Source organism: Capricornis sumatraensis, chromosome 3 (genome assembly GCF_032405125.1).
Source record: "Capricornis sumatraensis isolate serow.1 chromosome 3, serow.2, whole genome shotgun sequence".
In the NCBI taxonomy this organism is placed as follows: Eukaryota; Metazoa; Chordata; class Mammalia; order Artiodactyla; family Bovidae; genus Capricornis; species Capricornis sumatraensis.
Window position 1 is genome coordinate 124,888,124 of NC_091071.1, and position 576,716 is coordinate 125,464,839.

General features: G+C 38.0%; 2 protein-coding genes across 2 annotated transcripts; both read right to left on the bottom strand.

Annotated features, from left to right (window-relative positions):
- Positions 1–49,943: 49,943 nt before the first annotated feature.
- On the bottom strand, positions 49,944–65,697 carry CAVIN2 (caveolae associated protein 2). The gene is made up of 2 exons (XM_068967811.1): positions 64,951–65,697; positions 49,944–52,299 (listed from the first exon to the last, which is right to left on the bottom strand). Exons 1-2 carry the CDS (start codon positions 65,431–65,433, stop codon positions 51,505–51,507), a joined length of 1,278 nt encoding a protein of 425 aa, XP_068823912.1. The 5' UTR covers positions 65,434–65,697; the 3' UTR covers positions 49,944–51,504.
- A 116,544-nt stretch (positions 65,698–182,241) lies between these two features.
- On the bottom strand, positions 182,242–471,579 carry TMEFF2 (transmembrane protein with EGF like and two follistatin like domains 2). The gene is made up of 10 exons (XM_068968943.1): positions 471,408–471,579; positions 468,972–469,081; positions 461,147–461,276; positions 454,585–454,611; positions 307,293–307,389; positions 238,601–238,749; positions 237,640–237,699; positions 186,964–187,087; positions 185,275–185,433; positions 182,242–182,338 (listed from the first exon to the last, which is right to left on the bottom strand). Exons 1-10 carry the CDS (start codon positions 471,577–471,579, stop codon positions 182,242–182,244), a joined length of 1,125 nt encoding a protein of 374 aa, XP_068825044.1.
- Between the last annotated feature and the right edge of the window lie 105,137 nt (positions 471,580–576,716).

Genomic DNA, 576,716 nt, shown 5'->3' on the forward strand with positions numbered 1-576,716 from the left:
TGCAGGATACAGCATGCTTGGGGCTTGTGCACGGGGATGACCCAGAGAGATGTTATGGGGAGGGAGGTGGGAGGGGGGGGTTCATGTTTGGGAATGCATGTACACCCGTGGTGGATTCATGTCAATGTATGGCAAAACCAATACAGTATTGTAAAGTAAAATAAAGTAAAAATAAAAAGTTAAAAAAAAAAAAAAGAAAAATGACCGATGGATCTCTGTTTGTTTCCAAGGCAAACCATTCAATATCAGGGTAATCCAAGCCTATGCCCCAACCAGTAATGCTAAAGAAGCTGAAGTTGAATGGTTCTATGAAGACCTACAGGATCTTCTACAGCTAACACCCAAAAAAGGTGTCCTTTTCATTATAGGGGACTGGAATGCAAAAGTAGGAAGTCAAGAAACACCTGGAGTAACAGGCAAATTTGGCCTTAGAATATGGAGTGAAGCAGGGCAAAGGCTAATAGAGTTCTGCCAAGAGAACACACTGGTCTTGGCGAACATCCTCTTCCAACAACACAAGAGAAGACTCTACACATGGACATCACCAGATGGTCGACACCGAAATCAGATTGATTCTATTCTTTGCAGTCAAAGATGGAGAAGCTCTATACAGTCAGCAAAATCAAGCCCGGGTGCTGACTGTGGCTCAGATCATTTACTCCTTGTTAACAAATTCAGACTGAAATTGAAGGAAGTGGAGAAACCACTAGACCATTCAGGTATGATTTAAATCAAATCCCTTATGACTATACAGTTTAAATTTAGGTCTTACTTTAAAAAAATTCAGGCATTATTAACATGGCCCTAGAAATTTTCACTGTCTCTCTGTGTTTCAGTTTTATCATATTTAAACTGGTCGTATGAACAGTACTTTCCTCCAAGGGTACTAAAAAGATTGGAATGAAATGCTCTGTTACAGTATTGGACCACATATATATACTGTTCATGCGTGCTCAGTCATGTTTGATTCTTTGCGACCTCACGGACTGTAGCCTACCGTGCCCCTCTGCCCATGGAATTTTCCAGACAAGAATGCTGAAGTGGGTTGCCATTTCCTTCTTTAGGGGATCTTACTGACTCAGGGATCGAACCTGAGTCTTTCACATCTCCTATACTGGCAGGCAGATCCTTTACCACTGAGCTCCCTGGGAAGTCCAGTATGTTGACTGCATCTTTATCCATTCATCTGCTGAAGCACATGAGGTTGCTTCCAGGTCCTGGCTATTATAATATTACTCAGCCATAAAAAGGAATGAAAATGGGTCCTTTGCAGTGATATGGAAGAACCTACAGTCTGTCAAACAAAGTAAAGTAAATCAGAAGAAGAAAAGTACAGTATATTAGTGATTATATATAGAATCTAGAAAAATGGTACTGAGGAACCTATTTACAGGGCAGGAATAGAGATGCAGATGTAGGGAATGGACTTGTGGATATAGGGGGAAAGGATGGGTGGACAAAGAGTTGCGCTGACATATATGCATTATCATGTGTAAAATAGATAACTAGTGGGAAGCCACTGTATAGCGCAGGGAGCTCAGCTCAGGGCTGAATGGTGACTCCGAGGAGTGGGGTGAGGGAGTGGAGAGAGGCTCAAGAGGGAGAAGATATATGTGTACTTATAGCTGATTCACGTTGTTGTACAGCAGAAACTAATGCAACATTTTAAAGCAATTATACTCCAACAACAACAACAACAAAATATTGGGTTTGCCAAAAGGTTTGTTTGGGTTTTTCCATACCATAGTAAAGAAAAAGCTGAACAAACTTTTTGACCAACCTAGTAATAGTGTTTCATATATATCTCTTCATGAGAGGTTTTATTAACTATCATTATAAAAGTTGTAGTTTTTTTTTTCAAGTTCAGCTCGTTGCAGTCTTTGAACTGAAGAGTCAAGGGAAAGGAGGGAGTCAGTAGCCCTGAAAACTTTTTCCGATGAGAGAATCAAGGGAAAGCAGTGAGATGTGGCCCAAGGTGGCCAAGGACATGAAACCCAAGCTCTTGTGTCGGTTTGTACAGTTTGGCACATCACCATGCGTGTGTGATAGGTCCTGCATCTGTTGTCCTGACAGTTGTGCCAGTAATGAAATGTCAGCGAATAAAGTCAAGGAAGGTCCAAGTTGGAAGGATATGATTGTGAAAGTTGGACCCCAAAGATTTTGTAAGCTGTTGTCTTTTGAATATTATTTTATCCTAACAAACTAAATCTAACAGTATGAAAGTGAGTCTGAATATGGACTTCTCATTGACTCTTGCCTTATTTTTAAAATAAGCACAGTACTTACTATTCCTCTCTTGAGGCATATTTCCCAGCCAGAACACTTCAGAGTAGATTGCTCAGGCCACTTCCATTAACACTGTACCGCTTTCCTCTGCAGGTGTGGGCCTGATCTGTTCAGGCTCCGACTGTTGGAGCTTCAGACCTCGTCACACAGGCAACTTGCTAAGTGGCTGCCATCTCTTCCTTTGCTCTGCAGAGGGCACCACTCAATGCTTATGAGGAGGCATGCTTAATTAAGTAGGGGTTCTTATTTTTAATGATATTCTATTTTTAATTTTGAATGTTCTTAATTTTAATGACAGTTCTGCTCTGAAAATGACCTGGACAGCAAGCCAGACATGCTCTTTGGTGAATTTATTAGACATTATTTAGGCTGGTAGCAATCTGTTTTGTAAATCAGGAGAAACTGAACAATTACCCAGATGTCCCTTGAGCAAGGATCACATTGGGTATGAAGAGATTGCTGCCTTTTTTATTTTTTGTTTTCCCCTCAGTGCTTCATATTACCTTTCTGCCTTTAAGAATTTGCTTGATGGTAAAAGAGGGAATATAAACATGTATCTATGTGACAATATCTACATGACCCGAATCTAACACACCGTGGTTTTCCTTGAATAAAGGCTTCATGACAAGCCATTGCAGGAAATACTTCAGGGCTTTATAAGCCTAATTAGAACTTCATTAACTTAATCATAAATTACCCCTGGCTCTTGTCTGCTTGTTACCTTTTCCCTCTCAGTTTGGATTTTGACCCATGGGTTTCCTGTTTAATGTGGCAGCTGCTTAGATCCTGTATGAGGGGTAGCCTTGAAATGCATGCAGTCAAGGGGCTATCTTTCTCAATCTGTTTGAAGTACACCTGGAAACTGTAGGCTTAGCAGGAAGAGAAGAAGCTCAAATGCCGGCGGACACTGCAGCTTGAAGTGTTAAATGGGCAGCGCTCTAAGGGAACGTGGAAACATGCTGCCTCGGCACCAAGAGTGCTTTGGTCTTAAAAAATCCAGGTCTCATTTGAAAAGACTGCATGTGGTTTCTTCCTCCAGTCTGATCTGAGTTTCAGGATTCACTTAGAATTAAAATCAGGCAGTGGTAAAATATCAAAAGTTTAAAATGTCACACATAAACTCATCAGTCTCTGGAAATGGAAAAATGCTGAAGAAGGTACATCTGGAAAGTAGTCCAGTATCTTTGAGAGTTATGTGCTGCTCAAAGGTGTTAATCCTATATCACTTAAGACAGTCTGCTGGCTGCCCCAAGCCTGACCGTTGATAACACGTTGTAAAATCACCTGAATCTGATTTACGTACATGTAAACACTGTAATGAGAAGAATTACTATGACTGTTAGTGGTGGATGATACCTGAATGGCTGCCAAGATGTTGGCTGATTGTTGGTGCAATGCCAAGCTTTTTTTTTTTTTTTTCTTTTATTTCTGCGTTGTGTGTGTATGTGTTTCAATGTGGTTAGATCATTCTGGATTTTAAATTGTTCAGGGTTTTAATTGGCAGGATGTGTGGCATTTCATTTGATCTGATTTTCTGTGCATCCAAGGGTACTATAGTTAACTCTCTGCTGCCAGTACCAGATTGCTTTGATTATCTATCTGTTCAGTTCAGTCACTCAGTCATGTCCAGCTCTTTGCTACTCCATGGAAAGAAGCACACCAAACTTCCCTGTCCATCACCAACTCCTGGGGCTTGCTCAAACTCTGTCCATTGAGTTGGTGATGCCATCCAATCATCTCATCCTCTGTCATCCCTTCGCCTCCTGCCTTCAATATTTCCCACCATCAGGGTCTTTTTAAATGAGTCAGTTCTTCACATCAGGTGACCAAAGTATTGGAGCTTCAGCTTCAGCATCAGTCCTTCCAATGAATATTCAGGACTGATTTCCTTTAGGATGGACTGATTGGATCTTCTTGCGGTCCAAGGGACTCTCAAGAGTCTTCTCTAACACCACAGTTCAAAGGCATCAATTCTTCAACTCTCAGCTTTCTTTATAGTCTGACTTTCACATCCATGTACGACTACTGGAAAAACCATAGCTTTGACTACGTGGACCTTTGTCAGAAAAGTAATGTCTCTGCTTTTTAATATGCTATCTATGTTTGTCATAGCTTTTCTTCAAGGAGCAAGCATTTTTAAATTTCATGGCTGCAGTCACTATCTGCAGTGATTTTGGAGCCCAAGAAAATAAAGTCTCTCATTGTTTCCATTGTTTTCCCATATATTTGCCATGACGTGATGGGACCTGATGCCATGATCTTCATTTTTTGAATGTTGAGTTTTAAGCCAGTGTTTTCACTCTCCTCTTTCACCTTCATCAAGAGGCTCTTTAGCTCCTCTTTGCTTTCTGCCACAAGGGTGGTGTCATCTGCATATCTGAGGTTATTGATATTTCTCCTGGTAATCTTGATTACAGCTTGTGCTTCATCCAGTCTGGCATTTTACATGATGTACTCTGCATGTAAATTAAATAAGCAAGGTGACAATATATTGCCTTGACGTACTCCTTTCCCAATTTGGAACCAGTCCATTGTTCCATGTCTGGTTCTAACTGTTGCTTCTTGACCTGCATACAGAATTCTCAGGAGGCAGGTAAGGTGGTCTGGTATTCCCTTCTCTTTAAGAATTTTCCACAGTTTATTGTGATCTACACAGTCAAAGGCTTTTGCATAGTCAGTGAAGCAGAAGTAGGTGTTCTTCTGGAATTCACTTGCTTTTTCTATGATCCAGAGGATGTTGGCAATTTGATCTCTGGTTCCTCTGCCTTTTCTAAATCCAGCTTGAACATCTGGAAGTTCATGGTTCACGTACTCTTGAAGCCTGGCTTGAAGAATTTTGAGCATTCCTTTACTAGCGTGTGAGATGAGTGCAATTGTATGGTAGTTTGAACATTTTTTGGCATTGCCTTTCTTTGGGATTGGAATGAAAACTGACCTTTCCAGTCCTGTGGCCACTGCTGAATTTTGCAAATTTACTGACATATTGAGTTCAAAACTTTTACACGTTCGTCTTTTAGAAGTTGAAATAGCTCAAGTGGAATTCCATCACCTCCACTAGCTTTGTTCATAGTGATGCTTCCTAAGGCCCATTTGACTTCACATTCCAGGATGTCTGGCTCTAGGTGAGTGATCACACCATTGCGATTATCTATGTCATGAAGATCTTTTTTGTACGGTTCTTCTGTGTATTCTTGCCACCTATTCTAGATATCTTCTGCTTCCATTAGGTCCATACCACTTCTCTCCTTTATTGTGCCCATCTTTGAATGAAATGTTCCCTTGCCATCTCTAATTTTCTTGAAGAGATCTCTAGTCTTTCCTCTTTTACTGTTTTCCTTTCTTTGTACTGATCACTTAGGAAGGCTTTTTAAAATCTCTCCCTGCTATTCTTTGGAACTCTGCATTCAAATGGGCATATCTTTCCTTTTCTCCTTTGCCTTTCACATCTTTTCTTTTCTCAGCTATTTGTAAGGCACCCCTCAGACAACCATTTTGCTTTTTTGAATTTCTTCTTCTTGGGAATGGTTTAGATCACTACCTCCTGTGCAATATTATGAACCTCTGTCCATAGTTCTTCAGGCACTATATCAGGTCTAATCCCTTGAATCTATTTGTCACTTTCACTGTATAATCATTAGGGATTTGATTCAGGTCATACATGAATGGCTTACTGGTTTTCCCTACATTCTTCAGTTTAAGTCTGAATAAGGAGTTCATGATCTGAGACACAGTCAGCTCCTGGTCTTGTTTTTGCTACTGTCTAGAGCTTTTCCATCTTTGGCTACAAAGAATATAATCAGTCTGCTTTTGGTATTGACCATCTGGTGATGTCCATGTTTAGAGTCTTCTCTTGTGTTGTTTGCTATGACCAGTGTGTTCTTTTAAACTGTTTTCCTTTGCCTTGCTTCATTTTGTACTGCAGGGCCAAAATTGCCTGTTACTCCAGGTATCTCTTTACTTCTACTTTTGCATTCCAGTCCCCTATGGTGAGAAGGACATTTTTTTTTGGTGTTAGTTCTAGAAGGTCTTGTAGGTCTTCATAGGACCATTCAACTTCAGCTTCTTCAGCATTACTGGTTGGGGGATAGACTTGGGTTACTGTGGTATTGAATGTTTTGCTTGGAAACAAACAGAGATCAGTCTGTCATTTTTGAGACTGCACCCAAGAACTGCATTTCAGACTCTTTTGTTGACTATGATGGCTACTCCATTTCTTCTAAGGGATTCTTGTCCACAGTAGTAGATATAATAGTCATCTGAATTAAATTCATCCATTCCAGTCCATTTTAGTTCTCTGATTCCTAAAAGGTCAATGTTCACTCTTGCCATCTCCTGTTTGACCACTTCTGATTTACCTTGATTCATGGACCTAACATTCCAGTTTCCTATGCAATATTCTTCTTTACAGCATTGGACTTTAATTTCATCACCAGTCACATTCACAACTAGATGTTGTTTTTGCTTTGGCTCAGTCTCTTCATTCTTTCTGGAGCTATTTCTCCACTCTTTTCCAGTAGCGTATTGGGCACCTACTGACTTGGGGAGTTCGTTTTTCAGTGTCATATCTTTTTGCCTTTTCATACTGTTCATGGGTTCTCAAGGCCAGAATACTGAAGTGGTTTGCCATTCTCTTCTCTCATGGACCATATATTTTCAGAACTCTCCACCATGACCTGTCTGTCTTGGGTGGCCTTACATTGCATAGCTCATAATTGCATTGAGTTGGACAAGGCTGTGATCCATATGATCAGTTTGATTAGTTTTCTATAATTGTGGTTTTGATTCTGTCTGCCCTCCTTTGATGCAAAAGGATAAGAGGCTTGTGGAAGCTTCCTGATAGGAGGGACTGGCTATCAGAGAATCTGGGTCTTGCTTTGTTTGGCGTGGCCATGCTTGGTAAAACTTAATTCAATTTTCTGTTGATGGGTGGGGCTGTGTTTCCTCCCTGTAGGTTGGCATGAGGCAGGAGTAGAGGTAATAGCAATAATAGCACCTACTTCCAAAAGACTTATGCCAAGACTTTTGTATTCAGTGCCCCTGACCCCAGGGCAGGCCACTGTCGACCTCTGCCTCTGCTGGAGATTTCTGGACACTCACAGGCAAGACTGGCTCAGTTTCTTGTGGTGTCATTGTTCCTTTCTCCTGGGTCTTGTTGCTCACAGGGTTTTGTTTGTGCCCTCTGGGAGTCTGTTTCCCCACTCATGAGGAAGTTCTGTAATCAAATCCCACTGGCCTTCAAAGTCAAATTCCCTGGAGCTTCTCAGTCCCTTTGCTGGATTCCCCAGGCTGGAAAATCTGTTTTGGGCCCTAGAACTTTCACAACAGTGTGAAAACTTCTTTGGTATAATTGTTCTCCAGTTTGTGGGTTGTCTGCACGGTGGCTTTCTGGTGAGGCTCACATGCTATGCCTTCCAGGTCTATTGCAACCAGAGCCCCTGTTCCCACGGCAGGCCATTGCTGACCCATGCTGCTGCAAGAGAAACTCAAACACTCAAAGGCAGGTCTGGCTCAGTCTCATGTGGGGTCCCCAGGTCCTGGTTCACACAAGGTTTTTTTGACTCCTCTGAGCGTCTCCGGTTGGTCTAAGGTTTGATTCTAAACATGATTTAACCCCTTCTACCATATTGTTGTGGCTTCTCCTTTGCCCTTGGACGTGGTGTATCTCTTTTTGGTGGGATTCAGCATTCTCCTGTCGATGGTTTTTCAATGGTTTGTTGCAATTTTTGAGTTCTCACAGGAGAAGATCAGTGTATGTCCTTTTACTCCACCATCTTACATCATGTCTCTATGTCTTTTAAAAGAGATACAAAAGTTATTTTTTTAAGTGTTCATGTAACTAGACTATTTTATAGATTAAAAAAATTTCCTTCTGTATTAAAGTTTTGCTGACTTTAGTGGAATTCTAATTGCACTTAATTTCTGCCTCTTTACCTGTCTGGAAAATATCAGGGCCTTAGACCAATAGTTCTTCAACTATCTATTTTCTCTAGCTACTGAAGGAAAAATCCCATCTACTTTTAGAATTCTATGCTGAGGTTATGAGAATGGACTTTTTGAAAACGAAGATTTTTCAAGAAAATCTTTACACTTTTTGAAAAAATACAACTTATTTGAACATTGAGAAACCCAAGGGAAATCTCACTGAAATCTAGATGCATAACCCAGGCCAGAATGCTGACAGCTACTTGCCAGACTCCAGAGTGTTTTCTCTTTTAGGGCCATATAAGTTCCCACTCAAGATAGGGGAGAGCCTTTCACTTCTCCCCTGTTGAGTCCCAAGATCATTCTTGTCATAGTTGTACTAAACTAGCATTATACTAAAGTATCAGATTCTCACTGTCCTTCTGCAATATCACCTTAGTAAGTCCAGCTAAACCCAGATGGCAGAAAGATTCCTCTTCTTATAAGTTAAGCATACCTAGGAAAGAAGGGCAAAGAACTAGGGACATCAAAGAAAAAGAATAATAGGAGAACTGACATTCTAAATGAAATTAGTGCAATAAGGCCAGACTTGATCTTTCAATCAAACATTCACACCCCAAATTTATGGTGTGCCTTTAGCATACATGGTATTGAGTGAGGTATTGTATTGTCAGGAAGAACTGTGAAATATTGATATGGGTCAAAAAAAAAAAAAGAATCTTCAGCATGACTTTTTGAGTTATCTGTATTATCTCTGATTTTCATTGTCTTTTGTTATTTTATTACTTCTCTAAGTTGTAGAGAACCAACAGTAATGCAAATGATTCTAGTCCCTGGAAATGTAAATTAATTGTTTCTGGTGGAATTAAATTGATTATAGCTCTGTGAATAGACCTGTTTGGCATCTAGTTGTGAATTTATTTCAGAATTCTTTATTCTATTACATATGCATGGTACTTTAAATTCTTCTCTGAATAGGTTATAACATCTTGTTGGTCCCCTCATTAATTACTGAGTTAAATAAAGTCTTTGACATGTTCATTTTATATTTGTTTAAGAGTCGTGATTATGCTGTCTTTTAAAGTCTAATAATTTGGCAGTAAAAAATATGACTCACGCTTGCTCTTAAATTTTTTGCCTTTTAATAGGGGGAATAAGACAACTACAAGTTAAACATGCAATTCTGAGCTCTCTCAGTCAATAAGGTTGGCGTTACTGTATATTTTTAGGGCGGATTTTACTAATCAATAACTCTACACTTCTTATTTCATTTCCTTTAACTAGTTGATTACTTATAAGTGAGAAAATCCATATAAAAAATAAAAGCTATCTTTTATAGACTCTTGTAACCACAGGGATTAAAAAAAATCTTTTTTGGGTAAGACATTTTTTTATTATCAAAATAAGAGTTTTATTAATATCTATAAAATAGTAAACCATGGAAAATAATAAAATTTGGATATCAAAGAAAATCAAGGAGAATAAAAACGATAACCTACAGCTGTACCAAGTAATAAAAACATTTTGGTATGTTCTCGTCTAAATTTTCTATGCAAAGTTTTGTGATTGTTTTTGTTTTTAGTTTTGTTTGGTTGTTTCATTTGCTTTTCTTGCATAGTATATATAGGCTGAATAATGGTCCCCCCAAATAGCCATCCTGCTCCATGGAACCCATGAATATGTGAGGTTACATGGCAAAGGGGAAATAATGCTGCAGATGGGATTAAGGTTGCTAGTCAACTGACCTTAAAATAGTTAGGTAATCTTGGATTATTTAGGTGGTCCCTGAATAACTACAAGGGTCCTTAAAAATGGAAAATGGAGGCAGAAAAGATGCCAGCTTGCTGGAGAAGAGGGCCATAAGCCAAGGAGTGCAGGTGGCCTCTAGAATCTGGAAAAGTGAGGCAATGGATCATCTCGTAGAGCATTCAGGAGCAATGCAGTCCTGCTGACACCTTTTTTTTTTTTTGGTCCACTAAGATGTATTTCAGACTTCTGTGACATAATGCAACTATATTGTTTAAGCTGCTAAGTTTGTAAATTTTTTACAGCAGCAATATGAAATAATTACAGTGCATGTATATAGATTTTTAAAACTTATAGTGGTATACTTTCATATTGTATGCACCTACATGTTATTTTAAGCATTTGCAAACATAATTTGTAATGGACACTTCATGATTTACTTAATCATTTTTTTTTGTTATTGTCCATTCACAATGTTTCTGTTTTTCTATAAAAATGAAATGTTTCTCTTAATCTAATTGAGGCATAGGTTTTTTGTATAGTTTACATTGTTTTCCCAAGATAGATTCACAAAAGCAGAATTATTGCATCAAAAAGTAGAAGCATTTTTAGGGCAAAAAGTTGTGAGGAAAGGCAGAATTCATATTTCTGACCCATGAGAGGGAGTATTTTCAGCTCTTACCAAGCCCACTCAAAAGAATTGAGTAATAATTTTCCTTGCCCCCTTTTCCACCCTTTTCAGTTGCTCAGCATGACACACTCAAAAAGAAGAATGAGGAACATTTGAAAAATCTGGGTGATGGTCTTATACACTGTGATATGGAGCAGCATCAGAGTGACATTATTAACCCTGAAAATAAGTAACTGGTGAAAGATACAGAGTTAAGCAGAGCTTCTTGAAGAAAAACAATCTCCTTCAGGTATATTTATAAAGACAATTTTTTGTGGAATTAGCCTTTGTACAAGACAGAGATAATCTTGGGATAGAGCCTCTGTGGGTGATCACAGTTTTCAGAGTACAGGAAGATATATTGAGAATGGACAAGAGATGTTTCCTTTGGTACTATGGTTCAAGTGTTTGCTAATTCCTAGTAAGTGAAAGTAAAGGTGTTAGCTGCTCAGTCGTGTCTGACTCTTTGTGGCCCCATGAACTGTAGCCCGCCAGGCGTATATGTCCATGGAATTTTCCAGACAAGCATACTGGAGTTGGTTGCCATTCCCTTCCCCAGGGGTCTTCCTTACCCAGGGATCAAACCCAGGTCTCTTGCATTGCAGACAGATTCTTTGCCATGTGAGCCAAATGTTGCAATCAACTATATTATCTTAATATGTTATTTATAATCAGCTGCATGCCTCAGTTCAGTTCAGTTCAGTTCAATCGCTCAGTAGTGTCCAACTCTTTGCAATCCCATGAACCGCAGAACACCAGGCCTCCCTGTCCATCACCAACTCCAGGAGTTCACTCAGACTCACGTCCATCAAGTTGATGATGCCATCCAGCCATCTCATCCTCTATCGTCCCCTTCTCCTCCTGCTTCCAATCCCTCCCAGCATCAGAGTCTTTTCCAATGAGTCAACTCTTTGCATGAGGTGGCCAAAGTACTGGAGTTTCAGCTTTAGCATCATTCCTTCCAAAGAAATCCCAGGGCTGAAGCCCTTCAGAATGGACTGGTTGGATCTCCTTGCAGTCCAAGGGACTCTCAAGAGTCTTCTCCAACACCACACTTCAAAAGCATCAATTCTTCGGCTCTCAGCCTTCTCCACAGTCCAACTCTCACATCCATACATGACCACAGGAAAAACCATAGCCTTGACTAGATGGACGTTAGTTGGCAAAGTAATGTCTCTGCTTTTGAATATGCTATCTAGGTTGATCATAACTTTTGCTGGTAATAACACCAATTATTCTTACTATATATAGCAGGATCAGTGATTTCCAATAGATTCTCTTATTATCTTCCTAATGGGTTGTAAAAAGAAATCTTTCTATTCTCATAGCTAGCTATCTTGGCAAAACTGATAAAATTGACAAATGTAGTCAGAATTCTGTATATTGAGTGTACAGACCAGGTAAATAATGTCTTCTTCTCTCTCCCCCTAAGTATATATGGGATATCACCTTTATTTTGGTATGCTTTACAACACTCTGTCACATCTTGAACTTTGTACTTTCAGAGGCTATCCTTGAAGTAGATAAAATGATGCAACCAGTCAGAGAAAAGAATAATGTGGAATCTTTCAATTAGCTATTTCTTGGATTCCCTAGATAAATAGCAGAAGAGAGGTTTTAAGCTCTTAATCCTATCTTAGTGAAATAAAGACTTCATTTCTAGATATGCAGGAAGAAGTGAAGCTGGGGAAAAGAAGTGAACTCAAAGGTCCAAGCATAATGTTAATTATTATATTTTAATTTTTCCATTTATTAAAAATTCCTCAGCCACCACATTATCATCTCTTTGACTTATTCTATATTTAATTTCATTTAACATGCTGTGAGAAGGTGAATTAGGATAGGTTTAAGGGTTTATTAGGGGTGTTTGTATGCTGGGGAGGTGACCTCATGGGACACATCCCCGTAGGAATGATGCTCAGATTAAACAGCAGGAAAACCACTGCGGGGAAAATGAGTTGTTCCAGAGTAGAGTTAGACCTTGGCTGTGCTATAGTGGTGGGTGGTGGTTTAGTCTCTAAGTCGTGTCCAACTCTTGTGACCCCATGGTCTGTAGCCTGTTAAGCTCCTCCGTTCATAGCATTTTCTAGGCAAGAATATTGGAGTGGGTTGCCATTTCCTTCTGGTATAAAATTTTAAAAAAGGAGCATTGAATGTTGACCTTGAAAGACTGAAGAAAGTTTATAATTTCACTAGAATAAATTTTTTTTGAATGAGTTAAGTTTTATATGGGACTACAAGGAGATTGGGGACTATTACAGATATTCAGTTAAACTTTTGGGAGAACAGTCTCCATATCCACAGATTCAACCACCTATGGACTGAAAATATTAGAGGAAAAAAAAAATTCCAGAAAGTTCCAAAAAGCAAAACTTGAATTTACATAACATTTACATTGTATTTACAATTATTTACATAGCCTTTACCTTGTATTAGGTATTGCAAGCAATCTAGGGATGATTTATGTTCCATTCATGGAAAGGAACTGATGCTGAAGCTGAAGCTCCAATACTTTGGCCACCTGATGAAGGAACTGACTCATTGGAAAAGATCCTGATGCTGGGGAAGATTCAGGGCAAGAGGAGAAGGGGATGACAGAGAATGAGATGGTTGGATGGCATCTTTAACTCGATGGACATGAGTTTGAGCAAGCTCTGGGAGTTGGTGATAGACAGGGAAGCCTGGTGTGCTGCAGTCCATGGGGCTGCAAAGAGTAGGAGACAACTGAGAGACTTGACTGAACTGAAGAGATGATTAAAAGTATGTGAGAGGATACACACAGCTTATATGCAAATACTGTGCCATTTTATATAAGGGACTTTAGCATCTGTACGTTTAGATATTTGTGCATGGGTCCTGGAACCAGTCCTCTATGGATGCAGCGGACAACCGTAATAAGGAAAAACACTGAATAAAATGGCAACAGTTGCTCAGGAACCGGCCAGTATTTCCTCTATTTTATTTTTCCAGGGTAGAGACATTTGCTTAGAATGGATTTCACTTACAAATCCAAAAAATAATCACTTTTGTCCTTAATGAGTGTACCCGGGAAGAAAAAGCTATTAAGCCATCAAGACAGCCCCTCCCTGTTTCCTCCCTAGTTTTAAAACAAAATTCTTACAAACCAAGGATCGCATTTTCAAGAGAGACCTATAACTTAAAAATCTTGCCTATGGAATATCAATTTGCAAACATATCCCAAATATTTGTCTAAAAATATGAGTTCCTAAAATACCAGTTGTTTGGAGATTAGATACTGTGGACACATGATCCATGTAAAGAAGTATATTATAAGGCCACTTTGGAGAAGTGAATAAGCAAAAAATAGTATCTGAAACTGTAGTTGTTTGAACATTCAATTGTGTGAATAAATTAAGTATTCTAATTCCACATTCTTGCTTTGTATATGTAAATATGGTATTTTGTTCTTGTGGATTTGTTTAGATAATTGGAGAGTTAGACTCTGAGCTCAAAAATCAAATCTTTTAAAAGCATATTTGGCTGAGAAAAGAGTGTGGCAGGTTTTTTTTCTTTTCATCTTTGCTTTTTTGGGTTATGAGAAAAGTTCTTTTGGTCAGCTTCAGTTATGTTGCTGCCAACCTCGTAGTGAAATGGTAGTTTGTGTGTGGAGATCAGTGAGTCAGGAGAAAGAAAAATGGTGATAAAAAACAAAAAGCGAGATTAATGTGGGAAGATTTCAAATGGTGTATAGGTGCCAAACACTATGGTACTGGGCAGTTGGAGGGGCTTTGTATTCAAATATCTGTTGAGTATCCCACAGATGGTGAGCAACCTTTAGGTGCTGGTGATTCACCAGTGAACACGCAGATGAAACCTCAAAATCCTAAAGCCAGGAGAGTGCTGACCATAGGGAAGTGCTGACCAAGAGGGAAGAACATTTCTCAGTTTCTACCTCACTGAAAGTGTTAGTCATGTCTGACTCTTTGCAACTCAATGGACTGTAGCCCACCAGGCTCCTCTGTCCATGGGGATTCTCCAGGCAAGAATACTAGAATGGGTTGCCATGCCCTTCTCAAGGAGATCTTCCTGACCCAGGGATTGAATGCATGTCTCCTGTTTTGCAGGATTCTTTACTGTTTGAGCCACTGGGAACTTTTTGCCTCATTGGCTCCCCATTAACCAGGCAAGTGTCTGAAAAAGCCTTTGGAATGTTACTCACCTCACAGGTTCCCTAGACCTTGCAAGGCAAAGATTAGGGCTTGAGCTCACATTCAGAGAGTTGTCCTTCCAACCATACCTTCAATGATCCAGGTCTGGGTTTTTCAGGTAGGGTTAGATGATTCATACAAATAGGAAACAGAAAGCTACCTAGCTTTTCCTGTGTTCCAGAAAACATAAAGATACAATGGTGACAAAATAGTCACAGACTCCTTACGTAGTTTTGAGGCTGGTGAGAGAGACAGACATTAATTAGATAATAAAAATATATATATATGATTGCAAACTGAGATCAGAAGTTTGAGGATCTGCAAGAGCACAGAATGAGGGCCCCAAAACTGTGCTGGCATTTGAAGGGTGAGTAGAGTTCAGCAGGGCAGTGGGTGAGAGGCTTGGTCCAGAAAGAGGCCAGCTTATTATAATTCATGGGGTTGGGGAGGAAGAAGGTCATTACGGCTAGACCACAGAGTATTGGCAAGAGTGTTAATATTATAGGCAGAGTATGCGAGGAAGGTAGGGACAGAGAGAGAGGAATCCTCCTGATGCTAGTTGGGCTGCTGGTAGTTTCTAGTGGGGACAGAGAGAAGCACTCTGCTTCATCTAGAGACTGGGGGGATGGGTTGGGTGGTGTGGGGAAGGCATTTGATACATTTTTTTTCAAAGCTGAGCTAACATTGGACAGATTTACTAAATGGGGAGTTTGTCATAACATTCTAACATCAAATAGAGTAAGATATTATTATGAACTACCAGTGTATCATTGGTTTATCCATATCTAGTCACTTTCTATATTTTATAAACATTAACAAGTGATTTTTCTAAATCCATCTTGTATATCTGGAAGTTCTAAATTCACAAACTGATAAAGCCTAGCTTGGAGGATTTTGAGCTTAATCTTGGTAGCATGTGAAATGAGCACAACTGTACAGTAGTTCGAACATTCTTTGGCATTGCCCTTCTTTGGAGCTGGAATGAAAATTGACCTTTTCTAGTCCTGAGCTGGCCACCACTGAGTTTTCCAAATTTGCTGACAGATTGAGTACAGCAGTTTAACAACATCATCTTTTAGGATGTACAAGCTGGTGATAGAAAAGGCAGAAGAACCAGAGATCAAATTGCCAACATTCACTGGATCAGAGATAGCAAGGGAATTCCAGAAAAACATCTACTTCTGCTTCATTGACTATGCTAAAGCCTTTGATTGTGTCAGTTCAGTTCAGTTCAGTATCAGTCACCTCCTATACTTTGCAACCCCATGGACTGAAGCATGCCAGGAACTTGCTCCTGTCCATCACCAACTTCTGGAGCTTCCTCAAACTCATGTCCATCGAGTTGGTGATACCATCCAACCATCTCAGCCTCTCCACCTTTCTCCTCCTGCCTTCAATCTTTCCCACTATCAGGGTCTTTTCAAATGAGTCAGTTCTTCGCATCAGGTGGCCAAAGTATTAGAGTTTCAGCTTCAGCATCAGTCCTTCCAATGAATATTCAGGACTGATTTCCATTAGGATGAACTAGTTTGATCTCCTTGCAGTCCCAGGGACTCTCAAGAGTCTTTTCCAACACCACAGCTCAAAAGCATCAATTTTTCGGTGCTCAGCTTTCTTTATGGTCCAACTCTCACATCCATACATGATTACTGGAAAAACCATAGCTTTGATGATATGGACCTTTGTCAGTAAAGTAGTGTCTCTGCTTTTTAATATGCTGTCTAGGTTGGTCATAGCTTTCCTTTCAAGGAGCAAGCATCATTTAACTTCATGGCTGCAGTCGCTATCTGCAGTGATTTTGGAGCCCAGGGAAATAAAGTCTCTCACTATTTTCATTGTTTCCCAATCTATTTGTCTTGAAGTGATGGGACCAGATGCCATGATCTTCATATTTTGAATGTTGAATTTTAAGCCAACTTTTTCCACTCACCTCTTTCACTTCATCAAGAGGCTCTTTAGTTCCTCTTTGCTTTCTGCCATAAAGATGCTGTCATCTGTGTATCTGAGGTTATTGATATTTCTCCTGGCAATCTTGATTACAGCTTGTGCTTCATCCAGTCCAGCATTTCACATGATGTACTTTGCATATAAGTTAAATATGCAGGGTGATAATATATAGTCCTGACATACTCCTTTCCCAGTTTGGAACCAGTCAGTTGTTCCATGTCCAGTTCTAACTGTTGCTTCTTGACCTGCATACAGAATTCTCAGATGGTCTGGTATTCCCATCTCTTTAAAAATGTTCCGCAGTTTGTTGTGATCCACACAGTCCAAGGCTTTAGTGTAGTCAAGAAGCAGAAGTAGGTGTATTTCTGGAATTCTCTTGCTTTTTCTATGATCCAATGGATGTCGGCAATTTGACCTCTGGTACATCTGCCTTTTCTAAATCCAGCTTGAACATCTGGAATTTCTCAGTTCACATACTATTGAAGCCTAGCTTGGGGAATTTTGAGCATTATTTTGCTAGTGTGTGAGATGAGTGCAATTGTGCAATAGTTGGAACATTCTTTGACATTGCCTTTCTTTGGGACTGGAATGAAAACTGACCTTTTCCAGTCCTGTGGTCACTACGGAGTTTTCCAAATTTGCTGGCATATTGAGTGCAGCAATATGGTTGTTTGGATCACAGCAAACTGTGGAACATTCTTCAAGAGATGAGAATACCAGACCACCTTACCTGTCTCCTGAGAAACCAGTATGCAGGTCAAGAAGCAACAGTTAGAACCAGACATGGAGCAATGAACTGGTTTAAAATTGAGAAAGGAGCACATCAAGGCTGTATATTGTCACCCTGCTTATTTAACGTATATGTAGAGTGCATCATGTGAAATACTGAGCTGGATGAATCACAAGCTGGAATCAAGATTGTCAAGAGAAATACTGATATGCAGACAATAACACTCTAATGGCAGAAAGTGAAGAGGGACTAAAGAGCCTCTTGATGATGGTGAAAGAAGAGAGTGAAAAAGCTGGCTTAAAGTCAACATTAAAAAAACTAAGATTTATGGCATCTGGTCTCATCACTTCATGGCAAAAAGAAGGGTAAAAACTAGTAACAATGGCATTTTATCTTTTGTGGCTCCAAAATCACTGCAGACAGTGACTGCAGCCATGAAATTAAAGACGTTTCCCCTTGGAAAGACAACCTGACAAACCTGGATAGCATATTAAAAAGCAGAAACATCACTTTGCCAACAAGGGTCCTTCTAGTCAAACCTATGGTTTTCCCAGTAGTCATGAATGGATGTGATTGTTGGTCCATGAAGAAGGCTGAGTGCTGAAGAACTGATGCTGGAGAACACTCTTGAGAGTCCCTTGGACTGCAAGAAGAGCAGACCAGTCAATCCTAAAAGAAATCAACCCTGAATATTCATTGGAAGGACTGATGTTGAAGCTGAAGCTCCAATACTTTCGCCACCTGATGCAAAAAAGGTAATTCACTGAAAAAGACCTTGAAGCTGGGAAAGTTTGAAGGGAAAAGAAGAAGGGGATGGTAGAGGATGAGATGGTTGGATAGCATCACCAACTCAATGGACAGGAATTTGAGTGAACTTTGGGAGATAGTGGAGGACAGAGAAGCCTGGTGTGCTGCAGTCCATGGGGTTGCAAAGAGTTGGGCCTGACTTAGCAACTGGACAGCAACAACAAAAGAATGATTTGATCATCTATTTCCTACAATCTAGCACAGTGCCTGCCTGGAACATGCACAGAAATTTTTGCTGATGGATTAAGTTCAATTTAATCACAATCAGCATTCCCCTAAGACTATAGCCTAAGGGAAGCCTTATGTATATGATGGAAATCCAAGCATGGGAGTTAGGGGAAGATACATGGGGATCATAACTAAATAGTTTACATATTCATCCCCAAAACAAAATTGCCAAGTGGAGAATAGATTCTTTTTTAATCACTGGAATTTGGGGATAATTGAGAGGCATTTTCTTATGTAAAAGAATGAGGCTTTATGATTGTGAGAATTTTGTCTACACGATTTACCTTCAAAAAGCGCATCATATCCGAGGAAGAAACTTCAAAGTAATTTAAAGAAGTGATCCTACATGTTCTCAGGAGTATTTTGTAGTGTAAGCTCTGGTATCAAGGCTGGTATTTTGCCAATAAATCTATTTTATTTTTAGATGGGTAAAAAACCTTTTGTTTATCTTGTTTGGGTTTAAAGCAGACAAGGGTTTTCAGACAAGGGTCCCTACAAACCTGGAAGTACGCAGGCTCTGCAGGAGCTACAAAGGCATGGATACCTTTCAGGGAATCAATTTCCAGATCCACAGATTCTAGCTGAATTCTTTCCTGAAACAAATCTCCCAGAGAGAATAGCAGGGGAGAATCCTGCCCTTCCCCACTGCTCTTTCGCAGTCACTCTCCTCTATTCTATATAAGAAAACCACACATCTAACCTATCTCTCATCTCACTGTGGTGTGTAACAGTGACACTTGAGGATGCATGGCTCCTGAGGGAGGATCCTGGAAGAACAAAGCAGAGAAAACTTTGATAAGAATTACTGATGCATGCTGCACCTTGTTTCTGTATCATTCTAGCAACAAACTCATGTCTTTCTGTCACAATGTGTCTCACAGTGAATTTAAATTTATAGGTAATCATAAATTAACATTTTCAGCTCTGAAGTTTTGACAAATATGTTTGAAACATGTATCAGTGTAAAGTATGTTGGTAAATACATCCTCTACAATAATTTGAACTTACAGGAAAAGTTTTAGAGGTTAACCTAAAAATATGAAGGTGGAGATACATTTTTTTTTTTTTAAGCTCATAGATTTAAAATATTAGCAGATGGGGAAAAGAGAATGTGTGGCACCCCAGTGAATGAAAAGAAACTCTCAAGCTTCTCACTAGGAAAATTATTTAGCATCCTGGTGGTTCAGATGGTAAAGAATCTGCCTGTAATTCTGGAGACCTGGGTTTGATTCCTGGGCTGGGAAGATCCCCTGGAGAAGAGAATGGTCTAACCATTCCAGTATTCCTGCCTGGAGAATCCCCTGGACAGAGTAGCTTGCGGTCTACAGTCCATGGGGTCACAAAGTAGTAGACATAACTGAGTGACTATTACTTTCACTACTTACTTTATTTAAGCAGCTTAAACATTAAGTATACAGGTTTTCTGGAGAATAACTACATATACATATATATATTTCTCACAATTTTTCAGGGGCAAATGATGGATTTTTTTTTTTTTTGTCATTGACACTCTGCTCTTGGGGAGCATAGGCTATTTTTTTCAACAAAATTGTCTTCTAGGAGTTGAAAAACAAATGTCATTTCAATTTTTAAACCCTCTAGAGCCAGGACCAAGAGAAGAGTGTTTTAACCCCAGATTTACTACTCAAAGGTCTATCTTCTCACTGTGAAAGTAATGTTTGTTGTTTAAAAAATTTGAAAAGACCAAAAAGTATATTTTAAAAAAGCCCAGCAATGCATTGCCATTTAGTTCTGTATGTATCTTATTCATTTTTCTCTGTATAGAAATTACTTTCTTTTTTAAACATTGGAATCTTACTGCTATAGTTTGCAAGTATTTTTAAATTTTAAACAGGTCGTGATGATTTCCCCATTTCATTAAATATTGTTCAACAGTGTCATTTCTAATGATTAAGTAGTATTCCATTGGAAAAAAGTACCATAATTAATTGACTCTACCTTTCTCAGGCTTGAGCATATACATGAGTTCCTTTAGCTATGGTTTTTACAGTAGTCATGTATGGATGTGAGAGTTGGACTATAAAGAAAGCTTAGTGCCGAAGAATTATGCTTTTGAACTGTAGTGATAGAGAAGACTCTTGAGAGTCTCTTGGACTGCAAGGAGATCCAACCAGTCCATCCTAAAGGAGATGAGTCCTGGGTGTTCATTGGAAGGACTGATGTTGAAGCTGAAACTCCAATACTTTGGCCACCTGATGCAAAAATCTGACTCATTTGAAAAGACCCTGATGCTGGGAAAGATTGAGGGCAGGAGGAGAAGGGGACGACAGAGGATGAGATGGCTGGATGGCATCACTGACTCAATGGACATGGGTTTGGGTAGACTCTGGCAGTCGGTGATGGACAGGGAGGCCTGGTGTGCTGCGGTTCATGGGGTCACAAAGAGTTGGACACAACTGAGGGACTGAACTGAGGTGAACTTTCAAGGGAAAAATAAATTCTCATGTTCCCTCCTGGGTTGACTTAATGTTATTTTTATTATGTAGCTACTCTCTATAAATATAAAACTGATATTAATTATTCATGATCCTAACGTGTCTACAACCATAAACCCAATACAGATTTGCATTTAAATTTGATATAAAATCAATGTAATTAAGATGTCAACAGTCATTTAAGGCGATAATTAATGTTTAATAGTAGGATGATAAATCTTTTACCTTTTCTTTTTCAGCATGGTTCACTTGGTTTTGAGCCTGGTGGACCAACATCTGAGTTGACTGTCATCATCATTATTTTTTTTTTTCTAACAGTAAACTCATTTTTAAGCCTGTGGTCATTATTTTCATGATTCAATTGAATGGTGTAACTCAAAGTACATCAACAAAAGTTTAAACCAAAACTGTCTGCTGCTAAAGCTATTTTTGTTAGGTACAGAGTCAGCTACCCATGTGACATCGACAGTTATTTACCAGTGGTAACTCAGTCCTCCCACAACTCTTCTCTGAACTGCCATGTCGACTTTGTTCTTAAGAGTGTCTGTGGAGTTAGCCTTTCCTTGGCACTACTGATGTGCTATAAACACAAATACAAACTTGGGCATTGAAATGATAGCATAGCTGTTAGTTATAAGTTGGTCTACCAGATGGTTCAGAATATCTTTACATGAACATTTTTAAGATTATCATCAAAATAAAAACACTGGATTAAAACAAAAACCTCTTTCATAACTCAGACCCTCAAGAATAAGGCTTTTGGAGCCCTAAATGACAATCGACAATTTAGCCCTAAAGTCTCTATTACTCAATATCTGGTATGTTCATGTTTCATTGCTGCCATTACAAATGACCACAGTTTAGCGTTTTAAAAGAACACAGTCTTTAGTCTTATACTTCTAGAGATCAGAAGTCCTAAAATTGTGGTGTTAGCATGGCTTCTTTTCTTTCGCAGGATCTAGGGGGATATTTCTTTGCCCTGTTCCCTTTTGCAGAGACTGCTGTGTTGGATCATGGCCCTATCCTCCATCTTCAGTGACTTCACTCCAACTCCTGTATCATTGTCCCTTCAGCTTCCATGCTGTTAATCCATTTGCTTTCCTCTTTTTAGAAATTTTGTGATTACATTGAGCCCATCTGGATAGTCTCGGGATAACCTCAAGATCCTTAACTTAATATTCAGATTCTTAACTTAATCATGCCTGCCAAATCCTTCTTATCATGTAACGTAATATATTCTGAGGTTCTGGGGATAAAGATGTGGACGTCTTTGGGGAGGCTATTATTCAGCCTATCATAACTGAATACTAAAGACTTCCGTTATTATAAATGAGGCTGTGATGTTGTCCATAAATTACAAACAAGACTATGATGTCACCTTGGTGTATTCATCAGCCATGATTGTTCTTTTGGGATAAATTTCTAGGGATGAAATGCATAAATCACAGGTTTCTACAATTCTTAAAAAGGAGTTTTTAACAAGCAATGTCAAATTACCTTCTTGAAAGTTTGTACTAAGTTATACTGAAAGTCATGTATAGAGTACCTTTCCCTGTCCCCTGATTACAAAGGGTATTATTATTTGCTAAAAATTCTTTGCTAGTTGATAAGAAAAAATATTCATTATTGTTTTGTTGTTGCTGCTGTTGTTGTTGTTTAGTTGCTAAGTTGTATTTGATTGAGTTTTTCACAATCCATGGACTATAGCCTACCAGACTCCTCTGTCCATTGGATTTCCCAGGCAAGAATACTGGAGTTCATTGCCAGTCCCTTCTCTAGGGAATTTTCCTGACCCAAGGATCAAACCCATGTCTCCTGAGTCTCCTGCATTGGCAGGGGTATTCTTTACCAGTGAATCACCAGGGAAGCTCCTCATTATTATTTTATTGTAGGATAATTTGATACTAATTATTTTGATGAGATTGGACATTTTAAAATATTCACCAGTCATTTGTACCAAAGAAAATAAATGAAAATTTTAGTCATGGCTGCATTGCTTATAGGGGTTTGCTTATGCCATATAGAAACCACTTAACCTATAAGTGGTATCTTTCTGAATTTGCAGCATCAGGAAGAACATGTAAAATGCCTTTGTACTAAAGTTTATATCTCAGAGTGTTTAGGAGAGTGAGCTAATTGTTTAGATGGATGCAAGGATGATACTATTCAGGAGGAAATTAATTCCGCCCAGTGTGTTCTGTGTATATGGGCATTTTGCCCCTCTGACTGAGGATAGCCTGGTCATACATAGAGGCATGTCGGAGCCGAGAGTATCACTTGTTTCTGCTGCATGAGGCTGTGGTCTTCCATCCGGGGAAAATATCATGTGATATATTTGCCTCTTTGCTCAATAGAAGCTAGATATTTTGTCTGGTAACAATCATTACCTCATTATGATTATAGATATATAATCTGTGACAGAAAATTTTCTAAATAGATGACCATTTAAAGGATTTTTAGAAATTGTTTTATGATACAGTTATTACACACTCAGTGAATGAACATTTTAAATTCAGGTAAGCAAAGTTGCTCAGATGGTAAAGAATTTGCTTGTAACATGGGAGACCGGGGTTCGATTCCTGGGTTGGGAAGATCCGCTGGAGAAGGGCATGGCAACGCACTCCAGTATTCTTGCCTAGAGATTTCCATGGACAGAGGAGCCTGGTGAGCTACAGTTCATGGGGTCACAAAGAATCGTACACGACTGAGCGACTAACACAAGCAAAAGAAAAAAAAAGAAGTTACAGTGAAGAAGGAATGCTTTGTAAAACCTCCTTTTGTCTTCAGGATGGTTGAGAAGTTAGAGGCCTGCGACATGAGTAAGAGAGAGTTGAGAATGGTAAGACTGAACATGTTAGAAACAGTGGGTAGGGTGTTAAAGGTGGCTAGAATTAAAGACTCTGGCTTTTCTCCCTCCAAAGAATTCCTGACTTGTTGCAGAATTACGAAAAACAGGTATGACACAAGGCAATGAACCCCTTGGAAACCTTGCTAAAATATTGCTTTTAGAGTCTGGGGAGCCAAGGATATCCTCCTTTTCTTTGTTGAATCACACCAGGGCTATGCTTTCCTTGAAGAAGACAAATGTCAGTGGTTTTCTTCCTTTAAGAGCTCCAGGAAGAGGCTGTTTTTAGCTGAGAGCTGCTGCTTTGCCTATCACTGCAGTGCTGTGTAGGATGCCTGGTAGAGGAGGCAGCTGGAGAGGAGGAAGTCTGAAAGTGAGCACGTGTAAGGAGGGAGCTGGGCAATCAGAAGAGAATGTGCTGGGACTTCAGTACCCAGCAAGTGCAGCGTGTAGGCATAGCCCACCAGGGAGCCTTTGGCAATATCTAGTCTTCCCGGTTCTTTCATTTGTTCCCTGTGCTAGGAAGGTCTGATTTATTTGTATCGTTTTGCTCATGTGTGAGGTTAAAAATATTTCCTTGTGCATGGTAATTAACAACAGCCTCTGCAGAATGGAATATTCCAGGGCTTTGAGATTGCTAGGCATTTTATCAGCTGCAGCCAGCAGATGGTGGTAGCGTTCCATAAAAAAAATAATAATAAATCGTGCTTGGTGAAGCTGAGAGGTTCAGTTTTGTTTTGCTTTGTTATTTAAGCTTTGACAATGCCCATCTATATAATCTGTGGGCACAGAGTGTTTGAGCCCAGTCTGATCTTAAACTTGTTTTATGATGATATCATTATTTTTTACTGCTACAAATTAACTGTCAGTTTCAATCTACCCCATGTTTTAGCTGCCTTCCAGGATCATCTTGTCAGTTATGCAGCTTTCTGATTTTATGACTGAGATCAAGAATGGTTCCTTAAAGGCACATGGGAAAACACAAGGTGTCTTTAGAATGAAAAGTGGGAAAGAGGAGGTGAACTTTGCCACGTGGCCCGTGCTGTAAGTGTGCAGCAAAGATAGATAAGGGCAAACGACTAAGGCCCCTTTCTGTTTGAAACCTGAGTGTCTTGACATTTACTCAGGTGCAATCATTCATGTAAGTATCCATAGTGACCTACTGTCAATGGAGTGAAATGGAGCTAAATGAGTTCCTATATTATCTTTCAGAGTTATATTCAAACATATGAAAAGGTAAAGAGGAACTTGCAAGCAATACTGGTGCTTTCTGATCTGCAGGTGATGCTTTCACTAGAAGAAAAAGTATTACTTAAAATCATTCATTCATTCTTCCTTACATCTAGCATTTATTGAGTGCCTACTAGGTGCCTGCCCTTGTTCCAAGTGCTAGGGAGTCCTTGCACATTTATTGGGCAGAAACTTGATTGCTGCCTAATATTTCTTTGAAATGTAAGGGCAAAAAGAGATTAAAATTCCCTTTATAGAGCTGGCACAGCACCATTGATTGATGATGAACTTGAAGGAGAAGGGGTCATATTCCAGTTTGCCCTAGTCAAAGAGTCCCGTTGGTAACACACTGTCATAAATCTACCACTAAATTCTGCTACCAGCTAGCACACTGTCCCAGGATATACTGAGAGACAAGGAGAGCTCCTTTCCAAAGTATCTGCAGTCTACAGAATGCTACTCTAACTTCCCGAGTAATGTCATACCTCCTCCTAGAATTTGGTGGTTTTTATCAGAATTGAATAACAGTGTCTATCCTATAGCATGTTCAATATGGGCCAGGCACTTTCTGGGTATTATTTCAATCTTTATAACACTTTCCAAGGTAGCCATTACTATACTCTTCTTATGTATGAGATAACTGAGACTTAAAGAGGTTGATTCACTCCTATGGTTAACAGCCAAGCCAGGAATTTTGCAAAGGTCTGTCCATGCTCCTTACACCATGCCACACTCCCCCTCTGTTGAATCATTTTTTGCTGCGACAATGTTCTGTTGGCCAGAACAGGTAGGGAAGAGAGATGAAGGCAGCCATCCCAATATCTGTGCTGAGAGGATGATAGATGTACAGCTGTCAGACAGGATGGGCCCTGAGCTGGCCTCTCATCTAGTCTGTAGAGCTTTGAAATGTTGGGAAACAGTATCAGCAGACATGCCTGGAGGTTCCCTGATAGCTCAGCTTGTAAAGAATCTGCCTGCAATGCGGGAGACCTGGGTTCAATCCCTGGGTTGGGAAGATCCCCTGGAGAAGGGAAAGGCTACCCACTCCAGTATTCTGGCCTAGAGAATTCCATAGACAACAGTCCATGGGGTTCCAAAGAGTTGGAAATGACTGAGCGACTTTCACTTTTCCTTTAGCCAGCAGAAATGGGGTGGCTTGTTCTGGGCAAAGGCTTCAGAGCAACAGACAGGCTGTGAGCTAAAGGCAGAGAAACCAAGCGCAGTTACAGCTGCCACACCAGGAGGACCTTTGCTTGAATTCAGGGTGTAGAGAGGATAGATAGTGATGCAGCGGTCTTTTCAGCTCCACTCTTTGGCAGGGATAACAATGCGGCCAACAGAAGCATTTTGAGATTCAGACGGCCACTGATATTTATTTATAGAAAGTGAGCAGGGTGGGATAAATGCACAGAAACACTTTGAACACTAAGCGTAGTGCAAATGGGTCCACTATTGATTCTTAGCGGAAATGTTCACGTCTGCCTCATGAACAGATATTACTCCTGAGACCACCTTTAACAAAATATTTAGTCTGACCTCTCTAGACTGCATTTACAAGCTCATCTCTCTCTTTACATTCAAGGATGGAAATAGGCTCTGTGCAGCAGTCCCAGAAGACTTGCACAAGAAGAATTTTAGACAATAGGAAAAAATCCTAAGTGATTGTGCACTGGGTTTCCATGAAAAGTATCATATCAATGCTGTAGAAAAAGAATGAGAATTATAGGAAGTGAATATAAACAGACATAAAGGCACATTAGGGTATAGCATCTGCTGCTGTGGAATGCCAGGAAGCAAAATTGTCATTCATTGCGTTTTAGGATTTCACCCCAACTTGACTCCTTTTCCATATGGACATGATTGAATCCACTGTGACTGTGGACAGAGCCAAGTGTCGAGAACTACTTAGGATAGTTTAAGAATCCATTAGAATCATTAGATCTCCTCTGAGCTAGCCACAATAATCAAATTTATGTCCAAGTGGAACTAGTTTAGATGTCGGTCTTACTTTTCAAAAGAATTGAAAGGAAAATCTTATGCAAGATTCACTCACAAACGCTTTCTAATGGTTCTTTAAAAACATTATACTCCAGTAAAATGGTTTCATATTTATATTACTGAAGGTCATTTTTCAAAACGTATTGTGACTTCATTTTAATAGTCAGTGAACTCAGATTACCCATAGGATGGTTTGCAATTGAGCAGTCTGTGACTATAACATAAGTGATGTTAAGAAAAAAAAAAAAATTAAGCTGCATATTTATTTGATTGCTCACATTTCTCAGTACATTATCTGGATAGCCTGTCCATTTTTGTCTGGGTTAGTGTCAGAAATTTTCAATTGCAAGTCCCTCCTGGGCAGGACTGATGTCATTTCCATCACTTTGAGAATCCCAAGCTCCCCATCCAATAAGTATTTCTTGAGTGCTCATTACAAGACAGGGATTCTTGACTGGAACACAGTGCTTCTCCATCTAGAGATGGCAGTGAAGACAATTTCTTTCCTGCATAAATAAATGTGTGGAGAATCAGGTCGGCCCACTCCCCCCTCCCCCCCGCCACCCCCCACCCCTGCCCCGCACCTTCTGCAAGCTTCTCTTACCTCTCTCCTGATCCGGTAGAGGGAAGGAAGGGCAAAATTAGATGTGTAATTTTTTGAATCTTGAGTGTTCAGTTGAAAGCTCAGGCTGATGTAAATACAATTTGTTCAGTGTTATGGTGATTGCTATTGTGTGTAGATGCCTGGCTAGGCTTGATCTTTCCTTCTCTCTCTCATTCTCTCTCTGTGTCTCTGTCTCTTTCTGCTTTTGCTGTTGTGTCAGTTACTACACATCTTACAACCACTGCTGCCCTTTTATGCCTCTGGGCCTGCTACCAGCAGCTTGGAGGCATTTTTGGTCATTGAATTGTCTTGAGCCTGTGAACTATGTGATGTCTGCAGCTGATGTAGAATAGGAGCCCAAAGATACCAGTCAATATTTTTAGATAGATCTCAAAGATCTATCATTCTGAGGATCCTCACACGTTCAAAACTCTTCCTTTGTGGAAGCATTTTTGGTATGGCTATATAGATATGTAGAGTATTTACCTCTTGATAGAAATCATTTCTATCTGTAGAAACTCTAGTATTTTTAGATCCTTTAATCACCTGTTCTGAACAGTGTTGCCAAAGGTAAGGTGTGTCGTGTAAAGCCCAGGGGATGAAACCTATGATACCACTTTGAAACTTTCAGAGTAGAGCAAATTATTCTCTACAGGTCTCAGTATTTCCGTCAGTAAAGTCGTAGCAATGACATCTTCCTGGGTTTACTTAATATAGGAAAATGTAAGTCTTTTAAAATTCCAAAGTAAGTGCTTGATAAGTATATGGTTGGAATGAAAGATAACATTTATTCAACCTCTTCTCTACGTGACGAGCCATGCTAAGGCAATAAGCCATGCTTGTTGTACATAAATAGAACATCATGGCACAAGCACCAAAGCAGGGTTAGTTTCATAGCTAAAAATTGGATTTTGGAGACAGGCAGATATGGATTCAAATTCTAGCTTCGCCATTTTGTGACCTTGTCATTTAACCTCTCTATTTTCTCATCCATAAAATAAAGCTAATACTTTCTATTTTAAGGAGTTTTGGCAGAGATGAAGTGAAATACTATATGACAAACTCTGTGGCACAGTATGAGTATGAAATGCATCTATTAGTCGGGAACTCATATATATTTCTACCTCAAAAGGTAATTTGTATTTGCTTTAGGTGAAATATGCCATCATTTAAGTTATTAATTCATGAGTTATATTTTTTATTTCATTAGCATGCTTGAATTTTACATGAGGGAAATCTAGTTTTCTCCTGTATTGACCTCTCCCATTGAGGAACTAACAAATTTGTGGCAAAATCATATTTTGTAGTGATTAATCACTGCTGCTGCTGCTGCTGCTAAGTGGCGTCAGTCGTGTCTGACTCTGTGCGACCCCATAGACGGCAGCCCACCAGGCTCCCCCATCCCTGGGATTCTCTAGGCGAGAACGTTGGAGTGGGTTGCCATTTCCTTCTCCAATGCAAGACAGTGAAAAGTGAAAGTGAAGTCACTCAGTTGTGTCCAACTCTTAGCTACCCCATGGACTGCAGCCTCCCAGGCTCCTCTGTCCATGGGATTTCCCAGGCAAGAGTACTGGAGTGGGGTGCCATTGCCTGCACTATTCTGTTAATAGATTCATGATCTATTAATAGACATGAGTCTATTAACAGACCACAAGCTTCTGACCAAAAAAACCTATCATCATCTTGTTGCTGTGTCAGAAAGGGCTGAGTTCAAATCATGCTGGATCCTGGGGAATCTGCTTGTCAGGAAGGTGTTAAGGTTTTTAGTACATGGACTTTATAGAGATAGGTCACCTGAACTGTACCCTAGCTTTGTTCATTAATCACTGTATGACTTTGAGAAAGTTACTTAACCTTTTAAACCTCCACTTTTTCATCTTTAGCAAGTGGATAACAGTAACAGACAAGAATTATTCACACTCTTTCCATATGCCAGGTTTTATGCTCAGTGTTTCTCTTGTATTAACTCATTTAACCTTACTACAGCCTTGTATACTTGGATTACTTCCAACACTCATTTTAAAAACAAACAAACAAACATAGAGAAAGATATCCAGAAATATATTTTCTGGGGATATACAGCTAGTAAATGTTCCAGCTGGGCTTCAATGCTACCGACTAGCTTGTGTTCCAGAAGTGATAACACTTCATAGTATATTAAACTCTTAACAGTGTCTGGCACCTGTAAACCTGAAAAAAAATGTCAGTTAATTTTATTAGCAGGAAGGCTATTCCTCTGGTTTTAGTGCTTTTGTCCACCTAGGTTCTCTTTTCCTTTTGAATTTCTGAAGAGGTAAAATTTTCAGTTATGAGACTATGCTCAAGCTCATTAAAGAGGTAAATTTATATTAGTGTTAATACAGAAAACCAGTCTAATCTTAGACTCCTATAAACTCCACAAATTTTTACTAAGTTTTTACTTCTTTCCTTCTCCATGTTCCTGTCCTTACTTTATGAATACATTTTATAAAGATATTCATTGATCCCCCCAACTAAATACAAGTATTAAAAATAAAGTCTTACTCTCTTGCACAGATAATAAAACCAGAAACTGCCAATTTGCTCTCACAAATCAGGATTCTGATCCCCAGAGAGTGTGTATCAGCTTGATCTCAGTATGAACAAAACTGTGTTGACCCTCAATACTACCTCTGGAGAAGGTCAGGTTACAATTGTGGCCACGAGAATGGCCACTAAGCCTGGATATAAATAGCAATGAATTGGTCATGCTGACTGACAGCTTTTGTTGCCCCTAGGCTACAAGATATTTGGAGAAGGGCCAGTGAAAGCTAATTATAACTTGAGGGTCTTGCCTGTATAAGGCTAGGGGTTAGAAGCCTTTGAGAAGCTGAAGTTTGCTCTGCTGTGGGGAAACGATTTTTTCACAGATGGGGATGGAGCCCAGGAATAAGAGGGGGGATGCCAGAGGGAGCCTTGTAATAGCTTACAGCTGTCCTTTAACCGGAAGTCAATCTGCCATTTTCCTCTTATCCTCTGATTCTTGGTTTGTAATTTTTTTCGGTGCAGCAAGTATTCTGCCTTCTTCCCTGTCACAGAAAATGTAGCTTTCCTTATCTGTAAGGTGTCTTAATTCAGTGGAAAATAGAATTGAGTCCACTGCCCACTCCCTGTTCCAGGAATGTTTTTCTCAAAATAGGAAATATATAATGTGTAGGCTGGGTGGCTAGAATTAGGTTGGATCAGTATGAAACAGGGAGATTTGTTTGCTTCAGAAAAAAATCTCCCACTGCCTTGGCTGCTGCAGAATCCAGGACAGATATCTGGACTCAGAAGTGGAGAAATCAACTATTCTGAGTGGATTAGTATAATGATGACTCTCCCTATGGATTCCCACATGCCCTTTTAAGGAAGGCTTTTGTGGCCAGCTGGCATTTCTAGTTAAGATTTTGAAACCATTATTCTTAGTGCCTTCTCATATTGATTAGGTCAAAAGGGAAAGAAATGGGGACTTTGCTATTCAGATAGGCAGATCTTTTCCTTCTTTCTTGGTTTTTCTAATGAACTCAAATATAAAGCTGGCTGATTCTCTAGACTTCCAGACAAAATCAATCACCTCACAATAGAGAGGAAGAAAGTTGCAAATGCACCATTTTATGTCTGAGATTTTTGGTGGGTTCAAAATACCCATCTGAGTAAAGACTACCAATTTATCAGAAGCCTTTGGATTTTCATTTACTACCTGTTGGATAATAAAGGCTTATATTTGTTTTGATTGTTTCTGTACATCATGGAGATGAAGATGTGAATCAGTCTATCTCCAGCACAAAGTCTTGGAGGAGAGATGGGGGAAAATGATTTACAGCATGTTTGGAATTTGTAGTGCCCATAACTGAGAGACAGGGAGGGTCACGAACCACAGCAGAAGTGTATGTTTCTTATTGAGTGAAGGATTTCCATGTAACGTGACTCATGGAATGCAAATAAAACTTGTACCTTAGGAAAAGAAACTTCTTTCTACTGCCCCAGATCTCTCAGCAGAAAACTTCATTCCTCTATTAAAAAAGAAATGTGCTTTGCAATTTATAAAGTCTGTTGCTCTTTCTTTAGGTTGAATGTTAACGTTCTGCCTTGTGCCCTTAACTTAATGGATATTCTCAAAATTGGCAGCTTCTCTTTCATGCGGGAAGAAGGAATAATTCTGAATTAAGAGCACCAAAATAGGTTAAGGATACATTATGTCAGAGGCTGTAGATTGTTAACAAGCCAAGGAAGCACAAGTCATAGGGTATAATACAATTAAAGGCAACTGGGTAAGATTGCCAGCCATTCCATCTCAATGACTTCACCTGTTGATGTAAGAGGTGACCCTTTCCAGTCTGTCTAAAACTTGATGGAGTCCTAGGTGTTTTTTTCTAATTTCTGAGTGGATCGTAAGTAGCATAGCAGCTACTGTGGGTGCCCTGCCTAAATTTCTTTCCATTTTTTCTTCAGCTGCTGTTGGTGGCTAAAGACTCACAGCTGCATGCCCCACTTCCCTCCTCTTTCTCTGTCCTCTTCCAGAGAATTGCTGATGGCAGCTGCATCTCCCAAGAGGTTATGCAGCTAGTGATTGATGGATATGGGGCTACAAATAGCTGGCCCTCTTGAATCAGAGGAGAGGGTCATAATTAGTTCTGTGGTGTGATCACATGGATCAAGTCAAGACTGGTCTGTATATGAGACCACATCCTTTCTCAGCCCTTTCCTCTGTCCTCTCCTGCTTGTCATTCCCTGCCCTGAAGAGCTTTTCCTGAAGTGCTCTCCTTCAATGAACTTCAGGCACCTATTGTCTTAGGCTTTAATTTTCCAGACTTATGATAGTGAGTCTGCCCATATATTTTAACTTATTTTGTCCTGATGAATTAAACAATACAATGTTGCTTTCAACCAGAATTCTGGCAATAATAAGCTATTCTCTCTGAATTGTTGAAGTCTATTCTGTTGACCCTTAATAAGCCTTTGTAACAGAAGAAAAGTTCCTTCAGTTCAGTAGTGTTCTCTGTGCAGCCTGTATCCATCAGCATATAGAGAAGAAGCATGGTTGGCAAAGGACCAAAGCCACAAAGGTTGGAAATTTGAACTCTGACTGATATCTGTTCCCTTCCTTCCAACTGTGGTAGTTTGTCTAATATTAACTCTATTTGTAGCACTGTTTCTAAAAGCTTGGATTTCCAAGTTAGAATGATGTCCTGTCATAATAGGAACAGTTATTATGACCTTAGTATATGGTAGTCATCTGGATGATATGATAAAAGATTTTCACTTGGAATCAAACAGTCCATCCAAGCCTGAAATGGTATGTATTTCTGGGGTCTTTTGTAATTAGAAATCTGATTGTGTAAATGTCTGAAAATCTGTACTGGTTTTAAAGATAATGGCTTAGAGACCATTCTAATTTAGCTAAAATTTGCAAAATTTGAAGGTCTCTTTGTATTCCTATCAGCTAGTGGTACAAGGGTGGGCTGATTCAGCAAGTGGAAGAATGGTGATTCTAGCTGACAGGCACAGTCCTCAAGGAAATGTCAGGTTGACCCTGATGCTTAGAAAAACAGAGCATACATAGAGTTGTTAAAAAAAGGACACAGGGAACAGAAATATTTTAAAGGAAGCATTTCTGTTGCATTGGGCAAAGCTTCATGATTTCACAGTGGAAGTCTGAATCCTTCACAGACATCAAAACTGGGCTTTGAACCAAATATGATGTCCAAATATGCTAACTGATGCACTGAATTAAATATTACTGATTCTCAATACAATATTTTTGTCTAGAGAAATTATAAAATTCTTTGATTCCACCATGCTATGGCTTATTTATAATCAATATCTTCTAATTAAATCTAAAATATTCTTTTTAGAGCAAGCAGGTGCTTGCTGTTTTCTATTTAGCCATGTGATGTTCATTTTGGTTGAATATTTTCATTCTTTCAAGTGATTTTTGCTGGATTTGGAGGATGAAAAGTTGTTAGCATTTAATTTTTGAGATTTATCCATATAAAGGTCAGTACTGAAGAGTCAGAGAATTGTTTTTAATATTATATAATTTATGATTTATTTGTGAAAATCACATAATTTCATGTTCTAAGATTTCCCAGGGATTCTGTTTCAAAAGATAACTGCTTTTTAAAGAAATACAAACCCATTGTTTGTTGTTGTTTCATTTCCAAACAAAAAGGCTTGGAACTTACTCTTTATTACCGAGAAACTAGTAGTTGTTCAATCACTAAGTCATGTTTGACTCTTTGTGACCCCATGGACTGCAACACACCAGGTTTCTCTGTTCTCCACGATCTCCTGGAGTTTGCTCAAACTCATGTCCATTGAGTCGGTGATGCCATCCAACCATCTCATTCTCTTTCACCCCCTTCTCCTCCTGCCCTCAATCTTGCCCAGTATCAGGGTCTTTTCCAATGAGTCTGTTCTTCACATCAGGTGGCCGAAGTATTGGAACTTCATTCAGCATTGATCCTTCCAATGAACATTCAGGGTTTATTCCTTTAGGATTGACTGGTTTGACCTCCTTGCTGTCCAAGGGACTCTCAGGAGTCTTCTCCAGCATCACGATTTGAAAGCATCAATTCTTCAGTGCTGAGCCTTGTTTATGGTTCAACTCTCACATCCATACATGACTACTGGAAAAACCATAGCTTTGACTAGATGGACCTTTGTTGGCAAAGTGATATTTCTGCTTTGTAATACACCGTCTAGGGTGGTCATGGCTTTCCTTCCAAGGAGCAAGCATCTTTTAATTTCATGGTTGTATTCATCATCCACAGTGATTTTGGAGCCCAAGAAAATAAAGTCTGCCAATGTTTCCATTTTTCCCCATCTATTTGCCATGAACTGATAGGACCAGATAACATGATCATAGTTATTTGAATGTTGAGTTTTTAGCCAGCGTTTTCACCTCCTCTTTCACCTTCATCAGGAGGCTCTTTAGTTCCTGTTTGCTTTCTGCCATTAGTGTGGTGTCATCTGCGTATCTGAGGTTATTGATATTTCTCACAGCTATCTTGATTCCAGCTTGTGATTCATCCAACCTGGCATTTCACATGATATACTCTGCATATAAGTTAATTAAGCAGGGTGACAGTATACAGCCTTGATGTAGTCCTTTCTCAATTTTGAACCAGTCCATTGTTCCATGTTTGGTTCTAACTGTTGCTTCTTGATCTGCATACAGGTTTCTCAGGAGATAGGTAAAGTGGTCTGGTATTCCCATCTCTTTAAGATTTTTCTAGTTTGTTGTGATCCACACAGTCAGAGGCTTTAGCATAGTCAGTCAAGTGTTAGATAACATACAGAATATCTCTGAAAGTTGGGTAATTCCTATCCTGTTTGACAGAAATAAAACAAGATTGAGTGAGTCAAAAGAAAAAGAATTATTTCAGAAAACCTGAATTATTCCTTATACTTTCCCTATTGCCTGCATGCATTTTATAACCATATCAATCAAAATGAAAAATCTGCTAAATTTCAAAAACAAGAATTGTGGTGCTGACAAAATGTTTGTGTTTAAGTTTTATCAGACAAAACTTGTGAAATTTTGCATTTTAATGTACTGTGTGATTAGAATGCTTTATTCTTTAACTTTTATATTTGTAAGATTTATTGAAAGGAAATTCACTGGCATTTGAAATATTAAAATCCCATGAGAGTGAAATGTCGACAGGCGAAGCATCTCCAGTAGCATTTTTCTGAGTTCCTTTTTAGGGTAAAATAATAGGTAAGATTCTTCCCTGGTGGCTCAGAGGGTAAGAGTCTGCCTGCAGTGTGGAAGACCCAGGTTTGATCCCTGGGTCAGGAAGATCTCCTGGAGAAGAAAATGGCAACCCACTCCAGTATCCTTGCCTGGAAAACTCCATGGACGGAGGAGCCTGGCAGAGAGTTGGACACGACTGACTGACTTCACTTGATCCAGTGGGTAAGAGGAAGGAGACATGTTATAGTAATTATATATTCTCTGAGTTGGTTTAAAATATTGGTTTAATATTTAATTTAAAACTTTCCTTTTCATGATTATTTCTTGCCTATTTTTGGAAATAAACTATGATTTCTTGAACTGGAACTAGAACTCCACTATTAACCTCTCTTAGAGGTTTGGTTAAGTAATTGACCAGACTAATGGTTTTTAAGTCATAAATGCAGGTTAATCATCTATGAATAATTCTTTTTGTAGATACAAATATGGTAGTACAAATCATTGATATAATGGAAGTTTTAAAATAGTTAAAACTAAACTATATATGTTCATTAAAAAGTCAACGATAATCCAAGAGGTAAATACTTCTTCAGAAATCATCTGATATGTTTACATTTATTTGACTGTTTGAGCAGATTTTCTTCTATAATTAAAGTGTTTAACATCAAAATTAATTTTCATTCTTTGAGTTTCTACCAACTAATGACATAGTGTGGTCATCTATAAATACTTGGTGTTGAAGGTCAGACACTCTAGTAACAAAATGTTTATTTTATGCAGTTAACTTACTGAGTGAATAAACCACATTCTGGATAACTGAGAACTATCTTCAAGTGGGAAAAAATACAAAAGCATGATAGCTTCATGCATAAAAATGCAAAAGTCTCCAAGCCTTTGTAACACATTAGGTTATTATTTCATTGTATATATAAAATATTTTCTAAATTAAGTCATATAGATTCTCAAACCATATAATAAAATCTAGTGTAGCTGTACTAAGACAGGATGAAATTGTATGTTTACAGGTTACCTGCTCCCCTTCCTTAGGGCCATCCCTAGGATGTAAAGGGCCTTGGAAAAAATTTCATTTTGGAGAGTTTCCGTCTATAAAAATTTCTTGATTTAAAAGAGTGTTCATGGACCTATATAAGGTATGGCAATTTCAATTGGCTGTCACAATAATGGATAAAGTAGAACTATTTACATATTTGTTTATTGTCTAGTCATTGCATATAAAATATTTTCACAGTGGCTGGTACCTAGGTGCTGTTTCTTCTCGTTCTTTATTGTCAAATGCATGGTTCCTGGTTAATTTCATGTCTCCCACTATGTGAGGAGAAAGGTAGTAATACAGTTATTGTTCATAATGTCATGGCTCTCCAGATTCAGTTTTAATGGAAACAATATAGATCTTCTTGCCTCTGTGTTTTCTAATGTCATTTATTTAAGGCTGGTTACATTATTACTCATGAGTCTGCATCATCCATCATGCTATGATCACTGGTTTCCCAGGACTGTCTCAAATGTTGTTGCTGTGCGTTGCTGATGATGATCAGTAATGTGAGTCTTAGCCAGTACATGCAGGAAAGATAAATGACAAGTTGTTTTTTGGTCATGTCAAATTTAGTGTTCAGAATTTTATAGCATAAACATAGAATGATGCATCCTTCAATTATGCCTTCTCTTGAACCCTTAGGTGGTGACCATGTTAGATTATGTTCCCTTTCAATGTTGGGTATTCCTCTGCCTTTTACCACTTCTTCCAGTGGGGAAGATAGGACCAAGAAAAGTGGTCCTATTTGTATAAGAAATGTCCATCCGTTGTCCAGCATGGCTTAAGACCAGCTTAGCGGGGAACAATATCAACACATGATGTAGGGGAAGAGAGTTCGTGGATTGCAAGAATCTCTGGTTATAGGGGAACAAAAGGCTGGAAAACTCTTTGGGGAGTTTGTGGAGGGTGAGGCAACCCTGGGGAAAGAGCCTGACACATGATGTCGAACTCAAGCAGGAAGTGGAGTGACAGCCCTGGATGAAGGACACCTGCTGTCGCCTTGCCCCCTTGGTGCTGTAGACTACAGGTGGCACCTCGTTCTAAAAACTTTTGATCCAGCCCACATGCCTGACTCAAGCCCAGGGCTGGCAGTATACCATAGTATCCCAGAGCCCTATATTTGTGCTGTGTCTCTCAGAAATGTGGGTTCCCCTAAATTGTCATGTCAGTGCTACTCCAGAGGTCCAACCTCATTCAGAATCTCATAGCTTCATAAGAGAAATACTTTGCTGGCTAGGAGAGTTTTCCTCTTGAAGGCTTTTCTGGCCGTCTGGTTTACCCCTTGCACAGGATAGAGGCTTAGACAGCACCTGAAGGGGAGAAACAGAAAAGGGCCCACGTGGGGCCTTATCGGACTGAATCTTGCTGTCTGATGACACTGCCAACCCTGAATGGTCCCAGGCATTAGAGGGGAACTTAGAATATTTTTTTAAATGTTCCTTAAAGTGTAGGACTCCCAGAGGAGCAGGCACAGGACTGAGTCTGTGCTTATCTGCGTCTGTATGGGATTTCCTTATAGCCTCTTGGTTGCAGTTCTCTTCCTGGCAGTGGCCTCATACAGCCTTGGGGTTTATCTTAAATTGCTGCTAGGTTTTCATGTCCCACTAGTTAACCTGTAGAGATGTGTGTTTTTAGGACATCACTTGGCAGTAAATATGAGAAATTCTAAGCTTTTAAGAGCAAATCACACATTCTTCAAAATTCACATGAGTTCTTAGGCATTCACGTTAGGGTTAATGGTCCATCTCTACTTTCGAGCAGTGGACCAAAGCTCTGAAGAGGAACTTTCGACTCATGGAGGCCTCACTCAGAGAAAACACTGATGGAAGATGGGGCCATTATTACTGCTTACTGTGTTTTCGTTTAAATTGATGAAAGCAGAACAACTTGTCACTTCAGTGTAAAAAAAAATTGAATGTATGAGCTTTGTGGAAGCTTTAAGACTTGTAAGTTATGACCAGTAATGCAAATCTATTTTTTAATGTCTAGTCCCCATTTAAAGAACAGTGAAAGATAGTAGAAGTCTCTTTGTCTTTTTGTACTTAGGGCAAACAATATGAAAAATTGGTATTCTGAAGCCATATATCAAACATTGTGGTTTAAGAACTTTAGAATGACAGTAATTAGAAAGAAATGCATGTTGTTTTTTTTTTGAAAAAAGAAATAAAGTGCTTTTTATTTTTTTTGGTGTTGCTATGGAGAAAGGATATGGCAGTGGTCAGAAGGTGGAACTTTATTCTTGTTCTAAAGCAAGGAAAAATTCCTGACTTTAATTTTAACTGATTTATTCTGCTTTTCTATTTTCTTCCTTCTCTTCCCTTCCTCCCCCCTTTCTCTATTCCTCCTTCCTCCTTCTTACCTTTTTTTTTCTTTTTTGGTATTCTTCCTTCACATGTGAGGACATTCCACCAAGACCCTTTTGTATCCAAACAGATCACTTCGTCCAGAAATTATTATTTAATTTTACCTTGGAGAAAAATTACTTGATTCTCTTCCAAAATAGGGATACCTGGGGAGCCCATCTGCTCTATGAGAAGTAGGTGTTTCAGGAGAACAATGGGTCTGATTCAGACTCTGAACACAGTTTAAAAATCCTTGAGATGATAAATAATCTGTCTTGGTTTTAAGGATGATTCATTCTTGATCATTTTGTTTATTCTTATGTAACTATTAAAGAAATAAAACACTACTCCTGTGTAGCTGTGAGAAAGACTAATGTAGATCCATATTTGCAACTAAGGAAAGCGTGCCCAGAAAGAGTAGATGAGAAAAATGAGGTGCCATCAGATCCTGGTTATTTAAAGAGAAAATATACAGGTGCATATATATCTTCTATATTTTTCCTGGAAGAATATATAAGAACGTTTTGACTACGGTTATCACCACAGTATAGTGTTGGGGAGGTAGGAAAAGGCTAACTTCTTTAATTTCCATTCAGAACATTTTTGCATCATTTGAATTCCCTTACTATGCTCTGTTTATATGGTAGGTAAAATTCTAAGACAGACCCAAGATTTATTACCTCCTTGGAGGACACACCCTGAATAATTCCCAGATCTGTGAATATGATAGATTTTACTCTTGTGATTTTATTATGTTACATGGTGTAATCTACTTTCACTTCAGTTCAGTTCAGTTGCTCAGTTGTGTCCAACTCTTTGCGACCCCATGAATTGCAGTACTCCAGGCCTCTCTGTCCATCACCAGCTCTCGGAGTTCACTCAGACTCAACGTCCATCAAGTCAGTGATGCCATCCAGCCATCTCATCCTCGGTCGTCCCCTTCTCCTCCTGCCCCCGATCCCTCTCAGCATCAGAGTCTTTTCCAATGAGTTAACTCTTCTCATGAGGTGGCCAAAGTACTGGAGCATCAGCTTTAGCATCATTTCTTCTAAAAAACACCCAGGGCTGATCTCCTTTAGAATGGACTTGTTGGATCTCCTTGCAGTCCAAGGGACTCTCAAGAGTCTTCTCCAACAACACAGTTCAAAATCTTCAATTCTTATGCACTCAGCTTTCTTCACAGTCCAACTCTCACATCCATACATGACTACTGGAAAAACCATAGCCTTGACTAGATGGACCTTTGTTGGCAAAGTAATGTCTCTGCTTTTGAATATGCTATCTAGGTTGGTCATAACTTTTCTTCCAAGGAGTAAGCGTTTTTTAATTTCATGGCTGCAGTCACCATCTGCGGTGATTTTGGAGCCCCCCAAAATACAGTTAGACACTGTTTCCACTGTTTCCCCATCTATTTCCCATGAAGTGATGGGACCAGATGCCATGATCTTTGTTTTCTGAATGTTGAGCTTTAAGCCAACTTTTTTACTCTCTTTCACTTACATTAAGAGGCTCTTTAGTTCCTCTTCAATTTCTGCCATAAGAGTGGTATCATCTGCATATCTGAGGTTATTGATATTTCTCCCGGCAATCTTGATTCCAGTTTGTGCTTCTTCCAGCTCAGCGTTTCTCATGATGTACTCTGCATAGAAGTTAAAGAAGCAGGGTGACAATATACAGCCTTGACATACTGCTTTTCCCATTTGGAACCAGTCTGTTGTTCCATGTCCATTTCTAACTGTTGCTTCCTGACCTGCATATAGTTTTCTCAAGAGGCAGGTCAGGTGGTCTGGTATTCCCATCTCTTGAAGAATTTTCCACAGTTTATTGTGATCCACACAATCAAAGGCTTTGGCATAGTCAATAAAGCAGAAATAGATGTTTTTCTGGAACTCTCTTGCTTTTTCAATGATCTCTTGGATGTTGGCAATTTGATCTCTGGTTCCTCTGCCTTTTCTAAAACCAGCTTGAACATCTGGATGTTCATGGTTCACATATCACTGAAGCCCGGCTTGGAGAATTTTGAGCATTACTTTACTAGCGTGAGGAGTGTGATTGTGCAGTGGTTTGAGCATTCTTTGGCATTGCCTTTCTTTGGGATTGGAATGAAAACTGACCTTTTCCAGTCCTGTGGCCACTGCTGAGTTTTCCAAATTTGCTGGCATATTGAGTGCAGCACTTTCACAGCATTATCTTCCAGGATTTGAAAAAGCTCAACTGGAATTCCATCACCTCCACTAGCTTTGTTCGTAGTGATGCTTTCTAAGGCCCACTTGACTTCACATTCCAGGATGTCTGGCTCTAGATGAGTGATCACACCATCGTGATTATCTTGGTCGTGAAGATCTTTTTTGTACAGTTCTTCTGTGTATTCTTGCCACCTCTTCTTAATATCTTCTGTTTCTGTTAGGTCCAGACCATTTCTGTCCTTTATCGAGCCCATCTTTGCATGAAATGTTCCCTTGGTATCTCTAATTTTATTGATGAGATCTCTAGTCTTTCCCATTCTGTTTTTTTCCTCTATTTCTTTGCATTGATCGCGGAGGAAGGCTTTCTTATCTCTCCTTGCTATTCTTTGGAACTCTGCATTCAGATGCTTATATCTTTCCTTTTCTCCTTTGCTTTTCACTTCTCCTCTTTTCACAGCTATTTGCAAGGCCTCCTCAGACAGCCATTTTGCTTTTTTGCATTTCTTTACCATGGGGATGGTCTTGATCCCTGTCTCCTGTACAATGTCACGAACCTCAGTCCATAGTTCATCAGGCACTCTAGCTATCAGATCTAGTCCCTTAAATCTATTTCTCACTTCCACTGTATAATCATAAGGGATTTGATTTAGGTCATACCTGAATGGTCCAGTGGTTTCCCCTACTTTCTTCAATTTAAGTCTGAATTTGGCAATAAGGAGCTCATAAGCTGAGCCACAGTCAGCTCCTGGTCTTGTTTTTGCTGACTGATTTGATTTGATTGATTTGATTTGATTATATTCTTTGCAGCCAAAGATGGAGAATCTCTCTTACTTTAAGAGAGATTATCTCAGCGGCCCTGATCTAATCACAGGAGGACCTTTAAAGCCTGAGAGGTTTCTTTTGCTGCTTCGAGAAGAGGCAGTCAGAGACTCAAAGCACAAGAAAGATTGCTGGATTGATGATGGAAGGGACTACCTGGTAAGGAAGGTGAGCCACTACTAAAAGCTGAGAGCAATGCAAGGATGATAGCAAGGAAGTGGGGACTTCCGTGCTATAGCTGAATGCAGGGAACCGAACTTACCTAACAAGAATGGGCTTGGAAGCAGATTTTTCTCAGAGCCTCCAGATGAGACGCTATGATTGTAGTCTGGTGATCCATGAACAGAGAACCCACCATGTACAGCAGGGATCTCTGGGCATTAGGATTATGGACCAGTTCCCCCTACTTAATAATTCATTAAGTAAAGTTTAATTAAATCAAGTAGCTTAGGAAGTGTTATTTAAAAAGCCCACCTCTATTGTAAAGAGAATATATACTCTTTCATAGTGGGATGTAAAGTTACTTTACCTAAAGTAAGTCAGATTTTCTCATTGATTTCTATTGTATATTTTGTTCATTCATTCCTGTCTCATTGTAGCAAAGCTATTATATAACATAAATTAGCAATGTGTTTCCATGAGAGGAAAATTCCCTAAAATCCAACAAACAAAACAAAGCCCCCTAATAAAACCAGTTTGATAACTTTTGGCAAGAGAGTGATTAAAAAGTAGTTTTTTCCAGGGCATATTGGGATTGTAGGAGGGAAGGGTATGTCTGTTGGTCTGCAGTGAACCAGTGAACCCGGCACCTCCACAAGTCTTGGTGTGTGGTGTGTGCTCCATGCTTACTTGTGAATTATTAATAAAATGAATGTGCTTGCTGTTGTTGTTGAGTTTCAAAGACGATAGGTTTTCTTCCATTCAGAGTCTCCCTTCCACCATTTTGTTTCATGCTTCAGAGCAGAGAAATGTCTACTCTTGTGTACTCAGTCGCTTACCTGTACTTTCCACTGTTTAGATTCCTTTCATCTTCATTCTGGGAATTCCAGCCGAGCTACAGGATCTCCATTAACTATCTCGAGTGACTGTTCCTCAAATAACAATTTCCTTAAGGCTGAGTTATTCTTGCATATGATTTGTTCCCTCTTGCTTTGCTTCTGTAAACTCTTTGTGCAGGGGGCTCCCAGCACTTCCCCTTGCTCAGGAGATAGAAAGTTCCTAGATGGTAAAGACTCTTATCAGTCTTATCCTCAGACCCAGCACATATAGATGCCCAATAAATGTTAATAAAATGGGTACTTTTATTGGGAAAATGTTTCTTGCGGATAAAAACTCCCTGTGGTTATTGGATAATTCAGGCCCAACTGCTTTTATTTAATATCTGAGATGTCTAGCTTACAAGGTAGTTGGAAAAGATCTTTCAATCTCTGACAATAAAAAGAGTGATACTAGAAAGAAAACAAAAAGAGAATTAAAGAGACAATGGAATGACATCCAATTTCTCTGGTTAATTTTGGGGGCAATCCCATAAAGCTAAGTGTGAAAGTGAAAGTCACTCAGTTGTTTCTGACTTTTTGCGACCCCATGGACTGTAGCCTATTAGGCTCCTCCATCTGCGGGATTCTCAAGGCAAGAATGCTGTAGTGGGTTGTCATTTATACTGCTTTTCTTTATTCATTCTGAGAAGGAAGTGGCTGGGGGACTTCCTTTTATTATGAAAGAATTTAACATTTTTGATGTAAAGTCCCTAGGAAATTTGATTTTTCAAATAAGGGCACATTCCCCAGAATAAACTGCCTTTCTCTGCATGTTCTTGGGGTTCTGGATCTGGTTAACCCTCACTGGACCTTAGAGAACACAGATAATCCATGTGCATCCATAGAGCTTCAGGTGGTTGCAAGCATAAAGTTTCTCCTTAACACAGGACGTCTTGCCCCTTGTGCTAAATGGGTTATCAGGGGGTTTTTTTCCCCCCTCAACTCTGAGCTCTGAAGTTTCAATTTAGCATCCGGAAAATTGAGCTGTGTTGTTTTCCTTTAGTACCTCGTTACTAACAGTAAAGAATTGAAGAACTGGCATATTGGCTGGCCATTTGGCTATGATGTATGGCAGAACAGAGTGCAGACTTGCTTTTTGTCTTCTGTAGGACCTCCAGGTTATTGATAGGAGGAGACATTCTTCTATTGGAACATAAAAATGGGATAGTCACAGTATATGCTCAGTTTACCCCAAATACCTACCCTTGTGATACCCAGGGGCTCTGCAGGTAACCCACAAGTAGGTAGTGATGCTAATAATAGGAAGTGGTGCTTTCCCATAAGAGAACATAACCACCTTTCACTGTGACTGTCTCCTCAGGGCATTGATTATACAGCATTAACAGCAGTCTTTTCACAGATGCAGTTAGTGGCAAGAGACATTTTCTTACAAGTTCTGGCAAGGGTATTTTCGCATTTTCTATTTCTCTAAGAAAAATCTTGTGTTTTTTCTCAAGGCAAATCCAATCCTGTCAGTAGCTCTCTGTTCCCGTGTATGTGCCTCAGGGAGAGGAAGGAGAACCCAGGAGTTCTCACTTATAGATATGGAGTCAGAAACTGGTGGTCTTGCCAAGGCTACATGCAGACAGCAGACAGAGTTCCAATGGGCTCAAACAGTGTGTATGATGATTCAAACTAATTGCCAGAAACTTAAAAAGCCAGGAGGTTTTCATGTAAAAAAGAAATCTGAATTTTGGCTCTTCTTAACAGAAGTGGAAGCTTTGGCAGTGCTGGGCCTGACTTCCCACATGGCAAATGGAGTTGGGTGGTGGGTGCCAGCTTACCGCAAATCCAGGGCGGCTCTTGTTCCATCACTTTCTGGGAATTAGCAAATGCTCTGCCTCCAGGCACGTGAATGATGAGGCTGTTCATAAGAGAGGTCAGAGCCCACTTGTAACTGCTTTGACACCCCCTCAAGCCATGTTACTCCTGTGTGAGCCCTTCAGGCATCTGAGTCTGTGACCATTGGCCAAAGCCCTGGGAAGACGCCACTGCCTGCAGCATATATCTGAAGAATGAGGGCTGGCCTGGAGGGTTTTCTTTGACTGCTTGCCCACAGAAGTGGAGGCACCAGCATCTGCTTGACGTAGCTCCCATTTTCCCTGAGAAGACAGCTGGACGATTTTGTAGCAATCATCTTCGGAGGCTTGGTCTCTGTATCATCAGGGTTCATACTACTCCCAAACCTCCACACTCCCCCCACCCCATGCTGACTTGCCATTCGCCCATAATTTCAGCCTATGAGAGGATGTGTCCAGGCAGGATAAAGTGTGATTTCTCTAGCACGACACAGGAATATGACTCCTTTAACTTGAAGAGTTTAAGGCCGACGTCTTGTCCCATCTTTGAATTAGCCAGTTCCAGTATCTATCTCTGTTGACAGCTTGCACTTATTAAACTGTGCCCCACAGTGAACCCTGCAGCCACTGACAATGAACAATGCCAAGGAGCATAGGAGCCCCTCTGTGGCCTCAGCATATCTGAATAACAGTCTTTGTGTGGCTCTTTGAGAATCATGAACGGCTTTTTCTTACCATTAGTATGACAATCATTAAAATCATTTACGAAGTGCAGCTGTATGTGGTGCTGTATAAGGGGTGATAAAATGAAGTTAATACCATACCATCAGAGAGCTTATAAAGTGATTCATAATTAAGCACAGTTGGGTAAGTGATATAATTAGGAGTCTGTTTTGGTAGTTTAGCGTGGATTTCAGACTGGGGTTGAGCACAGACTATCACACCCAATAGTTACATGAACTTGGATGTCTTTGAACTCTGTGGCCTTCAAAAGAAAAAACAGTTAAATTGTAATATGATGAATGAGAACTTCCAGTAGTTAAGAATGCTGGAATTCCCTCACTCTCCCCACTAGTTTGAGTAGTAGATTAACTTCAAAAGTCTCAGGTGTAAAAACAATACCTTTTTAATAGGATTCATTTAATTAAATGAGACGGTGCTTGTGTCTAGCATGTGGTAGGTATTCAGTACACTTGACCATTGGCTAACCCAGCCTGGTGTAAAGTAAGCTGTCAGAAAGTTTGTTCCCTCTCCCCTATGCTTGTGTCTTCATGCTTTGGGCACTGTGAATTTTACCAAGTAGGAAAAACAAATGGCTATATTGCTCAATAAATATTGAATTGATTTACAGTGGAAAGTCTCTAAGCATTATGAATATCAAGCTGTTTTGCTAAAGGTATAGCTTCTTAATTGGGGTAGTTTGTGTGCAGAGTTAAAGGTAACTTTAGAGTTTCAAATACTATAGGATAAGGCAATGGTTAAAACAAAAATAAGAAGAATGTATCTCTAATAATATGACTTATTGCCTGTTCCCTTTAGAAATGAGGTCCTCGCTGCAGAAGTCTCTATCTCGATATCCAGATCAAGCACTATACAAAGGTCCAATGCCAATTTCATCTAAAACTTGTTTTGCAGTGTCAGAGTCTTGGTTTTTAGGAAAAGACTTGTGGTTGCTATGGAACTGTTAATAATGATTGCTGCCTGTACCTCAACTCCTCATACTCCCAATCTCCAACATAAAATCACTTAGACTTGGGCTGCAGGGCAATAAACAAACTTTTGAGCAAGAATTAACTGGACCTGGGCATTAGTGTCCTAATATACCAAATGACATTTGTTATAACCTTTACTTGCAATAGCAGCTTGGCTATGTCAAAGGAGCTTTTAGTTTCCTGATAGTAACCTGAAATATAGGAGGCTCAAACCTTGTTCTGCGTGAACATCGCTCAGAGCAGAAACATTTTGAGCTTTCATCTTACAATAAATGTAAAAAAAAATCTTTATTTTGCATAGAACTGGCCTTAGTGCCAGTCTTTTATTTTTATTTAGAAAAAGAAATGCAACCCTATACTAGATTCAAAAATGGAAAGGGAGAGAAGAAAATATTCCTGTTGAAATATATGTCTATATATTTAAAAAATAAGATCTCATGGAAAAATGACATCTTTGCTGTATTTCTGTGAGATGTGATCCATGTAATCAGGATCAGTATCAGTTCAGTTGCTCAGTTGTGTCTGACTCTTTGCGACCCATGGACTGCAGCACACCAGGCTTCCCTGTCCATCACCAACTCCCGGAGCTTGCTCAAGCTCATGTCCATCGAATTGGTGATTCCATCCAACCATCTCATCCTCTGTTGTCCTCTTCTCCTCCTGCCTTTAGTCTTTCCCAGCATCAGGGTCTTTTCCAAGAGTCAGTTCTTCAAATCAGGTAGCCAAAGTATTGGAGTTTCATCTTCAGCACCAGTCCTTCCAGTGAATATTCAGGACTGATTTCCTTTAGGATGGACAGGTTAGATCTCCTTGCAGTCCAAGGGACTCCCAAGAGTCTTCTCCAACACCACAGTTCAAAAGCATCAGTTCTTTGGCCCTCAGCTTTCTTTATAGTTCAACTCTCACATTCATACAAGACTACTGGAAAAACCATAGCTTTGACTATATGGACCTTTGCTGGCAAAGTAATGTCTCTGCTTTTTAATATGCTGTCATATTAAATGACCATATGTCATTTGGTCATAGCTTCCCTGGTGGCTCAGATGGTAAAGCGTCTGTCTACAATGTGGGAGACCTGGGTTCAATCCCTGGGTTGGAAAGATCCCGTGCAGAAGGAAATGGCAACCCACTCCAGTACTATTGCCTGGAAAAGCCCATGGACAGAGGAGCCTGGTAGGCTAAAGTCCATGGGGTCGCAAAGAGCTGGACATGACTGAGCGACTTGACTTTCACTTTCTTCCAAGGTGTATGTGTCTTTTAATTTCATGGTTGCAGTCACCATCTGCAGTGATTTTGGAGCTCAATAAAATAAAGTCTCTCACTGTTTCCATTGTTTCCCCATCTATTTGCCATGAAGTGATGAGAATGGATGCCATTATCTTTGTTTTTTGAATGTTGAGTTTTAAGCCAGCTTCTTCATTCTGCTCTTTCACTTTCATCAAGAGGCTCTTCAGTTCCTCTTCACTTTTTGCCATAAGGGTGGTGTTATCTGCATATCTGAGGTTATTGATATTTCTCCCGCAATCTTGATTCCAGCTTGTGCTTCATCCAGCCTGGCATTTTGCATGATGTTCTCTGCATATCAGTTAAATAAACAGGGTGACAATATACAGCCTTGACGTACTCCATTTCCCAGTTTGGGACCAGTCTGTTGTTCCATGTCCAGTTCTAACTGTTGCTTCTTGACCTGCATACAGATTTCTCGGGAAGTAGGTAAGGTGGTGTGGTATTTCCATCTCTTAAATAATTTTCCACAGTTTATTGTGATCTACACAGTCAAAAGCTTTGACATAGTCAATAAAGCAGAAGTCGATGTTTTTCTGAACTCTCTTGCTTTTTCGATGATCCAACAGGTGTTGGCAATTTGATCTCTGGTTCCTGTGCCTTTTCTAAATCTAGCTTGAACATCTGGAAGTTCTTGGTTCACATACTGTTGAAGCCTGGCTTGGAGAATTTTGAGTACTACTTTGCTAGCATGTGAGATGAGTGCAATTGTGTGGTAGTTTGAACATTCTTTGGCTTTTCCTTTCTTTGGAATTGGAATGAAAACTGACCCTTTCCAGTCCTGTGGCCACTGCTGAGTTTTCCATTTGTTGGCATACTGAGTGCAGCACTTTGACAGCATCATCTTTTAGGATTTGAAATAGCTCAACTGGAATTCCATCACCTACACTAGCTTTGTTCAGAGTGATGCTTCCTACGGCCCACTTGACTCTGCATTCCAGGATGTCTGACTTTAGGTGAGTGATTACATCATTGTGGTTATCTAGGTCAAGTAGATCTTTTTTGTATAGTTAGTTCTTCTGTGTATTCTTGCCACCTCTTCTTAATATCTGCTGCTTCTGTTAGGTCTATACCATTTCTGTTCTTTATTGTGCACATCTTTGCATGAAATGTTCCCTTGGTATCTCTAATTTTCTTGAGATCTCTAGTCTTTTCCATTCTATTGTTTTCCTCTATTTCTTTGTATTGATCACTGAGGAAGGCTTGCTTATCTCTCCTTGCCTTTCTTTGTAACTCTGCATTCAAATGGGTATATTTTTCCTTTTCTCCTTTGCCTTCAGCTTCTCTTCTTTTCTCAGCTATTTGTAAGGCTTCCTCAAACAATCATTTTGCCTTTTTGCATTTTTCTCTTAGATCTGATAGACAGAGTGCCTGGATCCATGTAATAGACACTTCTTATTCTTAAATTATATTTCTAAGATATGGATCTAAGTGCTAATTAATATATAACTGATCCTTGGGGGAAAACCAATCCAGTTCTTGAGCTCTGGGCACAATGTTAGGAATGGGTAATTGCATGGGTATGAAGAAGACGTAACTAATTTGAGGACTTCGAAGCCCCACCAGTATGCAAATAATTCAAGAATAATACAGAATAGTTTTCATTCCCACAATTGGCACTCTCTCTAATCGCTGCAGTATGTATTTTCCGACATTCATCTCTCCTGATTCTGTTTTATTGATCAGGATTTTAATGCGTCAAATGAGGAATACAGAATAAATGTCTGTCAGTCAAATCCAAAAAGATACCTGAGTGCAGTTTTTCACTGACATGCAGATAGTTTCTAGGAACAAGTGACATAAGCATTTTTGAAAAGGAAATGTAAATATTGCATTAGCTCTGGATCTCCCAGTTCCTCAGCTGCAAGAAGTAAAAGCAACTGGTAAAGGTTAAACAGGCATGTTTAGGACCCTGAGTGAAATGAAGTCTTCAACCAGCTGAATGGCACTGCAGAAAGCAAAGGTGTATCTCTGTGAATAAACTGAATGTACAGTTCAAGACATACAGTTCAACACATTCATGTTTGCCGGGCTATATGAGGTATTAAAAGTGCTGGTACAAAATAATAAAAATGCAGATAGAACTATCAAATTCATCAGCTGCTACAATAAATTCATATGCTCTCCAGAGCTGGCAAGGTGATGTCAAGAAAGTTAAACTTGAAGAATGAGTCTTGGATTTCTAAATGAGATCAGGGGAAAAAGAAAGCAGAGTTAATAGATGAAATCAAGACTGAAACAACCAACATTATGGCCTACATTTTGAAGAGAGATTAATAATCAGTTCTTTCTGCTTGTTTTAAAATTGTTCCACCAAGAAACTGACATTGTTGTATGCTTTTTATTTTTTGTTTTATTTAGCCTTCTTCAACAGTCACTGTTAGTTCAACAATATAACATATGGGGTACATTATTGCAAAATAAGGACATAGCTGTATCAGTTATGCCATTAGTACATTTGTTAATACTCTTCCTTTTATAAGGCAAAGCACAGTTTGTTAACACTGTTTCAGATTATCTATATTTATAAGAGAACTAATAGTGAGTGGTATATACTTAAGGTAGGAAATCTGCTCTCTGATATAACTGTCTTTAAACTATAATAGTCTTCTTAAAACATTACCATTCTGTAATTTTTTAAAAAGCAATATTTTAGTATAATGTTAGGCAATAGTAATAACTACCTTGTCTGAGTAAATGTGCACATACACATAAACACTAGCATACTTTAAGAAGTTAAGAAACATATTAATATTCTGTGAAAATATATAAATAAAATATGACCTGGAATGAAATTACTGTTATGTACAAAAAAAGGAAAACTAGAATCTTTCTCTTCCCAACCTGTTGATTCTAACAGCTTATAAACCTACATTACATCATTTGGAGTGCAAGGATTATTTCAAATTTGGAAAATAATAAAGAATAGTATGATTCAACTTCCTAAGAAAAGCAGTATGTATTAAGTTTGAAGATTAATGTTCATTCCAATGTTAAAGAGACATTCTTTTGAATTTCCTTAGAGAGGTACTTGTAGTGTCTTTTATGAAGGAAAAATGCACCTTTAACACAGTAAAATGTTTTTTACATTATTTGAAAATATTAGAAAATAAAAATATTGTGAAGATATAACATACTATTCCAATATATATGAGTTTCTTTAGTATTGTTATATAAGGAGTGAAATACTTGAACTAGTATTGTAAATATTTTACTTCTGAGCACATGCTTTTTTCTCTCTGTCTTCATTCTCTTTGGCATTCTTTGTTTCCTATTTCCCTATTTTCTCTTTAGTTTTTTCTAATAGTCCTGACTTTTCTACATATCTTACTTCATTAGCTGAATGTCTTTCAATTTCATTTCACCCTCATTTTCAATAAACAGTGGTTTCTACTATGTGAATATCCAACTGAACTTTCTCTTCTAACCTTTTTCAGAAAGAAAAGTGTTTTCTTTCTGAAATATAGTTATCTCTTTAGCTTAAATACATATGTATATTATATAATCACACACTTGAAGAATATAGATTCACAGAGTTCTATGGAAATTCAATATATTATTGATGCACTGTTCAGCAAGCTCAAGAAATGACAAAAAATGAATCATATTTCATAATTAGTGTCTTACGTAGCCTCTGGTGATTCTGACTTAGCCGCATTGATCAGTGTTTTATGACTACTCCATTTCTTCTTCTGGGCAGTCTTGAGGACTACAGAAATGGAAGTTAAGGGTACATTAGAAGCATAGACCCTGACAGGCTGCCTTCATAATAAATCTTGGTCATGGTGTGTGTGCCTATTGTGGAGCAAGTGATGACTGCCTAGACAGTAACATGGTCTGAGCGGGGAGTGCTGGAGATGTGCAGGAGTTTGCTTCTAGGCTCTGGTCACCCACCTAGCTGAAAGCACAAGCTGGTTCACAGAGGGCTGTGCATTTAAGCAGTCTGGTCCACCTGGAGCACAGCTGGCTGCACTGGCTCCTCCTCTGATCGCTCTGCCTCGTGGGAGGCTAGCACATAGTCTCCTGCGTAGCGCACCTGCTGTGCCTGTTCCAGGACCACTGACTCCTCTTCTTCATCTTCCACAATAGTCAAGTCGACGTTGCTGTCCATGGCTGAGTCACTCCCTCTTGAGGCCGCCATCCCAGCATCCCCCTCCGTGCTCTTCCCTTCCACCAGGGCACTGGTGAGGGACGCTTCGGAAAGACCCTCTGCAAACGAGCTCTCCTCGTAGTCATTGGCCATCTCACTGCTGGGCATGTCTTCTGATTTGGTCTCATTCTCTGCTGGGCTTTCTCCCTCTCGGATTTTCTTTCGCCCAAAAGTGAGAGGAGAGACCTTGAAGGGGGAGGTTTTCCCTGAGGATATTTTCTGGTGATTGGAAGTGAGAGATTTCTTAATCTTCTCTCTCCTCTCTACAGATACGATCTTTGTCCCCAGCTTGTTCATCTTCTTCTCAATGTTCTGGCGAGAAAATGCCTTTTTGAGGCTATCCACTTTCCGGAGACTGGATCTTTTTATTCTCTCTGCCCTGCTCTCTTCCATCTTCTCTTCTGCGCTGTCTTCCAGGGCCTCCTCGTCATGGGGCAATTCATCATCGGACGAGAGGTCCACTGTGTGCAGAGTTTCCTCCAGGGACTTGTTTTCATCAGCGTGCTCCCCCTCCTTCCCTTCCCCGGGGCTGGGAACTGGCTCTTTCACAAACACACTGGCAGGGATCTCATTTTCTTCCTGAAAAGATGGGCAGTGTAGATTTCATGTTAATAACACATGTCACAAATAGTCCTGAACTGCTGTAATTTCTGTGTTATGTGTTTTTGGCATGACAGAAACCCAATGTCTGCGGCTTTAGCTTTCTAGAATATGAAGGTTCATTCTAAACTGATCAAGTCATTTGGCCTCAGGCTGGGTAAGGCCAAGGGTTGCCTGTTGGGAATATTATGAGAGCATCTGGCAAGGGCTCTATCAGTGACAGGCAGGGAGGGAAGTGGGCTGTGGTGCAGATAGACCAGGAAGCTGCCTAGATAAAGGAGCTAAAGTAAGTTACTGTGAACTCAGAAGGGCCTCTCTCCTACCCTCAGGCTCTATTCCTGCCAAAACCCACTGCAAAAGAGCCTGGAGGTCAAATTAGAAGATAAAAGTGAGGACTTCCCAGTTCTCGCCACTGCCCCTATCTTTTCCTCAAATGTTAGACCCCGACGTTTGTTTTAGACACCAGGTTCTATCCCCAGTTAGAAATCAAAAGAAAAGGTATAGTCAACCTTCGTATCTGTTTTAAAATGCACACTAATTTTTCTAATGGGGCTTCCCAGATGGCATTAGAGGTAAAGAATCAGCTTGCTGATGCAGGAGACATAAGAGATGTGGGTTCGATCCCTGGGTGGGGAAGATCCCCTGGAGGAGGGCAAGGCAACCCACTCCAGTATTCTTGCCTGGAGAATCCCAAGGACAGAGGAGCCTGGCAGGCTACAGTCCATAGTGTTGCAAGGTCAGACACAACTGAAGCAACTAAGCATGCATAATTTTTCTAATGACATAAATTTGGAGTCAAGGAAGGAAGGCACAGCCTTACTGGGCACCCAACTCATGAAGCTCTGTGGTTTAGAACATCTTTTGTCAGCATTATAATGAGAGGTGATATACTATGGCCATTTCTGGAGTCATCGGGGCGGGGGGGACACATGCTGCCGGGTATAGCCTATCAAGCCTATCTGTTAAGTAGGACTTCCTTGGGCAAGAATACTTCAGCCCACCTAGAGTGAACAGAAAAACTCAGGAATCTGTTCCCCTCCCCTTTTTCCCAGCACACCTCTTTTTCCGGCTTCTAGGTGTACAAGGATCTGCCTCTCATTAGGCCGCAGGCAGAGCCTGAAAACTTGCCTCCAAAGTGCAAGGGAGATGGTTTTCCAGCATTGCAAAGCAAAGAGATTTCAGACAGCCTTGGAAGGCTGTCATACAGCAAAGGAAGCCCTTTGATTTTTATAGTTTTCTTTAAATATAGGACAATGAGAGTCAGCCAGCAAGGTGCCTTCACATTTTCACTGGGAGAAATGGCACTGTGGGCAGAACTTGTGGCAGGAGGTCTGAGTCTCAATCCTTGCTCTACTGTACAGTGGCTGGGAGGCCTTCAGCAAATAACTTAATCTCCTTGGGTCTCAGTTTCTTTCAAATGTGAGCAAGAGGATTTGCCCTAGATTAGCAGCTTTCAGACTGCATTCCCAAGTGTGTGAGGGGTTCTGCAAGAATGCTGAGGTGGGCCAGGCTCCAGAGCCCACTGCCAGCCGGGTTTGCAAGCCGAGTCTCAGTGTTACCTGATTATATTGTGGACTGTCCAGTACACTTTCAGTCTGAAAAATAACTGGTTTAGTGAATTTATAAGTCTATGTGGGAGCTAAACTTCTTGCAAAGTGAAAGTGAAAGTGAAGTCGCTCAGTCGTGTCCGACTCTTTGCAACCCTGTGGACTGTAGCCCACCAGGCTCCTCTGTCCATGGGATTCTCCAGGCAAGAATACTGGAGTGGGTTGCCATTTCCTTCTCCAGGGGATCTTCCTGACTCAGGGATCGAACCCAGGTCTCCTGCATTGCAGGCAGACACTTTACCCTCTGAGCCAGTTTATGTTAATGTTAAGAGCTTTCCTTCCCATTTGGCAATTTTGATTGATTGAAAAGTCAATAAAACTGGGGTTATGATCACAGATATGTTCTATGGGTGTATACCTTTAACTTCTCCCTACAAAGACTAAGTGAACTATGTTTTAATCTAGAGAAAATAAAAAATCCCTCTCCTTATTATCCGCCAAGTAGTATAATTTCATTACTCTCTGAAAAGATACAGCCCCGTGTCTCCACTTTACACACACATACTCATAACAGAGTCCTTTCCACGCGTTGGTTAGAAACAAAGTTTTGGATAGAGCAGAAAGCGGGGCTGGTTGAAGAGACTCCTTGGTAGAATGAAGAAATCACAAACTCTGTTCCCCAGAGCTTTCCCCACACTCTCCCATTTTGAATATCACAGAATGTGTCAGAAACACAGTATAATAAAGTAAAAAACTGAAAGGTGCTCGGGATTCCCATGAGTCGTTTATAACATGGACCTTTACAGAAGGAACTCTGCCATGTTACAAGTCTCAATTTGTCTCTTTCTCGTTGATGTGTATTCCCCGAGAGGGTGGGAACTTTTGTCTCTTGTTCACTGTTATGCCTCAGTGACTGGAGTAGTGCCTCACAGCTAGCAGCTATCTGTTGAATGAGTGTGTGTTGGGTGAGGAGGCTTCCTAAGAGGGCACGAGGATGGCTGGAGTGGAGCTTGCCCCTCTGTCGGACACTATGAAACAATAGACTTAGCTCTGTGTCTGGAAGGACGTTTGCTGACTGCTGCTGCCACTGGGAAAAGAGAAGAACCAGGCCTATGGGGCTCGATGGTTCTCATTTTTAAGGAAGGATTTTATTCTCAGTGGATGAGTAGCAGACTACAGAAATAACTAGGGCTCTGATACTTAGTCCAGAAGCAAAATTACTTCTGGGATTTGACAAGAGGGTTGGGAAGGTTTGACAGGAGTTACTTGCAGGAAAGGAAGAAACCAAGAGCTCAGTGAAATGTTATTAAAAGTCCTTAGTGAAGAAGGCAGAAAGTCAGGTGGAAAACTGTAAAAATAAGCCTTGGTTACTAGATAAGAAGCACATTTTGTGTAGTATAATCTCAGGATAATCAAAAGATTTCTTTAATAACTTCCCTTTCTTCAACCTCCATAAAAGATGGACAAATTAATTGTACTTCTAAAAGACTTAAACTAATAATGTTTAATTTTTAATAAAGTATGATCTTCCCTGGTGGCTCACACGGTAAAGCATCTGCCTACAATGCCTACCAGAGACCCGGGATCAATCCCTGGGTTGGGAAGATCTCCTGGAGAAGGAAATGGCACCCCACTCCAGTACTCTTGCCTGGAAAATCCCATGAATGGTGGAACCTAGTAGGCTACAGTCCATGGGGTCACAAAGAGTTGGACACAATTATGAAAGTCCTTAGTGAAGAAGGCAGAAAGTCAGGTGGAAAACTGTAAAAATAAGCCTTGGTTACTAGATAAGAAGTACATTTTGTGTAGTATAATCTCAGGATAATTAAAATATTTCTCTGATAACTTCCCTTTCCTCAACCTCCATAAAAGATGGGCAAATTAATTGTACTTCTAAAAGACTTAAACTAATAATATTTCATTTTTAATACAGTATAAATTTTATGTTCAAAAAAGCACAGTTAACTGTTGAGTCTTAGACTTTTGTCTCACTTATTTTGCGTCCTTTGAGGACAGTTTGGGAAAAGTCCATTATCAGGCGAATCAGAAGTCATCTGTTGGTAGATCACACTGCATGCATGAGGGCAGTTGAGGGAAGGTGGGAAACCCAATTGAATTCTTTCATACAATGCTGGGGGAAATTATATAAAAACTCTTTGATGCCAACTATGAAAGTAAACCTAGCAGATACAGACATAATCCAGAATGAGTTGGATGTGTCTTTATGCAACTGGAAACAAGTGAGATATGTCTTCTTGGCCAACTGCTATGCTTCTGCTGTCATCTTAATTACTCAAGCGGTATTTTATGTTACGTCTACTGGACAGTGTTTATTTTATGACTTCTAGTTCTGTTCTGAAGGTCAGTCCTTTCCTTTCACACAGGAATTTGTGAACATCTAAGTATATTAGGTCTTACACTTCCATAATGTTTGTTTAGAAGCTGAAGAATGCTAACACTCTTCAAAATCTCTATTCTTTAATAAAATACATAGATGCATTTGACTATCAAGTAACTGTTAGAGTGGTGGAAATTCAACTTGAACTACAGACAGTGGCTCCTCTGTAACTGCACTGTTCCCCAGGTGTCCAGTCTTACCTGCTCACCTGTCCTTGTTTAGTCCCTAACATACATACCTCATGGGAACACGTGATATTTCACCTGCCTGTGGGTGAGGTGATACTTCTGCCTTCAGACTCCTGCTGTAATGTTTTTAATCTATGTTCTCTTATATATTCTAAGATTGATGGCTCTTTCAAGGGAGAGGATCAAATATCATCCTCAATTCTGTCAATGTTTAACTATGCTGCTGCTGCTGCTGCTGCTAAGTCGCTTCAGTCGTGTCCGACTCTGTACGACCCCAGAGATGGCAGCCCACCAGGCTCTGCTGTCCCTGGGATTCTCCAGGCAAGAACAGTGGAGTGGGTTGCCATTTCCTTCTCCATTAACTATGCTAGTTACCTATATATTCACTTAGGGTTTGTGACTTCTGAACATGGCATTAAGAATCCCTTATGGGTTGTGTGGCTTCCATGGGTAGTTCTTCCTAGTAGAGGCCCCCAGTAGCAGTTGACTGTTTGCCTTGCAGATTTTTTTGCAAAAAGGTATGTAGCCCCACTGATGCAGCTGCTCCTGGTTCTGACCTTTTACAGGACCTTTGCTAAAGTGAAAAGTGTTAGTCGCACAGTTGTGTTCGACTCTTTGTGACCCCATGGACTGTAGCCCACCAGGTTCCTCCGTCTATGGAATTCTCCAGACAGGCATGCTGGAATGGGCCATCATTCAGTACACTTCTAACATATATGAATATTAATATTATTTGAATATGTTTTCATGCTTATACCACGAAAGAGAAAAGGAGTGAAAAGAACTCTTGAGAAGCGGTATTTTTCCTTGCAGTTGCTCTTGTTTGCTGTTCATATTAATTCTTGTTAACTAATAGTCTCCATCTTGTATGTAGATATCAACACAGAGAACCTGGAAAACATGCTGGGCATTTCTTGCCCTGATGCTCATGGAAGCAAAGTCTCTTTGCACATAAAAAATAGACACACACAACATTAAAGGAGAAGATTCTATGACTAGCGTTAGAAAAGGAAGCCTACAGTAAGTCATTTAAAAGCTTGAATAGGCAGTTTGCTCTCCTGTCACTAACATCTTTTTAATTGTTAGGAAACAACAAAGGTGGTTACATTCCCACAGGGATGTGGTGGCATCCTGGAGGGATATGAGGACCATAAATTTGTGTCCATGGAATGTTTTATCCAATAATCTCTAAATCCTAGTTATTAAAATGGAACTATGCCCACCTGACATTCTGATTTATAGGTCTCTTTTACACATTGATGGTTTTCTCCGATTTGTGTTTCTGGAGGTATAGATTGCCAAGTGGATAAAGCCATTGATTAGAACTGCACCCCTAAGGCAGCTGTCAGTGGAATCAGCAAGTCATAAGAATAAAATGCATTAGTTATAATCCCTGAGCAGTGTTTCACATTCTTGAGGATTTAAAAGTTTCATTATTTTTCAGTGTTATCAAGGGTTCAATTCTTTTTTAAGATCACACTGGTTAGGTGTTTTTTGTTGTACACAAAAACCCACAAAACAAAAAACAAACCACACTGAATTATTTAAAAGCTCTTGTAGAAAACCCAGTAAACATGAACTTTGCCATAGTGAGCTTATAGTGTTTGTTTTCACTCATTTCATAATTCAATTATAATTTATATTATTAATCAAATGAAACCTTGCTAATCACTTTGTTTCTGAGGGCCTCTGCTCCTTTGATATAAAATGAGGTCAAACTAAATGATTATTGAGGTGCTGGTGGCTCAGATGGTCAAACGTCTGCCCACAATGTGGGAGACCTGGGTTCGATCCCTGGGTTGGGAAAATCCCCTGGAGAAGGAAATGGCAACGCACTGCAGTACTCTTGCCTGGAAAATTCCATGTATGGAGAAGTCTGGTGGGCTACAGTCCATAGGGTTGCAAAGTGTTAGACATGACTGAGTGACTTCACTTTCTAGCTCTGAAATACTTGATTCTGTGATATTAACTTAAATCTCATAAAAAAACTTGTTCACACATTGCAAAAGTGATCTCAGAGGTACAAATGCCAAACTTTTTTTTTTTTTAATTCAAGAATCAAAACTGTAGGACCTGAGTTGTATTGGAGAACATTTATTATTTGTTCAAACAGATACAGATTACAAAACAACAGAGGGGGCCACATTTACTTGGAAGCCTTGCATCTGAGAATCTAGACTTTTAATATATGAGAGAAGTAATGGTTTTTTTGAAGAAATACTAACAATAATCAGTTATTTGTTTAAAATGCCTGAGACAATGCTGGCATTCAGTAAGTGTAAATTATAACATAAAAACTAGTGTTTTGTTTATCTCTTCAACTAAAGGTCACTGGATAATTAGCATATCAAAACCAAAATCCTGTTATTGGAATATTAATCAATGTGATATAAACATAGTGAGTTGTCACATAAATGTGGCTTTGATTACCTATATGTTCATTTCTTCTGAGTCTGTACAAAATTAACGGCTTTCAGAACAGTGGCTTTGGATGAAGTATAGTCTATAAAAAAGTCAATTAAAATAGTCTGAAGATGTTATAATTTTAGCACCTTTCTATAATTCTGTTCTTATCAAAGGAACCCAAATGATGAATATTTGAACACATTTATAGGCTTGGTTCTCCATGAATATACTCATAGTAAATATCTAACTTTTACTCTTTTCACCCAATTTCACAATTTTATGTGGATGAAAGTGTAAACTGTTCATGAGTACTCTCATTTTGTTCCCTGGATTTGAAATCATTCCCAGACTGCTTTTTCAAATAATCATTACTAGAACCTTAAGAGGCCTTAAGTGAGTATCACACCCTCAGGGCCAGTTACCGTGAAATTCTAGTCTCTTCAATCAACAGAGAAAATTTCCTCTTACCTGTAAATTTACTGATTTTCTGTACAGATTTTATTTTTAGTAAAAGATACCTATGCACTTACAAGCAAAGTATTAGCCTTATTAGTCTTTAGCATTTGCTTTATGATCAGCAACCCCAGTGAGTCTTATTTCATTTATACCGGCTTCTGTCACAGTATTTTGAATTCAAACATAGATCTTAACCTATTATTTTTAAAAAACATAAAAAGGGAAGCTGCTAAATTTAACAGGGATTTTACAGTTTATTTTATTGCTCAAAAGGAGATGAATTTTCTCCAGTTTTAGATTCTACTGGTTATAATTTGAAGTACTTGCTAATGCATGAGAGGCTTAACAGCTACAACAATGTTGTAAGTTCAGCACAGACTTAAATGACTTTTTAAATAGGAAAAATTTCAGAATTAAAAAAAAAATGCTAATATATAAGTATCTAGGAGATCAACAAACCAACCAACCAAAAGGCACCAACAGATTTTAGACAACATAACAGGACTTCACAAACTGGAAACATAATCTTCTAAACACTACAAGACTGAATGTGTTCTGGTCAGATGACAGATTTTCTTCCCTCACTCTTACTTTTACATTAATTTTTTTTTTTTTTTGGTCTGAAACCAGGAAAGCAATGGCTTTAATAAGGGAAAGTCTAGCATAGGGGTCAAGTAGACCAAAAGTGACAAACAACTTCAAGACCTGAAGTGGTGCCTGGTACAGTCTCTGCCCTCCTCACTCTTCAGGTCTAGAAAGTATCTACCCTATGCCCCAGCACAGTGAAGACTATGTGGCTACTAGAAGGGTGTATTTAGAGTAGGCCCTCTGGGCAGAGGCCTGTGCTCTTCAAGGATTTTGCTTTCTTTTGCTCTGGTGGTAACTGATTTCACCAAGGCAGTTGTTATACAATGTATGGCAAGGAGTGGGAGTGAGTAAATGAATGTGTGTGTGTGTGTGTGTGTGTGTGTGTGTGTAGCTTTTAATAAATAGCACATAAAAAAGCAAAAGCATAGCTGTTTGCAGATCCTAGGTAGGGTGGGATCAGTTTCTTACTAAAAAGCCATATTTCTAACCACCACAATATAGCCACCTCTCCATGAAAATGTATTTCAGATCCACCCAGGAAGAGCTTCTATTCTTTGAGCTCTTACACCATGACAGTCACTAACCATTTTGAATATGTAAATCTACCTATTTTTCACCCTATGAGAAAGAGATGTGGGAAGAAACATTAATATTTAAGAGCACATATTTTGAAATCAATTAAACATGAGGTTAAATTCCAGCTTCATCACTGCTTACTAAATAACTTCAGACAAGATGTAAGCATCTCTGAATCTCAGCATCCTCATCTGTAAATTGGGGCAACTGAGATAAATGACAGAAAGATGCTTAGCAGATTCTGCAGGGCTTATTAAGAGCTCAAAATACTTTTGCTCTTATTAATATATTCAAATATTAATAAGATGTACAGATGAGGGAAAAGCTAGAAAATGTGCATGCTGCTGCTGCTGCTGCTAAGTCGCTTTAGTCGTGTCTGACTCTGTGCGACCCCATAGGCAGCAGCCCACAAGGCTCCCCCATCCCTGGGATTCTCTAGACAAAAATACTGGAGTGGGTTGCCATTTCCTTCTCCAATGCATGAAAGTGAAAAGTCAAAGTGAAGTCACTCAGCCGTGTCCAATTCTTCGCGACCCCATGGATTGCAGCCTACCAAGCTCCTCCGTCCATGGGATTTTCCAGGCAAGAGTACTGGAGTGGGGTGCCATTGCCTTCTCCAGAAAATGTGCATAAGAGCACATAATTGACCAGCAGTGAAACTAGGATTTGAAACAGTGTCTGTGTATCTTTTTTCAACCCCTATACTGGACCACTCTATAACACAACTTATATTCATTGGCATAATGAATATAGTAATATAAGAACTGAAATATATATAATAATTTACTACTCTAAAACCCCTACTTTATTTTTTTTTCTAGTAACTGCAGTCAATTTTATATTTTAATTATTTTTTAATTTATTTTTTAAAAATAAGTTTATTTATTTTAATTGGAGGTTAATTACTTTACAATACTGGTTTCGCCACACATCAACATGAATCTGTCACAGGTAAACACTGTGGAGTTCCCCATCCTGAACCCTCCTCCCTCCCCGTACCATCCCTCTGGGTTGTCTCAGCGCACCAGCCCCAAGCATCCAGTATCATGCATCGAACCTGGACTGGCGATTCATTTCATAGACGATATTATACATGTTTCAATGCCATTCTCCCAAATCATCCCACCCTCTCCCTCTCCCACAGAGTCCAAAAGACTGTTCTATACTTCTGTGTCTCTTTTGCTGTCTTGCATACAGGGTTATCATTACCATCTTTCTAAATTCCATATATATGTGTTAGTATACTGTACTGATGTTTTTCTTTCTGGCTTGCTTCATTCTGTATAATAGGTTCCAGTTTCATCCACCTCATTAGAACTGATTCAAATGTACTCTTTTTAGTGGCTGTGTAATACTCCTTGTGTATATGTACCACGGCTTTCTTATCCATTCGTCTGCTGATGGACATCGAGGTTGCTTCCGTGTCCTGGCTACTATAAACAGTGTTGCAATGAACATTGGGGTATACATGTCTCTTTCAATTCTGGTTTCCTTGGTGTGTATGCCCAGCAGTGGGATTGCTGGGTCATAAGGCAGTTCTATTTCCAGTTTTTTAAGGAATCTCCACACTGTTCTCCATAGTGGCTGTACTAGTTTGCATTCCCACCAACAGTGTAAGAGGGTTCCCTTTCCTCCACTCCCTCTCCAACATTTATTGCTTGCAGACTTTTGGATTGCAGCCATTCTGACTGGCGTGAAATGGTACCTCATTGTGGTCTTGATTTGCATTTTTCTGATAATGAGTGATGTTGAGCATCTTTACATGTGTTTGTTAGCCATCTGTATATTTTCTTTGGAGAGATGTCTATTTAGTTCTTTGGCCCATTTTTTGATTGGGTCGTTTATTTTTCTGGAATTGAGCTGCATAAGTTGCTTGTATATTTTTGAGATTAGTTGTTTGTCAGTTGCTTCATTTGCTATTATTTTCTCCCATTCTGAAGGCTGTCTTTTCGCCTTGCTTATAGTTTCCTTTGTTGTGCAGAAGCTTTTAATTTTAATTAGATCCCATTTGTTTATTTTTGCTTTTATGAGCTGTGGTATATACACAATGGAGTATTACTCAGCCATTAAAAAGAATACATTTGAATCAGTTCTAATGAGGTGGATGAAACTGGATCCGATCATACAGAGTGAAGTAAGCCAGAAAGAAAAACACCAATACAGTATACTAACACATATACATGGAATTTAAAGAGATGGTAACGATAACCCTGTATGTGAGACAGCAAAACAGACACAGATGTATAGAACTGACTTTTGGACTCTGTGGGAGAGGGAGAGGGTGGGATGATTTGGGAGAATGGCATTGAAACGTGTGTAATATCATGTAAGAAATGAATTGCCCAGTCTAGGTTCGATGCAGGATACAGGATCCTTGGGGCTGGTGCACTGGGATGACCCAGAGAGATGGTATGGGGAGGGAGGTGGGGGGGCGTTCAGGATTGGGAACTCATGTACACCCGTGGCAGATTCATGTTGATATATGGCAAAACCAATACAGTATTGTAAAGTAAAACAAAGTAAAATTTTAAAAAAAAATGTCCTTGGGGGCTGTCTGCTAAGAGGCTCTGATTGGAGCTGAACACACTGCTTTGGATTCTTGTAGCCTCTACAATGGTCTTGAGCCTGCTTCACCTCATCCTCACTATATGGAGAAATCCTAGAATTTCTGGTGGCAATTTTACACCTAACAATCCACTGTGACAAAAAGACCATGGCAGGGCTTCACCAGCAGGACATGTTTTTAAGTTTCCAATAGTTGTTTTTTTTTTTTCAAATGTTATATTTACAGTTCCCTTGAAATTTTTAGTTACTTATCTTCCCCCATCCCTCCCTCCAGCACCCACAGAACATCCGTGGCAAAACAAAACAAAAACTGATCCCAGCATATTGTGATTTCCTCTACTAGATAAATAATTTCTTGTTTTTCCTCCTTCACTGAGGGATAGGACAAGAGATAATCTCTCTGATTCATACTGGAAGGAGGGAAATTTCCTTTGATGATTCAGATTTAAACAGGTCTGTACATGTTTGGTTTTGTTTGGAGATCAGTATTTAATTTAGAAATGCCTTGAGAGTTGAGATTTATAATATCTTTCAGGCTAATAATATAGGGATCTTGTATGACTTGGGAAAGGCAGTTACCATATCTCTCTTCAGCTCATCTGGTGCATGAAAAGCTATTTCATTTGCATTAAAAGCTAAAAAATTTCCGGACCGCAAAAGCCTGCAAGGTATAGGAGGACATCAGCTGCCTGAAGCTTTATAACATCAAGTGTAGTTGGGGGAGGGCAAAAAAGCAGCGAGATGAGTCTTTCTTTCCTTTTATGGAGGAAGGGGGCTTAGGTTCTGACTTGGCAGAGCAGATTCATTTAGAAAAAGAAGGCTCCCTCGGTTTAAATTCCAGTTTCTAAATCTCTTTGGGGAGATGAAGGCTCTTCTTGTGTGCCTTTCACAATCAAACAGTTGGTTATAGCCTCGCCCCTCCATGGCTTTGAAATCCTCTCCTATTCACATGGTCACAACTAGACAGCCCTGGGGCAGGGATGGCAGTTGCTTCCTGGGCTCTGCACTGGCTGGGTTCCACCGGGCGGAAGGGCTTCCAGCATTAGGCAGGGCTGCCCTTGGATTGACAAATGCCCACTACTTGGCGGAACAACAGCCCCAGGCAACCTCCCTGTCCCCAAATAGCCTTTTGCTACATTAATTGCATTATTGAGGCATTAAAAAAATTAAGTGGCCTTTTTATTCCAAGGCAACCATTTGAAGAAGAAAATATTCTTCGTAACTATTTTACTTTACAGTTATGGTCTCTCTGAGTAATGACAAGCATATCTAGCATGTGTGTAGAGTTATGCTCTATAGTTTTAGCGCATCATTTGCTAGAAAAGAGTGCAACAAGATTATTTTGTCCGAAAGTCTTAATAGGAAGAGGCTAGTTCATTTCTCATGGAATCAGTCATCAATACTTAGTTCCCCAAACACTGGTGACCTTTGGACAAAGGGATGCTTTAAAAAAGTTATAAATTTGATTTGCTGCTTTTAAAAAAACAACTTACACGACTCCCTCATTTCCACAAAGAGTTAATAAACAGCCGCTGAATTAATTTGCCCTGTCCAACTAACAGCTGCAGTCAGAGCCCCACGTTCACAATGCAGAGAGACAAGTGAATTTGACTAGGGTGCTTGCACCTCCTCACGTTCCCAGCCTGTACGGAGTGCATCCACTTGCTCTTGACAAATGACTCCACCCTGCTAACTCATGAGGCACCGGCCTTGGGTTTAGGCTGCAGTTATCCGGGAAATTCCCACCCTCCGTGTGCAGATTTCACAGGCAGAGAGGACAATGCCTTGTGTGTGTGTGATCTCTGACAGGCAGGACAGATGTACAAAGGGCTGGGAGAGCCAGGCAGACTGAGTTCTTGGATGCTGAGGAGGCCCAGCTGGGTGGGAGGAGAGCATGGGCACTGACCTGGAAGATGAGCACTTTGAAGTGGTTGCGCCGGAGGAGCTGGGCGTGGTTGTTTTCCAGACGCTTCACCTGCGCGCTCTGCCTCTCCATGCGCTCCTTGACGGCACGCGTGTGCGCGCTAACCTTGCGCGACTTCTCCAGCAGCTTGCTCACCGTGTTGCTGGTGGAGGCCTGGTACTTGGAGAGCTTGGTGAGGTCGTTCTGGATACCCTTCACCGAGCCCTCCAGGCTGATCTGCCGCTGCTCCATCTTACGCTGGTTCTCCTGCACGGAGTCTAGCATGTTCACCAGTTTGTCCAGGAGCGTAAGCACCGTGACAGCGTTCACCTGCGAGTTGTCCCGGATGGCTTCCTCCGGGTTCCCCAGATGCAGGCTGGGGCTCGGCGTGGAGGACGGCACCGGACTGGAGCTGGCCGGCTTCTCCGGCCGCATGTTGGGACCTGGGTGCTGGAACTTTTCAGCTTGTACAGCGTCCTCCCCCATGGCTCCTGCACAGGTGGGCACTTTCCTCTGGCCCCGGTGAGAAGGACTGGTGGTGAGAAGGACCAGCTCGCCCTCGGGTTTGAGCTCGGAGCACCGCTCTCTAGGACTGGCAGAGGTTCAGACAGTCAACAACTGGCTACACTGATGAGGGGAACCGCATTCCAGCTGCTCTTAAAAGACCTACTCCACCCAGTGGGAGGCGAAGGATACAGAACTGAGAACCACTCAGGGTTCAGAGGCATGTACACAGCTTCCTAATCTCGTTCTCCTAGGCACAAGGCACTTTCCTGCAGGTTTAGCTTTTCTTTCCTGTGCCTCTTCCTTTTTAAGAATAAGTTCAATGTCATATTTCACTCCTGACTTCATCTAGAGGCGGAGAAAAACATGCTAATTTGGCTCAGGGCCACAGCCTCCAATTGGCTAAAGCTAGTAAACTTTTCTCTGGCAGCTATGCTACGTATGCTGCAGAGTGCCTGTTTTTTTTTTTTTTTTCCTGGATACAAGTGATTGTAATGGAAAGTATTGTTTGCCTTTGCCCTGGAACAGACTGATGGGCTTCAGAATGCCTGGTGTCCACGGAAAGAGGCCAAATTTAAAGGGTACTTGCAGTCAAGCCCGTAGTGCTGGTTTTTAATTTTCAAAGGGATAGAAGTAACTGATAATGACAAGAAGAACAGCCCAGTTCTTCCTCTTGCAATTGGAGATGCAAGATAAAATGAAAGAGACTGAAATTCAGGGATGTTAAAACATCCAATCCTGTTATGGACAGCTAACATGTAATATAGATGGGAACTTTTTGAATAACTACTTTAAACAGTTTCTTATGAGAAGTAAAATTGAAACAGGAAAAGCCAAATAAAAAAGGTGTGGTCTGTTTAAGAACCTACCATGCTGATTTATTGTAACTAATTTTGAATCAGGGTGGAGAGGTTTTCTCAAATGCCCACCTCTGCAAGGCATTTATTGATACATGCCCAGAAGTACGACTCTCAGGCAGGTTGAGTTGGAGTTTCTGAAGTACTTCTAATGTTTGACATTTCCAAATTCCTGCTCAGTGAAGTGGCACACCTGTTCTGAAAAGTCACCCTGCTCAGCTGAGCCCTTGGGACATGGGGCTTATTTCCTGAAACGACTTTACATGCTTGAATTGGTTTTAAATGTATCCAGCCTTTGAAAGAGCTTTAGCAGAAAGTTTGTAATAGGCCTTCTATGAACAGTTTTGAGAACAAATGCCAGCTGATTTGGGGGCAGGGATTGATAATGGATAAAGTGTCATTCTTCAGTGGCAGCATCTACATGTGAGCCAGTCAGTCAGTAGGTCATTCATTGTCACATTTATTGAACACGTGAGTTCACACTATCTGCTCAGTTCTTTGCTTGTTGAACTGTCTAGAGGATACTCAAGTGGTCTAAGACCCTGTCCTCAGTGCATATGCCTGCTAAGTAGGGAGATGAATCAAAGATTTACAGAGGCCCCCAATTTTCTTCAGATAATTGGTACCCCCCAAACCCACTTAAATCGAATCTTTTGGGAGGAAAAAAGTAAAAGCATTTGGCTGAGACATTATCTTTAAAAAATGTAAGAAAATTATTAAAATTGATTTACCTTACATTTAACAAAATTTAGTTGGTCGGTGATGTGTTAAATATTAGAACAAAAAGCTGAATCAAGTGTTGATTTTGAGAAGCATAATTTTCTAACAAAATTATATGGTATCATGACACAATATCCTTTTTACATTTGACTTCTGTGGGCAAATCATAAAGAGGGTCATTACTGCAAAAATATTTGAGGGCTTCATCAATTTTCCAAGAGCCTCTCTTGAATTTTGACATTCTAATCATTCCCTTTTGAGGCAGTTACTGTGCCATCATCTGTATGAATTTTTTTCTTCTACAAATGTTAACTATTCCAGCTGCTGATTCTGATTTCCCAGAAGAGTTGCCCACAATTCAAGGGCTTCTCTAATGTTACCTTCATCAACTTCATGATTTCTTAACATGTTTTGAAAGATCTGCAATTTCATGCTATAATCACTTTGCCCTGATTTTGCCTTGATTTGCACTGATTTTGCAATGCATTGTTGGAGCCTGTATAATCAGTTAGATGAATAGAGACATTAAAGACATGGAATGAGATGGGAAACGGAGAGAGGCTAGTTGTTAAACAGGAAAAAAGGTTTGCAGGTGGCTTATTTATTTTTTCAAAATTAATTTTGAATAACACAAGTAACAGTTGTCTATTGCTGTGGAAGAAACCAGCCTGAAATTCAGTGGCTGAAAACAGCCATCATGTGTTTTCTTTACTCATGATTCTGGGATTGGCGAGGCAGGGCTCAGATGGAATGGGTTATCTCTATTAGACATATTCACCTAGGCATCTGAGATGGTCTCAGTCTCATGTCTGGCTCCTTAACTGAGATGAATGGAATTCTGGGGTTTCTCTGTCTTCTATCCTTAAGCCTCCAGGGACTCTCCCTCTGATCTCTCTAGTAGAGAAGCAGGTTCCCAAGCAGTGGAAGCAAAATCTGCAGGATCTCTTAAAGCTAGGCTCTGGAACTCTATCCCCTTGTCACTTTCTTCACATTTTGTTGGTCAGAGCAGGTCAGTCAGTTTCAAGGGGACAGGAAATAGGCTTCATTTCTTTAGGGGAGGAGCAGCCAAGTCCCATGATACAGGTTGAGGAGCATGGCTAAGACTGTTGTAGCCATCTTTGGAGACAGTCTGCCTCAGCATGAATATACTTTTTCTTTCAAAAAACTATTACAGATAAAACCAAAGGCCCTATTAGTCACCATTTTTGTTTCCTTCCTTTTGCCTTTTGTCAGAAATAATCATTTTTATGCATTTGGAGTGAATGATTGGAAATTATAGGTGATCGATTCTGTAGTGGGCTTCTCAGGCATCTCGGTGGTAAAGAATCCGCCTGCCAAGCAGATATGCGTTTGATCCCTGGGTCATGAAGATCCCCTGGAGAAAGGAAATGGCAACCTACTCCGGTATTCTTGCCTGGGAAATCCATGGACAAGAAGCCTGGAGGGCTACAGTCCTTGGGGTCACAAAGAATCAGACACAGTTTGGTGAGTAAAACAACAACAACAGATTCATTAGTGACTGGTTTTATGTTATGATGTAATTTGCTGTGTTGCCCAACCGTATAATCACAGGATCCATGAGGGGCTGTTTAATAATATAATGGGAAACTGTCCTGTACAAGATAGCATATGACTAAGTAATAGTGTGTGACATAAATTCTAAGGGCATTGAGAGTTTATACAAGAAGAAAGCAAATGCAATAAAGGAAAGCACCGTTGGTGAGTTAGAATTTGAGGAAACCCTGAGCAGATACAGTCACTTTCTACCTGATCTTAAGCCCTATTTCTGTCTGAGAGAGATTAGTGAAATTGAGCAATCAACTCTTAAGAGAAATTTTTGAAATGTTAAATCTACTTACTGCATACTGTCATGTTCCTTAAAAATTAGGTAATGGAGTTAGACATGATAACAATAGCAGATAGGAGGCTCTTAGAAGTTTTTGAACATGTGAAAGTATGTGTTTAAGAAGAATTAGTACAGCAATAAAATATAGCAAGGGGTTGCTTGGTTTGCAATGGTTGTTGAATGGGAAATAAGTGCTGGGTGTTGGAACCGCAAATGTGAGTAACATATATTTGTAGCCTTTTAAAAGCTCCCACTTTACTGGGAGGACTAAGCAGGTAGACAAATGCTGGTATAGATATATAGGTGTGGCGTTGGAATGGGGTAACATGAGGGTTTTAGTCATGGCAGGCGAGAGTTAAGGGTCTGAATTCTCTAACTGACTTCCAGCTGTATACTGTTATCTCAAATATCTAAGTCATTTGATCACAGAAGTCACTCCACGGAAATGCTTTATTATTGGCTAAGGCATCCATCTCCGTGTGGTTTCCTCTTCATTTCTGTTGATGTTTCGTTGCTCAGTCATATCCAGCTCTTTGTGACCTCATGGACTGTAGCCCGTCAGGCTCCTCTGTCCATAGGATTATCCCAGGCAAGAATACTGGTGTGGATTGCCATTTCCTTCTCAAGAGGATCTGCCTGATTGGGGACTGAACATGTATCTCTTGCAAGTCCCCTTGCAGGAGGAGTCTTTGCTGCTGAGACACCAGGGAAGCCCCTGTTGCAGATCATTAGTAATCCCTAAGTCTTGGTTAACCCTTAGTATAATTTTTAAACCAGAGGCAGAGGCAGATCAGTGTCCTCCTTGGTTGGTCTTTTCCATTTAAACCCGCATGGGAACCCTGATATTCTTGATCTTCCTATTGTGTCAGTGATAGGAGGCCTAGAATAATGTGCCCACAGAAAAGAAAGTTCTTCTAGTTGGCTAAAGAATCAGAGAAGGCTAAGCTGGCCATTCCATGTATCTTTTCTTTGAGCCCTTAGTATTCAAAAGCCTTTCAAATGATGGCTTGCCTCTTGACTAGGTCATACGAGTATACAAACCCTATGAAAGAAAGAGGAACAGCGTAACACATTGAATTTTTTTTTTTTTAAGAAGTAGGAGAGAAAGAGAGAGAGAAATAGAGGAGGCAAAAGGAAAGTATCTTCTGGGAGAAGGAGAAATCTTTTTACATTTTTACTCTTAATGAAATATCTTTCTACCACCTACCATATAAATGTGATATCTCCTTTATGTCCCTAACTTCTGGCTGTTGAGAGGCAATTCTCCATGATTCTTCATATTATTTCTGAATGTCTATTGAGCAGAAACACTGACAATCTTTTGTTCTGGTCTGCCTTTTCAAAAATTTTTGTATAGTGAGCAACTTTGAAAAGTAGAGATAGTAGCAGAGAATAGAGAAGGAGCAGATGGTAGGGCTATTTGATATCCAGTATGATAATGTTTTCCTCCGGGGAAAGGTTAGGCAGCTTGTTTGCCACTTCTTATGAAAGCTTGAAGTTTCCTAAACTTGGGGCTCCTCTTAGGTGATGCAGGTCTGTAGTGTGCAGCACCTACCTATACCCACTTCTGTGTCACTCCCATGTGACCTGGTGGGAGGCAAAGGGAACTAATATGAACACGAAGTTTATGTTCCTGCTGTATCATGAGTAGTAGTCTTCGTCTCTAAGCCCGGAGTCTCTGAACTTCTGCCATGAAAACTGTGGCAGGTTTAACACGTTTGTTTGCAAGTATGGTTAAAAAGTCTGATCATTCATAGTTCTTGACACTGGTCAGTTTTTCATCTAACCATAACATCTTGTATGAATGAAGTTAAGAGAATGAGGTTGAGAATATGGAAGCTTGTTTAATGACACTGGAACCAGAAAGCTGGCTAGCTCAGGAGCCTCGAATGGCATTTGCATTTGACTGTGTTGCCTGGAGAGATGTGTCTAAAGATGATTTCTAGTCGTAATCTTGTCTTGGCACAATAGGCATTTCTGATGCCAGGGCATACTTACAGCCTTTGAATCAAGAAAGAAAGGCCCCTACACACTAGGAAAGTAGATATACTGGAATCTTTGTGGTTATAGGTTTTATTTTGGAAGTTGGGGAAGATAGACTGAAGCAATCTATCAAGAGAAACAGGTTTTGGTGAGTGGCATGGATATTTGCTGCCTAGAAACCCGGTGGCTCAATGGTAAAAAATCTGCCTGTAGTGCAGGAGACATAGGTTCAGTCCCTGGGTCAAGATGATCCCCTGGAGAAGGAAATGACAGTCCACCCCAGTACTCTTGCCTGGAAAACCCCATGGATAGAGGAGCCAGGAGGGCTACAGTCCATGGGGTCACAAAAGAGTAGGACATGACTGAGCGACTGAACAACAGTGAATATTTGCTACCCATGTTGATCTGTCATGCTTCTCGGCATGCAGTGATTCATACATACTTTGAATAAATACTTATTGATCACCAATCATTTGCAAGGAATTATACCCATTTCTGAATGTATATTATTGCATAAAATACATTTGTCTTGTTCTTATAGAGTTTAACTTCCTTAAATTAAAGAAGGAAGATAGAGGGGCTCTACTTTATCTGTATTTTGAGGTTATGTTCCAAGAAAGTGCAATATGGTAGAATAAAATTACTTGCCATGATTCCCAGGTAGTGTTAGAACCTGCCTGCCAACGCAGGAAACATGAGAGACTCAGGTTTAATCTCTGGGTCGGGAAGAATCCCTGGAGGAGGGAATGATAATCCACTCCAGTATTCTTGCCTGGAGAATCCCATGGACAGAAGAGCCCAGTGGGCTACAGTCCATAGGGTTGCACAGAGTCAGACACCACTGAAGCAATCTACTTAGTGGATTCCCCCTTAGCAGATTAGAAGTGCAGTCCAATTCCTACTTCCTTATACAGTATCTGGAATAGCCTTAGTGGCTTGCTTGACCAAATAGAGTGAGTCAAAGTAGTGCTCTGGTACTTCTGAAATCAGGAAACGTGAAGGTTTGTAATCTTATCCTGGGTTTCTTGGGATACTAGCTTCATATAAAAAAATCTGACTCTATTGAACCTTCCATGCTATGAAGAAGCCTAAGGTAGCTCTCTCTCCATATGGAGAGGATATGAGGAGAAAAAAATTTATGAGGTAATTGTCTCAAGTATCTTTAACTGCTTCCTTTCCTCTCCCCTGCCCAGGCGGTGCCGCAGTTGATGTGGAGCAGAGATGAGCTGTGTGCTGTCTACATCTGTGACCCACAAAGCTGTATGCCTATTAATTTTTGTTTTATGTCACTAAGCTTTACAGTGGTCATACAATAATAGATAACTGTGTGCATGTAGTTTGCAATGAAAACGCAATTCATTAAGAATTATTAACAGTGTAAGTTTGTTCACAGAACTCCTGTATCTGATATTTTTATATGTCCTACTATCCCCAGAAGTTAACTCCTGAAATAATACTATTGCTGTTGTTCAGTCACTCAGTTGTGTCTGACCCTTTGTGACCCCATGGACTACAGCATGCCAGACTTCCCTGTCCTTGACCATCTCCCAGAGTTTGCTCAAATTCATATCCATCAAGTCAGTGATGCCATCCAGTCATCTCATTCTCTGTCATCCCCTTCTCCTTCTGTCTTCAATCTTTCCCAGCATCAGGGTCTTTTCCAATGGGTCAGCTCTTCGCATCAGGTGGCCAAAGTATTGGAGCTTCAGCTTCAGCATCCATCCTTCCAATAAATAGTCAGGACTGATTTCCCTTGAGATTGACTGGTTTGATCTCGCTGACAAGGGACTCTCAAGAGTCTTCTCCAGCACGTTCTCCAGTTCAAAGGCATCAGTTCTTTGGTGCTTAGCCTTTTTTATTGTCCAGTTCTCATATCTGTACATGCCTAACCATAGCTTTGACTATATGGACCTTTTAGGCAAAGTAAAATATACTATACAACAAAATAAGGATTTTTTAACCATTATTTTTACCTTGTGGTGGTGGTGGTGGTTATAGTCGCTAAGTTGTATCCAACTCTTTTGCGACTTCATGGACTGCAGCCTGCCAGGCTCCTCTGTCCATGGGATTCTCCAGGCAAGAATACTGGAATGGGTTGCCATTTCCTTCTCCAGGGGATATTCCTGATCCAGGGATCAAACCTGAGTCTCCTATATTATAGGCGGATTCTTTACCACTGAACCACCAGGGAAGCCTCTTAAGAAAACCTAATCTCTGAGCTTCATACCAAAGGTGATGAGATAAAAGCATATTACTAAAATCAACAGATATGGCAGAAAGGAAGGAGCTGAAGGATTATCTGATCACATCCACTTCACACTGATCCTGCAGTGGCTGCAGATGAAAGTGAGGGTACAGTTTGAAGAAGTCTTGAAGGTCCTGCCTTTTCTTTATTCTCTGGGTGAGGCAACAGAGAGAAACTGAGTGTTCACTTTCCCTAGAAAGATTAATGATGGAAAAGCATTCGATCACATAATCCTAATCTCTGCCAACCAATTCTTTATATAACCCCTTAATGAATGTCAGTGTGAAATACAGCAACATATACGGAAACCCTAAGTAAATGAGTGATGCAGCAAAGATAATGTATAGCATTGGCGTAAGAGGTAGATTCTGCTTCACCTCCCATGTGCTATCATTTAAGGAATACCATGATTTTTGGAAGTTCTAAAGGGGCTTACATTCTCAGGGCCTCCTCTGCCTCTTGGATTCCCATTTCCATGCCGCTTTATTCCTGCTTAGTTGTGAACCCCATCCCCTGCTTTAAGTGGGTCGGAGTCCACTCACACAAAGCACTCACGAGTGTAGAGAGTATTAATGAAACTTTAGGGTCTTACGAAGATTTCTGACGCCTTACTGGTTCCTCTCTTCTCAGTTTGTTTTTTTCTCCCTGCTTCCACTTCCTATTTCCTGAGGGGAAATTTCACTCAAATACTGGCTTTCACATTTTGTCTTCTACCTCAAGGAGATATTTTATTATCATGAAAGACAATTTTCTACTTTCCTAAGAAGAATTCTGGTGCCAGTTAAGATAACTAAATTCTTCCCCATCTTGTTTTATTGTCAAGATCAAAGGAAGGGAGACAACATTGTTCATTCATCATCCATCCCTTCATACAGCAAACATTACTGAGCAACAAGCAGGTGCTGGGAACAGCAGTGAACACAAGACAGAGTCCCTGTTCCACTCTTATGCTCTAAAGGGTGGGGGTGGAGTCAGATGATAAATAAAAATAAAATGTAGTGTTAGACAGCAATAAGTACTATGAGCACAAATAAAACAGAGTAAGAACCCAGAGAGTGATGAAGGTGCTACATTAGATAGGGCAGTCAAGGAAGTCCTCCTCAAAACAGGCACATTTAAGCACAGATATGTTGCAGGAATCCAGGTGAGAGGACAGAACTTCTTCTATCATAAATAGTGTATTTTACAGTGATGGAGTTTTAGGTGGGCACATGCCCAACGAGCTGAAGCTATACTTCCCAGCTTCTCTTTGAAGCAGGTGTGGACGCCATACCAAGTTTTGTTAATGTATGTAAGTAGAAGTGGTCTGGGCCACTTCCACAGGCTGCCCTTCGAAAAATTAGGTGAGTGCTCCACTGACCCCTACTTCTCTTTCCTCCATATTTTTTTCCTAAGAGATGGTAAAAACTGACTTGGATGCAGAAATGGAAACCACTGAATTGCAGATTGAAAATGGCAGCTCTTCCTGCTCTTTCACTCTTGCTCCCTCATAGCTTTCCTTTTCTCCACCCCTCCCCCTCCCCCTTTCCTCTCTTTGCCCCTGCTCCCAGGAGTTGGCTTGCAAACAACAAGAATTAAGAGCCTGGACTCCCAAGCCAGACTTCCTAGGTTTAAATAGCAGCAAAGATGTATGACTTTGGACAATTACTTTTCCATTCTAAGCCCCAGATTCTTATAAAATGAGGATAATAATAATTCTTATTGTTGTTATGAGGATTAAATGAGTTAATATTTTTGAAATGCTTGGACCAGTGCCTGTAACACGGTAAACAGCATATGTATGTATTAAATACATAAATTAAATAAATAAAAACTCTTAATATAACCGTCTAGCTTCTTGGCTTTGAAGATGTGATTTAATTTTTTTCAAAAATATGTTCATGTCTTGTGTGGCAGATGCCATATTCAAAATTAATGCTTCTGTTCGTTTCTTACTTGCTCATTCACAGAGCACTCCATGGCACACCCAGAAGAAATGGATGAGGGTGCCTCAGCCTTCCCTACAGATAAATTAATAGGCTACTTCGATTTGCTACATGCTTAGCATAAAGTTAAGACTCTTAGACAACACAGAAAGAAAAATGTAAATCCAGGTCTTTGTTTTACACAGGAGAAGCAATTAGAAAACAATACAAGGCAATACCTAATGAGGCCTGGAAGTTGTCCCTTAAGTCCAGGAAACCCCTTAACCTTCTGATAACCTTACCTTTGCTTTTCTCATTACAGAGCCCTAAAACAAACAGGAACCCAGGCAAAGAGATTTAAATGAGAAGAGTAACTTAGTACTAATGTTTTTCTTAGAATACAGTGTTTTTCATGTATGTTGTCTCAAGACACTGTAAGACCTTGAAAAACAGTGCCTGAAGAAAGTAGGCAGGGATTCCGCTGTTTTTTCGTGGCCATGATGGTACTGGGAAAGACCCTGGGCTCTGGAAGGACTGTGAGATGAGCAGATTAACTTGTCACTCTCTTCCTTCCTCAGTCAGATAGACCTTATCCAGCCTTGTCTCCATATCCCCTCTCCTTCCCCAGCACCCTGGTCCTGTCATTGAATCTTAAATCTCCTTTATGAAGGAAATCTAGAGAGTCCCTTGGTTACCTGTTTCAGAGTTTAATAAGCCTTATTTTTACGTACTTAATTTTGACACCTGTCTTGTGAATTTTTTCCTTGAAGTAGGATGAAGAAGCATTAGAAAGTCATACAGTTTTATCCTCCATTTCAGGCACACACACACAAACAAAAATCAAGGACAACAAAAATTTCTTATTCTGTCTTAAAAGGAAGTTATATTAATTTGAAAGCTTTAAAGAAGGAAATTCCAAAATTGTTTTGGGAGCTAAGTCTGGTATTTGTCAGGAAGTTCTTCTTCACAGATAATTTAAATCCTTCTTGTGGCAGTATAAAGCCATTTCCTCTCATTCTGTTCTGTTTTTTGAGTTAATGAACACCCACATAATGGATTTCTATAAATTGCCTATTAATCATCTTTTGGTAATTTCTATATATTCATGTTAAAATCTAGGGTCCCTGATTAAGTTGAGGCTATATCTATAGAGATCCACTGATATAAATACTCTTTATCAAAAATATTTTGGCAAAGCTACATGTCTTAGCAATAAAGTATTTTTGTAGGCAAATAGTGGTGATAGCAAGAAGCACTTGCCTGGTGGTTTACACTTAGAGAGCACTTGAACTGTCTTGAATTATCTCTGAATGCTAAAAATGTGTGATTCCAAATTCCTCTCCCTCTGGGCTCACATTTGTTGGCCTCAAAGAACTGTTATCTTAGTTGAAGTTATGGCTCTGTTCCAATTGGAAAAAATAAATAAACACTGAGTGAGCCAGAAATCCAGGTAACAAGCATAGGTGACAAGAGCAGAGGGAGGAAGGGTTTGGCTGCTTGTCCTCATGTGCACAACTGCTTTATTAGAACATGTATGAGTATCTCTTTCTAAAACAGTTTAAGGCTATTGCATAGACACAGCCATAATACCAGGCCTGATTAATGGCAAACATGATGAATGTATTATAATGCAAAAGGAACTTAATGTCTTCAGGCCTTACTTTCCTTATTTGTAAAACTTGTCTACTTGATTTCTAATGCCTTTTGTAGTGATAACATTTTATAATTTAATGAACACTTTGACATATTTTTGCAGAGTAATTTTGTTAGTATTGTCTCAGATTTTGAGCTTTAAAAACAATATTGACAAGCATACACACTCGTGGGTCAGGAACTTCTATCAGTAAGGGGCCCACAGCCATGCACCCTGTTGCCATTTCTTCCTTCTAGGATGGGAAGGGAGCCAGGCTGGTCCAGAGGTCTGGCCTTGTGGCTTGGAGCCCAGATTCTGGGTCCCACTCCGTTCCTCAGCCCTTGGGATGAACTGCAGTTGGAGTCCAGAAGACTCCCTCCTTACCCATGCCTCTTCTTGGTTTTGACCTCCGACCTCTCCCAACACTTCCACCTGCCCTCCCCGCCCAGCTTACACCTCAAACCCAGCTCATACTGTACCTTGAACAGAGGGAGGGGAAGGCTCATGCTCTCCGTCATAGTTCAAAAACCCATATACCTCCCTCTCCTTCTGTTCCTTGTATTTAATAAAAACTGAAAAAAAAAAAAAAAACCAAAAACAACTCAGAGAATAAAATATGAATAGAAACCTGCTACGAACAGACAGGCAACACAGTGTCCTTTCGTCACTGGATCTCATCTCTGATCACAGTCCAGGTGGTGTGACAAAGTGTGGCATTTGAGTGGTTTGGAAGTCCAAAGGCCTGAAGTTAATTTTCAGCTCTGATACTAACTGGATGCACATGAACTTAGGCAAACTCTGGGAGATAGTGAGGGACAGGGAGACCTGGTGTGCTGCAGTCCGTGGAGTCACAAAGATTTGGATTTGACTTAGCGACTTAATAACAACAACAGCTAACTAATGACATTGCGCATTCAACTTTGAGCCCTTGGGATGAACTGCAGTTGGGGTCCAGAAAGCTCCCTCCTTGCCCATGAGTCTTCTTGGTCTTGACCTCTGACCTCTCCTAGCACTTGTACCTGCTCTCCCTGCCCAGCTTACACCTCAAGCCCAGCTTTTACCTCACTATCTTCCATGGATTTCCTTATGTGTAATGTGAAAGGATGATCTAATTCAATTCAGTAAACCTCTATTAATAGTTGCATACATTTAAGACTCAAATGGGACATGAATGTGGGAATTGGGGCAAAATACAAAGATAAAAATGTGGAGAAGCTCTCACCAAAATGCAAGTCCATGGGAAGAAAGACGGGGCTAAGCATTATAGTAGAAAAAAGTTAAGTTCTAGGAGCACAAAGGAGGCATTATGTGATTTTGAGTTCTCAAGTATGAGGAAAACTGATGCTCACCTATAGCTGCAGAGCCTTTCAGGGAAAAGTGTATTTGGCCTGCGTTTTAGACACTGTCACTAGTGCATGAGTTCATTGCAACAGCTACTTAGAACCACCAGCTACTATGGTGATTAGGCATGTCCATCTCTTCCTGCTAATTGCACTCCTCTGCAGGGTGTAAGAGAAATGAAAACATGGGAAGGTGGAGTTTTTCCAGTTCAGGGATTGACCTTTAAAAGAATCAGGGCAGAGAGAGGGTAATGAAGCCAGTAGAAGAAACTGCTGTAAATAACCCTGACATAAGATTGAACTAATTTAGTTTAAATGGGAGGAAACCCAATCTAAATTAGAGAAAAATATTTTCTGAATTATAGGGTTTTTTTTTTAAAGAAATGCCATTATATTATTTTCAAGTATGTGTGGTAAGCTGAACTGATTTCTAGAAAAATACTTGTAAGTTTAAGTGGTATTGGAGTCTTCTTTTACTGACTAGACAAGTTCTGATTCATTCAGACTGTCTTTTGAATGCCTGTAATTCACGTGTTAACCTGTTTGAAAAAACATGACTAATTGCACCCTTAAACTTTTGTTCATGCTGCTCCTTTGTTTAATGACAAACAGTTCAGAGATAAGCTTGAATCCAATGTATTTCTAGTTTTTAAAACTTTACAAATTAGTAGGGTCTAAGAAAATGTTGTCTCATTGGTTCTTGTCCACTAGGTACGTTGTGATATTATTACAATCAGATCTAGAACTTTTACCTCTAAAAAGCTGTCCATAAAAGGGATCTCACAGAGGGTGGCCAGCTGGTTGCTTCAAGGCTGTTGTTATGTCATGACATAGTGAAGAGCACGACTGGAGAGCTTCTGGAAGCTCTTCGTGAACACAGAAACGTTGACAACCACTGAGAAGTTGGAGATAAAACAAAGTCGTAAGGAGAGTTCCTCATAATCTGCTCAAGCTTGGCTGGTGGTGGTTTAGTCACTAAGTCATGTCCGACTCTTGTGACCCCATGGACTGTAGCCCACCAGGCTTCTTCTGTCTATATGATTTTCCAGGCAAGAATCCTGATGTGGGTTGCCATTTCCTTCTCCAGGAGATCTTCCCAACCCGGAGATCAAACCTGGGTTTCCTGCACTGGAGGCAGATTCTTTAGCACCTGAGCTACCAGGGAAGCCCAAGGCTAGTGGGTAGGAAAGAAAGAGCTAAGGAGAAGCAGACAAGGCAAGACAAGCATCCAGCAAGAGCTAGCATCCAGACAAGAGCTAAGGAGAAGCAGAGATGACAGAGTTGAAAAGCATCCTGAAAAGGGAAGTGGTCTGGATGCAGAGCAAGGAGCTACCAGGTGGTTTCGAAGAGTATTTGAAAATGTGGGAAACACCTTGAGAACTTCTGGGGTCAGCTTTGGAAACTATCAGAGTGCTATTAAAATGGTGGGAATTGTCATGAGCTGACCTTCCACTCTGTCGCCTAGAGTCACGTGTTCTAAAATACCCAATTCATAGTTCCATAAATTTAATCTTATCTACTCATCCTTAGAGATGATAATGTTTGGGGGAAATTGACTCATGCTATTCAAATTCACAAGAGAATGCTTTAAAAAGCATGTGTGTTAATTAACAAAGAGAGAGCTACCTGGCATAACAATCCACAGTGGTCATTTCCTCTGTTCGTGCTCACTATCCTTGAGGTCATCCTTCCTCAGGTACAAAATTGCATATCAAAAGGCAATCTAGTAAGTACTGAAATAAGGCAGAGGAAGAAGAGTATTCCTAAAAAAAATTCTACTGAAGTGAGAGTGACTGTAGGTACTCCTCTTTCAGATTTAGGCCATATTTCTGTTTGTTCTCCAATTACTAGCCATGGGAGTGTTTTCACAGATCTATAGTAAAATGAAAAAAATAAAAAAGAGAATTACAATGGACTTACCATGGAAGAAAAATATATTTAGTTTAATGTGCTTTATTCTGTGATTGTGTAATTGTTATTTTTGGTGTTAAAAATGTTGATTTTGGTGAATTACAGTGCTATCTTTTTAAACATTTTTTTTAACTTGGCGGAAGGAAAATTCTGGCAGTGCGATGACAGTCCCAATTTTTCCTTTTTTGGGAGGGTGATTTATAGTTCCATGAAATCCCAAAGTTGGAGAACCACTGTTTTAGAAAACTGAAGTAAGATCTGTACTATACCAATGGCTTTAAAACTTTTACCACGATTCACAGAGAGAAACACATTGTTGCTTCAAAAAGTGCATGTGACTTACACACATACATGAGTATGTATGTACAGATATTTACAACAGAAATAAAAGTTTTAGAAAACAATACTTAACCTCCTGCAGTACACCCTGGCCTAGTCTATCTTACTTGTTAAAAATTTCAGTTGCTAAGCAACAGTTTGATTTCATGACCCACTAATGGGTCACAGCCCACAGTTTGGAAAACACTGCTCTAGACTCAGAGTCCTCTCATCCCAGGACGTAGCTGAATAAACACTGACAGGTGTTTCCTTTTAGGATCTCCTTTTCTGGATTCCATTCAAATCACATCCCTCTTGCTGCACATTTCCCACCCCCACCACCTCCGACCTGGAAAGGTTAAAATACCATACAATTGAATAAATAAGAACTTTCTTTATGCTAGTCATATCCCTGTCCTTAGGATATTCTCTTGCCACCTTGTTTATACTGAGAATTATTCTCTACTTCTGTAGGATTTAGAGATCATATTGTTTTTCTTTACAACCCAAGGAAGTCCCCTGGTCTCATTAGCCCCGCATTTGCAAAATACATCTTGAAGTGAAGTGAAAGTTGCTCATTTATGTCCAACTCTTTGCGACCCTGTGGACTATACAGACCATGGAATTCTCTAGGCCAGAATACTGGAGTAGGTAACATTTCCCTTCTCCAGGGGATCTTCCAAACCCAGGGATTGAACCCAGGTCTCCGGCATTGCAGGCAGATTCTTTACCAGCTGAACCACAGGGGAACCACAAGAATACCGGAGTGGGTAGCCTATCCCTTCTCCAGTGAATCTTTCCAACCCAGGAATCAAACCAGGGTCTCCTGCCTTGCAGATTCTTTACCAATTGAGTTATGAGGGAAGCCCAAAATACATGTTATGGTAGGTTATTCTGCAGACTAGCAATTCACATGTGTTTTAACTGATTCCATTCATTTCATTTGCAAAGCATGACTTTTCAGTTACTACTCAAATTTAAGATTTGGAAAGGGACAGAGGGGACATCTTACTCCAGCCCTGAACACTGAGCAGGTAAGATACAGTCCAGAAGAAAGAGAAGGCAACTCAATTAAAAAATGATTAAAAATAAGTTCAAATGTCCAGATATAATTAGTTTGGCTGTGTAAACCTGCCCTTGACGTAATGAAGAACAGAAAATATGCCAGACATGTTTTGTAGTCGTTATCATTCTCTAATGGGTCACAGGGTTGGTGCCAGAGCTGCAGTGTTATGTGTTGGTTCAGAGTGTGCTTGTGGTGCCAAATTGTCTGGGATCAAATCCATCCTCTGCCATTTACCATCATAGGTAGGTATTACTGATGTACTGTTTTCAGATGAGGGAACTGAGCCTGTCCCCAGGAGACTGTGATCTTGAACTAGTTTCTTTACTTCAATGGGAGCCAGCTATAAAATGAGAAATACTGAGTACCTACTTCATAGAATTGCTCTGAGGATTAAATGAATTTATATATGTAATGTATATAGCCTGGCCATATGATAAGCATTTAATAATACATTTTAGCTATTATTGTAATTATCAAATAGTTGTTTACAGGCTGATTTTTAGAGTCAAGTCACCTGGATTCAAGTCTTAGCTTCTATTTACTTGTATAATATTGAGAAAGTTACTTAATTTTTCCAAATGTTAATTTCTTTATTAAAAAAATGCGCCACTACTACTTACTATAGTGTTGTTTAACATTTCACAGATTTAATAATACCACACAGTACCTATCACATAGAATGTACATAAATACCAGCCAGCTAGCCAAATGTACCAATGTGCTTCCATTTTGTATGTATTTATTCAATACAGTCTTTTTTAATATATTCCTTGAGATCTTGAATTATACATCAGAACCTTAGATAAAACACAATTTAAAAGCTCTTTATTGTTTTGTTTTCCTAAAAGAGAATGACATTCTTCCCCCTAAAGAATCAAATGAACAAGAAATTTTAAATAAAGTTGAAAATTTCACTCCAGTTCAATAACTGTCCTTTTGAATTTCCATTAGGTGCTAAGCACAATATCCTATAAGGCAAATTTCCACTTGGCAAAGGTTGAAGAAAAGCCAAATTTAAAAGGCCACTATAATTAGAACTTTTGCTAATGGCACTTAAACTGATTAATGTCCAATAGTACCTACTCTACCAGAGCATATTTTTAAGGCAGTTATACATTTATACTAAATTAAACATTCGTTGAACAAATGAGCTTATGTAGTAGTATTTCCATATAGCTCTTGGAGTTAATGCTGTAATGATAATGATATGGCCAGTGTAGCTGAAGGCCTTCTCCTTTACTCTTTTCTCTGCCTGGAATGTTCTTGCCATTTCTTCTCACGTGGCTGGCTTTTTTGTCATCATTCAGAAGACTGCTCTGTCATTCAGATGACAAAAGCAGTCTTCTCTGGCCATTCTACCTAATGTGGGTCTTATTTTTGCCTTCTCTCCTCCGCCACCCCATTGCATATTTTCTGTGGTACCTTATCACTCGTTGAAATAATAGGGTTTGTGAGCTGCTTGTTGTCTCTCTCCTGCTAGATCTAAAGCTCCATGAGAGCAGAGATCTTGTCTATACTCTTCATTATCTGTAGTATTTTTCAGTTTAAATTAGCAGCTTAAAACAACACACAGTCAGTATCTTACAGTTTCTGTGGGTCCAGAGTCTATGCCTGGATTAACTGGGTCCTCTGCTCAGGGTTTCACCAGGCAGAAATCAAGGTGTTGGCTAGGCTGCTGTCTCATTTGGGACTCTTCTGAGCTCATTCAGGCTGCTAGCAGAATTCAGTTTTTTGTGGTTGTATATCTTCTTTCCCTTGTAGGTTGACAGTTGAAAGGATGTTTTCAGCTTTTAGAAGCTACACAGAATTCTAGCCATGAGACTTTTCCTGAACATAGCAGTTTATTTCTTCAGGGTCAGCAGGAGAGTTTCTGACCTCTAGATCTTCTTTTAAGAGATCAACTGATTAGACCAGGCCCACCTAGGATGATTCCTTTTGATTAACTCAGAGTCAACAGATCTAGTGACCATATTTAAGCCTGCAGAAGTTCTTCACTTTTGCAACATAATGTCACTTAGTCAGGGAAGTGATAGTTCATCACATTCACAGGAGCTGCCTACCCTCAAGGGCATCTGCCACAATGCAGCTTATAATTCTGCCTATCATACTTTTGTAGCACCACGACCTAGAAGGACATCTGACACTGAATAGGTGTTTAGCACATACTTATGAATAAATGAATGCCAATGAAGTAAGAACCAAGAAATTAGTGAGAAGTGAAAATTAACTATTTACTCTGTGTTCGGATGTATGTTTAGTATCCTATGTTGATTTCAAAAATATGATTTGATTATGCATTTAATTTACTTTCTTCACTGAGGGGGTTTGTGACTATCACATGGTATAAAGGAAAATCAGTCAGTATTTGTTGTATTATATGAGCAAAGTTTTTGTAATATAATTGTGATGAATTATTCTCCGTAGCAGAATGAAATGCAGATGAAATCACTCAACCTAAGGATGCTAGAATGGCTTGAACATGGAAGTCCAGCCCATCGTTAGCAAATCAGGAATAATTGAGATTAGAACTTGGACTTCTGCTGTTGTTCAACATTTAATTCTACACTGCTTCCCCAAAATCAGAGAAGGAGGCATTTTCATTTCTAGGAGAAATGATTCAATATCAAGTTCAGAAAGATGTTGTCAGGGCTGTATCTTAGATACCATGTTGTGAAATGACCCTCTTAAGGAAAAGTCGGCAGTCTCATTATATGAGACATAAACCACAAGGGTGAGCACACAAAGGATAGTATATTAATCTGCTTGGGAAGCCACAACAAAACAGCACAGACTGGGTGGCTTAAGCAACAGACATTTATTTTCTCACAGTTCTTGAGGCTGGAAACCTGTGCTCAAAGTGCCAGCAAACACCCTTTCTGGTGTGAGCTTTATTCCTGACTGGTAGACTGCCATCTTCTTGCTTCTTGTCTTCATATGGTCCTTCCTCTGTGCCTGCCTTGGGGACTGAGAGCAAGCTCTGTTCTCTCTTCCTCTTCTTATAAGGACACGGATCCTATCAAATTAGGGCCCTGACCTTATGACCTTATTTAACCTAATCACCTCCTGAAAGGCCTTGTCTCAATATACAAGCCACATAGGACATAAGGGATTCAACATATGAATTTGGAAAGCACAATTCAGACCATGAAAGATAGGCAAGATAGGAAATACAAAATTAGGCATGCAGTCTTAGAAGGGGCTTATGCAAATGAGGGGCTCTGAAGCTTAAACTTTATTAATTTGGCAGCATGTCTGCCTGCAGTGCAGGAGACCAGGTTTGATCCCTGGGTTGGGAAGATCCTGTGGAGAAGGAAATGGCAAACTATTGCAGTCTCCTTGCCTGGAAAATCCCATGGACAGAGTAGTCTGGTGCAGTCCATGGAATTGCAGAGTCGGGCACGACTGAGTGACTAACACTTTCGCTTTCATGTTCACCTCTGCTTGTGTACAGCTAAGCAAATTAAACGAAACTTCTCTGACCTTCGATTTCCTCAAATGTAACATGGAGCTAATACTATATTTAAATCATGGAATTGTTGAGAGGATTAAATGGCAGCTTATAAACTCTCCTCATTAACCATTATTACTGTTACCTTTATTGTTATTGTCACTCTCCTCACCATTATTCGGCTACATCATTTTACAGATGAAGAAAGACAAAAAATTATTATATGATGGTGCTATGCCACACCACCAGTTAGCCGGGAGACTTGGCCAGGGTAATGCCTCCTGACTCCTTATCTGTCTCTTTCTGTAGCTCTATAGAGATGGCCTTTTGAACTTTCTTTCCTCAGTATTCATAACCCTCGAGAGAATGTTGGCATAATCAGTCTCCACCCCCTAATATCTTCTCTAGGCTATAGTAGAGTGAAAGAGATCTCAACAGAAGATAGTAATTCGGTTGAATTTCAGCTTTATTTTCATTTTTATCTACATCTAATGGGGCTGAAGTCTATGAAATAAAAGCTATGTTCATTAAAAATGTATTTTTTATCATTTCTAATTAGAAGACTAGGTTTCCATGTGCATTTGGGATGAAACAATGACTTGAAAACAAAGAAGTTTCCGTGTAGTATTATCTGGGAGTGATTCCCAAGTTTCCACATGCACAGATTTTGTCAGGGACCTCAGAAGATTTTCCTGGGAAAGGTCTGAGGAGTCAGTCCCAAGGGCTCCAGTCTGCCCCTTCAAAATACATACTGGATGACAGAACTTGGCTCTTCTCCATTTCCCTTACAGCCTCACATATGTGAGAATCTTTCCATGTTATCTTGACTCTGGCAGAACTCTGTGCCTCAGAGCTGGTTTAATACTTTTCCAGTACAGATAATGTTGATTCCAAGGTACCTGAACTTTTTTTTCCCAGCGACCCACCACATATATTCTGGCTTGCTCGTCAGGGTTGGGCAGTTTCAGTCTGATTGATACTGGATCTGAAGATGCTCGTCCTTTAAATTAGTACAGCATGGAGGATAAGAGGCATTTGACTCAGGGCTCTAAATCTTTGGCCTCTGGGTCTGAATGAAAAAAAAAATTACAAGCCAATAGTGAATATCTTTCTCATTGTTCTCACTTCCAAACATGGCACAATTATAGAATTGTGGAACTGTCAGAACAATCTATGCAGCAGTTTATTGGAATCTACACATAGAGTGGACATGGATCAGCCTGGGTTTTTCTGGATCTGTTATTGGCTGTAATAAACATAGGTAAGTTAATTTACCTGTAGTTCTTACTTATGTTCAAATAATAAAATGAGAGTTTTATAAAGTTCCTAAAGGATAAAAAAAAGTCACTTATCCATGAAGAAGCTATGAATGTTATTTTATTATTATTAACATATCTATCAGAGATAATGTTGCTAATGTTAAATGACTAGAAAACCAGTGTTGATTTTGCTTTAGGATCTTCATGAGGGGGCTCCTGGTTTGTCTACCAGATCTGCTGTTGTTAAACCGTCATGAGCTTATAGTAAAACCAGACAGTTTGGAGAAGTACAGTGACGGTTAAGCACATCTGCCAGGGGACCTGTCCCTTTGTCGTCTCCATCGTATTAGATATGCATTGGAGGGGCTGGTGAAGGCTTCTCCTGGGCTCAGCGCCTTTCCTAACCACCTGCAAGCAGATTCTCTTCTCCACTGGTTTCAGGCAATGACCTCATCATCTTTCAGCTTTAGGCTCACATCCTGTTTACACTCACTTCTCAGCAGCCCAGCCTCTTCTTTCTAATATAAGTCTCTTTTTTTGGCCTCATCTTATTTAGTAGAGATTCTTAAAGGTATCAGGGTCTAATTTATCTGCCTGCTCTGGCTTCCCTGGTGGCTCAGATGATAAAGCATCTGCCTACAATGCAGAAGACCAGGGTTCGATCCCTGGGTTGGGAAGATCCCCTGGAGAAGGAAATGGCAACCCACTCTAGTATTCTTGCCTGGAAAAGTCCATGGACTGAGGAGCCTGGTAGGCTGCATTCCATGGGGTTGCAAAAAGTCAGACACGACTGAGCAACATCACTTCACTCTGTCTTTTAACACCTTGTAGTACCTTAAGTAGTTATTAAGGTATTAATTTAGATTTGGATGCAATCTCAAAATGACAGAATGATCTCTGTTCGTTTCCAAGGCAAACCATTCAATATCACGGCAATCCAAGCCTATGCCCCAACCACTAATGCTGAAGAAGCTGAAGTTGAACAGTTCTATGAAGACTTACAAGACCTTTTAGAACTAACACCCAATAAAGATGTCCTTTTCATTATAGGGACTGGAATGCAAAAGTAGGAAGTCAAGAAACACCTGGAGTAACAGGCAAATTTGGCCTTGGAATATGGAATGAAGCAGGGCAAAGGCTAATAGAGTTTTGCCAAGAGAATGCACTGGTCATACCAAACACCCTCTTCCAACAACACAAGAGAAGACTCTACACATGGACATCACCAGATGGTCAACACCAAAATCAGATTGATTATATTCTTTGCAGCAAACGATGGAGAAGCCCTATACAGTCAGCAAAAACAAAACCAGGAGCTGACTGTGGCTCAGATCATGAACTCCTTATTGCCAAATTCAGACTTAAATTGAAGAAAGTATGGAAAACTGCTAGACTATTCAGGTATGACCTAAATCAAATCCCTTATGATTATACAGTGGAAGTGAGAAATAGATTTAAGGGAATAGATCTGATAGACAGAGTGCCTGATGAACTATGGACAGAGGTTTGTGACAGTGTACAGGAGACAGGGATCAAGACCATCCCCATGGAAAAGAAATGCAAAAAAGCAAAATGGCTGTCTGGAGAGGTCTTACAAATAGTTGTGAAAAGAGGAGAAGTGAAAAGCAAAGGAGAAAAGGAAAGATATAAGCATCTGAATGCAGAGTTCCAAAGAATAGCAAGGAGAGATGAAAAAAAAAAGCCTTCCTCAAGGATCAGTGCAAAGAAATAGAGGAAAACAACAGAATGGGAAAGACTAGTGATCTCTTCAAGAATTAGAGTTACCAAGGGAACATTTCATGCAAAGATGGTCTCGATAAAGGACAGAAATGGTATGGACCTAACAGAAGCAGAAGATATTAAGAAGACGTGGCAAGAATACATGGAAGAACTGTACCAAAAAGATCTGCATGACCCAGATAATCATGATGGTGTGATCACTCACCTAGAGCCAGACATCCTGGAATGTGAAGTCAAGTGGGCCTTAGAAAGCATCACTATGAACAAAGTTAGTGGAGGGGATGGAATTCCAGTTGAGCTGTTTCAAATCCTGAAAGATGATGCTGTGAAAGTGCTGCACTCAATATGCCAGCAAATTTGGAAAACTAAGCCATGGCCACAGGACTGGAAAAGGTCCGTTTTCATTCCAATCCCAAAGGCAATGCCAAATAATGTTCAAAGTACTGCACAGTTGCACTCATGTCACACGCTAGAAAAGTAATGCTCAAAATTCTCCAAGCCAGGCTTCAGTAATGTGTGAACTGTGAACTTCCAGATGTTCAAGCTGGTTTTAGAAAAGGCAGAGGAACCAGAGATCAAATTGCCAACATCCACTGGATCATCAAAAAAGCAAGAGAGTTCCAGAAAAACATCTATTTCTGCTTTCTTGACTATGCCAAAGTCTTTGACTGTGTGGATGACAATAAACTCTGGAAAATTCTGAAAGAAATGGGAATACCAGACCACCTGACCTGCCTCTTGAGAAATTTGTATGCAGGTCAGGAAGCACTAGACATGGAACAACAGACTGGTTCCAAATGGGAAAAGGAGTACGTCAAGGCTGTATATTGTCACCCTGCTTTTTTAACTTCTATGCAGAGTACATCATGAGAAATGCTGGGCTGGAAGAAGCACAAGCTGGAATCAAGATTGCAGGGAGAAATGTCAATAACCTCGTATATGCAGATGACACCACCCTTATGGCAGAAAGTGAAGAGGAACTAAAAAGACTCTTGATGAAATTGAAAGAGAGTGAAAAAGTTGGCTTAAAGCTCAACATTCAGAAAACGAAGATCATGGCATCCAGTCCCATCACTTCGTGGGAAATAGAGGGGGAAACAGTGGAAACAGTTTCAGAGTATACTTTTTGGGCTCCAAAATCACTGCAGATGGTGATTGCAGCCATGAAATTAAAAGACGCTTACTCCTTGGAAGAAAAGTTATGACCAACCTAGATAGCATATTCAAAAGCAGAGACATTACTTTGCCAACAAAGGTCCATCTAGTCAAGGCTATGGTTTTTCCAGTGGTCATGTATGGATGTGAGAGTTGGACTGTAAAGAAAGCTGAATGCCGAAGAAATGATGCGTTTGAACTGTGGTGTTGGAGAAGACTCTTGAGAGTCCCTTGGACTGCAAGGAGATACAACCAGTCCATCCTAGAGGAGATCAGTCCTGGAAGTTCATTGGAAGGACTGATGCTAAAGCTGAAACTCCAATACTTTGGCCACCTCATATGAAGAGTTGACTCATTGGAAAAGACTCTGATGCTGAGAGGGATTGGGGGCAGGAGGAGAAGGGGATGACAGAAGTTGAGATGGCTGGATGACATCACAGACTCGATGGATATGAATTTGAGTGAACTCCGGGAGATGGTGATGGACAGGGAGGCCTGGCATACTGTGATTCATGGGGTTGCAAAGAGTTGGACATGACTGAGCGACTGAACTGAGCTGAAGGTGTTACATTCCTATAGACATAAGAGAAGAAAATGCTTGATCATGAGGACTGCCATGTATGTAGACCCTTTATGTAATACAGAAAGATGCAATGAATGATTTCTTAAGTCAGTAACACAGCAATGCAGTAAAAATTATCTATATGCATCCAGATACTATCTTTTACCAAGTTTCCTCTGTTGATGCCTAATCAGCATGTTAGGCTTTATGCTGATAGTTGCTGGCATGGGACTGTTAACTTCTTAATATCATGAGCAGAGTATTAGAAAGAGGGACAATATCTTCTCAGACTTGAATTTAAAACAGTTAATCTCAATCATCATTTAGTCACCAAGTATGTGCCAGGCGCTGTTCTAGACACTTGCAAGAAATCAGTCAATGAGACAGACCCCCACCCCAGAAAAAAAAGAAAAAATCCCTGCTCTCTTGGGGCTTGTTTTTCACTTAACATGTTTATGTAAAAGTATAGGTGGGTTTCTGTACCTGCTTGCCTCCTCCAGATATCCCTGTGTTTTGCCCTTGGATGCCACAGTGTGTGTTGTCTAGGAAATAGTCTGCCTCCCAACACTGAGAAAGTTATGTCACAGGCGGACTTTTCAGACAGGATGGGCTTGGCACTCTTCTCTTGATGCCTTGAGAGACCTTTGCCTGCTTTTCCAGAGTACCAGTGTGACATACTTTTCAGCTGCAGCCAGGCTATGCCACCAGTCATGAAATGCTGCAATCCCAGCTCAGGTTTACGCAAGTAGAGTGTGGTCAATGTTAGCCAGAACCACTATGCAGAGTTTTCATTTAGTTTTCTTTTGACAAGACAGAGTATAGAAACAGTTAAATAGAACAAAGTTCACTGTAACATTTCCAAAATTAGTAACTATCATCTGATTGTTTTTAATGGAACGAATAAGAAGTTTTAAGAATAGGCTTTAGATAAAGAATGGAGAATTGTCACTGTTTAGGAGACTTGGAGAGTAAATAATTATGCTTGGATTAAAAGAAGACTATTAACACATAGAAGATGTGGATCAACATGGATTGTGTGTTTGTGTGTGTGTATCTTAGGGAATAGAGGAAATGTGATTTAAGAGCTGGGAAAATGTGCAGCATCCCCTGGTTTCAGAACCAATAATCTCTCATACGCATTGTAAATACACAAGGTGCTACCTGGGATGGATTTGAAAACCTCTAAATTCACTGAAACAGCTGTAAAATCACATGAAGATGGTTGACAGTTGACTGCAATCAAAGGAAGCTCCCATTGTTGTTTGTTCTAGCAGGCACGGGGACTGTATTGAGCTTGTGAAATGTGCTTTCGATAACCCATTAACAAAATCTGCCTGGATTACAACCTCCAGCCTTTTCCCTTTTCACTCTCATGTTAGAGATAGGTAAAATCCTCAGCGCTGGGAGCACGGGGGAATGCAGTTTTCAACACAGGATGTGTGATAGCTCATTGAGCACACCTGGGCTGTGTTCCCGGTTAGATCCTCCACATACCCCTTCTGTCGGCTCTAATGTGCCTGAAAAATTTCTTTCAAGGCAGTTTCCTCTTCTAACACATCCCAGGGGAATTTCCCCCTGGGGGTGTGTGAGGCAACATTAGATTTTGACTGTGATAAGATATAGCCATGTTGGGAGAGTTTTGTAAGACAAGTAGCACATTACATCTGTTGTTTTCCTAATATAGGGTGTATTTCACATGGAATGATACTGGAACACGACCCAGGACTCTGTCTTAACTCCACTGCAGTCTTGTACTTCCTCCTCCTCAATGATGGCAGCTCCTGAAACACTTAGTAACATATGGTAGCCTGTCTGTGAAGTGTGCTGAACGCAGTGCATTTGCTTTCTGACTCTGGAGTATTGTGTTTCATGTGGGGCATCATATCTTTTACAGGGATCTTGACAAACTGGCACTTAGCCACCAGAAGCCTTTTTTTTGGAACAAGGTAGGAGAAAAAAATAATTACATTCATATATGTATAACTAGTACCTGAGTAATAGAGGACTCCAAGTCAGCAAAGTGCAGTGAAAAACCATTTTTAAGATAATGGGAGGTGTTCAGCCTAGAGGGATTGATTATTTATTTTTTTGTAGGGAGTGGTGGCTATGATCCAAATGTTTGAAAGGCTGTCATGTGAAAATGCAAATTATTTTTTCTTTTTCTATGGAGTTCCAGTCAGCAGAACTAGACTCAGTATGTGAGATTCATGGGTAAACAGATTTTTATTCGGTGTGAGGCAGATCGTTCTGTTTACTAGAGTTGTGCAGGGATGGAATATATATGTGCAAGAAAAGACATAAGACCTTGTAAAGAGAATCCCTATACTGAATAAGTAGTTAGGTCAGATCTGCGAAGATGTCTTCCAATTCAAATATTCGGTACTTTTCTGAATTAGGAGTTTCTTGTTCAACTTTCATTTTGACAGAGGATTGATAAAGGCTTGAAAGACTTCTTCTTTTTCCTTCCTATGTCCCCTAATAGGATAAGATAATTGAGCCAACTAAGCTATTCCATGGCTTTAACAAAGTTGGTCTTATATCGGTTTTTTGTTTGCTTGTTTTTTTGAGTTATTTTCCCTTCAGAAGCATGTAATCCTATATGAAGGAAAACTTATAACATCAACTAAGAATCCACAGATCCTCTTGATAGCCTGAACAAGCACTTAAGATTTTAACTGAACTATCTTGCAGCTTCCCTGCTCGTAGAGCTGACCTGTGGGTGTTGCCTCCTCAGCATTTGTTCCCATTCCCTCTCCTTCCGCCTCCTCCACTGCATGCAGTCTTGGTATTTCCCTCAATCAGAGCTCCTTGCCTTTTCCAGGGGGCCAAGAGGGACTGGCTCTCTCTTGGCCAATCAGACTCTCTCCTGGAAATTTGAGTGATGAGACCCCGTGACTCAGGGACCCAGAGAGGTTGGAGCTGACAGTCTCACTACAGTCCATGGTGCCGGTCAAATCTTTCAGTGCTGGTTTCCTGGATCCACATGCAGATGGAATGTTGATCTTACAAGTTGTGTGTTATGTGGCCATATTGCTTGATTGTTAAATGAGGAATTTATATCAAGCTCTGGAGTGTGTGCTTGTTTCCAGTGAGAAGGGAAAATGATGTATATGCAGTGTGTACAATTAAGCATCTTTTCAGGAGAGATTTCCATGAGCTCATTTAACTAGAGGCCTTAGGGTGTGAGAATTCCTGCTTCCTGTAGTGCTGGAAAGTTAAGGTCAAATGCTGGATGTGTTTCAAGTTCTGAGACAATAACAGCCGATTTCAAAGCTGGTGTTTGTGTGTGCGTGCATATGTGTGTGTACAGAACTGGAGAGGAAAAGCAGCCTCTAAAACTTTGCTTTGAAAGATGCCAAAACACTGAGCCACATATTTGTATGGAAAAGATCTGTATGTTTGGATGAAACCTGTCCCTTTCATAAATACATGGCATGGAGAGGCCTGACTCCTCTTGCCCTGCTTTTGAACTTTTGTTCACATTAAGCAATTTCCCTCACCTTGGCTGTTGAACTTCCCTTTGTAGTGAAATTCATGAGTACAGTGACCTGGCAAGAAAATGACGGAAAGAAAGGGTCTGCGGGGCTAGACTGCATTTTTCCTGAACACTGATATATCAGGATGTATGGAACATGAGTCATCACTTTCTGCTGGAAACTTTTATGACCTTTACGGAGTAGGTCAAATTCCTCCCAAGCTGTGCTTCTTCACACCCCAGTGCATGACAGTAAAAGGGCAAATCCTAGGGAGGCAGAAGCACATTCATATTTTCTTCTTGCAATCTGTTACACATTATTGTCTTTTGACACACTTTGCTTCACATGATGGTACTAATGGTAGGAACTAAGGTCAGGAGCGATGGGAGATTTGTCTGGCATGCCTTTCATGACTGTTCTAACTCTCAGTTGGGATAAACTTGGAGCCCTGTTAGACTTAGAGTGTTGGTGAAGGGGAGGAGAATCTCTCTGAAAATCATTATAGGGGAGGCCCCTTAGGAAAAGCCACATTCCATACTGTGAGTCCAAGCCTTTCAGTAAACTAGAACTTGATGATAAACTAGAACAAACAGGCGAAAGTACTGCAGCAATATTCCGGTCAAGGGTCATTGTGTAGAGAGTTACTCAGGTCTACTTTTCCCAGGACCTCACAGTTTGATCAATGATGTCAATAGGGAAGAATGTTAACTTTCAAGAAGAGTTTATGTTACCTATACTATACTCTTAACAATCTGGGGACTGGGGTGTGGTGCAAGGGAGTAGGCTGGGGAAAATACACTGAAAATTTAAGTTTGAGTAGAACTTGTTCATAGAGGAGCCACCAGTTATGTCAGCTCCTATTTTTTATTCTACAGGAATACTTCATCTTTCTAAAATCAGTTAGAAATGCAGAAGCCTACACAGTGAATTTTTCTTATCTAAAGCCTTAAGGCTTCTGACCACTTTTAACTTTTAATCTTTTAAAAATGAATTATGCACTTCTTTGCTTTCTTAAAAGATTTAGTTAATATAACATTTCCATTTTTCTGTTTATTGTCAAATGCTTGGCTGTCACTTCTCATGACTGCCATTCCTGCCTCTAATGGACTTTCTCCTCATGACTAATTTGCCACTTTTAAATGGCAATGGCTAAAAATTCAACATGAATAAGCTTAGGAATGTTGATGATATAGGTCTTTGAATGGGAGAGAAGAAACTCTCGAGTTAGGAATATGAACTTTAACGGAATGAGTTTGGTGACATGCATTGTCTCATCTTGGAGACCTTTACAGATGTTTCCCAGAGGATCTTTTTTGTCCATCTTTGGTTCTCAGTGGTGTCTTAGACATTTGCAGTTGTCAGGTAAGTGACCCTCGGATAAGTAAGAACTTTTCTTCAAAGGTTAGAAAAAGAATCAAAGATATCTATCACACACTTGGGAGTTGGGGTCAGGTGCAGAGTATGTGACAAAGTCATTTAAATACAACAGGTTGATGGCAGTCCCTATGCTAACTTGCTCTGAGTGACCGCATAGGCATCTTCCACAGTCAAGATGCTGTGTCAGCATGAAGAAAAGCGACAGACAGCTCCTAAAGATGCTACATATTGGGGACAGGCTGGAAGGGCAGTGTTTGGATGTAACAGATAAAATGGGGAGGAGTCTTCTGCAGAGTTCGGCTGATGGACTTTGTGACTGTGACCAAGAGTTAGCACTCTGGGTTCTTAATTGAGCCATCTATAAAACTCTGAGTGACCTGTTCTTTAGGGCTGTATTTATCGAGAATTCAAGCGTCCAGTGAGTCTTAGAGCATTTAGGAGCTTGGAAAAAGTACCCTGCCCACACACACTGTCAATACTTTTATTTTAGACTAAGGAATCTAAGGAGACAAGAACAAGGCTATGCCCTAGGTTGAGCTGACCAACAGCCCAGAGTCTATGACTTCAAAGCCAGTGATTAAAAAAATATATATATACCATAATGCTTTTAAATGTAAAATGTTGTGAGTGTAACCAAAGGTTTTCCATTAGGAGTAAACCTAATACTAGTTTCCAGATGTCAAAATTCTGATGTTAAGATTAGGTGATTTTTCACACTTAAGCAAAAGATGGCTCAGCTCTGGTAAATGATCAAATGATTTAGAAAAGTTGTTTTTATCTTTTTTATCTATCAGTAGATGGCAGGAGATAACCATTAAATCAGAATTTAAGAAAGAAACAAAATTATAGAATTCAGTCTTTGTTCCTTGCATTCCCTGGAAAAATTGTTATCTGAGGTAGTCAGTATGCTGTTAGCTTGGTACCTGGGGAGACAGTATTTTTGAATATGGATTTGAGTTCAATTATTAGGTTCCTGATTAATCTGGCAAGATTATGGTTGGTTTAAAACAATAGTCAAATGCTGGAACTAAATTTACTCTCTTTTGAAGAGACACCTGGAGAAATGATTCATCACTCATGTTGCTAAGATTAATTGGGCATTATAATTGTGTTAAGTGGATTCACACACCGTGTAAAAACTGGGAGTTTTTCCTGTTTTCTTTCTCCTCCTGCCCCACCCCCCACCTTAAGCAGGGAAGAGAGAAAATAGAGTTAGTTACCTTCAGTGTGGTTTAGGGATATCCAGCATAACTGACTTTATCTTAGATTATACAAATACAGCATCACAGTTAAAGCAATACTAAGCACAAAGATGTTTTCCACATGTCATAATGGACTCTGATCCCATGAATTGATGACTTTCATGATCTTTTTCATGAAGATTACATTTGATTTTATTTATTAGTTTTTCTGAAGTGCAGACTTATCTTAGAAGTCCTAGACCCATATTTCCCTAATTTGGAGATTATGTTGTTCAGTTGCTAAGTTGAGTCTGACTCTTTGTGACCCCATGGACTGTGGCATGCTAGGTCTCTTTGTCCTTCACCATCTCCTGGAATTAGCTCAGACTTATGTCCATTGAGTTGGTGATGCCATCCAACCATCTCATCCTCTGCCGTCCCCTTTCCTCCTGCCCTCAATCTTTCCCAGCATCAGGGTCTTTTCCACTGAGTCTACTCGTCACATCAGGTGGCCAAAGTATTGGAGCTTCTGCTTCAGTGTGAGCCCTTACAATGATTATTCAGGGTTGATTTCCTTTAGGACTGACTGGTTGGATCTCCTTGCAGTCCAAGGGACTCTCAAGGGTCTTCTCCAGCACAACAATTTAAAAGCATCAGTTCTTCGGTGCTCAGCCTTCTTTATGGTCCAACTTTCAAATCCATACATGACTACTGGAAAAGCCATAGCTTTGACTATACAGACCTTTGTCAGCAAAGTGATGTCCCTGCTTTTTAATATGCTGCCTAAGTTTGTCATAGATTCTCTTTCAAGGAGCAAGCATCTTTTAATTTCCTTTAGTCACCATCCACAGTGATTTTGGAGCCCAAGAAAATAAAATCTGCTACTGTTTCCACTTTTTTCCCCTTCTATTTGCCATGAAGTGATGGAATCAGATGTCATGATTTTAGTTTTTTTGAATGTAGAGTTTTAAGCCAGCTTTTTCACTCTCCCCTTTCACCCTCATCAAGAGGCTCTTTAGTTCCTCTTTGCTTTCTACCATTACAGTGGTATCACCTGCATGTCTGAGGTTGCTGATATTTCTCCCAGCAGTCTTGATTCCAGCTTGTGATTCATTCAGCTTGGCATTTCACATGATGTACTCTGTGTTGAAATGCTGGACTGGAAGAAACACAAGCTGGAATCAAGATTGCCGGGAGAAATATCAATAACCTCAGATATGCAGATAACACCACGCTTATGGCAGAAAGTGAAGAGGAACTAAAAAGCCTTTTGATGAAAGTGAAAGAGGAGAGTGAAAAGGTTGGCTTAAAGCTCCACATTCAGAAAATGAAGATCATGGCATCCAGTCCCATCACTTCATGGGAAATAGATGGGGAAACAGTGTCAGACTTTATTTTTCTGGGCTCCAAGATCACTGCAGATGGTGACAGCAGCCATGAAATTAAAAGACACTTACTCCTTGGAAGAAAAGTTATGACCAACCTAGACAGGATATTCAAAAGCAGAGACATTACTTTGCCAACAAATGTCTGTCTTGTCAAGGCTATGGTTTTTCCAATAGTCATGTATGGATGTGAGAGTTGGACTGTGAAGAAAGCTGAGCACCGAAGAATTGATGCATTGGAACTGTGGTATTGGAGAAGACTCTTGAGAGTCCCTTGGACTGCAAGGAGATCCAGCCAATCCATTCTGAAGGAGATCAGCCCTGGGACTTCTTTGGAGGAATGATGCTAAAGCTGAAACTCTAGTACTTTGGCCACCTCATGCGAAGAATTGACTCATTGGAAAAGACTCTGATGCTGGAAGGGATTGGGGGCAGGAGGAGAAGGAGATGACCAAGGATGAGATGGCTGGATGGCATCACTGACTCAATGGGCATGAGTCTGAGTGAACTCTGGGAGCTGGTGATGGACAGGGAGGCCTGGTGTGCTGCAATTCATGGGGTCGCAAAGAGTCAGACATGACTGAGCGACTGAACTGAACTGAACTCTGTGTTAAATAAGCAGGGTGACAATATACAGCCTTGAGGTACTCCTTTCCCAATTTTGAACCAGTCTTTTGTTCCATGTCCTCTTCTAACTATTGCCTCTTGAACTGCATGCAGGTTTCTCAGGAGACAGTTAAGATGGTCTGGTATTTCCATCTGTTTAAGAATGTCCCAGTTTGTTGTAATCCCCTTCCCAGATAGCTCAGACTGTAAAGGATCTGCCTACAATGTGGGAAACCTGGGTTCGATTCCTGGGCCAGAAAGATCCCTGGAGAAGGAAATGGCCACCCACTCCAGTATTCTTTTTTTTAATTAAAAAATATTTATTTATTTTAGTTGAAGGCTAATAACTTTACAATATTGCAATATTGCAGTGGTTTTTGCCATACATTGATATGAATCAGCCACAGTTGTACATGTGTCCCTGTCTCAAACCTCCCTCCCACCTCCCTCCCCATCCCACCCCTCTGGGTTGTCCCAGTGCACCAGCTTTGAGTGCCCTGTTTCATGCATCAAACTTGGACTGGCCATCTATTTCACATATGGTAATATACATGTTTCAGTGTTATTCTCTCAAATCATCCCACCCTCACCTTCTCCCACAGAGTCCAAAAGTCTTTATACCTGTGTCTCTTTTGCTGTCTCTCATATAGGGTCATCATTGCCATCTTTCTAAATTCCATATATATCTGTTAGTATACTGGATTGGTGTTTTTCTGACTTACTTCACTTTGTACAATAAGCTCCAGTTTCATCCACCTCATTAGAACTGACTCAAATGTGTTCTTTTTAATAGCTAAGTAATATTCCATTGTGTATATGTATCACAGCTTTCTTATCCATTCATCTGCCAATGGATATCTAGGTTGCTTCCATGTCCTAGCTATTGTAAACAGTGCTGCGATGAACATTGGGGTACGTGTGTCTCTTTCAATTCTGGTTTCCTTGGTGTGTATGTCCAGCAGTAGGATTGCTGGGTCATATGGCAGTTCTATTTCCAGATTTTTAAGAAATCTCCACACTGTTCTCCATAGTGGCTGAACTAGTTTGCATTCCCATCAACAGTATGAGAGGGTTCCCTTTTCTACACACCTTCTCCAGCATTTATTATTTGTAGACTTTTTGATAGCAGCCATTCTGACCAGTGTGAGATGATACCTCATTATTGATTTGCATTTCTCTGATAATGAGTGATGTTGAGCATCTTTTCATGTGTTAGTTAGCCATCTGTATTGTCTTCTTTGGAGAAATGTCTGTTTAGTTCTTTGGCCCATTTTTTGATTGGGTCATTTATTTTTCTGGAATTGAGCTGCATGAGCTGCTTATATATTTTTGAGATTAATTCTTTGTCAGTTGCTTCATTTGCTATCATTTCTCCCATTCTGAAGACTGTCTTTTCACTTTGCTTATAGTTTCCTTCATTGTGCAAAAGTTTACTTAGGTCACATTTGTTTATTTTTACTTTTATTTCCATTACTCTAGGAGGTGGGTCATAGAGGATCTTGCTGTGATTTATGTTAAGAGAGTGTTCTGCCAATGTTTTCCTCTAGGAGTTTTATAGTTTCTGGTCTTACATTTAAATCTTTAATCCATTTTAAGTTTATTTTTGTATATGGTGTTAGAAAATGTTCTACTTTTATTTTTTTACAGATGGTTGACCAGTTTTCCCAGCACCACTTGTTAAAGAGATTGTCTTTTCTCCATTGTATATTTTTGCCTCCTTTGTCAAGGTGTCAATAGGTGTGTAGATTTATCTCTGGGCTCTCTATTTTGTTCCACTGATCTATATTTCTGTCATGTTACAGTACCATACTGTCTTGATGACTGTAACTTTGTAGTATAGTCTGAAGTCAAGCAGGTTGATTCCTCCAGTTCCATTCTTCTTTCTCAAGATTGCTTTGGCTATTTGAGTTTTGTTTGTGTGTGTGTATGTGTGTGTGTGTTTCCATACAAATTGTGAAATTATTTGTTCTAGTTCTGTGAAAAATACTATAGATAGCTTGATAGGGATTGCATTGAATCTATAGATTGCTTTGGGTAGTATACTCATTTTCACTATATTGATTCTTCTGATCCATGAACATGGTATATTTCTCCATCTATTTGTGTCATCTTTGATTTCTTTCATCAGTGTTTTACAGTTTTCTATATATAGGTCTTTTGTTTCTTTAGGTAAATTTATTCCTAAGTATTTTATTCATTTTGTTGCAATGGTGAATGGGATTGTTTCCTTAATTTCTCTTTCTGTTTTCTCATTGCTAGTGTATAGGAATGCAAGGGATTTCTGTGTGTTAATTTTATATCCTGCAACTTTACTATATTCATTGATCAGCTCTAATAATTTTCTGGTGGTGTATTTATGGTTTTCTATGTAGAAATCATAGAAGGATCATATCATCTGTAGGATAAAATCATGTAGGATCACATCATCTGCAAACAGTGCCACTCCAGTATTCTTGCCTGGAGAATCCCATGGAGAGAGGAACCTAGCAGGCTACAGTCCATGGGGTCACAAAGCTACAGACAGGAGCAACTAAGTCAAAGGCTTAGCATAGTCAATGAAGCAGAAGTAGATGTTTTTCTGGAATTCTCTTTCTTTTTCTATGATCCAGAGGATGTTGGCAATTTGGTCTCTGGTTCCTCTGACTTTTCTAAATTCAGTTTGTCCTCTGGAAGTTCTTGGTTCACATACTGTTGAAGCCTAGCTTGAGGGATTTTGAGCATTACCTTACTAGCATGTATTATGGAATTTCCCAGAATTGAAATTTTCAATCTTTTTTATCCACTTGCTACCACTTGCCAATTATGTGATTCTTTTCTATGTTACATGCATTTGAATCAGCTATATTATTATTATTTTTTAACACTGTCCCCATTTGAATCTTATTTCTTAGAAAATCTTTAAGAAAAAACCTCAGTCATTTATAGGCCCTTTTTGTTTGTTTGTTTTTTTGACACAACTTAACTGAAAACTGTCTGTAGGTAGAAGGCCAACTGCACGCACTTTTGTACTGGAATCACATCTAGTGTCAATCTTGGTTAATGTGGAGCTGGAACTGTTATGGGCTTGGCCCTAATGGCTCCACAGGTTGAGAGATTCAATTCTGGAAAGCAGAAATGGAACTGGATTTGCTTTCAAGAAAGCCCTACTACATTTTCCTTGTAAGTATCTCCACTAGGAAAAATCTTTTAATCACAAATACATTGTCATCATTTGAAAAAATTCAAATTGTGACCAGTGCCAAAATACCTTGTCAAGGACTACAAAAACAATCTATCTAGTCTCTGTAGTATGTTGCCTGAAATTCCCACACTTGTCAGTTAGTGTTACCAAGCTTAGTACTGTGCTATTATACTGTTGGAGGTGCTCTGTTGGGTCAGTGTATGTTACCTCTTGGTGGGGCATGAATGGAGTAGCCTGAAGAACCTTTTTACTGAGAGTTTAAAATTTATTATATGCTGCAATTATTATATTTACAGCACAGAGACTTCCCTGGTAGTCCAGTGGTTAAGAATATGCTTCCCAATGCAGGAGATATGGGTTCAGTCCCTGGTCAGGGAACTAAGATCCCAGATGCATGGGGCAATTAAGCCTGCCTTCCACAACTAAAGATCCTGCATGCCACAACCCGATGCAGCCAAATAAATAAATATCTTTTTTTTTTTTTTTAAGAAATTTAAGCCAATTTTCCCAACAGTAAGTAAGCTATAGTCCTTACTCAATTATTTGTGGTGCTTTCTTGACCATGTGCTAAATGTAAAAGTTTAAGGTGTCTATAAAATTCAGTGTTGAAAATATATTCTTTTCTCCCCTTTCAAATGTGTTATTGAATGACAATCTTGTGTATAGGCTACATCTTACTGATGCTTGTCTCTTAATGACTGGCATAGGTATATCAGAAATATTTTATTCCATGCATTGACAAGAAAAATTAAACTGACCTGAGACTCATTATAAGTCCCACATATGCTCTGAAAGTTCAACAAAAATATTTTCCAAAATCTAAGAAAATATTTAGATGGTAAAATATGATTTTTTAAATCAGTTTTTCATTTTGTTTTTTTTTTTTTTATTAAATTTTAAAATCTTTAATTCTTACATGTGTTCCCAAACATGAAACCCCCTCCCATCTCCCTCCCCATAACATCTCTGTGGGTGATCCCCATGCACCAGCCCCAAGCATGCTGTATTCTAAGCCACATTCTTCTAGTGTGAATTAATCCACTTTAAAACTCAGTTGTTACCCATGTAGAGAAGAAAGTTGCTTCTCAAGTGGTGGTACTATATATATATATATATATTTTTTTTTTTTTTCCCTTGCAATAATGGTAGAGGTACAGAGAATTCCTTGAGAAACAGTTTACATTCTTTGACTGTGCTGTTATTGAGGAGGAATAGAGAAGTATGAAAGATTGAATATTTTCTTTTTTTTTTTCTTTAGAACTGTGTAATAATAGGCAAAACCAGGTTTTATGCAAAATCAATGGAGGTGAGTTATTTTGACAGAAAATTTTCATTCTTCACTGATTATGTGGTATTCCAGATAATAAATATTTTGAGTCAGTGCATTGTTGGTAATTTATTAGGCAGTATGAAATAATGAAAACAATAAAGAAGTCTGAAGATAAAAATACTTAGACTGGTGAAACAGCAAGTCTATATAACTGTTAGTTACTTTCTAGAGTTTTACTATTATAGGTTAGTGGAAGAGAAGGATATGGTTAGTAAGAGACCTGGGCATTTTCCATTTCTTTTGAAATTGTTTTCCTCTATATTTTTCTGCAAGGGTTATACTTTTTTTCCCAAAGAAAACAAACTCAGAAAAACATCTTTGCTACAAGTCTGAGCATGTAGTTTTATTTCTATCTTACTTCTGTTTTCCTCTAAATCTAGACAATGTATTCATATCACTAAGTTCAGATATTATTCATTATGATCAATGCAAAAATTATATTCTTCACAGAATATAGAAATAAATAGGGCCCATGAAACTTATTTTCAATCAATTGAAGTTATTACTTGTTTCATGTTTTAGCGGTGTCACCAGCTACTGAAACCCATGATGGAGAAACAACTGTTTCAGAGATGCTTAGGGTAGAAGAGTTGTGTGTTCTATGACCTTGTAAGAGCTTAGGCTCCAGACAAATCAGCAAGTATCTCAGTGGTAGAGTGGAGTTCAAATACTGACTCTAGACCCAGTGGCCAGTCCCATCCTGGCTCTGCCTCTCATTTTAAGACTTTTGACTGAGCGACTGAACTGAACTGATCAACCATTTAACTTCTATCTTTTAGTTTTCTTGTTTGGAAGATGGATATTATTCTAAGGATTAAATGAGCTAATTTATGTAATGCACTTTAAACAAGGACTGGCACAGACTAAGAACTTGATGTAAATGTTTGTTAAATAAACAAAATAAACTTCTTGGGAAGAATATGAAAGCAGGAGAGAGAGAAAGAGGCACATGGAGTCTCCAAGAGCTTGTTTGTCTGAAATGGAGGATTCTACTGCCGAAGAGTAGAAAAATAGCTCCAGAAAGAATGAAGAGGCTGAGCCAAAGTGAAAACAATGCCCAATTGTGAATGTGACTGGTGATGGAAGTAAAGTCTGATGCTGTAAAGAACAATATTGCGTTGAAACCTGGAATGTTAAGTCCATGAATCAAGGTAAATTGGAAGTGGTCAAACAGGAGACAGCAAGAGTGAACATCTACATTTTAGGAATCAGTGAACTAAAGTGGACCAGAATGGGCAAATTTAATTGAGATAACCTTTATATCTACTACTTTGGGCAAGAATCCCTTAGAAGAAATGGTGTAGCCCTCATAGTCAACATAAGAGTCCAAAATGCAGTACTTGGGTGCAATCTCAAAAATGATGGACTGATCTCTGTTTATTTCCAAGGCAAACCACTCAATATCACAGTAATCCAAGTCTGTGTCCTAACCACTAATGCCGAAGATGCTGAATTTGTAGGTTCTATGAAGACCTACAAAACCTTCTAGAATTAAAGCCTAAAAAAGATGTCCTTTTCATCAGAGGGGACTGGAATGAAAAAGTAGGAAGTCAAGAGATACCTGGAGTAACAGGCAAGTTTGGCCCTGCAGTACAAAATGAAGTAGGGCAAAGACTAACAGAGTTTTGCCAAAAGAACACGCTGGTCATAGCAAACACCCTCTTCAGACAACACAAGAGAAGACTCTACACATGAGCATCACAAGAGGGTCAATACCGAAATCAGATTGATTATTTTCTCTGCAGCCAAAGATGGAGAAGCTCTATACAATTAGCAAGATCAAGACCAGGAGCTGACTATGGCTCAGATCATGAACTTCCTATTGCCAAATTCAGACTTAAATTGAAGAAAGTAGGGAAAAATCACTAGACATTCAGGTATGACCCAAGTCAAATCCCAGTGGAAGTGACAAATAGAGTTAAGGGATTAGATCCAATAGACAGAGTGCCTGAAAAACTATGGATGGAGTTTGGTAACATTGTGCAGGAGGTGAGGATCAAAACAATGCCCAAGAAGAAGAAATGCAAAAAGGCAAAATGGTTTTCTGAGGAGGCCTCACAAATAGCTGAGAAAAGAAGAGAAGCTAAAGGCAAAGGAGAAAAGGAAAGATATTCCCATTTGAATCCAGAGTTCCAAAGAATAGCAAGGAAAGTGAAGAAAGCCTTCCTCAGTGATCAATGCAAAGAAATAGAGGAAAACAAAAGAATATGAAAGACTGGAGATCTCTTCAAGAAAATTATAGATACCAAGGCAACATTTCTTGCAAAGATGGGCACAATAAAGAACAGAAATGGTATGGACCTAATAGAAGCAGAAGATATCAAGAAGAGGTGGCAAGAATACACAAAAGAACTATACAGAAAAGATCTTAATGACCCAGATAACCACGATGGTGTGATCACTCACCTAGATTCAGACATCCTTGAGTGCGAAGTCAAGTGGACCTTAGGAAGCATCACTATAAATAAAGCTAGTGGAGGTGATGGAATTCCAGCTGAGCTATTTCAAATCATAAAAGATGATGCTGTGAAAGTGCTGCACTCAATATGCCAGCAAATTTGTAAAACTCAGCAGTGGCCACAGGACTGAAAAATGTCAGTTTTCATTCCAATCCCAAAGAAAGGCAGTAACAAAGAATGTTCAAACTACTACACTCATCTCACACACTAGCAAAGTAATGCTCAAAATTCTCCAAGCTAGGCTTCAACAGTATGTGAACTGAGAACCTTCAGATGTTCAAGCTGGATTTAGAAAAGGCAGAGGAACCAGAGATTAAATTGCCAACATCCGTTGGATCATAGAAAAAGAAGAGAATTCCTGAAAAACATGTCCTTCTGCTTTATTGACTACACTAACGATTTTGACTGTGTGGATCACAACAAAATATGGAATTCTTAGAGATGGCAATAGCAGACCACCTTACCTGCCTCCTGAGAAATTTGTGTGCAGGTCAAGAAGCAACAGTTAGAACTAGATATGGAACAAGGACTGGTTCCAAATTGGGAAAGGAGTGCATCAAGGCTGTATATTCTCACTGTGCCTATTTAAGTTATATGCAAATTACATCATGCAAAATGCCAGGCTGGATGAAGCACAAGCTGGAATCAAGATTGCTGGGAGAAATAGCATTAACCTCAGATAAGCACATGACAGATGACACCACCCTTATGGCAGAAAGCAAAGAGGAACTAAAGAGCCTCTTGATGAAAGTGAAAGAGAAGAGTGAAAAAGCTGGCTTAAAACTCAACATTCGAAAACCGAATATCGTGGTATCTGGTCACAACACTTCATGGCAAATAGATGGGGATACAATGGAAACAGTGACAGACTTTATTTTCTTGGGCTCCAAAATCACGGCAGATGGTGACTGCAGCCATGAAATTAAAAGACTGTTGCTTTTGGAAGAAAAGCTATGACAAACCTAGACAGTAGATTAAAAAGAAGAGACATTGCTTTGCTGACAAAGGTCCTCATAGTCAAAGCTATGGATTTTCCAGTAGTCATGTATGGATGTGAGAGTCAGACCATAAAGAAAGTTCAACACTGAAGAATGGATGCTCTTGAAATGTGATGTTGGAGAAAACTATTGAGAGCCCCTGGGACTGCAAGGAGATCAAACTAGTCAATCCTAAGGGAAATCACTGCTGAATATTCACTGGAAGGACTGATACTGAAGCTGAAGCTTCAATACTTTGGCCACCTGATAGGAGGAACTGACTCATTGGAAAAGATCCTGAAGCTGGGAAAAATTGAAGGCAGGAGGAGAAGGGGACGAGAGGATGAGATGGTTGAATGGCATTACTGACTTGATGCACATGAGTTTGAGGAGGCTCCAGGTGTTGGTGATTGACAGGGAAGCCTGGTGTACTGCAGTCCATGGGGTCGCAAAGATTCTGACATGACTGAGTGACTGATCTGAACCGTACTGAGGCTTGGGAAAGTGGAGAAAATGGGTCTTGAGAAGTTCTGCAGCCAACAATCAAAGTTTGCATTTACTTCACAGAGTGGGAGGAAGGCTATTGTCCATATGAAGCACCCCATTTCTGTGTGAAGAATGTGGGTGAGAACGAAGACCAGAAGCTGAGGACAGGAAGGGAGAGACTGTGGAAGGCTGTCTCCTTTGTTCTTCAGTTTACAACCATGATTGCTAATGTATTTGTTTGTTTGGGGCAATGGGACATGTGGGATCTTAGTTCCCCAAGAGGGCATGTAACCTGTGCCTCCTGCAGTGGAAGTTTTCAGACTTAACCACTGGACTGAAAGGGAAGTCCCTGCTCATGTGTTTTTAAGTCACCTCAGATTTTTTGGAATAACAGATGAGCTATACATTTACTCATTTAATAAGGTAAAAAAAAAGAAGAAGTTAAAGTAATAAATAAGTTAAAAATAGGTATGGGTAAGGAGATAATCGTTGGGCTGAAGAATAAGTGAATTTGGGGCTATTGGAGTGACACTAATGCTTAGGTCGATTATTTACTAAGAGGTAACACATACATTCGGAGAAGGCAATGGGAACCCACTCCAGTACTCTTGCCTGGAAAATCCCATGGACGAAGGAGCCTGTAGGCTGCAGTCCATGGGGTCGCTAAGAGTTGGACACAACTGAGCGACTTCACTTTCACTTTTCACTTTCATGCATTGGAGAAGGAAATGCAACCCACTCCAGTGTTGTTGCCTGGAGAATCCCAGGGACGGGGGAGCCTGGTGGGCTGCCGTCTATGGGGTCGCACGGAGTCGGACACGACTGAAGCGACTTAGCAGCAGCAGCAGCAGCAACTCATACGTTATGTTGAGGTGCTGGGCTCCAGAAAAGGTAGTTATGAATCACTTACAGTAATGGTAAGTGTGAAGATTGTGAATGGGTAAAAAGAAACAATTTACTTTTAAGTAAAGAGATCTTCAGAATAGTGGGTAGTGTGGGATTGGATTGAAGCAGAGAGAAAAGAAGAAGCGAGAACACAGAGAGCTACTCTTACATTTGGGTGGCTTTTCCCTCTGCAACAAACATGGGGTGCCTACAGTCTGTCCACTAAAAGGAACCATTGATGGAAATACTGTCTTCAGTCATAACTCTTGGTAGCACTAAAAGTATGATTTTGAATTAAATTTGAAAATTTCCTCAAAGCTGCTTCTTCAAAGACAAATGACTCTTTCAATATGTCTAGTTAAATAAAATAGTGGATGTGAATGGCTTTCCAAAACATTAATGTGCTATAAAGTGTAAGTTGTTATCGTCATGTACTCTGTGTTAGAAAATATGCCATAAAAAGAGATTATTTTTGTGGACTAAATAGTCAAATATGGGCTGCATGACAGCACTGTGAAGTCAAGTCATAATTGATAAACGACTGTACCCAGAGAGGATTGATTAATGTGTGGATGCTAACCTTGAAGAACATGGCAGGTATAATACTGCAGTGTTTTTTATTTTGTTTTCTTTCTCTGGCCCTTTCTTGTATAAACTATTTTTCAGTGAGTAAAAGACATACTTATCAAATTTAATGATGAGTCTGCTATAGGGCAGGTAGCTCATATACATCAACCATAAGAAGTGTACCGCTGGATGTGTAAACCAAGTTTCAGGTATCCAGGAACATGACCAAGACCTTGGACTATGATGGTAGACAGTATTATATTATTCCTTTCAGTGAGAATAATAACTTGCCCAGTAGAGTAGAAGAATTGAGATTTGAAGCTAGGCAATATGAAGTCAGAGAATGTACACCTAAGCCACTTTGCTTACTATTCACTCATTTACTTAACAGAGTGCTTATACCTACACCAAGGATTGATCTGAGCTTTATACAAGTGTTATAGTACTCACGTAATCCTCATAGCAATCCTGTGCAGTAGATTTTTATTTTATAGCTTAGAAACTGAGGCACAAGCAAGTTGAATAGCCTTCCCAAGGGCTCACAGCTAAGTGAGTGGATTCAAACACAGGCAATTTGGTTGGGGAATCCATGCCTCTGATACCATGACATGCTCTGTGGTCAACTGCTTTATGCTAAACTGCTCTATGCTCTATGCTCTGCCCCTGCTCTGTGCTAAACTGCCTTCAACACTGTACCCAACTTCACACAGCCAGATCTGAAGTGAGCATGCCCTCCCTTTAAACCCGGGAGCCAGAAATTCTTTGAGGTTTACAAAGGAAGCAATGAGCATTTATGATTCAGTTGATGCTCTTTTGACCTACCTTGGAGCATCCATGCCTGAAGGCATCTTTTCGGATGCCACCAATTCAATCCTAGATGCTTAAATTCTTGTCTATGGTTCTCTGTGCCAGACAGCATTTCCTCCTGCATAAAATACATCCTTATTCTCATTACATCTCTCCATAAAACTTTCATCAATTTGAAAATTGTAAAATGCATTCCTTTTTATGCAGACATTTAATCTATGGTTAAATGACAATTGAGCAATATATCCTCCTGCATACTCAAATACCATCTTAACTCTGCAATTTGAAAATAAATTGACAGTCTTAAAATTGGCATGGGTTTTAAGGAAATGAAATACTCTTCAACTACAGTCTTTTGAGAATGTTTATCTGCAAAACGAACTATAGGACATACTCTGGCTTGATCAACAGATTCTATTTAAGAGAGGGTTCAGACAGAACTACTACTTTGGCAAATCTCATTTGGACTTATTTGTGGGCCAAATGCTGTTTCCTTCTTATATGCTTGGATGAAGCCAGAACTTTCAACCTCTCAGCCTCTCAACCTCTCACTTTTAGAAAGAGTGAAGTTTAAAATATAAAGGTGTTGTTTTCACTTCACACCCAAATGTCAGAGTAAGATATTCTGATTTCTCTTGATTGGCTCCAGGTGATGTTAAGTGGAATGCAGGAAATTATCAAAATCAATCTATCTTCAAAGGCTTTCTTTGAAATTACAGGATCTGAATCAAAATGTAAAATAAAATTATTTTTATTCTAAGCTTCCTTCCATCATTTTTCATACCTCTCTCTCTACCAAGAAGCAAGTAAAAGAGCATCTTTTTTGCCCTCTAGAAAGGTTATTGTAAGAGCTTTAATATTTTCCGAAGAAATACAGTATTTCTTAAACAATCTGGCTTTTGCTTGCTGGGTTTCTAAAGGGTTTAATTACTAGCTTTCTCAAGGGTTAAAAATGAAAATATCCCCATGTTGACTCATCAGCATAGTGACTTACATATTAACAATAAAATGCAAAGCATGAATAATAAAGAATACAGCTACCACTGGGAAAGGTAATACATGACCAACCATAATTGTTAAAAAGCCTGGATATTTAAATACTGTCACCGAAGAACTTCTAAGCATCCTAAAAGAATAAGGGTCCTGATCAAAATCCAAATCTAGTAGAAAGTAGCCCATTCTAGGAAGCAAGATGAAATACAGAATAATCAAAAGTATAATTCCCAAAATACTCTTGAATATCTTGTTTCATGACATGTTATTGGTTGATTGATAGCCTTAACTTTTACTTATGAGTTTGTTAGAAATGCACAAGCTTGGGTCACAACCCAGATCCTCTGAACCAGAATCGATTCATATGTACATTAAAGTTTGAAAAATCATTAAAAGTGTTTTCAAGGATGGAATTATGTGAATAATTACTATTTTAAAAAACAATATCACATACCAAGAGTTAACGGTCATCCTTATTTTTACGGTGGGATCAACATTTCATAATGGGAAAAATCCTTCTATTGATCTGGAAAGATAATGACTGATACAGAATTATTTTTCCTGGAGGAGCAAAAGCAGTTCTTTAGGGGAAGGAATATCGCTCATCAGTTTCAGTAACAGCAAATGCCAGCTTGACCTGCATTGTGATTTCTGACATGTCACCTTGCATTTCTCATCACATTATGCTGGTGAATTCTTTTCTTTCCTTTTTTATTTTTGGCTCAGAGAAGGAAACTGACCTCAAGGTTGCCACAGGCAGTTGGTAACAGCATCCTCCTCTGTTCTGTTCGATCTGAGGCATCTGCTGCAGCAGCTTTTACCTGAGTGATTTTAGGAGCTTATCAATCATGAGACTGTTGAGATACCTGAGCCATCAAGCCAGCATCTCTCATGAGATGATAACTCGTGTTAATAATAAACTAAAGCTGTGATAGGAGATGTGGGAAAAATAGAAATCAGAGTGGTGCCCTGAAGCTGGGAGGGAGCAGGTGAGGGAGTCGGGACTAAGAGAGGAGAGATATACCTTAAGTCACGTGGGAGGATGTAGAACAAATAGATCTTTCGGCAGCAGCAGCTCTGGGGAGTCCATGGCTATCAGTCACTCCCTACTCCTTCTTGGCTGCCTAACAGCAGGGATAGCACCTGCTACCACACGTTTCCTGATCTATGATCTTGGAGAAGGTTTATGCTGGATTTTCTAGGAAAGAAGATATGGCTGTGAGACACAAAGGCCGCATTATTACTTTTAATAGTTTATATTAGCTGAAGGATTAGAGGAGTGCAGGTGGCTTTTTAACCCAGGAGCCACTTAGGCTGTGAATAGAGAGAGCTGCTGTCCCAAAGCTCTGGGTGAGAAAGTCCACCGTGGCAGTGTCATTGACACTGTCCGTCACATTGCAGACTCATTCCTTCTCGGCATGGAGAGGCCGATGTTGTAACTAGGAACTCTGAGTTATTCCAGCTGACTTTGCTGTTTGTATGTTTTCAATGAAAGGATTGTCTGTCAGGGTCCAAATGGACTTACAACTGTATAGCTAAGCTTTTGTAAATGAGGGAGAAAAATTTTAGCCCTGTTAGACTAGGAATAAGCACCCCAGTAAAGCTGTTTTCCACCTTTTCTTACCCTACCAATATTCACATGCACAATGTGAGTTGCCCTGGTTGTCTGACTGGTGTCTTGGATTCCATCATTACAACCCCTGTCTATCCTCCATAGAGCATCCACATTCCGTACCATAAAATGTAAGGTAGGTCATGCCAGTTATCTGCTATAAGCCCTCCAGTGTCTTCTCATCCCATCCAGAGGAAAATCTGAAGTCCCAACTTTGGCAGACAAGCCCTGTTTGATGTGGCTGCCCACCCACCCACACTCTATGCCATCTGACATCATCTCCTGCCTCCCTCTCCATTGCCCAGCCACCCTGGCCTTCTCCATCCTTACACATACATTACATAAGGCATTTCTCACCTCAGGGTCTCTGCCTGGGTTATAATTCCCCCAGCAAGATATTAATCCTTCATTTTAAGTTTCTACTCAAGAGTTACCCCATCTGAGAAACTGCTCTCAGCACCTTTATAATCCCTATTCTCCAACACTTGTATAATTTTAAAACATCTGATACATTATATAGTTGTTTTTTCCACTATATCTCTTCCCCAACTAGGAAATAACTCTGTACAAGTGGAGACTTGTTCATTTTGTTTGCTACTGTCTCTCTCTGAAGAAAAATACTAAGAAAAATGTTCAGTTAATATTTGTGAATGAATGATTTTCATTGTTTGTTTGCACACCTGGTACTTTGCTCATTTTCTCACTCTTTGGTTCAGAAGTACTTTTTCACCTTTGTGCTTTTGTACTTTCCTATTTTTTCCAGTCTGGGGTGTCCTGTTACTCTCCAAAGTCAGGATGTTCAAGTCTTCCTTTTCTTTAAGTACCCTGTTTTCCAAGAAACCTTCCCTGCATCTGTTTTCAGAGCTGCACTGTCTGTTTCCCTCACTGCGCATCTTAAGTCCTCTCTGCCCTGTATCAGCACTATTCATCTTCTGGAAGCTTTAAAGCAGGGCCAGGTCTGGTTTATTCTTGTTCCCAACTACCCCCTGCCACACATTCCTTGTTGCTTTGTACATGGAAGGTGCTAATGTACATTTGGTAAATCAGTATTGCTGAATAGATTTGTTTTCCTGTGGCAACACTGATTTGATGGTGATGCTCTGGTACTTGGATAAGAAATGGTAGCAGAGTGATCTCATAATCCTGTAGTTTCTCTTTTTTTCCCCAAAATATGTCCTTAATGACTGGTTGGCTTAGTGTTTCGTGTGTGAGAAGGGTAGAAAAATTTTTGCTTTTGAGTCTGATCATTTAATTTTATTTTAGTGAAAGCTTGAAGGAAAAACACTCATCCAAGAGACAAAATACTTAATAATCAGAAAGTTTATTGTTTTGTTCAGCTGACTCACTACCAGGTCAGATTAGTAACTAGGGGAAAGGTTTCTATCACTGGGAACTCTGTTACCATCTTTCACTGCCTGAAAAATCTTTTTTTCTGCCTTTCTGATGAAACCTGTCTCTATATCCTAGTGCAGGGTTAAGAAGGGAAAATCAAGAGCAGGCAGTAGCTATGCTTAGAAAGTTAGCTGTTTAAAAATCTGATTTTTCTTCGCATGGATTTTTCAACTCTAAACTGTCAAGATTCTGCATTAGAAGTTCACAGTGTACTTTTTTTTGTGTGTGAACAGCTGCTCTAATTGGGCAAGTTTTGCTGTGGTGACATTAGGGCTCATTAGGCTTTTCTTATCAGAGGTGGAAGCTGTGAGATTTCAACCAAGCAGAGGATTTAGATTCTAAATGAGAAATATAGATTAGCATTTCACGTAATGAAATAATGGACTTCGGTGTTACCTTTCTAGTGACTAAAGCAGGAACTTAAATCCATTGTAGGGTTCCTTGTTTAATCAATAAATAAACAGGAGACACAGAAGATTTATTTCTTCTGTGGCCACAAACACCATCATTTTTCTTAATTATCATTAGGTTTGCCTCTCCTGCTTTTAGATTTTTTGCAAGTAAAAAGCTTCTCTAGTTTAAGAAAAGAGACATGCGATTTCTTGTTGTGTTTTCTCTCTCATACTCACAGAGAGTTCTGCCTTTTCTGTGGCAATACCTGTATTTCTTAATTAAAATCTAATAAAGTCAAAGGTTTTGCAAAGTTTCCTAGGCTGCCTTAAAGACCAGAGATTTCAACAGAGGTGGACAAAGGTCTAGGCAGCTGTAGGAGAGAAAAAAAAATAGTTCGAACTTTGGATCCACAGATGGTTATGCCTGCCAACTGTTATGAGCCAATGAATATCTACCCTATCATTTGTCATATTTATTGCAGTGCATAATGCTGTAATTTCTCATGGCATGGTTATTTATCTTGCTGTGTTCTCTGAACAGCTAAAATTGCAGCCATGTTGGAGCATATATATACCTTTTGGGTTGCATCTTTAAAAAGCAGCCATGCAAGCTGGCACAGGCCTCCCCATCCAAGGACTGGAGCCTGTTACAAAAGCAACTGATCATGGGAAATTCTGACAACAACTGAAGCTGTGCTCCCAGACTTGTTCTCTGTGTTTAGCCGCAGAGCCTAAAGGGAATGGAAACCTTCCATTGCGTTTCCTCCTTCTCCATGGTGCCCGGCTGGATTCCCTGCAGTGGTGGCCACTGGAGTAGTGAGTACGGCCACATCTGGAAGGTTCTCTGGAGCGTGCACAGAACCTTCCAACTTTACAGTAGGGAAGTGGGCTCCAGGAAGGAGTAGGTTGAGGGTGGGAGAAAGAAGGCCTGAGGTACTCAGTCATCGATTTCTGACAGCCGTCCGGGGGCACTGTGATGTCGAAAGGAGCAGCAGGAACACCTGTCTCTACTGGCACCTCCACTGTTGGCAGGGGTGAGTCAGTGAATAGAAGCCACATGATGCCTGGTGACAGAAGGTGTGACTCACAGGTGGGCAAAGAGCATCTTCAGGGTACCGTTGCTCACCTGCCACATCTCAGCATCCATGATGAATCACTGGGTCCAAATGGGGTCTTGAGTTGGGGTAAATTTTTGTGCACATTGGCGCTTCCATGAATGGCAGATGTGAAAATGTAGGTGCCTCTCATACAAACAGGATTAGTTGCATTCACTCCTTGAGGTGTGAACTCACAGTTTGTTCCAGGTCACTCTGCAGTTTGTGATAAAGGGGCTATTAGCCACTCAGAACCTGTAGAGCGTATCAAACCTCACTTTAGCCATCGGTTTTCCTTAGAGTGGTTTCAATCAGAAACGTAAACTGTAATTATTTCTCAGAGTCCTGAGACCTCTTCTTCCTTTCCCTTCAGAGTAGGGACATAGTCCTTAAGTCTTCAGCAGAGGAGAGGAGAGGCAGCAAGGTCATTAACATTTGTGTTAAAAGGCTGAAGATTAAGATGCCAAAGTCCTTAACCCTGCCTTAACTCTAATAGTCTCATCTCTCACTCCCTTTCAGTTCTGGAATACATGGCATTCCTTCCTGCCTCAGGACTCAGCACAGCCAAGATTCTAAGGCAAGGTAGCTCAGAAGAAAAAGGAGGCTCTGAAAATCGAATTCTAAAAGTTTACTTCTGAAATGTACTTTCCCTCATGAAACAATAGAAAGAGAGGTATCTGTGGTAGCTAAGGGTGGCTGAGGACCAACCACTTGGGTTATCTTAGGTCTAAGAAGCTGTGCTCAGCAGAAGGAAAAATGAGTGAATGACTTAGTACAACCATGAGAAACACACAGAAACCTCTCGTGAAGAGAGTTAGAGAAGTCAAGACTCAGAAGGAACAAGAGACTTTTGAAAAATGTCGAAGAGGACAAGAGGCTTTTAAGTTATCGTCAGCACTTCGTGTTTGGAGTGGCGGTGCATGGTCAGTGAACAACATAAAAATCTGCTCTTCCCTGTTCTCGTTTGCCTCTGTCTCACAGGTTAGGCAGAATGCTGTTCTGACCAGGAAGAGTGGAAGAGGAGGGATAAGAGAGCTGGTTGGCCAATGTATGGAGAAAGATCATCAGAGAACAATGTTTAGATTTTCACATCCTCTGCTTCCTATGAAGATGAGAATCACTGTGTCATAGCTCTGGAGGGAGCAGGGACAATGGGGGAAATGCTAGCAGTCCAAAGGTCTCAGAGTTCCAGAAGGAATGGTATATTATTAAACAGTGGTTCAGGTACATGTAAAAAGGGAAATGCAATTGGGAATGAGCGCCACAGTCACAGAGCTCAGAGCATGGAGAGCAGCACGGACAACACTGAGTTCAGTTAAATGTGTTAATGAGAACAACGTGGATGCTACCACACAAAAACTTCAGGTTGGACAATGTGTGCACAAAGAAGAAAAATCCTTAATACAAAGCCATGGTAGTTGTTTCAGGCCTTGATGATAGATGGGAAGGGGGACTGTGGCTCACCTGAAATCCCTCCATGCTGGTCTCCCCTACCTCCTGAAATACAGCCCGTTTTTAGAAGAGTTTTTCTAGCATATGACTCTACTGTTTGTCCTTCCTCCTTATCATCATTTCTCACAACTTGATTTGAACTCATACATTTAAAATAAAGCTTATTTGTATTGGGAAGGCAATTGAACCGTGAAAGATCTGGTTAGCAACTGTTTGTTGAAAAGGTAACTGAGAGAAGATTTGCTAAAACATTTGTTTCCTGGTCACCTCGGACAATCTCATGGCTCTGATCCTTGGTTTTCTCATCTTGGAAATGGGAACAATAGCTGGGTGGTAGTGCTTTCTCCTCTCCAGATCTGTTCCCTCGCCCACGTTTTCTCTGGTCTTTCCCTGGGTTTTCCATTCATTTTATTTTTGGCTTGTATTACACAGCACATTTTATCAGGCTCACAGGATTTTGTTTCTTGACCATTCTAAGTAAATAACAAACTCTCTTAAATAGTTCAAATGTGACAAGAAATGAAAATAAAGCAGAAATTCAATCAGAGCATGTTGGGTCTAATTGCCATTTATACGGTTGTAAATGATCTCAAGGTGCCCTCCAGCTTGCTACATTTCCTCTCTGCCACTTACACCCTGCGTGGTGTAATTGAAAGACTGACTGAAAGGGGATGCAGGTTCTAGCAGGAGCTTTGCCGCTAATTACCAATGTGACTTTGGACAAATCTTTTTACATCCTGGCTCTGTTTCCTCATCAGCACAGTAAATGGGTTGACTTATATTATCTCTCGGGTCCTTTCCAACTCCAGAATTTAAAAGGTCCATGATTTCCAGCCAAAAACTATGTTATGGAATGAGGTGACAGCATGTATAAGTGCAAGTTGATTAGGGAAATAGCATTGGATTTATCTTTTAAATTGGCCTTCACAATAATAAGTTACTGTGTAAAGATACAGAAAAGAGAGATACATTTTATGTAAGTGTTCAAGGAAGCATAGCTTATTTCAAACAATGGTTTCTGAAAATAACCTTTCATTCTTTGCTCTTATATTTTTCCTAATGGATGGCATAAAATGGATGCTCAGCCTGAATAGTGGCTTTCATTCAATTTTAAGTCACCCCGTCATGTTATGTACTGCTGCTTTCCACGTTAGCTGACATTGCAGGATGTAACACAATGCAGAGTGAAGAGTTAGAAAAGTGACATGGCATGTCGGAAACAATGCTTGCTTTTTGCAGATCAGTTATCATTTAAAGGCTGGTATTTAGAACCATCTTTAGATAATTCAATAGCTCTGCATCTCTTGTAGGGAAGACGTCAACCTGAGTTAACATTTTTTTGCTTATCAGATATGATGGGACAAGATGACACTAAAACGGTTGAAATAAACTATCCAGAATGGGTGTAAAAAAAAAAAAAAATCAAGCAAATCTTTAAGGACCTTAGGGGTTGCTTGGATTGATTTCCTGCAACCATGGAAATCAAAGAAAAGATGTTAATTGTCAGAAACCATTTTCCAGGATAAATAAACCCAGACATTTCCCATTGTTATTGTCTGTCCTGATACATCACACATCACAGTCTTCTGTGACATTACAGTCTTCTAGTTTTGATTCTCTGGTGGCTCAGAAGGTAAAGAATCTTCCTGCAATGCAGGAGACCCAGGTTCTATCCCTAGATCGGGAAGATCCCATGGAGAAGAGAATAGCACCTCCACGTCAGTATTCTTGCTTGGAGAATTCCATAGACAGAGGAGCCTGGCAGGCTACAGTCCATGGGATCACAAGGAGTTGGACATGACTGAGTGACTAACACACACACACACACACACACACACACACACACACACAATGTAAAGGAAAAGGTGTTTTATCTGAACTGAACTGAACTGAAGGCTTGACTCATGTATTTGTCCCCTGAGTTGACTCAGGCTCACTAATCTGTAGGTACAATGCAGTCACATTACCAAAGATGTCTCCAATTTGACAGGCTCTCACTATCGCTTGCTCAAGCATCATGCATGCTTACTTGAAACGGTCATTCCAGTGATTCCCACAAGTGCCTGAGGGATGACCAGCCATCAAATATTGCTCTGCTTTCCCTCAGGCACTCCACCCCTCTGATGGGCACATTAAGGACAAGACAGAGCCCCTTCAGCAGCCAAACTGAAGGACAGTCTGTAGCAAAAGGGGGATGAGGACTGTCTCCCACTTCGTGTTGGGATCTGTTGGGTGGATGAAAATGGTGATGCTGGTGCCTACGTTCTCTGCCCACATGGAGTTATGACACTTCATTCAACTAGCACTTCCGAAATATATGTTATGCGTGAACGATTTTCTTCTTATTCCTCTCCTCTCCAAAAAGTTTTGTTTGTTTGTTTGTTTGTTTTCTTTCAGAGATTGGCTTAAATTGAAAAACTGACATTTAGAGGTACTCTTATCTGAGACCAGGAAACCATTTCCAAATAAAATACAATTAGTAGAGAAGGGACATACTCTTGGAATTTGGGTTTCTCCAGTTAGCACCTTTAAATATACAGAAGGCTATTTATCATTAAGTAACTTTAATTTAACTGCAGCCATGAAATTAAAAGATGCTTACTCCTTGGAAGAAAAGTTATGACCAACCTAGATAGCATATTCAAAAGCAGAGACATTACTTTGCCGACTAAGGTCCGTCTAGTCAAGGCTATGGTTTTTCCAGTAGTCATGTATAGATGTGAGAGTTGGACTGTGAAGAAGGCTGAGCGCCAAAGAATTGATGCTTTTGAACTGTGGTGTTGGAGAAGACTCTTGAGAGTCCCTTGGACTGCAAGGAGATCCAACCAGTCCATTCTGAAGGAGATCAGCCCTGGGTGTTCTTTGGAAGGAACGATGCTAAAGCTGAAACTCCAGTACTTTGGCCACCTCATGCAAAGAGTTGACTCATTGGAAAAGACTCTGATGCTGGGAGGGATTGGGGGCAGGAGAAGAAGGGGACAACCAGGGATGAGATGGCTGGATGGCATCACTGACTCGATGGACGTGAGTCTGAGTGAACTCCGGGAGATGGTGATGGACAGGGAGGCCTGGCATGCTGCGATTCATGGGGTCGCAAAGAGTCAGACATGACTGAGTGACTGAACTGAACTGAACTGAATTTAACTGACTGATCACACATCTGTGCCGAAGAATGGAAATAATTTAAAAAGTGTAGAAGTAACCAAACTCTTCAGAACAAGCTAATGATGGATAATATATAATCCAACTTTCTTCTTAGTGTTTGAGTAGACCTATGTCTATACAAGGAAAGCATGTTTGAGTCATTTTAGAATTGTCTAGCATTTTAACTGATATTTATCTTAGAATCTAAACATTATTTCAGTGACATTTTTAATATATATTCTGATGCAAAGTTATTTTAGTGCATTGCATATAATCACACTTACATAAATGGAGTGTGAAACAATATTTACTCCTGCATGTATGTTGCTATTAAAGTTACCTGCATTAAAAAAGAGCTTTGTACTCACAGCCTTTCATAAATTGTATGTTAACATTAATGGACTAAATGTTGATTTAGAAATGACTAGGCACTGACATGTTTCATTTATTGCTTATATAACATTCTCTGTTTCAAGAAAGAGTGTCTCTTGTCTGTGTTCTACAATATATGGTAGTCCTTCATACTAATAGCAAAAGATTGCTGCCCTTCATGGTCATAAATGATAATACTGACAAAGATATGTAGGAATGTATCTAACAGATCAATATGTGATCAATAGTTTATTGCACACAGAGTGGAAAATTCTCTAGCCACTACTGGTAGAGTCTCATAACTTTGTCTTAAACTTGGGAATTCCATATACAAATAAATATATGGACTCAAGTAATCAATCAAGAAATAGCGTAACCAATAAATGTGTACATGCAACACCTTGGTTTTCATCTTCACAGTGTACTTCTCTCTCGTTTCTTCCATTCATTCTATTTCTGTTTGTTTCTCTACCAGGCTTGGGTTCATCTGTTGTCTCCCAGCACGTCTATCTTAGTCAAGTTGTGTTGATGGCACTGTCTTTCTACTTGGCAGTCCTTGCTTGTGGCAAGACCTACGGTGGCCAGCGTTAACATCCACAATGCACACTTCTCAGCCAGGCCCTCCACTGTGCTCTGTGGATACTGAAATGAATGAGCCTCTGTTAGTTTAGTGAAGGAGACAGGAGAAGGCCTCTGTTGATTTTCCTGCCCCAGACTTCATTCTCTAGTTTTCTTCTTTTTTTGGTCCTCATTTTTGCTTTGGGGAAATAATCCTCCTCACAGATATAGCAATGTTAAGCTTGTCAATCAAGGCCAAGGGAGGGGACCCAACCCAAGTTATATCACTGAGATTTCTGGGGGAAAGGAATCTTGGGCAGAGGAACTGAGCACTGAGAATAGTTCCAGGCCATTCCCCCTAGTGGTGGTGCCCTAAGAGATCATCCATTCATTCCAACACCACGACATCTAATGCTGCTCGGGTCTCCACCCTTTGTCAAGCTCTGTTCTTCAGCTTTTTCTTCCTCCCTGTAAGCAATCCTATATCCTTCCAATGATTTCCTTTCTAGATTAAGAAACTGTTGGTTCCTGCAGTTTGTCACCAGAGAAACTACAATCAAGATATAAATGGTTGAAATGCTACAAGACAGAATAGGACATTGTCCAGAAAAGGTAACACAGTGTTTATTTGACTTCTAGAACACATCTGTAAGTTTGTTGAAGAAACAAACTTATGCGGTGATTAAAGTAGGTTCCTCTTTCCCATTGTACAACACAGTTTTTGGAACTTGTGGCCACAGTACAACAAACACTTGCTTGTTGGTTTTCTTGTTTTAGTGTTATGTCAATCTATTCCCTGTGGCTCAAAGGGTAAAGAATTTGCCTGCAGTGCAAGAGACTGGGGTTCGACCCCTGGGTCAGGAACATCCCCTGGAGGAGGGAATGGCAACCCACTCCAATATTCTAGCCTATAGAATTCCAAGGCCAGAGGAGTCTGGTGGGCTACAGTCCATAGGGTTGCAAAAAGTTGGACACAACTGAGCAACTATACTTTCACTTTTTCTTTCATGTTGCTCTATAGCAAATGATATACTGCTGTAAAAGTCAAGTTTAAATCTTAGAATATTTTCTGGTAGCAGGAAACAAGTAAAAATGTATAGGTAGCAAATAATCACCCTGCATGAACAATTAACATTTATTTTAAAGTCTCTCTAATTATGTGTTTGCAAACATTTTCAAACTTTGCATGCAGGTGGAAATGATATTTTTTAGACCATGAGACCCATACCTAAGGCAACTTTCAGGATTTGAGAATAGAAAATAATTGCCATGACTGCAAAATGTCAAACACAACTGAGCGACTGAGCACATACATATACATACAAAACAAAAAAAGGCCTCATAGAAAGATACACATTTGACCTTAGTGAATTTAGAAGCTTTTCTTTACAAATGTTGTCAAACAATTAAATTTTCAAAAAGTTTTACTATGGAAAATTTTATGGATAAGTAGAAAAAATATTATAGTGAACTCCATGTATGTATTCCTTTGCTTTAGCAAGTATTAACTCATGGGCAATTTTATTTCTCTGCTCGCCACAGAAGAAGGGAAGTCTCCCTCTCCATTTATCTTGGAGCAAATCCCAGATGTCATATCAATTCATCTGTAAATATTTCAGCATGTTCCTCTAGAATGACTTTTCTCTCTCCCTCTCTCTATTAAACATAACAATATAATGAGCACATCTAGCAAAAGTTTCTGATCCTTCTGTGGCATCAATATACAGTCAGTATTCTTATTTCCAGCCTGGTCTTCTGTGGAAGAGGCCTTGGGGTCCTCAGATCACAAACTCTCAGCCCCTTTATTATTTCAGCCTCGGAGTTTTATGCATGCTCAAGCTCCTTCCTGCAGGCAGTTTCTCACTCTGAGCATGAGTCCCATGTCCCTAGGAACCAAAGGAAGACAGCACACCATTGGGAATACAGTCCATCTCAAAAGTCGGAGGTCATAAAAACTCAGGGGCAACATTGTGCTTCCTGTATTGCAAGAAGACAGTTCTCAGCAGCCTGCCATGTGCTTCCCAGAGGCCCAGGCAGAATCGCCCCCTAGGCATAGGCAACCTGCCTGATGCAACTTTATGTCAGCGTTTCCTCCTTTCCAGTGATAATTTTCCCTTCCTACAATTCTACTTCCTGCAGTGACAGCTCAAGGCCTTGGGCAATAAACACTGTGATACCTTTATACTTCTGTTTTAAAATACTGACTCTGGATCCAAACAACAGTAATTATAGTTTGTTGCTATAATTAGTTCTCCTTTTGAAAATTGTGGTCAAATACATATAACATAAAGCTTATACCATCTTAACCATTTTTAAATGTACAGTTATGTTAAGTTCAATTAACATTGTGTAGCCATCATCTCCATCTATTTCCAAAACTCTTTTCATCTTGTAAAACTGAGACTCTGTATCCATTAAACAATAATTCTTCAGTCCTCCCTCTTCCCTGACCCCTGGCACCTCCATTCTGCTTTCTGTTTCCGTGAATTTGATTACTCTAGGTACCTCACACAGTATGTGTCTTTTGGTAACTGACTTCTTATACTTTGTATGATGTCCTCAGATTTCATCTGTGTTACAGTATGTGCCAGAACTTCCTTCCTTTTTAACACAGAATACTAGTCCATTGTATGTATATACTACATTTTATTTATGGTGGACACTTGAATAGTCTCTACCTTTGGGTTATTGAGAATAATGCTGCTATGGATATAGGTGTATGAACATCTCCTTGGGACCTGACCTTCAATTCTTTTAGGCTTATGCCCCAAAGTGGAATTGCTGGATCAAATGGTTATTCCACTTTTACATTTCCACCAACAATACTTTGGCCACCTGATGTGAAAAGCTGACTCACTGAGCCAACATATTGGAAAAAAGCCTGACACCGGGAAAGATTGAGGCTAGGAGGAGAAGAGGGTGACAGAGGATGAGATGGTTGGATGGTATCATGGACTCAGTGGACAAGTTTGAGCAAACTCCAGGAGATAGTGAAGGACAGGGAAGCCTGGTATGCTGCAGTCCATGGGGTCCAAAGCATTGGACATGACTTAGCAACTGGACATCAAACAACACTATATAAGAGTTCCACTTTCTCCATATCCTCACTGATACTTGTCATTTTGTTATATATTTTTAACATGATCAGTAGACTTTTATTTTTTAAAATCTAAAATGAAAAAAGGCGCAACATCAGAGTATTTGAAATACTGGGCTCTGAGGGCTGTATTCATTCCTCCCTCCTGGGTGGGAGGAGAGGGGTCAGGTCTGCTGGTAAATGTCCATCTCTACACTAAAAGTTTTTTGTTTTTGATAATAACCACCCAATGGGTGTGTTTTAGTTCTCTTCTAATCAATAAGTTTCTCCTTTCTCTGTCTCTGTCTTTCTCAAAGAAACAAGATGGTCCTATTTTTCCATCATCAGAGTTGTTTTGATTGTATGCCTTAATAGTCAGTTTATAATGCAAGACTTGTAAAAACCCATTAGTCTTGAATTTGAGTTGGACTATCAGTGAGGTATGGACACATGATATATTTTATCCTTTTTCCAAATTACATATTTCCTAATTTTGTTCCCTGTAAAGGCCTAGAACAGTGACCAACCCAAGCAGCAAATGACCACCCCAGCTCACATTTCCCCGTATGCATAAGCCATAACTTCTTGGAGAAGAGGCTGATTTCAGATTTGGGGTAGAAAATGCACAAATAAGCACAGAAATCTTGTCATATCTGAAGGTAAATCCACTATCAAAGACTACTGAGATTGTTTCAAAAGGACTAGCTAAAGATTGCCTAATTTGGGCATGAATAAAGATAATAGTTGCAATGAATTAAACACATCAAATACATTTAAATAAATAAATTAAAATGACTTTAAAATAAAAAGATTCATTAGTCATCTTGGGAGGATCATATGAATCCAATTCATTATTTTAAAAGCTGGTAAGTAAATTAATAGAGTAAAGCTTTTATTCTGCCTTTTCTATACTAACTGCAGCTAAGATAATCACATTACTGATGATCTGGTTTCTCTTTATAAAATGCTATAGTTCATAAATGAAGAAAAACAATATTACAGTAATATTTTGCAACTCCAGCTTGTTGGATGTAGCAGGGTGTTGAGCACCAGAGTCTGCTCCCATCATAAAGCAGACAATGACCAGACACTATGTGCCTCCCAGTGGAAGTTCATGGCATCATCTCTAAAGCAATCTTGACAGTAAAAACTGAGTAGCATTAAACCTGTGGATTTACCTACCAATTTATAAGAAATATGGACAAAAGGGAACAATTGTGTTTTTTTCTTAAGTTATTTTATGTGATTAATTTCAGAAACATAATAGACATGGAAGTGGAATGACTGCAAATCCTTTGTGCAAAGTAAGCCTAGACTTTTTCAGAAATTTCATACAGAAGCACATAAGTATTTGCCTGATTCAGACTTTTGTCTTAAGAAGGAGTTAATCCTAGTGGCAAAGGAGGCTTTTTTAGAGAGGTTGGCACTTAACACAATGCCTATTATTTCTCTAGACATCCTATCTTCTTATCTTGCTCTTGGTTTTGTGAAGAAAGATGAAAGAAAATTGCTAGCACTCTGTAGCACTGTGTGCTTGATTTTTAGTAATCTCAGCTTGGATTCAGAAATTTTAAATGTTTTCCCTTCTGAAAAAAGGAAAAAAAAATAAAGAGTGAGATTCAAATAAGGGGCCAACAGGGAGAGGGACAGTTAAATTGGATTCTATAGTGTTCAGTTCCCTGACTACAAGAATAATCCTGTTAATAATCTTGTCTTCTGACCTTATGAAGTCTGGATTCTTTGTTGCCTATCTGCTGAACACACACATCTCTCAATGAATAGTGAAAATCTAAAAAAGTTGAAATACCAACTTAAAAGTTATTTGCTTTACTTGGAAACCAAGGAAGAATTCTAGGAGCTATGTCCTATGTCAAGTCCAGGAATGTTAATGTATTATTCAGCTCAGTGATTAATACCAAAACTCTTTTTGTATGAAAGCAAGCTGTAAACTGCAGGATGACTCATAATGATTCCACATCTGAAGGCAAGTTATTTACTGCTTGTTTCAAATCTGTTCATGATTAATGCTTATTGCTAAAAATATATTGTGTGGTGTCAATTTAGTTCTTCAACATTTAACAATTATTCATTAAATATGTAATGAGTGCCAGCTCTGTACTGGGTATTATACTGGGTGATGGGACTGTGTAAATGAACAAGATCTACACATTCTCTCCACTCTGGGTTTATTGGGTTAGCCAAAAAGTTTATTTGGGTTTTACTGTAAGGTGGTACAGAAAAACCTGCACAAACTTTTTGAGAGTCCCTTGAGCAGCAAGGACCAGTCAAATCTTAAAGGAAATGAACCCTGAATATTCTTTGGAAGGAGTGATGTTGAAGCTGAAGTTCTAATACTAGGCCACCTGATGTGAAGAGCTGAGTCATTGGAGAAGACCCTCAAGCTGGGAAATACTGAGGGCAGAGGGAGAGGAGGATGACAGAGGATGAGATGGTTGGATGGCATCACCAACTCAAAGGACATGGAGTTTAAGCAGGCTCTGGGAGGTGATGATGGACAGGGAAGCTTGGCCTGCTGGAGTCCATGGAGTCACAAAGAGTTGGACACAACTTAGCAATTGAACAGCAATAGTTTGGTGGATTTTCTAGGCAAGCACATGCCAAGATGGAATTAGAAGTTCAAGAGGTTGGATGAAATACCTGTGAGGGATCACAGGAGAAGGGAGTGAGAGTAGATGAGGGGAGCCCAGACCCTGATGCAGGCCTGACAGTGCCACAGGAAGAGAGGAAGAAAGGAGAGTAGGGTAGGGGGAACCTATATCTACAGTGCAGCCCTGAGAAAGTCTCAACCAGGCTGATGGGAAGCAAAAAGAGGAGTCAGATCAGTCTTGAAGTCCATAAATAGCCCAGCTTGAATACTTCTGCTGTGCTTAGTCATTGGCTCAGAGGAGCTCTGGCAAAGTATGGCCTTAGTATGAATGCTATGGTGGAGCCAGTTAGTGTGGCAACTGGAAGCAGTCAGCTCACTGTGCAAGTTCTTTCCAGCAGGCTGATCTAAAAGGTGAAGTGCCACGGCTGTAGCAATGGGGGAGGCACACACTGAACAAATGGATACAAGGTAGGGTGTATTATGGTAGAGATAGTATGGGGGCATTTGGTGGTACAGCCAGAGAAGTTTATGGCAGTTGTTCACTGTCCTTCCCTGTTCTGCTCTCTGTAGTAGGGAAGAACATTATTCCGGTTTCTTTATCCTGTGCCTTTCAGATAGGTTCAACCATGAGAGGTAGAGCCAGGAGACTGGAAGGTGGCCAGGGAGGAGAGTCCAGTGAAAGTCTCCCTTTCTCTATCTGCCCTCTCCAACTCCTCTAGCAGTAACTCTGTCTCTTCTGAGTTCCTCATTTTATGGTGCGAGCTTCTTCTGAAAAGTCATGATTTCTGGGACCCTGCTTGTTGCCATCGTCTTTTTATTGCACAGAGATAATAGCTCCATTCTGTTATTAGTCTCTGTTACTAACCTTTTGTCTTCCTGTCCCCTTATTTACTTTCACAGCTTTCTCATCATCTTTGTAATGCATTCCTTGTATTAAATCCCCTCTGTTTGAAAGACCAAAAGGACTCTGATTTTTTAGATATACCTTGAGTGGTAGACCTGGTCTGGAAGATGCCATAGAGAAGATTTCTCTAATGGAATGACATTTAAGCTTAAACCTGGGGGATGGGAGGAGCTATCCAGAATGGACTTATCATAATGCTGATGTTCAGTCACTCAGTTGTGTCCGATTTTTTGCGATGCCATGGACTATAGCATTCCAGGCTTCCCTGTCTTTCACTGTCTCCCGGAGTATGCTCAGACTCACGTCCATTGGGTCAATGATACTATCCAACCATTTAATCCTCTGTCACCCCCTTCTCCTCCTGCCCTCAATCTTTCCCAGCATCAAGTTCTTTTCCAGTGAGTAGGCTATTTGCATCAGGTGCCAATGTATTGGAGCTTCAGCATCAGTCCTTCCAATGAATATTCAGAATTGATTTCCTTTAGGATTGACCACTTTGATATCCTTGATGTCCAAGGGCTGTCCTTGGTAAAGTACTTGTTCATTTCCTTTTATTTTGGATGATTTGTTAGATTTCAAAGAGTGTAATGATTCAAAGTAAATATTTTGCACCTGGAGCATTTGGGTTCTACTTTCTAGATGTGTGATTTCAGGCAGTTTACTAAGTTACTTGTGCTTTAGCATCCTCTTTACTAAAATAAAAATAATAATGTCACCTCCTATGGAAGCTATGAGAAGCAACAAGCTGATATATATACCCAACTTAATGTTCAATATTATTCTTTTTCATATGTGTGACAGGACTCTGTAGAAGCTTTTCTTTGTGAATATACACTCTGAGCCTTCAGAAGGGTATTGCATTTAGGATAGATGCTGCTTCATTTTTATCTAAAATCTAATGTTTCAGGGGAGAAATCTGAGGCCAGCCTGATTTTTGTTACTTATTCTAGGTCACCTTCTTTTTATACCTGGATACTTGAGGGTTCTTTTTCCTCCTAGAAATTCAGTAATTTTGTTAAGATATGTCAAGGTGCTAATCATTTTTATTTATTTATTTTTTAAAGAATTTTGTTGTTTTGATAAACATATGAGTATATCCTATTATTCTGTAGGTTTATTCATTTCTTTCTTTTAGGAGAGGTTATTGTTTGTTTTTCCCTATTATGTTATTGACACGTTTTTCTGATCTATTATATTTGTCTAGGGGAAGCCAGTGTTTTCCTTTCAGTTTACAAATTGACCCAGTGAGTTTACTTGACATTTTTCATGAAAAGCAGCAGGCCCTTATAACCAAGTTTATGATTATGGTATCAATACATATCATTAAATGTAAAGGCAAATCTGGAGATAGCTTTATTGTTCCTTGGATATTTAGTGACCTCTCTGGTACAGATGGCACCTGTCTAGCTGCTGGAGTTTATCGATCAGTTGGAATCTGCTTGGTTACTTAGAAAGCTGCATTTGCTTTCATAGTCTATTGTTTATCCTCTGCCCTCCATCTCTCTTGTTAGGTCTTCTTCATTTGAAACAGTTCAGAGTTTCACTTACACTCAATATTGGGCTTTATTCAGTGATAATGTAGTTTTGGGCTGTGTCCAATAACAAGCTACAAATTTCTGTACATCATAGAAATCATCAAAGCTTAACTGGGCAAAAGGCCCTCAGGGGTTGAATTCCACACACCAGAGATCCACTCTCTTCTGAGTCTTCATTAGAAAAATCAGAAACTGCAAGCTCTGGGGTGACCACAGAGGAATATCCTAGGAAAAAACATCACTATCCAAGATAACCTGGACTTCAGAACCATTGTCACTTAGCGGTGATGTCCTGGCTAAGAGCATGGACTCCAGAGAAAGATTAGCTCAACTCAAGTCTCTGTTCTCCCTTCTCCAAACTGTGCAGTCTTTAACTTCTGCTAAACTTTAGGTTACTCGTCAATGAAATGGTGATAATAATAATAATATTTTCCTCATAGTTTCCTCATAGGAGGTGATTATTGTTGGTGATTATTAAATTAGCTAATACTTTGTGTGGTGCCTTACACATGGAAAATATTCAGTATACTTAAGTTGTTCTTATTGTCACTTTGTTGATTACTGCCCACTATTTAAATCAGCACTGTATATTTTACTGCTGGGTCTTATTTTTATATCATAAATGCACTCTATTCTCTTTTAAGACAAGACATTTGGGTGGTGACTCTCATTGTTGGCTCCTGCGGAAATTAACCCATGAACTGGGCAAGAAGATCAATGCACTGGACATTTGAGCTAGCATTCAGTTTTTTAGCAAGAATAAACTGAAGGAGAATGCTGGAAGCCTAAATCCCTATTTCTTAAATGGCTTTGGACTGGGGTATTCTATTTTCTCCTCAAGGAAGATCAATTATCCAGATGTCAGATTTCTGCTGCTTGCTCTTCTATTCTATCTTTTCTCTCTGACTTTTTCATTTCTTTTTCCTTTACCTTTTCTTTCTGGAAGAAAATGTCAAATCTCTCTCCACATCCCAGCTTTAATGTTCTGCAAGGTCACTTTAGTTCTCTACAGCTGTGAATGCTATTTTAAATACTGTTATGACATTATTAGTTACCTTACGTGCTTTACTTTTTTCCCCTAATGTAGTCATTCCCTTTCAAAAATATCTTCCTATATCTTATCTTTCATTTCTAATAGTATAAAAACAATGGTCTAAAATGTTTGGTGTTTGCTTTTTGGAACGTATCTTTGTAAAAATATACTCTTCCAGCTTTATCATGTTATTTTTTATTTTCTTGCCAAAACTTTTCAAAGGACTTAACACTGTTTATTTTGTGTATACTTATCTTTGATAGAAGGCAGGCCTATTTTGATCTGTTATTTGAGCAAAAATTTAAGATGATATATTCTCTTTGGGTCTGCTCACTGTTTAGCTTGATTTTTTTTTAACTCTTCCTTTTATATCTAATGGTAAAAGAGATAATAGAGATTCATACTAACAGTTTGAATATTAGGCGACGGATAGTAATGGAGAGGAAAATGGGGCATGAGAAGTTCCAGAAGGGGATAGCACTTTACAAGTCTTTTGAAACCAGCGGTCAGACTTCCATATCTGATTTTCCTTTTAACCTGGTCATTGCTTTTAGGTGCATGATGTCATTTTTCTGTTATCTGCCTGTCAATCCGCGTAAATGTCCTTTTGTTTTAGGAAAATGTCTCAGAGTCAGGAATTTGTCAGTTGGTGAGAAGCTGCCTGTCTGTGCTTTTTTGTGTGTGGCTTCATATATTTTCTCAGCCCCATACTTTTGCCTTGGAGTGTTTTAATGAAACACTGAAAGTGACTCTAAGGCAGGAAGTTCCTGTTTTTCCTAAATTTCCTGTCTTTGCCCTCCCTTTTTTCCTCAATCTCTCTCTCACTTTCCTTTTAGGAAAAACTCTTCTTCAATTTAGAGCCATATTCCATCACACTGCTGCTGCTGCTGCTGCTGCTAAATCGCTTCAGTTGTGTCCAACTCTGTGCAAACCCATAGACGGCAGCCCACCAGGCTCTGCCATCCCTGGGATTCAGAAGGGGAATTCATAACAGGAAATTGGGGTCAGGAAAATCCCTACTTCTCCCTGGCTCACATGGTTTGCTCCCAAAACAAATGTGGTACAAGGGGATCTGAGCCTTGCCTCACTTTCTCACAACTCAGAATGGTTGGGTGAAGGCATTTGGCTGAGTGGGGGCTGAAATTCATGTTCTTGCTGACTGAGCTGTGTGTCCCAGAGTAAGGCTCCCCTGAGGGGAAGAGAAATTATCTAAAAATTATCATATGTACACTGTTTACTTGCCCAGGCTGGGGGAACTGAGTCTGACTCAGTGTGGAGATGCTGATTTCTGTTTGCACAGTTTAGCAAGGGCTCTTAGTGACCCTGGCAACATTAGGTGTTTGTGAGCTGTGCTTTCTTAGAAAGGAGATCATAGCAGTTAGCTCTTGATAACTCACTTCAGTCTTGTTCATTTGGGCCAGCTCTGGGAGAAATCCCTTTACTCACTTTCCTTGTTTTTCAGTTGAAAAAAAAGAGGAATTTTGATCAGCTCTTCGGTTCTCATCTTTCTGAGAAGTCATTACTTTATTTTAAAACATTTATTAATTGGTTGAAAAAACCTAAATGAATGAGTGAATGAATAAAGTTATATAGTGAAATGTCTTTCTCCCAACCCTTTCCCCAATTTACTGAGTTCTCACTCCACTTCTTATAGGTAACCATTATTAACAGTTCATTGCGTTTTCTTCTGCAATTTCTTTATATAAACACAAGTAAATACAAATATAAAAGTTATTTCTTATTTCCCCATTATTCTTTAAAATAGAAAATGTGTACCATATGGCCTACATTTCAATTTTTATTTTCTCTGTTATATGAATTGTAAATACCTTTATTGTTACCAGTTCATTTTTTTGTCTTTTGGCCTTATTTTTATTTTATTTTATTTCTAGGTAGAAATCATTTAAGATGTAATCAAATTTCTCAACTTTATTGGCTTTTTCATTTTGAATAATATTTTGAAAGAAATCCTTGAAATTAGGTTTATAAAGAAGTTCTTCCATGTTTTCTTCTATGGCTTAATTATTTACATGTAAATCTTTGATTGGTTTGGAATTTATTCTTGTATAATGCACTTCTCTTGTGTCTCAAATGATAAAGAATCTGCCTTCAATGCAGGAGACCAGGGTTCAATCCCTAGAATGGGAAGATCCCCTGGAGAAGGAAATGGCAACCTACTCCAGTATTCTGGCCTGGAGAATTCCATGGATAGAGGAGCCTGGTGGGCTATAGTCCATGGGATCACAAAGAGTCATGATTGAATGACCAACACTTTCACTTTCAATGTGTAAGTTTATAAGATATGAATATATTTTTTTCCTAGATGGCTAACCACTCTAAACAGGGATAAGATACCAATTCCTACTCTTACTACTTTTATTTGCCCTTGTACTGGAAGCAATAATTCATGTAATTAAAGGACAATAGAGTTACAAAAATTTTAAAGAAGGTTGAAAAAATTGCTATTTCTAGGTGATATGATTTATACTTGGAAAGCTGAAGAGAATGAATACACAAATATTAAAACAGTAAGAGATTAATTAAAATAGTGTAATAAAATTATATACATACAAACCAATAGCTTTCATGCACAAATAACAAGTTTTAAGATCTAATATAATTTTTAAAAAGCTTATATACATTGTGGCACCATAAAAATAAAATATCTAAGAATATACTTAATAAAGTATATGAGTGGTCTATATAAAGAAAAGTTTAAAACACTGTTAAAAGGCACCAAAACTGTTGAACAAATGAAAAAAATATATCTTACTTTGGATAGCCATAGTCAATAAAGATATCATTCTTACTAAGTTAATTTATACACTGGGATACCAATGAAAAGACCAATACTATATTTAAAAAGTGTACATATTGATGCCAGCTTCCTTGGTGGCTCAAATGGTAAAGAATCTGCCTGCAATGCAGGAGACCTGGGTTTGATTCCTGGGTTGGGAAGATCCCCTGGAGGAGTACATGGCCACCCACTCCAGTATTTTTGCCTGGAGAATCCCCATGGACAGAGGAGCCTTGCGGGCTACAGTCCACGGGGTTGCAAAGAGTTGACATGACTGAGTGCCTAAGCACAGCACAAACTGACGCAAAAGAATATTTGGAAAAATAAATATGAGTAGCTAGTGAAATTCTGGAAAAGAACATTGAAGAGAGTGAATATTACCAGATATTAAACCTATTATAGAACCTCAGAATTTAATGCAGTATGCTACCATTGCATAGATAGACCAGATAAATAAATAGGAAGTTCAGAAATTGACTCCAAGAAATAATGGAAATTTTGTACATGATAAGGGCACAGTCTTCATCTAGCAGGGAAAAGATGATGTTGGAAAAACTCATATATTTTAAGCAACAAGTTGTGAATCATCCTATAAACATAGTGAAAATTCTAAAATGCATCACAAAGAACCCACATCCTAGAAAAGCTAATGAGGCTGAAGAGGCATTCTGTGTTCCTACAACTTCAGCAAAGAAATAAGCTACTTGTTCCTATGTCACAATGAGGGGCTTCACTGGTGGCTCAGATGGTAAAGAATCTGCCTGCAGTACAGGAGACCTGGGTTTGATTCCCGGGCCAGGAATATCCCCTGGAGAAGGGGATGGCTACCCACTCCGAATTCTTGTCTGGAGAATTCCATAAACAGAGGAGCCTGGTGGGCTGCAGTCCATGGGATCACAAAGTCAGACACGACTGAGTGACTAACACTTTCACTTTCACACATCAAAATGAAGCAAGTTGCCAAATTTCATCTATAGAGATTAGAACAGAATTTATTTGTACCCTTTATCTACTTTCCAATGGATAGGTATATAGAAGGGGAGAGGAATTAGGCTTTTTGCAAAAATAAAGCAGAATACTTATAAGTTCTAGAAATAATTTGCTTTTAAACAATCTACGGCACAGTGGGGAAACAAGATGTTATTCTTGAATGGTTTTAAAAATACCTGTTTCATTCAGCATAAGGAAACCTTAGAGGATTGTTGGCTAGCTACCCTTTATTATCTTCCAAGTAATTTTTGCCTTGTTTTAATGCTATCATGGAGATGACATGTAGGCCACTGAGAGTCCACCAGCAGGCAGGATACAGGGGAGGCAGGCTGTGTGCAGTGTTAATTGCTTTCATTAGCGCTCAGGAATTCTTACGTATGTAGTTTGGCTTAGAGACTCGGCTCCAGGTTTTTCATCTCCAGGTGTTCTTATTCTAGGCTTGTTGCTTTATTGCCTTGCTTGCCTAATTTCACTTTCACCCATTTTCTAGGTTAAATTTGAATAAAATTCCTTCATATCTTTCTGAGCTGTTGGGCAAGGTAGCAGTGTTGTATAGATTAACTAATTCAGGGTCTTAAAGTCATTTGATTCAGGGTGCAGTATAAATGCAAAGCAGAATGCACCGTAAAGCAAAATGCTAATTATTGCAGGCAATGCAGATGCTACTTTTAAAGGTACCAGATGTGTATCGCCTCTCAATATCATGGGCTGGCTCCTGGAAAACAATATGAGGCATGTGAATGGTATAAACTGACTAAAACAAATCACTCACAAGAATAAAAACCACTGAGCAAGCAGAGCTACGATTATCCTCAGAAAAATTAGAATGCCACTTTCTGGGAGAGAGCCCGGTGAAATGGGCAACAGAATATCTGATAAAATACTGGATCCAAAAAATTTTTTAAAACACTGATGAATTATACTTTTGTTTGTTTTCCTTTATACATTGTTGTACAGTTTAGCAGTTTAGTAAGAGGTTGGAATGCCACTTAGTAGACTTGGACATAGTACCATCTAAGTTATGAGAAGTTTTCCAGATAATTTTTTCTGATGTAGGCTCAGGATGTTAGAGTATTTAGTTTATAACAATTTATTATGTGCCTGAGTCCCTTGGACAGCAAGGAGATCAAACCAGTCAATCTTAAAGGAAATCAGTCCTGAATACTCATTGGAAGGACTGAGGCTGAAGCTGAAGCTCCAATAGTTTGGCCACCTGGTACGAAGAACTGACTCATTGGAAAAGACCCCGATGCTGGGAAAGATTGAAGGCAGGAAGAGAAGGGGACGACAGAGGATGAGATGGTTGGATCACTGACTTGATGGACATGAGTCTGAGCAAGCTCCGGAAGTAGGTGATGGACAGGAAAGCCTGGTATGCTGCAGTCCATGGGGTCGCAAAGAGTTGGACATGACTGAGCGACTGAACTAAACTGATTATGTGCTATGAAGACCAGGTAAACACAGTGTTCAGGAAGAAACTGAATTTGCTTTTGACTATCCACAAGATTAAGTTGGTCTTATAACTATTTTATTTCTATTACATATCCCCCCAATTTTTTCCATTTGGGGCACATTAGTTCAAACTACAGACTAGAGGAAATGGAAAGGGAAGAATAGATTAGCTAAAAGGGTAAGTAGAGTTGCTCTAAGTAAATGTAAGCATTTCCCTCTAACCATGTCAAAGGATGAAATCTAGTTAATTGCCTAATTTTTGTTATCAGGAAGGAGGGAGCATATCAATTCTTCAAAAAGTTAATTTGAGCATTTGATTCTGAATTAAATTTAATACACAGGATCTAATAAAGGGATAGCTAAGCAACATACTGTACTGTGTTGAAAGTTTTATGAAAATGAATTTGAAATATAAATTTAAATAAATTCTGAAAATTATAATATCCTATTATAGAATATGAAAGATTAGAAGAATCTGCAGATTCACAAATATTTAGAGCTGGGCCCTTTTATCTTATGGCAGAATTCTCTATATGATATTGCAGAGACTCCTGAGGTCCAATATGAATATAGAAATAGACAAAAACAGTGATGCTGGATGGTTCTGAAAGCCATCCTATATAGAAATATTTCATCATTCCAACTGAAAAGGAGCTTTATAATAGGATAATTTCTTGATTTTTTTTTTCTTGACAGGCCCCATTATCTCCTTCTGTAACTCCTTTCTGTCTAGCATAATTTCATTCATGACATTTAATATTTAAACTATCACTTCCAAAATAATCAAGCAGGATGTACCTGAAGAGCTCCTGTGAGTGACTCGGCAATTTTAGGGACAGAATTGAGCTGCCCACACAAATGGTCCGTGAAGGCGGCAAAGAAGAACAATCACTTTGAATCGTGCCCTCATCCTCTCTTCTTTTTGGCAGATAACCTTGCCCCCTGTTTCTGAGGAAATAGAAGCTGTTACTCAGAAACGGCATCTGCTTCTTGCTCTGCTCCTACCAAATGCCTGTCTTCCATCCTTGTTCTTTCCCTCTGTTAAAAGATAAACTGAAGCATGTTAAAAACGGTAAGAGTTTATCTGAGCAAAAATCAGTTTGAATCAGGTAGTGCCCAACTGTAAGTGGTTAGGCTCACTCCACCAACAGGAATTAGAAAGAGACTTTCATGGAGAAAAGGAGGAGTCCAAAGCTGGGATATTATTGATTGGCTATAACTTAAAGCTTCATTGACCATTTGTGATTGGCTCTCCACAGATTTCAAATTTGTAAGCTTGAGACATTACAGGCTTAGGTTTTGTTTTGCTTCTGTAGGCTGCTTCAGCATTAGAGCCAATTCAGTGTTATGGCCTCCTTGTTTAATTAATCCCCTGGAGAAGGGAACAGCTACCCCCTCCAGTATTCTGGCCCGGAGAATTCCATGGACTGTAGTCTGTGGGGTCCAAATAGTCGGACACGACTGAGCAACTTTCACCTCTTTTCATCTGGACCAAGGAATTCTTCTCTGCCTGAAATCTCAATTCTGACTTCTCTGGGCCTGCTCTTCATAAACACTCTTGGTTCTCTGCTCATTTCCATCAATGTTTATGTTCGGATCTTTGGATAAAGCAACAGTTACAAAAATGATGACAAATATGATGACAACCATACTCTTCTGCCCCATTTCTTCTTCCCCTTCCCAGCCCAACCTTCTGACATTGACAGTGCTTTGTTTTCTTTCCCCCAAGATTTACAAATCTCTTAAATGTGGGAGAATTTTCTTCTCAGCTTTCTTTTATTTTCATGCAACACCCTTGCTGGGGTAAGGGAATCTCATCTACTCCGATGCTTTTAATGACTCTCTCTCTCTCTCAACTTCAGATGTTCACATCCAGTTGCCTACTGGCCAGCGCCTGCTGGATAAACAGCATGTCCAGGCATGAACTCATGTCTGTCGCTTAACTTTCTCCTCTGTGTGCCCTCAGATACCATCCATCCAGAAATGTGGGCTTCATCCTTGACTTCTCCTTCCCCATCAACCACCTCCAGCTGGTCACTAAGTTCTGTTGATTCTGCCTCTTAAATACTCTTGAATATGTATGGTTGTTTCCATCTTCCCTGCTACTATCCTAGATCAAGCGGTATGATCTCCCACCTGGATATTTCTATTGCCTCCTGTCTCCCTGCCTTGTTCCTCCCTCATTTATTCTTATTGCAGCCAGAGAGATCTTGGTACAAAGCAATTCTGATTATGTCATGTCCATGCTTAAAAACCTTCAGAGACTCCCCATTCTTCTCATGAAGATGTTAAAATTCTTTGATTTGGCTTATAAGACTCTTCATGATGCCATTTTCCTCTCTAGCCTGGCTTTTTAAGTATAAAGCTTTTAAGCCATAGGAAACTTACTTCACTTTCCTAACAGTATGAGCACATAATTTATGGTTAGAGGCACAGATTTTAGCACCAGACTATTTAGGATTCAAACCCTAGCTTTGTCACTTAATAATGTTGTGACCTCAGGCAGGTTACTTCTTTGTCTCAGTTTTCCCATCTGTAAAATGCAACAATAGTAGGATTACTGTGAGGATTAAATGAGTTGATGAGTGTAGTAGAACACTCAGAAATTCTGGATCAGAAATAGCATTCAATAAACATGAACCTTTATCATTCCTGTGGTTCTAAACACTGAAAAGATTTTGTTGATCCCATATTTGGGATTCAAAATAAAAATAAGTTAAAAATTTGAAGTACATTTAGGCAATAAGTAAGCCTAACAGTGGTGTGCTGTTTTTAAAGATTATTTCTTTGCAGGTTCTTTGTGAAAATACTACATTGAATAAAAGGAGAGAAATTTTGTTGCTCCTGCTTTGTTGGTGATTGACCCTGGGCTTAATCTGGGGCTTTGATCCAGTACATGCTTTTCCCTCTTCCTAGAACACTCTGCTTGTTTCTCACTGCCTCTTTCTGAGCCAAATCCTCTCCCTCACTTAGGTCTCAGTTACATGAAAATTTTTCTCAAAGACTGCTTTTGACCTTGGATCTGAGCCGCACCCCCACCTCCAACTCTCTTTGCCTGCTGTATTCTCATAACTTGGCACGTCCCATTTGTGTCAGAATGTCACTTTTCCTTGTTTTATCTCTCATGGTAATGCTACTGCTGTGAAGGCAGAGACTACATCCACCTTGTTCACATTATTATCCCCTGTGCCTGGCATTGTATATGCTCAGTAAAAATCAGTGAATGACTGTCCAAAACTTTTTCTTTGGGCAACATCTCACTGGGACAGAGATAGTTCTGTGTAAGGGTATATTCATCTTTTTAAAAAATGGTTTATTTTCTTTTTTCTTCTGACATTAAAGTGCTCTGCCTTAAACACCACTCATACCCCCAAAGAATTACTAGTTTGGTCTTTGTTGTTTTCAAATCCAAATAACAGAAATGAGGTAACATGTCTTCTAAGAGTGTGTGTTTGAAAACCTTTGCAAAGTGTGACAAGGTTTTCTCTGTGCTGGATTTGAGGAACTGGTGTGGAAGCTTTACTCTTGGATTTGTTGTCTTTTTCAAAAATTGAGTTATAATTGACACGTAATATTACTGAGTCTACCGTCTTCAGTCTACCTTAAGACCTGTAATGGTGGGCATCGCCATCTTGAGCAGACTGACAGGGAAGACATTTCTGGCTAGGAGCCTCTGAAACTGGAGTCTTGGGGCAATTACTTGTTCATGTGTACGTGGAGCAGTTCCTGTGTTTCAGACCTGAGGGCCCCTGGGAAGCCTTTGATTCCCTGTTCAGTAGTTAGGCGCTGGGATTTCATCTCACTGTTGTAAATTATTCATCACACATTCATAAGTCCTTCCTAGGAGGTTTGTACTAGTGCCTGCAGAGGCATGATGTGATACACAAGGACAAAGACATGGTCCTTCCCAGCAGAAGTACAATCCAGATATTCCCTGCTGCTCTTAAGAATGGCCACCTGACACCTTTAGGGAAAAGCCAATACCTGTCCCAGGAGTTCTGTACGTGTCCAGGGAGTTTGGCTTCGTCTTGTCATCTTGGGCTCTGATTTCTTCCTGATGCTAGATTTTCATTGCTTATTTTGTGTTTTGTGGATGTTCCTTTATCTCTGCCCCAGCATCAACCCAGACACAAGACACTTTTCTTCTGCTTCATTCTTTCTCTCACACTTCTAAAATATCACCCTGGAAGCAGCTGTGTGTAGTGGCATTTAACTGAAGAAATGGGCAACAGTGAGGAAAGTTGTATGGCATTCTGTAGTCTGGTAATCTAAAACTGAACACTGGGCTTTTTAAAAAGTCCCTCCACCATTCTCCCAGCCTAAATTTCAGATGCCTGCTATGTTTTTTGTCTCTCTCTCTTTCCTTTCTGTGCTGCCTTTCAGCCACTCTGAAAAGGAAAATAATATTTTCTCATACATGTTTATGCTGAGCCATCCAGCTCTCTCCATTTCCTACCCATAAACCTGCTTGAGCTTCCTCTGCATGGCTGTTATTCACCAATGCACTTTGCTAAACAAGGCACCAACTGTTCCACATCCCCCTATTCTCCTTTCTCCCTGATTAGGTGACTTACGTCACCACCACCACCTGCACCCCTCCTCCACTGCAAGTGCATATAGCCACATTAGGTTTAAAAGTATTTTTCTCCCATTTACCTGACAGAAGTTTGAGACCTAGGGAAAGCTTGGAAGAAAACGAGATTATTTTTTGAATGCTTTACTTCAACACTTGAAGGATAAGGACCAAGGCTTGTTCACCATTGTATTCCTAGCCTCTGTGCATGCTATATATAGTTATTACATGGATGAGTTTACAAGCCCAGGAGAGCTGCACTGAGGTTATGTCCCTCTTTTCCTTCTTTCTTTCTTTCTTTTTTTCTTTAGATAGCTCAGCAGCATCTGATGTGCCTATATCTAATCTGTAGTATATTCCAGTATATTCTAGGCACTATTAATTTGAAAACAGTTAACACTATTAAATAGCAAGACGATTAATTTGAAACCTGGCTTGCACTCTTGTCACAGCATTCTTATTGACATCTAAGGCAAACAGTGAGGATCTGGCAAAACCTTTTGACTTTGCTAAGTGTGGCAATGTTCTCTTCAGGGCCCCTGGCTGCCAGTATCCCTGAGATGGAATGAACTTTTGACTCTGGGCACAGCACAGAACCTCAAGCTGTTCCCTGTAGGGGTGAAGAGCTTGGATGAGGTTAAGGACTTGGGTGGCTTCTGCATGTGTTTTGAGGCAGCTTTACCTGTATTTGCATCAGCAACAAGGTCTGTGCTGGAGAAGCATGCACACCAGCCAAAGACCAAGGCTTGTTTTGAATATGTCATCCAGGATTCCTGGGATGCCAGCTATTGGAACCAATGTCTGACAATTATGTTTTTCTTTAAATAAACCCCAACAGCTTTGCCACCAGCAGTTGTCTCCCATGCGTTTTTAAAGCATCCATAGCGTCCTTGAAAGGAGTTTTGTCTCTTCCATATCCTGTTTATTTTCCCAGGTGAAATGATCTCACAAAGCCATTTGAATTTAATGAAATGATTAGCCTGGGCAAAAAAGCTTTACGTTTGAATAAGGCATTTCTTTACTTCCAAAGTAGCTTTTCAGTGAGAAAACTGACGGTGTTATAGCCATTGACCTTAAAGATGAAATATTTGCCCTTCTGTGCCATGTACTTTCTCAGGAGAAAGTTATGTGATTTTCCTGGTCCTCCAGTGAAATATTGTGGTCCTTCACAGAGGTAGAACAGTGTGGGTTTTAGATCAACAATGTCACAGTTTTCTTTACTTTCATCACCCACTGCCTGCATTTTGTTTGGAAGCCAGAACAGCAGAGCTGCTGGTGCCGTTTGAGCGGATTTCTTTGTTGTATTCTCTCCACATTTTGAAAACCTTAAGAATTGCTACTCAATAAAAAAATAACAGTTGGGCTTCATTTCAGTATTGGTGTTGCAACTCCAGCAGTGCACACTGCGGCAGGCACTGGAGGAAGCTTTTAGGAGACTCCATAATTTCTTCCTGACCCCAGCTGGTGATCAGTTTATGTCCTGAAGCTTGCAGATGAATAGCCCTTGTAATTCCCATCCTAGTGTGGGTTCATTCTGGCTTGCCCCTCTCTGAAAAGAAAATCTGAAAGTGACTTGAGAGTGTTTTGAAATGTTATTCCTCTGTAAGCAGGTGGAGAAACACCTTCAATTAATAGCCTCTTATTTACTAAAAAGAGAAAGCATTTTGTGTATCACATTAGAAAGCTGTTCAATGACCGTAACCCATTAGGGTGTTTATGGTCCATTTATGGTTTTGTTCTCTTTCCTTCTCTTTAACATATTATTTTCATTCATTCAATAACAACCATTTGATGATTCTTAGATTCTTTACTCATGGTTCTTTCATTTACACATTTATTAAGCATCTTTTTACTTACAAGATACTATATAAGATAATTATTCTGTCCTCCTAAGAACAGAAAACAAAACAAAACTCAAGAAATAGATTGCTGACATCCATGGGTTTATAAGCTGACAGGGCAGATAATAATTGAATGTGTACAACACAGGGTGGTTAAAAATACCTTTACATTCCATGTTTTTAAAATTTTTTATTTTCATTTTTTTATACTTTCCAAATGTATTCCCCCAGGTCATCTGGCGGTCATACCAATTGCAGAGTTGGGATTGGAGCCCACATCTCTTCTAATTCTCTTTCCTCCTGTTTTTATTTTTATTTTTATTTTTATTCCAAGATGTCTGATTTACAATATTGTGCTGGTTTCTGCCATACATCAACATGAATCAGCCACAAGTATACATTCCCCTCCCTCTTTCCTCTTGTGATTTTGACTTTACCATCCTTGTGCCAACTGTATCTTACTTAGCATTAACACCGCACTTAAAGGATGCATTTCATTTGCTGAAGATTTTGTCAAGGAACATGGCAGGACCTTTTATTTTATCATAATAATTCTCCCTCTACCATCAAAGTTGTTAATGATGGTGTTTCTTTGCATGCCTGTTTATTTCACTCATCCTGAGACCGTTTGGAAAAGGGGGCATATTGTAATTAGATTGTTCGCCTAGAAGACTGGATGCCAGACTTCGTTTCTGGCAAGGATGGCAGCAAGAGACAAACAAAGCATTCTAAAAGGTACCAGTAACTACCGCTTAAAATATCAATATGTGCAAGGAGAAAAGAATTCCCTTTTTTAGAAGATAGAGTTAATTTATTTTTGAGAAGGGATACAGCAATCTGGAGCAGATTGTACTGGTCGTTTAACCCACAAAGGGGAAAAATAAAATTATATCTCCCAAATAAACTTTACTCTCAATTATAATCTCTATGGTGTCTCTATTCCAGCTCTAAAATTCTATGATTCTAATTATGTTCTCTGTGATTGTGTATCTCAATTTCTCTATCAGAAACAAGCAAAAAATGTTATGAGGCTCAGGGTAAAGTGGAGATCTGAAAACCACCAGTTAACATGACAGCTGTAGAAAGTGAAGGCAGGTAATTTTTTTTCTCTGCCCTGGCTTACATGACTCAGTTCACTTTGTGTTGTATAAATTCAATCTGAAAGGAGATCCGTATGGATGAGCTTGTGTTGGCAGAGTCCAAATGAAGTATCAACAACAAATTATTCTATATCGGGTGGATAGACATTTAGGTCCCTGAAAATTGTCAGTTTAATTGTTTCCTAGTAAAATATTTTTGTATTTGTTATCATAACAACTCAGTGATATAGACGATGTGATAAGTAGCATGACCAAATCAGAGATTCTTAAAAAAAAATAAAGTCTTTTTTTCCTTTTCAAAATACCTGAGTGACACAATATTCTCAATGAGTATTAGTGCTCCTGATGGCAGTGATTCTCAACAGGAGGGCTTTTTAAAATCCTCTCCAGGATACATATTGGAAATCTAAGGAAGAGGGAGGGTCTGCTCCACAGTGAATTTGATTTACACCTTACTGTCAACTGAAAAACAGATATGCACCTCCCAACATTTCTCAGTTGTAAATGTTTATTTCTAGCTGGATGACCCTCTCTGATTATCTTAGAATCCTATAAATGTCACCTGATGGAGATCAAGGGAGGCATCAGGGTCTCTTTACAACTAGACTGGAGGGGTCAGGAGAGAGAACACTGGGGACGTGTCATTTATCCAGCTAATCTCTGCCTCAAGATGGTTTGCGGGGACACAAAGACCTTGTGACGGTACCATGGAGAGAGCCCTTGAACCCTGAACTTAATCGCTGGGCAAATCTCATCTCCCAGTTATTTGAACTCGTTTGCTAACCTAATTATGTAGATACTTTTCCTTTATATCACAGGGAAGAGTAATAGCTACATGCTTATCTCTGTGTGGTATGTTTCATAAAATGACCTCAGACACAGATCCTCCTATCTTTCTTCAGAGAAAGAGAATACTGGAAAAATGTATGTATGTAAGCTCATTTTTTTTCAGGATAGTTGAGTTAGCAGTTAGTTTACAGGGGGGAGTGGGTGGTGAGGAGAAGACTGATAATATCACTACCTCCTGAGGGATATAGGATTTGAACAATCTAGAGATGAGTAGGATGTGACAAGAAGAAATTTATAGTTGGGACCCCAATGGTTCAGTGGGTAAAGAATTCACCTGCATTGCAGGAGACACAGGTTTAATCCTTGAGTTGGGAAGATCCCCTGGAAAAGGGAATGGCAACCCACTCCAGTACTCTTGCCTGACAGAGGAACGTGGTGGGCTACCACTATCCATGGGGTCACAAAGAGTCAGACATGTCTGAGTAACCAACACTTTCACTTTCAAGAAGAGGGAAGTGATTGTTTTGAAAAGTCTATACTGTAATTTGTTTGGCAAAAGAAAACCAGATAGAGTGGCTGGGGTATCAGAATAAGTGTGGAGGGAGGGAAAGTGGGAAAATAGGTTCCTGCCACATTACAGAGTCTCTTTGATGCCAGATTACCCATTCTTGAGATAGAAACATTATAGGAAGTTTTTGAGTAGGGATATGTCATGCCCTGCATCTAGCTCAGATGGTAAAGAATCTGCCTGCAATGTGGGAGACCTGGGTTCTATCTCTGGGTTGGGAAAATCCCCTGGAGGGGGACATGGCAACCCACTCCAGTATTCTTGCCTGGAGAATCCCCGTGGACAGTGGAGCCTTGTGGGCTACAGTCCATGGGGTTGCAAAGAGTATGACATGACTGAGTGACTAAGCACAGCACATGTCATGCTTAGATAGATATTTTTAAAAGCTGCTCTTCTTGCAGTATATGTAACAAAGGTCAGTTAGGAAGTTTTTGCAGTGCTCTAGGTGGAAATTTTGAGGATAGAAGTGCGAGCAGAGTCTTTACCAACTGAGCTACAAGGGAAGCCCTATCTAGAGGTAATAAATATATAATAAGAGAAATGGAGATAGAGTCACAAGATTAGAAACAGATTAGATACAAATTTGGGGTATTGTAAACAGTCAGAAATGAGCTGAAGTTGGTTGGCAAGCAGGTATATATTATAGCAGTTATATTTCCAGTTTTATCCGTGAAACACCATTTAATTCAAAATGTGGCTCCTAAATGACAACTGCATGGTGGAAATGGCATTCAGGGGTCAATGCAGGAGATGTAACAGTGGCAATCAATGAAGGTTGCATCAGATTGGGTGTAGGAGGCAAGAGAGAGAGAAGAGGATTCCAAGGTTTTGAACTGGGTGAATAAAGACGTAATGATGTTATTCACGGAAACAGAAACACAGAAGGAGTTATGGACCTGCGGAAATTGCTTGCTGTCTGTGTATCAGAGGGTATTGCTTTCCCACTCTGCATCGTTAGTGCCCTACAAAGGGCCAATGGAGATGTGGGCCTGGCGTTTATAGATAACGGGGTTTTAGAGAGAGGTTGGTAATAATTTCTGTAGAGGTGATGGTTGAAATTGCAGGAATGAATGAGCTGCTACTGCTCAAGAACAAATATAAAAAGAAGAGAGGAGAGGGAGGCCAGAAAAGATCTTTGGAGGAAATATGAGCATTATAGCTGATAAACATACTGATTAGGTTTTGTTATATGGATAAATCAAGAATTGAAAGCACACCACTAGAGCATACAGCTTCTCTGGAATCAGAATTGTGCGTGTGTGTGTGTTAGTTGCTCAGTCATGTCTGACTCTTTTCGATGCTGTGAGTCCAGCAGGCTCCTCCAGTAGCCCTCCAGGCTCCTCTGTTCATGGGATTCTCCAGGCAAGAATACTGGAGTGGGTTGCCATTCCCTTCTTCAGGGGATCTTCCCGACCCAGAGATCAGGTCCCCTGAATTGCAGACAGATTGCGTTCAAATATTATATCCTGGTTCCCAGTTCTTAAGCCAGGCCGGACATGGGTAACATGATTTATCCATGTTCTTAGTTGTCAGTCCTGCGGTAGTGTTTACTTTCAGCGGGGGAATGTTTTCCCTTGTAAAGATTAAAAAATAAAAGCTAAAGCTTTAGGTTTGTGCCCACAAAATAACTCTCCTGGTTTGTAACATGCATGCTTCCCAGTTTGTTTAGCCAGTGACCTCCAATTTGATTCAGAAAGAGCAGTAGTCACCGCAGAATGAGAAATGATTCATTTCTGGTTCAACTTTAGCCTTGGGCCTGTTCCTACATAAAGAATTGCTGGGTGAGCCTGATTATATGCAGTGGGTTAGAGGCTTGAACTTCCAGAAAGTGCTCTCTTAATCATTTCACTCAGGTCCTCAACCTGACAGAGCCACGAGCCCCAAAGGGAAAATGCCAAAGGCTTATCTGTTTTCACCCGACATCTTAAGGGATTTTACTGCTCTTGGGGCTTCTGGGGCCTGTGGTGTCCTTCGCCTTGTCCCCGTTCCCTTCTCCCCAGAGTGGGCTGAATGTAAAGACTAATTGATGAAAGGCATGTCCATTACCATCCTTTTTGACAGAGATTCTGAAACACCTCACTTAATTCTCGCTCTCTTGAAGGGCTCTGACAACCTCTCTATCTTGTTTCTATCTTTTTTTTTTTTTCCGTTTTATTTCCTTTCCCAGACCCCTTCCCCATCTCCCCTCCCTTCTGACAGCCTATTTAGGACTCTGCACTCCTGAGTGGAGAGAGAGTTGCTTGGCCGAGTGTCACGCTGTAATGGAAACTGGGTCCCACGGGTGCCCACTGCCTGTCCCTGAAAGCTTTTTCATCTTGTCCCTTGTTACCCCAGAGAATAATTACTTCAAAGACCAGTCCCAGTGCCTGGCATTTCAGTTTATCTCATTACCTCCGTTTTTTTTTGCCAAGCACGCCAGTGGTGCCAGAAATCAAATCAGGCTTGCTGGCAGGATTGCCTGCCTAGCGTGTTCAGCCTCTCCACTGCCCGACACTCTAATGTTCCCTGATTGCAAACCCTGTCATCATCTTCTTTGAATTAGCTGTGCCTCCTGAAATGGCATAATGGCTGTGCAGTGCTGTAGTGCTGATGTAGAGTCCTGTTTTAACTGTCTGTCAAAGCCCGGGCTAATGAATTCTATTAGCATATTAGCTTGCCAGCTTTGGGAGCCCAGAAGAAGTCAGGCAGCCAAACGCAGTTGGCAGAGCACAGCCGCAGTGCTTCAGAGAGCTCCTTGGCAATTGTGGCACCAGAGACTCCAGTAATGTAAATGTACAGACACAGGAATGTATGCAGAATTAGAAAGGTTATTTGTTATAATATACTTGAGCAGGAGAACATGGGATGAGAGCTGACATTTTTTGACTGTAGGGCCTACCTTAGGCATTTTAAAGAATAGGATGGCCTTGAGAGTGCCCAAGGCACTCATAATCTAATGTTACATTCTCTTTGGAAATTAGAATGTGTGGAAGCGAGGTATTCTTTCCACGTGGCTTAAAAAAAAAAAAGATGGCTTGTGTTACTCATCCAACATTAATTTCATTTTAACTGTGATGACCAGTGATTGGCATCATCGCTTCAGTAATTAGTCACCATTCTTAGGACTGCTCATTGAGAGTGAATGATCACTTAATGACCAAGACACCCCCTTATCCACCTGTACATTGAAATTCATCTCCCTAGGATAGCAAAATACAGAAGCACTAATAACAGAAAAAATGCATTTTTCTAGCAAACAGAGACTTGAAGTGGATACATAATCATCTCTGATTTTATATTAGTGTTTAGGATAGACTTACTGTAAGTGCTGATACCAGGGTTGCTAGGCAACCACTGATGATTGTTATGTCCAATATTCAATTCTTAAAGGTATGCTTAATGGATGTAATCTTCAATTTAGTTTGAGATTAATTTAAAAATGTATAGCTTGAAATACTTTATGTTAATAAACTTTTAAATATTGCAACATGGTATTAATGCTAAATGTGTGACAGGCACTGAATTCCAGAAAGATTTCTTAAAACTGTACTAACTTGTGGTTAGAGCTAAACTATTCTGCCCACCAAAATAACTTTTGAATAAATTAACAAATTAATTAGCATTATCCTCAAAGATTTGGTGAAAACCTGCATATGTCTCGGTAAAGGATTGTAGACATAGCAAATGTAATTATAAGAACTGTAGCTGGAAGTTCAGTCTCTGGTTGTTTTTTCTTTAAGTGTATTTTCTTTTGTGTTAAATATAATCACTTTTCAATCTTTACTGTCCACAGAAGAATTATATGAAGGAGCTTTGTCTTACTGCATCGGATGCAATACTGAAATTTTAGTATTCATTTTGGAAAGATAATCCATGATAGTCGGACATAGTATTTTTTTTCTCAAAGATCATAGTACTTAAACTTCTTTATGATCTTATTTTAGTTTTCATTCATTTGCTTACTTTTTTTGCTGAAGGATTATTTATCTGTTTCTTCTTTTGTAAAAGTAAATACAATTAGGCCTCTTTTTGTGGAAAGTGCAGTTTATTTGTTGCTTATTTGACACTTTGGAAGTTCACTGCATGCAATAAAATGAAGTTAGATAGGCTTTGGCCATCATGGACACTCATGCTTAGTTGCCCCAGTCCTGTCTGACTCTTTGCGACCCCATGGACTGTAGCCCATCAGGCTCCTCTGTCCATTAAATTCTGCAGGCAATGATACTGGAGTGGGTTGCCATTTCCTTCTCCGGGGGATTTTCCCAACCCAGGGATCTAACCTGTGTCTCTTGCACCTCCTGCATTGCCAGCGGATTCTTTGCCACTGAGCCACCAAGGAAGCCCCATTGTGGACACTGCTGATTGCTTATTTAATGGCAAATCCTGCCTGTGTCTCCCCACCCCCTTAATTTTTTCTTCAGAGCCCTAATTTAGTTCATGTTCTTGGAGGAAGATGGACTCCCCTCCAGCCCCTCAGCGAGGTGGATCTCCATTAGTCCATAGTTGAGGCAATCACAATAATTCCAACCCCCTTGGCTGCCAGGGAGGCCTGGCATGCTGCAGTCCATGGGACTGCAAAGAGTCAGACACAACTGAGTGACTGAACTGAACTGACTGCCATTAGCTTAGGATGGACACATGATGCAATTCTGGCCAAAGAGATATGGCAAAAATGCGAGAAAGAGATGTGCTGTCATTTCTCAGTCTGTCATTTGGATATTATGTGATTGTGTACTATTTGAAGCTACTGCATTAAATTATAACTATGAGAGAGGCAAACAGGCATAAAAACCTAAGGATGGCATATAAAATGTCACTATTGAGCCACTAAATTAATCAACCTTGAAACTTTGTACTTCTTACATCAGATTATACATTTCCTTACAGTTTAGGCAATAAACTTTCCATTTCTTGTAGCCAAGGCATCATAATTGATAATTATAATATAGCCATTATTTTATTTTTAAGTAGGATTTATATAAAGATAAATATATTAATGTATGATTTCTCATATGTCCTATTCTCAGATCATTAAAATTGTAGAAAATGCACAGTATTTTTCTTTGCCTCAGTTGGTTGGTTCTGTATGGCATCCACTTACACACTTGGCCTTCTTTGCACCAGTCATATGAACATCGATTGATTGCTTTGGTCATCAGTCATTTACAGGTAAGCCTGTCTGCCAGCTACCTAGGAACAGCTCTAAATATAACACAATCCCTATAATTAAAGGGTATTCAGAAAGGCAAAACTTTATTTTTTGGCATATACTAAGAATGCATCTTTGACTAGAGAGTGGAGGAGGCAGATGGATAGGGATAAGAGGGAGGAAGAGACCTAATTTGTATTTTCAGCCATAAAGCCCTACTGAGCATATGTGCCGTACTCAGTCGTGTAGGACTCTTTGCAACTCCATGGACTTTGTGACCTGCCAGGCTCCTCAGTCCATAGGATTTTCCTGGCGAGAATACAGGAGTGGGTTGTCATTTCCTCCTCCAGGAGATATTCCCAACCCAGGGATCGAACCTACATCTCCTGTTTTTCCAGCATTGCAGGCAAATTCTTTACTGTTTGAGCTGTAGGGGAAGCTCTATTGGTAATTACATTTTCATAAAAATGCATCGATTCTCTCAGGGTCAAGTTTCCTTTTAAGTGTTTGCAACCAAGTGGAGCAGTGGCCACAGTGGAGCACAGCGACAGGTTCATTCCTGCAACGTGGTTGCTGATAACCAGGAATGACAGCCCCAGGTGACTGGGGAGTGGTAATCAGAGCTTCAGTTTATACTAAAACTGCACAGTTGGGGGAGCCCAAACAGACTCATTTCAGTAAGTAGCCCTAGTTAGAGGAGTGATGGATGGATAATATACTGACTCAGAGGGCAGAGGCATTCATTATTGTTCACTTTTCATTCCAGCCAAACCAATTATTTACAGTTTCCCAATACTAGGCTACCCCACACACTGTACCTTTGCACAGTCTATGACCATTACACAAATTGTCCTCCATTCCTTGTTTGTTGGCTAAATGTCATTTGTTTTTCAAAGACATCTCAGCCACCAGTACTCAGATAATCGCCTCCCCTGGGCCTTTTCTGGATCCCTTCCTGTTAAAGCATTAATGATACTGTTTTGCTGCTTGTGTCTTATACAGTATAATGTTTCTCACACTTGTGGCAGTGACTGGTTTCTATGTCCTTCCCCATCACCCCTGGAGCTTCTTGGGCAGGGCCCCAGAATCTGTTCCTCTTTGTGTTTCCAATGTCTAACCCAGTGCTTTGTGTTTCATCAAGTGCCTCTTGATGAAAGTGAAAGAGGAGAGTGAAAAATTTGGCTTAAAGCTCAACATTCAGAAAACTAAAATCATGACATCTCGTCCCACCACTTCATGGGAAATAGATGGGGAAACAGTGAAAATTTTGGGGGGGTTCCAAAATCAGTGTAGATGGTGATTACAGCCATGAAATTTAAAAAGACGCTTACTCCTTGGAAGCAAAGTTGTGACCGACCTAGACAGCATATTAAAAAGCAGAGACATTACTTTGCCAACAAAGGCCCATCTGGTCAAAGCTATGGTTTTTCCAGTAGTCATGTATGGATGTGAGAGTTGGACTGTGAAGAAAGCTGAGTGCTGAAGAATTGATGCTTTTGAAATGTGGTGCTGGAGAAGACTCTTGAGAGTCCCTTGGACTGCAAGGAGATCCAACCAGTCCATCCTAAAGGAGATCAGTCCTGGGTGTTCACTGGAAGGACTGATGTTGAAGCTGAAACTCCAATACTTTGGCCACCTCATGCAAAGAGTTGACTCATTGGAAAAGATCCTGATGCTGAGAGGGATTGGGGGCAGGAGGAGAAAGGGGATGACAGAGCATGAGATGGCTTGATGGCATCACCGACTCGATGGACATGAGTTTGGGTAAACTCTGGGAGTTGGTGATGGACAGGGAGGCCTGGCGTGCTGCGATTCATGGGGTCACAAAGAGTTGGAGACGACTGAGCGACTGAATTGAACTGAACCGAACCCAGTGCTAGGCACAGAGTGGGCAGCCTTTACACACTACCATCCTGGTGTTAAGTGGGAAAGCTTAGTGCAATGATGAAGCAAAGAATGAAAGAAATTAAGCTTTATTGTTATACAAGTACATGCACTCCCCTTTCATCCAGCACTGGACTGCATTTACGAGTTTAGCCTTCATACCAACAAATATGATGAACTCACTCACTTCAGTGCATATTATTGAATTTATAATTATCTGTACCTTTTATTTTTCTCTGTTACTATGTGTTACCTGGGACTTTCAGGCATTGATTGTGTGTTGTAATGGAGTAAACAGGAAAGATGAGACTCCGAGTTATTGTTACTCTTAATATGTGAGGGGAGAAGTGAAGTTAAATTTGAGAGGTTTTGATTGCCTGTGGGGTTTCATTTTTCTTTCCCTCTGGCCCTACTAATTGAGCTAATAGATGGGTGAGGTCTGGACCAACATCAGTAGGTATGATTGGTTGGGCCCCAAGGAACTTCTTTTTATTTTGTTATTAGGAGCTCATGGAATAGGTGAGTCACCTCAACTGCTGCCTTCACTCCTGTTATTCATGGGATGACCCCAGTGGAGTCTGTCTTAGCAGTCTATTTGGATCTTTAATAAAAAGAGCAGTTATAGACTGAAAGAACTATGAAATGAATAAGAGAATATTGGCGCCCCACTATTTAATTGCCTTTTAAAATCTATGGTAAATATTTCAGTGATTTTAAACTCTGAAAGAATAGCAGACTCATTGATTTCTATAATGTATTTATTTAGGGATTTCTATTATCAACTGAATTTGATTGATGATTTCATGACAAATAGCTGTGTGCTCAGCATATACCAGTCCTTTGTAAGCTCACAGCCATAAACAATGTGTGATATAATTCTTGGGTCCTTTTGCTGAGTCTGTACTTTGCTATTTGGGGAACAACTGATTGAGATTCCTCAAGTGAATGAGGTAAAGCGAAACTCCCACTTAGTTCCCTTGGCTAAGGAAAAAAAGGTATCTGTATATGAACACCAATGATCCTCAAGTCTTATTTTGAGATCCTGTGGCATTTTACTTCAAAATATCAAACTCCCTCTTGTCATCCAGAACACAGCAGAGTCACTCAGACAAAGAAACAGTGTTTTCCTCTGCAGGCTGTGGTGCTTGACTGTCTCTAAGTCTGTTTTGCTCAGTCATAAGGGATGGTAGGTAGTGATGATATGTCTTCATCAAAAATTCAAGTTGGAGGCCTTTAAATTTTTAAGTTTGTTTTTCTTATAAAGGCCTTTGATTCACAGCTTCCTAATGGATGGAAATCAAGTACATTTTCTATTTTAGAGAAAGCAGGAAGTCATTCTATAAAACTACAGTCTTGAAAACTTGTTTGCCAGTGAGATGTTATCGACTCTAAATATTCCTTCCAGATCGTATAACTGGAAATTCATGATACCTATTTTAAAATACTTTTAATGTCTACTCAATATTTTGTAATAACCATTATGGGAAAAGAATTTGAAAAAAAATAGATTTATGTGTATGGATAACTGAATCACTTTGCTATACACCTGAAACAAACACAACATTGTAAATCAGCATAATCCAATATGAAATAGAAATTAAAAAATACTCTGAATGCTTTTCCTGATTTTAAATCAATCTGTATTTTTTAATTTTGGAAATAAAAATATATAAAGAAGGAAATTAAAATTATCAATAGAACTAGTAACCAGAAATAATGATGATTAATATTTTGCTAATTAGCTGTTGTTACTGAATAATTTTCTTCTTGAATAGAATGAAGGCAAAGGTTATTAGGCAAGGGTTAATATTGGTTATAATGATGATGAGGCTTTCTTGTTTTTGCTAATTATCTGACATTCATCGAATAGCCTAGAGGTTGAGGCTGAAAAGTTGAATCAGGGACATTGTGGCAAGTTGGACAAGTGTGTGGCTGCATTAGGTACCAGACATCCTTTGCCTCTTGAGAAGTAGCAGATGAAACTATCCTCACCATCAGTTGCAAGAAAGGAACAGGAAGTTTCATTTTAAACTCTTTTGGCTTTATAATTTGTAAATTCACAAATACAGCTTTTACCTATCAGTAAGCAGAACTGAAAGAGATTATGAAACTATGCTATCTTTTTACATGTGTAGAGTGAAAATATTTCCACTTGGATTGTGATTATTAGTTGATTTTCTTCAGTACAGATTATAAGATTGGAAAGTAGTACAGTATTTTACAGAAAACCAAAAAAACAAATATCTTAATGGACAGCATTCCTATTGTCATTGTATGTCTAACTTTTTTTACACTAATTTTATACTAACTTCCCTGAATGTAAAATAATCACTCTTGGTTATTGGATGACACAAGTAAACCATTTCACAGTTTCTTAGGATTTAAAAGACATGTTATGTGTAACATATTGAAATAATAATCTCTTATAAGAATATAAGAGATTTGCCTTTTAGGATAAGTAAAGAATTTAGTTAGCTAATGTTTATAGAATTACTATAGCATTTAAGGGAAAACTAAAGAAAATGATTTAGTTACACTAATTTGCTAGTCATTGCTGAATTAGATTCTGTAAGAAAATAACAAATCATAATATAAATATGTGGGACTTTTAATGGACCCATTTTTGTCATATGAGCTATAGTATACTAAATCTTCATAATTAGTAAAGTTATAATTTATAATACTGAGTTATATAACTGATATGTTTATCATTATAGTTAACTTTTAATTATAATGAGGACAAAAGTTACACCAGTAAATCAAAAATGAAGTTAACCAGTAAAACTTGTACAATTGTCCATGTAGTCTACTACCATTCCAACTCTGAGAGAAGCACCAAAAGACATTGTAGCAATTTTCTTTGACCCTTCTTAGTTTCTTCCTGTTTTTGAAAACAAACAAACAAAAAAACAAGAGAGAGAGAGATTTGTTTTGTTTTCTAAATATTTATTAGCAATGCTAAGTAAATTGGACATCAGTTCAGTCGCTCAGTCACGTCAGACTCTTTGCAACCCCATGGACTGCAGCACACCATGCTTCCCTGTCCATCACCAACCCCCAGAGCTTGCTCAAACTCTTGTCTATCGAGTCAGTGATGATATACAACCATCACGTTCTCTGTTGTCCCCTTCTCCTTCTGTCTTCAATCTTTGCCAGCATCAGGGTCTTTTCCAATGAGTCAGTTCTTCACATCAGGTGGCCAAAGTATTGGAGCTTCAGCTTCAACATCAGTCCTTCCAATGAATATTCAGGATTGATTTCCTTTAGGGTTGATTGGTTTGATCTCTTTGCAGTCCAAGGGACTCTCAAGAGTCTTCTCCAACACCACAGTTCAAAATCATCAGTTCTTCAGCGCTCAGCTTTCTTTATAGTCCAACTCTCACATCCATACATGACTACTGGAAAAACCATAGCTTTGACTATATGGACATTTGTTGAAAGTAATGTCTCCGTTTTTTAATATGTTGTCTAGGTTTGTCATAGCTTTCCTTCCAAGGAGCAAGCATCTTTTAATTTCATGACTGCAGACACCATCTGCAGTAATTTTGGAGCCCAAGAAAATAAAGTCTGTCACTGTTTCCATTTTTCCCTTATCTATTAGCCATGAAGTGGTAGAACCGGATGCCATGATCTTAGTTTGCTGAATGTTCAGTTTTCACTCTTCTCTTTCCCTCTCATCAAGAGGTTCTTTAGTTCCTCTTCACTTTCTGTCATAAGCATGGTGTCATGTGCATATCTGAGGTTATTGGTATTTCTCCTGGCAATGTTGATGCCAGCTTCATTTAGCCAGGCATTTCACATGATGTACTCTGCATATAAGTTAAATAAGCAGGGTGGCAATATACAGCCTTGATATACTCCTTTCCCAATTTGGAACCAGTCTTTTGTTCTGTGTTTGGTTCTAACTCTTGCTTCTTGATATGCTACAGATTTCTCAGGAGAACGTAAAATTGGACATAAAATTATATAAAGTTTCCTTGGATCCCTTTACATTGTTAGTTTCGATCCTTTCTTGGGAATAACATCTTTTTTAAGATTGGTCTCAGTGTATGGGCTTTTCTGGTGGCTCAGACAGTAAAGGATCTGTCTGCAAGGCAGGAGACCTTGATTCGATCCCTCATTGGTAAGATCTTCTGGAGAATGGAATGGTAACTCACTCCAGTGGAATTGCATGGACAGAGGAGCCTGGTAGGCTATAGTCCATGGGGTCACAAAGAGTATCTTACTCATTTTATTTGTTGAAGAGATAAACCATTAGCATTTCAAGGAGTAGCTATTGATTCTATGTTTTGATAAAGTCATGATTAGTCTATTTATATTATTTTTATTTAGTAAACAGGATCATACAACATCACTCAAACTGTGTGATTCTAAGCCAACAAGTTTTAACTGTTTGAATCTAATATGATACAATCTGCTCAGCTCTCTCTCTGCTGTTCTCCAGAGTCATTCAGTTTAGGGGTACTGTCACTGAGATATGGTGACCAGGCAAAGCAGACACTCTGCTGCCTTAGACATATCTAGTCTTGAAAATGTTTTATATCCAAAACACTTTCCAAGATTCTTTAGTGTTCTTTTTCTCTTTAGCCATAGAAGCAAAATAAGCTGTTTTAGGAGGAATGGTTCATAGTTCTTCCTGAACATTTTTCTAGAATTGAGTGATTGGTAAGATCTCATATCTTATACATATAATCCTATATTGCTATTTTCTAAAATTAATCTTTTAATATTGGTACACATTAAGAACCATATATACATCCATCATTTTTTTCAACTTAGGCAGACTTGGAAGGTATTTTTTTAGCATTTTTTTCCTCCCTATAAGTTTGGATGGCTCACTACTAAGATGAGTTTAATACTACTTACAAACTTGATTTTTACTTTTTGCCTTTTTTTCTTTAATGAGTCTATGTAAAACTAGTTCATCAGAATACCAGAGTTAGCATTTCATTATCCAAAAGAATTCCCATTTATCTTTACTACTGAGCCACCTGGGAAGAAAATAAAATTTTATTCATAAACTCTTAGTCTGACTTCTAACAGCTAAGCACTTGAAAAGAAAACAAAATATTGAAAATTTCTTAGTGTCCAGTTCAAGTATCCTGGATCATCTAAACAATGCCCCTTGTGGATTATTAGAGAAGACTTTTCCTCTGATAAACCATAACTCCCCCAGGTATTGCATTTTCAGTGTTTATGTAGATGCCTTCATCTTATCAAATTTAGAAACCATACAGAGAGACTTTTTTTTCAGGATCTCCTCTGGAGGCCTTCTTGTGAACATGAGTCATGCTGGCAACCTGCCATGCATCCCCCCACAGTGGGATTAATAAGGACAGGTTATACGTTTTGGCCAACAGGTACATATTTCACCCTTGATTACTTTGGAAGTCTTGGGTGAATGTCATCTGGTCCTGGTGATTTATTTATATTTAGTTTGTCACTTAAGTATAGGAACGTCCTGTATTTTCCACTGTTTGTTTTAATATTTCTGACTTGTCTGCTTTAAAGGAAGATGGGAATGAGACTCTAAGGCCTTCTCCGGTTGAAAATGAGGCAAATAATTCAGTGATTCTCCCTGCCATCCCTTTGTCATCCTTGAGTGACCTTGGCCTTTTCCAGCTGGCTTCCTGACTTTGTCATACTTAAAGGGGTTTGCATTTTTCTTTGAAATCCCTAGTGAGGTGCTCTGCTGATTTTTTCATGGGCCATTTGTTTTTAGTTTGACTCTGACCTGCTTCACATTCCTTTTCTTCAAGAGTAGCAGGTTCTACATTTAAAAATATTTGTCTAGCCTTTTTATGTTACCAGCTTAGCATGAGTGGCTTTTGCTAAGCGCTGTCTGTTTTGATCGGTGCTCACATTTGTCTTCTCTTCCCAACAAAGTGTCTCAACTCACCTTATTTATAAGCAAGTATCCCAACTCACCTAGGGGTACTTGTTTATTTTTGGCTAACATTTCCTATCCAAAACATACCTTTTCTCTTTCCTTCCTTTGCAAGAATTGTGAAACCACAAGATGAAATCTGAAGTGTTCTTTATCCTAACTGAACTTGTGGCTCATAGTGTGATTTCTGTTAAAGAATGTTTCTACCCCTCTTACACTGTTGGTGGGAATGTAAGTTGGTTCAGCCACTATGGGGAACATTATGGAGGCTCCTTCAAAAACTAAAAAGAGAACTACCATATGACCCAGCAATTCCACTCCTGGGCATATACCTGGAGCAAACCATAATTCCAAAAGATAAATGAACTCCAATGTTCATTGCAGCACTATTTACAATAGCCAGGATATGAAAGCAGTCTAAATGTCCATCAACAGAGGAATGGGTAAAGAAGACGTGGCACATGCATACAATGGGCTATTACTCAGTCATAAAAAGAAGGAAATTGCGCCATTTGCAGAGTCAGACTGTCATACAGAGTAAAGTAAGTCAGAAAGAGAAAAGTATCATTTAATATCATTTATATGTGGAATCTAGAAAAAATGTCACATATGAACTTTTGCAAAGCAGAAATAGAGACACAGATGTGGAGAACAAATGTATGGATACCAAGAGGGAAGGAGGATTGGGATGAATTGGGAGATTGGGATTGGCACAAATGCACTGCTATGTATAAAATAGATAACTAATGATTATCTACTGTATATCACAGAGAACTTTTCTCAGTGCTCTGTGGTGACCTAAATGGAAAGCAAATAAAAAAAGAGGAGATATATGTATATGTATAGCTGATTGACTTTGCTACACAGCAGAAACTACCACAGCATTATAAACCAACTATATTCCAATAAAAATTTTTTTTATTTTAAAAAAGAGTGATTCTCTCACAAGATACTTAACTTTGTTTCGCAATCAACTCCTGAGAATCACATAAACTGTGTCTGGCTCTGGAAGATACTATCCAACTTTCTTCTGCACCCACAGGCCTGCTTCGTAGCATCTCTCTTAAGCTGTTATTAAGACTGGCTTTTCCATTTTTTCATTTAACTTACTGGACAGTGGAGAAAGATAATTGGGAATTTATTTAGAATTTAGATGGAGCAATTTGAGATTTATCATTTATGTTTATTATTTAACAGCATGGATAATATCTTACAGAAAGTTAGAATTTGATCTTACATATTTAGATGAGATAGAACATCAGTGTCCAGTAGAAATGTGTGTTACATGTGAAGCTTAAAAGTTTTTGGAAACAATATTTAAAAAGGGAAAAATCAACAGGTGAAATTTATATTAACCCTATTTTTATCTAGCCCAAATAGCCAAAATATAATTATTTCAACATGTTTTCAGTATTCACATTATTAATGATATATTTTATATATTTTATACTGAATTTCTGAGATCCAGTGTGTTCTTCATATTAATACCTATAGCACATTTCACTCTGAGCTGGTTGTCTTTCCAGAACTCAATAGACATGTGTGACAGTGGCCGCCATATTGAATCCTCCTTAGAAAACTCATTTAATGCTCTACAAACCATTCAAAATTTATACATGTATATATTTAGTGTTTTTTCTTTTACTGATACCTGTGGCAGCATATCATTATAACTTTGAAGGAGCTGTTTTACCTAAGAAGAAAGTTGATGAATATATTTAACTGTATTACTGTAATGTACTTGGTATAAATCTAATTAAAATAAGATTATCTTACAACTTATGAAATAAAGATCTGGCATAATAGACTTAGAATGTGATGAAAATGTTTTCATTAAGTGCTAAGATACCCTGCAAGGCATGGCATTTTATCTCAAGTCTCTAATAACATTAATATACTCTTTTAATCTCTGAAGCATTCAAGACTTAATAGGAACTCCTTTAAGAATGACAGAATTGTAAGACTTGCAAGGTTACTTTAACTTGAAAGTACTCACAGTCTTCCATGAATTTAAGTAAGTGTGAAATTTTTCATTGATGGGAAGTCCAAGTAGAGTTTTGTTTATTCAGGGACAAGACTCAAAAGCCACACATGAACAGAAGGGTGCAGAAGGAGGAAAGTAGGGGTTAATGGTGTTTCCAGTAATTGTCCTTGGCCTCAGATCTGGCAGTGTGACTTGGCTGCCATTCTTGTAGGGGCTGATGGCTGTGTGTGCACCACTTGGGAACTCAGTACAAGTGATTTGGTAATGTTATTATCACTTTGCAAAACAATTTGTGGGAAAACTGCCATTGCAAATTCTTTCCCTTCTTTCACATTGTTTATTGAACATATGTCTATTTATTTGTTGTTTTCCTTTAGTAGATGAGCTATGTATAGACAGTGAATATTATTTTGTTTTCTGCGTTGCTGCACGTCTCATTTTGCATTTAAATTACAGAAAGCAATATGGGGATGTTCCATGAGTGTTTTTTGCAGTGTCCTACATTTGATGTAGGCTACAGAAATAATCTGATGAGGATGAGGGGAACTGGACTCTGTTCCTTCCTTCCTTTATGAGTAGTTAATATCCACTTTGGACAATTCTGTTTACTTTCTCTTGTCTTATTTTTACAGCTATTCTCATAGAACAGTTTACAGTTCATTAGGGGAGAGTTGCTACATTAATCCAAGAGACTAGTATAGTAATGCTTTCCTACTCTGGTAAGAAAATAATATATTCTGGAAGTGTATCTTTCTAGACATCATGATACCATTGGCCTATACTGTTTTGGTCTTGTTTTACTGACCAGAACTCTTTTGTTCTATAAGAAAAGTTACTGAACAGTCTACATCCTTGTGAGAACCTTCACTCTGCTAGATTCAATATGTTTCACAGGAACTAGATGAGAGTCCTGTGATAAATACACTGACTTCTAATTGTATTAAATGATATGGGAGAGGTGGAGTAGGAGAATAGAATGAAGCTTAGTGTGTGAGCCACTTACTTGTTGGTTCTCTGAACACACAGATGGGAATACCAGACCACCTTACCTGCCTCCTGAGAAACCTGTATGCAGGTCAAGAAGCAACATTTAGAACCAGACATGGAATAATGGACTGGTTCCAAATTGGGAAAACAGTGCACCAAGGCTGTATATTTTCACCCTGCTTATTTAACTTCGATGCAGAGTACATCATGTGAAATTCTGGGCTGGATGAAACAAGCTGGCATCAAGACTGCCAGGAGAAATATCAATAACCTTAGATATTTAGATGCCACCACCCTTATGGCAGAAAGCAAAGAGGAACTAAAGAGCCTCTTGATTCATGTCAATGTATGGCAAAACCAATACAGTATTGTAAAGTAAAATAAAGTAAAAATAAAAATTAAAAAAAATTAAATACAACAAAAAAAAGAAAGTAAAAAAGGAGAGTGAAAAAACTGGCTTAAAACTCAACATTTAAAAAATGAAGTTCATGGCTTCTGGTCCCATCACTTCATGGCAAGTAGATGGGGAAACAGTGGAAACAGTGACAGGCTGCAGATGGTGACTGCAACCATGAAATTAAAAGATGCTTGCTCCTTGGAAGATAAGCTATGACAAACCTAGACAGCATATTAAAAAACAGAGACATTACTTTGCCAACAAAGGTCCATATAGTCAAAGCTATGGTTTTCCCAGTAGTCATGTATGGATGTGAGAGTTGGACTATAAAGAAAGCTGAGCACCGAAGAACTGATGATTTTGAACTGTGGTGTTGGAGAAGACTCTTGAGAGTCCCTTGGAATGCAAAAGATCAAACCAGTCAATCCTAAAAGAGATCAATCCTAAATATTCATTGGAAGAACTGATGTTGAAGTTGAAGCTTCAATACTTTGGCCACCTGATGCAAAGAGCCAACTCATTGGATAAGACTCTGATTCTGGGAAAGACTGAAGACAGGAGGAGAAGGGGATGACAGAGGATGAAATGATTGGAAAGCATCACCGACTCTGGACTTGAGTTTGAACAAGCTACGGGAGATGGTGAAGGACAGGCAAGCATGGTGTGCTGCAGTCCATGGGTCGCTAAGAGTCAGACACGACTGAGCGACTGAACAACAACAGTGAACATAGAGCCAGCCACCCTTTTAGAGACTCAGGTAGTACACCTTGGTAGAGTTGCATGACTGCATTTTTCACCAGTACTCTGGAGGAAGTCAGTCATCCAAAGACCTCACTTTGGGAAACATTGCCCTGTTCAGCAGAAAGAGAAAGACCCCTAGGCACTCTTTTCCTGATTCCTTGGGTCTAGCACCTGACAAATGTGGAGGGTTTCATTTTTTGTCTTGCTGCCTTTCAATGCCTCCAGTAACTGATCTTGACTTTCTGACTATAGAGCTACTTGTTCATTTTTTTGTTTCTAGTGGAACAAGAATTCACACTTCTTCCAAAGGCCTGTTTACTCAGTATGGAGCTCTTGGCCTCTGACCCTGCTCCTGACCACATCTGTCTTATCTTTCACCCCCTGACCTGAATCCCTGAGTTTCCTTTTACGCTTGGCCATCAACCCTGGTCAGTTGAACCTGCGTCGTCATTTAACTTAACCAGCTCTGCTCTAGTATTCTTTGCCAGTCCATCATCCTTGATACCTGAACAGCTATTGAAAGCCAGTCACCCTCAGGGTGAGTTTGGGCAAAACAGATAGGTCAGTTGTGCTAACTGCAGGCTTTTTAAGAAGTACCTGGCATTGAAGCGGCGGAAGAACAAAAGGAGGAAGCAGAGCATGGAGATCCCAGTGTCTCACTCCTCTGCTGAGAACATAAAGGGGGTTAAATTGCACCTGACACACAGCAAAAGCAACAGGGCTACAGGTCTTAAGGGAAGTTTTTTGATGACATCTTCCTAAATGCAACCAAGTCTATGGAGTTGGTATCAGTAAAAGGATATTATTATGGGCTCATTTTCTAAGCATTCTAAACAGAAACTTTTCTTAAAACAAAAATGGTCCTTTTTTCTTGTTTGACTAGCATTTAGAACACTTTTCCTCAGCTATCGCTGAGCTGCACAAGACTTATTGTCAAGATACTCAGAAACCCAGGGTGAGGGGCACTCATGCTCATTTTGACCTTTTCTCCTTCCTCAGGTTTTCTTTGCTTGTTTGACCTTGTGTCTGGCTTGATCTTTTCACTCAGTGCAAGCCTCCATGTCAGAAGTAATTCCTTTTGGACTACCATATGGCTAGGTAATGTGCTTGGGTTCACAAGAATTAGATGGGGTTTTCTCGTCATTGTTGTTTTGGTGTTTATCCAGCCAAGAACTGACTGGCTTAAATTCTGGGTTTACTTCAGTTTTTACAATTATTTCAAGGCATATATCCTTCATCAGAAGGATGCTGGGGGTGCTTACTAAATATTTAAATTCCCAGGTCCATCCTGGATCACCTGAATCTGAGTTTATGGGTCCAGAGCTCAGCACCTTTATCAAAACAACTTCTTTAGATGATTCTCATGCACACAAAAATTGAGATTCATTACCCCAATTACCAGATTGCCTCATTTTTATTTTTATAATTTTAATACCTATGAGATATTTTAAAAAATATGAAGCAAAGGACAATACCATTTAGTGAGCATTCTTTTAGCACAAGTTCACAAGCATATTGTACACATTTAAGCAGATGTACAGTGTTCTCATCTGTGTACCTAATAATTCCTTTTAAACAAAGGCTCTCAGTGCCTGCAGAGATATCTTAAGACTTTCTCATTACTACAGCTGCTCTTGCCCTTATTTGGCAAGAACATTATTAGAGTCTTACAGCTCCTTTCTTATCAGGCAATCACTCACTAGGTGAACAAACATTACTGATAGTGAAAGGATGGGAATCTAAAAAGAAAGTTATATTTCTCTATTTGTAATGTCAGAAAGCATCTCCAGGTAGCCTTTCTTCTTATGATACCCTGGCCAAAGTGTGGTGACAGTGAGTGTTACTGAATAAAAATGAGACAACAGTATAACACATTTAAAAGCTTAACTCAACTTTTAAGCCTATAAGTAATGATAATAAAAGGCCAATTGGGTACTGTTATGAATTGTGTGCACATGCAGCTTTATGGGGCTTCAAAGCAGCCTGTGCCTATCAGCTGTGGATTACAGACCATTTTGATGAATTAGCTGAACTTTAAATGGTAGTTTTAGACCCTGTTGAGATAAACCCTGAGTCCTTGGTAGGAAGTTATGACCCCAGTGGGTAAGGCAAGTCAGAGAAGAAAGACTGAGGATAGAGAGCCCTTCAGAAAGATATAGTGGTCTGTTGGACACTAGCCTTGATCTTTTCTTCTATGTGTTTTGTATCAGGTAACACTCTCAACTCCCAGGTTATTAGTCAAGGAGAGGATAGCTGATCCAGACCAGATCAGTTAGATAATCTTTCAAGAGTATGAAATCTTGGATTGGGAGCCCTAAGAGGGGAAGCTGGTCGCTCAAAGTTGGGTTTAGGGTGGAGCTGGAGAAAGTAGTTCAACAAACTCTTGCTGCTGACTACTCTGGCTCCTGACTTTCATAGGCTTTTTTGGTGAAAATTTGTGTTTTGTTAAGTGTATCAAACTCATGGTATTTGACCTTACACAACTGCAGAATCTGGTTAAGCAGTCTCCATAAGGCTGTGAACTGAGCACAGACTTCTGGCCCAGGATTCAGAGAAGGTGAAGAGGAAGCTGCAGGGGAAGATGGAGCTGTGGCAGATGTGGCCACTCCCTCCTGCCAATGGGCACTGGGTGGACTAGCAGATCTGCAGGGGTGTGTGTGCTGCACAATCACTGCTTCGTTTCCACAGTCCAGTTTGCCTACAAGATTCCCAGAAGCCAGAACCAATTCAGATAACTTAGCTTTGACATTCTCTTCCTTTGGAACCACTCTTGCATTCAAATTCTAATTTATTATTGCATAACACATTATAATAATACATAATAGAATACAAAATGTGGTAGCTGAAAATAACAAACATTTCATTTACTCAGGTTTCTGTGGGTCAAGATCTGGGAGCCACTTAGCTGAGAGATTCTGGTTCAGAGTCTCTCACAAACCTACACTCAAGTATTGGATGGAGTTGCAGTTGTCTGAAGGATCAGCTGGGGATGATCAACTTCTGAGTCAGTCTTGTGGCTATTGGAAGGCCTCTCTTCCTTGTTATGTAGGTCTTTTCTCAGAGTAACTGGCTGTTCTCAGAGACAGTGATCCACGAAAGGATAAGAGAAAATATCTAAGATAGACACCATAAAAAAAAAAAAAAAAAAAACACAATCTTCTGCCATCCCATCACTTCTGCCATAATCTATTTTTGTTGTTCAGTCACTTAGTCATGTCCAACTCTTTGTGACCTGATCCCATGGACTGCAGCACTACAGGCTTTCCTGTCCTTCATTATTTCCTGGAGTTTGCTCAAACTCATGTCCATTGAGTTGATGATACCATCCAATCATCTCATCCTTTGTTGCCCCGTTTTCCTGCCCTCAGTCTTTCCCAGCATCAGGGTCTTTTCCAACAAGTCGGCTCTTCTCATAAGTTCAGTTCAATCACTCAGTCGTGTCCGACTCTTTGCAACCCCATGGACTGCAGCACGACAGGCTTCCCTGTCCATCACCAACTCCCAGAGTTTGCTCAATCTCATGTCCATTGAGTCAGTGATGCCATCCAACCATCTCATCCTCTGTCATCCCCTTTTCTTCCCACCTTCAACCTTTTCTAGCAGCAGGGTCTTTTCAAATGAGTCAACTCTTTGCATGAGGTGGCCAAAGTACTGGAGTTTCAGCTTCATCATCAGTCCTTCCAATGAATATTCAGGGCTGATTTCCTTCAGGATTGACTAGCTTGATCTCCTCGCAGTCCAAGGGACTCTCAAGAGTATTCTCCAGCACCACAGAGAAAGCATCAATTCTTCAGTGCTCAGCCTTCTTAATGGGCCGACTGTCACATCCATACATGACTACTGGAAAAACCATAGCTATAACTATATGGACCTTTGTTGGCAGGATGATGTCTCTGCTAATCTATTTGATGTTAATAAATCTAGTTGACACTCAAGGGGAAGGGGTTATACAAGGACATAAATACCAAGAGGTGGAGATCATGGGTGCTATTTGAGGCTTCCCGCAGCAACTTAAATTTATTATTATTTTTTGTTATGCTAACCTGAATTATTTTCTGTTAGGTAAAACCAAGTAAATAGTCCATAATGCCATAGGGTTGTAAGAGTTTTCAATAGTCTAAGCAAGAATGTGTGGCTTTGCAATGATAAGGGCAAGACAGAATAGTACAAATAAATAATATTTTATCAGTAAGAAAATATGAAGTTGGAGTTGATCATATTGCCAATATTGGGTACTGGTTTAGAGACAGAAGGCTGGGTTTGCCTTTTGGTCATTGTGTTCACCAGATACATGACCTGGAGAAAGTTCTAAAGCAGTTTAAGTCCTAGTTTCTCCACCTACAAAAGGATACCTACATCAAAGGGTTGTTAAGAGGACTCTGGTATGTGCATCAGAGAGTCCCAGCAGGGAATGGTTGGCCCACCCAACCCAAGTAACTGAGAAGAATTTAACAAAGAGAATGTTCACAAATGGATAGGCAGGGCTAAGGAAAGGAACATGGAATAACGAAACAATTGTCACCCCCAATAGGCCTGAAGGGACAAGAGGAGGAATCTGTAGCTACAGGAGATGGTTGCTGGTTAGAGTTTTCCATGGGGGAACACAGCCAATCTGCTGTGATGAGGCAGGGAGATATAATATCCTGATCTTATTGTTCTCCCTCCCACTGAGCTGCTGCTAGAGACTTGTGCATGTAACCTTAACCTCTCTAGAAGTCACAAGGCAAGGGAGCCTAAAGATGCAGTCAGAATGGTCCGCCCCCTAGGGCACTGAGAAAGACACAGAAGAGGGTGAGGACACCAACAGAGTGGCTCTGAAGAGCAAATAGAAACTATTCAGCAATAAGTGCTTAACACCAATTATGTCAAAGACTAAGTGCCCAATTAATGGAGGAAGCACAAGCTGGAATCAAGATTGCTGGGAGAAATATCAATAACTTCAGATATGTAGATGATACTACCCTTATGGCAGAAAGTGAAGAGGAACTAAAAAGCTTCTTGATGAAAGTGAAAAAGTTGGCTTAAAGATCAACATTCAGAAAACAAAGATTATGGCATCTGGTCCCATCACTTCATGGGAAATAGATGGGGAAACAGTGGAAACAGTGTCAGACTTTATTTTTGGGGACTCCAAAATCACTGCAAAGGGTGACTGCAGCCATGAAATTAAAAGATGCTTACTCCTTGGAAGGAAAGTTATGACCAACCTAGATAGCATATTCAAAAGCAGAGACATTACTTTGCCAACAAAGGTCTGTCTAATCAAGGCTATGGTTTTTCCAGTGGTCATGTATGGATGTCAGAGTTGGACTGTGAAGAAAGCTGAGCACCAAAAAATTGATGCTTTTGAACTGTGGTGTTGGAGAAGACTTTTGAGAGTCCCTTGGACTGCAAGGAGATCCAACCAGTCCATTCTAAAGGAGATCATTCCTGGGTGTTCATTGGAAGGACTGATGCTAAAGCTGAAACTCCAATACTTTGGCCACCTCATGTGAAGAGTTGACTCATTGGAAAAGATCCTGATGCTGGGAGGTATTGGGAGCAGGAGGAGAAAGGGACGACAGAGGATGACATGCCTGGATGGCATCACTGACTTGATGGACGTGAGTCTGAGTGAACTCTGGGAGTTGGTGATGGACAGGGAGGTCTGGCGTGTTGCAATTCATGGAGTCACAAAGAGTTGGACACGACTGAGCGACTGAACTGATTATTATCATTTTTATTGCCTGCTAATAGGGTACATAAATGGAGACAAACTGAGTAGAAAGTGTATGTGGGGAGGGTAGAGAGGTCTCAAGGAAACCTCCTTTTTCTACCTATGAAGATGAGGTCTGGCTTTCCCAGCATCAGGAATTCAAGCAGAGCAGAGCTTAATGAATTGTTTGGCTTCTTTACTTAGGTCAAGCTAGAAGAAAACTCTCCTTCATTTTAATTCTCCATCCACTGGCTCATTAAGAGGAGTTCTCCTCTTCAGTTTCTCATTATTTTGGAATGACAGAAGCTTCCTACATGACATCTTCTAGCGACTTCTGAGCTAATCCCCATCTTTGAGGGTCAGCCTTGCTAGGCATCTTGCCCCGGTGAAGCTCTGCTCTCCAGCTTTCCTCCCACCCAGCTGCCTGCCTCGCTGAGTTCAAATAGCTGTGAAAGGGGCCACGCCCACGTAATTCAGCGTGGAGTATTCTGGGGTTTTCTAAGCAGCAGGTTGGCAACCAGCAACAGATGGAGAAGCTGTGTAATACTGAGCAGAGGCTGCAAGGAGAGGTAGGCAATGAGGCAAGGAGCCAAGTGGGCAGTATGGGAGATGGAGGGCCAACAAGCAAAGAGAGCTCTTATTGCCAAAAATGGAGCGATTCCTGTGAAGTTGCAGACTTCACAGTTCATTCTCCTGCTCCTACTCTCCCCCTCAGCGCATCTCCAAAATTCAGCAGACCTCACATCCTTTTTTTTTCTTGGGTAGTAATGTGCCATCTCTGGCCCTGAATCTGATTTTCCCTCTAAGGCTGAACTTCAACAACTCTATTGTGCCTTTAAGGAAGAAATCAACATGGTGCGGATGGTAGTTCAAACATATTTGTTTCTGTGTCATCTGCTCTGAGTGTAAATATCAATCCAGTAACTTCACTGTTGTAAGTGATAAGTTGAAACATCATCAGTTGTTTTTTAGTTAAATGACAGTAACAAAATGAAAATCACCGTTAAAAAGGCTATATTTGCATATTTTGATGCTGTCAAAGAACATGGCACTAATGTAGCATAAGGAGTATTCTTAAACAGAAACATCACAGTTTTCAAAATCTAAGGAGGATCAAAAAATAAATGCTAAAATTTCATTTATAAAAAGAAACAGGGAACAGTTATTCCACTAGCAGAATAATTAAAGCACTTTCTAGTGACATTTTTATCAGCGTATTAATTCAAAATTGTAATTTTGAGAAGGAGTGAGTCTATCTACATAAACACCAAATGCATTCTAAATGCTTGGTATTATCATAATGACTAGAAATTAAATTAATAATGCTAGGATAGTTAAAAACCTGATGTAACCTCCTTGAATCTTTTCTATCTACATGAATTATTTCTCATTCTTGTTGAACTTTCACCATGAACTTCATTTAGTGTTTTAATTTTTCAAAGATCTTAATGATTCTTCAATTTTGGGAATGTTTCACTTTTGAAAGTTACCTTCAAGAGGCATTTATAATTATTTTGAACCCATCAAGCATTTTAACAGCTGTAGGGCCTGAATGTACAGCACATATACTGTACACGTGTATAATCAAGATGTTTTTGGTAACTGACTTGCTATATTGCTGTATTTTCCTGTATTTTACAACCAAGTTGGCTGAGCTAACTAGATACTATTTCAATACTGAATGAAGAGAGAGAGAAGACTGTCTTTTCAGCGAAGTTTTAATATCTGAGCAGTGTTTCATAAAATTAAGACATCCATAAGTCAGGGGGAAATGTTTCTAATCTCATACCAAAGAAGACTTTAAAAGCACTACAAGAGGTTGTGGTAAAGAGATTCCTTAGGGAGAGTTCTTCATTTCTTTTCTTTTCTTTCAAGTATTCATCAGATGGCCAATAAATCTAATCCTGCTGATTGTAGTGCCTTTAACAAGACATAGGGCAGCAGGCAGTCTTGCTTTCAACAGGTATGTGCTATTGAGGGCTTCATACACTCAAATTTAGAATTTGGTTTTCTGATGTATGAGTATCCAGAGTAATTCACAGAGTGGATATTTTCCCCAGGAAGTGTACACATGATCCAGAAACTTAAACAGTATGCCTTGTCCCACGATTTGGTAAGCTTTGGTTTTTATTGAACAAATCCTCAGGTCTCTTTGTTTCCTAGACTATATCACACCTTAAAAAATGATTAGGATATGCAACTGATTCTGAAACACTGCAGAAAACAAGGCAGATTGTGCTTTGCTCAGGATTTGCTTTCCCTGCCAAAACATCCTGCTACAAAAATGCCACTGTGGTGTAATCTTTGGCCGCAATAGCTGGGGCATCACTACACCCAGACAAGATTTTATAAAGGTTGTGCAAAACAACCACCTTCTCAAAGCTGGTATCTGTGCTCTCAGACTTGCGTTCTCATCACCCTTTTCCCCAGATCTCCCCAAACCCAAGTCTTGAGAATGGAAAAGAACATGGCAATGCTAGACTGTCAATTTCCACAATTAATTAGAAATCATATAAGTTTTTCATTGTTTTTTAACTAGAAAACTATAGTGATATGTGTTAAAAAAAAAAAAAAGAAAAGGGAAACTGTGCCTTACTCATAGGCATCTTGGCTTCATGGATCTTGTATTTTATTTTTGTTTTTAGAGCAAGTCTCCACTCAGAGATTAAAAGTGCATTGCTAGCATTTGGCCTTGGTTTCCATGTACTCACTATGGAGGTGCTTGCAGTTGCTAACTAAATCCCTGTATAGTTAGCTAAGGCTGTCCTTGTACTGAATTTGTAGCTCTTAATATAGTTCTATCCCCTTAGTCTTTTCTTGGAGTAGTTCACTGGACTCAGGACAGATATGAATGGACCCAATTCAGATAACAAATACAACACAATCAAACCTCCTTGGACTTTTGGTTTACTTTTCTTATACCAAAGAGGGAAAGAGTGATCAAATTTTAATAATAAATGTGCAGACACATAATAGTAATACATGTAATTAAGAAGAATTTTCTCTCCTATAGTATTGGGTTGGCCAAAAAAAAATTCCTTTGGTTTTTAAGTAGAAATATAAGACATTTTTTTCATTTTCAGCAAGAACTTTATCGAACGACATAGTCACCATTTTGTTCTGCTACTTTCTGCCATTTTTCAGGCAACTTCTTAATTCCATCTTCTAAAACTTTTTATCTTTTTGAGCAAAGAACTGTTCTAGGTGCCCTTTACAGTCTTCCAGGGAATTGAAATTTTTTCCATTAAGAGAATTTTTTAAAGACTAAAGTAAATGGAAATCAGAAGGTGCAGTGTCTGGTGAATACAGTGGAGGAAGCAGAACTTCCCAGCCAAGCTGTAACAGGTTTTTCCTGGTCATCAAAGAAACATGCAGTCTTATGTTATCCTGATGGAAGATTATGTGTTTTCTGTTGACTAATTCTGGACACTTTTCCTTTGGTGCTGCTTTCAGTTAGTCTGAGAGCAGTACTTGTTGGAATTATTTTGTTTTCGGAAAGGAGTTCGTAATAGAGGACTCCCTTCCAATCCCACCATATACACAATATCACCTTCTTTGGATGAAGACCAAAGAAGGTGATGGTTATGGTTCTCTTCTGTTCTGTATCATTATACAGTATCTACTTTTCATCACCCTCACAATTTGTTTTAAAAATGGAACATTTTCATTACATTTAACTAATAGAGTCAGACATGGAAATAGAGGGTTTTTTTCCTGTTTAACTTATGAGGAACCCAAACTTCAAAGCAATTAACATAACCAAGCTTGAGCAAATGATTTTCAATGCTTGATTTGGATATTTTGAGTATGTCACTATCTCCTGTGTGTTATAATGTTGATTATTCCCAATTAATGTTTTGATTTGAGCACTATCAACTTCAACTGGTCTACCTGACCATGAAGCATTGTCCAGTGAGAAATCTCCAGCATGAAATTTTGCAAGTCACTTAGAACATGTTTGATTAGTCACTGCAGCTTCTCCATATACTGCACAGATCTGCTTTTGCATTTCTGTTGTGTTTTCACCTTTCTTGAAGTAATAAAACATAATGTGCACAAAATGTTGCTTTTTTCAAACTTCCATGTTTGATATTAAAATGGCTACACAAAAAATGCGCTAATTTTAAAAAGTTTAAAAAATGTACATTTATATGACAACTCTGACAATACAACAAAATTGTTTTGAATGGTGTTAAAGACAGCTAAGCACTACTGGAGCCACTTTATGGGAAAAAAACAAACGAAATTTTTGGCCAACCAAAAGTCTTTTGTTCTCTCTGGCACATCTTGGGTCTGACAGATGTGCCTTCTACCTACTAATCATTTTTATTAACCATTAACTAAGCAAGTGGGCTTTCCAGTTGGCTCAGTGGTGAGGAATCTGCCTGCCAGTGCAGGAGATGCAGGAGATGCTGGTTCGATCCCTGGGCAGAGAGGATCTCCTGGAGAAAGGAATGGTTACCACTCCAGTATTCTTGCCTGGAGAATCCCATGGGCAGAGGAGCCTGGCAGGCTGCAGTTCATGGGGTCCCAAAGAGTCAGACATGATTGAGCATGCAACACTCAAAACAACACTCACCTAAGTAGGTTTTGGGGTTTTTTTTTTTTTTGAAATTTTAAAAAAGGCAGGGATTGCAATATAGATCCTTAGAATTAGGTCATTTAAAATGGTTTTTCCTGATAAAGCTTGGCAGGTGAAATCCAAAGGTACTGACTTTCCTCACCAGAAAGGGCTCTCTGTTTGCCTTTGCTGATGGTAATTTATTAAGAATATATCCCTTTCATTTATAGCTGACTTCAGGGAAAGCAGGCTTCCTTTTATAGTTTCTACCTCAGTAGCTTTGGAAGAAGTACCCCTTGTTCCTATATTCCTGCCTAGATTTGTGTTTGAGTTTTATCTTACACATCAGTTCATCTTTTAACCATTCTGATCTCTGCCATGCAGAGCCCTTTAAAAACTTTCCCTTCTTTGAGAAAAGGTCATAAATAAGGGATATTAATAAAAAGTAAAATGAGGACATGATTCCATCTGAGTAGTCTAAGTGTGTGTATATGCCACCTCAAGATTCCAACAATCGGCAGTTACTCATTTTCTTAAATGACTTGTATTATGCACCTTTATTTGGCAGTCAAGGTGGCCACACTGTGTTGTCCCCCTCATGCTGCTTTGTACTAGGTGTTGAAAGGACAGGATGAGAGACAGAGAAAGAGAACAGCTTTTACAAATGAATCTTAAGAGTTCTAGTGTCTTTCAGAAGCAACAAATCATTTTTAATCTGACAGCTCCTAATTAAATTGATTGTGAGATAAAATGCACCCAGTAAGTGTCAGGCTCACATGAGTTAAAACGCCTGGTGGGTTGTGAAAGGCATTTAATGCTCCTAAACCTTTCTGCAAATGGATGCCCTTGAAAGCTCTCCTAGCAATGAGTTAAAGATCTCAGTTGGGGGCTGCTGACATGTTGTAATGACTATAATTTATAGCATACCAGCTCCATACTACCCTTTGCCCCACCAGGGTGCTTCCTGAAGTTGGTAGGGCTAGAAGGAAAAAAGGGGAAAGAGAGAAAAAAAGACTCAAGGGCCCTTTTAGCATCATCTCTTCTATCAGCTTAGACTTTCGGGGCCTCTTTCAGAGGCTAGTAACTTTCAAACTGGACATGTCTTATTCAACTTCTAGTGATTTATACCATAACAGTATAGTTGCTGACTTACATGGTCAGTTATTCCAGGTAGGTTGGCAGAAGCTCAGAGAAGACTAATTAAATTAATTAATTCATTTGTTCATCAGTTATTAATTGAGCATCTATAATGTTCTAAAAACTGTTCTAAGCACTGGGGTCATATGAATAAGACAGACTTCTTATTTCATGGGTTCAATATTCCCTCGGGCTAGAAGGGGCAAGAGACAAAAAAGGGATAGAAAACCAAGTAAATATATAGACAGACAAGAAAATGTTGGATACAATATTATTTATAAAAATCTGAAATTATCTTGTTTCTTTCCCTTGGCATGAATAACTTTAAGTAGAAAGAGCTATGTGGCTAGCTGAGGTTAGCTGAGTCCCTAAGATTGAAATAATGAATAGGAGGGGAGAAAGGAAAGAAGGGTAGGAACCCAAAGACAGTATTCTTGTAACATATTGAAACAGATATTCTTGTGTTGTTCAAAAGTTTTCTCTAAGTATCATTTTGGTAGCAAAATTTCAAAATAATTGGAACAATGACAGCATTATTGAAACAAGCATTTGTTTAGTCAATAGGTAAATCTGAAAGATGTATGACTTCTGATATGATCGTGTAATAAAAGCAAAAAGTAATGGAAACAGCATTGCTATAGAGGAGCAGAATGGATTTGGTTTGATCTGGGTTCAAATTGTGACTGTGGCTTTTCCTGGCTCTGTGACCTTGACCAGGATATTTACAGCTGCATGTATGCATGCTAAGTCGCTTCAGTCATGTCTGACTCTATGCAACCCTATGGACTGTAGCTTATCAGGCTCATCTGTCCATGGGATTCTCTAGGCAAGAATACTGGAGTGGGTTGCCAGGTCCTCTTCCAGGGAATCTTCTGGCCCCAGGGATTGATCCTGAATCTCTAGTCTCCTGCATTGGCAAGCAGGTCTTTATCACTAGTACCACCTGGAAGCCCTACTTTACAATTACTTCATCATAAAAATGGTACAGAAATAACATGTTTCAGAGGCTTATTGTAAGAAACAAGTAAAATAGTATTCATAAAGTGTCCAAAATGATACCTCTGCTATAAAAGAGCAGTGAGACATCAATAAAGCAGGCCTTGTTTTTATACTTAGTCATAATTCTAATTTTATGTACATCATACACTATCACAATCAATAAATCATAATGTCAATTCTTAAAAAATCCTCAGACATAGCTAGAAAAAAAGTGTCCTTTAAGGACAGTTTCATTCCATTACTGTTAGGTCAAACAAAGGGTTTTGCCTGAAATGGAAGGGGTTTTGATTTTGTGTGTTCTGGATCAAATCCGGCATAATGTTCCTTTGAGTGTGGCCACTATTCAAGTCATGGCTTTTGAGGCTTTGTGATACTATGAAACAACAACTCAATGAAGGATCAGAGGATGGAAAATTCAAGGTTGATTCATGCATTTTAAAGTGTGAATGTCTTGTAGCGTCAGATACAAAGTGAAGCAGCTAGCGCCAGGGAGATGGTAACTCAAGAGAACAGAAAGACCTTCATTTCAAAGAATGAAAAAAAAAAAAAAAATCAACAGCTTAATCTCTCTAAAGCCTCAGATTCTGGCAGAAAAACTTACACTGATGAAAAGAAGTAAATGAAACATAAATGACTGGACCAATTTCCCCCTGAAATCACCAGGTGGCTATATACTATCTCCAGCCTCTCCAAGGATGTCTTTGAAAATCTTTCCTATAGAAGCCCTTCTGGATCCCAGAACTTAAAGAAAGTCTCAATACTTTATGTTTTGTTGCAGAATAAACAGGGAAAGGTTATGAAGTAAAAGAATCTTGTATAGTCTACCATGAACTCTCACATGTTAAATGTAATTTTTGGTTAATGACCCACCTATACAAGTCCTTGGTATGCTACAGGTATCTAGTTTATTATGCATAGTGTTTAAAGGTATTGCTAAAGAAATTAACTCAGGCCCTGAATTAGGAATGGGTTTCTCTCTTTTTCAGTTTTCTGAAAATAAGAACCAATTTGCCAAATTTCAATTTATGGTCCGTTCCTGGCAAATGTAATCACTTTGAGTATAAGATCTTGCTTTTCCATAAATTTTCTTAGGAACTCACAGGTTATCATGTCTCTTTTTCCCCTTCAAAACCCTTTCTTATGGTATCTGGCACTTCTGTGTACCGGGTGAAAAGAGAGTTGACAAGGTGGCAAAACGAAATTGCCATCTTTTGTGGTCAGCCAGTGCGGTGAGCATTCGGCCCCTTGAGGTATTTTTGTGCAGCTTTTTGGAGAAGCATTGCCTCGTCTCCACTGAACTGATAACGATGAAACTTCAATCCCTGTTACCTTCAATCATTTTCTTATTGTGCCAGCTCAATGACTTTTCTTCAATTCCAGTTTTCTGGCACTGGGTCTGGCAGAGACTAGGGAAAAAAGAATGCTTTAGGTGTGTGTTGCACTGAACTTCACTTTTAATTCCCCATAAATGTTCAATCTGAAGTCTTATTCAGAGAAAAATTGTGTTCGTATTTGTGGCCAAAAGGAATGCAGAAAAGTGACAGATGTAAGATGAGAGAAGAGGCAGCCTTTAATCATTTTGTTGTCAAAGCAGCTTTGGATCGTCCTTTGATGAAAGCACTTTCCCTTGCTGCTTATGGAAAACTAGAGACTCGTTCTCTTGCCCTTTGCAGATTCCTTATCCAGGCAGTTTAAATCCTGCACTAAATATGAAACTTCTAAACCCTAGATCCTTGTTACAGAATATTCCAGTTTATATTAAATCATTCATATTGTGGAAGAATTGGATCTCTGCTCTAACTGGGTAGAGACTCCGGTGACTCAGTTTACACATAATCCTCGTAGAATGGACGGCAACATTTGGTAAACCCCGGTGACCAAGGAGCTCATCTTCATCTGCGATTGGGCCAATTGCATTTCACAGAGACGCTAAGCATTAAAGCATATAATGTTTACAAAGTAAAAGCCTTTTCTCCCTTAATCCCTGCATGCCTGTAATTAAGCAGGAGAGTTAATTTTATGTAAATCATGCATTACTGTAATTGGGCGCAAGTGAACATTCATGTACATCTTATTTAAAAGAGAAATATAATGTTATTATATGGATGCTGGTGCAGTGAAGTCTCAACCCTCTGGGGGACGTCGACAACATTGCCGGCTGTTTACAAGGCTTGGTCTGGGAGCTTAATTATAAGTCGCTGGGTTCTGTTGGTGCTGTCCTGTGAACAGTGGAGCCACGTGCTTTCAGAAAGTCTAAAAGGTGGAACACTGGGGTTTCTCTTCCTATTTCTCCCTTAACTTCCACTTTATCGAGCCATCATTTTTGTCTTTCTACTCAACTTTTCAGACCTAAAGAATCCTCTCCAATGGTTTGCTCCTCTTGGCAGTTCTGACCTGTATTTCCCCAGGCAGACCACAGATGGTTTGTCTTCTGTAGGCAGGGGCTGGTCTGAAGCAGACCAGCCTTTTTTCGCACATTTTTTCTAAGGCTGCTCAGGGCTGCTTTAAGGTCTTAAAGCAGGATTTTCTCTTGCAAGTGTAGCCAGATCAGATAGTACTTATGTGATGGCCACTGCACTGCTATAGCAGGAGACAGAGGGCTCGCCTCTGGGTGGGGAGGATAAGCTATTCCTTTGTTCTGTATCGAGAGAGCAGATCCAGTGCTTTGCGACAAGCTTGTCCAGCAGAATATAAAGAATCTGATCTGCATATCTTGAGGTTAAGAATTGTGAGGAAGAAAATATGCAAATAACAGGACTTTTATTTTAAACATTTCTTCTCCTCACCCGGAGGCCTGAACAATCATCTTTGGCGTAATGCCTTGGCCTCATTCTGCCTGGCTTGCCAAGCCAGCTCCTCACCTCCCAACCCTGTACACACAGCAGGTTGGTCTTCTGAGACTTCAGGGCGAGAGACCTTCCCAGGGCACCACCTTCCTGCCCTCTGCTCACTTGCTGCCACCACATACGCCTGTAGTCCTGCTTAAATGCTTTAGATGTGCTTCTTTTTAAGGGACTATTTGAATGAACCATCTCTTATACTCTTCTTCCCATAACTGCCCCCTTCCTCCCAATCCAGTTGTTGGCTGTCTCCTTCCCTCTCACCTTCCCCCAGCCTTTGATTCCTCTCTCAGCTCTTTCTTGCTCCTTTGCTTCTTCCCCATCCCGCATATTGTGTTTTCTCACTCTGAGGTCTTACTTGAAATTCCATTGGTCAGAGGTTAGAGATCTAAACAGATGAAGTAACTTCTAGCTAAGAATTTTTTTTTAAAATAGTAATTAGGAGGTAAGTGTGTTCCCTAGTGGCCATAGCATTTTCTCTTCATCTTTGTTCTTATAAAGAAATCCCTTGACATACCACATAGTAAAGCCTGTTAGAAGAACAAATGGTCTTTACAGGTCTAATTCATCCAATAATATTCAGTGCTTTTTTATAGTAGCTAACTTCAGCACACTTGATGTGTGGCACTAATTTATGCATTCCTTTAAGTGATATAATATTCTTATGCTATTTTTAATTAGTCAGTCTTGTGCTCAAGCTTGAAAGTTGGTTGCAAGTAACTTTATATATAATCAGGATATATATTTTTTAATAAATAAAAAATAATAAGTACTATAATTATTTAATGTGTTATTTAAATGTTATTTAAATATATTTAAAGTGTTATTTAATGCTGCACTTTTATGCTACCTGCTGGTTCTGAACCAACTTGATTGCCTCACTTAAGGCCAGTGAGTGACCTATTACTCATAGCATACAAGGAGGGAAGAAGAGCCCAGTGTGGGAAACAGCACAGAGGTTAATACCCTTATGAACTGACGTTACCTGCAATGTGAATTTTTGTAGCAATGACAGCTTTGGCATGAGTACCTTGAAGCTAAATGATGGTGAAATGGCCAAACCCTTCTCTAGACTAGGAATTACAGAAAGGCTTGTGGTTGTTGCTGTTTAGTTGCCAAGTCATATCCAACTCTTTGTGACCCCACAGACGTAGCCTACCAGGCTCCCACAAAGTGAAAAGAGAAACAAAACATCCTCATGGTGAGTGGAGGGTAAATCTGGTCTAGCATCTCTAGATCTACTTAGATTCAAGCTGATACAGGGACAATTAAGGAGAAACTCTGGAGATGAGGTCACACGCTTTGGATGGATTTGGAAACTGAGAATAGCTTACCAATAGTATGTGTGCTAGGACTGGAAGGGTCCCTTGTAAATAGTGTGGGACATGGTGGGAAAATAGTGTTGTGAGGACAAAGAAAGATAAGCATGCAAACAGATGGCTTAGAGATCCTCATCTAAACTTTTTGAAGGCCTCACTGATTTGCAACTAAACATGATTGAAACTTACACAAGAGCCACACCATATATCTGTGTTGGTAAGTTGTGCTTAAATGACTGTGAAGCTTTGTAGCTTATTATTATGAACATTCAGTTTATTAAAAATTCTTTTGTCTTATAAAAACCTCAACGTACATTCACCAATATTATCTGAAAGGATATATGTCAACACCTTGGTGTTTATCTTTTGTCGGTGAGATTAATTTATGTGTTTGGCTTATCTACATTTTCTAATTTTGCCAGTTAACCAAGTGTTATTTATGTAATCTATTTATTACTAATTTGCTGTACTGTGATGACAGTTTGGGTCATTACTCTCTGCTTTGTTTTCATAGCCTGGCTTATAAAAAGGTCTTTGTTTTCAAGGTCTAAGCCCAGGGATATGTGGCAGAGAAGTGTTTTTACAGAGGATGGAGGCTCCATGAGGTGAAGGAAAATGGTGGTTGGATCTGGAGAAGCGGAGGAAGCCTGCAAGGGGAGACACCCATGGGGAGGCAGGCCACAGAGCTATCTCCAAATGTGCCCTGCAGAATGGGTTGACCGCTCAAGGATGCGTGCTGAGAAGCCACCGCCTCCAAGATCACTGTGGGTAAAGCCTCTTGTAGAAGGAGTGTCTCTGCTGAATCAGGAAGACTGGCAGGTTTAGCAGTGGCAGTGGGACCACTGGGAATAGAGAACTAGGACTGTCCCAGTCCTCTCTCCTATAATACTTGATATTGGACTCTCAGTAACTCTGAATTAAGTTCTTATGCTAGATTGAGTTTGGTTACATTCCCAAAGTAAGAGGACAAGTGAAATTGATTTTTGTCTAGATTGAGGCTGGAAGAAAGCCTGCCTCTGACCTGGTGGGTTGCACATCATCCCCGCCTTCCTGATGTTGCCTTCGAAGGGCCTTTCTCATTTACATATTCACGCATAGGTTATTAAAAAAAAACAATACCATTACCTTATATAATCCTTCACACTTCATATAATATGGATGCTCATATAAAAATATCAATTAATTCAATGAAAGGTTCTTGTGATTGATATCCAGATGATTAATTATGTAAGTGAAACATCTCCTCTAATTGAGGAGCAGCAACAGCTGGTGCAGTGCTGCATGGTTTCGGAAAATGGAAGTAGCCTCTGAAGATAAACATTAGTAGAGAGTCTAATGTGACTTTGAGATAATCTCTGTCATATTTCAGTAGTCTGTACTGACTTTTCCTAGAGGATTCATGAAATCGAAGAATTTGGCCTTGCAAAGTTGCTGCAATATTGACTCACTCATCCTGTGCCTAGAAACACATGAGAGGCTTAACCTCTTTTAAAGTGAAAGAATGATCACTCCTCTTGTTCAGACATGATGCCAGTGGACCTATTTGATAAAAAAAAAAAAAAAAAAAGAGGACCAGTATTTTTTAACTCTATATTGTTTTGTTTTACCAGAAACAGCTCTCTTGTCCTGAAAGAGACAAGAAATGCTCCTTTGAGTGAATGTGATTGCTTGATTCCTTCTAACTCTAACCATATGACTCCCATTATGCCTTATTTAACTGATGACATATGGTTTTTCCTTCTTAATTACTTTTACAACAAATATTTATTATATCCCTAAAAAATCATTTCTGTACATTGGAAGTTCACACTGTGTATGTCCTTGTTCTATGCACAACATGGACTTCCTTGCTTATCTCTTATAACAGTTATACTGAGTGTGGGAAGCATTTTTCTCTTGATTTTTAAATACAAGGCATAAAGTAATTAGGTGTCTTGCCCAAGGTTAAGTAGTTCATCAAGTGGAATTTAGACTGGGACCCATTTGTGTCTGGCCTCAGAGGCCAAGTTTTAAATACTACCCTCTCCTTGAAGGGACCCAGTCCCCCTCAAACTCAGTCATCCTATACCTCATTCTATTTTTAATTTCTAAAATAGAGTTTAAAGCTCTCTAGCTTCTGGGTGTTTTGGACTGTTATTTGATTAATCCTCACCTCCACTTCTGCTAGAATATGAACCCGAGTGTAGAGATCTCTCCACTTCATTGCTACAGAACAGCACCTAGAATGGTGTCTGGAATGGCATAGGCATGTTTGTCCAATAAATGGAAATAATTGGCAGGACACTGGTTTTCTGCCTTCTTGTTCCCAGGCTAAGAGAAAGACTTACATGGAAAATTAAGGAATAACATGAAAAGTACCCTAACAGAGTTAGGAAGACAGCTAAGGAAATCACAGAGGCCTTGCTGATAAGCTGTTACTTGCTCTGAGTATTATGGAGAGAAGAAGGGCATGGAGAGAGCAAGAGTAGATAAAATCTCAGAAGCAAGAAGTCGGGGTTTGTGTGGAGAATGATGAAGTTGTCCTATGTGTCTCACAGCCTGTGAAGAGTCACATTACTCACCCTGGAGGTTCCTCCTGCAGGGTCCCCAAGGACGCTGAGCCAGCAGTTATCATAGCCTTTATTACACTCTTTATACTTCACTATTTACCTCCAGTCTCACCAATGAGGCTGCAAGATCTTTGATGCAAGGAACTATGATGATTTGATCCCTTTTAGACAGGGACTTTGCCTTAATTATTTTTGTCTTCTCATAGCTTATTATGGTGCTGGTACTTGGTGGCCCTCAGTACCTGTATTGGGTCAGTCATTTTCATTTAGTCATGTGTGAATCTTGTGACTCCATGGACTATAGCCCACCAGGCTCCTCTGTCCATGAGATTTCCCAGGCAAGAATACTGGAGTGGATTGCCATTTCCTTCTCCAGGGAATTTTCCTGACCTAGGGATCAAATCCAGGTCTCCTGCATTGAAGGCAGATTATCGATTGAGCCACGAAGGAAGCCCAGTACATAAATGTGCTGTGCTTAGTCATTTAGTCATGTCCAACTCTTTGTGACCTCATGGACTGTAGCCTGCCAGGCTCCTCTGTCCATGAGGATTCTCCAGGCAAGAATATTGGAGTGGGCTCCTATGCTCTCAGGAGATCTTCCCTTCTCAGGGATCAAACCCAGGTCTCCCGCACTGCAGGCAGATTCTTTACTATCTAAGCCACCAGGGAATCCTAGTACATGTATAATGGATAATAAATGGACAACGAATGAATTAGTGGTGAATGAAGGAATGAATGAATGACATAGCTTAATAGCAGTTTGTTTTAAAAGTTTTGAATTTAAGTTGAGCAGCAAAAATAGCTAATGTGGTCTTAAGTAGAATAACAAAAGTATAGTGCCTGGTTTCCGAGTATCTAGAATCTTGGAATTTCAGAGATTAGAAATGATGGGGAAACTGAGACTAGACATGTGAGATGACTTGCTCATAATTCCATCCCAAATTTGTGGTCAAAGTAGGATTTGCATTTTGAGATCATGACTCAGTTAAATTTGCTTTCTACAAAGTTTGCTTTCTACAAGTTCTAGCATATTCTGTGCTGGTCAGACCACAACTGTAGCAGAGGTGCAATTCTGAGCTATACACTTAAAGATATATTGCTGCAAAGTAGCATCTGTCCAAGGAAGGATGATGCAGATGCTAGGGGAAGGTGGAAACCATATCACGTGAAGATGAGATGAAGACAGTATGGATATTTCACCTAGAGAAGAAAATGCTTACAAAGAGTTAGAATGTACTTGCCAAAGTGAGTGGGAAAACATAGTATATCTGTTCTAATATTTTAAAATATATGTCATTGTTCCTTTGCTCCAGAGGAAAAACAGAAGCCATGTGTAGAAGCCATAGAGAAATAAATTTCAACTCAATATGAAAAAAATGTTCTCAAAATTAGAATTGACCAAGAATAAAATTCCAAGTGATAATATATATGCAAGAAGAGGGTAGATGATTATGTCAGGATGAGATTGTGAGTTCGTTTAGAGGAGAGGTCATATTTTAGTTGTATTTCCCTAAGACCTTGAATCATGCCTGGTTTGGTTTTAGTTGCTCAGTCATGTCCAACTCTTGTGACCCCATGGACTGCAGAACATCAGGCTCCTTTGTCCATGGGATTTCTGAGGCAAGAATACTAGAGTGGATTACCATTTGCTTCTCCAGGGAATCTTCCCAACCCAGGGATGAAACTTGCATCTTCTATACATGTCTCCTTCATTGCATGTGGATTCTTTACCGCTGAGTCACCAGGGAAGTCTCTGGAGAATGCCTGGCACATAACATATGCTCACTTAAGATTTGTTATGCATCTTTTAAAAAGAATTCTTTCATGGGTTGGGTGAGCATGGAGGTGAATAGGAATATACTGTATCATGAACTCAAGGGCTTTTCTAACACTTAGGTTTATGATCCTTTGATGGGCAAAGTAATGTATCAATATTTAATGAAGCAAGTCATTTCATGCTCTTACAAGAAAAAGTCAGTGGAATTGTTGTTTCCTTCAAACTCTTGTAAGCCCTGTGATGTTGCATTTTTGTTCCTCCCTTAGGAGAAGGAAAGGTTTGCTACAACCCCTGTCTTACACAAAGGTGATCACAGCTAGTTATATCTCTGTACCTGGTGATGAAACTAAAATTCCATGTGGAAGTTTAAATAGACTTTGTTTGTACAAATAGCCTACGACCAATTTTTGGAAACATGTGAATGATGGTTATGCCTATAGATTCACTTTTTCAAGTGATGACTAACCTAGAAAAGCAGATTTTTCACAGAGTCCTAAATCTTATTTAGGCTGTCACCTTTAAAAAATGTTTTAACAAATATCTTAAATATCACTTCAGGAAACTTATTTTTCACTGAATATTTTATTTTCAGAATGTGCTGGTTTGACATTTGTCCTTTTTTTGTGTGTGGCCACAGAAGTGTCATTCCTTTCAGTTTATGCAGAGGTCATTTGAAGGAGACAAAGAAAGCTTTATTTAGATTACTGTGTTAGCCACAGAAAGCTGTGAAAAACTAAATAATAAGGCAATTATTTGATTTGTTATTTTCTTCTTATTCCTTGAGAATTTTTACAGTTTATTTTTTCCAAAATGGTCATGCCTATTTATATGCTCAAAAATCTATATGGATTTTCCACTAAGGTCTTTCATATGCTATGGGATTAATTTTCATTCTTATCATTTATATATATATATATATATATATAACACATTTATCTGTTTTTATGAAATATTATCATCTTAGTTCCATTTCAAATAATGCTGCTGCATAGTTATTCATGAGGTATTTGGTTATGATTCTAACTTATTTTTAAAGAACCATATACTATAAATATAGCAAGGTGCTTCTGAGAATTCATGATTTGGTGTTACCCACTTAATGATGTTATTAAAGTTTTTCCCTAGTTGTTAATTCCATGCACCTAAATGGAATAGATTTTGTGCTCTGTGCATTCCTAATGTGTAGCTTGTTCAGGACCTTTCAGATATATGCACTTAACTGGGAGAGTCTAAGATATTTCCCAAATAAAAGCCAATGTCTTTTTTCCCTCTCCTTTATGAGTTATAAAACACTTTTCCTCCCCTTCTTCTTTGATTTAATTTATATGCCAGAGGTTTTTCTGCTCTGGGGATGAAAATGGAAGACCAGGGAAGAAAGTTGATGAAACAGAGATGATTCAAAGATCTGAAATATTTTATCCTCACTTGATATAAAGTAAATTATTTTTTCTCTTTTCCAATAACCATCATTTTCCTTGATCTTGGGATCACTCAAAACCTAGCCACTGAGTCCTGTATAAACCAATGCTTTGTCTCAAGATGTGGAGAAAGATAAAATACTGATACCTATACAGAGGTATTAGCTTGATTATATTTACAGTTATGAGATACCGCAAATTTAAGAATGCCAATTTTTTTCTCATCACTGAGTATTTATTATATATAACAAATACATGGGAAAGAAAAAACTATATTGTGTGATATAAATAGTTTATTTACATTACAGAAAAAACATCAAGACAATGTATACTATTTCAAATATATCCATACATAATCAAATATAGCTGTAGTACATGTTTTCATTGGTGTAGATTACCACAAATGCAAGGCAACATGTGTAGATCTCTTGTCTTATTCTTTTGTCTATAATACTGTATTGTGTAGTCCAAGCTTTCGGTAGTCCAGCCACTGTGCAACATGCTCCCCTTAGATTAACCTCGTGGACGCTCTTGTTGTGTTGTCTGAACTGTAGTGCCCTGTATTTTGCTTCTGTCTGTGAATTCTGTTGCTTCTGGGGCATTTCCTAGAAGGTTGGAAAGTTTACAAATCTTAGTCCAGTGCTATTACTACCTGAAGTCCAGTCCCACAAAAACAGAGTGAAGTTGTAGATTAAGCAAGTTATTAAAATATTTCAGATGTAAGAATTTATTATTAGCAGAAGCTGAAATTATTTTGTAAAAGGTTTTTGGTTTTGTTTGTTTTTGCTTCTCCTTGCAGTTGTCTTTAAGCGTCTATTAAGGAGAACTGAAGAACAGACGTGGACGTTCAAGAGGAATACAATTTACCTAGTCCTTAACTGCTTACTCATTAAGGCAGAAAGAATGACTCAGCACAATGCAATCAAGCAAGTGTGAGCCCATCTAACCTCACGTTGAAGGTCTTCAACAACTTTATATCTTAAACGTCCCAAGGGTGAATATTATATTGACATTTCAATGCTAAAAGTTTAAATCTTATCAAACCGGAGAATGAGCCAACTGTTAATATAGGATCTGTAATGAAAAGGGATATTGTTTTGGTTCAGCCTAACATCATTTTTGTATGTGAATAGTATAAGCTAGAGACATAAATTGGTACTGATTATTTAGCTTCTATAGAAAGCTAATACTCAAATCATTTAAAGAGCTCTGTACTTTTATAATATAGCAATGCTTTGATGATACAAATAAAAATAATAATATAGAGTTCATATAAAATCATATTATAACAGCCTATAGAGTATCAGAAAATGCATATTCACATATATGTTCATATATGAATAAATGTATATAGTATATAGATATATGATTTTGGGGGGGAAGTAGATCTGTCAAAATGAACATGGAGCTGGAAGCCACATTCCTCAAAAGTAAAAAGAAGATAGGTTTTGTTTTCACATGGAAAGTGAAAACAGATGTGTGCCTTAAAAGGTAGCCAGCCTAATGTGGGGCTCAGTTTAGGTTATCTTGAATAGCAGAATACAAACATCATGACCAGTGAAAGGGGCAGTATGAGTGATAATGAAATGTACAAGCTCTGATACTAGGCGACCTCGACTTCATTTCTGCCCTGATTGCTTACCTGTGTACATTCAGCAACTTGCTGACTTCTCACACCTCAGACTGCCTGTCTTGAAAACGGGGATAATTGTTCCCTCTTCATAAAGTTTTCACATGTATATTCACTGTGTGTGTGTGTATACATATATGACACACATACACAGACACACACACACATAGAGACACACAATTTCTGGGGAGATAAGGACCCTATGTATCCCAGTTGTTTTTATTATGTATGGAAATAAAACTATGACTAATAAGACTTTTAAACATCTGCTCAAGCATTGAAAGTTCTGCATTTTTGTTAGTACATGAAGTAGCAAATCAAATTGTTGCGATTAGATCTATTACATATGAATTTCATTTTTCATATGCTGATATTGCTTAGATATTAGAAGGCTCAAGACCCTTGGTGTAATATGGCACACCTTCCTGTGTTTAGATGCTTTTCTATCTTCTCTTTTATACTTAGTGTTTTTGGTTTAAGTTATTTTTACACTCCCCAGAATCTATTTTAATGTAATCCATTGACTCACTTGGCATCTAAACATGAGAGTCGAGTTGATGAACTCAACTTGGTTTCGAGTAGCACAGAGCTCCCGTCGATGATCTTCCCCTTAAGCCTTTAGGCCAGGGAAGGATTTATGAACCACATTTTGTCTTTTTCAAGAGCAAATGCCACACTTGTCTTCAAAGAAGATAGCATGATACAGATACTGAGACATATTAGGACTTTTATTTTCTACAGATGTGATACTTTTATTTTCTTGTCTTCTGAAAATAATTTTTTGGGAAACATTTTGATTTACTGTAAAGCTGCACAAACGATTGAAAGTCTAAATGCCTTGTGAATTTGGCAGAAACCTTGAAAAACTTCCTTGGAACTCTTCTCTTGAGCAGAGTGAAATTATATCAGAACAGAATATCTTCAATAACATTTCTGGTTAGACCAGTACATAAATAATATACATTTGGTCTGGAATCTACTTCTTGGTTACCATGAATTTACACACTAATGAAGTTAAGCACTTACCCAGCCTCTGTCCTTTACTCCAAGCCCAGAGTCAGAGATTAGTAATTATTCTTTTTTTTTTTTTTCTGTTGAAACTGGATGAGATCTCTGTATTTCTCTCAACCCAACTCTCCAGGAAATAATTACTCTTTGATTGTTCTGGGGTTTGATATGAAAGCTGCTTGTGAAATTTGCTGTGTGTTTCCATGTATCAAAAGTTTTCATGTATTACAACATGATCATTCTCATTACAATTATTTTCTTTGATTTTTGTGCTTAAAGTTATTTTGCTAAGTTAAGATAAAAATGTATTTGTTATTTAGACCAAATAAGTTAAAAATGGTTATACCTGAGAGTTATACTTAGAAATATAAGTGCTATAAGTGAGAGCTATAATTTAATATTTTTCTAGGTCTTCTATAAAATCTATTCTGATCTTATTTGGCACGCTGAGGTCTTCCCAACCCACGGATTGAATCCGGGTCTTCTGCATTGCAGGTGGATTCTTTACCTTCTGAGCCACTAGGAAAGCCTGAGTAAGGAAATGCTGGTCATTTAAACAGACTGTTACGTCTGAATGAAGACTGACTTTTTATAGTTAAAAGTAAAGAGCATATTTAAACAAAGACTGGCATTACACATTAGAAGAGGAAAGAAAAGGCCTTTGCTTAGAAAATAAATAATCCTCATCAAAATGCAAAAACAAGGAAAATAATTTGTACCACTCCAGCATGAATGTCATTGTCTTTCCATTTGGCTATTCAAATGTTATGATGAAGAAATAGGACTCCAGAAAATGGATGGTTGCGGAGTCCACAAAGGGACTTGGAATTAGAGTGATCTGACTGAGACAAGGAGGAATGATATATCCCTTTATGCGGGTGACCACTGAGTATAGCTACTGACCTTGTGATGCAAAGAACCACCACACAGATGACGGCAATCTGAATCGTTCCAATCACAGCTGCGATTAAGACGTACTGAAATCGGACTGGGCCAGGAACAACATAGAGTACACTGTAATCCTTTTTTTCACAGTGTTGTCCAGTATAACCAGCATCACACCTGGAATAAATGATAGCATCCAGTTACCTAAAGCTGCTGTACTCATTTTTATAGTTGGCCTATGGCCATTTCTCTTCATTTTGAAATTAAGGCCTTTTGTTTCCTTTTCCTGCTCTGAAAAGATAGTACTTTGTAGATTTGTTTATCAAATACTTATTTTCAATAAGATCTCTTTTTGTTTTTCATTTCAAAGATATATGGTTTCTTTTAATACTTATAATAATAGAGTTTGAAGATAGGGAGATGATAGAAGCCCAGGAATAACTGTTCTTTCTATTTTTTTCAGGTGAGCTTTACATTTTATTTAACTTGCTCTTTAATTAACCTAAGTCAACATAATTACTTGAGAAAAGGTGTGTTTCTGATGACATGAGTATAAAAAATAATGCTATTTATTAATTTTTTGGATAAAGCATTCTCTATGCAACAGTTAGAATGTGTTAAAAAATATGTTAGGGCCAGAGGTACAGCAAGACTGATTTCTTTAATTTACTGTTCATAAAGTTGTCTGCTTATGTTAGAGAGTTAAATTTCTGTAGTAAAAAGGTAATTACAATGTAGGCAATAAGGTTTGGCAAAACAAGCCCATGTGTATTCATCTGAGAATGAAGACTGCCTCTCTGTCACTCAGCCCTCATCAGAAAGCTCAGGTAGATAGTGTTAGAATTAGCAGCTGACCATGAAATGAGGGAACAGCTCACACAAGAATAACACTAGTGGGGATCAACTTGTCATTGACTTTGTGCAACTGTTTTAGTACCTTACTTTGAATGTCTCATAACTATAACCTAGACCTTTGGTTTCTGCATCGGAAGGGTTTAATAATGACAACTCTGCTGGGAATGACAGAGCAGTGGGAGCAACTTCTCAGTCTGCCTGGCTCTACTGGAAGGCAGGTGCTGGTGTGTTCAGTGAAGGAAAACATGAAAGGAAGACAGATCTTGAGAAAGAGAGAGAGAGGAAGGAAGGAAGAAAGAAGGATAAGATGAAGAAAAAGAAGAGGGAGGGGAAAAAGATGAAAAGGGGAGGGGGTGAAGGGAGGGAAGAGAAAAAGAGAGCGACACTCCTTTCCCTGCACAGCAATATGCAACCTATTTCACCATTTGCTACTTGTATATGCCATTATTTTGGAAAAGATGACCTACCCAAAGCAACCATGTTATCTTACATAGAGTAAGGCCTCATTCAGTCATTTGAGAAATATTTGTCAAGTCTCTAATCTGTGCCAAGCACTGCTCTGCATCCATGGGAAAGAGTGGTGAATGAACCAGAGGAGGCCATGTCTTTAAGGAACTTGTAATGCCCAAGATACAATTTTAAATTTGACCAGCAGAATGTATATAATGATGCGTTACATAGTACTTGCATATGGAAGGTACACAGATATTGTTTTCTTGTGTGTGTGTCTGTGTGCAGGAGAGGCAGAGAAAAGTGTGGCTGCTGATCACCAACTCAGGCAGAATGCCATCCAGAATTTAGTTTCTATATTTTTACTTTATGCATGTAAAAGTTAAAGGGTGAAAACCTTACCTGCAAGACGGCTCCTGCATATTGATAGAATGTTCACACTTCCCGTGCATGCAGAAGCCATTGTAGTGTTCTGGGCAAGGTATGTGGTGTTCTCTGGCACTTTCTTCTAATTTGTTAGCATTCTCTGTGAATACAGACAAAAGCAACATCCCCTGTAAACACTTTCTTAGCCTGGTAAGATCAACCAGGATATTAAGAAGCAAAGCTACAGTAGGCAAAAAATATTTAAAAGGGTAAGAATTAAAAGGCCATGCTTCAGAAGAAAGACGGAGAAAGAACTGAAAGACAGATGTCTTTGCAATTGTGTTTAGAGATGAAACTGCAAAATTACCCAGTGCTTTTCATGCTTTTATGTAATTTCCTACATCTTTAAGAGCCAGTAATGTTTCTGTGTGTTGTCAGACAGCTTTAACTTTCCTTGTGTAGAGACAGTACACTGATCATAAAATAATTCAGGAAGAAATATCCCATTTTGTGAATTTCAAAACCCCCGCATAATGTCCCTAAAAGTAAATTGCTGCAGTGCCTTGACACTCTCTCCATGTGGGAGCTTAAAAGTTAAAATATGGCCGTGTTCAATTGTTAAACAGAAGTTTTCCAAACCAAATGCAAATTTCAACAAATGTATTCTTTCAGGCTTTTTTCATCTACAGTGAACATGAATTTTCCTAGCACCCGTACATTTTCTTATTGCCTAAATAATGCTATTGAAAGAGCAAATGTTATTTCAGAATCACTTATGTAGATCCTAACACAGTATTTCTAAATGCTGTGAGTATATTCTAATTCATAATATTTGGCCTATGTTTGCAATGTCACGTGAAATTTAAATTTACAATAAAGAAAAAACTTGTGTTCTAAAATGAACCCTTTCCTCTGTCATTAAGCCTTGTTTTCTCATATTTCTATAAAGATAGTAAATATTTTTCCTGACCTTTGCTAGTTTAAATACATTTGCTTCCTGTTTGTAATACCATCTCTAAGCTGTCTTTTGATTCTGTATATGTTCGTTTTATAATGTAAAGTTTTGCCTTTTTTGAGTTTCTTCTATAATCTGAGACCTGATATACTTTAAGATTCTTGCCTGAAGTATGAGAAATGTAAATCTCTTGACTTTTCACTTTCCTGGTGGTCCAGTGGTTAAGACTCCAAGCTTCCAATGCAAGGGGCACAGGTTTGATCCCTGTTCAGGGAGCTAAGATCCCACATGCCATGTTGCATGGCCCCCAAAGTATAAAAATAATAATGCTTTTCAGGACCACAGTAATTGGTCAGCAGTATGGGTTTTTCCAGCGATGGAAGATTGAGAATAAATTACTATTTTTATGAAATAGATTATCTCCTACTATTTCTATATAGGGGTATAGCTTTTCTTTTATTACAGTGCATTCTTATAATTTTTTACTGACCATTATGTGTGCATGCTAGGTCACTTCGGTCGAGTCTTGACTCTTTTTGACCCCATGAACCTGCCAGGCTCCTCTGTCCATGGGATTCTCCAGGCAAGAACACTACAGTAGGTTGCTGTTCCCTCCTCCAGGGAATCTTCATAACCTAGGGATCAAACCTGGGTCTCCTGCGGCTCCCGCACTGCAGGCAGATTCTTTACCACTGAGCCACCGGGGAAGCCCCTTACTGTCCATCATAGATGATGACTATATTCATCATGAGAAAAAAAATGTACCTTCAGTATTAGTGAAGTAGACAAATGTATTATTTATGTTTAAGCAGAGCTATAAAATACCTTTAAATTTTAATACCTAGGGTATCATCTGAAAAATATTAACATTTGAAGTAAATTGTTAAATATGTTACTTGCTTTCTTGTATAGGAATATTTATGCACATAGGTATGAGGGTAATATTTCAAATTGCATACCCAAAGAATAAAGGACTAATCATAAGGATGCTGAAGAGACTGGCGATGGCATTTCAGCCATTCCTTTGTTTTATATGTGTGTCTCTTTACCTATTTAGGTGATCTTTTGTTTGCATTGTAATATTTCTACTTTGATAATTACTATTAAACTGCAAGAACCACTTTCATAGAAAAGATAAACATATATAACTTTCTCTTTTGGTTTCTTCCCTTCTTCCAAGTTACCATGGTGTTTCTGGTAACAAATAGTGCCTACAGGAAGCAAACAACACCCAAATTAAAATGGATAGTGTGGAGTCAGATTTCCAATATGGGCGTATGTGACCAAAATGGAAGCAGGATGACAGCAGGATTTGGATACACCTTCAGAGGGCTTGTGGTCATTCGTGAAGCCATGAAGACTGGACTCATCCCATGCCTTGGCCAGGAGGTTACAAGCCAGAGTGGACAAACTGCACACCTGCTGCTGCTGAAAGATTTTTGCCAGCCTCACTGCTGATGTAATGAACCAGCACTGATTTACACTCTTATTTCTGGATCTTCTCCCCATAACAAACCATTCAACATTCTATTTAGTGTTCGTTAGTAACTCTTCAGTGCTTCTGCACACCTGCATGTAGGGGAATTTTCTCTAACTTCCCTACATTTCACGTATATACTGTGATTTCAGTTGTAGTCTTATTCAAACACATTTATTAGGGCTATCTTTGTGTTCTGTCAGTTGCAAAAGTAGATGAAGAAAAGAAGATCAAGATTTTCTTAACTCAGATTCATTTTTAAGGCTATTTTATTTTTAAATCTGTCCCTCACCCCATACTGGTTTTTTTTTTTTTTTTCTGAATTTGTACCATGTCCACAATTAAGAACTGAAGTTTAAGGGCAAAATGAGAGCTTGTCTGAGTGGTACTGTTGCCTTAGTGTAGCTAGAGCTGAATGTTTTCACAAAGTTCATTATCCAGACAGGATGATCAAGTGGGAGGGGAATAGTCTCCATCATAAAATCTGCTAATTAGTTTACACCATTCCTTATGAGCTTGGAGTGCTCCGTTACACTGCTCACAGGATACTGTCAAATAAGAAAGTTAGATTGAAAATAAATGAGTAGAAGAAATGATCTCTGGGCAAGAAAATGAGGAATCATCAATATATGTCAACAAATTTATAGTCAACCCAAACAAGCAAACCAGTTGATTGAAAACCTGAATATATAACCACTTCTACTAATGCAATAGACATGTTTCAGAAATGAGATTTGAGTGTATTAAGAAGAGTAGAAACACAGAAATCTAATATACAAACCAAATGTGTGTATGAACCATAGTGGGTATTTGTGATCCTGATGTTTATGCATAGATACTGAAGCAATAACAAATCATTTAAAGATTTTAAATCATAGAAAAATGATACTTTGGAAGTCTGTGTGTTTTCTCCAGTGGTTGATGATTTACACATCAACTTCTCTCTTCTCCATTTAAAAAGAGATTTAATGTAAGGGTTGTGCTCCTTCTTCTAACAGAGTGAGTGATGATGCTAGAAACTTTTCATATCTTTGTTTAAAATCTTTGTCCAGTTTGCTGTTTTAAATGTTTACAAATGGTTTGCTCTGAATGAGATCCTGACTTCTTAAAGGAACGATTTCTGGTATAATCTGAGTGACTTGCAGCAGAACTCATAGGGCTGCATGCCCATTGCTAGTCAGCATTCCGGTCAAGAGCTACAGAAGAAGGCTGCTTTAAAACACAGCTGCATGTATGGTTTCTGTCCTGATGCTTTCAGGGAAAGAGACATGGCAAGCTGAAGAGACAGAAGAAATGGTGAATGGCAAAACCTTGCTTTAATCACAAGTCTAGTAAGATAAGTTGACAGAAAGTGGACAGAGCCAGGCATAGCAATTCAGAGACTTAAATCAGTACAGCCCAGAGTAGGGTGTGTGTATGTGTGTGTTTCTCACTACCCCAACTTTCTTCCCCCAAAGTTAGAAACAAGATGTCATTCAGGAATTAATCTGTCAAAGCAAGACATTATCTACTGAAGCAGAAATGTGACTGTAAAATTCAACTAAAACTATCCCTATATTTGAAGGAAGGATGATTTCCTTAGGATAAGGGTTCATTCAGTTCAGTTCAGTCGCTCAGTTGTGTCCGCCTCTTTGCAACCCCATGAACCGCAGCACGCCAGGCCTCCCTGTCCATCACCAACTCCCAGAGTCCACCCAAACCCATGTCCATCGAGTCGGTGATGCCATCTAACCGTCTCATTCTCTGTCATCCCTTTCTCCTCCTGCCCTCAATCTTTCCCAGCATCAGGGTGTTTTCAAATAAGTCGGCTCTTCTCATGAGGTGGCCAAAGTATTGGAGTTTCAACTTCAACATCAGTCCTTCCAATGAACACCCAGGACTGATCTCCTTTAGGATGGACTGGTTGGATCTCCTTATAGTCCAAGGGACTTTCAAGAGTCTTCTCCAACACCACAGTTCAAAAGCATCAGTTCTTCAGCACTCAGCTTTGTTTATAGTCCAACTCTCACATCCATATATGACCAATGGAAAAACCGTAGCCTTAACTAGACGGACCTGTGTTGGCAAAGTAACGTCTCTGTTTTTTAATATGCTGTCTAGGTTGGTCATAACTTTCCTTCCAAGGAGTAAGTGTCTTGTAATTTCATGGCTGCAATCACCATCTGCAGTGATTTTGGAGCCCAGAAAAATAAAGTCTGATACTGTTTCCACTGTTTCCCCATCTATTTGCTATGAAGTGATGGGACCAGATGCCATGATCTTCGTTTTCTGAATGTTGAGCTTTAAACCAACTTTTTCACTCTCCTCTTCCACTTTCATCAAGAGGCACTTTAGTTCTTCTTCACTTTCTGCCATGAGGGTGGTGTCATCTGCATAGCTGAGGTTATTGATAAGGGTTAGAGCTTGGCCAAAGAAGCATCTGAATGTCATGTTCTGTCATCTGTTCCAGTGCTCTCCAGGCTTCTGGGCCCTGAGAAGCCAACTTTAACTAGTAAACCCAGAGTCCCTAGCTGCCGATATGGCTGCACTAGACTGTTAGTGTCTGATGCTATAAAATATTCACTTAGTCAACAAACCAGTTCTCTTGTTTTGATGTTCTGCTTCCTAAATAGTCTTAAAATAACTGGACATTTATGCAGCCTACACATTGGTAATGGCTTTGATACTACCGCCTGGCCATCTTATCCGTTTGACAGTTATATATTTCATTGGAGTGAACTGATTGGTTCTGAGTTTCCATGCATGTTAGGGGCACAAGTCATCTTTCTTCAGCCTACTGAATTCTGAGGGTTTGTAAGATCAAATTTCTGCATCTAGAGGCTAAAGGACCAGACCCTATCCATGGTGCATCATAGTCTGAGAGGACTTTGCGGGCTGGTAAGATGATATTTCTCTGGAGATATTCCTATTTTGCTTTAATCAGAACTTTTTTTAAAAATATAATTTTTTAAATTTGTTTTTGGCTGTGCTAGGTCTTTGTTGCTGCACAGGCATTGCTCTAGTTGTGGCGAGCAGGGGCTACTCCCTAGTTGCAGTGTGCAGGCTTCTCACTGCAGTGCTCCTCTTGTTTCGGAGCACTGGTTCTAGGTGTGCGAGCTTCAGTAGTTGAAGTTTCCAGGTTCTAGAGCACAGGCTCAGTACTCGTGGAGCACTCGCTTTGTGTTCCAAGGCATGTGGGATCTCCCTGGACAGGGATTGAACCCATGTCTCTTGCATTGGCAGGAGGTTTCTTTACCACTGAGCCACCAGGGAAGCCTCAGGATTTTCTTTAGGATATGTCTACAAAGCTTTTACGCTCTCGATTCCTTAGGAGAAGTCTGATTCTGTGTAGGGCTTTTAGAGTAATTTGGAAAGATCCTAGACTAGAGATATCATCAGAATTTAGAGGATGCTTTAGGGAGGCAGATTTCCACTGCACATTTTTAAGCAACCAGAGCTGTTCAATAGGGGAAATGAGTTAAAAAGTGAAGCGGTGAGTTTGTGTGAAAATTTTCAGATGTGTTACTATTTCTCAGATATTATGGGGTGTTAACGGTAGATTGGATTGTTTCAGAACTCTAGGTTCTTTGACTTTTAAGAGTAATATTTAATTGTATTGTGAATATTTACTTACAATAAATTACTAATATTAATATTTTTAAAAAAATATTATTTTTGATATCCTAGGAAAAGGAAGTAGAGAAATAAGGACATTATTTAGATAAGAAAATCACTTTGATTAAATTATGGGGACATTTTACTATTTTAAAGGGTGCAAAATATCTTAAGTATTTACCATGTCTGTAATTCAGACATTCTAGCATAAAGTGATCTTCACCATGTATTTCTCTTCCTTGTGGGGAACAAAATGTGGATTTTACTTCAGTTTTTAACATCACAGATTATCTTGACAAGTGGATGCTTGTGAATTGTACAATGTGTATTATCTTCTCAAGTCTCTTTTCCTGTGGGTACACAAAATGTGCCACATTTTTCCAGAAAAATGAAATTTCCATTTTGGGTGTCTTTATTTAATACTTTTACTTTTCATGGTTATAACAGTACAAGGAAACCCTAGGACTGAGATAGTCCTATACTTACACACCTGTTGTGATTACTTGATTTTATTCTTCTCTGGCTTACTGCCCTATTGCTAAAGAAGTTTGAAAACAGTTTTATTTAACCAACTAGAAAAATAAAAACTATCTTTTTTTTTTCCCCATTATATTTATATTGTGCCCAGGACAGGAAACAAATTATGAATTTAGAAGTACAGGCATGATGGTCCCCTTGTTGATTAGAGTTGGTTTCAAAGAAGATATACAATTCTTATGATTTCCTGTCCTTATCTTATCAGGCATAAACATATGAGGTGGCAGTAAAACCTCATATCTAGCTTGAATTGCAATCGAACTTTTTTAAAGACCAGAAAAGCATTCCAATTGAACGGATTCTGAATGTAATGCAATCTGAGTTCTTGCAACTTAACAAATTCTATAATAGCCTCACCTGCTGTCATAGTTTCTATAAGGCACAGATGAGTAGATGAGAAGAGTCTCTCCTTTTTTAAGCCTCTGCTGCTGCTGCTGCTAAGTCGCTTCAGTAGTGTCTGACTCTGTGCGACCCCATAGATGGCAGCCCACCAGGCTCCCCCGTCCCTGGGATTCTCCAGGCAAGAACACTGGAGTAGGTTGCCATTTCTTTCTCCAATGCATGAAAGTGAAAAGTGAAAGTGAAGTCGCTCAGTCGTGTCCGACTCTTAGCGGCCCCATGGACTGCAGCCCACCAGGCTCCTCTGTCCATGGGATTTTCCAGGCAAGAGTACTGGAGTAGGGTGCCATTGCCTTCTCCATTTTTAAGCTTCTAGGACACGCAAGTGAGAATGCTCTCTAAAAGTGACAGCTTAACACAAGGGACATGGAGGCATGTAGGGACACAATCAATTCTAAAGTTTTGTCAAGAGCAGAGGCCCAATCTAGGAATAACAGTATTATCAGTTATTTCATCTGTTAAAGATTTAGAAAAAATAACCTCAAAACAGAGATCAGGTCTTTCAAGTGCTACATTTCTTCTGCAAGTTGAATATTATCCTGTTTTTTCAGAAGAGTAATTGAAAATATTTTGATCCTAAAATTTGCTAATGAAGCAAAAATATGAGTTGGGAGCAGGATGGATGGGGATGTAGAGAAATTCTTTCTGATTGTACTGTTGATCAGGCACAAATATAAAATGTGAAATGTGATTATCTATATCACTTGGATATATAAATATTCTTATTGGACATAAAATGAAAATGGAAGAAAACTAATTTTCATGTTACTAGATTCTCAGGCAAGACCCTTAATGGCATTATTCAAGAATTGGATGAATTTAAATTGGAAAAAATATCAGTGTCTGAAATATAGTAATTTGGGGACTGGGGTGAATGAAATGGAACAACACTGGATGATTGTTTTCATGGGCTTTTATTATCTCAGTTTCTACTGGTAATGTATTTATATGGAGAAAAGCTGAGAAATCTGTAAAATATTGGGAAAGAAACTTGTATGTATCATTTTAACTTATGACATCCAAATACAATATTAACACACTTAAGAATTTGACATCACAAGTTTCATACTTGTTTCTAGCCCCAAATTCTTGACCTCTAAGATAAAAAAGGAAAAATAAAAGTTGTTTGTTATTGAGAGAAAAATAAGCAGATCTTTAGCCATTTCTCTGTCTCCTGCCTTAAAAATGCCTTGCATGGTTTCAGATGGCAGAGCCCTCCAGAGAGTGAAGAGTGCATGCTACTGGGGGAACTGCACTCTGCCTGTAATGGTCCTTTACAAACTTCACCATTCAGTCAAAAGCCTATTAACGCTCAGCAAGTGGGTAACTCCTATAGGTTTAGAGGATTAAGCTTGAAGACCTTTTAAAAATGTAGTATTTTATGGAACTTCCAATGTCTTCGACAACAGGCCTTGGGAAGAGGCAGGGATGTATGGCTCATTAGTCTCTCAGGAGTCCAGAGCTGGAGTTGCCTTAAGCTTATCTGGGGCAATTTGTTACAGCTCTCCCCACTGAGCTCTTGCTGCAGCAACACTGTTCTCTTCCAAGACAAAGTTTACTGTAAACCTCAGAGAAAGAAAGAATCCTGGGAAGCTTTTTTATGTCAAGTATACTCTCCTCCCCCTTTTCTTTTGTCTTGAACTAAACCTATGCATTTCTGGCCAAACTTATTGGCTCAGTGGCTAATCTGGGTGTCCTTTCTTAGTGAGCTTCTTGGGTAACAATGTTGAAAGTGACAACACAAGTAACAGAAGGCTCAGATCCTCTTTGGCCTTCTGGGCTATATGAATCAAGCTCTTTTTTCTTTCTTTTATGGGCAGCATATGCAGCAATGGATGAATAGTTGAGATAAACCTTCTCAGGTGACATATTTGTTTTCCTGTGTGACTCTGAAATTATTAGCCAACAGAGAATGAGGAGGATTTAGCTTTCACTGAGGCAGCAGAAATTTTTAAAGATTTTAATAATGTAGATAAGGACCAAAAAACTGGTGATGTATTATATGAACATTTACTGAAATAGCAGAAAACTGTAAGGATTTTGATAATGTAGATAAAGGCCAAAAATTTCTAATGTATTATATCAATATTTCTTAAATACCTACTATGTGTCTGGCACTGTGCTATGTACTAAGTGTAATATATATCTATCAGTTGTTTCCAGATGATTTTGCTTGTTGTTTTCTAAACACAGCCAAGAAAACAGATTCCCCAGACAGGATGATATCAAGTATATCTACAGTTCCTGGAGAATCTACAACATGCCTAGCATTGTGTAAATACTTAACATGATAAAAAATATGTTCCTTAATATAGCCCTTCAAAGCAGATTTATAAAAATCTCATTTTATATAGATGCTGAAACTGAAGGTCAAATAGGCTTCATTACTTGTCTTAGAAATTTACACAATTGATAAGCAGAATTGGCATCAAAACTAGGGCTCTTCCCAGTATACCATGCAGACTACGCATTTAAGAACTTATTAAAATACAGGACAGCATCTGGCTTCCATATCTTATTTGCTGTTTGCTTTTTATAACTCCTGACTCTTTACCTCACCTTGATCCCACTGATGCTTTGAAAAGCAATCTTTTCCTTTTCTTCCTCCTGCCTTGGGAGAGAGTTCTTGTCCAGGGCCAACCTATCATGCATCCCAACTCCTCCATCCCCCTCAAGTGTTCTCTCCATCAATTATTTCCTTTCTCTCCATTATCTTTAACTTATCTTTACTCTTTGCTCCCAGCCATCAGTATTTAAATATTTTCAAGTACCTTCCATCTTAAGATACAAATTCACCAACCTCTCTCAATCCATGTCCCTTGGTAGACCTCTTGTCTCCTTTTCCCCCTTTACTGCTGAACTTCTTAAGAGTGCTATCTCTGCTCCCATTCTTCACTTCCTGAGCTAACTGCCACACACTCTTTAACCCACCACGCTCTCTGGTCACCCCTTCAGAGAACCTGCTATGACAAGGTCAGCCAGCAACATCTTTGTTGCTAAAATTTAATTATTCTTCTCAGACCTCAACTGTCGCAATCTTTTAGTAATCAGTAATTTGATATAGCTGACCACCTCTTTCTTTTTGAAGTCTTTTCTTCCCTGGGCTTCCATATCATCTACCTCTTGTTTCTTTCTTCTTCTTCTTCCTTTTTTTTTTTTTTGATTGTTCCTTCATAGCCTATTTTGTGGGCTCTTTGTTTCCAACTAGTTCTTAAAGTATTGGTGTTTTTCTAAAGTTCTTTTCTTTTTACACTTTAAACATTCTCAGGGAGGGAGCTCATTCATACTCACCCAAGGCTTCTATTGTAACCTCAATGCCTCTGACTTCCAGATTCTGATTAGCCAGCTCATAACATCTTTTAATAAATGATCACACTTTCATAGAGTTCCATATCTATGTATTGAAGTGGCAAACGTCTCATAGGCATCTCAAACTCATCAGCTTCTCCCACTCCTTCCTCTACTTCTTAGGCAAGGCATATTCATCCACTCATTAACACAAACCAGAAATCTGGGTTTCACTTTCAAATTCTAACTGAGTAAATCACCAAGTCCTATAGTTTCTGCTTTTTACGTATCTACTAAGTTCCTTCGTTTTCCTACATTTTGGTGGCTATTCTCTAAGATCAAACCTTCACTATCAGCTAGTCTTCAGTCTTGCCCTCTCTGGGTCAGCTTTCCACATAGAGCCAGAGTGATGCTTCTAGAAGAAAAACGTGGGTGCATAATGACCCTGCTTAAAGCTCCCAAAGAAGCAGTTCTTGTTATTCTCACTACTCCTCCAGTGAGTTAGATTTCAACATTAGCTAGAAGGGTGTTCAAAATCTGTTCCAGCTTTTCCACTCTCACCCCTTGTAATTCTCTTGCATCCTCCTACACTCACATGAAACTTCTCTCTGCCCTCTGGGACTTTCCATATGCGGTTTCCTTTATTGGGAATATTCATTTCCTCCTTTTATCATCCATCTATGTAACTCCTACTCATCATTTCAGGTCTCGTCACTGACACTATATCCTCTGAGGAGCTTCTGTAATCTTCTCGTCTGCCCACTCATTCTGGACTCACTGCCTTCCTTACTTAAAATCATTCCCCTCTCCTAGTACTTTTCACACCAAATTTTCATTGTCCTTTACTTGTCTGTCTGATGCATTAGTTTAGAAACTCCTTTTTAAAGGCAAGTATTGTTGTCTTGTTTATCTTACTGTTGTGGTCTCTGTGCCTATCACAGACCATAGCACAGGGAAGATGATGAACACATATATATATATATATATTTTAAGTTACCTTTTCTCTAGGTTATCCCCTTACCACAGTTGCCAGCATAGAGAACCTGCCAGAAACATCCAGAATTTATATCGGTAGAAAAAGAATCTTAACATTGTGACATGGGAACAACTTTTTGTAGGGTGAAAGTGGCATCAGAAAATGAGGGGCGAGTGAGAGATGCCTTAGAAAAGAATGTCTGCTGAGAGGTAGGGCTACAGACCCTGTAGAAATGGATCAGGAGAAAGGGATGAGGGTCTTTCTTTCTACAGTTTCTGGTGGGGCTAGTGGAGGCATGAGTACATCATCTGGCTTTTAAAATAGTATTCCCTCTGTTAACAAAGGAGGTGTGGTTCTAAACAAAGCATTTATAATCACCTTCACGTAATGACTGAAGGATATGGGAAATCTAGTTCTTATGGGTAGAAAAATGAAGGCCATATGTCTGTACTCCCTCAGAAACCATACTGGAACCATGTATGGCCAATTCTGAATTCCTAAATTCTAATCTGGTCTCCACAGCCAAAGCTATGTTTTTTTCAGTAGTTATGTATATGTGAGCATTGGATCATAGAGAAGAATGAGTGCCAAAGAATTGCTGCTTTCTAATCATGGTGTTGGAGAAGACTCTTGAGAGTCCCTTGTACTGCAAGGAGATCAAACCAGTCATTCCTAAAGGAAGGCAGTCTTGAATATTCTTTGGAGGGACTGATGCTGAAGCTGAAGCCCCAATACTTTAGCCACCTGATGTGAAGAGCTGACTCATTGGAAAAGACCCTGATGCTGGGAAAGATTGAAGGCAAGAGGAGAAGAGGGCAGAGATGAGATGAGATGAGGATGAGATGGTTAGATAGCATCATCAACTCAATTGAAATGAATTTTGAGCAAACTCTGGGAGAGAGTGAGGGATGGGGGAGCCTGGTGTGCTGCAGTCCAAGGAGTCACAGAGTCAAACATGACTTAGTGGTTGAACAACAATAACAACAATCTGATCATTCACACTGTTATGTATACTATCTCATCCAGAAGTGAGAAATGATGGTTGAACTTTTTTAGGATAACGAAAAAGGAAACATTTTAAAAATAAAACAAAACACAGGCAACTGCATTTCAGAATAAGAATTAAGATTATAAATTAATAAAATAGTTTCTTTAGTTGCCTTTTTCTGAATATGACCATGCATTTATTCTCATACTTAAAACTAATAGATGGTAAACTGTAAGTACAGATAAACTTAATGACATTGTTATGAATATGGCTAGCGATCAGCTTGGTTTTCTACAAGAACACTCTGAAAAGAATTGGAGAGCTTTTATAGTCTCTTAAACTAAAGAACAAAGGGTATTGTTTTTATTCTTTAACAGACTTTTGTGAGCAGAGTCTCAGAAGTACTTGAGAAAACACTAGGAATAAATGCAAAATTCTCTATGGAAACAGCTTTATAACTGAACTCTTCTGGAAAAATAAAAGAAACAAATAAGCTCTAAAAATTATGGGAAAAACACTTCAAATAGCTAGAACTGTCATATAATATTTAAGTGGAATATTGAAGTTTAATGTTTAATTCTAAACATTAATAAACTGCCTAGCCTAGAAACTGTAGACAACCACAGTGGGGGATATTTATGCAATGCTATATACCTGAACAACATTTATAGGTATAGAACCTTGGCATTGGCATGTTACAGCATCTTAGGAGACATCCTGGATACTTTGATACCCTCACAGAAATGTGTATACTTGTGTGTGAGTTTTGTATAAACACAATTCTACTGTGATTTCTCATAAATGACAAAATTTAATGAGTTGGTCACTGTCCTCAAATGCCTCTTTTACGGGTAATGTTGCTTGTTCTAATGCAGATACACCTTAACTGCTTGTCAAAAATAGATTTTCAGGGTTCAGTTGGTCCTGATCAACTGAATCAGAATCACCAGCTGAAGGACTTGAATTTTGTCTTTCAGAAAAGGACCCCAGGAAATTCTGATGTTCAGATGATTCAGATCACAACACTTGACATTTCTCATCTTTCTGTCTCTGGCCAGCTTATGCTAGGTTCTCCCACTCCCTGGACCCCGCATGCTTCCCCTGATAAGTACACTGGCACTGGTGCTGCACCACCCTTGTGGTCCCAAGTGTGTCTCGGCTCCTTCGCCTGCAGGACTGATCTCAGCCAGCTGCTCCACGTCTGGGAGTGTGTGAGCAGTTGAGATGTCATCAGGGGCCTTCAGCTATCAAGCTTTCCTTGATTTTGGTAGTCAGCCTTACCAATTCAATTTATTTTAGAATGTCTTTGCCTCTTTTGAGAACACAGCACTCAAAGAATAGGCAGTGTGTCTGCAACAAATGCCAGCATCTGTGAGAGACTTCTAAATGTTGTCAATTCCTAGGTATCCTGAGACCAACTCTCACAAATCTCTAGGCTTCCTTAATGGCTCTGTTAGACAGCTAACAGAATGGCAACAAGAATTAATGCCCTGTGTGAAATCAAATGAAGCATTCTCTTGGATAGAGAAACAAATAGCCACAGCTGAGAAAAGGTATGGATTATATAAAGAATTGTGATTGGTTTGATTTCCAAGTAGGAATAAAGAAGCTTTGTACAACTGGTGATATTGTTAGACATTCAGCTCATCTGTAGAAAAGATAAAATTATGAGAAGCAATGGGAGCAGGAAAGAAGACAGAATAAATGGAAGCAATGTCACCATTTGTGGCTCTATGAAAACGGAGAGAGGTGACGCTGCAACAAGCGGCAGGTGTTGACTGCACAAGAATGGGGCAGCCGGGGAGGGAAATCTCTCTAGTTTCTTGGGCTGGGCAAGATAGACACCCTTGCTTCTAAATTACAGGCTTTAACGACAATAAGCACAACTCTTCAGACCAGTGTTTACCAAGGGGAGCTCTGTTGACACAGTGCTATTTCTGGAGCAGGCTTCATGGAAAAAGGAGTTCTATAGTCAAAGAAGTTTGGGAAAGAGTGGATTAAACACAGTTATATGTATTTCTTTATGGCTTGTTTTCTGAGTGTCTCAAAGGCTAAACTGCATTGTGAGATGCTTAGAAAGGACACACATTATGGAGTGATCCTAAACTCATCTGTCTAGGAAGCTTCCATCTTCTATTTAGGAACATTTTGTGGGACTATTCCATCAGACTCCATTCTGAGAAACATTGCAATAGACCATAGCATCTCCAAATTTTTCACATTAACACACACATAGAAAAGCATAAGATTTGGTTCAGGCAAATGGAAGATACATCAAGCCTGGGCCCTCCAGTCACCACAGCCACCTGATAGCTAAGGTAAATTAATGTGTTTACACACCTGTTATTCATTTAAAGACCTGAGAAAACTTTGCAATAGATTATTTCTCCTGGAGCAGAGACTATATTATTTACTGTAACAGCTCAAGGGTATAGAACAAAAAGTAGCGATAGTGGGTGTTCAATCAGCAGAATGAATAAATGAATGAGTATGACAGGCATAGGCAATATATTTGGAAGCCACCTGTACCTTAGTGTGGTGGCTTTCAAAAGATTAGTCCCTCTTAGTTGTTGCATCAAAGAACCAGCTGCACTTCAGTGCAGACACAGACAGTCCCTATGTTAAGTGACAAGGTAAGGTAAGATCTGGTGAAGAACTCCAGTTCACTCAGTAGCATGATATATTCAGTGTGATAGAATTAGATGCAGAGGTAAAAGTCATATTTGCTATGCACTTCAGGCTTATTCAGTGAAAGGCAAAAGGCTGGAGGGCAAAAATGTGTTGCTAACCATAAAAGAAAAGAAAGAAATCTATAAATGACTTGGAAGAGCAAGTGTAGGCAATTGACAGGTTGATGGGTTTGCACATTTCTCCTGTATGATCTCATGGCCCAAAAAGGACAGTCAGAAAATTTACAGTATAAATTTAGAGTCATTTATAAATTTGGACCACTGCCATATGTTGGTACCTGACTAAATTAATATAGTTGATTCTCATTGAGAGCATTAGAAGGTATACCATCTCTTCTAAATGTTCAAGGATAGTATAAAATAATTTTAAGAAACAAATGCAATCGATTGTGCTGTGAGTATTTCTGAAAGTTGGTTTGACATTTTCAATACCCATTTTAGATAAAATTGATATTGAAAAAGTCAGGAAGTCAACTCTTAAGACGGAATTTTGTAGTTTTTTCTAAGAAGTAATTTCTGAATGTAGCATAGCCTCTGAACAGTTTCATGGTGTTTAAGGTTATTCTGTTTTGATGATATTTCTCAATTATGTCTTGGCAACATGTCTATGAATCAAGTATCTTTGTATTTAAGCAGAGTAAGGTGACCAGGAAAACATTTACTTTTGCTTAATTGCCTATACTAAGACCTTTGATTGTGTGGCTCACAACAAACTGTGGAAAATTCTTAAACAGATGGGAATATCAGACAACCTCACATGTCTCCTAAGAAACCTGTATGCAGATCAAGAAGCAACAGTTAGAACCAGACATGGAAAAACTGACTGGTTCAAAATTGGGAAAGGAGTATGACAACAGTATATATTGTCACCTTGCTTATTTAACTTCTATGCAGAGTACATCATGGGAAATGCTGGACTGGATGAATCACAACCCAGAATCAAGATTGCCAGTAGAAATATCAATAATCTCAGATATGCAGATGAAACCACTCGAATGGAAGAAAGAGAAGAGGAATTAAAGAGTGTGTTGATAAGGGTGAAAGAGGAGAGTGAAAAAGCTGGCTTGAATCTCAGCATTCAAAAAACCAAGTTCATGGCATCAATCCCATCACTTCATGACAAATAGAAGGGGAAAAAGTGAAAACAGTGACAGATTTTCTTTTCTTGGCATCCAAAATCACTGCTGATGGTGACTACAGCCATGAAATTCAAAGAAGCTTACTCCTTGGAAGGAAAGTTATGACAAACCTAAACAGTGTATTAAAAAGCAGAGACATCACTTTGCTGACAAAGGTCCATATAGTCAAAGCTATGGTTTTTCTAGTAGTCATGTATGGATGTCAGAGTTGGACCATAAAGAAGGCTGAGTGCCAAAGAACTGACGCTTTCGAACTGTGGTGTTGGAGGAGACTCTTGAGAGTCCCTTTGACTGCAAGGAGAACATACCAGCCAATCCTAAAAGAAATCAGCCCTGAATATTCATTGGAAGGACTGATGTTGAAGTTGACGCTCCAATACTTTGGCCACCTGATGTGAAGAGCCGGCTCCTTGGAGAAAACCCTGATGCTGGGAAAGATTGAAGGCAAAAGGAGAAAGGGGCAACAGAGGATGAGATGGTTTGATAACATCACCAAATCAATGAATTTGAGCAAATTCTGGGAATAGTGAAGAACAGAGGAGTCTGTAGTGCTGCAGTCCATGGGCTCGCAAAGAGCCGGGCATGAGTTAGTGACTGAATAGCAACAACAAAGACTGTTATTAAAGGTGGTATTGCTTTCTAAAATAAACCTTTTGATGATTTGATAATCCATCATAGGTTGCTGTGTGGTCTCTCTGTTATAGAGACATGAAAATACCAGCAGATAAATCTTTTTCATTATTCAGTATTTTACATTTGTTTTATTGTCAATAAAATCTTACAGCTAATGATTATTTGGTAAAATATTAACCAAATATTTTATTGGTTACTGCATTGGGTTGAATAATGTTCTCCAAAAACTCATGTCTATCTGGAACCTCAGAGTGTAAGCTCACTGGGAAATAATTGTTTCAGATTTTCTCACACTGGATTAGACAGGACCCTAAATCCAAAGACTGGTGTTCTTATAAGGTCATAAGAAGACACACAAGAGAAGGTCAGGTGAAGGTGGAGGCAGACATTGGAGCCACGCTACTATAAGCCAGGGAATGGAGGGACCACAGAGCTGGCAAAGGCAGAAGAGGGTTCTCTGAGAATCTGGACCAAGTGAGGCCCTACCAGGGCTTTTCAAGTGGCACAAGTGGTAAAGAACCCACCTGTCATTGCAGGAGACACAGGAGACACAAGTTCAAGCCCTGGGTCAGGAAGATCCCCTGGAGGAGAGCATGGCAACCCACTCAAGCATTCTTGCCTGGAGAGCCTATGGATGGAGGAGCCTGGTGGGCTATGGTCCACTGGGTCCCAAAGAGTTGGACACAACTGAAGTGGCTTAACATATATGTGTGCATGCACCTGGCCCTACCAACACCTTAGTTTCAGATCAGAATTTACCCTCCAAAGCTGTGAGATAATAAATTTCTGTTAAGTCATTCAGTTTGTGGTAATTTGTTACGGCAGCCTTAGCAAGCTAATAAAACTACCATTTAGCAACCAGATACACTGATAAAATATTTTATCACACTGATAAAATACACTTTTTAATAGTCCATATGGAATTAATGAAAATGAGCTGACAGATAGGGTTCAGCTAGTATGTGACCTGTACAATCTTGTTTTGTGTTTATTTTTCCAGCATAATGACTCACAAAGCCTCCTTTCACTCTCAAAAGTTTCCTACTTAGGGTGGTAAATTTTATGATCCCCCTAGTTTAGGCTTATGCTGACATATCTATATTTCTATTGTTCATTGCATTGAAAACATAGAAATTATGTTTTGAAGGTGCTGATGTGTCAAAGTATGCTAATAGCCACTGTAAAGAAGAGTTTTTGAGAAGCTAGGGAAACTTGATGAAAGGGTCTGAATTCATTTTTTATTTATTAATTCATCTTATAAGAAAGGCAGTTATCTTACATTGTTTATTTTGTCATACAACAAATGATACTGCATTTTACCTTTATTAGAAAGAGGTAAATGACCAAGAAGCAAACTGACATCAATGACATTTTCAGTGAAATTCCAGGTCACATCTGGAGAGTAATCTCCCTCATTATCTCTATCTGCATTTTCAAAATTCCTGAATTACTGACGCTATTCTGCAATTCTGAGCCATTAAGAAATGCTGGAGTTTGTTTAGCATCTTCTCTTTAAGAAAGATGGGAATTTGAGTACTCCATTAAGAAAATTTGAACATTAAATGTTCTCATCTTTAAAGCATTATCCTTTGGTTAAGTACAAATGTTTTTAATCTAAGACAATTCATTCCTCAGATATTCTAAATAGCGATGAATTCTCTCTCACTCTCTCCTTCTTTCTAGTTTTGAACAATTGATTTCTCGTGACACTTCCTTCATTTCTAGTCAGTGATAACTTTGAGTGCAAAAACTGCTCTAGAAATAGTTAAGGATGAGGTGTGGATCTTAACAGTTTCTTTCCACTTGGGCAGTATTTAGGACCTGAAATTAGTTAAGTAAATGGTACTTTGTGGTCTCATAGTGTCAGTTTACCTTTTAATAGGTCTGACACCCTCCTAGTGTATAATTTACACTCCTCAAGTACATGGTTAACCACTCAAGAAATCAATAGGGGTTATAAAACATGTACAAATTTGAATTTGGAGAGAGTCAAAACCTCATTTATCCATCAGAAATAAAATAGCTGGCACTTAGAATCAGGGCTTACAGGGAACTATTTCTTTTGAAACAGGAAAACCACAAGGGGCTTTATCCAGAGATAAGAGTTGAGCATGACCTAGGTGATTCCAACACCCCTTCCTTTTGCTGTAGTCAATGCTAACAATATCAACCTACAACTTCTGGCTCTTGGTGTGTGACCATATAACCCTTTGGATCCAGAAAAGGTAAAAAACATGTTTTATCTTATGATGTCTTAAAATTTACTAGTCTTTGCTCCTACCTGTACTGTACCTAATTAGTTCATCAGTTTATTCATTCACTTAAAAAATATTTCCTGATCTCCTCGTACGCGCCAAATGCTATAGGTACAGTGTACATCGTGGGGATTTAAAGTTTCTCTCATCCAAGTCATACGTATTATACATGCAATATACAAAATTAAAAACAAAAACCTTGCATCTAAATTAGAAATGTTACAGGAAAAAAAGGGTGTTCAGATATAGCAGAATAGGGTGGGAGGTTTGTTTTAAAGAGGTAAGGAAGGATGAGAAAAAGCTGGATAGGTGAAGAGTCCACCGAGTGAGTGACAAACACAGAAAAAGACTCTAATAGAAAAAACTGATAGTCCAGGAGCCAGCACTGTGGCTAGAGAAGAGGGTTTCCCAGAGGAGTAAAGAGAGCCAAAGTGAGAGGAGAGAACAGCAAGGTTCTTACCTTGTAGAACTTTGTATGCCACATTAAGGAGTCTCGATTTACTTTCAAGCACAATGAGAAACCATTTGGATAGTGTCAAGTAGATCTGACTGGTTGGAAAATACATCATTGAGGGAAAACAGAGGAAGCAGGGAGAACAAACAGGAGACCATCACATGGTGTAGGAAAAAGTCTGTCCAAGTCTTGGACTTTAGTAGCAATGGAGGGAGAAAAAAATACTTCTATTCTGCATAGATCTTGGCGGTGGACTGAACATGACTTGTTGGTGTGTTGCAAAATGAAAGGAGTGAATCAAAGATGACTAGGATTTTGGCTTGAACATCTGGGTAGTGCCATTTTGTATAATGGGGAAGACTACAAGAAAAGCAATTGAGCTCTGATCTATAAACATGACAGATCTCTGATTTTGATTTTTGAGACTGAATTGAAAACTCTGTTTATGGTTGGGTATCTCGCCAATAGAATTGATGTTAACTGAAATAAATTAATTGTTTAGTAGGAAAATGATCAGCAGTGAATGTCTCTTAATAACATTAAGCAAATTTAGGATTATTAAAAGGACATCTTCTCCATGATATCTAAACTAGGAAAGATATTTATAATGGTCTATGAGAGATGTGGAGGTGTAAATTTAAAGGCAAGATAAGAAATATCATAAAATGAAAGAGGAGAATTAGACTATGAAGAAATATCAGTGAGGAATGCTTCTAAGTAAAGCATTTTCCTCTCTTCTTGAAAAAGTTATTATGAGAAAATAAAAGTTATTTAAAGATAAGTATGTAGATTTGCTCTCTTCAATTCCCATTATGTAACATAAATTCTATTTAGGCCAAAAGATTATTCAATTACATTATTATCTTTTCCTAATGATTTGCATTTTTAAAAGTTTTTTTATAGCTATTGTTTTACTTGAGACTGCAACATCCCTAAATGTTAAGTTAAACACGTGTGTGTGTGGGGGGGGGGGGGTATATTTTTTCCTTGATATATTGGAGGATGAAGATCAGAAACATTCAGTTATTCCTTAATGTCTTACAGTGGGTCATGGGCATAAAGCTAGCCCCAGAAACCATGTGTTCTCATTTTGAAATACTTTTTAAAATTTTAGAATATTTTAAATTTATTCAAAAACACTACAAAGAGAGTATAGAGAAATCTTATATACCTGCAATGAATTTTTCTCTGTGTTCTCCTTTTTAATCTGTTGCTTTCATCACAGTTTTTCAATGGTAAAGAACTGTCAGAGTTATACATATAGACTTAAGGGGAAAAATGAAAGAGGCAGTCATCTGGATAATTCCAGACCAGAAAACAATTTTGTCTGAAAGATACAGATAATTGAGACAGAAATGTTTTTTTGCCTGGAGAGATTCCTATGATTGTCTTCCTCCTTCACTTGAATTTGTGGGTACAGTTATAAGCATTGGTATTTCACTTACTAATAGGAAACTGTGTATCACTCATTGCGAAGCTTGTGTGTTTTCGAGGGCTAAATTGCTTAGTTCTACACTTCTTTTTCCCTTAAAGTATATAGGGTAATTTCATTATAAAAGCATTTCACATTGATTTAAGAATAGTGGAAAATATAGAAAGTAAAAGAAGGATAGAAAGCCCTCATTGTTTACACCCTAAACAAAACCACTATCAACATTTATTTATGTCCAGTCTTTTTACTACATGAATTGTTGGTTTTTTTTTTTTATATGAATTGTTTTTGTCTGTGCACTTAGATTAGGCCATGCATAAGGCATTCATTTTGCATATCAGGCCATGTCTAAAAGCTGATCTCAAATAGTATTATGGTGAAATTGTTTAGCATGGTACGCTACAAGGAGGTCATTTAGTCTATCTGGAGAGAAACTGTAATCTATATCTTATGTTAGATGGGGCCAGGGATAGATGGTGCAGAGACAAGAATTTGAAATATCATCAGTGAGAGAGAAAATGGTACAAACATTGAAAACCTACTATGGTATCATATATCAAGAGCCTCAGAAGCAGGCAGAGACTCATGTTATAAATAAATCAAAAGCAACATCCTCTATAAAAATGAAAACTGAGAAATGACCTAAATATCAGCAATAGTAGAATATAGTTAAGTAATTTGCAGCATAACTATATGGTAAAATATTATTCAACTAGAAAAATTATGAAGTTTCTTGGATGACATAGAAAAATGAGTAAGATACTAAGATGTATAATGTGTGAAAAACATAAAAACCTACAATAAATTCACCCCAATTTTGACAGTGATAATTACAACGAATATTTCTAGATAGAAGAGATAATTTTATATAATAAACAAGTTTTATTTTTACCATAAAAATACACACTTCTTGAAAAATAAAGGTCTTCAAGTGATTCTTTTTTTGGGTGGGGAGATGCTTAGAAAGGAACGGTTAGGTCTTCTCATTTGAGATTTTTTTCTTACTTGTTCAGTTTAGACTGAGTATATTCAAATATATTTATCACTTATTAACACTCAGAGTAAAAATTTGAAATCTTTCTTCCTTCAGCCTACTGAAATGCTTTTAAATATTCACTGTCATCTTCATGTCCTCATATGGTTTTTAAGTAATATTCCCCAGTTCCCAAACTTGACTGGTGGATTTACATGCCCTTGGAGCTCCACAATCTTTCTGATCATAGTTGGCAGTAGCAGGGACGGGCTAGCTGTTTTCAAATATTAAATATTCCTTTAATATTTCTATTTTTATTTTGGTCTTGGGTCATCAGAAGCAAATACTACCATCTCCTATCTGTGGGCGGTGGAGGGATCTTCATCTGAGTCTTGGAACAATGAATCTTCTGCACGAATTAACGGAGATCAGTTTATATAGGAAAGATGAAGTATGCCTAGCAGAGGAACAGCTTTCCAGAGCCTCAAGATCCCATCTGTCTTTCTGCTAAAAAAAAGTTGGACCCATCTAGGTCCTTTATCATTTTTTCAAGCTAGGTCATTCCAAAGAAATTAGGAGGAAAAGATGAGCATATAGTGCTTTAGGCACAATCATTTCTCTCTTATTCTCTAAGTATTTCTCAGAAATCTCTGAGGGGTAGTGAACATAAGGCATGTTTGCTATTAGTTTCATAATATACAATTTATATCTGATATAAGTCAAATAGTTTTTGGTAATTGACAGTTAATTTTTGGTAACATTGAAAAGGATCATATTTCTCCTACCAATGAGGAGCTGTGTCAAACTGAGTTCCAAATCTAGCTCCCCTACCTAACGGTGTGGGATTTAGAGCAAGTCATATAACCCCTTGACGGATCAGTTTCCTTATATGTAAAAAGGGGATGACCAAGCATTTGCATCATGGGATAATAGTGAGGAATAAAAGAGACTACCCATATAAAATCCTCTGAACAATAACTAGCAAATAATAAGCCCTTAGTAAATGCTCTGGTTTTCGTCAAAACCAAACATATCATTGCCATGTTTTCAAACAAATCTAAAGGAACTAAACAAGAATGGAGCAACAGACCTAAAACTAAATATTCTCTGTGTCCTTTTGTGTCCCTTTGCTTTCATTTTTCATGGAAATGCATGTCTGCAGAGAAATGCCCTGGCTTGTATTTATGAGTCGTCTGAAGAGGGAAAAAAGGCTGACTTTGGAAGAGATAGTGAAGCTCAGTCTCAGCGAAGCCATTTTATTGTTAACCTTTTTTTTGGCAAATTACTTCACTCCTCAAGGCCTCCGTTTCCTCATTGAAAAAGAAGGAAACAGAAAAGCAAACAGGCAGACACAAAGCCATGTGATAACTGGGTAAAGATAAGGGTCAAAGAGCATACAGAAATGCCTGCACTCCACAGTGAATGTGGAGAGTGAAAGGCCTCCCTCTCCTCAATTTTAAAATGGTTGAGATAATAGTACTACCTGTTAACACTTGTGAGGCAATAAGATCTCAGGCTTAGGAGCTTGACTGTCTGTGTTCAATTCTGATTTTTTTCTACCCTCCAACACTGTAACTGCAGCCAAGTTATTAAACCTTTATGCATGTTGGTAAAACATTTATAACACTGTCTGGCACACAGTAAGTACCCAATAAATCATAGCTGTTTTAAACTAATATGTGTAATAAGTAAATGAGATTTTAATTGTAAAGAAGCATTTAGCACAGTGCCTGGCACATAGTAAACTCTTAATAAACAAAAGTGGCTGTTATCATCTTTCCTGGAAGAAGGGTATCTAAGCTGAAACATGAAAGATGAACAAGAAGTAGACAAATGAAAGAAGAATGAGCACTCCATGCTGGAATAATACATACAAAAATTCAGATGGGATCCAGAGCATGGCCTGTAGTGAAACTGGCAGTTTATGGAGGTAGAGGACACAGATTAAGGAGTGTGTGTACTCAGTTGCTCAGCCAGGTCCAACTCTTTGTGACGCTATGGACTGTATATTTGACCTTATGGACTGTAGCCCACCAGACTCCTCTGTCCATGGTTCTCCAGGCAAGAATACTGGAGTGGCTTGGCATGCCCTCCTCCAGGGAATCATCCTGACCCAGGGACTGATCCCATGTCTCTTGCATTGCAGGCAGATTCTTTACCCACTGAGCCACCTGGGAAGCCCCTAAGGAGTGTGGTATATGCTGTAAAAGTTGTTGTTGTTGTTGTTTAGTTGCTAAGCCAAGTCTAGCTCTTTTGGGACCCCATGGACTGTAGCCCACCAGGCTCCTCTATCCATGGGAATTCCCAGGCAAGAATATTAGAGTAGATTGCCATTCCTATTTCCAAGGGATCTTCCTGACCCAGAGATCGAACCTGGGTCTCCCGTATTGCAAGCAGATTCTTTACCACTGAGCCACCTGGAGCCATTTGTACCATCCTTCAATAAAGCTGGCACACACTCACTAGCACATCCAAATATGTGCAGTGCTCCCACTCGTGGGGTGGCTGTCTCTCCAGCAGGACCAGCAGGTCCATGCCATGCTGGTCTTATCCAGTCTTTGAGTACGTGTCATTGCTGGCATCCTATGGTAGGGATTCAGTTATATTCAGCAATGGATTCTGGCAAGTATCCTGGGTCACTGAAAAACCCTCAAAAAAAGCCAGAGGGAAGGATTATAAGTTAGTAAAGATACTCTTTGTTTTGACAATCTACCAAGGAGACAAAAGCCATGGTGTTTCTATCTCTAATAAAAGAATCTCTTTTCCATGAAGTCTGGTAAAAGAAATGGAACTCCCTCTTGGCAAAACAATATATATAAGGTTTAGGTTATTTCTCAAACTTCTAGCAATGTTAAAGTATAATTTAAGTCACTTATTAATAACAACAGATCTTATGACTTGAAATTTATTCTTAACACATAAATACAAGAGTTGCTGACTTGGTCTATTCTTATGGAAACAAGTTTGTTACGGTAAGATAACATCCATATTCCTCTTTTTAAAAATAACTTTATGTTTTTATGTTTGATGGAATCATGAGATTCTGTAATATATTAGAAAAAACCATGCATGATATTCATCCATTGTGGCAGTATATCATAATTATTCAGCTTTCTTTTATCATTAATGACAGAAGACTCTGAATAAAAACATACTAATATCTACCAGATGTTCAGAAAAACATAAATATCTCCACATCAGCACATTTTAGCAAAAAGTCAACAAAATTTTCTCAACTTCTTTTTCCGTTTTTAGTTCTCAGAACATGCTCTTTGATATGATATTTTTAATCCTCATTAGGGATTTGCTTCTGGTTCCTTTAATATCCTCCACAAGAGACTGACTATATAGTTTCAAATATAACCAATATGCATCTTGCTACCTTTTCCCCTATTACTCTACATGTCAAGAGGCAGGCTGGTGTAATAGAAAGAGATCAACCAGCTTTGTGGTCAAAGACATATCAGTTTACACATATTCTCATCTTAATAGCTAGGTGGCCTTGGGAAAATTGCTTAAACTTTCTGAGCCTGAGTTTCTTTATCTTTACAATGGTGAAAATGATTCTTTCATTGAAGGGTCATTTCAAAGAAAACACTAATAAAGGTCCAAGTATTCAGCCACATTCAATAAAAGGTAGCAATTATATTATTCATCTGAAGACTAGTATGGTTTTTTGGTTTCCTTTGATTATTGGATCTTACATTTTTTCTTCCCTATTGATAGCTTAACCTTATTAAATTTCTTCTTTTTCTTTCTAAAATTCATGTTTTTCTCTTCAGTTATCAGTCTAGAAACATATCCTCTTAGCCCCAGCTCCTTTATAAACATGCCATGCCAGGATGAGGGCTTTGTTGTGCTTTTTAATACCCAAGACAAAACCCTGGTGCATGTACTACCTGACACATTGCAGTTAGTTCTTCCTGCTAGGAAAACAACTCCCACAAGGACTCCATGAAATGGCCAGTAAAGTGGCATAAATCATTTATTATTTTTTTTCCTGTGGTGAATTCCATGCTGTCAACTTAGATGGGAGCAAATGGCCTATTGTAAAAATCGTACTTAGGAAGCCTGGTGCCCAGGAATGGGCTGCCTATCTAGGTGAGGCTAATTAACTCCTCTGGAAGCTAAGAGCAGCTAAACAATGCAGGACAGACTTAGTCTTTAGAATGGCACCCTGGTATCCTGGAAGGACAATTCATTTAATACAGGGGAATTATCCATCCCTATGTGATAGTTTACAAACTATGGTTTGCCAGAGAAATTTCCCTAAGGTGACCATCTTGAACCAAGACAACTGAACAAATAATGAAGAGGAAAGAGGTAAAAATTAGAAGTCTTTGGTTTTTCAGTCTGAAGTTTAGAACCTCACATAAAAAAAAATCCTGATACAGAGGTTTGGCAAAAAAGACACTATGAGACTCCTAATTTCCAAATTCATATTTAGAAGGAAGCAAACCCTTGACAGGAAGTTGTCATCCTTTTGCATTTGTGAAATCTTTTTCTTCTACTGGTTTATATCTATTTGCATTCAAATACTGTGGGATTAGATTTCATTTTGGCCAGGTGGTCTTTAACCTGGAGTGCTACAGCTGTATTAAGAGGTAGTAAAGATGTGTTATTCTATGTCTTGACTCACTGCTTTGCTATCAGTTTATTTTGATTTATAAATTGGCTAATGCTACACAAAATCTTCCTTCCTGGAATTCAGAGAGCAGCTTATTTATATGTAGATGTAGCTATATGACATTTTCAAATGCCATACATTTGCATATGAAGGTCTCTTTCTTCTCCTTTCAGTAAACAGTCTCTGCTATTACTTCCAAAGCAATGCTTAGAATTACATTTTCTATACAGGTCTTTCCTTAAATAGTTTTTAAATGCCTAGTAGAGATAAAAAATGAACCCCTCAAGTTGGAATCCACTTTTTAGGGGTGAATATATGTATGCTTATACACACACACATATATAAGGAGAGAGAGATTGATTGACCTGTTTCCGTGGCTTTGGGCTAAAAGTTAAAAAAAATAAATCCTATCATTATGGTCAAAATGTCTCAAGAGTAAAACAAAAGTGCCATTAATTTGATATGGAGCATCCTTCGAAAATTTATAGAGTTTGGTTTCTACATAGATGACTATCAGCCTAATTCATTTATTCAACAAATTATTATCTCCTATATACCAGACATTTTTTTATAGGTGCCATGTTTATAGAGGGAGACAAGAAAAATTCTCTGTCCTCATGAAGTCTACACTGTATCAAAATAAGACAGAAAATAAAAAGGTAAAAATGAGTACATTAAAAAAATTCTGTTCTCATTCAGTACTGTGAGGAAAATCTAACAGTATTGGTGGAGAGAATGCATGGGCTGCTGGTGGACGTTAAGTAGAATGGATGGGCAGGCTTTCTCTTGAAAGATATGAAGGGTCCTACCAGATGAGGGACACATCTTTAAGAACACAGAAAAAGCTAGGGCCAGATAGTACTCTTTAAACATAATACACAGAAAAATAAGTTTGCAACAAGAAGGGTGTTTTAAAATACAACTCAGAGTGAAATGACCATTTTTTTGACATTAGAGTTTTAAGAAACATAAAAGAAGGAGGGCTTTCCTGGTAGCTCAGTGGTAAAGAATCTGCCTACCGATGCAGAAGACACAGGAGCCGAGGGTTCTATCCCCCGTCAGGAAGACCCACTGGAGGAGGAAATGGCAGCCCATTTAGTGTTCTTGCCTGGAGAATCCCATGAACAGAGGAGTCGATGGGGTCTGAGTGTTTCCACACTTTCCATTTGTTTCCAGGGCTCCCTAGTATGGGCCCCACTGTTTCCCAGGTATATATCCTGGGTTGTCTTTGCTTTTCCCTCACCTGTGTTCCCTGACAGCCCAAAGCTTAACGTCCTTTTGAAGGATGATCAATGTAAAGAAATAGAGGAAAACAACAGAATGGGAAAGACTAGAGATCTCTTCAAGAAAATTAGAGATACCAAGGGAACATTTCATGCAAAGATGGGCTCGATAAAGGACAGAAATGGTATGGACCTAATAGAAGCAAAAGATATTAAGAAGAGGTGGCAAGAATACACAGAAGAACTGTACAAAAAAGACCTTCATGACCCAGATAATCACGATGGTGTGATCACTCACCTAGAGCCAGACATCCTGGAATTTGAAGTCAAGTGGGCCTTAGGAAGCATCACTAGGAACAAAGCTAGTGGAGGTGATGGAATTCCAGTTGAGCTATTTCAAATCCTGAAAGATGATGCTGTGAAAGTGCTGCACTCAATAGGCCAGCAAATTTGGAAAACTCAACAGTGGCCACAGGACTGGAAAAGGTCAGTTTTCATTTCAAACCCAAAGAAAGGCAATGCCAAAGAATGCTGAAACTACCGCACAATTGCACTCATCTCACATGCTAGTAAAGTAATGCTCAAAATTCTCCAAGCCAGGCTTCAGCAATGCATGAACCATGAACTTCCTGATGTTCAAGCTTATTTTAGAAAAGGCAGAGGAACCAGAGATCAAATTGCCAACAACTTCTGGATGATTGAAAAAGCAAGAGAGTTCCAGAAAAACATCTATTTCTGCCTTATTGACTATGCCAAAGCCTTTGACTGTCTGGATCACAAGAAACTGTGGAAAAATATTCAAGAGATGGGAATACCAGACCACCTGATCTGCCTCTTGAGAAACCTGTATGCAGGTCAGGAAGCAACAGTTAGAACTGGACATGGAACAACAGACTGGTTCCAAATAGGGAAAGGAGTACGTCAAAGCTGCCTATTGTCACCCTGCTTATTTAACCTATATGCAGAGAACATCAGGAGAAACGCTGGACTGGAAGAAACACAAGCTGGAATCAAGATTGCCAGGAGAAATATCAATAACCTCAGATATGCAGATGACACCACCCTTATGGCAGAAAGTGAAGAAGAACGAAATGGCCTCTTGATGAAGGTGAAAGAGGAGAGTGAAAAAGTTGACTTAAAACTCAGCATTCAGAAAACTAACATCATGGCATCTGGTTCCATCACTTCATGGTAAATAGATGGGGAAACAGTGGAAACAGTGGCTGACTTTATTTTTTGGGGCTCCAAAAATCACTGCAGACGGTGATTGCAGCCATGAAATTAAAAGATGCTTACTCCTGGGAAGGAAAGTTATAACCAACCTAGACAACATATTAAAAAGCAGAGACATTACCTTGTCAACAAAGGTCCATCTAGTTAAGGCTATGGTTTTTCCAGTGGTCATGTATGGGTGTGAGAGTTGGACTATAAAGAAAGCTGAGTGCTAAAGAATTGATGCTTTTGAACTGTGGTATTGGAGAAGACTCTGAGAGTCCCTTGGACTGCAAGGAGATCCAACCAGTCCATCCTAAAGGAGATCAGTCCTGGGTGTTCGTGGGAAGGACTGATGTTGAAGCTGAGACTCCAATACTTTGGCCACCTGATGCAAACAGCTGACTCATTTGAAAAGACCCTGATGCTGGGAAAGATTGAGGGCAGGAGGGGAAGTAGACAACAGAGGATGAGATGGTTGGATGGCATCACCGACTCAATGGACATGAGTTTGGGTGAACTCTGGGAGGTGGTGATGGACAGGGAGGCCTGGCGTGCTGTGGTTAGTGGGGTCGCAAAGAGTCGGACACTACTGAGAGACTGAATAGAACTGAACGTCATTATTTTCAATCCACTTCTCTCCAGACCTCTATCCCCGTATGTTCATGTCTATGCTGATATCCTCAAATAAAACAAGTAAAAAAAAAAATGGACTAAATATTTTGTCCCCAAATATGCTCTTCCTCATACTGATTTCCTTGTCTTAGAGAACGGAACTATCATTCATTTAGGCAGCCAAGCAAAAATCTTTCACATTTTTCTTGATTCTCCCTTTCTCTTGACACTCATATCCAGTCAGTTGGCAAATCTGAGAAACTTTTAGCTTTTAAATCCATCCCAGATCTGTTTCTCCCTCTCCACTGCCACCACCATCAATGGCATTCATACTTCATCGTTCTCTAGTTAACACCATGATCTCCTAAGACATTTTGCCTTATGTTTTTAGCCTATTATTTACTTTGCTGTCAAGATTTTTTTTCTTAATTAAAAATATGACATCATTTAAGATACCTCAATGGCCCATTATGAGCAGAGTAAATTTCAACTTTCCTTGAAAGTGAAAGTGAAGTCACTCACTTTCCAACTCTTGGCGACCCTGTGGACTGTAACAGCCAGGCTCCTCCATCCATGGGATTTTCCAGGCAAGATTACTGGAGTGGGTTGCCATTTTCTTCTTTGAGGTTCCCCATTGCCCTGTTTTCCCTTTCCTCCTCCTATACTTCAGCCACTTCAGACTATTTGCCAGTACCTAAGAAAAGCCTGCTTATCAAAGCCTCTTTGCCTTTTCACATGCTGTTCCCTAGTTTCATAATGCTCTTTTCTCTGCCACCAAGGCAAGTACCAATGTCTCTGTAATACCTCCTACTTCTCTTATTGCCAGTCACGGTGACTCCATCAGCTTGAGTCTGTGCTCTCTTGTATTAGCATCTCTGAGCTACACTTTATTTCTAGAAAGGACACCTTCTCTCCAAGCAGGTTGTGAGGAGATAAGACAGCATGTTGTGTGTGTGTGTGTTTGTGTGTAAACACAAATATAAATATATATGCATGTGTGTTAGTCACTCAGTTGTGTCTGACTCTTTGCAACCCCATGGACTATAGCCCACCAGGCTCTTCTATTCATGGAGTTCTCCAAGCAAGATAATGGAGTGGATTGCCATTCACTTTTCCAGGGGATCTTCCCTACCCAGGGATCAAACCCCAGTCTCCTGCACTGCAGGCAAATTTTTTACCATCCGAGCTACCAAGAATGCCCATATATACACATGACACAAAGTAAATGAAAAATAAACTTACTATTTTTCTACCATTTTCTATTATTTTACTTCTACTTCAGCACTCTTAGTCCTTTATTTTCTACTTACTGTAAAAAGTTATTTGAATAATCATCATTTAGTAAAAAGGGCTTGTTAGAGTAACATGACTCTCTGAATTTCAAGTGAGAGACAGGCCTGGATGTAGTCTGCCTCTGAATTCTCTAATTTCTAAAAAGTCAAAACAAATATTACCAGAATCAGTAAGAAATTTATTAGTTTTCATAAAAATTCACTAATATTAAAATTCTGCAATGCATCTTCCTAATGAATAGATGGTGGGGGCGGGAGGATCTTGGGTTGTTTTGTTACATCTGATTCTGCAGCCTGAGAACCAAGGCACTTTATTTTATGGGTGTCACCGTTAAAAACCATATCTCTTGAGAGTGTCTGAAAATAGATGGAACTTTACTAGGCTTAGAACTTGCTGTTTTGACAAGCTTGGACAACAGTGGTGACCACAGTAAGAATGATTCTGAAGAGGCACTCTGCTAATTTGCTAATCATTTTCAGGATTTTAACATATTGAGTCAGGTTCTGGGGAAATTCACTGGATTCACTCTTTAGTCTGTGGCTTTATGTGTCATTGCTATCTACAGTAATGGATGAGACTGTCATCTGGAACAGACACTGAGATCATCTATTCAAGGCCTATGGTTTACAGAGGAGACAACTAACACTCTGGGAGGTTATGATCAAATGAGAGACCTAACATGGGTCTCCCTGGGGCTTAGTGCATAAAGATGATGAAAATCACAGGTGCCTTAAATACCAATTCCAAGATTTTCCCACCTACATGGAAATGCCTCTGTTATTTAAAAATACTATAACCCATGTCACAGGTTTTAGCAGAAGAGAATGGAAACAGGTACAATGGGAAAAAAAAAAAATCAAAGAGGATGGAGAAAGAGTTATACTAGTTTTAAGGTTGCATTAGACGTAAAATAGAAATGTTAAAATGATTTGAGATCAGTGAAAAAATTGACTTTGATTTTAGGGATTGTGACTTTTATACTAAGAATAATAATTGAGATATACCATCATTTTATTTAAGTTTCTGTTGCTGAATATATTTTATCAAAATTTCTATTTAATTTTAGTATAGAACACAATATTCCTTGGCATTTGAGTGTTGACAATTTTATCACAGTAGCTTTTCTTTAACCCCTTAATTTAAAAAGTTTTCTTTCCTTGTAAGTTGTGTTTTAACCCTTTGGAATCATTTCCCAAGAGAGAAATACTGTGGAGTTAATAATGAAATTCATTAGAAATCAGAATTCATTTACCAAAAATTAGATTGAAGTGAAACTTGTAGTAGACAGAGGAACCCCAAACATCTTCATTTTCCATTAAGCATCAAAAGACTCTGAGCAAAGTAATTTCTTGGTGAGAATTTTGGCCTACTGTAGGATTCCACTGCCTCTTTTGTATTTGACAGTTTCAAAAACATGGTATACCCTAGTGCTCTAAAAACACAATACAGAAGGGGAATGACCAATAATAGACATTGGTACATCAGGATAATATGACAAATTGGATGAACTGACAGGCAGGTGATGAATAGTTTTAACATGACCCTAAAAATAGTGAAGGGATGTTTGCACATTGACACTTCTCTAAAGGCAGATGGATATGCATGACCTGAGCTTTTAGACAGGTGTCAGGAATATTGATGGCTGATATAGGAATGATCATTTTCTTGGCAGTGTTGCAGTAGACAGTTTGCATGATTAATGATGCATCTTTGGCTTTTTTTTTTTCTCCTCAGGGCAGAAAGGGATATGATTCTTTGTAACCCCAAGGAACGTAAGAATTCTGCCTGCAGGGTAAGGCCAGGAGAGCTTTATTCACCTAAGAGCACCATTTTCTTTTGCAGGGGGGTGGAGGGTGGTGGGGAGCGGGGTGGTGGTGGTGAAGAAATAGTAGGAAAATAAACAAGTGATCTTGACATATGAGATGACAGTGCTTGGTAGGATGATTATAACACACTTCTTATGAACAGCGTTCTACCCCACGGCAGAGGAGTCTTGCACAGATCTGAAAGCACAGAGTGCAGTAAGCCTGGGCTCTGACAAAACCAAAGCAAACTGTGGCTTTGGAATGGATCCGATCACATACAAGGCTTGAGTGAACATTTAAGAACCACTTCCAAAAGAAACAGTACAAGACCAAGGGCAGGAAATAGGAGGTGAGATCATCTTCCTAATGTTTATATTCATTTCAGGTTTTTGGAGACAATTTTCTGATTCAAATCAACTCAATATTGTTTCTAAATGCTAAATCTAGTGAGAAAGGGCTTTTCTTTTCCAAGAATAATACTGTTTGCTCAGGTTTTTAAAATGTCACATAGAGCAGTGAATGAACTCAAGGCTCAAGATTAAATACAGAGTATAAAAATAGTTTGTAGATGTATTCTGCTGAACTCTGAGCATCCCACCTACTAAAAATATTATAGTAAATAAAGGTAAATATAAGCAATGGGGGTAAACTCCAAAAGTTTATTTATTTATTTTTCCTTTCCTTTTTCAAGGAATAAAGGGAAATCATGGAATTCAAGTTCTTATAAAAATCTTTGGTGATTAAGGTGATCAAAAAAAAAAAACAAGCAATCTAGTTCTCCAAAGAGATATAAATATAGTATAGAAGCTCATTTGTATGAGGGAAAGTGGTAAGAATTTCATCCTCATGTGTACATAAGTGATTTGATTATTTCTTTATTTTCCATTTACCTGGAGAGAGGACAAGAGTTATAATTTAAAATCCATGCTGGTACTAGAAATGTTTACATTTGTATTTATTGATTAAATTATCAGTGAGTAAAATTCATATCCAAAATGTAGAAATAATGGAGTGTGTCTTACCTAGAATAGGCCGTTAACAAATTTAACTCATAATTTTAATTGGTACCCTGTTACAATCAAATTCTGTAAGAGAGTTCTCTTGGTGGTCGTTTGCTGGTTTAGTTGCTAAGTCGTGTCTGACTCTTGCGACCCCATAGACTGTAGCTCGCCAGGCTCCTCTGCCCATGGGATTCTCCAGGCAAGAATACTGGAGCGGGTTGCCATTTCCTTCTCCAGGGGATCTTCTGGACCCAGGAACTGAACCCAGGTCTCCTGCATTGCAAGCAGACTCCTGCATTGCCGGCAGATGCTTTACCAACTGAACTACCAGGGAAGCCTGTAGAGTTCTCTTGATAGAGATAAATCATATTAACTTAAACTAATACAATTTTTACTCAAATTCTGAAACCTTCTACATATGTTGAGTACAGTGAACTCTTTTATTACTTAGGAGCACACTGAAAGAAAAAAAAATCATTGTAATAGTATGAATGGTTGCCCCAAATAGCCCTTGTGCTTTTAGAAAATGGAGCTTAAGCAAGATTTAAGCCAGTCAGTAGGAAACAGAATTACCTGAAGCATAAATTCTAAGCTTTATACATATTCAAGGGAAGACCAAGTAACACAGCCTTGCCATTTTTTTTTTAAATGATCCAACTAATACACATACACAGAAAGAGGAAAATAGAAATCTAGAACCTAAAAAATTTTAATTAAAAAAATTAGATACAATTATGCTATCCAAAGTAAAGAATTATTTCAGTCTTAAAAATAATTAAAACTTTGATGACATGAGAAACATGTTAGAATAAGAAGTATCCATATCCTAAATTTGTGCCAATAATAATTCCTTATAATGCCAAATGAATCTCATCTTACAAAGGATTTTTATTTTCAAAACATATAAAAAGGCAGAAAAGATATAATCTTCATTTAAGATTCTCAGGGAGGTTAGGAGACTTTCCCAGATGATATAATATTTGTAAGTTGAGCACGTAGGTTTAGAATTTAGGTCTTTTGTCAACCTGTCCAGTATGTTTTCCACAATAAAAACATTTCAATAGGGAATTAACAAACCATATACAGAATAATATTCAATAAATGGACTATAGGGCTTTCTTGGTGGCTCAGTGGTAAAGGATCCACCTGCCAATGCAGGAGACATGGGTTTGATCCCTGATCCAGGAAGATCCCACATGCTGCGGAGCATCTAAGCTTGTGCACCACACTACTGAGCTTGTGCTTCAGAGCGCGGAACCATGACTACTGAAGCCCAAGCGCCCTAGAGCCTGTGCTCTGCAACAAGAGAAAAGCCATGCAGCAGGGAAGAGTCAGACAGGCAAATTAAATACATTAATTACCTAAATTAAAAAAATAGATTATAGATACTTGTATGTTATTTCATTTGTCTATACCAGACAGATTTAGTTCATTTTTTTAGTGACTAACTTTTGGAATAAAACTCGTACAGATGAAAAAAAAAAAATTCCCATCTTTCAGAGATAGTTTGTTTTTAGAAAGGCCATCATAAGTTTTTCAAAACATTAACAAATATATATCACACAATTTATTTACCAACTCTTCCTTCTTAGGTTGTTTTTTGTTTCAGCATAAAGCCCAATGGTACACGTACTATATGAATAAGTAGTAGTATAATCTAAGACAGAAAATAGCATTGCTGCGAAGGTTCTTCATTTGTTTCAATACAAAAGTAATTACTGTAGCAAAGACTTGCTCATTTATCATTTCCTGTTGTCTTTGTTATTTTTCCAAGTTGTCTTTTAAAACAAATATCCTTATTGTCCTTGTTGCAAAACCAATAACTTTATTTTACTAAGTACGACAGCAAACCAGTGTAGCCAGGTTCATTCCCCATTCCAAGGAGGATCTGTGCCTGGGAGCTGCTAAACAGTAACACACATAGGTGTCCTTCCCTGAGGGAGGTCTAGCTGAGCTCTAGGTTGCCTTTTAAGGGGCATCTCCAAGCTCCCCTCCATTTTCACTTATGAAGGTTTTCATGAACACCTGAGATCTAAAGCCATTATCAAGCATGCAGTTCCATGAACAACACAATTTCAGCCTTAAGAATTGCTGTTGGACACTTAAATAGAATTTAGCCAGCCTGATTTTAAATATATTCCTCTGAATCAGGTTTATAAAGATTTCTACTGAGTAAGTGCCAGATAATAAAAGAAGCTTTGAAATAGTTGCTGTTGCCTCCTCAGAGAATGTCATTAAAGATCTTTCATACAGACAATGTTTGGCTCAGCGATTTAGTCAAAATGTTTTAAGGAGTAACTAATATGAACACAAGGATGACACAGCTTTGCACTGAAACAAAGCAGGGACATGGGTTATTAGACTACTAGCTAAGAATACTGAATAAGATAAGGATCCAATTATGACTAGGGGACTTTCCTTAGTAACTTATGATAACTAAGAGTATAACTTCCTTTTTAGCTAGATGCCTTTTCATCATTCAGAAAATGCATTCCTTCTTATTGTAAAGACATTCAGAAATAGACATTTCTTCTCATTTTTAAAGCTCTAAAGGATATTTCTCTTTATGAGACAACTATCATTTTATAAAAAAGATATGTATGTTTCAAACAGTGAGATAAAAATAAACTTGGACTAAGTGATCCTTGATTTAGGGTTATGTCTCCTCTGTGGCATGCGAAAGCTGACAAATGATTAGAGGGCCCACTTCTTGACTTCATGGTGTCACTTAATGTCTAGAACCTATGTAATGTATGTACATGTGTGCTAAGTTGCTTCCATTGTGTCTGACTCTGCGACACTCTGGACTGTAGCCTGCCAGGCTCCTCTCTCCATGGGGATTCTCCAGGCAAGAATATTGGAATGGGTTTCCATGCCAGTATTCCAGGGGATCTTCCTGATCCAGGGATTGAACCCTCATGTCTTACGTCTCCTGCATTGGCAGGCAAGTTCTTTACCCACTGAGCCACCTGGGAAGCCCTCAGTTCAATTCAGTTCAGGTCAGTCGCTCAGTCGTGTCTGACTCTTTGCGACCCCATGAATCGCAGCACACCAGGCCTCCCTGTCCATCACCAACTCCTGGAGTTCACTCAAACTCATGTCCGTCGAGTTGGTGATGGCATCCAGCCATCTCATCCTCTGTCATCCCCTTCTCCTCCTGCCCCCAATCCCTCCCAGCAACAGAATCTTTTCCAATGAGTCAACTCTTCGCATGAGGTGGCCAAAGTATTGGAGTTTCAGCTTTAGCATCAGTCCTTCCAATGAACACCCAGGGCTGATCTCCTTTAGGATGGACTGGTTGGATCTCCTTGCAGTCCAAGGGACTCTCAAGAGTCTTCTCCAACACCACAGTTCAAAAGCATCAATTCTTCAGCGCTCAGCCTTCTTCACAGTCCAACTCTCACACCCACACATGACTACTGGAAAAACCATAGCCTTGACTAGACGGACCTTAGTCGGCAAAGTAATGTCTCTGCTTTTGAATATGCTCTCTAGGTTGGTCATAACTTTTCTTCCAAGGAGTAAGCGTCTTTTAATTTCATGGCTGCAGTCACCATCTGCAGTGATTTTGGAGCCCAAAAAAATGAAGTCTGACACTGTTTCCACTATTTCCTCATCTATTTCCCATGAAGTGATGGGACCAGATGCCATGATCTTCGTTTTCTGAATGTTGAGCTTTAAGCCAACTTTTCCACTCTCCTCTTTCACTTTCATCAAGAGGCTCTTTAGTTCCTCTTCACTTTCTGCCATAAGGGTGGTGTCATCTGCATATCTGAGGTTATTGATATTTCTCCCAGAAATCTTGATTCCAGCTTGTGGTTCTTTCAGCCCTGCGTTTCTCATGATGTACTCCGCATATAAGTTAAATAAGCAGGGTGACAATATACAGCCTTGACGTACTCCTTTTCCTATTTGGAACCAGTCTGTTGTTCATTTCCAGTTCTAACTGTTGCTTCTCGACCTGCACATAGGTTTCTCAAGAGGCAGGCCAGGTGGTCTGGTATTCCTATATCTTTCAGAATTTTCCACAGATTATCATGATCCACAAAGTCAAAGGCTTTTTTTAATGCCATTAAGCAGGGTTTCCAAACCTTGACACTATTGGTACTTTTGGCTAGATAATTCCTTGTTGTGGGGACCTGTCCTCTATATTGTAAGACATTTAGTTTGGCAGCAACGCTGGCCTCCACCTTCTAGATGTACGTGTACCTCCTCATCCCCAGACAATTAAAGATGCCTCTGGAAATTGTTAACTGTTGCCCCAGTTGAGAATCACTGGCACAAGGTAATGGTCAATGCCTTTCCCTCAAGATCATGCTTTTTGAACTAAAGCTGTATATTTGATTATAGAATCCTAAATCCAGAAAGACTTCATTATAATAAAATTTTACTTTCAAATTTTACTGATGAGAAAAGTTAAGATTCTTAGAGGCTAAATACCCATCTAAGTTTCGACGAGGTAGGTTAGAATAAAGTTGACACTAAGTTGAAATTTTTGCATTCCTATTCCAGGCTCTTTCTCCTACCAAATGCTCTTTGTAAGTTATTTTCTCTGAAATTAAAATGAAATTAAGAAATAAATATGGCTACCTATATGATTGGAGAATAGCCTTGCAGAGAATTTAAAACAGTAGACAATACACATAAAATTTCTACTTGATTTTGGAAAGAGGTAAGTTATTCTATTCCAGTATATTATTTTCCTGATATGATGATGATAATAATCATGATTATAATGAAGATGACAGTGGTTTTCTTAGGATAACATTACAATCAGCTGTATTTCCTAAGCATATACCAATTCATGGCTAATGTGAACAGCTAAGAAGCGTATTAATTTGCAGAAAGCAGTCAGCTTGAATGTTAGAATAGACTCTCAACAATATGCTTAGATAAGTGAGAGGTAATGGTTATCTATCACTGTTGATGGGTGCTCTGCCTACTATTAATTATTTTGCATATAGAAGGCAGTGTGGACACTTTCTTTAAATGACTTTACAGATAAGTTTCCCTGGCCTGCCTGTTGGTTCCTCCTCATGCTTCCATCACTACATTTCATTAAAAAATCAGAAACAAAGGCATATGTGCCAACTATGGGCAAGGGTGAGTGGCTGGCTTTGGAGATAGGAGTAAGTTTTGCTCAGAGATCATTTCAAACAACCAGAAACCTTCAACTTCCCTGGGGCTCCTTAAATAATGGAAAAATAAATAGGAAAAAACCCAGTGGTGCAAGATTTGTAGAATAATTGTGACAGTACATGAACAGTCCATCTGCAGAAGTGAATTTGGATGTGTACTGCCTGACAAAACACTAATTGCCTGTTGGTTTAAACTCTGTAGACTAATAACATGATCTTTCTGGAATACTTAATTTCTGGAGGACAAATGGAGCTTGTTTATAGGCTTCATTTTCTGAACGATTTTAAAAATTTTATTCAAAAAATATTTTAGTTAAACAGACATTTATTTCTGTTATTAAATGAAATACACTCGGGAAGAGGTTTTCTGATGTATAGCTGGCACACACAGCTTTGAGTCTTAGAAAATGTGAAAGATAAAAGCAATGCATGCGTGCTAAGTCACTGCAGTCATGTCTGATTCTTTGCAGTCTCATGGACTGTAGCCAGCCAGGCTCTTCTGTCCATGGGATTCTCCAGGCAAGAATACTGCAGTGGGTTGCCATGCCCTTGTCCAGGGAATCTTCCTGCCCCAGGGATGGAAACCGTGTCTCCTTTCTCCTGTATCAATTGGCAGGGGCGTTCTTTACCACTAGCACCACCTAAAAGCAGTCGATTTATTTTCTTTTTAATTTGGCCTTGAATATGTATTATAGGAAACGGCAATCCACTCCAGTATTCCTGCCTGGAAAATTCCATGGACAGAAGAGCCTAGTGGGCTACAGTCAGTCCATGCAGTTACAAAGAGTCAGACGTGACTGAGCAAGTTAACACTTTCATATGTTACAGGAATATTATAAAACACTACCAAACATTGATGATTCATTCACAGTTCCCCACAAAATCCTCCATCTCACTCTGTTTGGAATAATAAATAAACTTGTTCTGTTTGTATTAATGAAATGAAACATTAACAATGTCACCATAAAGGAAATTTATTGGCATAAATGCTAAGGATTATTTTAGGATACACCCAAAATACACCTAAGATTTACTCATTTTTCTTAGTTAATGGTCAGACCTCTTTGAATTATCTGTTAAGGAAGGGCTTTGAAAGATAACTTTGCATAAAAACTTTTGCAACTTTCAAAATGTAGAAGGACTTATCAACCCAATATGGTTAATACAGATATTTATACCAATATTGTAATTTCTTTGGGGAAAATCCCAGAAGAACTCAGAATTAGGAAGAAGAAATTGCCCTGTGCTTTTCTAGAGCACTAGAAAGTCTTAAAGTCATGAGTTGGCTTTTAGGAGAGCATGTCTAAACTACTATATCTAGAAAAATAGGTAGACTGGACAAGAACACCCAGAAATGGAAACTCAACAAAGAGTAACATAGGCCAATAGTGTTACTGTTAAGTGCTAACCATGGAAGAGGAAATCCTGGCTAAAGACACTTATTATCTATATAAATTTGAGGACAAGAATATCTCTATTGCATAGCCTTTTGTATCAGGCTGTCTTAGCTTGATTCCTTAAACATCTAAAGAAAATATGGTCTGTTCAGATTCACTAAATGACCTTATAACTGGGCTTCCTGGAGAATTCAACTCTAAGAAGAGAATGTACTGGCTGAGGAACCAAGGGCTCTAGACAATTCTATCTTATTCTATCTATTCTATCTATCTACCTATACACTGACATTGAATCTTGGTTTACCAGGGACGTAACAGCTTACTTTTAGAGTGTTGAAAATGTAGATCTCTGAGTCCACAAGTCTAAGAGATTTGTCATGAATTCAGTAAATATCCAATCTTGTGCTATCGTATCGCAACAGTCTTCCCCCTGCTCCATGGCTCAGATGGTAAAGAATCTGCCTGCAATGCAGGAGACCCAGGTTCCATCCCTGGGTCCGGAAGATTCCCTGGAGAAGAAAATGGCTACCTACTCTAGTATTCCTGCCTGGAGAATCCCATGGACAGAGGAGCCTGGTAGGCTACAGTGCATGGGGTCCCAAAGAGTGGGACACGACTGAGAGACTAACACTTTTACTTTCACTATCCCAGTTGCCTGTCTCTACCGATTCATCATCTCCACTATGTGATGTGCTGTGCTTACTGGTTCTCGGCCCTTAACTAAACCTGTCTCTGTCTCCCAACTCCAGCCACTTCCCAAAGCTCACCTGGACCTGTGCTCCATAATTGGCAAAATACTCTCTCTCATCAGATGTGTCACTCAAATTTTCATCTCTCTTCTTGCATACTGAAGCACTAGCTTTCCCTGAAAGTACCAAGTCCCTTCAGCTTTCAGGACTCAGAGATGGGGATGGCATGCTTCCTTCTTAGGTCCTCCTTACTATTTTCAGGTTACATTCCTCAAGCCTTATTACTGATCTTCATGCACTTTATGCCTAGAGTTTAGCTCATAAGTTAGATTTCTCTTGGTTCCATTTGAGTTACAACTAAAAGTCTGAGCGTCTTACAAATGATCAACTGGAGGGAATAAGCTACAACTCATGAAACGAGTAACAGCGTTTAGAAATGCATTTTTTCTGAGAGATTTTAGTTTTTGAGATATTTAAAAATATTTTTAGTTGATTATGTTTGTACACAGTCTCAAATTGTCAAGATGTGAGAACTGAATTTTTAATGTTCTTGATAATGTGGGTTCATATATTTGGGGCATGTCAGACTCATTAACAGAAGTAAATCAAAGAGCTGTAGATATTTTGGGCTTTTTGAAACTGCTTGAATTCTAGATATTAGTTTTATGGAGAACTATGTGTCTTGAAATTATACAGAGAATTTGAAGATATTCTGCTCTAATTTCAGTTTCACATATTCTACCCATACTTAAACTACTGTTCCTTAGGAAGAGAAATGTCATGTTTGAGGTAAAAAGGTAAACCATAGTGGAGAATTATTTCACTTTTGCCAGTGATATCTAGATGTTTGAACTCAAACAGTTTTTCCTCTTTGCCTCCTAGGCCAAGAAGACTTGTTTTTCCTCAATGGTCAGTTTTTTGTTAAAACTATTTATTCTGACTTTGACACATCCCCTAAATATTCTGCACAAGTGGAAAACATTCCTGTATACTCTGGGGTATAAATGACTAATTTTAAAGCTCAACTAGTAACAAAAAGTGATACCATGATCTTGTAGTCCTGTCAAATGTTATGTCCTCTTATTAAATTCCTATTTGGATCATGTAATGTAATAATCTGGTGACCATGTTTTTCAAATGATCAAAATATACCATATATAACATTGTGTTGACCAGAGGAAAACTGAAAAAATGACCATGTGATAAATTTGACATACTAATATGTCAAAGACTTAGAGATGGCAGGTGTTTAATAAGTACTTCTTTATAGGTGAATTAAAAAATAAGCCAAAGGATCTTGCAATAAGTTGTTATATGACTTGGGTAGGAAAAAAATAAAACTTTTGTACTTTTTTGATCTTATAAATGACAGTATATGTATAGAAACTCTGAACCCATATGCGAACAAACCATATCCCACACAATGTGCTACATTTCCCATAAAATAAATTCTTTTAAGTTTTCAGATCAAAAGGAAACTAACAGCAATAGCTAGCTTACTTGCTGCTTGCTAATGCCTTATGTAACATCCATTTTTTTTTTTTAGTGTAATTGGTTTACAATGGTGTGATAGTTTCTGCTGTACAACAAAGTGAATCATCTATATGTATATATATATCCCTTCCCTCTTGAGCCTCCCACTTCCCCCGACTCCACCCCTCTAGGTCATCACAGAGCACTGAGCTGAGCTTTCTGTGCTATACGGCTTTCTACCAGCCAATTATTTTACACGCGATAGTGTCCATAGGCAGATGAATGGGTAAAGAAGATGTGGTATATATACAAGATACAACATTGCTCTGCCATGAAAGGAATGAAACTGGGTCATTTGTAGTGATGTGGATGGACATAGAGTCTGTCATATAAAGTGAAATAAGTCAGAAAGAGAAAAACAAATATCGTGTATTAACACGTATGTATGGAATCTAGAAAAATGGTACAGATGAACCTATTCCAGAAAAGAATAAAGATGCAGACATAGAGAACGGCCATATGGACACCGGAGATGGGGAAGGGGAGGATGGGATGAACTGGGACAGTAATACTGACACATATACACTTATATTTCATCTCAACTCCAACTTCAGCTCTGTGGAAGTAGGCTTATTATTGAACAGGTAACGAAACTGAGGCTCGGAATGGTTAACTAACTGATTCAAGTTTAAATAAGCAATAATAACGTGGCTGGTGTTTCAACTCAGCCGTGTCTGATTTGTAATGGCTTTAACCACTAAACTGGCTGCCACACCTTCACGGGAGGGAAAAGTTAATAAGTAACACCTCAAGGTGAACAATTTGTTTTAGAAAAAAAGTATTTCAAATAGGAAAAAATAAAAGTGCACATAAATGATTCAGGATGCTTTTATGAACTAGGGCATAAACACAAAGTTTTCTAGTGTGTCTAGCAGGGCCCAAGGCAACTCTTCGGTAGAAAACCTTCATCTGTATTGCAAATACTATTTCTGTGTTTATCTATAACCATGAACATAACATCATATTACAGATGACTGGCTACATGATTTTATGGGGAAAACAATGAAAGTACAGAAGTTCAAGACAGCAGGAAAAATCGTGAGTGAGAGTTCATAGAAAGCTTTATGAATTTTGCAGCACTCTAAACTAAATCCCAGAGGGGAAAATCCTTAAATTGAGACACTTTCCCTCAGAAATCTTGAGAAAATCTTGACATCTTAATTCATTTCCTAAACTTAAATATTCTAGGCTAGTCTGGTGGCACTGTAATAGCCCAGGCAAACATTTTTATTTATTTCCCTGTTGATACCAATATTTGTGCTACAAGCTGCTGTCTGTATTTGCTGCTATTTATTTATTTCCTACAGATCAAATTATTGGCCTAGACATAACATGCTTTCCAGTGAAGTGTTCCTTGTGTTCACAAGCAAATAGAAAAAGTTTCCATTTTAAAGGCAGATTTTTGCCACGTGACTGAATTAATTTGTATTAAAAATATGATATGGAATCACTTGGCAGTCATGTTTATATATATATAGTGGAAGGGCAATTGAGGAAAATAGTAAATAAATCAAGCAAGTGCCTTTTTTGCATGGATGGCTGGTCAATACATCAAAATACTGCATCCAGCTCCAGGTCAACCATTTAATGTCTCTGAGCCATGGTTTTATTTCCCCTAAATATTTGTAACACTATTTTATTGAACTGATGTTAAAGCGAATAAGATTATGTGGATGGATCTTTGTAAAACTACAAAGTGTCACACACACACATTTTCTATTAATGCAGGATTACTTGGTAACAAATCCTGTTCCCTTTGGCTTCTCCTGTGTATGTGGATAAATAGGAAATAGAACAGGAGAATTTTAAAACCAAACAATATAGTGCTTATAATATATAGACATAAATTCAAAGAGAAGAGTAACTCTGGAGCATCTCACAGCAATGAGGATATCATGGTGAAACAGTTTTGAATCTGGATTCAAAAGGGGTTAACCTTTAAGGTGTAGTGTCAGTCCCAAAGCCTTTAAAAATGTTAGGTAGTGATGCTTTTCCCCTGATCCCTCACCATTCACATTTTGCTGGAATCTGAAATTAGCAAAGATGCTTTGAGCCTTAGCTCTATCACATAGTCTTTTTACTTAATCTTCCTGAACCTCCATTTCTCACCTGTCAAATGAATACAATATCTCCCTCACGTTTTGGTTGTCAAGACTGAAGGAGACAATATATGTGAAAAGCCTTTGTAAATTGCAATGGCTTCTACAGAGAACAAGTTATTATGACAATTCACTTAGGCTATCTAGATGTACTTTCAAGATGTCAGTTTCCTCTTAGTGTAGAAAAATGGGTTGATGGAATAATAATAGGATGGATAGAATTTGGTTTAAATGTGTAGTTCTGGTTATTTTCTTCCACATTTCAGACCGGAGCTTAATATCTAAATTATTGCTTAAAGATAAGCAAAAGAGAACATTTCCTAAAAATTAATCCTGCCTAAATTTTATAAGAAATAGTGAACAACCAGTGTAATGTAGATCAAGTAGACATATGGACTCCATAACTAGACTCAAAGCTAAGAAGAGCCTGGCTCCCTCCCTAGAGTGGGAATGACTCGGGACTTATTTTCCTCATTAACAACTAATAAAAACAGGGGGATTTTTCTTCCCCATGTACAGACTGTAATCTAACATATCCTTTATCTTTACTCAAGCTTTCTGACTGTTCTGTTATCCTGCTGAACCTGTAGCTACATGAGAAAGAAAGACTGAATATGCTTTCTCTTGGAGCTATTTTCCTCAGGACTCTGGGTTATTTATTTTTCGATTTGAAAATATACATGAATGTAACTAATTACTTTAGTCTGCCATAGGAACCCTATTGTTGAGTTATATGTATTTTAATGCTATGCTCTAGAATGTTATAAAAAATTGATTAAAAAACCCCCAGCAATATAAAGAGCCTCTTGGCATATTTTATAAAAATCACTGTTGAAGATCTTATCCATTCTATATTTTCCAGTGATGCCCTATAAGATCTACACTAAATATTTCCTTAGAATTTAGTTCCAAAGAAACTTTGGCCTCTGAACTGATTATTTTCATCAGACAGTGAAAGACCTAAGCTTCATTTTAGCAGAGATTTCTATTGACATGTTCACCTTTGTAAAGCCCAGGACAGCAAAATGCATATAATAGACCAAATATTTGTTGAATGAATTGATTCAATCATAATTTCTCTTTTCATATTGATTGCAAGAATGCTTAGGGCTAAATGCAGTAACTGTAATAGTCTATGTTGCTGATATATTTATTTTACTCAACAGTTCTGCTTTTATGTTTTCAATTTCTCTTTAAAAAATTTCATTGACTATATTTTAATTGTAAGTTGCTGCAAATACTTTTGGAAATCAGTACAGAATGGCATTAAAAAATATATTTTATTTTCCAGATGATAAAAGAAAGACTAGTTTAACTTCATGATTATTTTGCTCGTTTTTTTTTTTTACATCTAATAACTTATAAAATTAAGCATATTTTTACCAGAAAAAAAATATAGTCATTTTTATAAAGCATGACCAGACTTTCAGACAGAAAAGCAAACCAATGAGAAAATACACATATCATATGAAGAAAAACAAAACAGTTGCACTTCATTTCTTTTTTCATTATAAGACATGAGGGCAACACACACACACACACACACACATCTATAAAGACAATGTTGCAGATTTCAAGAGATGTAAAACATTTGCTATTTAAAAACTTACATAAGGAAAGTTTAATATTAGCATTTTGAAACAGTGGAAATCCCTGAAAGCCCCAGCTTTGTGGTTTTATAAAACTGTATTCTCTGAACCTTTTTGCTAGTGAACAGGAAGACCTAAATTTAAGCCCACCCTAGACTGATGAAGGGAGAATAGCATTAAGTGGCTTGTTTAGCTCATCAGACAGGGATCCTGTCTGCCTTGAAACAAAGAGACCCAAAGCTCTTGATTCAGGACTGACTAATGCCTTGAGTCTCATTAAAGAAGAGAAGGCAGAATAGAGACCCAAGTCAGACACAATCAGGAAGTACTGCTGGCAGGGATGACCTGGCAAATTTTTTGGTTTCTTAGTGTCCATTTCAGTTTTGTGCCTGGAAGTGTCTGGGAAGTCACAGCTCTGCATAAGCTCAGTCAGGCTCTAGTCTTGCTGGCAGCATGGTTCTTGTGGTTTGCATTAATTTTTTCATAAATAAGCCCCTACTAGTCCTTACTGTAGTTTCTCTTCTTAAGGTTATATAAAAATGAGATATAGCATATTTATCTTTAGATTTAGGCTTTCTTTAAAGTGTATTTCCACTTTTGTAATCAGATATATGTGTTCTTATATTAACAGCTGCAAGGTAGGCTCAAAGGGAAGAATGTTGGCGGGGGGAGCTAAAAGTTTTAAACTATAATATTAAAGACAGGTAAGGAAACAAAGGAGAATGCATTAAAGATCTGTACCTCTCTGTGGTACGAGAGCACATGAATGTTTGTCTAACAGGAGAAGTGACTGACATTAAATTAGCTGTGAACACTCGCAAACTTCTAGGAAAAGGAATCACCCAGTTCCTGTTTTCCCTCCTTGGGGAGTTTTGAGCTTGTGAAACAAATTAAGAGGACAATAACATACTGAGTCTCCATTTGGTGCCCTTTTACTTTTTCTAAAGGTTGAGTCCCCAAATTCAGGAAAATACAAATACTATGGGAAGCGTGGAAATGCTGAAAAGTGAAAGTGAAAGTCGCTCAGTTGTGTCTGACTCTTTGCAACCCCATGGGCTATACAGACCAACAGTCCATGGAATTCTCCAGGCCAGAATACTGGAGTGGGTAGCCTTTCCTTTCTCCAGGGGATCTTCCCAACCCAGGGACCTAACCCAGGTCTCCCACATTGCAGGCAGATTCTTTACCAGCTGAGCCACAAAGGAAGTCCTAGAAAGGCTGAGGGACATGACTACTTTTTGGACAAAGGAGTCTGGAAGGCCACAGTCCATGGGGTCTCAAAGAGTCAGACACATGATTGAGCGACTAAGCACACACAGCATAACTATTATTTAAATAATGTCTAAAAAGTGTATATATTACATTTTAATAAGATCATTGATGAAGATAAACATCTAAATTAAATCCAGGGGGATTTTAAAGTGTGCAATCAATGTTTAATTAGAAATTGCAAGCTTCCATTGACATTATCTTTGTTCCTGTCTTAAATCTGGATTTCAACAAATGTTATTTTTAAACTTTACTTTTTATCTCAAAAGTTTTTCTTTGGGATTTACTAGATAAACCTGATGTCAAATTAGAACATCTTAGACAACATTTAGTGTCTAGATAGTTTTCATTTGCATGTACTTAAAAACACATTCTTATGTTCAATAAAGACACAGATAGGAAAGAAACAATGTCAACTAAAAGCACTGACACTGAAGACCAGAGATGATCTGTTTGAAACCAAGCTCAAATATAAAATATTTTTTGGAATAAAAATTCAACTTCCCAAACTGTTTGAAAATGGACAAACCATTAATATGCAAAATATTGAGAGAATTGCATACTCCCTTCCATTTATTGATGCAAATTTATACATGCAAAAATATTTGCACATTGATGCTAATCAACTTGAACTGTTCTTTGTTTCAGGGACAAAATTCTCAGGAAGAGGTTTGATTTTCCTATGAGTTCAATGGAGAAGATATTCACAAAATGTAATAATTTTTTTTTAATTTAAATTTATTTATTTTAATTGGAGGCTAATTACTTTACAATATTGTATTGCTTTTGCCATACATCAACATGAATCCACCATGGGTGTACACGTGTTCCCCATCCTGAACTCCCCTCCCACATCCCTTCCCATACCATCCCTCTGAGTCATCCCAGTGCATCAGCCCCAAGCATCCTGTATCCTGCATTGAACCTGGACTGGCGATTCGTTTCATATATGATATTATACATGTTTCAATGCCATTCTCCCAAATCATCCCACCCTCTCCCTCTCCCACAGAGTCCAAAAGTCTGTTCTATACATCTGTGTCTCTTTTGCTGTCTCACATACAGGGTTATCGTTACCATCTTTCTAAACTCCATATATATGCGTTAGTATATTGTATTGGTGTTTTTCCTTCTGGCTTACTTCACTCTTTATAATAGGCTCCAGTTTCATCCACCTCATTAGAACTGATTCAAATGTACTCTTTTTAATGGCTGAATAATACTCCATTGTGTATATGTACCACCGCTTTCTTATCCATTCATCTGCTGATGGACATCTAGGTTGCTTCCATGTCCTGGCTACTATAAACAGTGCTGCGATGAACATTGGGTTATACGTGTCTCTTTCAATTCTGGTTTCCTTGGTGTGTATGCCCAGCAGTGAGATTGCTGGTCATAAGGCAGTTCTATTTCCAGTTTTTTAAGGATCTCCATTTTTGATGATTTTTTCTAAATGAATTTGCAAAACAGGTATAAAAATATCTTAAATGCATTTAGTAACTTACTCCTTTTATAAAAATGAGATTCTTATAAAATCTCCAAATATTTTTGGCTACAGTAAAATTAAATATGTCAGGTGGTGATTTAAAATGCCAATATATAGTTATTATTTATAATAAAATAGAGAATTTAAATTTGACATCATTTAAAATGTAAAACATGCTATTAGCTTCAGAGTTCAATTTTCCATTATTATTTTTCATTACTTTCAGTATTTTCCTGTAGATCAGCATATTCCAAAGTACATTCTTAGTGACACTAGTAATGAAAACTATGCCACAAAAAAATGTGTTATTCATCAATAAGTCTGATAAAAGCTATGTGTTATTAGGAATTATTCATAATTGTGTTGTGTATAACAATGACATAATTTTATTTAAAAAGGGTTGATCTTTTAGAGATGTAAGCTAAAGTATTTATGAATAAAATGATATAATTTCTGGAATGATTTCCACATATTTTGAAAGTGGAAAAAGATGGGTGTGGGGATGGGGTTAGGTCAGCCATGGATTGATGTTACTCAACTTTGAGTGATGAGTACCTTTGGGTTCATTTTAGTATATGGCCTATATTTGTGTATATGAGAAATTCTGCACAAGACATAAAAATCATTAAATAAATGAAAGATGCATATTTCTTAAAAAATTTATACCACATGTAAAAGCTATGAGGAGTTCTAGGTTAAAAAAAAAAAAAACAAACATTTGTTTATCTGGGATCTTCTCAAACTACTGACCATAGACTCTTCTTTTCAAGGAACGTGTATCAGTCGGTCTCCTGGACATTTTGGAAACAGCTATACATTTTCTATGTCGAACTAATGTCTTTTTCCATGGATCATTGTTCATGATAATTCTAGACAACTAGTGCACAAAAAAATTTATTTATGTGTTGAAAATTAAGGTAAAAATAGGAAATTTTTAAAAAGAATTATTATTTCCAAATTCTGAGATGCTTGAAGTATCTATAAGTAAAACATCTAAGTTTAAAAACTTCATCAAGATTTATTATGTGTATAAATATACTGGCAGAAATAGTGCTAAAGGAAATACAGTTTCAAAAAGAGTCCATATTTCTTAAGCATTTTTTCCATTGGCTATTAGCCATAAATCTAATTATAGATATTTAATAACTAAATAAAAAACTGTTTTAAAAAAACTACATATCATTATCAACCTCAATAATTTTATTATATTTTTATCCTAAATTTCTGTGAAATTTAAGAATCTGTTAAAAATCATATTTGAATACCCATAAATTATTTCTCACTCAAGCAAACTATATTAGGCAAAAATATTCCTCAGAATAATATTCTATAATTGCTAAATAAGATTTACATTTCTGCATAAAATGCTTTATAATTTTGCATGTGTCAGAGTATAGTTTTACTCTATAAAATTATAAATGTATAATTTTGCATTTTAGTTTCTAAGTAACTTATTTTATTATTTTTAAAATAAGTTAACCATACCTTTTAAACTTTGCATCAAAGTAAAGATGGCCTGTATTGCTATTTATAGATGTCCTTTCTTTCCAGCTTTTTTAGAGACTAGAAGACTTCTTTCTTGTTGACTTTTATAAAAATTCAAACTAGAACATTTGCATTAATTACAATATACCACCAAAAATTGCATTAATTTCCATTGATGTCCATTAATTTGATAAATGTTTTGTCATTTGTACCATTTGCACTGTCAAAACAAGTTAATTATATCTTACTGACATTTTTGACAGTTGCTTTAACTGCAAAAAAAGTATCTTATTTGCTTCCACAAAAATTCAATCTCATCTATTGAAAATTTGAACTAAGCAAGAGATGACTAGCCCATGTCAGGAGTCTTACAAGATCAACTTAGGATCAATGGTAAACAATGACTCCTCAGAATTCTTTAATAGCAGTGCTCATATTTTACGGTGGAAAATATTATGTACCTGCATAATCTGTTCTTGCATAATGCCCATCTTCAGATTTAGTAGTTGTAGTTGTGTTATCTGTGTTAAAAAATTAACAATAAAGATTGATTAACTTGTTACCTAGATATCTTTCTAACAGTATTTTCATTACAATTAAGGAGTTTTCAAATATATTTCTAAGCAATCTTTACAAAAATCAAATTTACAATATCAATTTAAGACAAATAGAAAGATATAGGCTTTCTAATGCTTAGGGCAAGAAGTTTCAAACTATAACTGAGATAAGTTGGGTAAAAGAATAACAAATCAAAACCCAAGAAAATATTTGTTTCTGAACAAGAAACAAAATAGAACATTCTGGGACATCCCAACTGTGAAAATGTACTTGACATATTTCTATTGACTCAATATATAAAAATGGTGTGATCTGCTCTGATTTCAATGTTATACAATATATCTTTATAGTCTTTGCTAAAAATTATTTTAACTTTCTCTTTACCCTGTTCAAGGAGTGTATCTACAATTTTTGGAATATTGGACTCTGTGTTGATGGCATTGTGAAGACGCAGTGCCATCATACAGAAAAAAAATATGGATCATTGCCAATAGGCCCTATAATCACCACAATTGCTGCAGTAAAATTTACTGTCCATTGTAAACCAAACTTGTCTTTCAAAAAGAAGTCCCTGCCTAATAAGGGATTATCTCCTCCTTTCATTTCTATGTAAAGACTGAGTGAAGTGAAAGTCGCTCAGTATGTCTGACTCTTTGTGACCCCATGGACTATACAGTCCAGGGAACTCTCTAGGCCAGTATACTGGAATGCGTAGCCTCTCCCTTCTCCAGGGGATCTTCCCAACCCAGGGATCAAACCCAGGTCTCCCGCATTGCAGGCAGATGCTTTACCAGCTGAGCTACAAGAGAAGCCCATGCAAAGACTAAAGATATTCTGCAAAATGAATTTTGGTGTGAGTATTACCTTGACATCGACCCAATGACATGACTTCAATTTTCTCCTGTTTCTGACATGATGCTTCTTTGATTTGACATGCATTATCATAAGATTTCCCATCAGAAGCACACAGGGGATTGAAGTTGGTCTGAGAACAGTCAATGTTGCACACACACCTAAAGGGAGAGAGAAATAAAATGTGCAACATCAATGGTGTTGTTACCACATTATAAATAAAACACAAAGAGGAAGAATTGCTAGGTTGGCAAAATGCAAGTTGGCAAAATTGAATTGTATCCTTCCAGGGGAAGTTCCTTCACTCTTCTACCTGAGACGAAAAGAAACATAGAACTAATCTAAAATAATTCAAAAGACTGAGCAATGGATAAAAAATAAAAAAGGGGAAACTCAGAAAATAATCATCAGTTAATCTCTGCCACTGGAACTTTTAAAATATGTACATAAACTTCCCTGCTGATGCCTGCAGAATTTGAATAGGCTGAAGTAGCCATGAAATTCTGCTTTACAATTTCCTTAAATGAAATCTACTGTGTTACTTCTTTTCTCAGGCTATTTGAATGGTGAAAGCTTGAGGAAAATGACTCGGAGGACATTTCAGAGAATGTACACATGGAGATTATTTGGAATGCAACGAGGAGTTAAATTTCTTCAGCGTATATGCAGATACACATAAGATGTGCTAAACAGGAATGGTCAGTGGTCCTTAGTATTTTGAGGAGATCACCAAACCCTCTGAGAATCAAATAACAGGTATAGACCTCTCCTCAGAAATACTGTACTCATGTAAACAACTCTGCACAATATTTTAGGGGTTCCACGGGCCCCTGGTAGCCTATGTCATTAAACTCTTTCCCAAATACATACTACTCTCTCTGTTTTCTGTTTTAAATAAGTTGATTATCACTCATGATTTTAATAGATTTCTTAATAGAAATAAAAATTTGGTGGATTAATGAAAATTAGTTTACTTGAATTAAGAGAATTAGATATTTTAAAGCAAGCTTCTTAGGATTTTTCCTATGTCCTTGTAACTCACCATATTTTACAATCTACTTTTTCACTCAGAATATTGTGTTTATGTGTGCAAATATGTTACTGCCTTAGAATGTAAACTCCTGTTTAAAATTTTTATTAATATTTCTATCACTTTTCTAAACAGATGATAATATTCTTGAAGTGATGAATCACACATTTTACTTCTGTATATTTTACTTGGAGCTGAGCATAGGATATAAGGATAACAAAAACAAGCAGCTGACAACATGCTGGGTTCTGAACACACATTGCTTTCTTTAATCTTTGCAACAGCCATTTCACAGACCAACGATATTACATAAGGTCAGAGAGCTAGTAAACTGTGGAACAAGGACCCCCCACAGATATGTTAAACTAAAATACAATCCTTTCTGCCCACCATAGGCTGTGTATTAGTTTCCTAAAAACTTCTAAACATAGTCGTTTATAAGCAGGTTTCTGGGCCTCCTTAAATCTGGGGCGGGGGAAGCCTAGGGTTCTGTATTCTTAGTTAATCATCCTGGCATCAGACTCACTTCCTGCGAATCACTGCTTGATTGGTTTGTCGACTGAGTGAGAGAGGGTTTGTCTACACACTAGTGTCTCTCAGAGTGTAGTCTTGAAATCATCTGTATCAGAATTACCTAGATCTTGGTTAAAAATGTTGGCAGATAATGTGCTAATCCATTTATTTTATTTTTTTTGAATAAGAGAATTACTCTAGGAATGCTTGGTTATTTTTAATAGTTCACTTAGGTACAAATAAGAGAGATGGCAACCATCTCTAACGCTTAAGTCATTGACAGCGGTGTTCCTACCTTGGCCGTGATGGTGCTACATGATGACAGCTACTGGGATCACAATATTGCTTCTTTGGCTGATTCTTTGCATCTGAAAAATCTGAGATCAGGAGCTGTTACATGTTCAAAGAGCTTTTGGTCCTTGTGATAAAAAATTGGGAGAAGTAACTTTGTAGCTCAGGCTTGTTCTCAATAAAGAGGAAAGGGGACAGATTTTTGTATTTTTAAAAAGATAGCTTCATTTATGTTGAGGAGAGTTGAGGTTTTGACTATTGTTGTATTGGACTCTAGAGACCATCCCCTTGAAAGACACTGAAATAATTATCTGCTAGCAGCAGCAGAACAGAGAGGAAGGTATGTGAGAACCTATGAACATCTAGAGCAAATTAGGTAATATATCAAGGGATTTTCAGGTTTCTCCAAGTTGAATACAAAGAAATGCAGGGATGTACATCACATATAATCTTGCCAAAAAAAAAAAGACTGGCAATTCAGAAATCCATTTGATATCATAACAAAATAGCAAATGAGAATGGAGATGGAAAGATAAAATTTGGTTGAATTGAACTGGCCAGATTGAACATTTCAGTGAAGAACTCAACTAAACCATAGTACCAATAAATTAAACAGTTATTCGGAAAGTCTAACAATATCACCCTTTTCCAGTGGGCTATTTTTTCCCTTTGACTGATCTGATCTTAGTCCCATAGATTTTTGCTGCTGATACCTTCTTCCCTTTCCTTTTCCAGTATTGCTCGTTTAGGGATATCCTTTCAAGGTTTGTTTCCCCTTTGGAAATTCATCACTCTTGCTGCCTCAAATAAAGCCTTTCAGAAAATGGCTAAGAAAAAAAGTTCAGACATTTGGAATTTCTATTCTCATCTCAAAGGGAGGACCTAGATTCTTTTAGGTGAAAGTAAGATACGAGTTTTGCCATAAGCTTCAGGCAAGCATTGAAAGTTGAAAGTTACACTCAGTTGTGTCTGACTCCTTGCGACCCCATGGACTGTAGCCCACCAGGCTCCTCTGTCCATGGGATACTCCAGGCAAGAAAACTGCAGTGGGTTGCCATTTCCTTCTCCAAGGGATCTTCCTGACCTAGGGATCGAACCCAGGTCTCCTGCATTGCAGGCAGACGCTTTAACCTCTGAGCCACATGGGTTACACTCATCTTTTTTCTACTGTACAGTGTCATTATATAATACCTCCACTCCTTCCTCCATCCTCTTTGAGCCTTGCCTATGTTAAATAAATGCATGAGTATAATAAATTTACTCATGAATTTCAGCATCAATTGGAAATTTGAAATCTATGGAGAATACTTTTTTTTCTTTGAATAAGTGGAAGAAGCTTCATTGATTGCTGAAATGGCTTAAAAACTATGTAGATCAGGGAAAAGGAAACGTTGGGATTGGCTTAAAAAGACCTAATATTTCTACATTATAAAAGACCAATGAATTCTGATTATATAATCATTATTTACTATATTTTTTGTACCTAAGTATATTAGGCTTAACTAGTTAGAAAACCATGCAGGATTTCAGGATCAGAATCTCAAACTCTAAGTCCATTTTGACTTTTATCAGTAGTGGCTAAGTTTTGTGTTCCTGCCCGGCCCAATACCTTTCAAACACTAAACTTTTAGTAACTGTGGTTTCAATACATACATAAGTGAAATGAATGAACAGAGCAAAAGGATTTTATATTTTTAAAGAGAGGATAAAATTAATCCAAATTATCATCACTCTACTGCCATAAAAGTAGACATATCAGTTCAGTTCAGTTCAGTTCAGTTCAGTCGCTCAGTCGTGTCCGACTCTTTGTGACCCTATGAAACGCAGCACGCCAGGCCTCCCTGTCCATCACCAACCCCCGGAGTTCACTCAGATTCACGTCCATCGAGTCAGTGATGCCATCCAGCCATCTCATCCTCTGTCGTCCCCTTCTCCTCCTGCCCCCAATCCCTCCCAGCATCAAAGTCTTTTTCAATGAGTCAACTCTTTGCATGAGGTGGCCAAAGTACTGGAGTTTTAGCTTTAGCATCATTCCTTCCAAAGAAATCCCAGGGCTGATCTTCAGAATGGACTGGTTGGATCTCCGTGAAGTCCAAGGGACTCTCAAGAGTCTTCTCCAATACCACAGTTCAAAAGCATCCATTCTTCGGCTCTCAGCCTTCTTCACAGTCCAACTCTCACATCCATACATGACTACTGGAAAAAACCATAGCCTTGACTAGACGAACCTTAGTCGGCAAAGTAATGTCTCTGCTTTTGAATATGGTATCTAGGTTGGTTATAACTTTCCTTCCAAGGAGTAAGCATCGTTTTACATGGCTGCAACCACCATCTGCAGTGATTTTGGAGCCCAAAAAAATAAAGTCTGACACTGTTTCTACTGTTTCCCCATCTATTTCCCATGAAGTGATGGGACCAGATGCCATGATCTTCATTTTCTGAATGTTGAGCTTTAAGCCGACTTTTCAACTCTCCACTTTCACTTTCATCAAGAGGCTTTTTAGTTCCTCTTCACTTTCTGCCATAAGGGTGGTGTCATCTACATATCTGAGCTTATTGATATTTCTCCCAGCAGTCTTGATTCCAGCCTGTGTTTCTTCCAGTCCAGCATTTCTCATGATGTACTCTGCATATAAGTTAAATAAGCAGGGTGACAATAGACAGCCTTGACGTACTCCTTTCCCTATTTGGAACCAGTCTGTTGTTCCATGTCCAGTTCTAACTGTTGCTTCCTGACCTGCATACAGATTTCTCAAGAGGCAGGTCAGGTGGTCTGGTATTCCCATCTCTTGAAGAATTTTCCACAGTTTATTGTGATCCACACAGTCAAAGGCTTTGGCATAGTCAATATAGCAGAAATAGATGTTTTCCTGGAACTCTCTTGCTTTTTCCATGATAAAGCAGATGTTGGCAATTTGATCTCTGGTTCCTCTGTCTTTTCTAAAACCAGCTTGAACATCAAGAAGTTCACGGTTCATGTATTGCTGAAGCCTGGTTTGGAGAATTTTGAGCATTACTTTACTAGCATGTGAGATGAGTGCAACTGTGTGGTAGTTTGAGCATTCTTTGGCATTGACTTTCTTTGGGATTGGAATGAAAACTGACCTTTTCCAGTCCTGTGGCCACTGCTGAGTTTTCCAAATTTGCTGGCATATTGAGTGTAGCACTTTCACAGCATCATCTTTCAGGGTTTGAAATAGCTCAACTGGAATGCCATCACCTCCACTAGCTTTGTTCGTAGTGATGCTTTCTAAGGCCCACTTGACTTCACATTCCAGGATGTCTGGCTCTAGGTGAGTGATCACACCATCGTGATTATCTGGGTTATGAAGATCTTTTCTGTACGGTTCTTCTGTGTATTCTTGCCACCTCTTCTTAATATCTTCTGCTTCTGTTAGGTCCATACCATTTCTGTACTTTATCAAGCCCATCTTTGCATGAAATGTTCCCTTGGTATCTCTAATTTTCTTGAAGAGATCTCTAGTCTTTCCCATTCTGTTGTTTTCCTCTATTTCTTTGCATTGATCACTGAGGAAGGCTTTCTTATCTCTTCTTGCTATTCTTTGGAACTCTGCATTCAGATGCTTATATCTTTCTTTTTCTCCTTTGCTTTTCACTTCTCTTCTTTTCACAGCTATTTGTAAGGCCTCCCCAGACAGCCATTTTGCTTTTTTGCATTTCTTTTCCATGGGGATGGTCTTGATCCCTGTCTCCTGTACAATGTCACAAACCTCATTCCATAGTTCATCAGGCACTCTATCTATCAGATCTAGGCCCTTAAATCTATTTCTCACTTCCACTGTATAATCATAAAGGATTTGATTTAGGTCATATCTGAATGGTCTAGTGGTTTTCCCTACTTTCTTCAAATTAAGTCTGAATTTGGTAATAAGGAGTTCATGATCTGAGCCACAGTCAGCTCCTGGTCTTGTTTTTGTTGGCTGTATAAAGCTTCTCCATCTTTGGCTGCAAAGAATAGAATCAATCTGATTTCAGTGTTGACCATCTGGTGATGTCCCTGTGTAGAGTCTTCTTTTGTGTTGTTGGAAGAGGGTGTTTGCTATGACCAGTGTATTTTCTTGGCAAAACTCTATTCGTTTCTGCCCTGCTTCATTCCGCATTCCAAGCCCAAATTTGTCTGTTACTCCAGGTGTTTCTTGACTTCCTCCTTTTGTATTCCAGTCCCCTATAATAAAGAGGACATCTTTTTTGGGTGTTAATTCTAAAAGGTCTTGTAGGTCTTCATAGAACCGTTCAACTTCAGTTTCTTCAGCATTACTGGTTGGGGCATAGACTTGGATAACGGTGATATTGAATGGTTTGCCTTGAAAATGAACAGAGATCACTCTGTCGTTTTTGAGACTGTATCCAAGTACGGCATTTCAGATTCTTTTGTTGACCATGATGGCTACTCCATTTCTTCTGAGGGATTCCTGCCCATAGTAGTAGATATAATGGTTATCTGAGTTAAATTCACTCATTCCAGTCCATTTTAGTTCACTGATTCCTAGAATGTCGATGTTCACTCTTGCCATCTCTTGTTTGACCACTTCCAATTTGCCTTGATTCATGGACCTGACATTCCAGGTTCCTATGCAATATTGCTCTTTACAGCATCAGAGCTTGCTTCTATCACCAGTCACATCCACAACTGGGTATTGTTTTTGCTTTGGCTCTATCCCTTCATTCTTTCTGGAGTTATTTCTCCACTGATGTCTAGTAGCATATTGGGCACGTACTGACCTGGGGAGTTCCTCTTTCAGTATCCTATCATTTTGCCTTTTCATACTGTTCATGGGGTTCTCAAGGCAAGAATACTGAAGTGGCTTGCCATTCCCTTCTCCAGTGGACCCCATTCTGTCAGACCTCTCCACCATGACCCACCAATCTTGGGTGGCTCCACAGGGCATGGTTTGGCTTCATTGAGTTAGACAAGGCTGTGGTCCTAGTGTGATTAGATTGACTAGTTTTCTGTGAGTATGGTATCAGTGTGTCTGCCCTGTGATGCCCTCTTGCAACACCTACCATCTTACTTGGGTTTCTCTTACGTTGGGTATGGGGTGTCTCTTCACAGCTGCTCCAGCAAAGCGTAGCTGCTGCTCCTTACCTTGGACAAGGGGTATCTCCTTACCCCTGCCCTTCCTGATCTAGGTGCAGTAGGGCCTAGAGGAGCTATCCCACATTGAAGGTCAGGAAGGGTGGCAGTAAGTAGACATATGGTAGCTAATAAATATTTTTCTTGCCAAATATTAAATGTCCTCACTAAAATCAATGAATATTCAATTGAATTCAAGAATAATGGTAATAATAATAATAATAGCTTATTCAATGACAGTGCCTGCCCCAGTGTTATATGCTTTATATGTTATCACTCCTTTTATCTTTCTATCTCTATGAGGTAGTTACCATTACTATCTCCGTCTTGGGCTTCCCTGGTGGCTCAGATGGTAAAGAATCCACCTGCAATATGGAATCCTGGGTTTGATCTCTGGGTCGGGAAGATCCCCTAGAGGAGGGCATGGCAACCCACTCCAGTATTCTTGCCTGGAGAATCCCCATGGACAGAGGAGCCTGGTGAGCTACAGTCCATGGGGTTGTAAAGAGGCGGACACGACTGAGTGACTAAGCACAGCACACAGTATTTTCGTCTTACAGATAACAAAATGTAGGCTTGGAGAAGTCACAGAGCTTGTAAGGAGAAGAACCTAATTTCAGATATAGGCAGTCTGATGCCAAAACCTGCAGTGTTCTACATACTGTTTAGTACAATGAAAAACAAAAAAGATCCAAATTCCTGCTGTTAACTAATTAAAGGAATACTTTGGATTAATAAGGCTTGAAAAAACAAAGTTATGTCTACTTTTGGAATATTTATCATGATTTTATGAATTTAAATCATGTTGACTCAGTCTCTGTCTTCTCAAACAAGTAATGTTACCAGAGATCATTAGTGAATATGTGAATTAGTGAATATGTCAGAGACTATTAGTTTTAAAAAATTCTGAACAACATCTGGTATTGAATGAGTAACTGAGATGTATTCAATGAATCTGATAATTTAAGGCATCAGTTGTTCAGAATATTTTATCTTTAAGGAAACCCTATACAAAGGTGGCTCCACAGAAAAACACACAGAGACAGGCACACATGAAATGACTCTACTGAAATGACAAAATCTAGTACTAAATCCAAGTCTCTGCTTCAAAACTTAGAGTCTGGAAGTTCTAGAAGCTCATATTCATGGCACAAGGGAGGTTTGTGTGTTTATGCGAGTGAATGAATTTGTGTATGTATGTATGTGGAGAGGGGGCTGCCTGGTGGCATTGACTACATTGTTAATGTGCCTATTCTTTGGTTCATGTCTTTACCTTTCTGCAGCCTTCTCAAGGGAAATGTGTCTCTTTACCTTTGAATTTTACTTGGTACTTAGGACAGTGCATCATAGCAAGTCTTTAATACATGCTTGCTGAATGAATTACTGAGATAATGGCAGGATGGAGGTGGAAAAAAATTAAAGAAAATAGTCATTGTCTAGACATCAACACATAGGAGAGAGAACCATTGCTATATTCAGATAAATTCTCACCTAACTTTTTGCTACTTGGCACATGGAATCTCTAAGGAAGGAGAAGGACCTTGAAGAACTAAGGTTCACCTCCCTTCTTTTATTTGTGTCTACACGGACAAAGGAAACAGAGCCCTCATTAGCCCTTAGCCACTTCAATGGCATAGAAGTCCAATTATAATATAAAAAGATGTTTTCAGGTTACTACCTATATTCTGTGGTATTTGGGTACAATTTTTAAGAACAATTTGAACACAGAGGTGACTTGTCAGTTTAGTGATGTTTCAAACTATTGAAAAATATAAGACTGATAAAAAAGGTGACAGAATTATCATATTAATGGTGAGAATGCAGGTCACTCTGTGCTTTCACAGCTTATGTAAATGAATCCAGGATTTTTCTTTCTATAGAAAGAAAAAATGAAAGGCGAACATTTTAAAAACAGAAACTACCCCTTCTTCCCTGCATTTGGCAAATAATTGCATTATTATTCATTCTGAGAGGAGTAACTGGTTAATTATAGCATGTCACAAGTATTTAATATGAGCCAAGAATTTCTAAGGCTGAGGACTGCATGGATGTCTTTAAGGTTTTTGTGTTTTCTTTTCTTCTTTTTTTTTTTTTTTAACCTATCTCAGTCTTTTGACATTTTGACACTGCGATTACATAGATCTCTTTTCTTCTAGGCTACAAAGAAAAAGAATCAGCCCTACTTGAAAATAATAATTTCAGGGGTCTCTATGTGGAAATACTCCCCTCTGAAAATCCTTCAGAGAAAATTAACATTGACTGAAAACCTTAGCTGAAAACCTAGCTTAGTAAGAAAGAAGAGAAACATCCAATAATTTTAAAAGACCCCTTGATGGAGTGAAGAATTTAAATTATACTAAGTAAAAGGTGCTATCTAAGACAACTCACATACATTTACAATTACCCCATGAATATTTTGGGGTGTCTGATATTAATTTAGTTCTCTACCTCTCCTGAAATGCCTCTTACAAGGATGTTCTGAAATGAGTTAAACAAGCCTTTCCCATTGTATTTAAGAATGACTTGTCATCCACCAGAGTGAGAGGATGCGAGTGCTGCCAGGTAGCACATTACTTATTCATGCGTCTGCTTTGTGGCTGCCCTCTAATTTCACTAGATTTTGTTTCATCTGTTAAACATGCCTGTCACTTATTCCTCTCCCAAGGTCCTTGATCTGGTGTCCATTCAGAATTTTACCATATAACACTCTTAATCAGTTTGAAATATCCCACAAGAGGTTTTGATCTGCAGTTAGTTGCATTGCAGTGACCGTGATTTCGGGGCTGTTTCAGACCATGACTGGTTTGTTTCCCTGGAGCTTGTCTGTCTCTGAGGTTACGATGCAGAACCCTTCTGGCCCAGCCAGTAAATGAGGTCAGAGCTGCCGTCAGTGTCCTCTGTCAGAACTGTAATGGATGAGCTGGATATTAGTAACAGCAAAAACAGTGTGTACCTTTCATTCAAGAGTTCTGTGATACTTTACATGCATTTATTCAATTTTCATGTCACTTCTTTTGATGGAACTTGATTATAAGTATTTTACCTGTAAAGAAACTACAGGAACAACCAAATTGTGGGCAAAATGAGCTAAAGAGGTGTGAAAATTCATTAAAAAGTTGGAGGGTGGAAAAGTGCTGCCTGGGAGGTGAGATGAGGAAGTCTACTGTGTTGTTACTCAGGTGACGTATGTGAGCTTGGGCCAATACTTTTTTTTCAATTTGAGAAAGGCAATCTTTTTTGTTTTAAAACCTAGGAAGAAGGAGCAATGCCCTTCTCCAGACATGTAACCCAGGATTACAAGGAGGGGGACCAGACTTCTCTTGTACATGGAAAAGATTCAGTTCCTATAAATGTCTATCTATGGGACTTCCCAGGTGGTTCAATGATAAAGAATCTGCCTGCCAATGCAGGAGATGTGGGTTTGATCTCTGGGTTCAGAAGATCCCCTGGAGAAGGGAATGGCAACCCATTCCAGTATTTTAGCCTGGGAAATCCCCTGGACAGAGGAGCCTGGCAAGGTACAGTCCATGGGGACACAACTGAGTCAGACACAACTTAGCAATTAAACAACCACAACAATCTATCTATAAGGATTAAAGCACAGAAATTGGCCTGTTAGATGAAAAGAACTGAGGAAAATTATAGAGCTACAGATAGCCAAATCAATGAGTTCTGACTGAAGGGAAACTAAGCTGAGAAACCCTTTCCCTAGGTGACATCAGAATTTTCCAAATCAGAATCACATATTTGACAGGAGGATCAGTTCCTGGGAAAGGGACTGATGGCCATGCATTAAAATAATGTCTAAAATAATAAAGGTAGATGATATGACATTGGAGCTCATTTTGTATCAATTTCTTGACTTAGTGGTATACAACCCTGGATGCAGATCAAAACCTCTTTTGGAATAGTTCAACCTTGGGCACCAACCCAAAGGTCTTCACTTAGGAGGTCTGATATCAGGTCAAGGTAACTGTAGTTGTCGAAAATGCCACAGTTGTGCATTTCTGATGTGCAGTTGTGGTGAGTTGCAATCATAGTAAATGCTCTTTCTTACCCTGTTACACTAAGAGATTTTTCCAAATTTAATGTAAGATTTGTCATGGGAAATTCTGATGTATTACATCTGGGATGGGACTCAGAAATCAGCATTTTAAGCAAGTTCCTTCGCTCTTTCTAAGGCAGATAACTTGCATAGTCTCTGAGAAATCTCAGCCACACCCCTTTTCTCTTTCTCTTTTATTCCATTATAAGCAATTTAATATTCTTGATTAATGTACATGCTTCAGGTACAAACCTTCCACATGCTTTAGGTGCTATGTGTGTGGTTTTAGGTGACAGGGACAGGTGATTAAATGCACTGATTCCAAAACATCCATGGTGGAGAAGTCAGAAGGACTGATTCATCAAGTAAAACCAAGATGGAGTGATGAGAAAGGAGATGAAACTCTGGAGGGGCCCCCTGTGCCAGATAGTTAGCCCCAACTTCCACATGACTCCCAGGTTTAATGCTCACAAGACAGGAAGGATAAGGCTTCCCTGATGGCTCAGATGGTAAAGAAAGTGAAACTGAAGTCGCTCAGTCGTGTCCGACTCTTTGCAATCCTATGGACTGTAGCCTACCAGGCTCCTCTGTCCATGGGGTTTTCCAGGCAAGAATACTGGAGTGGGTTGCCATTTCCCTCTCCAGGAGATCTTCCTTACCCAGGGATTGAACCCAGGTCTTCCGCGTTGTAAGCAGACGCTTTATTGTCTGAGCCACCAGAGAATTCCATAGAACCTGCCTGCAATGCAGGAGACCTGGGTTGGATCCCTGGGTTGGGAAGAGTTCCTCTGGAGAAGAGAATGGCAACCAATCCAGTCTTCTTGCCTGTAGAATTCCATGGACAGAAGGGCCTGGCAGGTTACAGTTCTTGGGTTCACTAAGAGTCGGAAACAACTGAGTGACTAACATTTTTTCACTGGGGAGGATACCACGGAAACTGGATTCTCTCAAAAGATGGGTAGGATTTAACAGAAGTGTGATGGAGTGAACGACATGGGGAAATTTGTGGAGGCAGACAGTGCACCGGGTGTCGGGAGAACAGGAATAAATCAGTCTGATTGAAGTGAACTCCTCCCAATAACAGTGGGAGAGTCCAACTCTCTATAGTCAGATGATAAAGGGCCTCAATTCCAGAGCAAAGAGTGGTCTTTATTTTCTAGGCAATGGGGAGTCCAGAAAGCTTTTTGACACATGGTGATGAGAAGGTCAACATGATGAAAGGGGTACTTTAGGAAGACAAGATGGTAGTGGAGCCCAGGCAGGGGGACTAGTCACCAGGCTATTGCTATCAGCTCAAGGGACTAGCAAGGAAAGCTCAGGAGTGAGGCAGTCACTCAAAGGAAGGATCAGTAGGGCTTGATCTATAAGGCATATCATAGCAAAGAGCTAAGGTGAAAAAGTTACCTTCATGCCTTTCCTGCCCTACGCTTTCCTGCTTTTTTTTTATTTTTCCCCTGACCTGAGTTCTGTTCCAAATCAGAAACTTGGGAGAAGAGCAGCCAGCCTCAGGGAGGCAGTTGGGTGTGGGATTCAGGAAGGCATTCTTTCTTCTCCTGGTGAGGACAATTTTCTTCCTTTGCCCCTGGGACAGAGGCAAACAGGGTTCTATCATGATGGAGATATCATGGAAACACCCTTCATTGCAGTTTAGAGAATTCCTCCTTGTATGAACGTATACTCTTGCCTGATTCCCGGACTGACTGAAGATGACTGTGGCAGCGGATATATATTAATGCCACTGCCTCAGAGAGCAGACAAGGCAGACAAGGCTCCCTCCAAGGCTGTGAGTGCTCCCATGCCCCTCTGCAGTGTATACCATGTAGCTGAAGCAGGATTTAACTCGTGATCCATTTTCATGTATCACAGTTGCATTTTTCTCAGTATTATTTTTTCCTTTTTGAAGCAGCTGCATTTACATCTTAAAATAATCAGAGCAAACAATTCTTACTCATATACATTTTTAAAAGTATCTTGAAGCAAAAATCCCTCATTAGCATCATGTGTATGCTCTTGCTCATTAAGCTAGAAAACATATTCAATAACCAAGGGTGACTCTTTGATTACTAAGAAGCGTGGTTGCTCTGACTAGATGGGTCTTAGTACACAACAAAGTAGCAAAGCATGAAAACCCCAGAATAAAAAGTTGGAAGGAAACACAATATGATGAAAAAAATCTCATTTGAATAATATGATAGACTGAATTCCCACTCACTCCTTCCTGTCACAATCCATGTTGAGTGTTCCAGCACCTTCCTTGAGGACCAGCTACGAGATTCCCACCCCTACTTCAGCCAGTGAGGTGGCTTCATGTTTGTATTTTACAGACTGGCTTTCTGGTATGCTTTCATTTGCCAAGAGACTTTCAGGAGTAAATATGCACCGACATCATTACCGTCTAGATTTTCTAGAAGCATGCAATTTAATATCACGCCCTTGGATTTAATCCATGAGATATAAGAAACAGTAAATGAAAACTAGCTCTGCATTGTGGTAAAATTGCTAGTTTGAAAACATTGTCTATACATTGCTCAGGTGATTTTCATTTGTTTATTTAATTTTTATTTATTTTCCTATAAGGACACTCATAACATTTTTTTCAAAGAAAAAAAGTAGTCTTATTTGATGATCTGAGCATATCTCCTTTTATTAGGTAATGTCAGCTTAAGACCTAATATGTTTCCCTTTACTTGGCTCTCAGGGAGCTAAGAAGCTAAAAGCAGTAAATTTGTGTGTGTGTGTATGAATGATGAGTGATAAATAAGAGCAATAAAATATCTATCCAACAAGTTTCAGTCAGTTTTATTGACCTTATGATATAAAGGTAGGAAAATAAGGTGATATTTGTATACTTGCAGTGTTTCCTCATGAAATTAATTCTCAGTGTTTTTGCTACATGTTTTTTCCAGAATGGTGTCCACAAAAGTTTACACTCTTATAATTGAGTGTAAAAATAAAGTGTCGATTAAATTATGCTGGCATGAACTAACAACGTTTATAATTAAAACTTGTATCAAATGATCTCCTGTTATGATTATATCATCTTTTAACTTTCACTTATTACTTTTAGGGTCATTTGAATTTGCTTCTAAAATAATATTTAATACATATTATAACATGCTATCATAAATTCCATTATTTGATGAATAAAAAATATAATTGTAACATTCATAAGGATGCTATACACCAACCCTGAAAAGAGAAGATGGGAAATATGATTAAGGAAGGAAGATGAGTTTACCTGTAATGTCTTTAAGATCAAAAGCAAATATGGTAAAGTAAGTTTGCTAAAACTAGGCGGTGGATGCACATATGTTATATTTTTGATAGTTTCAAAATAAAATTAAAAATATTAAATTTGACATTTTGCTTAAATGTCGTTTAGCAAATATTTGTTGTATTGATTTAGATCTAGATAATTTATTTCTAAATTGTTTAAGCCACATAAAAAATAATATGAGCATGGAGAAATTCCAGTGGATTAAAATGTGTCTTTGTAAATAACAACTGTTTAAGATTGAGCTTCTTATATCTGAATAAAATGACTTTCAAGCCAAGTTTGTTATACGAAGGGAATCATCTCTGTCCTTCTCTGTTTCTCTCATCTTACTCGTTCACCCCCTGAAATGTTAAACTCACCAACACATGGTGGCATTTGAGTTTACAGGCCAAGCCAGCATTCTTTATTGACTTCCTGCAGTGTTGCCGGTGAGTTTTGATGCTCTGTAACAGGGCTGTAGGCAGAGTTGGCAGCCAGAAATAGTCGTGAGCTATTCAAAAACCACTGGGATGAAGGACTTTAAGTAGAAATGTTTGAACATTTTGCCTTGAAATAAGAATGCTTCAGAGTTTCTCAAACATAGTAAGCTTTAAAAGGTAAAAAGGTACAGGATGTGTAAATACCTCCTGCTTTGAACTCCTGATAAGGTCTTCTTGTTAAAGATGTTTGGAAGGCTGCAACTATTACTGCCACTCTTTTTTGTTTTTGTTTGTCTTTTATTCCCAGGCACATGCATTTTCATTTATCATGGCTCTCACTGAATTCAGTCTAAGCTCACATGCATAGTTGAGCATTTACTTGGTGCCAGGCACTGGGCTAAACATCAGAGACACCAAGATGACCCATGTGATCCTGAATGGTAACAGAGATCACAATGAAATGAGAAAAAAAGTATCCATAAAACAGCATCATCAAAGCTGGCATGAACAATGTTTTGACAGCATTGAGGAGAAAGAGTTATTTCTACCTGGAGGATCCTGAAAGGTTTCGTGGAGAAGGTGATGCTTGAACTAGAACTTTAAAGAAGACGAGAATTTAAACAGGTGGTTTCCATGGTGACTTGTAGCAAGAGAACTTCTAAATTCTTTACTGCACTGAAGATACCTCTCTGACAGGATCATTTCTCATTCTTTTCCCTCTGTTGATTCTCTCCCATGTATTCATGATGAAACATTTTTCATCTTCCCTAAAACTAGTGTCTCCTGTTTCACATTAGAAATGAAAACATATGCCTCCTGTTTGGGACTCAGAGCCATAGAGGCTTCTGGAAATCAGGCCAGATCATTAGAGGAACCTTGTGCCAGGAGTCAGAACTCTGGGGCCTTTGGCATTCTTGCTCTCTAGCTACTGGGCATCTGCCACAGGATACTGGAGGACATGTGTACAAGAGTGATCAGTCATGTCCAACCCTCTGTAACCCCATGAACTATAGTTTGCCAGGGTCCTCTGTCCAGCTGACTAAATATGATATCTACAGTGGTCAGTTCTAAAATTCTGATACTTTGTGTTCTTATATTTGTATTACCTAGCACTTCTGTTTAGCACATCCTCATTTCCTACCATCTTCCCAGTCTTTGTAGTGTCTTCCCTGTCAAAGCCTCTACTCAATGAATTTGGCATTCTCCTCGAACTCAGTGATATGCAGATAGTAGACATTTTACATATAATTGTTGAATGAATGAATGAGAATTCTTGTTTGATTTTTCAACATTTCCTTAATGTTCTTCTAATTGGTGAATTACTCAGTGATTCCTAACTGGCCAGGACTCCAACTATGTTCGGTGTCATCTGAGAGCGCTTTCTTCCTTGGGCTGTTTATTTCCTCTGCTATGTTGCTGGCTGTTTCATCATCTGTAGCCTTACTCACTTGCTCTCCATTCTGTCCTGTGTCAGGTCTCCCCACAGTTCAGTGGAAAGAACATGGATATTTTTATATTGCTATTAAGGTCTCAGCCAATCAAATGTACCTAATAAATACTTATTGAATGAACAATAAACCTGAGTTAAAATGTTTTTAAAGATTTATTTCATTGAGGTATAGTTGATTTAGAATGTGTATATTTCTGCTGCATAGCAAATGATTCAGTTGTATATACATTCTTTTTCATTTCTTTTCCATTATGGTTTATCGTAGGATATTGAATATAGTTTCCTATATTCCACATTTAGTAGGACTTTGTTATTTATCCATCCACTAAAAAATAATCTGCATCACAATCCATCCCTCCACCCTGACCCCTCCCTGGCAACCACAAGTCTGTTTCCTATGTCTGTGAATCTGTTTCTATTTTGTAAATAAGTTTATTTGTGTCCTATTTTAGATTCCATATATAAGTGATACCATATGGTATTCGTCTTTCTTTTTCTAACTTACTTCACTTAGTATGATCATCTCTAGGGCCAACCATTTTGCTGAAAATAGCTTATTTCATTCTCATTTTATGACTGAGTAGTATTTCATTGTATATATGTACCACTTCTTTACCCATTCTTTTGTTGATGGATATTTAAGTTGCTTTCATGTCCTGGGTTTTGTAAGTAGTGCTGCACTGAACACTGTGATGCATGTATCTTTTCAAATTATAGTTCTCCTGACATATGTCCAGGAGTGGGATTGCAGGATCATATGCCATTGATCATATGCCAATCTTAATTTTGTAATTTACTTGGCTCATTCATAAAATGTGGAAAATAACTCCTAGCTCATAATAACACGTATCTCTAAAGGTTGCCTGAGTGGAAAACAAATGAAAATAACTTCATATGATATTTGTTGCATGGCAGGTTCTGTTGCCTCACTTGCTCATGAGGAATTAATTCATCTTGTATTAAATTGGTTTTGTTCATTCCAGGCTGGCCATCACCACATTATCTTTCTACTTACACCTAACTGCTGCTGCTGCTGCTAAGTCGCTTCAGTAGTGTCCAACTCTGTGTGACCCCATTGACGGCAGCCCACCAGGCTCCCCCATCCCTGGGATTCTACAGGCAAGAACACTGGAGTGGGTTGCCATTTCCTTCTCCAATGCACGAAAGTGAAAAGTGAAAGTGACATCACTGAGTCGTGTCCAACTCTCAGCAACCCCATGGACTGCAGCCCACCAGGCTCCTCCATCCATGGGATTTTCCAGGCGAGCGTACTGGAGTGGGGTGCCATTGCCTTCTCCTTACACCTAACTAATCATCTGCAAATAAACTTTGATCAATTAGATAAAGGAACTATTTGCCATGTATATCTATCTAAAATCTATAAATTGAGTTTTTTCTGCCATGTTTGGAGTACAAGACTAATGTCTTTTTTTTTTTTTTTGGTTTTTGCTTAAAGAAAAAATTCAACAGATAACATATCTAGTATATTCTATTTTAAAGATGAGATACTTGGCACTGTCTTATAGATTTTAATAATTTAAACTTTATGAATTCTTAAAATATAGAAGCCATTAGCTTATTTATCTGATTTTCCAGAAATATTACACATCTTGGAAATTCTAATACCATTGTACTGCTGCTGCTGCTAAGTCGCTTCAGTCATGTCCAACTCTGCGACCCCATAGACAGCAGCCCACCAGGTTGCCCCATCCCTGGGATTCTCCAGGCAAGAACACTGGAGTGGGTTGCCATTTCCTTCTCCAATGCATGAAAGTGAAAAGTGAAAGTGAAGTCACTCAGTCGTGTCCGACTCTTAGCGACCCCACGGACTGCAGCCTATCAGGCTCCTCCGTCCATGGGATTTTCCAGGCAAGAGTACTGGAGTGGGGTGCCATTGCCTTCTCCGACCATTGTACTTACTGAGTAATGCTAAAAGCAAGTTTGTCACTCCTACTTCTATTTTTTGTAGTCCTGGTTATTTCTGTCCTTCATTTCTTCCTTACCTTTCTCTCTTTCTTTATTATTTTCTCTCTCTTCAAATATTTAAGCCAACAAGAGATAGAAAGCAATATGTAGGGCTTCCCTGGTGGCTCAGGCAGTTAAGTATCTGCCTGCAATGTGGGAGACCCAGGTTCTGTCTCTGGGTCGGGAAGATCCTCTGGAGAAGGCGATGGCAACCCAGTTCAGTATTCTTGCCTGGGAAATCCCACAGAAGAGCCTGGTGAGCTACAGTCTATGGGGTTGCAAAGAGTTGGATGTGACTAAGCGACTAACATTGTGCATACAATCTAAGTACTGTGGACAAAAAATATTACATGCCATTTTAGTAAACAAAGAATGCTGCCTGCCATTCTGATCAACTACTCCTGTTGCCCACCATCAAGCCATCAAGCCATCAATCACTGCAGTACCCTCTCCCACCCCCCACCACTGGTGTGCCCTGAGTGGAATTCAGGGTGGAAAAAATAAATACTGGCCCTAGGTAGTTAAGATACATTTCACAAAAATAATTTCTATGAGATCAAATTATTTCATTTTTCCCATACATAGAAAGGCACTAAAGTCATTAACTTGGAATGACTAGTTGTTTTTTTTTTTTTTTTTTTAATTAGCAGTATTCTTTTGATGTTCAACATATTTGGGTTTTTCTTCAGCAAAAGTTCCTATATTTCCTGGCTTTTCCCTGAACTCTTTGGAACAGTTCCTTAGAGTTATCAGAGAGGCTTATTCTGGGCTATAGTCCACAGTAAGTCTATCGAATAAAATGTAATTTTCAACATTCAGCTTGTGCACTTTTTTTTTTTTTTTCAGTTAATAGTATTTAAGAAAAAAAAAAAAATTCCCTGCCATTCATGGAGCTTACTATCTAGCAGAGAAACTTGTTTTTAGAACATGGAAAAATTCAAGACAGAAATGTAGGAACATGTTTTTAAAATATTGTCTATCAGTTCAGTTCAGTCACTCAGTCATGTCTGACTCTTTGTAACCTTATGGACCGTAGCATGCGAAGCTTCCCTGTCCATCACCAACTCCCAGAGCTTACTCAAACTCACGTCCATCGAGTTGGTGATGCCATCCAACAATCTCATCCTCTGTCATCCCCTTCTCCTCCTGACTTCAATCTTTCCCAGGATTAGGGTCTTTTCCAGTGATTCTGTTCTTTGCATCAGGTGGCCAAAGTATTGGAGTTTCAGCTTCAACATCAGAACTTCCAATGAACATTCAGGACTGATTTCCTTTAGGATGAACTGGTTGGATCTCCTTGCAGTCCAAGGGACTGTCAAGAGTCTTCTCCAACACCACAGTTCAGAAGCATCAATTCTTCAGTGCTCAGCTTTCTTTATAGTCTAACTCTCACATCCATATATGACTACTGGAAAAACCATAGCCTTGACTAGATGGACCTTAGTCGGCAAAGTAATGTCTCTGCTTCTTAATATGATGTCTAGGTTGGTCATAACTTTTCTTCCAAGGAGCAAGCGTCTTTTAATTACATGGCTGCAATCACCATCCGCAGTGATTTTGGAGCCCAAGAAAATAAAGTCTCTCACTGTTTCCACTGTTTCCCCATCTATTTGCCACGAAGTGATGGGACCAGCTATAAGATGATATAAATGTATTTATATGGGGAGACAATATAAATGAAATGACAGATGAACCTATTTCTACTCACAGTAGAAACAAACTCAATTTATAGATTTAAGATTAAGGTACCTGTAACAACATGCATAAAGTCACATTGAATTCTTTTGCTCTCATTTATTTTTTCATGCTAGAGTTACTTGCTAACGGTGCTGTTCTTTTCATTCTAATTAAAATGTCTGCATTTCTATTCTTAAGCATGGCTGTGTAAAATGGTCCTGCTCTTGGCTTCATCTCAGAAGGCTTTTTAAACTACAAAATCAAATGTGGACTTTTCTTTCGGTAAGTGGTCACTATAGGAATACATTATGTTTTGTAAAAACAACTATTTTGAACTCTTCTAAGGGCTTCCCTTTTAACTCAACTAAGTTGGTAAAGAATCTGCCTGCAATGCAGGAGACCCTGGTTCGATTCCTGGGTTGGGAAGATCCTGTGGAGAAGGGATAGGCTACCCACTCCAGTGTTCTTGGGCTTCCCTTGTGGTTCAGGTGGTAAAGAATCTGACCTGAGTTCGATCTCTGGGTTGGGAAGATCCTCTGGGGAAGGGATAGGGTACCCACTCCAGTATTCTGGCCTGGAGAATTCCATGGATTGTAGAGTCCATGGAGTGGCAAAGAGTCGGACATGACTGAGTGACTCATTTTCACTAAGGAGAAACATCATTCTAATGAAACCAACAAGGTATTGACTATAACAAATACTGGGGCTATCATAAGTTATTATCTAAAACTTGGCAGTATTTTTATTATTTTAACTTTATTTTGACTATCTATTTCATACAGTCTATGTTAGGGATTTAGAGCATGGCAACCCACTCCAGTGTTCTTGGAGAATCTCCATGGACAGAGAAGCCTGGAGAGCTACAGTCCATGGGGTTGCAAAGAGTCAGACATGACTGAGTGACTAAGCCCATATTAGGGATTTAATTTATCCTTACCCATTTTACCCATCCATTGTATAAGCTGTCTGTCTTCTATGTTACTTCAGTCCAGTCGCTCAGTCGTGTCCGACTCTTTGTGACCCCATGAATCGCAGCACGCCAGGCCTCCCTGTTCATCACCAACTCCCGGAGTTCACTCCGACTCACATCCATTGAGTCAGTGATGCCATCCAGCCATCTCATCCTTGGTCGTCTCCTTCTCCTCCTGCCCCCAATCCCTCCCAGCATCAGAGTCTTTTCCAATGAGTCAACTCCTCGCATAAGGTGGCCAAAGTACTGGAGTTTCAGCTTTAGCATCATTCCTTCCAAAGAAATCCCAGGGCTGATCTCCTTCAGAATGGACTGGTTGCATCTCCTTGCAGTCCAAGGGACTCTCAAGAGTCTTCTCCAACACCACAGTTCAAAAGCATCCATTCTTCGGTGCTCAGCTTTCTTCACAGTCCAACTCTCACATCCATACATGACCACAGGAAAAACTATAGCCTTGACTAGATGGACCTTAGTCGGCAAAGTAATGTCTCTGCTTTTGAATATGCTATCTAAGTTGGTCCTAACATTCCTTTCAAGGAGAAAGCGTCTTTTAATTTCATGGCTGCAGTCACCATCTGCAGTGATTTTGGAGCCCAAAAAAATAAAGTCTGACACTGTTTCCACTGTTTCCCCATCTATTTCCCATGAAGTGATGGGACCGGATGCCATGATCTTCATTTTCTGAATGTTGAGCTTTAAGCCACCTTTTTCACTCTCCACTTTCACTTTCATCAAGAGGCTTTTTAGTTCCTCTTCACTTTCTGCCATAAGGGTGGTGTCATCTGCATATCTGTTGTTATTGATATTTCTCCTGGCAATCTTGATTCCAGCTTGTGTTTCTTCCAGCCCAGCATTTCTCATGATGTACTCTGCATATAAGTTAAATAAGCAGGGTGACAATAGACAGCCTTGATGTACTCCTTTTCCTGTTTGGAACCTGTCTGTTGTTCTATGTCCAATTCTAACTGTTGCTTCCTGACCTGCATACAGATTTCTCAAGAGGCAGGTCAGGGGCTCTGGTATTCCCATCTCTCTCAGAATTTTCCACAGTTTATTGTGATCCACACAGTCAAAGGCTTCAGCATAGTCAATAAAGCAGAAATAGATGTTTTTCTGGAACTCTCTTGCTTTTTCCATGATAAAGCAGATGTTGGCAATTTGATCTCTGGTTCCTCTGTCTTTTCTAAAACCAGCTTGAACATCAGGAAGTTCATGGTTCACGTATTGCTGAAGCCTGGCTTGGATAATTTTGAGCATTACTTTACTAGCATGTGAGATGAGTGCAATTGTGTGGTAAATTATCATTTCTTTGAATTCAAAATTATATCTCTTATTATCATATATCTTTTTTTTTTTCAAAATAAGTACGTTTATGTGGCACACTATGAATTGGAATCACAAAATATAGAGAAATTAGTAAAACTACATACAAATGAAAAATTCTCTTCTCTGATAATAGAAAAAAGGAGAAGCTAATTCAGAATTAGGACACTAAAATGCTAGGAATTAAAAGACAGCTAAAATGAGTGTACATACATTCTAAATCACCAGGGAAATGAATGAGCCTCTGAATTACTCTCTCTGTTTCTACTCTGCCTCCCTAGAGTCAGTTCACAGAAGAGCCAGAGTGATGCTTTAAACATGTAAACGAGATCAAATCATTTCCTTGCTCAAAACCCAGCAAAGTCTTTTCATGGAGCTTAGGATTAATTCGACGGTTTGTACCATGGTTTATGAAGCTCTACATGATCTGGCCCTTAGCTACCTATTCAAATTCATTTCCTATCAGTCTTCTCTGCCCTTTCCATACTCCAGCCACACTGGACTGTTTACTGTTCTGAGGCCACACCAACTAAGTTTGTGCCATCAGAATTTTTCACTTACTGTTCCATCTCTAGAGTGCTCTTAACTCAGATATTTGCAGGAGTCAAATATGACCTTTTCAGAAACGCTTTCACTGACCATGGTATCAACATCAGCATTTCCATTTCTGAATCCTAACATTATATCGCATACCTGATTTTTAAAAATTGTCTGTTTTCTCCACCTCAATATATGCTACATGTAGAAAGAGACTTGGTATGTTCTGTTTATTGTTATATTCTTCAGGCCTAGAACAATATCTGGCAAATAATAAGCACCTAATAAATATTTGTTGAATATGTGAGCAAATAAATGAATACATATCTGATTTCAAATATGCTTATATATGCATATATGTACTATTTTAGTGGTTTAGACAAAGTTTTTATTTGAATTATGTAGTTAATTGATGAAATTATATTTTTTGCTTCAGTTATCAAGAAAAGCATTTCTTCATTCTTATGTACAATAAATATTTATTAATTTTTGTTAAATGCTTAGCTTGTAGTGGATGTGCACTAAATACTTACTGAATAAATAGAGTACTTACAAGATATTAGACATTTTGATATTTAATTGCCTAAAAGAAAATGGACCCAAATCTCCCTGTTATGTGGACTGGGTTATTTTAAACATAATGATGAATATTTTATCCCAAGGATCAATGTTCAATAAATAGTATGAATGGTAAAAGTCCCCATAGATTGACAGTCCCTGGCTACATGCAGTTCATACAATTCAAGTTTTCATTATCTCTGTACCTTTTGGGCATTGCAATCTATATAGTATCATTTCAATCTTTTTTTTTTTTTCCCATTGAGGTGCTCAAAATGGTTTAGATTTCCTCTCTGTCAGAATCTTCTTATTCTGAACAAAAACCCAGTCAGCCTTGTTTCTTTCAATGATTATTTGATTTGTACCAACTGTTGCTATTGCTATCCTTTATATCATCTATCCTTCAAAATACGTCAGTGTTTACTGCAAAGGTAGAAAATGATTGAAGGTTACTGTCTGCTGTAAGCCTTAGCCAATCAAGCAGTTTCTTCATCTTTAGGCAATTCAGTATGTGTCTAATTTAAGTAATTTGATCATTTGATGATTCTGATCTAACTTCCAATTATACTTGTATCAACAGATCTATTTCACTTCAAAGATGCAGCAGCAGCTACTGAAAACTGAATAAATGGATCAGTACTGGTTCAAAGTATTTTCTGTTAATTCAAGTATTTGGATGGAACAAGGAGAAAAATGTACATCAATTTATGGCTTATATGCAGCTATTATTAAATCATGAATTGGAATCAGAAGACATGTTAAATACTGCATAAATATTTTGGAGTAAAAGGTATTGCCTTTTCCCAGGCATTGTCTTTATTTTGACTATGGCTCCTGGAGACTATTAGTTAGAGGGTATGTTCTGCATTGTGTGCGGGTAAGAAGGAAAACAAATGGTAAGCAGACAATACCTCCCTTTGCTTAGCAAGATTTCTTAGGCAGCAGTGCTATTCTGCTTTCATAACACGTATGCTGTGCCTGGGCAGACAGCATGCTGTTAGGGTGGTGGTTAGTTAATATTAGGGATTGGGCTATATGTTGCTATATAAAGTTTTATCTACAGAAATGATTTATAAAAGTTAAATAAAAACTTTATATGTGTGACATGTGGAATGTTTTTTGTTGACAGAAGGACATTGAAATGGCTGCATGGCATTCTAGAGGCAGTTGCAGATGCTTTCTTTGCCAGGATGGTAAGAACTAAAACAGGGTTTTAAATGCTAATTCTGAACTTGTTCCATTTGGCTACATATTCTGCAATATGTGTGCCCCTTTGAAAGAATCTATGATTAAAGACCAAAACTGTGGCTGAATTGTACAATGTTAGTCTATTTTTTAAAGGCTAAAGACTGATCATCCTTTGGTAATATTTTTAAATAGCAGAAAATAAGCCTGTTAAATATAGTACACTTTGAAGGATTATTATTCAAATTATCTACACTAAATGAAAGGACTACTGTATTATTTAAAAAATAATGTAAATGCAGAAAACAATGGCATTCTCTAAATAAGTAGCTCAAACAATTTGAACAATAAATGTGACATTTAGAAGGCAGCTCCTTTCGATGAGAAGGTACACACCATTTTACTTGGTATCATATTCAGGAAGGTAGAACTGGAGCTGTCAGTTAGCTTGAGAGACTCGGGTCTGTCCTCTTTTCCTTGAAGCATAATGCCAGTGTCACAAAATGCTGGTGTTGTCTCACTGTATCATAACACAGTGGCATAGTTCAAGCAATCACCATGTCAGCCCAAGCTAACTGCAGTGTATGCTTGCAGTCAGAGATAATGAAAAGTTTCACAGGACAAGACACTGAAAATGAATGTTGGCTAAATATAAGGACTGTACAGAGATGAGCCAATGTATCTATACCAGACCTTGAGTCACACAGGAAAATACTCACTTTTAACCTATAAATTCTAAAGATTATTTTAAATGGAGAATGATGATGCTAACAGTTTTTGGAGTGGTGGCCATATCATAAAAAAGAATTCATACATGGACCAAAGAGGATAGAATTCCATGGGTTGATATATTAAATCAAATTAACTCTTTTAGAAAAAAAAAAAGATTTCCCTGGTGGTCCAGTGGTTAAGACATTGTGCTTCTACTGCAGGGGGCACAGGTTTGATCCATGGTCAGGGAGCTAGGTTCCCATATGTCAGGAGATGCAACCAAAAAATGGAAAAAACATTATTAGAAATATACAGAGGTATCAGGCTACAGGGAACGGAATGGGATGACTCTCATTTCCATTCAACATAGTCTAATTACCTAGTGAATACATATCTACTTTTGTTTATTAACAATTCATAATTAGATTATATTGGTTAAGGGTCATTTGCTCTTGGAATCACTTTGAACACTACAGTTTGACCATGGTAACCCAATACTCTTCGGTAACCATCTGTGTATGACACTCAGTCAAATAACTAACAGCATTTTAATCCCATGCCTCATCAACTGAGATATGAACTGTGAACCCCTAATACTTACTCCAAGCCTGAGACTCTTCCCTCAATCAGTGAAATACACCCAGGACCCTCTGAGTCCATCTCAGGGCTTTTCGTACTTTGCCTCATGTTCTTTTACAAGCTAGTTATTAGAAATTCAGTGAAGTTGGACATCCTCTGTTTCAGCCAGAGTGAGATTCAGAGTCCAAAAGGTTCTTTCCTCAAGTGGAGGGAATAAAAAGAAACTAAGTCACATTTTCTTTGACATTCCTAAATATTACCTCTTCTAACTAAGTAATAATAAGGCAGCATGGCAGGAAGCTCTGAAAACAGAAAAGGCAGAATTTTGGTGCAGTCATTCATCAGTCATTCATTCAGTAGCTCTGGGCTGAATATCTTACGTGTGGAAGCGCAGGTTCAGGGACATAAAGGTGAACGAAGCACTACCTAGAGTGAAGAGCAAGGAACAGAAATTAATCAAGAAAGGACTGATTTAGAGGCAGAGGCAAAACTGAGAGATTGACTGGCGTGGTGGAGTGTCCAGGCTTCCTAGAGGAGGAATGAAGGTTGAGGAGGGCACGGTTGGGAACAGGCGTGGGAGACACATCTTCACGCAAGAGGGAAGAGCTTGTGCCCAAGGGCAGAGGCATGAAACTTTGGTCAAGGAGCTGTAGGTGGCTTAGTAGACCTGGAGGTCCCCAGGTGCCAGGAAAGGAGTTGAGTGAGGCTGAAGAGGTAGTGGGGCCAGATCCGGAGGCAGATCTGTGAGCTGAAAACGGCGTTAAACTTGACTACAAAGAATCAGAGAGCTTTGAGGAATGGGATAGAAGAGTCACAAGAGTGATAGTAACAGACTGATGAGACTGGGGCCAGAAGCAGAGAGGGCAGTGCAAAGGTCATATATCAATACAGATGAGAAATGATGAGACCAGAGTGACATGATTACTCCTGTTTAGAGCATTCACTCTGATGACCAGTCTTTGCTTCTTTTCTCTTTTTGTGTTAGCACTCTTTCTGGGTTTTTCTTGTACTTCTCTGGCTCACCCTTTTCAGCCTATTTAATGTCTCTTTCTCTTTCTCACGCTCCGCAAGTTGGTGCTCTTGAAAGCTCAGTTCTTATTTCCCCATTCTTTTCTCTTTTCTCTAGGCAATCTCTTCTATTCAGTCTGACACGTTCAAATATTTTTTTTCTTCCAGTCTAGAATCCACTAGAATCCAACTACCTACCTGACCCACCCGCTTGGGGTGCCTCATAGGCACCATAAACTAACATTAAACTCTTGTTCTTTTCCCAGAAATTTACATATATTTCATTTTTCCCACCTCAGTAATTGGCACCCACATTTCCCAAGTGGGAAAGCCAGAAGGCTAGAAGTCAGGATTGATAGTAATACTTTATCTTACCTCTCACTCCAATCTTTCACCAAACCTACTCCTCATTTTCCTCGCTGCTACGTAAGATGACAAACTTGTTTGAGATAAGCCTCTGGCTTGTTGACAGATGGCAGCAAGGGATTGGCAGGATGAGGGGTGGGGGGATTTGTACTATTTTATTTGATGAGGGTGATAAGTTCTATTGGAGCCTGTAAAAATGCAAGCTCTGATAGAGGCAGTTTTAGTTTCTCTGAGCCTTAAATTTCTATTCTTTGTTAATAAACAGATGTTCTTTCTAACTGGTAAAGTCCTTTGAGATAGCCAGGAAAAAAATTCTGTATACCTGTGTTGGACTTTTTACTCAGCAGAAAGTTAAAGAGGTTCAACATTTTCCCTTTGCTTTTAGCTTATCCTTAGTACACTTAGTTTCTTTTTACCCTTACATATGAAGATACCATAAATATCCACTTTCTGGTTCTCCTTCCTTCTCAGTTTTGCAAACATTTTTCATTTATTCCCATTTATCATTGAGCATTCAATCTAGTGTACTTGTCTTCCTCTCATTTTATTTTCTTCAGTCATTATTTAAAAGGGGATTTGATTGACTCTGTCCTATAGAATTGAAGAAGGCAATGGCAACCCACTCCAGTACTCTTGCCTGGAAAATGGGCGGAGGAGCCTGGCAGGCTGCAGTCCCTGGGGTCGCGAAGAGCGACTTCACTTTCATTTTTCACTTTCATGCATTGGAGAAGGAAATGGCAACCCACTCCAGTGTTCTTGCCTGGAGGATCCCAGGGATGGGGGAGCCTGGTGGGCTGCCATCTATGGGATCGCACAGAGTTGAACATGACTGAAGCGACTTAGCAGTAGCAGCAGTCCTATAGAATTGGCATCCTGCAGCTTGGTAGTGCCAGGTGGGCACAGGCTGGGAATAGTGCTACATTTTGTCTTTCTTTCTCCCCTTTTGCCCTTCCCCATTCAAGTCCTCTTATGATTTCTGTGTGCAACTTTGATCCAATATATTTTTATGCAGCAAAAGTATAATTAAGTATTTAAACATTTCAAAGTCATAAATTTGAAAAACTCATAACTGGCAAAATTACAGTTTTTCTGTGAATTTAGACAAATTATGGTTTTGGTTTATTTGCAGGTTTTTTTTAAGGTAGCAAAATTAACTACTTTAAAAAAATTAACTACATTGCTACACTTAGGAACTAGTCAGAATATGCTAAGATCTTCTTAATTTGCTGTATCTATGTGATCAAAAAAATTTCTTTTAAGCATAATAATAGTAATATTTTACATAATATTGTTACTTATTCTACATCCATTCATACAACATCACTGTAATGCTTGGTATTTAAGGCAAAATATTTTTGGAAATAATTCTTCTGGATGGAAAACAGGTGAAATTGTTATCTAATAGTTATTTACTTTGTTTTATTTATAACAGTAATGTAAATAAAGCAAAAGTAAATATCTGGAAGATTGATAGTTCACTACTTATAACTATAGAGATGGTTATATTACTACCCCAAAGTATTATGTTTAATGAATTCTGTTTTATATTAATGATTACCTGCCAACTTTTTGATTCCAGTGAAAGAGTCAGGCAAAATGGATGTTACTTTTTAAAAAACTTTTATTATTAGAACTCTTAAAGCATAAAAGGTGTTAATAAATTACTGAATACACTTCATCAGAATCATTGTTGGAAGTAATGGGAAGATCATCACATGGATATGTTGTACAGAATTTGCCTTTTCAGCTCATAGTGCCTTCACATGTATATATAAATAGGCACTCTAATCTAACATTAACTAAACAATTTAAACAAAAAAATAAAGGTACACTGCATACCAGGAAATTAACTTTGACAATTCTGAACTTAAGGAAGGAAAAGATAACTCTACCATAATGGGTGTGCATTCAGAAAAAAATAATGTTAGTGTAAAAATAGCTTTTAAAATTTGTTTTTAGAATTTCTTCCTTCCTCTAAAATGATGATTATAACATGCACAAGATAATGCATTTATAAATATTGTCTTTGTGTTTTTCTCTTCAGGGTCCTTGTATTTTGCATTGGCTTTTCATGATAGCATATCTATATTAAAGTTTGCACATTTTTCTTTACTAAGAATAAAAGGCATTGAGAAGTTGTTAGATGATGATTCAACAGGACAGATGAGATTAGTCAAATAATTAGAATAATACATAAATTATGTTAAAAAGTGATCAGAATATTACATGGGAAATTGGTTTTACATGATGAGAATTATTTTAAAGGCCTTCACTTTTCATAATGTGAAGCAACTTGGGTAATTATGATATTTTTGTTTGCCTCATGTAAAATATTCTTTTGGAAATGTGTCTGAACAAACACACACTAAAATAGTAGCTTTCATATTATGCTTCTAGGAAATAACTCTGTTGGGAGCTCAACCAAGATGTTCTGCCACTAAAATAAAATAATAACAGCTTTTACCCAATTCCTTAAGAAAAGCAGAGAAAACTTTTTTCTAATTTGTAAATTTCTCTCCCCACATTCCCCTCCCCTCTTTTAAGTTTCATTGCTTTATCAATTTGTCTAGCGGCACGTGCTGCTATAAGCTGACAAAATGAATGAGGCAAGAGCACATAAGAAATGAGACAAACCTTATATGTGTTAGTTCTCAAATATATGTTATAGATCATCACTTTCTATGTATAGAGACTTGCATACATACATAAACAGTCATATTTCTGCAGGTGAATTTCCTAATTATTTCAACTCAATTAAAATGTCATTATTTCATAGAAATCTGCAATGAATGTCATAATTTTCAGGTGCTTAAACATTTAAGCATGACTGAGAATTACTGAATTAAAATGCTAAATTTATTTGCCAGTTTTTATTTTTTGAATCTAACTTATAATGCAGAGATTTGCAGCTGTATTTCAGTGGACTGATTATGATGGTCATACTCTATTTTGTTTGGGCTCAAAACTTTCTCTGTAATAGCAAAGAAAATACAAAGAAGATAGAAAACATGTTAGCCCATGTCTATGTTGGGAAAGTTATTTTCATAAAGCTGCATGTTAATAGTGATATTATTAATGGCTGTACATCTGATTTAACTTGTGACCTTGAAGATTGTATCTAGTTTGCATTCCATTAAAAGTTTTTAATAAGATTTCAATGAAAATAATAATAAAAAGTGTTCAGCTTAACCTTTGCTTCTCTTTAACAATTTAGAGTACCAATTATAACATAACCTTCATTTGACTTGCAACCATCTCTGTGCTCTCAACAACATATTCAGTTGTATGCTAATACTTAAAGGGCAGAATAAGTATCTTCTGTTTTTTTTTTACTTTTGCTCCATTCTAAAGTGACCTCTCAAATGTGTAATACTCAACTATTCATTATCTATTAAATAATACTTTTAAGCATTTATATTCCTATTTTTGATCATTTAGAGTTGTTGAAAAAGCATTTTAAAAAGTTCAAGATTGCATATCTTCATTTGTATCTTAAAGAGAGATTATATCTTCTAAATATGGTATGGTGTCAGAGGAGGAAAACGGAATTTTGATTATTGAAGGTTTCAGAATTCCCCACTCCTTTAAAGAAGTGTAGAAATTAAGAAAAAAAAAATTGAAGAGAAAGAAAAACGAGAGTATATGATAAAAGCTAAAGGATAAAACAGGTGAAACATGTTGGGTGCCCAGAGAATTATCATTTTTCAAAGCAGACTCAGCAGTTCTTATCCTCTGTTGATGAGCCAAAAACTATACCATTAAACACTCTTTCACAATAGTGTTTCTCAAAGTCTGGTCTAAAAAAATGATTCAATGAAGGCCTCCTGGAAATCTACTCCAATGGGCAGGATCGTGAAGGGTGGGTCCTTCCCATGTGGCAGGGTTAGTCCTGCAGGGGAGCAACAGATAAAGTATGGGAACTCCAGGCTGATTACTAAGGATAGTTTACTTGGAGGATATAAATATTTTACAGATATTTTCATTAATTTAACTTACTAAGTGGAAAATGAAATTGGATTTGTCATTTGTTTATTACCAGCATGCAGTCAGAACTATTTGAATCTTGGTGAGAACAGCTTTCATGCAGTTCCTGTGAGTGCAAAGTCGCTTCAGTCATGTCTGACTCTTTGAGACCCCATGGACTCATGTAGCCCAGCAGGCATCTCTGTTCATGGAATTTTAGGCAAGAATACTGGAGTGTGTTGCTATTTCCTTATCCAGGGGATCTTCCCAACCAAGGGACCGAACCTACATCTCCTGCAGCTGCTGCATTGCTGCATTACCACTGAGCCACTGCAGAAACCCACATGTAGCTTCCAAATGAGGTCAGAGAAAGAGCTAAATCCTAGTATTACACAAATCAAAGTTCATATTACAAAGACCATAAAAAATTTATTTATACTCTATTTTCTTTTTGGTGATGTTTTTAAAATGGTAGATTTAATTAATGGTATCTTGCTGATATATCCCATTGATTTTAATTAGAAGGGAATGAAACCACCAGTTCTTTTCCTCCTAAAATATAGTATTTAACTTATAAATTAGTTGATAAGGCAGGTAAAAACAAGACAAACATATATTATAGATATCTATAATTTATGTGGTAAATATGGTGACAAACTGGGAAACAAAGTTTAAGAATCATATGGAGAAAGGCAGGGCAGAAACTGGGATCAAAAAGATAATGAATCAAGAGGGCGTAAGATTTTATTAATGAACCAAGCATGGATGACCTGAAAGTGAAGTCACTCAGTCGTGTCCGACTTTGTGACCCTGTGGACTATAGCCTACCAAGCTCCTCTGTCCATGGGATTCTCCAGGCAAGAATACTGGAGTGGGTTGCCATTTCCTTCTCCATGGGATCTTTCTGACCCAGGGATCGAACCTGGGTTTCCTGCATTTGAGGCAGACGCTTTAACCTCTGAACCACCAGGGAAGCCAGATGACCTGAAGATGGTCTTTTTAGCTACCGATATTGTGGTAAATCTTGTCTTGGACTAAATGAACCATAAGACATCAGAAGAATGGTTTCAGACTGTGGCTGAATATAACATGGAGAGAAAACATCGAAAGATACTCTCAGTCTCTTATTCTGATTAATGACTTCATGTACCATAACTAACAAGTGACAAGACACAAGCAGAAGTGTGAGATTTGGAGAATTGCCCCAGGAGTATCATTATGTATAGCAACACCGAACTATCAGAAAAGGACTGGAAACAGAGGAAGAACAATGGCAGGTGAAGAAGTGGGAAGCTTAAGAACATTTTGAAAATCTGAGTGAACTGAAGATGACAGGCGTCTTCAAACATGGAACAAAATAACTAATACAGGAATTAAATCTTTAGCTCATACCTTATTTCTCTCCTAATTCAGTTGTTACTGTTCCATTGTCTTCTGGAATGTAATTTTGTAGAGGAGAAGTCTGAGGTCACTTTCATGTTCTTTTGAAGGTACATAAACTGGAATTACGTGGAATTTATTGGAATAAAAATGGAATTACAATTCCCAGAAACTGCTCTCCTGCACTGGTTCTGTGCCACAAGAGGATAACTGGAAGTAAAGCAGCAGCCATTCTCCTATGAAGGTTCATGGAAGGCAGCACAAGTGCTGCCAGCCACACTGACGGTTGCTACCTCACTTCATTATTGTAGGGCAGCAGTGAAGGCTGTGGCATCTAAAGTTCCCACTAGATTTCCTCCATCAGTTTCTCTGAGTCCTAAGCCAGTGGGTATGTAGCTCCATAATAAGACATCAAGTTCTTCTGCAAGTCACCCACATTGTTGAGGCTGGAGGTTGTGAGAGGTAGATGTGCATTCCAGTTGGTCCTTGCTGCCTTCCTTATCTCACACCCAGCTTATGTTCCTGACCAATGCCCCTGCTGACCCATAGCACCATCAGGGCCAGCACTGGATTCAGAAGCAGCAGTCTTCTTACTTCTTCAGCAACTCCACAAGTGCATAATGTCTTATCCCTAAAAAAAATTCCCTAATTCAGTAACATTCATACAGCTATTTTTTTTAATTGAACCCTTTTGAAGGAGTAACTTGTTTCTTTCTAGCTGGATGTTTGTCAGGTTTTTATTTTTTTACTTTTATAATTAAAAACATTTTCAAGCACATGACTTGGAGTGGGAGTGTATGTGTTTGTTAATTCATTGATTCTGCCTCAGAATTTTTTCTTTTACTCTGCACTAATTTGTTTTGAGGATTGTTCATTTACACTTAAGAAAGTAGTTTTTTATTATCTCTTTTATTATTAATATCAATAATAATATTCACTCTTTACTGAATTTACTATCTACTAGGAGTTAAACCCAGAGAAGGCAATGGCACTCCACTCCAGTACTCTTGCCTGGAAAATCCCATAGACAGAGGAGCCTGGTGGGCTGCAGTCCATGGGGTCGAAGAGTCGGACACGACTGAGCGACTTCACTTTCACTTTTCACTTTCATGCATTGGAGAAGGAAATGGCAACCCACTCCAGTGTTCTTGCCTGGAGAATCCCAGGGACAGCGGAGCCTGGTGGGCTGCTGTCTGTGGGGTAGCACAGAGTCAGACACGACTGAAGTGACTTAGCAGTAGCAGCAGGAGTTAAACCTTTTAGAAGCATTATATTCTTGTTCTCACTTCAATAACCCTGTGAGACATTAAATAGATATCTCCCAATGAGCATATTAAATATTATGTTGGATTTCCCTATGTTCTAGAGTTTGAAAAATAGAGAAGATGTTGGCAATTTTTGGGTTGGTTTGTTGACTTGCTTACTCATCTTTAGAACAAGTCTTGATTTACCTAAAACTAGTTTGCCAATATGCAAGTGTGTGGATTGTGGTGTATCTTATTCCCTGCCCTTCTCACATCTATGTACTCCTTCCTCATGTCTATATCTGAGGGCTGGGCTGATGGCCACATTTCCTAGTCCAATGTTCAGTGCCTAGGCTTCTATCTAAAAGAGCCAGCCTTCCCACCTTTCTTCTAAGACACCTGGAATAGATTCAGACATAAAAATAGATACTAATAGATATGTCCAGCGTTCACAACTCTCTATATATGCCCATCCCCTCTGCCTGTAGCATTTTTTTCTTGTGGGGACTATACCAGCACCTGGTATACACTACTTCTTGCCTAACTATATTCTAGGGATTGTTGTTTCTGTCTGCACATTGAGAGAGAGAGGTGATCATGAGAAAGAAGAGGGGGACAGCAACATTTTGGTTTTCTACAAAAGCATCACTCATCTCTAGAGAGAAGGCTGCTAGTTTTCTGGCTGGTTTGTCCTTACATTTTTCAAAATGGGCTGAATGTACGGGTGGGTAGTCTTTGCTTCTGCAGGCAAAGAATTGGTAGCTGTTGACTGCATTTTAAAATTCCATTGTATTGGCCTTTGAGCTAGTAAAAATCTGCAGGTTTTGATAGTTTAAAAAACAGCTATCTTTCTAACTATCTAGAATCTGTCTATCAATCTATCATCCATCTCTATCATTTTATTCATGGGGAAAATTTTAATTGCTTTGCTAGCTGTACACAGTGTTAAACTGGGAGATCTTTCCCCTCACCACATCTATAATCTCCCTTTTAGTGATGCTTCTATTATCCTAAGGTTACAGGAATTTGGGGCAGACTGTACTTGTTGGAGGAAGGCCTAGCAACTCTCATTGATTAAAGATGATCACACATTTCAAAGTAATTAAGAAGAATGCTGCTGCTGCTAAGTCACTTCAGTCGAATTCTAAGGAAACATTAACACTAAATAGAGTCTTTCCTCAAATTCTGTGAAGGAACACTGCAGAGAGGAGGAATCTGGAACCAAAGCATGATCAGCTCACAGATATACTTTGTGACAATCAAAATCTCTTATACATTTATTTATTGCTGAAGCACAATTTTCACATTTTTCTTATTCATGGGATATTTCTGAATATCCCTCCCATACATGAAGGTTTTCCATGGTTGATTTATCATAAATACTAAACTGGAATTTCATTTTACAGACACTTCCTGCTGTAGGCTTTGCTACAATTTGCATTAAGTCAACACAAGCTGTAATAAGCCAACACATCATTTCAATTTAAATATAGCAGTAGGTTGCATTCTTCTAAAAACAAGTCTTGAGTGCCCTTCAGTGTTTTTTATATATTTATTTATTAATATGGTAGGTCCTTGACTTTTCAAGAGTAAAATCAAAGAGAAGCTGAGAAATGTATCAAGTGGATTGCTTTCTTACGTTAGTGTCATACTCCATAGTGCTGTGTCAGGCATGAGGAGTATACTGTTCTTGAACAGAACTTTAAAACAGTCATCCTACAGTTAAGCTTCAATATTTGATTTAGAATTTACCTATTATAAATCTTGTTTAACATTTCCTAATATTAAAGATACAAGTTTTAAAATATATACTCTCAGAGTATATGGTCAATATTTTGTATGAGCACACATTAAGAATAAGGAAGATGGATGCCACAGTTTTCCCTTTTTAAGCACTTAATTTAGAATCTAACCTCAGATTTATTTATTGGTTGCCCAATAGCTTCTGCAAAAAGATTTTTAAATTCAGGGTCTAAATCTTTGTCACTGACCATTGAGAGCCTTTAGCATAAAAGTAAACATAGATGGGGCTCTGAGAAGAATAATGTTGCCACTTCTTTATGCAGCTGAGTTTTCTAAATTAAGTTCATTGCATGGATAATTTCCTATAACCACAGGGGGCAGAGCTGGCTGGTTGACTGTGAGAAAATTAATGAGCAGAGAAGCCTGAAAAAAGAGGGAAAGAGTGAAGTAAACTCTTGCCTAATGTAAAGGAAATACACTGATGTCCAGATGAAGAGAAGTGATTAGAAGTTTACTCAGTCAGGACTAAATAATTGATCTGCAGAAAATGCATTGACAGTCAGTAAGAAATCCAGACTTTCAGCTTTGTCGGGCTTTGAGTTGGTGACTAAGACAGTGTTGATTGTTGTTTTGCTTGAATGAGGACTACTTTTCTAGGACTGCTAATGGTGGTTCAATTTCAATCTAAAGCATTTCTATTGAGCTTTTGAATTATTGAGCAGGAATGATGAGGGATGAGCCTATGATCAAGTGTGAGGTTATTAGTTACGTTAGTGCTGGGTAAGGTCTTATTTGACCAGGAAATTCAACACACAGGAAGCTCCTTCATTATGACACAGGACTTTTGTCAGGAAACAAAAAAATTGCTAGATGGGGAAGACATGGAAAACAGCACTGTTCAAATCCAAGAAGTTGGTGAAACTTACTCAGGAACGGTTATAAAGGGTGGAAATATTTCTCTGTGTAATGAAAAGCAAAATTTTTACTTCAGCATATTATCATGGGGTATAAAATTCAGTATTGTGTTTTCTCTGGGAAAAGATCTGAAGTTGTACCACAGTAATTGAAAAATCTGTCTGGAAGCAATACATTGATTTTTGGCATGTATCTTTTTAAATTGGGAGATTTGAAAATGCATAAACAGATTCCTAGTGTTTCCTTCCTACATAGGGGTAGTACCAGTCTAAAATGAAGCAGGATATTGGATGGGTGCCGCCTCAAGGGGCTGGGATACGCAGTAGGGAGGAGGAACGTATGAATGCAAAGCATGGCTGCAGCATAACTGCTTTTGTAGCTTTGTACAAAGAGAAAAATACATACTCAATTGAACTATTTAACCAACACTTATTTCTACACTGCAGAGTTGAACTATTGCTTGGTTTATTCATGCATTCTTACATGAAACATGATAAAAACACAATATATTTATCGCTAAAATGCTAGTGAGCAATTGCTAAAGAATAAAGACACATTGCTTGTGAACTTCTGCCCCCTCTCCCAATCCCTTGCAGTGGCTCTCTCCTCTGCTCGTTCACAGTATCATAAATCAGAAACAATAAATACCATCATTTCTTTGATCACACATTAGCTGATGGATATTCTATTGTATGTAAATAGGCCACCATGGAGACACTAGTTACTTTGCTGCCAGCACTTTTTCAGAGATGCTGGTGAGGGTACAGAGTGCTTTGTTCTGCTTGGACAGAGGACGAGGAGCAAAAGCTGAAGTGTGAAGACAAAGGTGAAGGCAGGCATTACCCTAAGCAGCTCAGTACAAGCAACTTTGCTGCTGTAATAGATGATTATGTGTCAATGCACATTAATATTTGATGTGCATCGTCATATTATCCTTTATGTGCACTTTCACAATATTGTGAAGCAGCAAGGCTGCATTAGACAAGGATTTCTATAGCTAAGTGCAGTGGTTTTTACTTGGTGAAATTAGCACACATCCTGTCCTTCCAACGTCAAAAGGGATGCTTCTGTTTATATGGAATAAACAGGCAGGGGCTGGGTCCAGCCTTCTTTTAAAACACGGTATTATCTTGAGTGCATAAACAAAGACTGACAAAATAGTTCTTAAATGGTACACTGTTGCATTTTGTATTCTGCTCCTTGGAAACAAAGACTTAGCTTCTGTCATTATAAAAGCCCCTTGAAACAGATCTGGAAGTAAAAGCTTATGCATTGTGGGGAGAGACCAATGAAGAAAACTGAAGAAAATGCTTAGATCTACAAAGGCTTCTGCTCATTTTTATTTTCTTTTTCTGAATATTGAATACAAGCTCTGGGAAGCTTTATTTGCTCACACAATGCCTGACCACATGTGCGAACCATTAAAAGGGCGTAGCTCCCCTGCCATTTTGATGCAGCCCAAAATAAAAAATGTAAATGCTAATCTCCAGATATGTTCCAGCTGTCCTTTGTATCATTAATTCTCTTCTCAAGTACAATAATTCAGGACAATAACCTAAATAATATTTTTTTAGCAGTCAGAAAGAACCTCTAAAAGTGGACACTTAATGACAAAGGGGCTAAAAAGAGAAATAAGAGTTTGTGGAAACATAAAAATCTGAAATCATAAGGGCAGTCAGTCATAAGACCTGGCAACACTTGAGGGAAAAATGAAGCTCAATTTCCTATAATGACTGTTTCTCACAAAGACCACTCTCCAGAATAGAAATCAACTTCTATTGCATCATTTATTCATTCATCCATTCACTCATTCCATAAGCATATTTTCAGTGCTTGCTAAATTTTGCATATTACGTGAGACCAAAGAGTGCCAGAATTGCCAGAATATATATCAGAGAGAAACCTTGTCCTTAAGGAAGTTATAGTCAGGTACAATGGTACCTAAGATAATATGCACATAAGTAACTACAGCATGGCTTCCCTGGTGACTCAGATGGTGAAGAATGCGCCTGCAATGCAGGAGATGCAGGCTTGATCCCTGGGTCAGGAAGATCCTCTGGAGAAGGGAATGGCAACCTACTCCAGTATTCTTGCCTGGAAAATTCCATGGATAGACGAACATGGCAGGCTACAGACCATGAGGTCACAAAGAGTCAGACATGACTAAGCAACTAACACTTTCACTTTCAACTATAGAATAAAGGGAGAAATCAAGAGAAAAATGATCCTGGATGAAGTAGGAAGCATCGAACATGACCCTTAATGACCCCTGCCTCCTGATATTCATGCTCTTGAGTATGGGCTGGACCCAGCAACTCTCTTCTAATACAGCAAAAGTGAAGGGCAGGGCGGGTTTCATGGGCATGTGACATGTTCACATAGGCGCCTGCATTTGGTTTAATGTTCTGTTGTCATCAACTCGATTTTTTATCTTTGAATTCCGTAAGTGGAATCCAGGGACAATGGAATGTGCACGTGAGCAGAAGAGGTGGATTGAACATGTGTATCTGCCTTCTTTCTTGGCTACTCCATTCCTAGACAGGTGTTCTCAACAACACAGGATCCTGGCAGGCCTGCGATTCACAGTAGTTCATGAGCCTAAAAGCAAGGCAAAGAAGGTGGGCTACTTGCACAATTAAGGGGAGGCCCTGAGAGCCTGATGAGGTGGTCTTTCCTTCCAAATCAGGACTTGCTTAAGAGACAGGAAGAAACCATTGGCATCCTAAGGAACAAAAATGAACCAGGAACTCTATCATATATATATATATATATATATATATATATATTTCATGTTACTCTTCTGGATTAGCCAGTCTCTTGTGCTAAAAATTACGACTTAATAGGAAAGAGAAGAGACAACTCATAGTTCCTTTTCCTTTCAGTCTTGGCTTACTCGTTAGTACCCTGAAGGTAGAGAGGGTTGGTATAATGTGTGACCATCAAGAAATGAATTTAAAAAGAGTTGAGTTAGTTTTATGCAACAGTTTCTACTGTTCTGGAAAGAACAAAATGGATGTGCCTGTATGAACTACAAAGTACGATCATGTAATGATTCTGTATACAATTTAATGTTCTTATATTTTCATTTAAACCTGGCTTTGTACAATATAAAATTAACAGTAAAATTCATGCTAATAATTTTAAAAGTCGATCTTTCTCTATTCAGAATGACAGAGCAAATAAAAAATCACCATGACAACTAAAGAAAGGGACTAACAGAAAAAAGGAAAAAAAAAACCTTTGAGGGAACTTTTTCCTGCTTTTTGAACTAGAGTCTTTACTTCTGTCTTGGGTCCCACAAATAGCAGGCCACAGTGATGGGCTGTCACTCCCAAGATTAGGTTGTAAACTGTTAGTCTGACACTTTGTTATCCCACGGACTATAGTCTGCCAGTCTCCTCTGTCCATGGAATTCTCCAGGCAAGAATACTGGGGTGGGTTGCCATTCCCTTCTCCAGGGGATCTTCCTGACCCAGGGATCAAACTCAGTATCTGTAGGCAGATTCTTTACTGTCTGAGCCACAAAAGAAGCCAAGATTAGGTTGTATTGACAAAAAATATTTTGACTGCAATCTCTCTGTCTCTCTTTCTCACCTTCTATATGAAATCTTTCTCTGAGGGTTGACATAGAAAGCAAACTGCCATTTTGTGAGAAGACTTTAGCCAAAAGCCACAAGGACCTGTGTCTTATCAGCAGCCACAGGAGTGAGGGTGAACATTGCTTTTCCCTAGTTGAGCCCTGAGATGACTTCAGCCTCAGCTGACATCCTGACTGCAGGCCTGAGAGGGACCCTAAGTCAGAAGCACATTGCTAAGCCACACCCAGATTCCCAACCAACACAAGCTACACACATATGTGCATGCTCGGCTGTGTCTGACTCTTTGCAACCCCATGGATTGCAAGCCACCAGGTTCCTCTGTCCATGGAATTTTCCAGGCAAGAATACTAGAGTGGGTTGCCATTTCCTACTCCAGGGGATCTTCCTAACCAGCGTAAAGCAAGAATACTTATTACTTCATAGGCTCAGTGGTAAAGAATCTTCCTGCCAAGGCAGAAAACACAGGCTTGATCTCTGAGTCGGGAAGATCCCCTGGAGTAGGAAATGGTAACTCATTCTAGTGTTCTTGCCTGGAAAATTCCATGGACAGAGGAGACTGGCAGGCTACAATCCATGGGGTTACAAAGAGTCAGATACAACTGAGCATACATGCATGTTACCTGGTAGATTTTAGAGTAGTTTGTTTTACAGTAATAGAAAACTAATGTATTGGGATTTAGTAGAATAAAAGCTTACTTCTAAGGACTGAGGAAGATCATTTGACATGTCTTTTGGGATAAGCATTTAGTGATGGAGGACACAGCACTGCAGAGAAGAGTGTGCAATCTAGGCTAGGCCAATACTTCTCAAGCTTTTTGATCTCAAGAACCCTTTATAATCTTAAAAATATTGAGGACCTCAAAGAGATTTTATTTATGCAAATTATATCTGTCATAGTAAAAACTAAAACTGAGGTATTTAACATTTGTATTAAATTCATTTAACACATGCATTGCATATAGTTAACACATTTTTATAAAAATAAATATATTTTCTAAAAATAAATTTAGTGATAGGGATGGCAATGTGCACATTTTTGAAAATGCCTTCAACATTTGACTTAATAGAAAAATGTTAGATTCCAATGTGTTTCTGCTTTGAAACTGTTAGATAAATGAATCAAGTAGCTTCTGGAAAATTTCACTGTGTATTTGTGTGAGAATGAGAATATAAATAGACAATATCTTAATCCCTGGACCGCACATGGAGAACAACTGAGGTATGGAGATGGGAGAGTTCAGGGCACATATTGGCTACAGCATGCTGAACAAGGAAAATCTCAGGAAGGTAGATCTCACAAGGTTTGAATATCATACTCAGTAGCTTATTCAATAGAGGGTTTGGCAGAAATCAGTTGTCAATCCAAAAGCCATTGCTGCTCTTTCTTTGCTAAAGAATCCTTGATTCTATTCAGATGTTGGCAGTGTGTGTATTGAGCAGGTATATCATGATTAGCTTTCCTTTTTCCAGTGATTGTTAAAAGTGCAAACATGTGACATAGCCATGGCAATAAAAAGAAGTCTGCTGTTGCAGGTGGTCATGGCAGTGTGTAAGTTTTCACTGAGACAGACACTTGCTCCTTTCTGACCCTAGAGGCTGTACTGAAAGAATATGATGCTATAATCACCCTGTTTCAGTGATTCAGCCAAGGAAATCTGAGAGAGCTGACTCAGAGCCTGGATACTGTTGAACCACTAAGTTGTTGAAGATTTTGGAACTGTGAGCTGATAAGCCCATTGACATCTATGGAGACTGAGTTGACTGCCATTGATTGGACTTTGAGGCACCAGCTAGGTGATTATTAAAATAGTCAGGTAAAGCTAATGTGGGTCTGAAATACACTGGTATTAACAGAAACAGAAAAGAATAGAATTAGGCATGAAAGAATTGTGGAGGTAAATTTTGGAGGTAAACTTTGTTGTGTATATGGGTATTGATGTGTGTGGCTGCAGGATGGAAAGGAAGTGATAGTTATGATGCAGTTAATTGCCTGCTTGGCTAATTAGAAAGACAGTGGTGCCAGAAACACTGCAGATGTGATAGGTTTGGGAGGGAATACAATGGATTAAATCTGGACATACAGAGTGAAGGAGATACCTAAAATACATGGTACATGGTTGGTATTGAATAAATGTTTATTGTGATATAGGACAGAATTGATCTGATATCCATAGGGTTTGCTTCCTCATATCCTTCACACTTTCACTAAAATGTTGCTTTCTTAGGAAAGTCTGTTTTGATTACTCTATCTAAAACTAATATTCATGCTCCACTTCTTAACATTTATCCACAATGTCTTGATAAGTCCTATGTCACTTCTATGCTCTTTTTTAAAGCTGGGCACTTTTCTAATAAACTACATACATGTTTACCTGTTATGTTTTCCTAATAGAAAGTAAGCTCAATAATAGAGCTTTTTATCTGTTTTGTTCACTTCTGTAACTCCAGAACCCAGATCAATACCTGATAGCTAGTGGATATTCAGAAAAATATGTGTTAAAGGAGTGAATAAACACTCATAGCATGAGGTTCAGGGCTGCAAACATATTTGGCCATCATATGCCTAAAGGTAGCAATCGAAGCCTCGGGATGAGATGAATGTATTGTAATTGAATTCTGAACTCACAAAGATAACACCAGATACTTATTAACAAGGGTCATCTTAAACATTTTATATACATCTGAGCATTTAGCACATAAAAATTTTGTGGGTAGACAGTTATCTCTCCCACTTTACAGGTAGACAAGACTCAGAGAAGTCAGGTAACTCAACTCAGGTTACAAATTAGTGAAGGGGCTGGTCCTTTAGGCAAAAGACAAGAATAAGCTCTTGTATAGAACTTTCAATGGAAATTTTACCTCACGGATGGAATTTTAAATTATTTTCAGTCATGGTATGCAATTTTCAAGGAAAATTAACCAGAGTTGTTCTTGCTTTCTGGCTTTATAAAAAGTAGAGGTCACCCCCTTCTTATAATTTCAAGAAAAAATAATCCCTGATTTTAAAGTCAGAATATCATTCAGATAACTATCACCCAGGTAAACATCTCTTCTAGTGTCTGAATAAAGAAGGAGTAAAAAATGGTCAAACAAACAAAATTAACAGTTAAAAGCAAAATCAATTTGTCTATTGAAAAGACAAGGCACTTTTGCCCCATTGGTTTTCTAGCTGGAACCATAGTGAAGTAACATGGGGGACCTTATAAAGCATATAACACTAACAGGGTAGAGAATACTAGGATTTTCTTAAACTCAATGTGTTGGCTGTAAGTTAAAGTTACATGACTTCAAAGGCCAGTCAAGACATCTTTTCCCTTAATGGTTTTCACAAGGAAATGACCACACACTTATGTCATTTAAAACAGACTCAGCCTAAGGATGGTTTTCCTCTTTCTATGAAAAAGCAGGCTATTAGTGAAGATAAGGGCTCTTTTGGCTTTGTGATACATTTTTTCACATTTCGTTCATGGGCATAAGATGGAAAAACAAGATGAAACGATCCTTTTATTGGGCATTCAATTAAAAAATGCCATGAGCATGCCATTAGTTTGCATAAATCCTAGAAATGTGTTTCAAGCAAATGTGTATTATGTTGAGGAAAAGACACAAGGGTATAACCTTGGGCAGACCATTTAACTTCTCTCTGCTTTACATTTACAAGCAGTAATACAAAGAGACAGGATTACATGATCTTCAAGGTCCTGTCCACATGGATTTGATTATGGGAGAGGCAGTTTACTGTAGCAGCAGGGAGCCTGGGCTCTGGAACCAGAATGCCTACGTTTAGACCCTGCCTCACTTCCCTTACTCATCACATGCTATGGCATGGGCATGCTGTAACCCCTTAAGCCTCAGTCTCCTTTATGGCAAAATGAGGGTTGCAACCTTTGCAGAGCCCCTTTGAGTATTAAACATAATCATCATTGTAAACTATTTAGCATTGGGTTTAGTGAGGAATCAATAAACCATATTGTGAACAAGTGATGTTTATATTGTAAACTAATTTTTTTTTTTTTTATCCTCTAACAATGACAAAAACTTTCCTAAGAATACAGGATGGTATGATTTTCCTTGGTTAAACTCTTTAACATATTTGCATTGTTTTAAAAATCTATTTAACATCTATACTATTATTCAAAGGATAAAAGAGTAAGTCAAAACATTAATTTCATTTATACTATCACAAACAATTGGCTTAATTGTTTTCACTCCCTCCACCATCCCCCACCTCATTAACTGGAGTTAATGATACTATTATTATGTATCTTCCACGCACCCTCATATAACAGATCCCAAGTAGCCCAGCGGTAAAGACTCCACCTGCCAATGTAGGGGACGCAAGAGACCCAAGTTCCATCCCTGTGTTGGGAAGATGCCCTGGAGTAGGGAACAGTAACACACTCCAGTATTCTTGGTTGGAAAATTCCATGGACAGAGGAGACTGGCAGGTTATAGTCCATGGGACTGCAAAGAGTCAAACATGACTGAGCACATACACACATGCAAAATTTCCTTAAATGGATGAGAACATGGAGACTCAGGAAGCTTAAGGAACTTGCTGAAGACTGCAGAGGAGAAAATGGCAGCACCAAAATTTCAGGCAGTCTGACTTCAGCATCCAAGCTCTTAATTAGATGGTTTGAGCACAAAAGCCCTTTGTTTGGGTTTGTTTCACACAATCTATGCTCTCTCAAGAGATCAAGCTGCCCCATTATATAAATCTATCCATCCATCCAAGCATTTCTTTGTCTATTAAAATATGATCAACAGGATTTGAACTCTTGGTTCATGGTTTATAAGTAAAGTGAGAATGATTTGTGACTTCAGTATAGTGTGATCATCATGCATCTGACTTAGGTACAATTCAGCAGCAAATTGAACATCTCTCCTGGTAGGCTCTTTTGTTAGGCAGTGATAATTCTCTTGTGAAATGAATTTGCTAACAGAATGAGTTTTATTAGCTTGTTCCGTTTCCTTCATTGGAAAGAAAAAAAATTTTTTTTTCCTATAAACATTTTGAGTTTTAAAAATAAATAAAAACTGATTAATGTTTCCTATTTAAAGTCCACAATGAATCTTAGAAGTCCATATAAAATATTAAAAACCCTATCTCGAATATAGTTTTAAGTATAATTTCTCAAATCTAAAATTAGGTCACTACAAGCAGTCAAAGATTAAGCTAAAAAAGATATTCATTTCCTTGCCCTTTCACCCTCTTCCTCATTCTTCTGTGGGAAAAAAAAGTTCACTAATATGCTGCACATTGTACATCGCATTTCCTTTTGCTGGTCTCTGTATTTGTAGGCCTCACATGGAAAATCAATTTCTGCTTTATTCTTGTAAGCTTGGTTTTATCTTCCTAAATATATCCTTGTTGTCAGAAGCCAATCAAGCATTTTGTTCTCCCTGTTTATAAATCATTCTTCTTTATACTTTTGCTTCCAACTATCTCTGCTTCTTTTCTCTCCTTTGTTGTGGGTACTGGAGATCTGCAAGCACCACTCACTGTCCTCTTAACTTTTTGATCCTCAGGTAGGTCAGCCTAACTCACGTTAGCTGTGAAGAGGAGGCAGGGAGAGTGATGCAATCAGCACTGGGAGGAGCTGACCAGCCTCCCTGAAGGATATGGCCTCTCCTAATTGTCACCTGGGTGGAGCATGGATGAGTACACCTGCAGTTGTGTCTCTGGGGCCACCCCACTGCAAGGCCTTTGAAGATAAGCATGTTGGAAACTTGATCAATGCTTAGTCATGGGTTTGAAAGTGAAGTGAAGTCGCTCAGTCATGTCTGACTCTTTGCGACCCCATGGACTGTAGCCTACCAGGCTCCTCCCTCCATGGGATTCTCCAGGCAAGAGTACTGGAGTGGGTTGCCATTTCCTTCTCCAGGGGATCTTCCTGACCCAGGGATCGAACCTGAGTCTCCCGCATTCCAGGCAGACGCTTTAACCTCTGAGCCACCAGGGAAGCCCAGTCATGGGTTTAGTCCGTGCTATAACAAAAATACCATAGCAACAACAGAAATTTATTTCTCACAGTTCTAGAGGCTGGGAAGTCTCACATCAGGGCAGCAGTAGATTTGGTATCTACTGGTAAGAGCCATTTTCTCATGGACAACTGTCTTTTTGCTATAATGTCACACAGCAGAGGACTTCCCAGGTGGCGAAGCGGTAAAGAATTTGCCTGCCAATGCAGGAGATACAAGAGATGCAGGTTTGATCCCTGGGTTGGGAAGATCCCCTGGAGGAGGGCATGGTAACCCACTCCCATATTCTTGCCTGGAAAATTCCATGGACAGAGGAACCTGGTGGGCTACAGTCCATGGGGTCACAAAGAGTCAGACATGACTGAGCACACAACGTAACGACAAACAAAAGAAGGGTCATGCTAGCTCTCTGGAGTCTCTTTGATTAGGATATTAATCCCATTCTTGACAACTCCACCCTTATGATCGAAACATTTCCAAAAGCCTCCACTTCCTAACACCATCATCACCTTGGGGATTACATTTGAACATAAGAATTTTGCAGGGGGACACAAACATTTAGACCATAGCAGTCAGTTATCATTTGCCAACCTGTGTCTCTGCCTTCTTTAACAACTCAAATTACTTCACTGTTTCTTATCAAGAGCCTTTCTCACTCCAAATCTGTATTTTCTCACTGGTGTTGAATTCATTAATCAGGATAAGATGTTACACTGCAGCAACCAGCAACCTCTACATCTCAGTGGCTTAAAACAACAGAGATCTATTTCTTATTCATGCTACGTGTCACCCAAGGACCCAGGATGATGAAGCAGGTGTCTACTTGAACAGTGCCGGTTACTGTGCCAGAAAGAGGAAAGAATGAACTGTGCAGAGTCTGGCCTTGGCAATCAGATATTCAGCCCCAGGTCAGGATCTTCAACTATATACATAAGCTTCCTCAACCTCAAGGGAGCCAAGAGTGGAATCTGTTACACAAACCTATTTCCCCTACTCTGGAGATAGGAAATCAGAAATGTTCGGTGAGCAGCAGGGCAATAATTTTATCTTTTAATTAAACAAACAGAAGATAGCAGTTCTTCAGTTTTTTTTTTTTTTTAGTTCTTTGTTCTATTTCGAGTTTATTGCCTCAATTAAAATATTGTGAAATCTTTCTATTTTCCATTACTTAGTCTGTCCTTTCTTTCTAGTCTCACATTATTTGCAGTAAATATTTTGCGTCCTTTTGCACAGCAGTCTAACTTTTTGATGCCCAGTGTCTATTCTCCTTCCTTAGCCCCAGATCCATTTTCTTTATTAGATTTCTCTGAACTCCTGCAGCTCTTTCTGTCTGTACCCCACAACTTAACCTTTAATTATTTGCCTACTGGGCTTTCCACTTGGTTCTGCCTTTTGTCAGCTGAGTCAGAACATAACTTTCTCTCACCACCTCCCTCCCCTACTCCAAATCGACCCAGCCTCCCAACCTTGATTTCCAAAGTTCTTCCATTATTCTTCCCAGCACTCAGCCTCACAATCTTCATTTCTTGCTCACTCTTTTGCTAATCTCTTGTGTCTCATAATTGTGCAGTTACCAAACTCTTCCCCATGCACCCATTATGCTCATGTGAATCAAATGACATAGTGAAAGTGAGACGTCTGTTGCAGGCACTACATATAAAAGAATACTGCTCTCTCTTTAACTATTTTTCATGCTTTCCTTCATTTATTTCTTCACCATTCATTTATGCATACACTTGTACTGGACCTAACTGCCTTTTCAGAAATGTGTTTGTTACTGAGGGAGCAACAAGTTAAATATAAGTCTCTAATCTCCAGGAGGTAACATTCTGGTTGGAGAAATCACGTACGCATATTTATAGGTAACTAGGTTCTGATATGATTGAAACAAGTGGAAATGCTCTAGGAGATGGAGAAGGGGGCAGTGATGATGTTCTGGAAAAGTCTGGGAGGGCTCCAGGAAGAAGTGAGTGGGGAGTGACTAAATCACATCACTTGCAGATTAAAACATCTGAAGGCTTCTCTACATACTTAGAATAAAACCAGGTGCCTTCTTTAGAGGTTACTAGAATCTTCATGATCAGGGCCCTTTTTAATTCCATCTAAGACTCTCTTATTTGGGGGGTGGAAGAGGGAGCTCTAGTCACAATAATCTTCTGTCAGTTCTTTCAGAGCATCAAGCCTGTTTGTGTTATTGTGTCTTTGGACCAGAGGTTCTCTTTGCTCAGAATTCTGTTTCTATAGGTCTTTGCATGACTGGATTTTTTCTTGCTATTTGACTCAAATGGCAATGCTCAGAGAGCCACCATTCCCTAAATACTCAATCTTAAATAGCATCCCCCTTTCCTGGGACCCTGTTTTTCAGATATCTTGTATTTATTTGTAAAAGACTTACTATCTGAAAATATCTTGCTTGCTCACTTGTTTACTTCTATACTACCTATTCCCTTCACCCTACACCCCTTAGGATGTCCATGTCTCCATCTTGGACCAGAGCCTACCCAGGATGTAAGCTCTTTACAAGTGTAGACCTGGTCTACGTTATACACTGTCTTGTCAGGGCTGAGATAGAGTGTGACACATACATACTGAATAAACATCCACTGTTACCATACAGCTTCCTTGGCTCCAGTCTCTCTCTCTTTTAGTGACAATCACCAAATTTCATTACCAGGCTCTTTCTCCTTACTGCTACTTTTACTGTATAATAAATATTCTGGCCAGAAGGATGTATGTGGAAGGAAGGAATGCCATTTCCAAGAGTGGTTGATAAAAACTCTTTCCTTCTCTTCTGTTTTTTATTAAGTAAGTGAATCTGACCCTAATGATTTAGGGAATGTCATGATATGGAAAGAGACATGGTTCCTAAAGGACTATGTGTAAGATTAAGAACACTTGCCTTGAACTGTGATGAGAGCAAGAAAGAAAGATGTAAGTCTATCATGTCTACAAAAATTTAGCACTTACATGTTTAACGTTTAGTTACTTATCCTAGCCAATATATTTGACAACTAAGACTTCCATCATTTTACTGTTGTTGTTCAGCCAATAAGTCATGTCTGACTCTTTGCGGCCCCATGGACTGCAGCACCAGGCTTTCCTGTCCTTCACTATCTCCTGGAGTTTGCTCAATCTCATGTCATTGAGTCGGTGATGCCATCCAACCATCTCATTCTGTTGCCTGCTTCTCCTCCTGCCCTCAATCTTTCCCAGCATCAGGATCTTTCTTAGCTCTTTAGCTACTATACACATTCTCAGTTATAAGCTATTCCTTTCATTAACTACCTTAATTCTACCTTAACATCTGCTGTCTAGCATTAAGCAAAGAAAAGTACGTGGACCTCAAAAATATCTTAGAAAAACATGAGGCAGAGTTCAAGAATTGCCCTTACCTACTAATGCACTCTTAGCATGTTATTTACTTCCCCCAAACTTAGTTCGCTCCTTTGTTTAGATGGGATAAAATATAATTGACTACACTGTTGTGAAGAATGAAGTGAGATGGTGTACTTGACTTCTGTGCTAATTAAATGTCTTTCACGTTTCTTCTTCTCTATACCTACAAAACTCCTATGAGTCTCGCAAGTTCTCCATCGTGTCCCAAGTTTTCTGGAGCACAAAAGAGATTAAGAGTATGGCCTCTGCGTTCAGATCTGACTTTGACCTTTAATAGCTAAGTAAACTTAAACAAATTATTAACACCTTTATTACATCCTATTTAAAGCTGGAATAGTCCTAGTACCTAATTTCAGTGTTACAGTGAAGGTTAAATGAGTTAAGAGTGCAGAGCCTGTAGAGAAGTGCAGGGCACAGAGTAAGTGCTCACTAGTGCATAGTGGTTATTTTATAATTATTCTCTCAAACCTTTTAAATCTAACTATCCCGCTCATGCTGACATGGCCTTTCCTTGTACCTAAGATACTTGTGTCCAGTAGATTACTTCCTCTTAAAAAGAAGGTCTTCTTGATTAGCAATTTTTCAGGCTCTGAAAGTGAAAGTCACTCAGTCGTGTCAGACTCTGTGACCCCATGGACTATACAGTCCATGGAATTCTCCAGGTCAGAATACTGGAATGGGTAGCCTTTCCCTTCTCCAGGGATCTTGCCAACCCAGAAACTGAATCCAGGTCCCTAGCACTGCAGGAGGATTCTTTACCAACTGAGCTACCAAGGAAGCTCAAGAATATTAGAGTGGGTAGCCTTTCCCTTCTCCAGGGGATCTTCCTGACCCAGGAATTGAACTGGGGTCTCCTGCATTGCAGGCAAATTCTTTACCAGCTGAGCTACCAGGGAAGCCCTTCTTAATATTCACAGTGCTCCAAATCAACCCTCCCAGCCAATGTTAGGCAACACAAATAGAATTAAACTAAATTCCATTAAAAAATGCAAGTTTACTGCACTGGTGCACTGGAGTTTATTACCATATGCTGTTTCATGCTAAGTGCAAAGATTTTTCTCCCTCTAATATAACACCCAGTACAAGATAGTAATTTGAAGCTATACTAAAGTTTGAGAATAACAAAAACGGGAAAAAAGATGCAATCTATGAATAAGTGGGTTAAAATTCCCAGAAGCTTGTTATACTAATAAAGGACTATAAATCCCCCTTCTGTGAATGTAAAAAATATATAGCCATTAGGACTCTGGGTTTGATCCCCGGCTCAAACCCAGAACTAAGATCCCACAAACCACAAAATATCTGTATGTATGTGCTGTGCTTAGTCATTCAGTTGTGTCTGACTCTTCGACCCCATGGACTGTAGCCTGCCAGACTCCTCTGTCCATGGGGATTCTCCAGGCAAGAATACTGGGGTGAATTGCCATGCCCTCCTCCAGGGGATCTTCTCAACCCAGGGACTGAACCCAGGTCTCCCACAATGTGGGCAGATTCTTTATTGTCTGAGCAACCAGGGAAGCCTGTCTGTATGTATATGGTCAAATATATCTAGCAAACTGTTGGTTACATTAATTATCTGACTAAAAATAGAAATAACAGAATTGATTATAAGCAACTGTATCTTTAAGTCCATTTTATATTATTAACTCATAATCATAATTATTAGGCTCTATATTATGATATATTGCTATTGTTTTTTATATTTTATATTTGCTTCTCATTTCTACTTTTTAGCTAACTAATTATGACCAAAGCAAGAATATGTCATAAAAATCTGATCAATGTTTTCCCACTTTGCACAAACTTGTATAACAACCACATCTTTTATCCTTAATTAATAGTAAAATAAAATATCTGTAGAAAAAACGATGCAAGGAAATGATACTTATCATCACAAACAAAGCCATCTAATTTCCAATTTGTTCATAAATGGCTTAGAGAAAATGAGAGAACAGTTTAAGAAACACTTTTCTAGGACTAACTTAGGACCTGGCACTCTTCCTTACTCAGATGCTTGAACAAGTTATTTCTTTCTTAGCAACTGCTTAGTTTTGCTTTCTGTATATGAGACTCATATGAAATATTTTGGGATATCTGCTTAGTCTCTGGCTGAGATAACAATAATTAAGAGAAAAAGACTAACAAATAGGTTGGCCATCTATACATCTTGCTTTAATCCTGTACTGAATCAGATACCTTAATAATGACACATCTGGATATCATTATTTAGGTCTTACAGAGAATAACTCATACAGACGTAATCTCATAACTTCAGAATTTATCATTAATATATTACATTAAGATCCAATAAGTAATTCTGCATATTTATAAAGGAGTTATCAAGGATGTTGCATTTTATTTCATTCAAAATATTAAAGTTATACAGTATAAATTTTTGTGGAGTTTAGAACTTGTTAAAGTATCTCTTGATGAATGAGCTGTCTTTTCTAATTACACCATAAGAATTATTCCTTTCCTTCCTTACCTTGAATTAAGGATATTCAGAAATATAGTTTTTATTTAATTGTAACAGCTTCTCTTAGTTTGTCTTTATAATTATTTTTCTATCCTACTTTTCTTTTTCCTTCTCAACATTGTTTATTATTAAATTTGTCAATTATTTTCCATATTTAAAATAACTTCATTGTATTTTTACCTTTTAATGTCACCTATTCATATCTTTTGAAGAGTCTCCTATTTTCTTTGCTTTCTAAAGAGATGATTAGTCAATATGAAAATCTTATTTCTGTTGATTTCTGCATAAAGGTTAAAATACAGAGTTGTAAATGCTACCTTTTGCACACGATAGACCATCTTATCTAACTTAAAACTGATGGTGAAAATTTTAGGTCAAAACATAAGAAGGAACAATGCCACTGGGGCCACTGGGGATACTTGTCCACATAGCTTACAGTAATTCTGTTCCTATCTTAGATGATGTTTGAATTCAAAAGAACATTCAAAAGGACATTATCTATATTAACACCCTCATTTCCCATATTTTACCTATGAGAAAATGGATTTTGTTCTAGTATAAGGATAAACATATACACCAATGGAATAAAATGACAGCTCAAAAATCAACCTCACCTACAGGATCAGTTGATTTTCTACAAGGGTGCCAAGAGAATTCAATAGAGAAAGGATAGTCTTTTCAATAAATGGAGTTGGAATAACTGATAATCTACATGTAAGAAATTATTCTTGAGCCCTTCCTCTTTCTATACAAAAAAATTAACTCAAAACGAATCAGAGATCTAAATGTAAGAGCCAAAACTGTGAATCCCTTAAGAGAAAACATAGGAGTAAATCTGTGTGACCTTGGGTTAAGCCAAGTCTTCCTAGTTGTGACACAAAAGCAAGTGATAAAAGACAAACTGAAATTCATCAAAAGTGAAAACATTTGTATTTTGAATGATATCAACAAAAAAGTGAAAAGACAACTCCACAGAATGGGGAAGCTATTTGCATATCTTGCAGATTTAGGAAAAATCTCATACCTAAAAATTTTTTTAAAATCTTATAACTCAATGGTAAATACTTCAATTAAAAAATGAGTAAAAATAAGAGATGTGTATCCAAAGAAGACACACACATGATCATCAAGCACACGAAAAGAGATTCAACATCTGTAGCAATGGAGAAAATGCTAATCAAAACCACTACCAGATACCACTTTATACCCACTTGGATTGCATTATTCTAAAAGATGGTAATAATAAGTGTTGGCAAGGATGTGGAGAAATATGGATTTTCATACGTTGCTCATATAAATACATAAATATACATACCAAATATAATTGGTGCAGCTACTTTGGAAAACTGTCTGGCAGTGTTTCAAAAAATTATTCATGAGGTTACCATTTGACCCAGCAATTCTACTCTTAGGTATAAACCCAAGAGAAATAAAAACATATGTCCAAACTAAAACTTTCACATACACATATGAACACAAAAATCTGTATACAAATGCTCATAACAGCATTATTCATCAGAACCCAAAATTAGAAGCAAACCAAATGTTCATCAACTGATAAAGAAACAAAATGTGGTATATCCACATAAAGAAATATTTTTTAATCAATCAAAAAAATCAAATACTGATACATGATACAATACAGATGAAACTTCAAAATGTTTCACATTTTGGAAAGGACCAACGGACCTAAGGACCAAAGGACAAAGGACCACCTATTGAATGAGCTTATTTACATGACATGTTATGATAGGGAAATCTATATAGACATAAAGTAGATTAGTTGTTGCCTTAGGATGGAGGAGAGAATTTGGGGAGAAAATGGAGAGGGGCTGTTACTGTACACAAGTTTCTTTTTTTAAGTGATGAAAATATTACAAAATTGTTTGTGTTGATGGTTGCACAACTTGGTGAATATACTAAAAACAATTGAATTGTATACTTTAAATCGATGAGTTTTATGTGAATTGTATTACAATGTGACTATAGAACTATCTTTCTATTTATCATCTCATTTTCTATGTTATAAAATTTGTCTATAGGAAAAAAAAAAAAAACAGGTCAAGGGAAATGACATGATTTTATCCAAGATGGGATCTCACTTCTCTGAACCCAGTGGTCTTTCCATTCTGTTATGCCAAATTTTTTCTCTCTTTTTAAACTCTCTCTTAGGTAGCTTTGATGAGATAACAGTATAAATCACTCAAATCTTTCCCTTTACTACATGTTTGTTACCCTTAACCTTTCAGGGGCTTCATGTATTTATCTGCCAAAGGAAGATAACATTACCAGCAGTAACTACATCACAGAGATTTCAGAAAGTCATATGGAAGGAGAAAGTAGTCTGAAAAGTGTTAGGTTTTAATATGTTAGAAGGTTTTATTTTTTCTCTGGCTATCATTTCATGCTATGTGCATCTCAAAAGGGAAATACGTTCTCCAACAAAAGCGCATAAAGACAATTGCTAAAGGACTTAACGAATTCAGTATAAAATACACCATAACATATTCCCCTAAGCACATAATAATACACAGAAGTGTCAGATACTGATATATTGATCAATACAGGACTTCTTTTTATTTATTTTTAACCTTAAGTCTTTTGTTGAGTATGAGGGCTATCCATTTCTTCTAAGGGACCCAGATAATCACGATGGTGTGATCACTCACCTAGACCCAGACATTCTGGAATGTGAAGTCAAGTAAGCCTCAGAAAGCATCATTATGAACAAAGCTAGTGGAGCTGATGGAATTCCAGTTGAGCTATTTCAAATCCTAAAAGATGATGCTGTGAAAGTGCTGGACTCAATATGCCAACAAATTTGGAAAACTCAGCAGTGGCCACAGGACTGGAAAAGGTCTGTTTTCATTCCAATCCCAAAGAAGGGCAATGACGAAGAATGTTCAAACTACCACACAATTGCACTCATCTCACATGCTAGCAAAGTAATGCTCAAAATTCTCCAAGTCAGGCTTCAATAGTATGTGAACCATGAACTTTCAGATGTTCAAGCTGGATTTAGAAAGGCAGAGGAATCAGAGATCAAACAGCCAACACTTGCTGGATGATCAAAAAAGCAAGAGAATTCCAGAAAAATATCTACTTCTGTTTTATTGACTATACCAAAGTCTTTGACTGTATGGATCACAATAAACTGTGGAAAATTCTGGAAGAGACAGGAAAACCAGACCACCTTACCTGCCTCCTAAGAAATCAGTATGCAAGTCAAGAAGCAACAGTTAGGACTGGACATGGAACAACAGACTGGTTCCAAATTGGAAAAGGAGAATGTCAAGGCTGTAAGTTGTCACCATGCTTATTTAACTTATATGCAGAGTGAAAGAAAGTGAAAGTGAAAGTGAAGTTGCTCAGTCATGTCCGACTCTTTGCGACCCTGTGGACTGTAGCCCACCAGGCTCCTCTGTCCATAGGATTCTCCAGGCAGGAATTCTGGAGTGGGTTGCCATTTCCTTCTCCAGGAGATCCTCCCAACCCAGGGATTGAACCCAGGTCTCCCGCATTGCAGGCAGACGCATTAACCTCTGAGCCATCAAGGAAGCCGAGTATGCAGACTACATCATGTGAAACGCTGGGCTGGGAGAAGCACAAGCTGGAATCAGGATTGCTGGGAGAAATATCAATAACCTCAAATATGCAGACGATACCACTCTTATGATAGAAAGTGAAGAAGAACGAAAGAACCTCTTGATGAAATTGAAAGAGGAGAGTGAAAAAGCTGGCTTAAAAGTCAACATTCAGAAAACTAAGATAATGGCATTGGGTCCCATCATTTCATGTCAAATAGATGGGGAAACAGTGGAAACAGTGAGAGACTTTATTTTGGGGGGCTCCAAAATCACTGTAGATGGTGACTGCAGTCATGAAATTAAAAGACACTTGCTCCTTTGAAGAAAAGCTATGACCAACCAAGACAGCATATTAAAAACAGAGACATTACTTTGCCAACAAAAGTTCGTCTAGTCAAAGCTATGGTTTTTCCAGTAGTCATGTATGGATGTGAGAGCTGGACTATAAAGAAATCTGAGTGCTGAAGAACTGATGCTTTTGAACTGCAGTGTTGGATAAGACTCTTGAGAGTCCCTTGGACTGCAAGGAGATCCAACCAGTCCATCCTAAAGGAAATCAGTCCTGAATATTCATTAGAAGTTCTGATGCTGAAGCTGAAACTCCAATACTTTAGCCACTGGATGCGAAGAACTGACTCATCTGAAAAGACCCTGATGCTGGGAAAGATTGAAGGCAGGAGGAGAAGGGTATGACAGAGGCTGAGGTGGTTGGATGGCATCACTGACTCAATGGACATTGAGTTTGAGTAAGCTCCATGAGTTGGTGATGGACAGGGAAGCCTGGTGTGATATAGCCCATGGGGTTACAAGCAGTCAACTACTGAGCGACTGAAGTGAACCCCTAAGTCTGACCATCCCATGTCACTGTAGTGCAAATAGCTCTGCTGTATTTTCTTTTCCCCAAATTGACAAATCTTTTTAGAGAAGGAAAAACATGTTTAGTTAAGTTTAAACTGCATCAATCATATGTATTATTTTTGTATAATTGATCATTTGATGTTATATTTGAATGTCTTAAAGTATCATGTTTATGTAGATATCTATGTTTAAAGAGAAATACATCACTAATTTCTGCTAATGTGAAGATAATATTTTATTTCTTGCTTCCCCCCCAACTGTTGCACACATCTTCCTGATATACATCTTTTAATATCTGCTGATTATAGGCACTTATGACTAGTTGGGACCTAGCATTACTTTTATTACCTTGGATAATACAATTTTGATTGGAGAAAGTTCATTTTAGGATGAGCTCAGAGAACAGGGTAAACTATTATGTTAAAAACTTTGAAAAGACTGCAATGAACACAAAAGAGCTATGGTAGACGGTCACCCATTCCAAGTGAATAGTCATGGTTTCTTATGTTTCATTCATAGCTTAGTGGTGAAGAGATGAATGGACCCACTCTTGACTAAGTTTACTTTGCACAGGGGTGGGGAATGGGAAGCTAGAAAAACCAGATATTTGTTTCCTTTGTTTTCTTCTGTATACTATAATAAACATTTAGTTCTTCAGCATTATTGATTTTTGAATTGGATGTTGCATATAGTGGATATAATTGGATGTTGTAAAATTAAAATTTTACAATTTGTTCAATCACTTATTTGATATTACATATTGTGTTTGTGAGGGAATGTTTCTGGGGCAGAATGATGTGGGCTGCCAAGGACTGCTTGCTGATTTGTTGTCTAGATGAACCAACACATACAATATATTACTATTTGGAAGTAAAACACTGAAGACAAGCAAGAGTGTCTACCCAATTTAAAACACCTGTGGGAAGACAGTTTCTCAGTAAATAATGCTTATATCTCAGAAAGTTATTTGTTATGAATGCTCTGGATACAGACAAAGGAAATGTTTTCAGTACACATACTGTCTAGCCTTCTGGAGCTAACCAAGAAAGATGTTTAAGGTAGACTTAGAGGGGACTTAGGTTTTGGTAAATTTTTAGATCACAAGTGTTAGGACATTGCCTCAAATCCACTTGTTTTGAGAAATGAAAAAATTTTTGAAAGAATAATTAGAATTTGGGCCACAGAAATTATGTTCTAATTGAAATACATTATTCATAAATTCATTTAGCATTCGTAAAAATCTCCAAACACAGCCTTAGGGTTAAGTAAAATTTTCAAGAGAGAGGCTTAGTTGATCTATAAAATATGATAAGACTCATCAAAAATACATACACACACGTGTGCAGATACACATACACCCAGACATGGGGGAAACATACCTCTAAATTTTACAGTAGTTATCTTGGAATAGTGGAATGGCATTGTAATATTTCTAGGCTTTTGACATTTCTATGATAAACGTACAACTTTTACAATCAGAAAAAGCTACAGCAAATTCCATTTTTATGTAATCATCAAAACATATATTAGACTGGGAAATAAGCTTGGAATTATATTTGTAAGTGCTAAATAAAAAGATACAGCAGAACATTGCCACTTAGATAGGGATTAAGGCTTACCGGCATATGGGCCATATTTACTTGCCATTTAATTTGGTGATTCTTCCTTCTTTTTTATATCTCATAATTTCTATTCTTGTAGTGAGAATATGAATGTGTAATAAACCTTCTTTTCCATTTGGGAGGGCACATGTAGCCCATCAACTATTCCAAAAACACTAAGGAATGAAGTCTTACCTTTCTTAATGAATGGCTTACTGAGTAGTGAGTGTCCTTGCTGTTCTGGGTTCCTCAATGTACAGCCCTTTTGTACAGCCCTTGGAAATATTGCTAGTAGTGGCCCCAGCATTAAAGGAAGGAGGAGTGAGCAAAACCATCAAGAAAAAGAAACGTAAAAATGCAAAATGGATATCTGAAAAGAAGAGAAGTGAAAGGCAAGGGAGAAAAGGAAAGATATTCCCATCTGAATGCAGAGTTCCAAAGAACAGCATGGAGAGATAAGAAAACTTTCCTAAGTAAACAATGCAAAGAAATAGAGGAAAACAATAGAATGGGAAAAACTAGAGATCTCTTCAAGAAAATTAGCGATACCAAGGGAATATTTCATGAAAAGATAGGCACAGTAAAGGACAGAAATGGTATGGACTTAACAGAAGCAGAAGATACTTAGAAGAGGTGGCAAGAATACACAGAAGAACTATACAGAAAAGATCTTAATAATCTGGACAACCATGGCAAGGTTATAACCATAACCTCTGGAAAGTGTGATCACTCACCAGAGTCAGACATCTTGGAGTGCGAGGTCAAGTGGGCTTTAGGAAGCCTCACTACAAACAAAGCTAGTGGAGATGATGAAATTCCAGTTGAGCTATTTCAAATCCTAAAAGATGATGCTGTTAAAGTGTTGCACTCAATATGCCAGCAAATTTGGAAAACTCATTGGTGGCCACAGGACTGGAAAAAGTCTGTTTTCATTCCAATCCCAAAGAAGGGCAATGCCAAAGAATGTTCAAACTACCACACAATTTCACTCATTTCACATGACAGAAAGGCCATGCTCAAAATCTTCCAAGCTAGGCTTTAACAGTACGTGAACTGTGGACTTCCAGATGTTCAAGCTGGTTTTAGTAAAGGCAGAGGAACCAGAGATCAAATTGCCAACATCTGTTGGATCATAGAAAAAGCAATAGAGTTCCAGAAAAATACCTACTTCTGCTTTATTGATTACACTAAAATCTTTGACTGTATGGATCACAACAAACTGTGGAAAATTCTTAAAGAGATGGGAGTACCAGACCACCTTACCTGCCTTCTCAGAAATCTGTATGCAGGACAAGAAGCAACTGTTAGAAATGGACATGGAATAACTGACTGTTTCAAAATTGGGAAAGGAGTACAGCAAGGGTGTATACCGTCATCTTGCTTATTCAACTTATATGCAGAGCATATCATGTGACATGCCAGACTGGATGAACCACAAGCTGGAATCATGATTTCCAGGAGAAATATCAATAACCTCAAATGTGCAGATGTCAACACCCATATGGCAGAAAGTGAAGAGGAACTAAAGAGCCTCTTGATGAAGGTGAAAGAGGAGAGTGAAAAAGTGGGCTTAAAACTCAACATTCAGAAAACTAAGATCATGGCATCAGGTCCGATCACTTCATGGTAAATAGATGGGAAACAATGGAAACAGTGGCATATTTTATTTTGGGGGCTCCAAAATCACTGCAGATGCTGACTGCAGCCATGAAATTAAAAGACACTTGTTCCTTAGAAGAAAAGCTATGACAAACCTAGACAATGTATTAAAAAGCAGAGACATTAATTCACTAACAAAGGTCCATATAGTCAAAGCTATGGTTTTACCAGTAGTCATGTGTTGATGACTCTGGATGTGAGAGTTGGACCATAAAGAAGGCTGAGCACCAAAGAACTGATGCTTTTGAACTGTGTTGGAGAAGACTTTTGAGAGTCCCTTGAACTGCAAGGAGATCAAACTAGTCAATCCTAAAGGAAATCAACCCTGAATATTCACTGGAAGGATTGATGCTGAAGGTGAAGGTTCAATACTTTGGCCACCTGATGAGAAGAGCTGACTCACTGGAAAAGACTCTGATGCTGGGAAAGATAGAAGGCAGGGGGAGAAGGAGATGACAGAGGATGAGATGGTTGGATGGCATCACTGACTCAATGGATATGAGTTTGAGCAATGTCCAGGAGATGGTGAAGGACAAGGAAGACTGGTGTGCTGCACCCCATGGGATCTTAAAGAGTTGGACATGGCTGAATGACTGAACATCACCAACTTTTATGTTATATGCCTCTTTTCTGGATAAAAATCTAAAGCACAGAGGACCTGGGTGGGCTACAGTAGTCCATAAGGTAGCAAAGAGCTGGACATGACTGTAGTAACTTAGCCCGCATGCACATCACTTGTTTTAGATATAAATAATGTTCACCCTGTTTCATAATCATGGTTGCTATTGCCTTACTCAAAACCAGCAAACTGAACTTGAAACACCTCAAAGAACCAGGTTTTGGTCAAGATTTGTCTCATCTCTGCAACCTCATGGTTAATAACCTGTTCATCTATTTGGGCACACATAGTCAGAATAAGGATATTCTTCATCTATAATGATTTGATATATCTGCAGAAAACAAATAAAAACCATACAATCTGCCAAAAATAAGGTGCATATATTTAATGGGAAAGAAAATATTTCAAAGGACATCATTGGTAATGTGAACCTGGTATTGTTAGACTTTATCCCAAAGTGGTAGCATTTTCTATTTCAAAAACAAAAAAAAAGTGTGAAATTCTATACTGAGTATTTCCAACATGTATATGTGTGCCTTATACACGTAATACACACTGCACACACACACACACACACACACATCATTAAACATATGAGAAGATAGTGAGTGGTGATTAAGGGCATGGTACCTTCTCCCTGGAGTCAGCCTAGTAGGGTTCAAATCCTAATTCTTCCACTTACTGTTAGGCTTTGGGTGGTTTGCTTAACCTCCGTGTGCCTCAGTTTCCTTTTGTGTAAAATGAGAATTGTTAGCATATCTAATGGAGAAGGCAATGGCACCCCACTCTGGTACTCTTGCCTGGAAAATCCCATGGATGGAGGAGCCTGGTAGGCTGCAGTCCCTGGGGTTGTTAAGAGTCGGGCACGACTGAGTGACTTCACTTTCACTTTTCACTTTCATGCATTGGAGAAGGAAATGGCAACCCACTCCAGTATTCTTGCTTGGAGAATCCCAGGGACAGAGGAGCCTAGTGGGCTGTCATCTATGGGGTCGCACAGATCGGACACGACTGAAGCGAATTAGCAGTAGCAGCATATCTAACTTCATAAGGTTGCGTGTGTGTGTTTTAATTTGCTCAGTCATGTCTGACTCTTTGTGACAATATGGACTGTAGCCTTCCAAGCTTCTCTGTCCATGGGATTCTCCAGGCAAGAATACTGGAGTGGATTGCCATGCCCTCCTCCAGAGGATCTTCCTGACCCAGGGATTGGACCCTTGTCTCGGCATATCCTGCATTGCTAAGCGATTTCTTTAGCACCACTTGGGAAACCCTTTATAAGGTTAGAAGGAGTATTAAATGGCTCCATGAATGTAAATATTACCAAGGTACTTGCCACACAGGAAACACATGCTTTTGAAAATCCTGCCATCTTTTGATGACTAGAATGAGATTCTTTTTTTCTTTTTTATCTTTGAGACTGGGATGTTATGTTGTGATGCTGGAGCATGGGCTTGTATTCCCTGATTTAAGGCACAGGACTCTCTGAGTTGGAATATACTAGAAACTGAGTGAGAAAACTCAAGAAAAACTTGTGTATGGGAGTTTGGTGAGTGAGCACTAGAAATAAGGCAGGCGGGCCCCATTAGCAGAGTACAGTTTACCCAAGCAGGTAAAAGGGAAACCAGTAATGAAAAGAGTTAATTTAGTGGTAGAAATACAATTTAGGCTTAGAAGTTTTGTTTCCTTTATTCTGCCTTCATGTAATATTTCATTATTTTTATATAAAATGGAAGTTACCTGATTTCTACTGTCTGAACTAAATAAAGATTATGAAAACATATGAAACATGTTAAAGTTTCCAATACTTTCTTCCTGTATATCTTGGTACTCTACGCCAGATCCATATCTGCACCTATCATGTCCTAATTAAGTTTCACTAATCATTGCATGACAAATAGCACAGCTGAAGCATCATTACTGAGAAAAATTCAAGACTCTTCAGAACTTATGTGAAAATCCAATTCCTTTCTAAGCAACCCAGTACATGGAAGACCTGAGGTATGTCTTTATTTTAAAGACCATGATTTACTTTCAAATTTCAATTTTATTTTAAAAGTCTCACTTTTTGCAAAGCCCAACTCAAATTTGGAGATAGGTTAGTTGTACATTTTTTGGTTTGTCTTTTTTTGGAATGATCTATTGTGCATTTGAAGTGGCATCGTTATTTATTCATCTTGCTAAGTAACACTTAAAGTGTTCAGCTTCAGTTGGTAGACCTGACTATTTACCTGGTAGCTCAGATGGTAAAGAGTCTACCTGCAATGTGGGAGGCCTGGGTTCAATCCCTGAGTTGGGGAAATCCCCTGGAGAAGGAAATGGCAACCCACTCCAGTATTCTTGCCTGGAAAATCTCATGGATGGCTACAGTCAATGGGGTTGCAAAAAGTTGGACACAACTGAGCAACTTCATGTTCTTTCCTTCTGTTGGCTGAGGGATGTGTGAGTCATAGACATGGTGTTTGTAGGCACAGACCGTTGCAGACTGTTACAAATACTAGTCCTATTTATTATGGTATTTTTTAAGTTGTGTGAAATCTTAAAAAAGTACAAATTATTTTTTCTTGTTTAAGATAGGCAGATAAATACAAGAAGGAAATAACACAATTAAACTCTTTTATATTAGGACACAGATTTGCTAAAAATGCAAACATCAGCATATTTTTCTTGAAATTATGGAAGAGGAAAGGGGTGTGTTTCCCTAAATCAGGAGCTATATATTTCCCCCTCTCTCTGAAAAAACTTTCTGGGAGAAACGAAGTGTTGAATGAGAGATGTCTCCTCTTCAGCCCACCCATCTATACAAACAGATGACACGATGGCAGTTTTCAGAGGTGACAACCTTGTCTTCATGGCAGAGAAGAGGCAATTTGAGGGAGGCAACATACTAACTACAGGTGACTTAGAATTAAGAAGGTTTTCTCATAAAGCCTTAAATCCAACTAAAACTCTGGATTTTCTGGACTAGAATGATTTTCTATTTTTTTTTGTGTGTGTGTGTGTGTTTTATTCTCTCCACGAGTAAACTCATGTTAGAAGTCGGTCCTAATTATGGTAACCACATTTACAGTTCTAAGGCAAGAGAGCAAAGGGAATCAATAGAAAGAAAACACCCTGGGGGGAAGACTGAATAAACTCATGGTTCACTAAAATTTTGTGACTAATCAGCATCTTCTTCTTTAGATATCCCACATACAATCCCAACTGATCCTTTTACTTGGTAGAAAATATGTGGAAATTTTCCAATTGCAACACAATCTTTTTTTCAATTGTTGACCAGTAGCAGTTTTAAGAAGAAATTATTTCAAAATCTTAAGACTTAGAGGTGTCCTAATTTTCCCTATTAAACTCATAACCCAAATGCACTGAAGTCAGCAGGATCTAATTCCTAATTCACTTAAATGTATGGTGAAATCTAGTGCCAAGGAGCATCCTCGGCCACTGCCCCACTTCAAATATTCATGATTCTCCACAGTCCAAAATGCATTAAAGGTGGGAATGATGCCAATGACACACAGTCTTCCTAGTGACAAGGAGCCTTCTTAGATCAAAGGAGCAAGATGTTAAAGACTTCAAACTAAACTGTCTTTGTGAGAGAGGCTCACAAAAGGGATGCCAAATCCCACACCCTGTTTTCAGTTACAGAACAGCAATGAAATAAAGGAAAAAAATAGATCCTCATTCATTTTCTCTTCTGAATTCTTTTTTACTAAATGATTTTGCTTTTCTCCTTTCTTACCATTACAGTTAAACACAAGGATTTGATGCACAAAATCTGAAAAACGTCATGAATGCTTTCAAAGACAAAATGAATGACTACTGAGGAATTGATAGCATTTAAGCCAATATGATTTTGCTAATGGGGGCTGTGTGTTGAGAATAATACAAGAGCAATGTAAAGACTGGCACAGAAGCCATAAAGCACATGTATGCAGCAAGTATACATAATAATTTAGGCTGCCACTTTATGTCATTTGTCACCCAGCTCCATGTGTTCTTACACCTGTGCTCTCTTCCTTGATCTAGTCTAATAACTTGGAAATGTTAGGCATGCAGCCAATTTTACTCAGCCATTCCTATGATCAGACCCAGCTATCAACTTGCTTTTTTCTTATATTAAATCAGGAATCAACCCCAGGGCTCTGAACTACTTCTGACTGACAGGACCAACAGAAAGTTCTAGGCTAATTACTTCTTAGGACTACTTTCCAGTGCAAAGAGTTGCTGCTGACCTACTTTGGACTTACTGAAATAATTTATCAGGTGAGATAATTAAGGGGATATAAAACTATTTCTAAAACCAAGCAAGTATCAGAAATATTTGTTGAAATCATAAGTCAGTATTCCCGGTGCTATAAGATGGGGCTTTATTGCTTTACAATGAGTCAATTTTATTATGTCTGACTTAGAAGCCCTTCTTTTTTTTATAAATTATACTTGGCAGAATGTATTTGAGAGTCTCTTTGATGTATAAATGTATTATTTTTGACTCTTTTCAGCCTATATATAAAGAGAAACAATCTTCTAAGCCCTTCTTTTCTTTGCCTCTTAACCCTTTCCCCATAAATAGGCATGCACATCGCTTTGCACAGGTGTTCCATTATTTTTGAAGTCTATTCTAAGTAAAGGGATGCCTCAGTGTGAGAGTAGATATATCTGTGGTGTGGATCACTTACCATGTGGACTTTTAACACTCTTTTGAAAGCATAACTGTTTCTTATATATAGGTAAATATCTATAACTGAAGAATCTTTTGTAGCAATGTTCTTTCTTTCTGTTGAGAAAATCTGACCATTTTCTACAGCCTTGATGTTTTCCATAAGAAAAAGAAAACAAGAGGAAAACCTTGAAAGGACACCATAGAACATAAGGGAGAGGTTGTATAAGTTTATAAATCATCTGGTTTTTTTTCCAAAATAAAGGCATTAACATGTTATATTATTAGTATCATGGTTTATCAATGTCATTCTTTGTTATTTTTTCTCCTATTCCTCTACTCTCCTTACCCTTCCCCCATTCATTTTTTAAAATTTTCTTCCGCATGTCCAATGTAACTTGCTTCTTAACTCAAAAACTCATCTAACTATGAAAACAAGATCAGCTGATTGCACACTGGCTTTTTAATTCTAACAAAGGTTTATCTTCATCTAGAAAATATCTGAACATCATTGAATAGCCAGATTTAGGCCTTGTAGTAAAATGCAAATATTAATCTCTTAATCTAGGGTTAAAGAAAAATCAGGAATTAATATTTCACATTTGTTTCAGTATTGTGATTACAATAATATTATTTCTCAGTAGTATTTATTCACATCTTGTTATTACTTTGTAATGTAGAACTGAGGAAACTTTACGCATAAAACTGTAGTTTAGTTAATGTCAAAGGAAAAAACAAAGCTAAACACTGACTGGTAGTCTTTGTTTCCACACAGCATACACAGTGTTTTATGTTTGTGAGAGGACTTGACCGTGGTTTCATCCAAAATCAATAGCACATCAAGCTCCCCTGATCCAGTTGACTAGTACTGAGTCAGATCACTCCCCTATTGCCTCCTATCTTACTTTATAGCCTCTTGCATTCCATGCCTATTTAATTTCATTTATTACTTTCTTCTTGTGTCCTTCAGCTGTTTCCAATCTGCCCTTCATGGCCATAACTAAATACAATATGTTAACATACAAAGGTATTTATGTAAATGAAAATCAATACGCTTCTCATTTCAGCACCATTCGTTCTTGCTTACATTGGACATTTTTAGTACATTTTATTAAACGCGAACAACTTTTCATTCTTGCCGGGGAAATATAATGATTTTCTTGGCTCCCTGCCCCCTGCATCCCTCTAATCTTCACAGCTATGGCCACTTAGCCCCATCTGGAGGTTCAGCTTTATTCTGCATTTTGGAACTAATCTTGTCTCTAGGCTGGGGGCGTACAAGATGTCCTAGCCAAAAGCTAACTGATTCATCCACCAGCAGCCTTGCTGCTGGCTTCATTCTGACCCTGTAACTTATTTCTGAGATCCAAGGGCTTGTCCCAGCCCTTTGTAGCCGAGATTTGACTCTGTACACTAGTTCCAGTAGGTGGGTATCCAGTATCTGTCCTTGGTTCATTTTCCAGTTCCTTGATGACTGAGGTTCTGCTTTGCCCTTCTCCCTGTTCCCTTTGTAACTGACTTTCTTTTCCTAATTCTAGCAGCCATGCATGTTGAATCTTTCTGATGCCACTTAACTTGCTCTAATCTCCTTGTTCTGTCTACCCACATAGCACAGATCTGAGCTTTTGCTAGAACACCAGAGGGACACTGCTTGCCTGGACATTTTCCCGCTGCCTGCTGCAGGCTTCTCTCTTGTCCCCAGCTCTGACCCTGGAGGTCTTGAGTCATTGGATCTAAGCTGCCTGCAATCTGTCCACCACATTATTCCAGACATGACAGGGGAGAAATATTTTAATTGCACCTTTGGTTGAACTGTTATACTAACATCCTCAAGTTACTTTCACCTCATATCTTTATCTTGACCTGCCACTTAAACACTTTAAAACTCAATTTCCTCTTTGTAAAGTGATCATAATAGAATCTACTCCTAGGTTTATTACATAACTGAGAAAAAAAAGAATGCATACATATAGGTCAAGCCCATAGTAAATAATCAGTCATTTTAATCTGCTATTATCATACTATTTCTTAGATCTTTGCAGTTGTAAAGTGAATGATCATTAGACAAGAATGGGGAATGGGAAATTCTTAAGAAAAAATTAGAGATCCATGTGAATTTGTTAAAAGTAAAATAGCTGATAGTAAGATATTTAATAGCATTAAAAATAAAGTTAAACTATAGATGTAGTCATCAACAAACATTAAAAACTAAGATATTTATTTGTGGTGGATTCATGTCAATGTATGACAAAACCAATACAGTATTGTAAAGTAAAAACAAACAAACAAACAAACAAATAAAAAAACTAAGATATTTTAAAGATACATTTCCTATCCACGTGTCTTGATATATAATGACTAAAACTGCACAGAGCTTTTAAGTATTTCAGTCAGTTCAGTTCAGTCACTCAGTCCTGTCTGACTCAAAGCATGTAGAAGGAGAATAATTCTCTGAGTCGGTCATTTATCTTAGAGCAATATTTATACAACCATCTGGGGAGTTTTAATAAGTAAAGTTTTAAGTCCCACTTCTCTGAAATTCTGATTCATTAATTTTGACATGGAACTAAAGATGTGTTCCAAAAATTCCCTAAGTAATCCTGATGATCAGCCAGGTTTTGGAACCAAAAATTCATCAGTCATTAAGATATCCAGGAGATTCTTAAGAACACATATGTTTGTTTACCTCAGGATGGTCAAACTAGTGTATAGACTCCCTGACTTGGCTCCTAGCTGACCACTGGCTAATGTCTGACAGGCATGGAAATCCTACTGATGCCAGCTTATATTAATGGGTGACTGTTTCACCTGGCTGGGTAATAGCAGTGCCTACTTGTAAGTTCTTTGTTAATTTACCTTAAGAATCTCAGTTTGCTTAGTTGGAATCCTCAGTTTAATCTACATTAAAAATACTCTAAGTTGTTTCAGGTATAGACTGTTTCATTTTTGTCAAAATTGTCTTGCCTTAACTTTTCCTGTTTCTTAGCTAAATTCCCTCCACCCACAAAATGTTTGATCAAAATGATTGTGCTTTTTTCCCCCAACTTTACTGAAGTATAATTGGTATATAACATTGTAAATGTTAAGGTGTACAATGTGTATATTGCAATGTGATCACCACCATAGTGTTAGCTAACACTTCCATCACCTCACATAATTACCAGTTATTTTTTATGTGCGGTGAGAACATTTAAGATTTATTCCCTTACCTACTTTGATCAAAATGATTGTTAACTGCTCTAGGCAAACAAACACAAAAATGAAAGGGCTCCTGTTTGCTTTCCTGAAAGATATGTGTATAAAAGTTGTATATTAAGAGAGAGAGATAGAGAGAAAGAAAGATTGCCTCTTTCTACTATTATGCCACACAAAAACCTTTGGGTTGTTCACTGTGGGTATGAGATCTGGGTAGGGCCAATACACATGGGCCCTGGAGAAGGAAATGAAAACCTACTCCAGTATGAGAGTGGATGCCCTAGAAGGCAGACTTATTTAAAATAATGAATATTCAAAATCTGTTGAGTGTATCTTTAAAGGAGAAGCTGAGTAACACCTGAGTGAAGGGAGTAGTTGATCCTAGATGGTGGCTCAGAAACCATTCCTTGCCCTAACAGCTCCCTAATTCAGCTATGGGTGTGCATATATATACCTTTAAATAAAACCTCTGGTTACCCAGATCCACCATCTTGGAGCAGATTAGCAATTATCCATTGTTTATTGACCATGCTTCTTGAGAGATGTTTTGGTAAATACACTTTTTCTCTCCATCTGTTAACACTGACAGTATTTGGGAGTCTCAGTGATATCTTATTATATCTTATCAAGTAATTCCCTAGACAGCTGTTTGGCTGACCCAACTCTTAGTTCAGCTGCAGAAATTCCTTCCTGTTATTGTAGCCCTCATCTTTCCTAGTTGAGAACTGGATTTTAAAAAATGCTGAAAATGTCTTCTTTTAGGAAATGATACAGTAAAAATAAATTATTTACCATTATTTTGTTTAAAAGAATAAAACAGCACATTACCAGACATCCTCAGCATCTTCATCACATTCTGCACCAAACTGACAAATATCACAGGTGGATGTCTCCTTTTGACTGGTTTCTCCTGAGCCTTCATGGACTATAAGACAGAAAAAAGGGAACAAAAAGAATTCAGATAAGTGTGCATAATATCAACTCCAAGACTATTTTATATGAAAGCTGCTACTTTTCCAATAGACATTTTTGCAACTGGAGCTCCATTAAGATTGTCATATTTGACTTTCTTCTTCCCCAGATTTGAAGAAAACAATGACATGCTAGTTACTGAAATGTAGTGAATAATTCTTTTTACCAGAAAAATAAACAATAGAGTTTACTGGATTTATCAAAATTGGTTGGTTAATAAACCATATGAAAGAATTAATTAAAAATAATTTAAATTGCATGGTATCACCAACTCAATGAACATGATTTTTGAGTAAGCCCCAGGAGATGTTGAAAGACAGGGAAGCCTGGCGTGCTGTAGTACATGGGGTCGCAAAGAGTTGGACATGACTGAGTGACTGAACAACAACAAAATTGTTACTGGCCTAGAGGAAAAATCTAGTGTCTATAAGAAACACTTAAAATTTTCTCAGTCCTAAATTATAGACTTTTTCATTTAAAGGCTTTAATATATAACTTAAAAAATTTAGGTGGGCAGCTTCGACTTTTTAGATATGTCTTTTCTCCCCCTCAAGATGTAAAAAGTACTTATAAGGAAAACTATATTAATTATAAATTTTAGAAAACACATTTTAATTGTTTTTTATACTACTTTCTTGAATCTTACATAAATGTTGCACAGAGCCCATCATTGTGATTTCTTCTATAAGGGCTATGAACATATATTATATTTAAAAATATATACTTGTCACTGATGATAGTTATTCATGTTGGCTTAGACCATAAATTACAAGTGTTAAAATATGCTGTATACAATCTAATTATAAAATTAAGCTTTCAAAATTAGGGAAAAATAGTGCAAATCAATTTTAAAAATTTAGTATTTGAGTTCAAGAAATAAAAATCTGACATACAGATGGCTAACAAACACATGAAAAGATGCTCAACATCACTCATTATCAGAGAAATGCAAATCAAAACCACAATGAGGTGCCATTTCACGCCAGTCAGAATGGCTGCTATCCAAAAGTCTACAAGCAATAAATGCTGGAGAGGGTGTGGAGAAAAGGGAACCCTCTTACACTGTTGGTGGGAATGTAAACTAGTACAGCCACTATGGAGAACAGTGTGGAGATTCCTTAAAAAATTGCAAATAGAACTGCCTTATGACCCAGCAATCCCACTGCTGGGCATACACACCAAGGAAACCAGAATTGAAAGAGACACGTGTACCCCAATGTTCATTGCAGCACTGTTTATAATAGCCAGGACATAGAAGCAACCTAGATGTCCATCAGCAAATGACTGGATAAGAAAGCGGTGGTACATATACACAATGGAGTATTACTCAGCCATTAAAAGAATACATTTGAATCAGTTCTAATGAGGTGGATGAAACTGGAACCTATTATACAGAGTGAAGAAAGTCAGAAAGAAAAACACCAATATAGCATACTAACGCATATATATAGAATTTAGAAAGACTGTAACAATAACCCTGTATGCGAGACAGCAAAAGAGACACAGATATAGAACGGACTTTTGGACTCTGAGGGAGAGGGAGAGGGTGGGATGATTTGGGAGAATGGCATTGAAACATGTATAATATCATATATGAAACGAATCGCCAGTCCAGGTTCGATGCATGATACTGGATGCTTGGGGCTGGTGCACTGGGACGACCAGAGGGATGGTACGGGGAGGGAGGAGGGAGGAGGGTTCAGGATGGGGAACATGTGTATATCTGTGGTGGATTCATGTTGATGTATGGCAAAACGAATACAATATTGCAAAGTAGTTAACCTCCAATTAAAATAAATAAATTTATATTTTAAAAAATCTGAGCAATACTTTTAGATGAAGATTACCATTTATGAATTAAAAAATATGTAGTTGACAGCAAAAATAGCTTTACTTATAGATAAAAAACTGCAACAACCTAACAACTGCATAGATAATATTATTCCATGGATAGATTATATACTTAAAAACATGTTGAAATCCAGAGATCCTTAAAAAGTGTATTTTTGCAAAAGGTTATGCATTTTCAATAGAAAAAGAATGTAATTAAGTATGGCATAGGCTTCTAGCATTATGAACCCTAGTAAGGTAACATTTTTAACAAAGACATCATTTATTAAAGTGCACCTGAACCTAACATATTCAACATTACTTATTTAATATGATATTTTCATAATTTATTCTTTGTTTATTAACATGAGAGTTATTGATAGTTACAAAAGCAAAGCTCTTTATTCCTTATTTTCCAATTTACTGCTCAGCAAATAAGTGATTTGATTTACCAGAATAACAACAACAACAAAAAACAAAACCATCATTTAGAGAGCTGTGTTTTATAGTTTTTCCAGGAAAGATAGATTTATTTTTTCCAAAGCAACATTTTTCCCCCGTACTTGATTTGCACTGCACATTAAAAAAGTTATGAATTAAACAGATCAACTTCAATTGCAAAAGTACTGATGGTATAGTTTTTAAATTGAAGTCTAAAAAAGTGGTGTTCCTCCCCAGAAAGAAAGAGGAATTCTAGACTCTGCTAAAATAGACAGCACTTATTATCCACTCTATTACATTAATAGAGGCGAGACCATTAGAGTGGACTATGGGGATAAGAAGGAAGCTGGGGCCTCACCTCAGGGGAGCCTGAACAGCTGAGGCCCATCTCTTTATTACTTATTATTAATGCAACACAGAAACTGCTAATGGGAGAGAGCCTTTTAGTGTTAGCAAGATTAGCAGCTTCTAGACTAAAACTTCCTATCACTCAGGAAACATACTAACACAATGGGAAGGTCCTTAATGAACAGTTATAGCCACTTATGGGCAGCCCCATCTTCTTTCACAGCAGGGATCCTTGGTTAGGGATCTACTGGAAGTAATCCAGGCAATGAATCGTGCTAACTCAGCGGAACTAATAATAATATTTCTACTGGAAGTCACATTACATTTCTATAAAAGGGCAGTTACTGGTAGACTTGAGATGTTTGGAAATTCTCCCACATAGAGAAGCCCAGAAGTAGCAGTAGCAAAATCTCTCTCAACAAATATTCTGGGAATAAAATGTGAAGCAATCACAATGAAAAATAAAGTAAAATATTTCCATACTTTCTGAAGTCCAGATTTGTACCTTTGTAATAAACAAATCAGCATCCAGCATTCATTTAACACTATAGACCAATGATTCTTAAATAGGGTTGGGCTCAGAACCTCTGTAGATTTGGTTTGTTAATTTACATATTGTTTTTTAGATAAATGCCTTGAGATAACCTCAGAGGTACTGAATTTGTAGGCCTGGGGCTTGGAAATACACACACACACACACACACACACACACACACCACACAAACACACACACACACTGAACAACTTGCTCCTAAGCATCTCTGCCTAAACAATACTGAGAAGACTTCCTCTGTCTCAAGCATCCTCCTCTTGCAGTGAATGTCTGGCTCAGGACTTCTGCCACTTTAAATTGCACAGGAAGCACCTGGAAGTTTTGTTAAAATAAATATTCTGATTCAGTAAATGTGAGGTGTATCCTGAGGTTCTAAATTTCTTACAGGCTCCCAGAAACTGCTGCTGCTGGTTCACAGACCACATTTTGAATAGCAAGGATAGCACTGTATTTTTCCAACCACAATTCACAATGTATTAGTGGGTAGGGAAATACAGTTAGTGAGGCACTATCAGCATTTTTGCAAACATTTTTGTAAACATGAAGCAGAAGGTACTGGGACAGAAAACACAGACCGCATCTTATTTAGCAAATATAGTATTTATTTTATAACACTAATTTCGTTATACATATGATATCCAACCAGAGCTGCAAGGTAAATTTTGTTTCTTTTTAAAGGTCACAGTCACAAAAGCTTGATAACTATTGAATTAGCACATGCTAGATCCTTGGAAATCATTTGTTGAACTGTACGGTTTCTTTTTTCCTGTTCTTTTCAAAGTATAAAAAACAAGAATTGGTGCTTCAGTTTAGTTTAGTTCAGTCGCTCAGTCATGTCCGACTCTTTGCAACCCCATGAATTGCAGCATGCCAGGCCTCCCTGTCCATCACCAACTCCAGGAGTTCACTCAGACTCACGTCCATCGAGTCAGTGATGCCATCCAGTCATCTCATCCCCGGTCGTCCCTTTCTTCTCCTGCCCTCAATCCCTCCCAGCATCAAAGTCTTTCCCAATGAGTCAACCCATCTCATGAGGTGGGTTGTACTCCAAAGTACTGGAGTTTCAGCTTTAGCATCATTCCCTCCAAAGAAATCCCAGGGCTGATCTCCTTCAGAATGGACTGGTTGGATCTCCTTGCAGTCCAAGGGACTCTCAAGAGTCTTCTCCAACACCACAGGTCAAAAGCATCAATTCTTCAGCACTCAGCCTTCTTCACAGTCCAACTCTCACATCCATACATGACTACTGGAAAAACCATAGCCTTGACTAGACGGACCTTAGTCGGAAAAGTAATGTCTCTGCTTTTCAATATGCTATCTAGGTTGGTCATAACTTTTCTTCCAAGGAGTAAGCGTCTTTTCATTTCATGGCTGCAGTTACCATCTGCAGTGATTTTGGAGCCCCCCAAAATAAAGTCTGACACTATTTCCACTGTTTCTCCATCTATTTCCCATGAAGTGATGGGACCGGATGCCATGATCTTCATTTTCTGAATGTTGAGCTTTAAGCCGACTTTTCAACTCTCCACTTTCACTTTCATCAAGAGGCTTTTTAGTTCCTCTTCACTTTTTGCCATAAGGGTGGCGTCATCTGCATATCTGAGGTTACTGATATTTCTCCTGGCAATCTTGATTCCAGCTTGTGTTTCTCCCAGTCCAGCGTTTCTCATGATGTACTCTGTATATAAGTTAAATAAGCAGGGTGACAATATTCAGCCTTGACATACTCCTTTTCCTATTTGGAACCTGTCTGTTGTTCTATGTCCAATTCTAACTGTTGCTTCCTGGCCTGCATACAGATTTCTCAAGAGGCAGGTTAGGTGGTCTGGTATTCCCATCTCTCTCCGAATTTTCCACAGTTTATTGTGATCCACACAGTCAAAAGCTTTGGCATAGTCAATAAAGCAGAAATAGATGTTTTTCTGGAACTCTCTTGCTCTTTTAATCATCCAGCAGTTGTTGGCAATTTGATCTCTGGTTCCTCTGCCTTTTCTAAAACCAGCTTGAACATCTGAAGTTCATGGTTCACGTATTGCTGAAGCCTGGCTTGGAGAATTTTGAGCATTACTTTACTAGCATGTGAGATGAGTGTGGTAGTTGTGTGGTAGTTTCAGCATTCTTTGGGATTGCCTTTCTTTGGGATTGGAATGAAAACTGACCTTTTCCAGTCCTGTGGCCATTGATGAGTTTTCCAAATTTGCTGGTATATTGAGTGCAGCACTTTGACAGCATCATCTTTCAGGATTTGAAATAGCACTACTGGAATTCCATCACCTCCACTAGCTTTGTTCGTAGTGATGCTTTCAAAGGCCCACTTGACTTCACATTCCAAGATGTCTGGTTCTAGATGAGTGATCACACCATCGTGATTATCCAGGTTGTGAAGATCCTTTTTGTACATTTCTTCTGTGTATTCTTGCCATCTCTTCTTAATATCTTCTGCTTCTGTTAGGTCCATACCATTTCTGTCCTTTATCAAGCCCATCTTTGTTGAAACATTCCCTTGATATCTCTAATTTTCTTGAAGAGATCTCTGGTCTTTCTCATTCTGTTGTTTTCCTCTATTTCTTTGCATTGATGGCTGAAGAAGGCTTTCTTTTTTTTTTATTTTTTGAAGTTCTAAAGTATTTTTTATTTGTTTCCAGTTTTTATCCATCTTATTTCTTTCATTATTTATTTAGTTAGTTAATTTCTTTTTTTTTTAATTTTAAAATCTTTAATTCTTACATGTGTTCCCAAATATGAACCCCCCTCCCACCTCCCTCCCCATAACATCTCAATGGGTCATCCCCATGCACCAGCCCCAAGCATGCTGTATCCTGCGTCAGACATAGACTGGCGATTCAATTCTTACATGATAGTATACATGATAGAATGCCATTCTCCCAAATCATCCCACCCTCTCCCTCTCCCTCTGAGTCCAAAAGTCTGTTATACACAGCTGTGTCTTTTTTCCTTTCTTGCATACAGGGTCGTCATTGCCATCTTTCTAAATTCCATATATATGTGTTAGTATACTGTATTGGTGTTTTTCTTTCTGGCTTACTTCACTCTGTATAATCGGCTCCAGTTTCATCCATCTCATCAGAACTGATTCAAATGAATTCTTTTTAATGGCTGAGTAATACTCCATTGTGTATATGTACCACCGCTTTCTTATCCATTCATCTGCTGATGGACATCTAGGTTGTTTCCATGTCCTGGCTATTATAAACAGTGCTGCGATGAACATTGGGGTACATGTGTCTCTTTCAATTCTGGTTTCCTCGGTGTGTATGCCCAGCAGTGGGATTGCTGGGTCATAAGGTAGTTCTATTTGCAATTTTTTAAGGAATCTCCACACTGTTCTCCATAGTGGCTGTACTAGTTTGCATTCCCACCAACAGTGTAGGAGGGTTCCCTTTTCTCCACACCCTCTCCAGCATTTATTGCTTGCAGATTTTTGGATCGCAGCCATTCTGACTGGTGTGAAGTGGTACCTCATTGTGGTTTTGATTTGCATTTCTCTGATAATGAGTGATGTTGAGCATCTTTTCATGTGTTTGTTAGCCATCCGTATGTCTTCTTTGGAGAAATGTCTATTTAGTTCTTTGGCCCATTTTTTGATTGGGTCGTTTATTTTTCTGGAATTGAGCTGCAGGAGTTGGTTGTATATTTTTGAGATTAGTTGTTTGTCAGTTGCTTCATTTGCTATTATTTTCTCCCATTCAGAAGGCTGTCTTTTCACCTTGCTTATATTTTCCTTTGTTGTGCAGAAGCTTTTGATTTTAATTAGATCCGATTTGTTTATTTTTGCTTTTATTTCCAGAATTCTGGGAGGTGGATCATAGAGGATCCTGCTGTGATTTATGTCAGAGAGTGTTTTGCCTATGTCTTCCTCTAGGAGTTTTGTAGTTTCTGGTCTTACATTTAGATCTTTAATCCATTTTGAGTTTATTTTTGTGTGCGGTGTTAGAAAGTGATCTAGTTTCATTCTTTTACAAGTGGTTGACCAGTTTTCCCAGCACCACTTGTTAAAGAGATTGTCTTTACTCCATTGTATATTCTTGCCTCCTTTGTCAAAGATAAGGTGTCCATATGTGTGTGGATTTGAAGAAGGCTTTCTTATCTCTTCTTGCTATTCTTTGGAACTCTGCATGCAGATGCTTATTTGCACTCAGTTGCTGATTATTCAGGAATGAGATTCATGTATACTAAAGTATTATTTTAACCATACATCTGTATGTTAAACCTTTTGAGTTGTAGAGTAAAAGAATTATTTCCCTTTATTCTATAAAACACTGGAGGAGGGCATGGCAACCCACTCCAGTATTTTTGCCTAGAGAATCCCATGGAGAGAGGAGACTGGCAGGCTGTGGTCCATGGGGTCACAAAGAGTCAGACACAACTGAAGTGAATAAACACAGCACACATTCTACAAAAGGTTAGGTTTCAGCACATGATTGAGGGAAATTTGAGGAGTAAGGGAGGTGGAGTTCCTGAAAGCATATTTTATATAATTGTGTGGTTTAGTTGCTAAATTGTGTCCAACTCTTTGAGACCCATGGACTGTAGCCCACCAGGCTCCTCTGTCCATGGGATTTTCCAGGCAGGAATACTGGAGTGGGTTGCCATTTCCTCCTCCAGGAGATCTTCCTGACCCAGGGATAGAACCCTGGTCTCCTGTTCCTGATTGCTGCAGGCAAACTCCTGCATTGCAGTCGGATTCTTTTCCAACTGAACCATCAGGGAAGGCCATTTTATGGTTTTTAATATTTTATATATGCTACCTTACCCTCGTGGCTCAGACAGTAAAGTGTCTGCCTACAATGCGGGAGACCTGGGTTGGATCCCTGGGTAGGGAAGATCCCCTGGAGAAGGAAACGGCAACCCATTCCAGTACTCTTGCCTGGAAAACCCCCATGGATGGAGGAGCCTGGTAGGCTACAGTCCATGGGGTCGCAAAGACTCGGACAAGACTGAGCGACTTCACTATGCTATGCTATAGTCATAACTGATTTAATTAATTCCTGTAAGAGTATTCTGGATTGGAACATTATAAGAGATGATCAAATTACCTCTCTCCTCTATTCTCCCTGCCCTCATGGTTTCATCTGGAAATTCTTACCAAAATTCCTTTACCATGACCCTGTTCTGGCCCCACTCAGCTTCTCACAGTGTATGTACCCACCTATTAGTCCAGTTCTCTTACGAACTCACTATAATGCCTCTGTGCCTCTTATAATATTCCAAACTTATACTATTTCTTTTTTTTTTTTATTCTTTAAATCAGAATTTCAAGCTTTTAAAAATTTTATTTTTAATTGGAGGATAATTACAATCTTATGTTGGTTTCTGCCATACATCAACTTGAATCAGCCATAGGTATACATATGTCTCCTCCCTCTTGAACTTCTCTCCCCATCCCACTCTTCTAAAAAATATGGAATTTTTCACAGGCACAGGGGTCATTCTAATCTCTTTATCATTCCAATTTTAGTATATGTGCTGCTGAAGTGAGTACACTGTGTTATACTATTTCTGAAAACATGAAATATTAATGTTCAAACACAGTTATTCAATGTCATTTATTTGATTCAAAATTTCAATAAATTTTACATTCAGTGAAATGCTCATGTCTTTCAATCAATATTGAGGAACACATGCCAAGGACCAACTCAATCATTCCAGAAGGTTTGATTTCGCCACCTTTTCAGCCATCTCTCTACCACTGTTCTGTCTTTCTATATAAGCCAATCAGTAATCTGATCTGTCACCACAGATGGACTATTTTGGAATATCACATCAAAGGAATCATACACTATGTAATTACTGTGTTCAGCTTCTACCAGTTGACATCATAGTTTTAAGATGAATTCAGGTAGTTGCCCATATCAGTAGTTTATTTCTTTTGGTATTCAGTTGGGTGAATATACCACAGTTCATTTTTCCATTTTCTTGTCCAAGGACATCTGCTTGTTTTCAGTTACTGGCTGGAAACAAAAACTATTTATGAATAAAGCTGTTGTTATAAATATTCTTGTAAAAGACATTTTGTGTACATGAGTTACTTCTCTCAGATGAATACCTCACAGTGGGATTCTGATATTGAGATAGCCACACCAGCTTTCGTTTGCTTATTGTTTCTATCTTTTTTTTTTTTTTTTTACTTTCAACCTGTTTCTTAGCTTATGCCTAAAGTGTGTTTCCTGTAAACAACATAAAGTAGAACCTCACTTTCTAAAAATTTTATTTATTGTTAATTTTGACTGTGCTGGGTATCCTTGCTGAGCGTGGACGTTCTCTAGTTGTGGTGAGTGGATGTCCCTCTAATTGCAGTGCAGAGGTTTCTCATTGCAGTGGCTTCTCTTGTTGCAGAACACAGGCTCTACCGTGCTCACGCTTCAGTAGTTGTGGCTCATGGGCCCTACAGTTCGGGCTCAGCAGTTGTGGTGCATGGGCTTAGTTGCCCCACAGCAAGTGGAGTCTTCCTGGACCAGGAATCAAACCCATGTTCCCTGCTTTGGCAGGAGAATTCTCAACCACTGGACCACCAGAGAAATCCAGATCTCACTTTTTTTTTTTAATCTAGTCTGAGTATTTCTGCATTTAATCAGGTTATTTAGTCCATTTACTTACTGTAATTATTAATGTGTTTGGTTTTAAATCTCCTAACTTGGTGTTTGATTCAACATTTTTTTGTTTTATTCTTGAGTTGCAGAAATTTTTAATATATTTTGAGTACAGATTTAGTCAGATACAATGTATTGGGACATATTTTCCCAGTCTATTTTCTTTAATTTTTTTTTCTTTGTAGATGTGCAGACATTTTATTTTGATGAAATTATTTTTTATTTTTATGATTTGTCTTTTCTGTGTTATTTCTAAAAAGTCTTCTATTCAAAACTCATATGATATTCTTCTGTGCTTTATTCTATTCTCTATGTGTATTAATTTTTAAATTTTATTTTATGTTTAAGTTTGTGATCTACCTAAAATTGGATTTTGTGCATGATGTGAAGCAGAGATTAAGATTCTTTGTTCTTCCCATGTGGACATGATTTTTCTCTCTTGATCTGTCAATGTGTTGAAATATATTGATTGATTTCCATAGGCTAAACCAACCTTACATTTGAGGCTAAGTCAAACTTGATCATGGTATATAACATGTTTGCATATACTGCTGGATTTCTTTTGCTTGTACTGTGGTGAGCATTTTTGTGTCTGTGGTTCACAAGACATGCAGGTTGTAATTTTCTTTTCTCGTATTGTTCTTACTTTGTTTTAAGTATTAGGGTTAAAATGGCCTCATGATATGAGTCGGGAAGTATTCCCACTTCCTCTATTCTATGAAAGAGTTTGTGGAAGATTATTATTTCATTGTTTATACAAGAATTTTCAGGTTTCCCTCATGGCTCTGGAGAAGGAAATGGCAACTCCAGTGTTTTTGCCTGGAGAATTCCATGGATGGAGGAACCTGGCAGGCTACAGTCCATGGAGTCACAAAGAGTCAGCCACAACTGAGTGACTAACACATATACACACAGACACTCATAGCTCAGTTGGTAAAGAATCTGCCTGCAATACAGGAAACCCTGGTTCAATTCCTGGGTTGGGAAGATTCGCTGGAGAAGGGATAAGACCCACTCTAGTCTGTTTTATTGCTTCCTTCTCATTTTTATTATTTTCTTTATGCTATAAACTTAGAGTTTATTTTCTAGTTTCTTAAAATGGAAGAAGTGCTTGATACCATTCTTATTTTCTAATACAGGTATTTACATCTGTACATTTTCTTCTAAAGACTTTTTTCGTGAAAAATATAAATTGTAATATCCTTTGAGATTTCTTCTTAGACCCATGGATTATTTAGTAGTGCATTTTTTAACCTCCAAATATTTCTGAATTTTCAAAGGTATATTATTTTTATTTATCTTTAACTTAAATATCTAAAATTCATTGAGAATCATTTAAAATACACAAAAGATTTGTGTGGTCTTAAGGACACAGAGAAATGTAGAAAAGAGTCACTCCAGGTTTTAAAATTAAATGAAAAATAACAAGCATAATATAGGGTTTCATTAAATTCAAAGGATTTTAGAGTTAGGTAGGAAGAATTTTAGATCTTTTTACCCAACCCCCTTCCCCTCAATGCAAAATTCAATCAAATGATCAACCTGGATGAGAGTTGAAACAAAAAGTAGAATTGTGTGAGCTACAAGAATAAATTGTTTTGGAGTGCTGAAAAGTCTGAAGTACTGAAAAGAGCTCAGCCTGATTGTCCAGGCTTTGAAATAAATCTCTCTGGAGTTTGACAAGTCTATGTCTGGTGTTCAAGATGTTATATATATACTAAAAAAATCCATCCAGAGTGATCTATCCATCATGGGTAGAGAAAATAGTCTGTTTAATTTAAATCCTTTGAAATTTATTTAAACTTGTTTTATGGCCCAGAATATGATCTGTCTTTTTGACTATTCCATGTGCATCTTAGGATTTGTAATCTCTTATGGGGAGTGATTTTCTATAAATATTAATTAGCTTAAGTTGATGGTCTAAATCATCCATAATTCTTTTGATTTTTTTGCTTAATTGTTCTCTAACTGAGAAAGGTGTGTTAAAATCTCTACTGGTGACAGTAAAATTGTTTCCATTTCTCTTTGGTTCTTTTGTTTCATCTTATATTTGGGAGCTCTGATATTGGGTGTGTAAATGGCAATCCACTCCAGCACTCTTGCCTGGAAAATCCCAAGGACAGAGGAGCCTGATAGGCTACAGTCCATGGGGTCGCAAAGAGTCGGGCACGACTGAGCGACTTCACTTCACTTCACTTCACTTCAAACATTTAGGAGTCTACGTCTTCTTTAATGAGTGACTGTTTAGCATTATGAAATGCCCTCTTTTACTCTCTGGTCACTCTATTCATCTTGAAGTCTACTTTGTTCTGATATTCAGAGAAACATACCAGCTTTCTTTCACTTATTGTTTTTTTTTTTTTCTTTAGTTTAAATGTGTTCATTCATTTATGTTTAAAGTGTGTTCCCTGTAAACAACATACAGTTGGATCTTGCTTTTCTATATAGTCTGAATACATCTGCATTTACTCAGGGTATTTAGTCCCTTTACTTTACTGTAATTACTGAAATGTTTGGTTTTAAGTCTACCAATGTGATGTTTGATTCATATTTAGCCAATCTTTTTATATTCCTCTGTTCCCTTTTCTGTCTTTTTTTTTTTTTTCTGGTGAAGCAAATATTTTATGGTATTTATTTCATCTTACCTCTTCTAATAATTAGTTTGTTATATTTTTTGGTGATTGTATTGGTGTCTGCTTTAATGTTTGCAATACACAACTTTAAATTGTAATCTATTACTTCATGAACATTTTTTCAACTTTATAATTATACGTTTATCACAGTTTATCTTTTGCATTCTTATTACCATATATCATACTTCTACCTGTACTACAGCAACTCATGTTCCTTTTAAAAATTAGTTTTACTTTAAACATCCATCTTACTCTAATTTCATAGGCAAAATGCCAGAAATGTCAGTGCTAATGGAGACTCCTGCCGGTCATCGTTAAATGATTATGTGAGTTCTGATTCACATCTCTACTTTTGGAGACTTATCTATAGTCTTACATCCCCCATGGAAGACATTATAGGCATTTGGCACTTATTGTAGATTGAATTATTTTGCCTATAAAAGGACTGTACATTCCTCTCCATGGCCATATGATTTGAAGTTCCATGACATCACTCACAGGTTTATGACTTGCTTTTGTTGTTGAAGTGTCAGTAGAAGTGAGAATCTGTATGAAAGCCAACATGTGAATTTCTACTTGGTCGCTTGTCCCCTTTGCATAAAAAAGGCATATTCCAGAATAGGAGCAGTTTCTTCAACCAGTCCCTAAATGAGAAGATAAATAGAGCAAGACCAGGATTGACCATAGCCATGGGAGCAAGAATTATGCCACTCACTGATGTTATAAGCCTGAGGTTGTGAGGGCACTTGGAACCATAGCTTTACCTAGTGAAAGACGGCTAATATGACCTGAATTAATGTTATCAATAAATTCTAAGGCAACATTTTTCATATCATTTTCCACACCTCAAATTTTGGGAGCATTACTGCACAATTTATATCTGCTTTTCAGTTCAGTTAAGTTGTTCAGTCGTGTCCGACACTTTGTGACCCCATGAATTGCAGCACGCCAGGCCTCCCTGTCCATCACCAACTCCCGGAGTTCACTCAAACTCACGTCCATCGAGTCGGTGATGCCATCCAGCCATCTCATCCTCTGTCGTCCCCTTCTCCTCCTGCCCCCAGTCCCTCACAGCATCAGGGTCTTTTCCAATGAGTCAACTCTTTGCATGAGGTGGCCAAAGTATTGGAGTTTCAGCTTCAGCATCAGTCCTTTCAGTGAACACCCAGGACTGGTCTCCTTTAGGATGGACTGGTTGGATCTCCTTGCAGTCCAAGGGACTTGCAAGAGTCTTCTCCAGCACCACAGTTCAAAAGCATGAATTCTTCGGCTCTCAGATTTCTTCACAGTTCAACTCTCACATCCATATATGACCACTGGGAAAATCATAGCCTTGACTAGATGGAACTTTGTTGGCAAAGTAATATCTCTTTTATCCCAGTCTATGCACTCTTCCCGCTTTCTTCTCCATTTAACTCTAGTACATCACTTTGACAGATATATAATTTGTCCCACTTAAATTAGCCATACTATACACATTAAACCTAATAAACACAGTAAAGGAAGCCATAAACAAAACAAAAAGACAATCTACAGAATGATAGAAATTGTTTGCAGGAAATTAGTATCCAAAATATACAAAAACGTACACAGTTCAATAACAACAACAAGAACCACGCAACCCAATCAGAAAGTCGGCAGAAGACCTAAATAGAAATTTCTCCAAAGATGACAAACAGATGGCCAATAGGCACATGTAAAAATGCTCAATATCACTAATTATTAGAGAAATGCAAGTCAAAACTACAATGAGTTTTCTTTACCTTTACACTGGTCAGAATGGCCATCATCAAAAAATCTACAAGTAACAGATGCTGGAGAGGGTATGGAGAAAACAAAAATCGACCCAGAGACATAGAAAACAAACTCATGATTACCAAAGAGGTAAGGAGGGAGGGATAAATTAGAAATCTGGGACTAAGTGATATAAAAACTACTACATATAAAATAGATAAACAACAAGGACCTATTGTGTAGCACAGGGAACTGTATTCAATATCTTACAATAATCCATGATCAGAAATAATCTGAAAAACAGTGTATATATATACATATAACTGAATCACTTTTTGTACACCTGAAAATTGTAAATCAACTGTACTTCAGCTAAAAAAAACCCAAAAACCCACAAAAAAACATAGTATAAATATGCATAAATAGAAACCCCCATGTGCATCAAGTCTGAAATAAAGTAAGGGGTCCCTGAAACAATCATAATGCATCAATAGAAAGAGTGAGATTTCTAAGCTTAAATATGATTTATAGATACTGGTTCTACACCCATTTAAATTATTAAAAAGTTAAAAAAAAGTATACACATTTTATGTAGATCTTAATCCGAAGTTTTCAAAATTTAGAATGCATTTTTTCTTTGCATTTTAGAGTCAATATTAATCTAGTAGTCAGTGCTTTTTGTTTTTGTTTTTTAAATAGATGACAAAGTTATCATGCCTTGGTAGGCATGTAATTTTTTCCACTTTATTTACATAGATAAAGGATTTGTCAGTGATACCATTAAATGTTATCTGTTGTAACTAAAATTACTTTATCAAATTGTAAACAGTGATTTTTCTTTCTGAATTACTTGCATAAATTTCTATCTCATTATCACCAAAAAGCTGAACTTTTGAGTTTATCCTCCAATGAAGGAAAAATTGCTCTTAAAGAATAGAAACAAATCAAAACCCTCCATTCCATTTTTTAATTTGTACAGTTTTGTCTGTTTTGCTTTTTGTATGGCAGTTTTACCTCTCACTTGCCTCTCCCACATGTAAGTTGAATTTAAATGATGGAAGCTGCTGACAGTTTCTAGAGGCTCAGACAATTCTAAGCTGTTGTTTATGAGCCATAGTCATGTTCTTTTTTACATTTTCCAACATTTCCCTAGAAACCTAAATGTCTATAAAGAAAAAAAAAAAGAAATACTTTCTTTTGATTCATATTGTAATGTGTTGATATTGTCATATGAATAATAAGTGCACAGTTATCATATTATTGAAATACTGAAACAAGAGGAGTAACATTTTGGTCTTCTATTTACAAAACTAGCACAGATTAATTCTGTGTGGGTATCAGGGCCATAACGCAGTAAGATGTATTCAGATTTGTGGAAGGAAATTCATTATCTTTGCTTCTTTTTAATTAAAAGAAGTACAAATCCACTGATAATTTTTAATAAGTGATTTAAATGCCAAAAAACTAAAGGAAGGTTGAAATTACACTTACACAAAATGGTTTAAAAGAACCAAGTTCATGACTGAGCAAATGTAATTTTATATTAACCACTCAAAAGAAGAGATCATTACAGAAAATCTAATTTTTCATAATTAAGCTAGTTTGCTAGAGCTTGACAAGGATTCTTTAGAAATCACATATAATTTATCTTCTCCACAACTGAAAATAATTTAAGACATTAATACAACGTTACTATGTTGAGGTATAATTCTATTGTCATCATTTAAATCTGACTGATTTAACTTAGCCCTGAATTAGAACTAAAGATACTCAGTTGATTAGAAAATAAAGAAAGAGAATGAAGTAAAGAAAGGAGAATGAGAGAAGGAACGATGGAAAGAAGGAAACAAGAAATGAAGAAAGCTTATTAAGCTTATTATCAGGCATGGCAGAATTCATCAGAGCAAGTCACCATGCCAGGCTTCATGAAACTCTTACTGCATCAATCATATGATAATTACACCAAAAGATGCTTTTATTATACTCAGTATAATTAATTTGTACCATTTTATGTAAATTAATACAAATAATTAAAATTTTCCTTATCAAATGCCTCAAAGGTGTGAAATTTATATTTTATTGGTAAGTGATGAACATTGACTTGGGCTGAATGAGCTACTGTAAAGCATAGCGAGTACCAAATTCCAATTAGAGGACGTTAGGTAAGACTATGGAGAAGGCAATGGCAACCCACTCCAGTACTCTTGCCTGGAAAATCCCATGGGTGGAGGAGCCTGGTAGGCTGCAGTCCATGGGGTCATTAAGAGTCGGGCACGACTGAGTGACTTCACTTTCACTTTTCACTTTCATGCATTGGAGAGGGAAATGGCAACCCACTCCAGTGTTCTTGCCTGGAGAATCCCAAGGATGGGGGAGCCTAATGGGCTGCCATCTATGGGGTCACACAGAGTAGGACATGACTCAAGCGACTTAGCAGCAGCAGCAGGCGAGACTAAGAGTTAGTAAGTGGAAACAGTAAATGTACTTGGCACTTTTTTGCACAGATTTGCTGATGAGGAAAACAGAGAATAAGGCATTAGTTAGAAAAGGCCTTGGGGTCAAGAAAGGAATTTTTTTTAATGAAAGGAGGAAGTTGAAGCATCATTGTCAGACTGAGAACAATGATGGAACAGAAAGGAACAAATTTATGGAGAGGAGAGAGGGCCTAAGCATGAAGCAATGTCCTTAAGAAGGGATGGGTTTACACATGGGTGTAATGTTTGGTCTTAGAAATACAAATACGTCTTCTGGCTCATGGAGGTTATCTACAGATGTAGGCAGGAGGTGACATGAAAAGAGGAGGATGAAATAGATCTCTTCTGATTGCATTTATTGTCTGTATTGCATTTGTACTCAAAAGAAAGGTCATCAGTTGAGAGGACGTGATAGGAAGAGACAAAATGTGAAATACAGGGGAGTAAATGTGAATGACATTACTTTGCCAACAAAGGTCCGTCTAGTCAAGGCTATGGTTTTTCCAGTAGTCATGTATGGATGTGAGAGTTGGACTGTGAAGAAGGCTGAGCCTCAAAGAATTGATGCTTTTTAACTGTGGTGTTAGAGAAGACTCTTGAGAGTCCCTTGGACTGCAAGGAGATACAATCAGTCCATTCTAAAGGAGATCAGTCCTGGGTGTTCTTTGGAAGGAATGATGCTAAAGCTGAAACTCCAGTACTTTGGCCACCTCATGCGAAGAGTTGACTCATTGGAAAAGACCCTGATGCTGGGAGGGAATGGGGGCAGGAGAAGGGGATGACAGAGGATGAGAAGGTTGGATGGAATCACCGACTCGATGGATGTGAGTCTGAGTGAACTCCAGGAGTTGGTGATGGATAGGGGGCCCTGACGTGCTACAATTCATGGGGTTGCAAAGAGTTGGACACGACTGAGTGACTGAACTGAACTGAACTGAATGTGAATGAAGAAAGACCAAATCTTTGTAAATCTTTTTCTAACACTCATTTGTGTTTAACTCTTCTAAATAGTAAATCTCTGATGAATAAAGATATAGCTTTATTAACTTACACTTCTGTATGTCATTAGTACATGACTTTTGGTATTGATAACTTAAAGACATTTTGTGACATAGAAAGTTTCATTTGAATCATCAGGTAAAGACTAAATTGTCAATAGAGTCAACTTTAATTTGCTTAATATTTGTTTTAGTAGAGGGACTCTACAATCTAGTAACAACCTATCTGTCATGTTTCTTTCCTATTTTCCCATTCTATCACCATAGTACTAGTTCAGATCCTCATCATTCTTGCCTAAACTTCTAACTATCTGATCTCTGAACTTGCAAACTTGCCTCTCTTAAATATATTTCCCATGTATTGTATTAAAATGAAAATCTTACATGCCATTTAAAGTTGAAAATGATATGAAGTAATCTAAAGGCAGTTATGTGATAGACAAAATTTAGGCCTAATGCTATGAGAGCTGGATTTGGTTTACCCAAGTTCCTTCTTGGTCCCCAGATTTCTTGCTCATAAAATGAGGTGCCTGCCCTGCTTAGCTCACAGGTGGTGCTGAGAAGGTGTGAAAACGCTTTGCACCCTTTAAGTTGCTCTGCCACCCTAAGGTGTTAATACTAAAAAAGTGTTGAAGTTAAGTCATTGTTTATCCCAAGTAAGAAGGTTCTTTGAAGGAAGTTCAAGCCTGGGCATCACAAACATGAACTTTTGGCTCTTGTGAGTGGCCTTACAGTGATACCGTAAGGGAGTAGGGAAATATGAATCATAAAACAATATAACAAAATAGAGGAATAAAAATATTGAGAGACTTGTAGAAAAAGTTCTGTACCAAAACATCCTCATTTGGTTTCTCAAATGATAGGGTAAAAGGATTGAGTGGGGAGCAGGTAAGAAGTGGATGAGAAGTCTCAGAAAAATAGCCTCAGAAATTCCTCAAGGAGCTCTGGGCTCTGTTCATCTTGAAACAAAGAAAGCACTAAAATGATCATTTCTTTATTATTGTTGAAGATAGAATAAAATAAGAACTTTACATTTTACTTTTCAACCTGCCTGTTATGGGCATTGGCTTTCACTGTAAAGCCTGAAAAACATATTCATCTAAGTCTAATTTCTAAGTCTAAATGAGACTTAAGAATAAAATTTATAAAGATCAAGGCTTGCTTAAATATATAACTTATTGATATAAGTAGGCCAATTAAATAAAAGAGCAGCAGTAATAATGAAGCCAATTTTAAGAGGTCAAGGCATTTCATAGAATTGGTACTTATAGCAATATTTTTTCTGAATTGTCTATAACATTTCCAGCCTATTTTTGCTATTAAAGGTCCAGTGCCTAGTTTTTGGACTCACAATAGCCAAAATAATGAGAAGAATGTCAGGGCTGGGATTCAGTGTTGGTGCTTAGTTTCAATCTTGAGTTGGATATAGCCACACTCCCTTTTCCACCCCTGCTTGTTTTACATTGAGAGACCCCTGCTTTATCTCTCCAAGTGCCCTCTGCCTATTGCCTCTGGTTGGTGGAATTCAGTGACTCTTGTGATTTCCTTTTCCAGTCTACAGCTGTCTCTCTAGCTCTGGTTTCAAATCTGTAACATATGGCCTGTTTCCTAGAACTCTTGAAGACCTTTCTTGTGATGCTCCATCTCAGAATCAGCCCCACTAGTAGTCACGCCAGGAAGGCCCTACTATACTCAGTTGCACTGAAAAAGCACTTTCACCTACCTTATTTTGAATTAAGATGAGCAAAAGAAAGCAATGAAAAATGTGTAGTCAAAAGTAAGAATAAAAAGGTCAAAATGATCCAACCTGAAGTGTAAAAGAAGACATGAACATCTTCCACAAAATGGAAAAAAGGAAAAGACAAAACCAAACCCAACCCACAAAATGGCCTAAGAAAGCTGAAGTGCTGGAATAAGTTAGAAATTGACTTCAATCTAATCAATATGACTTCTTACAGAACCATGAACTCAATCTAAAACTGTAAAGTGGAAAGAATGAATAATTATGAAAAAGACATCTAGATTTTTTTAAATTGTATGAGCTTTTAGAGAAATGTTTATCACCATTAGATCACCAAGGATATCCAGAAATAAATGGAAGGACATAAATTTTTAAAAATTAATAATGCTTTATTTGGAATCTCATAATGAGACCAATTTTCTAAACTGAGTTTTTAAACTCAAATCACTTTTATTTACAGTTTCATCAAGATTCATGGACCTTTCATTTTTTAACATCTTACACCTGAATTGTAAGATCCATGGACCTTTCATTTTTAAATACCTTACACCTGAATTGTAAGATAATTGGAAATATATTAATTTCCTTGTTCTTGGAAATTTGAGGAAAAGTTTCTTCAAGTTTTTGGGAAACTTGTTGGTCAGGCTAAAACATAAAAAATAAGGTTTAACAGAGACTACAGCCTATTCTTCTTAATGTTTATTTTAAAAATTATACTGTTGAAGGACATACATGCTAAAATTCTCAAGCATAAAAGTATGAGTCAATTTTGTGAATAAGTAAAAACATATTGATGAATGTAATAAATCCAAGAAAGAAACATTTTAAAAGATCAAAACATTTGTATTATTTATAACATTGTGGGTTTAATTTATGGAATTAATAACAAAATCAAAATCATCCTTTTGTAAAGCATTGCTGTTGTTCATTTAATTGAGTCAATGAAGTATATCAAATGACTATGAAATATTGGTCAATAAGCAAACTTGAATGACACTTTAAAAACACAAGTCTTATTTAGTTCAAAGTTTCCCTATACCTTCAGGATAAAAATCCACAGTCTTTATCATTATTTTCACAGTCTTTCATGATTTGCCCCCATCCTATCTGTCCACCTTCATCTCTAGAACCCCTGGCATGCTCCTTATGTTGATAGCTACTTTTCATTTTCTGAGCATTACATGTGCTGTTACCACTGTCTAGAATGGCATGTCTATGGCTAATTCTGATTCCAATTTGAAGATTCTGCTGTAGCATCACACCATTTAGGAAGGTGTCCTCATCTTTCACCCTCTTCCTTCATTCTTGGGCTGTGTTGGGCCCTTTGTCCGTGTCCCACACATTTTCAGAACTCTTGTATCATAGAGGTTGTATACAGAGGTTTCCTGATTCTTCCACTGTCCTGAGAATTCTTCAGTGTCAACTCACGTGTCTCATTTGCTTGGATATTCATTCTTAGCCCAGTGCTTCAGAGATGACAGAAATTAATGGTCAGAGAGGGGAATTTCAGAGTTCCAGATCTTTGTATTGTTGTAGTTCTAGGTAATAACAATGTGTGGCCACCTTTCCAGACGGCTAAACTGAAATTAGGAGACTGGGGAATCATGAGGTCAGTCTGGAGAAATATCAGATACACCTTTGGTAACTATTAATGTTGGGCATTAAAATGCTCACGCACAGGGCAAGATTGCATTTCTTGGATGGCTTGTGGTTGAACAGGGTATGTAACTAGTTCTGGCTAATAAGTTGCTGAATGAAAGTGTCATGAGTCGGTTCAGACTAGAGGATTTAACTGTTGGTTAGTGACCTTCCCTACTACTGAAGGGTACCTAAGTTGTGCAGGAAAGGGAGCCAAAAAAGGAGGCTATCACGTGAAGATAGTAAACAGTGGTCAGACGCAGCATACAATTTTGAGAAAGTACTGGCAAGGTTTACTGATAAATTGGGTGCAGGTGGAAAATCAATGCTTAAGATAGCTGCTTCATGTGTCCAGGTCCCTGTATGACTGCAGTAGGCAGAGCCAGCTGCCCCCAAATAGCATCTCACACAGCCAACCAACAGTGAACATGGAGTAAGTATGAGAAAGGAACCTGGATCCTTTGAAGTCACTATGTTTGGGGGATATTTGTTACTACTATAACCTTGCATAACCTACCATAACTGGAATATGTCAAGGAATGAGGTTAAGAGGCATGGATGCAATCTGTTTATTGCTGGAACTCACTAGCAACTCCCAAGTACCCAACTACTGACGGCTACCCTGGAATAGAATATATGAAAATAAACCAGGTGCTGAATCATTGAGAAAAAAATGGCAGTAATAGGGAGTTCAGCAGCTTATACCAAAAGTATGGGGAAAAGATGGTATCAGCAAATAGCCTGATTTTGATTAAGAGGCAGTTTATTGAATGACAGTGCCAGGCTCCCCTGATGGTAGTCTGAAAATGACAGTATGAAGCCAAAAATGTATGGTCTAATGTGGGAAAGTAGCGCTGCAATAGATATGGTTTGAAGGAGTGTTACTCTGTCACTAGGAAGACAAGAGAAAATTACTGAAACCTTTAAGAGAATTTAATCTTAGTCTTTCACTAGACACTAGAGTTAATATTGGTAATAACTATCAAAAACTGTAAGAATATACTAAGTTCTTGTATCCTTAAATAGACTTAATTTTACTTTCTCAGAGCATATCGGAACAATTTCCCAGTAATTATTGGTATTTTAAAATCTATGTTCACATGCATGCTTTTAATGCCTTAAAGCCCCTTGACGTAAAGGTCAGATTGTGACTGATTCAGGGTATCCCGAAATGGAAGAACATATTTTTTCCTATCTCAAAACACATTCCACTTCCTGCCCCCCCAATTCATACCCACACAACATTCTGTACTGTCACTTTCAATTTTCCCCAGTGCCACTTAGATTTCTTCATGCATATTTGTATTTTTAGATCAGATAAAATGAATAGAAGGTTCTTTCCTTGAAAAACATGTAGTGTGATTCAAAGAAAATATTAATGAAAAGAAATACTTAAAGTTTTGGGAAATATTGATATGTAGCCACTAATTTTGTCTCTACAATCAATTGCCTTTTCTCTGTGTATCTCAAGCACCGTTCTCATGGAATTATATAGCTGTACAAGCACTAGAATCGACAGAATTTTTAAATGGAGGAGAAGGGGGTGGGGAAACAAGGCACTAAACACCATTTCTTTCAAAATACTCCTAAATTTGGAGGTAGTACGTAAGGACAAATCCTGTCTTTACTGCATCGTATTCATTTTTGAGAAAAACACACCTCCATACAGAACTACTTTCCATCAGCACAAATACAGGTATCAAAATGAAGAGGACTTTTGCTGGGGTGTTAAATTCCTTAGAAACAGGCTGTCTTTCATGACAACGGTCTCCTTCCTCTTCTGTTCCCACACAGCTTGACAAGCAGGTCACAGAGAAAGGTTGTTAATTACATTCCTTTGCCTAAAAGGGATTTGGAAAAAATAAATGTACCTTAGCTTTACTCTCAAGAGGGTCAGATGGCTGAGGCAGTGATTTGTTTGTGTACAGATGGGCTAGTGCAAAGGAATGGAAAAAATACTTGGGTGAAGAATTTTCAAATGGGAGGGTGCGTTTCAAAGACAGCTTCTATTATATGCCAACTACATCTGGTGGAGTCACAGGGCAAGGTGAATATACTATAAACAATGAAGTCTCCTGAGGGAAAAACTGCTGCATATTGAGAGAGAACTGTGGATGGGACAGCCAAGAGTGTCACTTGTATAGTATATGTTTTTGAAAGCAGGTTTCACATCAGTTTTAGTGTAACTGGGAAGGATTTCAACTTTTTTTTTTTTTACAAATTACTTGGACTTAACTCCTACTAAAAAAACCCAAGACTCTTAATATATGATCAGTAGATACATTAAATTAGAAATAAAATTCAGTTCAACAGTTTCAATAAAACTGAGAAGCCAGTTGCATTCTCAGTGCATAGCAAGGTACATTAAAAAACCTACCAGTTTGTTTAGTGTCTCTGTTAAATGATACAATATCCATATCTATAATTACTCCAGAGATCAAATTAAGTACATTCCTCATTTGTTCGTTTGTCTCTAAGGAAGATACAGGAAAACAAATGCTAATCAAAAGATTAATGGACTTCTCGATGTATAATACATTTAGCCACTCCTTTGAACTTTGAGACACAAAATAAAAAAATCATATGAAAAGAAGGTGTTGGCTTACATATTTTTGATAAATTTCACGCAGTTTCAAGGTCCTTGTCAATATGGATTTGATTTAAGGCTGTGCATCTTTTCTGGATATTCCCATAACTATCCAGATAGAAACATCATACATAAAAAGGTTCTTTATTCCAGAACAGATAAAACTCCCAGTGCTAAAAGAAGATTTAGGTATCTCTGAAGGTTTCTTATCACCCAGCAACATAACTCTCTGATGGTTCAGTGCCTGAAAGGGTTGTCTGAGATCACTCATCAAATAAATCAAATAGTTGGCTGGTGAAAAGAGGGGGAGCCTATAGTAATCTCATGTCTTTGCTTTCAGACATCAAATCTTTTTTTCTAATAAGCCAGTAGAGAAGTTAATGTCACTTGGTGTGGCATATGCAAACCTGAGTCTCAACTTGTTTTTAGTTTCTGCTACTAGTTCTGAGAATGTTTAACTTGCCCAAGAAGAGATTATATTTAATTTTAACATGTTAAATCACAAATCCCAAAACCCTGAAATGCTGAAGAAAAGGTGGTTGCAAGAAATCTGGAAGTGTACTGAGTTTTATCTCTAAATTTCTTTGAGGAATTTTATTGCAACATAGAAATCCACTTAGGTGGGGTGATCTTTAAATATTCATCGATATGATGATGAAACTAGATTTATTTTATATGCTTTGGTTAATATTTTATTAAAAACTCTATTTTATACTTTGTAAAAAAAATGTCTTTTAAAAATTAGATATCAAATGCTTTAGAACTGTGTGGTCCAATATAGCAGTCAGTAGCTACTTTCAGTTATGTAAATTTACCTTGCTGCTGCTGCTGCTGCTAAGTCGCTTCAGTCGTGTCCGACTCTGCGCGACCCCATAGATGGCAGCCTACCAGGCTCCCCCAGATCCACTTTCTCAGTTGCACTAGCGACAGTTCAAGAAATTCAAAGAATCACAGGGCGAGTGATTACTGTATGGAATACAGAACATTTTCCTCAGGATGGAACGCTCTATTGGATAGCAGTGCTCTAGACAGCTGTAATTCAAGTACGGCATACGATAGTATTCATGAATCCATCTTCCCAATTCAGTACTTTTGTTTTCAGTTCAGTTCAGTTGCTCAGTCATGTCTGACTCTTTGCGACCCCATGGACTGCAGCACGCCAGGCTTCCCTGTCCATCACCAACTCCCTGAGCTTGCTCAAACTTATATCCATTGAATCAGTGATGCCATCCAACCATCTCATTCTCTGTCATCCCCTTCTCTTAATGCCTTCAATCTTTCCCAGCTTCACAGTCTTTTCCAGTGAGTCGGCTCTTCTCATCAGGAGGCCAAAATATTGGAGCTTCAGCATCAGTCCTTCCAATGAATATTCAGGACTGATTTCCTTTAGAATTGACAGGATTTATCTCCTTGCTGTCCAAGAGACTCTCAAGAGTCTACTTTTGTTTTAGAGTCTTCCAGCTTACAAAACTAAGATATGGCAAGACTCCCATTTTCATCTTCCAATGAAAATGGAGAGACTGTCTTACCATGATCCCTGCATGTATGATTTGATGATGTGTGTCACTTCTGTAGATAATGTCCCTTGATTATAAATAAACCGAACAGAAATTTTTAATTAATAAAACTTTGAATCCTTACTCTATCTCAAGTGCTCAAAACATAGCTATCTTCTAATTTATTCTCTAAAGATTTTGATAATGAGAACCAGTGTTACTGTGTTTAAAGCTCAACAGATTTGATGAACAAAAGAAGGCACAATAGAGTAAATGTGCTTTTAATGAACATTTTCTGTTCCTCTGTCCAAAACTTTGGCTACCAGTTGTATTTATAGTTTGGATTAGCATGACTACCTCATATATTGAGATTAGTTATGGTGCCTAGAAAACAACAGCAATATATACATACTGCTTAGCATATATCATTGCAAAAATGTTAACATAGGAGTCTTGAGCAGTATATTATTGGTAATGGAACAGACTTGGTTTTTGGTGGCTAAAAATTTCTTACTGAAGAATTATCTTCCCAAATGACAGCAGCAGGCCTCTCATTACTAGCAGTTTGAGGAGGGAGATTAAAGCAAACTGAAGGCATAGTGAGACTTAATTCCCTGTTCACATCTAGAAGCAGTGATAAGCTGGGCATCTGCCATTACCCTGATATTTTGGAGATAAATGGGTATCTGAATAAATAGAAGCCTTTAGTTTCTGCAGCTGTCACTAACATATTTCACCCTAATTGCAAAATATTTATTTTAAACTCTAAAATACACATTGAGGAAGCTAACCTCAGCTGGTGAAAAGGAGATTTCAACTGCTAACTTTTCCATAGTAAATCCAATAGTCTGGGAGATATTAAGGATGCCATTTTATTCTTCATACATTTGACTTTGTATTCTGTACATAAGAAAGGAAGGAAAGATGGGAGGAACTACCTCTACGGTTTCTCTGTGGCTATGAATGTTTTGGTTCACTAGCTGTTTTATTTTGCTCTATGCCCTGGTACCCATGTATTAATTGGCACATGGCAAGGCATTTAAGAAATATCTGTTGAATCAGAAAAAGAATAAATCTTAGCAGAGACATGAAAAGGGTAATTTTTAAAGTTACTATTTATGTGTAAATTATAACATTTCTTTATTAAAATATTGTTTTGTTGTTTTAGTCACTAAGAAACGTCTGACTCTTTTTGCAACCCAATGCACTGTAGCTCACCAGGCTCCTCTGTCCAGGGGATTTCCCAGGCAAGAATGTTGGAGTGGCTTGCCATTTCCTTCTCCAGGGGATCTTCCCAAACCAAGAATCAAACCTGTGCTTCCTGTATTGGCAGGTGGATTCTTTACTACTGAGCCACCAGGGAAGCCCTTTCTGATAAAAGGAGAGGGAGAAAGAGAACCAGGGAGATATGAAAGGAAAGGAAGGTGGGAGAAACAGTAATACTTATTAGCTCCTCACATATAGTAAAGCAGTATACTGTTTCTCCCACCCTCCCTTCTTTCCACCTCTCCCCAATTCTCTTTTTCTCTCTCCTTTTATTAGAAAGGTTTAGATTAACCAAGCCTATGGGAGTCTGCATCACCACAATTTCTTCCTTAAATGTTGGCTTTAAAAATATAATAACATTACAGAATGAGGGTAAAACTAGATATTGAATTTTTAATTCAATGATCATAGACCAATTTTGGTAGTGCATTCATTCATGCTAGCAGCATTCACTGAACACACTCTATCTCGCAGTAATAGGGATAAAGCAGTGAACTAAATCAAGTCCCTGTTATCATGGAGATCAGGCACACCTTGTTTGGCTGTGCTTCTCTTTATTGCACTTCACAGATACTGCATTAAAAACAAAATCAAAGATTTGTGGCAATTCTGCATTATCAGATGACAGCTACCATTTTTTAGTAATAAAAAGTTAAGGTATGTACATGGATTTTACACTTAATACTATTTCATGCTTAATACATTGCATAACTATTTACACACTTGAAAACCACATAATGCATGTGACTTGCTTTATTGCAGTGATCTGGAACTGAATCTTCAATATCTCTGAAGTATCTCTCTATTGTGAGAAAATATCTTTGACATTTTTGAATAATTCAAGACTGTATGTTCTGTCATTTGAAAATTAGCAAGTTCTGTCTATGGACATACCGCCCTGAACACACCCAATCTTGTTTGAAAATCAGCAAGTTTGTGTACTTTTTTAGTCCAATTGATTCCCTTTACGCAACTGCTGCTACTGCTGCTTTACCCAACTTCTACCACCTTATTAGGAAGTGATAAGGAGACTGAAATTGAAGGAAACAATTTTGTGTATCTCGATGTTGATATTGAGGAATCTGTTCTGGGGGTTCCCACTGCAGGTGGTGATAGGACATGTGGGTAAGCAGGGAGCAACTAGTGAGCCAAAAAGTCTGCATAGGAAGTGCCTAGGTGTGTAATTAGGGTGTGAGTGAGGATAAAGATCAAGGCTGAGCCTTCTGACCACGGGTCACCTCTCCCAATTCTCCAAATGGGCCAATCTAACTTCAGTTTGACCCTATGCCCACTCTTTGCATTTTGTTTCTTTCTCAGAGAAATCCAGCTTCAGAAAATGATATCTAAATGATAATGTGTCATTGTGCTGATGAGTGGGGTTACAATGCTCAAGACATATAGATAAAAGCAAGAAAGGCAGATCAAAGGCATTTCCTGACCAGAAGGTAGAAAATAGCTGTTGGGAATTTTAGCAAACACACTTAGGGATGTAGAAGATTCTCAGGCATTTATTAAAGGCTAATTCAAATCCTTCGGGTTATGGAAGATTTTGTGAAAAGCACCTCTTAACTGACCAACTGTCAATTAGCAAAGGAAAAATGCCTCAAGTACTCCATTACGATGATGATCAAATAAGTGAGCTTTGATTACTATAATAATGGTAGTATAATTTCTAAAAAATTCTGGTTTTACATATGAAAATATTTCATAACGTGATCATCTGTAAAATCTACTGTGGAAAACTACAAGTATAATTGCCCAATGATGCTAATTTATTTTTTCTTCCTCAAACTTTTCAGGTGATCTAATATAATGAGAAATAATAATCATTAAGGTTTGATCATGCTAATCTAATTTTCTGGATGGCTTATTAACCTTCCAAGGATATCTTTCCTCTACTTCTTGATCATTAGATCAGGCAATAATTAGAGCAAGAATGAGGAATGTCAATTATATAATGATGTGTGAGAGGATACAGAGTATCATGGATATTTAGGCTTATGTTTTTAAGTTTGGCTATATTCATGTACACACACACACGTAAGCACACTTTCTGATTTCTTATAAGAGAGAGATTTAACAAAACACTGTATTTCAAAACATGATCTAAATATTTTTTCCTAAACTGAATCTGGTTTTAGCGTATGAGCTTCAGAAAATAAACAGCAAAAAGCTCAGAATCTGCATTAAACAGCTTTACACAAAGTTCTCCCACCTCTCTCCCTGAAAACCATATTCTATATAGTGCCAGCTTGTAAGAAAAAAAAAAATCACACCTTTGACAACACAGACTTGATTATCAGCTGCATGAATTTTGGTCTGAAAGAAGGAAAAAAATACAAATGTCACTCAAACTCAGAGGAGTATGACACCACCTCTTCTTGCTAGATTAGTGGGATTCATCCAGTGGTTAAATCCATACTTCTTTGTTTTCTGTTTCTACTAATGAGGAACATATTCTGTGTCAACTGTTAGTGCTTCACAAATCCACTTTCTCTTTTCACATAATAAGGCAGCTATGTAGGTACCGAACTCAGATTTCATTTAAGAAAGAACCTGCCTGCAACCCATGCAGCTAGCTGGGATACCCCAGCTGTCAGTGACTTCAAGATTCATCTTGGCTTTAAAGTCTGGGTGACTAACTTCTTGTGCAGCCACAGGCAAATACTGAGCATGGTGGGGACTCTAGGGTCTGCCATTCCTGCCCAAGATAAGAGTCCTCTAACGGGCAGTATTTAGTCTGGAGATGCACGTAGGGTTGACCTAATTTTTGCCACACTTATGTCTTGGTTGGAGGCTTTCTCTACCTAATCCTGTATCCCTTCCTCATTACTTTCATAGTTATTAGCTCTGCATCAGTTTGAGGACTTTTTGAGCCCAATTCTGCTTCCTCTACATTTTATCTTTCACTTCCTCAATAAACCTTCTTCACTCTTAAATCTGTTTCAGTGTCTACTTCCCAGAACACCATGCTGACACATACAGTAATGGAATCTTATCAGGGTACCTGGGAATCTACTTAGAGACTTCATTTGACAGCCTATTTTGTGCCTAAATGGCCAAATGGCTAAGTTCCTGGCACCAGAATATGACTGACAGTGACACATATAACTACTGCTTCACTTCCTTAGGAGGAAATTGCCTGTCTTCTACTGCAGTTATTTTCCTCTTCCTGAAAGCTGGCACATTGGGTTGGCATTGATCGAGCTTCTAATATGTGGGAATTCCCTTGAAGATGGGATCAGCAAACGGTAGCCTACAGACAAAAGCTGACCTGTGGCCTATTTGTATGGTTTGTAAGCTAAGAATGGTTTTTACATTTTAAAAGCATTGTTAAAAATAAATAAAAAGAGGCAGAATATGTGTCAGAAACCATGTATGGCCCACCAAACCTAAAATACCATCTGGCCCTTCATGGAAAAAGTTTGCCAATCCTGCTCCAGAGGACTATGGATTAACAAATTAGAAAACCCCTGGGTGTCTGAATGATCATCTGGAGCAAAACTATCCCTCTGTTATGGAGGGATGGACTGTAATGTGAGAGTAAAATAACCTTATTTATCCTTGGAGCCACCGTATTATTCTGTCTTGCTGTTATGGCAACAGGCCCTAGCTAACATACACACTAATAAAAAGATTAAGGTGATTTTCCCTTCCTTCCCAAATGTTATACAACACAGTCATTCCTTCTTCTAAGCTTTGAGCAGCTTTCTAAAACTAAATTCTTCATTTGTTCATTAACTTTTAAAAACCTAAACCATTTTCATTGCTTGTTACTTGTATGTCATGTTGCACAAATACTGTCTAGAAAGAGAAAAATATGTAAACTTGAGATTGTACCACAGTCATTATAAAGTCTAATTGATTACTTACATTTAATCTAAAGCATATATTTTAAAATTATTTTTAAAACTGGTCTCTACCTTACACAAAAGTATGATGAAGATAGTGATAGAGTTGAGGCTGGGGGAACAAAGATAATTTCATAAATGTCTAAAGAATGATTGCATATGCTAGAGAGTAGTTTATTATAAAATAGGGCTATTGACTCACATCAATTAGACCATAGTATAACAAAATCCCTGATAGCTAAGTTGGTAAAGAATCCGCCTGCAATGTGGTAGACCCCGGTTCAATTCCTCTGTCAGGGAAGATCCCCTGGAGAAGGAAAAGGTTCCCACTATATAGTCCATGGGGCTGTAAAGAGTTGGACACGACTGACCTACTTTCACTTTCACTTTTCATAACAAAATCATTTACCATCATATAGGTGTTCTATAGTTATTTCAGTTACTTATTCTATCAGATTTTTTTTACTGTTTGAGCCACCAGGGAAGTCCCATTCTATCAGTTGGTTAAGTTAATTCAGGAACTTACACAGCACATATTTCTTGAACATTTTTGTGAGCCCTGTTTTGAGGTAGAGAAAATACGTTGATTTGGTAGTTTTAGATACCAACAACTGCAATGATTATACACATATCAATTTAAATGACCAGTTTTGCTGCTCCATGGTTTTCTTTTTTGACAGCAGTAAAGACCTGAACTACATAAAATAACCTTTTTGCTGAACCCAAAGCATGTGCTCACTTAGGCAATGTTTTATATACTCCAAAGCTTACTTGTTTGCCAATGTCTCTCATTATACTTAATTCTTTGCAAAGTATTTGATCAAACAAATGTCATATTTACAAGCAATTCTTTAAAAAAAAAAACTACCTTTTGTAATTTTAATTGTGCTACTTGAATGAAGTATTTTTTTTAAAATTAGGAATGTTGTAAGAACAGAGGTTTTGTTATGACACACAGTGAAGAATTCAAAAAAGAACTTCTTGTGATAGGTATTTTCAGCTGCAATACTAGGGCCTATACAAAATATAGTTAAATAACTGGAAAGTTAAAGTAATATTCTGTTTTTCTAGCAGCATCTTGGTACACAGCTTTCTGGTTTGTCACAAAACTGTAGAAAATGCGGTATCCTTTGTAATTTCCTCTTGAAAGATTTTTCTGAAAAATTTCTTTGCCAAAACCTTGTCTACTTTAATGCTAAGCCAGGAAATGCAAGGCATGAAACTATATTTTTCTCTTAAGGAGTTTGAGGTTTTATTTAATTAGCAAATTTCAGTATAAAGAAGTATAAGATGGAAGTCATTTCTTTCCAGTCATATTAGTTCTAATTTAAGAATGATGAAACAATTGGTCTGATGACATGCCAATTTATTAAATTCATATACCTGAAACTTAATTTCTACACAATTATCTGTGATAAAATATCAGGCTTTCCTTTCAAAAGAATCAGTGCATCACAACTCTTAACAAAAAAAATGGCATGAGGAAGGGAGATGATACAAAACATTTCAGTGGCAGAAGAGTTCTCATTATGTGGAGACTATGAGCACGTTATATGCGGAAAGTATTAAAGCCTTCTATGTGATCTTTAAAACAGTACTTCTTAATGCATAAAAATCAAGGTGAAAATCATAATATTAACCCATTCTACTTGCTTTTGAAGTTGCTCCTTTTTTGGCCAGTATAGTTAATTCTGTGATTCTGCCTTCACAAATATACACTTTCTTCCTTGTGTTGAAAGTGTGTTTAGGAGTAGAGTCTTCTTAATTAATGAATTTGAAAATGTTTTATGTTTACTTTTTGCTGTTGTGCCCTTACCCATGGCAGATGTTTCTGTTCAAGCCTAGTGCTCTTTCCTGCCAAGACCCCATGTGGTTTAGAGTAACAGCCGCTAGTCAGAGTTGGCATGCTAGATATGACCACTCTGTCGTCTTCCTTCTATTATTTCCTAAAACAACTATCCAAATCCCAATGCTACTAAAAACAAATGAATTTAGTAACATCATTGAGACCTTGCTAACATTTAATCCTTTTTATCATTTTTTTAACATTTTTATCATAAAGTTATTGCATTTGTGTTCGTTGTTCTATGTGTGAGAATAAACTTTCTCCTGTATGTGTTTGCTAATTACCATTGCTCAAGAATTAGTTTTTATTCAAACTATTTTGCACATTAATTGCATTTCGACAGACAAATGACCTTCCTCGATAGTCAGTTCTCTAGATGATTATTACTCCATCTGGTATTTATTTTTGTGCATTTTCCCAAATTGTTATTCCTAAAAACACTTTTTATCACTTTGTGTAACATGGTTATTTTTAACCATAAAAATATGTTTTAAATTAAATAAAAACAGAAAACAGCAAAGGATGTCAAAATGCTGAGCAGAATACTGTATTTTATCAGTTGTTTCCTACATTTTGGGAAAAGTCTAGCATTTTAGACAGTTTTTAACAGAAAAGCTGTTTCAAAATAAAAAAGCTATAGGGGAAAAATAATCCTCTACATAGTGGTAACCACATTTAGTGTTCAGACAGATCATCAGCTCTCAAAATGCAGATGCCAAAAATGCAAAAAAAAAAAAAAAATCCAGTATATTGTTTCTTGAATGCCTTAATTGTATTTTCAACTTCCTAACTTTGTTAATTCTTTATCCATATCTGAAATGTCTGTCTCCATTTGTAAACTTATATGATCTATTTTGACTCAGGTTCAATTCAAGCCGTTAGAGAATTAGATGGTATATTGTAAGTAAAGGGAAGGCTTAGAATAGGAAACTAAATTTCATTTGGGGCTTTTTCTATGCCAGGCTCTGGTCCCAGGTTTAACACTACCATCACTAGAACCATTGCTTCCACTGATTTGCTTGTTGTTGTTGTTATTCAGTCATTCAGTTGTGTCTAATTCTTTGCGACTCCATGGACCCCAGCATGCCAGACTTCCTTATCCTTCACCATCTCCAGGAGTTTGCTCAAATTCATGTCCATTGAGTTGATGATGCCATCCAACCATCGCATCCTCTGTCCCCCCTTTCCCCTCCCACCCTCAGTCTTTCCCAGCATCAGAGTCTTTTTCCATTGAGTTGGCTCTTTGAATCACATAGCCAAAGTATTGGAGCTTCAACTTCAGCATCAGTCCTTCTAATGAATATTCAGGATTGATTTCCTTTAGGACTGACTGATTTGATCTCCTTGCAGTCCAAGGGACTTTCAAGAGTCTTCTCCAGCACCACAGTTCAAAAGTATCAATTCTCTGGTGCTCAGCCTTCTTTACAGTCCAACTCTCACCTTTGTACATGACTACTGGTCAAACCTTAGCTTTGACTACACGGACCTTTGTTGGCAAAGTGATGTCTGCTTTTTTTTTTTAATTTAATTTTAAAATCTTTAATTCTTACATGTGTTCCCAAACATGAACCCCCCTCCCACCTCCCTCCCCATAACATCTCTGTGGGTCATCCCCATGCACCAGCCCCAAGCATGCTGTATCCTGCGTCAGACACAGACTGGCGATTCAATTCTTACATGATAGTATACATGATAGAATGCCATTCTCCCAAATCATCCCACCCTCTCCCTCTCCCTCTGAGTCCAAAAGTCCGTTATACACAGCTGTGTCTTTTTTCCTGTCTTGCATACAGGGTCGTCATTGCCATCTTTCTAAATTCCATATATATGTGTTAGTATACTGTATTTGTGTTTTTCTTTCTGGCTTACTTCACTCTGTATAATCGGCTCCAGTTTCATCCATCTCATCAGAACTGATTCAAGTGAATTCTTTTTAACGGCTGAGTAATACTCCATTGTGTATATGTACCACAGCTTTCTGTCTGCTTTTTAATATGGAGTAAGCCTCTTTTAATTTCATGGCTGTACTCACCATCCACAGGAATTTTGGGGCCCAAGAAAATAAAGTCTTTCACTGTTTCCATTGTTTCTCCATCTATTTGCCATGAGGTAATGGGACTGGATGCCATGATCTTAGGTTTTTGAATATTGAATTTTAAGCCAGCTTTTTCACTCTCCTCTTTCACCTTCATCAAGAGGATTTTTAGTTTCTCTTCGCTTTCTGCCATTAAGGTGATGTCACCTGCACATCTAAGGCTATTGATATTTCTCCTGGCAATCTTCATTCCAGCTTGTAACTCATACAAACCAGAATTTTGCATAATGTTCTCTGCATCAGTTCAGTTCAGTTAAGTTGCTCAGTCGTGTCGGACTCTTTGCGACCCTATGAATTGCAGCATGCCAGGCCTCCCTGTCCATCACCAACTCCCGGAGTTTGCTCAAACTCACATCCATTGAGTCAGTGATACCATCCAACCATCTCATCCTCTGTTGTCCCCTTCTCCTCCTGCCCCCAAACCTCCCAGCATCAGAGTCTTTTCCAATGAGTCAGCTCTTTGCATGAGGTGGCCAAAGTACTAGAGTTTCAGCTTTAGCATCATTCCTTCCAAAGAACACCCAGGACTAATCTCCTTTAGAATGGACTGGTTGGATCTCCTTGCAGTCCAAGGGACTCTCAAGAGTCTTCTCCAACACCACAGTTCAAAAGCATCATTTCTTTCGTGCTCAGCCTTCTTCACAGTCCAACTCTCACATCCATACATGACCACTGGAAAAACCATAGCCTTAAATGGACAGACCTTTGTTGGCAAAATAATGTCTCTGCTTTTGAATATGCTATCTAGGTTGGTCATAACTTTCCTTCCAAGGAGTAAGCGTCTTTTAATTTCATGGCTGCAATCACCATCTGCAGTGATTTTGGATCCTCCAAAGATAAAGTCTGACACTGTTTCCACTGTTTCCCCATCTATTTCTCATCAAGTGATGAGACCAGATGCCATGATCTCAGTCTTCTGAATGTTAAGCTTTAAGCCAACTTTTTCACTCTCCTCTTTCACTTTCATCAAGAGGCTTTTTAGTTCCTCTTCACTTTCTGCCATAAGGGTGGTGTCATCTGCATATCTGAGGTTATTGATATTTCTCCTGGCAATCTTGCTTCCAGCTTGTGCTTCTTCTAGCCCAGGATTTCTCATGAGGTACTCTGCATATAAGTTAAATAAGCAGGGTGACAATATACAGCCTTGACGCACTCCTTTTCCTATTTGGAAACAGTCTGTTGTTCCACGTCCAGTTCTAACTGTTGCTGCCTGACCTGCATACAGGTTTCTCAAGAGGCAGGTCAGGTGGTCTGGCATTCCCATCTCTTTCAGAATTTTCCACAGTTTATTGTGATACACACAGTCAGCAGAGTGACAGTATACAGCCTTGATGTACCCGTTTCCCAATTTTAAACCAGTCCATTCTTCCATGTACAGTTCTAACTATTGCTTCTTGACTTGTGTACAGGTTTTTTAGGAGACAGGAATGATGGTCTGGTATTCCCATCTATTTAAGAATTTTTCAGTTTGTCATTATCCACAAGATCACAAGTTAAGGGTTTAACATAGTGAATGAAGCAGAAATAGAGGCTTTTCTGGAATTCTCTTGATTTTTCTATAGTCCAATGAATGTTGGCAATTAGATATCTAGTTCCTCTGCCTTCTCTAAATCCAGCTTGTACATCTGGAATTTCTTGGTTCATGTACTGTTGAAGCCTAGCTTGAATGATTTTTGAGCATGACCTTGCTATCATGTGGAATGAGCACAATTGTGTGGTAGTTTGAACACTTTTTGTCATTGCCTTTCTTTGGGATTGGAGCAAAAACTGACTTTTTCCAGTCCTAAGGCCACTGCTGAGTTTTCCAAATTTGCTGATGCAATTTGTGTGGCACTTTAACAGTATTCTCTTTTAGGATTTTAAATAGATAAGCTGGAATTCCACAACCTCCACTAGCTTAGTAGTGCTTCCTAAGGTAGTTATGTACACTTCCTAATTTAATATTCAAAATGACTTTATGGGCTAAGTATTATTATACCCACTCATACATTTGGAATCAGAGAAGTGCTGCTTAAATGCATACAGCTAATAGTGGTAGAGACAGAATTTCAGGCCCATTGGGATCCTGAAGTAAAACTCTTTTCACTTTCCCTCATAGTTTCTTGTGCCTCTGCTCTGATTGGGAATGCTCATATTTTTGTTGTTATTTTACCATTATTTTTTTCTCATCTAAACACCTGTGCTTCCCAGGTGGCTCAGTGGTAAAGAATATTCCTGCCAAAGCAGGAGATGAGGGTTTGATCCCTGGATTGGGAAGCTCCCTGGAGAAGGAAGTGGCAACGCATTCCAGTATTCTTGCCTGCAGAATCCCATGGACAGAGGAACCTGGTGGGTTATAGTCCACGGGGTTGCAAAGAGTTGTACATGATAGCAATTAAACAACAACAATTAAACACTTGATTATTTACTGTGTGTACCACTTATGTGGCTTTCTCGTCCTTGAGTTAAAGATGTAAGCTTGTATTATTAAATGTATCCTCTGTTCCTTATTAGAGTATAGCTTTCTTAAGAGAAAATATGATATTTATTGTCCAAATAGTGCCAACCAAACCTGACTGGCATATTTGCACGTCGTGGGTGCTTAACAAATGATTTTTGCTGAGGATAACTGTTAATGACTTTTACTGAGGATAATGAAATTGTATGTGAAACAAGACTGAATGTTATACATACATACATACATATATACAAAGATTGGATTCAGAGTAGGACTGTTACTGAAAGAGGCGAAAAAAACAAAATCACACTATAATTTCTCTTTTATTTTTATCTTCCTACCTCTTGACTGTAATCTTAAACACATTTATATTTGAATTTTTATTTCTTGTGATATTATTTTGTACTGGGATATATATTGGTTACTTTATTATCATTTAAATTCTCTATTTAAACAGAAATTAAGACTCCACCAAAAGAGAGAATCAATCCTATGCAGTTTATGTGATAGAAAGTACTTAAAAATGTGTGAGTGGGTGTCTAGCACAGGTTGATTTTTTTAAATTTAGTTTTACATTAACTTTTAATCTGGAGGGAACTCATTAGATTCCTGCCACTGAATTACAGGCACTTTTTCGTTTCTATGCTTTACCTATTGCTAAAAAAATGCAATTGTAGCTATTCTTAACCTTAATACTGCTTGGTTTTCCTTTAAATATTTTAAACCAAAAACTGGAATAAAAGCCTTTTTAAGATGAACCAGCCTCTGATACAAGTAAAGGTTTAACTTCTTTTCTTGTCTCTTTCTCAGAAATGAAATCTGTATTCAGGATGTAATGCTTCTTCTAAAGTGCTTGGAGAATCAGAGAAAATGGCCCATTTTCATTTTAATGAATCATGCTGGAGAATAAATTTACATGATGTTAATACTGAGACCTGGAAGATGGTATGGTATAATGCTCATAATAAAGGATTTAGGAACCATGACAGTTCTGGGGTATGAATTCTGGTAAGCCACTCATGTGTGACTCTGGATAAGTTTCTTGAGCTCCCAGTACCTCAGTCAACTGAGATGGAGTGGTAAAAAGAGGCAGCACATCACTGAAAACCAACTCTGCAAGGCCAGAATGAGATAAACAATGCAACAGGGCTATGCGCTCCTTACGTATCCTAGGATTTTCTGCACATGAAACAGTGCCACATAGTTAGGCATCACTCACTGTGAGTTCTTTAAATAAAACTGATAGCAGCTGAAAGGCTTTGCTGAGAAATGGTGAGGCATAATCCCATCTCATGCAGCCATAGGAGGAGTAACCTGGGAGAATGCAGACCTCCAAATAGTATGTTTAGTTCTCTCTCTTGACTCTGAAATTGGAAGCAGATTACATCTAATAATCATATGCAAGAGGTATATGAAGCAGAAGTCCATATCAATTGAGATAGAGAGAAAGTGAACTCATGGAACCAGGAAAAAACACTGAGAAGGTAATTTCAGGATTTAGTAAACAAAGTCGGGTCAGAGAAATCTAGGGTGCAAATGTATGAATCTGATCACAAAGTTCTTAAGAGATGACTTTCACCATCATCTCACGGCATTCACTCGTCATGCAATCAGCACTCCAGCGAGCTCTGCAATTCAAAGCTTTATTCCTATGGGCAGGATCCATCTCCAAAATGTGCTGTGGAGCCATTGAAAATGGCTGCTGTGATCTTTAGGAGATTTTTTCATCTTTCTGTGTGTCAGTTCCCTCATTAGGAAAACGAACCCTATCAAATTCCACAGGCCATTGTAAAAAATCAAAGTAGTTAACACATTTTATTATTATCTTGGTAAAATTTGTACCTTTGGCCAATATAAATCAACAATGATATTAGAAAATAAAGGGAATTATTTAACAAGTTACTGGTCATAGAATTCATTCCTATCTATCCATAACTAAGAACATTTAAGTTTTTGGTACATTCAGTTATGTGTTTGGGGATTTTTTTTTTCCTAACAGTTTTGTCTTGAGTCAAGGTTTATGTAGATTTATTTCAAATCATTGATTATGGATGTTACTTACAACCTGATTGCTCGTGTTATCTCCCCATTGCAATTCTTATCTAGCAGTATCTCCTCTGTAGTATGTATCATCTTGGTAACACTCCAAAAGAGGAAAAGGGTTGTTAGCTGAGAGATGAGGTGGTATTCATGGGTTATAAGTTTGAGTTATAAAAAATATTCATAGTAATGATCAAACCTTATGATCCATCTACATTATGGTAGGAAGTAGACAAATCTCGTTGCAAAGGACAAGCAACCTTAAGTTCACATGTCTTTTATTCCTATGGAATATACCTCTCATTGTATTTGGCCTGTATGTAACCTCTAAAGACATTTGCCTTGAAATATTTTCATTTTGTTAGCATACATCACTGTAACTTATTACCTAAGTGTTATTATATATGGTAGAAAAATATATTAAAAAGCATTTTCTTTTAAATGACACATGTATAATAAAACTTTAGATATCATTTTCTAGGTTGGACTTGGGAAGAAAAAAACTGAAAAATACATTTTTTGACATTAAAAAATTCCATCTTATACATGAAACTAAATTCTCAGTCTGAGAGCTTGTGGATAGCCAATTATACTCTATGCTGGGTAAAATTTCAAGGGAAAAAAATAGTTAATCAATGAGGAAGACTTTGCCTGTTCATTAAGAAAAACTATACAGTAATTCATTCATTCATTTCTTAACTTTGGAAGATATTTAATAACCGTGTTCTAAGGCTCTAAGGAAGGCTATGCAATACTCTGTGAGAAAACAGCATATAATTCTATTCAATAAAAGGCAGGATTGTGAAATAGGTAGAGGAAAGACAATATCCAGGTTAAAAAAAGGAGAGAATCTAAGGAATAAACATTGGTCCCAAAGTGCATGGATTTTACCTCACAGCATCCTGAGTCCCAGCACCAGCAGAGTGAAAAGTCACCTTAGGATCAATACTACAGCTGTAGGAATTACACAAGGGGCTAGAGTTTAGAGACATGGGCTTCTCAGATGGTGCAGCGGTAAACAATCCACCTGTTAATGCAGGAGACTCAAGAGACCTGGTTCAATCCCTGGGTGAAGAAGATCTGGAGGAAGAAATGGCAACCCAATCCAGTATTCTTGCCTGGAAAATTTCATGGACAGAGGAGCTTGGCGGGCTACAGTCCATGGGGTCGCATAGAGTCAGACATGACTGAGCACACACAGAGTCTAGAAACAGCCCATCAAATCTTTGTTTGTTTAATAAACCTAAGGCATAGTGCCAAATTGGTTAAATGTACCATGGCTGTGTTCACTCAAGCATGTTACCACAGTGAAATTAAAGAAGAAACAAAAAGGAAGCTGATCCATTATAACTAGATGCAATGAAAGAGAGCAAAGATTATATTAGAAACTTGTCTATTTTTAACATACAGTAGGTATGATACTGATAAATAACATTTCTAAGTTCTTTATATTATCTCTGATGGACTCAAATCCCTGTTTGATATCTGTTGACTTTTTCAGTGAATACCTTTATTAATAAAACCATATTTTTAATCATTCATTATTTTCCACATAGGATATTTAAGTTATGTCTTTGAATACAAAAATGAAATAGCTTGTTTATTAAACCCTCCATAAATTTATTTATAAAGCAGTAAATGCTGGGAGGTGATGCTAGTACAATTAGTTCCCATTTCTCTTCTTGAGCCAAACATTGATTTAGAAAAGACAAACTCATTCCAGCATAGTTCAAATGCTTGGTTCACTAGGGAATGTCAGTGTTTATGTATTGGATTTTCCTTTCTGTGGTTAAACAATGAGAAAACCGTTCCTTCCAGAGGTTCTGCCAGACAATACAGGTGTTGGGACTTCAATTCTTTCCATCACTTCCAGAAACTTGCTATCATCTCAAAAGCAAATAACATTTTTTTTTTAACATATCCAAGAAGGCTAAATTTTTCCCTCAGATAAGAAGGAACTGAATCTGTGAAGGGAATGGAAGATGGAAGGGGAAGGGAGAAAGGGTAGGCTCACATTTTATTAATACTATTTCCAGTATCTCTCTCTCCTCCAGCTATAGCAATATATGGTTCATGGATTTTTAGCTGGTAGAGTCCCTGCATTTTCCCAGACCACCTCTAGCTAGTCTGAAAAGATATTTCTCTGCAAAGAGAGAGGGGTCTTATCCCATCTGGTTGACAGAAACAGTGAGTGACATTTGGGTCAGGGCAAGTTGACCCTGATAACATTACTGGTGGTATCAGTATTAGCTGTTTTGAATGAAACAACAGATACTCAGAATATAATACAAAATTGAATCAATTATCCTGATACTTTCTGAAATATTCATGTACCCATTGCTCTCCAGGTAAACCTAAGTACTCAATAGTACTCAATTTGTTCCTTACTCATACTTCATGATTTCCCACCTTTCAGTCTTTTAACTCATGCTATTGTTTTGCCAAAAACTGGTTTTCTGTCTTCTTCCATCTCTGCTGTCCAAAAGCTATCACACACATTTCAAATACCACCTCCAAAATATTTCTTATGCTTGGCCTTCTGTCTATACTTGCCCTGTCTTCTTGAAGTAAGTCTTTTACTGAACTCTGGAGCACTTTGCCCCTAACTTGGGCTTTTAATCATGTTCACCTTGGCTGAAAGATTAATTATGAGTCTGTGGTTTCATAATTCTCAATGAAATCTTGAAAGGTAGGATCTATGTCTGATTTATATTTTTTTGCCTTTAACCAGTGAAAGTAGGCACTCAGTAGATTTTTGTTTAACAAACATGAATATTAAAAATCAAGACAAAAGTGAGATTTGGAGATTGAATTAGCAAATTGTTCCAATTCTTCCCTGAGTTTAGGGTATCTAGACAAAACTTGTGTATCCTGGACTCCAGCATAGTCCTTCCTAACCTCCTTTCCTTTTCTTTTTATTTTTATTTTTTTTAATTTTTTATTTTTTTAATTTCAAAATCTTTAATTCTTACATGTGTTCCCAAACATGAAACCCCCTCCCACCTCCCTCCCCATAAGACTTTTCTCCCCACCTCCACTCAACCATTCTTCCTCCAGCTTGACCTAGTTACTCTGATAGAAGAACTAGGTCAGCAGTCTAGGGACCAACAATCTCAACCTTTTTTGCTCCCAAAGGTGAGGGGGACTGAAAATTGGTCTCTAAGTGGCAAAGAATCCTGCTCTTGAAGTTCCTTGAAAACTCCAGAGAGTGGAGGACCTAAGAAAAGAGACTCTCTCCTTTCTTTCTGAGTCTCCGAGTTAGCACTCAGCTTTCAGGTTGAAACCCATACAGTCTTCTTTGACAATCCCCTTACCTCTCTCCATATCCAGAAAGCCCTGAGCATTTCCCTGATAATAGCACCTGTGATCTGGGTCCACCTCTGGGTTCCCATGGCCACCAACCTAAACTGAGCCTGCGTGTGCCCACCATGTGCTCTATGCTCCTCTCAGGTCACATGCCATATGGCCCTGCCCTGGCTGCATCTGAGTCCAACTTATTGTGTTTCCAAGCTGTGTGACTTCACAGAACCTCTCTAAGTTTTTGTTTCCTTCTCTGTAAAATGGGGATGATGATGTCTAATCTACTATACTGAGATAATTAAACAAGAAAAGGAATGTAAACCAGAAGACACATTCCTAGAACATGGTAAACTTTAAGCTTAAGAACCAGACACACCTGTTCCCTGCATTACCACGTTCCTCTTTCCATGCATTGATTCCCCGCCCCCTCCCACAGCCATCTAAGTTGCCTTCTTTTCCCCTTTGTCTTAACAAAATACTATTCTTCTAGCGATTGACTATCAAACTGTCCTATATAAATCTATTTCTACTGATCTGCTTCTCTTTTACATAAATAACATTTATTTTTCGTAGTAAACAAATTGGAACTAGTATGTGCTATCTTTTATTTTTTACGTTTACACAGACTTGACTGTCATATCTCTGGGCTCTCCAGGTGGCGCTAGTGGTAAAGAACCCAACTGCCAATGCAGAAGACATAAGAGAAGCTTGATCCCTGGGTCAGGAAGATCCCCTGGAGGAGGGCACGGCAACCCACTCCAGTATTCTTGCCTGGAGAAATTCCATGGACAGAGAAGCCTGGAGGGCTGCAGTCCATAGGGTCACAGAGTCAGACACGACCAAAGTGACTTAGCACACCAGATCTTTAAGGATGGAATCATGTTTATAGTCAAGTGTTCTACAAGAGCCTAGCCTAGTGCTAGCACATAAAGAGTAAACACTGAACATTTACTGGCTCAACAATTGAAGGAAATGCCAAGAGACAAAACTTGTGCATTCTTCAGTGGAGTGACTCTGAAATTTCCCAGAATTGTTTATTACTGTTCTGGCTTGCTAATTTTAAGTGTGACAAAAATGCACTAGCCCATATATAAAGTTCCCTGGCATCATGACACGTCTTTAATCTTCGGTAGTTAAATATCATCACAGCCAAATGCAGTGATATAATAAAAACCAATCTATTATCATAATAAGTTGCCAGGAATACAATCAGTCAAAATGGCAGCTCTCTGACACTTTGCCATCCCCAAACTCTCTCTCCACAATGTGTGACATAAGCTAATTTACATGTTTTCTGTATAAAAAAGAACCGAGGAAGTCCAATAATTGACGTAGAAATGCCAGGAATAGCTTAAAAATGGTAACATCAAAATTTCCCATTATATCCAGGAGGCAACTCAGATGCAAGCATTTGTATGTGAATTTATTACAGTGTTAATCAATTCTGAAAACACCTATCTCCATAGTCCAAGTATCACAGGTAGTTGAACAGCCAAACTAGTGTAAGAAATTGAACAGAGCAGGTATGATGGCCCAGGAGTCTCATTAGTTATACAAGGATTTTTTATAGGCTAAGAAAGATTTCATTGCTCTGACAAGAAGTTATTCATCTACATTTTAAAACTGGCAAGACATTACCAATTTCATGGTTCTATTCCTGTCACTAAGCATGCCACGAACTCTAATGCTCTGTTAATGTGTTGGAAATATTACACGTGGGAGATGGTGAACACAGCAAGAAAGCAGCATCTGTCTCACACACTCAAGCTGTGTGTTCTTTCGCCTCCAATCTTTGGACGTTATTGTCAACTCCCAGCTCCCAAGACTCCTCCTCTAAGTAGTATCACACCTGCTGCAAGGCTTAGGGATTCTCTGTAACCAGCTTGTGGCAGTACTTGTGGTTGGTTCCCGCATGTGTAGCTGTTTAATGCTTTGATGGTTGTTTAATGGTTCCTCTCAAACACCTATTCCTGAAAGAGAGAGTCATAAATCCCAGCCTAAGCAAAAGTCGTACAGTAGCAGAAATGTCAGGGAAACCACAGAGATGATCAGGAAGAGGAGTAGTTACTGAATAGATACTCTCTACACCCTCCTTCCCTTGACCTACCCGCCAGCTTCGCACCCCCATGTCCCCTGCTAAATTTGTAATTGCATGAAAGAAAGAAAAGGACAGAGTATTAGCTAGCTCTCTAAATGAGAGGAAAAAAAAAAAATTTACTTCCTTTGCTTGTCTGTATTCTAGTAAGAAGCTTATTCATGCATTTTAAATTAAACCCTTATTTTAATAGCTAAACACAAAGAGCAAACACTCGGAAAGTGGACAGTCTGTAAGATTTGCTGGGAGAGAGTTTTCCACGCTATAGTTGGCATTATGGTTTTATTATGTCACTTTATGAGCAATAAGATTAGATTTTTTTTCCATTGCAATTTTTTTGAAGGAAATATTAATTTGGAGGTTATTATCACAGTACTGAATTTAATGTGATTCTCCAACTCATTAAAAACCAAGAAATGTTATGTGCACTTCATTCCAAAGTATCAAAACCCTGGGGGAAAAACAGGGAAAAATTCCTAAAGTCCATGACATCCTGAGATCGAGCTCTCTTGCCAGTAAGTGTGTATTACTACCTTTTCAGAATAATTTTTTTTTTTTATGACAGTGTAACTACTTTCTCTTAAAAGTTAGTCATAAAAACATGTGGCTTGCTTTCTTCACCAGAAACTTAAACATATAAAGTCCAGGTACTTGCCCTGGATTTGAACCTTCAATTTTTAGCTCTTTTCCTCTTCACTCAACTCAGTTCAGGTGCTCAGTCATGTCTGGCTCTTTGCGACCCCAGGGACTGTAGCATGCCAGGCTTCCCTGTCCACCACCAGCTCTCAGAGCTTGCTCAAACTTATGTCCATCAAGGCGGTGATGCCATCCAACCATCTCGTCCTCTGTTGTCCCCTTCTTCCCCTTCCTTCAATATTCTCCCAGCACCCATATTTTCCCAGCATATTTTCTTTTCTAATAAGTCAGTTCTTCACACCAGGTCTCCAAAGTACTGGAGCTTCAGCTTCAGCATCAGTCCTTCCAATGAATAGTCAGGACTGATTTCCTTTAGGATGGATTGGTTTGATCTTCTTGCAGTCCAAGGAAGTCTCAAGAGTTTTCTCCAACACCACAGTACAAAAGCATCAATTCTTCAGTGCTCAGACTTCTTTATGGTCCAATTCTCACATCCATACATGACTACTGAAAAAAACCAAAGCTTTGACTAGATGGACATTTGTCAGCAAAGTAATGTTTCTGCTTTTTAATATGCTGTCTAGGTTTATCATAGTTTTTCTTCCAAGGAGCAAGTGTTTTTTTCATTTCATGGCTACAGCCACCATCTGCAGTGATCTTGGAGATTTTCCTCTTTCTAGAGCTCAGTTACAAGACATGACATTCCTGGATGGTGGGCTAGTCATTTATTGGTAAAGACAATTCCTGTTGCATTCTGTGTGGTACTTGCTCCTATTTCTGATTGAATTACTGTAAACAAAGTGGAATCAAGGTTAAGCTTGGCTTTGCTACTCAGGAAGTCTCTTCAATATTCTCCTTCATTTATTTTCAAAGATGCAGTGTTCTGTATATTTATTTTCAAATATATAAGGTTCTTGTATATTACCATGCGCTAATTCACATTTACCAAATGTGTGGTATTTAAAGGTAGTTGATAGATTATCTGGAATTTTAAGGAGAGTTTTGAGACTATATTAACGGTCAAGAAAAGAATGTTCCACATTTTTAAAAAGTCTTCAATGTTCTGAAAGACCAACATTTTTTATCATTAATTGCGTCTGACTGGCAAAGTGGTTTGTGGTACTTTGTCACAGCAGCAGTAGGAAACCAATACAAACCCTAAAATAAAGGATTTACTTCGGAAATCATCTCTTGATATTTTCTCCAGCTGCCCCCTTTCTTGAGCAGATGCACCTCACTGCTGTTGGTTGAGCTGTTCTTCCTTTTGCAGCTTTGTTCATAGACTAAAAATCACTGGAAAGGGATGTGCTCTCCATGTCCGTGTCTATTCTCATGGAGGCTTCAATTTACTGGGAAGAAATAGATGCTAACAAATGGAGTAATAGGTATAAGATACAGTAGGTGATAAGACAAATAAATCAAGACCAGGGGATGGACAGTGATATTTTAGTGCTATTTATTTTGGAAGGAGCATTTGACCTAGTTTAATAACTCTGTTCTATAATAATTCTCAAAATCTGTTTCTATATTATTATCAATTCCCTGTCTATAAAGAAGTACTTATTTGGTACTCCCAAGTAGACTCTCGTTTGTTCCTATATAACATCTCATTTCTCTTCAGATCTAGGCCAGGTGTTCCTCATCTCTAAGAACTGGCCATCATTGAATATGCAGAAAATAGTATTAGAAACTATTTGGATATAACTTCCAATCTGAATTCCAATACCTCAATCATAGGAGCACAGCAAAACACTTCTATTCTCTTTAACAGCAGTGGCTAGATGAGATTCAGGCAAGAGCTTGTGCCAGAAATCTCTAAGTAAATTTGACTATTTGATGACATGTAGACCCAGGTCCAGTTAGACCTCATTGGTCAGTTTGAGGCAGGGGACAGATGGCCTCCAGGTTAGACATTTACAACGGGCCTCCTATTTGCATTTCATGGGGCAGGAAGAAATGGACTTCAAGCTGGATACTTACAACTAGACTCCAGTCAGCATTTGCAGAGACAAGAGATAGGTGGTCTCCAGTTAAGGCATTTACCATCAGCCTTCTGTTTGCCCTCCAAAATGGAAGTAACAACAGAAACAGGATAAACAGCCTATCTTTGTCTCTTGTAAACACTTGAAGGTAATAGTCATGGCCAGGACAAAGAAGACCAAAACCCTGTCTGAGTAAAAGGATTAAAGGATTTCCACTCTATCCCACCCTCCTCTATTTGGAAGAAGGAAGATACTACACATGCTCACAAAGGTTCCTTGGAGGTCAAAAGTTAGGGGGATAACTCCAGGCCATAATGAGTCTTGTTCCTCCCAGAAGCCTGAACTTTGAGATCCATCTTGGCTGAGGGGTGCGTGTGCACCCATGCCAGGGTCCTGGGGTAGGTCTAGTGTGGAAAAAGAAGCCATCTTGCCTAAAGCTAAAGACAAAGACCCGGAAGAACTGATCTATATAAATGATTTAGCTGCCTCTTTATAGCTCTCCTCCTCACTAGGAGGGAGGCCCACATACTTTCACTCTGGGTGTGCGTGTCTGCCTCGCTTCTGTCTTCTAATCAAACTGTTTTTCTGTGTGTTCTCCCACTTGTTGTTGTGGTATGTCTCTAATAATAAACTTCATGCTGCATTTACAGTTTTTGCCTCTGTGATAAATGCATTTTTTACAGGGGGCAAAGATCCACAGGAAAAAAGCTAACCTTTAGCCCTTACTGGCCTGGTGGCTAGGATTCCTGGTTTTCATCCAGGCTACCCAAGTTCAATTCCCAGGCAAGGAATTAAGATTTTGCTTCATGAGACTCCTCACTGCTGCCTCACCAAGATCAGTTTCTAGAATAACTCCAGTAATTTTAAAGTTTAAAGTCTTTCAGATTACATTAAACCCTGAGAATTCTAAGTTAGGAGGAATAAACAAGAATTAAAAGAGTAACGATAGAATAAAAAGAATAAGGGAGAGAAAAGTATATGATAAAGAAGGGGTAGAAAATTCTAGATTTTCATATATGTTGGGATTGGTCTTAAGGACACAAGTATTAAGTCTAAGATTAGGTTTTTGATGTGTTTTGTTTTTCCAAGCCCCTGCATTGTTTTTAGACTCATGGTTTTAGAATCATGGCAGTAGGTCATGGTAATTCTCTACCTTGAATATTCAAGTGCCTTGAACTTTAATCTTCTAAGGGGTTACTTTTGAATGTACTTATTATTAATTTGGCTTGAATGAAGCTTATCCACTTTATTTACATAATCTTTTGAAAAGGAGGAATGTTGATAAAACTGTATTTTGGTTGTGGTTGAGGTTTATGAGGTCTACTTGAAAGGATAAGGTAGAGCTGGGGTTCAGACAGAGATCAAGTTTCATATTATATGACTTTCATTATACTGCCTTTCATATCACTTTCATTCTTATTTTAATGTCTGATGCAGCCTCTCAGTCCACCTGTGTTTCATTTAATGTAAAATAAGGCTAAGTTCCAAAAACCCTGACCCAAACACATATCTAGTACTGTTTGAACATTCACCATTTGAAACACATTTCTACTACACAGCCAAGGGGCAAATGTTAAGTGTGTGTGTGTGTGTGTGTGTGTGTGTGTGTGGTGATATGCATGAATCAGTTCTTATCTTGACTCTAAGCTATTTGTGGCTGATGTGGATGCTACTCTGGTAGAAAGAAAACAACATTTTCAACTTGAAAAGAGAAGTCTCCTCTTAAATCAATATATATTTGATTATAGATCACATTCTAAAATTTAGCCAGATTTTATTTATACTCAGTTAAAGCCCTTTAAGTGTATGCTGAGATTTTAATATGTAATTAAGAAAGCATTTGGAAATATCATTCCTCCCCTCTAGTAAGTGTTAAATTTATCCTTAAGAATTATTATACTTTCTATTTCTGTCTTGATTTGCAAAGGGCACAGTAATCAATAATAACTGTAAAATAATGTGGAACAATTAGTTTTTCTTGCATGCTCATAATTTGTGTTGACATCAGTTGGCATTAGTTAATGCATATACTGGAGAGAGGGAAATTAAGCTGCCAATAATCAAGTTTCATGTTCACTCCTATTAATAGCATTTTTGCTTTAAACAAATAATTTCTGAAAATTTGTATTCTAGCATCCAACTAGCAACAGAATGGATGCATTTTCTTCTAGAACTCAATGACTTTCCAAACATGATTCAAAAAATAAGATGAGTCAACATGTTTCTCTGAGTTTTATCAGATTAACTGCTTATGCCTGTTTCAAAACAGAGTCTCTGCTATCCTTCATATTCCTAGAAGTTCATGATAAATTCACTTGAGTTAAGATAGAGTCTAAATGTTCATGCAAGCACAATATTTGATCACAAAAGCTGAATTTGTACATCAGGTTGAACTTTCCTCAAAGATACATGGTTCTCTACAATCACTGATGGTCTGCCGTGTTCAATTGTTCTTCTCATCATTCCTTTCCTGCCTTTATTATGTCCTGAATAGGTTTGCTATTGTTTTCTTACTTCCCCTTCATCTAATTTTTTCCCCATGTGATTCTGAGTCATCCACAGACAGCTTTCCTTTCTCTAGAGGCAGGAGAATCCTCTCAAACTTTTCCCTTCAGATTCTATTAATATACAAGTGGGAATTCAGAAGGTAACTTTGATAAGAGTATATAGTTGAAGCCATTTAGAGGATCTTGCTTTGAGGCTCAGTGTCTGGCCTGATGATATTTTACAACTAAAACTCTAGACATCAGCAGAGTTGATTATATATACTTTATTATTTTGGCTCAGAACTTGCTGATTATTTTGCTACTGAGCAAAACCCCTCAATGATGAACTATAATTTTTAATTATACTTAGGAGGAATATTAATTAAAGAGGAATATAATTCAATTTCTTTCAGTACCATATTTATTGCAGATGGTGAAAAATTTTGAAAATATAAACAAAGGAAGTAAAAATTGATTCCAATGAAGGACAGAAATGGATGGAAATATACGCTTTCAGCGAGATAGAGGCTTTTTTCTACATGCTCCCATGTATCATTTTATGTATATGGCATGGTAGTAAGGCCTTAAGGAAGTTTTGAAATAGTAACATCATGGGATTCAGTGTGAGAAATATATGCTCATCATTCTTGCTTTGAAAATAAATTCTAAATGTGTGTTTTTTACTGACAAATAGAGTCACACACTTATTCTAATTTTATTTTCAAGAGTGTTTATGGCAATATCAAAGTCATAAGGCTATGTGGCAGCCCAACCAAGCCAACACTTTTCCTTCAGCAAAAGAAATACAGAAAACAGTTATTTAAAAGGAAAACAAAGATAAGAAACGACAATAACAACACAAATCCTCATAATACAGAGAATCTTAAGACTAACTTATTTGAGAGGCAGAGATCAAAATACATATTAATACTGGGGATATGCTAATGGCAAAGTCAGATATTATCAGAGTATTCAGTTTAGGACTTCTAATTCAAGCATAGTGCTTCCTGTCCTCTGGGAGTAAAAGTCTTCAGTAACTTACTTTAAACATTAAATAAATAAATAATCAACTGCCAAAATCTTTAGAAACCACAACCAACAAATGAAATGTGTGTAAGATAAATATGCTTCACAGTTTTTGACATAATCCATAATTTGAGGTTAAGGTATATTCAAAGTTCATGTGACTAACTTGAAAAGCTGCTGTGGGCATTTTTCAGGGCTTAGTCTTACTGTTCTTACCCTGTAAACTGTGAAGAGGTTTTCATCATGAGGAGAAGGGGTAGTAAGGGATTTGGAGACACTGCTCCATAGATCACAGAAAATGGAATCTGGATGGGCATTCTACCGCTCTGAAAGAGGAGGCAGTTGATATTACTCAACTTTCTCCTCTGCTCAGGCTGTGACTTGGTCATCCATTAACAATGAAATAAATGGAATATTAATTGAGTCTTATTCATTCCAAAGGACAGTTGGGACTTTTTACCTGAAGAGATTTTCAACTGAATTTAAAAATTTTATAGACATAAATGTAGATGAAGCATTAATATAAAACAACAGAAATGTGACTGTATTTATTAGACAGGTTAACTTTTTTTAATGGTTTAAGAACAATTCTATGAGCTTTTTTCTTAGGCCATTTAGAAATTAGATACTCATTCTGCATATAATAAAATATTCCATGCATGAATGATTTCTTTCAAATTAATCCTCTATACCGATTAACTTAATTTCAGTTTAGTAATGCACTCATTGTTTTGAAAATTATATTTCAAAAAGAAAAATATATTTTAAAATGTGGAAGTATCTTCAAATTTGAGTTTAAGTGTTCTAAAACACACAAATATATTTTGCATTGATTTTTAGTATTATTATTTCTTTTTATTAGTATATACAAATATAGTATTCAATGAAGAATTTTCAGATTTGTGTATACACCAAGTTTTGCAGTTAGAATAGTTATAGGAACATACATTTTAAAACAACTTACATTTTAAAACATACATTTAAAACAACTCAACAACATGTTGAGTTCACCTTAGGCATTTATTGAGATGATCTTTTTAAAAAATTGCCTGTGCATTTCTCCATTAACAAGCTTCCTTAATTGTTTATTACAAACACATTTACCATACTGTGCACAGCATGCTTTGCAAAGGACTGCAAGCAAAGACATCTCACAATGGAATTATGTGGATTTAGTTGTAAGTCTAGCTTATTCAATTCCTAATTCATGTATCATATTATCTTATCTACTCAGCCAAAGCCTATGAAGAACATATATTCTTTAATGTAGACCCTCCCCGGCTATGCTAACAGAAATATATTGTTAGCTTGGATAGGAATCACCTGTCAATTTAGACAATAATTCACTCAAACATTTCAAATAGATTTTAAGATACAACAGATACCTTCAACTGACCTACCATATGCTCTTCTCTCAGAGTAATAAGCATTTGACTGCTCTAACCAAAATGGAATAAATCTTCATTGCAATTTTAAATACTGTCTTTTGTCCTTGTGGAGGAACAGGAGCAACTACAGTTGCAGGTCATCATTTCTTAACTGCACTGCACTGTATGTTCTTTGACCTCCATTGTTAATACCTATCTCTTAAGGTCCTCACGTTTTTGCTTTCAATCAGATTATGCAAGGCCACCACCACCACCAACAACAAAAAATTCACATTTAGAGCTCGTGTTAGCCTAAAAATTGTCTAAATGAAGTGAAGAAAGTGCTAGGCTAGGATTCTAGGTCCACTACATGTACTATCACATTTAGACTTCACCAATATGGTAGTAATAGTCTCCATTTAAATAGCAGCTTAAAGGAAAGGGAAGATAAAGAAAAGAAAGGTTGCAAGCATTAGGCAAATGACAACTACAACTGAGTCAACGAAATACAGATATGCAATGTATATAGTTCTGTGCTGGCTATTTAGTACCATATATCATTATTTGTTAATGCTTTAAGAGAGGAAACGGTCCCCGCAAATAATAATCTCTAACTTGATTTTAACCACATTAGCAGAATAAGACAAAACACTAATCTATAATCTTAAAGTGACTTTCTATTCAGGGAGTAGTGTCAAAATGCAAGGTCATACTCCATTGAGTAAAACCACTCTCAATCTAGATCTTATTTGAATGGAACCCTGACCTCCCTGTGTAGAAAAAAAAAAAATATGTTTCTCTATTTTATGGTAATTTTTGAACTGTTTGGTCAATATAAAATCAGTGTTTTCAAAATATTTAATTTGCCTGTCATTTAGAATTAAAACAATTGACTACAAACAATTCTCCTCATTATCTGATAAGTCAATTGATAAGTGAGAGGAAGAAAAGTGCTAAGAAAACAAGTTTTTAAGAAAACACTTTGGGTTCCCCTGCAGATAATTACTGATTATACCAGAGAATTTTTAAGCATAAGGCAGTGCCACGGTTCTGCCATGTTATCCGGTTTGATTACAGCAGGGAAGCTGAGCTAGGAGAGGCAGAGGTAGTCTGCTGCTCTTCCCTCAACTGAATGATAAAAGTGAAATTTGAAAAATAAAGACAAACTAGCTAAGTTGACAGTTCCATAAAATTTCAAATTCTGAAGGTTTTTTTTTTTCTGCATAAATGGCAACCCTATGAAGAGCAGCAGAATGGAATTCTCTAAAACCATGTTTTCTGTCAACAGATCATCATAATTCACTGTATATAACTAAGGAAATGATACAAAACCTGTTTAGAGCAAGTACTGAGAAAACTTTGGTAAAATATTACTTAGATATTGAAAACAAATTAATTTGAATTTTTCAGAGTATTTCAGTTATAGAAACCAGGTATGAAATTGTGTTTATGAGTTGGTTTTTAAAAACAGAGGTATTGTATTTGTGAAATTCCCAATAATGTCAAGATTTTAAAACTACATTAGTATGCATTTAATATTCTTAAAAGACAGCAAGTAAGAGCTACAGGGCTTATACACTGAAAGAAAGAAAGTCAGGTCGCTCAGTCGTGTCTGACTCTTTGAGACCCCATGGACTGTAGCCTACCACGCTCCTCCATCCATGGGATTTTCCAGGCAAGGGTACTGGAGTGGGTTGCCATTGCCTTCTCTAGAGGATTTTCCCAACTCAAGAATGGACCTCGGTCTCCTGTATTGTAGGCAGATGCTTTACCATCTGAGCCACCGACCTAAGCAAAAATCAATACAGGCCTCCTACTTTATTTTTCCTTTCCTCTTTCAATTTTTTCCCCCCAGTTGTTTCTATAGAGCAAACAAATGCTATTTTTTTCCTCTCACTAGAAATGAGAAAGGAAAGCCTTGAGTAATGTTCACAGTTATACTACATTTTTCAGTAGTCAGCAACTGTTTTATTTGTTCGTTTTTTAGGATCAGAGTTGTATCTAGTCAGGTGTCATTGCTTGAAGATAAGTCCATGAACTAATTCTCTGGGAAGCCTAGCACATTAAAATACAGCTTTCAGATTTTTTTTTTTAAATTCTAACCAGATGTGTTTGTATGTATATCTCATTTTTGTTGTGCTTCACGCTTTCTTGGATTGGTTGTGCTCTATTTCTCTAAACCGTTGAACTCAGACCAAAACGAGTTTTCTTATTCACAACTGTGTAGGCATAACTTAAATTGTCCTGATTATCTGATAGTTCCAGATGGCTCATATACAGAGCCCCACATCTTAGAGAGATTGGCTTCAGTTTTTTAACAACTATATCAAATTAATTACTGGCAGCTTCAAAGGCTGTTTAAGGGAAAACAAGTTTTCCACCCAATTTTCTCAGTTTGGCATGTAGAACTGCATCATATGCCTCAGACTTTGCTGCTACCTAACATATTCGGGTACTAAAAGCACACAGACATGTATGTTCATTTCAAGATTTATTTCCCCCAACTTCTTTAGGAAGAGCTAAAACCACTGGCTCCTTCTACATCTAAGGAATCTATGTCACAAAAGTATTTAGTGACATAGATTTCTCCAGATCACACTGGCAATACAAATCAAGCTTGGATAAGAAGCTAGTGTCTTACCTCTATACCTCTGCATTTCCACATTGAGTGATAACAGTTTTATCACTTTTTCCTACCTTCAGAATGACACTATATTTTGTTTCAATAGTGCTTCTGAATATGCATAATTGATTAATGCAAAATATTTAGACAGCTTTAGTTTTTCCAAACTGTTTTTATAGGTATAACTCAAGTATATTACAAATGTATATACTACTCTATGTCATGGCCAGAAGCTATTGACATATACTCACAGGGGAAAAGAAAAATTATCCTAATAATTAACTATGAGCCTGTTTGTACTTTTATTGTCAAAGTTGGTAATTGCCTTCAAATAGTCAAAAACTAAATTTTACATTCAATAAACTTCTCCATATTTTATACCAAGGAACCAGCCTTACTCAATTTAATTCAAATCTAATTCAATTGAACAAACATAGAGAGAGTGCCTAGCAGACTGGTTTTGCTTAAAATATATGTTGTACACATTTCAAGATAAAATTCTTGATTGACTTAAGAGGCTAAAAATCTGATCTTGTGAGTGATGCTGTGTCAGAATAGTGGCCCACTGGAAACCTTTGTCCAGAAAGACCTGACTCATCCCTGGGTTTTCCAGTAAAGTCTGACTCCAGCCATCTTCCAACAATCCTTAGTTGTATCACTTTGGCTGCTGGACAAAAAAAAAACAAGAATATTGCAATTCTTTTCTGGTTTATAATATTTGAAATATTTGTCAGCTATCTTAAATTTGTATTTTGCTGTTTTCTTTCCTCCTCTAAATAAATATTCATTTTTGTACCTAATTTTGTAACTTTTTATTAAACCATGACCTCAAATTTTTATTGGCTTGGATATTGCTTTAGGTACTAGTCTTTTACAGAAAAAGTAAAACTAGAAACTGGGAAATCATGGAGAGCTGGTAAATGAATGAGCTAGGATAGGGACTCCCATGTTCTAAATGCAAATGCACATGTGCTGAGTCACTTGAATATACCATGTCCTGGGCAGTACCTCAGGCTGTAACAAACGCCTGGGGATAGAGATGATGTCTTCTCTCATAGGAATCTAGTCCCACATGGAGAAAGCACTCTCTCCTACCTAAACATTAATCAACATAAAGAAAATATATGAAGAAGGAACACAGGTCCATGAAAACAAGTATTAAGTCAATCATATGCAAGGCACATGCTCCACAATTCAAGTTCTCTGAATTAGCTTCTCCATCAATAAAATGAGATAATGATTATACTTATACTAAATTGTTGGAGGAATAAATGAGATTCTGCAAATGAATCAGAGAGCACAGTACCTGGTGCATACAAAGACTCAGTAAATGTAATTTAATTTAGCTTTAGGGCAGCTAATGTAAAAAAAAATTAGAAGGAATTAGAATGTTAAATAACAGTAGCATGTCAGGGAGATGTGTCTGAAACAGCACACATGAAATGTCAAACTCATGTAGCAAGAGATGATTATCACATAAAAATAAAAAGAAAATGAAAGCCTCCATATGCTTATTGAAAAGATGACATTAAAGCAAAATTTTAAAGAGATGAGGGAGAGAGAGCCATGGAGGTATCTGGGTGCACAGCATTCTTGGCTCCATTTGGACTGCAGGAAAGCTAAACTAGTAGGAATGGAGGGAGGGTAAGAAAAATATCGAGAATGAGGTTGAGGTCAGGGCACATTCTTTAGGATCTCAGATGCCATCATGGTGAGGACTTTGACATTTATTGTGAGTGAGATGAAATGCCACTAAATGATTTTTAACAGAAGAATACATGATCTGTGAACTGGTCAAACATGACCTTATTCCTGCACTAACCCTTGCAGAATGGCTCACTAAGAGCCAAAAGGCATGATTAGATTTTCTCCCATCTCCTGTCTCACCTAAGCCTGGTTCATGGTCAGGATATAAACCTTTTGGTTTTGGATTCACCTTCAGACATGTGTCATCATGTGTTGTCTTTAGAATGATTGGTCTTTGTCTTATTTCCATTTTGGAACTGCAGAATCTTCTTCCAGTTCCCTGAAGAGTCAGATCTAACCTTTGTACTTTGTCTAGTTTTTTTGCCAATTATATATTAACAAAAGCCCAGTTGTGACCCAGTATCTAATTCTTAACCATACAGAAGCTTAATTAGGGAGGTAATCTTGCTTTCAACTCTGCAAGTAAAACACCTAGCAGAGTGCTATATGAATCATCAATTATTGTGTGTACTGAGTCAGGCAGTCAGTCTGTTAGCATTTAGAGCTGGGTTTCAGGGTTCTCTTGGGGAGAATCAAAGCAATGGTGCTGTCATTAGCAGATGGGGAAGGAAAATGAGAAATTATATTTCATATGCAGAGCTGCTATAGCTTTGAGGTGAGAGAATGCTTGGTATATTTGAGGAAAGAGCTGAGGAAAAAAAGAAGGAGAGTGGTAGGAGATAAAATCAGAGATGTAGCAGAGGTTAGCTCATTATGCTGCTGTGAAGTTCATTATAAGACCTGTGGGTTTTACTCTGGGTGAGATAGAGAATGGAAAGCCATGGGGACTTCTGAGTAGAGGAGTGACACATTCTGACTTCTATTTATAAAGGATCATTCTGGCTGCTCTATCAGAAAGAGACTGTAGGAAAGCAGCTGCCAAAGCAGAGAGAAGCAGTAAGAGACTAATCATCAGAGGGAGAGAGAATATGAATCCCAGAGAAAGATGGTGGCTTGGGTAAGGCTGGAAGCAGTAGGCGTTCAGGAGAAGTATACTGGATATGCTTTGTAGGTAGCTTTTCACAAGATTTTCTGATGGATAAGATATAGGGTTTGAGAGAAAAGAAGTTAAAGGTTTTTTTGCAAAACTCCAAAGATTTGATATGAAAACTGGAGAGTGCTTTTAAACAGAAATGAGGAGAACAGGGTGAGCCAAATTTGGGGTGATAATCAGAATTTCCAGTTAAGTTAGTTTTCTTTGCGTGAACACATAACCTGCCTATACAAGAGATTTTACTTTAATGTCTGAGGATGTAGGTCAAATATTTATAACCCTTCAAACTCATTATATTATGTACTTTATCTTAGTCTTCTAACTCATACTGCAATGTATAAAATCATTAAAATAGTAATAAAAAAACCCAGAAAGTGGTGATTGGCAAACATTTTAACGCAAAAACCTGATAATTTAAAAGCTCTTCTATTCATATTGTATTCATCTTGGATAGTTTAACAGGATGAATTAAAGATAACATAAATTATTCAACTGTAAATTATCTAAAAGCAAACAGCACATTCATTTCATCATTTTTTTTCTTAGAGTCTTTCATTAAAATTCAGTCATTCTAGAATTAATTGTCACAGTTTTCTGGCCAATACATTCATTTGCTATCAAATTCAAAGAAAATTATTTGAATTAAAAAAATATTACTCTACATGTAGTTTATTGAACATTTCAAGTCTTGACAGTTTAATTCTGTATCTGTGTTATGAAAGGCAGTTCTTTTATTTTTACCTGTCTTATTTCTTTAAGTTAGTTATAGGTGTAATTGTAACCTGGATGGTTATCTCATCTTAACTCAAAACAAGAAAATAAATATGAATAGTGTGAAGAGATTTGACCTGTGAACTTCTCATTGATTGAAAAGGCTGCTTTTGGATTTTTATGATACAAATTATTACCAGAATTCTTTAAGTATTCATAGGAAGTCTAATTGATGTAATGCTGAGCAGTACACTCTTTTCAAAATGACACAAAAATTTGTTAAACCAAATTATTTTAATGTTCATAAGATATATTAATTTCATATTATTTCATGAAGAGTTACTGAAATGATCATAAAGTTTAATATTATTTTTGCATGTTTCCTTCCCTGAGGTAATGTATTATTCTACAGTAAATAAAACTGTTTACTGAAAATGTCTATCAAGTAATGAACCTGTACTTTAGGTAATTATTTTCCAAATACTACAAGTAAAAGTAATAACAGCTACCATTTTGTGGATATTTTCTAGGTGGCAGGCCCTTGGCAATAAACTTTCTATGCATTATCTAACCTGGCCCTTACAATCACCCTGCAAAGAAGGTACCATTATGACTTCTATTAATGTTTGTTAAGCACAAAAACAGTAGCTAAGAACTGTTAGGCATTTGGCCCAACATCCCACAATGGCAAGTGGCAGGTCACAGTTTAACTAAGGAATATAACCCCATAATTGGAATACTAAAAGCCAGTGGCATGATTCTATGGAGATTCCCTGGTGGCTCAGATGGTAAAGCATCTGAGCCAGTACTCATGCCTGGAAAATTCCATGGATGGAGAAACCTGGGGGGCTACAGTCCATGGGGTCACAAAGAGTCGGACACAACTGAGTGACTTCACTTCGCATGATTCTATAACTCATTTGGCATTTCTGAATTTGCAATGTTGAGTTACTATTTGCTACCTGCCATTAGTGTGATGCGATGCAACTAACTATAAAACATGTATCTTCAGATATGTAGAAAATAAAAGATAAAGGAGAATATAATTTATTATGTAATTAATCCAAGGGCTTTAGCCAGGACTTCTCATGTCTTTCAAGCAGACAGGACTTATATCCCAATTGTGAGGAATGCTTTAGAGAATGCATCTTGAGTCAGAAAAAAGATGGCTAAAGATGTCATTACTGGGGACTCTAAAACACTATTCTTGCCAAAAGAAATTAGCAAAAGAGAAAAACATGTTGGAACGGAAAGATATTAATCCATATGGATATTTTTAACACTGTATATGTATGTCCTGGGTGAGACAATTCTATTTCTAAGAAATGAAACTAAGATGAGCATAACATTTAAACCACATAAATGAAAGTTAAAGTGATTTAGATGTAGTAAAAAAAAAAAAAATCTGCCTGCAATGCGGGAGACCTAGGTTCAATCCCTGGGTTGGGAAAATCGCCTGAAGAAGGGAAATACCCACTCCAGTATTTTGGCCTAGAGAATTCCATGGACTGTATAACCCATAGCAACACAAAGAGTCTGACACGACTGAGTGACTTTCACTTTCACTGAAAAAAAAACCTTAGTATTCAAAATGTTTAAATATAGGGATTATATAGACAAGAAAGCAATGTTAGGCATTCATAATAATGATTTTGAGAAGCATATTTATTCATACATAAATAACTGACAAATAATGACAACCTGTTACTAGGAGAACACAAACTACAGAAAAATATATAAACTGCTCCCCTTTGGGGGGTTAAAAAAGTATCTCAGTATATCTGGGGTTATCTTTGGTAATGTAGGTAAAAGTATTTTATTCTTGTATATTTTTTTCTGATTGTTTTATACAATTATCAATAAACTTGATGACAGAACCAAAAAGTTATTTTAAGAAATCCACTGTTTCTTCCTTTCCTAATAAAATGTTGTCACTACTTAGCTTATTTTCAAAAGAGGTCCATGATTTACTAAATGTTTCTGTTAATTATTTTACTTAATGAAGAATGAATATTACTCTTTTAAAAATGATATGTTTAATCTAAACTTGAGAATATGAATTTCATTAAATTCAAAATAATAAACTTAAAGTATTCTCTGTCTGCATGACGTTCTTTTAGTACTTTGGGAAATACCAAGATGAAGAATCTATGGTCCCAGCCCACATGAAACTCACAAATATAAGAAGAAATAAGGCACATAAAACCTAACTATAATATGACACAAAATGTATGAACTGCATCAATAGTGGTACATATCTTATAGTAGCAGGGAGGTAGAAAATACTTCCCATTTAGTGAATCAAGAGAGGTTTACTAGAGATGACAGCATTTGACTTTGAAACCAGGCTTAAAGAATGGATTGAACTTTTATTCAGTTCAGTTTAGTTCAGTTCAGTCACTCAGTCCTGTCTGACTCTTTGCGACCCCATGGACTGCAGCATGCCAGGCCTCCCTGTCCATCACCAACTCCCAGAGTTTACTCAAACTCACATCCATTGAGTCGGTGATGCCATCCAACCTTCTCATCCTCTGTTGTCCCCTTCTCTTCCTGCCTTCAATCATTCCCAGCATCAGGGTCTTTTCAAATGAGTCAGTTCTTCGCATGAGGTGGCCAAAGTATTGGAGTCTCAGCTTCAGCATCAGTTCTTCCAATGAATATTCAGGACTGATTTCCTTTAGGATGGACTGGCTTGATCTCCTTGCTGTTCAATGGATTCTCAAGAGTCTTCCCCAACACCACAGTTCAAAAGCATTAATTTCTTGGTGCTCAGATTTCTTTGTAGTCCAACTCTCACATCCATACATGACTACTGGAAAAACCATAGCTTTGACTAGATGGACCTTTGTTGGCAAAGTAACGTCTCTGCTTTTAATGTGCTGTATAAGTTGGTCACAACTTTTCTTCCAAGGAGCAAGTGTCTTTTGGCTGCAGTCACCATCTGCAGTGATTTTGGAGCCCCAAAAATAGTCTTTCACTGTTTTCACTGTTTCTGTATCTATTTGCCATGAAGTGATGGGACCCGATGCCATGATGTTAGTTTTCTGAATGTTGATCTTTAAGCCAACTTTTTCACTCTTCTCTTTCACTTTCATCAAGAGACTCTTTAGTTCTTCATTTTCATCCAGCCCAGCGTTTCTCATGATGCACCCTGCACATAAGTTAAATAAGCAGGGTGACAATATACAGCCTTGATGTACTCCTTTCCTGATTTGGAACCAGTCTGTTGTTCCATGTCCACTTCTAACTGTTTAGAACAGTTTAGATTTCCTGATCTGCATACAGATTTCTCAAGAGGCAGGTCAAGTCATCTGGTATTTCCATCTCTTGAAGAATTTTCCAGTTTGTTGTGATCCACAGAGTCAAAGGCTTTGGCACAGTCAATAAAGCAGATGTTTTTCTGGAACTCTCTTGCTTTTTCAATGATCCAGTAGATGTTGGCAATTTGATCTCTGGTTCCTCCACCTTTTCTAAATGCAGCTTGAACATCTGTAAGTTCATGGTTCATGTACTGTTGAAGCCTGACTTGGATAAATTTGAGCATTACTTTACTAGCATGTGAGATGAGTGCAACTGTGCAGTAGTTTGAGCATTCTTTGGCATTGTCTTTCTTTGGGATGGACTTTTATAGATGTATTTAAAGAGTTAGGTATTTCCAGCAGGTAGGAATTAGATGAGAAGCACTTTGGAGGGAATAAAGCAGAATGAACAATATGGTTCATTTCACATATTGAGTATTTGGCAAGTAAGAGTGAACAGACTGAAAAGGGAGTTGAAACAAGTTCAAAACATTTCAATAATAATAACAACAAAAAGGCTAAAGTGTTTGGTCTCTATCATTTATTGATTGTGGCATTAATAAAGGGTTTTGAGTAAAGAAATGACATTATCTATATTAATTATAAACAGTATTAAGGTTAAATGCACTTAGGATCAAGGGATGTTAATTCATTTACAGATCAATTAAGCCCAAGATTCTGGATGCTTCAGAATCACATGAGAATAAAAAATCTTGATATCTTGATAGAATAGTACAAAAGTAAAGGTACTCTATTTCAACTAGAGAACTGAGAAAATTCTTTGTTCTCTTCCTACAGTTTTTTAAAAAACATTCTCAGGTTTAATATTCTACATCTTACCATGAAAAATGCAAATACTTATGCTAGAAATATCAATAACCTCAGATATGCAGATGACACCACCCTTACGGCAGAAAGTGAAGAGGAACTAAAAAGCCTCTTGATGAAAGTGAAAGTGGAGAGTGAAAAAGCTGGTTTAAAGCTCAACATTCAGAAAACGAAGATCATGGCATCTGGTCCCATCACTTCATGGGAAATAGATGGGGAAACAGTGGAAACAGTGTCAGACTTTATTTTTGGAGGATCCAAAATCACTGCAGATGGTGACTGCAGCCATGAAATTAAAAGACACTTATTCCTTGGAAGAAAAGTTATGACCAAACTAGATAGTATGTTCAAAAGCAGAGACATTACTTTGCCGACTAAGGTCCATCTAGTCAAGGCTATGGTTTTTCCTGTGGTCATGTGCGGATGTGAGAGTTGGACTGTGAAGAAGGCTGAGTGCCGAAGAACTGATGCTTTTGAACTGTGGTGTTGGAGAAGACTCTTGAGAGTCCCTTGGACTGCAAGGAGATCCAACCAGTCCATTCTGAAGGAGATCAGCCCTGGGTGTTCTTTGGAAGGAATGATGCTAAAGCTGAAACTCCAGTACTTTGGCCACCTCATGCGAAGAGTTGACCCATTGGAAAAGACTCTGATGCTGGGAGGGATTGCGGGCAGGAGGAGAAGGGGATGACAGAGGATGAGATGGCTGGATGGCATTACTGACTCGATGGACATGAGTCTGAATGAACTCCGGGGGTTGGTGATGGAGAGGGAAGCCTGGCGTGCTGCGATTCATGGGGTCACAAAGAGTCGGACACGACTGAGCGAATGAACTGACAGACTGATGCTAGTAAAATCATTTGTGAAAAATTAAGAACCACAATTAGGAAAAACATAGCTTTCTAAAGTAGAACTGCCCAATTTATATGGGGTTATGTGCCAATAAAACTGTTTATCAAAACAAGAATCAAGTGTTTTTGTGGACTTGTAAAATGTTCATGCATTCACGAGATATTTTTTCCTCCATGTACAAGACACTGAGGTCTTTGTTAATTTCCTAAATATAATAATTCAAGTGACTTCCCCACATATGTCAGTAGGAGTGCATATGCCACAATAAGACTTTGCCTTTCTCTGCTCCAAATAAAATTGCCTCAATATATTAGTAGTGCTGGACAGTCAACAAGGGAAATTAAGAGATCATCTTGTTTATCTTCTGCTTATTTTGTAAACCACCCTGTCTCTGATTCTCCATAAAAGATAGCGACTGTATGACTTCATTTTTAGAAAGTACTTAAAACAGATAATTTCTTTTTAATAATTTCATGATGATTATCTGTTATAAACTAAGTTCCTTTTTTTGTTGTTATTTTGGAATGGAAAAGAAAAAAAGAAACAGCCAGTCATCCATTATATGTGATCAATTATCTTAGCTAGTTCAAACGGGTCAACCTTTTAAATTGATTTCCCTAGCAGGCAATTGCTCATCTCCACAATAAGGTTACTATTCTAGCTAGCAAGCTCAAAATGGGTACTTTGGTAATATGGAGCTTCGATATAAAAAAGTGCCTAACTCAGAAACATGCTTTTATTAGCCTAACAGAAATTTGAATTGCATACCATACTCACAGGGGCTGTTAGTATAACCCACTTCTGTGAAGGACAGGATTTAAACATAAATCCTTTTGTAGTAAAACTGAATGTTAGATATTTCCATAGCCTTCTTTAGGGTAAAAGATTTTTTCCAGGCCATTACACTATGACTTATAACTTTAATTTTTTAATTGTTTAATAATCTTTGTTAATTCATTGCAACAAAATATCTAAGGCAATTCTAATTATTAAGCATCATGGGGATTCTCCAGGCAAGAACACTGGAGGGGTTGCCATGCCCTCCTCCAGGGGATTTTTTAAACCCAGGAATCAAACCCAGGAATCAGGTCTCCTGAATTGCAGGCAGATTCTCTATCATCTGAGCCGCCAGAGAAGCCCTCGATTATTAAGCATTGGATTCATACTATTATTGAAAAGGAATCAATGAGAGGAACCTCTATACACTGCAATGCAATACACTATATATAATGCAGTTGTTGTGGAAAATAGTTTGGTGATTCCTCAAAAAGTTAAACAGAATTATCATTTGACTCAGTAATTTCACTCTTTGGTGTATACTTGAAAGAATTGAGAGCAGGAGCTCAAACAGATACTTGTATGCACATACTCATTACAGCACTGTTCTCAAAAGTCAAAAGGTGGAAACAATCCAAGTGATCCTCAATTAATAAATGAATAAACACAATATGATCTACACATTCAGAAGGAATATTATTCAGCTATACAGAAACAATGAAGGTCTATGTATAAACCCTTGAAAACATTATGCTGAGTGAAATAAGCCAGATAAATATTATATGATTTCACTCATATGACATATCTAGAATGAAATAATCTTTCGGGCCTAGAAAAGAAAACAACAGTCTCAAAGGCCCTTGCTGAATCATCTAAATTCAGAGAAAATGAAACAGAACTTTAGGTCCTGCCCTGATGCTCCAGGCCAGTTCCATCTACTGGGACTTATCACCCAGAAACCTTCCACCCCCTCCACCTGCCCAGAAGACTTATCACCCCCTGCCCAACTACAAATGTCATCTCAACTAAAAAAATACCCAAAACATCCCGCCTGATTAACGTTTCCCTTATCGATTCCACAAGCCTCCCTATAAATATGGAGCCCCCCTGATCTCTCTTCAATCTCAGCCTGGTTGTTAGGCCCTCCTTGCCTGAATAAAGGTAACCTACTTCTGTTGAGCTCGTCTTTCCTTTTTCTGCCTTGACCTGAACTATACCTTTACATAGAATAGGCAAATTTATAGAGACAGAAAGTAGAGTTTACCAGTGGGAAGTTATCATTAATGGGCAGAGTTTCTGTTTAGTGTGATGAAAAAAGTTTTGGATACAGAAAAGTGATGATGGTTGCACAATATTGTGATTGTAACTAATCCTATCAAATTGTATGCTTAAAAATGGTTAAAATGGAAAACATTATGTTATATATGTTTATATATATATAAATGTATTAGTGAGAGTTATATATAATACATGATTAGTATGAGAGTCCATGTGTCCATGTACTGTATTTTTACTGATGAATCCTATATTGTGCTTTTAAAAAATCAATAGAGCCATATATTCAATTTGCATGCAGTCTATTGGAGGCTAAACCTCTGTGAATTCCTTTCTGCTATACTGATGCATTGCTGTTTGCCACTTCTTATCAATTTCCCATCCCCTCAAGGCAGTTTTTTCTTTAGTCCATTGATTCTCAGTGCATTTATTTCTAACCACTTTTATTTGAACTACACATGTTAAATTGTTAAGCAAGTAAATAGTTAATTATTGAAGATGTTCCTGGACTCAATGAACACTGTGTTTAAAATATCTCTCTTACAGATAATGAAGAAGGAAAGAAGTGGACAACATCAAGACAGACTTTGCCAGCTGAGTGTTACCTGTTCTGAGCCAGAATATAATAGAGAGGTTTGAGGGAGGGACAAATATTCTAATGAGTCCCAGGTTTTTGGATTACAGAATTAATGGAAATAGGGAAACTATGGAAAACCAGATTTTGATGTTTACAATATGTGTGCATGACTGTTTATGGGAAGATAACTAACTTGGTTTTGGAGATACTAGGTTGTAAGGGCTTTTAAATCACTTTTGAGACACACCTAATGGTCTTCTTCTATAGGCAGGTACATTTCTAAGTCTGATCCTCAGGGAATTCTGTACTACAGACTATAATTAAGAAGCCATTAGCATATAGAGTACAATTAGAATCACAGGTATTGGTGGTATGGCTTAGGGGAAAAGTTTAGAATAAGAAAAGGAGATGAAAGGTAAAGAGAGGAAAGGAGACAAGAGACTCTGTGACTTTCCACTGAGGACATTTAATGCCTGGATGATGAGGATGAGCCAGCAAAAGAGACAGAGAAGTTGCTATCAGAGCTGTAAGAGGACATTAGACCAGGCAAGTCATGGAAACTGAAGAAACAGGGTTTTCAAAGACTAAGAGGTCAATGGAGTAACCTCCTTCTAAGCAGTCAAACTGAGGATTAAAAAATGTCCATTGTATTTCATGACCAAGAGGTCAGTGATAACTTTATAGAGAGCTGTGTGTATGGCACAGTAAGGCAGAAAACCAAACAGTTGTGGTTTGACTGGTGAGTAGGAAGTGAATTAGTAGAGCTGGAGAGTATAGACAATTCTAAACAAGAGAAGGAAAGGAAGTTGGTATCTAGAGGTGGAAAGGAGATGTCTTGTTATTGTTTTACTCTGATACCCTTCATCTTTAGAATAAAAAATCCAATTGGACGTTTATTCTTCTTTCTGTCTAAACATCTCTCTTACCTTTTGTTAGGTCGGTAGAATAGGGAAAAGGGGTCCAAAATGGCGGTGGCTAAAAGACAAGGAAGGGAAAAGCCCACGAAAATAGAATAGAAGGACGTCAAAGGAAGGTCCGAGGACCTGAGCGAAGACTTCAGGTAGAACAGCACTCCTGACTAAGCCCAATTTGCATAGGGCAGGCCCAGGGGAAGAAAAAAACATATAAAAAGAGGAGCCAAAGGCTCTCTCTCTCTCTCTTTCTCGTGCGCGCATGCACGCGTGCTGGGGCACTCTTCTCTTTGTGTCTTTGGATCGACATGCCCTCATGCCTCAAAGATGGATTTTCCTGCTATCTTCTAAATAAAATAGAGCTGTAACACTGATTTGTCTAAAAGCTATAACATGGCCCATTTGAGACCTGAGACCTATAACACAGTCTGTCCAAGACCTGAGAGTTGTGACACGCCGAGGGGGTTTTAATGTCCGTCACTCCAAATCTTTGTTGTGATGAGACAAAGAACTGAGGAGCATACACTTGTCTGACATCTATGGTGCCGTGACTCGGATTTAACCTAGGTGAAATAACCTCCGTGCAGAAGAGGCCAAGCACAGTAGGAGCCCAGCTCAGCGAAGCTCCTGTGGTAGAACTGGAACACGAAGAAAACCCAGCGCAGGGGAAGGCCCACCATGTTAGAAACTGGGACAGTGAAAAACAAACTCAGCAAAAAGCTCACACGGCTCAGTCTCAGATTCCAGAAGACCTCCGGTTAACGTAGGAGGTGCTTGCTCCTATGGCTGGAGGGACATGCTTAACAAAATCTTAATTCCTTTACAATCTCTCATTTCTTGTTTCCTTGAACAAGAAAGGAATTCTTGTTTGCTGTAATTCCTGTTTGCTGCCTGCAAACAGGCAGCAGTGGGCGCAACTGAGGGACTCTGGAGAGACTACTCTTTGGTATGTCCCAAAGGCACTATCTACTAGGCCCCAGTAGCCATTACCCAGCTGGTGGGGGTTCTTCTGTCCTTACTCTTTTCTGTGCCAAGAATCAGGACAATGAAAACTGTGAGCACAGGTCAGGAATTTAGCAAAATTTCCAGCAGGCTATGAAGGGGATTCCTTGGCATGTTTTTCCCACTGTTTTTTCCTCCTGTCTTTCAACTCTATCCTGGGACTTGAGCCAGGCCAAAAAGTAAGAGGTGGATTTGTTAGGATTCAGAGAGAAGCCAAGTTTCAGGGTGTGGGCCAGGACAAGGGCTCAGGTCATGGAATTAGGCCTGACTAGGTTTTGAGAGTGGGGTGAATTCATATGCTAATGAGTGGGAGGATCATCCCAACCATTGTGGAACCACCCACTCCTCCCTCTTTTGACAGTGCCTTAGAGCTGTCCTGCCACCTATGGGTGTGTCTTTTGGCTTATAGATTGGAGATTAAGGTTTACTTGAATTTAACTTGTCATTTAGGGCTCAATTGATTTTAATTGGTTTATGTTATACCCTTGTGCTATGTCATTCTTTCAAAGGTTGTGCTCTGCCTCCTAGCCTCCTGTTTCATGCTCCTTTCTTTAGCCCCATCTGGGCCCACAATGTTGCCTCTACCATTTTTTGGAGAGACAACCAGAAAATAGCTGGCCTTGGAAATACTGTATAATATCCAACCCCTTAATCCTATCCAGCGCTGGTTACACTGGAGATCTTGGGGATGCCCAGCTCCAGTCCGGGGGTCCCATGAGGTCATCACACCTTGACCTGCCTAGGGATATGGTCCTCGAAAGGTTGTCACGCCTCAACCTGCTTGGGGATCTGCCAGTCCCAGGGGTCCCAGGAGGTCATCACGCCTCGACCTGCCCAGGGATTCGATCTCTAGAAGGCTGTCACGCCTCAGCCTGCCTGGGGATCTGCACCCTGACCCAGGCATGCCTGGCTCTCAGGTTGCAACAGTACTAGGTAGGATGAGCTTACATCATGATATCTATTCCTGTCCATGCTGGGCAAACTAGCAATGAGTTATAAACCCCTTAATTCTACCCAGCACTGGTCACACTGGAGACCTTGGGGACACCCAAACTCCAGTCTGGGGTCAAAGGAAATCATCACACCTTGACCTGCCTAGGGATCTGGTCCTCAAAAGGTTGTCACGCCTCAACCTGCTCAGAGATCCGCCAGTCCCAGGGGTCCCAGGAGGTCGTCACGCCTCAACCTGCCCAGGGACCCAATTCTTGGGAGGCCATCATGCCTCGACCTGCCTGGGGATTCAATCTCTAGGAGGCTGTCACACCTCAGCCTGCCTGGGGATCTGCACCCTGACCCAGGGACGCCTGGCTCTCAGGTTGCAACAGTTCTGGGTAGGATAAGCTTCAGAAAGACTCGCCCTAAGGAAGTCCACCTATGAAAACAGAAGGAAGCCTATTACTTGTGGGACTGTGCCCAGTCTCAGCAATAACTCAGGAGCCCAATGAGAACCCCACTGCCTTTCTGGAAAGGCTAAAAGAGCCCCTCCAAAAGTTTATCAATCTGGATTTAGACTCTTACGAGGGACAGGTGATTTTAAAGAACAAATTCCTGTCCCAATGTGCATCAGATATCAGAATTAAGTTACAACAGCTATAGCAGCAGGACCCTGCTGCCTCTTTAGATGAGATGATACAGACAGCCACCAATACCTTTTATAACAGAGAACAGAAGAAGGAGGCCAAGGCCCAGGAGAGGGAGAGAAGGAAAGAAACAAGGCATGCGCAGATGCTGGCCGCCCTCCAGGGAAGCCCTATGGCAAACCTCGAGTCCTTGAAGGACAAGGCATGAGACAAATGCCTAATCTGTAGACAGGCAGGGCACTGGGCCAAAGAGTGTCCAAACAATGACAAGTCTCCTAGAACGGCTTGCCACAAATGCCATCAACTGGGACATTGGTCAGCACTCTGTCCTTGGGACCCAAGAGCCTCAAGGTCAAGCGCCAAGCCTACCTTCATGATGGTTGAAGAGAATTGAAGCAGCCCGCTCCAGCCAGACCACTTGTCACAGATAACCATCACGGGGCTGGAGCCAAGGGTGCAACTGGATGTGGCAGGTAGGTCCAAGAATTTTTTGGTTGACACAGGGGCTACCTACTCTGTCTTGATCTCCTATTCTGGAGCCTTCTCCTCCCAAAGCTGTACCATTTGGGGTGCTACAGGAAAAGCAACTACTAAAAGATTCATCCAAGCACTTCTTTGTTGCTGGGATGGACAAATATTTTCCCACCAGTTTCTGGTGGTCTGTGAGTGTCCTACTCCCTTACTGGAAAGAGATATACTCACTAAATTGGGGACCACCCTTGTGATGGGAAGCTTTTCAGCCCTTAGAGCTCTACAGCTCCTGGTTACTACTGAAGAACCCATTACACCTTCTCCAATAGAGAGGAACCAAAAACTATGGGAAGACAAAGTTAACCCCCAGGTGTGGGACCAGGGAATTCCTGCACGAGCCCACCAAGCTGAACCGGTCATCACTGTCCTCCGAGATCCCACTCAGTTTCCTAACCAGAAACAATATCCTCTCAAAAGAGAGTCTGGGGAGAGACTACAGCCTTTAATAAATAAATTCCTTGCTTGTGGGCTATTGGTCCTCACCAGTTCGCCATGTAACACCCCAATCCACTCAGTAAAGAAAAAGAATGGAACCTGGTGAATGATTCAAGATCTCCAGATCATAAATGAAGCTGTAGTCCCCCTCCATCCCACAGTACCCAATCCCTATGTAATCTTGGGAGAAATCCCACCCAGTGCCAAGTGGTTTACAGTTTTGGATCTCAAAGATGCATTTTGTTTTTTTTTTTTTGCATACCACTGGCTAAAGAATCCCAGTATCTTTTTGCCTTTGAGTAGGAGGCCCCAGGGGAACAACACCAACAGATGACTTGGATAGTATTACGTCAGGGGTTCAGAGATAGCCCCCACCTGTTTGGACAGGCCCTTTACCTGGGATCTCCTAGATCTGGACCTGGGACCTAATGGGAAAATATTACAATATGTAGATGACCTACTAATCTGCTCTCCAGATGAGGAAAATGCCCAACAACATGCAATTCAGATTCTAAACTTTTTGGTAGGAAGGGGATATAAAGTCTCCCATGCTAAGGCACAGATGGTCAAGACAAAAGTCACTTACCTGGGAGTTCAGACTACACACGGGTCTAGGAGGCTGTCTTCTGCTTGGGTACAAGGAATCCTCCAGTTGCCCTCCCCCATGACTTGAAAACAATTGTGAGCTTTCCTGGGGCTAACTGGGTATTGTAGAATCTGGATACCCAACTATGGTCTAATTGCTCAGCCCTTATATGAAAGCTTAAAGGGACAAGATGATTCAGTTCCACTGATGTGAGGAACTCCTCAAAAGAAGGCAGAGGCTACACTAAAACAGGCCCTAACTCAGGCACCTGCCTTGAGGTTGCGAGACCCAGTAAAAGCATTCCAACTTTATGTCCATGAAAGAGAGTCAATAGCCTTGGGACTGTTAACTCAAAGGTTGGGACCTGAGCCCCAGCCTGTAGCTTCATTATCCAAGAGACTTGATCCAACCACCCGAGGCTGGCCCCCCTGCCTTTGAAATCTTGCAGTGGTACTCAGGAATCAAGCCATGGAAGAAAACAGAAGAGGACACTCAATACACCTGTGGCCACTGGGAGATCTCAGATACCTATTCAGGACTACAAATGAGTGCCATTCTAGTGAACAGTCCCAAAATCTGGTTTCTGGGGATAAGATTTCTCAAGATAGCTCTAAAGAGCCAACACAGCTTGGCAGGGACTGTACTCCAAAACAGACAGGAGATAGATCTTCTGATCCCTAAACAAGGAGGGACTTGAGCCATCCTGGCGATGTGAATTTGAAATTGGCTAATGCCCCTACTAGTCCTTCTTACGCCATATTGATGATGCTTATGATTGCTCCATGTATTACCAATTGTCTAACCTGTTTTGTCTCTGACCAGGTCAACAAACTACAACATGCAATGCCAGTTCACCAAAGATATAAAACTATAGCCGACCACGGAAAATATCACTCAACCTTAGATGGACACCGCTATGAGGACTCTGAGGCCTGAGACTAGCAAGGGGGGGCGGGCAAAACTCCTCACCATCCCGGTTCAGCAGGAAGTAGACAGAAAGACCTCGATGCCCCTATTCCCAAAGAATTGGGCCTCCCATCTCTTGAAGGGGGAATGTTAGGTAGGTAGAATAGGGAAAAGGAGTTCAAAACGGCAGTGGCTAAAAGACAAGGAAGGGGAAAGTCCACGAAAATAAAACAGAAGGAGGTCAAAGGAAGGTCCAAGGACCGGAGTGAGGACTTCAGGTAGAACAGCACTCCTGATTAAGCCCAATCTGCATAGGGCAGGCCCAGGGGGAAGAAAAAACACATATAAAAAGAGGAGCCAAAGGCTCTCTCTCTCTCTCTCTCCTGCACACTGTGGCGCTCTTCTCGTCACATCTTTGGATCGACGTGCCCTCACACCTAAAAGATGGATTTTCCTGCTTTCTTCTAAATAAAATAGAGCTGTAACACTGATTTGTCTAAGAGCTATAACATGGTCCGTTTGAGACCTGAGAGCTTTAACGTGGTCTGTCCAAGACCCGAGAGTTGTGACACGCCGAGGGGGCTTTAATGTCAGTCACTCCAAATCTTTGTTGTGATGAGACAAAGAATCAAGTAGCATACACTTGCCTGACACTTTCAAGACTAAACCTGTGCCCATCTATTCCTGCCTCCTCTCAGGCATATAGAACGTATTAAGTATTTACTATACATTAGTTTCTTATAAAAGGAATTGTAAGATTTGTTGCATTTCTTGCACATCCCTTTATATTAATTTCTCATTCATTGCTACTTGTTTCTTTTGGATATAGGTAAATCAGTCCTTTTTTAATATGCTTTGTCTGTTATTCTGAATTTATGTATTTTTGGATATTAACTGTAAATACATATTCCACAAGTTTCACGTGCTCCCCTTAATGCTGAATATCACATGCATGCATGTATGCTCAGCTGCTTTGGTCATGTCCAACTTTTTGTGACACCATGGACTGTAGCACACCAGGTTCCTCTACCCATGGGATTGTCCAGGCAAGAATACTGGAATTGGTTGCCATGCCTTCCTCTAGAGGATCTTCCTGACCCAGGTATTGACTTGCATCTCTTGCATCTCTTGCATTGGTAGGTGTATTTTTTAACCACTGAGCCATTGGGAAGCCCTGAAGTTTGTATAAAAGCATTTAAAATTAATATTATCATTTATGAAAGATACTTGTTAATTTCAAATGTTTAAGCTTACATACAATTGCAAAAAATACTGTCACTGTAGCAAATATCAGAAGTATTATTTCAGTTCTATTTTTACTAGTGATTGCTAATATTGAAAATAAAAATAATTGGGCAATTTTTTTATTTTTTATTTTTTTAATTTTAAAATCTTTAATTCTTACATGTGTTCCCAAATATGAACCCCCCTCCCACCTCCCTTCCCATAACATCTCTGTGGGTCATCCCCATGCACCAGCCCCAAGCATCCTGTATCCTGCGTCAGACACAGACTGGTGATTCAATTCTTACATGATAGTATACATGACAGAATGCCATTCTCCCAAATCATCCCACCCTCTCCCTCTCCCTCTGAGTCCAAAAGTCCGTTATACACAGCTTTGTCTTTTTTCCTTTCTTGCATACAGGGTCGTCGTTGCCATCTTTCTAAATTCCATATATATGTGTTAGTATACTGTATTGGTGTTTTTCTTTCTGGCTTACTTCACTCTGTATAATCAGCTCCAGTTTCATCCATCTCATCAGAACTGATTCAAATGAATTCTTTTTAACGGCTGAGTAATACTCCATTGTGTATATGTACCACCGCTTTCTTATCCATTCATCTGCTGATGGACATCTAGGTTGTTTCCATGTCCTGGCTATTATAAACAGTGCTGCGATGAACATTGGGGTACATGTGTCTCTTTCAATTCTGGTTTCCTCGGTGTGTATGCCCAGCAGTGGGATTGCTGGGTCATAAGGTAGTTCTATTTGCAATTTTTTAAGGAATCTCCACACTGTTCTCCACAGTGGCTGTACTAGTTTGCATTCCCACCAACAGTGTAGGAGGGTTCCCTTTTCTCCACACCCTCTCCAGCATTTATTGCTTGCAGATTTTTGGATCGCAGCCATTCTGACTGGTGTGAAGTGGTACCTCATTGTGGTTTTGATTTGCATTTCTCTAATAATGAGTGATGTTGAGCATCTTTTCATGTGTTTGTTAGCCAATCTGTATGTCTTCTTTGGAGAAATGTCTATTTAGTTCTTTGGCCCATTTTTTGATTGGGTCGTTTATTTTTCTGGAATTGAGCTGCAGGAGTTGGTTGTATATTTTTGAGATTAGTTGTTTGTCAGTTGCTTCATTTGCTATTATTTTCTCCCATTCAGAAGGCTGTCTTTTCACCTTGCTTATAGTTCCCTTTGTTGTGCAGAAGCTTTTAATTTTAATTAGATCCCATTTGTTTATTTTTGCTTTTATTTCCAGAATTCTGGGAGGTGGATCATAGAGGATCCTGCTGTGATTTATGTCAGAGAGTGCTTTGCCTATATCCTCCTCTAGGAGTTTTATAGTTTCTGGTCTTACATTTAGATCTTTAATCCATTTTGAGTTTATTTTTGTGTGCGGTGTTAGAAAGTGATCTAGTTTCATTCTTTTACAAGTGGTTGACCAGTTTTCCCAGCACCACTTGTTAAAGAGATTGTCTTTACTCCATTGTATATTCTTGCCTCCTTTGTCAAAGATAAGGTGTCCATATGTGTGTGGATTTATCTCTGGGCTTTCTATTTTGTTCCATTGATCTATATGTCTGTCTTTGTGCCAGTACCATACTGTTTTGATGACTGTGGCTTTGTAGTAGAGCCTGAAGTCAGGTAAGTTGATTCCTCCAGTTCCATTCTTCTTTCTCAAGATTGCTTTGGCAATTCGAGGTTTTTTTGTATTTCCATACAAATCTTGAAATTATTTGTTCTAGTTCTGTGAAAAATATGGCTGGTAGCTTGATAGGGATTGCTTTGAATTTGTAAATTGCTTTGAGTAGTATACTCATTTTCACTATATTGATTCTTCCGATCCATGAACATGGTATATTTCTCCATCTATTAGTGTCCTCTTTGATTTCTTTCATCAGTGTTTTATAGTTTTCTATATATAGGTCTTTAGTTTCTTTAGGTAGATATATTCCTAAGTATTTTATTCTTTTCGTTGCAATGGTGAATGGAATTGTTTCCTTAATTTCTTTTTCTACTTTCTCATTATTAGTGTATAGGAATGCAAGGGATTTCTGCGTATTGATTTTATATCCTGCAACTTTACTATATTCATTGATGAGCTCTAGTAATTTTCTGGTGGAGTCTTTAGGGTTTTCCATGTAGAGGATCATGTCATCTGCAAACAGTGAGAGTTTTACTTCTTTTCCAATTTGGATTCCTTTTATTTCTTTTTCTGCTCTGATTGCTGTGGCCAAAACTTCCAGAACTATGTTGAATAGTAGCGGTGAAAGTGGACACCCTTGTCTTGTTCCTGACTTTAGGGGAAATGCTTTCAATTTTTCACCATTGAGGATAATGTTTGCTATGGGTTTGTCATATATAGCTTTTATTATGTTGAGGTATGTTCCTTCTATTCCTGCTTTCTGGAGGTTTTTATCATAAATGGATGTTGAATTTTGTCAAAGGCCTTCTCTGCATCTATTGAGATAATCATATGGTTTTTATTTTTCAATTTGTTAATGTGGTGAATTACATTGATTGATTTGCAGATATTGAAGAATCCTTGCATCCTTGGGATAAAGCCCACTTGGTCATGGTGTATGATCTTTTTAATGTGTTGTTGGATTCTGATTGCTAGAATTTTGTTGAGGATTTTTGCATCTATGTTCATCAATGATATTGGCCTATAGTTTTCTTTTTTTGTGACATCTTTGTCAGGTTTTGGTATTAGGGTGATGGTGGCCTCATAGAATGAGTTTGGAAGTTTACCTTCCTCTGCAATTTTCTGGAAGAGTTTGAGTAGGATAGGTGTTAGCTCTTCTCGAAATTTTTGGTAGAATTCAGCTGTGAAGCCGTCTGGACCTGGGCTTTTGTTTGCTGGAAGATTTCTGATTACAGTTTCAATTTCCGTGCTTGTGATGGGTCTGTTAAGATTTTCTATTTCTTCCTGGTTCAGTTTTGGAAAATTGTACTTTTCTAAGAATTTGTCCATTTCTTCCATGTTGTCCATTTTATTGGCAAACAACTGCTGATAGTAGTCTCTTATAATCCTTTGTATTTCTGTGTTGTCTGTTGTGATCTCTCCATTTTCATTTCTAATTTTATTGATTTGATTTTTCTCTCTTTGCTTCTTGATGAGTCTGGCTAGTGGTTTGTCAATTTTATTTATCCTTTCAAAGAACCAGCTTTTGGCTTTGTTGATTTTTGCTATGCTGGAAAAAGATATACCATGCAAATAGAGACCAAAAGAAAGCAGGAGTGGCAATACTCATATCCGATAAAATAGACTTTAAAACAAAGGCTGTGAAAAGAGACAAAGAAGGCCACTACATAATGATCAAAGGATCAATCCAAGAAGAAGATATAACAATTATAAATATATATGCACCCAATATAGGAGCACCGCAATATGTAAGACAAATGCTAACAAGTATGAAAGGGGAAATCAACAATAACACAATAATAGTGGGAGACTTTAATACCCCACTCACACCTATGGACAGATCAACTAAACAGAAAATTAACAAGGAAACGCAAACTTTAAATGATACATTAGATCAATTAGACCTAATTGATATCTATAGGACATTTCACCCCAAAACAATGAATTTCACCTTTTTTTCAAGTGCTCATGGAACCTTCTCCAGGATAGATCACATCCTGGGCCATAAATCTAAACTTGATAAATTCAAAAAAATTGAAATCATTCCAAGCATCTTTTCTGACCATAATGCATTAAGATTAGATCTCAATTACAGGAGAAAAACTACTAAAAATTCCAACATATGGAGGTTGAACAACACACTTCTGAATAACCAACAAATCACAGAAGAAATAAAAAAAGAAAGCAAAATATGCATAGAAACTAATGAAAATGAAAACACAACAACCCAAAACCTGTGGGACACTACAAAAGCAGTGCTAAGAGGAAAGTTCATAGTAATTGGGCAATTTGAAAAGATAAAGAGGTTCTCAGATATTTTTCAGGTAAATTACAATGTTCTATAGAAAAGATTAATCATCTTCACATATTTTTGAAAATCTTAGTTATCATGTATCATATATTAACACTAAAGAAGAAAACTAATTTACATAAATTAATACCAGTTTTATGATTGTGAAAAGTAAATGGATGCACAAATAATATATATTTTTGTTTTAGATACTTCCTTATTAAGAAATTTCTCAATAAGAATGATATGAAATAAATATAGCATTTAATCAGATTAAATAAATTCTAATAAGCTGTTTAGATTGTTTTGAATACATATGACAGTAAATAAGATTAGCATGCCTATAAACAGTAGAAGAAAATGAAAGATATTTTTCAATAAACAGTGAACTTATGAAATGAACATAATATAAGTTCTAAAATAGTGATTTTAATATGAGCAGTTGCTTAAAAGCAGGTGACAGTAATAGTAGCTAACAGTTGCTGAGTACTTAATATTTCTCAGAAACTTAATTTTATTATTTATCTATAACTTCCTAATAAGTATTATCATTATCATCCTCATTACACTGAGAGCAACTGAAGCCCAGAGTAGGGCACATCATTGATAAACAGTAGAGCAAAAATTGGAATTTAAATCTGACACTTAACCTTTATGCTTTAAAAACATCCACAATTAATCTAATTTAGAATTATTCTTTTCCCTGAGAACAATATTGGATCAAGCCTGTAATATGTGTATTATAGCCCTTAACCAATAGAGTCATCCTTCAGTATCAGTGGGGTATTGATTCTAGAACACCCACCCCTCCACTGACCACATCGACATACCCCACCCCCCCCACACACACCCACTGTGGACAGCAACATCTGTGGATCCTCAAGACCCTTATATAAAATTGTTTAATACAGTCGCCCCTCCATATCTGTGGGTTTAACATTCACAGATATAGAGAGCTAACTGTAGTAAGTTTGGGTATTCTTCACAGAAAAACAAAAAATAAAAAACCATAAAGCAAATATCAAACAAACTGCTCAGATTGCAGAGATTATGTATATAGTTCTTAATTCAAAAGAGTCATGTGAAAATAAAAGGAGTTTTAAGTTATGTGAAAATGTGAAAAAAAGTTTTAAGTATGTGAAAATAAAATTCCCATAATGTTACCTATTTTTATAGAAAATAATTTTATTAGTATAATATTTAACCTTCAATTTTGAGAATATATTTGGATTAAATAAAACAAAAATTAAAAATATAATGATACATGTAAGCTTAATTTAATAAATATATTTAATAAAATAAAAGTAAGTCAAAACACTTGCCTGACAGAATTCTGAATGTTATTTCATAAAACAAAGTAACAATAAATGAATGAATCAATTCAATGAATACTCAGTGTTACTAAATACTCAGTTTTATGAAAATATTATATGTTGATATTAGTCATTGGGTCTAACTGTAAAGGAAATATGTCTTTTACTTTTCATTGTTGATTTCAACAGAATAACAAAACAAATACATGATTTTATTTAAAATATTTCTTTCTAAGAAAGTATTCCCCGAAATCTGGTCTGAATCTGTGTGAGATTTTTAGAAACATTTTGATATAAATAAAGATTACTGCCTATGATGTAAGAAATGAAGGAATTAATTCTCACTCAAAGATCAGAATTATTTAAAATGCTAAATCTCAGTATACCATGTTATTTATGATTGCCAATAAGAATTTATAAACCTTCTAAGTCAGGTATCAAACATCTACATCTCAAGAGTCATTCAAAGTGATGACATTTTATTTCAGTAGTTATTTTATTGAAAAAAGTATTTTTTCTTACGTTCATCATTATCTAGCAGCTCCGTTTTAACAAGTGCTACTACATATATTCCCAATTAAATTATTTTTGGTTTTAAAAAATGTTTCTCTTTCTTAGCTCTGATACTTGTGATTTTTAAAACCAACTATTTTTTAACAAATGAGACTATGATTTTTAACTCCTGGGAGTTATCAGAGAATGGCAATAATCTGAGGTGGTAAGATATATTATGTGTTTCATAAATTTTATAAAAGTGCATTGCTCACTTGGGGGTGAGGTGGCTCAGTGGTAAAGAATCATCCTGCCAATGCAGGAAACACAGGTTCAAACCCTGGGTTGGGAAATCTTCCAGGAGAAGGAAATGCGAGCCCACTCCAATATTCTTGTGTGGAGAATCCAATGGACAAAGCAGCTTTATGGGCTACAGTCCACAGTGTTACAAAGAGCAGGTCATGACTTAGTGACTAAACAACAACAAAAAGTGCTCTTTCAAAGTAATGAAAAGCTATAGTTAAAGAAATTTTTCATAAATTGTACACAATATAGGATTTGTTACCGAGACCTATAGTCAATTCAATGAGGAGTAAATTTAAAAGTTATTTAATATCAAATTGATATTTTTGTTGTTTAGTTGCTAAGTGGCGCCCCACTCTTTAGTGACCAAATGAACTGTAACACGCAAGGCTCCTATGTCCATGGGATTTCCCAGGCAAGAATACTGGAGTGGGTTGCTATTTCCTCCTTCATGGGATCTTCCGATCCAGGGATCAAACCCATGTCTCCTATATTGGCAGGCAGATTCTTTACCACTGAGCCACCAGGAAGCCCATCAAATTGATATATATTTATATAAACCTGTGATAAGAAAAATACAGATACTGATAATTACTTACCAAGTAGAAATGAAAGTGGAGGGAAATGGCAATTCATTTAAAGAAAACTAGGAATTCAAAAAGAATATTAGAAAAGGATAAACAATGAATTAAAATGGTTGAAGTAAATGGAGTTTCCTGGTTTCTATTGATAAAGTATAGAATTAGAATAAAACTAATCTACTAGAAAATAGCTTGGTTTTATTCCTTTATGACTTACACTTTAAAGATTATGAACATTTTCAGTCTCAGTTTTGTAAACTCAACAATTCTAATCAAAATAGAGAGTCTTGCATCAAAAACTTCAGAGTAGAGATAATTTCATAACAGTATGTGCCAACAGATTCCTTTGATCCTCTTGAATTGACTATGTGGAGTGAGGGTTAGTTTTTGAACAAGCTGTCTGAGACTGTTTTTAACAGGCAACCACTTTGTGGTGAGAAGTTCAGGAACGACACAACTACTCCATTGTAATTGTTCTAAGAAAATCAAAGTTTCAACACAGAAATTGCCTTGTTTTTAATGGATACAAGTCATGGTGAAACAAACCCCTTTCCTTTTTCTCCAACTTTGAAGAGCCCTTGACATGAGTTCAGAAATGCTTCTTTACAAGAAGATGCACAGTAAACAGTGAAGAGATACTTGCTTAATTACATAAGTTGTTTCAGGAACTGAGAACTTATTCAGCATACCTAAATATGAAAGCTGTCTTCAGCTTTTAAAAAATTATAACAATTTACTGCCTGAAAAGATAAATTCCTTGAAGACTAGGTTTCTTTATACAGCAGATTTAAAATGTTTGTAAAGTAAATTTGATCTACATCTGATGCTTATTCTCAAGAAATAATTCAAATACATCTTTAAAAACATGTTTCTTTGTTATATATTTTAACAAAATTATTTATGAAATATATAAACATACTATGTGATAACATAACTTCTAAATTGGTGAAATTGTCTATACTTTATTCCCAGACTTATTAAATATATTACCCATTTTTATTGAAGTATAAGCTGACTTACAATATTATATTAGTTCCATCTTTATTGACTACATACAATACCAAGTTATAATACTGTTGACTATATCATTGTTCTGTACATTACATCCCCATGACATTTATTTTATGACTAGAAATTTGTACCTCTTAATCCTCTTCACCAATTTTGCCCATCCCCCATTACCACCCCTTCCAGTTTAGCAACCACTACTTGGTAATTTGTATCTGTGATAGACAGAGTGTCTGATGAACTATGGTCGGAGGTTTGTGACATTGTACAGGAGACAGGGATCAAGACCATCTCCATGGAAAAGAAATGCAAAAAAGCAAAATGGCTATCTGAGGAGGCCTTACAAATAGCTGTGAAAAGAAGAGAAGTGAAAAGCAAAGGAGAAAAGGAAAGATATAAGCATCTGAATGCAGAGTTCCAAAGAATAGCAAGGAGAGATAAGAAAGCCTTCTTCAGCGATCAATGCAAAGAAATAGAGGAAAAGAACAGAATGGGAAAGACTAGAGATCTCTTCAAGAAAATTAGAGATACTAAGGGAACATTTCATGTAAAGATGGGCTTGATAAAGGAGAGAAATGGTATGGACCTAACAGAAGCAGAAGATATTAAGAAGAGGTGGCAAGAATACACAGAAGAACTGTACAAAAAAGATCTTCACAACCCAGATAATCATGATGGTGTGATCATTCATCTAGAGCCAGACGTCCTGGAATATGAAGTGAAGTGGGCCCTAGAATTAAAATAAATAAATTTATATTTTAAAAAAAGCATCACTATGATCAAAGCTAGTGGAGGTGATGGAATTGCAGTTGAGCTCTTTCAAATCCTGAAAGATGATGCTGTCAAAGTGCTGCACTCAATATGCCAGCAAATTTGGAAAACTCAGCAGTGGCTACAAGACTGGAAAAGGTCAGTTTTCATTCCAATCCCAAAGAAAGGCAATGCCAAAGAATGCTCAAACTACCATACAATTGCACTCATTTCACATGCTAGTAAAGTAATGCTCAAAATTCTCCAAGCCAGGCTTCAGCAATATGTGAACCATGAACTTCCTGATGTTCAGGCTGGTTTTAGAAAAGGCAGGGAACCAGAGATCAAATTGCCAACGTCTGCTGGATCATCAAAAAAGCAAGAGAGTTCCAGAAAAACATCTATTTCTGCTTTATTGATTATGCCAAAGTCTTTGACTGTGTGGATCACAATAAACTGAGGAAAGTTCTGAAAGAGATGGGAATGCCAAACCACCTGATCTGCCTCTTGAGAAACCTATATGAAGGTCAGGAAGCAACAGTTAGAACTGGATATGGAACAACAGACTGGTTCCAATTAGGAAAAGGAGTACATCAAGGCTGTATATTGTCACCCTGCTTATTTAACTTCTATGCAGAGTACATCATGAGAAATGCTGGGCTGAAAGAAGCAGAAGCTGGAATCAAGATTGCCGGGAGAAACGTCAATAACCTCAGATACGCAGATGACACCACCCTTATGACAGAAAGTGAAGAGGAACTAGAAAGCCTCTTGATGAAAGTGAAAGAGGAGAGTGAAAAAGTTGGCTTAAAGCTCAACATTCAGAAAATGAAGATCATGGCATCCGGTCCCATCACTTCATGGGAAATAGATGGGGAAACAGTGGAAACAGTGTCAGACTTTATTTTGGAGGGCTCCAAAATCACTGCAGATGGTGATTGCAGCCATGAAATTAAAAGATGCTTACTCCTTGGAAGGAAAGTATGACCAACCTAGATAGCATATTCAAAAGCAGAGATATTATTTTGCCAACAAAGGGCCGTCTGTCTAGTCAAGGCTATGGTTTTTCCAGTGGTCATGTATGGATGCGAGAGTTGGACTGTGAAGAAAGCTGAGCACCGAATAATTGATGCTTTTGAACTGTGGTGTTGGAGAAGACTCTGGAGAGTCCCTTGGACTGCAAGGAGATCCAACCAGTCCATGTTATAGGAGATCAGTCCTGGGTGTTCATTGGAAGGACTGATGCTGAAGCTGAAACTCCAATAGTTTGTCCATCTCATGCGAAGAGTTGACTCATTGGAAAAGACTTTGATGCTGGGAGGGATTGGGGGCAGGAGGAGAAGGGGACGACAGAGGATGAGATGGCTGGATGGCATCACCGACTCAATGGACCCGGGTTTGGATAAACTCCGGGAGTTGGTGATGGACAGCATGGTCTGGTATGCTGCGATTCATGGGGTTGCAAAGAGTCAGACATGACTGAGCAACTGAACAGAACTGAACTGAACTGAACTGTCTCTTTCTGTTTTGTTATATTGTTAGTTTGTTTTTTAGATTTCTCCTATAAGAGAAAACATGTTTATTTTCTCTGTCTTTGCTTCTAGAGCAGAAGTCACCAAACTTCTTCTTTAGGGTGCCAGATAGTAAATATTTTAGGATCATGTGCTAAGAGACAAAATCAAGGTACTGAAAATCATTATGCAGATACTTATATGACAAGAGAGAAACTAAATTTCCACAAATATTATATTGATGACATTCAAATATAATAATATAAATTGAGCATGGTTTGTATAATATAGATTAGTGAGAAAATGCAATTTTGGGGGGGCAGTGAGGGATTATTTTACTTAACAGAGGTCCAATGTTCCCTATCATCAAAATCAATTGCAAGTATTTTTCTGTAATGTGATTTTATATATTACTTCTTTGAATATATTTCTTCACCCAGGTAGACAGTACCAAATACTGATATAAATTCATGAACAAATGGTTTCAACTGAATGTATTTACTGCTTGGAAGGAATTTATAGAATTGTATTAGATCATCTTGATATTTGCCTTTTAGCTTGTCTTTAAATTGTAAATTAATGACTTCCAATTGAAGGTTAGGTAGAAGCTCCTCAACAGCACATTTAAATGCAGTTTGAAATACACAAATTTCCTTTGCACTTGCATCAAGGCCTGAAAAGTGCTTCAGGAATGTAATTTGAGCTCTTAAGATATATCCATTGCAGATATGTGTGAGAATGAGGACTGCACTTCTTACTTTAACTTTTACTGCACCAGGGTAGTCTAATGAAGCTTGACATTACTTGTGATTGAAATAATATTAGTTGTTCTTGACATTATAGCAGTGTAAATTGCACATATGGATGCTGTTTGCCTTGTAATTTAAGTTGAATTTATTAAGAACCATTATCAAGTTTGCAGCAGAAGCTAATTTCTAATACCAACTTGGCTTAAATCACAGTGGGTAAGGGCTCGACTTGACCCTGGAATTGTAGGTGTTAGACCCCTGTTCCCGTTCTAAAGGATACCAGAGGTAATTGTTTACATTGTCCTAGAGTAAATATTTATCACTTTTATTTGCCTTGAGCAAGATGTAGAGAACTCTTACAGTGTCCATTCTTTCATGAATTTCTTGAATAATCATTTGTGAAAGGTTTACTGTGTTATTTGAATTCTAAGGATTATCAGGGAACTAAAAACACAGACTAGTGAGGGAAAAAGTCATGTCAGCATAATATGATAAATGTCAGAAATACGTAAAGGTACTATAAGAACAAAGAGGGGAAAACCAACTGATTGTGATTTATCTGATGCCATAGTTAAAAAGAGATGCCAGATGAGAAGATACTTGGTCTTGGTCATAACGCATTTATAACAGTTTCTTAGGCAAAGAAATCAGGAAAGGAAATTCTGGACAAAGAGATTGCTTTGATAGAGGACTGGAGACATTAAAAATATTGTTCCAGAGAAATTGAGAGCAAGTAGAAGCAAAGTGGAAGGAGGGAAAGAGGGTAGTGGGAGGGTGTGGTTGGAGAGGCAAGATGAAGTTAGACTGAGGTAGCCTTTGGAACCAGGGCTTAATAAACTTTAACATGCAAACAAATCACCTCAACAATTTGGTTAAAATGCAACTTCTGATTCAGTTGATGGGGTCTCCATTCTGCATCTCTAACAAGATCCCAGGTGGTGTGATACTACTGTTTGTAGGACAACCCTTGAGTAGCAAGCCTCTACACAACACTAAGGATTTTAGCCTTCTTCCCTCTTCCTGTTATCATTCCCATGATAATGAAGATAAAAGTTTTAAGAATGTTCAACAGAAAAATATACAAATTATGTGGAATGGATGCATAAGAAGACTGAAGTGGTGATAGCTATGATCCCTGAAAAATAGTCATCAGGCAGCTATAATAAAATCTGGCCCCACTCCATGCCATTACCTCTATTCTCCAGTAAAAAGGCATAAATAGAATTTGATTTCCTTAGGGCTAAAAAAAATACTTAGTAACAGGATTCATTCTAACGGATATATACAAAAGAAATGTTTTGGCATATAATAGCTAACCTCCACTTTGCTAAAACTGATGTCAGAGGAATTCAAACTCTGCCAATGTAAGAGCTTTATTTTAAGTTACAGGAAAAAAAAAAAAAACAAAACAGATGGTTAATTATGTGGGTATTCTTAAGAATGGGATAGGCACTTCTCTTGAAGTGGCTCAGTCCTATCAAAGAATTGTGTGATTTTTATGTTCTGTTTAAAATCCCATGCATGGTACTGCACTGTATGGTATCTCTTGTGGTCAATAGGTGATGAAATGAGTTTGTTCATGAAATTAACTGTATATATCTGCTTGGTCCAAAGACTAATTACATGTAGAATAATGAGAACATAAGATTACCCTTACAGAATGAATATAAACATAAACACTACATAGAAATGAAAATATCTCTTATTTTATGTCTTCTAAAAGAAATGTTATCAGGTATTAATAAGTTGATAGAACTATATGCTTGCTCTAGTCAATGTGATTTAATCCTTTGTAAATACAAAAAATCAAAAAAATCCATTACAGAATGGCAAAAATGCAAGGTGAAGGTAAAAAAGTCAGATTGGAATCCAGAAATAAAAGTAAAGAATATATATTATTTTAAGATGTATATGCAATAGCAAGGCATACAAATTGGGCTCTGAGCTTTATAGCAGCCATGCAATGGATAAATCTATCTATTTTTATATGTGAATATTAAAACAACTTCTCCCTTATACCAATTGGAATAAAAGTGAATAAGCCACCACATAGCTGCTCTATAAAATTATATTAAGGAGAAAATTACTTTTCAACCTTTGACAAGTTACTTGCTCATTCTTGTCGTGCTAATAGCTGCTGTTTTGAAGCAAAGATTTGTTCTTTAATATATTTACTGAGGCAATATCTGTGATAATTGGCAGCATCTTTACTTCACATTTACTTATCCTGTGCAGAACCTCTGATGTGATGTGCTTATTTGATTTTCTCTCATTTGTTTTGATAAATAAACTTACATTTTCTTCTACAGTAAAAAACTGATGTACTTCATCTGTGTTATAAGAACACTTATAATTGAGTGAATCATGGGAAGTCAACAACACTTATTAAATCTTTGAAGTTTAAAAACATGACGTAAAACATGTATACAGAATTGGTTTCCCTAGGGCAGCTGTAGTGAAAGGCAAAGATTATATAGGGAATCCACATAGACAAGTAGCAGATGCATTATTATCATTATCACTATTTACTATTAGACAATAATAGTTTAAAATCGACCTTGCTACCTTGGCACTGATTTTCTACTACACCACTACAAGGAATTCCTTAATGTAAGGTTTCAATGTCTGTATCAATTGCTATTCTCAACTAAAACTTATTCTCTTAAAATCAATATTCTTATTTATAAACTAGTTCTCTGAGTTATTACAAATCATGATGATGCTTTGAACAAGCTAATGGTTACAAGAAGGTTAATCGATTTTCTCACTTGGAAAAAGTCGTGCAGAGAACTGCCTTTTATTCAATATTGAGTTGGTTCATTTGTAGACTGATTTAATTTTGAATCAGTAGGATTATGAGAAATAAGAAAATGTTTGAGTTTTCAGCTCACTCCTTTCTGTTGTGACATTTTGTTCTTTCGTTCCATCATCTCCATTAGTTTGCCAACTGGCAGTGACAGGAGTGTAAAACTACTGCAAATTGTTACTTCAGCAGTACTCCGCCTGCCAAGAGCTGATCAGCTGCTCCTCTAAGTGCACCTTTCACTCTTTCCTAACTGAAGCCGCCTAAGCCGACAGTGCTACTGGATAATAAATCTCACCCAGCAGCATTTGAATTTAATCACCTGGTTCCTACCACTTTAAGATAAACATGCACAAATGCAATCATTATGAAAACAAATGTCTGGTCCGCAAATTGGAGGGGGTGTGAGGTACAGGACCACAAGGGCTAGCGCTCACACTCTTTTCTATTTATGGCTTCATTTGAACTGATTTATCCATCTCTTTTTCATTTCCCGTCTCAGCAGTAATAAACTGCATCACCTTTCCTTAACCTGAGAATGCAGTCAAGCTTTTCCCTGTTGAAGACATTCTAATGGGGCTCTGTAGGTCACCTGACAAAGGGCTGGCAGAAGTGATGGATGTTGCATTCTTTCTCCCATGGATCTGGAAGCATTGCACCTTCTTGGGTCAAATTAGGACTTCTGAGGATAATAACTGGATTCCCCATGCAGTTGTGAAACTGCCAGGATCTTCTGGATGGATAACATCAGCAAGTATTACAAATTGATGGAGTCAACCTCAGAGAAGCAGACGGAACACTTATAAAAATTTTCAGATGACAGAAAACATGAATAAGCAGATAGAGAATGGGTTTCTTGGCTGACACCTGGCAAATGGAGTTTAAACATGAAAAGGTAGAAGAGTAATTCATATTGACCATAAAACTAAGAGGAAACACATACTCTATCAGTATTTCAAACTCTGTCTCAGTCATGGTAGCCTCCTTACTTCCCATAATCTGTCCTCATTGCCCAACAAAGCATATCCTTTTGAAGTCTAGATATTAGCCATTCTAGGACTGTTTTGCTTCTTGTATAGTAGTACCCTTTTTAATTCTTACCTAAATATAACCGGAATTAACTCTTCCTTTTTGGGAAAGCATACCATGAAAGAAGTCATTACCAATACTTGTCTCAAACAGCATCACTTATATGAAATTATATTTACAGTAGAAAATTATTATTTTAAGGTTTTCTCATTTAGAAGAGGAAACACTTAGAAACCGACATGTCTTAAAGATCTGAGAAATTTCCCTCTTTGTTTTTGGTCTCACTGAATACTATGTTAAACTAGAAGTCAGGTCTTAAAATATATATAGCAGGGAAGAGACAGGCAAATAAGTAAAATAAATAAAATGATTCTCAAGTTATTATATAAGGAAAGTCCATCTATGAGCTTGAAAAAAGTCCTAGCATTATAACCAATTTTATATTGCAATTCAAGTATTTCCTTTTACATACCCCTTTAAATTAGAACTAGTTTTTAAAGTCACCAAGTACCTTCTTAAATTTAAATTATGCTAAATATTAATTTTATTTAAAGTTCAGACAAAACTATTTATTTTGTTTTATTTTTAAGTTGGAATATAATTGTTTTACTATGTTGTGTTAATTTCTGCCATACAACTACATGAATCAGCTATAGGTATACATAAATGCTGTCTCTCTCGAGCCTCCGCCCCCAACCCCCACCACCACTGCCCTCAATCCTCTCTCCCTAGGTCACCACAGAGTACCAAGCTAAGTTCTCTGTGCTCTACAGCAATTTCTCACATATCTATTTTACACGTGGTAGTATATATATGTCAGTCTGACTCTCAGTTCATCCCACATTCTCTTTCTCACCCACCTTATGTCTACAAGTCTGTTCTCTACATCTGCATCTCTATTCCTGCCCTGCAAATAGGTTCAAAAGTGACATTTTTCTAGAATTCCGTATGTATGCATAATATGTGATATTTGTTTTTCTGTTTTTGATTGACTTTGTATGACAGACTCTAAAGTATTTTAGAGGAAATGAGCTCAATTAAAAAGTACCAATAAATATGAACATATCTACCGAAAACCCTGATGGAAATGGAAGAATTTAGTTGATTATTCAGATATATGAAAAAGAATCAATATTCTCCCTCTGTGTGAACAAACAAAAAATAAGGTATTTATAAGCCACTTTCTGAAACATTTTTCATCTTTGTTCATTATATCTAGTTGAAAATTACTTTATACATAAAATAAGTCCTTAATATGCTATGCTAATTAATTAGGTGATGGAAAAAAGTACAATCTGAATAACTTACCATTTTTTTTCCCCATGGGAATGTTCCCAATTATAAGTACATTTGCCAAGTCTATATGACAGCTTGGATAACAGAGAAAATCCTATAAATTATTCAGGTGTCTCAAATACATTGAATTATTTTTATGAAGATATTGTATGATATATTTCAGAAAAAAAAAAGGTCAGGATTTGTATGAGAACAATAAAAGGTGACAACTAAAACTGCTAGTCACAGACTGAAGGCATGGACAGCATTTTTCAGGTTTCATACCACAGGTTGATGCGTTGTAGATACTGCCATACTGGTCACATTTGAGATAAAGGAAAAGACAAACTCACAGCTAGAAGGAAGATAACCAAATTCAATTAAATTATTTGCTGATTTATCCTCAGGACCTGGGTGCCTTCCTCTCTCAATTGTGTTAAGCAAACTGAGGCTCAGAGAGACTTAGCAACTTGCTCCTGGTTTAGTGAGACTCCAAAACCTGTCCTCTTTCACTGTGTGGAGCTACCTTCCAAGCTACAAAGAAACACTGACTTTGGATGCTCCCTCTTTCCAGTTTGGGCAATTCATTTCTCCATTGTATTTATTTATTTTTGTAAATATCAAAGTAATGCTCACTTTGGGTTTTTGAATTTTGTTATTTTGCTAAATCATTTAGAGAAATCATATTTAGTTATGTGTTGTGTCAGTAAAGTGTTCTTACCCTGACAACTATAAGAGTAAGTACATAAATGAAATTACTGGCACCAAGGGATCCTTCCTTTCACCAGGGCTTCTGACAGAGTCTACAGTTCTGCCCTCAGTCTTGGGAGGATCTAGGGCGCTAATGACATTGCCATTGCTGCAGACCATTTCCAAATGATTCTCTATCACCAAAGAGAAAGAAAAATTTACCTGGCCAAATTGTTCATCAAGGCATGGTTTTGTAAATGCTTACAGAAAGCCACATACTGACATAATAGAGCAAATTATAAGGGTTCATTAAATATCACAAGCCACCTAGTTCACAACTTTTATGGGCATGAATTCTTACAGGCATCAAAATATTTTCCCTTCGGTCTTTCAGTGCCTTCTCTCCTACTTCTTTCCTTCCTAAATCTAAAATGTAGAAGTTAAAAATTTGGGGAAACTTGAGAATCAACAATGCAGTTTTGTTAGTTTAAAATAGATTAGAAGTCTTTGTATTTGTTTTGGGGAAATCAGTGACTTGCTGGCATGGAACAATTATTTGAGGCAAACACTGAAACTCTGTGCTAAGGCAAGACAAGAGCAGAGTTGGCCATGTCTAAAGTTAAAAATGGGGCAACAGTATAATTTTGTACTTTTAAGTTTGGTTTCTATTCATTGAAAATCCCTACCTTTTTATTTAAATGTTAAATATGCTAGTTTAAGGAAACCTGGGTATGTTAAGTAATAATCTCTTTATCTTATATTTGTGTGTTACTCTTCCTGGTAATAGCTGACCATCAGCCTAGGAAAAATTCTTAAAATTACAAGAAACGTTTTCTATCCATCATAACTTAACACCTTTACATCCTTTTGGGCTTCCCTTGTGGCTCAGCTGGTAAAGAATCCACCTGCAATGTGGGAGACCTGGGTTCAGTTCTTGGGTTGGGAAGATCCCTTAGAGAAGGGAAAGGCTACCTTTTCCAGTATTCTGGCCTGGAGAATTCCATGGACTGTATAGTCCACGGGGTTGCAAAGAGTTGGACACTACTGAGTGACTTTCACTTTTATATCCTTCTCATCCGAATTTTAAAAAAAGTCAGTTTATAGAAGTATAGTTGATTTACAATGTTGTGTTAATTTCTACTCTACAAAAAAGTGATTCAGTTATGCATATATATTTATTATTTTTCATATTATGTTCCATTATGGTTTTCACAGGATATTGAATATAGTTCCCTGTGCTATACAGTAGGACCTTATTATTTGGGATACAGAGATCAGGGATGTTTGGTAGTATTTCCTAATGCAAAGTTGCACAATTCTCCTGCATGGAACTGTGTAATGGTAGGATTCATATTTCCAGCCCTGATTCTCCACTATTACTTTAGATTTGAGATCATTTCAGTTTTCAGGTTTTTATGTATGTTTAGCTTTTCACTGATTAAACTTAAATCCAAATAAATTGTACCTGTTACAATTTTTTAAAATTTACCATTCCAGATAAAGCCTATTTTCAAAAAGCTAAAGGTGCAATTTTTACTCAATGTCTATGCATATACTTTTATTTTTTTCTAACTCTCTCAACTTTAAAAATATTAGAGAACTGACATATGAAGTAGCCGATTCAGCATTAGCATAATATAATAATATTCTTAGTTTTTACTTAGATTACTGACAAATATTCTAATAAATCACTTGAACCTTCACATTTACTTTTAATATTATCTACTATAAACATGTCCAAATTGGTTTTCCTTTATAAATTAGTGTACAATCAGATAAAATATTTGAACAAAAGAAAATATATGCTAAAAATACTTGAATTTCTAGATAGAAAATTAACTTCAGAACAAGTTAACCATTGCTACCTTATCTCAAGAAGAATGTAGACAAACAGCATATATTTTAATTTTGTGCAACTCAACTGTAATAAGAAAGAGAGTGCTGGGGTAGTCAGCATTAATAATGCTACAAGATTTTGAATACACCAGAAGCTTATCAGGTACAACACGTTAACTTTTTTCTAATAGTGTAATGAAGTTTGAAGCTTTCAGAGAGATGCAACTCTGATAATGGGACTGTTTAAAGCAAAATTAAGAAAACCTTGAATACGGGTTGCTCAGCCACTTCCAAATGTTTAAGTAAAAAGCAATCTCTTCATAGGAGGTTGTTGCTCACAGAAAATGCATTTTCATTCCAAGTGTGGCAGCTGCACATTCTGGTACCCCTCAGGAGAGAGTGGAACTTTCCAGTATGTGGCGCACAGCGTGCTTTCTGAGGGATTGCTCTCTCTGATACACAATTGCCGTAGTACATCTTTCAAGAGCCACATATTTCCTCTGGGACATTCCTGGTGCCCCATATGTATTTGTGTGTAGAGCACAGAGTAATCATAACCTGTCCTGGCCTAGGGTTCCTAAGTGAGGTGCCAGTTTGCCTCTGGTGCCAGTTTATAGGGCTTCCCTGGTGGCTCAGTGGTAAAGAATCCACCTGCAATGCAGGAGCCACAGGAGACATGGGTTTGATTCCTAGGTCAGGAAGATCCCTGGGGGAGGGTCTGGCAACCCAGTTCAGTATTTCTGCCTAGAGAATCCCATGGACAGAGGAGGCTGACAGGCTACAGTCCACAGGGTCGCATAAGAGTTGGACATGACTGAAGTGATTTAGCACGCACTCAGGCAAGCTAATATGTCCATCTCCCTGGGTGGTCTGAGAATGAATAAACTACTAGGAATCTCTTAGAATTTTCATGCAGGCCTTAGAAACACTCCTGGTGTCCTTCAATGTATATTCTAGATTTTTTTTTTTTTTAATGTCTACCAATTAGGCTTTACTTCTGGTAGCTCAGAAAGTAAAGATCTGCCAGCAATGTGGGAGACCTGGGTTGGATCCCTGGGTTGGGAAGATCCCCTGGAGAAGGAAATGACAACCCACTCCAGTATTCTTGCCTAGAGAATTCTGTGGACAGAGGAGCCTGGCAATCTACAGTCCATGGGGTCCCAAAGAACTGGACATGACTGAGAGACTAACACACCAATTCTCTAATTTGGGTACCTCTTGTCATCTTGAAAATAAAACCTAGTGGTAAATTTTTAAAAGGAGAAAGTGAAACAAGCTGACACTTTTTACCAAATGGCATTATCCTCAGAGTATTGTGTTCTGCCCATGAAGCAGGTATTACTAGTTCTTGGGCTATCCAAAGAGTAAACACAGTTTTGGAGGAAAACATTTTAATACTTTAGCGCATCTCACCCCTGAAAAATCCCCAATGCAGTGGAGCAGGAGTTTGAAGTCCTATGTTTGTTCTTATATTTCAATTTTAACATGCATTCTGATTTCAAAAATGTTAAAATATGAAAATACTATAGTACAGAATTAAGAAAATGTGACATATATTATTAGGGATTTGCCTATATTGCTCCAGAATTTCCCAGTCTGAGGACTTGATCTTAATGTGTACATCATTGGAATGAAGCCCTTTTAAAATATATTTATAGGAATAGCTGAAAAGAATGGAGACACACCACAATGTATAATCTATTTTATGCACATAAAAAAAAGGTCCTTTAATTTTATTTGTGTAATTATTTGCCATACAAATAATCATTAATTTTTAAAAAGGTCTCCTTGGTTAATACTTGTTTCCATAGCTCTTCAGAAAAAAATAAACTATAATAACATTAAAATATTACATTTGATGCTAACACAGGTCACCTGCTGTAATTTAATTGCAGCTGCATGATTTCCCTTAAATATTCAGAAAGTAGATATAAATGTCGGCATGTAACTTAGTTGTGTTACACTGTGATCTATAATCTTACAAAAGTAAACATATTTAATACTATTATCATACCATTTTTATTATTATTCAGTATATAGGTTAATATTATTAAATTTTCCAGGAAAAGAAGAAATTAAAAAGTAATAATATATTTTCTTTCTAGATCAAGGTTATAAAATAATAATTTAAATTCGATAAATATAAAATTGGGAATTCAAATTTCATATATGCCATTATTTTTTGTGTTTCTTCTATTTTGTGCTTTTTTTTTTTTAAACACAATGGAACTTCCACAATTTTAAGTTTGGACTAAAATTTTAAAGAGCTTTCACATAATATTTTTAAATTCTTCTTAATTTTTTTTCAAAATAAATAGTCTGTTAATTAAACTCAGTATTTCATGACTATTAGTTCAACAGTTATTATAATCCATCTTTAATTGTATTAGCTATAATTGCAATTAAATGGCTCTCTGAGTCATAAAAGGTTAAATACAAGTCATTTTCCATTAAACGACTTAAATATGAGTTGATTATGGTAAGAAAGGAAAGATACTTCATCTTTAGGTTAATTGCTAAGCTTTCTCCCCTATTTTCATGAAGTCAGCTTCCTCATATCTTGCTTTTTTATGATTCATAAAATCTCTCAACTCTACAACATATTGTCCAAATACACAGTGTATTTTTAATCATTTTATAGGAGCTACCCCCACCCGAGGCCAGGGGCGGCGGCCAGGAGGAGCAACACCATGTCCAAGGAGAGGTGGCTGCAGGGGCGCAGGAGGGCCTAGAGGAGCTACTCCATGTTCAAGGTCAGGAGGGGCAGCGGTGAGGAGGTACCCCTCATCCAAGGTCGGGAGCAGCGGCTGTGCTTTGCTGGAGCAGCCGTGAAGAGATACCCCACGTCCAAGGTAAGAGAAACCCAAGTCAGACGGTAGGTGTTGCAAGAGGGCATCACAGGGCAGACACACTGAAACCATACTCACAGAAAACTAGTAAATCTAATCACACTAGGACCACAGCCTTGTCTAACTCAGTGAAACTAAGCCATGCCCGTGGGGCCACCCAAGATGGGCGGGTCATGGTGGAGAGGTCTGACAGAATGGGGTCCACTGGAGAAGGGAATGGCAAACCACTTCAATATTCTTGCCTTGAGAACCCCATGAACAGTATGAAAAGGCAAAATGATAAGATACTGAAAGAGGAACTCTCCAGGTCAGTAGGTGCCCAATATGCTACTGGAGATCAGTGGAGAAATAACTCCAGAAAGAAGGAAGGGATGGAGCCAAAGCAAAAACAATACCCAGTTGTGGATGTGACTGGTGATAGAAGCAAGGTCCAATGCTGTAAAGAACAGTATTATAGAGGAACCTGGAATGTCAGGTCCATGAATCAAGGCATTTTGGAAGTGGTCAAACAGGAGATGGCAAGGATGAATGTCAACATACTAGGAGTCAGCGAACTAAAATGGACTGAAATGGGTGAATTTAACTCAGATGGCCATTATATCTACTACTGCAGGCAGGAATCCCTCAGAAGAAATGGAGTAGTCATCATGGTCAACAAAAGAGTCTGAAATGCAGTACTTGGATGCAATCTCAAAAATGACAGAATGGTCTCTGTTCGTTTCCAAGGCAAATCATTCAATATCACGGTAATCCAAGTCTATGCCCCAACCAGTAATGCTGAAGAAGCTGAAGCTGAACGGTTCTATGAAGACCTACAAGATCTTTTAGAATTAACACCCAAAAAAGATGTCCTTTTCATTATAGGGGACTGGAATGCAAAAGTAGGAAGTCAAGAAACACCTGGAGTAACAGGCAAATTTGGCCTTGGAATATGGGATGAGGCAGGGCAAAGACTAATGGAGTTTTGCCAAGAAAATGCACTGGTCATAGCAAACACCCTCTTCCAACAACACAAGAGAAGACTCTACACATGGACATCACCAGATGGTCAACACCAAAATCAGATTGATTATATTCTTTGCAGCCAAAGATGGAGAAGCTCTATACAGTCAGCAAAAACAAGACCAGGAGCTGACTGTGGCTCAGACCATGAACTCATTATTGCCAAATTCAGACTTAAATTGAAGAAAGTAGGGGAAACCACTAGACCCTTCAGGTATGACTTAAATCAAATCCCTTACAATTACACAGTGGAAGTTGGAAATAGATTTAAGGGACTAGATCTGATAGATAGAGTGCCTGATGAACTATGGACGGAGGTTTGTGACAGTGTACAGGAGACAGGGATCAAGACCATCCCCATGGAAAAGAAATGCAAAAAAGCATGCCACTACGATCAGTGGAAGTGATGGAATTCCAGTTGAGCTATTTCAAATCCTGAAAGATGATGCTGTGAAAGTGCTGCGCTCAATATGCCAGCAAATTTGGAAAACTCAGCAGTGGCCACAAGACTGGAAAAGGTCAATTTTCATTTCAATCCCGAAGAAAGGCAATGCCAAAAAATGCTCAAACTAACACAATTGAACTCATCTCACACGCTAGTAATGTAATGCTCAAAATTCTCCAAGCCAGGCTTCAGCAATGCATGAACCATGAACTTCCTGATGTTCAAGCTGGTTTTAGAAAAGGCAAAGGAACCAGAGATTCAATTGCCAATATCCGCTGGATCATCGAAAAAGCAAGAGAGTTCCAGAAAAACATCTATTTCTGCTTTATTGACTATGCTGAAGCCTTTGACTGTGTGGATCACAATAAACTGTGGAAAATTCTGAAAGAGAGAGGAATACCAGACCACCTGACCTGCCTCTTGAGAAACTTATATGCAGGTCAGGAAGCAACAGTTAGAACTGGACATGGAACAACAGACCAGTTCCAAATAGGAAAAGGAGTACATCAAGGCTGTATATTGTCACCCTGCTTATTTAACTTTTATGCAGAGTACATCATGAGAAACACTGGGCTGGAAGAAGCACAAGCTGGAATCAAGATCACCAGGAGAAATATCAATAACCTCAGATATGCAGAGGACACGACCCTCATGGCAGAAAGTGACGAGGAACTAAAAAGCCTCTTGATGAAAGTGAAAGAGAGTGAAAAAGTTGGCTTAAAGCTCAACATTCAGAAAACTAAAATCATGGCATATGGTCTCATCACTTCATGGGAAATAGATGGGGAAACAGTGCAAACAGTGTCAGACTTCATTTTCTTGGGCTCCAAAATCACTGCAGATGGTGACTGCAGCCATGAAATTAAGAGACGCTTACTCCTTGGAAGGAAAGTTATGACCCACCTAGATAACATATTCAAAAGCAGAGACATGACTTTGCCAACAACGGTCCATCTAGTCAAGGCTATGGTTTTTCCTGTGGTCATATATGGATGTGAGAGTTGGACTGTGAAGAAAGCTGAGCACTGAAGAACTGACACTGTTGAACTGTGGTGTTGAAGAACACTCTTGAGAGTCCCCTGGACAGCAAGGAGATCCAAGCAGTCCATCCTAAAGGTGATCAGTCCTGGGTGTTCATTGGAAGGACTGATGCTGAAGCTGAAACTCCAATTGTTTGTCCACCTCATGCGAAGAGTTGACTCATTGAAAAAGATTCTGATGCTGGGAGTGATTGGGGGCAGGAGGAGAAGGGGAAGACAGAGGATGAGATGGCTGGATGGCATCACTGACTCGATGGACATGAGTTTGAGTGAACTCCTTGTGTTGGTGATGGACAAGGAGGCCTGGCGTGCTGCACTTCATGGGGTTGCAAAGAGTCAGACACAACTGAGCAGCTGAATTGAACTGAAATGGTATTACTGATAGAAGGCAAAAGAAACATTAAAGACCCTACGGCCAACTCATTCTTTGTGAATTCTTTCTTTTTTCTTCTCTCTCCTTCTCCCCTCTCCTATCACCTCCCCTCCTTCTCTCTCAACCTCTCTTTCCCTCTGTCTCTCTCACACATACACATTCATTATGCCATTTTTATAATATCAGGTGTTCTTAATTAATATTTCCCACCTGCTTTCATTTGGAAATAAGATATTCAAAGGTGAACAATTAATTTTAGACTTATCAAAAGAACACTATACTCAAGGGACAGTTCATAAAAAAAGTAATACATTATTGTATTGAATCACTAATTTCAAATAATTTTGAATTTCAAATAAGTAAAGCCCTTGATTTCCTATTTGAAAGTGTTTGTTCCTCAGTTGTTTCTGACTCATTGTGACCCCATGGACTGTTGCCCACAAGGCTTGTCTGTCCAGGGAATTCTCAAGGCAAGAATACAAGAGTGCGTAGCCATTCCCTTCTCCAGTGGATCTTCCCGGCCAAGGGATCAAACCTGGGTCTCCCACACTGCAGGCAGATTCTTTACTATCTGAGTCATCAGGAAAACCCTGATTTTCTATTTAGGCTCTATGAAACTATATCTTCTGAGAAAAATTTAGGAAGGGAATAAAAGAGCAAGAAAAAGTGCCAGAAGAAATGATTAAATGAAGTGCTGCATCACACTGTTTACTGCAACGCCACAAATATTGCTGAGTGAAGCATGCATCAGAAGTCCTTTCTTAATAGTTGCTTGATAAATCCCCAATCACATATTGTCCAAAGTTGTATTAAATATGGGACATAAACCACAACGTTCTATGTTCTGTTGGTGTTCAGTAGATGAAGGGAAGGAGAAATGACATATAACTAAGTCATATAGAAAAGAATTCATGAGCATGGGGCATTCTAGAGATACAAGTTAAGGATTATGACAAGAAAATGAAGGTAAAAGGTATTATGTATCAATAGGAAGGAAAAGCATGAACAGAGGCTTGAGGGCAGGAGAGTCCCAGGAATAAAACTTAGTACCATTGAAATGAAATGTGGACTCTGAAGAAGGAGGTTGTGAAATGAAATTATGCCGAGAATAGTTGAAGTGGTATTCTAGAGTCTCAAATGCCAGTTTGAGGAATTCAAAATTAACAAAGAATTTCCAACAAGGTAATGACATAATTAGGGCTGTGCTTCAGGTTGATTCATACAGGAAGAGATCAGAGTAAGAGGAGTCTGGGCATATAGAGAAGTGTAAGATGGTTTTAATGGTCTGAGCAAGACTAATAATGGAGGCAGTGCTAAGAAGTTCTCAGGAAGAAATAATCCTGAATGAGTCAGACTAGCTAAAAGGCCTCAGATATTTCTGTGTTTATACACTGAGCCTGATGGGTTATACACTTTTTAGAAACATTGACAATTTAACATTAGAAATTGAATAATCTTCCTGGCATCAGAATAATTGTTAGGATTCAACTACATTTGTGATATAAGAAGACTGCTTGTATAAAAGAAATAGGTCAACAGCAAAGGCAAGAGCATTCTACTATGTGTTAAAAAGATTCCACCTGCTTAGAAACTTGTGACATTATGAGCCAACATAAGTGGCTAAGAGATAATGTTCTGCTTGCTTCACAGTCAGAGGATATGGGTGAGGCTTTACAATACTGCTTCTCACACTTTAGTGGGTAGGAGAATGACCTAAAAGGCGTGTTGAAATACAGACTGCTGAGACTCACCTCCAGACTTTCTGATACTGTGGGTCTGGGCTGAGGCTCAGAATTCACATTTTTAACAAGCACATATATAATACTGATTTTGTATTGCACAAATCACACAAGTGATTTGAGGCACAAGTGTGATTTGAGGCAACTTTCAGGAAATTCAACCACATGCACAATTACTAGAAAGCCTTTTTTTTCCAATAAAGAATATCAGAAAGCTGTGCTGCCTTAGTGAAACAACATTCCTCAGGTTGAAAATAAAACAATGAAGGGAGTTTCTATTCCTGTTTTAATTTTCAGCAGCAAAGAGGAGCTTATTCTGGAATCCGAAATAATGGAAACTTGTAGAGAAAGCATCCCTGATATTTTAGTAATCAAGAAAAGGCTACTAAAGCATACCCTACTCCTTAGGAAATTATATTGAAAAACAATTTAAAAAGCAATAGCTATCATAGTCCCACTGGGGGTTCTGTGGCCAGAAAATTTAAAGAAGGTAGAAAGTAAAAATTGAAGATCTGATAATGCAATCACAGATGATACTGATGAGGAAAATAAAGAATTGGTATCCAAGGAAACCAGTGTGGTTGCTGAGGGCCCTCTTTCTTCTGATGAGCTCAGATTTAAATGAAACATGTACAAAATATGAAGGGAAGATCATATAACCAAAGATGAATACCAAAGAGGAGCAACAATCTTTAAGAACAGGACCAAGAGACTGAAAATCTGATATTTCTTACTTATACTAAGAACACTAAAGAGTTTTCTTTTAAATGTGCATGAAATACATATATACAATATGAATATTATATGTGTGTGTGTTAGTTGCTCAGTGGTGTCCAACTCTTTGTGATCCCATGGATTGTATGTAGCCCACCAAGCTACTCTGTCCATAAGATTTTCCTGGCAAGAATACTGGAGTGGGTTGCCATTTCCTTCTCCAGGGGATCTTCCAGGCCCTGGGATTGAACCCATGTCTCCCACATTGCAGGAAGACTCTTTACTGTCTGAGCCACCAGGGAAGTCCTAGGAATACAATATCAGAGTAATAAAATATTTTTTTAATGATGGACACAATTACTGCTTGGAAAAAAATATCATACTGTTAACAGTGGTAAAATAGTGGTTTGCTTCCACTTCTCTCCGCTGGGAGAATTATCTTCACATTAGGAAAGATAGCATTGTAAAGAAATAATTGAAGCACAAAATAAAAGCAAAAGATTATGAGAGCATTTAGCCTATTTAAATGAATGCTCAAGTTCAGACACAAATGAATTACATCTGAAAGGCTGTGAAACAAATCATTCTGGGTAATCACTGGGAAATGATGGTGAATAGAAGAAATTCCATGTCGTGAAGAGTTGGACATGACTGAGCCACTTCACTTTCACTTTTCACTTTCATGCATTGGAGAAGGAAACGGCAACCCACTCCAGTGTTCTTGCCTGGAGAGTCTCAAGGATGGGGGAGTTTGGTGGGCTGCCGTCTATGGGGTCACACAGAGTCGGACACAACTGAAGTGACATAGCAGTAGCAGCAGCAGAGATCAGCAAATGACCCCATTTTCAAAAATACATAAAAATCAAAGTATGGAATCCACAGACTTTCCAATTATTAACTTTGAAAAAATCTATAAAGTATTGTTAAACTCTTGGTTTGGGCCCTCTAGTAAGAGGTGAAAATGGAAATCAAACAAATAAATGAATAAATAAACATTTAACACCAAGTGTGCACCCAGACAAGGGCATAGCAAGCCCATCTCATAGTTCATGGACTTTCTATCATAATTTAATTTAGACACTTAAAGAAAGTTCATGGTGCCCTTGTAGCTAAGAGAGAATATGCAATATATCCTAGAACACTTAGGTAAATTTGGAGCTATGTGGAACAGCCCTACTTTAGCGATTTTAATTATGAATCAGTATAGACTCTAGAGAGGGTAGCTTTCCTCTTTGCTTTGCTCTATCAGTTAAACCTTTTTTTTTCATTAATGTCTTAGTTGAAGACTAAATGATGTCCTTATCAAATATGAAGTTGATTGGAAACTGGGAAAACTGACTACTATCTTTGATACCAGAAACTGGATAAAAATGAATCTTTACAGACTAAAGGATTGAGGCAAACCCAACATAATGAAATTTTACTGGGATAAGGGATGAGACAATACCAACATAATGAAATTTAACTAGGATAAATGAAAAATCCAAATTAGGATAGCAATTATACATTGCTTCTCTTGATGACGATTTGTGTGACAATACCTTGGGAGCTTTAACCAGCTACACATTTGCTGATGTAATACATGTGGAAGGGACATATAATGCCTGGCAGATAACAGGCACTCACTAAGTAGCTGTTTTTTGTTGAAGCTGACTATGAGCCAACCATATGATTTGGCTGCTAACATTGTAAGCTGAACTGCAGAAGTATGGTCCACACTGAAGGAACATCCTGGACTGGTCAGATCATTCACAGAGCAGTCTGTCCAGTTCTAGGTTTCTCATTAAAATAAGTGAAATTTTAAAATAAGTAACATTTTTAAAGAAGGAGACCAAAAATGGAATCATCTTAGGAAAGCAGAATGTAGGGGTGGGAGGTAAGTGATGGGAAGAGAATGATTAGGGTAAGCACTATATTAATATTTAAAAGGCAAGAATAGAGACACAGATGTGGAGAACTGCCTTGTGGACACAGCGGGGTCAAGGAGTGGGTAGGGTGAATTATGAGAGCAGTATTTAAATATATACATTACCATGTGTAAAACAAATAGCTAGTGGGAAGTTGCTATAAAGCACAGCCTGGCGCTCTGTGATGACATAAAGGTGTGAGATGGGGGTGGTTGGGAGGGAGGGTCAAGAGGGAGGAGATATATGTATACTTACAATAGCTGATTTATGCTGTTAGTTGTAAGGCAGAAACCAACATAACATTGTAAAGCAATTATCCTCCAATTAAAAATAAACAATTAGGTTGCCATTGGGAAGAGGAAAATGAGAAATTTTTAATATTTAAACTCCATAGAAAGAGCCGACAGCAAGGTGAAAAGAAGAGGAAAATATTTCAGATCAAAACAAGAAAGAACGTTCTAATCATTTTAATTTTTTCCACAAGAGAAAAGACTATATCATGAACTGACGAGATTCCACATTACTATCAGAAGCCCAGCAGTGGGGAATGTATAGAGGTGATTTCTGAATTGGGTAGGAAGCTCCTCTTTACGGCTCCTGTGGTTTCTACCAAGTCAACTCAATAAATATTTATTGAACTTTTACTATATGGAAGGCACCCTTCCCCTTTTGGGGATATACAAAAATGAATGGGATAAAGACATCAACCTAAACATGCCTATGGTCTTCATTAATTTTAAGGGTTATAATACTCACAAGTAAGTGGTTTAAGAGCCACTCACTGCTCTGCTAGTAAAGAAGGGGAAATATGTCATTGAACTGGACCCCAAGGATGTGTAAGATTTTTATCAGGTCTAAATGGTGATGAAAAGAAGTAGCAAAATAATTCCTAGTAGATGGGAAATTATAGTAAAGATACTGACCTGAGAGAGAAGCTACACAGACAGTTTAGTTTGGATAAAGCATGACAGGAAAGAGGAAGCAATGAAGAAGCAGCTCAGAAAGGGTCTCTAGAGCTATGCTCTGTCTTCGGGAGGCAGGAAGAATCTATAGCACATGTTGGAGTATGCAACAACCAGGATCAGATTTTTGTTTCAGGAAATGGCATAAGTGGATACATCTGATAAAATAAGTGTGTTTGGAAATAAGATAGCCAAAATAGAGGCATCTAAGAATATTTGTATTTACTGAATATCATCTGTATTCCAGGGTACTAGGTGAGGTCCTTTACATAAAGCATTTCTCTTAATCCTCATAGGTTTATAGACTACATGTAACTGAAAAACAGTTTATAGAAACAAGTATATATGACTATATTGTGATAATGTGACCAAGAAACACAGCCCTAACTTTCAGGCAATGGAGTCTTCCCAGGAAACAGGAAAGTAATCCATTAGGATACATTTGAAAGACCTTCTTTGGAGAGTCAGAGAAATATGTTTCATGTGTGTTTTATTATATCTAATATCCGGATATTAGATATAATAAAATATAATAAATAAATAAAATATAAATAAATATAAAATAAAAATAAATAAAATGTTAATAAATATAATATCTGGATATTAGATATTTGGATCTTGAAAGAGAATGTAGTTTGTAAATTTTAAGCATTAAATAAATAGTAGATATCATGCATTTATTACAAGTAGATTGAAACTTCGAGTGTCCTAGAAATGATGAACTTAATCTGGCATTTGCAGATAACTCTGGTGAACAAATTGCTTTTCAGTGAGTCAAATGTGGTTACTTTTGTTTTATTTATTTATTTATTTTAATTTTTATTTTTTTTAAATTTTAAAATTTTTAATTCTTACATGTGTCCCAAACATGAACCCCCCTCCCACCTCCCTCGCCATAACATCTCTGTGGGTCATCCCCCTTTTAAAGATCACATTTTATAACACTGAAGATACCACTTTTATTTTTCCTATTCTAAAACCATGAATGGGTAGTGAAAGTCGCTCAGCTGCGTTCAACTCTTTGTAACCCTATGGACAGTACTCCCCCAGGCTACTCTGTCCATGGGATTTCCAGGCAAGAGTACTGGAGTGGGTTGCCATTTCCTAGTCCAGGGGATCTTCCCAACTCAAAGATCAAACCCGGGTCTCCCAAATCCCAAATTATAGGCAAATTCTTTACTGTCTGAACCACCAGGGAAGTCCATGAGGGAGAAGTGTGCATTAATTTGTATCACAAAAATAGTGGCTCCTTGCTGTTACCGGATTGAAAATTCTGTCTTAAGATTGACAAATGATGACTGAAGAAAAGCTAAATTCTCTGACTGGAGCCTATTAAACTTCTATTGTGAACCATAACTTTTTTTTGTTATCAAGAATTGATGGTCTGGAGTGCCAGAATTGATAGACAGGATTTATTAGGTATGCACTTGAGATCTAGTGGCCTTATAAAAGGAGACTTACACCTACAAACTGAAGGAGTTATTATTTACTAAAAGCCACCACTGATAAAACACAGTAGACCATCTCATATTTATAAACACTGAACTGAGAAAATGCAATGAGTCCATCCAACAAATTCCCTAACTGGTCAGATTTTAGCCTACTTATTAAAGACAACTCTACATGAAAACTCCTAAGAAGGTAAAAAAAAAAAAAAACTAGTTATTGATAATTATTATTCTGTTGGTCAACTAGATAATTTCACCTGCCCTTACTTAAAAATTAGAAGCTATTACATAAGAATCTAGAGCTCCAGCTTTCCATGAAAATCAAATCTAGCATCTGTGGATACAAATTCATGCTGGACAAGAATTAGAAAAATTAACTTGTTTATTTAGACAAGGCATGAACTCTTTAGTTTACCATTGACCTTACCCATCCCTATTACTCCTTCAGTTGTTTTTTGTTTTGTTTTTTAAATACCCATGTTGTTCACTTATTTGCCTGATCTGTTCCTCTAATCTAATGCAGATCTGTTGCTTTTCTGAGTTAGCAGTAAAGCTGGGCATTTGAAAGCTGCTCAAATTTATGAAGATGTGATGTATTGCTCAGTATTATAGACGCTTACTCCTTGGAAGAAAAGTTATGACCAACCTTGATAGCATATTCAAAAGCAGAGACATTACTTTGCCAACAAAGGCCCATCTAGTCAAGGCTATGGTTTTTCCAGTGGTCATGTATGGATGTGAGACTTGGACTGTGAAGAAAGCTGAGCACCGAAGAATTGATGCTTTTGAACTGTGGTGTTGGAGAAGACTCTTGAGAGTCCCTTGGACTGCAAGGAGATCCAACTAGTCCATTCTGAAGGAGATCAACCCTGGGTGTTCTTTGGAAGGAATGATGCTAAAGCTGAAACTCCAGTACTTTGGCCACCTCATGAGAAGAGTTGACTCACTGGAAAAGACTCTGATGCTGGGAGGGACTGGGGGCAGGAGGAGAAGGGGAAGATAGAGGATGAGATGGCTGGATGGCATCACCGACTCGATGGACATGAGTCTGAGTGAACTCCAGGAGTTGGTGATGGACAGGGAGGCCTGGCGTGCTGCAGTTCACGGGGTCATGAAGAGTTGGACATGACTGAACGACTGAACTGAACTGAACTGAACTGATAGCAGTTTTTTACACATCAGATAACTTTTGGTGTATGTGGGCTATTAAATTTACTTCGATTTATTTTTTCCTATTAAATTGCCAAGTGAAAGTGAAAGTGAAGTCGCTCAGTCGTGCCCAACTCTTTGCGACCCCGTGAACTGTAGCCTGCCAGGCTCCTCTGTCCATGGGATTCTCCAGGCAAGAATACTGGAGTGGGTTGCCATTTCCTTCTCCAGGGGATATTCCCAACCCAGGGATTGAACCCAAGTCTCCCACATTGTAGGCAGATGCTTTATCCTCAGCCTTCTATTTTTATAAATGTATTTCTTTATATGAAAACATATGAGAAAAAGCAATCAGTAACTACCTTATTGTATTTTCTGTGATCTTTAATGACAAAATTTGCCTAATTTACATACATTGCAAATTTGATATTTATTCATTCTTTTAATATCACGGGTGGCTAGACATTCACATAATAAATATTCTTTTACCTTGCATCAGTTGAACTTCAAGAAAAATTAATTACATTCATTATTTTCTGACTTATTTCTTTAATTTAAGTATCCCCATGACAACCACAAATTTTGGCTAATTTCAGAACAGCAGACACACCTTTCTGTAGCATTCTCTGCATTTATCAATTGGTTTCTTAGAAGGTTAGAAAACCTAAAGGCTTTTCTTAGTTATATTCTTTAATAATATTCTTTAATTCAGAATGAAAAATCATATGTACATTACAGCTGTTTATTTCTCTTGATATTCTACCTCATTACATCCTGTTCTTAGGCAAGTCTGTATTCCGTTTAACCATTACCTAGCAGTTACAATGAAAAATAACTCTACATGTATTTTGGATTCTTTTGAAATCACGGTGGACATAAAAAGACTTAAAAAAATGTCTTGAGATAGCTGATAGGAAAAACACATAATTCCTGTTTTTGTTTTTCCAAATTTCTGTCCATGTGTGCTAAGGAGAACAAAGAAAACTCTCTTTCATAAGGACTTATAGTCCTCCCCAAATTGTCACCATCACCATCAATCTCCTCATTTTTTTATTTCACTTGTTAAATATCACTTGGGTAATTTGTTTTCTCCTTTTTCTGTTTTAAGAAAGATTGAAATGAAAAATAATTTTTCCTAATTATTGAGGGCATGATATTGGAGAATCAGTAAGTGGATTTGTCTGATGTTTAAATAAATTGATTCTACACTTTTCCAGAGGCTTCCCAGATGGCCCAATTGTAAAGAATCTACCTGCCAAGAAATGTAGTTTGATCCTTGGGTCAAGAAGATCCCCTGGAGTAGGAAATTGCAATCCATTCCAGTATTCTTGCCTGGAAAATTCCATGGACAGGGGAGCTGGTGGGCACAATTTATGGGGTTGCAGAGTAAGACACAACTGAGTGACTGAGCATACACACATTTGTGTTCGTTTCTGCTGTACAATAAAGTGAATCAGCTATATGTATCCATACATCCCCTCCCTCTTGGACTATGTTCCAATCCCTTCCATCCCACTTACCTAGGTCACAACAGAGCACCAAGCTGAGCTCGCTGTGCTATACAGCAGTTTTAGCTATCTGGTTTACACACGGCAGTGCACATATGTCAATCCAAATCTTCCAATTTACTCCCCTGCTTCGCTTCCAGATGTCAGGATGGTCAAGTGATCTAAGGTACCAGGTCAAGTGATCTAAGGAGATCAAACCAGTCAATCCTAAAGGAAATCAACCCTGAATATTCATTGGAAGGACTAATGCTGAAGCTGAAAGTCTAATACTTTGACCACCTGATGCAAAGAGCCAAATCATTGGAAAAGACCCTGATGCTGGGAAAGATTCAAGGTAGGAGAAGGAGACAACAGAGGATGAGATGGTTGGATGGCATCATCCACTCAATGGACATGAGTTTGAGCAAACTCTGGAAGATAGGATAGTGATTTTTTTTCTTTACAGTCAGAAAAAACAGACTATTCTCCGAGAAAGACAGGCCACTGATGAATAAAAATATTGTGGACAAATAAATAACAAAAACTTCAGGCTTTGTTTTTAAAAAGTTTCTCTGATTTTTGATATGTTTTTGATTTTGGGCTAGATAGAGCATAAGAGAGGATGGGTATGGAAGGAGAAAGGGATATAAGAGCTAGAAAAAACTAATGACCTAAAAAGTATTTTAATTAACTTTCCACATTGACTTTCTTTAAATGACAATTACATTAAATTTTTAGAGTCTGGTAACAGCATTTTCCCTATAGCCCGATTTGCAAACTCCTCTCCAGAGTGTCTGCTTAGTCATCTGCTTAGTCATGTGGCTTGCTACATTTCTGATTCATTGAGAGAATGTGAATATCCTATTTTCTGAATTTGTAAGCTTTATAGAGTCCCATAGTGACAGCCTGTAATTTGTATGTGTAAATTATTTTCCAATTGTACATTTTCTAGCAACTCTTTCAAATGTTAAAAAAAAAATCTTCCAACAAACTGTTGGAAAATATTGGCTACAGAAACTTGCATAAGAGCACCCAGTGCCAAAGTAATGGTTTGGTGATTACCGTTGAACTACTTTCTATATTTATGGGCTAGTGGAGGCTAAGCAATGTTGGTTCCTTATGAAGCTGCATGGGAATATTTCATTTGGGAAATTCAAGGGAGGAACTGCAATTAGAATAAAGAAAACATAAGTATTTCAATTTTAATTTTTAAGACCTCATATACAATATTGGGCTTACCTGGTAGCTCAGTGGTAAAGAATCCTCCTGCAATGCAGGAGACAGGAGTTCAATTCCCTGGGTTGGGAAGATACCCTGGAGGAAAGCATGACAACCCACTCCAGTATTTTTGTCTGGAGAATTCCATGGACAGAGGAAACTGGTGGGCTACAGTCCATAGGGTCGCAAAGAGTTGGACATGACTGAAGTGACTTAGCAGGCAGGCATGCGGTTTTAATTTTTAGCCAGAGTAACATATTTAGAGACATCATTAAGATACTGTGGGTATTATAAAGAGATCACATTGAACTCCACACTAGGTTGCTAGTTTTAGGGGGCATTCTTCATCTTTAGAAAAAGCTTAGGACTTCTCATTCCAGTTTTGTTGGCATCAGCAGCCACAGAGACAAGCAGGAACTCTTTTAAATGTATTAAAAATAAGGACTGGTATTTAACAGTTATGGCCAAGTCCAAATCACAGAAGATATACATTGTATACAAATCGCAGAAGGCATACATTGTAGGTGAAAAGTAGCATTCAGTAGTTTGAAGGGCTTATAATGACAAAATAATGCACTTTAGTTAACTTCTCCCATTTTATTTTCAACTAACATTAAATAGAATTAATATCTAATTGTTCTACATCTTGATTCAATTTCAACTAACCCTTCCATCTCATTAAAAACGACCCCAATTGGGGTCCAATGAAAGCATTTTCCTTACTTCCAGCACCACAGCCATTAGTTATCGGATGGCTATGATTTTTCAAGCAGTAAGCAGTTTGCTTTTTTGTCTTACATCCCCAAGGTACAAATAAATAGATGCACTACTGTATTATTGTCTGTTTTACAAAACTGCTTCAGTTGTAATATACATTTTTAATATAATAAACTGACTGCATTATGAAGAAAAATTCCAGAATGCATAAACTCATAAAAATTCATTGGTAATGCCTGCTTCTCAATTAGGGAAAGCCTATCTATCGAGCTTAGAATTGCTTATAATGAGTGGAAAGCTTTATCATGTTTCCCACAATCACTGCAGCTAATGCTTACTTTTAGGTTGGCTGGTAATTCATTTGGGCTATATTTCAAGGTCAAGTTCCATGTACTCCTCTTTTCATCAGAATCAAAAGAAAAAAGCCCGATTTGTCAGACCCTGTTACTATTCCATCTGGGGAAGCAGCAGTGTAATTTGTCCAAATATAACATGCATTCTGAAGAGAAGGTACTAGATCTGAAAGGTTTCATACTCTCTACCATTACATGAATGTCACGGAAGGGGAAGACGGGGTTATCAGAAATTATAGAGTTGATCAACAGTCCATGGAGAAACTCCAGATTTCTGCTCCCCTAGGCTTCTTTTTCCTTGCCTTGTCCTTCTTCCCACACCTAACATGTTACAGTATTTTGACAACTGAAGAACATCTCTGGAGTACTGATTATTCTGCCTGCAATCTCCTTGCCTATGAGAAGCTGCGTGCTAAGTCACGGACTACCAGAAAAGCCTTTAAAAAGACAGTTTATTCTTCATTATTATTGAAGAATGCTACAGTGAGTGATCTGAGGAAGTGTAAGTGGCCAAAGGACACATTTTAAATATGTTTTGTCCCAAGGCATTACAGAGTAAAATCATGGTGCAAAATTAATCTGGTCAGCAAGAGAATGCAGGGGTTCACAAAGCATCTGCCGGCTGCCTCTGGAATAAAACACTGCATTTGTCTAGACTTTATTTATGATCTATTTTTGGCATAATGAGTCGTTACTGCTGAAAGCCAAATTATAGCAGCCTTGTGTAACAGATTACCTCAATAGAAGACAAATTTTGGAGCGAATGGTTTTTTAAAAATTTTAAACAAATATATTTTTAGACTATCATTTGTGTCCAGGAGCCCCCTATGTCCCACAGCACCTCCAGCTTTTTTAGAGTGACAGGAGAACCACAAAAAGAAAAGAAAAGGAACAGAAAAATGGTGTATTTCTTCCCTATTTTCCAGGATCACAACCCACAATTTGGGACTACCATTTTCAGACTTTCATTTTTCCTTCAAAGTTCACTTTTCCAGTTCATTGTCTAAGAGGCTTTGAGGGACTGGAAGGTCCTGTGACTCATGTGGAAGGGAGTATTTCTCAGGATGACATTCAGTGAAAACTTTTCCAGAAGCACTTGTTAGTCTGATGAGTGCATTTCAGCTTCACATCAACATTTTTTTTTCCTTTTTGCAATTTAATTTGCACAAAAAGCAAGCAGTGCTCTTCTGCCTCCAAAAATATGTACGAGTGGGTGTGTATACAAGAGCAAGAGAGACAAGCAGAGTGAGAGGAGAGGAAAGAGGAATTGAAGAAGAAGCTCGAATTCTGCTTGTTCCATCCTTCAAGCTTCATTTGGGCTTTTCTTTATTAGAGAACAGTGCTTATTAGAGACTCTTCTGGGAGCTTTTGAATATTTCAAGAAATGGAGCTTTGAACTAAGAAACTGGGGAGGAAGTATTAGAGGCACACTGAATCTAAAAATTGTCTTAGATATGAAGTTCAGAGTAAGAGCTTAGTTGGTGAAGTTGTTTCTATACTTGTACCATGTAATCGGACTCAAAATTAGTGCTTATGGTAATGACAGTAATGGTTACAGCTTTAATCCCTGAAGAACGAACATAATCTGTCATAAAATGTGTTGCAATCACACGTTCCAGTGAGAGAAGGTTGTTATAATAAGCATATCTTATACTTACCATCCAATACTACTACACAATTTCTTGGTGAAGGCAGTGACTACACATATGGGTCAATGAAAGCAAAATCTGATATAACTTCATGGCTAACTTTCACTACAATGAACTAATATGTTGGTGCCTTACTAGGTAGAACTTCCACTGGTATCAACTGGTACAGAAGGCCCACCATAGGACAATCTCATCTCAAACTCTGGAAACCAGTGTTTCCTCACCATACACTATTTACAGTTGACATTAACAAATTGGGATTTTGAGATGTATCTTATTCTATATATGTATGGCTGAAAATTAATTTAAAAATTAATTAGTGAGCAAATGAATGAAGTACAGTATCTTTCTGATTTTTAAAAAATCTGTTTTTTCCTTAATTGAAACTCAATGACCAAATTGTCTCTTTTAAAATATACATAAAAAAGGATGATGACACATGAGAATTGTTATTACTGACAATAAAACATAGACCTGCACTGCCCAAAGAATAAATGGAGTAGAAAGGTGATAGACTTGACTCTGAAAAATAAGGACCAGAGTGGGAAGTCTCATTTGTCTTAATTAGGCTCTGATTCAGCATCTTCAATACCCTCACTTGCTCAGCCCAATACTGTCGAGTTCAAGACTCAGTACAAAGTTTATTAAACAAATCTAAGTAACAGAAATTAAAGCCATCCCTTGCAGGGTGATTTTTTTTTTTTTAACTCTATTTTACTTTACAATATTGTATTGGTTTTGCCATACATTGACATGAATCCACCACGGGTGTATACAAGCTCCCAATCCTGAATCCCCCTCCCACCTCCCACCCCATATCATCTCTCTGGATCATCCCCATGCACCAGCCCCAAGCATCCTGTATCCTGTATTGAACATAGACTGGCACTTCATTTCTTACATAATAGTATACATGTTTCAATGCCATTCTCCTGTATGCGAGACAGCAAAAGAGACACAGATGTATAGAACGGACTTTTGGACTCTGAGGGAGAGGGAGAGGGTGGGATGATTTGCAGGGTGATTTTGGTGTATCTCACAGTGCAAAATGATTCCCCAGTGACATGCAAAAGAGTATGTATAGCCCTTTGACACTGCATCCTTAGTTCTTTGCTTCACTCTTGGTTTTCTTCAGATTTGGCTCACTTTTCCTAATGTGTCTCATACTCAAGCCATTGGAAATGCTTCCTGGGCACATATTCTGTGGTCTAAGCAGCCAGTACCTTGCAATTTCCTTTGACATTCAGTCCTACTATAATTTCCTAAGGAAGGAGGGGCACCTGGCATGCTTCTTTTCGGCCTCTCTTTATCTTTGGTATAAGTCCTCCCTACTATTCTAAAGCCTTGGAGAATAGGCTGAATTTAGTACACTGAGTTTATATTTTCATTCTCTTTATAAAATTCAGAATGAGGTAGATCATCCAGCATTATTTCCTTGGAGTTTTTCTCCCCTAGGGATGATTTATAACCCTAGTTTAAAGTATCAGGTATTTTTAAAAAAACTCCCCAAGTGATTCCAATGTCCAGCAAAATTTGTGAACCACTGACCCAGGTAACATTTTAAGATGATCACCATGACTACTGTATTTGTTTGAAGAAACTAAGCATTCTATTTTTGCCTTTTTTTTTTTTTTTTAAATTTCACCATGCAGCTTGTGGGACCTTAGTTCCCCAACCAGGTATCAAACCCATGCCCCATGCAATGGGACTGCTGAGTCTTAACTATATGATATCTGAAACCTGAGTCTTGGTGCAAATGTTGATTAAAGAACTGTAAGGGAAATTTGGGAAAGGTGAATTGTGTTTTTTTAGTGAAAATCCAGAAACAGATGATTGGGGGTTAATTTCAAAGACTTGTCCTCTAAATTACTCGTGTCAGCAGAATAAAGAGTAAACTGTTCTCACATAAACCTTCTTCTGACACTGGGAAGTGCTATCCCTTAGGGACAATCCTGCCACTAGCCCCCTTATTCTCCCCACTCCTGAAGAGGGGTTTTAATGATAAGGGTTCATTTAGAATGACCCTGGGGCAGCATGAACAGGTGGCAGCACCAAAGGGTTGAAGCTAGGAGGCTTGCACTTGGCTTTCTGAGTGATATGACCAAAGAGAGTTGGGCCCAAAAGGATGAAAAATGATAAACATTCCACAATTGGCTGAGGGTAAGTATTCTGGAATCCTGCAAGTCATGTTTTTAGGGGTTTCTAGAGTGGTTGGGAAAGATTTGTTCAGGGAGAAGGAGGGCTGGAGGTCCCATAAAAGCAATTAGGGGGTGGTAATCCAGAGAAACATGTGTTACCCACAAAAGAATAATGCATTCATACATAATAAACAACTGAGTGCACTAGGATGGCTGCCAATTTTTATCTCATGCATAACTCAGTAATCCATACTGTCCAGCTCAGGACAATACCGGCGTGATTGTGAGTGACTGTGAAGAACTGTCTTTTGTGTTGTTAAATACTAAATGCAAGGTTTACATCAAGATAGAATAATTGGCTGTAGGATCTCTTCACCTCCCTATCTTCACCATTTTCAAAGGACTAAAATAGGCACTAGAATCAGAGATTTTTCTCCATCTTGTCGTACAGACACTAGTTATTTGGTACTGTTGCTGTTGTAATTATTTCTAACCTCATGGAAGGTAAGTTAAGCAAGAGAGAACGGGATATCACATAATTCAGTACAGTCATGCAAACAGAATTTGATACTGCTGTAAAAGTAATGAGTGACGTTAGGGAGCAGAGTTACACTATCAATTGCAAAACTCCTCATTGGGGATCGTAAAGATTGCCAAAAACAGCATCTACGAAGGTAGCTAGTATGGTGCCTGCACACAGCAGATAGTCACTAACTACTTAGTTTAATAGAAGTGAGCATAGATTAGAGATTAGTAAAAATAAAAAAATTATTTAATAAACTCAAAGTCATTTGATTCATTAGTGATATATGATTTATTAACTAACAACTGCATTTGTCTAATAAGTTCAAAAGAACTATGTTGGAATAATCTACAGGCAACTAATATGAAAAAGTTGAGAAATGATGAAAACTGTTTTCTAACTTTTATAATTGATACAAGTAGAGAAAACCATACTTAGAATAGTTATTCAAAACTCTGTATCAGTGAGTTAATAAGCATGCACAGTAGGAATGAACAAATCATATGTCAGTCTCTATTAGAACCTACAATTTAGAACCTCACACATAAAAATATTAACTTTGCATCTCATTTAAACCATGTGGTAATGCTAAGTTTAAGAAAATTCTTCAGCAGTCAATTGAGGGCCTACATTTAAATATGAATTAATACTTTTGATAAAATTATAAGTCTCAGAATTAGTTTTTGCTCAAGAGATATATTAGACCTTTTAAAACATATATATTTTAGATATGAAAAAGGTAGATACTGAACCAAATTATATGTCCATATAAGTTTTAATGCTAACATTTGTAAATAACTTGCATTTTATACAGCAGGATATACCTAAATAGGGGTATTATTTTTGCAAAGTTACAAATTTTCACAGATGATTGTGCATGCCTAACTTCCATTTCATTTTCCCCTAGTATATATAGTCTGTCATCTCTGCCTAGTATATATAGTCTGTCAATGTACTGATGCACAGCCAATTCTCCAGTGCTTATTTGCTGAGGCACTACCATTTTTGAGCAGACTCGCTGGTGCTGGGCAATGATCAGGTGCCAAGTGTCAACTTTACTTCACCCATGAGAGACCAACAACTATTGAGCAGGCTGACCATCATGCATTTTGCCAACCATGGGACATTCTAATAAAGACTGTTTTAAATTGTCATTCAGAAGACAAATCTTAACTCATGAATGGCTACCATTCTTAGATTTTTCCTGGGGGAGAAATCAATGACTATGGCATGAAAAATGCATACTCTAGACTGTCCTTTTGCCAAAAGAAGCCACTGGTCATAGCAAACACCCTCTTTCAACAACACAAGAGAAGACTCCACACATGGAACTCACCAGATGGTCAACACTGAAATCAGATTGATCATATTCTTTGCAGCCAAAGATGGAGAAGCTCTGTACAGTCAGCAAAAACAAGACCAGGAGCTGACTGGCTCAGATCATGAACTCCTTATTGCCAAATTCAGACTGAGATTGAAGAAAGTAGGGAAAACCACTAGACTATTCATGTATGACCTATAATCAAATCCCTTCCAATTATACAGTGGAAGTGAGAAATAGATTCAAGGGATTAGATCTTAAATAGAATGACTGAAGAACTATGGATGGAGGTTCATGACATTGTACAGGAGGCAGTGATAAGACCATCTCCAAGAAAAAGAAATGCAAAAAGGCAAAATGGTTGTCTGAGGAGGTCTTAGAAATAGCTGTGAAAGGAAGAGAAGTGAAAGTCAAAGGAGAAAAGGAAAGATATATCCATTTGAATGCAGAATTCCAAAGAACTGCAAGGAGAGATAAGAAAGCCTTCCTCAGCAATGAATGCAAAGACATAGAGGAAAACAATAGAATGGGAAAGACTAGGGATCTCTTCAAGAAAATTAGAGATACCAAGGGAACATTTCATACAAAGATGGGCTCGATAAAGGACAGAAATGGTATGGACCTAACAGAAGCAGAAGATATTAAGAAGAGGTGGTAAGAATGTACAGAAGCACTATACAAAAAAGATCTTCATGACCCAGATAACCACTATGGTGTGATCACTCACCTAGAACCAGACATCTTGGAATGTGAAGTCAAGGGGCCTTAGAAAGCATCACTATGAACAAAGCTGGTGGAGATGATGGAATTCCAGTTGAGCTATTTCAACTGAAAGATGATGCTGTGAAAGTGCTGCACTCAATATGCCAGCAAATTTGGAAAACTCAGCAGTGGCCACAGGACTGGAAAAAGTCAGTTTTCATTCCAATTCCCAAGAAAGGCAATGCCAAAGAATGTTCAAACTTCCACACATTTGCACTCATCTCACACGCTAGCAAAGTAATGCTCAAAGTTATCCAAGCCAGGCTTCAACAGTATATGAACTGTGAACTTCCAGATGTTCAAGCTGGTTTTAGAAAAGGCAGAGGAACCAGAGATCAAATTGCCAACATTCACTGGATCATGGAAAAAGCAAGAGAGTTCTAGGAAAACATCTATTTCTGCTTTATTGACTATGCCAAAGCCTTTGACTGTGTGGATCACAAGAAACTGTGGAAAATTCTGAAAGAGATGGGAATACCAGACCACCTGACCTGCCTCCTGAGAAATCTGTATGCAGGTCAGGAAGCAACCACCAGAACTGGACATGGAACAACAGACCAGTTCTAAATCAGGAAAGGAGTACATCAAGGCTGTATACCGTCACCCTGCTTATTTAACTTCTATGCAGAGTACTGCATAAGAAACACTGGGCTGGATGAAGCACAAGCTGGAATCAAGACTGCTGGGAGGAATATCAATATCCTCAGATATGCAGATGACACCACCCTTATGGCAGAAAGCAAAGAAGAACCAAAGAACCTCCTGATGAAAGTGAAAGGGAAGAGTGAAAAAGTTGGCTTAAAACTCAACATTCAGAAAACTAAGATAATGGCGTCTGGTTCCATTACTTCATGACAAATAGATGGGGAAACTGGAAATAGTGACAGATTTTATTTTTTGGGGTTCCAAAATCACTGCAGATGGTGACTGCATCCATGAAATTAAAAGACACTTGCTCCTTGGAAGAAAAGTTATGACCAACCTAGACAGCATATTAAAAAGCAGAGACATTACTTTGCCAACAAAGGTCTGTCTCATCAATGCTATGGTTTTTCCAGTAGTCATGTACGGATGTTAGAGTTGAACTATAAAGAAAGCTGAGCGCCAAAGAATTGATGCTTTCAAACTGTGGTGCTGGAGAGGACTCTTGAGAGTCCCTTGGACTGCAAGGAGATTCAACCAGTCTATCCTAAAGGAAATCAATTTTGAATATTCATTGGAAGAACTGATGCTGAAGCTGAACCTTCAATACTTTGGCTACTTGATGCAAAGAACTGACTCATTTGAAAAGACCCTGATGCTAGGAACAATTGAAGGTGGGAAGAGAAGGGGATGATAGAGGATGAGATGGTTGAATGGCATCACCAATTCTATGGACATGAGTTTGAGTAAACTCTGGGAGTTAGTGATGGACAGGGAGGCCTAGCATGCTGCAGTCCATGGGGTCTCAAAGAGTTGGACACAACTGAGCAACTGAACCGAACTGAACTGAACTGAGACTGTCTACAGCATTTGTTTTCTGTTTCGAAAGATGCTGGTCTACCACAGATGCTGATGTACATTCTAATGCTAGAAATACTGTATGCTTGAATCGGGGTGAAAGTGCTGATTCTACTCAAATATGCATGAGACGGCTGATGCCTCCTTGGGAACACACCAGAACTGCTGGCACAGGTTCAATCAGTAAATAAACATAAAATAGCTTGCTTTTTCATTTTTAGATACAATTTTATAAAAATCAGTTTATATTTTTTCAGGGTGGAGGGAGAGGGTGAAAATAAAACAGTAGTTGTGTCATAAATATGAAGGCAGAGGAAATGAAATGCAATGCTAATTCCATTAACAGTTTTTGATTAGAGATATGTTTGCTCTTGAAAATGGGGAAGAGTTTCAGTTTGCTCCCAGTGGTTCTCTTGGGTTTCTTTGATTAGAGGAGTCAAAGACTATAAGAAAAAGGGATTTGACTTGGCAGAGTTACAATTCTGTATTTAGAGTCTGGGTTTGTGACTTGTCTTGACCAGAAATGGAAGGTATGCATGGAAGGTAGCAGTGGGGGGTGGGAGTACCAAATAATATACAATGTTTTATCAACTATCTCTAATGAATAGTGTGGAGTTTGTTAGAGATTTGTATAAGAGAGAGATGGTTCTGATGGAGGGTATGGCTTGAGTGCTTGAGGACATAATAACATGAATACTTTACTTCTCACATTAGAGTAATAAGCATGCTAATTTAATTTTCGGACTTAGACGAAACTGATATTCATTCCTCAAATCACACAGATCAAGAGCAGTACAGAGTTGCTGTTTAGAAATGACTTCAGTGATGCCTGGGTCTCCTTTGACCACAGAGAACTTTGTATCAACTTTAACACATTTTATCGTTATATCTCATATTTTATTTGTTTGGGGGGCAATGAGTAAAGTATATTATAAGGAACCCTTATAATACCCATCTACATTATTTGTGCCTTCATACTGCTGAGAGCAGTCACATTCTTTTCTCTCTTTGTCCGGAGACTCTTCAGGCAGGCTCCAGAAGTTTGGGTTGCTGGGATTCTACCTCCCCAGTCTAATAAAACAGAGGAGTACCCCCATGAGGCTGGGGAGAGTGCAGTCACCAACTGCATGCAGCTGATTTTGAAGGTTTCTTGGGTCCTCCCACCCCCTTTGGAAAGCCCTTTCCTCTCTTCTGACAGGTTTCTGTAACTTTGCATCTTGGGGAGAAAGGCTTTAGAGAAGATTTTTGTCTTGTTCCCACCAGAAAGCCCATGGAATTTCTATGCAAAAATTTCCATAACCTTCCCAGAAACTTTAAAATTGTATATCCTTAATTGTTCCTGCAACAAAAATAAAGTTTCCCTCATTGGCCAATGTCCCCCGTTAAATGACAGCCATCAGATTTTCATATTGTCCCTATCACTTTGTTTCTTTCCAAAGCTTCTTTTTTCCAACAAAATCATTTAGACAATAATAAAATATTTAAAACAGTATAAAGCTGGAAGCCACCTTAAATATCAGCATGTTTTTTACTTTGAGCTTATTTTGGAGGAGTAATTTAGTTTAATTAACTGAAGTGGCTGTCTTCATTATGCTAGCAAATCAGCAGTGACTTGGGAACAGTGTTTGTACAGGAAAGAATAAAGAGGAGAAAGCATGTGTTTTTAATAAAGTAAGATAAAGACTGTGAAAATCCTATAAAGACTTGGTTTACATAACTATAATTCTGAAGTATTATTACCAAAACTAAAAGATGTGGCTTTGATCCTTCAGTCAAGAAGATGTCTCAGAGGAGGGCATGGCAACCCATGGACAAACTAACCTGGCAGGCTACAGTTCATGGGGTTGCAGAGTTGGACATAACTAAAGCGACTTAGCACCATGCAAGATTGCATGGAAGACTTCTCAAACTTAGACTATTCGAGGTAAGCATGAATTTGTATCTGGAGGGGTAGGATCCTAAATTTGGAATCTAGGGTTCTAAGTTATAGCTTCTAATTGGATAAGGGAATGGAGAAATGGATCAGTATTTCTGGAATTGCAGATTGTTCTTCTCTCCGAAATTATTTCAAAACCATCTGAGGTCTTGGCAATGCTGCTCAGCAGCTGCCCAGGTGGTCCCTGCAACAACTGGATTAATACAGCTATTGCTATAACACAGGACTGCCGAAACCCAGGAAATGGCTAAATAACTAGAGGTCTGATTTTTTTTTTTCTTATCTGTCAAAAAGGAGAGAGAGAGATGAAACCTAACAATTGTTCCCATGATATCTAAAATTTTTCAGATATTCCTTCTTGCAATATCACAAAGAAACTGAAGCAAGAGCCAGTTATCATTTATTACGTCATATGACTTAGAGCATATGATAAAGTGTTTTTGAACATAGGAATAATTAAAATACAGGGTAAAGTCTGAAATAAATGGGATAACAGAACCTTCAATACTGTCTAGAACCGACCTATTCTTTCATTTAATTAATATCTAGGAAACACCTAATTAGAGCTAGGCACTTAGGTTACTTAGGATATGGCTGGGAAAACAGATACAAAACACCCTTGCTTTCCTGGAGTTCACATTCAATGTTTGCATTTCATCCATTAATATAGTTCCTCTAAAGCAAATAAATGAGCTCTTATCCGAAAATGCTGGCATGAAACATCTCCTGAATGTCCACATGGACCAGGCACTGTTCTAGCTACTCTACATGCACTGGCACATTTACTTCTCACAGTAACTCTCTGAGGCAGAAACTATGAAAAAATGAAGGCACGGAGCATGGAATTCACTTGCCGAAAGCTCAACAGCTGGGAAGTGGCAGCACCAGGACTTAAACCCGCAGAGTCAGGCCACAGAACTTGCAGCCAGAATCCCTTCAACCCTCGGCCTCCCCACATTGCCTCTGCAATGCCAGGTATTCCTGATTCTTTCATTACCATTGACTTAAAAATTAAACACATTGGTATTTTGTTTTTAAAGAACAATTTCCTGTTTATAAACCGGGTATATCACCAGTAACAAATCCTACATATGCCAGCAATATGCAGGCCACGAGAGTACTTAAAAATAAACACAAAAATCACAGTTCTCAAATCTGATTCTGAATTTGGCAGTTATAAATAATCACAGTTAAAGTGTTCTCTCACCTCTAAGCCACATATACTGTATCTACAGAATTAAATGCTATTTATTTTGGACTCTGTGCAGAAACCTGGGGCCATGCAAAGGGACTGTTTAGGTTTTTAGTCCAAACCCTTCATTCAGAGGCAAGAAACTGAAGTCAAGAGATGTTTTCTCAGGTCATGCTTGAGTTCTATCTTACTTAGAGTCTTTGTAATATTCTCATTTGTTCTTTAGCCTAATTTGAGGATTGATAAGCTAAGATGCAGCTTGTATAGAAAGCTGAAGATCAGACAGCTATGAAATTCTCTCCCTGGCAACCTCCAGAATGTTTAATGTAAATATTGTGATTTACGGAAATCAGCATCGACGTTTCCCAACACTCGGGACAGTTTAAAGATGGATTTAAATTTTCTTCAGAACAGAGTGTACTCACACCCATATATGATATAAAGGAAGTGTGACTAAGGGAAAGTGTTAACACAGTATACACCATTAACCTTGGTGATGAACAGATCTACATTTGGATCGCAATTCTGTCTCTTAGTAACCTGGAAATCTTGGGCATTTTCCCCCTGGGCCTCAGTTTTCCCATCTGTAAAATGGGGAGATGGACATCTATTATGAGGCTGTTGTAGGTATTAAATAGAATAAGGCATTTTAAGAATCAAAACAATAAACACATACAAAAAGGTGAGCTTCAGGACCCTTTGTGGTTTGCTTAAATATTTGAACTGAACAAGGAAATAATTAGCTCACAAGAAGATACCACTTGATCCTATATATTGTACTTCTGCTGCTGCTGCTGCTAAGTCACTTCAGTCACGTCTGACTCTGTGCGACCCCATAGACAGCAGCTCACCAGGCTCCCCTGTCCCTGGGATTCTCCAGGCAAGAACACTGGAGTGGGTTGCCATTTCCTTCTCCGATGCATGAAAGTAAAAAGCCAAAGTGAGGTCACTCAGTCGTGTCAGACTGTTAGCGACCCCATGGACTGCAGCCTACCAGGCTCCTCTGTCCATGGGATTTTCCAGGCAAGCATACTGGAGTGGGGTAGGATAATCTATACCATTTTTCCTCCTGTCCTGAATCGTTCAAATTTTAGTAAAGGTAAAGCAGCTTTCCACACTATGGCAAAAAAAAGACAGATAAAACCTTTGATACTAAGAACTCTTTTTAAGCTTAGAAAAAAATCTTTCATTGTCTGGCTTAAAATAACATTTTCAGCATCATGTGCATCTTTCCTCTCCCTGCATTTTACTTTCCAGTCATGCCAAACCATCTGTTGTTCCCTGAAAATTCTGTGCTGTTCCACACTTCCATGTATTTATATGCCATTTCCTCTGTCTCTGATGGTCTTTTCCTTCTTAATTGTTTGCCAAACTCTTGCCTGGTGGTGAGCTCCGTAGAGGTAGTGTCTGCCTCCCTGGCACAGGGCCTGGAACACTGAGGGCAGGAGGACCATGCGAATGCTTGTTACATGAATGAATGAGGAGGTGACCAAGAAGGGCAACACCACTTTTTAATTTTGTTTCTTTTTGGCTGTGTGGAGAGGCTTATGGGAACTTAGTTCCCTGACGAGGGATGGAATTTGTGCACCCTGCAGCGGAAGCACAGAGTTCTAAACACTGTGTTGCCAAGAAGTTACCAATGTCATTTTTATATAAATTAGATTTCAGAACAATGTAAGGAAATTTGTGCAGTTGTATACTGGCTCTCTAAGAAAGACTGAGGCACAAACTTAGAAAATCTATTGACTGAGAGCACTATATTATTCAAGTGTGATTATAGTTTCATGAAGGATCAAATTTGAAGGACAACCCTTATTAGGATGTTTGGATATATGTTTTAGAGATTATATATTTAATATATCATATATCAGGAAGTTTGTAAATCTAGGTATCTCATTTTTAATGCAAAAATTAGCCAGCTCTGATACTAGCCAGCATTTTAGCCTTCAGAAAAGTACATACATGGCACATAGTTGGTGCTTATTATGTTATGTTCAAAATAATACTACATGGTACTCAGTGGAAGATAATATATTCAAAATCTACCTTAACACATTTATATCAGACTATCACATCATAAAAATTGCCTACAGTTATAGTGATGAGACTGAAAATTGCTAATTTCTCCCTGTTTGCCTCCACTATAGTTCCCTACACATGAATGTATAACTTCACATTTCAGTACCTCTGGTATCAGTAAGAGAGAAGGCAATGGCAACCCACTTCAGTACTCTTGCCTGGAAAATCCCATGGACGGATGAGCCTGGTAGGCTGCAGTCCATGGGGTCACAAAGAGTTGGACACGACTGAGCGACTTCACTTTCGCTTTTCACTTTCATGCATTGGAGAAGGAAATGGCAACCCACTCCAGTGTTCTTGCCTAGAGAATCCCAAGGGATGGAGGAGACTGGTGGGCTGCTGTCTATGGGGTCGCGCAGAGTCGGACACAACTGAAGCAACTTAGCAGCAGTAGCAGCAGCAGAATCAGTAAGAAACTCAAAATGAAGCATTCCAAGTATGAATCCTCTCCTAGAGTTAGAAAAATAACTAAAACTACTCATAAAATGGTCAGCTGAAACCAGGAATAAAAAATAACTGTGGACAATCCATGCATCAAGCGGAAATGTTTACTTTGTGAATTTAAAAAGAAAGCAAATTGTAAAATGATAAAAATGCTAAATTATTCAAAACCTAAACTATTCTTTAATATTTAACTCATGTGCTATCTCTTTTTGAGGTTTTCCCTATTGACTATCTGTCATCCTATCATTTGAACAATCATTCCTTTCTGAATGACTGCATATCCATATCACACTTCTTGATCTCATTAAGGTTCCTCTGTCCATAGGATTCTCCAGGAAAGAATACTGGAGTGGTTTGCCATGCCCTCCTCCAGGGGAATCTTCCTGACCCAGGGATTGAACCCACAATACTTATATCTCCTGCATTGGCAGGCAGTTTCTTTACCATTAGCACCACCTTGGGAGAAGGCAATTGCACCCCACTCCAGTACTCTTGCCTGGAGAATCCCATGGACAGAGGAGCCTGGTAGGCTGCAGTTCATGGAGTCTCGAAGAGTCGGACAGGACTGAGCGACTTCACTTTCGCTTTTCACTTTCATGCCTTGGAGAAGGAAATGGCAACCCACTCCAGTGTTCTTCCCTGGAGAATCCCAGGGACGGGGGAGCCTGGTGGGCTGCCATCTATGGGGTCGCACAGAGTCAGACACGACTGAGGCAACTTAGCAGCAGCAGCAGCACCACCACCACCTGGGAAGCACATATGTGTGTGTGTGTGTGTGTGTGTGTGTGTGTGTGTGAGTATTCATTCACTCTCCTAAAGACTACAAGCTCCTCTTCAAAGAGAAGACATTATCTTATAAGATTCTTTCCTAACACCACTATGCTGTAAACGCATTAGATGAATAATAAATATTTGGTTCTTATTTGTTAACAAATGCCAAATGGGGAATTGCAACCACAATAATCAAGATTGTTTTTGCTATCACTATTTGTAGTTAAGGAAAACCCCCAAGGCAGAAGCATATTCAAGATGGAACACAGCAGACAGTGTTGAGAGGGGAGTCAAGACAGAAGGATAGCACTGGGGACTGATTCTTCATTTGAAATATAGATTGTCTCCTATTCCCTAGGCAATCTGCTGTTGAGCAGAGATGAGTTACAGTAACCAGATTGGTTCATTAAAACATGGCCTCTTTCATTCACCATGAAATCATCATGACGAAGCTCTGATTCTGAAAACTGAATGTGCTAGTTTTGCTACTCTCATGATACCCAAAAGAAAAGATAAAACTTAATTTTTGATGACTTCCTCATATTCAGTTTGCTGCCATTGTATAGCTTAGCCTCTGTATGGCTGTGCTGCGCTGCACTCAGTCACTTCAGTTGCATCCAACTCTTTGTAATCCTATGGACGGTAGCCGGTCGGGCTCCTCTGTCCACAGAGATTCTCCAGGCAAGAATACTGGAGTGGGTTGCCATGCCTCCCTCCAGGGGATCTTGATCCAAGGATGGAACCCATATCTCTTATGTGTCCTGCATTGGCAGACAGGTTCTTTACCACTAGCTCCACCTGGGAAGCCCAACCTTTATACAGACTCAACATCTAATAAAATTTGGTAATGCAAAGAACAGTCATAGTAGACTCTTTGCGCAATGGGCTACTCTAACTGCTTAGTATTGAAAGTTTGTAGATTTGCTCAAGGAACTGCTTCAGATAATTAAAAAGTCTTTCCCTCATCCTTCAATCTCTTTCACCTCACTGCCCTGTTCCACTAAACTTCACTGCCAGGTTAACATTATTACCTGTTTTATTCACTTCTATATCCCCAGAACAAGTGCCTGATACATAAAATGTTGAGTTAATGAATGGAAGTCATTTGCTATATCAGTTTTTTTGAGGCCTGGAAGTGAAGACTAAGGACTTGAACTTTTGTCTGAGATTGGAGCTGATGATGTAAAGTAACAGGGCCAGTGGGAAGTACAGGGGCCACCATTTCTTCAGCAATGCCTTACAAAAACCTTCTGGGCTTCTCTGGTGGCTCAGATGGTAAAGAATCTGCCTGCAGGGCAGGAGGCCCAGGTTCAGTCCTTGGGTTGGGAAGATCCCCTGGAGAAGGGAATAGCTACCCACTCCAGTCTTTGTTTTATAGACAGACTTTATGGAATATCAGTATTCCAAGGATATTTTCCACTGTGACATTTCTGGTTTAGAAAGGGACACCTTGTTGGACTGCATTTTAAAATTTTGAGAGCCTTAAACCCCTGAGGTAGAGCAAGTATGTGTGTATATGTGGGGGATCAAGGTGAGTGGAGATGAGAAAATATCCAGAAGGTTTGGTAGGAGCCTAGTTTCAAAGTCACTAATGAGCGTGAAATATAAGTCTCTGAGTGAGTCATATTAATGGTGTCTGTCACTATTTGGTTTGGCTCAAATGCTGTGCAATTTGTTGAATATGCTCTCATATAATATCTAGAGATAGAAATTTAAGATGGGATATTTTTATCAGAATTGTTGAAAAATTCATTAAACTCTAGTAGAAAAACTTTCTGATACAACTCTGAACTGAGAAGCTGCTTGGTGAAACAAGCAAACAAAAAATCTAAAATTATTCACTAAGGAAAGAACCAGCAATGCAACAATCTACCTGTAGAGCCACAAAACGACAACAAATGACAAAACAATTGAAAAGTAAGCCACAGATCTATTTATTAAAGCTCATGGGAAGAGACAGACCCAAGTTTCGGTAGGGCCTGAGTTTATACAATTTTGTATAAAGAATCCACCTACCATGTGGGACACCTGGGTTTGATCCCTGGGTTGGGAAGATCCCCCAGAGGAAGGCATGGCAACCCACTCCGGTATTGTTGCCTAGAGAATTCCATGGACAGAGGAGCCTGGCAGGCTACAGTCCATGGGATCCCAAATTGTTGGACACAACTGAGTGACTTTCACTTTTCACTTCTTTGAAAAAAAAATTAAACACTGAAAATGCTCAATTATATATGGAGGCCTGGAAGGGGACTGTGCAAGAAGTGAGGGGCTCTGAAGTTGAAGTTACATGCATTCTACAATATATCAGCCTCCATGCAAGGCCATGGTCAGTCTGCCCATGCAGCACTGAAAGTTTTTTTTTCAATGTTTTTATTTATTTATTTGGCTGCACTGGGTCTTAGTTGTGGCACACAGGATCTTCCCTCCTCATTGTGGTATGCGGGATCTAGTTCTGAAACCAGGGATCGAACTTGGGTCCCCCGCTAGGAGCGTAGAGTCTTAACCACTGGATTACCAAGGAAGTCCCAGGACTGATAATGTTTTTAGAACAGCTTCTTCAGGTAGGTCCCAATCAGGAAAAATAAGATATATGGGAAAAGAAATGAGGACAGAACAGGGAGAGCGGCCACTTTGGCAGCACTGATGCCCTGGTAATTAAGCACTGCTGTGGGAGCAATAAGCAATGGCAGTGCTGACAGCAGATGAAAGGCTGTTTTGAAGAGAGAGAAGAAAAGAACTTTGCCTTGTGGGAACCAAAAAGCTATTTAAATCTGAGAATCCAGTCTAGGGTCATCACTCTGTCATGCTAAAGGCTTATCAACCGTAGGACAGTTATTTTATGGCTAGAAAATTGCTAGACAATTGTGGCGCTCACCCCTAGGAAACAGAGGAAATGCCCAGTAACATTTTACAGGCTTTCAGTCTCCTTTTCCCATCCCCCTCGCATTTGTCTCTGCTCCTCCCTCCCACTCTGCCACTTCCACACCAGTGTTTCCACACAGACTCAACCTGTGAAATCGCACATTCATTTGGATGAAAATTGTACGACAGAAGTAGTTACATAAAGTCCATCCAAATGCAGCATTGTGTACTTTCAAATTCAAAGGCTTTCAAATTTGTGATGCATAATGTAAGCAATTAGTCAACTGGCTTGAGTCAGGAATGGTTTGAACGTCAAATATTCAGACCATTTTGGAGATATGAACATGAAAGTTGCTCAGTCGTGTCCAACTCTTTGCGACCCCAAGGACTACACCGTCCAACCCCGTGGACTATACAGTCCATGGAATGCTCCAGGCCAGAATACTGGAGTGGGTAGCTGTTTCTTTTTCCAGGGGATCTTCCCAACCAAGAGATTGAACCCAGGTCTCCTGCATTGCAGGCGGTTTCTTTATCAGCTGAGCCTAAGTGTACCCTTTTCTTCTGATGAGGAAAACAGTCTTTGGAGTCACACTTTTCCCAACACACTAAGTGGCAGTGCTTAGGTCATGAGTTTGGTGTGAGCAAAAGCCAGTCTAGTTCATCTTTCATATTTAATCTCTGGTCTTTTGCTCAGTGCCTGGCTTTAAATAGCTGCTCGATAAAGTATAAAAAAGTGAGTGTTTCCTGTGAATGCATTAAATGCAGGGGGAAGGGAAAGGCCCATTCAGCATGATGAGCAACTTGATGTCCATAGATTCCAAAATTAAGAGAGTATTTTGAAGGGTGCTGACAAAGGACAACCTCACAGCATAATCAGGAGTAGGAAAAGAATGCTTCAGGCCCTGATTCCTTATTGACTTTGGTGAAAATTAGCTAATCAGGTTTCTGGTGCCCATCAGAGGATGTTTAACACTAATTTAGTGAGAAAGGCAAATAGCCCCAAAGCAAGCTTGCTTAAAGATACTTGAGAAAAACGAATTCAAGAGGTCAAGCAGTGCCCTTTCAACCCCATCTCCACTGCCACTGACATCTACACCTGCCATGTTTATATTTACCTACACTCATAAGCAAGTTATCAACATTCATTGGACCACCAAAAAAGCAAGAGAGTTCCAGATTTCTGCTTTAGTGACTATGCTAAAGCCTTTGACTGTGTGGATCATAACAAACTGTGGAAAATTCTTCAAGAGATGGGAATACCAGACCATCTTACCTGTCTCCCAAGAAATCTGTACGCAAGTCAAGAAGCAACAGTTAGAACTGGACATGGAACAACAGACTGGTTCCAAATCGGCAAAGGAGTATGTCAAGGCTGAATATTGTCACCTTGCTTATTTAACTTGTATGCAGAATACATCATGCAAAATGCCAGGCTGGATAAAGCACAAGCTGAAATCAAGACTGCTGGGAGAAATATCAATAATCTCAGATATGCAGATGATACCAGCTAATGGCAGAAAACAAAGAAGGAATAAAGAGCCTCTTGATGAAAGTGAAAGAGGAGAGTGCAAAAGTTTGCTTAAAGCTCAACATTCAGAAAACTAAGATCTTGGCACCTGGTCCCATCACTTCATGGCAAATAGATGGGGAAACAATGGAACAGTGAGAGACTTTTATTGGGGGGGCTCCAAAATCACTGCAGATGGTGAGTACAGTCATGAAATTAAAAGACACTTGCTCCTTGGAAGAAAAGCAATGACCAAGATAGACAGCATATTAAAAAACAGACATTACTTGCCAACAAAGGTCCATCTAGTCACAATTATGTTTTTTCCAGTAGTCATGTATGGATGTGAGAGTTGGACTACAAAGAAAGCTAAGTGCCGAAGAATTGATACTTCTGAACCATAGTGTTGGAGAAGATTCTTGAAAGTCCCTTGGACTCCAAGGAGAACCAACCAGTCCATCCTAAAGGAAATCAGTTCTGAATATTCACTGGAAGGACTGATGCTGAAGCTGAAACTCCAATACTTTGGCTACCTGATGTGAAGAACTGACTCATTTGAAAAGACCCTGACACTGGGAAAGATTGAAGGCAGGAGGAGAGCAGGATGACAGATGAGATAGTTGGATGGCATCATCAACTCAATAGACATGAATTTGAGTAAGCTCCGGGAATTGGTGATGAACAGGGAAACCTGGTGTCCTACAGTCCATGGGGTTGCAGAGCTTCAGACACGACTGAGGGACTGAACTGAACTGAACACTCATAACCAGACAAACAAAAATCCTTAAAATCAGGGGTGCATCTCTTATTTATGGAGGAAAGCAATATATGTTTTCAGTCGTGTCATTCAGTGTCTAACTCTGCGACCCAGTGGACCATAGCCTGCCAAGCTCCTCTGTTCATGGGATTTTCCTGGCAAGAATACTGGAGTGGGTTGCCATTGCCCTCCTCCAGGGGATCTTCTCCACCTAGGGATTGCACCGGGTCTCCTGTCTCCTGCATTGCAGGTGGATTCTTTACTAGTGAGCCATCAGGGAAGCCCAATATTAATATATACCAAAAAAACACACAAAAAACCATGTTTTAAAGCTTCCAAATTTCAGCTCTCTGAAAAATTCAACCAGAGCATGCAGATTGATTAACCAAAACCATCTAAAATTCTCATTCTAGTTGAGATTTACAACTTAAGCACATTTTTACTTTTCCATTGGAGAAAATAACTTTTATTCCAACAGGAAATCTCTGTTGGTTTTAGAGTTAAAACAGCTCCACCCTAACTACACAAACCTACAAGGTAATTCTTCTACAACCCACAAAATAGGCATGATATGAGCTCCCCCTACTGGTACAAAACTGTTCCCACTTCATGAATCCAGTAAGGAATCCCTTCTGTGGGTTCTGCAGGAATTGCAGTTTACGCTTGATCGGGAAGAAAAGCTAAACAAGTAAAAAAAACAAAAACAAAAACAAAAACCCACACCAAGTCAAGCAAAACAAGAAAACTACCCACTGTCAAATAATCTCTGTGAAAGAAATATGCATGTTCACAAATATTTGACAGTAACTTTTAAGCCCCTTTAGCTCAGTTGGTAAAGAATCTTCCTGTAATGCCAGAGACCTGGCTTCGATTCCTGGGTCGGGAAGATCCCCTGGAGAAGGAAATGGCAATCTACTCCAGTATTCTTGCCTGGAGAATCCCATGGACAGAGAAGCCTGCTGGGCTACAGTCTATGGGGTCACAAGAGTCAGACACGACTTAGTGACTAAACTGCCAAACTTTAAGCCCCTATCCAAGAGAACAGGTGAGTGAACTAAAATGGCTGTCTCAGTATGCTCTGGTCTCCTCATTTGCACTTAGATGTAAAGACAAGCAGAAGTTAATTGCAGAGGTGCTATATACCAACAATAAAATTTTTCCCTCCAATAGCACATGTGAAATGCTACAGACTTTAGAGAAATAAAAGAATAACACCATGGAAGCTGAATAAAATCAGTCTGAGGGCCAAGGGTTTTCTGCATTTGAAAATGACTTCACTATATTGCTATGTGAACTGAGAAACTGAAGGTGGAAGTTATGTTTTAGATTTAAAGCCACTCAAATTAGTTGTCTGCAGAGAAGAAAACCCAATGCAAGAATCAATGGCAAATATGGGGAAAGTGCTATGGTGGGGACATTCACACTGACAAAGCAGGAGAACTGCCATAAAGGTGTTTCTAGTGATAAGCTGTTATAGAAAAAATATAATGAAAGAAGTAGAACTCCCACTCTTTGAGTCAGCAGAAGAGAGCTGTTTCGTGATATTTGCTATATTTGTAAGGCTGCAACTTGATTATACCTGATTCTGTTATCACAATCTGTTACATATCCTACATAGAATATAAATGCATAAAGCCATTTAAAGGCCAAATTATAGAGCTGTCTGTTTTTATCTTTTACCTTTAACTGCCATACCAGTGATGATGCTTAAGTGGTATAAATTTAAAATGGTAAATAAAAAACAAAAACATCACTAGATGCAGGCTTTATTGAAAAGCCACTGGTTGAAAATCCCCAAAGTACATAAATCTGCTTTCCCTCTTGAAGTCTGAGAAAATTGCCTTAGATGAATACAATAGGCTGAATACATGAGCTTTGTTTTTTTTTAATGATGTATTTTATGAAACATTTTCATGTCTTAGAAGTAAACCTATATATTCACTCATGCCAAATGTATATGATATGGAGAATTTTAAGAGCACAAAATGAGGTGATAGGATTTTAATCTTTTTTCCTTCTCCTTCCTAGATCTTTCTTTTTGTTGGTATATAACATTTTTGTTCATACCAATGCCAATATGGAAAGGAATGAAAGGTCATTTGAGTACACCTGGGATATCAGCATATCTGTCACCTTCTCACTCTCTTTTTGTCAGCATTCCAGTTAGCTTTGGATCATATTTACCTTTTATACTACAATAATCCTTTTTGCTGATTTTTTTGCTTCCTCTCTTGTTTCATCTATAATTCATTCTCCACATAGCAGCCAGAGCAGTCTTTTAAAAATATAAGCCACATTATATTACTCTCCTCCAAATGCTTCCCATGATACTATAAATAAAACCCAAATTATTTCCCACTTCTCCACTCTCTTATCCTACCACTTTCCTGCTCAATCACTGTGTTCAAACTACATTTACCTTCTTTCTGTTTCTGGATTTCACTAAGGTCTTCTTTAGAGCATTGACATTTGCTTTCTCTAGTGCCTTGCCTTGGGATCTTGGTGCACAATTTAGGCATTCAGTCCAAATCTCAGGGCTTCCCCAATGGCTCAGCAGATAGAGAATCCACCTGCCAGTGCAGCAGACTCAGGAGATGCGGGTTCAATCCCTGGGTAGGGAAGATCCTCTGGAGGAGGGAATGGCAACCCACCCCAGTATTCTTGCCTGGAGAATCCGCATGGACAGAGGAGCCTGGTGGGCTACACTCCATGAGGTTGCAAATAACATTTTGGACATGACTGAGTGACTGAGCAACAGCACACAGCAAATCTCACCCTTCCATAAAACTCAGTCATTCTGAATTGCATCACTGTTTTACTTTATTAAAAGAAATTATCACTCTCTGAAATGTTCCTGTTTATTGATTTGCTTGGCTTATGTCTTTTTCTTCCCTTTAGAAATAAGCTTCACGAACAGTGACTTTTTTCTGTATCTCAAGCATGTAAGACATGGTTGTCACAAAGTATAGTAATATTATGCCATGTTATTAAATCAAAAGAGTATATAGTGTAACTAGAGGGAAGTATTGTATTATCAATAAATACTAGTGAAATGAATATTCTGAATAAAAAAACTCCGTGTGTGTGTGTGTCTGTGTGTGTGTGTGTGTGTGTGGGTATCCACCGAGGACTAATAAGCCAAAGGCATGTCACACAAAACAAAAAGCATACACATTTTTCTGATTAGTGCAAAATTCCTACTTAACAGCAACATCTTCCTTTAATGAAATTAATACCTGTTTCATACATTTTAATATGAAAAATCATATATTTCAACTCTCTGACTTTAAAATATATGCACAGGGAACAGTGGAGAAGAGAAAGAGTAATGGTGGAGCTTCAGGGATCTGGGTTTAAACCCTTGCTGTGCCACCAACTACGTGGTTATGCACAAGTATTTTAACCTGTGTGCCATTTATTTTCTTCATTGGAAAATGGAGACATGTCTTTCTTGAATAGTTATAGCAAGTATGTACTATGTGGCTGTAAAGGATCTAACACAGAGTAGCTGCTCCTTGTAAGATCTTAATACAAGACAGTATAAAATAGTCTTTAGAGTGTTATACTAGCCTTATCAATTATTGAAACAGATATGCTGGATGAGTTTTAGGGATGCATCTAATGCTATGCATATGCAAATTAGCAGGGATGTGTCTCTATCAGTGTTTCTATAATTGCCCAATTTGAAAGCAGCGCCCCTAAAAGCAATACACTATTTGACGTACTTTTCCAACTATTCCTTTTCATTCTGGTAACCTCGGGGAGTGGTATGCAGCTAAAGCCTTTTTCTTTGCTTGACCTCATCCCAGAGGTATGAAAATTAGAAATTTTATTAAAAAGAATGTTCTCTCAGCATTATCAGTAAATAATGTGTGCTAGAAATGTCACAAATAATACTTTTTAATTCTCAGATATTTAGAGCTGAAAAGTACTTAGAAAAATGTAGGGAAAAAAATCCCGGAATTTAGAAAAGTTTAAGGTTTTGTTGGAACAAATACATTATTCAGCATAACAGAGTCCCTTTCATGAATCCACTCAGCTACTCCTTTGTAGATCACTAAAATGGGCTTTGCCTTCTTTAACCAAATTTGCTGGTGCAGGAAGAGGCACCTGTCCTAGCTTGTGATGTGGTGAGAAGTACAGAATGGAACTAAGAACTGATGCTTTTGAGCTGTGATTTTGGAGAAGACTCTTGAGAATCCTGTGGACAGCGAGGAGATCAAACCAGTCAATCCTAAAGGAAATCAGTCCTGAATATTCATTAGAAAGACTGATGCTGAAGCTGAAGTTCCAACGCTTTAGCCACCTGATGCGAAGAGCTGACTCATTAGAAAAGACTTTGATGCTGGGAAAGAGTGAAGGCAGGAGGGAAAAGGGATGACAGAGGATGAGATGGTGATGGATAGCATCACCGACTCAGTGAACATGAGTTTGAACAAGCTCAAGAAGACGGTGAAGGATGGGGAAACCTGGCGTGCTGCATTCCATGGGGTCACAGAGTCAGACACAGCTGAGTGACTGAACAAGCAACTCTGAATCTGAATTTTTCTCCATTTCCAGACATTGTAGAGGTTTCTATTTCATTCTATGCATTTTTATCTCCTTGTCCTCTCTCCTCCCCTCTATAGGTATGGTTGCTGCTACTGCTGCTAAGTTGCTTCAGTCGTGTCCGACTCTGTGCAACCCCATAGACGGCAGCCCACCAGGCTCTGCCATCCCTGGGATTCTCCAGGCAAGAACACTGGAGTGGGTTGCCATTTCCTTCTCCAATGCATGAAAGTGAAAAGTGAAAGTGAAGTCGCTCAGTCGTGTCTGAATCTTCACGATCCCATGGAACTGCAGCCCATCAGGCTCCTCCGTCCATGGTGTTTTCCAGGCAAGAGTACTGGAGTGGGGTGCCATTGCCTTCTATGATAGGTATGGTTAGTCCCACACAGAAAAGTTCAGAGGAAAGTTCCATGAATGATTCTGTTGTCATATAATGGCAATCTCCAAACTTTCTACTAACATATTTTTTAATTTGTGCATACTTCCCAACATCTATTCAAGACTCATCCAGAATTATACAATAGCAAAAAAGAAAAGAACTTGGAATATAGATCTTTTAAAGATTTTCACAGTATTTTTACCTTCCTGTAGAAATTCCTTCCCAGGTAACTCAGTGGTAAAGAATCTGCCTGCCAGGCAGGAGACAAAGGTTCCATCTCTGGGTCGGAAAGATCCCCTGGAGAAGGAAATGGCAACCCACTCCAATATTCTTCCCTGGGAAATCCCCTGGACAGAGGAGCCTGGCGGGCTCCAGTCCCTGGAGTAGCTAAAGAGTCAGACACAACTTAGCAACTAAACAACAACCACCACAATGAAACTCCTAAAATATTTGCATTAAGATAGGTTAATATTTGTGAAAGAGAATGATTTTGAAGTGATGAAATTATTTCTATATGGAAATTCTCCTAAGTTTGCAGCCTGAGGCTTATGTAGTCTAAGGTTTAGAAGGAGACTCAGTCACAACTGGTAGATCATCCCTCAGGTCTCCATATGCCCTGTAACACATACTGCCAATGAGATTGCAGGGGTCAAGAGACAAATGGTTGGGGTTGGAGCAGAGTTTCCTAAAGTATGCACCCTAAATTACTAACTCCTTTAATTTTTAAAATATATTTGTTTAAGAAAAATGATTCATGGTCAGGTGTTGTTTTAAAATACTTTTTAAATAAAATTTAGCAAAATTCTAAACCATAAGACTTCTTAGCCTTTCCTACGTGACTCAAGTGCCATATCATCCTTATTTCTGCATCTGTATTTTTGTGGAGTATCCTGGGATGCAGGATTTTCCACGTGAAAACTGGAAAAGTCTTGGGCAAATTGGAGAAAGTTCTTCACCTTATCTGTGACTCTTCAAAATAGGTCAAATTATGCTCCATTGCTCAATATTACTTAACTGGATACCCTCTAGTATAATAGCATCCTGAGGCATTCAAGTTCTGCCAAACACATTGCAAAAGTGCTGGGCTAAGGGCAGGTTGTCAGATCTCCTACTCAGCAGTCTGAAGCATTGATTTCAACCTTTGTCTTGTCTGGCAAGAACAAGATCTGTTTTTCCTAATGAAATATTCTCTGGCAGCATTAAATACTATTTTAGATGGGTGAGAAAAAATTTGTGTGTGGTGGAGTTAGGAGGAAAATCTTTGTCTGCATCAATTTTTTCTTGATTTTCTTCTCAAAACATGTACGTGTTGGGGTATAGAAACTATAGAGGAAGAAATGCACTAAATGAGTAAATATTTGATGTGTTAATATGGAAAGAAATATTAAAGAGTTGGAACATATAAAAAAAAATAGTACCGCCTACCCAAGTCTGAAGCTATTTAACATTCCACATTTTTTGTCCTTTAGATGGACACTAAAAACTTTTTTAGACTAAACATTGAACACCACCGCTTTCTCCTTTTTTTCTGACATTTTGCATTGAAAAATCCTTCTCTCTCTTACCAGATTGCTCTCCTATCTTGTTTCTCCAAACTCTCCTTTTTATCCCCTATAAATATCTCCTCTTATATCTGAGTACAGCATTACCATATTGTTCCAGTTTCATTCATGGAGAAAACAGATGAAAAAAAAAAAAAGAGCATAGGGATGTGGGGAAGAGCTGTGACTCAGAGTTGGTGGAAGAAATAGAATCACTCTTCAGATTTCTTCAGAGATGACATCTCATGGCATTTCTGATGCCTACTCTAAGTAAGTCAAGGGCCATAGTTAGTTACTGGGAGGTGGGAGCATGGCTGCCTTGTTCACACATGCATCAATTAATTGCTATTACAGGAGCTCACACTGCTGCTCTAGCAGTTCATTCATCCATGCATTAATCTCACAAATACTTATCAAGCACCTACTACATGCCAGGCCCACTTCTAGGAAATTCTGCTGGTTGGATCTTTACTTTCAGTCTAATGATAGCACAGCGACTTACTTTAAAATCATTTCCTCTAAAATCTTCATGGCATCATATGGAGAAGGCCCTTTCCTCTTCATATACCACTGGATGTTTTGTAAGCTGAAAGCTGAAGCTCACAAGAGTTCTGCTCTCTTATTCCATTTAATGAAGAAATGTGCTAGCTCTGGGCTTCCCCAGTGGCTCAGAGGGTAAAGCGTCTGTCTGCAATGCAGGAGTCCTGGGATTGATCCCTGGGTTGGGAAAATCCTCTGGAGAAAAAAATGGCAACCCACTCCAGTATTTTTGCCTGGAGAATCCCATGGACAGAGGAGCCTGGTAGGCTATAGTCCATGGGGTTGCAGAGTCGGACATGACTGAGCGACTTCACTTTCTTTCTTTTCTAGTTCTAAGAAATTAATATCAAGTGTTTTACTCTTCAGGCAGTATTAGTCTATGGTTAAAGTACATTTTATGTGGGGTAATCATTATAATTCCCGGAAAAGATAGTCTTTTATTTTTCCCCCACTAGTTCAATTTCAAATTAAATGAAGGTACCAAATGGATTTCCAAATGATTTTATTCTCTGGCCAAAGTCATTTGGTATTTTAATAAGTGATTTGGAAGTGGGATAAAGTATTGACATTGGGTAAAATTAACTCAATTACCTGCAAACTAACTAGAATCCTAAAATGACTTCAATTTTTTTTCTTTGCACACCACTTTTAGGAGAATGAGGCAAATCACAAATGAACAAATTGATATTAATAGTATAAGATGCCGTGCACTTCAAAAATAAAGGAAATGCAAAAGGAAAGCCTCTGAGCTTAAGCTGGTAGCCTATATTTTTGTTAGGCTCCTCTTGGATTCCCTTGAACTTCCTTAGGTTTTGGATAAGCATTTGCTTATTTTTGAAGCTGTTTTAGGCTTGCGAATATCATCTTCTTGTCTTATTCTTAGTGGCATGGATCATTCTCTTACTCTGTTTTTTTTTTTTTTTTAGACCTTTTCTATTGAGTTAAAATAATTCTACAGTTATTTTAGCATATGAAACTCTTCACATTTAACTTTTATTTCAGAATTTCAAATAATTTAAACTGCAGTAACCAAATGTGAACAGAAACATTTCAAAATTTAAGCACACATTTTTTGTTAGTTTTAGAGCCTTAGCTCAGCTGAGCAAAGATTCAATATCCTCTTAAGCATATGGCCTTGCGGTCTGTATCTAAGGGTATTAATAATTAGCTGTAAGCACATACATAAAGATGCTACTTCAATGAATCAGATTAGTGATACAAAGTAGAATGGTATTTAGTCCAATCAGCAGATTTATGGCAATCTCCCTATATTATATGATCCTTGATTTAGTTTTGGAAGACGAATACTATTTAGGCAAAAGCATGGGACAGGTTTTAGGAAGAGGGAAGAGCATTAGCAAAGTAAAGAGGCATGAAACCTATTGACGTTGTGTCTCAGTGAACTACTCTCATTGCAAAGGTACAATGGAGTTGTCAGCTCTGAGGTGAAGAAGATTAATGATGAGGATGCTGAGGCAGGTATTGGAACAATTCTGGAGGTCTTTGTACTTCCTACTGGAAAGACTGACTTTTATTCAAAGGATGATGGACATCCATTGTGGGGTTGTAGGCAGGAGAATGATATGCTCAGATAAGTATTTTCTATAAATCATTCTGACTGTGCAAGTAAGAAAAATTTTAGGACAAGACTGGAAAAAGGGAGACAGTTAGGAGGCATTTTTTCAACATTATAGACAAGAGATGACGAGGGATGAAATAAGGGATTGGTGAAGGGTCTGGACACAGAAATCTGAGAGCTATTCACAATAGAAAATTCACAGTGTCCTGATTTATAGGACTGAACTGGGTTTATAACTCTGCCATATTCTATTTCAAAGCAGAGTGTGGTGTAAGGAAGCTCTCTCTTCATGAAAGGTCAAAGGTATTTTCTGAATCAATGCTTGAATGTGGTTGTTTGGGCAGCATGGGCCTCAAAAGTAGTTAGAACATGAGTTTCCAGAGTATAACCATTTAATAGCATCCCACTGTTTAAGATACAGTATAATTACTACCACTAATATCCCTTTTCCTCTAAACTGCCAGTTGTTTCTCTTTAATTATATTTAAAAATAACACCTACTTTCAAAGAGGAGCACATTTAAACTGCTATTATAGTTGTCTTTTGAGTAACTTAACAAAATCTTCACCATTGTAAATTCTCCAGTCCTTAAGGATTAGATCTCAAACTGCATCAGAAAGCTCCACGTGTTCAGGAGAAATGATACTGTGTGGCTCAACATGTCTCTTTACCAAATGTTCACCACCACCGCTTAAATCAGTGTGTCAGAAACTCTACTTGCCAAAGGCCATGGCTTTCTGTTAAGGTTACAGTCTCTGGAGTGTGTCTAAAATGACTCTCACCCCAATTCAATGCTTGCAAGATGATGCAAAAATTCTCAATTTAGCAAGGATCAAATATATGCAGAGTACATTAATTTTCTGTAGAGGCTATACTAGAAATGGGTTCCCTCTTAACTGGTTCCACTAATATAGATTTCTGCGTGTGGCCTTCCCCATCAGAAGGTAATCTTAGAACAATCATCCAATCAGTCAAACTATGAAATTAAGGAGTGAGAAAAGCAGCTGGGAAATGAAAGAAAATGAGATAGAAGTTTAAAAGAAGTGTATTTATTATATTAAATAAATATTTAATTAGGAATAGATCCAATTTAAATGATCCATCTGCTAAACAAGTTCTTGAAATCATCCATTCAACTTTACTTAAAATCCAGTTAATTCTCCTTTTATTCTTCTCAGAGAGAGATCCCAGCAAGTAATACAAAACGAAAGTTATCTTCAGAACCAGTTGACTAACTGAAAGTCACTGGAATAATTCTTCTGGTTTGACTCACTGAGCCAGAATGCTAACATTATTTAAACATATTGTTTTCTATTTATTCCAGGATTTTTTTAAATCCCAAAGCTATAACAAGTGTGTAATTTACCAGAGAAAATGAAATTGCTCTTTGTTAAGTACACATTGCAAATCATATGCTACGATACATATTGTACATCTAGTACACTAAAAAAATGCTATATTTTCAAATCCAAATTTGAAACAAAAGTCAATGCAATTTGGCATGCACTGCAGCATGCAGAGCGATTCCTATGTATTAAATACTGTCTGCTAATGCCTGAAATGTTCTGCTTGCTTACAAGCATCAAAACAAGAGAAGGACATCTTAAATAAAACCCTAAATATGAAAATACCCTAAGAGAAAAAAAAAAAAAAAACTGATTCGACTACTGCCCAATATCTACAGTAGGATATCTACTTAAAGGACCACAAACGTCTTTTGGGTGGGTAGCAGATTGGTACATCTGGAATAGACAAGAGACATTGTGGAGAATATATCACAGACTCCTGAACACTGACAAGCAGGTAAAAGAAATGTTATCTTTTTTCTTCTTTAAATATTTCCATTCTTTTTAAAAATATTTGTTTACTTATTTGGCATGCAGGGTCTTTTTCAATTGTGGCATATGGGATCTAGTTCCCTGACCAAGGACCCAACCTCGGTCTTCTGCATTGGGAGCACAGAGCCTAAGTCACTGGTCTACCAGGCAAGTCCCATCTTTTTTCTTTTAATTACAGTAGTCTTTCCTTCTTCCCTTACTTCAACACATCGCATTTTCAATACAGATCTGGTAAAATCACTAGTCAGATCAGAACATTTTCTTTGCTGTAGACCCTCGATGGCTCCCAACTCACTCACAGGAAGAGTCAAACCCCACAAGAGGGTCTGTAGGCTCACCTCCATCTCTCTTCCTTATCTCTAAGCATCCTCTCACTCACTTCAGTCCAACTAACATCTGAGACCTTCTGGGGTTATGTGCCTTCAGAGCTTTTGCATTGCAGTTCTCCTGGAATGCCCTTCTCTTGCTTATTTGCAAGCCTCGATCCTGATCCTTCACTTCCTTATCTTTGTCCACGCGTTCCTGATCACTTCAAATCCATTAGCAACTTTCTATGCTTATCTCACTTTTTCCTTCCTACATACCATTTGACAATCTATACTTTTTTCTTATTTATTTGTTTACTGTTTGGCTCTTTTCACAAGAAATAAGTTCTGCAAGAGCAGGGATTCTGTTTTGTTCCTTGTTTTAAATGTTACAGATTGTAGAGAATGCCATGATGCAATGTGCATACTTGCCCCTTCTCTGCTGGGAATGTTGTATGCAGACAGGTCACAGCAGAGTCCCTCTCCAGGTCTAGCCTGCAGTTAAAGAGAGCCACCTGGTCCGAGGTAACACTCCCTTGGGGTTCACCCACATCAACAGTGATCAATGGTGCGATGTGAAGGCCCAGCCCCATCAACCCAATTTTAAGTACAACTCAGAGGGGCCATGCCATGTTGAGAGCTCCTATGGCGCCTGCTGTGACTTTTTAAAACTGCACCAGTCTTACTCCATCTGCCCAGCCCTACATCCTTCTTTCCTTCCGACGCTGATTCTGAAAGCCCTACTAGTGAAACTCGAATGTACGAATCTAACCTCAGATTCTACTTCTTGGGAAACCCTGCAAGGATCATGGATGAAGAAACTAAAATAGATTGTATAAGTAACCTGCCTGTGGTCACATAGCTAGTAAGTGGTGGAATGGGGACCAGATCCACAGAATACACTTCCTGCAACCACTTACACAATTATATTTTTCCCCCCAAGTTAAAGTATAACAAATACCTAATACTTCAAAAAGGAATAGGACCAGGGATGGGTGATGAAGGGAAAATTAATAGAGAAGAATAGACGGCAAACCATTATAGATTGATGCGTATGATTGACTTGATGATACATAAATCCATAGGGGTTTGAGGACTACTTTGAATAGAATGGGCTTCCCTTGTGGCTCAGATGGTAAAGAATCTGCCAGCAATGCAGGAAAAATGGGTTCAATCCCTGGGTCGAGAAGATCCCCTGGAGAAGGGACTGGCTACCCGCTTCAGTATTCTTGCCTGAAGAATTCCATGGACAGAGGAACCTGGAGGGCTAAAGTTCATAGAGTTGCAAAGAGTCAGACACAACTGAATGACTAACTTAACACTTTGAATAGAATAGGTGGTTTCAGAAATGAAAATGAGAGTAAGAAGGGTAGAAGGAGAAGAGATAATAAAATTTCATATGATTGTTGATAAGATTTATATAAACAGAATATGGGGTTTGTTGGATATAGGTGTTGCAAACAGCTACTGCAAGAGGTAGGGTACTTTGTAGACTATAGTTTCCTTTCTTCTTGAAATTCAAGGACTGGCTTAGTTAACATAATGTACTGTTGCTGGCATTGTGGGTAAAATGCTATTTTTTTTTTTCTAATTATCTTCCACATATCCAAAGGTTGCTACTGTGATTAAATGAATTAGTGCTTTTTATAAACCATGGGGCATTTTACAAACAATTATACCTGAGTTAGGTATCCTTATGGATTTATCTAATTCATGCTCTGGCATCCAGTTGAACTATAATAAAGTATTTCCATCTACTTTAAAAGAATCTCTTTCTAAAAGTTCAAATCCACTTAGAAAAACTTTGCAATGCTTAGCATCCTAATGAAAATTCTTCCTTGTGAGTATACCGAATCCATCATATTGTGAATTCCTCCCATTTCTTCTTTTTGGGATTTCTACAGAGGCAACTGACTACCATTGTAATCTTAAGACTTATTTACTGTCTTGATCACCCACTGGATCATAGAAAATGCAAGAGAGTTCCAGAAAAATACCTACTTCTGCTTCATTGACTATGCTACACTCTTTGACTGTGTGGATCACATCAAACTGTGGAAAATTCTTACAGAGATGGGAATACCAGACCACTTTACCTGCTTCCTGAGAAATCTGTATGCAGGTCAAAAAGCAATAATTAGAACTGGACATGGAACAACAAATGTTCCAAATTGGAAAGGAGTACGTCAAGGTTGTATATTGTCATCCTGCTTATTTAGCTTCAATGCAGAGTACATCATGTGAAATGCCTGGCTGGATGAAGTACAAGCTGAAATCAAGATTGCCAGGAAAAATATCAATAACCTCAGATATGCAGATGATACCACCTTTATGGCAGAAAACAAAGAGGAACTAAAGTGCCTCTTGATGAAAGTGAAAGAGGAGAGTGCAAAAGTTGGCTTAAAACTCAACATTCATAAAACAAAGATCATGGCATCTGGTCCCATCACTTCATGGCAAATAGATGGGGAAAGAATGAAAACAGTGAGAGACTTTATTTTCTTGGGCTCCAAAATCACTGCAGATGGTGACTGCAGCCATGAAATTAAAGGACACTTGCTCCTTGGAAGAAAAGCTATGACCAACATAGACAGCATATTAAAAAGCAGAGACATTACTTTGCTGACAAAGGTCCAACTAGTCAATGCTATGTTTTTTCCAGTAATCATTATGGACGTGAGAGTTGAATCACAAAGAAAGCTAAGTGCCGAAGAATGAATGCTTTTGAACTGTGGTGTTGGAGAAGACTCTTGAGAGTTTCTTGGACTGCAAGGAGATCCAACCCATCCATCCTAAAGGAAATCAGTCCTGAATATTCATTGGAAGGACTGATGCTAAAGCTGAAGCACCAATATTTGGCCACCTGATGCGAAGATTTAACTCATTGGAAGAGACCCTGATGCTGGGAAGGGTTGAAGGCAGGAAGAGAAGGGGTTGACAGAGGATGAGATGGTTGGATGGCATTACTGACTGGATGGACATGAGCTTGAGTAAACTCAGGGAGTTGATGATGGACAGGGAAGCCTGGCATGCTGTAGTCCATGGGGTCACAAAGAGTTGGACGTGACTGAGCAAGTGAACTGAATTGAACTGACTGTTTTGAATTTTTAAAACACTGTTCCTTATTTCTTACCTGTCATATAGAACTGCAGTTCCTCCATTATCAAAACTATGATTTCACTCCCCTTCAAAGTGCAAAGCTAGCTATCTCCTCTAAATACTGAAAACTGTGATTGGATTTGTAGAGTTGTTATTATCTCAGCATCAATATTTTAGACCATGAACTTAAAACTTACTAATTCAAAGATGCAAATTTCAATTAAACCCTTCAGAGAAATTATATTTTTAAATGGGAAAAAAGAACAAAGTTAATATGAATTCTTTTCATTTCATTTTTTGGAATCCAAAGTCCTTTGCATTAGTTTATTATAATCATCTTTTCCTATAAGCAGATACTATTCTCCTTTACCAATAAAAGAAATGAATCTCCAAGGAGCTTGCAACTAAACTCAAATAGGCATCCTTTAAGCCAATTAAAAATTTAGAATACAAATCTCCTGATTCTTAGCCCAAAGCCATGTCTATCAAACTGTACATAATGATTACATTTACTTTCTAGATACAGTTTTTAGAAATCCATATAAGTGATTCAGAAAAAGAAAATGTTTGTGGTATCCATTTCACATCCCCAAGCAATCTTCTCTGGAAATTCAGTCAGTTATTATCATTCTACTAAAAAAAAAAGTTATTTTTATTTTTAAGATGGTAGTCATGTGTGAAGGTATGTTGGTAACAAAGTTTTGTTCTCCCTTTTCATTTTCCATCATTCTCACTTTGTTTCCCTCCTTTTGTTTGCTTGTTTTGTTTTTTCATTTTCGTTATCCACTATCTTCATTCATCCTACCCTCTATTTCATCACTCCATCACAATATTGGTTTTCTTTGAGCTATAGAGGAAGCAAAATGGATTCCACTCCATGAAAACCTGAGATATATTTCATCTGTGGTTCAGATGTCTATAAACTCATCTCCAGGCAGAACAACAGCTCTAAGGTGTAGAATAGCAAAAGCAAGGGCAGTTTCTGCTTCCTCCTTGTATGTATTGCCATGGAAAAATCTCAAACTTTGTGTACAGGGTAGAATTTTTAAATTAATCGGTATTCCAGATGAGGTTGCTGACAACTGATGCCTGTCAGACTTTGGCTATAATGTGTACCCAGTGGAGAAAACACATGGCAAGGCACACTGTGTTTGCCAGAACTTGACTGTGACAATAAGGTGGAGAGGTACAGATTGAGATCAAAAAAGGGAACTGGTATAGCAACGTGGGAGAAAAAATTACTTAACCTGATATAAGAATATTTTATGGAATGAACATTCAGTTCCTTGTTATTTACAGTATACTTAACATTTTATTTCTACAGGGGATTATTTCTCTTTTGATAATTAGAACCATAATTTTCCCATTGCTTGCTAAGAAAAGAATTTACATGTGAATCTCCTTGAGTATAAAGAACTATGTCATATTCAGCTTTAGAACTCCAGAAACCTTGTCATGGTCCCCAGCTGATAGGAGGCTTGTTCAATTCAGTGTAATTCATGAATATCATCAAATCCACATTAGAAATCTAAGAATTTTTTAAAAATAAATTTTCAGTTCTCAAAATTGTTACAACACTGTTTTTAGCAATCTACATGATCAGAAACAGCCTAGGGTCTACAGTTTGTTGCGATGTAAATATTTCTTGTTCTAGCCAAAGTATATACAAAATAAATATCTTAATTTTGTACATCCAAGTAAAATTATACAAAGATAATCTGCATAAGACAATTTTGCATTAAATAAAACACAGCATAACTGATTTTGTGCATTAAAGTCATCATAATAGCCATTATCTGGATTATTAAAACAAAAATCAGACTTTATACAACTAATGGATATAAATTTAATTTGATATGTTGCTGTACATATCTGACATTAATCTCTTGATTAAATTATTAAAGAATCCTCTTAAAAGTATATAACTGTATAAGTTGTATGAAGCCCCAGAGCTTCATTTTATCTCATGAGTTAAAAATATACCCATTGCATCTATATTGTATATCTTAGAGACATTTTGTTTCTATAGACATTATCATACAACTTCCCATAAGATGTTATTAAAATTTAATCATGAATTCTTCCAGACTTTTAGCAGGATAATATGTTTATTATTCTTTTAATAGTTAAAATATGCTTTTTATTTTACAGGACTTGTTTTTGTTTTTAGGAATCTGTCAGAAGTCTAGTTAATCCAGAAATATATGTTAAGCTTAATGGAAAATATTCATGGTCTTATCTTATAATATGACTGAAAGACTGTGAAATAAAAGCAGGTGTTAAAAATTATCCCTTAACCACCCACACAGCCCTAGATTCTTTCACATTGCAGTGTTTGGTGCTTAAGGAAGTCCGTGGGTGGAGAAGATGTTATTATCCCTCCTACACACACCCGTTTTCTTATTTACAACACTATCTCCATATATATAAGTACTTGAAACACCAACCCCTTTCTTTTTACTACTTTTTGAAATTCTTTGGGATTTTGTCCCCACTCTACTACATATTACCTTTCTATTAGACACATATATAGCTAATTATAGTTTAACCTGAATTTTTTTTTTAAGTATGAGTCTATCCAAAAGGTTATTTGATGAAGATGCCTTTTCAAGTAAACATTTTTGCTTGAAAACAGAGAATTCCATAAACAACTGGTCTTTCACTCAAATTCTTTATATTAATATTTCCTTAATAAATAAACAGATTAATAGTTAAAGATAGTTAAACCTTCTATAAAACATACAAAAACAAGTTAGCATAAATTTTATGAAACATTTAGATCCCTTTTATACGGTAAAAATGTTTCCTCAAGTGCAATAAATGATAGATATACCCTTGTGCAAATAAGTTAAACTTAATTTTAAAAAATCAGGTCTAATATTCAATGCTAACATTTATTTGTTTAAGAATGTAGAACGGGGACCTTCCTGGTGGCTCAGAGGTTAAAGCGTCTGCCTGCAATGAGGGAGACCTGGGTTCGATCCCTGGGTTGGGAAGATCCCTGGAGAAGGATGTGGCAACCCACTCCAGTATTCTTGCCTGGAGAATCCCATGGAGCCTGTGGGCTATAGTCCACGGGGTCGCAAAGAGTCAGACACGACTGAGCAACTTCACTTTTCACTTAAGAATGTAGGACAATCTAAAAAGTAAAACCTTATGTATTTATAAAGTTTTTGGATTTGGATTTGATTTAACCATATCATTTATGATAGTCACACATATGTGTTTTCCAAATAAAATTGTTCACTTCACTATTCAGATCAATGTACTACATTTGGGAAGTATATTAACTTTTGTTAAAAGAAGTTAGAAAAATAACCATTAACTATCCAAAGTGCTTGCAAAGATGCCTTGATTATTAACCAAATACACATTATTGAGAATATATCCTATAGAGACTAGTTAGGACAATCACTAACTAGGACTGTTGGATTAACCAAACAATAATAGGTAATTCAATCACTTCTGGTTAATTCAAAGGGAACTGACTCTGGCTCTTCTAGATATCTTGGTAACAGGAACTCGGTCAGAATATGGAGCAAGTCCATCCTTTATATAGCAGAGGTAGCAAGTCAAATATATTTTCCATATAATCCAATCGACATGTGAACTAGAATTGTGCAGGTCACTCTAAACTATGCTTTTAGGTTCTCGTTATTAAGCTTTCTATCATTTTGTACTAAAGTTAAAAAAAATATGGAAAATTAAAACCACTAGTATTTCAGAGCAAAGAACACATAGACTAGAGAAAATAAATTCAGCAAAAACAAAACAAAACAAAAATTTTTGAGTCTCTGACTAAAAATAAAAGAAACAGCTAGGAGTAAATACTCATTAACCACAACTTTCAGAAAAACAACTCTTTATAAAGAATACAGCTCAGAATTAAATGGGTTATATGCTTTTATTTTCTTCCCAAAGCAATTATCTCTTAAGAAGTTGTTTTGTTTATTTTTCCTCCAAGTTAATATAAAGCACATATAATTAAAAGGAAGAGAAATTTTTTAAAAGGAGAAAAAACAATAAGTTATAAATGTCTTCTTTATGAAATTAAAGTGAATTCCTTTAAAAAATCACCTTATACAGATCATAGGAAAAAATAATGAACCTAATATTTCAGTCTAAAATTCAACAAGGAAGAGTGAGGTTGACTTTACAGTCAATTGCATGTGCTAAATACAATGAAGGAAAAACCGGCAACTAGTTATCTGATATACCCACTACACCTTACTATTGAAAAAAATGATGAGGTATGACATGAGGAAAAGACTCAACTAGAAAAAAGTATACCATGGTGCTCTAACAAAAGAAGCAATGAAGATAATTCTGTGGTTTTTTTTAAAGATGCCAAAAAATTAATAAGACGTGTGAAAAGTGGAACAGTTGAAACAATACAATATCTTTCAAATTAAGTACTCTACACGTAAAACTAAATAGCCAGGAAATCTTTCATAGAACTGCTCCCTTCCAAAACTGACATTTTAACAAACTGACGGATTTCTTAGTATTCTGATAGTGAAATATCTACTCAAAAAACTTTTTTCCTTTTTCTCTTTAAAGTTTGCTTGATCTTAGAAGCTCATCTTTGCAAAACTTGCAGGGAAGCTTTCTTAGGAATATTATATTAATTAGCCAGAGGAAAAAATAATTTCTTAGAAATAGTAAGATTATCTTAACATCAAATGACTGTCTAATGTCATGTGATATGGAAAGATATTTATACTCTCCTGGTACTGAATCATGACTCCTATTCAATTTCAGTCTTTATGAAAAAAACTGTGCTCCAATATGCTGCTCGAATTTTATTCTCTGTGTGTTGCTTATTTGAACTAGTTAAGCCTTTGACTTGATAAATCTCTAACTTGTTGCCCAAACCAGATAAGGTAAGCAGTAGAATTGGACTTTCCTGACTCCACCTTCTGTCCTCATCTTTAATCAAATTCTTCATTAAAACTAAAGTTTAATAGAAATATGCATTTAATCATTTTATATAACTTAAGCAAGGTCCTGAGAGAATGTTTATGTTTTTATTCATTCTCTTTTCAGTATTCTTGTTGAAATTACATTTAGTTGTTTCTATTTTTTCTTGTTGTAAATAAAGATAGCATTTTGCTTGCATTTTGACTGGAAAAGCATTTTGGGAAATTTTCAATGAAGGTTCAATCCATAAGTAGAATCTTAATTGGCAGTAAGTATATCATATAAAATTTTGAAAGTTTCTGCCTATCTCTTATATACTTCTTTAAACACAACTAAATCATGAAAACATATATCTTGTGTTAGTAAAAATAACTATAGATTAATTTAATCAAAGAAGTAAAGACACGATCTTATTTTCACTGGCTTAAATTTATCTTTTTTATTTTTCTTTAATGAACTAAAGCTCCTTCAGTTTCAAACTATTAATTTGATAATTATGTTCCTGTTTACATAATAGCTATCAATATTAGTATCAATATTTTGTAATTATGTATTAAAAAAACATTTAAATTATTTTCTAGGAGTTTTCTGTCCTGCCAAATATGCTTGGAGGCTTATTATGAAGTTCTGTTATGCAGGTTTATCTCAAAGTTAATTCAAACACAGATATACAAATGAATAGGAATATTAGATGGAAAAAGTTCTTAAGTATGATTCATAAATATATCAAATAATTTATATGGTATATACATTTATTTAATAAGAAGAATGATTTTGTTTTTAGTTTTCCCTTTCCTAAGATGCAAAATGCGAATTGGTCTTAGATATACGCAATGACAAATACATAAGTAAATATCCACGAGTAACATCCACATAGAAACCTTTCAATATATAAAAAGGCGACTCCTACCTCCATCTCCGGATCCTGATCCTGCATCTGGGAGGAAAAAAGGAAGTAATTTGTTTTAGCTTAAAAAACATACTCAAAGAATATTTATGAACTTTTAAATTAAATCCCAAATAAATTTAAAATAAATGCTTTCTCCATTATATATTAATATAATTGAAAAATTACTAACATTTAACTTGAAAAACATTCATATCAATGCAGTTTAATATCTGTAATATAGCTTATAAAATCAATTCTCTATTATTTTCATCTTAAATTTCATGAACAATGTATTATTCAGCTTTGGAATTAATTCTCAAACTTGACTATATAAAAATTTTCATTTTTATTTTAGTCAAGATGAATATGGTGCCATTAACAAAAAAATTAAAAACAAGATGCTTATAACAATCAGTGAGATTTAGAAATTAAGTAATCTAAGACTTGTGAATACTCATAATTAAGGCTTATATTCTTGTACATTGCATTACAAAGGGAAAAACAGTTTAAAGATGAATATCTTTTTATATAAGAGCTAATACGTTTTCCAAATACCACAACTCTGGAAGAGTCTATCTGTATAAACAGCATCTACTATTTTTGAAATTCAAAAGGGTGAGCTTCAGGTTTGCGTTTGTGATTAAAATTGGCTATACCCTAGGTGATGTTGGCAGAGAAGACAATAACCTCTCTCTGCCTTCCTTTTCCTCCAGTCCTTTCCCCTCCCTCTCACATAACTACAACTTGGGAAAGTTGTCAATTTCTGACAACTCATTTCCCAGAAACACTCAGTTTCTTCAGTTCAGTTCAGTCGCTCAGTCGTGTCTGACTCTTTGCGAATCACAGCACGCCAGGCCTCCCTGTCCATCACCAACTCCCTGGGTTCACTCAGACTCATGTCCATCGAGTCTGTGATGCCATCCAGCCATCTCATTCTCTGTTGTCCCCTTCTCCTCCTGCCCCCAATCCCTCCAAGCATCAGAGTTTTTTCCAATGAGTCAGCTCTTCGCATGAGGTGGCCAAAGTTTTGGAGTTTCAGCTTCAGCATCAGTCCTTCCAGTGAACACCCAGGACTGATCTCCTTTAGGATGGCCTGGTTAGTTGGAGTCAAAATCACTGAGTCTCCATTTGCTTCTACCTGTTAAGTGGAGACATCACCTTCCTTCTGCCTCCCCCCACTTCCTTCCATTCTAAATACATTTGGGTATGTATTTTTAATGTTAATAATGGGAAATAAGACTAATATTGGTATATTAATACTGGTATTCTTTGTCTGACTGGCCTTCATTTTACATTGAATTCTCAGCCAGAGTTCAAGAGCCATATCAAATGCCATGTCTATGAATTTGTGTTTGTTGTTTTAGACCAATTAAAATAAAATACTACTTGTTTGCCTCGATGATACTTTATTGAAAAGCACTCATAGAAAGAGGCATGATGTATGAAAATCTATAGAAGACTGACACAGGAAGAATGAATGCCTCACTAATAATTCTCCTTGTCATTATGTTAGACATTAGCACTGTCATGAAGGAGCAGCTGTTTTGAATTGTCAGCCTTGGTGGATACCCAGACTAACATATTCATAAGATTTAACATTTTATTAAATCAAAGCCTCAAGTCATTAACTGCTTACATGACTAAGGAGAAAGTCTTTGGGTCAGGCTATCCTTCCCTTAAAGGCAAGTTAATTGGTAAAAAAAAATTCATAATTAAAACCATTCTTGGTAAATGTAGACTCAAATAAGGATTCTAATTATTCAATTTGACTGGTTTAAGAGAACAGAGGGAAAAAGGCTGATGCATTCATCTCAACAGCAGGAAGATAGTCCTGTCAACTGAACTGAGTCCTATGTCACAGAACAGTCACTTTTGGATGGAACAGTGCTTGAATGGTCAAAGTTGGTAAAGTCTACTTTTTGTATCTTTTCACAGCTAGAATTTTAACTGACTTTATTTGAATTATTTTGAAAGCTTAAGTTATAAAATTACCTATAAAATCATCAGAAGTTAATAACAGGTTGTATTATTGTAGCATTTATACATTCTACCTTTGTTTTAGTTACATGTATATAGCTTCTTATTCCTTTCCACTAAGAGTGTAAACATCTTTAAATTAAGAACCATGTCTTATTCAGCTCCCTACATTTATATAATACACCTAAGAGGAAATGCATAAAAGCTTATGGATTCCAAACTCCAAACATACTCATTGGATAGCATTAGGAATATTATTCAACCATTCTAAGCTTACTGGTCCTCTAATCAATGGGTAATGTCTATCCTACTGGACTACTTTGAGGATAACTGCACAATGGCACATTTTAAATGCTTATCACTATGTCTGGAACATAATAATTAAAATTTTGAGTGAACATCTTAGCTATTCATCTATATGTTTTCTATTAAATAGCTGGAGAAAATCAAGAAAAATGGCAGTAGTATTTTGGCTTGTATTACCCATGTATGTTTCTAAAAATTCAAGGGGCATGATCCTTAAGAACATTTGTGTTTTATTTGAGCCAAATTAAGTAGCTAGTGAAGACACAGGAATAGACTGAAAAAAAAAAAAATGGTCACTTAAATCATGGCCTTAAGTGAAGTCAAGTGGGCCTTAGGAAACTTTACTACAAACAAAGCTAGTGAAGGTGATGGAATTCCAGCTGAGCTATTTCAAATCCTAAAAGATGATGCTGTTAGAGTGCTGCATTCATGTCAGTAAATTTGCAAAACTCAGCAATGGCTAGAGGACTGGAACAGGTCAGTTTTCAATCTAACCCCAAAGAAAGGCAACTCTAAATGATGCTCAAACTACCATACAATTGCATTCATTTCACATGCTAGCAAAGTAATGCTCAAAATCCTTCAAGTTAGGCTCCAACAGTACGTGAACCAAAAAATTCCAGATGTTCAAGCTGGTGCTAGAAAAGGCAGAGGAACCAGAGGTCAAATCGCCAACATTTGCTGCATCATAGAAAAAGCAAGGGGATTCCAGAAAAAACATCTACTTCTGCTTCATAGACTACACTAAAGCCTTTGACTATGTGGATCACAACAAACTGAAATATTCTTCAAGAGATGGGAATACCAGACCACTTACTTGCCTCCTGCGAAACCTGTACGCAGGTCAAAAAGCAACAGATAAAACTGGACATGGAATAATAAACTGGTTCCAAACTGGGAAAAGAGTATGTCAAAGCTGTATATTGTCAGTTTGCAAAGTGTATTATGTGAAATGCCAGGTTAGATGACTCACAAGCTGGAACCAAGATTGCCGGGAGAAATATCAATAACCTCAAATAAACAGATGATACCACTCTAATGGCAGAAAGTGAAGAGGAACTAAAGAGCCTCTTCATGAAAGTATAAGAGGAGAGTGAAAAAGCTGGCTTAAAACTCATCATTTTAAAAAAATAAAAACTAAGATCATGGCACCCGGTCCTATCACTTCATGACAAATAGATGGGGAAACAATGGAAACAGTGACAGACTTTATTTTCTTGGGCTCCAAATTCACTGCATATGGTGACTGCATCCACAAAATTAAAAGATGCTTGTTCCTTGGAAGAATAGCTATGACAAACCTAGACAGTGTATTAAAAATCAGAAACATCACTCTGCCAATAAAAGTTCATATAATCAAAGTTATGATTTTTCCAGTAGTCATTTACAGATGTGCAAGTTGGACCATAAAGCAACTGAGTGCCAAAGAATTGGTGCTTTCAAACTGTGATGCTGGAGAGGACTCTTGAGAGTCACGTGGATAACAAGAAGATCCAACCAGCGAATCCTAAAAGAAATCAGTCCTGAATATTCATTGGAAAGACTGATGTTAAAGCTCAAGCTCCGGCTGACTCACTGGAAAAGACCCTAATGCTGAAAAGATTTAGGGCAAAGAAGAGAAGGGGATTGACAGAGGATGAGATGGTTCGATGGTATCACTGACTCAATGGACACTGAGTCTGAGCATATTCTGGGAGATAGTGAAGGACAGGGAAGCCCGGAACGCTGCAGTCCATGGGGTCACAAGGAATCAGACAGGACTCAGCAAGTGAATAATAACAACAAGTCAAGGCATCATTATAAAATCCTGATGGGAAGCTTTAATGGTTCTTTGCTTGCTATAAAATGATTCATCTTGGCAAATCAGAGACAAGTAGCCTACTAAAGCCTTATTAGTGAAAGAGAAACCTAAGAAAAGAAGCCATGTTATTGGACCTGAATCTAGACTCTTAGTCAAAACATTTCTTATAACGCAAAAAAGAGAAACTGACAGTGAGGCTATTGAGCAAACTGCTCAATAGGAAAACATTTTCCAGATAAAAAATGAGTTGTAAATTCAATGTAATATAATAAATATAAAGTTATTTTTAATATAAGTTTTATGTTTATATTTTTATATTTTAGTATCAATATAAATCTACTACTGCCTTTTATTCTTAGAAACCACAACTTGCCATCTCCATTCAATGTCAAACAGCATTAAAAACTGCAAAATCTATGAAGAAAATAAGAATCTCTTTTAGATCAAAAGTCAGAACTCCAGTTTATTTAGTCAGACCTGGTTAATCAAAATTACTTTGGTCCCTCCATCATTATTCAGATCAAAACTCTTTTAGATTTACACGTCAATGGAAGATGCATTCAGCAAGACCGATTTACTAATTAAATCCTGTAGAAATTTAAGTCTGTGAATAAGCTAGGGATGGGTTACTTAATTGTAATTCAATGTTCTACTTGGTTAAGTATTTTCATAGTATAACCAATAAATTACGGACTAGAACTGAATAACTGAATGAATCAAAAGAACGTGATTGCATGTGCTGACAAAAACTTGGAGGTTGGCAAGTAAGCAACAGAGATTTTGCTACCCAACATTGTTAACCAAACCATAACTCCATGACTGCTTATTATGACTATCCACTGATCTTCATTGCCTATTGTCAGAGACAGACAGATATCCTATGTGATTTTGAATGAGTAAATCTGTTCCTTAGTACTCTAGTATTTGCCTACATATTCCTGGTTCTGAGACTAAGAGGTTCCTTTTTTTTCCTATTCCATTTGTCCTAAAGTGTCATTTTTCAGTAGCTATGATGGATTGATTTTTTATAGTTTGCTCCTTGTCTTTCTATTTTCCCCATGCTTACTATAGTACTGAGTAGCATGGTGGCCCTCCTCTTTTCCTACTGAGAAAGATGGTCCAAGTGGCAATGATCTATTAGCTCCAGCAAACAAGAAAATGGTGCACCAATTCAACCTGCCTCTCAATCACCCTTGCAGGAAGGACATCCACATTGTCAAAGAATCAAATAGGAGAAAAAACTACTTAAAAACTAGAAGCTAAGAGTCTACGTCATTGTTCACAATACCTTTCTTTTCTGCTAATTTTTAGAAACTTTGGTAGTTACCAGTGCAAACTGGAACAGTATTATCAACTACTAACAATCAATAGGCCTAAGATAATCTTTTTTAAAGAATATGAGACTGTTTCTTTGCTCATTTACCACTCTGCTCCAGCCACCATACACATGATCTTTAATATAATTCCATAGTGTTATCTAAGAGGGACTTTTCAATAAAATAGACCTTTCTTGACATTATTCTATATTTCCTTTTTTGAAGAAAAAAGGATATATCATTTTAATGATAATAATAATATATAATTATTATTTTTCTTAAATATGCTTGTATCATCAGATTCCTCTGAAATTATGACTCACAGAAAGATGCTTATTTGCCATTAGGAATAAATTTCAAAGGATACTAAAGTTTCTTTAATATATGTGATTTTAATGTCAAGCCTAACCTGAAAATGCAGCTTCATTTTATAGCACTGGTTTATCAAGTTGGGCTTTATTCTTCTTGTTTTTTCTCTCTTCCTGTAATACTATTCAGCTCTAATAACCATTGTACGCAGAAGGAAAACCTGAAAAACTAAAGAGCACAAGAAGGTGCTCTTAGTCCTTACTTTCTTTGGAGCATTCTTGGTACAGTATGACTAAAAAGTTGTGTGGGATCCCAGGCTCATTTGTGGTTGTAGAAAGGACAGATGTCTTTAGAAGTCATGTTCATCCCCAATATATTCTTCAATGTAATCTGCTCAGTGTTAAGAACAGCATTTTGTAGAGCTGGTAAGATTAGGCACATCTTAACCTTCAAATCCAAATCTGCAAACTGCCTGTCCTCCAGCAAACAATCCTATTGTTATAAACGATCAAACAAACAAAATTCATTCCTGCATAGATTACTTTCTATATATTTGGCAACTGAGCAGTCAATCTAGATTTCTAATTGTTATTCAATGTCTGTACTTCATTAAATAGTATCTGTATTAAAATCTACCAACATCCTTATGGTAGATTTATCTTTCTTCCAGAAATAACTTGAAATGTAAAGAGACATAGAATAGGAATAATGCTTGCTTGATACAAAAATATAAGAGGCTTGTCTAGCCAATATATAGTCTGAATTATTTATCTGGATAATAATAAACAGGACATAACAGGAAAAGCAAGACATGGTTTTTGGATTCAGAATCCATTCCAAAGGTTTTCAGGAGTCATCAAGATCACATACATACCTGTGGCACAGGATCCTTCAGACACCACCAGTATCTCACTCTGCTGTTTGCACGCAGCCTGCCGCAGATAACACTCATTCTGATAGCTCTCCCCATTGGAACCACACACAGGCACATAGTCACTGTTGCACTGGGGAGGACACAGATGTAAGCCTGTGGTTAGTACTAGGGTTTACATGCCTCTGACATCTTGAACAGAAACCATCATTTACAAAAGAAAGCACTTGTCTTCATTTTCAGTGATCCCCATTGTATCCAGCAAGTCTTTGACCTTGTAAGAATATCATTCAAAGATATACAAAAGCAATGTCCAGTAAGCCAACTGGTCATCTGATTCAGATGGGGGGAAATCAGCTTCTAAATCAGGAAAATCTAAGAAAGTGATAGGACAAGAAATAATAAAAAGATATAACAACAAAAGCCATCAATATTATTTACTTTTTTTCTGATATATGGCCCATCTGGCTTGGTAGAAAAAATGAGAACATGTTATGACATTCTAGCTATTCAAAAATAGTGTCTATCTGTTTTTGGAGCAGAACTATATAGCTGAAATGCCAAAGAACTCAGTTACTCTTTAGTATGTTGTTCCTCTGTTGAATTTGAATCTTTACAAATTCTTAAATATTTGGATAAGACATCTGAATTCCTAATTAAAGTTTCATATATCTTTATATCATTGGATATTGACAGAGATACAGTGTAGAAAGAAACAACAGACTATGTAATACAGAAAAAAAGTCAACTACTGAACCATATGTTAACTTGATTGACTATCAAAAGTATGAGTATTAATGTATATTTCATAAAACAAAAAGTTCATTTTAAAACAAGTTCCTTCCAAAAATGTACACATTTTATAATGGAAATCAGGCAACCTACAGGGTATACTCATTACATCATAATCACACTGTAAGGCCTTAGAGATACTTGGCTATGTTCTATACCTGCTAATTATACCAGTGATACAATTATCTCATGATTACTACTACTGATGGGCTACATTGTTTAATTATAACAAATGTAATGATCAAGACAATTATTTATAAATACTCACCCACGCCAGAAATTAAGTACAGTAAGGCAAATCATGCATATACACACATGTGAAAATGCTTTTCTGTTTCTACTTAAAATACTTGGATTTTTGATCTGCTAATTCATAACATATAAAGTAAACCAATGATTTAGCAAAATGGCTAGGGTTTTAATCTTTATAATAATATTTCTAAAAATCTCTCAAAAGTTAAATTCAACTCAAGGATTTTTACACAAAAGAGCAAATTTTAAACACAGTTATAATCTGATGATAAACCTAAGGTTCATTTTCTCATTCTATTTTGTTAATATATCTGTACTTCCTTTCCCAATCAACCATTTAGCTCTTACCCTTTGCCTTTATGTAATAATAAATTCGAATCATTTTTTAAATGATATAACACAATGTTCTCTGAAATGAAAATTTTTTGAGTCTGACTTTGCATCTGTTATTGAAAAACTTAAATATAATTTCTCACTAATAGTTACGTAGTATTCTCCCAATAGTAAATTCAAATTGTATGACACTCATAATCACCATAACTGCTAAAAAGGTAATTTAGACACTGAATTATATCTATTTAGAAATTATATATATATGATTACATTGAAATATTTTAAATGTGACATATTTTTAAAATCTTTATTTCTAGTTTCTGGTCTAGTTATTCTGGAAGTTTCTATCCTTTCCATAGTTACATTATATGGCTCATGGACTCAGGCTATCTACATTATTATATTTGAAAACATTTTGATAGGAACTTTTCACTCATGAGGATCTTTAATTCTATAGGCAATTCACTTTCCAAATATACATATACCTGAAAATTGACCCACCATAAAACTGAACATTTTTATCACTACTGGAAAAAAAGGCAATTAAAAACTGTCAGTAAAGAGTTAAGTTTTCCAATAAACAGTACTGAAGAGACATCAAATACATGTGCGTGGTGCTGATGTCAGAACTGTGGCCAGGAAGGCAGGTGGATGGACCAGTGTTTGATAAATGGGCTGTGTTCAGGATCAGGACAATGTAGGGAGGACCTACGAGGACCCACTAAGACTACTGAGAACATGGAAGACAGACCAGAAAAAGTGAACAGCTGGTAACATAGTCAGTAGACTTGCTGACCCTTTCAGTAGGCAGATGAGAATCATAATTACTGCAAATGGCTGGGCTAGTTAGCTCCTCATGCCTGTGTCCTACCATTTTTGTTCTGGGTTACCTTTTAATATTCATCTCCAACCCTGGTTACAATATTTTGTGTGTAGATGATCTGGATTCACATTTTCTTCTTTGTAATCCCTAGAATTTCTCTATTTATCCTTTTTATCTACTTCTGTAGATTATTCAGATATAGTCAGTAGATGGGGAGTGAGGGGTGGGAAGTATTTATTATCTCTGTCAAGTGCTAGTACACAATGCTGATATGCATCTTAAAATATGAAATAAACTGATAAAGTGCTCATATGCCACTTCTGAGGGATGGAGTAAGCCAAATGTGAACAGTGCTAAAAACAGAGCTGCCAAGTTCCATGCACAAGCCAAAAGGGAGATTTGTATGGAGTTGAAAAGAGCTTAACTGTAGATTATCAGCACGCTGTTTTTGGCCCTTAGTACCATGACTTGCACTCATTAAAATGAATAACACACGGAGGAAGTATACTCTAAATCACTAAGGCTTAGAAGTGGAAGTCTCGTCCCATATTCTCCCGTTTCTGAGTGTAGGACCTTGTGTATATCACTCAGCAATAAAATATTTAACAAGTTTATAGCTCGGTTCCCCCATTTGAAATGGTTAACTGGGGCATTTGGGAGGATTAACTGAGTCATGTTTCAAAATGCTTTGGAATATTCATTTATAAAAAGAAATGTAAATTATTTGTCTTTCACGACATATACTTTAACTAGCAGAGTTACCATCTAACATGGACACCAAGGCATGCATGTCTAAAATTGGAAAAATAAAGGAAAACAGGCTAACCCTAAGTATAAAAATGAGCTTACTACTACATTAAAATATGCCCAATTTTGAAAATATTTTTTATAGTGGTAACCATGAATATTTCTCAGTTTCAGAGGAAGGGACAGATTCAGATGTTAGGTGACTTGCTAAAGGCCACATTGTTGGCTGGTAGGAGAGAAAAACAAGACTCAGGCCCAGATGGTTAAGCTCATAAATGTATGTGTTGTCCAAACTTCCTCTCAGGGGAAAAGTGATTCTGCTTTCCTTCAGATGTTTTAAAAATCTTAAGTTTATTTTCCAACTTTGTGTTTTTCAGTGAATGATTTTGTTCCAAAATTTCCACATTGCTTAAGAAAGCAGCAACATGTTATACAAATGAATTCAATGACTTGATGCTCTAGAATATATGGAATTTGTTTTGCTACAAATGAAGAAAAAATTCATGTGAGAAGTTTTTCATATGATCTATTGCTTGTTTGATTAATAAGAATTTCTTTTAACTGAGATTTCAGCATTTAGGAGCTATGCATAACTTATATTTTATATATTGTCAGCACCTTCCCTAGTCTGGCATGTAGAAGGCGCTCCACAGATGTTAAGTGAATTCTGTTATATTCCCACTTGTCAAAGGCTTAGGAATAATGGTTTAGGATATGGCATGTTTCTCTTCCAAAAAAGCAAGAGATAAAAAAACCTGCATATGTCCCAATCCTTTGATCATTCCATAGGTAACTTTTACTTCTCTGTGACTACATTTTTTCTTGTGGAATTTTTTTATGATTTTAAACATGTGGGCAGGCCTGTAACTATGGTAAAAGTGACTCATGACTTCTGAGGCTAGGTCATTAAAGGATGTAGACTCTACCTGGTTCTTTCTCACTCTCTGGATGTTTGCTTGCCCTTTAAACCCAGTCACTGTGCTATGAGGAAGGCCAAACTAGTCCAAACAGAGAGAGATCTACATGGAGAAGGACCAAAGTCCCCAGTTGACTGTCCAATATATGAGTGAGTCCTGAGAGAACCAAGCCTTTGAGTTCCCTCCCCAGCTCAGCTAATGCCAAGAGGAGCAGAGGTGAGATGCTTCCATTAAGCCCTGTCCAAGTGCAGATTCATGAGCGAAATAAATGTTCATTGTTTTGAGCCACTAAGTTCTGGGCAATTTGTTCTACAATTCTAGTTACTGGAACTATTGCAGATCTAGGGCATAGCTTATTAAATGAAAACAATCAAATTAAATGATATTTATAAAACATAAAGCTTCACCATATTTTTAAATTATAAAGTGATCATTGATCATACATATTAATTGATGTGATCAGTGGTATCTATGAATAGATGCATCTGTGACTTTACTTCCTCTCTTCCTTCTTTTATCCATTCAGCCCGCCAGCCAGCCAGCCAGCTAGCCAGCCATTGGTCCATCCATTGTCTCTCAATTTTCGCCCCATGGTTATTTACCACAATGACCAGGATACCATTTGGTATGCAGAAAGCAAGGTAAGATGCATGAGATTGCAGGCTATTTATGGAACTCATATCATCATCTAAGAATTAGTTGTACTATTTTTTATACCAAGTTGTATATAATAAATTGGCACTTTTGTTGTTCTTATTAATGCTTTTATTTGTATATGGGCTTCCTTAATGGCTCAGCACTGAAGAATATGCCTGCCAATGCCTGCCAATGCAGGAGACAGAGGTTCTGTCCCTGGGTCAGGAAGATCCCCTGGAGAAGTAAATGGCAACCTGCTCCAGGATTGTTGCCTGGAAAATCTCATGCACAGTGACTAAACAACCACAACATCATGTCCTAGAAAAAAATTAGATTTGGTGTCAAAGGACCTAGATTCTTGCTGTAGGATCACCACTTAGTTGTAAGTTATTTATATTTATAAGCCTTAATCTTCTCATCTGTAAAAGGAGGAAAAAATAATTACCTCACTCAGATACGAGAAATAAATGAGATAACATGTTTGGATGGTAGAATATGATTATTACAAATCATCTAAGAGAGGTGAAGATAAATATTTGTTCACCTTAACATTCCAGTAGTAATTCAAACTGGAAAACATCGATTACACACACATATACCCAATACTCTTTTAAGTTGATCTCTCAGCCAGAAACCACAGTTTGCACCCCATTTTGAATAGAAGAATTTGTACTTGTATCTGAAATCAGGAGAAATAGAGTAGATGGCTTAAGCTGATCCAGAACAGTATATAGGAAAATGGATTTTTCAGGACATCTGCCTTTTCATCAGAGTGAGCAAAACAGAAAAAAATTCTCAAATTAATTTGAAAGTATTGGAAATACTGAGTCAAGATACTCCTAGCTTAAAATATCGAATCTATTTTTCTTTGCGCAACTTGTACATTTTTCTTTGATCTTGAACTTAATTCAGCCACTCTATATTCCTGGTACATGCAGAGTCTAAATTTTCCACTAGGGGAATGTTTATTTTCACCTGACAGACTGACAACTATTGCAAAGCACAAACTAATAGCAGCAGTAATCTAGTAGTAAGTTTAAAATGCTACAGGCATTAGGAAAATAAAATTTACATTTTAGTTTCTTATTCAAACTTGCATTCACTCCCCTAGCCCTGTCCCCTGTAATCTATCCCACTTAACAATTATCTAAATTAATGACAAATGTAACTGGCTAACCAAATGCATAAGAAGCATAAATATCTTTGTTGATAAAAGTTTTACTAAAACTCTTTGTGCAACCTGAAAACTGAATACAATTTCTTTAAAAAGAAAATTATATATTTTCTTTTAGTAGCATGCATCCATTTTTAATTTTATGAACCCTTTTTTTTTTTTTTTTTTTGCCTCTTGGTGAAATCTTGTTCTACTTATGGCTTTCCATTTGAGGAACATTCTTCTTGGTTCATTTTATATCGTTCATGGGTTTACATCTTATGTCTACCCTTGGGTACGAAAATAAGATATATTTCTGGGAATTACAAACTAAAAAGAAAAAAAAATTGATAAAATACTGTGGGCTTCTAATTAATAACTTATCCAACTTATTTTCCCCTCAGTTAACGCTTGGGGGAAAGTATGACTTGCAGGGTTCTTATGATCCATCTCTCTCAAGTAGTTCACTGAGAGAACATAATTAAATTGTTCAGTACGGCTGGAGACCTTAGAAATTGGTATTGTATGAATATTAAATATGCATGAATGTTTCCAATACTCTAGTATGGTTTAAAGACTATAGTATGGGCACAGCAATGCGTACCTACTGGGTAGTGGTGCACTGTACAAGTATCAGCTGTTTATTAATTTTCTTAGAAACAAAAAAATAATGTCCAAGAAGTTTTTAGCTAATTTATAAGCCATTCAAACCATATTTAAATGTGAATTCCCTTCTCTCTATCACTGGGAGGTGACATTAATCTAAAATATTTAAATTTCATCAACAATTCTAAATATTACATATAGTTGGCCCTCCAAATCTGAGGGCCAGAGATTCAACAACATCCAGAGATTCAACCAACTTCAGAGTGAAAATATTTGAGAAAAAGATTCCAGAGAGTTCTAAACAGCAAAACTTGAATATGCCACTTACCAGCAACTAATTGGTATTTACTTTGTATTTACAATGTTTATATTGCCTATACATTATATAATAAATAATCTAGAGATGACAAAGTGTACATGAGCATGTGCATAGGTTATATATAAATTCTACATACTTTTATATAAGGGAGTTGAGCATCCTTGGATTTTGGTACTTGCGGCGGTGGATACTGAGTGACCTATGGATACTGAGTGGATAGTGAGTGACCACTGAACTATAACAAATTTTAGACCTGAATTTGAATTCTAATATTTGATTTGTTTTATATCCTTTCTGATGTTTTTTTCATAATTTGCTTACAACCTTGGAAAAGTTTTCTGTACCCCCAGTATATAGTTTCCTTAATGGGAATATTTTTTGTTTGAAACTTACCTTAGATTTCATGTGTATTTTAAAAAGTAATTCAATAACACTTTAAGATATCAGTAAGCATCTATAATACTTGAATTATAAAAAATATATTGAAAGAGAAAACTTTTAACATTCACATGGTAGAAAGCATTTGTTAGATCATGACTATAATAATGAGATTGAGCTCTATCTTTAAAAAAATACTAATAATCCAGTTTTGATAACATCACTGGGCAATCTCTCTTTTAATTTTTATGTTTTTAACATTAGGCAAAGCACATTTTCCTCAGGTTTATGAAAAGACTTTTGTCTATTTGCATTCTTTTGGATTCCTAGGAATTGTAATTGAATGTGGTATCCGTGAAAAGTTGACAAGTACTAATAAGTGTCATGATTTCCAATCTAGCACAGTAGTTTTAAAGTCACATTGATAAGGAGTTCATTTAAAAACTCAACTAGATTGCCAAAATAATAAAACCCAATACCATTAAAACAGAGCAATATGATCCAAAGAAGATAGCCTCAATCAACAGAACAAAAGTATAAATCCACACTTCTCCAACAACAATTTTGGCTATTATGTTGATTTATAGTATGCATGTTAGAAGGGACACAGAAACCTACTTTTCTGTTGATACACCAAAAGGACAACCTGAAGCTTTCTACCTCCAGTGGCATTTATAACTATGGCACATACATTTCTCCTAAAAGCTGTGTCTTTTTGACATCAGTTGGCTCTCTTGCCAGTACTTTTGTTTGATGCCAGCTTTCCTTTTAGCTTGCACAGCTATAAATTGCCAAGTGATGGGCTGTAAAACAAGATCTCTGCTTTGCAGTCTCATTAGTAAATCAGAAGATGCAAATATGAGATTTCTTACCTTGAACTGACAGACGCATGTCACAGTGTCTCCAATTCGTAAACATTCACCATCAAATTTACAGGTGTTAGTGTCACAGAGGAAGAGATCATTTTCTCTGTCATCATAACCTCAAATTTAAAGAGAACATGCCAGTCATTAAATATTACAGACTTGAACAACAACAACAAAAGAAATATCTTGAAGCTTTAAAAGAATTGCCCTAAATTTTAATTCCAACAACCACAGCTGTACTACAAGGTCATTCTTTACTGATAACCTAAAAAAATTCTAGTTAAGTGGTTAATACTAGTTTCTCTTTCACAATTCTTTTCTAGTCAGTTGTCTTTGAATATTCTTTTTTTTTTCTTTTTTGATGATGCTATTTTATTTTAGTTTGGGTTAGTACTGGCAGTGGTAAGTGAATATTTAACATTGCTTCGTAGTTTCATTATTTTTTCTCATTAAGTAGACTATAGTTTATGACCCTCAAACTTCACATTTTAGAAAAGAGTTGGTGATGGTCTCAGAATGTCCTTTCATTATTCCTCCATTTTTAATCATTCTTTTGCTTTAAGATCTGCAACAACCCCTTATTTGGAATTTCTCCAGACAAAGAGGAAACAAAGCTCCAATAATAAAGATAAACAGGCACAGTGTTTTTTCTGATGGTCTGTCTGACTCAAACGAAGATTGATCACCTCCAAGTTAACAGGGGTAGCGGGGATACAGGTTCTTGCTAATCTGCCTGGAAAACCAGTTTCTTTTCTTTAGTTTCTGCAAATCCCTGTTAGGTATCTGGTAATAATGAATTTAACTGTCATCCCCAATTTCATATTATTTAGTTATTTCCTAAAACAGTACCATAGCTAGGGATGAAACAAACTGGTCATGTTGGGTTACAAATCTATTAACATTTCCAATAACTGATTTGGCAGGTTACTTAATATTCCTATGGTAAAGCACCTAAAAAGTGATTAGGTACCTGCAAAGTGGGACTTAGTCTTTCCAAAATAACATAGATGTTACTCATGCATGAGCCATGAGTAAGTTAAAGAAAGCATGTTTAGCTTTATGAAAACGCCAAATTTAGAAATTCCCCCAAACAGAACAAAGGCAATATATTGACCCAAATCTAACAGGGTTACAAATTTCAACTCGTCTCTAAAAAGCACAAGCCACATGATGTATAATAATTTTCTTCATGGAATTTACATCAGTCGCTACCCAGCATGGCATATTCTTTTATCCTATGAGTTACAGTTGGTCATTCTCTCTTCTCCAAAGTTACATACACTTCAGCTCGCATACATCCCTAAAAGCCACTGTATTCAGAGCTAGATTCAACTTCGGCAGAATTATATATACAGGAGATGAAAAATTACATACACACTGGCTAAAACTAGAACAGACCAGACCTAGGGGACAATATCCAGGCATGCTAATGGAGTTTAAAATGCCCCAAACACCACAATCGCGCCGGTAGTTATGGGCTGTCATGCTGAAAGGCGAAGCTACTCGAACCGTGCAGCAACTCCTATCCTCGGCTCCTATTTAATTAGGAGACTTTAGCAGAACCAAGCTTGCCAAGCTCTCGCATTCAGACTCTGAAGGGACCCAAGCAAGCAAGAAGAGCGCCTGACGCACTCCAAGGAAGCCTGCCCAGAAATGGAGGAGCCGGCGCCCACTCGGGTCGGTTCCGCCCTCCGCCCGCCTATGGGTGAGCCTGTGGGGCCTTGGTCATACCCACCCCAGCCTGGGAGACGGACGAAAGATTCTTGTCTCAACTTCCTTCGACCGTTTAGGAGCTAGGAGAGGCAAGAGGGAGGCATCTCGGTGATGCAAAAAGAACGTCTTTTGCAGCCCAGTAGAGAAGGCGCTGTATATGCTAGTGGGGGAGGGGGGTAGAGGGGCTGAGAGAGAGAAACTGAATGTCTTGGAAACCCAAGCTCCTTTAGAATTTGTGTGACCCTGTCTTGAATGCCAGACAAGTGAACTCTCATGGTACTTTTGCTAGTAATCAATGTTTCCCCTGCAGTCACCGTTTGATTTATTGCTTTCTCGCTCGTTCTATCTCCTAAAGTTATTTCTCTCTGGTTTCAGCTAGACTGCTTTCTTTAATGATAGAAAAGGTTCTGATTTAGTGTTTCAAGGACTGGGTCTCTTTTCAATGAATCCACAAAACCTCCCCGTTTACTATTTCTTAAAATCTCCGCAGCTCCAATTTAAGTGCAAGGTTCCTTTACCTGCACTTTCTGTACACCGCCCCATCAGGACCCCCTCCCCTTTCCTTAGCGGCCTGGAACAGTTCTCTGGGTTGAGGTCGGTGGTCTCAACGGTTTGGGAGCGTTGGAGCGGAGGAGCTGGGGAGAAGCACTTGGGTAGGCTGGTCTGTGCTGGAAACAGTGCGTTTCCTCTGCGGGGCTAAGAGGTCGAGGGCTGGGGTTTCGGACTTACCAGAGCAGTTCCAGCCGGTGGGCGTTTGGCAGTCACTTAAGGAGGTAGGGAAAGCTGCGAGCTTCACCGGCCGGGCTACGATGAGCAGCATCACCGGCAGCAGCAGCAGCCAGCAAAAGCCCTCACAAAGTGTCCAGCTGCTGCACTGCCGCGGGGACTCCCACAGCACCATGACTAGTTCGCGCAACTCTGCAGCAGCAAACGGCTTCGGGAGAACACAAGATCGCAGGGGTCAGGCAGCGGGCTACTGAGCATCCCGCGGACGGCGGCAGCAAAGGCGGCGGCGGTGGCAGTGGCACCTGACGGGGAAGCAGTAGCCAAACCCGCGCATGATCTCCAGAGTTTCAGCAACATCCAGTGACCCGGCTCAGCCCCGGGAGCGAGAGGGTCGTCCACGGAAAAGCTGCGCCGGGGACGCGGGAAGCTGCTGCCATAAGCAGAGGGCTCTGGCAAGCCAGGACAGCAAGAGGAGACCGAAGTCCAGAGAGCAGACGAGAGGAGCCCAAAGAGGCTGGGTGGAGGGAGAGTCAAAGCGCCCCGCAGCCTAGCAGCCGCCTCTCGCGCTCTGCTGCCCGCATCCCTCTGGCGTTTGGGAAGCAGCAGGTCCTTAGCCCGCCCGGGATCACGTGGGAACTGGCAGTCTGGCGTTGATTGGCTGAGCGGGATGCAGGTCCCGGGAGGGAGGGGTTGGCGAGGAGGTGCTAGGAGGAGACGACGGCGGATGCCACAGATGGGCTAGCTCACCAGGCGCTGGCCCGAGTGGGGCAAGGCGGGGATGGCTCGAGTGAGAACTGCGGGCTGCAGGGCAGGAGACTCCCTCACCTTTAAATACCACCTGCTGTTTCACTCTCTGCCCCAGGACGCCCCCTACCGAGCGCTGGGTCAGATCTAGAGCCCCTCTTCCGTGCGTGACTCCGGCTTCTAGCGCCCGCCGCGGCTGGGTGGCGTCTCTCGGAGCTGGAGCTGGCGAGGGTGGAGATGGCTGAGGAGCGGTCGCAGCAGACAGGAGAGGGGAAAGCGGGCACCGAGGAGAGGGCGTCCTGCTGGCGCCCGGCGCTACAGCGTGCAGGAGCGCGCCTCCTGGCCGTGACGGGATACAGGCTGGGAATATCGCCGCGGAGAGCCCACGGACGCTTCTCTAGGGAGTAGCAGGAAGCAGGAGAGGGTGAGAGGCGGTGGTGTGAGAACAGCTCAGGCTGGCCTGGAAGCAGCAGCCGTTCCCACAGAAGCCTGCGAACCTAAGGCTGTTCGCCAAGCTGCCTCAACCAGCCAGCCAGGCTCTCCCAGCTCGCTTCTCTCTCTCTCTCTACTCCCTTCCCTGGCCCCCTGAAACCCCGAGTCTACCCGAGGAGCTGGAGATTTGAAAGCCCTCTCCCCACTACACTCTTCTCCAGCCGGTAGCCTGTTTGTGTGGCTGCCTGGGAGGTGCGGGCAAATGTGTTTCGGAGGTCAGGATGGGTTGGGACAAGCGGTCAGAGGGAGGAAGGAAAGGCTGCTCTCTGCATCGGCCACGGCGGACTGCCAGGAGCATCCGCGGGTTGCGGCGTCTGGGAAGAGCGGCTCCCTTCGGCGGCGCGGATAGTGGTCCTCGGAGCTTTACGCGGGTCTCTATCGGCTCTCCAGTGACCTGGAGGTGGCAAGGAGGTCTCATTTGGCGAGTCTCTGGTTCTGCGCCTTTCATTCTCCGGCCCCAACTAGCGCCGGCAAACGGCGTAGTGAGACCCGCAGATCGTCTGCTGCATTCTTCACGCAGTTAGACAACACTCTTTAGCCTAATGGCATTTTAGTCTCTAGTAACGAACGGGACCCGGAGTTTCCCGGGACAAGGATGCAGAGGAGCATTTTCCTCTCGTGACCCGGGTCGTCGTTGCACAGTGATTTCAATGAGTTTTCTGTGTGATCATTCAGTGTTTATATTCCGTGTGATTGTTCTGTGATTCAGGATTTTTTTCCGCCTATTCTCTTCCCTTACTCTCCTTTCTCTTTCCCTTCCTCCGCTCCTTCCTTTCTTCCTTCCCTTCCTTCTTCCCTGCCTTCCTCCCTTCCTCTCGCTTCTTTTATGTTTTTCCTTCTCTTTCTTTCAAGAACCCTCATCTCTTCCTTTATTTTTCTTTTAAACCTCACCTTTCTGTCTCTCCTATGTCCCCTGAAATTAGAAGAGCATTGCGCGAGAGCGCCTCGCAGGCAATTAGTGTCCATTCTCAATCACTTAAAAGAGACACCAATACACTTTGAAAACAGGGACTATCTATCCTTTGCAGTACCACCCGAAAAACAAATTGTACCCGAGCTATCCTTTTAAGTACTTTAACCTTCAACCTCCTCCCACTTCCATGCTTTTTAACTTCTCCTTTGAGAGATGTGATCGTGCAACACCTCAGTGCCTCAAAGAAATCTTTTTTTTTTTCCCTTTATCCTGTGTGAAATCCATCCCTTTATCTTACATCTCCGCCTCCGCCCCGAGATCCTTCTTCCCATCCCCCCCGTCCACCTCCAAAGATTTCTGAATCTGTGTGTCTGCTCCTGGTAATTAAGCAGCAGATCCCAGCATTCTAGTTGGTGGCATCGCGCTCCTTACCAAGACTCCATTAAAACAAATCAATTTAACCAGACGTTGGAGGCATCAGAAAATCGGATTCTAGACAGTGCAGCTAAATTCTTTAAGGAAACAGAATACCCATTAGATAGAACTGCCAGCCAATATTGCAAAAACAAGGAATCGGAGATGTCTTTTCCCTGCACTCTTTCGGCAGAGAGGGCAACGGAGATACACGCCTAATGTAGATTAAGACTGAACAACTCCCCAGTTCAAAGTGAGGACATGTCATTTTCCATAGCAAGGCTGGTGTGGTAACTAATCAGGCTTATGAAAATAAGTCATGCTTGAAACTGAAGGCAAAGTCCTTCAAAGTGTTTACCCAGGAATTATGATAATGAAACAGGACCTGCTAGGGTATGAGTGCTTGGCTATAGAGGTAGGATTTTACAGAACCTCTTAGCCGAGTAAAACTGTTATTGAATTCTCTGCTAAGTAAATTTTTGGCATGCTCTCTAATAATATGTACTCTTCCTAAGACATTTTGCCCAAAGTAACTTAAAACTCCAAAGGAGTAAATTACTGGTTGTGACTGGTTAACAAATGCAGTTGCTTCCACAGAGGTTCTTTAAATTATTAAACAGTTTGAAGCAAAGCCTTTCCAGTAGGAATGCTGTGATTTTGTTCAGCTTACTTTCTACTTAGTGCTGCAGTGCCACCAAGAAACAAATTCTGAAACTGGCAAGCACCACCAAGTGGCAGAAGAACATCATTCAGTGAACAGAGCATCATATTATTGAATATGTAAATAAAAATGTATACACTATTTAGCCTCATCATTAGTACCAAGGAAGTAGACTGGCCTTAATTTTTATGGCATTGAAGATTGGATTAGTGATTGGATTAGTGCTTCAATTTTGCTTCCAAAAGGATCAAATACATTTACTTATTAGAACTGAATTTAAAACTAGGTCTATGAATTGTACTTGGTATAGTATATTATATGATTACTAGTAATGAAATCCAGCATATAATGCATTTGTAATACTTCTTATTTTAAAATTCTACACAATATTTTCTTTCAATACTTCTGAGCTAAATCAGTTTATTTGTGGCATACATACTCTAGAATATTTTTAGGAAAGTAGCACGGAAAATATTTTCCCAGGAAACTTCTTTTAAAGCATTTTCCCCACATGGAAAAGACATCATTAAGAAGTGTGAGACAACCCAGAGCTTTAATGGGAGGGGGGGAAGTTATTCTAGAACAAGAAAAATTTAGGATGAATAAACAAACCTGGGAAAATAAAGGCACACTGACAGTCAAAGATCAGACAGACTCCTTTTTGCTCTCTAATACTTTCTGGACGAACGGATGAATCATGGTGGAGAGTTCTGACAAAATGTGGTCCACTGGAGAAATAAATGGCAAGCCACTTCATTATTCTTGCCTTGAGAACCCCATGAGCCACATGAAAAAGCAAAAAGATAGGATACTGAAAGAGGAACTCCCCAGTAGGTACCCAATGTGCTACTGGAGATCAATGGAGAAATAACTCCAGAAAGAATGAAGAGATGGAGCCAAAGCAAAAACAACACCCAGTTGTGGCTGTGACTGGTGATGGAAGTAAAGTTCGATGCTGCAAGAACAATATTGTATAGGAAGCTGGAATGTTAGGTCCATGAATCAAGGAAAATTGGAAGTTGTCAAACAGGAGATGGCAAGAGTGAACATCGAACACAGAATCAGTGAACTAAATGGACTGGAATGGGTGAATTTAACTCAGATGACCATTATATCTACTACTGTGGGCAAGAATCCCTTAGAAGAAATGGAGTATCCATCATAGTCAGCAAAAGAGTCTGAAACAGAGTACTTGGATGCAGTCTCAAAAGGCAAAGGAGAAATGGAAAGATATACCCATTTGAATGCAGAGTTCCAAAGAATAGGAAGGAGAGATAAGAAAGCCTTCCTCAATGATCAATGCGAAGAAATAGAGGAAAACAATAGAATGGGAAAGACTAGAGATCTCTTTAAGAAAATTAGAGATACCAAGGGAACATTTCATGCAAAGATGGGCACAATAAAGGACAGAAATGGTCTGGACCTAATAGAAGCAGAAGATATTAAGAATAGGTGGCAATAATACACAAAAGAACTATACAAAAAAGAACTTCATTACCCAGATTACCATGATAGTGTGATCACTCACCTAGAGCCTGACATCCTAGAATGCGAAGTCAAGTCCGCTTTCAGATGCATTACTACAAACAAAGCTAGTGGAGGTGATGGAATTCCAGTTGAGCTATTTCAAATCCTAAAAGATGATGCCATGAAAGTGCTGTACTCAATATGCCAGCAAATTGGGAAAACTCCACAGTGGCCACAGGACTGGAAAAGGTCAGTTTTCATTCCAATCCCAAAGAAAGGCAATGCCAAAGAATGCTCAAACTACCGCACAATTACACTCATCTCACACACTAGCAAAATAATGTTCAAAATTCTCCAAGCCAGGCTTCAACAGTATATGAACTGTGAACTTCCCGATATTCAAGCTAAATTTAGAAAAGGCAGAGGAACTGGAGATCAAATTGTCAACATCTGTGAATCATCAAAAAAGCAAGAGAGTTCCAGGAAAACATCTGCTTTATTGACTACGTCAAAGCCTTTGACTGTGTGGATCACAATAAACTGTGGAAAATTCTTCAAGAGATGAGAATACCAGACCACCTGACCTGCCTCCTGAGAAATCTGTGTGCAGGTCAAGAAGCAACAGTTAGAACTGGACACGGAATAGCAAACTGGTTCCTAATTGGGAAGGAGTACGTCAAGGTTGCATATTGTTACCCTGTTTGTTTAACTTCTATGCAGGGTACATCATGTGAATTGCCAGGCTGGATGAAGCACAAGCTGGAATTAAGATTGCTGGGAGAAATATCAATAACCTCAGATATGCAGATGATACCACCTTTATGATAGATAGTGAAGAAGAACTAAAGAGCCTCTTGACGAAAATGAAAAAGAGTGAAAAAGTTGGCTTAAAACTCAACAGTGAGAAAACTAAGATCATTCCATCCCGTCCCATCTCTTCATGGTAAATTGATGGGGAAATAATGGAAACAGTAACAGACTTTATTTTGGGGGCTCCAAAATCACTGTAGATGGTGACTGAATCTATGAAATTAAAAGATGCTTGCTCCTTGGAAGGAAAGCCATGACCAAGCTAGACAGCATATTAAAAAGCAGAGGTGTTACTTTGCCAACAAAGGTCCGTCTTGTCAAAGCTATGATTTTTCCAGTGGTCATGTATGGATGGAGAAGGCAATGACAACCCTCTCCAGTACTTTTGCCTGGAAAATCCCATGGATGGAGGAATCTGGTGGGCTGGAGTCCATGGGGTCGCTAACAGTCAGACATGACTGAGCGACTTTCACTTTTCACTTTCATGCATTGGAGAAGGAAATAGCAACCAACTCCAGTACTCTTGCCTGGAGAATCCCAGGGATGGAGGAGCCTAGTGGGCTGCCATCTATGGGGTCGCACAGAGTCGGACTCGACTGAAGCAACTTAGCAGCAGCAGCAGCATGTATGGATGTGAGAGTTGGACTATAAAGAAAGCTGAGTGCTGAAGAATTGAAGCTTTTGAACTGCGGTGTTAGAAAAGACCCTTGAGAGTCCCTTGGACTGCAAGGAGATCCAACCAGTCCAACCTAAAGGAAATCAGTCCAGAATATTAATTGGAAGGACTGATGCTGAAGCTGAAACTCCCAATACTTTGGCCACCTGATGAGAAGAACTGACATATTGGAAAAGACCCTGATGCTGGGAAAAATTGAAGGCAGGAGGAGAAGGGGATGACAGAGGATGAAATGGTCAGATGGCATCACAGACTTGATGGACATGAGTTTGAGTAAGCTCTGGGAGTTGGTGATGGACAGGGAAGCCTGGCGTCCTGCATTCTATGGGGTCGCAAAAAGTTGGACACAACTGAGCGAATGAACTGAACTGAATACTTTCTGATGTTTCAATAATGGTAAGATACGTAGTATGGTTTTTAGGTATCAGAACTTGTGTCATGTAGTAAGGAATATATTATTTTTGTTTAATCACCACAACACTGCCAGCATCCACCATGAGACAAGGAATGTTGTTATTCTTATTTTATGGAAAAGGCATATGACTTTTAAAGCATCAAGTAGCTTGCTCCACTAACGAACTAGCTGTGGTACAGCAAAGACTCAACATAGTTCTGTCCGGTATCAGAGCTGAGATTTAAGTCGCTATATTCTCCCATATGGCTTGCCTCTTAGCCTCAGAGAATGGAAACTATAACTAGGAACATACCTTCTCTGTCCATGCAGCCTCTTTGCCCTTTTAATGAAGAGCTAGTTAAGAACCACACTCATTAAATCTCAACCATGAGCAGTGAGATCCAGTGGTTTCTAGATTTGTAATTCATACTTGAAATTAATATGAGTTACTTAGGAAGCTTTTTAGAAGATAGACAAATTCTAGGCCCCATTAGCATGGATTCTAATTCAGAAAGTTCACCAATTCTGGTGTTCTACTGTTGAATCTATATTTTATTCATTCTTGGAAACTAAGGTACTTTCTACTCCTATATGAGAAGTGAAACAATGTCTGGGTTCTTGCTCAGTTTTCATAAGACTTTTGGCACAGAGTATTCTAAAACAGGAGAAAGGCTTATACTCCATGAGCAGGTGAACTGTTGTATATTACCTGACTATCTATCACTAAGTTTTGAATTTACACATGAACATGTTTACCAAATATGCATTAAGCTTCTAATATATCTGACTTACTAACCTTGTGACTATAGATTGTTTCCTCATTTGTAAAATTTAGATAATAATAATACCTATCTCCTAGGGTTCTTTTGAAATTTAAGGGAGATATAATGTATGATTTAACTGTAATGGCCTTGGGAAGAATACTTGTATAAATGGATGAATGAATAATATTTGTGCATATGCATATATATTATGTGTGTTATATGCATATATATTACAATTAAGGATATATAGTTCATATATGTATAATATCAAAATATACAATATTTTGATATGATAATGAAGTAGAGTGTCATTTTCAAATCTAACTCAATACCTTAACACTTTTTCCCTTAGTTTATAGCCTACCTCAGATCAGTAGATAATGTCCCAAATCATTATTCCCTCAGTTTTAAGTGATAATTTATTAACATGAAAATGTATATTATTAATAAGTAATAAATATTTGACATTAAGTGTTCAATTTATAGGTCAACTGCTATCAACAGTGTTTCATAGAAGTTGTCTTCATTTCTGGTTGATTTTTTTTTTACCTGAGAGTAATTAAATTTGCTATTTTTCCACCATTTGCCACAATCTGTTAATGATGCATAAATAATAAGCAATAATTTAAAGAAACAATTTTATAATAGAAAGTTTTCTCTGTCCCATATCAATTCCTGTGTCTTTAATTATTTTTGATAAATTGAAACATAGAAAATTATTTTTCAAATTCAGTACTGGTGAAGTAGTTTATTTCCTCTTAGGGCAGTGAGACCTAGCCATGAATGTTCATTGTAATCACCTGGGGAATTAAAGAATACTGCTGCAGAATCTCCACTCCAAGATTTGATGTCTCTGGTGGTTAAGCAGAGGCATCATATATATATACATATATACTGGTGATTGTAATACATAGCCTTTGTTGATAACCACTGCGCTGGGAAGTGAATCAGTGGGCATTTCCAAGTTTTATCAGGTTGAAAAGTGATTTTTTTCACTTAAAATTTTTAAGATAAACATTTCATGAAAGCTACTCCTTGATTAAGATACTTAACAAAAGGAGAATACAGCAGTTCATGTTTGTCACTAGTTTGCAAATAGTTTGGGAAAAGAAAAAAACACTCATTTGAAAAGAGCTAGATATACAAAGCACTGGGGCTTGCCAGGTGACACTAGTGGTTAAAAAAAAACAAACAAACAAACAAAAAAAACCCTCCTGCCAATGCAGAGACTTAAGAGACGCAGGTAGCTCTAGGTCAGGGAGATCCACTGGAGAAGGACATAGCAACCCACTCGAGTCTTCTTGCCTGGAGAGAGCCCATGGACAGAGGAGCCTGGTGGACTGCAGCACACTGGGTCATGAAAAGCAGGACACAACTGAAGCAACTTAGCATGCACAGATATACAAAGCAGTAGGCACCTCAATACATTTTCATGTCTTTTTATTTACAGATTCAAAACAGTTTGCCACTGCTATTTAATTTAATCACAGCCTTATCTTAAAGTTTACTTTGATACTGTTCTTCAAATCATTATGATTTTGTTTTTCTTTTTTGCAATCAGAAACAGAAGTTTGAGTCATTTTGGAATAAAACTGCTTTTCATGTCTGTCTTTGGCTACCTGTGGCTTTTACTGAACTCAGTTAGAAGTTACTAAAGCCAGGAGTTCTTCCAGTTTGTGTTATTAGTATCATTTCTCCCTCTGTTATCTGTAACATTGATGTTATCTGTAACCAATTGTTTTTGGTTTGGGGTTCCCCCTGCCTCAAGTTACTTGTTAGGGCAGAGCAAGTCACTCAAGATCTGATGTTCTCAACCATTTTGCTGCTCCTTCTACCCAAATGTTTCTCTCCTGCCTTGTCCCCCAAGAAAGAAAAGAAAACAAAAAAGAAGGGACAAGGCTTCTGTCATGAAATTAATTTGGAAAAGACTTCCTGTTAACACTGCTCAGTCCTCTTAGTTTCACAATACATATTTGCAGTAAAGGCTCTGAAGAGCCCTGCAGTAAAATCAGACCAAACACATCAGATAAAGCTAAACACCTGTTTAACTTTATTGAACTCAGATGTTCTCATAGTATTTGATCATGGGATCCCTTTTAGCAAAAAAAAAAAAACAAAAAAAACAGTAAACTACAGCATTAGATTTCTAGGTCTTATACCATTAGTAACAATAGTCTAGAGGAATGGAGCTTTAAAAAAAACGGTGTCAGAGTGTTAGATGAGAAAGATAATCGTTCCCTCTGATTTCTCTGACTAAAGTCAGATCATAGAGGGTAAATATTCCTCAACCCTCTACCGTATCTTTGGTTGACAAGGATATGATTTTCCCTGTCATCACAAATATTTTGAGAAGACGATTAAAATGTCAGCCCTACCATGTTACAACCTTTAAAATTTTTCCTCAGTTTTGTTTGATGTAAACTCAAAATTAGATGCTCTAATATACTTAGCAGTGATTGTGACATCACTGATACAGATTGTCTGATAATACTACTTTCTGAAAAGCTGTATCTCACATTGTTTAACGTGCTGCTGCTGCTGCTGCTAAGTCGCTTCAGTCATGTCTGACTCTGTGCGACCCCATAGATGGCAGCCCACCAGGCTCTCCCATCCCTGGGATTCTCCAGGCAAGAGTACTGGAGTGGGTTGCCATTTCCTTCTCCAATGCATGAAAGTGAAAAGTGAAAGTGAAGTCGCTCAGTCATGTCTGACTCTTAGCAACCCCATGGACTGCAGCCCACCAGGGAAAATCCCATCCATGGGATTTTCCAGGCAAGAGTACTGGAGTGGGGGTACTATTGCCTTCTCCGTTTAACATGCTAGAAATGTTTAAACAGAAAATTTCACAAGATTTTAAAGAGAATTTAATTGACTTCTTTACACCTCTATACTTATCTCTTTGCTTTGCAGCAAAAATCTGGACACTTAGCTGCTCCCTGGATATTATTAGAGCTTATGGTATAATGGTAAGACAAGACTATGCAACAGGGTCCAGGCATGTATACATACATGAGCTGGAGTCTTTGCCCTGACACTTACAAGCTGACTGTCCTTGGGCAAATTACTTGCTTTTCTGTACCTTGGTTTTCTGTGTTGGTCAGAGTTCATCATTTGAGTTACAAAGAAACATAGCCTATTGTAAGAGGGAGAATGTGTTTTGGAGCTCTAGCAGAGAAAGGAGGCAGGCTACAGGAAGGACTGAAATCTATAAATAGAAAGTCATCCAGAAATTAAGTTAAACGGTCATTTTATCTTTCTGGGGCAGCATCTTCTTTTTCTCTTTCTTTTTTTTTTTTTTTCTCTTTAGCTATTTCCACTCTTCTTCCTCCCCAAACCAGTTTTATGTGCAATTCTGACATCCCCATCTCAGAGGTGAGTGTTTATAAACTGTATTTTACTGCATTAGATGTTTGTGTGTTACATATGGATTATTATGAAATTATATATATTTTAAATTTTAATGTATCTAATAATGGAGAAGAGATGTCTCCATGGAAAATTATTTAATCACTATAAAACTAGCTTATTTTTTAGCTTATGTAAATTCTCCAATTTACTTTTTATAAACTCTGATTTTCATATGTAAGATTCGCTTCTTTTTTGACTAAAATAATTAGTCAAATAACATTGAATTTCAAAGGTCTTTAATTTCAGCTCAGGAGCATCATTCTTTGTCCACGTATACCCCAAGGATGTATCAAAATGTTTATATGTAGTTGACATTCAGTGGATGATTTTAAATTAAATTAAAATGCTAAAGCTAACCACATTAATCAACACACTCTAAAAAGAATGCGCCAGGAAAGTTAGTAAAAATCACCTTATAATAACCTGGAAGTTCTGTGTAGACCTTTTTGTTGTTGTTATAGTTTAGTACCTATGTCTGACTCTTTTGCAACCCTATGGACTATAGCCTGCCAGGCTCCTCTGTCCATGGGATTCTCCAGGCAAGAATACTGGAGTGGGTTGCCATTTTCTTCTCCAAGGGATCTTTTAGACCCGAAGATTAAACCTACCTCTCCTGCTTGGCATGTAGATTCCTTACGACTGAGCCACTTGGAAATATATTTTGTTGTTGTTTTTGTTTTTTCTGCCACACCGGTTGTGGGATGTGGAATCTCAGTTCCCCCTGCAGGGATTGAACCTGGGTCCTTGGCAGTCAGAGTACAGAGTCCTTATCACCGGACCAACAGGGAATTCCTGGTAACACTTATTTTGGATTAAAAAATCCAGTACTGAAAAGGTGATGTTTGAACACATCAGGGAGCACCTCAGCAATGGTTGATGGTGTTGTATTCCTAGGTGTTCCCTCAAGAGTGGTCATTAGTCATAATGCTTCATGTAGGCAGAACTTTATTCATGGTCTCCGCCTAAAATTGTGACTTTATTTTTCACTCCCTTTGTATTTATCATTGCTTCAAGTCAGGAGACCCAATTCTTCAGATCATAAAACAATAAAAATTGTCTGGATGTGAAGCTTGAGATTTTCAATGATATGAGCAAAGCGAGTGGAAGAGAAACAGCAGGTGATTTTTGGGAGCCTCTCTTACACACATATGTGTGTGTAAGCATATTCTGCTGCTAAGTCGCTTCAGTCATGTCCGACTCTGTGCGACCCCAGAGATGGCAGACCACCAGGCTCCCCTGTCCCTGGGATTCTCCAGGCAATAACACTGGAGTGGATTGCCATTTCCTTCTCCAATGCATGAACGTGAAAAGTGAAAGTGAAGTCGCTCAATCATGTCTGACTCTTAGCGACCCCGTGGACTGCGGCCCACCGGGCTCTTCTAACCATGGGATTTTCCAGGCAAGCGTGCTGGAGTGAGGTGCTATTGCCTTCTCCGGTGTAACCATATACATACATGGAAATATTATACATGTGTCTATGTGTTTGTGTGCATGTATACATTTACATATGATGAACAATTCAAATCATGAAGAGATTGTACACAGTCATCATCCCTTTCTAACCTCCAGGTCTTCTTATTCCACAGAAGTAACTGCTGTTGTTAAATTTTTAAATCCCTTCTAGATTTCTCCAGGCATATATTCTCTCTCTCTCACATTAAATATACAGACTCATTTAAAAGTATGCTGAGTACAGTGATCTTCCACTTTTTACATATATATGTATACACATATATATATATATGAGAGGAATCAAAATATAAATATAAACATATAAATGTAAACGGGCACTGTTGTTGTGCTTTAGTTGCTAAATCTTGTCTGACTGTTTTGCAACCCCATGTACTGTAGCCCACTAGGCTTCTCTGTCCTTGAGATTTCCCAGGCGAGAATATTGGAATGGGCTCTCATTCCCTCCTCCAGGGGATCTCCCTAATCCAGGAATTGAACCTTTGTCTAGCATTTTAGCAGGCGGATTCTTTACCACTGAGCCACTGGGGAAGCCCATTAACAGGCATCAGCTCAGTTCAGTCACTCAGTCATGTCCGACTATTTGCAACCCCATGGACTGCAGCATGCCAGGCCTCCCTGTCCATCACCAACTCCCGGAGTTTACCCAAACTCGTGTCCATTGAGTTGGTGATGCCATCCAACCATTTCATCCTCTGTCATCCCCTTCTCGTCCTGCCTTCAATCTCAGGCATAAACACATATAAATTTATATAGGCATACCTTGGAGATATTGTGGCTTTGGTTCCAAAACACCACAGTAAAGAAAATACCATAATAAATAGAATTACACTTTTTTTTTTTTTGGTTTCTCAGTGCTTGTAAAGTAATGATTACATTATGCTGTAATCTTTTAAGTGCAATATGTTATGTTTAAAAAAGTAATGTTCTTACTTTAATTAAAAAGTATTTTATTGCTAAAAAGTCCTAACCAACATCTGAGCCTTTTATGAGTCATTTTTTGCAAGAGTAACAACAAAGATCACTAATTACAAAGCACCAAAGTGAAACTGAAAGTCATGTCTGTCAGGACTCTTTGCAACCCCATGGACTATAGCCTGCCAGGCTTCTCTGTCCATGGTATTCTCCAGGACAGAATACTGGGGTGGGTAGTCTTTCCCTTCTCCAGGGGATCTTCCCAACCAAGGGATCAAACCCAGGTCTCCCTCATTGCAGGGGAATTCTTTACCATGTGAGCCACCAGGGAAGCCCAAGAATACTGGAGTGGGTAGCCTATCTGTTCTCCAGCGGATCTTCCCTAGCCAGGAATTGAACTGGGATCTCCAGCATTGCAGGCAGATTCTTTACCAACTGAGCTACCAGGGAAGGCCCACAAAGCACCAAAACAAATAAATAATAATGAAAAGTTATGATGTATTGTGAGAAATACCAATGTGGGACACAGAGACATGAAGCGAGCAAATGCTGTTGAAAGAAATGGCACTTACAGACTTGCCACAAATCTTCAATTTGTAAAAAATGCAATGTCTATGAAGTGTAAAAAAGTGAAGAACAATAAAATGAGGTATGCTTGTTTAAATAAATTTTTGTGTCTTTATATGTGCATGCATGTTTGTTATCCTTTGATTTATAAATGGTTTTTAGGGCTTTTATCATATAAATTGTTCTATTTCTTGCTTTATTTATTTATTAAACACAAGGAGAGCCACTTCATTTAGCTGGGTAGAATTCCATGTTGAATGTCTCATAATTTATTCAGTGCATTATTTACAGACATTTATTTTATTTTATTTGCTAATTAAAATTAATGCTGCATTGATATATAACCTGCTGTCTTTTCAACAAGGATATCTACCCCATTCCCCAATAAAGAGACTAAAGGCCAGAGTGATAGTATAAGTATGCTTTTAGGTGAAAATACTGAGATAGCTAGCAAGCAAAGTGTTACATTTTGTTCTTAACTGTTCTCAATGAGGAATTCGCTTAACCTAACTGTGTGTTAGTGTTTCTGTCCTGTCCTACTCTTTGTGACCCCCCTTGACAAGCCTGCCAAGGCTCTTCTGTCCATGGAATTCTCCAGGCAAGAACACTGGAGTGGGTAGCCATTCCCTTGTCCAGGGGATCTTCCTAACTTAGAGATTGAACCCAGGTCTCCTACATTGCAGGCAGATCCTTTACCACTTGAGTGACATCTCAACTGTCAACACTATGTATTAAGAAATCACTCTTAATTGAAGAGCAAGATACAAGTTTATTATTAAATCACTGTATATATATTTTATACCCTTTTACATGTAGACCAATGAATTCCAGCAGATTAGTAAACTTTAGAAGATAGGGCCTATATACTTTATGTTTTTTTTTGTTTGTTTGTTTGTTTTGTTTTTTAGGGCCTATATACTTTAAACATGATTAAATCATTTTGTCTGAAGTAAAAAATAAGGGATTTTCTTCATAACTCATCATTTTTTTGAAATTTTGAGCTATAATTTACCCTTATTAAAGAAAATAATAATTCAGACTTTTTAAACATCTTTTTAAAGAGTTTTGTAATTGATTTATATGTCTTTGAGATATCTGTGATATATGATGCCTTGTATAGATGGGGAGAAAAACATAATATTGTTGGTGAGTGTGGAAAAAGCCAATGTTAATTTTATGACCAAATAATTATTTTGGTAGGTCAACTTTTAAATTATATATTAGTGTTAATGTTAATCATATTTACATGTACTTGCTTTTTACAAACGTATTTAAATAATTATCATTCTTGCAACATAAGTATTTTTACTGCCATTGTAGTGGTCAGGAAATTAATATTAAAAGACTTATCCAATGCTTTCCAATTTAAGATTCAATGCTGTTTAAGAATGACCTCACTTTTTGAGTTGTCAAGACAACTACCAAAAACTATAAGAAAGCTTTTATAGTTAGACTACGTGGATTGTAAACATCAGTTTTTTAAACTGTTATTCTAAGGTAAGTGATTGCTTCCTGGTTGCGCACACGTTCACTTACTTGTAATGTTGTACTGGAAATGGATGCTAATAACTTGCATTTTGCTGGTGTTTTAATGCAGTAGAATGGCACATTTCTTAATTGCATCTAGCATTTAGAAGAAAGCTCTGTTCAGAGGCATCACACACATGACTGGGAGGATATTGTGGTGAAAAGATATCAATGATAGCTCCATTAATGTTTAGCTTATACCTGCATCTAATGGGTACTAATGCATCTTACATGACATATGTGAAGATAAATTTACAGCTTTAATAGGTTTACAGTCCATAACAATAACCTATTTCTCTAACAAGTTCTACTTCTCTAATAAAACATTGTCTTTCCAGTGTCCTTTGATTGAAAGGTAAGGAGATAGATGCTGCTGCTTTTATTGACATAGCAGCAAAATGCCCTTATCTTGGTGTTCCTTACATATTTGTATTACACATAGCACATTAAGAATGTTGCCATTTTGTACATTTCACAAAAAGGTATATTTTAGAAACATTATCTGCCTGGAGCCATAGGTCATTTCAGTTCAATTTTTAAATGTTATTTATTTTTCTTCCACTTTATTTCAGAGAAGATAAAAGACAAATTTAAGCGAGTTGATCTGTCATTAGATATCTCTAAAATAGTGCACATGAGGTGGCAGTCAGTTCAATCATTTAAAAATCTGACTTCTCCAGATATACTGAAAATTATTTAAATCATAGATTCCTGTTCTAAAAATTGCTTACCATATGTTATAAATGCATGAAGGTCTAAATAATGTTAATTCAAATGTAAAATCATTTTAAATGTATTGTTTCCCCATTTTAGCATTATAATGATAGCCTTGTGTAAAAAGTCTTCTGAAATCTCATTAATTTCATTACTTATTTCACTGTAGAATCCTAGGTTTTTTTCTATTAATATATATCATTTGTACTTATATTTTTGAGGCCCAAATAACTGAGAAGTGGTTAAAAGATAAGGTTCTTCCAGAAAAATACTCATAAGTTTGTATCACAATATTTTGTGTGTAGTTTCTGGAGAGTAAAAGACCTCTCTTAACCAAATTATATAAGCCATTTTCATGAAAAAGAAGAAATTTGTTATGGAAACATGATAATATCTTTCCAAATGACTTGGTTCACTTTCTATTTCTATCATGTAGATCTTTCGAGTCTTTTCGAGCATTTCAGCTGAGGAAGTTGGTTGCATATTATCAATGAACTATTAGCATTATATATAGTTGTTTACTTTTTTTTTTAAACTGCATAACATTTTCAACTGGGGAGTAATGGAAGGGAAATAAAATACGAAGAACTAGAAAACTGTGTTGAATCATATCTTATTACCAAAGAATATATTTGTATGTTATTCCTGTGATCATTTCAATATTTGTCTTTATATTAACCTAAAAGTTTGATAAGAGAAATTTGAAATATATGTACACTGGCATAGCTTACAGAGCATATGTATTAGTACACTTTTTTCATTATCAATACTATTTTTAAAAATAAAACTTCAAACTAAAACCAAAAGAAAAAATGTCATCAAAAGAATTTGGTAAACCACTTTAAAAATTATGGTGACTGAAAATATTTCTATTTTGAATAAATTGTATCTGGGAATCTAGAATTAGGTGGTGTTACTAACAAGCAAGCAGGCTGTACTAAAGTCTACTCCAGTTGTTCTTGGTACATTTTTTTCTTGAGTCATATTACTTGTTATAAGAACATCCAGCGACTTTAGTATAAGACAAAATAAGTAAAGCAAAGAAATACCTTTACACTAAGAGGAAGATGAGAATAAAAATGTTAGCTTTATATCAGTCTTATATTTAATTTTCTCAACTTTTAGCTTCATTTCTCTTCTACATGCTCTCATGCTGCAATCTTCTATTTTGCTATCTGGTTTTTCTTTTTTTTTCTGGGTTAATTTAGGGCATAATTAGGAAGTTTTATTACAACAATAAAATAACAGAAATATTTAAATCTTTATCAATTATTTTTTTAAATAGTAAAGACTATAATACTGTGGGATTAATTAAAATTTATAAATAGTTTTAAGTTTCAGTTGTTATAAATAGTGTTCACCTTCAGTTGCAAACTTGGGAGTCTCCTAGGTGAAAACTGAAATTGGCCTCTATATACAGAGGGCAAAGAGAGTCTGAAGAAAGGCAGACAGACAACTCCAGACTGGTAGATAGTGGGTTTAATAAGACAGGAAATTGATAAACAATGCTTGGGTGATTGCAAGACAAGTAGATCTTAGCAACCACTCCTACCCTCTCCCGTACTGAATTTTATAAGTTTATATAGAGTTCTTAAAGTGGTTTAATCACAAATACTGTCCAGATGGTCTCAACAATGCCTTACCCTCTCAAAGCTGCATCCTTGAAACCCATTCCCACTGTGAAGAGGGCAGATAGAACATACATTCCAAGGCCAGGAGAGGGTATGAAGCACCTTGATTGCTTGGGTCCAGCTGTTGAGTCATCCAGAGGTCATATCCTTTTTACAGGCTCCTCCAACATCAGTACATTGATTTATTGTTAATAATTAAGGGCATTAATCTACCTTCTCATCACCATGGTTTTATACACACAATTGCCACAGCTATATGTTGAAAAGTATGTAGATGAGTGAGTGTGTAGACAGATGTACAAACGTGTGGTAGAATTGTATATTCATTTATTCTATTATGTTGAATGTCTACTGAGAGTCAGAGTCAAGTTAACTCTGAGGACTCAGCAGGGAACAAGATTGACAGTATTTAGAGGTTTAATGGGAAAGTGGGTTTAATGGGTAAGATAAACATTAAATAAGCAATTACACAAATAAGTCACTCTGAAAATTTTCATAGAGAAGTAGAACAGTGTCCTGCTGCACTTGAGTATATAGCATGTGTAATAGAGTAAACTGATCTGATCTAAGGGCTCAGGCAGCTGGTAATTTTTTTTCATTCACTCATTTAAATATTAAAGTTTCTCATGGTTTCTGTCTCCCTCCCATCTTTTTTCCATCTTCCACTTAGGTAGAGTTGAAGGTGAATTGTTATAGGTGCCCCTTTTCAAGCAGGGGAAAATCATGGCATACAAGTTTTATAGAGGACTGAGTGGACAAGGTGTCATAGGTTTTGGAGATAATAAGTTAGATGAGGGTTAAAAATGTGCCACTTGACTTTTCAAGATGATGTTCACTGGCGATTTACCAATGACAATTTTAATTGGATGGAATCCAGAGAGAAGATAGTGGATTGGGAGGTTTTATGAAGAGACTTAGTTCATCTGACCAGCAATGCACACTCTGTGAGGGCAGTAACTCTGCATTCCCAGCACCTAATAGTGCCTAGCCTATTTTGCACTTACAAATATTTGTCAAATAAATGAATGACGTGAGTTCTGAAAAGTTAGAAGAAGATCATGCAGGGAATTTTAAATCATATTAAGCCTTTTGACTTGCTGTTTCCTAAGTATAATGCTTTCAAGGGTTTAACTGAGAGCCTAGCCAGATTGGATTTATGTTTTAAATTGATCATTGTGGCTTTTGGGTGTGAAATAGATTTTAAGGGGGCAGGCAGACCAGTTGTAATGCTTCTTCAGTTTTCCTGATTGGGAAGAAAAAAACCTGGAGGAACTGAGCAAGCCATTTGGCCCAAATGAACCAGAGAATGGATGAACAGAAAGTGGACTGTTTGAATCATTTTTGAGTAATGACCAGATCAATGACATTAACAGGCAAATGATAAAGGATGTAAAGGAGAGTCTATACTCTTTAGATGACTGACATGTGCAGGTGGCATAATTCCTGTTGCTTTTATTCTTTAAAAAATAGGATTGCTCCATGACTGACCAATGGGGCTGTAACAGTATAACTCTGAACTCATAGGAACTATTACAAACCTGTCTTAGAACCTGGAATTATAATTATTTTTTAACAAAGTAGTAATTTTGTACTAACTTATTAGTACATCAATTAATGGAAGTACATTAGCTCCCATCATATTCAAGGCGCTATGCTAAGTATCGGGAACAAAAACTTAACAATATAGACATGGTCTTTGCCCTTATGGTTTTAAGTTCAAAAATGAACTTAAAATCAACTATGATGACTGTTATGAGAGGGTAAGATCCAGAAAATGTTTGGAGACAGTATAAAACATGGACATTAAATCTAGTCTAGGGAATCTGGAAAGCCCAATTGGAGGGAAAAAATTTAAGCTGAGGTGTTGTTATTGAAGCAAATGGAAATGGAGAAGGGTAACATTTTTGGTAAAGAAAAGATGAAATATTAGGTTCAGGGTTTATAGAGTTTGACTCACTCATGGAACTTCAATAGCTAGGAAACTATGAGCAGTGATCTTGTTTGGTAGATAGGGGTTAACTGGAGTATAGTTTGAAAATTTATGCCAATAATTTTTGTTGTTATTCCTAGGATAATGGAGACAAGAGGAGGTTTCAAGCAGGGCAGTGATGCCACTCACAGTTTGGAACTGTAAGGCAGATGTCATACCAGGATTTCTCACTTTTGAAGATTTTGTTTGGCTTGGCCTGAGTTCCAATTCCTCCATCTGTGGTGGATTTCAAAGCCTTTCCCACAGTTTCTGCAAATTTCAGAAGCTTACTCTCTTTTACTTCTTTCTGATTGCGTGCTCCAGGCTGCTTAAGGATTGTGTCTGCATTTCTCTCCATTGGCACAGGGATTTACAATTCGACTGCTTCATCTATTCTATAAGCAATCTACACATGAAGTATTTCATGATTCTAGTGGGCTTTACCATGGCTTAACTTGGAAGAAATTCATCTCAAAATATAAGTGCTCCTTTGCTGTCTTCCTAGTCTCCTTCCCTCATCTTCTTTTCTTTCAAAATGCCACAAGCAATGTTTTCCTCTGTCTTAATTAGATCTATGTCATTCATAATTATAATTCTTAGGGCCTTATCTTCTATAATCAAACAGTGATCAATACATTCCCCAAACAATACAGTTCTCTACCTAAGATGAATTTTAGTGACAGCTGTTTACATAGACTGTATTTTTCATCCTGCAATAGAATTAACACTCTGCTGTGTGGACAAATTGTAGCTTACTAGAAATGATGGTAAAAGGAAAGATTCACAAAGATAGTTTAATCTCATTCTGTAGGAGATGAAGACTTAGCTCAAAGAGGTCAAGTTACTTGCCATATTGCTAATGGCAGAGTCTGAACAAATATTTATGCTGTTCCCTAATCTAGTGTTCTTTCTCTTGGGATGGTGGCCTTCTTATTATATTTTTATCTCTCAGGACACATCTAAGCTCATAAATCCTCTCCTGGATATAGCTTTGCCCCTAATTCCAAATTGCCTATGTGCCTCAAACAAAATGTTTCAGTTATCCAAGGGAATGATAAAGGGCAGTTTTTATTGCACTAACTTTGTTGCAGAACCATTCCTGATTTTTCACACACCCGTGTTCTGCCATCATATGTTTATTTCCCACAATAGCATCTATTTCAATATACCTATGTCTAGTTTTGAGATTGCAACGTGGTACAGGCACGATAAAATTTAGATTCATGGCTAAAAATCTAAGTAGAACTGCTGAGCTAGTGGTATAAGGGAAGTGAAATAATGTATGAAATACTATGACAAATCATCCATAAGAAGAATAATTTTAATGGAGAGTGAATGTACAGTTTACAGAGAGCAGTTATAGGGCAAAGGCACCATATTCTGGTACTACCCATCAAGATTTTATATTTTGACAAAGTTTTCTGTACAACAGGTGAATATTTTAAATATAGAAATAAAATAAACTATTATGTCTGAGAAATATAAAATTATAACGTAACTAGTAACAAATGGGTCACAGAATCAAAGTGATAATAGCAGTGCTGCCTTCTTTCTTAAACAAAGAGAGCAATGAAAAGATTGCTTATGTATTGAATTGCTTTACAAACATAAAACAATATTTTCTTTGCCTTAATTCTGAGGTTTAGTTTTTGACCCTTCGTCCTCTACTTTCCTGTCTCTTTATGATTTTGTGTTCTAGGCTATTACTTTGCTCCACTTTCATTTGAAATTAGTCCCACTAAAAGAACAATTCTTAAATCAAATCTATGACTTTATTTTTGCAATTTTCAGATAACAGTTTACATTTTTAACAACCTTTTAGAAGACTGGATAAGGATATGCAATGATCAATCTCGACATGTTTAAGACCCTCCCTGTCTTTCCTCTAATTTTCTTCTAAATGTTGTTCTGACTTCACTCTCATCACTCCATCTTGTGGGCTATCCTCCTATTAGCCTTCCATAGATTCATGGAACTTTATCATGACTCTTCAACCATCAGAAAGGAAACTCTGATGTTGAAAAGACATTGTAATAAAGAATTTCTCCAGGGTTTTTATTGAAAAACTCCATCGGATACCTATTTACCTGAAAATAAGACAGCATGGATGCTATTTCATCTTACTAAGTGAAATCATGAATGCAGAATCTGTCTCTAAAATCTAAAGAAAGACTGAGATGTGATATATTTTTATCATTAAGCATATTGAACTGACAGAGAATGCCACTAAGGTGAAGCAGCAAAATGTTCCACATTAAACCACATCTATAGGTAATATTTTGGGCAGTAGGTAGGTTTAGTTTCTTTTATTTGTTTTGCTTTTTGAATTATTTATTTTTGCTCTTTTACAAACAACCCTATGTTCTATTTAAAGGATCATAATGCATAACATAAGTACATAACTTTTTCCCTGCTTACATTTGTTACATATTAAATTGCCTTGGAGCAAAATATAAATATTTAATGAGTAACAAATTCTTTGAGTTTTTCCCAAAACAGAAGACTTCCATAGTAGCTGTCTTCAAATGTTAGTTTTCAATTTCTCGTTGATTCTGTATAGTTGATGAAACTTACCTAAACAAAACTGTAGAAAAACAGAGGTTTTTTTTTTTTTTTAATTTGAAGAATTTTTAAGACCAATGACTTCAATCTTTACATGATCTGAGTACCAGTTAAAAAGAGAATTGAGGAATAAATAGAATGTACTTACAGGTTTCTGATTTGTTTTTTTTTTCTGTTTAATCAAAAAGCTTTTGAACAAAATCTTCAACCACTCTATTATCCTTGGATAGACATCAAATGCTATATAGTTTTGGTCTGAATCCCAGTTCATTACTTACTAGTAGTATGACTTTGAGCATGTTAATTAGCCTCTCTGTGCTTTTTATTTCTCAAATGTAAAAAATGAGGATAATAAAAAAATTGTAAAAAAAAAATTACACTGATAACATATAGTAAACAATACTAAAGAACTTCATGTAGTGTCTTCCATAGAATAAGTCCTCACTAAGAGTTAGCTGCTATCATTATTATTAAGAAAACACTATAGAATAAGGACTTGGAAACAACTTATAAGAGAAATTCTCTCATTTCATTCACATCACAGAATGTCATAATCGTTCTGTTTACTAGCATGAAGAAGGACGACCAGGGTACTCAGTACATTTTTTAATGAGTCTACATAGGTTGCCTTAATCCATTACAGGTGTTTTCTGAGTCTTCCTTTACATAGTTACTGGTACTCAATATTGAATATTTAGGCCTCCAGTCTCCTTTTTGTAGTTTTGTTTGTGAAGGAAATATATGTCATGATAATAGGAACAATAAGATTGTAAGTCCTTATACCCAGATTAGTACCAGGTGAGTACCCTAAAATAAATTGTATTTAATAAAGTGTAAGGTCATCAGTATATCATTTATTTTAAAGCCTTACTGGAACATGTAAGATTATCACGATCAATAATGATAAAGTAAATTTTAATTCTGAGAATTTATACTATCTAAAGCTTTCTCCTAAAAATGAACAATGCTTTGTTGACGGTATTTTAAATTATGGAGCAGATTATTAACAAACATCATAAATCCTAAAGAAATGTGATACTTATTGCACCCAGGAAGCTAATACAAACATGGACTGAAAAATTTAATCAGGCCTATAATTAAGCTATTTTAAACCAATTAGTTATTCTCTAGTAAGCATTTCATTAGGCAATAGCATTCTGTGATTATATCGGATCTCTTTTCTGCTAAGAAAGAGAAGCTGTAAAAAATTTTGATGGACGTTTATCTTTTTAAAAGTTACTTAAAAATTAAAAGAAAAAAAATAATGTGACATTTCTACTTTATAGTTTCTGACAGATCACCTATTTGTCTTTAGTAAAATGAGAGAACTAAGCAGAATTCTTAACTATAGCCCTTAAAAATGTGTAGTTAACTACTCAGATTGTATCAGCAAAGAGAGACAGCATCCCTTTGTATAGGTCTAGCTCAGTGCTTCATTCGCATGTTTCCTTAGAAGAGCAAGTTGCCCTGGATAATGCAAAACAATGGTAGCTTCACCATTTAAAGTTGCTAAAATTGAAAAAAATTCCAAGGATTTTATCTTCTTCTCCTGCTGAATATCTTAATAGTATTAGGATGAAAGAGGTTTGTTTTTGAGGTTAATTTCTTTTTTCTTCTTAAAGCATAAAATCTGAACAGATGGGAATCACAGATTTGGCTTAGTGAGAACTGAAGTTGTTTCATACACTTTTTGTTTTTGTCTTTAGAAACAAAACCCAACAGCATTAATTTAGCCTGGATCTGTACAATACTAGTATTGTCCATCATCGCTCAGTGATGGAGTGTAAACTGCAGCTGTAGATTCAGCATCTAGGCCTTTGTTGTATTTTTCAAGAAGCCATTAACAGGGCTTCTTTTTTGGTTTAGGATTACCCACCCCCCCTTTTTATTTGCATGTGCTCTTTCAACAAAATACTTAAGTTGCTAAAAGCTGGCATCAGCCATAAGAAGGATACTTAAACTATTTTTGAAATTAAACTTGAATTAATTCCAAGTTATCTCCTGTTTCCTTAAGACAGAGGGAAGAAAAGATTATGTGTTGTTAAATTTAGGATTATATTTATTGGCAGATATTTGTAAACTTCTGTCTTGTTAGTGACTAGTAGGTTGTAAAAGATTTCTGTTATTTCCCTTCTTGCTGGGTAAATCATTGTAATTAAGTCTCAGAATGTCTCCTATATGAGGTGTGATACAACTTAGAATCTCCTGTGTTCTCATTTGCCAAAAACGTGTTTTATATCCTTACACTTTGAGAGTCTTTCTCAATATATCTCAAGATATTTAGGGCATTAATTAGAGATATGAAAATGTTCAATGGTATCTCTCACAGTACTTTTATGAGCAATAATCATATATTCATTCATCAGGCAATACAAATTGTTACCTCATAGAATTTTAGAGCACATCCAAAACACAGAGTTCATGTAATATCCCCCCTTGGTTTTCAGATGAGGCAGCATAGTTCCGGGTAGGTTTAGTGAACATTTGCAGGTCACCTACCTGCTCAGTAAGAAATCCCAGATGAGACCACTGAATGTCAGTACAGTCTATGCTTTGAGATCTCAGAAGAGTTCTCAGTGGATTTGATCCCTTTGTTGTTGTTTTTTCCCCCAATACAACTACACTCATCCTGTTTGACACTTAGTTATGTTAATTATATAACCTACAATTCATCCATTGCATGAAAGCAGAATAAAGCCATTCATACATGCCAAAGTTAAAGCACACTTTGGACAATACATTTTATTGTGTTTTGTGAATAAAGACATTTAAAGGTTCATATCCTGTGAGCTGAGAGCTCATGTATACCTCTCAAACCTGAAAAGAAAACTTCTCAGAAAAGAGGAAATTCCTGAATATTTCTTATGTCAGTTTGTTGTGTTATCCTTTTTACTCATTACATTGAAGTATTTAGCTCTTTATAGTCTATAATCACTTATTCAGACTTCTGGGTACAATGCTACATTTTCTTTACCTGACTCAGTCAAGAAAAACAAACTTGGATTAACCTTAATAAGATTCATTAATTGTGAATGATGCTTACAAATTTGTCACTGGCTCCGATGTTTTGATAAAAAGACTTTTATTTTTAGTTTCCACCTCTATAAAAACAACATATTCTTTATTGTGACTATAAAGCAATTGCAATGAGCAGAACCACCATAATAAGAATTAAATCAATTTCTAATTCTGGGATACTGAAAGTGAAGCCCTGAATTCTAAAGGATTCTTTGTCATTGTTGTACCAGTCATGTCAGACTCTTTGCAACACCATGGACTGCAGCTCTCTAGGCCTCCCTGTCCCTCACCATCTCCTGGAGTTTGCCCAAGTTCATGTTCATTGCATCAGTGACATAATTTTATTTACCACTTTACCTTGTGTATCTTTTAACAAATTTTATTTATTTATTTGACTGGTCTTCATCATTGTATGGGCTTTTCTCTAGTTGCAGTGAGTAGGGGCTACTCTCTAGCTGAGATGCCTGGACTTCTCTTTGTGGCAGCTTCTCTTGTTGCTGAGCACAGACTTTAAAGCGTTGGGGCTTCAGTAGTTGTGCCTCCCCCCCCCCCCCCCCGACCTTTTCTGGGCTCTAGAGCACAGGTTCAGTGGTTATGGCACACAGCCTTAGTTGTTCTGCTGCATGTGGGATTTTCTCGGACCAGTGATTGAATCCAGGTTTCCTGCACTGGCAGATGGATTCTTTACCACTGAGTCACCAGGGAAGCCCTACCCTATGTATTTGTATTATCACTTTAGTAAACACAATCATATATCTATATTTATATAGATAGATATCTTCTTGTAGAGTTCTATCTATGGAGAGATTCTCTCTTTCTCTATGTTACTGACTCTGCTCACTGCTCAAGAGGCCAGTGAATCCAAGAGAGGAGGTGTTGAGGCAAGGAATAACAACTTTATTCAGAGAGCTGGCTGACTGAGAAGATGGCAGATTAACGTCTCAAAATAACCATTTTACTTGGTTCTGGATGCCAGGTTCTTTTATGGATCAGAGGTGGAGGGAGGTGAGGAAACAAAGTAAAAAGGCCATTAATCTTGCAAATATCTCCTAGAATCGCAAGCCTCAGGCAAGGGGGTGTGTTATTTTCATCCTTCCTGCCATCTACAGGTCGACAGTGTTCTGAACAAAGGCACTTTAAGTCAGGTAGAAGGCCAGGATTATCTAAGGCAAGCCGTTTTGTATGCTTATAATAACAAAAGCAGTGGAAAGCAGGTCAAAGATACAGTTGAACATGGAGTTAGAATTGACTTCTCCATGCAACAATATTAGTAATTCTATATATATAGCATTCATTTTTTGAAATTCCACCTTCAGCTTACCTCTAAGAAGACTATATTATCCAGTCCCTGCTCCAAAGCTATTAATTAAATTGCCTTTCTTTTTTTTTTTTTTTTTTTTGCTGTATCCCAACAGTGAGATGCTCAATTTTAATTACCTATCTACTTTTTGAATCCTAGTCTGGATTGTAAACTCTTCAATGATGAATCTCCATCATATTCTTATAGTTTATCACATTGCCTAGAATATAAGACATGCTTAACTTTTTTAAATGGTGAGTTAGCCAACCAACGTGCATCCTTAGTCACGTCTGACTCTTTGCAACTCATTGGGGACCATCAGGCTCCTCTGTCCATGGTATTTTCCAGGCAAGAATACTGGGGTGGGTTGCCTTTTCTTCCTCCAGGGGATCTACTTGACCAAGGGATTGAACCCACATCTCCTGCATTGCAGGTGGATTCTTTACCTGCTGAGCTGTCAGGGAAATCCCAATAGAATAGTGAGGAAGGCATGTTAATTATTAAATCAGTATTTTAGCACTTACTTAATTCCATAGAAACTTCAGGAATCCCAAATAGAAGGAGAAAAAAAAACTTGTATGTAGATGGTTAGCAGTGGCATTAAATTCAAATCTGATAATGTATAGGTTGGTAATACCATAAAATTCCTAAAAATATATTTTAATTCCAAAATAAATTTACATAGAACTGAATTAAGTTTGATTTATCAATTTAGAAAAATCTTATTTTGCTATTGAGCCCTAATTTTATATTCATTTATTTAAAAATTATTTCCAAATATGCAATAAAATATTATTTCTCAAATGTTATCAAAAGATCCTCTGGAGGAGGGAATGGCAACCCACTCCTGGTGGGCTAGAGTCCATGGGATTGCAAAGAATCGGACAGGACTGAAGTGACTTGCCATGCACGCACCACTGTTTTCCTGAGCAGTTTTTCTGTTCTGTTGTGTTCTTGAAATATCATGATAAGAAGTACTCTAGTACCTTTGAAATGTTTATTCTTAACATAAAGAAAAATGTTTTATGTATCTATTATTTTAAAATTAATGTATTAAATTTTATCTGTTTAAAAATATTGACATTAAAATAAGCCAATTTATTTATAATTCAATTATCTGGTATTCCAATCTTGCCATTAATTAAAAGAAATTGAATTCCATGTTTGAATCTAGTTGTGCTTACACTAGTTGAACAGACAGAAACTGGAGTTTGTAGAGGTCAAGATAGCTTGAATTTGTACTATACAATACCTAACAGAAAAGGAGAGAGAGAAAAAGAGCTATAGGAATCCTCAAAGTGGTTCCCCTGAGTCTTTGGAGTAATATCCATCTGTGTATGCTTAGGTGAGACCTCATGAGACAAGCATAACTTCTGAGGAAAGAAAAATCAATCTGGTTCTGTAAGATAGAAAATTCCCAGTGATTATGTAAGACTGAGGATTTTTTATCTCCTACCTTGACTAGCTATCCTGGAAAGGCAAGGCCTTGTGCAAAGCATTTTATCAGTCCTGGAATAAAGGCCGCCTTAAGACTTGCCCTAAAATAATGTAAAGGAGGTCAAAAGATCATAGTAATCTGCAAGTAATTTAACTACCTGCCAGGAAAAGTTAATCACTTATAAGAATACCAAAAAAACCAGCATTCAACAATAGAAATTCATACTGTCTGTCATCTAATTAAAAATTACTAGATAACAAAGAGGTAGAAAAATACAAAACAACTCCAAATATAAGTTTTTAACCCTTAATTTCAATTTATCCAAAAGTGGGAATTCAATTACAGTATTAAATGAATAGCTATAATCACTGTCATATATTCTATACGCAAACACTACATGTTATGGCACTTTCATATTAAAGCAAGCAATGTATTTATAGCATCTTATCACTCATCAGGAGCTTTTTAAACTTTATGCGTGTGCTCAGTTGTGTCCTACTCTTTGCAACCCCTTGGACTGTAGCCTGCCAGTCTCCTCTGTACATGGAATTTTCCAAGCAAGCATACTGAAGTGGGTTGCTGTTTCCTATTCCAGCTGATCTTCCCAACCCAGGGATGGAACTTGCATCTCTTGCATTGACAGGTGGATTCTTTACCACTGTGCCAGCTAAGAAACTTTGTATCTCAATAAATAGTCACAAAAACTGCAAGGTCACAATTATTATTTGCTAAAATTTATATTCTGGACCAGTGAGTCTCAGAAAATCACAATGCTTAAAGTGTCAGAACTCAGACTTAAATCGACTGATCTCAAATAAACATTGCTTTTTAATCCCACACATTGTCTCAAGTAGGTTTATAAATATTAAAAGTTACATGATATTCCATTAAATAAATTTTCTTATTTTAAAACTCATTACTTAAAATGTTTTTAAGCTCTGATACCTATTTACTTATTTGGCCATACCACATGGCATGTGGGATCTTAGTTCCCAGACTGAAGAGGAAAATTTAAAATTTTACATAACCTCCTGCTCCTCCTGCCTCTGTAACTCAGCTTGCTCCTTGCAAAGTCTGGATCACATAGGTCTCAGAAAGTGGAGACTCACAGTACTAGGAACTGGAGCTTATCTCACTCACCCTTGTCCTGCTCTTTGCAATTTCCCAGCCCCTGCCAACCCACAAACCCACTTAATCATGTCTGTCCATGTATAAAAACTCTGTAACCTCTTTGTTTGGGGCTCAGAGGTTGGAGTGTTAACTCCTCTGGGCCCCCTGGAATAATAAACTGGAGTTCTCCAGCTCTCTGAGTGTGGTGCTTGGTTTCTCAAGTACTGGTTTCTGCAACAAGACCAGAGATTGAACCCTTACCCCCTGCATTGGAAGCATAGAATCTTAACCACTGGACTGTCAAGGAGGTCCCTAACTATTGATGTTCATAGTTTGTCTCCTAAACATTTCTTTCACAGAACTAATAATTTTACTGGGCTTGATGCATCCATAAGTTAAAAATGAAATACATATGTGTATATTATATGAGTTATATATGTACACTTATTTACATATATATATATATATATAAAGTTGGTAAAAATGTTCATTCAGGCTTTTACATAAGACCTCACAAAAAAAATTGAACAAACATTTCAGCCAACATAATATATTCCCATTTTATCTTAAAATAATATGAAGTCCACATCTACAGTAAGTCAATATGGAGCTTCAATGGTGTTTTCAACAACAATTTCAAATGAATGAGCAAGAGATTTTTAAGTATTCATAAATCTTAAGTAGGTCAGAATAGGATATTAAGAAGAAAAAGTAAAATTCAGATAAGAAAGGATTTCTTGGAGAAATCTAAAAAACACCTGTGAAGAAACACAGCCAAGGGTAATTGACCTCCTGATGGTGAAAGACAAAATAGAATAGACACTTATCTACTACCTAGAAGTTTGAGTGCTTTGTTGACTTTCCTATTTTTAACTTAAAAATAAATTTTTTGAATATCTAGTCCTTTCCAACTTCTTACTGCTTTTGGAAGGAAAAAGAATGCAAATTATCAAAACCACTTTCAAGGCCTGAAATTTTATTACTGATTTCAGATGATGCAATTGTCATCGAAGAAGTAAATAAAAAGCTTTATTTTGATGTGCAAATTAGAATATCAAACTATCAATTTTGTGCATACTTCACATTTTCTAAAATGCCATGAAAAGGAACATTTGAATTGTAGAAGGCCAGGTGTGCAATCAGAGATAGGCTTTTTACCCTAGCAAGAGTGATGAATATGACTTAATACTTTGACTTGATAGATAGGAACTTGGATATATGATTCCATTCCAAAGAAATAACAGTAGGAAAAAGCTAAGACAGTGGACTTGGGTTTTCTCTAGTTTTGATTTTTCTGGTTCTATTACCACCATTGATATTACTTTAGTCTCATTTGATATAGCAAAGAACTGACTCATTGGAATAAACACTGATGCTGGGAAAGATTGAAGGCAGGAGGAGATGGGGATGGCATAATCGACTTGATGGACATGAGTTTGAGCAGGCTCCAGGAGTTGGTGATGGACAGGGAAACCTTGTGTGCTTCAGTCCATGGGGTCACAAAGAGTCAGACAGGACTGAGTGACTGAACTGAACTGACTTAATTTAGTAGATAAATCTTCCTATAAGATAAAGAAATAAAATTCACTGGAAAAGATGATGATGCTGGAAAAGACTGAAGGCAGGAGGAAAAGGGAACTACAGAGGATGAGATGGTTGAAGGGCATCACTGACTCAATAGAGATGAGTTTGAGCAAGCTCCAAGAGATGGTGAAGGACAGGGATGTTTGGTGTGCTGCAGTCCACAGGGTCACAAAGAGCTGGACATGACTGAGCAACTGAACAACAACAACGACAAGAAATGAAATACAAGATCTTTAGATGAATATACTCCAAAGGTATTTTTGTATAGGAAATACAAAATTACATAAATTACTGGCTTCTTTTATCTGATTTATGGCAATATACTTGACCAACCTAAATATATATCAGGAATGAAGACACTTATCTGAGAAATCCTTTTTGATAGAACTCCATAGTAGTTCATTTTAATGCTTCATTTTAGCTGTTAAGAGAGGTTTAGAGATCTGATTCAGAGAAATTCAAGTTTGGGTGAGCTGTATTTTTTTGTCCTTATTCTGACGCATCAAAGCAAGTTTCTTAATCTTATTAGATCTTATTTAAAAAAAAATCTGAAAGATGGAAGAATTGGTCTTTACAATCTCTGTATACAGAAGTGTATGCTCAAAATGCCAAATGCATTGATTTTTAATGAAGACAGGGTAAATTATGGCATTTCTCCCTTATCTTGCTAATGCTAGTGCCAAAATTTGATTAGAGTGACAAACCAAATTTCAAGAAACTAGAAGCCACCTTACCAATGTGTTTTTTTAGGTTAGTCAATAAGTGTTCATTGAGTTCTTTTGGCTGCAGTGGTACTACAAGGAACCAAGAAATCATAAAATATAGTAACTTCTCCCAAGGAATCTGAAATTACTCACTCCAGTATTCTTGGGCTTCCCTGGTGGCTCAGCTGGTAAAGAATCACCTGCAATGTGGGAGACCTGGGCTTGATCCCTCTGTTGGGAAGATCCTTTGGAGAAGGGAAAGACTACCCACTCCAGTATTATGGCCTGGAGAATTCCATTGACTGTATAGTCCATGGGGTCACAGATTCGGACACGACCGAGTGGCTTTCACTTTCACTTCACATACATAAAAGACCAATAAAACGGGTATCCTGTATCTTTAAAGAGTGGCATTGACATATTAGTTTGCTATCTTTTACTTTCTACTTTATACCAGTTTTGAACTACTTTATACCAAAAAGAATATAATATATAACATAAATCTAACAAAGAAACATCACAGGGGTTCAGGGATATAGTTGGACCTCATACATAGTTAAAACTGAGATTGCAAACACTTCACTCTAAAACTCAATCTCACCTATCTCTCACACTTGTTTCTCTCTGTCTTCTCTCTGCATCTCAGTTTTATTCTCTGAGATTAGCCACTTCAACTAAGAGAAGGATTCCAAATTCACATTTCTTAGATTTGCTATAAAAGATAAATTATGAACAATCTTCTTTCCTGTTCCAAGTAAAAAACAAAACAAACACATCAACTAACAAAACACCAAGAAGGGAGAAAACTGGCCAGGCAAAGGTATACAATAATATATTTGGCCCAATGTTGGTGAGATGCTTACATTACACCCGATTATTCCATATTGAGAAAGGACAGTGGTGTTTGTAATCTGAGACCAGGAGATTGGGCAGGAGGCAGAAGGAGCTTGCACTGGATGTGGAGTACTGTCCTGGGCAACTGGGAAAGAGCTACCAATAGATATAGATAATAAGCTTATTAGGGGAACAAAATGATCAGCCCCAGCTCCTGAACAAGTAAGGCATTATGATTATATCCAACAATGTAATCCAGCTGGGTAACAACGCAACGTTAGCACAAGAGCACCAGCTTGAGGAGTGCAGGTGTAAGATGGGCTTGGGGGCATTCAATGTGTTAGTTTGGTGGGAACCCTGTACAAATCCAATCAAGCAAGATCACTTCCTCTGGAAACGCTATTATTTTTATTCCCTCTTCACTTTTCCACTTCAGAGCACATTTCCAATCTATCTATCTTTAGAAGTTTCTATGTGTTGCTCTTTCGCTTTGTCATAAATATGACACCTGCAAAAACCATGTATACTTGTTTTCTGAAGAGCCCAGGATTAGTATAACCTGGGAGGCACAACTGATCTAGCAGGAAAGACTTGGAGAGCTTGTATTAAAAAAAAGAAAAGAAAAGAAAAATAAAAAACCTTACTTAACTAGGTTATCTGGGCCAAAAGAGAAGAGGGCTTAAAATTACTGCAGGCATCAGGTGTAGAGCAGTGGTCTGTTGGTAATTCTAATCAAACACTGAGAACTTAGACTTGATAAAATAAATAGAACAATTTACTCTCCATTGGGAAAATTATTTCCATAAAAATAGTAATTTTTCTCTCCTAAATATCAAGGGAACTTAAATGTCAGGTAAAATTTTGCATGCTTGGTTTAGTTTAAAATATACATTTTAAGCCGAGTCATTACGGTAGCTATTTTATTTTATTTTTAGATCCCATTTAGTATTTTCTGAGAGCTTTGACATCGGTTTTATATATGATAAAAACACATTATTCTGAGATAGGAATAGATCGGCAATAGAAATATAGTCCCAAATTGATTATCTTCAATATGAACTCTCTCTTGGGATAAAAATAACTTTCTCATTCCAAAATAAATTTGTGTTTCTTGTCTTTTATGACTAACTATTTGATTACACAGCACTGTCTTCTTTTTTTCTCTGAAGTATTTGGACATTATGCTTCTGTATTTTCCTTGACTAGTTCACTTCCAGTTGAAATCCAATTAAAACCATAAGTTAGTTTTTCATTAGCAGAAATTGTGGGTTCTTTTGTGACTCAGAGAACAAGAATGAAGGTAAATCAACAACGAATTTATTAAAACCTATAAGCAACCACTTCTAAAGGAGACAGCTTGGAGGGAGAAGTATTATTAGTGTATTAGTGTTAGAAGTGTATTAGTGTTCCTTTCCAAGCTTCTGTGGTGGCTCAGACAGTAAGGACTCTGCCTGCAGTATAGGAGACCTGGGTTTGATCCTTGGGTCTGGAAGATCTTCTGGTGAAAGGAATGGCTACCTACTCCAGTACTCTTGCCTGGAAAATTCCCTGGGTAGAGGAGTCTGATGGGTTACAGTTCATGGGGTTGTGAAGAGTCAGATATGACTGAGGGACTGACACTTTTAATTTTCAATAGACATAAGAGCGTACCAATGAGGTCAACCCTTAGGTCTGTCCTAATGGTAAATCTGAGGTACACAACTATTCATGCACTTGCCATATCATTCTCATTGGATCTTGATGTGTTGAAATAGCACATCAGAGCACATATTAAAACAATTTTTACTTGTTACTTATAATCCTAAAGATTAATTATGTCCTCATAACTTTCTCTTTCAGTCATGAAGTTTATTCCTTCTTGCTTTCTGACTAATTGGGAATTTCTACTAAAACATAAAATAGAAGTAAATAAATAAAAAATATCTCTAAGGGAAATTTAATTCAGTGGAAAATTACCACTTGGAGAGAATACTGTTAAGAAGAGTCTAGGGGCTGATATCTCCAGACAAAGACTGAGGAACACACTGAACTCTCATTCAGTCTCAGTTTCTCTGTGGGATCATCTGATGTCTGATTTGTTGAATAATATTTAAACAAATGAAAAATATGAAAATGGCACCAAATATATTTTGGAATTCTCAAATTAAACTTTATTAGTAATAAAAGTTTAATATATTTTAAAATAACAAAATATGTTCATGTACCAATAAACAGCATATGCCTATGCATAATTTCATTAATTCTTCACAGTAACCTTATAAGTAATACTATCACCTTGTAGAAATAAAATTGAGAGTACTATACGCTTAATTTCTCTAAAGTTAGAGTTCATATGTTTAAATAAGTGGCAATCCCAAGGTTTTAAGCCAAAAATGTTTGACTAAAGCCACTTGTTTTCATACAATCTGTCATGTGACTTCTTAACACTGAGATTTAAGTGCAAACCAGAAGAGGAATATTAATCTTATGAGCTAATTCATAGCCTTTAAATGCAGTCAAATACATTTCATTTTAAAATCAGAGAAGCATAGAATGTAGGTATTTTCTGAGAACCCAAAGGAAAAAAAAATTCAAAAATTTTGGAGAAAACTATTGGGCCAATAATGATGAAAGGATTATACAAGAGACATCATAAGCCAAATTTTTTAAATCACCCAATAGACACTGAAAGCAAAAGAAAAATAAAAATTCATTAAAAAATATGTCAGGAATCAGCAAGCATCTTGTTGATATCAACAATCACTTTTATTTAAATCTCATTGTTATGTCATTAAGAAGAAAGAGTCTGCTACTTGTGGCTTTCCTAGAAAATAAAACAGTATCATTTCTGCATTTATTTTTATTAAACTATTGTTATGCTAACCACTCAATATTTGATGTCTGTACACACAGAAATTACAATTTAATAGAGGAATAGGGATTTATGGAATACGAATGGGAGATACTAGTTTTAATGGAAAGATTAAAACTTATAAAGAAGGTGAATTTAAAGAATGGGAGAATAAAAACAGGAAGAGAGGCCAAAAATTACATGAGGAAACACATGTAAGTGTTAGCCCATTTCTATTGTCTTCAAAAGCAAACAGTTACATATATTTTAGGAAACTGTATTGAGCTGAGAAAACAACAAAACTAATCTTTACTGACTTCACATGAGAAAAGTCAATGTTGCTGTTTAATATGTTTCCTTATTATATTATTACAATCACCTTCTAAATTAAATATAGCTGCATTTTTCAGTCAAGAAACATGTCTTGAGACCAGTCCAGGGTTGAACCACTGGTGGATATTTGACTTTGGATATTTGACCCCAAGTCTGGTGCTTGTCCCACCATCTCATTTTTACTTGAAGTATCTCATACAGAACATTGTTCTCAACAGGTACATCATTTCAAAACAGCTTTGTGAATAGATGCATTTGGGAATATTTCACTCTATATCCACTTCCTGGCTATTCTTAATTCACACTAGTACCCTAAAGGGTTTGAGAATTAGAGAAAAAAAATCTGATTAACTTTGCTTATCATATCATTTTTCAAATGTATTTGACCTTGGAGACTTTTTTTTTTATTAAAATATAACACCTATTAGTCTCCTGAAATTAGTGTTTTCAGGGACATCCTGTGGGAAAGACAATCTTATTGAAAATGGTGTAGAGTGCATGAGTGGTGCCATGGAGAGTTCAGGAGATAAAATCAAGAGACTAAATCAGCACCAGGTCGGAGAACACTGACAATGAAGAGCTGAGGAAAATGGACTTAAGTCTGCAAGCAAGTTGGAGAAAAATCTTGAAGGATTTTGCAAAAGAAAGCGATGTGATAATATCATACCCAGAATATCCCTTGTATTTAAGTATTTAATAATACTTACAGGTACTTCAGTAACAATTTTCAGACAACAAACCTCTGCTAACATTGAGTGCCTCAAACTTCATATAAGAAAATTTTGCATGTTTTCAGTAGATTGAGTGCCAAACTTGACTAGAATAATGGTCTTAGAGTATTTAGTCTACCATCATCCATCTTATAAAATCATCATTTCAATGGATTTATGATGTACCATAATGAAAAATTATTGAAAATAATACCCAGGATAACTTTAGTATAGGCAGCTGAATGCAGTTAATAGCTAAAATGTTTTCACTGTTGACACACCAATTGAAGTTTACTTTTCTATAAGTTGTGTGAATTGTTTTTATTTATAAGTCATGATTTAAATGGTAAGTTTATAGCTATTTCTTTTATACCTGCCTGTACCACAGAAGGATAAACCCTTTATGGAAAGAGACTGCATATAATGAAGTATTTAAAACCACTTATGTACCAAAATTTTATGTTGCTCATCATTTGTTGTTGATATAATGTTGTTGAAGAGTGTGGTCATCAGAGAACCTTCTCAAAATGGTCTGGGAGGCCAGTTAAAATCAGATGGTGGCTTCCCCTCAGATCACTTGAAACAATATCTTGGTTAGAGGTGGGGGGAAATATTCAGAAATTTTTCTGGGAGCTACACATGCCCATGAAGGTTTAGAAAACCCTGGCCTATTAGGTCAGAGAAGGAGAAAAAAAATCTCATTCAGCTTTCAAATGTAGTTGCACAAGAGCAGTAAACCACGTAGTCAAGACTTCTTAGGCAACCATTACGTATAAAAGCTCCATTGATACTCCACAAGATGCCCTCTCAAAGTTGTAAAAGTAGAATAAACAGCAAAAATGAAAAAGATTGTAAACAGTACATATGATTTTATAAATACACAGGATATATATGTGCAAATATTATATATAACAGCCTCAGATTTTTATAAGTACTGATAAATTATTCAATCATTGCATTTCATAGACCTGAAAGCCAAGACTTAAGAACTTAGCTGCATCTCAATAATCCAAGCCTGCTCCTGATTCAAGGACTTGAACAGTTCCCTCTGCATACAAGGCTCTTTCTCTAGTAATTTTTACTGGATTTCTCACACAGAAAAGCCTTATGTGTTATTATATAATTTGAGAGTGCAGTCCCAGGGAGGCAGGGCTGAAAGAAAGAAAGATTAAAGGGAAGGGAATAAAGAGAGGAAAACTAAAAAGTCAACCACTGCTTGGTATCAAGTGCAGCTAACATCTTCATCTCATGGTGCTTCTGAGAGCATAAAAGACTGTGTCTGAGGATTTGCTTCTGGGATGAAAAAGTGAGAAAAATGTATCCTTCAGCTCCCATCTCCCATTAATCAAAATATGAATCCTGAGGCATTGGCTCCTCTGCGTTTCCAGATCATTTGTGAATGGGTACCAAGCAATTCAGGCAGTATTTCATGCCTTACCATCAACAGGGAAGCCACTATCTAGAGCGGTTCTGGGGCAATGTTATATCTGCTTGAAGTTGGTCAGAATCCACATGAAGTTAGTTTACAGAATAATAGCTGGAGAGAAACTAGTGTCTGAACAATCCAGACAGGTGAGTCTGAGCGGTTCCATGAACACAGCTTCATCTCCCCAATGTCATTTCCATGAAAAGGACTGTTTGATTCACTTAGTAAGGTGCAATATTTGTTACAGCAATTAACACTTTGTGGTATTATATTACAAATTATTTTTTTACTACTATTTTCTTCTCTCTCTAGGATATAAGTTTCATGAGTACAGGGACATTGTTTAGGTCATTGCCTTCACTCCAGTGCTAAGCACAATACTTTAACCATGGCAGATGCTCAGGAAATACTTGTTGAAAAAAATGAGTAGATGAATTGATTAGTGACTTGTCCAAGGTGGCTCAGTCAATTACAGCGACCAGAGTAGAACTTAGTTAATATGGATTCAAATCATTTAACATTGTGCTGAAACAATGTTGCAGAGAATTGGATTATAATAAAGGGAATAAAATAAAGTTAAACATGGAATGTTTCATATGTCACAAATATTCACATAACATTTATGTCTTCATTTACCTAGGTCAACACTGTCCAATAGAAATTTACTAGATGATGAAAATGTTCTATATCTATACAACATGGTAGCCACTAGCCCCATGTGGATATGTGTGGAGTACGTGAAATGTGGCTAGTGTGACCAAATAGATTTTAAATTTTATTTAATTTAAATTTAAATTTAAATAACTATATGTAGCTGAGGTGAAGTGAAAATCTCTCAGTAGTGTCCACCTCTTTGTGATCCCATGGACTCTACGGTCCATGGAATTCTCCAGGCCAGAATACTGGAGTGGGTAGCCTTTTCCCTTCTCCAGCAGATCTTCCCAATCCAGGGATTGAACTCAGGTCTCCCGCATTGCAGGCAGATTCTTTACCAGCCAAATGACCAGAGAAGCCCATGTTGCTAGTGACTGTCACATTAAGACAATGCATCTGTAAATGTGCCTATGTTTAGTCACTCAATCCTGTCTCGCGACTCAATTGACTCGTGTGACCCCGTAGACTGTAGGCTGCCAGGCTCCTCCAATCATGGGATTCTCCAGGCAAGAATACTAGAGTGGATTGCCATTTTCTTCTCCAGGGGATCTTCCTGACCCAGAAGTTGAGCCTTGGTCTCCTGCATTGCAGGCAAACTTTTTCCTGACTGAGCTACAAGGGAAGCCCTTCATCAACTGAGCTGTGGCAGAAGCCATTCATCTGTAAGTTTTTATAATTTAACACCCTAATCTTTCTAATAGCTGCAAACTTGACAAACGAGTCAGTTTTAAATGTTTAAATCAAGTAGGAACAACAGTGTGATGCATATTTTGTATTTAAAATTTTTCCTCTAGAAGCTTGCCTGAGGTTTAAATAAGTAAAGGGAAAGTTTGATTCAGAACATTGAAACTGTAAGTGTTTAGGGGCAGGAGAGGCAGAGTTCAGTGGATTGTTTGCATAGTGGAAGGCTTTTTAATTTCTCCTTGAATTATAGTTGGATTCAGTACTTTCAAGACTAGGTCAAACGTTCTTACAAATGAAGTTTTAAATTTTTAAATTTAAAACAATACTTTTTCTTTTTACTCTCTTCACCTCCTGAAAAACAGTATTAAATTGTTTACGTCTGAAGATAACTGCTTTAACTTTGCTCAGACAGCTTGGTTTCTTTGCTTATTAGGAATGGTATCCTGTGGGTGGGAAACCAAAGGCACACTGGTCTTGAGGAGGGCACATAGTGCAGTGAGGCTTCCCCAAGCCTGCTCCCTACACCACCCATCAGAGGCTATATCAAAACTCTACATGAAACTAGCTGAATGAATCATTGGAATATTATTTCATTTTTCTCCCAGATTTCAGTCTTTCTAGAAGCAGCCAAGCTGTCCTAATCTTTTCAAAAAATGAAGTCAATGTGGAGATAAGAATATTTTCTAAAATATCTCTGCTGAAAAAAAACAAAGAAAAAGACACTGGACGGATACAAGCCATTTTGGCTTTATTCTTTGTATATTTTCTCCTACTAAAAGGAGAGAGTGAAAAACATTCAGTCAAAGGAATAGATGACAAGATAATAAAAATATAATTTGTTATAATGCCAGAATAACAAGGGCTGTAATATGACAGAACTGAAGGAAACACGTGATAGAAAATTAGAGACAGCATTAAACTTAACCCAATTAAGATGGCATACATTTAATGACCTCCGGAGAAAGTTAATTTTTAAACCACTCTCTTGCTCTCTACCTGGAAATATCTCTTTATGTCTAACTTAAATATCTCCTAGTGCAATTTAAATTCATTTCCTTTTTGTGATGCCCAATGGAGCAAAAAGTATGAGCTACTTTCCTTTGAGGGATAAGCCATAATTTGTTTAAAGATCGATAAATATGCAGCTTCTCAGATTTCTCCAGCTAATGACTCTGTTTAATGTTTCCGTAGAGGTCTCCATTATTGTCATTCTACTCTGAACTCTGTCTAAATTCTCTGCATTCCTTTAAGTTGATGAGCCTCACAGTTTTTTTTTTTTTTTTCAGACTGCAGCTGTGAATGGCACACAGCACTCAACAACTAGGCTTGGCTGCTATGCGTGCCCTGCCATTAAACATAATATTCATTGTGCCCATTGTTCTGCATTCTTCTAATGTTCTACACTGGAGTGGAGTCAAGTATGAACAGAAATGCTAAGCATTTGACTCCACTTCAGTGACATTTCTAGATCTGTAGGTAAAAGCTGTCTTTTAAGTCTTTACCTTTCCCACTTGATTGTTGTTGTTTTTTTCTCTCTCTTTATTTTTGCTCTCTTAAAAGGGGAATTGCCATGATTTGGCCATATATGACTTGGCTGCTATATTTTAAAGTTTCTCCCAGTGTTATTTTTTGAAAGCTTTAGTAATTAGATTAGAATACCTGATTTGCTGTATTTTCTTTCCTATTACGATTTTCATTTTAAAACCTTGAGAAAATGACTTGACATGGTGTACAAATGTACACCTTTCAGTTCTATATGCTACCTCCGACTTTTATGGTTTTATTTTTATTTTTTATCAAATTATTATTTCATCAGTTATTTTACTGCTTTCCTACTTGTTCACAAGAAAATTTCTTTTACTTTCTTACAGTTGTACAAAAAAGTAGTAAAATTATGATTAGCCTGGAGGTTTTAAAGGTAGTACGGGTATTAATTGGACTCAGATAACTATCTTTTAAACTATCTTTTGAGCTTCCCTGGTGATTTAGACGGTAAAGCATCTGCCTGCAATGCGGAAGACCTGGGATTGATCCCAGGGTTGGAAAGATCCCCTGGAGAAAGAAATGGCAACCCACTATAGTGTTCTTGCCTGGAAAATCCCATAGACGGAGGAGCATCGTAGGCTACAGTCCATGGGGTTGCAGAGAGTCGGACAGGACTGAGCAACTTCACTAATTATCTTTTAGGCTGGGAAAGATTATTGAATCTGGACAGCAGGGCACAAATACAGTAAGAAAGCTTTCAGTTCAGTTCAGTTCAGTTGCTCAGTCGTGTCTGACTCTTGTCTGACTCTTTGCAACCCTTGAATCGTAGTAGGGCAGGCATCCCTGTCCATCACCAACTCCCAGAGTTCCCCCAAACTCATGTGCATTGAGTTGGTGATGCCATCCAGCCATCTCATCCTCGGTCGTCCCCTTCTCCTTCTGCCCCCAATCCCTCCCAGCATCAGCATCTTTTCCAATAGTCAGCTCTTCTCATGAGTTGGCCAAAGTATTGGAGTTTCAGCCTCAGCATCAGTCCTTCTAATGAACACCCAGGACTGATCTCCTTTAAGATGGACTGGTTGTATCTCCTTGCAGTCCAAGGGACTCTCAAGAGTCTTCTCCAGCACCACAGTTCAAAAGCATCAGTTCTTCGGCACTCAGCTTTCTTCATAGTCCAACTCACATCCATACATGACTACTGGAAAAACCATAGCCTTGACTAGATGGACCTTTGTTTGCAAAGTACTTTCTCTGCTTTTTAATAAGCTATCTAAGTTGGTCATAACTTTCCTTCCAATGAGTAAGCGTCTTTTAATGTCATGGCTGCAATCACCATCTGCAGTGATTTTGGAGCCCAGAAAAATAGCCTGACACTGTTTCCACTGTTTCCCCATCTATTTCCCATGAAGTGATGGGACTGGATGCCATGATCTTCGTTTTCTGAATGTTGAGCTTTAAGCCAACTGTTTCACTCTCCACTTTCACTTTCATCAAGAGGCTTTTTAGTTCCTCTTCACTTTCTGCCATAGGGTGGTGTCATCTGCATATCTGAGGTTATTGATGTTTCTCCCAGCAATCTTGATTCCAGCTTGTGCTTCTTCCAGCCCAGCACTTCTCATGATGTACTCTGCATATAATTTAAATAAGCAGGGTGACAATATACAGCCTTGACGTACTCCTTTTCCTATTTGGAACCAGTCTGTTGTTCCATGTCCAGTGCTAACTGTTGCTTCCTGACCTGCATACAGATTTCTCAAGAGGCAGGTCAGGTGGTCTGGTATTCCCATCTCTTTCAGAATTTCCCACAGTTTCTTGTGATCCACACAGTCAAAGTCTTTGGCATAGTCAATAAAGCAGAAATAAAGCAGATGTTGGCAATTTGATCTCTGGTTCCTCTGTCTTTTCTAAAACCAGCTTGAATATCTGGAATTTCATGGTTCATGTATTTCTGAAGTCTGGCTTAGAGAATTTACAAATGAGCAAGAGCTATATCTCTCAAAATATTACTTCATGTTTTTGCTTCTATTTTCCCTGTTATGAATCTAGTGTAATGAGTTAGAAATTCTCAATTTTAAATTTTTTGTAGAATAACTGAGGCTTTTGCTGGGGAGTTTTCATTTTATTTGATCATCAAGCACTTAATTGTAACTTGTCCAATAGCCTATATTTGATGACCATAAGAACACATTAAAGAATACTTTTTAAAAGATTAGTTGACTATGAAATATTTTATGTGTTGTCAAGGCATGTCTTCAACAATAACAGTCTGAGGTGTTTAATTCTGTAATTTTTTGAATAATTTTCACTTCAAGCTCTGGAATAATGATAATTTTCACTTATTTTAGTACAACTGTCATGTGAAAGTATTAGTCTCTAAGTCGTGTCTGACTCTGTGGCATCATGGACTGTAACCTGCCAGGCTCCTCTGTCCATTGAATTCTCCAGACAAAAATACTGGAGTGGGTAGCCACTTCCTTTCCCCAGGAGATATTCCTGACCCAGAGATTATACCTGGGTCTTCTGCATTACAGGCAGATTTTTTTTTTTTTTTTTTTTTTTACAATCTGAGCCATGGAAGCCCATAATGGTCATAATTTATTATTTTTGTTAGGAGATCTGTTTCAGTCACAAATTCAGGCTTAGTAGTTTTCTTAGAAACAATGCAATGTCTTCTAATGAAACAATAATTTTTACATTTTTGAGAATGTAAAAATTTAACACCCCCTGACGAATCTTGCATTCTAATTGAAAATGTTAAATACCTACATTTATTTCAGAAACAAATACTTTACCTTAACAAATTAACATGGGTGATTACTCTTATTTTGTTTAATGTTCTTATCAACAGCTATGCTCTTCTGTAATAGCAACTATTAACAGCAAATATTAGATTACTACGAATAACAACTTATGCTATCATAACAAAAATTACCTAATAAAAATAAATACTATTTTACATAGAGTTCAGACAGGTAAGACTTCCATAGCTAGTTTATCTGCAGGACTAAATGCATTATTCAAACAGACACTAAAACTGATTCTTAAAAATGAGGCATTATTGCTGTCTTAAAAATGGTGAGGATCTATGTTAGCATAATTTACAATACCCATAAAGAAAATATGAAGTGACTTACAAAAAGTACTTTATCAAAACTTGGGTAATGTTTACTTTATTAATATATTTACTGTGTAATTACCAAGCCAACATTACCTTAGTTAATCTGTGTGGTGAAAGAGGGACAGGTTTAGGATCAAAATACATGCTATGCAGAAGCAGGGGGCTTAAATCCAAATCCTGAGAACACCAGAGAATGCCTGACTCCAGGAAACATTAATAGACAGAAGCTCATCAAATGCCTCCATACCTACACTGAAACAAAGCACCACCCAAGGACCAACAAGTTCCAGAGCAAGACATACCATGCAAATTCTCCAGCAACATGGGAACATAGCCCTGAGCTTCAATATACAGGCTGCCCAAAGTCACTCCAAACCCATTGACATCTCATAACTCATTACTGGACACTGCATTGCACTCCAGAGAGAAGAAATCCAGCTCCACCCACCAGAACACTGACAGAAGCTTCCCTAATCAGGAAACCTTGACAAGTCACCCGTACAACCCCATCCACAGTGAGGAAACTCCACAATAAAGGAAACTCCACAAACTGCCAGAATACAGAAAGGCCACCTCAAATACAGCAATATAAACAAGATGAAGAGACAGAGGAATACCCAGCAGGTAAAGGAACAGGATAAGTGGCCACCAAACCAAACAAAAGAGGAAGAGATAGGGAATCTACCAGATAAAGAATTCTGAATAATGATAGTGAAAATGACCCAAAATCTTGAAAACAAAATGGAATCACAGATAAATAGCCTGGAAACGAGGATTGAGAAGATGCAAGAAAGGTTTAACAAGGACCTAGAAGAAATAAAAAAAGAGTCAATATATAATGAATAATGCAATGAATGAGATCAGAAACACTCTGGAAGGAACAAATAGTAGAATAATGGAGGCAGAAGATGGGATTAGTGAGGTAGAAGATAGAATGGTAGAAATAAATGAATAAGAAAGGAAAAAAGAAAAACGAGTTAAAAGAAATGAGGACAATCTCAGAGAACTCTGGAACAATGTTAAATGCCCCAACATTCATAGAAGTCTCAGAAGAAGAAGACAAAAAGAAAGACCATGAGAAAATACTTGAGATAATAGTTGAAAACTTCCCTAAAATGGGGAGGAAATAATCACCCAAGTCCAAGAAACCTGGACTCCCAAGTAAGACAAATCCAAGGCTAAACACCCCAAGACACATTAACAAAGATCAAACACAAAGAACAAATATTAAAAGCAGCAAGGAAAAAACAACACATAAAACACAAGAGAATTCCCATAAGGATAACAGTTGATCTTTCAGTAGAAACTCTTCAGGCCAGGAGGGAGTGGCAGGACATACTTAAAGTGATGAAAGAAAATAACCTACAGCCCAGATTACTGTACCCAGCAACGATCTCATTCAAATATGAAGGAGAAATCAAAAGCTTTACAGACAAGCAAAAGCTGAGAGAATTCAGCACCACCAAACCAGCTCTCCAACAAATGCTAAAGGATCTCCTCTAGACAGGAAACACAAAACGGGTGTATAAACTCAAACCCAAAACAATAAAGTAAATGGCAACAGGATCATACTTATCAATAATTACCTTAAACATAAATGGGTTGAATGCCCCAACCAAAAGACAAAGACTCGCTGGATGGATACAAAAACAAGACCCCTATATATGTTGTCTACAAGAGACCCACCTTAAAACAAGGGACACATACAGACTGAAAGTGAAGGTCTGGAAAAAGATATTCCATGCAAATAGAGTCCAAAAGAAAGCAAGAGTAGCAATGCTCATATCAGATAAAATAGACTTTAAAACAAAGGCTGTGAAAAAAGACAGTGAAGGACACTACATAGTTATCAAAGGATCAATCCAAGAAGAAAATATAACATTTATAAATATATATGCATCCAACATAGGAACACTGCATTATGTAACAAATGCTAACAAGTATGAAAGGGAAAATGAACAATAACACAATAGTAGTGGGAAACTTTAAAACCCCACTCACACCTATGGATAGATCAACTAAACAGGAAATTGACAAGGAAACACAAACTTTAAATGATACAATAGACCAGTTGGACCTAATTGATATCTATAGGACATTTCACTCCAAAACAATGAATTTCACCTTTTTCTCAAGTGCTCATGGAACCTTCTCCAGGATAGACTACATCCTGGGCCATAAATCTAGCCTTGGTAAATTCAAAAAAATTGAAATCATTCCAAGTATCTTTTCTGACCACAATGCAGTAAGATTAGATCTCAATTACAGAGAAAAACTATTAAAAATTCCAACATATGGAAGCTGAACAACAAACAGCTGAATAACCAACAAATCACAGAAGAAATCAAAAAAGAAATCAAAATATGCATAGAAACAAATGAAAATGAAAACAGAACAACCTCAAACCCATGGGATACTGTAAAAGCAGTGCTAAGGGGAAGGTTCATAGCAATACAGGCATACCTCAAGAAACAAGAAAAAAGTCAAATAAATTACTTAACTCTACACCTAAAGCAAATAGAAAAGCAAGAAATGAAGAATCCCAGGGTTAGTAGAAGGAAAGAAATCTTAAAAATTAGGGCAGAAATAAATGCAAAAGAAACAAAAGAGACCATAGCAAAAATCAACAAAGCCAAAAGCTGGTTCTTTGAGAGGATAAATAAAATTGACAAACCATTAGCCGGAGTCATCAAGAAACAAAGAGAGAAAAATCAATTCTATTAAATTAGAAATGAAAACAAGGATCATAAGCAACTTCTATCAGCAATTATATGCCAATAAAGTGGACAACTTGGAAGAAATGGACAAATTCTTAGAAAAGTACAACTTTCCAAAACTGAACCAGGAAGAAACAGAAAATCTTAACAGACCCATCACAAGCATGGAAATTGAAACTGTAACCAGAAATCTTCCAGAAAACAAAAGCCCAGGTCCAGATGACTTCACAGCTGAATTCTACCAAAAATTTAGGGAAAAGGAGTACGTCAGGGCTGTATATTGTCACCCTGCGTATTTAACTTATATGCAGAGTATATCATGAGAAACACTGGACTGGAAAAAACACAAGCTGGAATCAAGATTGTTGGGAGAAATATCAATAACCTCAGATGTGCAGATGACATCACCCTTATGGCAGAAAATGAAGAGGAACTAAAAAGCCTCTTGATGAAAGTAAAAGTGGAGAGTGAAAAAGCTCAACATTCAGAAAACGAAGATTGTGGCATCCGGACCCATCACTTCATGGGAAATAGATGGGGAAACAGTGGAAATAGTGTCAGATTTTATTTTGGGGGGCTCCAAAATCACTGCAGATGGTGATTGCAGCCATGAAATTAAAAGACATTTACTCCCTGGGAGGAAAGTTGCTGCTGCTGCTGCTGCTGCTAAGTCACTTCAGTCGTGTCTGACTCTGTGCGACCCCATAGATGGAGCCCACCGGCAGCCCACCAGGCTCTGCCATCCCTGGGATTCTCTATGCAAGAACACTGGAGTGGGTTGCCATTTCCTCCTCCAATGCAAGAAATTGAAAAGTGAAAGTGAAGTCACTCAGTCATGTCGGACTCTTCGCGACCCCATGGACTGCAGCCTACAGGCTCCTCTGTCCATGGGATTTTCCAGGCAAGAGTACTGGAGTGGGGTGCCATTGCCTTCTCTGGAAGGAAAGTTATGAGCAACCTAGATAGCCTATTCAAAAGCAGAGACATTACTTTGCCGGCTAAGGTCTGTCTAGTCAAGGCTATGGTTTTTCTTGTGGTCATGTATGGATGTGAGAGGTGGACTGTGAAGAAGGCTGAGCACCGAAGAATTGATGCTTTTGAACTGTGGTGTTGGAAAAGACTCTTGAGAGTCCCTTGGACTGCAAGGAGATGCAACCAGTCCATTCTGAAGGAGATCAGCCCTGGGATTTCTTTGGAAGGAATGATGCTAAAGCTGAAACTCCAGTACTTTGGCCACCTCATGCGAAGAGTTGACTTAACTTCTGCCACCAGCTTCTCCAATACAGTGACAGTCTTCTTTGTGCATGGAAACTCTTCTCTTTCCTGTGTTGCAGTGGATACCTCCTGCAGATAAGAAATGGTTAACTGAGAAATGCTCATGTTGGAATATCATCGATGAGACTTTAATTTGGGCATGGTGACTGTTTCCCTTGCTTCCACTTGACTCAATCCCAGGAGCCTCAGTAGAGGAAATTATATTGCACAAGTGATGGAATTGCTCAGTACTCCCATAAATATACATTTATAATTTTCATTTGCCATGTAGTAAATTAAAAAAATAAGATCTATTAATTTTTTTTTCAAAAACTCAAAGCATATCTAAACATCTAATATATAAATTAAGTGCCCTTTTCTCTCCTCCAAGTTTTCCTCTATTAAGGGAGTTGTGTGCCTTCTTTAAGCAGATAGATGCACACACACACAGACACAAGCTATTTTAGGGGGTTCTGGAAGTAGGGCTATATTGTACACATTATTCTGCAAATTTGCTTTCATTTAACAGTTTTTTTCAATGCCCTTTTTCTGTTTCAGTAATACATATCTGTGTTATCTGTTGAATGACTGCATGATTGTTTTGTACATGAAATATAATCAAATGTTTCAAACATTTCTTATTCATAGATATTTATGTTAGTACCAAAAATTTCTGTGCAATGAACCTCCCTATATATCAATAATTTGCATTTGTCTATTATATCATAATAAATTACTTAGCAGTTAAAAAAAGAAAAGGAAAAGACTCTGATGCTGGGAGGGATTAGGGGCAGGAAGAAAAGGGGACAACAGAGGATGAGATGGCTGGATGGCATCACGGACTCGATGGACGTGAGTCTGAGTGAACTCCGGGAGTTGGTGATGGACAGGGAGGCCTGGCGTGCTGCAATTCATGGTGTCGCAAAGAGTTGGACACAACTGAGCGACTGAACTGAGCTGAACACCTATCCTACTCAAACTCTTCCAGAAAATTGCAGAGGAAGGTAAACTTCCAAACTCATTCTATGAGGCCACCATCACCCTAATACCAAAACCTGACAAAGATGCCACAATAAAAGAAAACTCAGGCCAATATCACTGATGAACATAGATGCAAAAATCCTTAACAAAATTCCAGCAAACAGAATCCAACAACACATTAAAAAGAGCGTATATCATGACCACGTGGGCTTTATCCTAGGGATGCAAGGGTTATTCAGTATCCACAAATCAATCAATGTAATGCACCACATTAACAAATTGAAAAATAAAAGCCATATGATTATTTCAATAGGTGCAGAGGAAGCCTTGATAAAATCCCACATCCATTTATAATAAAAACTCTCCAGAAAGCAGGAATAGAAGGAACACACCTCAATATAATAAAAGCTATATATGACAAACCCACAGAAAACATTATCCTCAATGGTGAAAAATTGAAAGCATTTCCCCTAAAGTCAGGAACAAAACAGGGGGCCTACTTTCACCACTTTCACCATTCAACATCATTTTGGAAGTTTTGGTCACAGCAATCAGAGTAGAAAAAGAAATAAAAGGAATCCAGATTGGAAAAGAAGAAGTAAAACTCTCACTGTTTGCAGATGACATGATCCTCTACCTAGAAAGCCCTAAAGACTCCACCAGAAATTTACTAGAGCTAATCAATGAATATAGTAAAGTTGCAGGATATAAAATCAACATGCAGAAATCCCTTGCATTCCTATACACTAACAATGAGAAAACAGAAAGAGAAATTAAGGAAACAATTCCATTCACCATTGCAATGAAAAGAACAAAATACTAAGGAATAAAACTACCTAAAGAAATAAAAGACCTATATATAGAAAACTATAAAACAGAGGTGAAAGAAATCAAAGAGGACACTAATAGATAGAGAAATATACTGTGTTCATGGATGAGAAACATCAATATAGTGAATATGAGTATTCTACCCAAAGCAATCTATAGAGTCAATGCAATCCCTATCAAGCTAACAACAATATTTTTCACAGAGCTAGAACAAATAATTTCACAATTTGTATGGAAATACAAAAAACCTCGAATAGCCAAAGGAATCTTGAGAAAGAAGAATGGAACTGGAGGAATCAACCTGCCTGACTTCAGGCTCTACTACAAAGCCACAGTCATCAAGACAGTATGGTACTGGCACAAAGACAGAAATATGATCAATGGAACAAAATAGAAAGCCCAGAGATAAATCCACACACCTATGGACACCTTATCTTTGACAAAGGAGGCAAGAATATACAATGGAGAAAAGACAATTTCTTTAACTAGTGGTGCTGGGAAAACTGTCAACTACTTGTAAAAGAATGAAACTAGATCACTTTCTAACACCATACACAAAAATAAACTCAAAATAGATGAAAGACCTAAATGTAAGACTAGAAACTATAAAACTCCTAGAGGAGAACATAAAATAAACACATAAATCACAGCAGGATCTTCCATGACCCACCTCCCAGAATACTGGAAATAAATGCAAAAATAAACAAATGGAACCTAATTAAAATTAAAATCTTCTGCACAGCAAAGGAAACTATAAGCACAAATTGCCAACATCCGCTGGATCATGGAAAAGGCAAGAGAGTTCCAGAAAAACATCTATTTCTGCTTTATTGACTATGCCCAAAGCCTTTGACTGTGTGGATCACAATAAACTGGAAAATTCTGAAAGAGATAGGAATACCAGACCACCTGAACTGCCTCTTGAGAAATCTGTATGCAGGCCAGGAAGCAACAGTTAGCACTGGACATGGAACAACAGACTGGTTCCAAATAGGAAAAGGAGTCAAAGCTGTATATTGTCACCCTGCTTGTTTAACTTATATGCAGAGTACATCATGAGAAACGCTGGACTGGAAGAAACACAAGCTGGAATCAAGATTGCCGGGAGAAATATCAATAACCTCAGATATGCAGATGACACCACCCTTATGGCAGAAAGTGAAGAGGAACTAGAAAGCCTCTTGATGAAAGTGAAAGAGGAGAATGAAAAAGTTGGCTTAAAGCTCAACATTCAGAAAATGAAGATCATGGCATCTGGTCCCATGACTTCGTGGGAAATAGATGGGGAGACAGTGGAAACAGTGTCAGACTTTATTTTTGGGGGCTCCAAAATCACTGCAGATGGTGATTGCAGCCATGAAATTAAAAGACGCTTACTTGGAAGAAAAGTTATGACCAAACTAGATAGTATATTCAAAAGCAGAGACATTACTTTGCTGACTAAGGTTCGTCTCATCAAGGCTGTGGTTTTTCCTGTGGTCATGTATGGATTTGAGAGTTGTGAAGAAGGCTGAGCGCCAAAGAATTGATGCTTTTGAACTGTGGTGTTGAAGAAGACACTTGAGTCCCTTGGACTGCAAGGAAATCCAACCAGTCCATTCTGAAGGAGATCAGCCCTGGGATTTCTTTGGAAGGAATGATGCTAAAGCTGAACCTCCAGTTCTTTGGCCACCTCATGCGAAGAGTTGATTCGTTGGAAAAGACTTTGTTGCTGCAAGTGATTGAGGGCAGGAGAAGAAGGGGACGACAGAAGATGAGATGACTGGATGGCATCACTGACTTGATGGACGCGAGGCTGAGTAAACTCTGGGAGTTGGTGATGGACAGGGAAGCCTGGCATGCTGTGATTCATGGGGTTGCAAAGAGTTGGACACGACTAAGTGACTGAATTGAACTGAGAATGCGAGAAAATAATAGCAAATGAAGCAACTGATAAAGAATTAATCTCAAAAATATACAAGTAACTCCTGCAGCTGAATTTCAGAAAAATTAACGACCCAACCAAAAAGTGCGCCAAAGAACTAAACAGACATTTCTCCAAAGAAGACATACAGATGGCTAACAAACACATGAAAAGATGCTCAACATCACTCTTTATCAGAGAAATCCAAACAAAACCACAATGAGGTACCATTTCATGCCAGTCCGAATGGCTGCTATCCAAAAGTCTACAAGCAATAAATGCTAGAAAGGGTGTGGAGAAAAGGGAACCCTCTTACACTGTTGATGGCAATGCAAACTAGTACAGCCACTATGGAGAACAGTGTGGAGATTCCTTAAAAAACTGGAAATAGAACTGCCACAAGACCCAGCAATACCACTGCTGAGCATAAACACCGAGGGAACCAGAATTGAAAGAAACACATGTACCCCAATGTTCACTGCAGCACTGTTTATAATAGCCAGGACATGGAAGCAACCTAGATGTCCATCAGCAAATGAATGGATAAGAAAGCTGTGGTACATATACACAATGGATTATTACTCAGCCATTAAAAAAATACATTTTAATCAGTTCTAATGAGTTGGATGAAACTGGAGCTTATTACACAAAGGTTAAGTAAGCCAGAAAGAAATACACCAATACAGTATACTAACACATAAATATGGAATTTAGAAAGTTGATAATGATAACCCCATATGTGAGACAGCAAAAGAGACACAGATGTATTAGACAGTCTTTTGGACTCTGTGGGAGAGGGCAAGGGTGGGATGGTTTGGGAGAATGGCACTGAAACATATATAATATCATATGTGAAACGAATCACCAGTCCAGGTTCAATGCATAATACAGGATGCTCGGGGGTGGTACACTGCGATGACCCAGAAGGATGGTATAGGGAGGGAGGTGGGGGAGTGGTGCAAGATGGGGAACATGTGTAGATTCATGTTGATGTATAGCAAAACCAATACAATATTGTAAAGCAAAAAAAAAAAAAAAAAAAAAACAATACAGGTAGAAATTAAAAAAAATACATGCTATGTCACTGAATAATTGTGTGACTGAGAACAAATTACTTTGTAGTATTTATTTCTTCCTAGTATAAATGATAATTACTACCTCCTACAATTAAATGTGGTTAAATGGAGGTGATGGAATTCCAACTGAGCTATTTCAAATCCTGAAAGATGATGCTGTGAAAGTGTTGCACTCAATATGCCAGCAAATTTGCAAAACTCAGCAGTGGCCACAGGACTAGAAAAGGTTAATTTTCATTCCAATCCCAAAGAAAGGCAATACCAAAGAATGCTCAAACTACTGCACAATTGCACTTATCTCACATGCTAGTAAAGTAATGCTCAAAATTCTCCAAGCCAGACTTCAGCAATACGTGAACCGTGAACTTCCAGATGTTTAAGCTGGTTTTAGAAAAGGCAGAGGAACCAGAGATCAAATTGCCAACATCCGCTGGATCATGGAAAAAGCAAGAGAATTCCAAAAAAAAAAGTCTATTTCTGTTTTATTGACTATGCTAATGCCTTTGACTGTGTGGATCACAATAAACTGTGAAAAATTCTGAGAGAGATGGAAATATCAGACCACCTGACCTGCCTCTTGAGAAACCTATATGTAGGTCAGGAAGCAACAGTTAGAACTGGACATGGAACAACAGACTGCTTCCAAATAGGAAAAGGAGTACGTCAAGGCTGTATATTGTCACCCTGCTTATTTAACCTATATGCACAGTACATCATGAGAAACGCTGGACTGGAAGACACACAAGCTGGAACCCAGATATCTGGGAGAAATATCAATAACCTCAGATATGCAGATGACACCACCCTTATGGCAGAAAGTGAAGAGGAACTAAAAAGCTTTTTGATGAAAGTGAAAGAGGAGAGTGAAACAGTTGGCTTAAAGCTCAACATTCAGAAAATGAAGATCATGGCATCCAGTCCCATCACTTCATGGGAAATAGATGGGGAAACAGTGGAAACAGTGTCAGACTTTTTTGGGGGGCTTCAAAATCACTGCAGATGGTGACTGCAGCCATGAAATTAAAAGACGCTTACTCCTTGGAAGAAAAGTTATGACCAACCTAGATAGCATATTGAAAAGCAGAGACATTACTTTGCCGACTAAGGTCTGTCTAGTCAAGGCTATGGTTTTTCCAGTAGTTATTTATGGATGTGAGAGTTGGACTGTGAAGAAGGCTGAGCACGAAGAATTGATGCTTTTGAACTGTGGTGTTGGAGAAGACTCTTGAGAGTCCCTTGGATTGCAAGGAAATCCAGCCAGTCCATTGTGAAGGAGATCAGCCCTGGAATTTCTTTGGAAGGAATGATGCTAAAGTTGAAACTCCAGTTCTTTGGCTACCTCATGCGAAGAGTTGACTCATTGGAAAAGACTCTGATGCTGGGAGGGATTGAGGGCAGGAGAAGAAGGGGACGACAGAGGATGAGATGGCTGGATGGCATCACTGACTCTATGGACATGAGTCTGAGTGAACTCTGGGAGTTGGTGATGGACAGGGAGGCCTGGTGTGCTGCGATTCATGGGGTTGCAGAGTCAGACCCGACTGAGCAACTGAACTGAACTGAACTGAAGTGTTAAAATTATGATCAATAAACTATTCACCCAACCTAGCTTTTTTTTTTCTTTTTAAGGAATCTGCTATATTGGGAGATTAAGGCATATATGACAAAGCAGTGTTTTTTACCCTCTGCTTCTTGTCTAGTTGTTAGAAAGACATTTTTCAGTCATAGGTATACTTCATTGTGAAAGTAAAACTGAAAGTGTGAGTCGTTCAGTGGTGTCCACTCTTTGCTACCCTATGGACTGTGGTCCACCTGGTCCCTCTGTCCATGGGATTTCCCAGGCAAGAATACTGGAGTGGGTTACCATTTCCTTCTCTAGTGAAGTTTCCTGACTCAGGGATTGGACCTGCATTGAAGACAGATTCTTTCCCATCTGTACTTAAAATTGTTGTGTTTTGCAGATATTGCATTTTTCACAAATTGAAGATTTGTGGCAATCTAGCTTTGAGTAACTCTTAGGCCCTGTTATTTTCAATAGCATTTGCCCACTTTGTATCTCTGTGTCACATTTTGATAATTCCACAATATTTTAAGATTTTTCATTATTATTATATTTGTTATGGTAATCTGTGATCAATGACTGTTGATGTTACTGTTGTAAAAATATTATAATTCACTGAAGACTCAGATGATAGTTAGCATTTCTTAGCAATAAAGTATTTTTTAATTTAATTAATTTGTTTTATCTTCAGCTGTGTTGGGTCTTTCATTCTATGAGCAGGCTTTCTCTATTTGTCTTGAGTCAGGGCTCACTGCAATGGCTTCTCTAGCTGTGGAGCATGGTCTCTCAGGCGCACCAGCTTCTGTAGTTGTGGCACAGGGGTTTAGTTGCCCTGAAGTATGTGGAATCCTCCTGGACCAGGGATCAAAGCTGTGTCTCCTGCATTGGCAGGTGGATTCCAAACCACTGAACCACCAGGAAAGTCTTGTAGTATATTTTAATTGGGGTATGTACAATATTTTTATTTTTATTTTTTTTAATTAATTTTTTTATTTAATTTTAAAATCTTTAATTCTTACATGTGTTCCCAAACATGAAACCCCCTCCCACCTCCCTCCCCATAACATCTCTGTGGGTCATCCCCATGCACCAGCCCCAAGCATGCTGTATCCTGCGTCAGACATAGACTGGCGATTCAATTCTTACATGATAGTATACATGATAGAATGCCATTCTCCCAAATCATCCCACCCTCTCCCTCTCCCTCTGAGTCCAAAAGTCCGTTATATACCGCTGTGTCTTTTTTCCTGTCTTGCATGCAGGGTCGTCATTGCTATCTTTCTAAATTCCATATATATGTGTTAGTATACTGTATTGGTGTTTTTCTTTCTGGCTTACTTCACTCTGTATAATCGGCTCCAGTTTCATCCATCTCATCAGAACTGATTCAAATGAATTCTTTTTAATGGCTGAGTAATAATCCATTGTGTACATGTACCAAAGCTTTCTTATCCATTCATCTGCTGATGGACATCTAGGTTGTTTCCATGTTCTGGCTATTATAAACAGTGCTGCGATGAACATTGGGGTACATGTGTCTCTTTTAATTCTGGTTTCCTCGGTGTGTATGCCCAGCAGTGGGATTGCTGGGTCATAAGGTAGTTCTATTTGCAATTTTTAAAGGAATCTCCACACTGTTCTCCATAGTGGCTGTACTAGTTTGCATTCCCACCAACAGTGTAGGAGGGTTCCCTTTTCTCCACACCCTCTCCAGCATTTATTGCTTGCAGATTTTTGGATCGCAGCCATTCTGACTGGTGTGAAGTGGTACCTCATTGTGGTTTTGATTTGCATTTCTCTGATAATGAGTGATGTTGAGCATCTTTTCATGTGTTTGTTAGCCATCCGTATGTCTTCTTTGGAGAAATGTCTATTTAGTTCTTTGGCCCATTTTTTGATTGGGTCGTTTATTTTTCTGGAATTGAGCTGCATAAGTTGCTTGTATATTTTTGAGATTAGTTGTTTGTCAGTTGCTTCATTTGCTATTATTTTCTCCCATTCAGAAGGCTGTCTTTTCACCTTGCTTATATTTTCCTTTGTTGTGCAGAAGCTTTTAATTTTAATTAGATCCCATTTGTTTATTTTTGCTTTTATTTCCAGAATTCTGGGAGGTGGATCATAGAGGATCCTGCTGTGATTTATGTCTGAGAGTGTTTTGGCTATGTTCTCCTCTAGGAGTTTTATAGTTTCTGGTCTTACATTTAGATCTTTAATCCATTTTGAGTTTATTTTTGTGTGTGGTGTTAGAAAGTGATCTAGTTTCATTCTTTTACAAGTGGTTGACCAGTTTTCCCAGCACCACTTGTTAAAGAGATTGTCTTTACTCCATTGTATATTCTTGCCTCCTTTGTCAAAGATAAGGTGTCCATATGTGTGTGGATTTATCTCTGGGCTTTCTATTTTGTTCCATTGATCTATATGTCTGTCTTTGTGCCAGTACCATACTGTTTTGATGACTGTGGCTTTGTAGTAGAGCCTGAAGTCAGGCAAGTTGATTCCTCCAGTTCCATTCTTCTTTCTCAAGATTGCTTTGGCAATTCGAGGTTTTTTGTATTTCCATACAAATCTTGAAATTATTTGTTCTAGTTCTGTGAAAAATATGGCTGGTAGCTTGATAGGGATTGCATTGAATTTGTAAATTGCTTTGGGTAGTGTACTCATTTTCACTATATTGATTCTTCCAACCCACGAACATGGTATATTTCTCCATCTATTAGTGTCCTCTTTGATTTCTTTCATCAGTGTTTTATAGTTTTCTATATATAGGTCTTTAGTTTCTTTGGGTAGATATATTCCTAAGTATTTTATTCTTTTCGTTGCAATGGTGAATGGAATTGTTTCCTTAATTTCTTTTTCTACTTTCTCATTATTAGTGTATAGGAATGCAAGGGATTTCTGAGTGTTGATTTTATATCCTGCAACTTTACTATACTCATTGATGAGCTCTAGTAATTTTCTGGTGGAGTCTTTAGGGTTTTCCATGTAGAGGATCATGTCATCTGCAAACAGTGAGAGTTTTACTTCTTCTTTTCCAATTTAGATTCCTTTTATTTCTTTTTCTGCTCTGATTGCTGTGGCCAAAACTTCCAGAACTATGTTGAATAGTAGCGGTGAAAGTGGACACCCTTGTCTTGTTCCTGACTTTAGGGGAAATGCTTTCAATTTTTCACCATTGAGGATAATGTTTGCTATGGGTTTGTCATATATAGCTTTTATTATGTTGAGGTATGTTCCTTCTATTCCTGCTTTCTGGAGAGTTTTTATCATAAATGGATGTTGAATTTTGTCAAAGGCGTTCTCTGCATCTATTGAGATAATCATATGGTTTTTAATTTTGAATTTGTTAATGTGGTGAATTACATTGATTGATTTGCGGATATTGAAGAATCCTTGCATCCCTGGGATAAAGCCCACTTGGTCATGGTGTATGATCTTTTTAATGTGTTGTTGGATTCTGATTGCTAGAATTTTGTTGAGGATTTTTGCATCTATGTTCATCAGTGATATTGGCCTGTAGTTTTCTTTTCTTGTGACATCTTTGTCAGGTTTTGGTATTAGGGTGATGGTGGCCTCATAGAATGAGTTTGGAAGTTTACCTTCCTCTGCAATTTTCTGGAAGAGTTTGAGTAGGATAGGTGTTAGCTCTTCTCGAAATTTTTGGTAGAATTCAGCTGTGAAGCCATCTGGACCTGGGCTTTTGTTTGCTGGAAGATTTCTGATTACAGTTTCAATTTCCATGCTTGTGATGGGTCTGTTAAGATTTTCTATTTCTTCCTGGTTCAGTTTTGGAAAGTTGTACTTTTCTAAGAATTTGTCCATTTCTTCCACGTTGTCCATTTTATTGGCATACAACTGCTGATAGTAGTCTCTTATGATCCTTTGGATTTCTGTGTTGTCTGTTGTGATCTCTCCATTTTCATTTCTAATTTTATTGATTTGATTTTTCTCTCTTTGCTTCTTGATGAGTCTGGCTAGTGGTTTGTCAATTTTATTTATCCTTTCAAAGAACCAGCTTTTGGCCTTGTTGATTTTTGCTATGGTCTCTTTTGTTTCTTTAGCATTTATTTCTGCCCTAACTTTTAAGATTTCTTTCCTTCTACTAACTCTGGGGTTCTCCAATTCTTCTTTTTCTAGTTGCTTTAGTTGTAGAGTTAGGTTATTTATTTGACTTTTTTCTTGTTTCTTGAGGTATGCCTGTATTGCTATGAACTTTCCTCTTAGCACTGCTTTTATAGTGTCCCATAGGTTTTGGGTTGTTGTGTTTTCATTTTCATTAGTTTCTATGCATATTTTGATTTCTTTTTTGATTTCTTCTGTGATTTGTTGGTTATTCAGAAGTGTGTTGTTCAACCTCCATAAGTTGGAATTTTTAGTAGTTTTTCTCCTGTAATTGAGATCTAATCTTAATGCATTATGGTCAGAAAAGATGCTTGGAATGATTTCGATTTTTTTGAATTTATCAAGTTTAGATTTATGGCCCAGGATGTGATCTATCCTGGAGAAGGTTCCATGAGCACTTGAAAAAAAGGTGAAATTCATTGTTTTGGGGTGAAATGTCCTATAGATATCAATTAGGTCTAATTGATCTAATGTATCATTTAAAGTTTGCGTTTCTTTGTTAATTTTCTGTTTAGTTGATCTGTCCATAGGTGTGAGTGGGGTATTAAAGTCTCCCACTATTATTGTGTTATTGTTGATTTCCCCTTTCATACTTGTTAGCATTTGTCTTACATATTGTGGTGCTCCTATATTGGGTGCATATATATTTATAATTGTTATATCTTCTTCTTGGATTGACCCTTTGATCATTATGTAATGGCCTTCTTTGTCTCTTTTCACAGCCTTTGTTTTAAAGTCTATTTTATCAGATATGAGTATTGCCACTCCTGCTTTCTTTTGGTCTCTATTTGCGTGGTATATCTTTTTCCAGCCCTTCACTTTCAGTCTGTATGTGCCCCTTATTTTGAGGTGGGTCTCTTGTAAGCAGCACATAGAGGGGTTTTGTTTTTGTATCCATTCGGCCAGTCTTTGCCTTTTGGTTGGGGCATTCAACCCATTTACATTTAAGGTAATTATTGATAAGTATGATCCAGTTACCATTTACTTTATTGTTTTGGGTTCGGGTTTATACACCCTTTTTGTGTTTCCTGTCTAGCGAATATCCTTTAGAATTTGTTGGAGAGCTGGTTTGGTGGTGCTGAATTCTCTCAGCTTTTGCTTGTCTGTAAAGCTTTTGATTTCTCCTTCGTATTTGAATGAGATCCTTGCTGGGTGCAGTAATCTGGGCTGTAGGTTATTGTCTTTCATCACTTTAAGTATGTCTTGCCATTCCCTCCTGGCCCGAAGAGTTTCTATTGAAAGATCAGCTGTTATCCTTATGGGAATCCCCTTGTGTGTTATTTGTTGTTTTTCCCTTGCTGCTTTTAATATTTGTTCTTTGTGTTTGACCTTTGTTAATTTAATTAATATGTGTCTTGGGGTGTTTCGCCTTGGGTTTATCCTATTTGGAACTCTCTGTGTTTCTTGGACTTGGGTGATTATTTCCTTCCCCATTTTAGGGAAGTTTTCAACTATTATCTCCTCAAGGATTTTCTCATGATCTTTCTTTCTGTCTTCTTCTTCTGGGACTCCTATAATTCGAATGTTGGAGCGTTTCATATTGTCCTGGAGGTCTCTGAGGTTGTCCTCATTTCTTTTAATTCGTTTTTCTTGTTTCCTCTCTGATTCATTAATTTCTACCATTCTATCTTCTATTTCACTAATCCTATCTTCTGCCTCCGTTATTCTACTATTTGTTGCCTCCAGAGTGTTTCTGATCTCATTTATTGCGTTATTCATTATATTTTGACTCTTTTTTATTTCTTCTAGGTCCTTGTTAAACCTTTCTTGCATCTTCTCAATCCTTGTCTCTAGGCTATTTATCTGTGATTCCATTTTGATTTCAAGATTTTGGATCATTTTCACTATCAATATTCGGAATTCCTTCTCAGGTAGATTCCCTACTTCTTCCTCTTTTGTTTGGTTTGGTGGGCAACTCTCCTGTTCCTTTACCTGCTGAGTATTCCTCTGTCTCTTCATCTTGGTTATATTGCTGCGTTTGGGGTGGCCTTTTTATATTCTGGTAATTTGTGGAGTTCTCTTTATTATGGAGCTTCCTCACTGTGGGTGGGGTTCTATCAGTGGCTTCTCAAGGTTTCCTGGTTAGGGAGGCTTGTGTTGGAGTTCTGGTGGGTGGAGCTGGGTTTCTTCTCTCTGGAGTGCAGTGGAGTGACCAGTGATGGGTTATGAGACATCAAAAGTTTTGGAATAATTTTGAGCTGCCTGTATATTCAAGCTCAGGGGAGTGTTCCTGTGTTGCTGGAGAATCTGAGTGATATGTCTTGTTTTGGAACTTGTTGGCCCTTGGGTGGAGCTTGGTTTCAGTGTAGGTATGAAGGCATTTGATGAGCTCCTATTGCTTAATGTTCCCTGAATTCAAGAGTTCTCTAATGTTTTCAGGCTTTGGATTTAAGCCTCCTGCTTCTGGTCTTCAGTTTTGTTTTTACAGTAGCCTCTAGACTTCTCCATCTATACAGCACCGATGATAAAACATCTAGGTTAAAGATGAAAAGTTTCTCCACATTGAGGGACACTCAGAGAGGTTCACTGAGTTACAAGGAGAAGAGAAGATGGAGGGGGTAGTTAGAGGTAACTGGAATGAGATGCGGTGAGATCAAAAGAGGAGAGAGCAAGCTAGGCAGTAGTCACTTCCTTATGTGCGATCTATAGTCTGGCCCGCTCAGAGGTATTTACGGAGTTATACAGGGAAGAGGAGAGGGAGGAAGTAGACAGAGGTGGCCAGGGGGATAAGAGAGAGGAATGAGAAGGAGAGAGACAAATCCTGCCAGTAACCAGTTCCTTAGGTGTTCTCCACCGTCTGGAACACACAGAGATTCACAGAGTTGGATAGAGAAGAGATGGGGGAGAAAAGAGACAGAGGCCACCTGGTGGAGAAAAAGGAGAGTCCATAGGAGAAGAGAGTGGTCAAGCCAGTAATCTAGCTCTCAGGTAAACTTGGGTAGTGAAGTTTGGGTTTTTTAATGAACAAAATTGACAACAAAAACCTAAGAGCAAAGGTTAAAAATCTAGAGTAGAGGTTGGATTTTCAAAAATACAATATTAAAGAAAAGAAGCAGAAGGAAAAAGGAGGAAAGAAAGAAAGAAAAAAAAAAACAAGAATTATTAAAAAAACAAACAAAAAAACAAAACAAAACAAACAAACAAACAAAACCCACCAACAACCATCCAAAGGCTATATATGGTGTTTGCCTTAAAAAAAAAAAAAGTCTTTAATAGTAATAATAGGTTATAGTAATAAAAATTAGAGGAGAAATAGAAGACTTAACAATTAAAAAAAAGTTAGAAAAAAAAAAGAAAAAGAAAAAAAAAAGGAATGATTTTAAAAATAGTAAAAATATATCTGGCCCTTCTCTGATGTTTTGGGCCGTGTGGGATCACTTCCAAGGTGGTTCCCTCTGTTTAACTTCTTCCGTTTGCTGGTTTTTCAGGCTCACTAGTTCAGTCGCGCTGTGGGGAGGGGGGATGCTGCAAACAAATAGCACTGTCGTGTGCTCACAGTGTCTCAGCCCCGCTTGACCTGTCCCTTCTCGCAGCGCACAAACCGCTCCGGCTCTACGATGCACAGCCGGGAACCGTCTGGGGCCGGCCCTAGGCTGCGTGCACTTCCCGGTCCAAGCCGCTCAGGTTTGGCGCTCAGGCAGCCCTCAGAGGCACAGATTCAGCTGGGACTGCGCTTTGTGCCCTTCCCAGGTCCGAGTAGCTCAGGAGTTTGGCGAGCGTGATTGCCGCGGCTTGTCACCTTTTCTGCCGCTGCTGCTCAACTTTCTGGGTGGACCGCTGGCGTCCCCCGTGAGGCAGATTGTGACTGTCCAGCACCCCCAGAAGTCTTAGCAAAGAAGCCTGCTTGCAGTTAGGTAAGTAAAGTCTCTCCGGGTCTGCAATTGCCCCTTTCCAGTCCTTACGGCTCTGGCTGCCTGTCCCCAGCGGGGGATGGTCTGCAGCCGGCTTTTTCCATTCCGTCCTTTGTTCTGTGCTCAGTCCTGGCGGTGTCTTATGTTCGAGCTTTTCGTGCGGTAGCTATCACACAGTCTGGTTTGCTAGCCCAAGTTAGATCGTTCTGGTTGCGCGTGGGGCGTTCCTGCCCGATTCTTACAAAGCACTGCAGCCCGTGCCTCCCGCGCGTCCCTGCCCTGCCCCCACTTCCCAATGGTGGATGCAGGCGTCTGTGCTGCTTTTCCGCTGGGAGAGTTACTGTTGGGCTTGTAATCTCTTGGTTTTAATTATTTCTTTATTTTTCCTTCCTGTTATGTTGCCCTCTGTGTTTCCAAGACTCGCCACAGACTCGGCAGGGAGAGTGTTTCCTGGTGTTTGGAAACCTCTCTTCTTAAAATTCCCTTCCCGGGACAGGCTTCCCTTCCCTGGACGGAGCTCCCTCCCCACCTCCTTTGTCTCCTTTTTCGTCTTTTATATTTTTTCCTACCTGTTTTTGAAGACAATGGTCTGCTTTTCTGGTTGCCTGATGTCCTCTCCCAGCCTACAGAAGTTGTTTTGTGGAGTTTGCTCAGCATTGAAATGTTCTTTTGAGGAATTTGTGAGGGAGAAAGTGGTCTTCCCGTCCTATTCCTCCACCATCTTTATGCTCCTCTGTACAATATTTTTAGACTTAATGCTATTGCACACTTAATAGACTAGCATAGTATAAACATAACTTTTATATGCACTGGAAAAACAAAGAATTGTATGACTTTCTTTAGTTGAAATATTTGCTTTATTTAAGTGACCAGGAATTGAAGCCTCTATATCTTCACAGTATACCTATCATCATAATTTATTGCCATTGTGATGGGTACTATTAAGGAAAGGCTAATAGGGCTAAGATAGTAACTATATCTGAGAGCTAGCCTAGTCTCAGGTTTAAATGCAGCCACACCCAAGGAAGTGGTTTTTAAATTGAGATTTAGAGCAAGAGGAGGAGGCATTAGCCTAATAAAGAATTAGAGATGCCTTTATTCCAGAAGAAAGAACTAAAAGTTCTATGATTCAAAGTTGAGGGTCAGTGAGATCATGTTGTTGTTTAGTTGCTAAGTCATGTCCAACTTCTTGAGATCCCATAGCCTGTAGCCTGCCAGGCTACTCTGTCCATGGGATTTTCCAGACAAGAGTACTGGAGTGGGTTGCCATTTCTTCCTACAGGGGATCTTCCTGACCCAGGGATAGAACCCTCATTTCTTCATTGGCAGGTGGGTTCTTTATCACTGAGCCACCTGGAAATACCAGTGAGATCATGAGAGAATCTTTAATTTCTCTTTTCTGTTACTCACCTATTTGTGAACTCCCTAGTAATGGAGCATAGCATGCCTTCTTCTTTTTTTCCTTTAATGCTAATTTAATATGTGGTATTGTATACGACAGAGATAAAATAATCACTGGATTGAAGTCTAGTTATTTTAGGTGGGAAGGTCCAACTGAAGTACACTTCTGTAGATATCAAGCAGTCATAAGTATATTTTCATTTGACAAAATATTCTTATGTTCATTTATGTGAATCAGAATTCATTGTCTGTCAGGGCTGAAGCCAATAGGAATTACTGGAATCTCATGGGCTTATTCCATATTTTAAAATTTGTTACTGTCTGTAGTTAATAGCAGTCAAAACAGTGCATCTGTATTTAGTGCACCATTCTTTACCAAATCAACTGGTATGTCTCCAACTGAAAATATTTTTTGAAATGTGAGGAATTTTTACTAAAACTATATAATCTGTTTTTTTTTTCTTTTCAACCCCCTAAAGAATTCCTAACTTAAAATTGTCCAACTCTTTATGTGGGAGTGAAAGTGAAAGTTGTTCAGTCGTGTCCGACTCTTTGCAACCCCATAGACTATACATACAGTCCATAGAATTCTCCAGGCCAGAATACTGGAGTGGGTAGCGTTTTCCTTCTCCAGGGGACTCTCCCAACCCAAGGATCAAATGCAGGTTTCCCGCATTGCAGGCAGATTTCTTTACTGGCTGAGTCACAAGGGAAGCCCAAGAATACTCGAGTGGTTACCTATCCCTTCGACAGGGGATCTTCCCAATCTAGGTATTGAACTGGGGTCTCCTGCATTGCAGGTAGATTCTTTACCAAATGAGCTATGAGGGAAGCCTTATGTGGGAGACTATTTAATATTTTGTTAAAAGAAAAAAAAAGATTGCTGAGCTATCTTCCAGAGCCCTCTCACTAAACAATGTGCTCATTATTTTTAGTTTGTATGTGGATGTTCCTTCTTTATTTCATCTAAGAATTAACATTATCATAAGCAATTTATAGACATTTTGCTTTAGGCTGAAGGAGTCAATAAGTGTTTATTGTAATTATTTTTAGCGGTCACTTCTAAATTAATCTTTTCTACTAGTATTACTACTGATCTTTAACATACTGCCTTAAATATGGAATTTAAAAGGGAAATTAGAAAATGTAGCATAGCTATAAAAAATCAAGTTGTTTCAGTTTTTATACTTCTTTGGAATATTGTAAATCCTAATTACATATTCCAAATGTTTTGTGTGGGTACAAAACATTAAAAGAACTTTCTTGATTGTTTAGTTTAAAAACACTATTGCTAAGCAGCAAATATATTCAGAATAAAATCTATTAAGTCAAACACTACTTAAATGAACAGGGAAAAGTGTGACAAATAGAGATACTAAAATTGCATCTTTTAAATCAGTAACATCAGTACCAGTTGAAGTCGACTCTAATTGAAATGCACTTTCATGTATTCAGTGCATTCCAAACACAGGTTTCATGCAATTATCGTGTTAGCCAAGAACGGACAAACATGAAAACATGTTATTTCCGCTGACATTTAAAAGTTTGGATATTATTGACATACACTGATTGATTGATTGCCGAGGCTATGCAGATATATCCAATCTCTTAGGAGCAAAATTGCAAATCTGCCTGTGAATTTCTGTTATATTATGATTTTATTTTGGTAGAATGTCATGCTTTCTCTTCCTTATAACACTTTCTTATCTCATTATATCCTGTTATTTCATTTTCCTTGGCTCTCTCTTTTTACCAATCTGGCTCTCAGTTTTTTTGTAATTTAAAATCTTCCCAACCTAACAAAGAACTTCTCTTTCGTTTTATTCTTTCTGGATCCACTGTTCACATTGGGTCTCCTTTTCACTTGACACTCAGTCCTGTTAAAAAATATATTTATTATGTATTATCTCAAATGTTTATTCTAATACATTGAATAACTAAAAGGCAATGCTGAATGTAACATGATTTTTCCTCAATTTTTACCACTGACATAATCTTTTCCTCTTTTATTGAAACTCTAATCTTTAACATTACTTGGTATTTTAATTCTGCTCCAATTCTCTAAATATTTAAATATTTTATACATATATGTAAAAATTCCTTTATATGTCAAAATTTGCCTTATTCTTTCTTCCAAATATGAATGAATGCTGCTCGACATTTTCAAAATTCCTACTTCTTGACATGCTTAATGGATTAAAATTTAATAAGGGTTCATGCCACAAGTATTATGTGAGAAACAGTATAAGGCTGCTTTCTCTTCTGCTGACTGTTCCAGTGACTATAATTTTGACTATTAATGAATTATGAAACCAGGTTAACATGAAAAGGTTATCAAAATTTCTGTTTCCATTGCAAGAATTTTCTCATACTAAAACAGAGGCCTAAGGGGCTAAAATTTAAATCATTTTAATTTTGTTGGTGCTATTTATTATTATTATACTAGATAGAAGAGGAAAAGTTGTTACTACAAAGAAAAAATGCTTGCTCCCCAGGATAATAGAGGATTGGAAATAGCTAGGAGAGAACTTCAAGAGATAAACGACTGTCATCCTTTTGGCCTTAGGGAAACCCTAAGGAGGCATTGCTTATTTTCTGATTTTACTTGAGCGTGACAACGGAAGAAAGGGACTTTATTGTTCTTACTTTTCCTCTGTACCTCCCATTATTCCACTTTGAATATCTCATATCTTCAACTCTGGATATCCCTCTATCTCCCTCATTTCTTTATTTTTCTCCTTTCCCTGTGATTCTGATTTATTAGGATTTCTCTGTAATATGTAATAGAAATGCTTGGAGAAATATTTTGGTACAAATGATTACAAACGTGCCCCCAAGACCAAATGATAAGAGTGTATCCACACATGACCACGTCTATATTTAAAATTCAGTTCTTTGAAATACTGCCAAGTTCCCAACATATTCATAATGCTATTTCATGTCCCCCTCCAAAAGACTAAAGCTATACGGCTATTGGTTTTCCCCTGATTTTTGACAATATTTCTTTACTTGTAGCACAATGTATCCTTAATATATAATATTCACCTTGTATTGAGTTTCCTAATATAACATTTTCTAAAATAAGATTTGTATTTTTCAACAATTCTATTGAAATTAATTTAATTTTGTTCTTCCTTTCTGCTATACTTGAAATCCTAATGTCATTTTATATTTTAGAACTGCATCCAACAATGCTTTTTGAAAATAAAAATTGACTAAGTTAATTGTAATCACTTTCCATTGGAATAATCTAGATTTTCCATTGTATTAACAATTGAAGTAAAATATTTTTTAAATATAAATGCATTATTAATAATTAATGTTAGAAAACAAGAATATTATTGTCGTTGCTGTTGTTCAGTCACTAAGTCATGTCCAACTCTTTGTGATCCCATGGACTTATAGCATGCCAAACCCCTCTGTCCTCTCCTATTTCCTGGAGTTTGCTCAAATTCATGTCCATTGAGTTGGTGATGTTATCTAACCATCTCATCCTCTGCCATCTCCTACTCCTTTTGCTTTCAATCTTTCCCAGCATCAGGGTCTTTTCTAGTGAGTCAGCTCTTAGCATCACATGGCCTAAGTATTGGAGCTTGAGCTTCAGCAATAGTCCTTCCAATAAATATTCAGGTTTGACTTCATTTAGGATTGACTGGTTTGATCTCCTTGATGTCCAAGGAACTCTCAAGAGTCTTCTCCAAATCACATTTCGAAAGCATCAATTCTTTTGTGCTCAGCCTTGTTTATGAACCAACTCATGTCTGTACATGACTACTGGAAAAACAGTAGCTTTGACTATATAGACCTTTGTTGGTAAAGAGATATCTCTGCTTTTCAGTATGCTGTCTAGGTCTGTCATAGCTTTCTTCCAAGGAACAAGTGTCTTTTGATTTCATGGCTGGATTCACTGTCCACAGTGATTTTGGAGCCTAAGAAAATAAAATCTATCCCTGCTTCCTCTTTTTCTCCTTCTATTTGCCCTGAAGTGATGGGATGAAATGCTTTTCTTAGTTTTTTTATTTTTTTAATGTTGAGTTTCAAGCCAGGTTTCACCCTCTTCTCTCACCTTCATCAAGAAGACTCTTAGTTCTTCACTTTCTGCCATTAGAGTGGTATCATCTGTAGCTCTGAGGTTGTTGATATTTCTCCTGAGAATCTTGATCCCAGCTTGTGATTCATCCAGTGTGGCATTTAACATGATGTACTCTCATGTAAGTTAAATAACAATATACAGCCTTGTCATACTCCATTCCCAATCTTGAACCATCCCATTGTTCCATATCTTGTTCTAACTGTTGCTTTTTGACCTGCATACAGATTTCTCATGAGACAAATAAGGTGGTCTGGTACTCCATGTTTTGAAGAATTTTCCAGTTTGTTGTGACCCACATGGTCAAGACTTTAGTGTAGTCAATGAAGTAAAAGTGAATGTTTTTCTGGAATTCCCTTGCATTCTCCATGACCCAATGAATAATGGCAATTTAATCTCTGGTTCCCCTGCCTTTTCCAAACTCGACTTTTTCTAAGCCCAGTATTTCACATGTTACTGAAACCTAACTTGAAGAATTTTGAGCATAACCTTGCTACCATATGAAATGAATGCAACTGTATGGCAGTTTGAGCATTCTTTGGTACTGCTCCTCTTTGGGACTGAAAAAATATTCAGTTCAGTTCAGTGGCTCAGTCATGTCCAACTCTTTGCGATGAGTCAATGAATCACATGCATCGCAGCACACCAGGCCTCCCTGTCCATCACCAACTCCCGGAGTTCACTGAAACTCATGTCCATCGAGTCAGTGATGCCATCCAGCCATCTCATCCTCGGTCGTCCCCTTCTCCTCCTGCCCCCAATCCCTCCCAGCATCAGAGTCTTTTCCAATGAGTCAACTCTTCGCATGAGGTGGCCAAAGTACTGGAGTTTCAGCTTCAGCATCATTCCTTCCAAAGAAATCCCAGGGCTGATCTCCTCCAGAATGGGCTGGTTGGATCTCCTTACAGTCCAAGGGACTCTCAAGAGTCTTCTCCAACACCACAGTTCAAAAGCATCAATTCTTCGTGCTCAGCCTTCTTCACAGTCCAACTCTCACATCCATATATGACCACAGGAAAAACAATAGCCTTGACTAGACGGACCTTTGTTGGCAAAGTAATGTCTCTGATTTTCAATATGCTATCTAGGTTGGTCATAACTTTTCTTCCAAGGAGTAAGCATCTTTTAATTTCATGGCTACAACACCACCTGTAGTGATTTTGGAGCCCTCCAAAATAAAGTCGGACACTGTTTCCACTGTTTCCCCATCTATTTCCCATGAAGTGATGGGACTGGATGCCATGATCTTCGTTTTCTGAATATTGAGCTTTAAGCCACCTTTTTCACTCTCCACTTTCACTTTCATCAAGAGGCTTTTTAGTTCCTCTTCACTTTCTGCCATAAGGGTGGTGTCATCTGCATATCTGTTGTTATTAATATTTCTCCTGGCAATCTTGATTCCACCCCAGCATTTCTCATGATGTACTCTGCATATAAGTTAAATAAGCAGGGTGACAATATACAGCCTTGACGTACTCCTTTTCCTATTTGGAAGCAGTCTGTTGTTCCATGTCCAGTTCTAACTGTTGCTTCCTGACCTGCATACAGATTTCTCAAGAAGAAGGTCAGGTGGTCTGGTATTCCCATCTCTTTCAGAATTTTCCACAGTGTATTGTGATCCACACAGTCAAAGGCTTTGGCATAGTCAATAAAGCAGAAATAGATGTTTTTGTGGAACTCTCTTGCTTTTTCCATGATCCAGTGAATGTTGGCAATTTGATCTCTGGTTCCTCTGCCTTTTCTAAAACCAGCTTGAACATCTTGAAGTTCATGGTTCACGTATTGCTGAAGTCTGGCTTGGAGAATTTTGACCATTACTTTACTAGCGTGTGAGTTTTACACCATGTCTAAATATAACTATGTGGAAAATTTTTGGAAATGTAAATAATAAACTATTGAGTGTTACTTTTTGAGCAGAGTTCTTTGAATTTAGGCTGGGAAGAGATTTATTATTCTATATTCTTTATCACTTTCTTTAAATGGTTTTGCTGTCATAACAAGTAATTTGCTTTTATTTTTGAATAATGGATGATGAAGACCACTGAACACTGCCTGACATGTGAAGTATAGATTTGTTCTTGAGAAATAACAAAACAACCAAGATAGTCAGAAAAATGTATTTGCTGAAATAAAAAAATGTTTCCTGGAGTGTACTTACACTGTACACTCAGAGACTCACACACACGCATGCACAAAATTGAATTAGAGTTCAAATATTAGGTAATAATTTGATCATCATTCACAAAGTAATATGATTTCACATATATATCATATTTACTCAAAGGTCTGAATCATGGACATCAATTTTCATTATTTAGAAAAAACTACTAATCTTTTGAAGTGTGACTGTATTTGTCTCTAATATTGATTACACTCCTGAATGTCTATGATTTTCATTTATCAAGGATTAATCTCAAAGCCAGCTGTCTAGTCCCTTGCAGACAAAGTACATGCCAGAAATATTATAGGATGACACAAAGACTCATGGAGACTGAAGTCTCAATCCTCCAAGAGAAAGGACAATCTTGCCCCTTACCTTTTTAAAGATGGACAGGCTCTCGTCCCTCTGGGGAAAATGGAGCCAGAGACAATGCTATCTGAGCCTTGTCATGACAACTTCTCTGTTTGCTCCATCAACCCTACTCAAACTTGCTGAGAGAAATAAGACAGTTGCTTTTCAAAACGATTAGGACTTTAATGATCTTTGGAGATGAGATTCTTGGTTGAGAATCTAAATTAAATGATCATATTTTAAACTACAAAGAACTCAAAGATAGTTTATGTTGGGAAGAAAATGGGAATAGCCAGTGATATTCTCATAATGTTAATTTGATTGTATGTTGGTCTGCTTACAGCCAGATGTCCTCCTTTGCTATTGAGCACATTGAGAAATTAAGATTCCATGCATTTCTCTAATTGCTCCCTTGAAATGAAAACTTCTGTGCTTTTCTCACAGCCATAACGAAGATGAAAACTACACATCTATGTTAAAACATTCATTTTTTTAAAACAAAGATTGAGAGATAAGAGTATTATTTAGTTTAATCAGGAGTGTGTATGATGATAGCAATTATAGTTTCTCCCTGAAAGTGTCAGCTGCCCATATGAAGTGAAACTGGGAAAGTTAGAGCTACATTTTCACACTTGCCTAAGAAATGCAGATACATATAAATCAAACAGTGCTCTTGGCTAATTATCTAGGCAGTAACTACTCTCAAATTTGCTACAAAGAAATCAATTCTTAAGATTCAGAAGGAGATATAACGAACGTAGCTCTAGTCACTAACCAACAAAAAAGCATGCCAAGTTCAGTACTCTCAGTTCGGTTCAGTTCAGTGGCTCAGTCGTGTCCGAGTCTTTGCAACTCCATGAATCACAGCATGCCAGGCCTCCCTGTCCATCACCATCTCCCAGAGTTAACTCAGACTCACATCCATCGAGTCCGTGATGCCATCCAGCCATCTCATCCTCGGTCGTCCCCTTCTCCTCCTGCCCCCAATCCCTCCCAGCATCAGAGTCTTTTCCAATGAGTCAACTCTTCGCATGAGGTGGCCAAAGTACTGGAGTTTCAGCTTTAGCATCATTACTCCTTCCAAAGAAATCCCAGGGCTGATCTCCTCCAGAATGGACTGGTTGGATCTCCTTGCAGTCCAAGGGACTCTCAAGAGTCTTCTCCAACACCACAGTTCAAAAGCATCAATTCTTCGTGCTCAGCCTTCTTCACAGTCCAACTCTCACATCCATACATGACCACTGGAAAAACCATAGCCTTGACTAGACGGACCTTAGTCGGCAAAATAATGTCTCTGCTTTTGAATATACTATCTAGGTTGGTCATAATTTTTCTTCCAAGGAGTAAGCGTCTTTTCATTTCATGGCTGCAGTCACCATCTGCAGTGATTTTGGAGCCCCCCAAAATAAAGTCTGCCACTATTTCCACTGTTTCCCCATCTATTTCCCATGAAGTGATGGGACTGGATGCCATGATCTTCGTTTTCTGAATGTTGAGCTTTAAGCCAACTGTTTCACTGTCCTCTTTCACATTCATCAAGAGGCTTTTTAGCTCCTCTTCACTTTCTGCCATAAGGGTGGTGTCATCTGCATATCTGAGGTTATTGATATTTCTCCCGGCAATCTGGATTCCAGCTTGTGTTTCTTCCAGTCCAGCATTTCTCATGATGTACTCTGCATATAAGTTAAATAAGCAGGGTGACAATATACAGCCTTGACGTACTCCTTTTCCCATTTGGAACCAGTCTGTTGTTCCATGTCCAGTTCTAACTGTTACTTCCTGACCTGCATACAGATGTCTCAAGAGGCACGTTAGGTGGTCTGGTATTCCCATCTCTTTCAGAATTTTCCTCAGTTTATTGTGATCCACACAGTCAAAGGCTTTGGGCATAGTCAATAAAGCAGAATTAGATGTTCTTCTGGAACTCTCTTGCTTTTTCCATGATCCAGCGGATGTCGGCAATTTGTTCTCTGGTTCCTCTGCCTTTTCTAAAACCAGCTTGAACATCAGGGAGTTCACGCTTCACGTATTGCTGAAGTCTGGCTTGGAGAATTTTGAGCATTACTTTACTAGCATGTGAGATGAGTGCAATTGTGCGGTAGTTTGAGCATTCTTTGGCATTGCTTTTCTTTGGGATTGGAATGAAAACTGATCTTTTCCAGTCCTGTGGCCACTGCTGAGTAGGCCCTAGAAAAAAAAGGATGTAAAAATGTAGAGATTTTGACTGTATCCATGAGAAAATTTTAAACTAGTTTAAAAAATTCAGCCCAATAGCCTATATTGTCAGTTGTCTACAAAAATATACTACTCTGTAGTAATTTAACTTGGTCATTTTAAGTTAAAATGGGACATTTAATATATTAATTTCATTTTTTCTTTTAAAAGTTTTAACTAAAGCATTGGACTGTTAAGTTCCAACCTTAGTTCTATCTCTGTATAATGAGAAGGTTAAGAAGCTTAGTTACCCAAATCAACATGACTTATTTAGAATTTAAAAAAATATTGTGCATGCCTTTTATCCTCATATTTTCTGAAAAGAACTAGTATAATTAATTGCAACTCTTTAATTGTATTTTACCAATCTGTATGTTAAGTTTTATTTAGATGGAGTTTTCCTGTTGCTACAACTACACCTTTTGTAATTGCTTTCGTGGTATTAATTCTCTGATTTATGCTAGGCAATTTGAGAAAAATGAGAGAAAATTGACATGCTAGTATTATATGTATATTTGAAACAGGTAAAGAAGGTGTTATTTTTCTACAATAAAAAATAAAAACATAAGACAGTTACTATAAATAGAAAATATGTCTCAATAAAATCATGAAAATACAAGTATAAGACAAACCTGGAGAAAATGGAGCATATCTGGAGGATAACTGTTAAAATAATAGGATGAAAATCATGTCATATGATAGATAATTAAAGGAAATGGATATATCTGGTCTGGAAAATTACAAACTTAAAAGAAAGTTAAACAACCACTCCCAATCCACTGCCTACTACTGAGTTTAAGGCAGACCCTATTTATCTTAGACTTAGACTATTATAATACCCTGCTTACTGATATCCATGCCACAAGCTTCCCAGTGTTAATGTTCATCCTTTATTTTACTTTCAGAAGAATTTATTGAAATATGTAAATAAGTATGTCTTTCTCTTTGGAAACATTAAGTTTTGCTTTCACCTGGAGGATAACACCTAAACCTTGAAACACATTAAAAGCCTTCACAGAGTTCATAAAAAAAGTACATTTCAGGTGTCGACTTTTGTCTTTCCGGTCACTCCACGTCTCTTGCATGTAAGTTCTGGAAAATTGATTTATTTGGATTACCATGCACACTCATACTTTTAAACATTTATTATTTCTCCTATGCTTTCTTGGACTACACTTTCTCCTTTAATTTTTAGTTATGTGGCAAAAATTCCTTGGAATCTATCTAAAATATTATTTCTTTTGTGAGTTCTTCTCTGACTTTCTGATGAACAGATAGTCTCTCTTTGCCTTCTATTGGTTTGATTTTACATTGGTACACATCCTACCATTGTCTAGTTATTTGTTTATTTGGTTCATTTCTCCAAGGAGAAAGGAATCTCTTTGGGAATCAACACTCACAGTTCTCCTGTGGATAACTACAGCAATAAGACAGTGTCTGGAACATAGTTGATTCTGTATCTATCTTATTTTTTTTTAATGTAAAAAATAGAAGTGCTCATGCAGGAAGTAGATATTGGTTTTCAAGGCTATTAGAGGAATTGGTTATATTGACTGAGGCTGAACTTGGAATTTCCCCAGGACACTAGCGAAACACTGAATTTATATTTAAAGAGTAATTGTAGAATATCAAGTCACACACACACACACATAAATATACATATGTATAGAACTGCAACAATAACACAAAAAGATCTCTCCATAGAAAATCACTAGAATCAATAATTTTCATGAGGTAATCATACTGGAGACATCACATGTTGGAAATTTTCATTCATTATTCCTTCCTGCTTAGTCTGTGGTGAAACTTCATTCAAAGAGCTGATAGATATAACATGATATGAAATATAAGAATTCATGAGACATTCTTGACTGACTGGTGTGGTAAAACAGAAAGTTTCAATAATTGGAACAGTTTCTTTACCAATACACAGCATAAAATTTTTTGCTCTATTATTACATTATTAAATAGGAAAAACCCTACTGTTTACTGCTCAAGAAAAAGTGGGCCTTTCTAAGTCCTACAGAGTGTGAAAACATATGCTGCATATACTGAATGATAACTAGATGAAACAAAAAGAACTCTTGGAAATTTATAAAATAAAGTTTGAAACATAAACAGATAACATTCATTTTTTGTTTTAACTGAGATCAAAAGAAAGAAGCATATATTAAGATAACCACTAATATATAAACATAAAGAAATGCATATAAGAAATCAATATATTTAAGATTTAGATAAAAGTCAAATTTGATTTCATCATAGATCAGTATATTAGTATGGCCAAATGTCTACTATATTTTAGTTCTCTGTCAATCCTTTATCCCTATATTTTAAAGATGTACAATATAAATTACAGGTATTAACAACCATAACAATAACAAATCAGTGTATTTCAGCTTTGCCTGTGATGGGCAACACATGAACCTGGTGATACGTGGTTGAGAATGCTGTACTAGCATTCTAAAGCTATATTTCCATTGTGACACAGTATATTTTTCTCTTTCTGCTTAAAGAACAAGTAAACATTTTGCAGGAGAAGGGATGTACAGATGGAGGTGGACAGAGGCATCTAACTCTTAAATTAGTTCTTCACAACTTAGTTCCCAGATGTTTGTTTCTCATGCCCCTTGCTATATTGAGGAGAATATGCTATTGTTTGTCAATGAGTCATATACTGTCTTCACAAATTTGGAAAAAATGCAAAGCTATAGTTGGGTATAGTATGAGTCACTGACAGACCATGAAAAGCTCCAAGAAATATACTCAGAGCTACTTTGCATTTTTAAGAAAATTGATCCTCTTTTTCTGACAGCGTCTTCCAAATACTCAAGGTTTTCCTTCCTTGTCAATGGATGTAGTCATCAAGAATAGGTACTCCATTCAAATGATAAACATGTTTTAAATTCAATCCATCCTTTTTCTTTCTGGCATACTGCTCATCTCTCACCACAAACCATTTTTTACCATATATACAGAATATCTTTTCCTATCCTCAAGGTGCAATACATTACATTTGACAAAGCATACAGATGGGTAGCTTTTCACTGATTCTGTATTATCCTGGTAGATGGAATGAGTCCCTCTCACTACATTGGGTCTTCTGTACTAGGTGTCCTAACTGCCTCATCAAAAGGCAGTATCCTGAGAATCACATTTTAACCTGCACCCACCAAAGCAAAACCAAAACAGGATATTTAACTACACCTTTAAAAGGCAGAGAATTTGAAAATTCTATTTCTCAACAATGGAACATATAAAAGCAGCTATTGCATCTATAGCTCTCTCATATTAATGTATATAAGAGGAACAACATAATAATGAGATGTTATGATAAAGTTTAACATAGAGTAAAAACATTAAACTTCATTTGGCCTAGGCAACTACTACTCTTTAAACTTCAGATATTTGGATTTTCAAATATACATATAGAGTTTCTGAATTTTTAGACTGATTAAAAGAAATGAGAGTTGGGGCCTGGTGGGATGCCACAGGAAATATTCAAATATTTGAAGGGCAGCCCTACAATAAACGGTGCAGATACCCGGTGTGTCATTAAAACTAATGAATGCCCTTCATGGAAAGCTAAACAACTATACTATATAAATAAATTTTGTTCCACAAAAAAATACAACATCATATGGGATCATAATCTTCCTGATATTGGCTAAAAATTTTGTTCTGAATCCTTTATATAATTTATTGGAATATAAACTTCTTGTCGGAAAAGTTTTGTTTTGTTTGCTCAGTCACTCAGTTGTGGCTGACTTTCTGAGAACCCCCTGACTGTAGCCTGGAAGGCTCCTCTGTCCATGGAATTTTCCAAGCAAGGAGAATGGAGTGGGTTGCAATTTCCTTCTCCAGGGTGTTTCATTTATTGCTATCTTATTCCCTTTGACTAGAATAGCATCTGCCCCATGGTAGACTCTTGATTTATTCTACAAAGAATCAAAATAACTAAGGACACTAAAGATTTGATGGAAAGTTTTTAAGATTTCCCTGAGAAATTCCCTTTATATTCATGTCTTGCTCATAAGCATAGACACTAATAGAAAACTAAATTTTTGATTATACTTTAAAACAAAACGATCTTTTAAAGATTAGTCACTACAGATGTATAGGGGGTTGTTTAAATAATGTTCAAAATTGCTTTCATCTAATTTTTCTTAATGTTATCCAAAGCTAAATGTGAATTGTAAATGAAATTCAAAATGGAGGCACTAACTATGGATGATAACCAATGAGGCATCTCCCATCTGATGTCTCATGGACAAACCAAATGTATATCTAGACTTTTTTGTTTTTACAGCAAAGTTTTTCTGTCAGATTTGCACCATGAAAATGGTATTAGCTCTGCATAGTTGTGTAGCAAAATACTTTGAAATTTATCACCTTAAAACAAAAATATGTATTATTTTCACAATTTATGAAGGCCAGGAATCCATGAGCAGCTTAGCATGGTGCTGGCTTACAAGGTTGCAGTCAGTCAAGCTGTCAACTGAAACTGCAGCCAGATCAAGGCTCTACAAGCTCATGTGTTTATTGACAGACCTTTCTTTCTCAGTTTTGGGCTGCTTGTTGTCCAGAGCCAGCAGTCCCTCAACACGTGGGCTTTTCATAATGAGAGAGAAAGTGAGAGAGACGATCTGAGATGGAAGCTGCGGTCTTTTATAACCTAATTCCAGAAGTGAAATAATTATTACATTACAAGGCATGTTATTGGTCATACAAGTCATCCCTAGCACAATGTAGGCGTGGACCTACATAAGAGTGTGAATACCAGGAGAAAAGAGTAATTGGGAATCTTCCTAGAGGCTGCCTACTATAAGAATCACTGAATCAATAATTTGTTAGTTAAATTATAGACACTATGGGACAGGTGACACTGTGGTAAAGAACCTGCTTATCAATGCAAGAGATGTAAAAGATGTGGGTTCGGTCCCTGGGTCAGGAAGATCCCCTGGAGGGCATTGCAGCCCACCCCAGTATTCTTGCCTGGGGAATCCCATGGACATAGGGGTCTGGAGGGCTACGGTCTATAGTGTCGCAAAGGGTTGGACATGACTGAAGCTATTTAGCACACATTCACGTATGCATAGACACTATGTTTGATTACACAATTGAAGATAAGATCTGGAAACCACAATGATGGGAGAGGGAGGCCAAAATGAATTTTCTGGCTTATTGTCTAAATGAATCAAAATTCTGTGGCTCACGTGTATGTGATTACTTTTCTAAGAATTTCATTTTAGTTAAAAATTGTTCATATTTCTAGCAATATAGAGACACATATAAGAAATAAAGAAATAGCCATTTTCATTGTGTATTATGATGCTTCATACTTTGAAAGAAAAAAAGAAACCTGAAACAATGACTGTTAACAGTTCAAAATATCAAAACAACTCCCTTCATTTAAAGTTCAAGTAGTTGAAATAACTTAGGGACTGTTTCTAGAGGTTATTCTTTTGTAATGCATATATGTAGTATTAAAATATCACCCTCATGATTATTAATATCATCAAGCAAGCAAAAGAATATTCTTGTAAATGTGAGTCAAAAGCAAGATTTTCTTTGGTTTCTATTCACATGCAACAGTTTATTGGCAATTTTTCTACAGAAATGCATATTCTCCTCAAGTGTAATGTCCTTGGGAATAATAGCCACAGAACAAAATGCTGGGTTTGTAAAACATTTTGAGCTCTGTGGGGAACAAAAGTTGCTAGGAAAGTAAAAAGAATTATTAGCATCAAATTTACAATTTATTCTGATTCTCTCCCCAAATCCTTTCCTTTGCCCTAAGGAAAGAAAGTCCCAATAAAGGAGAGATGGAGCCGCGAGCTGTGAAGTCTAGTTATGTTCCTGGGTTGAACCCTTCTCTGGGCTCCACGATGCACAAGCATTCTCTGTCAGGATCCCTAGTTTCAAGAACAAAACATGTCTCTGACAAATTTAAGAGGAAAAAGACATTTGCTTAAAAAAAAAAAAAAATGTTGGGCAGTCCAAAGAAGCCCTGAGAGGTCTAGAAAACCGGACTTGGAACATAGGCAGCCCAAAATAATCTCAAGCTAAATAAAGAGAAGCGGGTTAAGAAAACATAGCTTCCCCAGGTAGTAACAATACTTTGTTTTTCAGCCTTTGGCATACATTTCATAACTAAAGACAGACTGTAAGCAGGAAAAATTATCTACACATTCGTTATTCCACATGCACTTGACAATACATACTGATCAATAAACCTGAACCAGGTATTAATTTAGGTATTGGGGATAGAGTTGTTACACAAAAAATCAAAGCTCTTGCCCACATGGAGTTTGTATTCTAATGACTTCCATCAGGTAAAATCCTGTTTATACTGCTTTGATCAATTTTATTCAATTTTTATCAATCAATAAATTTATTATTGATTTACCAATTAAAGTTTTAACTATACTCATTAAGGTTATTGTTCTTTTCTTATATTTCCACTCTTGTGAGATTACTGGGAATTGTGGAAGCCAGATCTTATCTGGGATTATTCAATGTGATCCCATAATACCAGACACAGTAAAAAATAACAAGATCTGATATAAGCATTTTAAACTTTTTCTTCACAGTAAAATGATAAGCAATGCTTTAATTGTAGGATTTGCTAAAAAGTAATTTTATGGTATAAAATGTATTTGCTCTAAGTTTTTTTTTTTTCTTTTGGTCATTACATGGAAGAAGGTTTCTATGATTGTAAATATCAGTATTCCATTGACTAATGTGTTGTGCTGAGTTGCTCAGTCATGTCTGACTTTTTGAGACCCCATGGACTGTAGCCTGCCAGGCTTCTCTGTCCACAGGATTCTCCAGGCAAAAATACTGGAGAGGGTTGCCATACCCTCCTCCAGGGAATCTTCCAGATCCAAGGACTGAACTGTTTCTCTGAAGTCTCCTGCAATGAGACTATTCATAAACTCCTCCATTGACTAATACTTAAATATAATCAGTAGTTTAATAAATTCCACTTTTTCATGAACTAATATAATGTTCTCCTACATGAGAGATAAATATGGATATTTTTAGTAGATTCTTTGAAAGTTATATAATAAGTCTGCTGCTGCTGCTGCTAAGTCGCTTCAGTGGTGTCCAACTCTGTGCGACCCCATAGACGGCAGCCCATCAGGCTCCCGCGTCCCTGGGATTCTCCAGGCAAGAACACTGGAGTGGGTTGCCATTTCCTTCTCCAATGCATCTGCTGCTGCTGCTGCTAAGTCGCTCAGTCGTGTCCGACTCTGTGCGACCCCATAAATGGGAGCCCACCAGGCTCCGGCGCCCATGGGATTTTTCAGACAAGAGTACTGGAGTGGAGTGCCATTGCCTTCTAATAAGTCTAACATATGTTAAAGTTGAAGCATAACTCTTTTATGCTTTAGTCAACCTGAAATGATGTCCATTGGAAGTAGAGGATTAAGGCTCTTTGAAGAAAGCTTAGAGCTTGGGGACAAAACGTTTGTGAGGGCTCGTAGACAGGGAGAGAAAAATCATTATATCTGACTCATGCTTTTCTCAAAGTAAAGTCACACAAGTTGTTATTTCCCAGAACAAATTTTCTATTTTTGAAGGATAATTGTTTAGCAAACCACTAAATTATGAGACATTTGAGTGACTTAGAAAACGGAGAGAGATAAGTAACTCTGGCTCTGAAAAAGCAAGATTTCATAATTAAAACAAACAAACAAACCATCTAACCTAGAAGAATTTGAAAGTCATTTTATAAAGCAAGACTTTTCTTGACTTAAAAGCTACATGATGGGACAATGGAGTTTTAAATACTACAAAATTCAGTGGTTTGCAATCAGAAAAAATGTCCATGTAATCCCACCATCCTGATTTATCCTTGTAATCCCACTTATTTCTTGGAAAAACTGTTGGTGGTTTTAGCAAAGTTCAGATTCTTCTCTTAATGGCCTTATCAGATTTCATTCCCTTGCATTTACTCAAGGATTTATCTCCAGCAATGGTTCTAGCTCACTCTTGTATTGCATAAAACATGCTGTAAACTTTGGAGTCATTATAAAAACATCACACACTTTAAGCCATGTTTCCTCTTCTGTTACAAGTATAATTCTCTGTTCCCTTTTATTACACAATGTACTAAAAAGTTGTTTCCAATTCATCTCTTTCGGTTTTCTCTTAAACTCACCCTAACATTTCATTTTGTCCACAGAATTCCATTAAAACTTTTCCTATCAAGACTACCATATATATATATGTAAATTGGAAATTAATACTCAGTTCTTACTTTACTTGTTTAGTAAAAATAGTGGGAGAAACAGACTTAATTGAAATACTTCTTTCCCACTACTCTGCTGGTTCCCTTCTTCCTTCACTGGCTACCCATGTCCCCTAAGTTTCAGTGCTAGTCAGATCTTGTATGTCTTTTCTTCATTTCACTTACTACTAAAGTGCCCTCATAGAGTCTCTTGGTTTTAAAACCATTTATTTACTGATAACTTCCAAATGTTTATCTCCAGTTTAGATTTCTCCTTTGAACTACTGAGTTCTAGATCCATTTGTCTACTTCAGAGTCTGGGGTCTTTACTCTGTTCTCTGTCTACTAGAGACAAAGTGAAAGTGAAGTCGCTCCGTTGTGTCTGACTCTTTGCGACTCCATGGACTGTAGCCTACCATGCTCCTCTGTCCATGGGATTTGCCAGGCAAGAGTACTGGATTGGGTTGCCATTTCCTTCTCCAGGGGATCTTCCGTGACCCAGGAATCGAACCTGGGTCTTCCGCATTGAAGGTAGATGCTTTACCATCTGCGCCACCAGGGAAGTCACGTTAGAGACAAAAGACAAGGTCAAAAGCAATCCCTAATCTTCCCTTCTAAGCTTGCTCCCACATTCCTTTTCACTCCTTCTCACTTTAGTTATGGCAACACCATCCTTCTTAGACTGAAACCTTGGTGTTACAATGAATTTTCTTTCTGTCACACACATTTAATGCATTAATAAATCCTGTTGACTCTGTCTTCCAAATAGCTTCAGAAAATGACCACTTCTCGCCACCTCCACCACTCCCACTATGGTTCATTATAGCATCTTCTCTCAAAAATCACTGTCAGAGCTCACAGGTGGTCTCCCTATGTATATGCTCTTGTCACTCCTCACACAATTTATTTTCCGCATGTCAGGTGCCAGCCAGAGCTATCTGTTTATGGATGTAGAATCGTATCACATCTCTGATAAAAACATTCTGCTTTACTCAGAGTAGATAAAGCCATTGTAATAGCCAGTAAGCCCACATTTCAGTGGTTCTTGACACAGGCTGCATATTAAAATCATGTTGGGAGATTCTAAATGACACCAGTATCTGGGTCTCATTCTCAGAGATTTTAGTTTAACCAGTTTTATAAGAGATTTGGGCTTTGATATTAAAGATATGTTCAGTTCAGTTCAGTCACGCAGTCGTGTCCAACTCTTTGCAACTCCATGAATCGCAACATGCCAGGCCTCCTTGTCCATCACCAACTCCCAGAGTTCACTCAAACTCACGTCCATCGAGTCGGTGACACCATCAGGCCATTTCATTCTCTGTTGTCCCCTCCTCCTCCTGCCCCCAATCCCTCCCAGCATCAGAGTCTTTTCCAATGAGTCAACTCTTCACATGAGGTGGCCAAAGTACTGGAGTTTCAGCTTTAGCATTATTCCTTCCAAAGAAATCCCAGGGCTGATCTCCTTCAGAATGGACTGGTTGGATCTCCTTGCAGTCCAAGGGACTCTCAAGAGTCTTCTCCAACACCACAGTTCAAAAGCATCAATTCTTTGGCACTCAGCTTTCTTCCCAGTCCAACTCTCACATCCATACATGACCACTGGAAAAGCCATAGCCCTGACTAGACAGACCTTTGTTGGCGAAGTAATGTCTCTGCTTTTCAATATGCTATTTAGGTTGGTCATAACTTTTCTTCCAAGGAGTAACTGTCTTTTAATTTCGTGGCTGCAATCACCATCTGCAGTGATTTTGGAGCCCCCCAAAATAAAGTCTGACACTGTTTCCACTGTTTCCCCATCTATTTCCCATGAAGTCATGGGACCAGATGCCGTGATCTTCGTTTTCTGAATGTTGAGCTTTAAGCCAACTGTTTCACTCTCCTCTTCCACTTTCTTCAAGAGGCTTTTTAGTTCCTCTTCACTTTCTGCCATAAGGGTGGTGTCATCTGCATAGCTGAGGTTATTGATATTTCTCCCGGATATCTGGATTCCAGCTTGTGCTTCTTTCAGCCCAATGCTTCTCACGATGTACTCTGCATATAAGTTAAATAAGCAGGGTGACAGTACACAGCCTTGACGTATTCCTTTTCCTATTTGGAACCAGTCTGTTGTTTCATGTCCAGTGCTAACTGTTGCTTTCTGACCTGCATATAGGTTTCTTAAGAGGCAGGTCAGGTGGGCTGGTATTCCCATCTCTTTCAGAATTTTCCACAGTTTATTATGATCCACACAGTCAAAGGCTTTGGCATAGTCAATCTAGCAGAAGTAGACGTTTTTCTGAAACTCTTGCTTTTTCAATGATCCAGCAGATGTTGGCAATTTGATCTCTGGTTCCTCTGCCTTTTCTAAAACCATCTTGGAAAAATATTAGGTAACTATAAAAGGCAACATGTACTGAGGCCACTCTAACCCTAAAACTCCCCCCCTCCCCGCCCCAACACACAGTCTGATTCATTGGCTCAAAAACGTGGAAACTTTTATATCATGGTCTGGATACACTGTGTCTTTGAGGTACTTTTTCTCCTCCCAGTTCATTCTGCTTTAGCCTATTCAGTTTCTTTTCTATTCATAAAACATAGCAAACATTTGTTCTCCTCAGAGGTTTTTCATTTGCTTAACTTTTCCCCATAACTTTATTGCTTTCCAACATAGTATATGTCTGGCATGCTTATTTCAGTCACAGTATGGTAGAATATATGCTCCAGGAGGGCTAGAATTGTTTTTTTTTTTTTTTTTGCTATATTCCCAGCCCCTAGGGTGTCTATTGTCCATAATTAGGCCTCAATAAGTATTTACTGAATAAACAGTCTATTTTATAATCTTTAGCTCAATGCAAACATGTAAGATACATTAAAGAAAAGTCTTAAGAAAGAAAGACATTTAAGAGGAGTGGAAATGGAAATATTCTCTTTTTGATGTGCTAATTTGAGTCATCAGTTAAATGCTCATGTGAAGATGTTCACCACTCAGATGAAAAATGACTCAATAGTTCATGAGAGAAGCCAAAGGTTTAGGCATATACTTTGCTAGTTGTCCAATTAGAGCTGATGGCTGAAACCCTGGGAATGAATTCCAGTCTCAATAAAGAGCATTCAGAAGGAAAAAGGGGGAGAAAAAAAATCACAAGAGGTTAAAGAGAAAGAATTCCTAAAAGGAACTGAGGTGCCAGAAAGTGTGTGAGGGACAGCTCACTGTGAAGTGAACTTTCCATAGGAAATGGCCCGGTTTCCTTGGCTTCCCTGACCACTGCTCTCATTGCACCTGCTTCTTTCTCTTGATCCTGAGTCCAGATGCCAGGAACCATCTGCACAAATGTGGTTCCTCCTTCTATTCTTGCTACAGTATGAGATTAATGAAGCTGTCAGGGGACCACTGAGGCTTCAATCTCTATGTGTCATTAAGGGACTCCTTTGTATTACTCAGATACAGAGTATCTCCTTTGTATTACTCAGGTGAAATCTGGGGCTGCATCCTGTGAATTTAGCCTCTTTTGAGTTCCCTGTGAGGTAATAATGCTACTTTGTATTCAAAATGGAGTTTAACTGGTAATGATAAGCATCTGCAGAAACTTCACAGAACCCTCAGCAGCAGGGAAATGTGGAGTGGAAGGTGCTAAAACTGTAATTAGAACAAGGCATCTGTCTCCCAGCTCCTACAGAGCAGCTACTAATCAATGTGATTACTCCTTTTGAGTGGGGAAGTGCACACCCATGGTTCTGTTGGACTTTTTCCCAGCCACCAGCTGACTGAATGCTGGTGGAGAGCACCCTTGGCTTTGGAGAGGGAGAAGAAAGCATTATTGCTTAGTAAATGTAGCTGTTCACTTTTAAAAAGGTGTTTGGTGGGGGCATGTCTTGGTTTCCATTTCCTGTAAATAGCCTATTTTGCAGAACAATCTGGAGGCCAATTTTTTCTAAAAGTATGGTTCACTCTGAAGCAGTTTCAGACTAATTATCCAGGATTTTTGATTTCTTCTCCCATAAGTTTACTTGCCCTTCGTAATTTTGATCACTTCTGGCAGGTTTATTGAGGAAGAGAAAGAAGATTTAATGCAATCATACCAATTTTCCATCTATTACCAATTCTGATTTGGGCAGCATTTTCCAATGTATGGAAAATTAAAATTCATCTTCTATAAAATTCATCTGTAAGAATCTTCTTGAAGAAAAAGAGTGCTTTAATCCAATACTTTGGAGAATGCTGGATATTATATCTCCCTTTTTAGAAATTCACAGTGCACACAAGGTATTAAAGGCTTCTAACTGTTCTACAATAAAGAAACTGGTTTAAACTCTGTTGAACCCAGCATGGCCCAAACTTATTGCTCTAGGAAGTTTTTCTTTTCTTTTTTGAGGACATAAAACAGAATTAATGTTCCAAAGAAAAGGCTGTAGTAAAAGCTAAATTAAATATTTCTTATCATTGACATTTAAATTATGCTTAAAATGATGTACAGAGATTTCCCGAGAATTTCTTCATTTCCACTTTCTATTACCACTAATAACTGCATGTTACATAATCATTTGTGATAAGTGGGTCAGGATTCTTCCTCATTCTTCTCAAAAGAATAAAAATATGTCAATCCTTTTATCATGATGATCAGCGTACTTAAAAACTGACTCCTATTCTCATCCAGTATAGCCCCAGAAGACAGCCTAGTGTACAGTCTGTCTTTTCTACAGATGTTGATGCTTCGTGTCTCTGAGAATTCCACACCAGACTGAGACAGCCTACTCTTTCTTTAAATCTTCACATTGGAGAGTGTTCAGGAACTGATAGCATTTAAGATAATTTCCTAAGAAGCTGAAAAAGAAGGCTCACTCACCAGTGCATTAGGTCACATGTTCATGTAAGGACATGAGGCAGATATTAATAATGTAGCATATATACATTTCCATAGAGAATAAGAGTACAAATAACTGTAAAGGAAAGAAAATTTTAAAGACCCCACAAAATAAGTAGTAGAAAGAATATGGTTATGATGACTATAACATTAGTTAAATGTCTTACAGGGCATGGTGGAGTACTAACCAAGAGAATTATTAGACATTTCTGAAGTGTAAAATCACTTGACTCAAGAAAGAGTAAGTCAATATGAAAAAAACACTTGGAGAAGCCAGCTGAAATACATCATAACTCTGTTGAGAAGGCCAGATAAAAAAGTAAGGAAAAGTCACTAAATGATTAAAAAGCTTTTATTTTATACCTGAAAAGTCAGTTATAAAGATACATAAACTGTAGGTTTTGCCTTAGAGAGAGATTATGGTTAATAAGAACATCCTTTTGTTTTTCCAAATGAGGAGATTTATGGGTTGCAGAAGGAAATCTCAAAATAAAATGTCCTAGAAATGGTTTTGGAGAAGGCAATGGCACCCCACTCCAGTACTCTTGCCTGGAAAATCCTATGGGCAGAGGAGCCTGGTAGGCTGCAGTCCATAGAGTCACTAAGAGTTGGATATGACCACTTTCACTTTTCACTTTCGTGCACTGGAAAAGGAAATGGCAAGCCACTCCAGTGTTCTTGCCTGGAGAATCCCAGGAACGGGGGAGCCTGGTGGGCTGCCGTCCATGGGGTCGCACAGAGTTGGACATGACTGAAGTGAATTAGCAGTAGCAGTAACAGCAAAATGGTTTAGGGTGTGCGTGTGCATGCATATGTGTGTGTGCATGTGTGTGTGGTATGGGGAGTGAAATGAAGAACAAGGGTAGGGGAGAGAGAAATTTTTAAAATTATAGATGACTGCAAGATCAAAATATATATATTTGTAAATGTGGTTGGATGTGTAGTATGCTGTGTAACTCTCCTTTCTCTGTTTCCTCAAGGTGTTTCAGAAAACAAGAAAAAAACAAACATTTTTTCCAGTGCTTGCTTTCTGCAGTTTGATATATTTCTATTTAATGTTTCATTCTTCCATAGGAAGAAGATTTAGACATTTAGTTTCTACCTAAACAGGAAATATTAGCAACTGAACTGAAGAAATTTTAATATGTAGCAGACTTAAGGAGCAGTGAAAAAGAAGGGTTACTATTTTAGTGTGAGAGACATCATCATAAAAGTTATGCGACTCTATCTTGAAAGATAAATACTAATATTGTTTGAATTCTAAACTTATATCTTTGAATTCACCTTAATTCACATTTATTGAAGAAAGTTTACACAAAGACGACTCCATCTAAGGGTCTTACTTTAGTGGTAGGTGCTTAGACTCAAGGTGTCAGACATTCATTCACATTGAGCATATTAACAGCTTTAAAAACAAACTTGGTTCTGCATGTCTAACCAGCTCTGTTGATCTTTTCATTCATTATTAATCTTTGCACAGAGTCATTAAGTGTCTCAGTTAGTATTCTCCAGAGAAATGGAACCAATAGGATATGTGTGTGTGTGTGTGTGTGTGGTGTTAAGAGATTTGCTTTAAGGAATTGTCTTAAGTAATTACAAAGGCTGGTACATCCAAAATCTGTAGGGTGGGCTGTCAGGCTGGAGGCCAGAGAAGAGCCAACTTCAAGTCTGAAGGCTGTCTGCTTTGGATAAAGTAAAGGATAAAATATAAGTAAAGACAAGAAGATGATGGTGATGTAATCAACAGGAACAACAATAACAAGGGAAGACCGTCTATAATTAAAGCAAGAAGAAACCATAAGCCTCAATATTTGTTAAAAAACCGTAGAACTCCACCCTGAGCGTTTTTCCACATTTGTTGTTCTATATGTAAAAAACAGTGTTAAAAGTTACTTCATACACACAGTGATCTTGCAAATAATGAGAAAAACAATGGTAAAGAACGATTTACCAATGAGAAACACACACATGCATTTTCAGACTGTTGATTCATTTGTTTTACTTGAACTAAATATCTTTTGTTCATTTTCCAATCACACTCTTGGAAGGAGAAATTTTACCATGTTTCTCCAGAGTCATAAAAATCCAAGGGTAAATTCTAGATCGAAATAAGTAGGATTTAAGTTTCAGCTTGCCTGTAGAAAGCAGGATTGTGAATTTTTCCACCATTTCAATAAACGCTGTCAAAAAACATTCTACTTTGATATTCTTAAACCTAAAAGATTTGAATTCATTTAATGTTTTTGAAGAGAGTGTATCTGTTGCCTCTAGGGAATAGTCTCTGTTCTTCTTTCTCCAATCCAACTCTATTCTCCGCAGGGTGTCTATATTACCAAATTGCACTATCTTTATTCCATGTACTTTAAACTCTCCAATGGTTAAGGTGTACACAGCAGGACTCAGCAGTTACTTGTTCTAAATCTGTTCAAAATCCTCCCACCCTAACTGCTGGCACGGCCGGGTCCGGTGCCAATCAGATAGTTCATTGTTCTTGGTAGCTCACACAGCTGCTCATCAAATGCACAGCTGTGGCACTGACCTTTAATAATATTATTCAGAGACTCAGCCTCACTTTATGAAACAGGCATGTCCTCATTTAAAATTCCCCAGAATCTTCTATTGGCTTTGTAATTGAATCTAAATTTTGTTAAACTGTCAAGGAAGTTTTTTTAAAAAAATCAACAATCAAATATATTAATAAAACTTGTTCAGGATCTGTACAATGCAGCTAATATCAAAATGGTCTTTCTGTATATGAAATTCAGGGAAAGTAAAACAGAAGGGGCTTAAATAATTTGAGAAAATGTTCATATGTTGCTGCCTCAGTGTTCCCGAGGAAACAGAAAATTATTATTAAGAGTTTTATTGAAGATATGGTTTGAAGCAAAATAAGTCTAGTGTTTATTAGAATGAAAATTTTAGGTAATTGGGTATCTATCATTGGCTAGGATATATCTTTAGATATTTTGAGGCCTATTTTACAACTTTACAAGATTTCTGTGAGTTTTTTTTTTTTTTTTTTTACAGTTAACATGACTATTCAATAAATGTATATTACTGAAGGGATGAAGCCTGATATTTCTTTTGGAAATTTTTAAGTTATCATGCATTAAAACTGATTTTTTCAGGTATATAGCTGTATATCCAAGATGTGAGAATTGTAACACATCCATAGATTTGGGTTACTACCACAATCAGGAGACAGAACTCTTCATAGGCCTTCAAAACTCCCTCATGCTATATATTTAGAGCTTCATTTTTCCCAACTTCTGTAGCCTTAACCACATCACTATAGTTTTGTCTTTCTTGACAATGTCATGAAATATAATTATAAATAAAGGTGATCATTTAACACTAGCTTCTTTCACTTAGCATAATGAGTTTAAGATTTATCAATAGCTTGTCCCTTTTTGTTGCTGAATAGTATTTCACATATGACTTTACTACATTTTTTTTAAAAAAAATTTACCCATTGTAGGGCATTTGGATTGTCTCCAATGTGTTAGTCACTCAGTTGTGTCCAACTCTTTGTGACCCCATGGACTGTAGCCCACCAAGCTCCTCTGTCCATGGAATTCTCCAGCCAGGAATAGTGGAGTGGGTAGTCACTCCCTTATCCAGGGGATCTTCCTGACCTAGGAATCAAACCCTGGTCTCCTGTATGGCAGGCTGATTCTTTACCATCTGAGCCACCAGGGAAGCCCATCCAGTTCTGGGTAATTTGAGTTGCCATTGAAATTTGTGAACAGGTTTTTATGTGAATATATGTTTTCATATTTCTTGTCTAAATACCCAAGGATAGTGATCTGGCATGGATGTTTTTAACTTTATAAAGCACTGCCAAATTATTTTATAGAGGTGTATCATTGTTGGTATTGTACCAGCAATGTATGAGAGCTTCCGTTGTTCTATATCCTCATCAGGATTTGATATAATCATACAACTTTGGTATTATTTACTTAAGTCATTCTAATGTGTTGTAATTATATCATATAGTGATTTCAATTAGCATATTATTAACAGTTAATGATGTTGAACAACTTTTCATGTATTCATTAGACAACCATAGAATCTCTTAAAGTATCTGCTCAATCCTTTGCTCAGTTTTTAATTATGCTGTTTGTTTTCTTGTTTTGAGAGTTCTTTATGTAGTCTTAATGATTTGGTAATTTGCAAATACTTCTTTCAGTCTGTGGCTTATATTTTCATTCTTTTATCAATATATTTCACATAGCAAAAGCTTTTGATTTTTGATGAATTATTTTATATATATTTTTCTTTTGTAGATCAAAATCTATTTGTCTGAAAATATAAAAATATTTTCATTTTCCCCCCAAATTTCATAGCTTTATATTTTCCACTTGCATCTATGGTCTGCTTTGAATCAATTTTTCATATGATATTTGAGATTTAAGTTGAGATTTTTTTTTGCATATGAAATTTTTAAAAAGAATTGTTTTTTGCAGTCATGTCAAAATCAAATGATCATATTTGTGTGGTTCTATTGGCTTGGCCAAAAAGTTCATTTGAGTTTTTCCATTATACCATATAACAAAACCTGAAAAAAATTTTGGCCAATTCAATATTTCTGGACTTGTTATTCTGTTCCATTGATCTATGAGTCTATCCTTCTGCCATACCAAAGTCTTGGTTATTGATATAGATAGCTATTTGATACCCAAGGAGTAATATTCTGTACACAGTTTTATTTAAGTCTGGAGATGAGAGAAGGAGTTGAGGTTGGGGATCTAAAGTTGTTATTACATAGAGAGACTATTTAAAAATAATGGCACTGAAGGAGAGAAAAAAGAGGGGAGAGAGAGAATGGCAGGAAGAGAATATGGATTCAAGTTAAATCCTTTTATGCTCCAACACTTAGAAGTAAAGTAGAAGAGGTTTAGGAGAGGCCAGTTAGATAAGTGAAAAATAAGAGTGTGATATCATAAAATATGGAAGAAAAACATTTCAAAAAGCAGCATGTGAGAAACTGGCAAAACACAGCTGAGAGTTAAAGCAAGCTGAGTATGAAGAAATGAATGAAACAAATCTTAATTTTCATATTTAAGAAATGAACAGGAATTGAGGAAAATGATAAATGGATAATATCAATAACATTTTGGAGAAGTTTCAATATGAAAGATAGCACGAAAATGGAGAATTAGCTGGGAAGGGGATATCAAAGTAAAGAGGTTTTTGTTTTGGCTGTTTTTTGCTTTTTTCAGTTTTGTTTATTTTGGTAATATGAAAGCATGTTTGATACAAATGGGCATGACCTAACTGGGAAAGATAATTGTTGATTCATAATTGAGGCACTAGACAGGAGCAGAGGCTGGGTGAGGAATTGTCTGCAGGGGACTTCCCTTGGTTTACCAGATTGGGGAAGGGGGTCTTGCTTGCATCAGTTCTAAAGTGTAATGAAAAGAGATACAGGGTATTTGCAGCATCTGTTTCATTGTTTCTTTATATTTTTGATTCTGTTTTACTTTGCAGTTGTTAAATCTGTATACATGGAGTTTTGATTGACTGATTTTTGTATAGATGAAATTTAAAACCTCTGTTATACATATATCCACCAGTGGGCATTATTAGCATGCTGGGTAGAGTGTTGGTTGTGTAACTCAACACTCTGAATGCTGTGTTGGGCCTTATTTTTCCAGAGTTGTGTTGTTGTTTGTTTTTTGGCAGCGTTGAGCGTGGGTTTGTGCATCTTAGTTCCCCCACCAGGAATGGAACCTGTGTCTCCTGCAGTGAAAGCTCAGAGTCTTAACCACTGGACCACCAGGGAAGTACCTCAGAGTTATTTATTCAGTCATTCCTTCAAGGGAAATGAAATGATTTAGTTGGAGCTAAATAAATAAAAAAGTGAAATAAAAAGGCATGCTAACATATGTGGCTAAACAATTGGAAATCCATAGCAAATGAAACCACTTACATCCTTTGTGAAAGTGAAAGTCGCTTAGTCATATCTGACTCTTTGCAACCCCATGCTGTCACAGTCCTTGAAATTCCCCAGGCCAGAATACTGGACTGGGTAGCCTTTCCCTTCTCCAGGGGATCTTCCCAAACCAGGGATCAAACCCAGGTCTCCCTCATTGCAGGCAGATTTGTTACCAGCCGAGTCACAGGGAGATCAGTCCTGGGTGTTCATTGGAAGGACTGATGTTGAAGCTGAAACTCCAATACTTTGGGTACCTAATGCAAAAAGCTGACTCATTTGAAAAGACCCTGATGCTGGGAAGGATTCAGGGCAGGAGGAGAAGGGGACAACAGAGGATGAGATGGTTGGATGACATCACCAAGTCAATGGACATGAGTCTGGGTAAACTCCAGGAGGTGGTGATGGACAGGGAGGCCTGGTGTGCTGTGGTTCATGGGGTCACAAAGAGGCAGACATGACTGAGCAACTGAACTGAACTGATCTGAGTCACAAAGGAAGCCTAGAATACTAGAGTGGGTAGCCTATCCCTTCTCCAGTGGATCTTCCTGACCCAGGAATTGAACGAGGGACTCTTGCATTGCAGGCGGATTCTTTACCAACTGAGCTCTTAGGGAAGCCCTTCACTAATAGTAAATTAAAGAGATCAATGATTATTATTCCATTGCAGATATCAGTTATCACTGTCTAGCCTACACTGCCATACCATCTCAGCAATGGCTGGGCCGTCAATGCCTAGCACGGCACCATTTACATAGAAGATTAAGGAAAATAACTTTGGGACCTACCTAAAAAGTGAATATTTTTTTATACATATAAGTAATATCTATCTAATCAAATAAAATTATTTATTTAATATAATTTTGATAAAAAAGAAAATAACCATAGGATACAGTTCTCTGTCCTTTTACAATGGTTGAAGACTTACATGCTTCTTGGTGTAAATGTAGATAGTAAATCTTGTGGTAAAGTAATTGATGATCAGGCAAACAGAAAAAAAAATACATAAAAGCTATAACATATCAATAAAAATTATTCCAAACTACAGGTGAAGATTTTTCCTTATTACACTATTTATAAAGAATTATGATCACTTTAATTTCATAGCTAAATAATGTATTTTATATGTGAAACATGATTGCAAACTATTTCCTGTATAGGGAGGGAGGAAAAACACTTTCTTTTCTATGTTCTACATATTGGTATACGTATATCTTGCTGTTTTTTCTGAAAGATTTATATCGATAGTTGTATAGATGACAAAGGCTATATGGAGGCATAGAAAGCATTCAGCCAAAACTGTTGCAAACAAATATGCTGGCAGCATAAACTCTATTGATTGGATCTTGTGAATTCATAAATCAGATTTTTCCCACATATTCATTCAAATTGCAAAGCCAAAAACACTTTATAATTTGTTTTGAACTTTTTTTGGTACATTAAGAAAATGATTTTTGAAACATGTAAGTTTTTGTTTCAAAATTTAGACAATCAAAGCTCAATTCCTATACCAGTTATCTCCTCAAAACATTATTTGTATAAATTTTAGGTACATCAAAGTCATAGTTTTATATTAAATAAATCTAAAAAGCATGTTCTTTTTATTGAAGTTTTTTTTTTTTAAAAACAAGTAGTCTGATCACTTATTTTGATTATTTTAAATAGCATAGTCTTTCGTTCCCAGATAATATTTCATGACCATATGGTGACTCATTTTGAATAATGCCTGGCAATTGAAGTGACAATAACTATTTCTTCATAATTCCCAACAGAGATTAAAAGTGAAAAATTCAATCTTATGAATCTTTTCCAAAATCTTGGCACCTAATTTGCCTCAAAAATAAAAGCAAACAAAAAACTTACATTTTTTATGCAAAAGGGAGTATATCGTGGAGGAAGTTCTGGAACTGAAGTCAGAGGAATTAAAGTTCAAGCACAGGTTCCGTCACTTTCTAAGTAAGATGCCTGGATTCCCTTCATCTCTCTAACTCTTGACTTTCTCAAATGCAGGACAATGTGGTAGCACCATTTACCTCCTCTGTCACAAGGTAATGGTAAATAGCAAATCGAATGAAATAATGTATAATTGCTATTACTAAATGGGTGCCTGACAGGGCCTGAGTACTGTGATAAGTATGTTTTCACATGTGCATTTGTTTTTGATCCCCTCAACAATCCCATCATGCTTATCTCATTTTAGTAATAGAGAGTCAGCCTGAGAGAGTTTATACAACTTTTTCCAGGTCATATGATGATAGAAGAGCCAAGACTTTGCCGTTGTTCGTTGTTTAGTTGCTAAGTCGTGTTGAACTCTTTGCAACCCCATGAACTGTAGCTCATCAGGCTTTTCTGTCCATGGGATTTCACAGGCAAAAGTACTATAGCAGTTGCTATTTCCTTCTCCAGGCGGTCTTCCTGACCCAGGGATCAAATCCAAGTCTACTGCATTGGCAGGTGGATTCTTTAACACTGAGCCACCAGGGAAGCCCCGGGGAGCCAAGACTATATCCCAGATTTTGTGAAGTAGAAGCCCAGGCTCTCAAAGCACCCATACTTAACAGATTTTAACTGTTTTGAATAAAATGATTCAAGCTATTTGAGAGCTGTTTTCATCAAACAACATGTTAGAATTTAAAAAAAAAAACATTTGGAAAGTCTAATTAATTTGGTTTCTTTCTCTTCTTGGACAGAGTACTCTCTTTGCCTTGGTTTCTGCCAGTGAAAAATAAGGGAGATATTCATAGGTAACCTCTGCTAAATTCATTTAATGCACTAGACTGAAGAAAAGAGATAGAAATTATCAATTTTTTCAGGGATAATTTTTTTTAAAGAAATAACTTGATTTTATTCATATCTTAGAAGTAAGGTGACCAACTGTGTCAATTTATATAGGATTCAGAAGGAGGACATAGGATTTTGAATGCTAAAACTAAGAATCATATCTTATGTTCAGTTGTTCAGTTGTGTCCAACTCCTTGTGATCCCATGGACTGTAGCCCATCAGGCTCCTCTGTCTATGGGATTTCCCAGGCAAGGATACTGGAGTGGGTTGCCATTTCCTTCTCTAGGGCATATTCTGATCCAAGAATAAAACTGAGAAAGTCCCAGGCAAATCAGGATGAGTTAGTCACTATACTTATAAGCTTAGAATCAATCTTCTTTTATTAAATAGATCCAGGCTTCATTTACACAGACCAGGTATCCCTTGATTTCCTTCTAATTGATTAGACAGTCTTTGCAAAAAAAAAAAAAAAAAAATTGAACTGGAATTCTTACCCACTCCTGTTGTTAATCCAGAACTAAACTGGAATAAACAAGCAGAAAACCTCAAATCCTGCTGTATTATATACCAACAGCATAGTCTTTTGGCTATAAGTAGTAAAAACTGATTCAATGTTGCATAAACTAGAAAATTAATTTTGTCTTATAATGACATGGGGCATCTCATGGAAGCTTATGCAATGGGACTACAGTTGAGTCTCAGAAATGAACTGGAACCAGGGGCAAGTTCCCTTTGTTTCTCAGTTGCTCTTCTTTTTGTATTTCCGCCAATCTCCCTCTTCCCAACTTTGTGAGCCTCAAGTTCACATGGTGAAAAACATGACAAGTACAGCTAAGATGCAATGTATTACAGCCAAGGTGACAGACCTTAAAGGAGAAGTTGTCTCTTTGGGCCCAATTTCAAATTCCTAGGAAAAGACTGACATTGTCCTTCAGTCATTGGCTGAAACTAGGGTACAGGGTCATGAAACAGGAACAAGACTGTAGAGAATCACTTCTGTAACAAAGTGGATAAGCCCAGAGAGGGACAGGTCCTAAAAAGGAAAAAAAAAAAAAAAAAAAAAGAGCTAGGCAGACAGTATACATGGCATCTATTATGCTATTTCAGTTAGCTTCAGAGACAGAAAATAACTCACACACATTTACTGAAAAATAAAATATTAAAATGAAACTATATGTTCATGTCTGATGGGTAAACAAGAAATTGTCCAGGTTTCTCTGCTTTCATCTTAAACTTGTTCCTTGTTTTAATTGAAATTCTGGTGCAGAGTTATGTCACACAGACCCACAAAGTATTCAACACTATCATTTGCAATATTTCTGGAGAAACAAGAACCTCCTTTTCTAGGAAGTTAATTCACAAATAAAATAATTCAACTTACAGAAAAACAAACATGTTTGGATAGCCTAACCAAATTAAAGTTGTGACTGATGTATTTCAGACTATTTCAATTTTTTCTTTCAGAAAAAAAGAAAGATAGATAAAAGCAAATACTATTAGGCCACCAATACCTTGAAATCATGTAGCTATGGGTCAGCTTCTTTAAGCAGTCTTTTCTGACAATTTCAGTTATTTCTGTTCTTTACTTTCTCTGAATTTGTTCATATTTAAAGTTAGTACCACTATATATTACTTGATTATTTTAATTGATTCTAGTAATGCACTGTGAGAATATAAATTACTTGAGAATTGGGCTAATATTTTTATAGTTTTTAACAGTCTCCTTTTCTTCTTGATCTTTATTTTTATTTTCCTCCTAGTCTTCATTCTGGCAATCTCTTCTTCATCATTTATGGAACAATAAATAAATTTTGTGGAGCTATATACCTTTCTCTAACTTGGGTGCTAGAAGAGACAAAAAGAATAAGAACAAACATTTATTGAGTAGTTACTATTCACCTGGCAACTTTGTAAGTGCCTTACATTGATTGTCTCACTTAATCCTCCTAGAAGCCTGTAGATGTTAGATGTTATTTCGTTTATTTTACAGATGAAGACACTTTAACAGGTGAAGAAACAAAGAAACTAAACTGAGACTTTAGTAATCTTCCCTAAACACCAGGTAATAAGGAGATTTCAACACTTGGCATGCTCTTGACTCTCATATAATATGCCATTCCCATATTTCAGAAAATTTTAGATTAAAAATAAATTTTGTGAAAATTTAGGACAAGTACTCAAGTAATTTTTTTCTCTCCTTAACTCCCACATTCCATATTGCCTAATGGCTAATTTGAGCTGTAGATATAGTTGGAATCAAGTGAATATTTTTGATTACTTCATAGTTTACAATAAAGAATAAATAGTAATTAAATTGTCTTCACCTGGAATTTGCTTGCTTTGATCTGATGCTCCGTTATAGAAATTTGCTTTTTGTGCTCAGAAATTTTGTTTAGTTTGAATTCTGATGACATATTGTGTTTCATTGCCAATGTCTGACTAATTCTCCATATATAAAATCAAAGTTACTTACTTCCTGTGCAAAGTTTATGTATATAAGAACTAGTTTTAGTCTAGCTGGGTCACATACTGAGAAAATGATGTACATCCCGCAGTGAGGTCAGAGAGCACGCATTCCCCAGAAACAAGAATCAATGATTAATTGAGTGATCAAGTTAATGCAAAAATATTTACATTAAACATAATTTAACTTCAAGCCATATTTTCCAACACATATATAAATACAGATGGTATATTAGTCTTGGAAAATTAAGATATGGAATTTACTAAGAGAACAGGGATAACATTTAAAGTAAAGAATTTCTATTTTAGTAAGATTCTATTTTTTGGCATAAAGTATCTTCTATTCTATATATGCCATCTTCAGCCTACTTTCAATTATACCAGATACTTTGCAAAGTTTTTCTAGTATCAGTTACTTAAGTTAATAGTGTTTCAAACAGAGTCAAGGCGAGAAGTTATGATAAACTGTACTGTGATCATGTTGAGGTGTTGTTAACTTCCTTTAATACAAATGGACCGGACAACAACAGAAAGCCAATCATGCCAATAAAAATAAAGACATCTATAGAAAATGAGATAAATTGTTCAGAGTAAGTTTCTTCTAAGATTTTTGCTTGAATAACTGAAATATACTCACCACTACAAAATGTTTTTTGAGTAAATGACAGAGACTTGAGTTTTTTATGATGTATCTAAGATGGTAATGAAGAACCAATCATTTGGCAAGAAACTACAGAACTAATGAGTCTTACCTAATGTTTCAGAACTGAAATCCTCATCCTTACAGGAGGCAGGAAAACATGGCAAAAGGACACACAGTTCTTACAACAAGGATAGCCAGTTGTGCCCACTTAAAATAGGAGTGACTCACTGGCAAGGGTTGGAGAAGAGTGGGATGTTCACAGGGTTCCAGTTAATATTTCTGTTGGTAGCAAGGCAAACCAACAGCAAGCCTGTAAAGAGAAGGTATGGTGCAAAGGAGGTCCAGAATTCTCTAATTCCTTGTTGGCAGAAAAAAATCTATGGAAGAAACAGGAACAGAATCAGAGATGGAACAGAAAGGCCAGTTGTTGAAGGCAACTAGGAGATCATCTTGCCTAAGAGAAAGCTGAAGGCCAGAAAAATCAACCAATATACTCAAGTTCACATAATTCATAAGGAAAGGTCCTGTTTTTTCTACCAGCTCTGAGTCCTTGCTACTTTGTAGTTTGCATTTCTCTTGCACTCCTATAAACAAATGAGAAGCCTCCTTCTCCTATTTCCTTCCCTTAAATTCCTTTAACTGCAAGCAACTTATCTTGTGATTTCCGGGAAAGGGGCTATAAATATTCTTTGAACCTCTCAAGAGCTGCCAGCTAATTGGTTGATCCATTACTCTTTTAAGCAAAAGGGAATATTTGTTATTCTATACATGAGATGCCTTATTTATTTTTAAAAAACACAGATTTGCAATTTATTGATTTATTCTGGAATAGCTTTAGTTATGCAGAGGTATAATAAACAAAATAACAAGACAAAAATAACATTTTCTCTTGAAGCTTAATATCTATAGGGAACATTATTAAGATATTGAATTCTCAAGACTTAAAATCCTGACTATTTATGAAATTATATTCAATATAATTTGCCAGCACTGAAATAAGCAAGGTGCAAGCTATGTGCAGATAAGCATTATGAGATCTTTTATGACTTCAGAATCTGACTCCACTCTAACATTTCAACTTGTTATCCAACTTTATGACTCAAAACCCTCTCAAGCAGTCTAACTGCTAGAATGTTTTACATTATTGAATACATTATTTCAGGTACTAGGTCTTGTCACTGTATTATGTGCATTATCTGATTGTATGTTCAAAGCAGCCTTATAAGATACATAGTATTCTAAGTCTCACTTTCAGATATAGTGACCAGTCATTTCAGTTTAGTTCAGTCACTCAGTCATGTCAGATTCTTTGTGACCACATGGACTGTAGCATGCCAAGCTTCCCTGTCCATCACCAACTCCTAGAGCCTGCTCAAACTCATGTCCATCATGTCAGTGATGCCCTCCAACCATCTCATTCTCTGTCGTCCCCTTCTCCTCCTGCCCCCAATCTCTCCCAGCATCAGGGTCTTTTCCAATGAGTCATTTCTTTGCATCAGGTGGCCAAAGTATTGGAGTTTCAGCTTCAGCATCAGTCCTCCCAATGAACATTCAAGAAGATATAGTGATCAGGATACAGTATTTCTTCTACATTTATAATAAGTGAGAGAACCAATATTGGCACTCATGTGTGTCTGGATCCAGTGTGCCTGTACTTAAACACTGTGTTACATGAAATACAAATTATTTTTATGTCCCATTCCCAGGACATACTATGCCTTGTTTTGACCCCATGTCTGTGTCCTTAGTTATAGTTATACAGTGAGTATAACTGACTGGTATTCAGTCTGACATTTTCTACTTTTGAAATAATTTCACAATATAAGAGGCTCACCACTGTCAATTTTTATATGAAACCTACTTGGATGCTTCTAATTAGGATTGATCATATCCACTTATGAGATTCTCAAGTAATATTATGTAACTTATAAGACTTTGAATGGCTACACATCAATTTATAAACTACTTAATGGTAGAACTGGAATCTACTTGTCCTTGAATCTCCATGATTTAAGTCAGCATGTAGAAAGAGATTTGGTGTAAAATTAATTGAAGAAAAGCTTGTATATGACTGTATTTTATACCTCCTTCCCTATTTGTCTTCCTTCTGATGTTGTATGGGAAAAGAGCAATTTTGTGACCAAGGAAGGCATGTATTTCTCTTTGGCAAAAAGCTATTCTGTCTTTGGTCTTTCTCATCATTTTTTTATTTTCTATGCAGAAAATTTCTCATAAGGATGAACCAAAGATGAACAATGGATATTCAAAACAATGTGTGAACATGTGTAAACATCATGTGAGTGTGACTGTGAAAAATCAGAAAGTTACCTCTCAGGAATCAGTGTGTCTTTAGATATGCTGATCACCACCCACACACCCCAGGAAAGATCTTTTGTCCTACTGCCAGTTTCTGATTTTGTGATGGGTGTGAAATGACAAGATGCCATGGTAATTTTGTTTGCTGTCAATGTCCTTATGGGTTTTGATGAATGTGTCAAACAGTAGAGTGCATAGCACACTTTAAGAAATAGAACGTTTGTTTCATGAGGTAAATGTTGACATTCTTTTCAATTTTATTAGAGGAAGTCCTGGAACACTTCAGAAGGTGAAATTCTTGTATGGAGTCTATCAAATATTTCATTTTCTAATCCTTTACTCCTTACAAAGCTAAACTGGAGTGTGCCCAGATTTTCTAATGTCTTAACCAAAAGAATAGCAGTAATTATTGAAAAAGCAGCTTGACATCATTTCAAATGCACCAACTGTGGAGTTATATTTGAAATTTTATGTATGTGTATATATATATATATCTTCCTGACCCAGGAATTGATATATATATATATATATCTTCCTGACCCAGTTCAATTCCTGGGTCAGGAAGATCTGCTGGAGAAGGGATAGGCTACCCAATCCAGTATTCTTAAGCTTTTCTTGTGGCTCAGCTGGTAAAGAATCTGCTTGCAATGTAGGAGACCTGGGTTGGGAGGATCTCTGGAGAAGGGAAAGGCTACTCACTCCAGTATTCTGGCCTGGAGAATTCCATGGACTGTATAGTCCATGGGATCACAAAGAGTCAGAGATGACTGAGTGACTTTCACTTTTCACCATATGAAGGAATCAAATCCAGTCAAATACGGCCAAATTTAACAAAGCTTATTCTTGATTCTCAGAACTATTGACCCTATTCTTATAAAGAAAGGCGTTCCCAAACACTAAAATATCTCTTAAGTATTGCGTGGGCAAATAAAACAAATGTGTCTTCATGAACTAGCAGTCACAGGAATGTGTTAAAGGACTTTGGAAGTGGATGGGGTGAAACCAAGGGGCTTCCTATCAAGATGGAATATTACTTGAAAACACTGTTACACCCTATGTATGTTAATCCTGTCAGGAAGCAGATAGACTCAATACAGAGATTAAAATGTAGTAGTTACTTGTGGAAACCCAGACAGAAAGAGTTACTATCATCATTATCCCTAAAGGCAGGAAAAGGAGAAATTGTGAAACAGTGAAAACTGAAGTCTTTCAGGAGGGGCTACTAGACAGAGGTTTAGGCACAGAGGGACATAGCTTCTAATAGAAATGCAGATCAGAGCAGGGTGGGAGCAAGAAAGGTATACTTTTAACTCTGGTTTTCTCTCTGACCTCCTCTTTGTGTCTGCTTTGGAGGAAAGGGTGACAGACTATGTGAGAGTTAGCCTCAAGTACAGGGACAGAGAAGGGCAACCAACCAACCTGAGGAGAGAGGATGCTAACAAAATAGAAACAGCATGTTCTCTTCTCAATACTAAGTATGAGGGAAAAAAAAAAAAAAACACATATAGAGGGAAACCTAAAACCTTGTACCTAGGAAAAAATCAAAATGAACTTCTCTACTGAGCAGACATTGAGTGGTAACATTAAAAAAAAAAAAAAAAAGGAATGGAGGTGCAGACCAACTTCCAGTAATTTCATACCTATAGTGAGCATAGTTGTGAAGTATTCATCTAATACCTTCATTAAAGAAGGCTTGGTTTACTGTCATGGGTGTCGTCACTATTGCTGTTAAATTGTGAAATGGTGTCCGACTCTTTGTAACCACATGGACTATAGCATGCCAGGTTCCTCTGTCCTCCACCATCTCCTGGAATTTGCTCAAATTTATGTCCACTGAGTTGGTGATGCCATCTAATCATCTCATTCTCTGCAGCCCCCTTCTCCCTTTGTCTTCAATCTTTCCCAGCAGCAGGGTCTTTTCCAGATTTGTCTGACTGTGTCAGGTGGCCAAGGTACTGGAGCTTTAACTTCAGCATCAGTCCTTCCAATGAATATTCAGGATTGATTTCCTTTAGGATTGACTGATTTGATCTTGCAGACAAAGAGACTCTCAGGATCTTCTCCAGCACAATTCAAGAGCATTCAGACCTTTGTTGGCAAAATAATGTCTCTGCTTTTTAATATGCTGTCTAGGTTTGTATAAACTTTCCTTCCAAGGAGAAAGCATCTTTTAATTTCATGGCTGCAGTCACCCTCCACAGTGATTTTGGAACCCTAGAAAATAAAATCTGTCATTGCTTCTAATTTTCCCTTTATTTGCCATGAAGTGATGGGAACAGATGCCACAATCTTAGTTTTTTGAAAGTTGAATTTCAAGCCAACATTTTCACTCTCATCTTTCATCCTCATCAAGAGGTTCTTTAGTTCCTCTTTGCTTTCTACCATTAGAGTGGTATCATCTGCATCTTGGAGGTTGTTGATATTTTCTCCAGAACTCTTGATTCCAGATTGTGAATCATCCCAGGCCATCACTTTATTTGATGTACTCTGCATAGATATTAAATAAGCAGGGTGACAATATACAACCTTGTACTTCTTTCCCAATTTTGACCCAGTCAGTTATTCCATGTTTTGTTCTAACTGTTGCTTCTTGACCCACATATAGGTTTCTCAGGAGACAGGTAAGGTGGTCTGGTACTCCCATCTCTTTAAGAATTTTCCACAGTTTTTTATGATCCACACAGTCAAAGGCTTTAGCGTAGTCAATGGGGGAGAAGTTTTTCTGGAATTCCCTTGCTTTCTCCATGATCCAATGGAGAAATTGGCAATTTGGCCAATTGGCAAATTAGACTCTTCTGGTTCCTCTGACTTTTCTAAACTCATTATGGGTATCATCTTATCTCAAAGGGGCAACCCAAAGAATTTGCAACTAAAATAAATAAATCCATTCTTGTTACATTGGAGTAAAACTGAAAACATCAAGGATAAAAAGACAATCTTAAAACCTACCATAAACTTTTCATACTAAGGAATGGCAAATAAAATATTGGCAGACCTGATCTAGAGAGGGGAGGGATATGGAGGGTGAAGGCTCAAGAGGAAGGGGATACATGTATATATAGCTAATTCACTTTGTTGTACATCAGAAAATAACACAACATTGTAAAGCAATTATACTCCAAATAAAAAAAAATGAAAAAAATTTGAAAAGAACCCACACACAAAAATATTAGCAGACTTCTCTTTGGCAACTACATATGTTGAAAAACAGCAAATAGACCTACAAAGTATTGGTAAAAAGTAGACATTGTACTTATCCAAATTATCATTCCATAGAGTGAAAAATTTTCAGATATTTTAGGTGTTTTGAAGACTAAAATAACACACCATACATAGACCATCACTGAAAGAATTATTAAAGGACTTTTTTTTGTTGTTGTTTTCAGTTGGAAACATTAACATGTACAGTCTGGAAGGAGGGGCTCTGGGATTTGACTTGGGTAGTCAAACTCTATTTAATGTATTACCTCTTTTTGCATTTTTCCATACCTGGTACTTGCTATGTAGCACCCCAGAAGACCCAGATGGATTGTAGGGCTTATAATATCTTGATATGAAGATATCTAATTATACACACACATGTAAAGCACATATATTAGATAAGGCAAATGACCCTGTTAGATGAATAAAACATCATGGGCAGATGGAAAAGTGGATGTTTAAATTTTTTGAATTTATTTTTTACAAGTTCCATAGGGGCAGGAAATTTACCAATCTATTCTTTTTTTCTCAATTGAGATATAATTGACATGTAAAAGCACGTCTTTTTAAGGGGAAGAAGCAAGCCCAAAGGGAGAGCATGTGATGTGAGAAGCAGGGAGCAAAGGAATCAATTAATGGATATAAGAGGATGGTACATTTAGTTGACTGTTCAGTATAAAAAGGAACATCATGATATGTGTAAAAATTAAGCAAAACAAAAACTTTAGAAAATAATGAAAAGATTTTAAAATTGAAGAGTTGTGTAATAGTTTGAACTTATAAATTCCACATTATCTTTAAAAGAAGATTAAAAAGATGATTGACTTTAAGAGTTTACAAATGAATATTTATAACTAAAAGCACATTTAAAAATTATATTTTCCAACTTTAAAAAATTAGAGAGGAAGAAGAAAAATCTATTTGTAGCATCCAAACTATAAGGATACAGATGTACAATGGAAAATGTTATTAATTCAGTATGGTAGGAAGGGAAAACAGAGGAAGCAATGAGAACATATAATAAGTAAAAAATGTAGAGTGTATAAATTTGCATCAATAACTATTAAGTGTAAAATTTATGATATTAACAAAGTTAAAAGCCAATTGCAATTTATTTTTAAGAGAATATTTTAAGAGAAAAGTATACAGGACCACTAAATCAATGAAGGAAAATGATATACATCCCAATCTGTAAATAGGGTATAAACATTTTTATAATAATATGAAACTAAACTTTATGTTTTTCAGAATTGCTCATGAAAAATGACATGGTATAGTTGAGATGGTAAATGGTAACTTTTATGTTATATCTTCTTTACCACAATTAAAAAGAAGTACATCTCTATGCTTCCATTTAAGTAAAGTTCAACACACACATATGCACACACACAATGACAAGGCTTATTGGAAAAATGATATTGAAGCAGACAACTCAAAATCAGTATGAATTCACAGTGAATTGGGAGGGTGTAAAGTAATGCTCAAAATTCTCCAAGCCAGACTTCAGCAATACGTGAACCATGAACTTCAAGATGTTCAAGCTGGTTTTAGAAAAGGGAGAGGAACCAGAGATCAAATTGCCAACATCCACTGGATCATGGAAAAAGCATGAGAGTTCCAGAAAAACATCTACTTCTGCTTTATTGACTATGCCAAAGCCTTTGACTGTGTGGATCACAAGAAACTGTGGAAAATTCTTCAAGAGATGGGAATACCAGACCACCTAACCTGCCTCTTGAGAAATCTGTATGCAGGTCAGGAAGCAACAGTTAGACCTGAACATGGAACAACAGACTGGTTCCAAATAGGAAAAGGAGTACATCAAGGCTGTATATTGTCACCCTGCTTATTTAACTTATATGCAGAGCACATCATGAAAAACACTGGGCTGGAATCAAGATTTCCAGGAGAAATATCAATAACAACAGATATGCAGATGACACCACCCTTATGGCAGAAAGTGAAGAGGAACTAAAAAGCCTCTTGATGAAAGTGAAAGAGGAGAGCAAAAAAGTTGGCTTAAAGCTCAACATTCAGAAAATGAAGATCATGGCATCTGGTCCCATCATTTCATGGGAAATAGATGGGGAAACAGTGGAAACAGTGTCGGACTTTATTTGGGGGGGCTCCAAAATCACTGTAGAAGGTGACTGCAGCCATGAAATTAAAAGACACTTACTCCTTGGAAGAAAAGTTATGACCAACCTAGATAGTATATTCAAAAGCAGAGACATTACTTTGCCGACTAAGGTCCATCTAGTCAAGGCTATGGTTTTTCCGGTGGTCATGTATGGATGTGAGAGTTGGACTTTGAAGAAGGCTGAGCACGAAGAATTGATGCTTTTGAACTGTGGTGTTGGAGAAGACTCTTGAGAGTCCCTTGGACTGCAAGGAGATCCAACCAGTCCATTCTGGAGGAGATCAGCCCTGGGATTTCTTTGGAAGGAATGATGCTAAAGCTGAAGCTCCAGTACTTTGGCCACCTCATGCGAAGAGTTGACTCATTGGAAAAGACTGTGATGCTGGGAGGTACTGAGGGCAGGAGAAGGGGACGACCGAGGATGAGATGGCTGGATGGCATCACGGACTCGATGGACGTGAGTCTGAGTGAACTCCGGGAGTTGATGATGGACAGGGAGGCCTGGCATGCTGCGATTCATGGGGTCGCAAAGGGTCGGACACGACTGAGCGACAGAACTGAACTGAAAGTTCAAACAAATATGTCAGAAATCAAAATAATATAAATGGACTAAATTGGCAAGTTAAAAATAGAGAATGTTTTGGTGTATTTTAAAAATTTACATATTCAATTCAATAAATGTTAATCATTAACCTTAACTAAATGTTAACTTATGTTAATTCAATAATTACAACTAAAATATAAGGAAAAATTGAAAATATGTGATATTGATACTAAATTAAATGGACAATTAAAAAAGATAACTAGGGAAATTCTATACTATTAATACTACATGGAGGCTGGCCGGCTACAGAACATAGAGTCACAAAAAGTTGGACACAATTGGACATAAACTCATGCATGCACACATCTACCAGCA

Coding starts and splice junctions, on each gene's coding strand:
- CAVIN2 (XM_068967811.1), bottom strand. CDS start 65,433: ATGGGGGAGGACGCTGTACAAGCTGAAAAGTTCCAGCACCCAGGTCCC. Junction 52,300..64,950: donor TCAAAGTGCTCATCTTCCAG/GTCAGTGCCCAT, acceptor CCATCTTTTCAG/GAAGAAAATGAGATCCCTGC.
- TMEFF2 (XM_068968943.1), bottom strand. CDS start 471,579: ATGGTGCTGTGGGAGTCCCCGCGGCAGTGCAGCAGCTGGACACTTTGT. Junction 238,750..307,292: donor GAAGATGCTGAGGATGTCTG/GTAATGTGCTGT, acceptor CTCTCCCTTTAG/GTGTGTGTGCAACATTGACT. Junction 182,339..185,274: donor GTGGTTCTTTGCATCACAAG/GTCAGTAGCTAT, acceptor CCAACCTTCTAG/GAAATGCCCCAGAAGCAACA.